This window comes from Tinamus guttatus, unplaced genomic scaffold (genome assembly GCF_059628265.1).
Source record: "Tinamus guttatus ecotype Peru unplaced genomic scaffold, ASM5962826v1 Tinamus_guttatus_pri_ptg000246l, whole genome shotgun sequence".
NCBI classification, from domain to species: domain Eukaryota; kingdom Metazoa; phylum Chordata; class Aves; order Tinamiformes; family Tinamidae; genus Tinamus; species Tinamus guttatus.
The window spans coordinates 8,158,933-8,735,648 of NW_028288780.1; the positions used below are offsets into that span (position 1 = coordinate 8,158,933).

The 576,716-nt window shown below is 39.3% G+C and overlaps 7 protein-coding genes across 12 annotated transcripts in view; 3 read left to right on the forward strand and 4 right to left on the reverse strand.

Annotated features, from left to right (window-relative positions):
• Positions 1-4,063, forward strand: part of LOC104565915 (dual specificity protein phosphatase 13B-like) — a 20,314-nt gene extending 16,251 nt beyond the window's left edge. The window contains exon 4 of the mRNA XM_010212661.2: positions 3,849-4,063. Coding sequence (XP_010210963.2) covers positions 3,849-4,063 — 215 coding nt within the window. The remainder of the gene's footprint in view (positions 1-3,848) is intronic.
• Positions 4,064-26,295: 22,232 nt separating this feature from the next.
• On the forward strand, positions 26,296-39,141 carry DUSP29 (dual specificity phosphatase 29). The gene is made up of 3 exons (XM_010212656.2): positions 26,296-26,471; positions 35,751-35,971; positions 38,894-39,141. Exons 1-3 carry the CDS (start codon positions 26,296-26,298, stop codon positions 39,139-39,141), a joined length of 645 nt encoding a protein of 214 aa, XP_010210958.1.
• Positions 39,142-44,753: 5,612 nt separating this feature from the next.
• On the reverse strand, positions 44,754-131,268 carry KAT6B (lysine acetyltransferase 6B). 4 transcript variants are annotated; one of them, XM_088526394.1, is made up of 17 exons: positions 131,183-131,268; positions 125,612-126,505; positions 89,518-89,626; positions 84,230-84,345; positions 84,020-84,101; positions 83,197-83,329; positions 78,734-79,665; positions 77,677-77,798; positions 76,376-76,491; positions 74,343-74,484; positions 71,060-71,221; positions 68,591-68,684; positions 53,923-54,154; positions 51,629-51,788; positions 50,724-50,990; positions 49,173-49,491; positions 44,754-47,227 (listed from the first exon to the last, which is right to left on the reverse strand). In XM_088526394.1, exons 2-17 carry the CDS (start codon positions 126,230-126,232, stop codon positions 44,754-44,756), a joined length of 6,081 nt encoding a protein of 2,026 aa, XP_088382520.1. In that variant the 5' UTR covers positions 126,233-126,505; positions 131,183-131,268. The 4 variants fall into 4 exon arrangements, with proteins under 4 accessions (XP_088382520.1, XP_010210961.2, XP_010210960.2 ...); XM_010212659.2 differs by lacking the exon at positions 131,183-131,268 and having other exon boundaries at positions 79,610-79,665; positions 125,612-126,533; XM_010212658.2 differs by lacking the exon at positions 131,183-131,268 and having other exon boundaries at positions 79,283-79,665; positions 125,612-126,533.
• Positions 131,269-157,333: 26,065 nt separating this feature from the next.
• On the reverse strand, positions 157,334-415,643 carry ADK (adenosine kinase). Of its 2 annotated transcripts, none has more exons than XM_088526442.1 (11): positions 415,516-415,643; positions 401,503-401,577; positions 386,245-386,298; positions 344,742-344,820; positions 301,668-301,840; positions 299,805-299,913; positions 235,511-235,681; positions 202,283-202,318; positions 196,434-196,548; positions 175,858-175,944; positions 157,334-158,511 (listed from the first exon to the last, which is right to left on the reverse strand). In XM_088526442.1, exons 1-11 carry the CDS (start codon positions 415,569-415,571, stop codon positions 158,387-158,389), a joined length of 1,080 nt encoding a protein of 359 aa, XP_088382568.1. In that variant the 5' UTR covers positions 415,572-415,643; the 3' UTR covers positions 157,334-158,386. The 2 variants fall into 2 exon arrangements, with proteins under 2 accessions (XP_088382568.1, XP_088382569.1); XM_088526443.1 differs by lacking the exon at positions 415,516-415,643 and adding an exon at positions 407,217-407,260.
• Positions 415,644-415,970: 327 nt separating this feature from the next.
• Positions 415,971-432,775, forward strand: AP3M1 (adaptor related protein complex 3 subunit mu 1). Its single transcript, XM_088526393.1, has 9 exons — positions 415,971-415,990; positions 424,156-424,431; positions 425,150-425,321; positions 426,314-426,451; positions 428,449-428,534; positions 428,903-429,036; positions 429,674-429,881; positions 431,369-431,513; positions 432,397-432,775. Exons 2-9 carry the CDS (start codon positions 424,159-424,161, stop codon positions 432,495-432,497), a joined length of 1,257 nt encoding a protein of 418 aa, XP_088382519.1. The 5' UTR covers positions 415,971-415,990; positions 424,156-424,158; the 3' UTR covers positions 432,498-432,775.
• Positions 432,776-437,568: 4,793 nt separating this feature from the next.
• On the reverse strand, positions 437,569-491,731 carry VCL (vinculin). 2 transcript variants are annotated; one of them, XM_088526422.1, is made up of 22 exons: positions 491,461-491,731; positions 475,898-475,968; positions 468,192-468,342; positions 466,170-466,278; positions 463,510-463,632; positions 462,006-462,166; positions 456,051-456,141; positions 454,678-454,825; positions 453,521-453,674; positions 452,382-452,557; positions 450,991-451,181; positions 450,161-450,360; positions 449,728-449,856; positions 448,802-448,951; positions 447,954-448,062; positions 446,669-446,971; positions 446,032-446,156; positions 445,508-445,693; positions 441,789-441,998; positions 439,441-439,644; positions 438,724-438,828; positions 437,569-438,075 (listed from the first exon to the last, which is right to left on the reverse strand). In XM_088526422.1, exons 1-22 carry the CDS (start codon positions 491,626-491,628, stop codon positions 437,929-437,931), a joined length of 3,411 nt encoding a protein of 1,136 aa, XP_088382548.1. In that variant the 5' UTR covers positions 491,629-491,731; the 3' UTR covers positions 437,569-437,928. The 2 variants fall into 2 exon arrangements, with proteins under 2 accessions (XP_088382548.1, XP_088382547.1); XM_088526421.1 differs by lacking the exon at positions 441,789-441,998.
• Positions 491,732-534,263: 42,532 nt separating this feature from the next.
• Positions 534,264-539,796, reverse strand: PLAU (plasminogen activator, urokinase). Its single transcript, XM_010218219.2, has 10 exons — positions 539,695-539,796; positions 538,556-538,610; positions 538,316-538,420; positions 537,662-537,827; positions 537,194-537,291; positions 536,907-537,099; positions 536,181-536,326; positions 535,456-535,596; positions 534,671-534,819; positions 534,264-534,568 (listed from the first exon to the last, which is right to left on the reverse strand). Exons 1-10 carry the CDS (start codon positions 539,752-539,754, stop codon positions 534,374-534,376), a joined length of 1,308 nt encoding a protein of 435 aa, XP_010216521.1. The 5' UTR covers positions 539,755-539,796; the 3' UTR covers positions 534,264-534,373.
• Between the last annotated feature and the right edge of the window lie 36,920 nt (positions 539,797-576,716).

The following is a 576,716-nucleotide window of genomic DNA, read 5'->3' on the forward strand; positions in this document are numbered from 1 at the left end:
AGAGAGACGCTGCTGGATTCAACGGAGTTAGGGCAGTTGGGGAATTCACCCCGGGTGGTGGATCTAGTGCCTGGTCTTAAGCCAAATTGAATTCATCCTGCAAGGAAGCAAGGGCCAGTTCAGGACATTTAGCTCAGTTAATGATGAGTAGCAAACGGACAATAAGATATTCTGTGTTTTAATGGCTAATTTGTTCAACAACATTGAATTCCTCAACTTGATTTTGGCCAACAAAGTTGAATGTACAAACTTCCTCCCTGGCACAAACCCTTTGATGTCAGTAGAGTTGCAGCAGGCATGAGCTGGATACAATATCCATAATCCGTTGCTAAAAACCAAGTGTTATTGTTCTGCACAAATCTCAGCCAGATGACAGTTATTGTCTGCCTCAGCAAAGAGTAGCTTGAGATGCACAGAGCAACATTTCAAGAAAGAACTGTAAGATTTAATAATGCCCGAAGCTAAGTGTCCCCACTCCTCAGCTAATCCTCCTTATTCCTAAGGGATCCTGTTACACGCTCACCGAGAGGAGGTTGCAAAATGGCCCTCAAACGTGGGATGGCTCCAACTTCTTTCCGGACTGCACATTAAGACAAGCAAGGGCGAGCCGGAGGACTGACGCTTGTGTAGCACGGGTACACACCGGGTCCAGACACAACCCGGGCACCCTCCTCCCGGGCACACGCTCCCGGCTCCGCTCAACGCGGTTCATCATCGCGCGTCCAGACCGGCGCTTAACCCGCTTACAGCAACTGCCAGAAGATGAGGGTCTGAACCTCTAAACAGATAAATGGCAATGCAGCTTTTGTTTCCTGACTGAAGTTTAACATTCAATTTGTTTGCTACAAATAATCACACAGTAAATTCAAATCTGCTTTCATTAGAGCAATTTTACGTTAATTAAATCATTTCACATGACTGATTTATCTGCAACAAACAGTCATTTTACTGTCAGCGTACCAGTATTTATCATAACCTCTGTGCCTCGTGAAACAAAGGCTAATATCGTGGAACAGATACTGCAAGGGTAAAAGAGATAATAAACCTGCATCCTCATGGGAACAAGCGCATTAGGGAGCTATGCAGATTAGAGCCGAGGTCAATAATTGGGACTTAGCCAGATTTTTGCTGAAATGCCATCCAAAGGCAGCTGCTGCTCTCGGAGGGCTCTTCTGAAGTGCAGAGAACCAGGGAAGACAAGTCAGTCATCTTATTGCCCTTCACCTCCTCCTCTCAGAGAGGGAGTTAGACAGAAAATGGCACAGACCTGGCATTTGCTCTGCTTTCTGTGTCCCCCACAAAACCACAACAGGCAATGTTTAACAGCAGCATCCTTACCTGCAAAAAAGCTTGGTCCTCACTTCCAGAGCTGAGTGTTTCCCAGGGCAGAAGACTCCACCTGGATGGTACGAAGAAACATTTTATGAAGATGTGGTTCAAAACAGCAACCATCATGTTGAATTTCTGGAATAGTTTAGATTGAGTTTCAAAGTATTCAGTGATTCAAAGTTAAATCCAAGCCAACATCTCTCCTTCTCCCATCCCACCCCAATACTTTTCAAGCTGTATACATCAGTATACATCAAGCAAATACATCAGTATTTCTTTTTCTTATTAAGCACAGGGTACTGTTGGTTTAGAAATTTTCAGACAAAGGAAGTGTTTCTGGTTCCAAGAAAACCTTTCTGAGCACCTTGGTCCCTAGTTTGTGTTATCTAGGATGCACATCAGGGTGAGTGTCTGGATTTTCCCAATCCCTGCCACTGTCTTGCAGTTAGGCCCAAGCATGGACTTTCAAAAAGCCTTTGGGACTTAACCCTGTCTCCAGTATTTCTGACGGAGGAGTTGTGTTCCTGGCTCCTTTGTGTTTCCCTGCCCATGCGAAACCTGGGTTATTTTGTCTACAGTGCCTGTCTGGGCAGGATAACACAGGATACCCCCATCCCACAAGGTCGCTGCAGTAGTGCAGTGGCAGTGCTAGGTGTTGAACTAAGGCCTCGGGAATACAATAGAAATATGATAAAAGTAGAAATCCATTGATCCCTGAATTTTGCAAAACTGATGTTACATTAAAACAAACAAACAAAACCCCCACTCTTCCTTCTCCCAAAGTTTCGATGCCCAAACCCTGTCTGCTGTCACCAGAGCTGGTTTTGCTGCTTCCTCGGGAACTATATTTGTGCCTCTATTTCTACTGAAGACACGCGTGTGTCTGGGGCTGAGCTCAGGTTTCTGGTGCCGGGATAGCGAGGGGCGGCTGGGCCGCATGGACCGCGGGCTTCAGCGCTTCCCGGCCCTGCTGCCCGGAGCAGCGTTTACGGCACGTGTCCGCTCGTGTGGCTGTGTGATCATCATGAGCCAGAACGGGAACGGTTGCTAAATAAATACCCTGCCACAAACAAAACGGGATTTGAGATGAAAAGCTGTGCACAAAGCATCCAGAATTAACACCCGCGGAGACGGGGCAATCAGTCAGAGGGTTTTGGCTGGATTTAGCATCATCATTCAGCAAGGATATTTTTGTCTTGATCCCTGGTAATACAGAAATTAAGATGTTGCGAGCACAAACAAAAGAAGGAGCTCATACTGAAATCTACCAAGATACCTGGCCATTCTTTCTACCCTTTCTTACATTTTGCAGAAAAGCAGCAACTGAGATCTTTTACTCCATCTCACATAGAAAAACAAAAAGAAAGAAAAAAAAAGAAAAACAAAAAGCACAACCTTTTTGCTGCTGCTTTCATCTTTTTCTAGATGTGAATCGTACTGTTAAATTGCTAAAATTTCAAACTTGTGCCTTGCAGTGAAAAAGAAGTTTTGTGAAAAATTCATACTAAAAATACATCATCTTTTCATCTGCCTTAATAGCATACAGAACTGTTCACGAGGTGGTCAAAAGTTCAAATCTGATTCTAATCACTTTAATAATGCCCAATTGCTGAGCCATGGTCTCCCTGAAGAGACCAGATCTGACGGCAGCAAAGGACAAGAGAAGTTAAAAATTTTCAGGCATGGCTGTAATTAAGTACAATGCCAGGACATACTTTTATTAAAAATTTCTCATCAAAACATACCATTTTTTTGTGAAAGCTGAAGCATTTGTTCAGAGGATGTAGGTTTTTGAGTTCCAGAATTCACTCTTTGGTCACGTCCAGTGAGAAACTTACAATTTTTCCATCTGAAAGCAATCCTTTTGACGAGATTTCCTTTAATTTCACCTAAGATCATTCAAAAAAAGATATTTATCTCCTTCTAGTATAAGTCAAACTAGAGAAATCTGGAAAGTTGTCATGATACAGAAATGCTTTTTTCCAGCTGCCTCTGTTGGCGACTTCAGCAGGGAACGGAAGGTAGAGCAGATGGAAGGAGACAGGAGGAGAGCTGCGCTCGTGTGTCGCAAGCTGGTCTCCACGCTGGCTTAGGGCACGCAGAAGAACTCACAATATTGCTCCTAGTGAGCATCACAACTCGCACTGAGACCTCTGGGCAACACAAGAAAATTAATAAATCGTTTTCCAAGTGGTTATCTACTGCAGAAAGGAAGATGACAACTTGCCAAGGCTGCCTTGTGCAGAAGGACCTTTCTGGGTGCAAGCACCAATGCAGCGGCACTAACCTGAGCTTGGGCCCTGCAAGCAGGCTTAAGGCTAGGCCCCCTCCAAATCACAGACCCTGGGACAGAATTGGAGCTTTCTGTCCCCAAGCAGCACTGCACCCGGTGTGCTCCATGGCCAGAGAGCCTTTGCTGGGACACCCCCATGTCAGCACTAGTTACCATGTCAAGTCAGAGCGGGGGCTCCACAAGCGCCATCCGAGCCAAACTGCATCACCCTCTCTCCTTTTTGCAGGCAAAGTCCTAGTTCACTGTGCAATGGGGATCAGTCGATCGGCAACGCTTGTCCTGGCTTTCTTGATGATCTGCGAAGAGATGTCCCTGGCCGATGCCATCCGGACTGTGCGCACACACAGAGGCGTCTGCCCCAACTCCGGCTTCCTCAGGCAGCTCTGGGAGCTGGACCTCCAGCTGGGGAGGGAGAGACGTGGCAGAGTGAGGACCTTCTAGCTGGACCGGGGTCTGTCCCCTGCCACCGGACTGGGGGAGCACAAGCCTGGGTCTGGACTGTTTTGTGGTTGCACTGAAAAACTCCTCTGGAACTGGCTGAGCGCGAGCAAGCTGTGTAGAAGCCTGGTATGTATTTTTTGGACAAGCCCACTAATTGAAGGAAAATGAAATAAAGAAGAATTCAAAGTAGCCATTTTGCCCATCTGGGCCTGGTTCTTTAACTACCTGCTGCTCACGGCATAGGGAACAGTTTGGTTCTTGGGCAGGATTAAAAAGCGTCTTAGTCAACCTGAGGAAAGACTTTTTATTTACTTATAATTGCATTTATATGTCAAGAGGGAAAACAGTTAAACTAGTAAAAAGAAAAACGGGAGGTTTTAAAAGAAACTTTAACATTTCCATGCAGCTGGCACAGGGTGAGACTTCAGGTTTTGTAAGCAGATGTTCTCCTTTGGCCAGAAGCGGTGACACCGGTGCAGGATCCAGCTCGGACCTTGGGCTCTCTCCAGGGCAAGCCTCGGAGCCTGCTGCTATGAGGGACCTACACAGGTCTCTGTGGCTTCACAACCACAGCAAACACTCAGCCTTAAAAACAGCATGAAATGGTAGCCTCACAGTGCTGATCAGAGGACACCAAGCTGTCCCCAGCGCTTGGGCAAGCCAAGGGCGGACCCAGAGCAAAGGGCACCGTGTGGTACTCGCAGTGCCAGACAGGAACGTTCTGCTCCGGGCTTGCACATTCCCGAAATTTCCCCACTATAAAGGAAAGCCAGAATCCAGTGTCATCGTGTCATAGCAAAAAATGAGCCATGCCTTTAACAAATCCAAAGCAGCAGCTCTGCATTTCGATTACTCTTTTACGCCCAATTGGCCACATTTAATCTTGTGAAGAACTCAAAGCAGATATTTGCTTCAGTGCAATTACAGCCACATACAGAACATTGGCAAATGCAAACAATATAGAATTTCCACTTGACGGCAGATTAATTTGGTGTGATGTTTTCCCTTGAGAGGTCTTAAAGGCTTGCAGTTTTGAAAGTACCATACAGTTTGTATTTATAGCACTGTGGATGTTGAACAGAAAGAGAAATATATACTCATTCTCAAGTTTTTTTTGCCTCAATACATTAAAAAAATTAACTGAGCGCAGCGCACTTTCACTGCATTTCTCATAATGCAATATGGAAACATGATTTCCCTGTAGAGCCTACAGAGAAACTCAGGTGGTATTTCCAGTTTCATAAGAATAACAACTGAGAAGCAAGCAAAGCTGCAGAGTAATTTCCTCTGAGGGAACAGGGATGGGTCTTCCTTCCAGAAAGGAACCCGTCCTTTGGGACTGGGTAAGTGGCCAGAAGGGAGGTGACAGTTAATGATGGAGGGAGGAAAAAAAAAAAAAAAAGAAAAAAAGAAAATCAGTGAAGTTATAGCTTTCACAGGCTCACAGGCACCTTACAGGCTGCCACAGCAAGGAGATTAGATTTCCCTGATCATGGCAGCTGAACCACTCCTGGCACTCAGGTGTCCTTTAGATGGGCCTGTGTGGGAACTTTTATTATTGCAGGCCATGCTGAAGCTGTTCTGAGAGCTGCCTTTTCAGCTGCCTTATTAACCGCTCCCTTGAACTCCCTGTAACTCAGTACATGCCAAGCCAAATGGCACTGTATTAAAGCACAAGGGGCATATGAAACACCCTGGTCCAAAATCTCAGCACGTCAGGTCATAATTCCCGGCAAGTTCCACACCTGGGAACATCCACAACTGCAGGGTGGAATTTAAAACGAACAAGTTCTCCAAGTGACTGGAGCTACACTGGCCCCAGCACAGGCCTGTTAACCATTGCAGGGCCAGTTTCCCGTGCATCACCTCTTTACAGCTTCTCCACTCTGACCCCTGTTTTACACATCCTGATGGCTTAGTGCTCCTGTGCTTAGGTAAACAGGAGTCTCTCAAAACTGTGCCTGGAACCAAAGACAAAGAAAATAAAAGCAGCGGTGGGGGTGATTCCAGGTATGGCTTGCTGCAGTTTCCACATGGAGAGCTGCCGGCTCTCTGCAAGCTCCTGCCCAGCCTGCGGAGCAGGGGAGAGCTGCCTGCTGCTGGCAGCCACGGGCAGCCGGAGCCGTGGGGTCTGCTCGGTGCGAGTCGGGGAGCGCAGTCCCACCTGGCAGCACACGCTCCCTCAGCAGCGCCTGCCAGCCGGCTCGGGGCAGCTGCCTCAGCCCATTGCTCTTTGCACAGGTAGCTTTGAGGTTGCTGTAGCAGAGACAAACCTCCCATGGGACCTTCCTGAGCTGTAGTATTTGCATTCTTTCTCTTACAAAAAGCATCTGACTTGGGACCAGAATAGATGACAAAGCTCAAAAGCTAACTATGACGAGACAAAGGTGTCAGCCTCTGGGACGCGAAGGGTCGAGTACGAAGCCATGAGACCATCCAAAACCAACCACATTGCAGAGTCGCTCTTTTGTTCATGGCCCTCTGTTCATGCGTGGAAACACTCTGGATGTGGTGGCCAACGCAGCACACATGCAGTGGCCCATGGGCAAGCAGGAGCCAGGTTTGGTCTCATAAGCAAGTCTCCTGTTTCTGCATCACACTGTATTGCACTAGTTGAACCCGTGGTTCCCACCTCTGCTCAGACTTTGGCACCACCTGCCAGGATGAGGAGACTGCTCTTCCATCCAGCACCAATGTCTAGCTCAGGTCTGCCCAGCTCCTTCCTGTCCTCCAGACTTTCTAAGGACTAGCAGGTCCACTTGCTAGCTGTTATTTCTCCTCTTGTTGATTGTTGTATCTCCAAGAACAAGGCTGGGCCATGCATTTCTGTGGAGAGAATGGCTTTATGCTTTACAAATTTGCTTGATACTTTTTGATTAGAAGAGTATATACAGCTTTACAAGCTAAGTCAAGCAGAAATCTGTAGCCTGCAAGGCTTTCAACATTCAAGTTTTCTTTAGGCTACAACTATCCTGCTTAGAAACCAGACCCCCATCTGTTGCAGAAGGATGCAGTCCTAATGAAGTCAGACAATTTGCTCTTTGCACTGCACTATTTGTGGTACAAGAATCATTGAATAATATTGCTCCCCCTCAGCGCTGTCCCCTGGAACCTTGCCTGTCCGTACACAGGGAACACTTTTAGGAAGTGCTCCTAAAAATACCCAGTGATGTTAGCTGAGGATCTGGCTCCATCTCTCCTCCTCCTGCTTCTGACTCAGTCTCCCAGCATCTTCATATGCTCAAGTCATCTAGCCCTTGCTGTTCAAGCCACCTCATTCATGCTCTAAAAACATTCTTTTCTTTTTCCTTGCTTCTTTATCAGTAGCCATTAGCCACAAAGCAGCTTCCATGGTGCTGCCATGTGATGTCCCATTTAATGCTTTCCTTTTGCTTTCTCATTTGACTACAAAGGTTACAGTGACTGTCTTTTACCAAATCCTTGAGCTCTGCCCCTTTTTTCAGACAAGAGAATACCAAGTCAGCAAGAAAACAGCACCAGAAAAAGAGTAAAATCTGTTTAATATTCTTTAAAGCTAACTTGGCATATGAAGACTGCAAATTAAGATACTCTATCCCCCTCAATCTAAGTTTCAAAACCACTCTCAGGGAAGTTACCCAGAAGAGAAAAATTTCTCAAGGGAAACATCATTACAAGTAAAAATATTTTCATAGTACAATAAAAAAAATCTGCAGAGCAAAAATCAATCCAGTTGACAAAAATATCAGTTATTAAACTCCAGGCAAAATTAAAAATAGGTCTGAGATTCAATTCACATTTCCAAAGAACTGATCGGTCCACTTCCCTTAAGAGGTGACCAGAGGCTCCTCTGATACGAAAGACCAGTTGTCAGTGGATAGAGCCTTCCATGCGCTGCAATGCGATGCTGTTCGTTGCCAGTCACCCTCAGGAGCACAAAGATCACCCAGTGCATCCCAGCAGGCAGCCAGCACTGACAGAGATCAGCTGGCACAGAGGAGCACTGATCCCTTGAGTTGTCCACATGTCTCAGTGGACAGCTACAGTGTCTCTTTTGGAAGTACTTAAAGAGAGCCTGAACATGAAAGCCAATCTTTGCCTTTGCTGCTTAACAGGACACAAGACCTGCCCTCGTGATCTTTCTCCCTATAAAACCCTTCTGAACAGTAGTGGATGGCCCATGTATCCTCTTGTATGTAAACAACTCATCTGACATGTATAGGATTAAATATCGTTAATGAGCTAGTCGCAAAAAACTTACAACCGAAAAGATTGTCCAAATCCTCTGAGATTGCTTTTGGAAGATCAACGATTTTTACAAAACCTCAAAAAATTGAAAGGCATACAATGGCAGAAGTGAGAATTATTGATATTTCAAAAACAACCAAAAAAAACCCCGCCACAACAGATTATGATGGGGAAAAGAAAAGAAAACCAACACAAATCTCCCCATCATTGGAAAAATGTCAACCAGCAACCAGCTAGCTAGGAATTATTTGCTCAGCTCTGGTGACAATTGGCTGTTACTAGAATTATTCTGACACATTGTTTCAGAAAACATCTGTTTCCACTCTGACTCCTTTAACTTTCAGATGTGGAAAACAAAAGCTCATTTTCATGCCATGTCTCCCATCTCCAGTTGGCAACAGTTGCATGATGATGAAGTTATTGTTACGCTAGATGTTGTTTGTCAGTTTATATTTTCCTATCATATCTATTTTTAACCACTCATTAGTATTACTTGGAGCCTCTCCTATAAATCTTATACATTTATAGCACATCTCGACAATTCATCAAACGGAGCCAACCTCCAAGGAAAGGAAACCCAAACCACTTCCCCCTGTTCAACTGAATGAGAATCCGATCCTTGTCTTTTAAACTTCAAACTCAACATTTTCCCATCTGCTCTTTATACACAACAGCCCTTTTGCTCTACCAATATTTTATTCTCCATTCATAACTTTTTATTTCCCTCCAGAGGTTTCCTGATGCATTTAGTCTGCTGGACTTGTAGAAGACTTGGATTTGGGAGGTTTCTGCCCCCTCTCCCTCCATTGAAGAGGGAAAATAATCACTGAGCAATGAATGGCCACTTCTCATTACTCATTCACAAGAGAGGCACAGCAGGATCCCAGGGCTAGACTTAAAAACACTGTTCTTAGCCATTCTCACAAGAGGAAAACAGCATTTTACCAAAGCCTATTGAAACTAAGGATATTTGGATAATTTAATTAGTTTTCCCTCTCTGCTCTATTCATTGCCTTGCGTTTCGAGCTCTGTGCGCGTGGGCACAGCTATCATTCAGCTGCACAAGTTGAGTAGCTCTGACCATGCCTGGAGGTAGCAGCCCTTGCGATTTAGGCAGGTCACCCATCCAGGGAGCATTTCCAAAGGGCTTGCCCTCCAAATGGCCAATGATGTTCAAGTCAATTTCAAGAAAAAATATTCAGAAAACATTGCCTGGCCAATAATTTTGCAGGAGAAAAACCTCTAATGATGAAGCAATGCAGGGGCCAAGCAGGGCTCCGTGGATGGGAGGGCCCGTGCAGCTGCCGTTGGCTTGCAGGAGCCGGCGCACGCGCTGGGGGGTCAGCAGCGCCCGAAGGACGGTCTGATGTCCTCCGTGCTGCTCCATCCATCCACCCATCCATCCTCCCTAGCCCTCTAGGGAAGGTTGAGCTTTGCAAGCACTACAGGTTTGAAGGCTACGCAACGCATTTCTCAATGGAAGTGTTAACTGTCTGCATGTAATTAGCTGATCTGGAAAGTACAGCTGATTTAACAAATAAATAAAGAATAAAGTCAGACTGACCATCTTTTTGATTTCCAGCATACTCTGGTGAACCAAAAGAGACGCCATATAACAAGACATTAAAACTGCACTGAGGAAACCAGTTCTGGTCTGCAGGTTAGTCTAGAAGAGTAGCTTTAATTCCAAAAGCTCATCTCATCAGGTAAGATATCTGTTTCTTTTTAGGGAGTCAGAGTACGTGTGGGGAGAGAAAAGCAAATTTAATTTTTTTTTCATCAGCTCAGTTCTTCAATCTACCTGCTATCTTTTGCTACCTTCATCAGTTGTGGATAAGAAAATAACTAGGTTAGACCTAGCTATGCCCCTGCTTGTTCCAGCCTGATTCCAAGTTCACTGTTATCTCCGGCAGTCCCCCCACTTGCTCACCATCCTGCTTCCTCACAGACACAGCAACCTGTGCAGGTACAGTGCCAATGCAGGTACAACATAGGTGAGACTACAAACCAACGCAAGATAAAGAAAGTACCATCATAGGAAGAAGATATACATTAAGATCTTTCTCCCCAAACAACGTCTCCCATGAGAACAGTCCTTAAGCATGTCAAATTCCTCACAATTCTTTCAAATTAAAACACAGGATTAAATTGAAGATTGACACAAATTACAAGATTGAGATTTCCCTTAGCACAAAACACTTAAGGCTCCGGGATCTTAAAGTCTATTATGGCAGCAGCATGGCAACACTCAACCTTGCATATAAATTACTATTTTTGCAGCCTAAGCAAGAATTGCATTTCTGCCAGCCCCAGATGTTCAGAACTCCTGGGTCAGCTCCCACCCTTTCCCATCCCAAGACTGTCTTTATAACTCACGGGATTTAGTACTATTATTAATCTTAAGGTTCTTGTTTTCATTATTGTCTTGACAGGGGCAATAATCTTATATTTCTCCCCCTGCCCCCCAGGAAAGCTGAGATTCTCTGGTAGATTTAAGACTGTTTACCATATTATGAAACACACACACAAAAATGCAAGTGCTGGAGCTCTTCCACCTGGTGCACCACAGACAAGACCTAAGGCTGAAGCAGCTGGGAGCACATGCTGCGGAAAACAAGCAGAGCTGAGGAAGGATGTATACATGCACACACATATATATATTACAGCATCAGTGACATCCATGACATTGGGAGTTTTAATGAATCACTTAACCAGCAACTCCTAGCCCTGCTCTGTCAGCTTTGGTAAGAGCAGCCCCTTGTGAACTGCCAATCACACTGAGATTTCTGGTCAAGCTAAGACAATTCCCACCAGAAAGTGGAAATTTGACCAGGGCCCTGTGTGGGCCCTGCATGCAAACTGATGGAATAAATGTGTTCCTCGATTTGAAAGGAATCATTTACAAACTGAGCCATAACCAATCAATTTTTTTTTAAACATCAGGAAAGACCATATAATAACACAATTTATGCAAGGCTTCAGTTTTTAAAAGAAGATTTAGCTACATTAGCCAATAAGATGATCTGTAAATTTCCTGATGTTGAAGCTATCTTCTCAACAGGGCTGTACACCACCAGGATGCACTCATGGATGGGAGCTCTGTTTTAAGGTAGGGAGACAGTAACATGCCACTTAGAAGTAAGGGTTATAAGACAAACCATGCAGAGTCCAAGGGATCTCATTTGTAACTATGAAATCATTGTGTTTGTAACTAATAGTACAAATATTCCCCAGCATGAAGAAATATAATCCAGAAAGAGAAAACCCTCGCAATCAATGCGTAATATTAGCAGGATACAAGAGATAGTCCCAAAGGCACAGGGAGGTGAGAGCTTACCGCTGTCTTGGATGGGCAGGAAGCCCTGTACATCCCAGTTTACCATCCCTCCATGCTTTCCTTCAGTGTGAAATCCTTCTTGGACTCCACTGCTCTGCTCTCCACCATGGGTCTGAAGGACACTTTGGCCCTGACCACAGCAGTTGCGTCACCAAAGTGGGAGCTGCTTTTACCTCAGGCTCCCCAAGCTGCTGGGTGGCTGAAGAGAGCAAGGCCCAAGCACAGCAGGAGGAAGGATGTTCCTGAGGCAGCTCTGCGAGGGGAAACTCCCCTTGTGAGGAGGCCCAAGCTCCTGCCTGGCCAACAGCATGGAGTATCAGAAAGTGCTGGTGCTCCATGCAACAATAATAACGTCTGGAGGCTTCCACTGCCCTGTCACAGTGATCTGAAGGGGTTAGAGCTTCAGCAGGATGTGCTGGAGGCACTAACTTCATTTATAAGAGTGTGTGAAAGTGGGACCTCTTCTCAACGACGAAACCACTTTCCCAAACTGGATCTTTGGCAGCTGTTTCACACAAGACTGTCACGAACCACAGGCTCAATTCGCTCTTGGGCCTCACAGGCACTCTGGCTAGCCATGCTGGGACCACAGTGTCTAAAGACAGGTCACCTTCATTTCTAAGTTTCTCCTCTAGATAAAAGTTCTTCTGCATCTATAATATTAGGTTTCTACTTACAGTCTTGAACCCTGTCATGTAATCTTTGTTTTTCTTTCTAAGGAGGAAATATATAATGTATTCTACTTCCAAGTTTGTCATCTTCCAGGATCCAACCCCCTCCCTTTTTTAAAATAGATAAGTCAATAAGTAAAACCTGTACTAAATTACCTCCGGTGTTTTCTCTCATAGTTTTCTCTCTAATACTAACCTTACTCATTGTAAATGAAAAATATAAAATATTTCATAAATATGCTTAATAGTAGTTCTACGCAGTATTTCTACATATTACTTCTTAAAAGTAAATGAACTATAATTGCAGTAGGCAGCAACTCCAGTTGATGTTTCTATTTTCTAAAAAAATTCTCTTGTTTATCTCAGCCTGAAGCCCACTTTTCCTGGAAACGTTTTTGAACTCTCTAACTACCCTTCCAGCTTTCCAAGAACTCTTTACCGAGAATTCTTGAGCTGGTGCTCCTGATTTCCAGTGCTATTTCCCTGCCTTTTCTGGCAGCAGTGAAGTTTCTTAAACCTCTCTGCATGATCTTATCTGGCACCAGCCAGTTTTCTCTGGGCTGCTTTGTCACTCAGAAATTGTAATTTACATGAAAGACTTCTACATGAATGTTCTTTTAAAACAATTTGTTTTCACTTCACTATTAGTAAATAATGAAAGTTCAGGCATTGAAGCCATAATCCCATCTGAAATCAGCATCTATAACAGCTGGAATAAAATGTCTTAAATGGATTTTGGGGATATATAGGTGCTTTGGAGTCTTAGTGGAAGAGCAATGTGTTAAGCTACAGACTTTCCCTAAAACCATTAGTGCTGAAAGGTAAGGGAGAGACTGTCTGATACCCTCTGGTATGCTCCTACCCTAGTACACCACATACTAGATATACAGTCATCAAATTCTCTGCCATCAAAGGAGGGTCTTTCAGAGGTAAACATGGAAATTACCTGCAGTCATCATCCTTCACCCAGAAATTCCTAAGGTAGCTTCAAAAAAGGCCAGACTTTTTAAGGTATCTGATCTCAATTCAGCATGCCCGAGTCTGACTTGGTGATAGCAAGGGTCACGAGGATGGGGAGCCTTACCAGGCCTAGGTATCTGCCAGCACCTCTGGATCCCTTTCAGAAATTTATCATGATTTTTCTCCGAAACTCTAAGCTCTTTGAAGGTTTTTCTCTCACTCTGCACTCTCACTGGAAGCTATTCTAGGAAGCCACTTTTTTTTGTTAGAAGTGTTCTCATTTCCAGCTTAAATACATGCATAGTTGGTTTTGTCCCAAAAGATCACATATGTTGTCAAGGCTTCATATCTCCCAGTCCAACCATGGCCTAATCACTAGACAACACTGCCTTCTCCCTCATGATTTCCTGATCTCCTGAACAACCTCAGTAAAAATCTAGCTTAACTAGAAATGGAACATTAGCAATCTTCCAATATTTGTCACTTTTTTTTTTCCTCCATTTTTTCTGAAGTAAAATATTTCTGCTAGCTAAAATGCACATTTCATGGTCTGGCAATGCATTGCTTTAGAGATTGTGGCTCTGTAAAGAAGAGCTTTATCAAGCATGTTTATATCTCAAAAACACCCATCCTTGGCACTGGACAGGTCCAATTGGGTCTCAGTAAATCAAATGCTTATTTGATGTCAGTGAAACTAAGATGCAACTGCTGTTTTGCTCAAGGTTGTCAGAAGCTTTTCAGTAATCACTTTCGACCAGAATAGACGTTCAATTGTTCTTCTTTCCTGCTGTAAGGGAGGGGAAAAAAAAAACAGCTCGCTCTTCCTCAGTAATTCCCTCATATTTCATTTTTAATCTCTTAAGCAAATTACAAGTGAAGACCTTTGATGTACGTGCCAGCCAAACTCATTCGTTTCTCAGTACTTGCTGTACCAGAGAGGATCTCTCGTTCTTATGCATGTGGATGATAATAACAACTTCAAAGCCCCCAGGCATATGTTAGCTTTTCTTGATTTCCTTTCTAAGTATGTGTTTTGTGGGCCAACACCAGCAAGACCAATAAACAGCTGCACTCGAATGCCATCTATTAAGGCAGCCTTGCTATCTCTTGTAGGCTAACAGCTCTATTTCTACTTCACAGAAATACTCTGTCTGGCTTTTGTATCTTCCCTGTAATGCAGTACCTCATTTCCAGTATTTATGGTGTTCTCAGTTTAAAAGAGCCTGGAACATGATCAAACTCTGAGCTAAAAGCCATTAAAGGCTCTTGCCCTGAGGTGGTATGGAGCATTCCTGGAGGATTATGAGGCATTGTTTTGCTGTTGTGGCGTTTTATGACATGAAGTGTACTTGATTACTTCTACATGGACAGTAGGTTGCAGCCATATGGTACCACAGGACCAGATGTTCTGAGTAGCCACAGAACAGCTGCACCTGAGCAGTCGTCGGGCAAACTTCCTCCGAGTTGGCTCAAGAAAAGTGAAAAAGGGATGTATTCCAGACTAGTTAAAGAGATAAAGATACTTTCATTATTTAGTCTGTTGCATTCATTATCACAAGACTTGTAGGCAAAGAGCATAGAAGAGTTAAAGAAAATTTTGGATAGTTGCATGAATAAAATCCACCACCAGAGACAATTTACATTGTAAGAAAATAAATAGTTTTGAAAAAGCTATAAAACTTCATGCTTCAGGCTTCCAGCCAGGCTTTATCTGAGGAGGTGCAGTGGGGAGATTAAACAGATACATTCCGTGGGGCAGAAAATTTATCCCATAAATGGGCAGCACAGGTTTCATGTACTTTCCTTTAAGGCTTTTGATATTGAGCGCAGTCAGCAGAACAGACAGCAGACGAATGGCACCAGCATGACAATTGTGGTGCTTCTCCATCTGCACTGGCAGCGAGCTGCAAGCCCAGACCAGGACAGCAAGCATCCATCCACCTTCTGGCTCTCGGCTCCATTTAAGACTACATTTGGCACTCAGTATACCATGGGATTACTCTGACCCAAAACCTGCTCTCAGCAGGTCTGGACAAATCTTTCTGATCACAGTCACACACCAACTATCTATTATTTTTATTTTTTTAAACCTGCTATGCTATGCTTGGGGAATAGGTTGGACCGGAATCTCTGCAGCAATGTGAGAGTAATGATACAGAAAAGGAAAAGAAAGTGCTCTTATCCTAGTGAAAAATGAAAGTAGAAACAGATTGTGGCAATTTCCCAATTTGTCACCAGGGGAATTTAAGTTCAGTAATGTGTGTGATACTCTAGTACAGAGTACATTGCCATTTTCCTCATAGAGCAGTTCAAATACTACACAAGCAGCTGGAGAAGCCTGATTTCTAAATCTCAAGAGTGTGTCAGAATGCCCTGCAAAGCACAGAATAACATACTCACTGGTTAATGCTCTTTCCTCTTAGGATTTCTCTGTTAAATGCTTTTCTCCCAGGGCTCTTCAGCACTGACTAGGAAATAGAAGAACGAGCATGTTGGGCCTCAAGCTCCTCCTGTTCCCAGCACCCTTCAGCAAAGAGAGGTCACACACCTCTCCGTGCCTTGGGATCTACATTCCGCTTGAACACAAATCTCCCAAAATGTGTTTTCTGCTGACAAGGAGAGAAAAAGCAGAAACTTGAACAAATCTGCTTTCAGAGCCCTGGCCCCAGGCCCACTAACTTTGCTCGGGACTATGGCCTTTCCTTCCAGGTCCCCCTGAGTTTGCTTTGTCTCTAGCCTCAAATACTGCCTTATAAACAGCTGGGTGCTGGGCCATTAGCTCTGTGCCAGGGATGCAGCAAGGGACACCCATCTTGCCCATAAATCACTCTAACTATGTCATACCCAAGCAAACCTCCTGATAACACTGCCCGAAAGCCTCACAGAGCAATACTTCTGCCTGTCATGTCGCTTGGACAAGAACCCTTATCTACCAGAACCCTTGGTTACTAACCGAAGAAAAGTAACCTTAAAAGTAAGGTACCATGTATCTATCCATCATTTCTGATGGACCTTTCAGAATTTCAAGATTTTCTTGAAGACTGTATATCTCTGATCATGGTCACAGTAGACCTGGTTCTAATGCATTGATTTAAAATGTTCAGACACAGATCCTTGCCCTGTGAAGTCAAGCTTTCCCTTTGATTTAATGTGCAAAATAATCTTGCTATGCAACATAACTTAGGTTTCATGGAAGCTAGCATAATCAATGTCTAACTGAAATAAAGTATTAAATACTACAATACTTAACTCGAGATTCAGATAACTGTTGAATATACCATCAGTTAGAAATAAGCAAACAACTGACTTGTTTGGTAATCCTTAACTAGACGAGGAAAAGACAACAATCTCAAACTCAAACTATAGGTGACACAGGGCATTAACTGTCCTTTTTGCTTTATGTACCCACAGCACTTAGCTGAGCCTCTGTCTCTGATGAGGTCATTAAGCAATACCCAAGTATAAAGAGAAATTAAACAAAAATTCTGATGCACACCAGGTATGGTCAAAAAAGTTTCACCTAGTGCTGCACAAGCACCAGTTTCCTTCAGCAAGAATCAAGGACATTCAGCATCTTGTGAGGAAGGTATCTAACCATTTAAAACATTTCTCTTTTTATCTGCAGTAATCAAAACACGTTATAGCTGAGCTGTAGCTGTATGTCTAGTTTGAAGACTGCTTGTCTATGCAAGAAAGCACCAGCTGGATTTACTTCATGGTTAGTTTTAAAACACATATATAAGTTTCTGTACTTTTGCCAAACAACTGGAAACATAATGATTTGTGCATGCTGTTAGCATCTCAGTACAGCTGCAAATGTCCACTCGGACAATCTTACATAATTATGTATGTATTCTTCCTATGCAATTGTTAAAATCCCTGCTTTTCCAAATAATAGCCTGTTTTGTAGCAGAGCAGAAATCCTCCCATCTACCAAGTTGAAGGGAGAAAGGAAATCTTCTAAAGCAGAACTTTACTCAAAGCTTTTACTTTAAAAATGTAAAAAAATTCAAGACTTAGGAAATAGAAACTCAAAATTTTGCAGCTGTATCTCTAGCGTGGTCTGACCAGCAATGCCATTTTTCTCTCTTCTCCTCCTTTTTACCCAGTATTTATACGAGAAATTCAGGCGAGAAAAAAATTAATATTTAATTGGACACTATCACTCATCCTGCCCACTACCCCTTGCTCTGCGCAGCAGACACTACCGGCAGCCAAGCGGTCCATAGGATTTTTCTGGCACTGCATTGCTCATTCTGCTTGGGGTCCTCCTTTCTCTACCTAGGCCTCTTACCTAGAGCATTAGCTCTTTGGGCTGGGGATTGCTTCTTATCGTGCATCTGAACAGCACCTAGCACGTTCTTGCTTGAGCCTTTGGCACTTTGGGAGGACACATGATAAATAAAGGGATGATTTTGGTTTTGCCAGGGTAACTTTCTGAGGCTGATGAGCTGCTTTGCCATGGGGAGGAAGCAGGGCCAGTGGCGAGCTCTTGCTCACACTTGCCTATTGGTGTCACACAGAGACGAAAGCACCTGAGCTCGTGCAAAGCTTCAGGGAAGGGGAGTGATCTGCATGTTCAAAGTACCATCATCAGCTTGCCTGTGATTTTCAGAAGTGACCAGTAACACAGCAAACATCTGCTTTTGGTAGCCCAAGGCAACTAACCCAGGTTCTCAGAGGGTAGGTTCTCAGCTCTTGCAAAGTCAAATTTCTTGGGCACTCAGGCTCCAAAACATTCTTGGTCAACGGCAGTTCTAGAAACATCTCAGCAGCTAACATTTTTTAACCTAATAAATACAAGTGTAAACACACAAGTGGTCCCAAAATAGAACATTTTTCCAGGAGGTGAATACTCCCTCCCGAAATTTTTTGGGATCCTAACGAGAGGGGAGCAGCAAGGGCTTGTATTGTTTTGACAGCCAGGGAGACAAACAAATACTCCTGTTTCAGCTCAATATTCTCGGCACTCAAAATGTCAATCTGAACAAACAATACCACAGAACACTGCCATGCCAGCGACCTGACATCAGCAGGACATCCCTGCTGAATGACAGCCCAACAGCAGCAACAGCCCATCGCCCGCACGGCTCGGACATGGACACGCAGCTTGGAGCGCGCTGTCAAGCCTCTGCTCATGGCACTGCTGCTGTGGTATATCATTTTACCTACACATCCCCACGCTGCCCTCCCTGCAGGGATGACGCAGCTAGTACTAGTCTTTTTTTGCATAGGTCCCATATTGCCACCTCCTCAGTGTCGCTCTGTTATCAGTACAGAACTAATTTGCACAATAACCTTCTGAGGTAACTTGGAAGGCACAGCAGGTTGCTAACATCTAAGCTCCTTTGCATTTTAAAAGCAACTATCTGAATAATTGGAAGGGAGGAGCTTAGCTTTTCTGTAATATGGTAACTTGGCTAAAATAATGCTGTTAGGAGAGCAGAGCAGCAGGTCCAGTGCCCAGACTTGAAGTTAAGCTATTTGTTATTACTGCTCTTACGTACTGCGGTAGCATCCACCAAAGCCACAGGCCATGACCAAACTCTAATATCCTGAAAGATGTGTTATAAAAATTAAATGTGAGGATCAAGTATTTTGGAATGCACTTTGATCTTCTGGAAAGATGTCCAATGACAAAGGTAGTGGAAAAGTTTTGAAGTAAAATTTAAAATAACTGACAAAGTCAGTAACTCATGTCCCACTGAAAGTTAGTGACCACTGTCTTGGGAATCAGGACAACCAATTAAGAGACTTTTCCCTGAGAAATACCAACACTCGTGGCAGCTGGACTCTCTCATGTGTCTGAGCTTGGCTTGAGCAGGGCCCACATCTCATTACTCCTAATAAAGGTGTCCGAGTTGGCAGTGCTGAGCCACGGTCTGCTACAAAACAAACCTGTGGGAAGAGGATACCGTGTCCTGGTTTCTTGCTTGTGATCACTGTTCCCTCTAGCGGACAGTCCTGCCCACCAGTGAAGGTCAACGCTCTTACAGCTGGAGGGGAAGAGGGGTGGTATTAATACCAAGCAGTCCAGACTTGGCTTGGACGAATCTGCCATGGCTTGTTACAGAAAGTTAGGCTTTCTGCAATAGAAAAAGTTTTTAAGGAAAACTTTACAGAAAATCAGGGAGCCTTTCCAAGGTTACAGTGTGGAATAAAGAAAACGCATTAGGAATAAAAAGGTAAGAAACTTGCCTTGGCCACATAAACATCAACCTGAAAGACAGAAGATGTCTGCCTGAGGTAACTACAGACAGGAATGGAGGACATGCTGGCAGTGATTCCAAAGACTCTAACACACATTAAAAGCCAGGAAAGTGAACATATATTGGTCGCCAGCACATGCCAAAAGGCCAGGTCACCATAGCCATCAGGCTTCAAGGAGCGCGAAGCTGGGCACGAGCACGGCTCGTGGGGATGGGGAGCTGTCCTGCCTGCGTGCAGCAAGGTGCCTGTACGCACGTCCGTACACGTACCCCAGTGCAGCCTGGAGCTGCGCATGAAGCAGACAGCCAGGAAGCCCCCGGTACCGAGGAGAAGGAGAGAACAGCTGCACGGCGCGTGGATGGAGATGCTCACCACCGACACAGCCCCAAGACACTGACCTGCAGCTCCTCCGTGCTGGTAAGAGCCACGACAGTGCAGGGGCTGCAAGTTTGGGCATACCTTGCTCTGGGTAACTGCTCCTATTGCCCCTGCCAGGCATTCGGCTCCCTCATGGCCTCCCTTTGCTCACCTCACCCAGCACGTAAGCACCTCCACCTCCTCCTAGCAAGTCCTGTCCGCGTGAGCAGGGAGGGAAGAATCTCCACTTCCTAGTGCTGAACGGCCTTTCAGAAGTGAGACAAACAACAGGAGTGGCCGCGCTGGGGCAAGCACCTGGTGTGTGTGAGGAGGTGAGGGGCCTGGGCCCGGCCCAGCATGGCCGCCAGGATGTCACCTCTCCTGCCACCCGGCCGCTCCACACGGCACCATGGGCAGGGAAGCACCTCGCTAAAGGCAGCCGCAAACTCAGCATCGGACTTGAAAAGGAAAGAGGATAAAAAACGACTTTTGGTTTATCATAGCTGACACGCAGACGTCACATTGTCTTAGTCATACTGCAATTTGCCATGTGCTAGGTAACTGAATTGCCAGGTTTAATGTTTCAGGTCACATCAGGGAATAATTTTGACTAGCAGATGTAAAGATCTTCCTTTGGAGTGGGTAGCACTCAAGGTCAGAGTCAGCAAATCCTACTCTAAAAATAGGTCCTAGTTTCAAAGCTGCTAAGATTTCTTTTGTCGTTCTGCCACACTTCACAGATCCCGGCCACCCACAGCACCTGCCCGAGCTTACAGGTAAGCCAGATCAATATAATCTGTGTACTTGTATTTCCTACGTTCTCTTGCTTCCTTTTGAAATCTAGTTAAGTAACGCCAGGAGAGGGCTGAGAGCTGGCAAACTTTCTAAGGCAGCTGATGGCTTCATAAATTTATAACAGAGGAAGAAAACATGAAAGATTACTTAGCCAGAAGTTTATGAAAAGTGCAATTTATAACAAAAGAAGAAAAGACACAGAACAAAACAAATACTAAATAGAACCTATTTGAGAAATCACTTTGGCAAACTGGAAATGAAACCAAAACTGTATCTTAGGGTTAAACAATTTTAACAGATAGAAATAAAAATGCAGTTTTTCAAGCTCATTTTTTGTGACTCCCAGAATATTTTGCTTATTCTTTGCTAATCCCTCCAACCCTCCATGTAAATCTAACTTCAATTCTCTCAGATGAGACCGAGTCTTAAGTTTCTTTGGTCATTCTTTGAATATTTTAAGAAATATCAATATAATCTGTTTTAAATTAGCTCATTCAGTCAACAATGAAGAATGAGGGCAAAATATATATTATAAAAGGCACCAGTGGATTAGAAATTCATTGGAAAAAAAAATGGTTAGTTTTGAATAGTCACAGCAGGAGGGCTTAGGAAATAATTACACAGAGGCTATGATTTTCTGAATTTAAACTGTTTCAAGACAACTACATGGGATGAACTATTTCACAGTCCCTGAATTCTTCAGACAGAAGAGTGGGATACAGGGATACAACAAAGGATCTGAAGTAAATAATTTTTGATTAAGGCTGGAGCAGGAACATGGATTGTGTTATTCTCTATTTAAATATGCTATAGATACCCTGGAATTTCCAATTCTGGATGTGCAGCAATTTCTTAATTCTTGGGGGGCTTTTTTAGGTAAAGATTTTTTCAAGGACTTATTCCTCTTCTCTTCCATGAAATATCTGTACAAAATTAGGTACCTGGAGGGAAGCTAGTGTTAAAATAAATCAAAGGAACCTTCAACAGTACCTTACTTTATTCCTCTGGTGTTTAGCAAGTGTGAGTTTCACACTGGATAGCATAAAGCTCTTCACAGCTATCGTTAGCATTTGGTTTATGATCAAAATGTTACTTGTATGGCATAACAGTGGGCACTACTTTTAGATTCATTTAAGTTAAATCAACTAACAAAGCAAACTTTTGCTATTGCAGCTAACCAACTCTCTGCTCAATTGATGTGATTCAAGCTATGAAATATCTAAGAACTTAGAAACCAGAGCACTGTTTATGCTTTTCCCAAGTGTAAAGCATTGCAGGCAGTGTGTGCACTGAATTCTGCAAGTAGCGCTTTCCACCGTATAACACCACATCTGTTCAGTCATACACAAAAAGGGTAAATCCCATTTTTGCCATCTAGGGAAGTGTGTAGCTTGCATATCGGCTAAAAAGGAGGAAAAAAAAATCCTAATAATTCTGATATTTGCTAGATCTCCTATCTCTATGCTGTGCCTAATGCATGCTGCTTATCCAAATTAGCCACACAATTACTTCTGTCAATGCAAAAATAGTTTCATGGTTTTTTTTTCTAGTGCACAGCACTCAAGAACAACTTGAAATGCAGTGTAATTTGCCAGAGTGTATGTCCTGAAGTGGCTCGCTAATGAAAAGAGGATTAACTCTCCATTATTCTGAATTACCATTTTGTGAAATCACTAACAATATTTTCATTTATATACATATAACCCAAGGGGGAGAAATATTCCAGTCATCCAAGTGATTAGCAAATAAAATTCATTAGATAACATGAACTTTGGTCTTGTTCATGAAGAGAACGATTGGAGTATAAAAATGGAGATGCCTGAATTTTTATCCTCCGTGTTCTGATAACGCACTGAACTGGGGAGCAGCAGCAGTTCAGCGCTGTGTTCACACACCGGATTGGCGAGCAGGACCTGCAGGTGCATTGGGCAGGTCCCACCAAACTACGCAGGCTCCAGGGGTGCACCCGTGTCCTGGGCTCTGCTCCCCAGAAATCAGGGGCAGAGTGACCCACGGAGAGGAGCCTTCTGGGGACGTGGGTCGCTGTGCGCTGGGACAGCACCCCAAGGAGCAGCAGGGAGCAGAGGCCTTGCACACGGGGCATTAGGGACTGTCCCCGAAAGTCAACAATGGAAATCTGAGCTTTCACTGTCAGGACTTGTGTTAGACAAACTGTCATCGTTATACGTAAGGCAGTATTAAGTAAAACCACAGAAAAAATCCCACTTTTTTGAGGGAAGGCTTTTAGTCTAAGGGGGCTGGCCTAAGGAATAGTCTTCCTTTGGTTCCGCTTTGTTCACACAGCCTGTCGATAAAAAATGAGGTTTGACTTCTTCGGTTCCTGGAAAGACACAAACCTTTCTATCCTTCTCCCCAGACAAATGCTTCATAGCAATTAATTCCAGAGCTCATGTAGCAAGCCAACTCTCTTGTTCTTCCTCCTGTTTGCTAAACTCTGTTACTTCTTACTCTAGGCTAGAATCAATTCTGAAATATATGTTTTATTACGGGAATTGCAACTGATGCTTCCCTGTACTCTAATTCAATTTAAAAATCCCTGCAGCAGATAACATTGGCAAGAAATAAAAGAACATATTTCACTTTAAAGTTCAGGGAGAATATGGCTTCCCAGGACAGACAAAACAAGCATTTCTCAGCAGACATCTAACTTTCAGATTGGTAACGAAGCTTCAAGCTAAAATGGTATGTTGCAGTACCACAGACTATCATTTGCAGATGTAATTGCCCTGTTTTGAGGTCTGCACTCTAAGCGCAGTACTATTGGTGTAGCAAATCAATGCACTGTGGCCACCAGACATAATTACTAGTCAAATTTCCTTCTCTTACTCTTCTTTCCCTCATTTCCTCCCTACCACTTACGAAGCTCTGAACAAAGCACAGTCAATTCCTCAGCATGAAGGCAACAGGTTCACTGAACAAAGAGGAGCTCTTATCAAGATACAGATAACAGCTCATTCACTCACGAGTTAGACATTATTACATTTGCATCTCTGGCAGTATAACTTGATTTACACTGTCAAGTCTGCGTGTAGAATTAGCACTATAATTCCAGCACTAGAAGGAAAAATGCTCTCCTCGGGAACGGCTGCTGAAGGCCCAGAGCTGAGACTCTGTCATCCAGAGGGGCGCAAGATACAGCAGAAAGCTAATGGCAAACACGATGGAAACTGGAATTCTCAGGATCCAAACAGGAGACCTTTTAGTTAAACATCATTATCGTGTTTAGGAAATTTGTCGGAAAGACAGATCCCCTTGTCAGTGAAAATAAGCCAATTTTAGAGCAAAGATTTTGCCAAATGAAAGCCGACACCATAATCTTGCCTAGGTTTGGAGTAGAAAAATGGGACATGTTTGCCTTTTGCAAGTTTTGTGGAACAACTAAACACGGCAGGCACAAAAGCCCAAACTGGCAAAACAGCTCCCCAGGTACACAGGATGTCAGCGAAAACAGTCATCCTGCTTGCAAGGGAGCCCTGCAATGGCTCTATGAAGCCACTCACCAAGATGTTTAAAAAAAAAAAAAAGGAGTTAATACAGGGTTTTTGCCTGCAAGAAAAGGCAGATTTTGGGCAGGCTGTACTTAAACCCTTCATAAAATCAAGCCCAACTCCCCCTCTGCTTCTTAGGAGCCTCCTGCAGAACTGCAAGGTTCAACTTCTTCCTTCGAGGGATTAGAGAAGGAAGCAACCTTGGCCTGGAAGAGCAGGCAATCTGGCAGGAGCACCAAGACAGAGCCAGCAAGGGAGGGAGCAGTCAAGGAAAGAAGCTGCAACCGAAAGTTGGTAATGTGAAGAAAGGAAAACTTTTTCCACATTTGCCAATCTCATTTCTTATTAAGAACACATAGATCTTCTTTACCATGGCTCCTTCCCTGCAAAAAATGACCAAAAACTTGAAGTAAAAATAACTGGAAAGACCTGTGACCTAAACCCAGCCTAGATCCCAGATCCCAGACAGCAGCCGAGCTGCCCAGGAGGGCAGCGCTGGTGGGGAGAGCAGCCCTGCTCCCCACGGCCCCAGCAGCACTGCTGCTGTGCCAGGATTCCCTATCCCACTGTGTCCCTGGGCGCTTCCTGAGCTCCCTCAGCTGAAGCAGGTTAGGAAAGTTAAAGATGGATCAAAATAACAGACAAAGAGAGGAGAAGATTCTGGTAAACGGATGTTACCGGCCGTGTTCTGAAGTGCAACGGTGGCGATGGACGAGGTGAGGCTCAAGTCAGTCTAGGGTTTCCATACGTACTAGTGTTGGCCTTCACTTACCAGCTCTGAAAACTCCAGACTGCCCTGTGAGTCCTCTGCTCAGCACCCACTTCCCAAGCAAGGCCCCAGAAGGAGGGAGGACGGAGGTAACTAACGGGGCCAAGGGAAAGTCCGAACCAGGCTGGTGGCCAAGAAAGTCACAGCAGGCAAAAGGGAATCTGGAGCTTGAAGAGATGAGTAAAGCTGACACCAAAGGATCCAGTACTAGCAGACAGCTTAAACACACAGTACATTAAGGTTGTCAGTTCTGAGGAAAACCTGCCTGATGTTTCCATGTTATCACATGGAAAGGGCAGCAAAGGGTTTTGTTTCCAGACACAGTAGTGACACTGTGGGTTTAGCTACTGGATAACACTGCTCTATTGCTTCTTTCACGACTTAGTGCAGAGATAGAGGTAAAAAAGGAGGGAACCTGAAAAGAAAGTCCTCGAGGCCTTGTCTCCAAAAACTTTTACTACAGGTTTTAGTACTGAAAGCTGCTAATAGGGTAGGAACACAGGAAGGGGTAACCAACCAAGTCCCCTCTCAAAGCCCAAAACTGCCTTAAAGAGTGCCCATATTCCTGGAAACGAGCACTCGATCAGCAGAATGAAACAAAAATCCCTAAGTGCTCCTTAACTCAGTGTATGCCTGCAACGCGAGAAGGTGCAGCGATGAACCACGCTGAGGCCACAACACAGCACTCGCCGATTGCAGTGGGGAATCCACACTCAGATCTCCTCACCTGGATCGCCACCTTTGCAAACTCTCCATCTTAGACAGTTGCAACCCTGGATAAAAATACTTTGTCAATGAGTCGCACTGGCTTAAGCGAAGTGCTGCAATGAGGCAAATTCTCATTTCTGCAAAGAGCCTATGAGCTTCAATGCACAGGGTTGCATTAAGATTTAGAGTAAGATTTTGAATGGACATACTGAGTCTCATTGGATTGCCCAATAATCACACACAAAAAAAGCCTTTGGGAGATTAACAATTAATGATAAAGCCATATATTACCTTTCCCTTACCTAATGCCATTGACTGCTCTAGACTCCTTAGACCAGGCTGCTAGATCAACCGTATTCTTATCACGGATTCTCTAGGGAACAAACTCCCAGCGGAGACAGAACTTTGTTAATCACAAACCCACGACTTCTGTTCCACTGCTGATGAGCTCAGCCAAGAAACCCAGCTCAAGGGAGGCAGAAGTAGAAACAAACTCGAGGCGTGGGTCCCTGTGCACCACAGAGGACATGCATCCTTCTTGCACCACCCCAGGTCGCAGGTGGACAATGCTGCTCTTGGTGCTTCTTTAGCAGGAGAACTCTCTTGCTTTGGATGCCCTCAGCCTCACCTTCCTTTTTGGTCGCATTTCAGCATCTCACACGTGCTGAGCACACCGTACCTGGGACAAGATGTCATCAGTAGCTTTGAACATTGGGAAGAAAAACGCATACACAGCAGTCAAAGTGGATCCTGATGGGGATTACTGTACGCCGGGTGCATTCGAACTGGAGCGACTCTTCTGGAAAGGCTGTCCGAAGTACACGCACGTCAGTGAAGTCTGGCCCAACCTCTACATAGGAGATGAGTAAGTGCCAAGTAGAGTTTCACCAGTAAAGCACAGTGTTTTTTTCTTCCTGCCACCCATTAGGCAGCAGTCAGCACTAATGATCTGATTTGATAACCCACTGAGTAAAGTCAGAGTTTAACCAAGCAACCAGCATGCCACAGCCCTTGCACAGTAGAGCAGACTGTTTAGGTGGCTGCTGCTCAAAGAAAATGGTAGGTAAATGTGTAGCAGTCTATCCTTAAAGTGCTCTGAGTAATAGAGCAGTAGGGGCACTAGCGTAGGTGGCAGAGGTTGAAGTTAATTGCAGTCTATTTTTAAATGGCTCATTTCTAGGAATAATTTGCCATCTATCATTGAGGGGCATTTCTTCCACAGATGCTGTGACTGAAGTCTGGGCTAGATGCATTGGACTGCAGCTTAGAATGGCTTAATCCTAAAGCGCGACTCTTGAAAGTGACCGAGGAGACAGGGCGACTGTGGAAGGGGGAAGCTGCAGAGATGAGTCTCACCAAGCAGCCCAAATGGCAACTGGAAAAAGGATGGGCTTAGCTCTGCTAGCCACAGGACTGAGACAGACACAGCAGGCATATTCTGGCATTCAGAGCTGGCTGCTGCAGCAGGGAGAGACAGGCCATCAGCAAACCGCCCAGCCCAAGCCCCGAGAACAGCAGGAGAGCTTTTCTTTCCCCTTAGGCACTACTGGTTGGCTTCCCATTTTCCTCTACATCCTTCTCTAACATGACATTTATTTCACATCATCACTGCAAGGCACAAGCTGCAGCCCCACTGACTCCAAAGTTATCAATAATTTTTTAAAAGATCCTAGAATTCATCTGTTGCCAGCTTATAAAAGAGGAAAGATATACAGCTGGGGAAATTACAAGGCTCCTAATATCATTGACCAATTATTTCTGTGGCGCCAGAGGCAATAGAGAGACACACAAGATCTGGGCTTTAAGCAAGCCCAGGGGCCGGCACTCTAGAGACAGACGAGAGGAAAAAAAACCTAAACAAGCAAAAAAGCACCATACACACACACACACCCCTTAAACCAAGGGAAGAGCTTGGCCAAATGGGCCAGGAAAAGCAATGGTGCTTTAAGAGGAAACAAATGCTCCATATTACCAGAGGTGGGAGAACAAGAAAGCCCATGGAGGAGGAAAGAGAATTGGGGAGCAGGGAAAAACAACAACACAAAAGCAGTGAATAGAAACAAAATTTCACCAGAAAGCTGGGCCCCTTGCAAGAGAACGACTTGCTTTCAGTCAGATACAGCCACATTCAGTGCCAGAAAATCTGGGTCGAAAACCGGTCTGCAGGCAAGATGCAGCTTTCGTTACCAGAGCAAACACTCATTTGAAGCAGACGAAGTCCAGGGACCCCTAATGTTCTCTCAGCCAGTTCCACATCTTACTTCTGACCAACAGCTTCCCCCTTCAATGTGGCAGGGGAGTTTATTTTATTTCAAGATTTTACTGTAGCGCTGGTTGCCAAAGAGCTGCCATGGAGATGTGAACAGCTGTTGACTGTATTTGCATCCTTAGCTACGCTAAATTAAGGTTGGTCTTAAAAGTATTTAGTGGAGCTCATCAACAAAATCAAGTGCACACACACACGCAGAGTTTACCTTCAGCGCCTTCACATCTGTGCTTCATTCCTGCCTTCTGCATTTACAAGGTTAACAGGACTTGTGACTGCTTATGGAAATGCTAATTAATTACCCTGACTACGTAATCACATCTTCCATCTAATGCAATACAGGCTATCAAGGAGCCCTGTGAGGCCGCTCAATCCTTTTGTTACAAGGCTTCACTGCAGATGTTGCCCAGAGGCAATGAAATCTCCATGAGCCTGTCAGACCCAGAATAATCAAAGCCTCAAAATATAACATGCTGTGTTCAGCTCCAATTGAAATTTTCCTCCAGCAAGTTCCAAAGACTTTTTAAGTCCAAACACTGGAACTTGTAGGAGACAGCCCAATGATAGGAACAAAGCTTGGTTTGCCAAGCTCTTGATTCATCTGCTACCAGGATGAGTACTTGTATCCTGCTCAAATCCAGAAGCCTTTTACAGGGATGGAAAGGAAAGCAGCTCTGTCTTGCCTCTTTCCTTTACTGCTCACCAGTCTGCTGGTGTGAGCAAGCTGACTGACTAAACCCAAACGTGCTTGGTTCACTCCAGACACATGGAAAATCTCTGCCAGATACCCAGCTCGTAGTTTTTTGTGTGGCTTTTCAGAGATTGCTTTGTTACCAACATGATGGCTGTGGCTCCACATGTCTGAATTCCAAAGGATATTTTAGCTGAAGACAAAAGCCTTGTAAGAGTCTGTCTTCATCTCAGCCATCCTCCAGCTCTGACCAGAATTTCAGGCCTGATCACAATTTCATCCATATCTAAGTAACACGTTCTCAAGCTACTCCTACCGAAAAGGAAGTATTCTGGAGCCTAACTCCATAAATATTAAAGAAAAACTTCTGGATATGATTTGAACAGAGCTTTCACTTTGAGCAAAACGTGGTCTGTGCTTGTTCTAAAGCCCCAGGGCTTATATTTGGGGAACCATAACACAGGCAAGGTGCCACAGCACACAGGTAGCAAGGTTCACCTACAGACTGGAGCCAGTAATGTAGATCCACTAAGAAATATAGCTGAATGTTAAATACATGCTTAATAAACATACTCTCCTCTTTTGCTGTTTCCAGAAAACCAATACAGTTTGGCTTTTTCCAAGCGACTAAGTAAAAAGGCAATTTATACTAACCTAGAAGAAAACAGATGGGACTCATTCAGCATAGCTGATAGTTACCTCCCACTGTTTAGCATTATGAACTCCTACAACTTATGTGAGTATTAAGCATATAAAAATAGGAGCGCTCCAGGTTGTATGGAATTAAAGATGTCTACAAAAAGAGCATATGTAGCTTTAGATTATAATAACAACACTCATGAGGACGTAGTTTCAACTATATTAGCATGAAAATCTGCCAATTGTAACAGCACTTTAGCAATCCAGAAAATCAGATATGTAACACTGGACAATAAACCCCTTAAAGCAGCAACTGTTTCCAATGCAAATAACACTTGTCATTTACCCTTGTAGTTTTCCCCACACAACATCTCTGTTGGTAGGTGATTTTTAACAGTTGGAGAGGCACATATGTGTGACTGAAGTCAAGGCTAGGAATAGACTGACTAATAGACAAATCCATTTGCTGCCTTTGCTATACAGAAAGTGGAAGGGAATTTCCTTTACTTATATCACTTAAAAAAAAAAATCTACTGTTTTGATCTAGAGGAAAATGAATTGTTAAATCTTTTTCTACCACAAGTTATGAAAAGCTTTTTCAGCATTTTCAGTGGGACAAAAGAAATTGCTCTAGCTGAACAGGATGCAGCCATAGAAATGAAGCAACCCCTCAGAGGGAAAAAGGGATACAATACTATCTCTAGATTCTCTGGATGCTATAGTTAAAGGAAATTGGGTCAGTATTATTGGAAATTCTCAAAATCTCATGAGGGAAAGATGCCAGATTTTCTAAAGAAAGTGTCAGTATTGCCTGTATTGAGAAAGCTTCTTTCTGACACTGACCAGATGGTAGATTATCATCCTGCATCAAGCTTTCCTTTGGTGCTTAAGAAAATGGGAAAGTTTGAGAGTGACGATTCCTCTTCTAGCAACTTGTTGACTCAGATTTCCTTGTTTTGTCAGTCCCAGTCAGATCATATGTGGGTTTACACAGTCTATATTGAAATATGTTTGCCTTGCTCTTCTGCATGTCGCTTAGGAGATTTGGCTCTGCTTAAGGCTGATAAACATAACAGCAAAGAAGTGCCAGCTTACCTGTGAAGGGAAGTGTTTTACCCATTTCTGGATGAGATGTTCCTGAAAACTATTTCCCTGCTCCTAGAGGCACTCCAGGTTGTTGTGAGCCACTGGTCTCTCTCCTTTGACAGATGCTACTAAGATGCTCAGTATTTTACGTGGAGGTGCAGGCTACGGTGCTTGCAAGTTGTATTTCCTTCTCTTCCAGTAGCATTGGTTTGGGCATCTTCCATAGCATGAGCTGGGAATAAAGCTTGTTGATGGCAATATTTTGAAAAGAGATAAAAGTGATTTGGTATATTGAAGATGGCAACTGAAAGAAATGCCTTTCACACTGCAAGTACTACATTGTTATTTCCAGAATAAGGAAAGTTTGCTACAGTGCTTACATTTTCTCCTATGAATCTTAACTTTAAAATTGAGAACAGGTGCAGTTAAAATCTTGGACAAGCCATTGCACAGTCTAAAGATATAAATATTCTTCTGGGAAGCCTGTGAAATTGAGTGACATTAGTTTGGGTCAGTTCTCTCACTGATAGGGAGATATTCACAGCTCACATGAAAGTGATTTTATTTCTAGCTTTCACCATTTGAGTGGCATTCCTGTATCAAAGTGCTCTCCCTTGCCTCAAAACTTTAAAATACGTTTCAGTCCAACTGCCTTACAGCATATGCAGGACCTGATTCAGCAAAGCACTGGGCTTAGGCTTAGCGTGCTTTGTTGTATAGGGAGAGGAACTCTCAGATATACACACACATTTTTGTTCTACATAGCACATATTGCAGCATATGCTCACGTGCTCTCTTGAACTGAAGAGCTAAGGTTTTACAAGGGACAAATCTGTCCGGCTCATCTCTCAAACTGAAAGAAAGCGACATTTTTACCATCACCTCCTAGTACAATACGTCACCTTCTAAGCACAGAAACACATTCAAGGCAGGCAGTGAAGATGACGGCTGTGTCATACAGAAGGAAATCAAGTGCTAACAGCACAGATGGTGCAGAAGTACAAAATGAAATCAATTGCAAGAGTAGTCAAATGCTTAGGGTTTCACCTAGACTAAGCATTTACAGCAAAATCTTCTTTAGAGTGGCTAACTTAAATTCAACAGTTACCACAGAAATGGAAATATGCATTGCATTTTAGTAGGAAAGAGCATCAGTTCTGGTATAAAGATGACTTCAAGGAAAAGAAACCTGTGTCATTTCTAAGCTGAAATGAATTAGAAACTGAGTTATAAACTCCTCCAACGAGGTGTATGATTCACACAACAGTCTCAGAGATCCTATGCTATTAGCCACCTTAACAAGTCACAGACTTGCCAACATTTAATTATTTCCTTTCAGTTGAAACATTCATAATTTAGGCATACTAGAAGCTGCAAGGAAGACTAAGAGCATTTCTTCCCCTTCCTTGTGACGCAACCACAAGTCAGATGATAAAATATGAAGAAATCAGCCTGTCGTTGCAGTAAATAGACAAGGGGAGCTGCACTACAGCTGCAGCTGGAAACAAAAAGCTGCTCCTTCACCCAAAGCTGGAGTTTACCGGTGGCTGCGCCAGTTCAGGCAAAACACATCAGAGGCCAGAAAATATTTACATTTCGAGGCATCTGTGTCCCCCTGCAAGAGATTGGTCTCCTCCTTGACTCTGTGTGAACTGGCCATCAGCAAGGCAGACCCAGGGTTTATCACCTGTACCGTGCCCGGGTTGTAGCCTCAGCACCAGCCACGCGCTTAGTTCAGTAGATACCAGAGAGACAACCCAGACCCCACGGCCCTTGTGGTAAAAGTACAGGGCATCTGATGGGATACAGGGGGCGTCTGATGGGATACAGGGGGCGTCTGATGAACGACAGGAATGGAAAGCAGACCAACCCAGGTTAGTATAGTAAGTGGGGCTATTTGTCCAGCTTTTAGATTTACAAGACAGAACTGAAAGAGCTTTCAAATCAATAGTAGAGGCATCTTCTACTAAATACTTAAGTGCAATTACCAAGCATTGGGAGAGAAGGAACAAAATGTGTTTTCAAAAAAATTTCACCAGCATTTGAAACCAAGCACTTGTGAAAAGAAGAAACGGTGTCACTTCAGTTTTCTTCAAAAGATGCAGACTCTTAAAAATGCATCATTTGATGCAGGAAATACGTTCTGAAAAGTATTTGTGCCCTGTACAGCTAACCATCTCTGTGACACCTATGTGCAGCATAGCTTGAGCACTAATTCCAGTGGCACTGCTGGGATCACAGTGTTTGAGTGCTCAACGTTGATCTCTCCTCTTTTTTTGTTTTTGAAAGTTTTCTGCCCTCTAGATTAGCAACTTCCGCAGAAAGAACATTTGGATTCATATTACAAAGAAAAAGGTGGTATTGGGTAAGGAACCTGTGGCAATAAGTGACCTTTTTTACATTCAGTTCAAAAGGATATTGCTGAATGAAGTTATATAACAAATCTAACTAACAAACATTTTAAACTCACCCTACCCAAAGCATGAAGGAAAATAGAATGCAGATTCTTCAGTGGCAAAAACAACAGAGTAGAGAGCTCTCCAAGTATTTCCTTGGTATGGTTATAATTTACTTCAAAGGAGAAGAACTGCTTCACAGAAGATGATATAGTCACATCTGAGCATTCACAGTGGGCTTTTTGCAGTAACATTTAAAGTGGGGACATGGACACTGGTGGTTCTGTTTCCAGCCCAAGCTATGGGAAGCGTGGAGTGAGTTAATAGGACAACAGTGTGCATGCACCCAAACTGCGACAAGCCCAGAGAGAAGCAACAGCTACAGCAAACTGCGATAAGAAACAACACCTGAGTGCCTTTGCTGTTTAGTTAATTGAATAAGGGTGACGGAATTCCGCTCTGGGCCCCAGGTTTACAGTATGCAGCTACAGATAAGAGTTCTCACGGTGCCAGGCACTGGCTTTGGCATTTGGGGCACTGGAACATTAGGCAGCATAGGAATGTAGGCCTGGATGTAGGCCTTAAACGTTCATATTGAAACAAATATTTTAAGAACTGTATGAAACCTGTCCAGGCTGTACTCATCACCCCCAGTTCCCAGGAGCTTGGGGAGACTAACTGAGCTGAATGGTTACACAGCTAATGAAAGACAGGACCCCTTCTTGCTGAATACTTATTAAACACCGAGCCTACTGAACATGTAAGGATGAGATCCTGAGACACAGAACACCACAGTAATTGAGACTGTCAGAAACAAATGCTTTAGATGCAGCCACTGTGTCAATAGGCAATCTCCTGAGAACCTAATCAAGGAAACGGGAAAATTGGATTTCAGATGAATGTAACAAAGTCAAATGTTAATATGATTGTCATATGACCTGTTGTTTGTCATTGTCCTTGCTTAGAACAACTTCATTTAATTCAAATTTTATTCATTAGATTGAACAGTGGCTGCAGAACCCAAGTTTGGTAGTATCTATAGTACTTCAGGGCCCTTTTTCCCAGCTCCACAAACAGTTAATCTTCATTTCTCTCTTGCCTGTCACTACAATGCAGTCCTGCTTGCTATTCAGCATGCAGGACTCAACTTGCAGGGGTCCTAATTGAGCCCAGATCTCTGACCTGAAAGCACCAGTCTTTCATTGTTTGTTGGATATGCTTTGGGCCAACTCTGGTGAATGGAAAACAGATTTTCTCCACCCCAGTATCAGGGAGGCAAAACAAAACACAATTTAACTTGAAAGCAGAATCTGTATTTCACCTCAAACATATTAAAATCAAGAGTATTGGCCATCTTTTACAGTCTTCACTAATGTGCCTTTGCTGGCGACATCTGTAGAGCATACCAACCTTGAGGAGATTCTCCAAAAATGAGTGTCTGAATGGAAGAGAGAGAGATAAAAAAAAAAAAAAAAAGGTCTTTCTAGGTCAGTCACTACAACAAGAATATGCAAGAATATGAAGGGCAGGAGTGAACATTACTGACCTGAAGAGAAGGTGGCAAGTCACAGCAAGATGTTTTTGCCTCTTTGTCTTCCAGAATCTATTGAGCTTTGGCGGGCATCAAATTGACAAGATGTTTATTTTTATTTTTTAAACTTGCATGAAGAACTTGTGACATTAGTCCATGCAAAAAATGCCAGGGGTGGGGGTGGCAAGATATTTTTGTTCCTGTCCAGAAGGGAACCTCTGCAGGGAGTAAGACCAACCCAGAAGAGCCAGTTATCATGAGTTTGATTTAAATCAAAAAAACACAGATAAGACCCTGAAGATCCATATCCGCTACCTATACTAATCATCATAGAATCATAGAATGCTTAGGGTTGGAAGGGACCTCTAGAGATCATCTAGTCCAACCCCCCTGCACACGCAGGATCATCTAAAGCACGTTCTTGACTGCTCAGTGTGGGATTTTTATTGAGAAAAACTGGGAAAGTGCAGTCAACTTTATTTTCAAGTTGTCCTCACCAGAATTATGAAGCTCAGAAAGTGCATTTACACATTGAAATATGCAGGAAACATTCATGGAGTCAGATAGCTTGGGATGGAAAGAGCTTTTTTATATCATGCATTAATGCATTTATGAGTAGTAGTTATGTGAATATTTATTAATTGAACAAAGCCTATTTTTTGGGGGAAAAGCTCACTAGTCCTTTTAGATGCTAAAGAGATTTGACGGCTTTTCCACTAAATGCTTTCTGCAATGGAAATTTTAAAAGTGCTATTTTTCCATGTCTGTCACAAAACTGCACGTTTTGAGGTATTGCAAGCTGCTGAAACAGAAGCATCTAAGATTTCCTCTTCTGAAATCTGTTTATATGAAGAAAGAGAGGACAAAGAATAGGATACTGAGCTAAATAACTTTAAGCTTTTGCTGAAGGCTGATATCTGGTTTCCCTTTCTAGTTCTTTTTGCTGAAGACTCTGGTTTAACCCAACACGGCATGAAGACAAAGCCTGATCGGGATTGTGTCAGAAAAAAAAATACTAGATATAAACAGAAGAAAAAAGTCTCAGTACTGCAGTTTTTAGAGATATGGAGCTTTTGAATCCCAGCTATCTTACTACTCCCATCTCACTGATTCTTTTATTAGTTCTGCAATATCAAATGATGGGAGAGAAGGGAAAGCAGCATTCCTGCATCGTGTCCTATTTCAAGCTTTGCCACTGATTTGCCTTTATGACCCTGAGTAATTCACTCTGCATAGCTTCAGTTTCTCCTTGTATAGGAGGGACAGAAGCCAGCACTGCCTGCACGACTTGGGTGCCAGTGAAATATGCTCGCTTGTAAGGCGCTCTGACACCTTGCAGTGCTTGGGAGAGCATTATGAGTTTCAAGGTATTATTCTCTTTCTAAGTGACATCTTAAAATTTTACATTGGCAACTGATGCATTTTTGAACCATTAGCAATTTCATTAACTTTTAGCACATACCAGATGAGAGTTTTCTGGCTTGCTGGATGAGGAAGACTCTTGTTCATGTACATGACCGCTTTTGTTTCGACAGGAAAACTGCACTAGATCGCTACAGCCTGGAGAAGGCAGGTTTCACTCACATCCTCAACGCAGCCCATGGTCAGCGCAACGTGGACACAGGACCAGAATATTATCGTGACATGACTGTGGAGTACCACGGAGTGGAGGCAGATGATCTCCCCACCTTCAAGCTCAGCCAGTTCTTTTATTCAGCTTCTAAATTCATTCACAATGCACTTGAGGATGAAAGAAGTAAGGATGGTGTTGAAAATGGTTAAAAACAGGACAGTATTTACTTGAGCTGGACAAGCATAATTAAAAGTGTCCAACTATGTGGGAACAAGACAAGGCCAAGACTGTTTAGCAGAGCATATAGAACTAGCAGCAGAGAGGCGGTTGTTACGACAGTGGTGGTTACTGTGTTTAGGACATGTTTCACTGCAGAGCTGGTACCAGCCCAAGGGCCTTCCAAGCTGTTTGATAGGAGTCCACATTACAGAGGAACAGGACTACTTCACAAACACCCCAGAGACAGAAACTGCACTAGCTGCCTTTTCCTCAAAGGGGTCCCTATTAAGACAGGTTTACTGCATTCTGGCTGCACAGGAGTGCATCAAGCACAAGAGGGGTGTTCTGCAGAGATTCCAGACTGTCACTCCACAGCTTCACACTCTGCAGCTTTAGTTTCACTCTTCACAAATATAAAAGACACCTTCCTACCTGGCCACCACATTGCCTCAAAAGCTGTCAACAGACATTTATCCCTGTCCGTAATCTTCCAAGCAGTAGGGAACTGAAACCACTGTGACAGCAGAGATCTGAACACATTTTTAAAGTCTTCATAATTTCTCAGCTTGGTTACTAGAAATCATTATTTATTGACCTCCAGCATGTTCTAACAGAAAGCTCTGCACTGATGGAAGTACTACAGCCTTGGTCTCCACCAGCTTCTGTTAGTGCTCCTCCTACTCCTCCCCTTAAAGTTGTGCCTGAAGACTTTCCCAAACGCCAAATTCGACTTTAGGGTAGTTTAGAGTACAGATGACCAGTTACCTGAAGGCAAGGTATTATTTTAAGATGTTTCTAAATCCCTTCTACGCTAAAGGTTTAGTACTCATTCTCTTGTGTCTTAGCTCCTCAGAACACAAATTGGAGAGCATTCTTGTATGCACGCAGACACATCATGTGAAACAATACATTAAAGAAAGATACTATAGAAATGTGGGAGGAAGCACAGGAGACAGATAAAAAAGATCTCCGACCAAAGGCACCTCGGGATTATTATTTCCTCCAGAGCAATGTGCTGTTGCAATTTTCATCCGATCCTGATCACTTGAGGAAAGACAGTTCAGACTGGTCCTTACACTGGACACAAACTAATACAGAAGAGATTTGGCCTTGGAAAACTGTACCAGTATCTTGTTTCCACAGGCAGTCAGATCTCAACTATTAACACGAGTATGTGAGATCTTTGTTTTCCTTTAACTAGAAAATACTAAGAAATTGTATGGCCATTTCTTGCCTTTGTTAATATACCACGGAACTGTACATTTTCTCCTAGGTCACCTGTTTCTCACCCACTGAAAGCAAAGTCTCCCCATCCTACCTTTTATTTCATCCTCCTCAACCATTTACATTTACAAGCTAGGAAACTCTAGCAAGAGGCTTGAAAGGCCAAACAAATGAGAGTTTTCATCCATTTCAAATATTTAGAGTAATAATAGAAGGGATTATCATTTTTCCGTGACAGGAAGAAACACTTTAAGTTTATCAGTGGGACTGGAATTTTGCCAAGATGCCTCTAAATCTCTCTGCTGGGATTAGGGCACAGACTGTAACCATTAATACCCTCATGCTGGCAGTTTTTGACACAGCCATTACACAGCAGCGCTGCTCATGCCAAGACCTCTCTCGTGCCTGGCAGAGTGAGCTGATCAGCAGGAGTCAGGGCTTTGCACCCCATGCTCCTCACCAGGCATCGCTGATAAACCACTCTTGGTCCCCATCGGTTTTCTTCCCCCCTGCTCCTGTCCCGCTTTGGGAATTCAGCTTAGCGGGATGTTAGAGAGCCTGCTCGCAATCAACCTCCTTGAGCAGATCAACCCTTCATGTGCCCCCTCATGGGCTCTGCTATCCCAGAGCCCTTTTTGGAAATCCTTTGAAGCATTTCGGAAGCTGACAATCAGACCTGAACCCACTTACTATTTTCTTCCTCCGCCTCCCTGGGACATTGCGAATGTGGAAGGTTCCACTTCGGTCTGTGTCCTTGCTAGCGCCTGCAGCCAAAGCAGAAATCCACAGATAGGTCAAGCAACGTAAGAAAGCTAAAACTTGAGGCACGTTTATCCAGAGACAGAAACCGCTGGCAGGAGCTGCACATCTGCAGAACGAGACAGGCTGCTGCTGCAAGGAAATGAAAACCATCTAGGAGGAGGGTGGGGGGAAAAACATTTTTATTCAGTATGAGGGGGGCTGACTCACCAAAGCTACCAAAAAGCTGGGAACCAGCTTTTCTAGATTCAAAGAGTTTGTTTTGTACCCAGATAGTTAGCTTATTTATGAATATCTACATCTCTTCTTTCCCTCAGACCTCCTAATGTCACTGGGTCATAAGAAAACCCTATTAACTGCATTTTATAAATGAGTGATCAAGTGATGTGCTCCAGATCTTAAGGGAAACTGGCAATAGAACAAAAAACTCAGAAATCAGTGGGGCATCTTTTATCTCTAGTATAAGACAAGCACCTCTTTGCACCCTGTGTATCCTCATGGAAGGATAATTTGAGAGTTCACTACATTCTCCCTTCACCCCTGCGCTTTGGTCCTTATGCACAAACAGGGACCAGAGCACACACTGCTTGGCAAGAGCATGAGGCAAGGTGGGCTTTCTTTTGCTGCTTACTCTAAGGCAGCGAGACCCAGGGCTTCTCTGCAAATATTGCTTACAAATAAAATCAAAGATAACCTTCTTAGGATTAAACATGTAATCTCCAAGTTAGATAGTGTCTCCAGGCTTTATGGTAAGAATTTCTCACTTCTTAAAAAGAAAAAAAAAAAAAAAAAGAAAAAAAAAGAAAAAAGGAAAAAAGAAACTTGAAAGAATGTTATTAAGTGTAACCCTTCACTGCTAAGGAAAAAATACATATATAACCCAACATCTCTTTGTTCCCGCAGATAAGGTTCTCGTTCACTGTGCTATGGGTCGCAGCCGGTCAGCCACTCTGGTCCTGGCTTACCTGATGATTTACAAGAACATGACGGTGGTGGATGCCATTGAGCAAGTATCAAGGCACCGATGCATCCTGCCGAACCGGGGCTTCCTGAAGCAGTTGAGAGAACTGGACATAGCGCTGGCACTGCAGCGCAGGAACACCAAGAACAGCCGACCACCCAGCCAGGACGACAACAGCACCACGATCTAGCACTGCTCCTGGCGGGACAGGGCTACTGGAAAAGAAACTCCAGCAAAAGAGGGGAGCGGGTGATTTAGTACATTATACTGCCGCGAAAAAATCATTTGTTACTTGGAAGGAGAAACATGCAAATATTGTCAAGATGGAAAGAAAGGAAGCCAAGTTTAAAACCCACCATCATAAAATTGCCTGGCTTTAAGAGTTTTCTTCATGATAGCGACACACAAAGTTTTCCTCTGTTAAAAAAAAAAAAAAAAAAAAAAAAAAAAGCTTTTCCACCACCACAACAGGTATAGCTTAAACTAAACACTCTTCTGCCAAAGTATCCTCAAAATCTTGATCCCCAAAGTGCATGACCTTTAGAAGAAAGTAGCTAGCCACTGCATAAAGGGGTCTTGGGGAAAGGGCCCAAGCAGCAGCAGCACAGACAGCAGCACAGATGATGGAATTCTTCAGGCCCAGCATGCTGAAGTATTTCGCATTACTTTGTCCCTTTCTGCTGTCTCCGGGCTTCTACATTTCTACTCTGACAAGAACAAGCTTAGAGAGCGGGTTTAGAGATCCTCCAGACGCCAACCATGTGCCCAGGCTTCACTGTGGAATTTGCAGAGGGTAACAAGTGCAGGCAAAGTTACGTTCTTGAGGGGACCAGACAAGTAAGTAGATGCAATGGATTTCTAAGAGATACATATATTATGGCTTGTTTTAGCCATCTTAACTTTAACTTGCTTTTCCTAAGTGCAACTGCTTAAATTCAGAGGTCCTACACATACAATACCCAGGACAATTTTCTAGGCCACAGAAAATGTCCGAGAGGTTTGTAAATGTGATGCTATTTGTTTTCCCCAACAGTATTTGCAAGAACTATAGAATAACACAAAAGAACGTCATATCCTTTGGGTTTTTAAGAGGAGTGGCTTGATTTACCAAGAAAAAAAACACTGCTATGCTTCTTGACACCACTCCTGTTTCCTCCTACCTCAGGGTTAGTCATGCTGGCAGATTACTGTGCTTCGTATATGACTGCTAGTTATTGTATTTACCGACACAAATGGTCCAAATAAACAAATGGGGAACTAGATCCAGCTAAACGTGCTCAACTTTGCTCCATCTGACACCAGTACCAGGAATCCTTTTTAGAAACAGTTAACAGTTTTGTCACCTAAGTAATATTGGACATTCTTAAAAATATATTGTATAGGATGATCACAAGCAAGCCACACTTGCCTTTTGCTAGCTGGAAAAAGAACATGTTGTTACTCTCCCCCTTGGAATTTTGTTAATTCAAAATATCAGTAAGAGCCATTTACTGCCTCAGTACATGAGAAACTCAGGAGACTTCTCCTGATCTTTAGCAAATACTTTGTAAGTTGAGTGTAACAGAACTGCAGACATCTTGGACACTTTAAGTGCGAACACAGGGCAGAAATATGCTGCTAAGAAATGAGACTGTACTCTGCAAACCAAATGGAACCAAGCACAACTTAAAAATAGCTTTTTCAAGATGTTAACAGTTCTTTATCAACTTAGCCTCTCTAGTGTGAAGGCTTTCCTATTGCTCCACTTGCTTTTAGAGCACAACAGCAATAAATCATTTGTCCTCCAACATAACACTGTAATCAAGGTTGCAGCCACCCACAATATACTGTTTTCGACTTCTCATTTACATTTGGAGTAATATTTTATCTCAAAATTCTCCAACATTAATAGAAGACAATAAATACAGGCTCGACTACTTCTAAGAGGTTGGACTTCATGGTGTGAACAACATTCATGACTAGGATGCACAAACACTGGGGCCAGGCTGCATCTTGCCAAAGCTGCATTTCAGACACATAGCTGTGATCTTTCACTTACTCACAGATAAAGTTTACCTTGCTCTCCAAAGCAAAGGAGAGTTTCTTAGCATCAGCCTTACTGACATGAGCTCTTTAACAAATGACTTCCTGAAATATGACAAAAATGTACCTTGGTCAATCTGCAAGTTTTCTTTTCTTTTTTTTTTTTTTTTGTTCCCTGCAACAGAAAAAAAAAATATATATATATGATTTATTTGAACTGTATTTGAACAAGCTTCGAACAACCTTTTCTGGGGCCTGGATATGGGAGTTTCTTTTGCAGTCTGACATGTGCAAATACACAGGAAAAAAGAAATTCCAGAGGCCCAGCTGTTTTTAGCAAAGACTGATGGAGTGTCCAAACAAGAATATCCCCACTACTCATAGGGAGCAAAATACTAGGCCTTTTTAAGACATTCCCACTCACTGGGTTCTGCATAGCAGTTCAGGAAACTGGCATATGGCAACACTCACATAGCAACAGAAAGTTATCTACAGTTTCCAAAGGACAGTTCCAAGCTGCTTGGAAGCCAAGAGAGGCCATTCTAGCATAAATAGCACAAAAGTAACTTCTCAAAAGTAACTGGAGAGAAACCTATACTCGACTTACTATGTGTACAATATGTTGGCCTAAACTTGACTTAATTAAGCTTGTTTACTCTTATTTAGTAGATGGAGAAGAAAGAACTACTTTTAAGTGATTCAACTAATGCTATGGTAGGTAAATCCCACCTTGTATATTCTTACAAATTCCCTCCCCACACGACAACTCCCATAGCAACATTTATAAATGCACACCCTGGTGCTTTGCTACAGAAAACATGACCTACATATGATGATGATGATATATACACATACACATGGATGTATATACATATATATGTGTGTGGCTTAGGCCTTTAAGCAACCTGGAAAAATGCAATTTAAAAACTAATAAACAAAACACACTTAGGAAGAAGAAAAAGCCATAAGACTTGATCACATCATTGTTGTTGATGCTCTGAAGGTACCAGTCTCTACAGAGCAGGCTGTAATAGGTCAACACTAAGCACTCCAGATGACTCACTCACCCCAATTTTGTTATTTGGGTCTCCATTGTGCATTAATGGAGGTTGTTTTTTTCTTTCTATCAACCCATCTGTTTACTTAACAAGTAAAAAGGCTGACGAGTGAATCATGTAGATAGTGGACATGATACTGGTGGATTGACTGCTTCATACAGACCTCTTAGATCAGTCAAACTGGTTTAATTTTGTCCACTGGTATTAGATTAGGTAGCTAGAATATGGAAACATTTACAGCTCCCGCCTTTGCAGACGGGCAGTGACTATAGAGGAGGACAGCGATTCAGCAGCTTCCAGTGGAAGTAAACTGTGCTCTGAAGATGCTGTCTGCCCTTCGATCAGGTCCTGCTTGAAGCATTTTGCTGCTACTGCTATCTACACCACCTAAGCAATTCTGAAGCGAACACACTTACTTCCCAGCTTCTTTCTCTACCATTCTCCCAAAATGTATTAGACTCAACTGGTGCAATAACGCAGTTTGGAGCTTAAGAGTCACTATGGGAAGACATTTAGAAGAGACATTTGTCCTGCTGAAGAAATACCTGTCCTGAGAGAAATTGAGTTAAAAAAATCAAAATAGTTTTTGACTGCATATCACAAACACAGAATTTTTGCATCCTGCTGAAGCTGGGATGTTCTCTTTCAGGTTACCTCACATTGAAATAGTAAGATTTGGCAAGCTGAAGCTGATTAGCAGTGGATAAAGACCCACATACTACACTCTCTGTGTGCGTGCGTGTGTGTGTGTGTGTGTGTGTGTCAAAGACACCAATGAGAATAACAAAAGCTTCTGTTTCGATGTACAATCACTTAATGAGGATACAAGGTCTCAATTACGCACAGTCAAACAACATTCATATATATTTATATACACACTTTGTATATACAGAGAAGTCTGGGAGAGCCTCAATAGAAGATTTTCAGCATCTTGGAACCCAGCAACAGACAAAAGGAAGAAAAGGTTATTGTTTTGTCTTGAAGACCGAGTCCAAACACGTCATGGTCACTACCATCACCTTTTATACCTGATCACTTTCTATGGGAAAGACCTTTTAAACATTAAATATTTACAACTTTGTAATGTATTCAATATGTATTTATTCAGTATTTTTATTAAGGTTATTTAAAAAAATATTCCTAGGTACCCTTCATTTTCACAAGTTGTATGCAATTACAAGCGTCCTACATTTAGGCTCTAATACCCTAATCCAAACCCCATCAACTTCAATGGGCTTTAGATCAAGCACGTGAGAGCTCTAACAAACGCTATTTCAGGAGGTAACTCCCCATGCAACATGAAACTATGACAAGACACAAGAGGCTAAAAATGGCTCATCATAATTTATTTTATGTTAAAATGTACAGCTTAGGGTTTTTTGTTTTTATGGTTTTTATTTTTGTTTCTTCTTTGTTTTTAAGTGACTGACTAAAAAGATAACAGATAAATACAAGAGTGTCACTGGGTTCTATTTTTACATGTATCAAGCCTCTTCTGTTCGGCCCTTACAGTCACTCTGTACAAGTACAAAGGCTACAAAAAAGGAAGCAATATAAACAGACACAAATAACTTTTGCCTTTTTACATGCGATCTGTAAGCTTAGTTTGAGCTATTCACACGCTACTGCTCTATTTTTTCCCTTAAAAAATAACTCCAATATTTTATAAAGATAGAAAATCTACAGATGGAATGAAAATGTAAAGTTAGAGGCATTTCCATAAAATAGCAACTTTACACCAAATTCACTACTTTTTTTTTAAATCCTGCCAAGTATTTGGACATATATGAAAATGTTTCAAAACTTGACAAATAAACACTGAGATATGCTTCAATTAAAAAAAAAATCAGTATTTATAAAACAGAAAGCTGCCTTTTTCCCTACCCCAATCCCAAAGAAACTGGTCACCAAAAAAAAAAAATGTCCCAACTTTACACCAAACATATATCAATAAAACCCTTTGAACTAACCAAAATGTGAATAGCTTTTTCAGCTTTATTATATTTTACAAGTTTTATAATTAACAAAAATATAGTTCTTTTTGTTTTTTTTTTTTTTTACCCTCAAACTAGGGTAACCTAACCAAGGCAAAAAAATTAAGAAATGGCTTACTGTTAAGCACAACACTTGTACAGTACTACAAAATGCACTGTCACTAACAAAGACATTAGCGGCATGCGGAAGTGTCACCTTCAGAAACAAAATAATACAATAAAAGAACAGCTAAAAGGCATTTACATGTGGGGGAAGGAGAGAGAAGCTCAGGATCCAGTACTGTCTGGTAGTTTTGGAGTCTATTTGTCCACATTTTTAATGGGAGCAGGCACATAAAATGGCTCTGAACGATCAGCTGCTGTGTAATTGCAGTTCATAGAAAGAGTTCGTCCTTTCCAGAGAACTTCAAGCTCAAAAAAATAAGGAAAAAAAGAAGAGCGAACAACCTAATTCCCCCCGGCCCCCGCAAAGAAAAACTGAAGGAAAAAAAAAACCCATAAAGTGTTTTTTGTTTGTTTTTTGTTGTTTTGTTTTTCAAGGAAACAAGAGCAAGAAATAAGAAAAAAGAAGAAAAAAACAAACTCGTATAAGGCTTTCTGCTGCATACAGCTTTTAAATGGTGCCAACAAATGTTTTTGCATTCACACCAATTGCTGGTTTTGAAATCATACTCTCCAAAAAGGAATTTGTGCAGGTCAATCCAGCGGGCCGTTGGTAGCCAGAGGGCCTACCTCCTCATGTAGGAGCCGTTGAGAGACTGCTTTGACATGCCCGTGTTCATGTAGCCGTGGTGCCCCGCGGGGCTGTACATCATGTTGCTGTGGGCTGCGCTCTGCATTGGCTGCTGTGCATATGGCTGAGTCCCCATCATCCCCATCTGCATCTGCATGGGGTACTGGGGGGTTTGATTCATATACCCGTGGTTACTGTGGTAGCCGCTGTTCATCATGGGCTGGGACATGCTATATCCGTTCATCGCGTTAAGGGTGTTCATATTCATGTTCACGGAATTGACGTTGTACGCGGGGGCTGGCATCAGGTTGACGCTCATGTTCATGCCACGCTGCATGGTTAAGGTCCGCGCCGGCCCCTGCATGGCCACCGTCTGCGAGGCTCGCCCGTAGATCTGGGGCTGGTGGGCGGCCGCGGGCGGCAGCGCCGCCGATTTGGTTCTCACAGAGACGTGCCCTTTGCTGGCTATCTGCGTCTGCAGTCTTTGGGTGTGCGAGATGCCGATGTTGGAGGACGCCATGTTGCGCTGCAAAAGGGGAGGTGGCAAATTCATGGGAGGAGGGGTAAGGTTGGGAGGAGGGGTCATGGTAGCCTGTGCTTGGGGTCCTCCAGGAACAGCATGTGCAGACTGAGAAAGCTGAACGAGCCCCGTGTTGCTCAAGGGGGTGGACAAAGAGGCACTGTTTGCATAGGAAGTTACAGCAGCTGAATGGCTGTAAGGCAAGGAATGGTCCATAAGCGTGTTGGTTAACTGCTGCAGTTTGGCAAGGCTGAAGGTGGCCGAGGGCTGCGAGTAGTGCCCCGCTCCAAATTCGCTCTGGCCCATTCTCTCGTATAAGCCGAGGTTGGCGTTGCCAGTCTCGGGGATTTCCGTTAACTGCATAGGGGGTGTAAAATTGGCAGCCATGCTGCACTGAGATAACTGCTGGTTGCTGCTTGGAGGCCTCTCAACAACACAACCTTGGGGAGATTTTACACTGCAGGTAGAAGGGGAGTTGATGTTGGTCTGTTGCATCATGCTGCAGCTGCCGTTGATATTGGACATCTGCTGCGTCACTGCGCAGCTACTCTGCGTCAGGTTGCTAGACGTAAGGCTACTGTACGAGCAGCTGTTCTGCGAAGAGTTGTTTCCACAGATACTGCTGCCCATGGTAGAATCATAACTGCTCGGGTTTTCGTAATTTTCTGTTGTGCTCTCGATGCTCCCTAAATCGCTAAACCCACTATCCACTACTTGTTGCGAGTGATCAGAAACAGAGGGAACATCCATCATTGGGCTGGTCTCCATGTTCTGCAAAGATGGCACAGAAATGGCACTTTGATCTGGGCTGATCTGAGCATAGCTGTTCTCTAATGGAGCAACATTTGGACTATTAACAGAACGAACTGACTGGCTGGGATGAGAGTGTACAGATGAAACTGGGCTACTGTGGTCAGACTGTTGGCAATCATCCAGTGAGGTCATCTGGGGACTTTGGTCAGTATGGGTATAATTTTGCAAACTTCTGCATGCCTCCTGAGTCTCCGCACAATCCTGAAATGCATCTTCCTGTTCACTTGTTTCTTGAGTTAGGGACTGCACTGCTTGAACCGTCTCTGAATCAATCTCCATGGCCTCAGTGCTCTCTTCCTTGAAATCGGAATGTAACTCTTCACCAGCTTTTTGGTCCTGGTTGTTATCTGTATGATCATCATCGGATTCTGGCAGTGGGTCTGAATCTGCAGCAGGTTCTTTCTGGCCACCTCCATTCTCACCAGCTGCAAGGTTGACACCACAATCCATTAAATCCTCCTGATTTGAATTACCAGTTTGAACGTTTACGTCTAAAAAAGACTGCTGCGTCTCCAGCATTTCTTTGAAAGCTTCGCCAGGCAGCTCCTCTTTCTCCACTTCTGTTGAATCCATGTGGCTATCGTCTTCATCATCTGCATCATGATCCTCATTGTGAGAAGGTTCTTCCTCCTCTTCTTCCTCCTCCTCATGATCATCCAAATGCCTGGACTCTTCTTTTTGCAAAAAAATATCTTCCACTTTGTCTTTTTCTTGATCCTTCAAACTGATCCCATCATCTTCTATGCTCCTTTCTTCTTCCTCAGCTTCCATCATATCCTTTTCTTTTTTTCCAAGGGGTTCACTAGGTGGATGCAGAGGTTCAGGCTCTAGCTCTTTTGCCTCATCTTCTGGTGGCTGTAATTCTTCTTTATTCTCTTCTTCTGCAAGAGCAGGAACGGGACAGGATTTGTCTTCAGCTGATTCCTTTTGCTCCTCCGCCAGCACTTGATAGTCAGGCTCCATAGGAGTTTCAGGCGGAGTATACAAATTAAGTTTAAAGCCAGGCTTCCTTTCTTTGTTTTGCCTCCATTTAGATGGACCACGCTTAACTCCTTTTGGCCAGCCCTGCTTACATTTTAAAGGTTCAAGATTGTCTTTACTGTTTTCTTCCAATACAGCCACAGCCTCTGTATTATCTTTGGGAGGTAATAGAGAAAAAAAAAGACTTAGCTTGCAGAAAACTAATAAACACATTCAAAGACAAATCCCAAAGTAATTTATAAACTCAAAATTCTGCATTACAGAAGTCTGGATAAACAGATCTCAAACCAAAATAGGAAGACAATGTCTCTTGCTCACACTTGCACAGATATGTAAAGTGCTTCCTGTGCAGCAGCCCTTTTAAAAGAACAATCAAAAACACCATTTATACACTAAAACAATCATGAAGATTTAAATCCTAAGACACATAAACTAAAGCAAACATCGTTCAAAGATTTTATTACTACTCTTTGGATTTAAGCAGAGGTAAACCATTACTTTATATAGACAAGAATCTAATGCATCTTCATCTTCTTTGACAATAAAAACGATGGCCTAGAATCTCATATTTGAGGATTTTGGATTACAAGATGGAGTAATCATGTATATGTTTTAGTACCAGCACTGAAAGAAGATACGTAGGTTATTTTAATCACTTCTTACAGGCAGCATATAGTGCAACAACACACAATACATGACAAAGGCCAAAAGACACAAGAGCACCAAGCTAAAACTAAATTCAGAGTGCATTACAACACTAGATTAATCTATCAACAACAAAAAATGTGCTATATACACTCACTCCTCCTCTCTCCTCCCAGATCACACATATAACACCAGAAAAAAAAGGAGAAAGTTATCCTCAAGACGTGACATGCAGCACTTGAGCAGAGCGGTGTCAGTGATAACTCCTTTATCAAGTTCTCCCTCACTCTGTAGCATTACTACACTTCTGCAGTCAATCAGTGTAATATGACTTGTCTAAGGACAAATACCCCATATCAGTACAGGTAAAGCAGTACAAACCTCACCATGTGGACATAGTTGCAACACAATTTACCAGTTTAGAGTATTATCACTTGTTCCTGCTTCTCAGCAGAGACGAGCTGATGTACCTGTGCACTGGTTGGTGGCAGTATCAACACTAAGCAAGGGTGCTAAGCTAGCACAAAAGTTGTGGATGATCCTTTAACTACGGAGAGTCACAAAAAGTTATTTTCCCACTCATATACAAAAACACTAAAGAAATATCCACTGGTTTCCAACAAGATATTCAGACCTCAGAATCCAGTTATTGATTCTGCAGTTTAAAAAAAAAAAAAAAAAAAGGCAAAAGTGCATTTGAGAGCCAGGAGGTCAAGGGATGAGCATGCTTTCAGAATGGCTCGTTGCTCTATCAATTTATTAGTTTTTCTGTTAGTAAATACCCTTGGAATCAAACTAGATAAGGTTGTAAGTTAGATAAAGAACACAATTTAAAAAAATCTTGTTCTTTCTTTTTTGGGAGAAAGTAGGGTTAGTAGTGCTGAGCACTAAAGACTGTTCCCCCTTTCCTCAACTTATACAAACATTTTACCAAATTACCAGCAATGTGGAACAGAGAGACATTTGTTCAGGCTAGATCTTCTCCTTTTTTTTGGATCACTGGTAACGAATACATCAACAATATTAGGCAATATTCCAGTGATACCCTGGCCTGTCGAGTACAAAGTGCCCTGTTGTAGGCATAGAAAAGTTGCTTTTGTCAACAGGACAAGGAGTACAAAGCTTCAGACTGAAAAAGCAAACAGATTTTTTTTTTTCCTAAATAAGAAAAAGCAGATTATAGTGCTAACGGCTGAGGAGAAAAAGTAGTCAACAATATAAAAGCAGAACAAAAAAAAGAGCCTGCCACATAACTAAAACTACATGGGGGGAATGCCCCCCACAGCATTTGTATGAAGAAGGCAAAAAGCATGTATTATTTTAATCTTAGAATTTTACGGCTAAAAAAAGATGAACAGAAGCAGTTAAAAAAAACTACTTTATGACAGAAGTATTTCATTTGAAGGCTACATGACAAATTATTTTTGCAAAGATATAAGAAGGTTTTCCGCTTACTTGGACCATTATCGTCACTCCTGTAACAACGAATGTCCTTCTCCTCCTCGTTCTGCTCTTCCTCCTCTTCCTTCTCCTTCTCCTCATGTTTCTGCTGCCCAGGTGGATACTCAAAAGCTTTTCTAATCACAGGCTTCAAGTCATCGTCTTCCCCATCCATTTCACAGGTAGGTTCCAACTGTGGCATGGAAGGCTCTTCATCTGAGTTATCAAATGGCTCATTTAAGACCTCTGTTGTTTCGGAAATCGTCTCTGTTGTGACACTGCTATTAATCCTTCTGCGTTTACGGCCTCTTTTCTTTTTCAGTAAGAAAGGTCTCTGAAAAAATAATTCCACAAATATAGCTCTACCTGTATTCTCATTTATTAGCTGACTCAGTGCATAAAACACAAACATGTTTTTGTAAAGAGAGTTCACAATCTATTTACTCATTCAAAAATCACCTTATATTGCATCAAATTCAAGTATCCAAGAGATCCACCAGTAAAATATCTTATATATAAAGAGCTAAAATAGGAGGGTGCACATATAGCTATAAACACAGAAATCCAATTATTTTTTAAGTGGAAAATAAGAACAGAAATTCCTTGATATTGCACTGTTTTAAACCTTCTACTCTTGTCAAATACTCATAGCCAGGATATATAAATTTTGTTTACAAATTCTCTTCCATAGATTCTCAAACAACATTCACAGAAACATAGAATAAATTTTCTGTGGTACTTGATTCCTATTATTTTCAAAATAAGCAGCATGTAAAAAAGTAGGTAACAGCAAAGAAAATGCATCAAGCTTCACATGGGTCTTAGCAACACACTAAAGAATCCTGCAGTTGACTGATATATTGAGAAAAAGCGTTCAAAAGTTTATTTCTACTGTTAAGCATTTCTCTCACAGATTTATACTCACTAAAGTTTTCTCTTCTAAAGTAAACAAATAGGGACTTTTCAATTCCCTAATTCTCTAAGATACTTAAACACATACACTGCAAAAAGCACTCTAAAATTTTGGATTTTTTAACCATTGAAATAGCTACTTTTTAACCAAATGAAGAATTACAACCACCTGAATAACAAAAAGTTAACATTTACTTCTCTAAAATGGACCAGAGTACATGTGAAGAGAACTTAATGGCATTTTGGGGGAGATTGTGCAGGGGCCAGGTATTCCTCTAAGGGACTTAACACAGGAGCTACAAAAAACAAACCCTTCAACAGGTTTGAGTCCATTTTAAAATGATAAAGAACAATGATTAAAATACTGAACCAATACCACTGCTAAACAGCAGAGGGCAGTCACTAGTTAAAAAAATTAACAGAAAAATCTGACTTCTAGTACCACCCATATTTTAGAGTTCTGTAAAAAATTCAAAAGTTAAAAAGAATTGTCAGGAAGAACAATTCCTGAATTGTGTCCAGACACGACTTAGGAAAGGATCAAAATATTTCCAAGCCTGTAAACAAAGCAGATATATTTGATGATAACGAAATTTGATGGCAATGAAATCAGATCTCAACACCTTTAAACCAAACTACTCGAGTAACACACACCTTTCTCTTTATGGCCAGCGACTGCGGCTTTGTCAGCCGGGGAGGCGAACTTGGCTGATTCTCATCCCCTCCATCCTCCTCGCTGCTTTCTTTAGATTGCTCTGTGGATTGCCCTCGCTCCCCCACCACTGCCACACTTTCTGGAGATCGCAAATATTTATTTTTAGATTGTACTTTTGCAGGTGATTGCCTACTATTAGTTCTTGTGGAGAATATTTCTTGCTCTTCCTTTTCCCAGCAGCTAGCTTGCTCCATCAGACGCTCAGCCTGAAGGGTTGAGGTTAAAATAATGGGTCACTGAAACAGCATTTACTTAGCCATATCCTCTACGTTCACCTCAAGAGCTACAGTAAGTCAACCCCGATTAGCACTGCTGACTAATCTAGCAACAACATTTCAGCTGAATCATCTAGTAGCTCCTCTACAACAGTTAGGATAACAAACCAAAGAAGATTGCATTTCATGGGATATTTAGCACTATTAATGATGCAGCGAATTGATTCAAGTCCTTTAGCACTACATTACATGCCCACTGACATGGATCACTTTGAGCAAGTTCATAACACAAAGAATCGATTGACACTGGAGCCCTTGAGCTCTGCACCAAATTTGATCTGATTACATGCTCCTCAGCTTCTTCAAGAGTGATAAACACAGCTTTGTGGCAAGTGATTCATGTTTTAAGTTTTCATATTCACCCCCCCTCCCCAAAGTTATCATGACTTGCTGCACAGACTACAAAAATCTTGCATTACAGTATCGCTGTTTCCTTCACCTCTAAACAGTGGTCAGTGGAACAGTTCAAGTTGCTCTGTTTAAGAGAGCCTATGACTGAATAGTAAAGCACACTAAGGCATAATAAGACCCAAAGAAAAAGAAATTCAGAATAAAGTGTCTGCTATTACCTCCTTTTCAGCTTCTCTCTCTTCTTCAGAAACTGCAGCATTAGAAACTAACAAAGGAGTCCATCTCAAGCTTTCAGGGTCTACTTCATTGATACGTGGATTTGCTTTCAGCTTCTCCATATGACTTGAAATCAACTTTTCCCTTCTAATAATTACAAATCTACAATCCAATAAACAGTATTTTATTTTAGGAAATAATTATACAAAAACAATTTTCCTACAATTTAAATCCTTCTGCACTATAACCCATGAAATCAAGTGGGCAAAAAGGCAGATACATAAAACTAAGTACTAGTTGACACACGCACACACACACACGTATTTGGTAATATTATAGGTTACCTACTAAGAGAGAGAGAAAAGAAACAGCACTTATAAAGCAAAAGATCAACACTAAACATCACTAGGGCAACACAGAGCAAGGAAATGTTTTTCTAGTCAACTACTGTAAGATCATGCAAAAGGTTTACTGCGGGCCCTTAAACCACTCTGCCAGAACAATTTTGAATTTTAGTATGGCATATGAACAGGAATAAACGCATTATCACCAAGTAAAAAGTGGGGAAACTGTCAATAGAACTGAAGATGGCAGCTAAGCAGACAAGAAAATAAGTTATGAACACAGGAATGTAATGAAACATAGAAATGCAGCTCAGTTCCATGTTGATGAAGTAGAAAACTTTCCATTATGAAATGGAGTAAAAAATGTAGATAAAGACTATCCTAATAGCAGAGCATGATAGTACTCTGCTACATCCCCCAAAAGTTCCATTATAAAGCAGAGACCTATCCGATCTCAAATAAAACTAATTTCTTTATTAGTGATTTTAAAGCTTCAGAAATCAGATGGGTAAATAGCACTCTTCCTTTTCAGTGAGAGGATGCTTTAAAAAACAATTTAAAGGGTTTACCTGGATTTGATAACAGAGCAACTCTTTTTAAATTACAGAATTATGATAAGACTCCACCTTAACACATGTGAGAAATTAATAAAATATAGGGCAAGTAGGATTAATTACCATCTTAGTGGCAGAAGAGTTCATAACTTAGGAGTTCACTTTTAGTTCACAGGAAATAAGGAACTATAACTGCCACCAAATATAAGTGCCTGGAAGGGAATTTCAAAGACTTGATTTCTTAGCTCAGTCACTCATCTGCTGAATAATTTTAGCCAGGCCAATTCATTTCTCTGCCTAAGCTTCACTGCCTGCGAGATAAAACTAACTGACCTTGTTTATAGTGTATTTTGAAATCTCCAGGTGAAAGCATTATTTTGTAACTGCGCATCACTACTTGGAGGGTAGTTTATGCCAGGTAATTGCATACAAATAATCAAAGCATATTTGATCATCTTTTAAATTTGTCTATCTCATGAGGTTGTCCACAATTAAATACTCCAGAAAGGCACTAAGTTTTAATGTCTGGACAACACCCACCCTTTCTCCTACCCTCCCCACACCTCTCTTGCTTTGCCAGCCTCCCTTTGGAATACTACTAGCAGTAGTGCCAGTGTACACAAAAGTTTGAGACTGAACTATCTGCCACCTTCCTTTTGGGCGTGCTTGTGTCATCCCACTGTCCCTCTGTAGGGCAGCTTTGTTGCATTTTAAGTTTTTATGACTGTTACATGCAGAGAGAAATAAAAAGTTCTTCAAAATATTTTCAGTGACACTGATGTTTTGGAGTAGCTCTTAAGCATTTTATTAAAAAAAAAACACTTAAAACCTAAATAACCAATTGAAGTAATTAAAAATATCATATTCGAAGCAGGAATTCACCTCAGCAATTCCCAGTGCAATAAACCTTGAACACTGATCACGGCATTATACAGCAATGACAACAGGAAACATAACCTGAATTCCCAATGACTTGGCTGACCTATTGCCATAGTTTGAGTGAATCCAGTAACAACCAAAAAAGGGTGCACCAACTCACCTACAAACCCTATTTTTCTTTCACTGCTACTCATGCAGGACATTTGCAAATCAGTCAAAACTGTAGTTTGAAAGGATGATACTGAATGAAAAAAAAATTAACTGAAAACGTTTCAAGCTGGTCCCCTCCTAACACCCTCCTAAGCAGCTTTAACCAGAAAGACTACGTGAACAGCATTTTCATTTCTTTAGAAAGAAAAAAGTGCAAGGCCCCCTTAATAAGACCTGGTCCTACAGACTTCAATTAAGCCTTTGATTTTCAATACATGATTTTACACAATGTTCCTGTTAAAGAGTTCTGTAGGCAGAGAAAGGGAATATTGTCTCTTGTTTATTTAAATTAGCATAAGATTCACTGACCTATCTTCTCTTTTATCTATCATGCTATGCTGCTGCAAGGTTGTGGCAATATCATGCGGACACATTCCAGTAGCTCGGCTCATTCCTTTGATGCTGATTTGTTTTTCGTGGTGGCAATTAAGGTATTCTAATATGACACTTTTCCAGTAAGCGAAGTATGAGAGACGACCCAGATCAGACAATGGCTTTTCAGGGGATCCTGCTTGTCCCTCTCTTCTAGAAAGTAAATAACCTAGAAGGAAAAAATAATATACACAGACATTTTTTTTTTAAATGAAGAAAACAAAACTAAAGAATTTAAGATACCTTTAAGAAAGCTGATATTAATAGAAAGATGAGCATGACCAGCTACTTGGTAAATATCTCTTGAAATTAGGAAAACAAACCTATACACAAGAGGAGAGATTGTTCTTCATCATTATTGTAAAAATAAAAAAGAGTTCTTGGTAAGATCAGATATTATAAGACAATCAAATATTAACCAACCTTCTCTCCCCTTCTATTCAACAGGGTAGGGAGGAAGAGAAAAGTCAACGTGGTTCAGGACAGGAGCTCTAATGATTTGTGTTCTCATTTCAGTCTATAACCTTCTAGTCTTTCTGACTAACTTTTACACCTAAGTTGCATCACTGAAACCAAGAATTTTCAGTAGAAACTTGAAGGGAACTGTCATGGGTAGCACAAAGATAAGTTGGTTTCCTTCAAGAAGTCCCAGGTGACAAGAGTTTTTGATTAAACAATTATTTCACTAATTACATAAAAATCAAGAGTTTAACTGAATCTCTCAGGAGAAAACTTTAAAAAAACTTTCTTAATTTACATTTAAGAAAATTCATATAATTCTACTGTGAAGTGTCCAGACAGTAATCAATCAGCTATTATATGGTCAAATGTATTTTCTAGTATATAACATACAACACCTTCATTTTACATTTTATCTATACAGTAAGTCCTTTTTTACTCTTTTGAACTTTAAGAAGGTCTACTTAAAGTAGAAAACACATGTTTAAAGATAACAGAAGTCCAGTGTTTGTCTCTATTAAAACTAATGCAGGAAAAAGAAAAACAACACAATTAACAAAACTTATCCTTCCATGATAACATTCTTCAGTGTACTTCTACAAACACTTTTCAAATACACACCTTAAATACCAGGCTTACAAAGTTCTTATTCTACCATAAGCAAGGGCATCACGCTTACATGGAGTTACATTACTCAAAGTCAGTTTGGAGACCGCTAACATTTCCAGCTCTTTGCCGACAAATACTTTTCTAAAATGCTTTAACAATTAAAGAAAAATGTTGGAATCCCTTCTTCCAGCTTTCCAAAGTTGCTTTAAAATGCACCTAACACAGCTGTGGCAGATTTGCTGACTTCCTTCCCTACAAAACATTGCAGAACCAAAGAGGCAGTTAAGATCCTGCTGAGTGAAGCAGCCACCATTTCCTTCTTTTACCGCATACTTTACTGTGTACAGAACATGTGTGTGTGTGTATATGTGTGTAGACAGACATGCATATACATGCACTTATTCACTATCAGAAACACTCTTCCCCTTATGGGGTAATGCAAAAGGTCAAGGCATTTGGAAAATATGTATGAGCTGGTCATATTCTCTCCTCCACTTGGCATGAAGATGTTAAGGAAGTGAATATAATGTATTCCAAATAATTAATACAGGTACAAAAATAGTGTAGGCCTCAGATACCCATAGCATGATTTATCATGAGAAAGCATCAGAGCTTCAGGAGCAGTGACATCCTGCATGTGCTTTCTGCTAGCACTTCGATACATGAAGTCTGCCTACACATTCAAGGTACCACAGGAAACTTGGCAAGCAAACCTTTTACAGAAGAAACCCTACTTCTACCCTTAAAGGGAAGGAGCTTTAACATAAGAAGTTACAACATATTAACAGTTTTATAACCGAATGATGTATCTCGGTACTCTTAAGTAACTACTGTCAACAGAGGAAAGAAATTTCACACTCAAAAACTGATTGCGTCTTCATTAGTTTGAATGCGAAGAATCATTGTTTTGTTTCCGACTGCACTAAGGGAGACCTTGATGCCATGTACATGCCTATTCTACATCACTTTAGACAAAGCTTCGCTTATACTAAGAATATTGGATCAGATGGTTTATGACATATAAAGCCAAGATTTATTCCGAGTATACACTAGGTGTCACTGCCTTTAGAAAACCATACCGACCTGCAGCAGCGCAAGTAGTGATGGAAGCGTCAGCATGGGAGAGGGAAGGAGAACCTAGATTTAATGATAATTCCATGAGGAGAATTTCAGAATGACTTTGAACATCTTTACAGTTTTATCTATCAACCTAACATTCAAGAATACTTGGACACTACTAATAAGTGACTGCATGCAAGACCTGCATTTCATTTTTGCATTTCACTTTTCTTCATTGGGACTTTGGACAAGAATTTTCTCCCTGTGCTTCTCATATATGAAAGGCTTGTAGTTACACTTTCTTGCTAATAGAGCGCACTACCGAGAGTTCAGAATTATTAATAAGGCAACTGCAATCAACTTTATACATTTACTAATATAACCCTGAGCATCAGACCTTTTGGGACCTTGAAACTAGTTCTCAGTGGCCATTTTGACACATTCTTCCTTCATGTTAAAGCACTAAAAACTTAATTTGCATGGCAGTAACACTTACTGGTATTCTTCTCCCTGCATTCTGCAACAGACCTGTGTGTATCCAAGATGCTCACATCCCATAGAATCAAAAAAAAAAAAAAGAAAAAAGAAAAAAGAAAAAAGAACTAACAGTCTCAGTAGTTACATGTAATGAGCATTGAAGGACAACTTTCTCTTTAAGATTCTCAGTTGAATGACATCTATTAAATTAAAACTTACCAAAGAGACGCCAAATAATTGATCTAAGTTGCAGGTAAATAAAAAAGACTGATCTTGGTAGCTCGTGTATTTATCCTGAAGCATCTGAAATGAGTACAATACGCCCCTGTTAAATAGTTACCCCCAGTGTCATTATGTCTACCTAGTCTTAAAAATGGAGAGCCTCAAACTATAACCCATGATTTGAGACTATGAACAATGGCAACATTTGGATGACAAAGTCACCTCCCGCCCCCCCAAAGCGTTCTTTAGACTGTGTATTACAAAGGAACGGAAAATAAGAAAACAAAACAGTAAGACCTAACCTGGAAGAACAAAGCACTATCTATCTTTTCTTCTGGGCACAAGAATGGTACCACCACAAAATTAATCAACCAAAACATCACAAATGTTTTACATTTCTTGCCCCATCTCCAGCCTTCTGAGTGCAGCAACACGTCCACGTAACTTACAGCCTTTCATTTTGTCACGCAAACCTCCCCAGCACCAGTAGGTTTCCTCTTACTCAAGATTTAAAATTGTTGGAAAAAATTCCATCTGAGAAAGGGAAAATTATAATGTCAGATGTATACATTTTATAGCTATATCACGAATTCAAGAAAATATTAGCCATTAAAACATTCAGTTAAATGAATCCAACTGAGCAACAGCTCATCCTTTCAAACTGCAGCAGTGTTTAGCCCTAGGAGTCAACTCCCTGCAGCAGTTACTTACAAAAGATGCTACAGCACGCGTACTTAAATATGTATTATATATATATAAACTGTGCAAGGCCCCAGAAATCTTGAGATAGAAATCTACCAACTTTGTTATGCTCAGTTGTCTTAAAACAGGCTCTGATAGAATATTAGAGATCTAACTAGCTGATATCCCACTCTGATAGTGGTCAACATGGAAAACAAAAAAGGAACAGATTAAAAAAGGACAAGCACCTTGTGAAATTCACACCTGAACAGAATTATCCTCACTGTCCAAGTGAGATCCGTACTATTTCCAAGACTCCAATAGATTAGTTAAATATAGTTGTCTTATGCGAGTGGCATAGAGTTTATCTTCTTCCTCCGCTCACTGCATTTACCTGTACGCTCAGTAGAACTATTCCTTATTGTAGTTTCTAGTAATTTGCCTGTTACTGATATTAAATGAATTGATTTGCATCCTCCCAAACTCTCTCCTGGAAGCCATTTAAACACCAGAGTCGCATTAACAACTTTGACAGTTAAGGCACTAAAGCCGTTTTATGAACACCTTAACTTTCACACGGCCATAAGCTTCTATTATATCATTAAGATCCTTTAAAACTGTTTGGTGAACACCATTTATGTCACTTACTTTATTACTTTCCCACTAATATTTTTATTTGGGGCCCAAGTTTAGGGTTCTGTTGTGCCTCATGTGAGGAATGCAAGACTTCCCACACCAGAACTCAACCTCTCTGCTTTCACTTTCTAGAAAGAGACACATAAAAAGGACCAGCTTTTGTTTCTCTCTCTGATCTCACACACCTCATTTCCTTTACAACTCTTTTCTCAAGCTTTTTTTTTTTTTTAAATCCTGTTATACTCATTGTAAATAACCTAGAAGAGCTTGTGATCCTTCCTATTTTCTACCATTTGAACAGAAATTCAGCCTCTTGAAGTGCTAGTGTTTTTAATAGTCTCCGTTATCTTTGTATATAACCATTCAAGCTCCTTTTTGCTTTATACGGAACACATACAGAAAACACCAGTATAATTTGCTCTCAGCAGGCAAACCCACATCTTCATATATTCTGTGGACTGTTTGGAGAAAAAACACCACCACAAACAGCCCTGCCTCCACTCCCCAACACACACACACTTTTAGCTGCTCCTTTCACCTTCTTTTTAGCGAGTTTCCTATGTTTGGAAAACTCTCAGAGTTGCTTATGACTGCACTCATCAACGTGAATGAAGAGGCCAGAAGGTTTGAATTCATGGATTGAGCACGTGTTCTACAGGTGGCCGGATTCAAAATTTAGGACAAACATCTCTGTATTAGGATGTGTATTGCTAGAAAATTCCAGAGACCTAGTCTTGGACCATCCTAGCTGCTCCATAAAACACAATCCTTCACCCAAATTCTTTAATTCCAAGTTGAACCTTTATGTTCTATTTAAACCCTTGAACATTAAACAGATTTGTATCTTACAGAAAAGTTGCAATCATATGCAAGAAGCATTTATTTAGAAAACAGGGCAGCACTGCTGGGAGTTTAATGCACGAAAAACAGCCGAGCATTGCATTACTGTAAATGCTCATTAGAGAGATATGTTTAGAGTCCATTACATCCCCACACATTCACAGAATTAACATAGCACATGTAGCTCTAGAATATGGGCAACTCACAGAGCACAAGGAGATTGCAATGTAGCAGAGGTTGCTAATCTAGAGCAGCTGCTAAAAATCACTTGCTAAGTTAACCCTGCTGCTAAAACCTATTGGACTTCCTTCTGAACAGCAATGGACCTGGGAGTCTGAAATCTTTCAGAGTTCAGTAGGATTTCATCAAGATTGCCCCCTGTAAAGCATTTTAGGCTGTGACCTTCCATAAAGTTTCCTTGTGTTAACATTCCATCATCACCATCACGTATCCTGCTTCAAAGGGGAAAGTGTCTGTTGTAGAACTCACTTTGTTTACAGGGATGAAAAAGAATCCTTCTGGAGTACAAAGGATTGGAACTTTTAGCAGCAATATCATTGCAAAATATATCTATTTTTTGCATGTAAAGTACCCCAAAAACATTTAAATGCTTACCACATCCAGACAATCTTCTGAATTATTTTTCAACCTGCGAAAGTCATATGATATTACAGAAATATGTACTGACTGAGAATGAGGGTGGGGAGTAAATGGACATTAAACAAGGCCCAAATTCAAATCCATTAACCTTGCTTTTCAAAGCTGTTGAAATTAAGTTGCTCCTGCTGCGAAACATGAAAGCAAGCTGAATTGTTTCCAGACTGTCCTGCCTGTGCATAAACAAACAAGCAACAGGTTTTAGTTCCTTTAGGAAGAGCACAGCTTAGAACTGTCAGGTTGACACATCTCACACATTCCTAAAAGAGCCACTGAGCTGCTGGGGTACACAGCACGGAATTAGGTAAGCTGTCACCCGTTTCTCCAAAAAGATGTGTCATCTGCAAGTACTGCAAGTACTGAAACAGCCGAGTTTCACATGGTTTAACCAATTGCGAATTGAGGCCAATACTGGCAGCAGAAAGGATGGTAGTAAAAAACTGCTGCTGTGCACCAAGAACAGATTAATTTCACCAGCTACATAGAATTGCTGCAAATGCACAACTAAACCCTATTTTATCTCACTGTAACTCTTCAACTGTACTAACAATAGTGATTTAAGTGCAACACAGTACTTAATTGGATGGCAGCATCTTACTTCAACACTCTCAAGCTTCCACAACTTTATTCAAAAGAAAAAAACAAACAAAAACCCCTCACCCCAAATAATCAAAAAGCCCCCCCCCCCCCCCAAAAAAAAAGAAACCCACACACCAATAACAAAGAGACAATATAACTGCTATTAAGGGTCTATGCAGAGAGCACTTCTGTGATCACATATCCTGGAGGAAGGTTCAATTGTTTTTAGAACTTTCAAGTTAATGCTGTAGATGCATTTCTGTCTGTTTTAAACAATGTTTTCCAATCTGCAAGTATTATAACTAACACAAATACAATCTGTCAACTATATATCCTAGCATAGCTGTCCAAATAACACATGACAAGATCTAAAGGTATTACAACCAATTACTTTGTCTACAGCGGTTACACAGTACGAACATTTGAACCTCAAATGCATATTGAGCCTTTGCTTTGAGCCAGTTTTATAAGTTAATTGCATTACAAATTAGAGCAATGATACAAGCAACTAAATATCTGGATCAAACCACTGCTAGTCACCCAAGCAGTTCTGTGGGTAAGCAGTGAGAAAGGAATTCTACCAACCTAGTCTGTCTGCCAACTGAGCCACAGATCAAGAACATGACCACAGACAAGAGCTACTCCATGATGGCAAAAGAGTAGGAACGAATGTCCTGATGTCATGAAAACAAGAATCAGAGCAGCTTGCTTGGAATGCAAAATGAGATTTTAGCTTACTGCAGGAATCCTCTCCCCAGTTTTGGGGTGGATTTAAATTGACTTCTGCCGTGAATGTTACACTTCACTGAGTATTTTAACACACAAATAACCAAAGCATTCAGGCGCATATAGAATGCATTAGCAAAATCAGAAATTAATGTAACACGAGCATCTGAACTTCAATCTGATTTAAAAAGATAACAGGTCTTCTCATGTTTTGTACAACAAAAGCCTCCCAATCTCAGGTTCAAAACTATGCATATCACATTTGCATATAAAAGTTTACATACACTTATATCCATGGTATCAAAGCTGACCCAACATCATTAGAATGATTCTCATAGAAGACAGAATCAAGTACCTTATAAAAGCTTTATAAAACCTCTAAGCAGACAAGGGAGACAACAAAAACAAAACAAACACAACAACCACCACCCACACACAACCAATACAAAACATATTTGAGTTTCTCTTTAAAGGCCAAATGCCACTGGCGCATTACCACACTCAGACAGATGAAATCAAGTACCTTTGCATTAAACTGTTTTGTCTTAAAGTAAAACAAAACCTTAATATGGAAAGGAAGAGCCTGTAAGTTTGCATGCAGTGTTCTGTATCAAGACAGCCAAGAGAACAGTGAGTGCTGGTAACTGCTTTCCTCAGGACCAGTGTCTCAAGAGAAGATTTCCCCCCAAAGCACCATTTTAAGTTAACCTAGGAGAGTATCTTATACAGCATCAAATACTTTATTTTGAAGTGATATTAAGTTGTGTAAGATGTATGTTCAAAAGGAAAATCAAAACAGCTGAGTATTTAGACAGTGAGGCTTAGTGTGGTTAGGTCAGCTGAGCAAGTCCAGAGCAAGACTATGAGTAGAAAGCAGAGACTGAAAATGTGAAATGTGAGAGCTTATCAAGCTTTAGATTCCTAAAACTGAAATTCAGCTTAGCCACTTTTCTGCCATAACTGCGTGCCTTTGCACTGTTCTTGTTCATGTCAACAGGAGGAAGGTCAAAGACAGAGGATCCTAAACACGTGTTAGCATCCTCTTTGAAAGCACTTCTCAGATAGCTTCAAAGGACCCCAATGCCAGGATTCAGACACACATGCACACACACAAAAGACCAGAACTTGAGATGTTCAGAAAAGTGGGCAATCTGCTACATTTTCTTTTCTTCTCTATCTGGTTAAGAGAAAAGCTTTCTTTATGATGTAGAGAGCAAGCAAACACTCATTATTGTTACAAAAAATAATGCCAATTCTCATTTCTCTCCACTTTCTCAAGCAAAATCAACACAAAGGGCTCAAAACCTTGACTTTCTTTATAGAAAGCTTCACAGAAGAGATTAGAGCTAAACAAATCACCTCACAAGGGGAAAGAAAGGTAAAGACAACTGCATTAGAGTCAAAGGGCACTCTCAGCAAATTATTAGTTAACATATATTTTACCCTATGTGCCAGTTGCCAGTAAACCTCTTGACTGGAAGTTCTGTGTACAAAGTAGACTAAGTATAGGAGCAGTGGAAGCACAAGCAAGAAAAGGAACTGAAGTACCTTTAGCAGTGCAACGGCCACGTACGGAGAACGCCCATCACTGACTAAGCATCAGGTGAATAAATTTGTCAGTAGGTTAAGCAGTTTAGAAGACCATTAAAAAGCTTTTAAAATCAGCTTCCAATAAATGACACAAAACCATAAACTGTAACTGACTACTGAATGAGCTTCCTTCAAGAAGTATCATTACCTTCTCATGTTTGATGTTGAGAACTCATGAAGACTATTGTTAAGATATATATAATTTGTTTGTTAGGAAACACAGCATGTTCTTCTTGTTACATTCTCTGTATACCCACAGAACCAAGATTTCAATTGACAAGACATAGCCTAAGAGGCAATGTCTAATACAGCAAGTAAAGCGAACAGGCCTGGAACCATCTTCTAGCACTAAGTCAACCAGCCCAGTAACAAGGCTTCCCTACCATTAACATCCAACTCTCCAGAAGAGTGACCGCATCTAAATCGGCTTTCAAGAGAGCTCTCCTAGACTCCTGGTCAGGAAATGTTATCATACTCAAAGAATGACAAATGTTCCCAACCAAAACTTCAGGATTGATGGTTTTAGCAGTTTTAGAGTTGACAACCAAGGTCCAAAGCTCAAGTGTTTTCCATCATTGTCATTGTTCTGTTAATACTACAAAGATAGTCAAGTAGTTGTGAAGAACATGAACAAAAGTGAGATGGGAAGTCAGTACTGAAAAGTCAAAAGGCACACCTGGATAAACAGAAAAGAAGTGACTGCACATGTCATATAATCCCAATAAGCAGTCTAACACACACTTCACAAAACACAGAACACAATACAATGCAAATCAGAGTCAAGAATCTTTGTTTTACATGACCTCCAAACCTCATGGCTGTGCATTTGCTGCATATCCTAAAGCCTGTCACAGAGCAAGTAAGGGACTAAGAAAGATTTGGAAGAATGAAGAAATTAATAAAGTTTGCAGCTGTTATCTAGTTAGCCAAAAGATATAGAAATTGTACCATTAAACAGTCACCATCCCCATCTACCAAACACCGAACACATAATTTACACTTCTACAGGTATGTCTCGAAACACAGCAAGTCACTAAACAGCTACTGTATTTCCAAACTGTATTAAGCAAGCAAAAACAGTCATTCCTTCACAAGACGCTGGAAAGAAAGCCACTTGTTAACGAGTCACAAGATTATTTCATGGAGGTGGCATGTCCCACTGCTTTACTGCAATCAAACCACAGTGTGTAGTTATAAAAGTAGAAATCCCTGGTCATCAGACATTACTTAAAATTTACTAAGTAGATTGTTTCTATAATGCCAGCTCCGTTCATCGATACCACATTTGGCCTTGCCTTTTAGTTGTTTTCAATTCTATCTGAAATAAAAATGCTCTTCAGTTAGAAGAGTCTTAGCCCTTGTATCTGAAATGATGCGCCTGATTTCTTTTGCAGTTCTGATAAAGACTTCAGTGTCCTGGAGCTATATAAAGATACTGCCAAGAAATCAAGCAGCTGATATTTTCTTGGAACAGTCCTAAATCAATAAAGCTTGATTCAAAATCCATCTCTATTCCTCCCTCATCTAAATCTCAGCTTGACAGAATGTCTCTTATTAGTTATTTAGGAGAGGATAAATTCATGCCTTCAGTTAAGCAACATAATCGATTCTCAAAAGGAGAACATAAAAGGAGACATTTGTGTCACCCAGTTCAACCTCAAAGAGGCAAAGCTCCCATACAGGAACTTTCGGCTTCCTCTTAAAGGAGGAAAGAGCAAGTAATTTAACTTTGGACTTAACAGCTCTGTAAATTTAACAAAAATGTCCCGAAGAGTGACTATGTTCTGCACTGGAATACACAACCAAGTAAAGAATTAAATAAAAAAAAAAATTGATATGGATCACCAAAGGTAATACTGAGTATCATTTGTTTTAGAGAGATCCTTGAATTTGTGCTGACTTTGGGAGTATAGCTTGAGGAAAGATTTTCTTGAAGAAACTTACTAAAGAAATTCCTATTCCCTTCCACCCTCAGGCTCTCCATCTCATCCTATCCTATTTGCCACAACCCCCAGCCGTGCCAAAAGAGTTCTTCTGGACATATAATATGAGAAAGAACACTCAAATTACCTTTGTTAAAATCAACCATATCTCAAAAAAAAATCCCCCAAAATATTCCATCTTTGTTCAAATTATAAACAGCTTTTAAATGTTTATTTGAAGATTCTGTGTACACTGTGGCTCAGTGTCTGTTAGGGCAAATTGCAAATCATTTAACATGAGACTTCAGAGAAAACATCTCCAAAATATTACTTACTGGTCAAAGCATTATTTGCCATGGCCAGAAAAAGCCATTTAACCATCAATATGATATAAACCCTGACCAAAAAAAGTAGATTCAACAGATTACAGCCCACCACAGTTTGACCTTACCACTAAAAATAATGAGATATTAAAGGTGCTTCACAGTGGTTCACTAACCATACCAGATCTTGCATATCTTACATATGAACACCCATCATCTACATAGGTCTACCCAGCTAATTAATACAACAGAAACATAAGCTTAGGCTATACAGCAAACAACAACTTAAAATGACTCAAAAGAAAACCTTGTGTCTTTGCTACTTCTGCCCCCTTTTGCCCTTTTAGTGCTTCTGTTAATATTTTGTTATTTTTACCATGTACACTGTGCAATTTTTCTTAAAAGAAAAAACAAAGTGCACATCTCTGTGTAATGCTTTTCTCATTTGCATCATTCCAGTTCTCCTACAAAGTGTGAGCTATTTAGGACACCCCATGACACCCTATCCGGGCACATCTTGTTCATGTAATACTTCAACACCATTATAAGAAGCATGTAGCATTTTTCATTATTCTCCCACAACTATATTTTCTTCATTAAAACAAATAAGCAACAACAAAAAGGAGGAGTAACTCAAAATGGGAATGACATTTTGTCAAATGCCAGTATCATCCATATGTTGCCATATCAGTCACACGTTGTCCTACATGAGAGGCCACATGTTAGTCCATTACTAATTTCAGTTTTTGTTCAACTTCATTTTCTTGGACAGCTGCATAAAGTTGGTGTTTCACACACAGCCACTGCTTTTTAGGTTCCCACACCAGTGACCTGTTTTGCTGCTATCTCAGAAAGCCTAGACACAATATAGCTGGAACCAGAGATAAGAGGGAGAAAGCTATCAAGTCAGTCTTTGGTACTGCACCATTTCCAAATCTCATTAATATACAAAGCACCACAAAGCCAAATTTTTAATAGGAAGAATCTACCGTCCAAACTGCCATCAACATCATGAAAAGGTCAAACCCGATTCCTTCCAAAAGACGCTGAGAAGACAAAAGGTTATGAAAGCATGACCCAAAGTTATGCTTAGCCAAAAGTTCTTAGCTTTAAACAAAAATAATCTTATCTGTATCAGGAGCCAGAGCTTTAAATTACTGGAGACATGAGGAAGTTAAGTCCTAACTAGTTGATTCTGAAAGAAAAAAAAAAAAAATGCTATCCCTCTGCCACCACTAACACACACAAGACCTCACATTATAGATTCCTGAAGTGACAGAAAGACAGAAAATATTATGCTAATATCTACAGAGTAGCAAATAACAGTATGTTTTAATTAAAAATGAAGTTAGAAAACAAGAAGGAAGTTGATAATCCAGGGACCGAAAATAATTTCCTTTTTGCAAAGTAAAATATTTTCTCTTGCAACTTAACAGATGGCCATCGACTAACTCATCTCTAACTCAATAAAACCAGTTTGACCAAAGAATGCATCACTTTCTAAACAATAAACAGACAGCATTTCAGTTGGCATAGAAGTCAATTTTTAACCACATAATCTACATTTTCAGCAGACTGCTGATAAAGACTTGACTGCTTTCCCGTCTTTCCTAAGCCCTAGAAATGCAAAGCAATGTGTGCCAGTAGCTGCTTGCACATAGCACTGGAGGCCTTCCCTTGTGTGGTTTGTACTTACCATTTTCTGAAAACTAGTTGCTCAACAATAAAATGGATATTATTTTGTGTAAAATCTATTCTGCATCTTTATTCTCAGCCAGGGGGATAAAATCCACTAATTCTCAATTTTCATAGAAGGCTAAATTTGGGGCTCACTAATCTGCATGAGGATATTACTGCCCCATTTAATGTCATTCAACCTCCATCTTGCAAAGGATAAAAATATAAACCAAGAAAAAATAAAGATTTAAACTTCACCTTCCCTGTTACCCCTAGGAAAAAAGCAGCCACGAGCAGTTCTTTCTCATTCCTTTCATTTATTTCATAAACACTCAGCACACAGCCAAACCTCTCGGCCACCTCTCAGCTCTTCATTCTGTTTGTAACTGAGACATTCTGATTCCCAGTTAGATAAGGGAAACTGACTGAAAAACAAAGGGGGCCTGTGGAAAAGCACTGAAGGATGGATAGCACGTTCACAAAGTGGGCAAGCCGTTAGCCTGAGCAGAAGCTAAAGCTGATCATACCCAAGATGTCCACCAGGAACGAATACAGGCAGCACCAAATAAGGTCCAAGTTAAGCACACTGCTGGGATATCTTGCAAATCAGAGAAATCCAGATAATTTCAAGAACCTAATGTACTTCCAGATTTTCACATGAGGAGGAAAGGGACAAAACACCCTACTTCTAAATTAGCTAGCATAGCACTTGGTAAATTAAGAGACTGTGCAGGTCCAGGAGACATACAGAATACCCCAAGTATAATGTAATTGTATACCAGTACAAAGTAGTTTAAACAAGAAAATTTTCCATATCACTATAATGCAAAGTGATCTCCAAGTTCCTTAGCATGTGGAGGACACAGCTTTAGTTATGAGGCCTTTTGCAGAGTGTACAGGTTTCAAAGCTGCACTGCCACTTTGGCAGACATTACTGCGGAGTCAGCAAGCAGAAAAACGCCCCTTGAGGTGCTTTACTTGGAAGACTCAACAGAATAAAAGACAATTAAAACGTCTAGAAGTACTTACCAATTAGGCCCAATACGAGTTCACTACCTCCTTTACAAGAGGAGGTGCTAGTCCTCAGATCATGGCCAAAAATCTACCTAAACAAGCAGTTCCAAAGTCTGAGGTGCCTTCTAGAAGCCTACAGTATTTCTCCCCATCTTCCCTAAAACGCCGCGACTGCTCGCGAGCGAACAGCTGTTGTGTTCCACCTCAGCGACAGCTACGTTTCAGCCGTGGATTAAGTGATCCAAAACCATCTTACCTATCTCACAGGGGTATAGCGAAGATTAATTGTTTGTAAAGTCATGGAATAAAGAGACATACTAAATATCTTTATTAATTCTAGGGTGGTCATGCTGAGTAGAACACTGCAAGACACCCAGAGCTTCAAAACTCTACATTTACAAATTATCAGTCTTGTCCTGCTGTTATACTGCAATGTATTTTTATTTGCATTTTAATCTTCTTGCATATACCTTCAGGGCAGGAATCCTATTATCTTAACTATCTCTATTATCACACAATTCTACAGTGCTTTAAAAATCATAAGCAATAGCAAAAAGTAAATTTACCATTTCTCTAGCCACATCCAACACACACCAATTCTTTCATCATCCTTTCTCTGAATTATGAAGTTGGATTCAGTAATCATAAGGACTTTTATCTGAGATGTTTCCCTACTTCCTTGCCACTAAGAAAATGATGATTAAAAAAAAAGCTCCTCTGTTAACACTTCTTCAGAAAATAAATAGTTCTTCTGCAAAAACAAAATTCAAGTGTAAATATTAGAATGCAGAGAATGTCTTGACCTTATACCTTCTTAGGTTTAATCAAATAATTGCCTCTTTTTATACTAATGAGCAGGGCAAAATGGAAACTAACTTAGACAATTCATTCATGGCAATAGCTTTGTGAGCTAATATTACTGCTGAGAGATCCATTCTCTATTTCCTAGAGTACAATAATAGAGCAGCAGTAAGTTTTTCACTTCAGGGAGCTTTTCTATCCTTGTAAATATAAATAGAAATCCCATTATCTATTGATAAAAACAACTAAGCAAGTTAAATAAACTTTTATATGTTACAGTTTCAAACCCATCAGCTCTCTGAATCACAGATGTAAATAGAATACTTCACTTACTGAAATCAATGAGAAATCTTCCAAATCCTTGCCTTTGGTATTGGGGCATGATCATTATGCAGGAGACATTGTACTTCTGCTGGCAAAGCTTTTCCTAAGGGAAGGAGAAACAGATCAAGTATGTCAAAGCACTGCTGAAGTGGGCAATTACCTGCACCTGCCACTGTCCTTGCAAAATATCCCTGCAAGGTAAATGACTGCATGCGGCCAGTATCAAAGCTGAATAATTCCACGTTAATAAAAATATCAATCAAATGTATCCTTAAAAATACTTGGGCTTTATTAACTGGCTTCTCAGCACCTTAAAGATTAAATAGATTACCTATACTGCATGAGGAGGGTTAAGCATAGGATGGAAGGAGGGGGACAAGAGCAAGAACGAAGTATTTTCACGCCTTGGTGCTCATTGTTAGGGATACACAAGCTGAAAACAACAACCATACATATGGTGCAGGTTTATTTCTGCCATTGCTACTTTAAATACTGTGTTGGTTTTCACCTGTATTTTGTCTTCTACCTCTGAAGAAATATAATGCAGGGATCCATCAATTACAGAACCAAAGTTATATTTAAAGTGTACTAAAATTTTCCAAGTTAATTGCTTCTCACCTAAATCCTAAGGAATGAAAAATGCTTAGAATTCAGATCTCTTTCAGACACAAACAGCCATATGTGTGTGCACACAATGCAGGCAAGCATTAAGGAAAACAAAAATCTAAACCACGAAGCTGTTCCAACAACATAGGTTAGAGGTTTTTTCGTGGCTATTAAAAAATATGTGTGTGTGTATATATGTATATATATATTTATATATATATAAAAGAACTTGAAAGCCTCATCACCTTTAAAAGGTTACACTGAAAACAAGTATCAGTACTATGTAGATTTAGGGAGACCAAAAAAATCAACTAGGAATAAACAGGTTGGCGTAAGTGGCGAGAAGCTGAGGCAAGCATACGGATACATAATTACACCTACTAATTTAGCCTCCACACCTAAGATGACACCAAATCAGTGACAACACTGACAGGACCAAACAGCAATATGCTGGTTTCCAAATATTTCTTTGCTTTTGAGAGCAGGTGTTAATGCCATATTTCAAAAGACTTCTCAGTTGCTATGTGTGTGATGATGCTAAAGCAGTATCTCCTCAGTACAGGCTCCCAAACTCTCAGACTGCTGCTTAGTACTATTCATCCTGAGGATGCATTTGTACTTGGGAAGAAAAAGCCAAAGCATTTCTGCCAGCAAAATGACACTCACTGCAGGTGCAAAAAAAGGGAGGCCTGATTCAGTACATCATTTCAGTACTTCAGTGAATTCAAGGTGATGCTGAAGTACTTGCCTAAGTTTTGCTGGGGAAAACATCTGTGACCACGGAGAGAGAAACTGACCTGCGTGCGGAAGGACAACAAAATGTATCCTTGCTGAAAAAAGGAAGAGCAGGAAACATTCCAACACCAAGACAGATTCACTTCAACACCTATGGTATCATCAACAGAGCTACTAGAAAATAATTGCCAACAGGTGAGTTTGTCTACCATGTGAACTTCACACTGAAACAAGCTATTTGAAGGTTAAAGGCCAGAGACAGTGCATGTTGTGCCTGCAACTCTCATTGTTATTTAAACCTCAGAAAGGCCCAGACCCCAGAAGAAATCAGACAACCCAAGAGTACCACTGCAGAGTGTCCAGTTTTTGCACATCTTAAAAATGTCTTTATATAAAACACTTGGTGATACTACAGGCAAAATATACTCCATTTCTGAAAAGCAGAATGCAGGCCATACAGTAAAGCATTTCTGTGCCAGTTCATGAAGTTTCTTAAAACAAAATTAACAGAAGCTTTTCATGCATATCTAACCATCCTTCATCACTATTTTCACTAGTGTTTGTAAAGACAATTCAGAAAAGTATTTTTGTCTATAACTACTGTTTTAAAATTCGAAGCCAAAAAAGACAAGAGTAGTACACTGTGAAGTTAATGCTCAAGTCCTTAAGTTTAGTGTTTGACGTAACTGCAGTAGACTGCACCCAAGAAGGAACAAAGATGTTCACTGCAGGTCATTTACATCGAAACAGCCAATCTGAACAGCTAACAGTAAAAGCTGAAAGGAAATCAACATCCTTTCAAATGCTTAGCATTTCCACACGTCAGACTAGGCACACTTCTGCAAAACTTGTAATTTAAAGACAGTAGTGGAAAAACTACTTAATTTTCAACTGTACATGTCACAAAACATTCTGAAAACAAAATACATATAGCTGAATAAACCCTCAATTTGCATCAGTTTGAGAAAAGACTAGAGTGTTTGAGAAGAATCACATTCCATGTGAGACTTATGGGGATTTTATTATTTTGAAATAAATTATATTTTGTTGATGAAATTTTATGCACAAACATTTAAGTTTGCATATTAAAATGGAAAGAGTTACAAGTAATATTTTGAAAAAGAAACACTTTTTTACCTTAGAGAAATATCCAACTAAATGGCAGCCTTTCTCATCATTTTTTGTAAGAACATAGAAGAGGAATGGTTCAACATCGTAATACAAGGTTTTGTGGTCCAGAAAGAGCTTAGCTAACAAACAAAGATTCTGACAATAAATTTTGCTCACATTTCCATCAACCTAGAAAGCAAGACAGATGCAGTTATTTCCCATGCCACCAACATATTAGGAAAAATAGCTTCTTGAATCAATCACATCCTAGGGGGAAACATAAAAAAAAAAAAAAAAAAAAAAAAAAGGTGTTACAGAAAAAAAAAAAAAAAAAGAAAAAAAAAGCCACACACTTCAGAAGAGAGATGCCCCAGCTTCTAATTAAATAAGAATTCTCCTGTTAGTACTAATTACTTTGCATTAGTATCTCCAGAGGATCTGGATTCATTAAACAAAGTAACTTCACCTTTTAATTGTTCACATTGGACTTACCTCTTCCACTTAATTCCTGGAATGAAACGAACATCACTAGCAGACAACAGCAACAGCAGAGTATTATCTAAAGCTACATTTAAAGCTACATACTGTGGACTGCTAGTAGGAGGATGTGCCCAACCATAATACAAGAAGAGTGAATGGTAGAGGGAATCTTAAGGTACAAGACCAGTGAACAGGCTGTCAATTTGGTATTAAAAATAGCAGGGTTTTAGTCACAATTAAATACAACAAAAATACTACACTGGAGCTAAAATGATACTGTGTGAGAAGTACATTTTTAGGCTAAGTACTATGATTAGTCTAGGTATGCTCCTAGTACCAGGAGTCCAGCTGTGATACACACAGCTATAAAAAAATACAAAAAATAGGCACAGATACAGATTTCCTAGGCTACAATAATAAGCTACTCCCTCAAATAGAAGGCTCAAAGACAAATGTCTTTTTGAAATAATCTTAATACAAATAGTGACTTCACCACAGAATATCAATAGAAACAGATGTTTATTTCCTTCACACAACAGCCCAATGATCTGCACACAATGATGAGAAAGAAACTATTTTATTCTGTTTCTAATCACAAACCTAGTTACAGTTCTGAGTAAACACCAACCTTTTGGGCATACTTAGGAATTTTAAGGAGACTGACTTATTGCAGTCATGTTATTTGGATTAAAGAAAAAAAATATTTAATGATCATCTGCTGTTACTAAAAGCAGTAGAATGTAATAGAACATATAACATTTGAGAACCTATCAACTACCTTAAGCCCTCGCAAAATTTGTTACATTATTCAGATTTTTATCCTCATTTGCACACTTATTACCAAGGATGCAAACTGGACTGTCAAACAGGTAAAAGTTATCACTGCGTAGGCCAAAATCTCTAAGTTATTTCAGTTAATGTACAGTTACTTGTATACAAATGTAGAGTCCTTGGATTCTAGACAAATGCAGCTCATTCAACTGTTTTAAATGAGCAAAAAAGTGGACTACAATCTCAAAAGAAAACATTCGTCAAAATTTCTTGGCTTCACCACAGTGGTGAGCTCTGTCAAAGTCTTCTCTCAAATCTGTCAAAGTCATACTCTGAGTGGAGGTACATAAATTCTAAATAGCAAACTCCCTTCTGTTTCTCTAAAAATCAGAAAGCATGAAGGAAAACACATCCCTTTCATTCTGCCAGACAGAAAGTGGATGCTCAGAATTCCTTAAAATATCTGCTAGGAAGGACACAAATGTCTCAAAATAACAATTGAAGCTCATCTTGGAAATGAAAAACAGAGTTTCCTTCAGAAGTCTTAAGGTAAGTGCTTATTAACGTGCCTAAAACAGAGAAAGAAGACAGACATTCCTTTCACGTGCATCTTGCTTTTTTCCCCTCCCTCCTCAGAAATACATTTTTAGTCACTTTTTATTCGTGGGGAAAATATAATTAACTAGAAAGCAGTATTTGCTTATTGTAGCATGCTGTACAGCTCTCTTAAGACTCAATACTAGAGGAAAAAAAAATTATCTCATATTTACTAGAACAATCTTGATTTTTTGATAAGTAAAATTTTTAACCCTGTCTATAAATTAAGAATTTTGCTGGCAGGCCTGTAACCCACAGGGAAACAAAATTCCAATGCAGACAGCTACGCTGAACCAAACAGATAAGGCAAAGAATATTTATGTTTTCTTAACTTATTTATTTGCAATTATGTCCTTATGGATTATGAATTAGCTCTCATAAACAAAGGAATAAGAAGCAGAAACAAACACATAATGGGAAAACATAGTGAGGGAGGAAAAAAATGGCTGCAACTTTGGCTGATAGAGATTTTTCTTTAAGATAATACTGCAAAAACAAGCAAGTGAACCGAGTATTAAGGATTTTGTTTGTTTTTAAAGCAATGTCTCCAAAACTGTATCATGATTTGAACTGATAATGGCAATGATCAGGCATGACAGACTTTTGTATGGTATGAAAATGTGCTTTACAAGTAGAATCTACAACAACTCAGAGTTAAACATGTAGATCTGAATGCTGTTGTTTAGAGACCATCTCAAAAGACATCCTAATAACTCTGACAGTCTTTTTTTGTTAATGCAACCGGTAACTCAGAACACAGACATTAATGCACAGCTTGACTAACTGCAGACATGCTACTTGACATGTAGATGTCCACCGACCAGGATATACCTAAGAACTCATCCTACTTCAGAAGGAGTCTCCAAGACAGTAGTTCAGATTACAGAGGGCTATGCCCACAAGCTCAGTTCTGGACTTCCTAAATTCAAGGTAGCTCATCATAGATCAGAGTTAAAATGAACCTCCATCATCCAAACAGGATGCATAAGAAAAGTTTCTCAAATATTCGAAAGGAAGAAAAGGTTCCTATTTGCTACATCTAAATTTCTAGAACAATATGTAAAATGCTTTTTAAAAAGACTATATACTTCTGGGAGGCAATTACATTATGCTCACTACTCCCTATATGCAAAACACTCAAACAGCCAAAAGTGAACAGGTATGAAAGGCACTTTCTGCTGTGAAAGCTCTGACAGGTTGCCCTGCCAAAGGGCTTTGCAGCCTCCTTCTAAGGAGCCTACATCCCAGGAATCTTTAAAGCTTGTGTAAGGCATAATGAGAAAGTAAGAGTCATGAGAGAAGAGGGCAGGGTAGCACAGGACAGGGAAGATGGACTTGTTTCTGCAGTATATGAAGAATCCTCATGCAAGTATTTAAAATTTTCCCCCATCATTTGTCTGCAGTTGGTCTGTAATGTCTACAAACTGATTACTTTGAGAAATCTAGACTTTGACATACGTACCTCAAATACTGAAAGGTCATTTCTTCTGTAGATTTCATTGGCTGGAGGATGATACCAGCCACACTTCTTTGAGTGCCTTAACAAAATGTTTTTACTTTTCATGTATTTAAGACAGAATTCGCACAGGTAAAGCTTTGGTAGTCTGTATAAAATCAGAAAGATATTTTATACAAAAAAAAAATTGTTAAATTCTATAAACAAAGAAGTTATCACAAAGTGACAAGCCCCTCCCCATTTTGAAGTAAACTAAGTAAACTAACTTCAGTTTTAAAAGAGCAAAAAAACTAAACCCAACACATTAGAGAGAACAATTAAACATATACATCAGTTTAGGAGAGAACATAAGGAAAAAAAAAGATCAGATTTAAATCACAGTGAAGCTAATTCAACTGAGTTGGACTTGGAGCAGCTGGTTTGGTGGTCCAGCCTCAACTAGACTCCCAGCTCTCTTTCCCCTGCCTCATCTCACATTTCACCTAAGCTGTTGTTGTGGTCTCCATCAAACTAGGTACACTGTAGTCATACCTCACGTTGGATCCTTTTTCTCAATGGGACAAAGGAGGCACATGACAGGCTACAGGGAATCTACTTCCCTGTGGAAGAGGAAGGAGATGTTTTTTCTTCCTACTCTCTTCCACATATTTGGATGGGAAAGTAGATTGATAGGACAGTTCTCTCCTGCTATGGTCCAACCAGCCACATTATCACTTTGTTCAAGCACTGAAGCCAGTCCAAGAGTTCACATATAGGCAGAAGGCTCCCTTCCACCCAATGGGATCTACCTGCCAGAACGAAAAGTCTGTTCCTTTCAGGATTTTATAGCTATTTATTTACAGTTACTAACATACTACTTCCTGCTGTGGTCTTCTACTAAAAGGTTTAGTAAAACCATTTTTTTAGTCTACAAGCTTACAAGTCTACTAGTAGAAGTTGTACACTAGTACATTTAGATCAGCTTTGAAATCACTGGTATATCCTGGAGTCCCTTGGAGGTAATAGCACTGGTTTACAGCATTCCAAGGTTCTAAGATAATTTGCCAAAGCAGTACAAGCCCCTTACTCCATGATGCAACATCACTATACACAGAGCCAAGGATCACACTGCCTCCGACAGATGCCATCCTGCTGCTGGCTCATACTAACAGCTATCTGTTATCATACCCTGTCTGCATTAATTTACTTGATGGGCCAGATCTCTTTCATGAGTTGACAGAAAATAAGGGCCTACAGAAGTGAAATATTAACACTGTAAAAGCTCTGTTAATAAGATGGAACAGAAATGCTCCATGCAACCTTTTTTTGGCCCTTGATTTTTACATTATAAATTCACAATATACCCCTCATTCCCACTATGCAAAGGTGACAGTATCTACGAATGATGGGGAGGGAGAGAAAAGGCAGTTTACACCAATGTTATCAACATGCTTTCTGGAACAGGCCATTTCACTTCTTTGTCCACTGTAGAGAGTCCTTGATGAACACACAGTTCTGCAAATCTCCACATGCTCTATAAATCCAGTAGCTTCATAAAGTAGGTAATTCCAGCAAAAGCAGAAATCAATAGAGATCTTCTGAACACACACAGACTAGTTCAGGCTTTCTGGCCAACTCTAAGGCATCCTGACAAAAGCAGAGGCCAGAATAGGGATCTCATTGCCCCACTGTGTGCAGTATTTATGTAGTAGGTCCCGACTTTTGCTCCCTCAAAAGACAGGTTACCTTTTGAACAGCAAACAAGATGAATTACTCTGAACAGTTGAAAATTGGTCGACAATATACCTGACGGTAAATTGTTTTAAGGTGAAATAACACAGAAAGAAGCTCCGAGATTATGGCAGTATGGCAGTGTTTTTACAAGCCTTTGAATAGAAACAAACAAACAAACAAACAAAAAACTAGAGAGAGAGAGAAGAGAGAGAGAAGACATACATCTTCCCTCAGAATTATGGAATTCTAAATATAAGCAACTTTTAGAAATAAGTATAAAATTAGTAAAATTCCAACAATATATGATGATCTTGACAACTCACTACCTTGCATATTCCTGTGGGTAAGGCGAAGAGTACCAAGTCTGGATCTCGTATTTTCCAAACTCAATCACTGAAGGATATCGCCCACTTGTTTCACCATTGTTTTTACACCCAATTTTCTGTCAGGTACAATAAAAAGCAACATTAGGAAGCAATAGCAAAGTTAGCTTTTTTAGCATCACTTTCCACCAGTGAATATCTGCCAAACTTGGAGCATTCAAATTCATTTCTTATGTCCTGTCTTCTCTGTCCATGCTGAAAGAATCTGCAAACAGCTAGCTATAAAATATACCACAACTTTAAGGTGCCAAGCAAGTAAGAATAAAGTTAAATGAATACTGTTCATTCTCTGATGATGTATAAATAGCGCTATTCCTCTAAGCTGAAAAAAATTAAGGGACTTTTATTACTGAAAAAGACCTACTGTTTGATGACACAATTCTATGAAAAGGAGCAGTTGCAGCATTATATGTACCTCTCTTGACCCTGCTTCTCAGAAATACTGCTTGTTTGAAGGGCAAAAATCTGCTCATGATTGACTTGTAAAGAGCTGCTTCTAACATAGAAGCCTGCAAAGCTGGCTCATTCCATTGACGCAGAAAAGTAAAAGCCTTTCTTGATGAGGGAAAATTCAGCTGCCGTGTCTAGAGCTTCATTGGCAAAGAAAACTAGTTCAGTCTCAGCAAGCTTTAAATTACTATTACATATCCTAAAGAAGAGCATAAACACCAGCTGGTATAAAGTTTTAGTCAGATTCAGCTCAAAAATTTCAACTACTGGAAAAAAATGTGCAGTTTTTTAAACTCAAAATGTGTTAAATCATGGGGCAAAATAAAATAAGCCCACCATCAAACCCAGTTTGCTTCTCGCAAACTGTATTTGAGGAGATAGACTTAACTTTTCATAGGGGCTGCTTTCCATGCAAACAAAAGTGATCAAGGCACACTTTTAGTGACCAACACTCCCTCAGTGCTGACCAGGATGTCAGCTGTGCCATTCCACATGGAGTCAATGACAGCCCTACGTCCACTCCAAGCACATCCTTCAACATCTACTGCAGGTGTCACTTCTGACCACTCCAGAGGGACACCTTGTCTCCGACCTAGCAGAACGTAACTGTAAAAAATGCCTCTCCGATACAACACACAGAACATAGGAAACATTAGGCCAAACGAAACATACCAAAACTGAAGGTGAGTAGGCATTTGAAAACTCATCAAGTTTTTATTTACAGAAATAACCATATTTTATGCAACACACGACAGCTCTTTTTCCCCCCCCCCCCCCTTTCTCTCTCTGCTTACCTCCAGGGAAAGTTCCCGAGCCTGCTTAAATACTTCCAAATCCTCCTGTGTAACAGTGTCCTTGCTTCCCACCAGAAACACATCTGTATTTTCTTGTTTGATGCTTAGTTTGATTTCAGTATCTGTTATTTAAAACCAGCAAAAAGTTTATTCAGACAGGCATGTTACATGTGCTTTCCCACAGTAATAATCCTAAAGAGGATTGTAGCAACTACAGCTCTTAAAACCTCCTATTCTAACTAAATTTGGAATTCTAAATAATAGGAATGAATCCTTCCACTCTGTGTTTCGTAATTTGCTGTTGCAAAAGCAATTTTCACTACTTGCCTGTCTAAGCTCTTACAGTCTAGTTGGACTAAATTAGCTTTGAGCCTCATGAAACAGACTATATTCTATCACTGGAAATAAATTCTTCCAAATAAATTGCACAACACTCTACAAAATAATAAAAACAACAGAAAGAAGCTGCCCTTTCACTGCCAATTTAAACAAAAACTTTAGAATTTTGGAGTCTTGTGCTAAGCTAAGTGTACATTCAAACATCAGAATTTTTGCTTGTTTCTTTTCTTAAATAAAAGTAATCATAAAAAGGTATTTTACAGCAGTACAGATTGAGTGTTGTGGAGGCAGGATGAAGTTGGTCATGAAAAAGCAATGGAGCAGAGGGAAATGAACTGAAATGCCCATCATTATAAGCACTGACAGCACGCAGCCATAATGACAGCACTACTGCCAGAGAAAGGGCATGGGAAAGAACAAGGCAGTAGCATGACAAGTGGCTACTCATGCGGTACTACACAGCCATAAGCAACATTATGAAGGCACTTGGGGCTCCTAGTGTCACTACAGATGCAAAAATAATAAAAAGGTGGTGTGGTATTAGTCAGAAAAAAAACATTCTGGAGGTTTAGTCAGCATTAGATACAAGGTCAAGTTTTGTTGCTTTTGTATGAAAGTGAAGTAAGAACAAGAGAAGTAGCTAAGACCTATGTGACAAAATAAGAATCTCAGTTTTGGATGGGACGCAGGTTTGGTTGGCGCTTTGACCTTTGCTTACCATCATCCTGATCAGGTTTAATCCTTCCGTCTGTCAAGCTCCCCTTCCCTGGTGAGGGCGTCCCCATCTGAGGGGTCACTTTATACTTTAATCTGCCTAGAATCCTGTGCTTTTTAAGGAAGGTTGTTCGCTTGAAGTGAGCAATTGCTTTAAAAGCACGTCCTCTAGGCACACCCCATCCAGAGGCACAGGAATGAGAAATAAACCTATTTCTAACCTCTTTCTTTCCATAGAAACGGCTACTACATTTTGATGAGGAAGATAATTCTGGCTTACGACGCAAGCACTTGGGTGGTGCATAGCTTGGGTGTCCCTTTTTTCGAGACTGTCCCTGAGTGGCATATATATGAGAAAGTCCATCAAAGAGTCCCTTTAGCTGACTGTTATTAGGAAGGCTACCAAAGGAGGGTGCACTCGACTGACTGGAAGAACTTTGGGGAGAGTTAGAAGAAGTGGAAGTGCTGGATTTTTGTGAAGTGGGGCTCTGACCAGAAATGGGGGTTGGGGGTAGAAGTGAAGAAGGTGGAGGTTTTAGCTTTTGTGTGGTACCTGTAGCCAACACAAGAGAAGTGCATGACTGTTTCTGAGAGACCTTTTTCCTTGGACGATAGTGCTTTGAAAAGTCTATTATTTCACCTCGTGATCTGCGACCATCAGGTGATGGCGTAAAAAACTTAGTAAGGCCATCAATGAGCCCTTTGGTTTTCTTGTTAACTTTAAGTGTAGAGGCAGATATGTAGGTGGAGGTGGTGGTGATTTTGGTGGTGGCACCAGGCCGAGTGGGGTCTGTAACAGGCAATCTGCTGCTTGAATCCTTCACAGATGCAGCATGACCAGATGAAGGTGTGGTACAGACTTTAGTCTTTTGACCCCTACCAGGTGACCCCCTTCCTGTGAATGCATTCATGGATCCTTCATCACTGGTTACAGACCTATACAAAAATTTGGAAAATGAAAATCAGCATTAAAAAGATATAAAAATACTAACAAATTACTACTACAGTTTATATAAGTTACTTGCAGCATTTTCCAAAAAGAAAGTATCTAAAGAAATTTAGAACGACATATTAACTTGGACATACAATTAACATTATGGCATAACATCTGACAACTATTTTCTTAAGGTTGTTTACAGTCCATATAAATAAAAGCAGCTGGGATAGCAAAGTCTCTCAAGGCTACAGGCTCTACCTACTTTTAGGCATGACAGAAATGTGCACATTCTTTGGAGAAAAAACATTAATGGATTATGTTTGAGCATAGTAACTGCTTCACCGCCATATAAGTGACTGCACACAACAAGGAGATGCACACGTTCCATGTTAACAAGTTAATTACAGCAGATCAAAACTCTTGGTAACTTCATCAAAACATTTGTTTAAACTGTACAAAGAGTCTATTAGTTCTTTAAAACAACATTCCGGTTTCAAGAAACTGCTGTTTTTCCAATCTTATTTGATTACATCTAGAAGCACTAGTACTTAAGCAAAAAACACTAAAGATCTAAATGCAAAGTGAAACAGTTTATGAATAGTATAATACTATGCTAAAACAAACAAATGACCAATTTTCTTTAGAAATTATAATAAACACAAAGATAAATACATACATATGTATAGAGGGAAGGAGCAAAGCTGTAAGACCAAGTAAGTGATCAAAGAGGAGCCATAAACAGAGCACAATATGGAACATGATGAGGGTAAGAAGGGGTGAATACTATCTAAAAGCCAGCAAGGTAAAGGACATGCTGCAAACCAAAACTTGTGCAGGCAAATCTGCCAGTTTAGCTATTTGCAGCACCGAAGAACACACTGAAAAAGTTTAAGTGAACAAAAACTGAACATGGAAAAATATGTTAAGAAATAGGTATCAGGAGGTAATAATCAAACTGCACGCCCAAAAAAGGGTATATTGCAGTACCCAACAATGCCATTTTCATCCCCTGCTTTGAAGTTAGCTTAGTTTGTAGAGGAAAGTTCTCTTCCACAGCTTTTTCCTTCTTAATTGCAATGCTGAAGTAATTAATTCCTACAGGTTACTTTTAATTAGAGATGGAACAGCCTGGGGCTACCATCTGGTTTGCTGAACTCGTGGCCCACCAGTCTAAAAACTGGCCCCCTTTCCACTCACACATCCTTAATTTGGTTAACTCCTAAGCATCAACACACACACACACACACACACACACACACAACACAATTAAGTCTTTTGAATTCTTCAGTGCCATAAGCTTATGTCCATAGCAAGACCTATTCTTGCAACCAGATGTGCTAATCACAATCAGTGCCAGAGGCTAACACACACCTGGTTTTAGTTAATGCTACACAGTAATTTGCCCAGGAAGGGCTTCCTACAGATGTAGGACAGGGGAGGGGGAAAATAAATAAATGAATAGTCAAGTACTTATGGATAGATTTTCCCTATACTACATGAAAAGCTCTAAATGACATCAGCCATCTTGCTGTACTTCATGCTCAGTTACTTATGACACTATCTTCTATACCCTATTATCATTTTAAACAGGATTTTACAAGAAAAACGTTATTACTCCATTCCCTCACTCTTACTCTTCAAAAAGAGGTTTACTTTGCTCTATGCATATTAAAAAAAAGCTCAATAATACAAATATGCCTACAGCATTGCAAATATTCATTATGCAAAGATAAGAATCCCTCACTCTTAAAGCACTTCTCTATCTTTCCTTCTCTGGAGCATGTGAGGTTGCAAGTCTTGACACACAATCATCATGCAAAACTGAAAGGACAGTTTCTTTTAACACACTTACTAAAAGCAGGAGCTCAGAACAGCAGCAGCACAACACAACAGCTAAACCCATCCAAGCTTCCCATCTTATTCCTTGCATGTTGGGGGAAGGAGGAAAGACACAATTACAGCATAAGACAGATCTTCCTGCTAAGCCCCCTGGGGAATGCCCAAACCAGGGACATGTTTTAAGAGAAGAAAGAGGGCAGTACTATATTCAAACCACCACTTCCAGCTGAAGGCTTGGAGTTCTCAAAGGGAAAAATGTGCAGGTGTAGCTACAGAGATAGATGGAGTACTTTTATCATACACACACAATAATGAAAGCTGTATGGCTATTCATACAACTGGTACCTTCAAATATATAAGTTATTTTGGGATGTGAAGGGAGAATTCGAAGAATGTTCTACCCTTCTTTAAAACACATTTTTCAACTCCAGGTCTAGATTTTTCACTTTCACCTTTGCCACACACCATCTCTGCTGCCCTGCACTACCTTCCTAAAGCAACATGTCCTGAACTTCAGGACATGGACCAAAAAGGCCAAAACAAGAGCGACAGAAGGCGAACAAGAACATAGCAACTGCACTGGATACATCAGCTAGGCTAGTGGGCTGCACTTTAAAGATCAAAAGAGGAAAAAAAGAAAAAAAGAAAAAGGAAGCACTACATGCTAGTCGCACTGACTCCAGAAATTCTTATTTGGCAAAATCCACGGAACTTTTACAGAAGCTAGCATGCAACTCTGAAGAACATCAGACAGGTTTTCAGGCTGCAGAGGAAAATGGTAGGATAACAATCACATAACAGAATGAGTAGTAGATAGAGCCAGAAAGCTTTTCAGCTGCTCAGCTGACATGGCCAAGAGATACTTGAATAGGAGAGGAGGAAATTTGTGTGTGAATAGGAACATGTAATGGAGGACAACATGCTGCTAGCATTAGCAGAGGATCTGTTTCTGTTTAATACTGAATGTAAAGTCAGCTCAGCTTTTGAAATCTACCTAAACAATCCTCCAGCCAAACCTTAAGATGTCCAATTACAGCACTACCTGAAAAATAGATACCAGGAGAAATACAACTCTCTTATTCTAGAGGGAAAGATAATCTTAAGTAAAAAAAAAATGTAGCCTCTTCCCCTAGTAACCAGTGACTGCTTAACAGGACAATTTTTTTCTTCAAGAATAACACTGAAGCCACAGCTTCAGGTTTACAGATATGTAATACTGACATAGATTACCGTTGGGAATAGGTTTTGTGTGTTGATAGCAAAGGTATTTTTATACTGTTCTTTAAGCAGAACTTTGAGCAGAACAGTGTCCTCAAGTTGGACATAGGTAATGAGCTATTTTTTATCCACTTAACATGGACTCTTGTATATATTTCAGTCAATTTAAGTTACGTTTAAAAGATAGTTGTGCCACATTATTGTATGAACCTTTGTTTATACAATATTTTTATTGTAAATTTACTGTAATAATATTTAGAACCACTAAAATTAAGCGGTTACTGGCCATCAGACCAAAATGTGTGTACTAGAATTACTTCTTATCATTCCCTTCCCCCAACTGAATCATAATTAGAAACAGTAGTTATGTTTGGATCAATTTCCATAAAATTATGTTCAAAAAATGTTTTTTTTTAAAGAAAAGAAAGAGCAGACTACATACACACACCCCACACAATTAAATAGAAACCTACAACATTCGTTGCTTTAGTTTATTTTTCGGTCGTCCAATAGGTTTTGCATATCGTCGCCTTATTTGGGCAGCTTTCTCATGAAGTAGCTTTCTCCCTTTTTTCTTTGGTCTACAGACCTGGCAAATCCACATCCCTATATAAAGACAAAAATAAAACAGACAATCTTTAATTTGTACTGCAAGCATCTACCAAGATAAATGTCAAGAAAACAAGTGCAAAAAATTCTCTTCCAAACAGGGCATAGGGAAGGAAAAGTGGCCAAATGATACCATTCTAGCCATATTTTGGAATTTTTGAAAGCAAATGCTCCTGGAAAGGCAGAAAGTGGCAATAAGGATCATGGGAAAAAAGGTGAGCATTCCAGAAGAGTTTCTGTTTTAACTCGACTCTCCTTACACTAGGTAGATCTTTCTTCAGACATAAATAATTCTGAAAAAAATAATGACATGCAAATTACAAAGCAATCTAAGCTATAGCAAAAAAATCACTTTTTTTTTTTTTTTTTTAGTATAAATATGTAGCAACTTCAGTTTATTAGTCTTTTAATGTTAGATGATCATGCCTGAACATATTTTTACTATAAAAAGGCTAGGGAATTTAAAAGAGTTGGGGAAGAAGAAAAAAAAAATTCTAGCTTAAGTGACACTATGAAACTGACTGCAGAACTGCAGACCGAAGAAGAGGTCTCAGGTAAAGAAAAATAAAGTCTTGCCTTGGACTTGATTAAAATTATATTTATTAAAAAAAAAGCCTGCTCAAGAGGCTTTGGCCTCTTGAGAAGAGGCCATGAGAAAAGACTGAGTGAAAGGATTTTCATTATCACCTTTTGGCATTCGGGAAAGCGGCGGGTCACAGCACTCCATGTGGAACCCTCTGTCACAGGAGTCGCAAAAGAGCATGTTGTCCTAAACGGGGGTGTGAAGAGAAAGAAAAACACAGACTTAAGGCATTGTTGGAGATTTGCATTTCCATGTGTGTCAAACATAAAGCTCGGGTAAACAATAAAGTTAGATTATGCTGAATAGTAACTTACTGCATTTTTGCCTTGGATCCTACACGCACTACATGTCTTGCATTCAATACACTGCCATCTTAAGGCCTTCACATTTGTTGTTAACTCTGGACAGAATTTTAAACATGAGGGATGACCTGAAACACAAAATATAAAACGTTTCTTGATATTCAAGAGATTTGAATCTTATGATCAACACAGGACGCAAACAACTCCACTGGAAGTCTAAGAACTCTGGCCTATTTCAGAACTCTCAGTGCATTCACTTATCTCATGCAAAGAAAATACGGAATAACTGCAATAACACAAGCATCAAGAGAAGCAGAGCACTGACTTTTACTGTAACTGACAAGTGTAAATAGATGTCATAAGCACCTACAGCTAAATTTATGTTTTCACATAAACTAGCATTAGTTCCAAAAAAACATTTCCTGAGCACCTGTCATTTGTCTAAATATTCCAAGGATCTACCACAGAAACTTAATAGCCAAGTTACACCCAGCTTTCATTTCTATGTATTGCTCAATTATACATAATCAGTAAAGTTTCAGAGTAGTAAGCAGGAAGGAAAAAAAAAAAAAAAGAGAAAAAAAAAGAAATCTGCAATTGTCACATGAAAACTTGATTACAGAAGAAGAGTTTAAAACAAGAAAACACTAGCTGAACTATATTCTCACATGAAATTTCATTTTATTCCCTGGTAAGGCCATCTTCTTTTCATGGTAATTTATAAGGCCTACATAGGAACTTTTTCAGCCTGTGCAAGGTATCAGACACCTGAGCACATACATTGCATACAACACTGGCAATGACCTTCCATGTTGTCAACTCAGAATTACTCTTGATACAGATGGATAAAAGTGCTGCCAAAAGTGCTGCTAAGCAGGAAAGTATAAACGCTTTCCAGGGAAGTACTTTTTGCTAGTATTATATTCAGAGATTAGGAAGAACACGGAGCCCCCCATTGCCAGAAGGGCGAGCCCCGATGCTGCGTTGCACTTGGCCTCATCTCATCTTGGCAGAGACGGCCTCATCTCACCAGAGGCAGGGCAGGGAGCCACGTTAACCTGCCTCTGCTCACCGTGATCCAGGCTCACTCCTTCATTGCCCAGTCCAAAACCGAGTTAAACCACTACACAGATGGATACAGCTTAATCCATAAGCATTTGCTGTTTTCATCTTTCGAGAGACTGAGGCATGGACCAAACATGACTGACATGATGGAAGAAATGCTTTAAACTAAGCCCTGCATTGATCACAGCTCCTTTTAGTGTGCACTAACTTTTAACCCACTTGTTTTTTATTTATTTATTTATTAAAAAAAAAAAAGAGAGAGAACCAAAACAATTCACAGAACATATGTCCCCAAAACAAAAAGTAGGAGTATAATCAAATAGTAAAGGACAATCAACAATTCATCAATACAGTAGTGGGTTTTTTTTGGTTGCTGTTTGTTTTTAAATACCCCAAAATGTTACATTTTATTCTTAGCATCAAGTTTAACAGGCATTAACAGATTTTTGTATTTAAAACTGATTAAGCACTTAAAATGCAACTTCTCTCCTTGACAGTGACATACGCACTGGGTAACTGTATAGTGTGGTTCAGTGTTACATTATCCTTTGCACTGAAGCTTAACAAGTGCTTCATTAAAAAAAGAAAAAAAAAATCCACTAAGCAAGAAGAAAAAAGCTCCCTGGAGTGGCTGATATTAATAATCAACAGAAAGTCTTATTTCACCAACCATGACTGAACAGCTATATTAACATGTTCAAGTGTTATCATAAACCAATTTCCTCCATACAAATACACTGAATCTTATACAACTACTCTACACAAAATGATTTATTTCAACATGCAAGGAAGCTGTGGTTTCACTTGCTGATTCTACCTTTCCATTACGCTTACCCTTTTCAGTTCCTTACCCAAGGAAGGCTGATGCTCACCGGTTGGTAACTACGCACATATTATGTATAATGGGATTACTTGATTTCCCTGTTATCAGCCAACAGGCTGTTTCTCATTCAAGCAATTACATAGCTTACCACACATTTCCTCATATCTTAAAGGCTTGTATTATTACACAAATTCTCAGAAAAAGCTGTTGGGGTTAAACCCCACATTTGTGTGGACACAAATTTAGAATTCAGTGCCCAAATGATGTCAACAAAAATTGAGTTATACCTAATGGACATGAAGTAGTAACCAGCACAGGCTTAATTTTTAAAAGGGACTTCTCATTTGACCACTTCTGTGGTCAAAGTTAGGCTGAGTCACTGGGACCTTCAGTAGCTTTACAGGTAGCCTTCCCACATTTCAAGGAATTGGAAAGGGAAATATTCCCAGTATCTCAGAAGAACAAGCATCTGCTGAGAGGCTTTCACTACTTGATCAATCTCCAGTTTCAGGTGTTTAGACAGCAATTAGCCCCCCTTCAATCACTTAACTTTCTTTTTAAACCTCAACAACATCAATATTTTGAAGTGCCATATAAATTTAACAGATTATAGGAAATTTAGACCCTGTGAAGTTGTCATTTTCAAATAGGAATGGACATAGGTTTACTTTTCAGTAGAACTCTATTTTTAAGACTCCACTATTATTCACCCCCATCAGAAAAGTTTAAGGTTTGTGATACACTGGCTGCCTTGTCCTTACTGTGGTAAAAATAGGCAAGATCTGAAAGTTAAAACAGAAATTCACTCCTTTGTGACCTAGAAAAGTCCTGCAACCTGTCCACATTTTTCCTCTCATTGCTGAATTGACCCTTATGTTTATTCTTCAAAGGACTCGTGACAAAACAGGTAATGTTTTAAAGACTAATATGTTAGTGATAATTAATAGTGATAATTACTGCTGTGCTACATTAGATATGCTAATATCTCCAGTTATTTATAACTTGGTTGGGGAAAACGGAAGTAAAGTTTGGTTCCAGTCTGAAGATTTTTCCAACTCAAAAAATGGGGAAAACCAGACTTAAAAAGGAGAGGAGGACTACTACTTTTTCTCTCAACATCTTTTACTCCTTCAGAACATGCCCTGTTCAGAAGGACACAGCAATGCATCTCATTTCCACTGCCCAAATATATAATATTTCCAAATGCTAAACAAACAAATCCCCCATACAGACACTCCTGCCTCTCCCAGATATCTAAAAAGCTTCCCCTGTTTATTAGCTCAGAGAAGCATAACCATAAACAATGGAAAGAAATACGTAAGGGGAAGCAGACATGCCAGTAGTGGGCACTGCAATTTAATCTCTGATCAAGCAAACTACAATTTACTTCTTTCGTGCAACATTCCATTTCTGTTTGTTATTGAGCAAAACTAGGTTTGAGACACACTGCAATGTGCAAAGCTGCAAATCCAATTACAATAAGCCTCCACTTGAGTGGAATTTTGCTATATGTTGCACTGAGATTGGTTTTTATTTTAGTTCGGCATCAGTAGCTGAAGTTTAGCCATCCAGCAAGCTGACTGGCAGTCTCAACATTTCATTCTGTATATCTAATATATCTCAGGAACTAATTAAAGATAATTTAGTCTTAATGAGGCAGAAAGAATGTATCAGTGTTAATTCAAATGGAAGCTGATCCATGAAAGTCAAGGCTTCCAGTTTTAATGTGCCTTAGAACTACTGGAGAATTATTACATAACAAAACAGCTGATACATAAGATCACCTGAATAATAAAAACTGTGTCTGCAGAACCACCAGAGGACTGTAACCAAGCACTGGTTTATCTTTTAGCTGGGAAGGGACCGTCTGCATTTCAAGAAGCTTAGCGAGCACTCCTCCCTTATGCTGCGGTAACCTACAGGGGCAGGAGTTATTTTGCTGGCACATTAAAAGCAGCCCACCTGAGCAGCACACAGCACTAGCCTAATGACTCCTCCTCCAGTATAAAGCATTTATACAAGGATTTCTTTCCAGAATAGCTAAACTGATCAGAGATTTTCATATCTCAATCTCCACAATTACACTAGAAAAAAAAAGTATAGCATAGACTGGCTAAAAAGATTAGCATGTGTTTTTAGCAAAAGCTCTCTGAGGATGGGAAGTAATCTAGGTCAAGAACATGCTGGATATCATCGTGCATAAGCAGTACTCAGAATGATGCATCGTGCTACAGTATTGGGTTTTAAATATTAATCTGCATGATCTCTTTTCACAAGAAGCACCTGCATTCAGCACAGCTGCAAGAAGTCAGCAAGAGCCACTGCTCACGAGGGGCCAGGGACCTGTGATGGTTGTCACCTTGGGCCTGACGAGCAGCCCCTGCTTGGCCACCATCACTGGCCCATAGATTTGGCAGGGGACAAGAAACCATGCTCCCCACTATTGCCCCTATTCCAGCTCTGTCCCCAACTCCCTGCTATGGTAGCTCTATCACCTTCCACACAAAGACATTTTAAGGAGTAGGCAACAAAGGAGAACCCTGCTACATCCAAGAGAGGAATTCTTTGAAGGGGGGAATACTAAGGATTTAATATTAAAAACCTACCTATACCTCATGACAAGAGATCTTGGATCTAAAAACTCATGATATCACACTAAAAAACATATTGGCCATGGCAATGGAAACTAGAAGGAGGAACTCAGTTTCTCCCAGTAGCTAATGAATGGCAAGAAAAAGAGTTGGGTTTTGTTTTTTCATAGTTCATTTGTTTGGCTTTAAGTTTTACTTTGTTTATATAACTTCATAGGAAGGTAAACATCTGGTTCATTAACTGACAAAATTCATGCATTCACTGCTCCTCTCTGAGCTCTGTCTTTGCTTCTCTAAACACACATACACCATGTCAAAACCAAACTAATGCTTCACTAGCACCTTTAATACATTACCTGAAATACCATTCAAATAGCCATTCCACCAATAAAGCAATTTTATAGAAGTTAAAAACGCAGCAAACATTGCAAAGACTGTTGCACAACTATATTCCCCTTACTGCTTTCTTGGGTTCTTAAAAGCAGAAAATCAGTAAAAGCAAAATTCCTGACCACCATTTGGTTACAAATTATGAGTTTTTAGAGCAAAGGTAGATCTCAAACCATCAAAATTCCTACATTTTAGAAATCTACTCCCCTCATTAACTTACCCAGCACACCTACATTTCACATCTAAGGATCAACGCAAACATCTCATTTGCAGTTATCTAGACTATCATCTTTTGATAAAAATCCGAGACTTCTTCCACCTTGTCTGGGTTCTGAATAGGATGATGTACCAGTTTAAAAAGCTATTTACAATCTCTTAAAAACATAGCTACTCAAAACATTTTATAACATTTATAAATTCAACCAACTTACCACTGCTGCCACAGTCAGCACAGGACAACAGTTCTTCTGGCTTTTTTTCACGATTTGATTCTTTCGTCCCCAAACAAAAGCTACATATTGGAATGGGATCAGCTCGTGGCTAGATTTAAAAATAAACAAGTATTAGTTAGCTTTTTTTTTAAAAAAAAAAAAAAAGGCAAAAAAACACAAAACAAACACAAGCAAACAAGCAAAAATGGCCAAACGCTACAGAGATGGGCAAATCATTCTCAGTGGCCTTTTTGATTTCTCAAATGCCTAAGCTCAGAATATCAAATTTAACAGACCTTTTATTGTGCTATATATTATCTAATAAGATAGAGGTCCATTTGGCATCCTTTCAGTATGGCAGAGTTTATCATCTTAAGATATTAACCCACAATTAGCAACCCTGTGTGCTAACTCACATGGGAAAAAAAGAAAAAGAAATAAAACTAACGAAGTTAAACAGGCAAAATTAGAAAGTAGAACTTCAGAAATTATTATTAAACACAAAAATTCAATTCCATAAAACATAGAAAATGGATTATTTTTAGCTCTAAGAGTGTACAAATATGCAAACCGGCCTTTAATACAGTTGGAATCATCTTCCATTCTACGAGACGAGCAGAATCTTTTAAACAAAACTGCAAGTTTGAGGCATTCCACTACACATCCATCCAGCAAGGAATTTCCTTGCGCCTCCTTCTGCAACTAATGGGCAGGGTAAAACCAGTGGATTCAATGGATCAGTTACATCCTCCAGCCCAAAAGGCGCCGTCAGCTGCAGCAGGCGCTCAGGCTATGGCAAACACACCAACTTCAGCAGCACAACTGCTTCTTCCCACAGCAAGGGCAGAACAAGGAGGCATCTGTCTCTAGATTGGTTTCCAAGAGAGTTACCATCGCAATGAACCAAAAATCAAAAGTTTCTTCGTCCAGGTTTTTTTTTTTTTAATTTTACTAATATGAAATGAATTATAGCTTGTTTTCACTTGCATTCCTTAATTTTTTACTCTACGTCCTTACACTTCTCTAAGGCGACAGCATATCTCTAATCATGCTACAACTCGGTGCTCCATGTAGAGTGCAGCAGTTCCAGGCCCTTATATCTCAGCACACCACAGCAGACACCAAAACTAACCTAGACCAGCAAGCCTCACATCCTGGCCCAGGATCCCAAGAACACCAAAACTGTCAGGATCAAATTATCCTACCCAAACTCCTCTCCCACACTAAGCTACAAGACACCTCTATATGGACATAGCCTGCAGTTTAGCGTTAGGAGGAGGGTAATTTCCTGAAAGCTTAGTGCTCAGGAGGTCTACCCTTTTTCCGAAGGAAATTATTAGAATATTACCATACATATGTATCCCAAAGCGCATACACTGAAAATGTATATGTATGTAACTTGACCCTTTCAGCCAGCATCAAGTTATCCATTTTCTTCCATAAACTACAGAAGGCAACTAAAATAGCACGTTCTTGTGCCAAACAGAAATAAACTTCTGCAATCCTTATTCTTACTAATACAAACCTTATGGATAGCGGAAATATCGAATTGCTACTTTGACAAAAATATTGTGAAAAATAATAAACTTGGAAGATTTACAATTCTGTTATGCTTCAAAAACACTAAGTTACTCATACTCTTTGTCAGTTATGGCAGGATGACATTGAATGAGATCATTAATTTTATCAATGGAAAAAGGATGTACATGCTACTTGCAGAAACTTCCACTTGCTAGTTAAAAATGATGCAAATGCAGATGATAAAACCATTAATGTTCTTGCCAGCAAGCCATAACAATTCAGTAGTCCCATCATTATACTTCAGCAACCTGGTATATACAGAGGAAATTTTAAGACTTTTATTTTGGATAGAAACTAATATAAAAAAACACATCAGCCTTTGGTTTGTTTACTCCTTCTCAGACACGCAGTGACACAAATGCCAGAGCAGAGCTATCCATCTACACCTGCTCCCTCCCAGCACCTTGTGAGAGCTCCTTCATCCCAGACCATTTTGCCAATATTGCCTTTCTTCCCGCGGACACCAGCGAAGAACTCACCCGAGCAACCCGACCATCTCGCTTTCCCTGGGATACAACGTGGCTTTAGGCATTTCAGAAATGCTTACCCTGATAAATTATTTACAAAATATGACATATTGTTCATGTAATGAAACAAATCCGGGCCCACAATTTCATTTATCTTGCAGAATTTCTTCTTGCCCTAGGAAAGACATGGCCATTAGCCAAAATTCATGTGCTTCCCGCAAGCTCCCTCCCCTTTGTTTTTAGCTAAAGGTAACATAAAGGACAAAGGTTGCCCCCAGTTCAGAGCTAGGAAGACTGATGTCCCCAATACCAAACCTAATAACAGAGAGGTTACAAATCTCATCACCTTCATGCATCGGTTTTCAGAAATCTTAGAGCTCCAATACGCATTTTGGAGCCATTTATATTAATAACCATCTGAATATTTTGTGGTCTGATCTGACCTGATGATGATTGAAAATCAACAACGTGCACGTGCCTTTCTGGGCAGTAAATAAAACTTAGGGGAACTGCAGCTAAAGCGAGGCTACATTTATACCAATTGCAGAATTATTTTCGACCTACAACTGCTTACTATGATAAACTGCAAGAACAGATATTTTGACTGGGTCAAAGAGATCCAAAGATGACCCCAAAAAATACACCTCCTGTCTATATCTCTTTTTTCGTCTTAACCACTGTTATAACTTCCAAACTGCAGTTATCAAGCACCATTATTCTTCTCTGGAAAACAATGCTTAGTTGAGGTAAAGACTCATTCCATTCTCTTTCCTACAGAAAGAAACCAGTATGGCCAGTTATTTGATCCTGCAACATTTTATTATAAATAGACCAAAAATATTTATCTTGCTACTCAATCTTGGTTTAGAGGAGAAAGAGAGGAAAATGAAATTTCTATCTAGTATTTCAGAATCACATTAGTTATGTTCTTACAAACCTTAAGATATATTTCATGTTCTGCCACTGTATGCAGGGCTGGAAGCGCGTTGTTTCCTCAACATAGCTAACAAGCTGAAAGGAATTCTTCGTCCATTTCATGTAGGAAGCAAGCTAAACTACTACCTCCATCAAGTATTACATTTTCTTTTTCTGAGATAGCTGAGTTACCATCTCCCATTTCTAGTCAAGAGAAATGGTATGTCTAAATTCAAGAGGTTGTCCTATTCAAGTGACAGCCAATGTTTTCCATTGCAGGAGGGGAAAATTAGCAGAGGTCTTAGCACACACTTACATTCATAAACTGGATATTCACAAAATGCAATCAAACTACTAAATCCTAGAACACCTGGGAAACAAAACAAATAAATAAAACCAGACTATCAGATCAGCATCTATAAACCCCTTTTTTAATACTACTTTCCCATTAGAAATTGAACAATACTCATTTAAATATCATGGATTGAAGCACCACATTCGATGGACCCTTGAAGTGACAGAAGAGCCTAGCACCATCTCGAACGGTCACGCTACTGTCACCAGTAACTCTGAGTCACCGCGGGGGTGGGAGCCCTCCCGATGCACACACAGACTGCCGGCCCAAGAGCACCTTCTCAGGCCCCTACAGCAGGTACTAAAGACAGGCTTAGATTGAAAAATGCAGTGTTTTGTATATATTTCTGAAATAGAATGTTAAACAGCATTACTTTACACTGTCAAATCAACAATTACAGACTTTGATAGGAGATACTTATTTAGTCTTGCTGCAGCTACAGTACAAATGTCAAACCGAGCTCTAAGAGGATTTTAAAGTCTCCAATGGATCCCCCTTCCCTCCAAGGGACAAAACACTGAGGCAAAATTACCTCTATAAACAATCACCCATTGCAACTCACCACAGTGCTGTCATAAAGGCGTGTGAGGAACAGAAAAGCCATGCACGCCGGCAGCGTTTTTTCCTCCCTCTCCAAAGGGTGACTTACTAAAAGGTACCACAAAATATTCCTCAGGCCACAGGCAGCATCTCTGCTCCAGGCATCATATAAACCTCGGCTTTGACCTCATCAGTGCATCACCTTCCTGAGAGGGGCACTAAGGGGATGAAGGAGAAAACAAGCGGCACAGCTCAGCTCTGCAAACGAAAATCTGGAGTCCCACGCACATCGACTCCGGAGAGATGCACGCACATGAACACACTGCCTAAGCAAACACTGTGTTTTAGTGTCTGCCAGACAGTAAAACGTAACACGGTACATAACTTTATGTAACTACATACACTGTATGTAACTAAATGGACATACACTGTATGTATATACATGTATATGTATATGTATGTATATATGTATATACAGTGTATGTAACTAAATGTAACTTTAGAGTCTGCCAGACACTAAATGTAACACCGTATTTCAGTGTCTGCCAGGGAGCATCTTGGGTACAGGGGCTAAAGCCCAGCAGCTGGTCCCATCCGGGCACTCCTGCCTTTCAGCGCCAGAGCAATGATGCGACTGCACCTGGAAGCACCTGCACAGCCCCGGGCTGAGTAACAGAGGAGGAGGATTTCCCAGATGCGCCCCCAACCCAAAGGGCAGGGCTGAATGAAAAGCACAACAAGTTTGGGGGATGTGAGAGAAAGCAAGGAGAAGGCCCTCAAGGTGAAGGATAGTTTATCCTCTTCCAGCAATTTAATACAGGTAGGAAAAGAAGCAAAAGCAATTGCTTGCCACAAGGAATGAAACACACACAAACTCGCATTAAAAAACCCACCACTGGAATTCCATGTACTGATATGAACTGAGCAGGAAGAACATGGAATCAAACAGTGTTTACATTAAATTAGCCAGTGTTTCCACATCTGTTTTACTGTTGTGCCTAGAAACAATAATGGACAAAACAAGAAATATTGCAAGGTTTTCAAGATGAAGCTAAAAACAGACCCAGAAGGATGCTAGCCCAATGCCGTAGGCAGGCAAGGACTCATGTCAAGCACAGTACTGAATGCCAGCAGCTTTAGGAAATCCACGTTCTCTCTCTCCCCATCATGGCATTTCGTAAAATTTGCATTTTTTGAACCTGTTTTACCAAATACTTGTTCAAGAATCTTGTACCCTAGAAGACAGTTTGCATTAACAGTCACACGAATGTCTGCACATCTATTTGAGTATAGCTTAGTCACTTCAGAGAAAAACTGGCAACAACGTGCTATAGGCAAAGAGCTAAAAAATATAGATTTTGGCAAGTTCAGTGTTTTTAAATCATTAAGAGGAAGGAAAGAATTGTAATTATCTGGCATTATTTCTTTATAAGCTCTAAAACATTAAGGGATCCACAACCTCTGCTGCTTTCTAGCTAAAAATCTTCAACTATATAGCAAACCCTGACTGGTCCTCACATAACTCATAGTAATTCAGAGGTGATAACACAAAGTCAGCATTTCACTAAACCAGTGCAACTTCCGTATTTAAGCAATGCTTTAGTTGTACTGCTAGAGTCTGCCATTTATGCAACCAGCAAACATCATTTTTGAGAGTGACAGCTACCTATTCTTAGAAGCTGACGGGCTCTGCCACTGCATCCATTTCAGAAAAATTATATTGGCCAAAAAAAGCAGAAATTAGTCTCAAAATTCTGGTCCAAAAGACTAATTTCTTTTTTCAATGTAGTCTCTTTGCACTCATGGACTTCGTATGCTCTTCTGACTCCATTTCTATTTCTTATGAAAGTATCAAGCATCAAGTACCAGCATGTTCCAAGATCTCGCTCTTCCCCTAAAAGCAAGCAAGCAAAAACATCCTGAGCTAAATCTGCAAAGTCCTATTGGGGATGATGTGCAGTTATCCTCGGCTCTCTTTCGCTCTAAAATCAAGGAGATTATCTGCATTGCTAGAGCTCTCTGGAGATTCACACACGTTGTTGGAAAACTGTTAGGCCTTAGCTGCATATACACAATTACGTAGTCTCGTTAGATAAATGAATTCAAGGAACTGAGAAGGGTCATGCACACACCAGCCAAACAGACTTATTTTGAAAAGTTAACAGAAAACTCCAACTGTTTTCACATTTGCAACTCAAGTATCAAAATGCCTTTTCAGAAACACCCTGTTGCTGGAAAATATCCTTAAGCAATGATACACAAACATTAGATATCTATTATCCTACGAACAGGAGCAGTATAGAAACTATTTCAAGGTTAAGAGGACCGACAGAGGCAAAACTAAACTGAAAATAGAAACTGCCATGGCCTTCACTGGGAATCCGCTGTTCTGGCCTTAATCTTCACTCCAACAAGCTTCCAAGATTTTTAGTGCACCACATAATGTCCATCCCTCTTTTGCAAAATACACTCGAAGAGTCGTCTCAACCACCGGCAACGCGACATCCCAAGCGGCACACAAAACCTCCACGGATAAGGGCAGGAGGACTCTCCCACCTTCCCAGGTATCTGTCCCCTGCCCAGCCTATAGGAACTCTGGTTCCTAGAATAGATCTCAAAGCTGCTCAAGAATATGAGTTTCTTTGTGAAGCTCAAATCCAACATGCAGGCGACACAAGGTATTCCTGGCTTTGTTGTTATTCTCCAACTAATAATCCCAAGTACTACCCTTAAAACAGGCACACACACACACAGAGCCAAGGCAAGAATGTGAAAACAAAACACATTTCCTCCCAGCCCCCCCGACACACCTTCCCCACAAAAGACCCACATATATCCAAAACTGAAAGGCAAGCTTTAGAGCTTGCATCTTCAGAAATGTCTCCTTAGGTATTTATTATGCTGGTAGCCAGTTTCCTAAGTGTGACTTGAATTTTTTGGTTACTGAAAACATCATTCTTTACCTCCTCCAAAATACAAAACACAATCTGAAACAGAGAAGCTCATGAAAGTTACTACTTGAGAGAAACCAACCAGGATTAGTGTTCTGCACGTTCTGTATTATTCAACATGCAGAAAAGCACATCCGCAACACACACATGCGCACACACTTACCTTGTCATTTTCTATTAAGGATTTTTATCTATTAATTTGCTTAAAGGGCTCTATTTCTTTTTTCAAGAAAGGCCAAAGCAGTCCTGGTCCTCTTCATGAACTTCATATAAACCACCAAGCTCCATTCATGTTGTTTGCAGCTTATATCCACTGAAAACAAAAAAAAAGCCACTTTCTATTGTAAAAGCACCACCCAATTCACGGGATGCACCTAGAGAAGGGGCAAAGCAGCAGCCCAGAGGCGCAGATAATCTCCCAGCTCCCTGGAGGATGAGCTTTCACTTTAAACAAAATCAATTTAAAGCTTCTATGTTTGTAGAGGAAGAGTTCTCAAAAATGTAATCTCAGTTCGACACACAAGCCACTGGATTTGTGGGCAGCCTAAAAACCAACATTTTTGATAAGTTAATACCCTGCTGTCATTTCAACAGATACTGAACTCAGTTACCAGTAGGACGCTTGAAGTACCAATAACTTATTTTTCTGTTAATCTGAACACAGAATTACTGACTTGGAAAGAAAATTCCCTTTTAAAACTTGAGGGGATAATTGGATTTCCTTTACTTCACAGGAACACGCCTTCCAGTGCATAAAGTCACTGCTCCAAGGTTATTTCAATAAGCTTTACAGCTTTACTGTTATTTATTCACAAGCTTCCTTTTTTCCTTTTTCCTGTAAAAATAAAAAGGTTGAGTACTTTTGAAACAGACTCTTCCTTTCCTTTAGTTTGCCACTATAGGGAGAGGACACAAGAATTAATGCACTTTCAAAACTACCAAGCAAGTTAAAAGGATACCAAGCAAGTCTTGTCCTTCCACACTCTTTCTACAGTTACTGCACCTTTGCTACTGCTTCAAGCCAGAACCAGCAAAGCCTTTGAGAGAAAAAAAGCTTCTTGAGTTCAGAAGATCTTTTTGTCTTCAAATTGGTTCATTCTTGAAGGCTACATGCCAAGTGCTAAACAGCAGCTATTTCCTCTGCTCCCCAAAGCTTCTGTCACTTCTAGCCTTTAACCTTCAGCTTCAATGAAAACCATCAGTTGCACTAACTGCCTTTGTGGCTCGTATGGATGGAGAAGTCCACGTGTGGTCTTAAAGTCCTGAACACAGTATTTCATGCAATATCCACTTCACGTAACCATATGCCGTAACTGCATCTTTTGCTGCTTTCCAGCTTCCCCAGCTAGACACCTCTACACAAGTAAAATGGCTTTAGGTAGGATCAAATCCCTTTCGCTTGTAACGACAATCCAGTATTTCAGGTGAAGAACGATTTTATTAATATATAATCCTTTGTAGGTATGCCTCCAGACTTGTCAAAATTCTCTCTTCGGTGTTCTTAAAGAAAAGCTCAGATAAACCCAGACAAAAAGGATTTCAAGCTACTGTTAGCTTAGTACTTCTCAGTTAGGTTACCACTACTTCTGGCAACACATTTTCTTCAGGAATACATATTTGTAAGCTGTCTCTATCAGGTAGAGAAGATGGGAAAGATCCTGCATCTTCTGTACTGCATGTGGAAAACACTGCCCAGTTGCACATATTTGGCTACTGACAGGGTTGGTCCCCTTTTTTATTTTCTGCAAGATGCCCTTAGGGAAATCGTTCAAAACAGATGCAAAAAATCAGACTCTCTACTACAATATGGATGGCTCCTTTTTCCTGCAAGGATTGATGTCTTCCAACATCCTAGGGAAAACTTCGTTATCGGCTAAAATTAGAATGACTCAAAAACATGTTTTTTTTTTTTTTTTTCCTCCTTTCCTGATTCCAAGCTTCTGCATTTCTCTCTTCAGTCACCCGCTTTCTAGAGCCAGTTGCTGATATCATATCTATGCATCTTGAACTTTGCTTTCTTGCTAGAAGAAAGATTTTCAGTATTTTTTCATTTAATTCCTCACTTTGGCTCACAAAAAGAGCCTCAAGCAGTTTCATGCAGCAGTTCTGCTTTCTGCCATTGCCTCTCTAAAGTAAGTCCATTGACTCCGACAGACCAAAGCCAAACTGCCTTTCCAGAGTCAACCAAGCAGATTATACCTGAAATTTTGCTACTCTTTTGACAGCAAACATTACTCAATACACTAAGGCATCTTCCAGGTTATCACTTGGCCTTTTATGGAGTTCAAATTCTTCTTTGAAAGTAAGAATTTTAATATGCCTTAGTGAGATTCCTCATGTTGTGTTCCGTCGTGTGCTTAAGAGATTTCCAAACTTCTGAATGTGGAACCTGTCCCCCTGTTTCTTTTGATTAAATACACATGCAGGATTTTTGTTTTAAGAAACTGCAACCCCCCGAACTTCAAGTTCTGGGTGTTGCTACACTGTACTAAGGACGGGGCAGGTTACAGGTGTAATCACAAGCAAGAGAGCACTGCTACAGCTCACTGACCAATGGGCACATCAATTTTGCAAGTCTTTGAGAAAACACTGCTATTAATAAGAGTAACTCCAATACAAGAAGCAAACACTTATTTTTTTTTTAAACCATAATACCATGTTTACTCAGATGTCTGTATACATATATTTTTTATTCATAACTACTAACAAAGTCATCCTACACAAATGTGTATAAAATACTTGCAATGTGGCACAGGATAATTATAAGTTGTCTTGATACTAATTGCTCAAGGAAAACATTTAATTGCATATTAAATTGCTCATAAGCATGTTTTATTTAGTGTACTCTTTGCGGGCAAGTTGATTATCAGCACTATCCAGATTTGAATAGCATTGTGCTAAATAAAGTAGGGCCTTTGTGCAATCAAGCTCATGTCTGAAATGCAGTTTTACAGAGGAAAAAAAAAAAAAAAAGAGGAAGTGGCCAAATTTCCACACACAAAGGCAATAAATATCCTGCCCACCTGCCTCACAAACTTGAGGGCAATGCACAAGGACCAAGGAGAAAGGATTTCAAGCAGCACATTCTGAATGTGACACAGCATTAGATGAGAACTATTTCTTTAGGTTTGTTTCCACTGATGTCTGATTCCACAATGCTGACTTTCATTGGAGAGAGCTATAAATTAAGTATTTCATTGTAACATATGCATGTAATTTGACTCTGTTTCTACTCAATTCAAAGAGCATGTCTAATACAAATAATTTCACTTTTATTAAGATAGGCACCTCTTTCTGAGGCCAAGTGAAGAGAAGTGACATTGCTGAACTCCTATTTCCCTACACACAGCAGCAAGCAACGCCAACCAGCCTGGCTGCCGACCTTTCTGCTGTGAGAATCACCCATTTTTTGAGTGTTTTTAGCAGATCGAAGTACTACTTAGCCATGGTAGCTACGGAGCAATACAAGTAATAAAATTACATATCTGTCATAAACACATTCCCAGTCTCCCTTGTGAAAGTGAGAAAAACTGAACAAATAGCCACTAAAGTCAGAATTGCTGAATTTCTGTTCCAACAGAAACTGAACATTATTCTCAACAGGAGAGAGGCCGCGACGGCTGCATGCCCTGACGGGCCAAGACTCTAAAGTCACTCGCAGGCCTCTGAGCTTGACAGAGGGTCACTCAAGACACCAGGCCACCCAAAACCTATCCATTAGCTTACCAGTGTGTTTGAAGCAAGAACGCTAGCGTGTTTGATGCAAGACTTCAGAGAACAGCAGCTTTTCACTCGACCAGGTGTGGAAATCCATGGCAGGGACATAAAAATCAACACGCAAAAGAGTCTAGGACACACGGAGTTTTTCTTGTATTTCTAAACAATTGAAGCAATAGATTGTTCTGTTAGTCCTTGCCCTTTTAGGTGTATAGATAAGGACTGATTAGGACTTATTTATCTTGAAAAGGCTCCCCCCCCCCAAAAAAAAAAAAAATCAAGATGTAAACTTTATAATAAACCTAAACCACTGACTTTCATTTGCCAAATACTGTAAAGTTATCTCCTGGGCACCGATTTCCCCTTCCCTCTTCCTTCATATGCAGGAGAAAGTGAGATATCCCTGTGAAAAAGAGAAGCTGCATGAAGGAAGCCACGTGACATAACTCGCCCACCGAGCAGTCTTTAAAAGGACTAGATTAACTTAAAAGGCCAAAGAACAAATAAACAAGGTCATTCTTTCCCCACGTCAAGTACACTCCGTTTAGCTCTTTTAGGACTAGCGTGATAAAACAACAAAACGTTGACCTTGACGTCTTGCAAGGAAGCCTGCAGTTCTCAGTTTCCATGCATTTCCCTTACAGGCAAACATATTTCTGCTGCGCAGGACAAAGTAGACTGTGGATTTTGAGGCGTGATCAGGGAGATTATTCGCTATCACGCAAATTCTTAGGTGCCTACATCAAAGTATTATTTACATCTTCTGCCCTTTTAAGGCTTGTTCACTACTTTCCTACAACATTTACAGTAGACTTATGAAGTAGATAATGTAAACAAGAAGGCTTTAAATAAACTGAAAACACACCAAAGAAATGGATTATGGTATTCTTCATGGTCTATTTAATCAATCATTCAGGGATGAACACCATCTCCCCTAAAGTTCTACAAGGGCAAACACTTACACGAGCTGTACTCAATCAATTAAATGACAAAAATCAGCATTAAAGATCCTTGTGGGGGTTTGTGTTTAAATTTTGTTTTTTGGAACTACACGTCTAAAGTCGAGATCAGTTCAGTAACACGGTACAAAGAATTCTATATAACCCAACCCACAGAAGAAAACCTAAAGACCTCCAACACCAACAAGCAGTCTTGCTAATGATGTCAGCATCTAAGGGAGCCACATTCACGCCTCATTTTTTTTTCCAAGTTAGTTATACTAGAGAAGTCACAGCAAATTTAAAAAGTCCGGTCTTATTTACACACAACCTCCTCTCCAGGCCCACAATTGTGGGCAAGAAAGTTATTCCACTGGAGTCCAAGAACTTCAGCACTGATGACAAGGCAGTTCAGGAATAACATTTTCATTCCCCCTTTCCTTAAACTACTTGTAAAGTATTTTTTGGTAGCGTCACTTATGGGAAGTTCAGCTTTAAGCAAGCAACTAAAAAAAAATAAAAAATAAAAAATAAAAATCATAGAACCACAAGAATTTAGCCATCTGAAAAGACACACTTGCAACCAAAGCTTCCTTCCTTCAAGGCTTATTTGGATCTGAAGGCAGGTTTTCTGTTAACTGACCAGGACCAAAACCAAGTATGCTTCGTGTTCCAAATATATTCAAGTAATGTATATAGTAGTTGACACGAAAGCACTCTAAAGTTACTAGATCTGACCAGAGTCCCTTATAGCATTACTAAATAAGAAGTATGATCTAGTTATTCCACACACACCCCAAAAAACATTTTGATAGGCTAATTCATCATGAACACAGCACTGCAGACATTACATAATTTCACACAGACTTGCCTTAGCTCCTGCCAAAGAAAACAACAAATTGTATGAGAAATAAATCTACACTCAAAGAGAAATGACAGTGACAAAACATGCTGAGAGGAAGAGGAGGAAGGGGAAAGGAAGGAGAGAAAGCATTAATATTGCACAAAGAAAGGTTTGATTTAGTACTCCAAAATAACAGAGCTTTAAGTTTTGAAGTCAGAACATATGAATCAAGTGAACCCAGCAAACAAAACCAAACTTTTCACCCCAATTTCTCTATTCCCAATAGACTGACTATGTTTTCCTGATATTTGACAGAAGTAGAATCAGAAAAAAGCAGAAGCTGGACCATAAAACTTATTCGATGACACCCTTATTAAAATCAGGATTTTCTTCCTTATATCAGTGCTTGCTGTCCTCCTTTTTATTTATTTATTTTACATTTTTCCTTTAGAATATATTGCTGCCCATCAGGTACAGATCATTATTCTCCATTTCTGCAAAATAGTCTAAATATTTAGCTTCCAACCTACCAATAAGTTAATATATGAGAAGTTTACATTATCTATTCAAAACACACAAAGAAAGCTAAAACCATTTTTTCCCATTAGCATATTTTTTGATCATTTTGTTAGGTCCAACAATGCACACGAACCCAAAATGGCCAAGACGCTACCTGATTAGGTAGTTGCCAGGAAGGTGGAGAGAGTTGGTTTAGGAAATATAACAGATATCCTAGAAGGCTTAGCTTGAATTCTTGTTCTAGGTTCAGGACTTCTATGAGCACCAAGTGCTCTGCATAATCTGAGTACTCAGTTCCTTACAGGGAAACAATTTCAATGCCATTGCTTTAAGAATAGCACGGAAATTATACTCCAAAGGCTTTGTAGCAGCTACCTAATGTCACAACACAGGCATAGGAATGGCAGAGGAGAAACAAGTCTATGAAATAGCCATAGATTGACCTACAGATTTATACAGCGACCAATTTGTTCTCTCATTAAAGTAGTGGGATAGGTGAAGAGTATTTAGGACTAAAAAGGTTTTTTTATTTCTGCTCATTTTTATCCTTGGTTTCTTTGGTTTCTTGTAGGGAACTCCACAATTGCTTGGTGCTAACTGGGAGATTTAAAGTTCACACAGTTTTCCGAGGGCTCTAACACGAAAGGAATTGCAGAATTTTCCAGGTGAGTGGGTGCAAGTATCTTTGCATCATAATATAATTTTATTTATAGATAAAGCATTTCAAAATATTACTGCCAGGCCAGACAGTACAGATTTCAGTCAATTTAGACTGAAAGTGTCTCGCAAACAGCACAAAGTGCACACTAAGGAACAAAGTAACATTCTGAGGAGCATTTTCCTTGAAAGCCCAGTCAAATGTTAAGTGGTTTATAGCATCAGTTTGCATACTTTTTCCTTTTAAATGCTTTTAAAATTGGTTATGCCTTAGAAAACAAATTTGCATTTGTAAGACACCTCTAAGATAAAAGGTGCTGCTGACACTGTTTGACAAAACCTGATGTGGATTTGCTAAGTGACATAGGTATTCCCCAGCAATTTCTCTACTACATAATAGGTCTTAGCACCAATTTCCTCCTTCTCCTGCTGGGGAAATTCATGGGTAGCACATCCAGAGCCTTCACTGCTACTGACTACTAAACACAACCCTCTCCTCTCCCCCTTCCCGTCAATGCACCCAGACACGCGCAGAGCCCACGCAGCCCAACAAAACTCCCTCATTCGCAACGAGTCAGAAACTTCTACAGTTAGAAAAAGGGTTCACAAAAAGTCTCCTGTCAAGCCCGTATCAATGATGGCTCTTGCAACTGCACAGATTTACATTGCCTTTAATTGTATCACTGCAATTTAAGCAGGCTGTATTGATACTAGCCTAAGTGAGTTTTTAAATTATTCACTAGAGAAAATGAAGTTCATTGTGTGCCTGTGCTGGGAAGGATCGATGGGAAGCGATACCTCTGCTACCCCATATGTACCCCTCAGCATACTGAAAATAAGGGGCAGAGCACCTCCGTGTACAGTAACTGTCCAGGTGAAGAGCTTACAGGCCTAAGAGTACAGGGCAGTTCAGCAGTGACTGTCAGTCTGCATTCAGTGCTCTCGCTTGACACCAAGTCAATAGCCTTCAAGAGTCCACAAACACACACTCATTGCAAAATTGCAACAGTTTTGAACTCTTGAATTGACCCTGCCTGTAACTCAGAAAGAATTTAAGGACAGGTCTTCGCTGTATTTCCGTTTTAAAGTGACCACATGAAAACTAAACCCTTTCACGTGTTTGTAAGAGGGACCTACATATTTGTGACAGCGTTTGTCTGCAAAAGTAGCTGTTGCAAACCATAAGGAAAAACAGGATGTATTTGACAGGGTGATTAGGTGTTTGGGGGCAGGTAGGGACAGCTACCACAAATTTTGCTTTTGACCAGGATGGGAAGAGAAGGGAGGTTCCAAGGGTCCTCAAAATAAACATTTTGTTCCTAGGCCCAAAACTCATCTTGGCACACACAGCATGTGGACAGAAGCACTCCTCCAAGTGCAGTTCATGCTACTTCAGCAAGTGAAGTGACTAATGCCAGAAAAAAGTAAATAAAACACACTCCAGTCCATACAATAGACTTCAGCTCACTTTAGACAGGTTTTCAAAAAGCATATTCAATATCCAGACTGCTTTAAAACAGCAAGCAGCTCTAGTGTAGATCTACCCTGAGTATCAAAGGACCTTCTCCAAGATTCGCAGATTATAAAATAGGTTTTTCCCAAATAACATGTACATTCTGAAGTGTTTTTAGTGTATGCTGAGAGTTTAAATATTTTCTTTTTAATACTTTACCTCCTATCCAAGAAGGAAATCCATAAAAATGAGTTAAAATGAAAAAAACTGAACTCTTGCGTATACTGCTCTGGATGCCAAGAGAAATAAAACAAAAACACTGCCCTCGCCCCCCAAAAAACAACGCACAGGGGTGCAGGGGGAGGCTGTGGAGTCCAGATCAGAGCATCGTGCCAAAGCCCCCAACACGGCCCGGCTCAGGGCTCTGTGCTCAGCGCTCCCTCATCACAAGTCGGGACATGGCCACGCTCAGCCACACTCGGCGCTGCTCAGTCCTCCCCTTCGCTGGCCAGCCGCAGGCTGGGAAAGGGGTTCCGCTACCCCCCGTGAGACCACAACGGGGAGGCCGTGCCAGAGGGGGCCAGCACCGAGAAGATCAGAGCGCCAAAGTCAAAACAGCTACAAGTCTCAAACCCATTCTTTCTCGAGCAAGCTTCAGCAAGGCCATTTCAGTCACTGGCTTTTGCCTGATAAAACCCAAAACATTTAGAAAGTCATATGCTAGAAGAATCCATTTTAAATTATTATTCCCTCTATCATTCTCACTCCAGCCCCCATGTCCCCCTAACTCTTTATTTCAGCAAAAAGGTCATAGAAGTTTGTTTTATGAAGGAAAAAGTAACAGTATCCAGATGATTATAGATACTTGGCGGGGAGCTCAGCAAGGAGAAGGAACACATACATGTTTTGCAGCTCTTCTCATCAAATTCATGTTTACGCAGTTTCAGAGCACCTCAGGGGCGATCGCGACACCCAGTCAGACATTAAAACCCTGCAAGAGGATTTCTAGCATTTCTATCACCTTCTGTCACCAGTGAAGGTATCAGCATTGGTTTACTAGATTACAGCAGCACACACACTGTGAGGGGAAATGAGAGAGAGGAGCCACGTTCTTTCACCAGTATTTACATGTGTTCTACCAAAAGATCTGTTTCATGTTACTAGAAAGATCTGAATAGTAAGACACCTATTTTTAAAGTATCATCGCCCAATTATTAGCTACATAGAAAACCAGTATCAGATTCTCCTCATGCCACCTCCTCCCAGCAATACTTCACTTGATACTCATTCATCTGCAGGATTATCATATAACTACCAGGGTAAAGCTGGATCAATGTCTTCTCACTCCACTGAGCCACCCGATCAATAGCAACAAGGACATTCTGCTGTCAGCAGCAAACGCTGCTCACGCTGCTCAGCCCCCCGGCCTTGCTGCTGCAGAGCCACGTTCGGCAGATCCCACCACGCAGCGCTCCGTGCCCCAATTTGTCCCTCCAATTGAAGAAAAAATACATTGGTGTGACTTATGTTAAGACATACTGTTTTAATTAAACACGTATGCATTTATTCTTCAGGAAGACAAAACAAATAGCAAAAACTTACTACATATATATATATATATATATATATATATATATATATATATATATATATATATAGCAAGTACATTTAGCTAATAAGGGCATTAAGCGCTACATAGATGCTACATAAGTGAATTTTTTTACTCCAATGAGCAGAACACTTGCAGCTCTTCTTCCAGCTCCTGGTAACTCCTGGAAAGCTCTGCAAACCAAAAATATAACCATGCAGTTTTCAGACAAGAATCATGTTCTGCAGTTACATTACACAAATATTAAGATGGGAAGGGGGAAAAAAACATATACACAAGAGTTTCCAAGAATTTAAATATTTTAAGAATAGATTTTTTTTTTTTTTTTGGCATATATCCACTCACTAGACTTTAATATTCTATCTACCTGCTCCCAACGGACAGGAGCTTACATCAGACTCCTGAACCACGTTATTAACTAACACTGAGCAATGCCTTCCTTTACTGCACATTCCACTAAGGCAGACATGTAACAGGTGTAAATGGAAACACAGGAAGTTCCACCTCTATATGAGGAAGAACTTTTCTACTGTGAGGGTGACAGAGCCCCGGAACAGGCTGCCCAGCGAGGCTGTGGAGTCTCCCTCTCTGGAGATCTTCCAAACCCGCCTGGATACCACCCTGTGCCCTGAGCTCTAGGCGTCCCTGCTGGAACTGCAGGGTTGGACTAGATGACCTCTACAGATCCCTTCCTACCTTAAGCATTCTGTGATTCTGTGAGTGGGAGAACTCCTATGTTTCATGGAACCAGCTTTGCATAGTGGAACCAGCATGGGAGAGAAGGGGACAGAAAGAGAGAGTAGAGAAACTACACCCAAGAAATAAGTCTCTTCTCTTATTACAGCTGGCAATTCTAGCTGGCCGACTTCACAGGCAGTGCACTTCAAGGATGGAACATGCAGATCCTCTGTTTAAGCAGGAACACAAAACTTATACATTGTTACACAAAAAGAAAAATTTCACCCACCGATTCCCCCCTTATTTAGGCTACGAGGTATCCCTTAGACATATGAGAACTGGAAATATTTAATTTCACAAAAATCAGCTTGATCTGGAGCCTTGCTCCTTTGCTAGAAGTTTGCTTCTCTGACCAGTAAAACTAATGAAAGCTTTTTTTCCTCTCAAGGATTATGCATCTTACTTCCATCACTACCTCTTCATCTCCAAATCCTCATTATGTCACATATACATCCCCAGTACTCCTACTCACCTTGTGTGTTTGCTCTTGGAGAGCTGAGGACCCATCAGATGTAACCCACCATCTTAACCAAACTGTTTAGCTCGCTATCTACCACTACTCAAAGATGTAGACAGAACTGCCCCTCTTTCCCTCAGCTACAGCACTTCAGGACTTTCTCCCTGCTTCGTTTCTAGGAAATGTGTATTTGGCCACAAACGGCAAGGCTAGCAGTTCAAACATCACTGACAGCAGATGGGGAAAGAGCAGCTGACTGATATTGACAGCAGTTGCTCTGTAACTGCACATTGTTTCTTGGTCAAGCTATTTTTACCTCCAAAAATTCTCTTCTGTATATTGGCCCAGCCTCACCTTTAAGTTTATCTGCTGATTCGAAATGAAATCTTTCAAAAGCTAGTTTTGTTCAAGGATGCTTAGAAGTTGCAGACTTGCCACCCAAGCAAAACCCATCAGGCTGCTGTACAGCTGCAACTGTTTTTATTCCTGACTAGTTTCACTGGGCTGCCTTTTAAATTTTTCAAATTCAAAGTCAAAACTTTAAGATCTACCTTCCAGTTAGAGGACCATTCTGCCAAACGGCCCACCCTAACCTGTGTTTTGGCCCCAAGAAGCAGGACACCTGTCCCCGTGAATCAAGCAGTAATTACCAGGCGGCCACCTGCAAACCTCTCCATCGTGCCAAGAGGCTGAGACACCACAAACACCTGCCAGCTTGTGACGCTCTCACAAGCAGCAGCCCTGGGAAAAGCACTGGATGTTCTCACCGTGTACAATAAATATGGTGCACATAGGGCTCAAACATGTTTCTCCTATGGCTTCAGATACATTTTAAGAAACTAGTTAAGGGATAGATGTGTTAACATATTAACATGTAACATGTTCACATATAACCTTAACATAGTTTCTACTTCAACCCAGCTGATAATAATTACTCCAGAATCTGCATTGAAACTTGTGAGAACATGAAATCATCCTGATAAGTTTAAATTGGCCCCCATTCTCAGGAATGAAAGGCTTCACATGGCATTAGCACCTTTCTGGAGGAAAGGAACAACAAGCTGCCAAGACCAACTGTGAGCAATCAGCTCGCATCTCAGCACCCACAGCAAAGTCTGAAGAAAATCCATAAAGCCACAGTTATTACATGAATGACACTAAAGACGAGGTAACACGGAGCTGACAGGCACTCCCTATCACTGGGCTCCTTGCACTCATATTGGAGTTTTAACAGAAATGCAAGCTCAGGTGAGGGAGGCTGCTGTGCAAAGCAACAGGGATGACAGGAGGGGGAGGGGGTTTAAAACAAACAAACAAACCAACCCCCAACACCAAACACACACACCTGAGACTGACTAGTCACTACCAAACTCTCAAAGGGCAGAATCAGCTATAATTCCTAAACACAACGGATCAAAGCAAGCATGACAATAAAAGATGCTTCAATACTTTTTTCCTTTCTTCACCTACCTAAGTCTGTCCAAAATGCAGCAGGCTCATCTACAAGTAATAATATTTCCATAAGGCTTGGCAGAACCCTCAACAGTTACTCCTCATGGCTTATGAGGCTTAAAGAAAAAAAAAAAAAAAAAAAAAAAAACACACACACACACACCCCTAAACGGCACACGAGGAGTTCGAAGGAGGCTGCAACGCAGTGTCCTATCCTACACTAACCTAGAACTATCTTACTAAACTTCAGCTTAAAAGTCATGTTTTGCTAGAGCTTCTGGTGGGAAAGGGTTTTTAAATGAATGGTTTTTTTTTTTTTTTTTTTTTTGGCATTGCCAGGCTTGTTCATTATAGCATGTGGCAGTTTTCTGTGAGCATACAGACCTTGCCAGTATGTACTGTTAACTACATTAATACTATTTAGCAACACCCATGTGATGTTTTGCAATAACACTGTAGCATAATTAAATGTTGTTTTATTTTGTAAAGAAAGAGATTTGTAAGAAATTGTGATTTTGCTATTGTTATTCAAACTGTGTAGCTTATGTGATTACTAAAATGTGCTCTTATTCCAGGGAATTAAGACAGTCAATGACTTCTGATGGCAAATTTTAAAAGAAACAGCTCCATTATGTCAAACTAAACATTGCAACACAGTTTTAAATCTATGGGACATGTATCCAAACACACAGAGAACTGAAATGAGAGAGAACCTGATGGATGTAACTAGACAAGGAAAAATAGAAGCGGTGAGAGGCAAAGGGCAGCTTTTATTTGCTTAGGTCTTTGGATCCGAAAACATTAAGGAGCAAAAGATGACATGCTTTTCATTTACAAAAATTACATTAGGCAGAACCAGATGGACAACTTGATATCTCTCCATTCTTAGCTTAAGTTTTACCTTTTTCATTTTAAAAACCCTTCTTCTCTGCCTCAGGTCATCTCCCTTAATATCCCATCTCTGCTTCACTAGGATCTTGGCTACCACTCCAATACCTACTTGGATGTTTACCAACTATCTGTCCTCCACAAAAGTTGAGTCAACAAAAGGACACTTGCCCTCCAGAGGCATTTAAACACTTGTTTTCCTGGATCCAGGCTTATTTTGGAGAAACCGAAGTTTAGAAACATTTTCCAAAGTATAAGTAGGAAAAAGTGCCTTAAATTAACACAAGCTCTATTGACTTTCCTAAAGCTAAACCTGTCAGTACCACGGAGGAACGTGGCTTCCCATGTCTAACCTAGAGAGAAGTTCTGGCCAGAGATGAACTGCAGCATGGTGATCCTAAGGGACTTGTCAGGAGAGAACGCTAGAAGACAGATGAAAAAAGTAGCTATCTTCTGGAATCCTTTAAGAACAGTCTAGGACTAGCAAATATTATACACAAATTATTTTCCTATTTATTTCATTTTTATTACCTTATCTGATGACAATCTTCTTAAGGGTAGATAGGAAATTCTTCCACTTAAAGAGCAATCATGGCCAAGAAAGGATTGCCCATTAGCCACACGATCTCCACAAAGCCTGCAGCCTTATTAAATTACAACTGTTTGAACAAGGTCAAGCACTTGGGGTTTAATTCAAAGTATTTCCAGGTATAATGCTGTCAGGTCAACTTAAACAAGCCAACAGAGGCTTTGAGCTTGATTAAATATTAAAACAGAATCTTTCACATCTGTTTTTACCCAAGGATGAAATTACTGTACATGCCTTCAACCAGCTCATTAATACACTGTACACATCTTGCCTCAAAAGGTTACAGGAATATCAGTGCTTTCCAAGTGCCTGCAGTGAAACCCACACAACACAGCTAGAAGTGAGGTCACTGCATACTTTACAGGATGTCAATATTTCTTTACAAATGTTAGAGGTAATCAGACATAGATACATTTTAAATTAAAAGATTGAAGCCTCCAGTGAAGCCAAACCAGTTGCCTTTGATCTGAACCTTCTAATCACTCATCTCATTTTCTTTGATAGATAACTTGATAACAGACACTGAAAGTCTCATACAACAGTAATTATTTTTCAAACTGGAGGGCTGTCATGTCCGACTAGAAATCTGCATTTTTAAAACATTTGCAAAGCATATTTTTTAATTGAAACATCAAAAGGTCCTTCAAGATCATCTATTTCAACACCTATCATTCCTAATGATACCTTGATCTTGTGTTATGGTTGGAGAAGAGAAAGCATTTGAAGTTACAGCTTCTTTGACGATGGTACATACACTGTGTCAGCTACTCAGTATGGCATCTGCTGCCCTTAAACTAAACAAACAGCAGGAAGACATACACAACCCAAAAAGGAGATCGTCCTCTAGCACAACCTTTGCTGGAGAAGGCAGATACTAGTCAAACCCAGCTTCCCGACTGCTATCTGCAAAATGTACAGAGACAAATCAAAGTGATCTGTAGAGTAACAGATATGAAATGGGAGTTGGAAGGGAAGCAACTTGTACCTAAACTGTGTTCACCTCAGAAGACTGGGGCGGGGGGGAACAAAACAGAACACTGATCTGTAAGTTAATGTATACTGAAATGGAACCTAAATGTGTCATCACTTTAAAAGTATATTCTCAGTAAGCTTACCATAAAACATTCAACCTTACAACTCAGCCTCAGCAGTGCTCTCCTGGGGCTGGGGGAGAGGCGCAATGCCGAAACCCATCATTTCCAGAGAAGGGTGCTTATATTATGAATATAAGAATGAAACAATGAAAAAAGATACCAAAAAAGTTTTTGAATGCCCTTGCACTTTTAAAAGAGTCAAAACTATACACTTTAAGCACTGGTAGTTAATAGGGCATGAGACAAGTTGCTTAAAATAAAATTCCAATACAACTGTCTTTTACCACCCACTAATTTACACTTGAATAGTATAATCAGTTAGTCCAACCTATGCTTAACGTAAAGTCAATAAATTCCTTTCTGGCTGTTGACATAAAAACCTACAGGGCTTTTAACACTTGAGGAAATTAATCTTTATAACACTCTGGCTCAATGCACATCTATATTGAAATAATTTGGTCTTTAATTCACTTTATGTGTAGTTGGGTTTAAAGCAGTAAATATAACAGAAGCTGGCCTCATTAAACCGGATCCAGTTCTAACTGCCTTTCATTAGCTTGGCATATTGGAACAAAGACCAAAAAAAGTGTTTCCCTTAAAATACAAGTGTGCATTATTAAGCAACCCAAACAAAGCCCAGTAATATGTAATAATAACATATGTAATAATTTGATCTGTTTAAAAGCCAAAATTAGGGATGTATCTGCTTTCAATTACCTTTGAAGTACAGAGATGCTCTTTTTCACTGGCCAAAGTTCACTGACCACAGCAGTAAGACCACCAAAACAAAGCACCTCGAGGCTACTGATCTAACAACGCAGCTTCCTGGCTTTTAAACCTTTTGTGAAATTCTTCTAAGCTGGCACAGTTTAGCCTTGCGGCTCCCAGGCTTAGCTTGCCTGGAAACCCACAGCAAGAGCAGCTCATACAAAACCAGCCTGGGAGCAACCCAAGGACCAAGGAAACTTGTGCAAGTCACTTGAGCCCAGCGAGGAGAGAGAACCAGCTAAGACTGTTTACATCTCCCCCGCTCCGCGGCACCTCATCAAGCTACTTGCCACCCTGCTCCAGCTACTGCAGCAACAGAACTACTCTGGCAAGGCAGAAAGTGCAGGACAAGGAGACAAAGGAGAAAAATAAATAAATAAACACCACATCAAAGTGCTAGTAAGCCTGCCAAAAGGCAGATCCACTCAAAAAAATCCTAATCCTTCCATTCTTACAATACAGCTTTCTTCAAAGCTGTCCACACAACGGCAAACTCATCCTTTACAACTTAAATGTACAGCCACCACCTGAAGGTCTTCCTATTATGTATACACACACATTCTATAAATGTATATATCACACACAGACACATACATACATATATATTTATATATATATATATAAATATATATATATTTATATATATATATATAAATATATATATATATAAATATATATAAAATGTACCCCAAAGCTCATGGAAAGCACTTCTTTCAGAAAATAAATAGCTTCAAGGGAAGAGAAATCTTTAGAAGTTATTTGCATAAATTCCTGAATCTCTACTTCCAAACAGCATTCAAACATAAAAACCACACTCCTACAGTTTCCTCCTCTTGAGATTTACAGTTAAATTAAAACAGAAACACTTCCTGGTTAAATTGGACAGATAATGCAATACAGCTTTTATCAAACCAATAAATATGTTATAATATACAAGCCTCAGGCCCTAAGAGACTTTCTTCAGGTGCTGGCAGTTTATAAATTAGCTCATTTGTAGCAAAGAAAAAGCTTCATAATTAGTAACTAGTTCATCATTAAAACCTTGCAATTCACTGTATGATGTCACAGACTAATGATTTTGGCACTTATTTACACACTCAATTATTTTCTGGCATCTTAGTATATTCAATCCCATTATTTCCTGTATAATTGACCAACTTCAACAGCTCTAATTCTTCTTCCGTAAATACAGAACATATTGCACAAGGCAGAATCATAGCTATCACTCTTAAAATAATTCCACATAATGTACAGTTTAAGTTTGACAAGGCTTAAGATGCTTTGCCCCGCAGCCAATAAAAGTTTGATTTAAAAAGCAGTGTACAGTAATTAGATTTAAGCAACAGAATTACTTAAAGCACCACACTCATTGACTGGTTCAGCTTTTATTGCAGTAGATTAGACTCATTACCTAAAGAGATTGAAAAGCAGCTCAGGATTCATTTACTTCTGGTACTAGAAATTAATACATTCAGTTCTGGTGACTGCAGTGAGTGGAACACACAGATGCAAGTCCTGCAGGTCTGCATTAGTGAATCCCCATATTCAAATATGTAAGAATCCAGTAGAATATTATAAATTTGATAAAACAAACAACACCCCTTCTCACTCCAAATACTCTTTTAGCAGTGAAGTCCAAATTGCATTTAAGCAGGCAGGGATGAGGACCCTGAACTCAGCAAGACCCTTCTTCCTGAACGTTACATCAGATGGTATTTTAACCACAGCCTCCTAAACCCTCCTCTTTGTCGCTTGCCCTGAACAATCACTGCAGCACCCAATGACTTCTGATCTATTTCTGAATGTTGCGAGGGAACCCTAAAGCCCTGAAAAAGCTGCTCTTGGGAAGATTGCTCAGCTACTCAGCCCATTACCGTATTACCAAAGAGTGTTTTGCCCAATGCTATAAAGTTTAGTAATTCAAAAATATCCCCTTATATATTGGTGCTATAACACCACCTAATTCTAATTATATTTTAGCAATTCTATTTATGATTACTAGATTTATTCTCAACAAAAAAGCCTCTGGGCTTTTGTTGAGCATTTCCTTTGGTAAAGCTAAAGTGATCTGAAGAATTTAAACATGTGGGGGAGAGAACAACATTGTAGACACTACCAGCCCAGACGCTGTTTCACTACTGCATACAAATAGTTAAAGCTTTCAGGGGAATACTCTAATTCTCCCTGCCCCAAGTTATATTAGAAACAAGTGCCAATTTAAATGTGGGAAAAAAAAAGTCTTCAATAAAAGCAATCTGTTTGAAAACATAGGTCTACCTAAAATATGTAAAGAAAGGTTGGGAGACAAGTTTACAAGCAAGTTTTGATATACAGTCATCATCTTTAATGTGCATTAACTCCCAGATGTAATCCAAATAGATTACAGCTCTATTTACAAACTTTAATAATCAACAGCTAGCTTAAACTGCTCTCAAGGCAACTCTCAAAAACCTATGGACTAGTTTGAATTGTCGCTTGCCACACGACAGTTAGAGCCTGCAAAAAAATAAGACTTTCTGCACAAAGAGAAAAAAAAGATCTTCATTAAGGAACAGAAGCAAGTTCCTTTTTCACCTTTTCTGCTTCTTCCTCCTTCATACTCATTTTTGAATTAAAATGTCTACTTCCAAATTTTAAAATATCAGTGACCATATGATGACACAGTCAAAAAACAATAGTTCAGTCAAACGCTATGGACACTACCTTAATAAACTGTCCTGGTAAACAACAATATAGAAGGTAGCATCAAGTGAAATAATTCTTACAGTGTCCAATGCTCGGTACCCGGAACTAGATTAAATACTCTTTAGCATAGTCTTTGTACGCAGTAAATCCAGAATTCAACGACAGTGGAGCAGCTGCTCGGTGACTAGGCTGCCGAATTCAATGACTGACAAAAGGTTACCTTAATTCAATGAGATAATCAGCGCACATTTACCCACTACCAAGACTTTTCCAACCATCTGCAAGGCGGCAGAGCTAACTGCCTGTAAAACAACTGGCAGCATGCTGACATGGCCCCACGTCCCTCGTGTCAATGAAAATTTATCTCTTAGCAACAGCTAAAAAGCTGAACTTACAGAAATATTTTAGAGGCATCATAAGCCAACAATTTCTTATCAAGCCATTTTGATTGTTACTGATCTCCAAACAGATGTCGACTCTAATTTTTAAAATCTATTAAATACACATGAAATAAAGTTGGTGGGGGGAGGAAAGTAGTCATGGCAGTAACAATGGGAGTCACTAAAGCAGTGCACGTAAAAGACAACGTTAACCTTATTTCAGACCACTGGCCTCCCAATGATATCACTAGCAATGTAGCAAACAAAAGCAAGTGCCGTGCGGACAGAGAATAAAACGCTACTAAAGCTGCTGTCAGGAATTGTAAGGTCATATGATATTCAGATAAAAACTCCTATTTCTAAGAGGAAAAACAAAATAAGAGAGCCAAGACTAAAATGACTTTAGTTGCTTAAGCTGCTTTAGGACTCCCTCCCCTACTATGCCAAAGTGAATAAGATGCTTGGGTTCTCTTTCTAATTAAGCATCACTAATTACATAGTAAGCATACACCTTGCTATAAAGGTGTAAAGATCTCAAAATTAAAAAAACAAAACGTCAATGGAACCAAACTTTGCAAATAACAGCCATACAACACTTTCAAAAAAGAATTTTTAAAAGCAGCACTCTTACTGAATTGCACTTGTGATATCCAAAACCAGGCAAATACGGTATTGAAAAAGAAACAGGGTAATCCAATGAGTTTCAATTTAACACTAGCAGATTGTAGGCAGTTGTGCTTGGAACTACACAGCGCAAATTAAATAGCGCATGTTCACACAATGAGATCTGAACGGCTTTTTGTTCTAAGCAGAACGGAGTTACCAGCTGTCAAAGTCATTTTCTCAAACAAAATCAACTACAACGTATTTATTAACTTAAGAACAGAGATAAAAGAGCTTTATTTCCAGCTTAGCACTAAGAGTCACCTACATTTCTGTAACAGACTTGTTGCCCATTAAGACACGTTGAGATATTCCTCATATTTAAAATATATTTAAAATATATATTTTAAAATCACATATTTAAAAATGTGAGGTTATCCAAAAGAGAGGTACCAAACAGAGCTCCCCAATGTCACTTTTTCCAAGACTAGCATTAAAGGGGTGTAAGACAAAATCCTTCAAATCTTCAGCTGAAGAACAGCTACAAAGATTTCCTTAAATTTACAGACAGGAATAAATCCAGGAAAAATATTGACTTTAGAGCTATGTAGTAAGTGTGTTACACACAGTTGATTAAAAAAAATCCAATCACCTTTCAGGCAGTGACACGTGATGCCTTTTACCATTGCTATAACCATGTAACCAAAGAACATAAGATGACTTATTTTCAAAAGACTGTTAACAGAGCAACTGTCAGTAGAGCAATATAGTAGAAATATGTTATTTACATTTTTGTTCTCTCAAAAGCTTGAAATTGACAGGTATCAAATCTAGTGACAAATATCAGAAAACAAAACAAAAAAAGACTGCAAATTTAAAGATTACAGAAGAAGCTCTTGTAAGAGACAGTACTTATATTAAAAAAACTTCCTCATCCAAGAAAAGCCTATTTGAAAGAACAGGCCAAGTACCCTTTATTAAAGGGTAGAATGGAAAATCTAGTTATCGCTCCCCATGTACATTTATGCAAGAGAGCCTCCTCATTTCATACAAACTTTTTTCTTGCAAGCCATCGCCTCCTGACAACTTACATGCACTATGCCATATTTCATATGTTCCAAAAATAGGAGCAATTTCTACATTCGTCAAAGTAACAAAAAAAAAAAAAAAAAAAAAAAGGCCATAAAAGAAAACAGTAATCTTCATTTCCAATGTTAGTCTACAATCAAGACATTAAAAAAGGCACCAATTCCAAAACAGACAAAAAATTACTAGAAAAATATCTTCCCTGCATTCCCCCCCACTAGGTTAGCTTAACCTGAAACTAGGAGCTCATTCCTGCTTGTTACTTACCTCCTTGGAATCTACTTTTAAAATGGCCACAGAAGAACAAGTTACTGCTTTCTAAAACAGTGCAAGCTCCAATACTACAGCATGCAGTTAAATACATATATATGCCAGTGCAGGAACAGGTCGGTCCACAAGCACATAGCACGCACTGCTACCTAACAGATGAGACTACCTTGATGAGTAGTTTTCTCCCATCGTTTCTTGACAGATTTATCTTCACTTTTTAAAACTTCGGAAAGTGTTTATTACTTGCACCTAAACGAAAGTTTGGTTCACTAAGTCAGTGGAGCATGTTGCCCATCGCCACTGTTCATCGCCCATGAATGGGATTTCTACTGCAATTTTCTAGTAACAAAACAGCACTTAGTGGGTTTTTTTTTAAATAATCAGAAACATTCACTTTTTATAATTGGTTAAGCAGCAAAAGGAAGAGAACTTGACAGTTCAAGGCAGAAAACCCCGCGTATATGTGCAAGCAGCATTATGCATTCCTGTAGGTCTCAGTGGGTATGTTTATAAACTGACTAATAACCAAATATTTATTCATAAGCCAATACCCTGCCCTCCTCTCCCACTATCACTAGCTTGCTTGTTAACCTGACTCCTACAGCAGGTTTGCTAGTGTTTACAAGATGAAAGAGCAGCAACAAAGTAGGAAATCAAAGCTGAGTGTCTTTTAAATTAGGAACAGAAGGAAGAGAGAGAGGGATGCAGCTGCCATTATAAGCACAGAACTTGTTTAACTAAGTTCAGTGATTGAAGTGGAGATTATTTTTATCTTGACAAGTTGACTTATCAAACATTGCCTTTTTCAATCACCTTTTAACTATTTCTGTATAATCGCTTGGTTAACCGCTGCTCCTTATTCACCTATCCTAAGCATTTAGGGAATTCGATCTCACAGTTCTTGTTTTGGCATTGACCACACTTTTATACATCAATAATAAGACAACAGTTCAAGAAGTTTGATAAAAAACATCCACATAAGATAATGACAGAACTTAAATGAAGCTTAGCAGAGGCCAGCCCTAGTCTCCTGTATATAAAGCTCAAAGTCCAATGACTCTTAGACTTCCTGAAGTCTAAAAGCAAGGACCCAAGAAAGCAGAGCACACCCTTTTCCTAAAGCAACATTCAAAATGCCCTCAGGAAATGGACTTAGAAGAGAGTTTTCCCAGGATGAACAATTTTTCCCAGATCAACCGCATCTCAAACATTTTTTCACTCATAATTCTGGCTATTTGATATAGCTGTCCACAAATCTTGGACATCACATGTTTGCATGAAGAAACTGTACCTTTAATTACATCAAAATACCAAGAACAAACTTCATCAGCATCTTTACCAATGCGCTAATGGAACATGTCACAGTCCAGTGCAGCTCCTCCTTCTCATCAGCTATGCACTGATGCCTGAGCTGTTGACACCCAAGGAATCCCAAAAGCATAAATGCTTTGTCAAGATTCTGGCGGAGGTGAGCAGCTTGATCAGCGGCATTTGCGACCTTAAGTTGATTGGTGAACTCAAAGGAAATTCCTAAGCACAACAGCACTGTTCTACATTTCTGAGCTTCTGACTTTGAAGGTATTGGTCAGGCCATTAAGTCTGGAAACAGAAAAGTAATTTAAAAACTACTTACCCTCATTATACCACAACCACAAATTCGCATTTCTGATAGCAATTTCGCAAACTTAAACAGATGCCAAAAGCTGTGACACTGTACCTTGCACTATATTAGCAACACTTCGTAATGCAGAAAAAGTTATCAGGCAGAGCTTTTAAGTTTTCAAGCTAAGTTATTTAAACACTTTAGGTCATTTCATTTATAGTTACTATCACATCTCATCTACAATGCTCCTTATTTCTCTAATTGCTGGAGTAAGAAAATCATTTAGCATGCCCATGCACTATAAAGAATAACAAGCTACATTACTAGTACCCAGAGGAAATCAGACTAGTTCAATGATTAGTTAGGCTCTTAATAGCAAACCACAGAGGACAGCACAGGATCTGTTGGCTAAGTGCTGCCTTATTTTAAGCACTTCATTCTCAAGATTCACTATCACAATTCAAATCCACAATCATTGCCATAAGAGCTTTGCTCCAGGACACAACAGTAAGCAACTCTCCCAGTTTTGTTGCAGAAAGTTCCAAGACATTAGGTTCAAAATTGACCTTCACAATCATAGGGAAAAAAAATCTCTCCTTTTACTTGCTCAAATATATTCCTGCATACAGACAAGAGTGGCCTTTAGAAAGAAGTAAGAAGTTCATAAATGTATTCGAAGTAGCACAGAAAAGCCATTTAAATCATCTGACTGAGTAATGCTTCTCTTGGTACAGCCTGACAATGCCTTTTTTTTTTTTTCCTCCCCTCCAAAAAATGGTCTTTTGCAACTTGCAACTGTCGGATTGGAAAACTACATTTGATGAGCAATTGATTTATACCTCTGGGATCTTGTACATGGATGGTGGAACTTTAGTTTATATGTCTCTTTTTTTTGGCTAAGGCAGGTAGAAGTACAGTACTAAGAAAATCCCCAAGGCAGTTTGCCTTAATTCTAGGGGCAGACTTTGGGGAGGGGGTTGTTTATGGTTTTTTTTGCTGCTGCTGTTTTGTTTTTGTTTGTTTTTTTACACAAGAAAAAAATGCTGACAAAGCAGGTACTCCAGAGCGAGGAGGAACAAGCAGGTAAAACATCTAGTTACGATTTAAGGATCAAATGGCTCTCCCAGTTCCGACAACAGAGCTCTCAGGAGAGACAGTAGATGAGCAAACGTAAGTGGAACTGCTACAACTATGAAGCGTGATTTTTGTTTTCTAAAACTCACTGCTGTCAGTTTGACTACAGCAGACTCTACAGTACATCACAACAATTACTTTATTTTGAAAAGAAACTATTTAGGTAATTGAATTTAATCCTTAGGATTAAACGGCCTACTTTAAAGGTTTGGAATTGTTCCTTCTTATAAACTAGAATTATGTGCACATCATTTATAAATATGTTCCTAGGCTTAATATCCAGCTCAGATAAAAAGATGAGTTGTCTCTCTTCAGACACTTCTCTAGAAAACTGCAAACAGATGGCATCTTTCCAGAAACTAAACTTGCTACACCAGAAATGAGAACCCAAACTTCCCCTATTTTGAAGAAGCAGACCAATCTTGCTTAGGAGAAAAAAAAATATATATATATATATATATATATATAGAAAAATAAAGTTTTAATTCCCCTCCCATGACACAATTCAAGAAGACTTCCACGGGCATGTTTCTCAGGTCAGTCAGAATGTACCAAATTGTAAGATACCAAGAAAGTCCAAAAGATCCTGGTATCTATTTACTGTAATATGAGCTAGTTCTCCAGAACATAGCATGACAAAGCTTTTCCATTTCAGTTTTACATACTCAGAAGATGGGATAAGGCATTCTCCAACTTCTGATAAGCTGCAGAAACTCAAGTGTGAATAGGAGCCATCTGAAAGCATTCATCTGGCTTATGCATAGATTTGGTCCTTGCAGCATTGCTTAATTTACAGAGGCAGCAGAGAAACTGCAGGGAGCAGCAGCACCTGTTTGATGATCACCTCAGAAGTTCAAGGGCCACAGCTAGAGCACTGAGGTGCAGTATAGGTGTGTTTTGTGAATAGAGACTGGAAGCAGTCACAGGTGTCACAAGGGCAAAAGCACTGTTGGAGCACCACTCTCTCCAGTGGTATTTTATGGAATGAGACAGCTGAAGACACCTTTCATTCTCCTCTCTTTTTTTCCACCCCATCTACAGTTTCCTCAGCATGAGCACTACAGATGATCCCTCATAGAAACCTATCACTCCATTTTCATTCTCAGACTCAACCCTGGGAACACAGACTTCATGCAAAGTCACCTCCAGAGTTAGGCAGTGGGAATTATCCCTGAAGAGTAAATCAGTAGGACTCACTCTGGAGCACTTCCTTTCTGCCTAAGCTTTTCCCTATCTCTGCTCACTTGGAAGTTTAGAGGCCAGAGAGGATAAGGTAGACCAAGCAAAGAAACCTCAGCCAAGAGTCTCCTGGTGACTTCCCACAGGAAGGCAGGAAGCTGAGGAGCAGAGCAGGGAGGAGTCACAGATGCCAAAGACCTTCACTATAGATTGGCCCTTTGCCTAAAAGGCAGAAGGAGGAACACCCAGCATCTGTGCTGCCACAAGCTGCATCCCACAAGACTCAAATCCAACCCATGCCAAGCTGCACTTGGAAAAGCTAAACGGACAGAGGCCAGTGAAAGCAAAATTAAACAGGAGTTCAAGTATGAAAAAATAATACAACTTGTTTTTGCACAAATATCAACTTTGAAATACAAAATAAATGTGAAAAAAGCAGCATTATTTCAAGCCAAGAATAAGATGGAAACAATTAATATGCAGTTGCTGAGTTTTTCCAAAGGGTGCCTATAAGGATCAAGAAGAGACAGGGAAGTGCTTATCAAGTGACATTCTGCATCTTTCACACTTAATACTTCAAGTACAATTTATCATGCAAAAGATGCAACCACTGGACATGGGCCCACTGTCCTCTAATGTGCTAAACAAATTGCCATCATCCCTTCGTTTTCTTTAATGAAGCTTGTATTTTTAAATTATGTTTAAAAATAAGTAGAATCTATCTACAGTGAACAAACAAATGCTTCTTCAGGTTTGCAGCCACGCTGCATTTGTACTCAGATATCAAACTCCTGAGATTTTGTAAATTTTCCAGATGGCAGAATCTTCCTTATCCAAGGAACCAAGAACAAGGAACGCACATGGAAAATGTCACCAAACACAGCTGCTCTACCAATGACCCCATTAAAGATAAATTAAATATCCATTACATCATTTAATGACTTCAAGATTAACTTCTAAATACTGCTTTTTTGCTGCACTTCCAGAAGTATTTTTTATGCATTACACGAAAACTAGATACTGCTCAACACGTTCAGGCTCATTCTCCCCTCTGTTCACACCCTTTCCTACTGCGTTTTCAGTTTTTACGCTGCATTTTCTGATTAACATTCTCCTACAGCCCTTTTCAGGAGACGAAGGGTGAGAGGTGTGAAGAGTGAGAGATGAGACGCGTATGCAAGATACCCTGAACATAAGGAACATGAGAGCAGTAAAAATTGATCTTACATACTTCGCTATATCACAATGCATAGTTTCAGCAAACTACTGAGCAATAAGTGTCCTCCTTTTTCTGGCAATTTTCTTTTTCTGCCAGAAAGATATCATTTACAATTTTATCCTAACAAATGTCTCCATTTTCAGTTTGTTTGTTGTTGTCAAGACAGCTTTGCCTCTGGCTAGAGGCTGGTCAATTCCTTTAACTCACCAATTAATTTCACACACTGGGATAGATGTTTACTAAACATGGCTAGATAATTTGAATCACTGCAACGTTCTAAGTAGCCACCAGACGCTCAAGACAAGTGCAAAGTCCTTTTGAGATTTAGTTTATGCTGACCATCATGTTTCATACCATGTGAAACCATGTACATGATATAACATCATACCATGCACGGAATCCATAGCTGCTAACAGCCATTCGACTTTCTGATGAAATCTGTCCTTCCCATGAGCCTTGTACCTGCATCTCTTCATATAGGAGCGAAAGAGCAAACCTGCACACCAGAGGGTAGAGAAACGGGTGGGCAAGCGTAAGATTCAAACAGCTGCACTACCACCTTCTGCTTCCCGTAACTGGGAGTTGAGATCTCTTTGCACAAATTCAGAAGCACCATAACACAACACAAATGGATTTTTTAAACAAATACTTTTTTCAGGCCTATAGAGAACAGGAAATAACACCTGATAGCTGCATTTATTTACAGCAGCATTAGCCTGTGCTATTTCTACTTCTGCTGAAAGAAGATCACTGCATGTAGCTGTTCTGAATCACCAACCTGGTCAGAAGACAGCAGTTCAGCAGCTCTGCATCATCACCACCACCAAAAGGAAAAGAAGCACGTCCAGCAACCCCACACAAGCATTTTATCTCGTGCAAAACACTGAACAGTCCCATAGTCAGACTCCAGGTCTGCAGAAGCAGCTTCAGCCAGGTCTGCAGAAGTAGCTGCAGTTCAGCTGCACTGGAGCAGTGTCTATCTCTTTGCTGCTCTGGGCATTCCAAAGGCTCTTAAAAAAAAAAAAAAAAAAAAAAAAAAAAAACACCGGCCATAGGCAGCACTGGGTCTCTGCTGACCATTTCTTGCTCCCTCAGGAAAGCAGGCTCAAGGTCTGCCTTTTGCACGGCAAGAGTAAAAGCTCAGCTTGCCAAAGAAGGCAGGGAGGGGAGTTTCTGTATTCGAATGGACCAAGTCTTAAATGTTTCATCCCAATGAGATATTGATTATATATAAAATATCAAAATGACTCAAAAGAGGAAAAAAAAGCACAAATGAAAAAGCACCTTTGCAGACATCTGAACAGATTTCTGTGCACACCCTTGTTTCCCTACTGAAAGTCAACAGGAAAGATATTTTAACTTCACCTCTAGCATTAATGAAATCAACAATTCAAAAAAGCTTGTACTTGAAACTACTTACATTAACAGTTTAAGAAGTTTTAAAATAACACGGATCTGTTCCAAGTCTAGCTATGACTGAGATGCTACTTGGCTACAAGTTATTGCATCAAATCCAATAAATGATTTGGACATGCCCCATACAGCCACTTAAGCTACCATTAAAAGCAGCTTGACTGTTTTCCCATAGTGTTGTTTTTTGTTCACTCATGAATTACCATGAACCAATATTCAATAACATCCCAAAAAACAAGCAATACCCATTTGAAGGGTCAGTTTTAGAACTCTCCTTTCTTGAAGTACATGCAAAGCCATATAGTTTAAAGACCAACATCTACCCGGTATTTAAGCCAAGTCTATCTGTATTCGTCCAATAATCTAAGACGAATAGCACACTTGAGGACATGCACTCTACTGAAATTCAACTGCTCATTTGCCAACCTTACACTCTCTCCTGAGATGGAAAGACTTTTGACGTATGCTATACAGTTTTTAAACACACAAGTCACACTGTTAATTCTGAGGCACTCAAATGAAAGCTTATTTCTTGCCAAAGCACTTGTTAGAGAACAGATTTGTTGGGCTAACTTCTGAAAGACAGATTTATCCTTATACGGGTATTTCAGTACAGCAGTCATGGCTTTTTCAGCACCATGACCCAACAAGCATTTCTAGTGATGGGTGCCAGGTTCTGTGGTTAAACTACCGGGGAGACTTTCCCCACAGACACACACACACACTCTCCAGAGATCTCACATGAAGCACCATTGCATTAAAGTTTGCATTAAAGTTCTGTATTCCAACTACCAAGTTTCATTCTACCGTGGACTACTGGAACTACAGAAGAACCTCCAAAACTACTTCCATAGCTTTATTACCACAAGCAATTAAATCTTCATAGTGCACAGCTACAGCGGCAACCACACAGTCAGCAGCAGTCCTGAATTCACATTCTGGCTACCAAGCATGAAGCTGCACACAGCCTTCACACACCCTGGAAGTCTCTCGAAGTTTCTGATGGAAATACCCATGTAAGAGCAATTATGTTTAGGATATGCTAAAAAGTACAAAGCTATCAACATACATGCACCAATATTTGTATTGCCAGGCCTCAGACAGTTCCACAACGCAGCTGCTCTTGCAGACCCTACTAAATTCACTTTTAACAGGGAGTTTTCCTCTTTCCACCCTCTGTCCACTTAATAACCAGCTAAAGGAAGAACATGATTGAAAAGGACCATGAGTTTGTAGAAAAAGATGCTAATGACAGCACTACAATAACAAAATAATCTGTCTTATTCAATGTCAAAAACAACTGCCAGTCAACTTCACCACCAAGTAGTTCAAAAACTAGAAAAGAGTTAACTCAGAAACAAGGGTCAAATGATGACAGATAACCCCTAGGAAGGATTTTTCAAAAAAAAAAAAAAAAAAAAAATGAAATAAGAAGATTCTGCAGTTGACCACAATATGCCATTCTGACACCTTCATTTACATGCCTAGAATAATTACATCAGCTCCAGTTCCCATTAACAGTTTTTAAGCTATGCTGATCTGCATTAAAACACACGAAAACAAAACACACACAACACTATCAGTCTTAAATATCAAAAGTTCTTCTGATTTCAGTTTGAGCTGGTGTTAGAGCCACAAGAAAACAGGCAGTCCCACACACGAAGCCAAGGCAACATGCCACAGCCAGTTCAGATGGCAGATTCCCAGAATACCAGTCTATCAGACAGACAAGACAAAGAACAGTTTCACACCCAAGGAAGAACATGTATCTATACTTTTCCCTGGGGCTTTTCATCTCTGGAAATCCAAAGAGCAAGCTACCCCATGGCAGCACATAACCAGCTAAGTTAAATTTGCTCTTCAGAATTGATTCTGCAAGGAACTTGGACCTACATCCTCACTTACACACATCTATGCAAGTAAATAAACAAACAACAAGAAGAGTCATTACTCTTGCATTACTACATTTGTTTTTTATCTTCTAGCTTACCTGGTCTTTTTCATGGGGTAGAAGGCTGACAGGTGGAAGCGAAGCTGGGAAAGCACTGGAATATTTGGGAGCTCCCTTGCTTTCCAAACTGCCATAATTCACCCGATACTGTGGTCCATCCTTCAGTAATCTCCCATTGTTCACCGCACGTTTGGCCCCCAGACGCAATCTCTGCTGAAAAGCAGGATTGTTGAAAATATTTGCCAAATCATTTTGACTTCTCAAATACTTTTCGATGTTTTTCAGGGAGGAGCCACTTGGTTCTTGAAGCCCTTCGATTGCTCTTCTTAACAGTTTATTCCAATCCACATTACGAAGCTCATTACAAGCTCCTCTAGATCCCTTAACAGATTTAGGAATAGTGCCAGGTTTAATAGATGAAAACCGTCCAGGATTATCTGGGTCCTTGTAGGATGCAAGGCCTTTATTGGTAACTTTAAGAATAGAACCATCTTGAACGCTAAGTTCCAATTGTTCTGAAACAGTCTTCTTATCTAATCCATGGGAAGCACAAACAGCATGACATATTCTCTCTTCGGATGGCCTTTGCTTTTGCTTTTTAACTTTCTGTATAGCTTCAAGAATCCACTCCGTATAAAGTGGGTTGGCAAGTTTTACCATGGTTGACCAGTAATTGCTTCAAGCCAAGAGTTACCCATAGAGGTTCTTCCTTATCCTTTTAAGGGATCTTTCCAAGGTTGCTCACACCTCAAAAATAAACCAGTGGATTCCACACACTATTTGGATGCGTCTCAAAAACATCCATCCCAAGGAATCAGAAAAGGCAGTGTAACATCTGATGACTGAAACTTGCAATTACTTGCTTCAATGGAGGGTAGACAGGATTCACCTGTGACGCTCCTGGTACATCCTTACAAGTAAGTTCAGTTCATCCTTCAAAACAGAGAGAAGAGGCAGGGAAAAAACAAAATTAATGCTTAGTACTTAACACCATAGATACTGCAGAATGCAAAACCGCTTTTCAAATCTATCTAATTTCCTCCCCGCGCCAAACCCGTAGCAATACAAACCTTATATTTGTATCACATTCAGCAGACTTAGCTTCCAAGAATCCCATTGCCCCGTACTTACCCTACTATTGACTACTTGGACAATTTCTATTCAGCCAAACATTTGAAAATATATTCTACAGCACCATCTGCCCACAAACCATTTTCAGACCCAGTGATATAAGTGATTAAAGGCACACATTATTAGTGCACTGAAAAAAAAGCAAACAAACACACACTACACAACCCACTAACTTGATGAAATTTAAATTATTGGTCACTGCCTTTCTTGCAAAGCCGTGTCTTTAACTACCAGGCCATATTTTGATCGGGCAGCTCGGCAGCACCCAAACCAAAGCAGCAGTACTGTATCACGGGTACCGCGTCCTCCACACACAGCCAGCTCTGCTGCAACACAGAAGCAGAGCCCCAAGGCCTCGGCCTCAGCTGGCCACTAGGCACACACACGGTTTTGATACAAGCACTCTGAAACAGAAGTTAAAAACGGAGTAACAGGTGAAATTTTCACATAAACAGTCAGCATAAATATTTACAAAGAAATCATATTGACAAAATGGGCTCCACCCGCGACTCACAGTTTCAAGAATAATTTTCTTTACTCCTTGTTATGGAATGCAATAAGGAAAAATTCCTTCCCATAAGAAGATTCTGTGGCAGAAGCCTTTTAATAAACCCAAAAGAATATCTTGATCTATTTTTTTTTATTCTACAGATCAACATATAAAAAAGACACATAAATAAAAATAAGACAGCAGTCACCTAATATCAAGGTAAATACACTTGAGGTTAAATCTAAAACAGCTTCTTCTGCCATGAAATCTGAGTGACAACATCTAAAGACATGAGAAGAGAGTTGTAGAACTATTTTAAAAAGAAAGAAAAAAAAAAGGAAACACCAAAAAAGAAGCCTTCAATCTCAGTAAATTGGTTTTCTTGTAAAGAGGATTCTCTAGTTTCTCAGCAAAACGAGAACTAGGGAGGGAGGAAGGAGAGGAGGCAAAGAGGGGAGAAGACACAAACACATCATTTCTTAGGCTGCTTGCCACAGTTTAACAGTGACACCTATGATTCTGTAAGCTTGCCTACCATTTCTATTTTAGTCAAGTCATCTTGGATTTCACTTGGGGTTAGAAACTCAAGCAGATTAATGGCAAGAAATGGAAATTACATTTTCCAAAACCCAAACTGATTCAGCAATTCCAATTATTTTCCAGTTGTTTGGCAGATTCACTGCAATTGCAAAGAGAATAACTAAACCCAAGATTTTAAATCCTATATCCTCCCCACCTATCTCCGTACCCAGCACCCAATAACTCCGGATCCTGTTTCACACATTATTATACCTGCACAGTAGGATTAGTAACAAAAGAGGAGCTGCTTATTGGTGAATATAAAACAGTTTCAAACAGTTTCAAACACACAAAACTGCATTTGCTGAGTCAGGCACATTCACCTCACTTTTAATCCTACTGCAGTTTGCACTGCTATATTGAATTTGGTACAGGCAACCACATCACTTCCATTAAATTCCAGAACACATAGTGCAGGGTCTGTTCAAGGCATCCGGACACTGATGAACATTTTAGTGTAAATGCTCTAACTTGCGGGTTACAGGAATTTTTATTGGCCAGTGACTGTGGCAAAAGGTGAGCATTAGCCTATAGCCTCATTAAAGTCTGCTGCTTGCTGCAGGAATCTCACAGCAATATATATTCAGAACTACATTTTACTTGTTTACTTAAAATTCCCTGTGTGTCATACAACCTCCTGCATGCTGGCACCTACTAAATCCATGCCGGTTGAGCGTATCAGCAGGAGCACAGAATTTCCACTGCACAGGGCAGGGTATTTTTGAAAGCAAAGCAAGAAACCTGGAATTCACTCCTTCCAACAGAAGGAAAGTTCTGCTTAAGAAAGCCATGCCAAGCTTATCCAACATGATTTCTGAACCGTTTCAATGCCACGAAGAGTTTCTGTTGCTCTGACCCTTTAGCTGAGCGTGTCCTGACGTGCAGCACCTTGACCCCTATGACTGACACGAGAAGGGCTGCCACCTGTGAGGGTCACAGCAGCTACTTGACAACGAGCATTTTTGCCAGAAACACAGTCCAGCTTAGTAACTGTGGACTAATACATTAAATAGGCTCTTCATAAATCAAGTTCTGCTAAGACACTTATTGATCCATTATTGGCAACATATGCACACATACACATCCAGTCATTCAGCATGCGTAGAGACAGAACGAGCTGCCTTAGAGAGATTTTCTCCACATTCAACATAAGACAGCACAGGAAGCTTCAAAAAGAAATTCAGGTTTCTAAGTTTAGAACTATATTTCTCAATACTGTAAGAGAAACTCATATCTCATTTAACTTAAAAGCATGATGTTTATGCAGACAAATTTTAAGGAAATGCCAATTTTTATGAGTAATTATAAACTAGTAGCAGGGGGTCGTATATTTTAATGTTCCTTTTCTTATAATTAAAGAAAAAAGAAAAAAAAAAAGGAAAAAACCTTTAATCGAGGCCTCAAGAAATCCCATCCAATCTAAGATTGGATTCTCCAGACTCCCAAGCGCACAGGACCACTTTCAAGTTTTTGGCAATGCTCATTAAACTCTTACTAACTCACATGGATATCAACTGCAGTACCCTATCTCATTTTGAACATAGTGACACAATGTAAAACTGCTAAAACACTATTGCATCTCTGTTCACGTCTTAAATCTGCTACTTCAGAACAACACTTGCAGAGGGGTTACTTTTAAAACAAGGAAAGTCATCTCTAGCCAAGGTCTGTCCTTTTCCCAAGGTTATAAATCAGAGAAATGCAAAGAGGTTGCAAAATCATGAAATTGCTTAAGATTTAAAATGAATGTAAATACCTCCTTTATAAAATGCACACCCATTGCAGAGTGGAATCTAATTAAAAAATGCACTGGCCGAACATGTCATTCTTAAGTGTCATCAGTAATCCTATAATCCTGTAATGGGTTCTTGTTTTAGTGAACTAGTATCTGGAATTACTTTTGAGTGCTCCAGATTTTGAAAAACAAGCTCTGTAGTAGGAAAGGGAAAAAAAAAAAAAAAGGAAAAATAGCTAGTTCTCCCACTTCCCAGCCCCCCAAACAAAATGAAGTCATTTATCCAAAGCATCCAAAAGCACTTCACAACACATGAACTAAGATCTATTTTGAAGAACATAATAGCCTCACTTGTCTTAAACGTAAGCTGAGTTAAACTTCTAAAATCCAATGTCAACAAAACTACCAGGGGAGGAAAAAAAAAAAGACAAGAAAAAGCAAGCAAAGAAGCAAAGGCAGCAAGTTGTGCAGCCTGCTGGTGCCCTGCACAGCGCGTGTCGCGCTGCTCCTGCCCGCCCTGCGCACACCCCGCAGCAGCAGCAGCAGCAGCAGCAGCAGCAGGCCGGCTCTCTGCTGCAGCAGCAGGGACAGGTAAGGATTGCAGCAGGAGCCAAGGCACTGCTCGTGCAGGAAATAAGCGCCGGGCCGGCTCTCCCCTCCAAGCCGCTATTTGAAACTACACAGCTGATCAACTCTGTTCGACCACCCCCACCTCAGCTAACGGTGCAAGAGAGGCAAGATGCTCACTTTGGAAATACGGCCGCACACCAAGGGGCAGAAAAAGGAAATCCAGGCAAAGATTCCCAGCGCATGTGATGCTCTTAAAATTGCACCCACCAGGAAGACAACTATTCCATTCCTGCTCGTGCCACACGCGTTTTTCAGCTGTAACAAGCCAAGGCGCGGACACTCGCACGCTTAAAGCGCGGGCAGACGAGGAGACATCGCAGCAACTTGGCGACCAAGCGCGGGGCCGGGAGGGGAGCGGGGCCCGGCCCGCAGCGCCGGGCTGGCCCGGGGCCGGGGGGGGGAGCGGGGCCCGGGCCGCAGCTCGCTCGCGGTGCCCGGCCGGGAAGCAGCAGCAGCAGCGACGCGGTGCCCTGGGCAGCGCCGCCCCGCCGAGCGCTGCCCGGCCTCCCCCGTGCGAGTCTGGGGCGTTTGGAGCTCGGCGAGCAGCGGGCGGGCGCGCGGGGAGGCAGGCTGCTGCAGGAGGGTTTCGCCTGCGGCGCTCGCGCTTCGGGACAGGGTGCCGGGCAGCACGGGGCTCCGCGCGGTGCTCCGTGACAGGACGCTCAGGGGAGGTCTGCGGCTCGAGCACGCCTCGCACTTGCGAAAGCTGCTCAGGACTCCCCCAACTCGCTGATTCCCGCGGCGCCTCGGAGCCGCTGGCAGCGCCCGGCGCTGCGGCCGAACCCGCTGCCCTCCTGCGGGCTCCCCCTGCGGAGCAGCCCGCGCAGGGCGGCGCGGCGCCCCCCGCGCGCCCGGCGGAGGCGGCCGCCGCAGCCCCGCCGCGCCACCGGCCCGGGGGGAGGAGCCACCCGCGGGCGCAGCAGCGGCTCCCCCTACTGCCGGCTCGGCCCCTGCTCCCGCCGCCGCGCCGCGCCGGGGAGGCTGCCCCCGCCGCCGCCGCCCCGCGCACGCGGCCGCCGCCGCGGCCCACCGGGGCTCGCCTCACCTACGGCGCCGCCGCCATTTTGTCTCGCCCCGTTGTGCCTAACGTGAATCCGACATGACACTGATTACAGCCCAATGGAGGCTCATTAAAACCTCACCTACCCCGCGCCCCGCCCGCCGCCCGCCGCCATTGGCCAGGCCGTCGCACGCCGCTCCGCGCTCATTGGCCGCGCTCCGCTGTCCATCAGCCGCCCACACGGGCACCGCCCCGCCCAGCAACCGGTCTGTCTCCCCCATTGGAGGGCGGGGCGTGCCAATCACGGGGCACGCCCCTTCCCTCCACGCGCGACCCCGCCTACCTGTCAGAGAGGGCAGTGCTGGAGGGCGACCATTGGTCGCAACCGCCGCCACACACGCGCAAGGCCCACCCGCCGCCGCCCGGCCCGCCCTATTGCTGGGCCTCGGGAGCCAGCGATTGGCCAGCGACTGCAGCGGAGGCGGGGGCTCTCCCCAGCGCGCGCTCCCATTGGTCGTCGTGGCTGCCCGTCTGGCCTGCCCCGGCTTTGCTACCTCCCCCCCCGCCGGCGCCGCCCCACCCGCTCCTGCCGCCGAAGTTTGTTCGGGAGGGTGATCGCGAGCAGGGCGCGCGGGCGGGCGCGCGACCCACACTAATAAACAGCGCTCAATACTGAGCGTCACGCGCGCGCTTCAGCTCGCGCCGCCCGGGCGGGCGGGATGGAGCAGCGCGCTCCCAGCACGAGCCTGCCAAGGTGCCTGGCACCGGCAGCCGCTCATCGCGCACACGCGCCCGCGCCGCGCAGGGAGGGAGGGAGGAAGCGGGGACGATGACAATGACTCCCGGCTCCACCGCCACGCGCAGCCCCCCTCAAGTTTCGCCATGCGAAGCGCGGGGACTTGGTGTCCCCCCGCGCAGAGGAACAATCGCGGCCCTGGCGCGGCAGGGGGGGCGCAGGCAGCACAAAAACCTCGGCCAGCCCCTGCCGCCCCCCTCCCCGCCCAGCCAGCATCCCCCGCCGCTGCTCCCCCTGCCCTGCAAGGCGCACGGCATCGCGAATGCATTTACCGGGCACAAGTGCCTGCAAACACGTGCATCAGCCTCCGATGCAAAAGGAAAAAAAAAAGTACCCAGCCTAGTGATAAGCCCCCTGCACTGGGAGAGGGGAGGGAAGGGGGGTTATTACGGCAAATTGCAGCCTGTCACCCAATGCAAAACAAAACCCATGGCATGCTCCTTATGCGCACCTCCCCCCCCCCGCACACACACACCCATAAACTCCTGGGAATCTAACCTCTGGTGCAGGTTTCCCCCCTCTGCTTGCAGTGACCTCCTTTCTCTGCCTGTACGCTCCTGCAGCAGCGGTTCCTGCGGAATGTGCTGCCCCTGAAACGCGATCGCGGCTCCTCTCGCTCGCTCTCTCGCTCTCTCTCCTTCTCTGTCTCTCTCTCTCTCTCGCGCTCGCTCTCCCTCCTGGCTGCAACCAGAGCCAGGAACACAACAACAACACGGCCTCCCCCCACCGCCGTCCCCAAACACATACACACTGAGGAGACCCAGCCAGCAGAGCCAGACGAGCCGGGGAGGGGGTGGAGGGAATCCCCAGCCCGCCGATTCACGGCACCAGGTACCTTCGCTGCGCCCCTTGGCGAAGGGGGGGAAAGGGAAGATGAACGTAGGCAGATACCTCGTCTCCCCTCCTCCTGCTCCGCGGGGCTCCTCTTCTCACTCCAAAACACTACAAGGTGGACGGGCAGATCAGACACAGCCGCCCCGCTCGCGGCGGGGGAGGGGAAACCACGCCAGCGATTATCATTAATTTAGAAATTAAAACAAAAACCCACCCCCTCCAGCCCTCCCCGGCGCTGTGAACGGGCGCAGATTTGCGAGGACTGGTGCTCAGGCACAGGACCTGATAACAGCTAATTGAAAGGTTAATCTACATAGGCTGTGACAGAAGAGGTCCCTCCCCACTTTTTTTTTTTTTTTTTTTTTTTTTTGTATCTTCTGTTGGCAAGTGGGAAATTGAGCTTCCCCCCTCCTTTTCCCTCAAAAAAAAAAAAAAGGGCAATAAAGTTTGGGGGGAGGTGCACGCTCGTGCAGTGGTCGGTGCGCAGGGCCTGAGGGGCAGCAGGAAGGAGGGCGCTGCAGTTTGGGGTGGTTTGGTTGGTTTGGGTATTTTTTCCTTCTTCTTCTGTCTGTGGGAATGAAAAATGTCTCAACAGAAAGAGCACCACACACAGTCACTAGGACATCCATCCTGAAGCGCTTCCTTGGGCAGCTCCCCATTCCGGAGGAGGGGAGTTGTGGGCCAGGCCGCCATCATGAGTCCCTGGCATAAAGAAGGGGCGAGCAGGTGGCAGATGTTGCCCTCCCATTGAATTTGCTGCAATTAGGTGAGATGTTATGAGGAGAACGGGTTAAAGGACGGAGTGGTAGTTCACATAAATGGGCTCAGGACTGGCTTGAGCCGTTTCGCCATGCTGCCAACACCGCTCATCGTGTCCAAGTTTTACCACCTTGGCAGACTTGGCTCCTTCCCTAGGTCTTGCGACATCCCTTGTGGTGGGCTGTGTGTGACCTGTCACATTCAGATGCCTTTCTGCAAAGTTTTGTGAAATTAATGCCTGGCCTGAAGAAAAAAATGATAAAAGAAAGAAAAAATAAAGATAAAAGAAAGGATAAAAACAGAGGGAAAAAAATCCAACAACCTCCTCCTAACATAGGCAGAAAATGACCCGCTCCCATCAGTTAAACAGGTCTTTCTTCAATCATGGCTTGCATGTAGACCAGTAAGGGAACCAAGTGTCCCTTGTAATACATTAAATGTTAAGGATTAGTGCAACTTTTTCAAAGAGTGAGTTGCTGCAGGTACTGCACAAGGAAGCTCCTTGGTGATGTTTTAGAGCATTGTAAAACTGAATGACCTACTTACAGAAATCTAGTAGGTGAAAATATTATTCCAGGCTATCTCTATGATACCGTACCTGTGGACTGAGGATTTTTCCTTGGTGTGTTATCCGCCAGGCAGTCTTTTTAAACACATAGAGGGAAATTTCATTATGTAGTAACCTAGTATTTATTGGAAAATCTTGCAAGGTTCATGTATTATGCAGGATTTGCCATGATTGAAAATGGTTTTTAAATTATTGGAAACAATATAAATCATTACAGCACAATTTGTAGCAGAGCATCACATTTGCAACAGTATTCTGAGTGTTGTGTCAACATTTCCATTGTAAACTTGTTTTTTTACCAGAAATTTACAACTTGGTTAGTGGTAAAAGAGAAAAATAATCTCTTGCAACTGGAACTTGGCATGGTACATACCAGTTAAAGAAATAAAACACTGGAGAAAACTTGACAATTTGTTTGGCCATTTTAAAATTATGAGTGTGCTGAAGACATAAGCAACAGCACAGGGAAGAATCTTAGAAGTTTCTGGTTTAAATACCTTCATTCTTTCTTCTCAGATTAATTTCCTTCTAAAAATAAATTCTGTAGGCCAACAGAACATTAATTGTTGTGTTCCACTTTTTAGCATCTATTCAGGAATCCTTTGCTTGAAGAGAAGTTCTTATGGATCTTGACATTTACAGGTGTATTTAACACTATGTAAATTGGTGAAGTTAAGTGTATGAACCTCTTTATACATGAATCATCCTACAGTGAACTTAGATCTCCTATCACTGTCAATTATACTTTTTCTCAAAATAATGACTTCAAAAGAATTGCATCATGTAAATTTAGGCTAGTTCAATCTGAAACACAAATGGTATCCTGAAATGATGCATGCTATGCTGACAAGATCTTAAGTGTTTGAAACACTTTGGGTCTAATTTAGAATGTGTGATACTTTGTGTGCATCCTGGTTTGTGGTCTGGATAAGGAATGTGCTTGTCTTATACAAACAGAATATTACTTATTTTAAAAAGACATGAAACATCCATACAAAAGTTATAAGCCCATCAGTGAAGTCAGTATAATCAATTAAACTCATGCTTTAGGATATCTTCTACTGACAGAGGCTGGGGGATTTGCTCTCTCTGAGCTACTACAAAACTAATGCAGTAAACAACAGTTAATGACACTGTGCAGTAACAGATGTCTAGACACCTAGTGAATAAGCCCATTCCCTCTGCTGAAAAGATGCCCCTGATTAAAAAAAAAAAAAAAAAAAAAAAAAAACCTCTCAAAAATCAAAAACACTGTCTCTTTCTTCTCAAAATGAGTACTATGGCCCGGTTCACCCCGTCCCATTCATTTCCTTGCTTTAATTATATTTTAAATATTATTATGCTTTTTCCTCTGTGGAAAAATATGTTTGTTTGCACATCTATATTGTAGACCCATTTGATTAGGTATAAGTTTATTTCCTAGATGTCTTTGAGATTATTCCAATAATGTACATACTGTTATTATTTTGAGGTCACAATATAGAGAAATCAAGAAGGTTAAGGGCATGTTTTGAGCTGAATTTAGTTCTCCAAACTCAGAATCTTAAGCCCAACCCTTCTTGTACAGCAGTGACAAGGTGGAGATCAGTGCTATACAAAATGCTGAATTAGAGTTTGCTCACTTGAAATCAGGGAGAACATTCTTGTGCGCAGACCTAAGAGTTTGCTCAAGAGAACTTAAATCTCTGCCATGGCTCAGCTCCACTACAGCCAGTGGGGTTTTCCAGAGACAAATTTACCACTTACGTGTAGAACAGAAACAAGATCAGGATGAAGGTTCAATCTTCAGTGTAAACCTTTATATTTTCATTAGCCCATGTCAAACAGGAAGCAGTTAAGTATTAACAAATTAGCAGCTCCTCTGAAATTTAAGGCGTCTATCATTCAAAGCACATACTGATTATTTTCAAGTTGCCTGTCCTTCACTCAGTGCATTTCCTCTCTTTGAAGTGATTATAGTGTGGCATTTGTTACATATTTGGAAATAAATATATAGTTGTCCATGCTGGTTTAGTGACAGAAGCCTGTTTATCTTCAGAGCTGTTCTAGGGTGAAAACTTGACCTCCCGTCAAAGTCAGTGGGAAGACTTCCTTTGACTTCAATAAAGCCAGGATGCTCCTTCTGTTAGTACCACATGTAGCCAAATATATGAACAGAGTCACCTGGAAATTGTCTGTCTTGGCACAGACCATTGAGAAGAGTGACCTTGAGGTCAGCTCATCCTAAGAGCTCCATGAGTTTCCTCGAAGTCTGTACAGTCATTTTGCACATATCTCTGCAGATTGTGCAAGCACGTATATTCTGTGCCTATACCCTCCTCTGCTTGGCTTATCTGCTGTGAGCACCTTCCTGAAGTCCTAACTGGGGCCTTCAACCCCTCGTATACTTTCTGGACAGAAATAGCCTTTTTCTTTTTGCCCTCTGAGATTTCTTCACAGCCTTTTAGATTCCAATTTAATCTGAAAGACTAATCCATGTAACTAAATCTATACCTCTAAATACAGACCGCACAGTCTTCGGCTTATGCAAAAGGGTTTGCATCGCTACACACAACAGAGCATCACCGCCCAGCTTAAACACTGTCAATAAATACTAGTACAGATACATAGGTACAAGTATGCATATATTTATACATACTCACAGAGTGAATAACCTAGGGGCAACTTTTCCAATCGCTTGCTATTTCATCTACTAAATTTGACGAAATGAAATAATAGTATAAAATAGTCTCTCCTGCTACCATCTTACTGATTTGGGGGCTTTTCTAGTTCCTGAAAATAGCAGCTTATAAAGTAAATGCTCTAACAGTCTCAAGAGTTATAATTTATGTGATCCTGTAATTTGGAAATAACATTGTTTGAGGTAGCTCTCCTGTCATCCCACAGGGACTGAGACTGTGACTAATAATAAATCCCACAAGTTCCAGTCTGACCTGGCAAGTGATCCACCCTGACATATCGAAGTGCTTTACAATCCCTAATTAATTAGATCATTTAAGAGCTCTGTTAGGTGAGTGCATGTTATTTTTCCTGTTCTCCAGTCAGATACAAAATAAAAGCAGCTAGTAGAGGATGCCAGAAACAGGAAAAAAAAAAAAAAAGTCGTCTGAGTTTCAGGGGCCCAGCCCTAACCACAAGGGATGATTTCTCCCTGCTTCCCATTAGGAAGTAAAAGAGAACAAACTAGTGGGCTTGTTAACGCACACTGGTAACTTTACAAGGGCCTATTTTTTTTTTTTGCTGTATTAACTATTACACATCTCAAAGACACAACGCAACAGACAGGACTTGGGAGTGCAAAGGAACAAAGTCAAAAGCAAAGCAGAAAAAAACAGGTGGCTCTTATGTGATAGTGTCTTTTGTATAAAACAGTATCTCACAGTAGTGCATACTAATAGTGTAGCACTTATGCATGTTAATAAAGCATTAGTGAGTGGTAGATATTTTCACAAATGGTTAATCAATCATTACAAGTCCAACAGGTCAATAGTTTTATAGCAATAGCTCATCATCTGAAACACACCTGAAACCCTGTATTCAAACTGCACAGGATTTACATCGAAACACCTGTTAATCTTGTGTTAACCCTCGCAAATGGAGTCTCAATATAAAGGGTAATCCAAGATAAATTTGCTGAAAAGAAAAAAATATATTAACACCTGGGGTCAACAGCAATTTGCCTGTAACAATTGTACTGGATTTCAGTTTCTGCTTTTCCCATGTAAAATGCCCTGCTATGACAGGAAGCATTTTGACTGTTGGGCACAAGCGCGATGTTTTCTAGGCTAATCCCAAGAGGAAGGCCTGGGGTAGTGCAGCTCTCGGTACCAAGCAGCATCAGTGACCTTGGTGCAGCTTCGCGTTTTTCCGCGCGTTCACCGTAATACTTTGTTGGAGCAGCTTGGTGAAGGATGGAATTGAGGAGAGTAAAGGCCGGTTTGCTCAGAGCTGGCGGAAGCTGCCATGGTCGGGGCTGTGCGGGCCCCTCGCGCCGCCGTCCTGGCCCTGCTGTTAGTCCAGGTGAGAGGGAGGACGCGGGTGCGTTTGCCCGAGCCACTCTAACACCTCCGCTTGCCTTTGTTAGCTTTAAGGTAATTAACTCTCCAGTCATTATCGGTTGACTTTGTCCGCAGGTTTAGGTTTCCCTCCCGCTGTTCCCTTTGGGGATATTGGGTTGTCACTTCATGGGGGCGAGGGGGATTCTTTTTAGAGTTCACACAAAATCCCTTTCACAGCTTCCCAGCAGCGTTTTTCCCTCTCTTCTTCCCCGCCCCCACCTTTTTTTTTTTTTTTTTTTTTTCCTGGTGCTCTCAAGACGGCTGAATTTCCCTCTTTCTGTTTTAATGAACATTACTTTATAACTTTCTCCCTATCCGACTGGACAAGAAGAGACAGAAAAAGAAAAGAGCCTCTCCAAAAAGCCTGGCATCACACTTGCTGAGCCCTTCACATGAAAAGAAGGCCATCCTCAGTACTTAGAAGCCAACAAAAGAGACTGGAAAGGCAGTTTTGCTAAATAAGGTTACTTTGAGCCTCTGAAGGATCCTGAGAATCCTTAATGTGAATGAATGAATCCTCTCAACTTCCTACTGTGATGTGGGTGTACTACATTCTAGTTCAGCTTTAGCCAGGGGAAAATTTCCAGACTTCAAGTCTTTGGCATTTTTTTTTATTGGTCAAATGTTGCCAAGAGAAATGGAGAAAAAAGGGAAGGATGGGATGGAGCTTGACCATGTTTTCATTAATCCCATTCTCATCCGGTTCCCACTGTATTTTTTAAAATCCTATTAATAAGATGAAGAAATTGAAATCACCAGAGTGGGTGTTGCCCGCATAATTTGGAGTTGGAATAGGCATCCTTTGATTTACAGCAGGGCTAGATGAGCAGCCAGAGCAATAAGAAAGATGGGGCAAGGCACTCCCACCCCATTGCGGGCTCGACGGACGGTGAAGCCGTCCGTGCTGCAGCGTTTCCCCTTCCCCTTTCTGCTCAGGGTCTCCCCATGTACCCACCTTCCCACCAAGGCGGGGATGAACCAGCCCTCAAGTGCTGAGCCCAGCTTTGGAAAAATCCTACATCTCTGTGTGCTGTTTGAAAACTGAGCAACCTCCTTCATAGTCTTTTCCTTTCGAGGTTTGAACCAAGCAGAGCTTGGCTGGTCTCGAGGAGCAAACCACTATGTCCAGTTAGAGTTTTAACTAGGTCTGTATGTTTTTTTAATTTTTCTTTTAACCAAATATTGGCACCATAACCTGCAAGTTCCCCATGCTGAATAAGTCTCTGACCACACAAGTAATTTATTTCAGTCACTTCCCATCGCTGCTGATACCAGAGCAGCTCTACCTGCATTAGCTTGACTAGGAGGCCTCCCAGATACAGAAGGCTTCCCACCACATCATTTCAAACACCCTTCAGAAACTTTACATTTGCTCAAGGACACTTTAAAAATAGCCAGTCACTTGCTTGTATTAGGGCTCCCAACCTGGCTAACTCTGGTCGTTGAATTAGTGTCATTCACAATAGGATTTCATATTAAATACCCTTTGGGAAGGCTAGTGAAACAGGGCTTGTGGGGCAGGAAGGACTTGTTTTGCTCAGTTGATGTGAGAACACGAGCTCTTCCCAGCTGCAGTAGTAGTTAAGATAACATATCAGTGTTAGAAATATAAAGTATCTTCTTTATATACACTTAACTGCACAGTCTCCTCAGTGGTACATAGGATAAGTCGCTGGTGATATATCAAGATGCAGGGGAGGGAGTTGCATAATTTGACATAATGAAGCCCTTTGTTTATTTCATATTAAAAATAAATAAATAAACAGAGGGAAGTTCTACCTCTCCGCTGATGGCAGGACCTGGCCAAGCTGCGAGGTAGCCAGAATTGCTTCCTTGGCGCTGGCTAGAACCCCCCTGTTATCCTGATATTATTCCCCTTTGTTATTCGGTATCCCACAGTGCCAGCTAAGTCAGCGAGTTGTCACACTCCTCATGGTGCAGCAGGATACAGAATAGCTGGGGGTGGGGAGGAAGACGGGAATGGTTAGGAGGTGGAAGGGAAAAGGCCTTTTTTTTGTTGTGAAAATAGTAGCACCAGCTGCATCCTGCAAGTCGCTAAATTACCCAGTCAGTTGTTTCTCTTTTAATTTTTGTGTGAATTCAAGAATAGGTTGTGGATGTCTTGGCAACTCATGAATGAGGCTCTTTATGAAAGAATTCACCTTGCAGAGGGGCTGCTGTCAGATGCACAAGCCTCTTTCCATTAATTAAGCTACGGAACATCCCCTCCTTGGATTTTTTTTTCTCCATCCCTCTCAGTGTCTGGATAATCGTTCCCTGTGTATCCACTGCTGTCTCTCTTGCTCCTCACCATATTTTACCTACTCTGGCAAATTCGAGCTGCCATATATATATATATGTACATGTATATATATATATGTATATATTTTTTTAGATGTAACCTATTGCTGTGAGGAGAGATATCACGCCAACCAAACTAAGGAACTAAGATGGATATCTTGCTGCACTTCAACCAAAAACATCTCTACATGTCATTTTCAACTGAAAGGGGATTAAGAGCAAAGCTGGATATTTCCAAAAGCTCGCCTGGGAGTTAATCAATTCTTACTTCCTTTCAATGGGAGATGGGTGCTTAGCTTGCCTCGGCAGTGAGGCAGCCCCTGAATAATCCCTTGTCTTGTATACAAGTAGTCACACAGAAGGTGAGGAGAACTTTCAGGCATCCTAGAAATGACCTACCATTACAATGTATAGCTAATTTGGATGATGTTAGGAAGTAACTACAGCTGTAACGATGCCTGAACAGAAGAACAATTCTGGCAGAGAAGGTGGGTTCACGTGGGAGCAGCACCCTCCTCACTCAGCTTTGCCATAGTCTGAGCAAGATGTACGACTGCAACCCAGTAGTGTTACCTAGAGATACTCATATGTGTGCTCATGGTGCTAGGCACCTGCTTACAGAATAATCCAAAATCCTTTAAAACCAGTGGAAAGATTTCCATTGATGAGCTCCGTATCATACCTTCAGTATTTGCATTTTTGGATTTAATTTTGTGAGGCTAACAAAATCCTGCTCGTTAGGAGTAGAGAAGTACAGTATATGGTATTAATGACTAGCTTCTAAAAATGTCTATTCACTTTTCTTCAGTACTACAGAATCGCAGAATGATTGAGGTTGGGAGGGACCTTTGGAGATCGTCTAGACCAACCCGCTTGCACAAACATTTACAGGTAACGCTCATTTTCTGCAAATGAAGCGATCTCATGTAGAGCACACAAAATAATCTTTGGAAACTTTGGACTAAATTAAAATAACTTAAATTTAAATTAAGAAATCATCTGTGGTCTCAGTTAGTTCTCTTGCTGGAAAACAAGGGATGCATACATGAATCAAAAAGAAAGCAAATACCAAATTATCTAACAGGAAAGAAACTTATGAATACATGTAATAAATTCCCACATAACATCATAAAAATAGCTCTCTCTCTCAATTACTGTCATTGCATATGCCAAGACACATAGGAGACCATTTAATTAGTGGTAAAAATTGAAAAAGCAAATGAGAAGTGTTTTACATTGGAAATACTAATTTTGTCAGTCTGGGGATTACTACTAAAAAGTTAGCACTTTCTAGAAATTAACAGAGTATCTAATATTACATTTTTTTAAATACTAAGAATATGGATATGGCAGAATTTGAAATAGTATTTAACTGAACTTGTGGAGTAAGACATTGTCTCTGTGAGTGCGGACAACACCTCAAAAATGAGCATGCCCAATAAACTCAATTTTGGGGTGTCAATTGGTGGCTTTTTAATCAAACACCGTGATTTGGTTAAAATAAAAGCATATGGTTGCCTCATCATCTGAAAATGGAGAACACTCAGGAAGACAGCAAAAGTATTTTCTTCTTCATCTTGTATTGTATTATTTGACCTATGAAAGGCATGCTTTTTTGTATTGCTCTGTTTTTTTTGGTTGTCATCTCTGCTGAAAATCATTCCCTGAATTTTTATGCCTGCATTTACCCATCTCAAAGACAACACTAAATAAGCTCTTTTTTTTTCCCATTCTGCAGGGAGAATTCATAAAATTAAACCATTAATATTTGTAAAATAGCTTTGATGGCCTCACACAGAAATTATACTCAATAACAATGTGTTCCTAAGAACAGAAACTCATGGTATTCTTGTTCAGAGCCCTTTATCCCTTCAGCCTGTACATCCTTCGCTTCTTTCAGGAATCTGCTTGTCTTTCTCGTTTTTTAACTCCCCACATCTTTCCTTGGTTTCAAATCCACAGCCATCAGAGGCAAATAGCCTAGTGGAAAGTAATATGGCCAAAAAGATTAAACACAATACTGGTCAGTTGGCTCTCTTTGAGTTTTAAGCACAAGTTACTGTCTCTGAAACCTCCTTGCTGCAGTTTTCATGTTTGTTAAGTAGGAACAATATTAACCTGTCTCTGGGAGATGCAGAGCTGGAGCTCAGAATTACTACTGTCTGTGTAAATGCTAGGGATTATTACAGAGAACATGTTTAGCTTGGGAGGGGGGTCCTCAATATAGAGATGAACCCACTCAATTTCAATTGCCACATTTTTTTTCTTACTACAGCAATTAACCTCCTATAAAAGAATTAGCACTGAGTTTACATGTTGACTCTGTAGACATTGGATAATTGCTATAAAAAGCCCATCTATAGTCCAGGAAATTACATTTCTCCTTTTGCTTCTAAAATTACAAACTTCTGGCTTCCCAGCTGGTAATGCAAGCAATCAAAATCAGGTCTCTTGAGTGCAGTTGCATGACACACATGAACAACAATCTCATTTCATAAAGAATTAACCCACAGCCAGCCATGTTAACTGGTTCCAATTCCTGCCACAAAGCCCTTCTGAGCAAGGCATTGTAGTTCCTGGTTTGCATAGGAAGCAAAACACCAGTTAAGCAACATCATAACTTCTCACAGCCCTACCATACCTGAGCTCCCTGACAGAGGGAAAGACATTGGATTAAAGCACTGAATTTAAACTCAGCAGCACTGGCTTCATTTTTCTGTCTTTTTTTACAGACTTCCTATCTGTAAGTCACTTAACCTCCCTGAGTTTCATCTTTCCTTCTATGATATAGGGACAATAATACTTCCTTTGACTGTCTTTTTTTTTTTTTTTTTTTTTTAAATCTGGAGTATAAAGAAAGGGATACCCTTCCCCCACCAGTCTTGGATAAGACATCTATGCACTACTGTGATTCTAATCAGTAAAAGCATTAACAACTGTTAAAATAGAAAGACCTACTTTAATTTGGAATTTCCTTGATTTTATCTATTTAAAATTCTCTCTCTGATTTCCCTGCTTTCCAGAGAAGGTGGGAGGAAAGGGGTTATTGTTTTGGGCTGATAATGCGGCTCTTAAAATAATTGAAATATAGAATGATAAAAATGAAGCATAGAACATGGATACATAGGTCCTAATGATCACGAACTGGTATACTTTCACTTCTTTAGCTAGGGTTACTCCCTACAATATAGTGTATATGTTCCATAAAGCTTAGACTGAAAGATGTCCCACAGATGGAAAGCCCAGAATGAATGTTAACTCTGTTGCAAGCTTTCCTACCGAGTCACTTTAAAATGACCTGGGTGGAGGTCCCGCCCCAGCCTTTCAGACTGCAGACCTTACTGCAGTGCCACGGCTTTCCTTGATACTCAGTATAAATCTTTCCCTACTGTGTTTTATATGACTCTAGTTTAGTCCCACATCAATTCGTCTCCTTTCTTAGTGTTTACGGTACAAATGGTTATCTGGGGTAAGCAATTGCCGTATCTCCCACCAGTAATCACTTACTTCTCTCCATTTTTTCCCCTCCCAGGTCCATTTCGAAATACTTCTTAGCTGACAGATTCCAATGAACACCATATTCAGTTATGACAAATACTGCCATTCAGCGGGTTTTGTACTAGAAAATCTGGTCAGGGAAAAGGTTATTCATATATTTAGGAAACTAACTTTTCCAATATATGTACACATTTGTATTTGAAAGTACTAGATTGACAACCCTTCAAAACCAATTGCCTTCACCTGGGAAGGAACGCGAACCTTCATTTCACTTTGGGTTTGAGAACTGACACTGCTCTGATCTCCATGACAAGTCTAGCAATGTTAAGTGTGTTGTTCTTTACAGGACTGACTGCTAGAATTGAGGGACTACATGTTGACCTTGGGAGGGCTATGCGGAGGGAGAGGGGGGTGCTGGATTGGGTTGTTTGTTTTTTAAAATTCCTCCCCTGCACATTCTGTGGGGAAAAAAAAGAGTTTGCAGACATTACATGATTTTATGAACTCAAACAACAGCTGATTTCAGCAGCGTCTTATGCTTTCAAGACAGCTTTATGATCTGTTGAAGCTTAACATAGGATTTTTTTTAGATCAAAAGATGTGACAGACCACAAAATGTGCAGTGAAGAAATAAAGCCATTCCCCCCACACACACCAAGACACTGCTACATACCAGGCTTCCCCCACAAAGGTGTCTTTAGCATGAGTCCAGAAAATTGGCAGGCTGAACTGCACTTATGCTTCAAAGACAGAGAGCCCTCTGCCACGGACAAAAGGCCGTCATCGTCTCTGCCGGTGACTCGCAATGGAGCATAGCAGTCATTGCGAGTTCAGCAAAAAATAAAGGAAGGCTGCATGTGATGTACTGCTGAACCAGGGGACATAAGAGGAATTGATGAAAAAAGCTGGAGCTGGCAAGTTCCTCGGTGCTTGTGCCTCCAGACAGCAGCTCTCCTCCCGCTCTGCCCAGCCACAGGGAGCTTGGGGTACCCTGCCAGTAACTTCTGTAGATTGCAGCCTTCTCTCGCACAGGGGGAATCCCGTAGCTACCTCTAGGAAGGCAGAACTTTTGTATCACTCGCAAACAGAAAGGCTGAGGTCCTCACACCAAGTGTTCACATGCCTAAGGAGGGAGAAAACAAAACTCAGGAGGCCCTAAATCCAATTCAAGGACGAATTCCAGCTCTTGAGATAGAGATGGATGAATTTCATCCATTCATGGAAATAAAAACAATTTTATAATCATGCAACTGAATTGTTTCTAATTAATTCATGATCAATATTTCACACTGTGGAAGCAGGGTCTGAGGCATTCTAGAAGAAATCCTTCATGTGACACCTTCTTCCTGCTGATAGCATAGGTGCTGAGTCATAGTTTGCATTATTAACAACATTCCTTGATAGTTTGTAGCCCATTTCTTAATTTCACCTTTTTGGACACACGCAGCAAAGCATTAGGGAGCAGCAAGGGCCAGCTGCCCACTAAGGGGTGAGGAGCTGGTAGGGCCCTGTCCCACAGTACCAGAGCAAGGTGAGCAGGGCAGATCCAGCGACCACGGCCAGGCTCAACCAGGAGTCCAGGTATCACCAGGCAAAGTCATGACATTTAGACAGGCCCAAAGGCAAGACGGGAAGTCAATCCACAGGTCAGGACGAAGTCCAGTGACTGCCACCCATAGTAACATGGCAGGTCTGAATTACCAACCCAGCAAGGCAGCCCGTGGGTCAGAGTCTGAACCAAGAAGAACCCCCAGGCAGGCCCAGAGATAGCTGTGACACAGGTGGAGAGCAGAACTCTTTGGGCTGACCTGCAGCGGGGCGCACGGGCTCAGAGCAGGGCTGTGAGAGGGAGCCCCACGTGAGGCTGCTCAAGGCTGTTTGTTCAGGGCTGTCAGTGCCCTAGGACCCTGGTGTATAGACACACGGTATTCCCAAGCTGTTTGTAGTCCCAGTGAAGTCAGGACCCTGTGGAAGTGCTGCACTGGAGCCAGCAAGAGCTAGCAAGAGTAAAAGGTCTGTGTTTTACTGTTCTGTATTAGAATTCTTCTATGAATCCAATAATTTTAATCCTAAATTAATCTATTTCAGGGCTGGATCTTGAAAACCTGGCACCACCTTAAAAAATTTTAAGAATGCAATGTCTGTGTTAAAAAACAGACAAAACGTGTATAGAGCTATACACACATGCTTGTTCATGCATATATACACATACTTTTAGTGTAGTGACATGCTATTATGGTTTTACATATAAGATAGAAAGTAATATAAACAAAATAAAACAAAGAATTTACCAGTAAAAATTGCAATAACAAGATGAAGGCCAAAATTATAATCCCCAACCGAATTGATAACAGTCACAACATTAACAATGTCATTCTGCTCCTACAACATTTGCATAAAATCACTGATTTATCTATGAAAGAGTTTTGGTTTTTTATTTTCTGTGGGTAGATGCTAGGACTCCAAGATTGTTTCTCTAACCAGACTCAGGCTGGGTCTTGTTTGCTTGGAGTGGAGATCCTTTTGCAGCCTTTTGCAGATGTGCTCATAACTGCTAAGTCTGAACAAGAGACTTGCTGCCTCCATTCAAACAGCAGCTCTGACAGATCCGAACCCAACTGTGGGAAAGTCCTTGAGGGATATGTTGTGCCCTTGAATTTAAGCAGGACTTCCAACGGAAACTGATAGCCCAACACAACTGTTGAGCTCTCGCTAGACCCTCCTCCAAATGGGGAATAACTGGTGCAGATTGAAAGGTAAACTGCAGGCAAGTCAGTGAGAAGGAATTCATAACCAAAATTACCCATAAAGTGAGAATGCAACACTAACAAAAATGAAGTGTAAACTGTATATGGGCAATTAATGCAGTAAATGCCTGCAGAAGGCAGGCAAAACATTGCTTTGGTGAATGGTGCAGAAAAACTTGTCAGCAATAGGTGTCAAATAGCTCCTTTGTAGCCTCACTGTGGTACATTGCAGTGCAAAAATCAAAACAAATAGAGCGATCCCAGGCGTGGATAAGATCTTCTTGCAGGTTAGGGCTCGGAGTTCCCCAGCAGTTTGTTTTGCAGAACACAGCGTGCTGCTGGGTCCCCGTATCTCCCAGCTCACCATCCCTCGAGGAGTGTCCGGCCCTCGCTGCTCCCTGACAGGCTGTTTCTTCCAGAGTCTCTGTACCTTTTAAAGACACTTATCTTCTGGAAATGTCCATCGTCCTTCACAGAAGAGCTAAAAATAGTAGAATCAGCCAGGAATCCAGCCCACCACTTACACTATTGAACCACGGAGGCAGCAAAATTAATAGTCTAACATCGTTTCCTCTCCCAGCAATGAAAGATAGTGTTAGAAACTTTGAGAACTCTTTTTTTTTTTTTCCCTTACTCCTCGGACCCTTATATACCTGTAAACCCACTCTATTTAGAGTAATTCTGGAACCAAACACGATTAATTCATGAAGCAGAAGCAAACAAGGTGTGTGAGGAGTGGCACTTTTGACTGTTGCAGTCCTATAGACTTGTCTGCTACATGCCCTGCTGCACCCTCAGCAAGCCCAGGCAGCGATAGGGAAATGCCAGCTGAGACCTTTATCACCCTGGCACCACGCAGAACATCACAGCTCCAGCAAGTGTCAGGAGACTAAAATATCTGCTTCAGACAACATGTCAGAGGGATTCCAGGGAAGCTGTGGCCAACATGTCAGGACACTGTCTTTTTTTTTTTTTTTTTCCACCTTCTCCTGCTTTCCTTTCACACTCGCCCTCTCCCATCAGCTGCTTCTGCTGGAGAACTGGGATCTGCTCCTGAATGGGCTCTTTCTGAGCCTGTGGCAAAACTGCTGTAGTGGCTGCTCGGGCCTTTTCCTGTCGTTGTGGTGCAATACAGTCCTGACTCTAGCAGAAAAGTGGTGTTTGCTGTTGTGACCCCCAGAGTTCAGCACTGATTAGGAGGGATGACTGCCGGGCTGGCGAGCAGCGTGACTGACTCAGCCAAGTTTCCTTAGGAACTCAGCCCGAGAGTGAGAAAGTAAGAGCATGTGTGTTCTGGTAGGCGGTGAACAATCCATTAAAACTCTTAATTAAAAATTTAAACATGTGTCTGCTAATTACAACCCCCCTCTCCTGCCCTCAGAAAAGAGCAAATGTGCATGGTTGCACACCTGCCTATGTGTTTATTTCCTCAGAATGCTGCTCACTTCTCCAGCAACCCAAAGAGCAGCTCACGCAGCAGCTGCCATTGTAAAGATGCTCTGTGGAAGAGCAGAGACAAATATTTCCTATTTGGTAACAATGGGCAGAACCATTTACAGGATTCTGCTCACTGTTGCTACATGCCCTAGATTTATTGATGTTTTCCATATTTTTATGTTGATATTGCTAGGTCCCATCTCCCAAATGTCTCCCATGTTTAATGCTAGCAATGCATGCTCTGCTGACCAGCCACATGAAGACCTGTGGTAAGAGACTGGGTAAATGGTTTAAAAAGTAGACTCTCAGTTTTGTAGGGCAAGTGTGACACAAAATTTCAAACATATATGGGTGAGGAGCTTCAGCTGGGTAAGGGGACACCTCAGCATAGCAGTTGTCTGTGTAAATGTGTGCTCATGGCAAATGAAACTTGCTTTTCACTCTGCAAGTCACCCTGCAGTGAATCTCCTCTGCTGTATGTAGATTCTTCAGCCCTTCTGAGTTGGCTGAGCTGCAGTCACTTGACATCAGACCATGAGCCGCTGAGTTGGTAACTGCTTTGTTCACTGCCTAGAGGAGAAAGATCATGTTCAATATTGTTGTTGTTGTTTTTATTTATTACAGTCACTAATTTGGCAGGAATTAACTGAATTCTGGCAGATAGTGCATGTCTCTGTATGTTAGCATAACAGTGTTCAGCTCTAGTGGAAATACTGGATGAAAGTTGACTACCTGATTCTTGATTTCTGTCAAGACAGACAGAGGGGAGGAGGCAGATAGGCATAAGAACATGTGTGTCCACAGATACATATATGATCTTGATGATCCTCAGAGGTTATCTCTGGGCCTTCGCTAGAAATTTTAAAGCTTCACAGGTGACGTCTTAAGAAGACATACTGAAAAAGGCTTTATTATCCTCAGAAGTGCAGACAAGGAGATGTCTACCCTGCCCTGGGCGTGCTCATAGCAGGTTTATGCTCTGCAGTAACAGCCATCTAAGCCAGCTGCAGTCAGGCTACCCTGTTCAGGGGCTGCCAGAACTACTGAATGATTTTTCGTGTGAGTTGAAGCATCTGTTATTACAGCATAAACAAAATAACTGTTCTTTCCTTTAAAAAATGCTCATTTGTTAAAATCTGAGGTGCATCGAGAGTTTACAATGCATATGATAATCTGAAGGCACATGAAAACCCACGCAGACTGGTGAAGTTGGTTGTCCTCAATCAGAAACACTCACGCTTGGCAGGCCTGGCCTCTAGTCACTACAGAGGGATCCCAGATCCAGAAATGAATTTCCCAAATTGGTCCATCTTTATAGGGATTTCAGTCTCAGTCCCAATGCTGAGTCACTGTCTGAAATGCATAGCTCGTTTCTGCTCGTTTCGTCTTTACCAACTCACCCGGTGGTGATTTGTGCAACCGCACGTTCTGCTGGCCGGACCCTGCTGCGCTGGCCTGCCCTGCTCCATGGGCCTCATTACAACGGTATCAGGAGGTAGTGGTTCACCGTGAGATAACTGTTTGACACGGGCTCACGTGCTCCCAGCTGCCCACACGTCGGATAACATCCACTCTGCTGAGCATCTGCCCAGATCTCTCTGCTTTTCGGCCCCGGGACAGCCGCAGCAGCGGAGCAGGCCGAGCGCTCAGCCCGCGTGCCCGCGCAGCGAGGCAGCCGCAGCGCCTGGGCGCTGTGGGGACAGTGGTGTGACTACCCCTTGCGCTGCAGAGACGGAGAGAAGCCCCAAGGCTCCCGCCAAAGCCTGCTCCAGCTGCTGGGGGGCAGATGTGTCCCCAGCTGAGCTCCCTAGACAAAGCCTGATTATTTAGCTTGTGTGTAGAGTAGGGGTGCATTTAATCCTGAAACAGTAGCAACCGGAAAGTCATCTCCCTACATACGAAGATCATCTCCCACTTGGGAGTAGCTAGACCTGTTTACAAAATGTGTTCACACTTCAGCAAGGCACAGGCTGCATATTTCTGATTGCAGAGCAGAAGGCAGCCTTATAATAATGTCTCATCTTCACCCAATCATTCCAAATTATTCACATGAAAGATCCTGTTTTCTCTCTTGGACTTTAATGAAGCTCCTGTTGAACCAATTATTCACTAGCTATTCATGTATTGTCAAAAAGGAAATCACAGAAGCTTTGTCATTAGAAATAAGATTTGATTGGGAAGGCACATGGCTTTGGGGTGGATTTTCTTCTTCCCCTTTTTTTTGCTCTAAAGCCATAGCTTTTAGCTGGCAATTTCCACTGCTATAATCTGATGAAAAGTGATAAAACGCATCAGACTGCAGTACTCAAATGAGAAAACACTCCAGATTAGTAGGAATATAATTATGTTTTTCATGACATTGATTTTTTATTTTCTAACTGATAAAAGTAAACAACTGAGTGAGGGGGGGAGTGCCGAAAAACAACATTTAGACTTTAGTGAGATAATTAACTCAGCAATTAAACATATTTTGTATTCAGCATTTGTCCTCCATAGCACACAGCATATGTGACGTTTGTCCTTTATTCAAATTCTTGCTTCTTACAGTCTTTTTTGTCAGCAGGAGCGGCAGCCGGCGAGAGTCCTGTATGAAGGCCCACTTCTATGGTGCTTTGCTTTTAAAAGATGAATATTCACAGCTACAGTTTAGAAGGGAAGAGGCAGCCAAAAAGAATCATTAAGCTGAGCTAAATGAGCAGAGTTGAGAGGCGAGAGATCTGTGCAACAGGCATTTGTGTTTAGTTCCCTGTTGTCACTGGAGTTGGGGCGGGAGCAACGCAAGGCCCTGGTGATCCTTCCTGCTCCCTGTACCACACAACTTCATCCAGCCGCAAGGCCAAATGCTCCGTGCTCAGTCGCACTGAATATCAGTGTTAACATGGACCGGTACATGGGGTGGTTATGTCTGAGGAAAACTAAAGATCAAGAATTAAAGATAGTTACTGGACAGTGGCTAGTCCTTCAGTAGGCCGCCTGCTTGCCCAGTACAGAGAAGACATCTCCCTGCAGCAGGAAACATGGAAAGAGGTATAGGCATGAGATCCTCAACCGGGGGATCGTTACAAATCCCGCTGGCCTTTTTAGCAAGGAGTAGTTCCCTAACCAGTTCAGCAAGAGTGAATGAATTTTCAGGGTACCTGGTGTCTTAGAGGGTAGGAATGGGGACATGGGGAAGATGTCCACCCCATGGCAGAAAAACGAGGTCACAAAGAAAAAGGTTGCAGGGATGGGTCAAATAGGACATACTACTTGTGACATGACAGGCACGATCAACACTGTGCCAGGCACAGGTGCACAGATGTGGCCTACAGAGGCTGTTCGAGATGGTGCAGTATTAAAGGCAACTTGTGCACATCAAGACAAACCACAAAGCTGTAACTGATATGGTGCAAATTAATACCCAAATGCCCTGCTGTTTACCTTTTCTGTTTTAGACAACAAGATGTGAGGCTTCCTTTCAGGGCTGAGCTCTGAGCCTCAGGGAAACTCAAATATCTTACTATGTCTATATTCCAATTTAAGCAGCTGCTGCTGGGAGGTGGAAGGGCTAGCTTCTCAGCTGGAATAAATTTCTATAATAAGTGTATTATGACAAGTCATACCAAATTTGTGACTCCCACTCCCACGCCTGAATTTACCAGGTTACTTGGTAAAAATCTTGTTTCTTGCAAGTCCAAAAGTCTTTTGCAAATCCACAGTCTTGCTTTGTAACAAAACACTGTGATGCATAATAAACATAAAGCCTCAAGAGGCTATTTTATTACTAATTTTAAGTGATGAAATGCATAATGTGTATATTCATGATACATACAAATCGCTATGTGATTGGAGCACAACCTTCCCCAAATCCAGGGTGTTCATGCTGTGAAATCTCTGGCCATTTACAGAATACAAAAGTTGCACTGTTAAATGCTTTGCACTATCAGACATAAAATGTGGTTGTTTTTGTACTGACCTTGGGAGATGAATAGAAACCTACTTTGTCCTTACCCTGCAAGACAGCCACAGCAGCTGGCTATGCTTTAAGACAGGCAAGACTAAAATAGGTCTATCCACATGATGGGTTTATGCAATGCCCCCAGAAATTCTGCAAGTTACCTGAGTTATTTTGTGAGGTCCATTAATGGTTCTGCTAAGAGCTGATTTCCTGAGACTATCTCAAACGTGGATCCCTTACTTCTTCTATAATTTGATAATCCAGAGAGATAACAACAGTCTAATTTGAGGGAAAACCCATTGTGAATGGTAACTCTCCACAGACTTTAAAGAAAAAAAAACCCCAAACCTATTCTTTTTGTGAATACAGCTGGGGTCAGGAGGTGGGTTTGTGGAGAAGTACTGCGGGAATGAAAGAAATCTAAAGGAAACAAATGGTTCTATAGTTTAAAGCAAGCATTGCCCAAACAGCAGATGAGCAATATGGGGTGGTTTAGTGGAGTATCTGCTGCAGATATTAATATGAAGATGAGAAACTGAAGGAGTTAAGATCAACTTGCAAGCCAAGTCACTTTAAGAAATTGAGTTTGCAGTAATTTGAACGTTACCCATGAGACACTTTGCTGGTTAGTACAGATTTTGCACCTTTGCTTGCCTCCCTGTTATTTCTCTTCCCTCCTCTTGCCTTGCTGTGAAAGCTGGGTGCCAGCCAAGGTGACAGGCCCCGGAGGAGCCCCGGCCAGTCCCTGCCCACTCTGGGTACCCACAGCTGCAGGGTGAGAACAGGCAGCAAATCTATAGGGAAAGAGAGAAACCAACCACCCCAAGGCCCCCGAAAGCAGGAGCCCTCAAAACCCAGCAATTCTTAACTGCAGTGAAGTGATGTGTTATTACTAGCATTACTGAGAACAAAAATAAGTAGAATGAGGGCATTTTTTTAAGCTGAATCTCTTTCTTGAAACACTGTCATATATGCTACTGTTATTCCACAGTCATATCTCTTTGGGGGCAATTTTTTACACTTCTATTAATATCCCCAATGGCACCCTAGCCAGAAAGGCCATCAGTGCATTTATGCTGCACCGCTGCATTGGGATATTTGAGCCAGAAGGATGAAATGTGTTTTTTTTTTTTCTTCATTCCAGCTTTTGCTCAAACTCCTTTGGAAACATCACCCGGGAGCAGCAGGGTGGTGGAAGGCAGAGGCCGGCAGAGCCTGCTGGTGAGTGCCTGGCAAAGCTGGGACGGACACAGACGTCCTCCATCCTCCTCTCGTTTGAGAAGCAGCTCAGCTTGACATTGCTCTGAACTTTGGAGATGATCTGCCTGCTAAGCTGTAGCACATTTATGATTTGCGGGTTTCTAGTCTGACTTGGCTTCATTTTTAAACTTTTCATTTTCTTTTTTAGGGAACTAGACTGTTCAACGGGTTTGGCAGCTGATGGCTATTAACTGTCACACTCCAATAACCAAGGGATAGTTAGAACAGCATTAAATATTTGCACTGTGCAGCAAGGCTATGCTTCATCTCAGTACACATGAATCCCATGCTCTTTTCACACTGGAAGGAGACCCATCTTATTGCTATTCAAATCTATCTGTCTGTCTCTTCCCATTCTGTCATTACGCGTGCAGGGCCTGTCAGTGCCATTGACACAAACAAAAGCTTCCCCTTTACGCCAACACCAGTGACACCTGGAAAAAAAAAGGCACAAAAGACTCACTGCAGTTTTCAATTATGTTTATGCTTATTGCATGTCTTTATAAGAGAATCTCTCCTCACATGCAACAGTGCTCACCCTCTCGCACCGGAGCAGGGCACAGACATTTGTTTGAAAAGTGGGTTTGGTAGCTGAGGGTTGTCCATTTTCTATGTCCCTGCTTGGTAAAATTGTGAAACTTTGTTCTGAGTGCAATGTTCACCTCGACATCTTAACTGCTATTTTAAAACCTAATCTTTTAGGAAATATCCTACATAGGCACTCCTTGTGGTCTGCTTTTAAAAAGCAAAATTTATTTTGGCCTCTGCAGGAAGCATTTAAAGCACATAATGAATAATGTTTGACATTATTCACAGAGTCAGTTAGCAGTCATTTTAGATTAACAACACTGCTCAGAAGAAGAAAAAAAAAAAAAAAAAAAAAACCTTGCAGGGGATTAGAGCAAGGGAAAGATGCTTAGGCACTAACCTCTGAGCCAGTAGGTTGCTGAACTATTCACAATAGACATAACTATCTCAGAAGGACTTAAGCGTGAGAATTATCTCCAGGAAGGGAACAATGAGTTGGTGAGATATAAAACAAAAGGCTCATGCTCTCCTACAAGCAGTTAGCACTGCACATGTTCACTCTCCATTTAATCTGCGAGACTTTCAGACAGGAGCAGTTGGTGCCCAAATTAAGATGTCCTCTTTCCCTTTGATCTTATGTAAAAACTAATGAATTGTATAATCTCCAACACCTCTGAAATCCCGCTGGTTAAAAGCAACTATCCCTACCTTTCCCATGCCTGTCTCAATTCACTAAATGGGAGCTATATTTAACAACAGGCCAATCACATGATCACTGAAAAGGAACAGCACAAGGATCTGTAATCCTAATGCTCTGGAGCTGTGATTGCTATAAATCCTTTGCAGAATGATTTCCTTTAAATCCCAAACATATCACCACACTTTTAATTAACATTTCCTTATGAAAACTGTGGATAAGACCTTTTAAATTAAAGATTGTTCCCATACTTGTCATCTTAAAACAGTCTGCATTTCTATTGTCATTTTCATGTAGCATATTTTACAGTAAAGCTTCTTTTTCTTCCCTTTCCCCTCCTTTTCCTTATTTCTTTTAACCCCCAAACGAGCAGTAACTACTAACATTATTTTTACTAGCACTATTTTTAAAGGGCAAACAAACAGTTTGAAATTATTTCATATTCAAAAGAGGAAATTAAAATAATTAAAAGGTCAGCAGTGAGTACAGGTAGAGATGTGGCTGATACTGCCCTACTTAAATTCTTATGAGTTTAATCTCTTGAATTTACTGTCTTCTTGAGCTTAACATTTTCTTTACAGAGAAAAAAGAGGTTTAGAGAAAAAAGTAATTGGCCTAAAATCGCAAAGTGAATCATTAGCAGGAATGGAAAAAATAACCTTTATTTTCTGATTCCTAGCCCTTATTCTCAGCTCTTTAATATTTCATTTTCTGAATAACTGCCCATTCCTTGCCTAGAGTGGATTGGATGGATTTCTAGTATTTGTTTTCCTGAAAATACCCCAACTGAGAACTTTGTGTTTCAATGATGGCTCAAGCCCAGTGACAGACTCACTTCAGTTACCCAGTCTGGTAACAGGCAATTCTTCCAATAACCTGTTTTTCAGGAAGCCCAGTTTTCTAACATGCTTCTGTGTGGAAGAGGTTGGTAGGGGACAAATACAGATAAAGAATATTTGTGACAGAGAAGATTAAGGATGGCACCATTATCCACTATACAGACAAAACCCCTTCATCAGTGCAAAGCAGGAAAGGTCTAAAGATGCTGAAAAGAATTTGGAATGGAATCATCAGGCAATCTGACAGTACAGTTTGAAGTTACTTAGCATGATTTGGCAATACATTTCTGAGTATCCATATATCATCCAAGAATATCCATTGACAGATATTGGAGAAATAATGAATGGCTAAATAGAGCAGGTCAGACGCTGATGCCCTGCCATGAATTGGGTAGCAGTTTATTCTTCAGCTGCTCCTGCTGGCTTCAAATTATGCTTGGGAGCTGACACGCAGAGCCAAATGTCAGGAGCCCAAGCTAACCAAGCACGTCAGTGGAAAAACTCAGACAGGAACCTCTGACTTGACTCGCTTGCATCCTGAATTGGAAACAAAAAATGGGCTTTTTGATTTTTTAAGTCCTTTTTTCTTTTTTTCTTTTTTTTTTAAATATCTTGTCTTGTGTATCTTATGTACTCTAATGTATCTCCCTTCCTTTATAGTAGTTATATTGTATTTTAGTTCCACTGGCAAAGAACATTTACATATTTAAATTCTACTTTAAATAAGCCACAGTTATCTAGCTAAAACGTGATGAAGTTGTTACAAAAGGAATGTGTCACTGATGCAGAGCTAAGGACACAGCAGATTTACTCATTAGATCACATGTAGTTCCTTGAGTGACAGACAAACATATACAGTTAACTTAGTGGGATATATGTGAACATACATTAATAGCATGACTGCAAGATCTCTTATCTCTGCCCATCAGATTCTCTTGATTAAAATATACCAAGTTAAGGAATTAAAAATTAACTGAGATGTTAAAAATTGCATCCTACTGATCAGCCTATAAAGCCTGAAGATAATGCACACACTAGTCTTCCTGTTTTGCTTGCTCTTTCATTTTACTCCAGTGTATTTATTACCGTCCCAGTCTCCTACACTAGAAAGTATTTCTATCTCAAGAATATGAGAAATGTAGAGCCCAAAGCTCTTCAGAGTAGTACATGGGCAGAAAACAGGCAAGCACAAAAGTTTTACTTGCACACAGCTGTTCATGAGTATGTCCACAGATAGACAAGGCCTGAACACGCAAGCAGCCTTCTGTAGCTCTAAACTGTGAGGTCAGAAAGTCTAACATAATTGTATATGACTTTATTGGCCAAAATATAGAGTGTGTGTGTATTTACTTGGCACCAGTTAAGCCCGAGTCCTTTAAGAACAGATGATACTTAAAATGCAGTGACTTTAGCTCGAGTCAGTGGAGCTCTAGAGCCTCAAGAGGGTTCTCAGAGCAGTTGCTTTGAAGCTCCATAATGTTCATGCAGGATCCCAACATATTACCTTTAAGAAGACAGAGCCTTTCTCCTCCTGTTCTCCTCCTTTTCAAAGCAGATCGTGGCCCAAGTGAAGAAGGGAATCAGGATCCCTATTGCTCCCCATGCTCCTTGCAGTGAGTTACATGCCAATGGCATAGGAGCATGTGACAGTTCCTGCGAGTCCCTCATTCCTCGTTCTGCAGTAAAATGCAAAACCTACCACGACTTGGCACTCTCTGATGAACTCCAGCCATTAATTTTTCATGTCTGCTGTGTACAACACCACATTGATAGGACCTTCCTTACTGATGAGCTCACTCCTAAACATCTACCTGGACACTGAGAGCCACGGATAAAATGCAGAGATCTATGCAGTGGGCTAAACATCCCTTCCTGCTCCTGCTTCAGTAAGATGTCTGGAAGAAAGCTGGATACATATCAATAAAAAGCCAGTAGCAACTGTATGACAATTTTTTATTTATCAGTATCAAATTACATAGCAAAGTAATGAATGCAGTGTCAGATCACCTCTTAGAATACTGAAAATACAAACAAAATCCACCATATTGCTTAATTATCCAAAGTAAATTAAAAGTTTAAAAATGTGCGTTTCAGAGATTCTGTTTGGCATATCCTGTCAATATAGCCTGCATAAATATTTCTGTACCTCATTTTCACTATGTGTACCTTAATTAAATACAGCCTCTAAAAAAGCTTACGAAGAGGAGATAGGATCTATCCAAATGTCTGTTTTCATCATCAATTCAGGTTCTGCCCTGAAATCCCTGAAAGTACCTACCTTCTAGCTCTCCTGACAGATGAACGTGGATGTACAGTGCAGCGGCCAGAACCAGCTCTCACACAGTGCCAGACCAAAGCTGGATTCCACATCAGTGGCTGACACTTAATACATGTCATCAGCTCTGGATCATGTCCTGAAATTACTGACAAAATAGCTATTCACTTCCATGGGAGCCAGGCTGGATCTGATGGCCAGACTGTGTAAACTAAAACATGTAAGGAAATTCTTGGGATATTCACACCACTCTTAACACTAGTGTGACTCCACTGATTTACAAAGAACTATTCCTGGATTACAACATTATAAGACAAAAATTCAGGTCTGTTGATTTCCTGTAAATTGAGTAGGATTTGGCCATTGCCAGACACGAACTACAGATTTCAATAGCAGTATTTTAGTGGGGTTAATCAGCAGTGTAATTTACATGGGACTTCCTTACAATCTGTGTAAACAGAACAATTCCTCCAGGTTGAGAAGAGAATAAGCTTCACTTAGCACTCTTTCCCAAAGTTAAGACTTGTGAGACATTATAGTGGTATGAAAAGGAAAATATCATAGAAATATATATTTTGTTTAGGATAAAATGAACAGAAGTACAGAAGCGTTGATGCAGGTAATTGGAAGGGCGAGGAAGGGGAAGGAGGAAGAATTTAGGCAGCGGTCCCATGGCAACATGGGATTTTCTCTTGATCCCTCGGATTCACCAGCATCAGTGGAAGTCGGGCTTCTCTGGGAAGGTGCAACCTGAGCGCTTGATGATCACGCTGGCTGCGTAATGTCCAGCTCGGATGCACTCGGTCACTGGCCGGTCGTAGACGAGCTGGGAGAGAAAGCCTAGGGAGCAAAGCCGTAGAGAGAGGAGGAAAATGGTTAATTAGGTTCTTAAACGCACCAAGGTTTGTCATATGGCAAGAGAAGGAAATACTGGCCTAACTGCAGCTGCACGAGTAGCCGACTGCAGTTTATATTCAGTGCTGTGCGTACGTGACCTGCTGAGCTAGGGTGCTGCTTCTGTTACCTCTATCTGAAGTCTCCACTTAGTATACTCAAGTAAATTAAAGGTTATCAGGACTATCTTCATTCATGACTTCAGTGTAAATGATTTCACCAGAGTTGCGGTAAAATAACTATAACCTCTCTTCTTTTCCTCAGATACCCTTTTAAAAATAAAAGAAACATCTTCCTGTGTTGGAGAGCTCCTTCTGTTCGTGCTGGCTACCGTGACAGCACCACACAACTGCTGCTGCAAGCCTGCCTCAGAAAAGGGAAGGCCATGTAACCCCAAAATGTTATCCTTATTCACAGTTACAGGTTCACAACAGAAATCAACTGAGAAACTTTTATCTGATCAAGAAAGTTGACTCTGATCACTAGAACTTTAACCTAGGACTTAAGAAATATCAGATGCGTCTTACCATGTCCAGATATGTAAGGAAACAGCAGACTGACTGAATAGCTAAAGCATCTCTCAGAATTAGGGAACTTGGAAAACTGCTTTAGCTACCAAAATCCGTAGAATTCATGGCCTACAAATCCAGAAATTACTGGGAGCTGAGTGCCTTAAAAATTAGACTTTAGGTAAATCTTTAGATAAATACGTGCAGACATGGTTCCAAAAAGGATATTATTCACAGGTATATGGAAAAGTTAAGTATAAGTTAAGAATAACCTAAAATTTTATGGATTGAGTCCCTCATTTCAGAAACATTTTATCTTGGCTGAAACTGCTGAGATCAACACAATGACAGAATTTATGGCAGAGGCGAAATACATCTTTTAAATTTTGAAGAGATTTTCAAGAGGTGAAAAGTAAACTTAGCATCTTTTAATTTAGAAATCCATTGAGAAGTAATATCTTATTCACTTTCATTCTCAGTTTTAATGTGTTTAAGAGGCATCTCACCTCCTCATCCAATCACCAAAGGGAAGCCAGGCTTGCCCAGGTAAGTCAGAAATGTAGCAAGCTGAAACATGCTTTTCTATAGCTTTCCTGCACCACTTCAAGTTCCTGTGCCAGGCTCTGACAGCATTCACAGGACAAATCTAGGCTTGAAACGACGTCTCTCATAGGTACTATGTGGCTGATAGGTATCCATTTCTGACACATTACAAATTTTTATAAATATTACAAACATAATCGTCTTCTTTGCTATAGCTTTCTTTTGATAGAGTCCAACACATTTTCTCTGTTCAGCTTGATTAATATTGGAATAAACATGCCACGCTGCCTTGTGACACTTTTGTTTAACCTGTATTTCTTTTCTAAATATTTGTTTCTGGGTGAAGTATTAGAGCATGCTTATAGAACAGGACTGACAGATTTTTCTTATGCAATAATATTTGTTGCTTGAAAATTAAAAATCATTAAAAAATTTAAAATCATGATGTTACAAATTAACCAACCCTAATACTGGTGAGCAAAAGAATCTGTTTTATATGAACTACTAATCTCTTCCTTGGCTTCTCAGTTATGACCAAGAGTAAAAAGAAGGCAAGTTGATTTGTGTAGTTTTCTCTAAACTGCACTGAACAGGTGAGAAATCTGGGACTAACGTCAAAATTGCTAAATCTATAAATCATATACATTGGAATAGGGAGGCAATAGAAAATAGGTGTTGTGATTGACAACCAGGAAAAATCTTGGAAGTTTCTGACATCAGTACTGTTCTAGAGAAAGCTGAACCATCTATTAGCTGGAATTTCATAGATATTGACTGACATTAACTGGGAAAAAAAAATGAGTACTTAACCAACAAATCTTAAATTCATAAATATAAGTGGAGAAGATGGGAGGTTTCAGTCTACGAAGAGGAGAATGGGAACAGAAAGCTGTGGATGCTGTCAGTGGTGGCAGGCAGGGGATGACAGACAAGCCAAGTGGGGCAGGAAGGTCCAGCTGTAATAGCTGGGTACCAGTTGAGAAATTCAAACAGCATGCCTGGCAGAAACAGGGCCAGTTCTGAATAACGAGATGAAAATGGTCTGCTCTCCATTAAATTAACATGCATTCTTCGAAGAAACTTTCTTGGATGCACAGAGAATGTCAATCACTAAATTTCAACTGCCTGGGAGACAAGAGCGTGCCAGTGTGCCTCTGGGTGGTTAAAACTTGGGAGCAAGTTGTAACCGTATGTAAAATAAGGCTGTTAAGACAGTCCATTTCTGACTCAGTAAGTGGAGAAGATGCACTGGGCAGGCCTCCAAAGGCAAACACGAGGCTAAATGTTGTGCAGAGCATGAATTCAGAGAGAGGTTTATACGGGAAGGAAAAAATGTCCTCTGTGTTTATGACCAAGGCATGAAGAAATACATGAAAATGAGGAAATCAAAAGAGTAAAGGACCATATGACATGAAGCGTTTTTTAATACAAACTAGACTGAGGCTGTCACTGCTTCCCAAGCTCAAAGTATTTTCAAGCTAGAATGTATTTTTTGCCTATAGTGAAGCTACTTCTTATTTATTCTGATCTAAGGGAAAGCAGAATCAGGTAGAAAAACTATCCTGTTCTAATTGGGGATAGAATGAGAGATCTCTGGTATTTCAGAGTGGTGGAGAAATGACATTAAGTGCAGCTGTCATGTATGAGATATGTAAAATCTGCAGTGGGGAGTTTGCCCTCCAACCATTCTCTTGTCTGTTGAGTTTCTTTTAAAAGCTATGTATTTCATAGATGAAATAGAAATAGCAGTATCTGACACAATATCGTATTGAATGACAATACAAACACACATATCACAAACACAGAGCTACATCACATACTAAGACTAGGCAGTTGGCAAAGCAGCCCCCGAGGGAACACCAGAAAGCACCGTTGTTTGAGCATAGAAACAAAGAGCTCTATCAGGCTGGCTGCTTTAGCTGCAGAATGTTCTTTCCGATTAATGCAATAAAAAGCAACATGGTCAGAATATAATTTAGTGTTCTCCTCCTCCAGTGTGCAAGATACGGTAATGCAAACCCCAGGAGTGACACTCTCAAGGCATGAACTCAGATCTTCTACTTCCAAGTGGAAGAAGTTGCTGCCCCATCTGCTTTTCACCATCCTTCTTTTCTGCTTGTGTAAGCTGATGCTCTGTCAAAATGAGCCAGATTAGTTTAAACAGTAAGCTGTTTAATAGTAGATCTTAGCTAACCCAGCTGATTTAAACTGAAGGGGGTTTGTGAGCACTCGAACAAACGGCTCTACCAGCGAGCAGGGCACAGGAGGGAAGGGTGACAAGCAGCTGAAAGCAGGAATCTCTTTAAGGTGCCGTAAATGAAGACGCAAGAGGGCCAGTGAGCAGAGCTCCAGCCTTTCTCCACACTACATGTTCAAACTCAGAACAGCCAGAATAGCACAGCAAGTATCTTAACTTATGCAAGGACCTGCATCAATTCCTGTGCAAAAAAGTAGCACAGTCTGGCTATACAGGAGAACCTTCCTTCAAATATTTTACCAAAACAACTTCAGGCAATTTTTTTTTTTCTAACCATCTTATACGTGCATTTATTCTGTCCCTAGCATTTCTACGCTCTGAAGCTGTGCAGGCTGTGGCACGGATTCCATACCACCCTCCTCACACTAGAAAACAAAGGCAGGAAACAAGCTCAAGACATTCCCTATAGGCTGCCTCCTGCCCTGACACCCAAGCGTTTATGGTGTGTGGGGTAAGAGAAATGGCAGCACCAGGACGGCTGCTCTGCCACCGGGCTGTAATTAGCCACACGGGCAAGCTTCGGAGCAAAACGCGATGCCTCTTCTCCTCCACAGGCACGGACAGCCAAGTAACCAACCTATTCATCATAAGAACTTATTTGGAACAGTGTCCAATTCATCCCACACATTCAGCAGCTTCCTAGAAAGAAAAGACAATTTGGCTTGAAAAGCCGCTTTATACCTTAGAGTGGTACAACACACAAAGAAAATGTATTCACGTTCCCAGATGATAGAAGTGATTATGAGACACCAACAGCTATTTTTGGCCCATAATTATTTCTTGCAGGGAACTGCAGGCTCTCTCAACTGCTCGAGAGAGAAAAGTGCCTCTGAAATCAGTTTGCTCAGAGAGAGTGCCTGAAATAATTGAGAGTTAATCTTTATTATCTCCAGTTTCCACACTATACATGCTCAAAGACTATGTTTATAACCACTAGGCTCTGCAAACAAAACAGAGGACAGAAAAGAGCTTTCTTCCTTTTTGTGCCTACCACCAAATGAAAGGTTCTGCAAGGCAAGTGCTAGAAGTGGTGCTTGAGCCTCAGAATCCAGACCCAAATCAAGGTCCTCACTGAAACCAACTCAAGTCTCCTTGGGGATATCAATAAAACTCTGAAAAGACACAAGACACTGACCAACACAAAAGGTGTTGTCTTCACTTAGCTCCTTTTAAGGGCTGAGTAGCACTTCAAAATCATTAAAGCAGAAGCAAGGTGATTCTCCTAAGGACAACAAAATAGACATTGCAGAGATCATACGCACTGAACTCGGTGATTTCTTTAAAAGTTTGTTTTCCAGATTATTAGTGACAATTCTGAATGAGTGCCTAGCACTAGTGCAATTGGATGGGGATGTAGGAGTCCAAGAGCTGAGATTTTAAAACAGCTCTGGTCTGCTTCAGTAATGGTTTAACAACACTTAAAAACAGCTCATATTGAAGCCAAATGTTTCATTTCCAATTGTGCATTTGACAATTAATTTTAATGACTGTTAATTACTAATGCTGGCTGGAAATCAGTTTATAGCCTCTGACACCCAGCTCCCCACTACTAGTCTTTCTGCTGCCTCTCTCACACTTTCAACCTTTAAAAATGCCTATGGAAAAAACACAATATTTATTTATTTAGACAAAAAAGAGATGAAAGCAGGAAATAAACCCCCAATTACTATATATGTTAACTGTAAACAATCGCAAGCTGGCCCCAAGTCATGCTAGCCCCTCAAAACATTTTTCTGTGTGATATCCCCAGACAACTCTCCTCCAGGCGAACTCAGAAGCACCTAATGTGATCTATGCTTGCCAGGACACTCATACAGCAAAACCATCTCATCCAGAGAAAGGATCCACAAGCAGCTCAGCTGTTTCCTTTATTTTTGCATTTAAAGATTTTACAGCTTAATTTGTGAACTGTCTTTCTAAATTGGTGTTATTCCACCATAGAGGGCAGTTCCAAGCACCTTTTTACAGTCTTGTTTGTATGCAGCATTTATCACAGTTGCTTGTGATCCAGTTGCTATTTTTATTTGGTCCCACTAGCTTCCCAGGCTCGCAATGTGGGAAGATGCAATTTCCAAGAAACATTACTCTAGTAATTTAAAATCTTGCAGTCTATATGACTAAGGCTTTGCTGAAGTCTTTCTGTGCTCTTGGAGCAGGTTAATGCTGCGGTAGCACGAGCCTGGTCAGCTGTAATCAGGTGGTTAGCAAAGCTGGTGCCAGGAGCCAACCAGCCAACCTAGATTTTGTAAAAGCTGTTGGCATCATCATTGCATTCTGCAGTATAGTCGCTGAATGACTGTACGTCAACATGCTGCGGTTTCTTCTTTTTTAATTTTGTGGCAGATGGTGGGTATCACAGCCAAGAACTGTGGCAAGCCAGAGGCCCTGCCCATTGCTATCAGATTGAAGGTTGGCTATTCGAAATGGAAACGTTTGATTAAGGGTGGGATTTGGCTTCTGTTTGCATGTATTTTGGCAATGTGGTCTGACACATTACACTTAAAGTATTTAAGAGAAATTAAATATATACATCTTCAAATACACTATGTGCTTCTTTCAACCCTCACACACCTCATATTGCTCTGTCAAATATAGTTTGAGAATTATTCCACACAAAAAATGCACATTTATGTTATTAGTCATAAATGCATATGTATAAACAAGTGCCTTTCCCTCTTCTTTTAAATAAGATGGCTCTGCACTTCTGCAGAACTGTAGTGCCAGGCTAATTACAAGTGAGAGAAAAAAGGTTACCAACCTTTTCAGAAAAGCAGTCATTTAAGATATATATCTAACAAGTGGCAACCTTGAAATCTCACTCTCGCTGAAAAGAACATTAAAAAAGCCTTCCTGACTATACCACTGGAGGAAAGTTTCAATAAAAACTAATTAAACTACAAAAATCCCAAGTGGTTAGCTGATTTTAGGGGCTAAATTTCTGGCAATTCTAATTATCCTCTTGTGGCTTCACTTAGTGTTTCACAACCATGACAGATGACAATGAAAAACTGCAGCTAAATTCATCCTCCCTGACACCATGCTAAGCACCAGCTTCTCCCTCTCCAAGCAAAATCAATACCATGTTTGAGTAAACACGTTTACAGCTTTATTAGGATGTCTTGCTTGTTCTGTAACAGCTACTTGAAGCTGTGGTAACAAATCGACTCAACTCAGTTAAACCTAGAGAGCTGGGTAAGAGGCTCATCGATAAGGTTGTTACAAAAATAAACTGCAGGAGATCAGAAAGCTGGAACAAACAGCCTGGTAAATGTCAATATTTTTACTTCCAGAGAATGACAAAACCATGAGATCACAAATAAAAGGTTTGGGAAGTCTATTTTTACTCTATTTATAAAACGGTCACGTGCTAAATGGAGGATGCATTTCACTGTCTATATAGGGCCCTCTAATACAAACTTCTCATTTTCTCATCACCAGCATGAATGCTAAAACAAGCATTTTTCAAGAGGAGCAGCTAGTTATTATTATCATTGTCTCTATCCTTCTTGCTTTCCTTATATTTATGGACCCATTTTGAGTGCATTGGATCGGTTTAGGATCATTCAGATGGGTGTAAGCTTTCCTCAGTCTGAGTTGATACAGTCATTTATGGACACACACAAGTAATATAACTTTGCATTTACTAGACGGCTGTGAATAAGTGAAAGGAGCATTTTTAGTTCACTTTAGCAGCTGTTCCCTGAGCTGGAGAGGAGGTGTAGAATATACAAAGCAAAGAAGTATAGCAACCCTAATGCCACAAAGCATTATGTGTGGAAAAAGCTAACAAAAGGCTTCTGAGAAAGTGAAACACATAAAAAAAAAAAAAAGAAAAAAAAGAAAACTCCACTACATCCTTGTCATTCCAGCAGAAATGACTTTCTAGTGGAAATCAGAAATACTCAAGGGTGAATATTCTCACTGCGTTGCCTATAAGCTCACCACTGTGTGCACCGACTTGCCAGTTCCCTGAAGCTCGTAGACTAGGGTGTAACCAGGCTCCCCAGGACCTACCTAGATGCTTGGACCCATTTGAGACTCTCTCTAAAGAAAAACGAGCAGTTTTGTTTCGTTGAGATCTTTGTTCAAGTAGAGATTGTGGTTGTGACTCTGCGCAGTTTGTTACTGAGGGCAGTGCGATGGATGGCGGTCGCAGTTTGAAGTCTATTGAGAACGACGGCAGTTTTCCCGCTGACTTTGACGTGTCAGCCTATGCCCTGACTGAGGCTCTCCACTCTTTAAGGAGGAATGGCTCGAAGCTGGAGGAGAGGCTTACATGTTTTATACAGCGACAGCCTCCACCTTACTCATCCTCAGTGGACTCTATTTATAGCCTGGGTTGCATATCAGCTATGTAAAACCTCCCCAGTGCATATGACTGCTCATGAAAAGAATCGTTTCCATTTATAATATGCTCCAAGAGACATGTAGTGGAGGAAACTGGCTAACAAAGCTGCCCAGACTCTTTTCAACGGTGCCCAGCAATAGGACAAGAGGCAATGAAATACAACACAACGCAACCCGAAATGAAAATGAAAAACTTCACCTGAACATGACAAAAAACTTCTCTACTGTGACAGTAACAAATACGGAAACAGGCTACCCAGAGAGGCTGTGGACTCAAAATACCTTCCTGGGGTGTATTCAAAAGCTGCCAGGGCAAAATGCTTGGAAACAGGGTCTAGGTCACTCTGCTAGAGCAGGGGGGTTGGACTACATGATCTCTAGAGGTCCCTTCCAACCTCCACCCTTCTGTCATTCTGTGGTCATAGCGCTCATTTTTATTTTCACATGATGAACTTGGGGAAATTTCCTTTTGAATCAAAATCAGGCGGTTTTGGGGTTGGCTTGTCTCTATGCGAAAAAGCAATGGAAAAAAAATCATATAAAAAGTTTTTACACTCTCCAAGGCTTACAAGAAATAATTGACACTGCATAAGCCAAACTAGAAGACAAGTATTTTCACTGGAAACATCTTTAAATATCTAAAAAAAGTACCTTGCAGGCTAATACTTATTTCTTTTTTTTTTTTTTTTTCTCTTAGAAACTTTTCCTAGAAGCGTTTCTGGAAAGTTAAAATTCCCCTTAGCCATTCTTGATGAGGCAGAAGGAATAAAAACTTCCCTTTCTTTTAGTACCTCAGGAAATTTTCTAAGCCTCAGAACAGATCCCTAGTATTTACATTAAAAGGTGCAGATAAATCTTCTTACTACACCCACTGGTTGGGTTAAGAGGAAGAGAATTTCACATTGAAACAACAAAGCTCAAAGCATAAAAAATGGAATACTATGTGCTACTCTTTATTTGGTTCTTAAAATTGCTTGAAAGCAAGATGCTTCTATCATATATTTAAGGACACAATGCAAAAAAAAGCTACCTGAATGTAACTTTCTGGCTGAGATTCACATGCACAAAAGCTAGGAAACTGGAAGCTGTGTTTGTCAGAGTAACCATAACTCAGCAAGGTGTCCTTTAAAAAAAAAAAAAAAAAGAAATCCATATTCCCATTTCAGAAATTTCCATGCTTCTATATAGTAGCGGAGGTTGCAGGCAAGTTATTGTAGTGCTAGACACCATCACAGTCTTGAGAAATATCTTTATGATTGTTGCGAAAATCTCCATAGCACCACACCAAGTCACATCAGACATGAAATAGATAACATATTTCTGTGTGTTTTTGCATTTCAGTGTGTGTTGTTGTATTTGCTGCAAATATAGCATCAGTTTAATCTGACACATCGTTTCTTAGGGGACTATATCCTGCCCTGACTCCCAGAGGAATTTTCTTGATGATCCAATCTGACTAGTGCCTCTGTCTCTACTCAGAATACATTAAAATAACACAAAAATATTACCAACAGTCTGAGAACAAGGTAATAATAACTCATTAAAGTCATTTCTAACCTTCCACATGAACGTTTTCTTTATCATTACATGATTTTCCAACACTTGCCACATTAACATAAAATGAAATGTTATGAGGATATGGATGGTAGGCATGACAAAATATTTTAAACAGTGATGATTTGCTTTGAGGCATTAAGTCAATTTGTAATTGTCCCATAGTTATAATAGCAAAAATTGGAACTTTATAATTGGTTTTGAAAATCTATTTTTAACACGGTAGGCTTGTTTTTAAAATGTACACAACCTATTCAACGTTTGTTTCTCATACGGCCCGACAGAATGTCATTGAATTTATGGTGAGATAAGTTACACCTTTAAAGACCTCATTTTGCAAAACATTAATCTTCTTGCTGTGTACTGAGCCTCCCTTAATACTCCCACTGTCACTGACAGGAAAAGAGACACTGGAGCAACTGGAAGGATCAGGTCCTGCTTCAGTCTAATTGGGAAATGCTTAGGAGTTTTAATTCCATGCACTGATCCTTTTATATGGATGTATATTTTTACATTTTATTTTTAAAATGACAGCAAATAAACCGAAATTTTGCCTTGCACTTAATCCAATTATGCATTTTATCTGTTTGCATATATACTGCACAGGTGAAAATAGGAATTAGCATATTTAAGTGGTATTTTGATTAAAAGAAACACAATAAAATCATTAAGATTAAGAATACTTAGAGCTCAGAAAAAAAGGGAAAAATATGAAAAAATTAAAATAAGATTGAATCACAATTAAATTACACTAGAACACCTGCTTCTGGATTTGTGAATCATATCAACCATATTATTTCTGCAGATGTAATTTTTAATGGAAATTGGTATAACATGAAATAGTTAAATAGAAAACAGAAATATAGAGTATTTTTTCCTGTGTGATATCTCTATCTATATTTTTGCTTAAAGAGTTACAGTTCAAACGGTGGCAAATTCCTAAATTGTGCCAATGCTAATGTTGCAAATCCCACTGACTGGCTACAGTATTGATCAGAATAATGATGTGCCTCTAGCTAAGACTGAGAAAAATCAACTAGGAGCATACAACCTGGTGATATTCTGGTTTCCAGAAGGTCAGCTGCAGAGATAACATTGCCAGCTAATAGCCTGGGTTTTCGTGTGATCCTTATCTGGGAGAGTTACGAACGGCATGAGAACGCAGGGGCGGTAAGTCATGAACATGCCGACAAGTTATCCCCCAGCACGTGAAGATTGATGTCCTATCTGCAACTCAGCTGTTTTACTTGTGGATGCTGCTTATAAAACAGAGCTATTAAGGATGGGCAAAATGGGTTGTCAGTCAAAGCGCTGATGACATTAAGAAGGTATTTTTATTTCAAAACTTCAGCTCTCATCAGCGATGATTTCAGGAACAACAGGATTGCTCAGAGGCAATTAGCCGCCCATGTTGTATAAATGAAGACTATGAGAGTGCTGATCTCTGTTATAACATTTATCTTCGCTTCAAAGAAAAGACAGAACAATTCAAAGTAGTACCCCCTTGTCTCTTCCTGCACGAAGATGAATTTTAGAGCAGAAAAAAAGCCATAATAAGTTACATATCCATATGTATTTAATTGGTATCACCAAACAAAAAATTCTCACTCGCTGCCAGCTGGCAAATCAAGTTGCATCTCGGAGCTCTGGTATTATCAGAGGGCTGTGTTTCACAGCAGTGACATTTAACCAGTGTATTTCTCTCTATCTAATGTGATTAAGACATGGTGACAATTTCCCATGGTATCATAAACAAGCATAAAAAGCTCACACAAATTGAAGATCACTAAGTGGGATTAGGCAGCTTCTGATATCACACTCCTACTGTTTAATACAGACCTACTGCTAGTCCCTCGAACTCTGAGCTGAAGAAATCTAGAATATTTTTGGGGTTGCAAGTACAGGAGGAAGGGCTCTTACAAAAGATATGCGAACAGAGACGAAAATAAAACAGAGAGATACATTCTGATTCCCTGCAGCGTTTTTTTTTTTTTTTTTTTTTTTTTGTGAAAACAGTTTCTTTCACAATCTTAGAGAGTCCTCTAAATCCATTAAGGAATTTTCTCTCCAGTATAGTCAGAAGATCACTCATAATTTAGTATTCTCACAAACCATTCAACCATCTCCCTCTGCCAACTGAACTATCAGAAGTTTTGTCTTGCTTAGCAGGCCTAGTGTAGCCATACAGCACCTATCCAAATGTACATATTTCATTTCTCAGATGCATGCACCCAATTCCTTCCCTTGAAATACATAAGGTACTTATTTGTCTAAGTCATAAATACAGCACATCTTAGCCCTGTATCAGATTTACTGTAAGAAGATAGAATTCCCAATGTAACAGTTTCATTTCTTAGTTCAGGCAACTTCTACTCTCTAATCACCACCATTGCCCTCAGATGACGACTCAGAGTGGGTTTCAGGGGAGGTGAAAACAACATCTGGGCACCTGGTTCCTATAGGTTTACAAGTCACAGAATAACACCATAATTTAGATTGGAAAGCACTTCTGAAGATCACCTGCCCTGCTCCCTAGGTGCCTTTTTTTTTTTTCTTTTTTTGAACAGGTCTTTCTGCCCTTGAAATCCCTTCATAAATGATGGATTTTGCAGAGCAGTACAAGAAGCATTAATATATTGGATTTAATTCTGTTTTCATTTTCATCGATATTATACTTCTATAAATCAACTGGTGTTGGCAAAGGTATTCCAGATTTATACTATAACACTCAGAACCAGACCTTTCTTAAAAATGGTTTCTTGAATCAAACTTAATAGTAGAGGAGTAATTGATATGCTACAAAACAACTTCTTTTGGCAGTCATTCTCTTCACTGGGAGTCTTTGGCAAGCCTATACTTATATTTCTTGTGTTTTTATAAACATATATACACATGTATAATATATTTGAAGAAGTTTTCAAATTCAGGAGAATATTTTAACACCGCAATCGTGTAGAAATATACCAAGAAATATACTGAACTCTGAAGGCAAGATGGGATATCAATGTGGAGAAAGTCATTTGCATTTATGTCACACAAGCAGGCTAAAAATTGAACAATGTGATGACCTGCAAGCAAAATCTCAATTCAGTATCTTGCTCTAATCTGTAGATGCATTTAGACTAAGATGAAAAGAAAAAAGCTTGGGCTTAACCTCTATATTAAAGATGAATGGATAGCTTAAGTTAGCCAGTTTGCCCACAGGAACGTAACCAAAAGGAGGAAAGTATCTCCTCTAAGCAATGTGGTCTCCAAAGAGAAGATGAGGATGCCACCAAGCACACTCACTCGAGGACACCTCACAGCTCTGCTTGTGGACCTGACCCTGACTTCTAGCAGGGTGGTTCTCTGACTGCTGGCACAGTAACATCTTATAAGGTGTGCACCATCTTTCAGAAGAGGAGGAGAGAGAATTGCTTATTTGATAAGCACATGCAGCAAAAAAAAAAAAAAAAAAAAACCTCTCTGTAGCTTTCAAATTGCAAGTAACAACTTTCCAAGGCCTCTCTACATGTGCAAGCTGTCAATGGGATTTTGAAGGTGACAGGTGGTGTTGACCTCAGCTTTGCTATGGACAGAGATAAATTGCTATGAGCTGGTTTGGGCACCTTACAGTGCCCAATGAAGAGCTCCTTATAACTCAGGAATTCTTGTCCCTGTGAATGGTATAATAACTTTATAGTATGGCAATACTAATATATACTTACTCTGCACTTTCTGTTGATGCTTCATGATACTGCTTTAAAATTACTTGCAGTTACATCTCCTCTTCTAGAACTTTTCTTACAGTATGCGACTAAATCAGATTAGATTAGCAAAGAAATATATTGACAGAATGGTGAGGCGCATATTTATTTTACACTTCTTTCCATTCACCATTACAAACTCTCTACCCAATTCCACTTAGTAGACACAGCCTATTAGTAGGGGAGGACTTTTCAGGAGCCCTCAAAGATTCTTATTGTCTTATGAGTCCACACAGAAGGCAGACCGACGATGGCTAAGGAAGGCATGATGGCATAGAGGAAAGCATAAGATGGTAAAATTGTCTGTATTTCAATATATGCATTGCCATTAAATGGGCTTTGAATATCATGATTGCAGAGGTCCAGAAAGGGACCAAATAGTAATAAATAAATGCTAATTAATAAAGAGGAAGAGAATGCTCCCCAAACTCTAAAAAAATAAGGCTGTAATTCCATAAAGAGGACTCTTATGACATAAGACATGTTAGCAAAGCTCAAGTGATTTGTCAATGTCATCAGAACCCTGGGGTAGAATTACAGCTCTAATTTATGGGTATTTCAAGGATTTGTAGCTGGAAATCTGTGGTACCCTTGGAATCCACAAGAGGTGCTGAGATGCTACAGAGTGAATTGTTATTGTTGAACTTCTAATTGGAAGCAGTATTGCTGAAAAGCAATAAAGGCAGGAGTCTGTTAGTATCGTTTAGAAAAATATTTTTAGGATAATGATACCTTCAGCAAATTTAAAATCTAATTTCTCATTCATGCATTCTACCAGCCAGAGTGGCAAGCGACTTGATGCTGCAATACAAGGTAAGAAATTGAGACATATTCCTGATCCCAACTTAATAAAAATGCACTTCATCTGCAGAATCCAGCTGATTTGCTGTTGCTAGCTGTGGGAGTGAGCTAGCTCTGCTTTGAGACTAGGGGCTTCAGGTACAGAACTGCTGAACTCACAAACCAACTCCGTTATAAGTGCCCAGAAACTTAGTTTCTTTATTTTTTTTCATTTTTAATTTTAATGACCTTTGGTAGCTAGATAAGTTCTAGGAAAAAAAAAATCCCACAGATTTCTTATTTTCCACTTTCACATGGAGAAATACATGAGCAGTAATTTGCCAAGTTGGCATAATCATCGAGATGGAATTTCCTTACAATCTGGTGAGTTATACCTCTGGAAGAAAGTGCCTCAGTGAAAGACCTCTCAAAATATGATAAAGTCTAACAAACCTGACCTCCTAATGTAAAATAAATCCTGCTTGATGGGGTTAGCTCTCATTATATTCCACATTGCCTTCTCAGCCAAGACATTTGCTCCAACAAGACCACTATTCAGTCATGTTAATTTATCAGTCCTGGAGAAGTAAGGGACTCTCGTTCTCTACTGTTCAAATAAAGGAGCTATGTGTCCAGAAAAGTATATTATACTACTGAGTGCATTTTTGAGTTAAGGGATGAATTCTGAAACTTTTTACTACAAGGAACCTAAAGGTTGAATCAGAATTTTACATGTACTGTTGCCTGGGTAAGAACCACCTGATAAAAATCTCAATCAAAGAGGAAAAAGATCCCTAGAAAAGAACCTTAGAAAAGAATCTAACTTTCCCATTATAAAAAAAAAAAAAATGACAGGTCAACAACACTGCATCTGGTTTGATGTTAGAATCAGCAGAAGATATATATTTTGAGTAGTATTACCAACATTACTATGTAGAATTTTCTGGTAAGGAGACAATAAAAAACTTTTCCTATTGCAAATATATACTTTGAAAATGCATTAAAAGTGCGATATTGATAAATACTGGCATTCCCCTCAAATGAAATCCAGACAAAATCAAAGCCAATCCCATCCAGTATTCTATTTCCCGCATATGGGAAGGAAAATGAAATGACTCCATGAAGAAGGAGACTACAGCATACAGAATCAGCTGTGTACCTAGACTGTTATGACTCCCAAACCTCCCATCTGGACTAAAGTCAGGAAAATCTCTACTCTGAGGAGAATAAATGAACAATTTATTATTTATGGAGTGACAGAGGAGAACTAGGATATCTCAGAAACTAATGGGAGAACTATAGATATTCAAAAGCTCATGGTTTCTGAGTCACAGCAGAGTGAAATATGATGCAATGAGAACCTTAGCACATGCTTGCTACTCAGGTAGGGCTCCAATTCAGATTTCAGATAGCTTTGTCACTGCTGAGCCAACTGATATTATAAAGAAGAAAATAGCTGGGATCCTTTCCTTTCAGGGGAGAAACACATGTACCAAACTGTCACTGGACAGCACTGCCTTTGTACAAAAAAAAAAATCTGATGCCTCAGTGCAACTTGTAGGATAACTGAGTCAAATCATATATCCATAAACCACAGCACAGGATCTTTGCTCAGATTCCCCAAAAGACTCTGCAGCTTGCTGCATCCAGGCAGGCTACCTCAACAGACCTGGAATTAAAAAGAGGAGTTGATCTTTTAGAAGTAGTTTTTGTCTATTTTTTCCCACTTCCTTCCCAGGGAGTTTAACATTTCTTCCACCATTTTCCTCCAGACTCTTGCAATCCGCTCTTTGACACCTGCAAAAAGGAATCTCACAATGGACCTAACTAGGGCCCGCCTGATGAGATGTACCTGAACTCCTGCTGGCAGTGTTGAAGGCAGCAATTTGGAATAGGGTGTGATTTGGCTCATGTCAATGAATCCATTCAGTATGTTCCAAGTAATTACTAACATCAAAGTTTAGCCCTTTCACACAAAAAGAGCAGTTACTGCAGCACCAGGGAAAAGGATATTGTTTAAAGAGGGTTATGAGAGACCTGATAGTTCTTAAAACCTAACGATTTAGTTATAATAATCTTCCTACAGCTAAACTAGGAAAGAACAGAATTAGGATTATTAAAAGAAAAGCTCCTGATTTCCAAAAGTTGAAATAATGTCTAAAAACAAAATAACTGTAATAAATACCGCCTGAGATAAATATGGCAGGCAGGTCAAAAGAAACAAAGATTGGTTGGTCTCTACTGTATTGCCCACCTGGGCATTACCCATCACTATTTTCAGGACCTGAAAATAAAATTGGCCAGATCTTTTCTCTGTTTCCATGACGAGAGCTGCAGCTTACTGGCACAGCTGAGACAGAGCACATGTGTGCAGGGACCAGCACTTGAGGATGATTTTCTTTATTTTACAGTCATTTTTTATGTACTAGTTCAAATATAGCCCTGTATGTTACTTAGGAATAACAGAGAGTGACAAGTGTGCACTAAAAGGTGCATGGATAACACAACCTAATGCGCTTCCCTCTATTTCTGCCCTTTTTGATTCAGAAAAGCACTGAAGCAAATGAGTAATCACGTTCCAATTTTCATCCACATTTAACCAAATACTGAACATTTATCATGGGTTTAAGTGATGTATTGAGCAAGGCTGGAATTATCCATATGCTTAAGGCTGAGTTTATTTTGAATCCCTTCTTGAAGTGGGGCCCAATTCTGATGCTTTAATTTGGGTAACACACTCCCTGCTATCCCCTTCCCAGTTTCATGACTGAGCCCTGGAATTCTATTTATAAAGTCTCTTTAGTAACGTTTCCAGTAAATTAGTGACTAATGGAGCTCCTTAAAGCTACTACTTACTGGATATTAGAGCCTTCAGGATGCCACAGTGTATCACACAACTACATGTATGAAGGTTACAATGAATGACAGAACTTTTGGAGTAGATTGGTTTTTGGTTTATGTTGAATAATTTTTTAAAACAGGCATAGACATAACATCCTCTTTTTCCCTTAGAGCTTGTGCCAAAAGAAATAGTAAGTTTGCAAATGGATATTAAGCAATGCCAGATATTTTCTGCGTTTGTTTTAACAAATTAACCCTTTGTGTTCTTTTCTGATGTCCAAATAATTGTATTGGAAGCAGATGTTGTATGAAAATTGACAAGATCAGAAGACATTATGCTCACTTATTAACATACTGTTTAATATTCACTACAACCTGTTTAAAGAACAACAATGTGTTAACATTTAAGCCAGGAGGGATTTCTGTACACTATATAGTACTTGATGCAGCTTGTTTATGCAACAGTCTGACAGACACAATTAATTTCACGAAAACGACCAGGGTATAGCATAACAGCATATTATCTTTAAAGTAACAGAACACGCTTTTCCTTGGAAAATCAGAACTTAATTAAATCACGTAACTTCAGGATGCAGAGGAAAGCCTAAAAGGATGAAGTTCATTCAAAAGGAGAGTCAAGTGAAACAAAATGGCAGTGTTTATAGACAGATTAATACGAATATCTCCAAAAACAAGAGACTGAAGTAACGAGTACCTCCAACAAATGCATCTCCAGCTCCATTGGTATCCACAATTTCACTCTGATCACTCACCAACACAGGGAAAGTAGCTACTTCATTTTCTATAACAGAAGAGAAGAGAACATCAGTTACTTGCAGATCCGACTTAGAGCAAAGCAATTCAAAACTGGAACACTGATCTTTAACATAATAATTCGGATAAAAATAAATTTGGCTTGTAATTCAGTCTGTATTTACTGCAGAGGAATATGTGACTACAGCTGATCAAGCTATTTGTTGTGGATGCTTTCATAATTATGTTCAGCCTCATCTCCTTTCTTGATCTCATAGTGTTAAGGACAAGGGAAAAAAAAAAAGTAAATTGATAAGAATACCATTAAACACATGGACAGATGGAGAACGCTAAGAGAAATGCCAAAACTCATGCTTCCTATCAGTCACAGAGAGGTGGTGTAGCCTACAGAATAGCCAGTGCAAGCCTCCAAACGCTCAACAGAAATTGTTATATTAGAAAAAAAAGCAGAATGCATGTGGCCTAACTAAAACAAAACTGTGAAATAAGGAGTGCTTATATCAAATATATCAAAGTAGCACTGAAGTGCTCTCAAATTATGTCTTTGTTTTAAAAAAAAAAAAAAGTATACGTGCAAGGAGCCTCCAATCAGACTAGATTTGGTTTCAAGAGTCTAATGACTTCATCATCATCTTTCTTTCTTTCTTTTTTTTTAAAGTATTTCCTCCTGTGCAGCTCCCTGCCCTCTACTGGCACTTGCTAAACCTGTTTCAATAGGTGGGTACTCAGCATCCTCACCTCCAATTCACTGCCACACCACAGCTCAACATAATTACACCACTTAGGTATGATAACTTTAGAGTTCTAGGGTTATAAATTTAATATATGCCACTAATTAATCAGCTAGGGCTTTCCAGGTGGTAATGTCATAATGACGTGATAAAAATATAATTACCACCTTGTCACAATACCTTGTTAAAGTGTAAATTACCCCTGTAAGAGAGCCAATGGAAGTTCTGCCTCTGGTAGTCGGGATGCATTAAACTGTCTCTGAGCAAACAGATTGTCCTTTGGCAGACAGCAGGAATTACAAAAAGGGGAGGGGGGGAAGAGCCTGTCAACCAGTGAAAACGAAAACCATCAGAGCTGCCTTCTTTTAATTTTTGGTAAAAATAGACAAAATGGGAAATAGATCCCCCAAAAGCTAAAGGCTGGAGGTAGGTATGTAGTTTCTTCACTGCCCAGCAACAGAGTATACCGTAAAAATCAGTCTTAACTGCCTTACACAGTTGCAAACAAGGAAACCCAGTTTGGGAAGCACATAAAGAATTCACAGTCTCAAATCAGGCGAGGCTGCGCATGCTGCAGAGGTACCAGAAGGATCCTGGTTTCTGTGAAATGCAGTGTATCAGCTCTACTGCTCCTCACCATCTGCTACTAAGTGAACCAGGCAGATATAATGATGCTGCCTCCAGAGGGAACTGTTGGCTGGCCCACCAGGAGGGGAGGGGGGCATTAGCAACAGCCATCCATGAGAGGCAAAGGAAAAAGGGTAATGAAAAACAGAAGATGAATATTCCAATTAAAGAACAGGTTTCAGTCAGTTCTCAGTGCATCCTGCTCTCTACCCTGTTACGAAAGCCATTCCGAAACCCATTTCAATGCTGTGTTGTACTCTTAAGAAAGTGTTCAAGAGCAATGTTTTTCAGTAATTTTAACAGAATTCATTTGAATTGGAAATCAAGAGAGAGGTCTTATATTCAACTCTGCCAGGAGAGCAGAGTGTATTCATCCATTGCATAAGAAACTATATATGATTTGCTCCAGATAATGCAAAAACAATCAGTAAAGTGATAAATCTATTGAAGACACATAGTAATAAACTAACCTGTTCCCTCCCGAGTGTGCACAGCCACACACAGATGTTCTACATTATGGACATGCACTCACTTGCATATGTGCTGGGCACAGGGAGTGAATAACGCCCACGGACTGCACACGGCATCCCGTGTACACGGCCGTAAATGGGGGGTTGGCATCAAGGAAGCAAACTTACACAAATGAAATGTCTCACCGTCACCTTTCTCCTTGCTTTTCCTCCTGAGTCTTGCTTGCTGCCTTCCCTAAGCTCCCTCTAGTACTTTCAAGCAAGCATTGTACCAAGAGCTCTTATTCTGTGGTAGATGTAAATCTAAAAAACTGAATTATTCTAAAAAACCAAACATATCAATGAATGCAGTTGGTATGAGGCCAAGCATTTTTTTATTGATCACAGTTTTCCACCTCTCCCTGGGTCATGCATTCTGTCTCCCCTTCTCTGTAACTTCACATATTTTCCAGTAGGGCAATAATCTCATGTTTTGGAGCATTAACGATTTAGGAGCATGGCTGTGAAGTACATACTGCATTGTAAAGATATTAGCATCTGCACATACTGCACATATACAACACAGTAAATTATGTTTCTTTAACTTATAAGAACTTCTACTGACATAATATAGTACACTGACCTGTTTAAATCTATACTTAACAGCAACACACATTAAAAGATACAGCAATATAAAACTGATTTTTTTTCTATCCTTCACAATAAATGAGGTCACACAGAATTAAGGCTCCCATTAAGTTACCTTTCCAGTTCTATGTAACAGCATATAAAATAGCTAACATCTCTCACTGATCTCAGTCTTGTAAAAAACAGGCACAACAGAATTAAGATGCAGCACAAATCAGGATTCAGAACATACTTGCTTTAGAGAGTTTAATGTTACTTTAATTCCATTTTCTTGTTTGATCTATTATATTCTAAAACTCCCAAATCCATCACAGTGAACACAGAGACACCTAAGAGCACTGGTCATCAGTGGCCTTGCTTTTCAAAGTCAGTTCATATTTCATTTATCATTCTGAGAGCTTATGAAATAAAGAATAATTACATAAGTGTTTTGAAATCCAAGTGCTGCTCCCCTGGGCATAATATCCAGTGTTCTATTTTTAAGCAACAAATATCTTCTTTGGTAAACAAACTCGGATACAGAACATGCCATCGTGCTATCATGTCTTGGAAGCCAGAACAGGGAGGATAAACTGCAGCAAGGTGTCTATAATTAGGGAAATTTAGTAACAAGCATTCATGAAATCTGAAATCTTGGGACTCTGATTCAGCTACGTCAATGATTTTACATTGCTGAGTAACTTCAGTGACTACCACTGCTTTAGAATGATGATTTAGAAATAATTAATGTAGAGATTTCCTAGGCTGAAGACAATATTCACGGACGAAACAAAACCAGCTCATTGGTAAATGTGGTTACTGTTTGTCACGTTAGATACATAAAGATGCCAAGACTCTTTTCCTCAGACAAAAATATGCACTAGGATGTCTAGCACAAGAAATTTATTCAGGTAAAACAGTCTAAAGAGAAAATAACTGGAGAACAATATTAATTGAAAAAGCAGTCCTCCTTCCACCCTAAAGCAGAGCAAAATTCAGGCTCCCAGATGAACGGAGCTCTGTTTCATCATGTTAGCTGAAACAATCAAACTCTGATGATAGCTGCAAAAACTACAGGTCTGTCTTTAAACCAAATTAGAATTACAGACTACAAGTCTACTCTTAGTACAGTAATAAACACCAGCAAGCAATAATTACATCCAATTAGGCTGAGTACTTTCCTTAACTGGGTCATTTACCAGTCTCTCTTGCTCTTAAAAGTAGATTAAATGTGTAAACTTACATTTAATTACCTGTAACAGAACTCTTATGGGCAACGTGTTGGAGTGTCCTTAATTTTGTATTAAAATAAAATAAAATAAAATGAGGGAGTCCTAAAATACATACAAAAAACGTCTAGCTATTTCCTCAAATAAGCTTTTGATCCTTGGGCTGATAGTGGCAGTACAGATGCTTACAAGATGGAGCCAGGCTCATGCTTCTTCTGGGAGCTTTAACTTGTAAAAAAAGAACAACTGCAAAGCAGAATTCTGCCCCATCTCCTTCCCACCCCCACCCTCTTTCATTTTCTTTAGATCAGGGGCCAAAAATAGATAAAAAGAAAGAGAAAGAAAGGACAGGAAAAACATAACAGAGGAGAGAAACCTAAGCTCAAAACCTATAAATGTCTCTGGACAGCTATGAGGTAAGGAGTAATGAGAAAAGTATTTGGAACAAATTCATGTCAGCTTGGATGATTTTGAGCTGTAACCTCTCTCCAAAAGGTAAAAAATGAAGCCTACAGGCTGTAAGCTTCTTCACTTTCCTTAGCACCTTAATGCCTCTCTCAAAATTAGCAAGATAATGATATTTTCTCCCATTTCTTCTACAGGGTAAACTACTCTTGTTGCTGTATTTGACACACAGATTTCAGAGTTGATACATAAACCAAACAAATGGTGTAATTCTCAGAGCAGGATCAGCACTGAACTGACCAAAGTCATAGGGGAGCGTGGGGACAGCACTGTGTGCCGAACTCCCACTTAGAAACACTTGGACTTTCTATAATCACGTATTTCAAGCCTGGCAGTGTCGATTCGACCTGTCATTTCAAGGCAAACGGAATGAGATCCTGCATTTTCAGGCTGAGACTTTCAGATAGCTGCTCTGCATGAACATTACAGACCCCCTGGCACTTTCTGTGTGCATATTAACTTTGCCTTGTTTTCATGCCAACATTTCCCCTCTCCTACATCTATTTCTGTGCACTGTGTGGCCTAGTATTGCAGCTATCTTGAGCTTGACAGAGAAATAAGGAATTTATTTGTGCAAGTCAATGAGTTAAATAGCATAATGTGTGAGATGCAAGTCAGCCATATGCTTTGGGATCTCTGTAATCAAATATCCTAATAATACACAACAAAGGATGCTGTATTCTAACATGTTCAATATGTAGCCAAGAAAACTTTATATCTAGGAATACTGAACTCTTTACTGATAATAATAAACAATGTTATTCAAAGTGAGTCGTACAATAGCTGCCATTTACTATGCATTTGTATGCCTATGGTATGATACAACTTATTAATATATTTACATAATAAAAGATCCAGATAGTGCTACTAGGCTAAAATTCTCCTTGCAGCTCACTAAGCAAAAGAAAGTGCATGTAGCTATGCTGGCCAGGATGCAAAGAGCTGTCCCTTAGAGGCAACTAGTTCATTTACAGTAGAAATAGAGAAGGAATATGATGGTTTTGAATCTTCTATGGCTCTACTCGTGGACCCACAGAAAGGTATCTGTAGAGGGAAATGACAGTGCAGACCCTGTTTTCCCTCTCTTCTAGGGTAAAGTTAATGCAAAGATGTCCTTGAGACCTGGCACCCCTTTACAGTTCTGCCCAGGCACACACATTGTCTCATTATCTAGCCGAGAATATTTTTGTTCACAGTTCATATTTGTAGCATCTGATTAAAGCTGATTAAATCACAGGATTAGAGCTAACAGAAGAAGGTTGCTCTAAAGGAACAAATTCGTAGGAAATCTTTCTCTCCACTAGCCATTAACAGAGATGCAAACTCAAACAATGTCCTTGCACCCAGTGTATATCCACTGAACCTCTATGCCTGATTCTCTATGGATTCCAGGCAGTACCACACCACTGCTTTGAACTAATTCTTGATTTATACCATTACGAGATCTGACTCTGTATCTCTGTATCTAGTTACAACAACTGTAAAAAATGTAACGGCATCACCTCATGACTCAGCCCAAATATGTTTTGTTTACTTTACAGAAGGTGAGAGCCACTCAACCTTTGAAATTCTCCATACTATCACTGCCAATGCCATAATCTGAAGCTCTACTTTATTTCTGCTATTATTTTGTTTGTACTATTAAACAAAACATTGTAGTTGTATGTAAAAGATGGGGGAGCATGAGGAGGTCAACAGAAGACACTATGGCTTTGCTTCACTTCGGCGCTAATGTAATTTTTATATATATATATATATACATATATGGAAAAACTGCCCAAAGAACAAGCTGCTGAATTTTTCTGGCATGTGTCACAATGTTTAAAGTTTAGAATGGCAATGAACTCTGTTGAAAAAGCCTTTCCGAGCACACGAGACTACTGCCATTTGCCCGCTAGGCACAGCTTTCAGAGGGAGCTGAAACTGCGCCCACTGAACTGCCAGAAAATGCTCTCTCCTCTCTCAGCACGGCTGCTGAAGACATAAGGTAGCGCTCAGAATTAAATCATTTTCCTCTGATCTCTCTCTGCACCAGGAAAAGGGTTGAAGGTCAAAGAAAGGCAAAGGAAGTGAAGTCGTAAGCACCAGAATTAGGAAAAGCTCAAAACTTCTGCAAATGTCACACTGATTCAACGCAGCAACTGGAAATACTATAAAAAGCTCAGGTTAAAATCAGTCTTGAAATCAGAGGAGATGGGTTAAAATAAACTTAACTCCTGCATTGCATGGTCAGGCCTCAGATATTAACAAATGTAGATCTCTGCTCTGGCACTGTAAATTCCACATGATTTGGTTTGGCAAGGATACATGCCAGTGTATCATAAAAAGATTTTTTTTAAAAATCAAAACACGCCCCCCCACCCCAAATAGTAATTTCTGAGCTGTATACAGGAGTGGGTACTACGAACAAATCTCTGTTTCTATACCTAAATCAACACTGCTCAAACACATCAAAACAAATGAGCATGACGACAACTCAAATGCCAATTTTCAGTGTCTAATTCAAAGAATACATCTCATCTGCGTGTCCAGGCTACACTGACACATACACCCACCTGCTCCCACCTGCCCTTTAAGCTCTTAAAATTTGGCTATGTAGATCAGGCAAAAATAAAATATATTTCAGCTAAGAAAGCAGAGCATGCACTTCACTTACTGCTTGCCTTAACGCACATCCTAGCAGGAATCCATGTATGTTTGTTTTCCATTTCATGCTATTGTACCGACATATTTTAAACCGCTACTGAAGCCAGACCATCAGAATACCATCCTAAAAAAGATTTTTCTGACAAACCCTGGTCCTTAATCAAGTCAAAGCAATTCCTACGCAAAAGCTTATCAAGACACTGGCTAAAAAGGGGAGAAAACCAGCATTATAATCTGATTTTGAGAAGAAGAAAGACTGCATTATACATTTTTATGCATTAAGCTTATGGTCCTAATGCGGCACACACACACCTGTCATAATTTGCAAGCTTTCTTAGCTACACCTCAGTTTCAGAGCAGTGAGCACAGAAATCACATCATTTAAATAAATGCCATGTTATATGACAGCTTTGTTTATGCTACATGATAATCTGAGAAGCATAGGTCATCAGTGGAGGCAGAAATGGGCCCAAGGCATTTCTGTTTTACTTGAGCATCAGTGAGACTGAAAAGAGAAGGAGTGAACATTAGGTCACTACAGAGCAGTTTTGAAGGAGTTTTTTCTTCTGGGAGAATTTATATTTAGTTTCATACATACAGTCGGTCCCTCGGCACGAAAGAGACAGCCTTTCCTTAATATATTAAAAATAAATTAATACATACATATGTGTGTATATGTGTGTGTGTGTGTGCGTGTGTACATCTCTACACATATAGATGTACACACACACACTTCTACCTTTTTTTATTAATCATATACTATATTTTTGGACACTGCTCAGGAATATGCTGTAGAAATCCTACAGCATTGCGTTTAAATACTCAAATTACATGTAGAAATATTGTTTTTTCATCCTTTTAAATCAGAGGTCAGAACTTTTTTACATTTATTTTTTCTTCTCATACTGTATTTGTAAATTCTTTGTAGCCTTTAATTAAGATCGGTCTAGACTACTTATTTATTTTTGAAGAATGAAACTTCCTTACTAAATGAATTTTCTCCATTTTTTGCAGGTTTTAGATCACTGAGAAGATGCCAATACATTTTTCAATGAAATCTGTATTAATCTCAAAGGGAAAATATCCTGCTCTTAAAACAGCAGTTAAAAACAGATTAACTCGATTCTTTTAGACTTTTGCAAGTCAAGCAAGAGGATTTGGTCCAAAGTGAAGGAGTTTATTTTTCCCCTAAATTAGTTGCAAATAAGTTCTTAGATAATTAAATACCCCAACCTACAATCTCTGAAGGAACACTTAATCAGTTTGTAAGTATTACCTAATTACTGCTGTAAGTAGCATGTTCAATTTACCACTTTTTAAAATAATTATGCATGCATTTTAATGTAAATTATGCAATAATGAATTTCTACATTATTTACTATGTAGCTAACTAAATTCAATTCATTTGGATACAGTTAACAAGATGCCAGTTTTGAAAGGCAGAGCTCTTTAATCCTGTGTTTGCCTAACAAGCCCTTTAATGCAAGGCTATAGGATACAGGCACTCAGAAAGGTAACGCAACAGGCTTTACAATACACACGTACCTGTCATTTACAAGAAAGCCCCAAACTATAAAAACAGGCTGCCCAACAAAAACAAGTACCCTAGGAGACAAATTAAAAATTTCCATTCTTCATTTCTGCAGAACTGCGTCAAGTTCAGAACAGTCGGTCACTTCAGCTACTTCTCTCTTAGAAGTTTTATTTCCAAAACTATTAAATTGCTGAGTCATTCAGTTTTATTCAATTTTTAGTTAGAACAAAACAACACAAGATGTTGATCTTTTGGGAGCAACTATAAGAATTCAAAAAATTAAATTTTAATTGGCATGTGCAGCTAAATTCAATCTGTGATCTTTTAAGTCTTTTAAACTTTACTTGTATTTGCATATTGCCAGGCTGGCCTCCAACATATATATTAGAAGAACCACAACTAGTCCCTGCTCTAAAGAGTATCCAGTCTGCAAAACAAGATTAGTCAGCAACTAAAGGAAGATATATAGATAAAATGTGGATACACTGCTGCTACACATAAATATAAAGAACTTCATGAAAAAAGGCAAGAAGCAGATATTGCTGCTTTAAAAGCCAGAATTGTATTTAATGTGGACATACAGGCTAAAACTCTGTTTATCCTACAGAGCGAGATCATTTCAACCGCAACTTTGAAATGTGACAAGAACGCCAAAAAATGCCAGTTACTTGTTCCTATTAGACCTAATTCAGTATAAAACATATTCTGATTCCATTCTTAGCTGCCTCTTCATTTTGCAGTAACAGACAAACTGGGGGAGCGGCGCTGCCCCCAGGCAGCTCGAGCCTTTGCTGACCTGTCGCGCTAACCGCAAGCAGCTCTCGGAGGAGACGCTGGGAACTGAGCAGCGCTCCTGGTCTCCAAGGAGAAGAGGTTGGCACTGCCCACCAGGTCCCCTGATTCCAGCCACCCTCGCCTCTTCCTAGCTGCTTGCTCTGGCCTTGGAGAAACAAACTCCATTTCCCCTTTTCTTCCAATTTCAAACATACTTTAATTTCTACAGTCATTTCCCAAAGCAATTTGGTATCACAGCTTCATGTGCTTTTGTCTTCTAGATCAGTTTGGCATCTCACCCAGAAGGTGACATCCAGTAACTACATTTCCAATACAAACATCTAACATGTTCTGCTTTGTTTCTCTAAACATCTGTTTTGGTTGCACGCAAAAAGACCAGTTAATGGCTTCTATATTCTGCCTTACACAATAATTGTCACTTGATTTTTGAAATGTTTTAGATGCCTAAATAGACAGGAAATCCAGAAACCATCTTCAGGTGCCAGTTGTAAAAACGTCAGGACAAGAGGCAGATCCTTACTCATACCCCATAATGCACTGGAGATTAAAAGAAAATTGCATTATTAGCACTCTACTAACTACTGCTTTTAACTGCTCACAGATGGAAGTTCATATTTGTGCAGCAATTTACAATGTGCAGTAGGTATTGTAATCTAATTCACCACAATGCATAATTTTTGACCAACTTGCTCTTGATAAATAATGCAAGTATTAGGTTATTACATTTTTTACAATTAAGTGACTAAGAAAGCTGTTTATTGCCTTCCGTTATCCCCTCTGTTAATAAGATCGTTGTTGCAGATGTTCATGTACGCTGCATTGATGTTTAATGGTGCATGATGCTCTAGGTGGTTCCCATAACCTTGCTTTGTCTACTATGAGCTGACTCAATTGATATGATAATAGAGAAAAGGGGTCTGAAACAAGCTGGGCTGTACTGGCATAATTTGCATAACCTTTAAATTTGCCATCATTTGATAGCCAACTGCTCCTAAAAATTCTTATTCAGTTGTCAGTGACAACAATATACTGTACAAACAGAGCTCTGTCGTTGGACAGGTGGGGAGGAAAGAGAGGGCATGCACAGTTTATATTGCACTTTTATGTTCTCCAAGGAAATGTGCCCATTATCAAATTTATAAAGACAACAATTTGAAATAGAGCTCTGGAGTTTCAATTGTGATCAATTGCTATTAGCCACAATGCCTGGCCAGGCTTCTTTCCAGGTTCCCGGTACAATATCACAGTGTTGCATTACAAGAGGTATAAATATTTGCTTCCCTAGACTTCTCTCTGATGTATTTTTTCCTGCTAATCACTGGGGCTGGGGGAAGAACTGGGAGTGCAGGGGTGGTGAGGGGTACAGGGAGTAAAGCACAGCCAACAAAATCAGCATAAGTAGCCCTCCAAAATTCAAATCTTGTTTCCGATGAGTGCACGTATGCTTTTTAAACAAATATCATTGTTATGTCATTCTGTAAATAAAGCCAAAAACTAACAATATAAAAATAGCCTGTGCTTACTATACTCACTACATCTGCTGTCTGTATATACTTTAAGTCATATCTGTTTATTTTACTGACTTTATTATTCATTACAAAGAAAACAGCTATGGCAAAGCCAAATTGGAGCCTACTTTAGTTCAAACAGGATCAACTACATAAACTTTGATTCTGTGGTATCCAGAGGTTAATATCCAAACTGCATCATCTATATTATGTTCAGGTATCTCGAGGTCAGGCCTTTGTATACAAATAACACATGCAGAGCTTTTCATACGCAGCATTTTATACTGTCCAACCTTGCTTTACATATAAAAGCTACTGTGGAAACCACTGAACCAACCTCTTCATAAAGCCTCAAAATTCCACTATGGGGTACATCACAGTTTTTGAGAGGCCTCAAAGACCATTTGGCCTTTTTCGTTCTAGTGTTAGACCTAGATATTTAGCTGTCATACTGAAAATGTTTCCTAAATTGCAGAATTTATGTGAAGGAGGACCCATTCAACCCACCCATTTTGCCCATTTTTATTCCACTAGCCAAAATCCCCAACCTGTCCCTTCTAGAGCTAATATGTCCCTTCAGACACCTTTTCAACCAGACTTCTACTGTCTGACACTGGATGTTACAGCAGCGAAGCTTCTAATCAAGGGGTCTGTTCCTGCAGTTGATTTTCTACCAGGGCCACCAAACACATGCACATTCTACCTTCTTTCCATTCTGTGAGATTATTTTACAGTGACTGCTTGGGCTGGTGAAGATTAGAGGCCTGAAAACACAAATTCCATCATTTACAGCAAAAGCATGACACAGATAACTACAATTTAAACTTTTCTACAATCTTCATTCAACTGTAATGACAAAATGGCAAATAAAATCTTTAAATTAAAGATGATAGGCTAGTGGAGCCTGTAGAGCGCCTTCTGAGTACAATTCTGCTGTTCAGATGACTTGTTATCAAGTGAACTGCTGTCTAATATAACAAGGCTAAAGCTGCCAAAATAAGGGAAGAAATGATCTTCCACACAAGACACTCTGCCCAGGTGGAGTGGTCAAAAGGTCCAGTTCTTTATGCACCTCATTTGTAAGAGAAGATACCTTAAAGTAAAATTTGTTATAAAATTTTTCAGTATACATAAAGTTTCCTTTTTGTATAACCTCTAGGTAGGCTATGAAAAGTGAATCAGAGATTACAGATAAGGGGCAACACACGCAAAGACAAATGAATCAGCAGAAACCATTAATATTCATGATTGGTTTAAGTTCTCCATGCCCATAATCAACACCCAATGAAGGTAATGAGTTGTTTCCATTGATTTCAAAAAAACATTTGGTTGAGCCCCTGAGACAACATTTTCATATTTTCTGCAAGCGTTCCAGATGATAGTGCATACTTTGTTAAATCGCTAGCCTCCCATGAAGAATTTCAGCAATGAGCAAAAGATGTTATCTTATTTCAAATTGGTCTTGCAAAATGGGCAATATAATGTCATAAAACTCTATCATGGAGCATTTAATATCTTAAATCGAAGAGCTGTCAAGGCCACAGTAGTTACTTGGCATGTTAACACATGAGATCCATAAATAAGACAATTGTTATTTGTTTAATAAGAAAAAAAAAGAGAGGGGAAAAAAAAAGCTTTAATGTTTTATCCTCCCAGAAGGTTGAGTTTTTGTTTTGTTTTAACTTTCGGCCTCTAAAAAGTAGTGTTTCATCCTGTGTTCAAACTCTTATGTTTTCTAACACATCTAAGCTCATCCAATAGATTTAATTACTGATAACTAGAGTTATAAGTTCAAACTGGCTTTGACCTTGGGCAGTATGACATTATCCAAAAACCATTAATGGTCTGAAACTAAAGGAAAAGCTCATTAATAAAAGCAAAACTGTACAAAGGTAAAAAGAAAAAAAAAAAGGAAAAAAAGAGGAAGTTTTATTAAAGGTATTGATCATGACCTAGGGCACTACAGACATTGATCTTCCCACATCTCTACAGGAAGAAAAAAAAAAAAAAAGTTAAGCCAACATACTATTGATCTGTTATGAAACCTGCTGAACAAGTCATACATTTAATTCCTTACAATGAAAGAAATAATCACATCAAATTAGAGTAAGCAAACAGAAAATACATTTGTTAAAAATTATTGGTAGATGAATGATATGATAAAAAACTTTCCACTTGACTACTGTCATAAATATCTACCTTATTAGTATGATTTGAACTCAAGTGTTCGGGGGTGAGAAGCCTATGAATAATAACTCTTTAAATCTTATTTTTCAGATTTTAGTTTAAAAAAATGTATGTTTTTGAGCTTTCATCCAATACTTAATATTGCAGCAACAGAGAATATGTGTATGAAAAAAGGATAAGACTGAATCTGAAACTTAAAGCATTAATGAAAAGTTTAGAGGACAATTATTTTTTCATGAAATTTGATACTGCAGTTTAGATTTTTTACAGTTTAAAAAGTCAGTAAAATACATTTAGATTAAAAGAACACTGTAGATTCAAAAACAGTCACTAAAAAACTAAGATTCACCAGAATTTTATCTTTGATGTATACGGAGATAGGTAGGTGATAGTTTCAGAAAATACGGGATAACCTTGACAAATTTACAGCAGTCACATATGCTTGCAAAAAGCACAAATTAAAATTTACAGGCTGTCATTAGTTCCGGCACTTTCTAAGTACTGAGTGACCGATTTTGCAATCCTACCATTCTCTTACTACAGTTCCATGATAAAACTGTTTGTTTTTAGAATATGAAATGTCAAAGAGATCATTTCCCTTCTGATGATACATTCCTGGCTCTATCCTCTTACTCATTGCTTTGTGGACATAATTTGACAGTATTACTATCTCATCCTGGAGCCACCTTCTTTCCGATTTTAGAAATACAACTTTGTTGCTAGATTGATGTTCAAAATAAAGCACGTCCCAGTCTAAGGCTCCATAACAATTTAAACTGCTATTTGCAAATGCTGTCATCATCCTTGCCCCCATTCCATGCTCCCCTGCTGGCACTAGTGCTCACTTGGCCCCTGCAATAAGCAGGTTCATAAAGCTCAATACCCTACCAAAATAGATTTCTGCTGTTCAGTGCAGACTACTGAACTGGTTCACCATGGAGGATGAGAAGTATCGTCAGTGCCGTGGAAAAGTAGGGGATGGAAATGTGTATCCTGGGATGAGTCAGTGACTTTTATCAGTTTAAAACCATCATGGAATCAACTCATAGCCCCTCATGGGATGAGGTAGGGTCATCCTAGTTCCACTCTGCAGACTATCTGTCTTCAGCATGAACCTATGAAGAAGAATTTGGTTCTTTCCAGGGAAGGTAAAAGTGAGGGTCTCTATTCGTGAGGGTCCCTATTTATTGCCTTTCACCAAATGCTTATGCATTTTTCACACCTTAACGGTATATTTTTTTTCCTGAATGCTAAAATGCAAATACAGGCACTCATTTATTTATATATATCTATATACATATCTGCATATATCTGTATGTAGAAACATTCTTTGAGATACAGTTTTTCATACCCTTTTAAGTTTAGCTAAGATACTGGTATCCAGGAACTCAAGTTTTAATAATGTGTTTCAGCTGTCTAGTAAAATGTTCAAACTACCTCTCCCACACAGCATGAAACTGTGAACAGTCTCAGTTACAAAAATTGTGATTCATTAATCCCTATCAACAAACTTTCATTATTCGCTTTTGGTTTCCTAAATGACAAATATTTTATAATAGCTAAAATAAAAATAATTCTATTGGGCTTTCTGGCCTATTTATGTATTTTATTGCTTAATAATTGGCCATTATCTGACTGAAATTTCCTTTTTCATAGATCAAAAGAATATTTTCGTTGACAAAGAAAAAAATTATTCTGTTATATTAGACACTTTTAAAATTTGTCTTTATATTTATGAATATGATAAAATAAGGAAGAGTGCAAGTGTGTAATCCAGTGAAAAAACTAACATATCGCAATGTAACCTTTATTCTTTATTATTTCCATAGGTCTAAAACATACGCTTTGTTTGTGTAACCACCTAGGAAGGCTGTCCCATAAAAGAATTAGTCAAGATTTTCCTGACTGAAAGTTTGAGCACGTAAGCGACTAGAACTAAGGAAAACTATAACACTTCTCGCCTTTCTTAGAGGAGAACAAAATAAAGTAACTTGTAGAAAGAGGAGCTAAAACAGGCCCACCATAAAATGTCAGCAATGTCAATAGCAATAAATACTTCTTTGTTTTATAGGTAGGCTTAGAGGGCAACGTGCTGGTCTATGATTGCAGCGAAACCTGCAAAGAAAACCTACTGACCTCTATTTAGAGCATGCTCAAGCATCAGTCATTCTGATTCCCAACAAAAGGATACAGCACCATACCATTCTGATTTAACAACAACTCTCAAGATCTCTAGCTTCCAAAATTTTGAGCAGCCTTCTAAAAAACACGTCTACAGAAGTTCCATCAAACAACCAACCAACCCAACACATCATCCATATCTTTGTTGTTACTTTCACTTAGATCACAGTTTGGTCCTACTCATACACACGTAAAGTTATAATTTATGAACACATGTGCACGTATTGCCTTAAGAATGATGGTGATTAGTCACACCAACATCCGCTTCGCTCACTATCCTGTTTCAGATAACGGGTAGAGGCCAATGCCTGCTACTACTTCAACAATAAAATCTGTCTGGTAGGCCCTAAAATTTGGAAATGTTGCAAGTTTTATTGCCACCTATTAACGTGGTTACATGGTACCTCCTGCTTAACTTATTAAACAGATTAAATAACAAAGGATAATAACAAGAAGAAAGTCACAAAACTATTTCAGTATTTACCATGCAGTTGGTGCACTAAGAGATTTTTAAGTGAGATCTTTCTCATTCTACCTCATTCATTGCCACTGCTGATATATTTCTCGAAATATTCTCAAGGTATCCCACAAACTGAAGAAGATATAAGTGGTATCAATAACTCAATAAGTCCTAATTAAGAAGGTCTCAATACTTGAATGTATAATAAGTTCATTCTTTATTGCCCTATTCTAACAAATGAGCTTATTACAAATGTGCCCTTAACAGAGGTGGTCTTGCAAACGTTGGGGAATAAAGAATGGAAAATTCTATGTTCATGCCTGAACATGCCAGATTTCATCATTCATAACTTGAAAAATACTGAAGTGATTTTCTTTAAATTTGGATTGTTTTTCTTTCCTCTATTAAAGCCATAAAACAAGCCAAGTTTAAAGTTTGTAGCTTCAGCTGTTTTTGAATTATGCAAATATTTCAATATAAAAGTATGTTTTTCCATTGCTGAACTGATTTTGCTCAGACTTTCCAAAGATATCCCTTTGGGCCAAGACCAGCCATAAAATCTATCTTACTAAAAGTAATTTGTTTAAAAATGTTATGAGCAACTCTGTAAAAGGGATAGATTTCACAGCATTTGATTCTGACAAATGTTATAGTACACATATAGATATGACATATATGGTGTTGCCAGAGCTTGTGATTTTTGGTACATTTCTTAAGAGACCCTGCTGCTGAAATAAAGACTGCATGAGCTCATTAAAAAAAAAAAGAAGAAGAAGAAAAAAAAAGAATAAAACCCCACCAAACCCACAACCCACAATAAGTATTTTTGTGTTCACAGGAGAAAAAAAAAAAAGTGCTGAAACATGAAACAAATGTCTCCTACCAGCTCAGGAACCCACAGTCAAGCACAGAATCTCATACCTGGGAAAAGGAATATGATTGTGAAACATGGTTGTGGTAGTGGAACCAGAGCACTGATAGCTTTGGCCTAGCATGGCCAAACAGCATGGCCATTTGTGCAGGGTGTTAATTTGACACTGTTCCTCAAATAAACTCTTCCACATAAGCAAGTTTATAGACCTTGTTTTCAGGTATTAGCAGCTTTTCCAAGCCATAATCATCTGTACTGAAAGTTTTGATCACAAATGTGTCTATCAGATTACTTTCTTTCTTTTTTTTTCTTTTTTTTTTTTTTTAAGAGAGTTTTATCAAAAGCAATGCAATCATTTGGGGAACTGATGTTGCAAAATAATAGGATGTTTTTGTCTGTAATAATTCTTATGGTCACCAAGAAGCTCCACAGTCATCTTAGGTAAAAAAACAATGATCATTTGCACATGCTCCATAGAGTCTTATTAGAATCTGACAGCTAATTTAGTCAGCATTTCATCTGCCACAGCTCCTGTGTGCCAATCCTAAAGAGTCCCTTCCTCTCTATAAAACATGCTGAACACATTCAGCTTGAATTTGAGCTTGCCTTTCCTGGCAATTATTCCTACTGACAGGGAACAGGAAGGAAAGGGAGAGGAAAGGGGTCTTGAGGCTGGAGCGTTGTGACGGAGAAGATACAAACAGACAGTAGAAAGACCCAATGTGCTTCATGATAAGCTGACAGATTTTTTTCCATTGAAAACACAAATAATTCAAAACGACTAAGGACTTGGCCTGACAAACAAGAATGCGCTGGCCGATACAATTATTGCTCCCCACTGTTTTCATGATCTGATTCAGTGGCATGGACCTCTAAGGTGCTCGTTGATCAGCATCTGCGTGGCTGCCACCCATGCTTCTGGCGGGCACGAACACAGGTAAACGGCAGCACCTCAGGAGCTGATTCAATATCTCAGCAGCAGGCCTGGGACAGATGGCTGGAGGCCATCCTTCTCACATGTCTCAATCTGAGGTCGCTCTCTCGTCTATCGGAGCTAGAGTCTACATTTTTGGTCAATTTCTCTCTTTTTGGAAGTTATCTGGGCCTTTCTGCCATACCCTCTGCTCCTCCAATACCCTCTACTCCCAAACAAGGAAGAATCAACAGCTGTCTCCACAGTTATCTCTACTGAAATGATTTGGCCTTCTCTCCACGCTTCCCACAAGAGAAAAGTAGTTCCACATACAATTTTCAGCAGATACGACTCTGTACCCTTTCATGGACAACCTGTAACAACTCCTTTTACCCCACATATCTTCCTGCCACAGCAGTATCGAAGTGCATCCCCTCCTTGCTTCCACTGACTCAAACTACACACACCTCATGGAAGAGGCGCACTCCTCTCAAAATCCAGTCCTTTCTGCATAGCCCCTGGCCACCTTGTCTCAGATAGCAAAGCGAAACTTCAGCAGGGACGGGGAGCTGCGTTGGCGATGCTGTTACAGCCACAGTAGTGTCTGTCCCGCTTTGCTGTGAATGGGCAGGGACTAAGGAAATCAAGGGGCAGCTGCCCCTCTGGCCGTGTCTTCCCAGCGAACAGGCCACTCCACGCTTCTCACTTCCACTCCCGTGGTCCACAGTAAATGCTGGATTTCACAACATTGAAGGACAGCAGAGAGCTTTCCATCAGGAAAATGGGCAGGGAAGGAGAACAGAAAGAAGAGAAAACAAAGAGGAGAAATTCATTTTCTTGCAGTTCTTGCTTAAGCTGTAGCTCCATCTACACTCTTAGAGAGGACATAAATTGAGACCATCGTAATATCTACAGCTGATGTAGGACAGTTCACAGAAATAGGAGAAAAAAAGAAAGAAAGAGTAGAGTCACTTGCATGGATACAACACCTTCTGAGGCTTAGTCACTACTGACAGAAAGGGCACGGCTGACCTTTCAACTAAAAAACATCCTGGAACCATGGCCTTATTCTTATTGTTATTATTACTGTTAACTTGGACAAAATGTAAAGCAGAGTTTCCTAAAAGTATGTCCAAATCCATATTTGACTTATTATTTTGCAAAAACTGATTTAATCTAGGAAGAAACTTTTTGAGAGAAAAAAAAAAGCTTTCCTCAGAAATGTAGTATACTAAATTCTACACAGCCTGCTTTTTCAAAAAGTTACCTGTTTTCTGTTCATTATCAAAAGGAAACAGATTTTATACAGGTAACTACTCTTAAACGGAGATAATCTTCCAAAGACCATTTAGAAACATTTTAAACTTTCCTGCAGGTTTTAAAGCACAACCAGCCCTAATGAGTGTTGAAATAAGTGTTAGCAGTGCTCCATGCCATTCGCTGATATCATCATCGGCTAAATTAACAGACCCATTTTCCTCCTTTCATTATTATTTTAATATGAGAAGGTGGGAAAAAGATGATCCACACTGAAGGAAAGAAAAGGGGGGGAAAACAATAACAAATTGGTATCTCTTTTGAGTATTGCCCCACAGGCCAAGCATTTTTATGTTCTTAATCATTATTAAATGACTTAACATGACACACAGAGCCCAGCGAATGATTGCATCCTGACATGAGAACGAATTACAAATGAAATGAAAGATCAAGCTGTATTAGAGGACTGCCTCTGGGAAATGAAAATCTTTAATTCTCTTTTATTATTGACATTTATTTGGCTGCCATGAATAACAACACAGCAAAGAGATTCAGCTATGCTTGTGCACTGAATAGCTTATCCCACGGCTCAAAACTGCCTTAACATTTATCATGTTTGCTTTTGTAGCTGACACCATTGCATACACTCTCTATCCATCTTGCATTTATCATGCATATAAAGTGCATTCTCTAATTTAAGTTCATTTCATAGCGAACAAACTGCTAAGATTAGCAAGTGTCAGTCCTCAAATAAGCTCCCAGTTGTAAAAATATCAAAGAAGGGATTAATGGATTTGTTAACAACTTCATTTTGAAGAATAAAGTAAGTACACAGTGAAAATTAAATAAGAGCATAGGAGGGTTACATATAAGATTTAGGTTTACTACCATTATTACTCGCTCATGTATAAAAACATTTTTATACTGCTATTTTTCAGCCAACTGTACAATACTCCAGTGGAGTGCCTCCATATGGGCCATTCACATAATGCAGTAACTTTCTGGAAGCAATGCTGTCATCGTTACTCAGTGAGATACGCACACACAACTCTCAGCGATTGCTTTCCTTTCCTCTAAACTCGTTTGCAGCTACCAAAACACAGGAAGAAGCCAACTACTGGAGAAATCATTCAAACTGCTGCTAAGAATGATCTATAAAGCAGTGACATGCCTACTTAGTGCCTAGCCCCGCAGCCATAGTCTGAAGTAAATTCTGATTTTGAGGCGAATATCATATGAGTAGGCACTGGTCCCTCAGGTGCAAAGCTTCCTCAGCTTTACTTGATTTCCAGAGGAGGAATTCAACCTTGGGTAATAACTTACCTTGTGTAGGAATGAATGACTAAAATGGCTTGCCACAGCACATGTTTTTAATAGCTTTATTTAGTCTAGGAGCATAGGTGGACAAAATTAAAGAGACTGTCAAAAGGTAGGCAGTCATGTTTATAATGCTTAAATCTGTGTGTCATACATCATCAATTTAGACAGCACAAACTACTTGTATCCCTGCTAGAACACCTTTTTTCCCACGTATTCCTTTGAGAATAGAGGGGCAGACGACTGAGAAAAGATAGAAGCGAGATTTTCTGCTTCAAGCAAAAAAAAAGCCTGGAAATTCACTTAGGACTGGATTACACTTCCTCCTTCTCACAAATGTTTAAATGTACTATGCCGTTGCACAGCTGTTCTCAGCAGGCATAGTGTGTTCTTGTTTGCAGCAAAGATGGCTACACAGATAAAATCTCAAGTCATAAAAATCTGAGTAAAACCAACTGGATCAATATTTTTGATCTATGTTATAAAAAAAGAACTTAAGATGTCTAGAACTAAATTCTCAGGCATTCCTGTGAAACATTAACTTCTCAAATTCAGAATCTTAAAAGAGTTAAAAGCAGAACAGAGATGAGAAGCACTGACTAACATCAGAAGCCAAATGCTCTGACTACCATTTAAAAACTATAATTTGTAAAACCACAACTCGCAATTGATTAACAAGAATATTTCCTGTGAGTGAGAACAGAGATTTGAAAAATATACCTGTAGCCATTATAGTGTCATCTTTCCCCTGGGTAAAGACTACAATTCGTTGCCTTTTAGGGTTCACCTTTGGCAGGGCTTGTGTCTTCCGGGCTATCTCTTTAATGTCGTCAGTCTATTAATAGAGAGAAAGAAAATCCTTGTAACTGGCATACTGCAGCAGTGAAAGATTAAGAGTTTATTAGCAGATCAAAGATTTATCGTCTTATGGTGAGGTGTAGAATAGAATTTATTGTCAGTAGAATAAGATCCCCTATATGTTTATGTAGCACTAGGAGGCCATTGTTTTTAAATCTTGGAAATGATAGTTCAGCTATTCCAACTGCTGCAAAACTGCAAGCCTTAACAAAGGAATTGCTGAGCATTTCCTAATTAGCAATTAGTGGGTTTCTTTGCTGCTGACTGGATTCTAACCTTACCTATCACAAAATTAAAAATAAAATCAGTAAGAGAATACTTTAGATAAACTGTAAGCACGATTTTCATCCCAGTTTAGCAGGTTTTATAGCACTATAATCCCTCTAATTTCAGTGGGGTTAGAAACACTGTTTCTCTAATTTCCTTATAGCAGTGGATCTCAACGAGGAAGCTCAGCGTGTGCTGCAGAGTGGCAGCACCTGCCAAGGAGGTGTGGAGCTCACATGGAGACTCTCTGCCTGCCAGCTCTCGCTTTGCACAGCTGACATGAAGGGAAGGAAAGGGGGAAAGCCATATCCAGTGGGCCCATCTTTCTGAAATAAGGCTAAGCTGCAAAAATTTCAGGAATCTCTGGTTGAAGGGAACTTCTGTACGATACGGAGCATGTAGATAGGATCCGACCAATTGGCATACCTCTTATACACCCAGTGTCAGGCAGCAGCCAGTGTGAGTTGTTTTATTTAGGTACAAGAGACCAAATAACAGCAAGATCTGCCATTAGAATATTATCCTTCCATTATTTATTTTTTAATCTGGTGTAATTACGATTATTCTTGTTATCCCTATAAGCATCCAATCCCTTTACAATGCTATGTGGTAAGCTTTTGTCCTCAATTTATCTCATCAGTGAGTTCCACCAATTAACTGTTTTACATGTAATCATATTTCTTTATATCTTTTATACTTTTTTTTTATTTTCTTAACAGTTGGAAAAGCAAGAAAGACTCATATTTTTCTATCTGCTACTTATTATGCCCATTTTATTCATATCCTTGCTAAACTATATTGTAAAATTCTTTCCAGTTTGCTCCTACCTATGAACCACTGTAATGAGGGACAGCAGATTGGGTGTGGGTCTATTGCTGAATGTATGCAAGCATAATAACACTTTTTGCATTATTTAGTGGCCTGTTCATTACATATCCCAATTCATTTTTAACACAATTACATAAAGAATACAGTTCATTTATAAAGCTGTTCAGAGTGGTTTCAAGTCACTTACCAGAGTTGTTACAATTAATTTATATTATTCATAAATTGATTTCTGTCTTCCAAAACCTATATGCAGTGTTATTTTTATACTTAGGTATAGCATATGCAATTCTGATGGTAGCTGCTGGTTTTAACATGAGATTGCTTATTTTTCATCAGCAGCTCGGCTAAACACTTCAAGAACTCAAATCTGCATACCATTCAGTCCTGGTTACTTGCTGCCTTTCATTAATCCTGTTCATCAAGTCACTGACAGCACTTCAAGCTTTATTATTGATAGAGAATAGGCCTGCACTGTATATGTATCAATATCTATTTAAGAGAGAATTATCTAGCTTTTCTGCAACATCCTCAGCTTCCCTTTGATATCCCTCCCAAGTCTCCAGTAGCCTGATGAGCCCATTGATTAATACGCTTTTGTTCACATGCTAAAATAATTTATCCTCATTTATTGATCCATTTAACTGCCTCTTCTTCACATCCTCTCATATTTATTAATTTCCATATATAGTCACCATCCTCTCATTTGCATTATTTCTATCTTTCTGATGTTCAAACTGTTAACAAAGGATTTTATAGAAGACAACTTCTTCCAGGAGAGAAGAAAGGGGAGAACCTTGAACCTCTCAGAGGACTGTGAAGAGTGAAAAAGGCCATCTTAGCCTATCCCGAAAAGGTGAGGAGTGCCTTAAAGATGCCAGAAGGGGAAAAAAAAAGAAAAAAGGGAAAGAAATTGTTCAATTGTTCTCCTATTTTGAAACATATTTTTATGAGGAGATATGTGAATAGAGGGGATCAGCTGGTATCCAGCAAGCTACAGAATAGGGAATAGATGGAAAATTACATCCCTCCAACTGGTAACATGTAGGTTTCTGAAGGTCACCTAAATTCTGAAGTATTTAAAACCTTGATAATAAGAGAACCATGAAACAAAAAGGCAACAAAGCATCATGAATATCAAGGAAAACAAGAGAAAAACTTTTAGTTTTTGCTAAGTATGAAGTGGTTATTAGTAACTTGATTAAACATATTTTCAGGTGAGCAGAACAGGGAAGGACACTGAAGAGCTTAAAGACATTTATGCAGTGTATTTACATTAGTTTTAAAAAAAGGAAAATGAGGAAGTTATACTGCAAGAAAATAATGTGATCAAGATGATTTCTTCAGCATAAGTGAGAACCAGGATGTACTTAAAGGAGAGGAAGAGGACCCTGAGGAAAAGGTTATGAAGAATGATGGTAAAAGATGAAATAAAGTATACAGTAAAATGCAGTGCACATGTGTTTTCAGGAAGATTTAAATATACAGTAAATGTGTAACAGTAGTCTTAAGGCATTTAGAGGAAAGAAAGACTTTTTTAATGAAAGTGGAAATTTCAAAACAGAAATTTGAAGGCTGTGACTGATTGTGCAAGGCCTTAAAATAAAGATAAAGCAATTGAAATTACTATTTTTTAATTATGAGAAATAAATTGACCATTTTTAGTCAAAATCATTTTCTATACTAAATTTAGTGGAAATAACAGAGTAAAATAGAGTTTATATAGTGAAAGACATGCAATCTTAATGTTGAGGAGGCTTTAACTTTTCCATAATATGTCTTTTCCTTACTTTTATGCTGCATTTTGAAGGTGCAGCTGTGGAATTACTAAACTCTATCATTTGGTTTACTGAAAACCATTCTATACTTCACAGGGGAACAAAATCCGTGATTTACCTTGGGATAAAACCAGTGACAATTATGTATTACTGGGGTGACTGCAGCATACAATTAGGATGAGGCAGGGAGGTCATATTATTTATTTAATACTTTTAAAATGTTGTAGAACACAATATTCCCAAGCAAGTAAGAGAAAGCACTGATTGATGAACTCCAGGAAGAGACTGCATTAAAAATAATGTTCTGCTTCTGATTATTACAGATAAGCATCGGTCAGGAGATAAATGAAGGACATAATGGTCATCAAATACCATGACTGATTTATACAAAAATCTCTCAGGTTTCAACAAAGTACAATGGAAAACTAACGCTTGTTAAGGTGAAGCACAAAACAGAATATAAAAATTCCTTTGAATAAAGTTTCCCTTATCAGAAAAAAAAATAGGTTTGAGTCTTGGAAGTATTTTTCCCTTGTCTGTGACAAGAAGAATTTCTCTCTTCAGAAAGGGCATATTCTTCTGGAATTCAGCATGATCAAAGGTCTTTTTTTTTGAAAATTGTTTCAGATATACTTAACCCAAATTATATTTAAAAATTTAGTCCATATAAACTGCTCAAATAATTGGGAGGTAGAAATGGAAAAGATATAAAAAATGCTAGTCATAACAGATACTCCATGTTAAAAGACATTTCTGACTTTCTAAAATTTTTATGTAAAAAAGACAAAATTCTTTCTAGACTGAAATTCAAATGCAGGTTCCAGCACTTATTATACAAAATTTCTAAATCATCTATAGAAAAAATACCCTCTTGCTTTTTGCTCTGGTCACTCACTGGTCCCTGACTTTACTCTCCTATGCTTTGCTTTACAAATACCTATTCACAATGGAAACTGCAGAATCATTTTTACAAGACCCTGTAACTTGCTGATTTTTTTTCTTTTTTTTTTTTTTAATTGAAAGTCTAATTGAAGTTATGCAAATTTTTCTTAAGACACTGCATTAATAGCAAGATTTTTCTTTTTGCCTTCACACAATGGGAAAACGGGGCTGTGGACACTTACCAATTTTTACACATTTCTGTCAGTAAACTTGACATGCGAGCTGTTGTCAAGCAAGGGGGTAATAAGAGATAAGATCATAATCATTGTGCACTTTACTGATATGCTGTAATCAAATGTGGCAGATTTAGGATGTTCAGAAAGAACTGTGCTACAATCTCTAAGCAAGCACTAATGGAAAGGTTAATATGATGGTAGTTAGCAGACACCAGGAAAAGCAGTTTGTCACAAGGACTGAATTTAAACCAGGCACACGCAAAGTCTTTAGCTCAAGGGGGCAATAAAAATATAGAATGGGTAGACTTAATACACTACTTCCTTTCTTTTTTATTGTCTAGCTACCAGAGGGTACCAATAATTTGTTATGCTTCATATTATATTTGGAGGCATCTGTGAAATTCATTCATTTGATAGAATAAACTGAAAGTGTATTTTTATGCTAACAATGCAGATAATACAAATGAAAATTGACAGTGATAAAAAGTCTTGATTTCTACAAAGCAGCCACATGAATTTATGAAACATAAAATGAAATGGGACAGCCCACAGTTTTAATATCTCAAACACTGATGGCATTGATGTGCCTGCTAGTGTATGGTTTTGAGGAAATCTAAAATGCAGAACAAAAGCTGTCAGTCTTGCCTTCTTTATGTGTATGCAACCATCCACCGAGCGAAGTGGCATGTTCTGAGCGCGATGCCGTTTGATTTGCGCGGCTCCTATTCTGGATGCTACGGGGGCTGGGCACGCTAACTCCCAGCTATTCTTTTGCACTGCAAACAAATCAATTAAGGTGGGTCTAATTCCAGCGAGAATGTATGTAAACGGGTTCATACGCGTGCAGGTCTGCCATTCAGTAAGTAGTAAGATCACTTACTATCTCTAAAATCGGCATAATTGTTGTCACGCTAATTATAGTGTTTAAAACCTGTCCATTTGAATTCAGTGCTAGAGACCAATAGCTGACAGCACTCCAGATTAAGTTATCTCAATTTAGCCAATGAGAGAAACCAGGAAAAGGCTTAGGCATTCAAATAAATACATCAAGATGATGAAATCAAATGCTCCGAATATCACCGCAAAATCAACAGTGTTTACTTCAAGAAAGTGGAGGATTATACATTTTTGAGAGCACAGATGGAAAACACCAACTTGAATATGTTTTAAAACAGAAATTCTGCCCTAGCCCTTCTAGAAGGAGTTGTTTGTAGAAGCGTGCTTTACACTAATCAGTATCTAGCCATTTTTTACACAACCTTTCTACGATCCATTTGCATAATGATAATCCGCATATGGCAAGGTTTAAGTTATTTAAGCGGTGTTATATTTCGCTATTTAGCCTTGCTTCACCACTGCTTTAGCAGCGGATCCTTATGGAGTGTAATGCAGCTAATGAGGTAGCTTTTTAACTGAACAAACTGACAGGTCCCATATCTGCAGAGGCAGCTTGAAACCGTGCCCAACCTCTCGGCTTCCCAAGAGGCTTTTCAAAATTCAATAAATAACATCTGTAGGCGATGTTGGGTGCAGACCTAGCAGAGTGCGTCATAACACTGAGCTGGCAGAACAAAGAAACCATGACGACTGCCAAGTTTCTATGGCAACCGCTGCGAGGCTTGGAGAGTATAATAGCACATCAATCATTGTCCAAAAGAACTTCATTATCAGCAAGAAAAAAACCTTTCGGATCTGTTTAGTGTGCAATTGCGGGTTAACTCACCTCAAAGCCTTGCTCTCTAGCAAAAGTGGCAGCTTCCTGAAATAATAAAAAAAAGAACAGTTAATTATAAAGTGCTAGATAATGAAGAAATAACACATTTGGAAACTCATTGGGCCAGTTTTCCTTTTACGTGATTATCTCAATATGCCCATATACAGTTGTTCGGTTTTGATAGTTGCACCAAAGGCTTCCCCCTCCTTCCTTCGAGCCCAACAACAAAACAATGTCCACACACTTCACAAGTCCCAGCTAGGAACATGCAATATATCTTTTTTTCATGGAGAGGAAAGTTACTTCTGGATTTAGGACTTCAATCAGGAAACCACTACTTCAAATCCATGAGAATTTCCCTCAGACATGTTCCTAATTAAAAATGGATCACATCTCCATTTATGTGTTAGACTTCTTGGGCTATAGGTTATTAAGCCATTTAAAAAATCATGTCGTTACTGTGCTTTAAAAAAATAAGACCACAAAATGTGTTCAAACCTTTGTGGTGGAATCAGATGAGCATTTAAAAATACTCTGGTGTCTTAATCACTGCTTTAGGCAATTCAGCTATGTTCTTTTCCTCAAAGAACAGAGGAAACATCAGAGTATCAGAATGTCCTCGTTTCTTATTTATATTAATTGGAGCAATTAAAATCTCTGTTTTGAAATAAAAGCAAGGAGACAGAAGACAATAGCGATGTTTTTTTCCTTTGCTCACTTTCTACCTTAACACTGCAACAGACAACATCAAAGTCTTTACATTGTAACTCGCGTTCTTCCAAACCTCTTTGCCAAGTGATATTAATAGATGGATAAGACTTGAGTCAGACTAGCGAGTTGATCCAACTAAATAAAATCCACTACTGCACCAAGCCATTTAAGGGAGTGTGCCTAGAGACACTGCCAGCTTCCCCGTGACAGCTTTTAGGCAGTACTCGAGAAAATACATACTTGTGGACCTATATGATCTGCCAGTTGGGGGGCAATATAAGAATCTGAAGTGGGTGCAATTGATTATAACAACATTGAGTTGAGGTTAATAAAATGTGATAAGCTGAAAAGCACAACTCCTCAGGCTGCTTCGCTGCAGAAACATAAGGCTGACCGGGTTAGCCTGAGCTGATGTTGACAGAAAAACTGAATCATGGTCCTGACAATTGGGTGCGGGCAAGGTTAGCCACTTTGACAATTTACTTACAATTGAATTCCTTCTTCTACATCACACAGTCAATGACATTTGCTAGCCTGGCTGTCAGGATGGAGTGTAGGGTTCAAAGATATCATGCAGTGTTTTCCTAAGCCAGCATGTGATTAACAAAGCCTATGCTCATATGAAAAAAAGGAATCTGCGGGCTTCCCCGCGAAGTGCTGCACTTCCACTGAACTGCAGCACAATCAAGCCTCGGATGGGGCTAGGACACAGAAAAAACAAAAGCAACAGAATTAAGGGAGCGATAAGCTGTGCAGAGAAGACGGAAATGAACTAAACACTGTGAACTAGAGCCAAATTACTTCTCTAACCATGGGTTTTTGGTCATGCAATTGAAATTGGAAGTTACGCTGCACTGTCCTAAGGGAGTTTCTTTAGTGCCCCAGTGCAACAGGACATTAACATCTGTGTTAAACTATTGTTTGGCTGGGAAACTGGACACCAGTACGTTCTTACATCTGTGAAATAAAAAAGTATTCAAGCTAAGTAGTATTTCCTTGTGTGGGAGACTTTGAGAAAATTTATCTTAATTTTTTGTATTGGGGTACCCATGCATAGCACATGTGGTTGGAAAGACCTGGCCCTTCTGCAGCAAGGTATAAATGATTGCACATTTGTTAAAAAGTATCTCTTTTTGGAATACTCCCTCTTAGTCTGGTCCAGCCACATGAATAACATCACCTAGTGTACAATCCCAGATTTTCCTGCACATGCCAAAAACCAAAAGTCATCTGAAAAGTCTTGTTTCCTACGAGCCAAGCCTCCCAACACCTCCTGAGCCATCTCCACCACAGCTCCCTCGCAATGGGCACGTCTCAGAAAAACACCCTTTTAAGAATTAAGGCCATTCTTGTAAAAAGGATAGTAAAGTTCAGAGCATATGTTGGGAGACTACAGTTTGGTGTTTGCAAAATGGTGAGAAATGCCAGGCAGGTCTTGAATACCAGGGACAGTTCAAAGTAAATTAACCAGATAAAAGCGATGAGAACCTTTTAGTATCTCTTCACAGTAACAGTGAGAACAGGAAACAAGCAGACCCCATCTGTGCAGCCCTAGGGCACCTCACACTGAGCTTCACATATCTAATAAAGTAGTCAGGTTAAAATCTAAGTGGCTGTAACATGTGGAGACTGCTAAGGTTACGGCGGGCAGCGGGGGCGTTCCCTAATGCAGGTGATAATCAGTATGATAATCACTGTATTTACAGGCTTTCCATTTTATATCTGACATCGAAAATCATGAAGAAGGAGGGATTAAGGAAATAAACAACCTACACAGAGGCTCTACCGCTCCCTGGAGAATGCAGCATTTTCATTCATGCACGACATGCGACAACAGCAGAGCAAAACAGCCGCCGAACAGAATTTTCTTGGGAGGCTTCATTTCGCATCAGGAGTTCTTCCAGTTTTGATAAACTTTAGACATTACTCTCTCATTACTCCAACTCAGGATTTTCAGAGCTATTTTCCATTATTTTCTACAATAAAATACCTAATTTCATAAAACCCTCTCCCTACCTTTTTTTTTTTTTTTTTTTTTTAATACAAAGCACATTTATAAAACTCATGCTCCTTTTTATGTCATCTTTTTACTACCCATGACAGAAGATTTACTGCTGTACCACTTAAACTAGAAAAGGGATTTGTTAATAATTATGAACCATTATTTGGCTCATGTGGTTTGGGAAAAAAATATTCTTTAGAAGTACAGCCACAGTGAAGGAAACTCGTTGTACAGAGTTATTTAATGGCAGTAACACAATGTCACCAAAGTCAACACACACCCTCTCTTTGCACAATGCCCAGCAGTTTACACAGGAAAGAGAGATAAACTAAAGAGATAACAATAAAAAAGACAACTTCCCTTAGTACTAGCTTTGCTGTTATGCTCGAACTCTTTTGCAAGCTGAAAACTCTTTACATTCTTGCCTGTGTTTCTGTGTTTTATTGCTGTTGGAGTCTTGGCATTTATTAATTGGAGCTGCCTATAACCTAGACTGAGCCTAATTGTAACAGAACTTGTTAAAATTCTGAGCCCTTTCATCACCAGCAATACAAACTATTTGTTTATAAGTAAACAGAAATGTACCCTCCAAACACAGAATTCATTAGCATCTACACTACTATGAGTATTCGTTAATCCCCTGTGTTAGAAGAATTTTATGATTACGGACTTAAAATGGCTCAACTTCAGTAATTGTATGTTCAGCTTGCCATAACACTCAGTAGGAAAACTGTGTGTTAAATATACTCGGCACATCCATTTTTTTTTTATTGGTACGAAGGTTATGTGATGGCTTGGCCAAATTATATCCCAAATGATAACAACATGCATGTCAGGTTAAATTTAATTCATGTAGGCCAACATCAAACTCATGCAGCTCCATTCAACAGCGTTTAGAACCACATACAGCTGACAAAGACCGTTTCAAAAGCACCACCGACAGTATTATCTACAATATGCATTTTAACCTTTATACAGAGGAAAAGAGCACTGTAAACTAAATTTGCATTTCATTGCTGAAATCAACATTATCTCATAAAGAAATGATAAAACAGCAGGACAACAATGATACCCTTGCACATGAATGCATTTCCCATAATTACACACAGAAGCAAATGCAGGGACGCCAAAGCTATTTTTTTTCCCCAAATCCTTCTGGAGAGGCAGCATCTGTTAGATCTGTTAGAATTACCTATCGCTTGCTCACATTTGATAATACTTTTCTGTGCAGGCCTCTTCAAATCTCTCTTCAATTTACCTTGACAAAAAGAAAGAAAACAAAAAAGGCAGGGAGTAGAGGATTACTGACCATTTTTAAGGGAGTTCCCATTGCTGGAAGCTTCTGTGCTCAGTAGGTAAGTTCAGATCAGACAATCCAAAATAAGCTCTACTAACATTTTCAGAAATATCACCCCTTCCTTTACTTACCAAATCTATGAGTCAGTGGATTCACTCTGTCCTACGCATCTTTGTAACTTAAAGGCTGCACACACATACAGTGTGTATACTGCAGAGGATATTTTTGCACTAAATCAGAGTGCATAACACACACACACAAAAAAATCATAGAAAGACACTGAGAGACTATTAGGATCATCCACGTAGTGTTTGCACTTGATGGACTTACTCATCGCATATTTGAAAAGAACTCAACTACTACCTCCATCCCTGTGCCTCACAGCACTTTTCTAACTGCTACAATCTTCCAAAATTCTATCTTAAGCTTTTCCTTCCTCGGCTTCAGGCTCTTATCCTTGCACCACTAGCTTCACAGAAGTATGAATTATTAGTTCTCTTCCATTTACCTTGCTTCCTTGAACACACTACAGGCTATGATTATCTCCCTTGGAAAATTCTGTTTCTTCAACGTGATTGTTTAGTATCATCAATCCTGCTGATTAGTTCATCCCTAATTCTGGTATAACTTTGTGTTCTTTGTATTCTTTTTGCTTTTCTACAGCTTGCCTTGTTTTCTGCAACAAACCGTTAGTTGCAAAAATCTTCTCTAACATTAAAACCCCTTTATCTAAATGAAACGGATGGCAAAAAAGTAAAATAAGTCAATGTGGGTACAAGGAAGATTTCTTCACCAAGTAATGAACTGTTATCTACAACTTCATTGCACAGAAGACTGGCTCAAATAATCTATTTTGTATTATATTGACAATCTCCTTACTTTGAGAGAGGTCCTAAGAATTGTATTTCTGAAATAGATGCTTTTTATTCATGATTTCTTAGAGGACAGTGTATTTGTAAAACTCTTTAAAATAAAAAAGAAATGAAAATAAAAATAAGTTTAAAAATCATGTATTATTTCTCATGCTGCACTAGACAGAGATGAAATCCTTCTGTTTCATTAAAATTTACTTCTAAACTTTACTTCTACTTCAGCTTTCCTTAGACAAGCACATTTGTCCTTCCTATCCCATTTGATCTGCCATCCCGCCTTGTCCCTAACAGAGTCTTCTCATAAAATTCTTTGCATTCAGAGCTATACTCTAAGAAACTCTGACATCAGCAGTATCTCTTAATGCCCAGTACTTTTAAACACAGACCTATTAAAATCTTGCTCTTTTTTGTTTAGAAGACAATTTATTTAGTGGTCATATATTTGTGACAGATACTACTATCAAAATCACCAAGTACACCCTTTTTGGTACTTCCTAAAAGAGTTGGTTCTTCATAAAACACTCATCACAGTGTAGGAATTAAATTTGTTTTTAAGGAGGGAAGTAGTGAGTTGTGCCACCTTTTCTACTATTTCAACTCCAGGCCAATTTATAATAAATATGAGCTAGGAAATAGCATCTGTCTCAAGGCATAGACAGGACAATAGATTTTTGGTTTCCATCTTTGGGCATCACACGTACATCTATTAACTCCATCATACACTTCTTTGTGGGTATTCTTATATCAAATCCATGTATTTTATACAGTCCATAAAAGGGCAGTAATATGATCTGTCTTTAAACCGCTCCTCCCTGTGGATACTACAAGGCCAAACTAAATTATACCTCATTTATTGCCCAGCACCATGATTGCTTTTACACTACACAAACAGCAGTGATGTCAAAGGCCTAATGATAACTATGATTTACCTAAGGAATCAGAGGTAGATATTGTGAAGACTGTCTGATGATCAATTCAAAACATGATTGCACCCAATGGACACCTACATCCTGCTATTTAAAAATGAATGGATTGAGAGGACAATTGAGGACATAGTTCCCGGTGAACCACTAATCTGTATTACCAGCGGCGTGTTTGCTGCGGTTAGAGCTAAGATACACATATTGCCCCTCAATTCACTGCTAAATAGTTATTATTAGTCACACACAGTAGATTGGCCTGGTCAGCCTTCTATTTCATTGTTGTCTAATTTAGACACACATTAGCTTCAGCTGGCACTACACTTCATCGTGTACAAGCAGTATGAGCTCATATATCTTTAACAAAAATAGCCATTTTAACAGGTATTCAGGGCTCAGAAGAAGAATGGGACTTTATGCCCTTCTCCTACCCCCCAATCCCCTTTTTTATTTTTCCAGAGACAGTTGCTTTAAAATGTGCCATATGAGAGTTTGAGAAACAGAAGTCAAAAGAACCACCCAGAATATTTTCTGAAGCAAATGTGTATCTGATGAAATTCTGCTGCAGCTGATAGTTTGAGATATACTTGGGATACAGGAATATAATGCTTTAAAATCATTTTTCTCTGACAAACACTGAAGACTAACCCATGACTGTGGCGAGGAGCGGACACCCATCCACCTTTGAGACAAGATCAATCCAAGCTGGTCCCAGAAGGGGCAGCTCCTTGCAGACAGCCTGAGAATCGGCAGTGTCTGACCAAGTTACTGCTGGAGAAAGCACAGCTGGCAACAGCTGGATGGGCAGACTCTCTTACAGGAAGGTTGAGATGGTTTTTCCCCCTTTTCTTCTCCAATGAGCAGTACCAGACCCCAACGTTGCTATTGTACCCAAGCGATAGCATGAATTGGTTTCACATCCTGAACTATTATTTCAGCTCCCCCCAGTAGCTCTAAAAATACTGGTAAATGTATCTATGCTACCTTCACCCAGTAGGTAAAAATATGAAATAATAATAGTTCAAGTGAATAATCAGAACAAGTGGAAATGCCATATGGGATTAGAGTAGTAACATTCACAGAGCGTTCTGGCACTCTACCAAGGGGGTTTGTCTGAAAAAGCCTAGTATGACAGCAATAAAATAAATAAATAAATAAAAGTATTCCCTATCCTGTCTGAGTCCATGCTGGAACATCCATATTATCTACAATTCATTAATGTTTGAGTTATTTATTTTCCTATTCAGGCTGTTACTAGAACTGTAGTTGCTGCTAGAATCTTCTACAGAAGAAAAGAAATCACCCTGAGCCAGAGCTTAATGCCATTACAAGGTCTGCCACAGCTGCAGCAGCGATATGCCTCTGAGCCATTTGGAAATTTTACCATGGATAAAGACCTATTACTTATATCTCTGCCTCACATCCCAACCTAAAGGACTGAACTACCTATGACTCTGTAGGTGTCTCTTTCCTCACATATTAATGATACCAAAGGAGCAAAATACACTATTTGTCTACACGAATGTGTTTATCTGTGTCTTAAAAATAGAAGCAGCATGTTCAGAAAGGAGAGAGAAGAAAAAAAAAAGCTTCATTAAACATCACTGAATCTGGAGAACATAGTAAAAATGAAAGCAAATACATTAAAATTATTTTGATAACTAGAAGGGTTTTATATGCATATAAAAATGAGAGATGCACAGGGTCTTTTGAAGTCTTTAATACTACCTTCAGATGCTCTTTAGTCTGTAACCCAAAGCCTCTTGCACTAACTTTCTAGCTGAAGAATGCCAAACAGAAATAAAAGATTGCCTCATTTTCAGCAAGGCCTTCTATGATTGCAGCCACTCAGACCGGCCTCAAATCACTGACAAGATATTCTCATTCAGCAATTTCAGGTGAAGAGAATAATCAGGTGCTGTGCTAAAAGTGCTGGAATACAGCAGGACTCATCTATTGCACCTAAAAGGTTAACACATTTTTAGCAGTGAAATGGAGTTCCTTCATATACTTTGTTTGGCATGATGTTATGCACAGCCATTTAGAGTCTAATTAATGGCTAAGGAATTAGGAATTGCATAAAGAGCAATGATCATCTAACTCTCTTCACATGCTAGGTTTGCACTGCTTCTTAATTTCTTGTAACAAAATGAAAGAAATCAACCTTCAGCAATAACACTAATTTTTTAAAACGATACTACCATTACACATTTTATCCTTCCAACTTAGTTTGAATTCAATTGACTCAAAGCTAATATTTGTGGGGGCTAGTTCATACTAATTTCACAATGCATTTATATGTATTCAAGACAAATTTTCTCTCATATTTTCAGTTTTGGCTACTATAGCTACTGTGCAGAAAGGAAAGCTAAGTAACTAGAACATGAATTCATCAAATAAAGTTTTGTTCGAAAGATTCTAAGGGTGCTATTTTCACTCTTTGAGCCACTGATGAGTGCCACAATATAAAACAATAATTATAACTTAGCTATTAAAATAAAGTTAGATTATATTATTGAAAGCCATTATTGAGAAGATTTCCATATAAGGATGAAAAATGGTAACTGGCACAACCAGATACACTAAGAAAGATAAAATGAACTAAGTATGGCTGTGGGTTCTAGATTGGATGATAAATTCCTTTCTTATCTGAAAAATATGTAGTTTGTTCATTTTATTGGTATGATCAATGATGTCCTAGTAATTCTGTCTTTTTGAAGAACATCATAAACCAAATGTGGTCTTAATTTGCTATTATTCCTTTAGTTTAGTTATTCCTATGACTTTAAGTTAATAGTTACAGACTCCAAGCACAGGACAAAATCCCATTCCAGGGCTAGCAAGACAGCGAAAGACTATGTCAAAGAATTTACTGATTAAGCAGGAAAGTCAGATGACTGTTAGGATGGAAAATATGCCCTAAAGATACCAAGCATTTACTGCAGTCACACAGCAAGGGAAGATACTCAGACTAAGCACAACAAGCACAACAAGCTGGTCCAGCAAATAAGCAGCATCACTGGCCAGTTCTGGAAAACTCTCCAACCAGGTCTGGCAGACCAAAATGCTGATGGCACCAACACAGAAAAACAAAGATGAAGAAAACATGGAAGTCCTTTAAGGTCTTGGCAGCTGAGCTTCAACGGGGTTATAAAAAGCCTGCCCCAATTTGGGTAGCAGACATTCAAACCATCCACAACCAGTTTCTTCATGCATTCATATCACTCTCTTACATGATTATAATAGTTTTTTGTTTTCTTTTACAATTAGACTGGTTAAAATGCTACGCTGTTTTGTACTGTGGAGCCCAGAACTGGACACAACACTCCAGATGTGGCCTCACCAGGGCTGAGCAGAGGGGCAGGATCACCTCCCTCGACCTGCTGGAGACGCTCTTCTTAACGCACCCCAGGATCCCATTGGCCTTCTTGGCCACGAGGACACACTGCTGCCTCAGGGTCAGCTTGTCAGGTAGGATGCAAAAAATAATATAAAATATATATTGATTCTTGTAGAAAAAAATCTAAAGTTTCAAAATAAAATGTTTGATATAGATAAAATAGTATTCCTCAAAAGAAAATCACCTAATACATAATAGCATGATTATGACAATAACTATATTTGTTAAAAGCGCATAGTTCACCAAAGTGTTATTATTACTACATGGATGAATGTATGAGAAGCTCTTTCTTCCAGTATGATCATTTGCTCTTAAGGATTCACTGGATAGGTAGCAGTAATGTCAGTAAGAAATTGAATTCCCAGTGTTTTTGTTTGCCAGGCTTCTTCTTTTCCTGTTAAACTAACTTTAGAAACATACATACACTCATAAATATATACAGCATGCACATAGAAACTTTCCCAAATATATATATTACTCATGATAGTGCAAAATGATATGAAAACTTCTGAATTTCAGTCATCATCTCCTGCACACAAACTTTCTCCAAATGGTTCCTGATGACATCGGTGGTTCACAAGCATTTTATTTTAAACCTCTAACCAGGAAAAAAAAATTCACCATGGAATCACAGTCACTGAAAACAAACATTAGCAACATTTTTAATGTTTCCGAGCACTTGAAGGGATCTGAAGATCTACAACTACTGTTTAACATAAACTACTAAAATCACCATTCATGTCAAGCAGTTCTGGTCTGCGCATTTGTTACTATAAAGTAGCTTTACTGTGTTAATACAGTTACAATTAATTAGTATCTATATTCTCTTATAGATACCACTTAATGTACTAACCAGGCACAAAGTGTTAACGTGCAAATACTTTTCTCTTAAAGCATGATGACGCAGGATACTGTACTAAACATTCTCCAGTTTATGAACTCACAGTTAACCTTAAAAGCCAATTTGGAAAGCCAAATTTGGGCTCAGTTTACACAGAAATGAGTTCAGCTAAATTTGAATTAAAAAAAAAAAAAGCCTTTCAGTTTCAACTGTGCTCTTTGTACACTTTGTACATGAGCAGTTCTCTACATTACAGCTCTGCTAAGCAAGGACATTCTCCTAGTGGCATCTGCTGTATAGTCTAAGGAATTATAAAAGATAGTGTATTTTTCAAGCAATAATGTTTTATAAGTTTTAGTACCTAAGCACACACAAGCCTACCATCTTTGATTTTGCCATATGCACATTCTGAATATACTCCAAGACTCAACGCACACTTAGATTTCATCCTCAACTACATTCCAGAACAGCTACCATTCTAACCTACTACTGTACCTTTAAAATGTTACATTTATTTTAGGATTTGACTCAGAAATATTCCTTAAGCACTAAGATAACAAGTTGATATTTTATTTTAGCACACATTTGTAGATATATTTACCATAACTACATGCTTAATATGTATGCAACACATTATAAACACACCTAAAATTACACATGATATATTTCATTTCCTTGCATGAAAAACGTAAGAGTGCAAATTATTCTGAAACTGAAATGGGTAGGAGCAGTAATAGCAGTGGTACTTCAGTTTTGGACTGGTTATTTTTAGATAAGCACTTGCTCAAGCCCTTCACTATAGAATTCTAACACCTCCTGAGTGCTCAGAAGCGTAAATAATCCTTCTTTCTCTGCCTATAGCATTATATTTGTGTTTATATATAAGGGAGTTATTGCAATCTATCTAGTTTGCCTCACACTTTCCAGCATAAAGAATTCCTGTGATTTTTTCCAAGATGCTGTCTCTCTCCCATTTTATGCAAAATTTGGAAAGAGCTTTACAGTCAGAATAGTACTGTTTTTTTGTTCAGATTACATTCTGATTTAGGCTCTTGAAAATTATCTTTTTCTCTTATATTAGCAATATTTTTTTTTGCCTAAATACCAAACAACCAATGAATGGCAACATTCTAGAACAGTAGCATTATGCTTTCAGAGCAAACGCGGTGGCACCAACAGCACACCAGACGCTGCACTGGAAGCTTTTGTACAAGACAGCTGTTTAGGGACTGGGAAATGAAGGGAAAAACATACTAGGATCTCTGGAAAATGGCACAAACTTGTAGAAAGTCTTTGATTTGGGGCTAGCTCTCTCTGAAAGATCTATTAGTAACATGGTGCTCATACAATACCAGAAAATATAATTGTGTCATATAAATAACAAATTAGAATATTTACCCCTAGCAGAGAGATATGCATCTCCCTTAAAGGAAATAAACAGGTTTCTGAATTCCTTGTCCTTTGTCAGATTTTTATATCACACCCTCCCTTTTCCCTCTCTCTTTTTTTTTTTTTTCTTACCAACTCTTCTCAGTTATTCTTCAAAAAGTCACATCTGACACCCACCATGCGATGTTTGAAAATTGCCATGCTCTAAAAGGCATTTTGATCTTAAGTTTAGATCATGAAAACAAACAGTTTATTTGGAGACTGGCTGGCTCACATGGTGAGCCGCAAACAGTATGCAGAGGATACTGTGCTAAAAGTGTCACTTTTAAAAAATAATATTGAAGCAGTTCTTTACAAACATGGCACTTGTCCAAAGCACATATGGAACATTAAATATAACCATAAAAATTTTATGCACCAGATTTGACCAAGGTCCTGAGCTCTAATTTATATTTTCTCCATTTTGCTGAAAGACTAGCTACGTTTGATAAAGCTACTTCATAAGGACTCTCTTCTCCTAACATTTACACACCACACATCTGGACTTGGAAAGGGATTCTAAGTAAGAGAGCCAACTAATGCAGATCTTGTTTACATTATGTGCAATTACTCTTGTGTCATGAATCTCCCTGGGATATCAGAATGTGCTGAAGACACTCGAAGAATATGCAACTTCAAATAAGAGGGCAAAAGCTTGGATGTTTCCATTCTTATCAATGATTTGGGTATACATGATCACATAGAAAAATAACAACATTAGCACTTTCCAATAACATTTCATCTTATTTTTTAATAATCATTTGTATGCAATTAATTCTGCCCTCGGTGCCTGAAGATCTCTGTTTGGATTGTTTTTCTCTCACAACTCACTCACTGCAGCCAAGGGAACTAAGTGATGGCAGTTGCAACACTCAATTCAGTTACATAAACACATCTTCCTTGCCAGATTCCCCTGCGGTGTTCCCATTTCATGAAATAAGTCTCTAGCATTTGGTAATGTATTGTACCAGCAAGTTTCTTCTCATGTGACAAAAAAGTTAGGTCCTCTGCTCCTGGCAACAAAGAAGCATATGTGTGAACATGTCCTTGGAAACCACCCCAGACCATGTGGCTGCACCAGCAAGAGGACAGAAAGGAAACAGTACTCAAGTAGCTGCTGAGCAAGACTTGGAAACCAGATTTTAGCAGGAGAAAATAGAGTCTTTGTTCAGAAACTGAGGAAGGTTTATTCCTACATCTGTCACAGGGACAATAAATGTGAGTGTACATGATATCTTCACCCCACACAAGTCAGGAATGCTGCCATACTGAGTGTATTGGCCAATACCCAGGCCAGACCACCCCTGTAGGTGCCAACATGACATTTAAACATCACGGCTCGAACAAACGTACGTTTGACTACAGAAGGAGTGGGTGGTGAAAGGCAGAAGTCACGGAGACAGTGACCAAACAAATCAATAACGAAACAGATCGCTGCAAAGACAGGGAGCTTCTGGATAACGTTTCCCACCATATCTGCCCAGTGCAATACAGGGTGGCCACCCTTCACTGCTTTCCTTGAGCCTGCCCTTACCACACACGGGTGAATGTTCAAGGTTATCTGGTAAATTATCCAGGTACTAGCACTAGCCATTAGCATGGTCTGTATAAAGGTTAGAGACAATGTAAGTTTTAGGGCATGTTGAGATCGGGCATCAGAGCATCACAGTGACCTCAGAGCTATCAACTATTGGCTGGATCTGGTAATTCACATGGAGGGACACTCTACAACGCAAGCCTGAAGCACAGCACTCACCATCAAACTGAAATTTTCAGTTTCACAGGTAATGTGTTCAAACTCAGTTCAAATATCTTGGGATGTAAAGTGAGCCTATGCTCTTAAAAGATTATTTTCAAACACCACTTGCTCCTTGGGTAAATTGAAAATTACCCTTTTTTGCTTTTTTTTTTCTGAGAAAGAAATGTAGCAGAGAACCCCAATAAAATCTTGAAGTAGTTAAAATTACTTAATAATGATTATTAATTATAACACATTTCAAAGGGTTTCTTTCTCCTTTTACATAATTTGCAGTCATTGATGAACATAGGAAAGAAAAAGTTTCCTCCGTGGGATGTTGGAGCAAACTTTCCAGCTACGTGAATTTCCTTAGTTGGCCCTAACTAAAACAAAATGACTGAAATGGTGGAATGTGAACAAGGACTATGATTGTTACGAGTTTTCAGGGCATCTTGCACATGAGAAAACATTACTCTATATAAACCTCTGCTAAAAAAGCTTTCCTCTTTTACTCTCAACTATGCCAAGATGTATTGGATTAGGCCACCACTGCATCAGAGAATAAGTTAGTTCATCTTCTCTCTTCTATTGGTATAGTAAGCTGCACCCTAAGATATTCAAGGTCACTAACTAAGTTCTTAACAAACTTGCCATTAAATACAACAGACTATTTCTAAAGTAGAACAAGAAGCACAAGTTTTTCTGATGGCATTTTATATAACATTAAGAAATGTATATAGCCAAGAACAGCTTTGCGCATCAGTTTACACTTAAAATCTGACAAAATGTCTTTCTGAATGCCCCACACTATTTTCATGGAATACTGCATGTAAATACCGCTGTTCCGCACAAGATATAAGGTGAAGAGGTGGCCCTGCTGATAGGGAAGCGAAACTTTTCTTTTAGCATAATAGCAAGAGATTTATAATAGCAGGGATGCTAGAGACCTGAGATCTTGTATCAATTGCTTTTCACTATATAATGTTCTCTAAATCAACGTGCTACTGTTTGTTTAGATAAGTGTGTGACAACCTGAAGTTCTACTTTCCATACCTGTGCAGAAAATAATCACAGTTCAGGTGGTGCCTGGGTATTTTGTATTTCAGAACAAGCAAGGAAATCAGGTGATGTGGTCATTGCTATGGTAACTATACTTTTGTAGTGAACATTGAAGTAAATAGATACATAAAACATGCATAAGTTGTCACTGCATAAGTTACTGCTGCCCCAGAGCTGCAATAATTTTCTTCCTATAAAATAGTTAAATCTAGTCATAAATACTTGATATCTCCCCATGTCCTATTATTTTGGCGAGATGACAAGTCTCCTCTTACATAATATAGTACAAACACATGAGCAGATTTTTTTTTCTTTAAATCAAAAAAGGAACTTTTTGGAGAAGTAATTTACTGACCTGTAAGTAGCAAAGTGTGAACAGGTTTCTGGTCTGCACAAAGAAAACCACTCCTAGGGTCTTATTTCCTGAGGGAAGGTTGATCCACTATGCCAAATTTGAGAGAACAAGGAAACTTCTCCAGTTCTGACAAATACCAAGCTCCTTCCAAGCAGGAAACTAAACCTTTTTTACTCAAGTCTCCCCCTCTGTGACTTCTGTCTCCTTCTGTTCCCTAGAAATACTACATAGGTAGTAAAATGTGAAATTAGAGGAGACTGGGCCTTGTCCTTCCATGGCAAACAGCAGTAAGGTGCAGTAAGGCAACTGTGGTCTCCTTTCCTTGTACTCCTCAACACAAGCACCGTTTGGTGTAAGGAGGTCCTCCTTTTGTGGGCAATACAACCCAATTGTTTGCTCCTTCAGACACAAACTAATTTTGGAACAGAAATATTTTACAGGGAAGTTTAAGCTGCCTTCACACATGTCACAGTGACGAACTGCTCATGCTCTAGAAAAGTAAAGCACCGTTAATGTCCAGCCTTGCCTGGCACTGCAGTGTTGCTCACTAGCTAACCACAGACCTGAGCGTCTATGCATGGCCCAAAATGAAGGGAGGCCCTGTTCAGGCTAAGTGGATCTCTCAGGATCATTTTCTTGTGCTGAATCACCTACACAGCTCAGAAGTCTTACCCTTTGGAAAGAAAAGGAATGGTGTTTCGCAACAGGCATATATCTTCATATCAAATGGCTGAGGGTGGAGACCAGAGTGCCTGAGCCATTACCGCTGGTGAGGGAGGCCCAGCCGAACGGGGCCTTCACAAAACACACACCAGAGCGCTTTCAGCGCCCTGCCATCTCACTGCGTGAACATTCATAGGTAGCTTTTTAGCTTACAGAACTCAGTTGCTGCAAGGAAGAAACCTGTTTAAAAAATGGTGGAAATTATCTTTTATGTATGAGGAGAAAGCATTCACCTTAATGTATCATTGATGTTCTAAGCCCTACCTCTATAGGTAATACTAAATTCTGCTTTTTCAATTAAAACAGAGATTTTACCTCTGTTTACTAGGAAAAATCATATATTAACATGTATGTTGTTTTGCAAGTGCTTTCTGAGAAGGTACAAGAACTTAATTTACGAGTCCATTGGCAACTGGGTCTTTTATTACAGATGTTCGCATTGCTTGTGTTTTAACAGGCATGTCATAAGTAACCTTTGAAATCGGAAATTCAAGATATACTTAAAGACGAAAATGTAAACAAATTAATAGTAATTGTTTTATCCAATTATATTTAGAGGTACTGCAGCAGCTCAGGCAACTCTAATGTGTTACCACTATAACGTGAGATGCAATAGCAGTCACCTGGCAGTCTCTGTCAGACAATTCTATTGATTTTAACAATTTAGTGGTAGAAAAGAAACTCAAACTTACTTTAGCTTTTTACGTTTAGATTGATAGGCTCAAATAACATCCCTGTTTAAAAATCATGTGGCTACAACTCCTTGGACACTGTTATTTAAAATGTTTCCTGTGGCTCTGCTGCCTTAGCTCCACTGAGAAGAGGAAACCTGAGACAGAAGCTACAAGCTTGACAGAAAAAAAAATCTCTGTTTTCCTGTGGCAGTAAATTCCTAGATCAGCTCAGACTGTAATATATAACTTCACCTTATTATAACTCTGCAAACCACCACTAGGAATCTTAAGGGTCTGATCCATCAATGATACTCTCATTTCTTTATACCCCACTGCTGATAGGTACACTATTATAGCCTAACAGGTTGGTGAGCTCTGGATGTTCTTTTGCTTTGCTATATTAATCAGTTCTTAAGAGTCGACACTAATGCAAAATGATTTAACACTGATATTACTTGAAAGAGACAGAGTTTTTGTATGCCTGTGAATTCCTTGGGTTGCTTGTTTACAGTCCGTATATATCACCTAAAAGAAACACTGAGAAAAGCAATAAAAATCCAAAATAAAATTTACATCAGGTCACTACAGAGTTAAATTCAGGCTATGAACCCACAATTCCACCATTAAAAATTCTGCAAGTATGTTTTAAGCATGAGTATAAACTCAGGAAACTCAGGGTTAAGTTTATATTGAAAAATATCCAATCACATCATAATGAAAAAGAGACAGCAAGTTATTCAGACACTAAGTCCTATCGATCGTGATATCATGAAAGAAAATCTACCAGAAAAACATTCAACATCAGGAAAACACAATTCTCAGCTAAACCAGTACCACAAGCCTTAAAATATTTAAGTAATAACAATGTTTGTTACATAGTTTTATTATGTCTATTAATACTATTCTTAACAGTAGGACTGTAAAAACACCTTCCTGAGACACAGCACTTTGATGGCTCTTTTATGCCAGTAGAGGACCAAATTAACACATCTCCTGCAACCCGCAATCCCTGCTGCCACATTAAAGACGGTGCTAATGTGACAGCACAGGCAAGCTGAACCTGTTCTCCCTTTGTTGTCTTGTAGAAGACTCAGGCATAACACAGTTAATAATGAGTGTGCATTCTGTGCATTCAGTCCTCCTCTTTCTATTACAGGATCCAGCAATCGTTTTAAATGTGACGACTACAATTAAAAGTTGTTGGAAGTATTCACACAGAAAGCTAAAAAGATTGACAGTGAATTTTTACTTATATAGCAAAGACTAATTTGTATTTTACGCTGTTTCAGCAGTCTTTGACTGTTTTCTTCAAAATCACTGGCTCAGTGGCACCATATGGAGCATGTTGAACTTAAGATACCAAGAATGTGTCCAAGATATATCTCACTCCAGTGTGTTAAAACATTCCACCCTGCAGCTGTCATTATAGGAATATAATTCATACTCTAAAGTTTAAAGAAAAACAGTGTAGCTTACTATGCTTGCAAAAATACAAGACTTTTTTGGTTCCAAGTAACGGTCAGTAAATGAAAAACTATTAATCTTCAATACTATTCCTTAAAGTATTCACAATTTTAACTGATCATGAACTGCTTCAGTTCTGCATGATATTTAAGACTGAAAAACCACAAATATGCAAAGGAATTACTTAAAAAAAAAAAACTATAATTTAAAGACTTGTGTTTCTAGATTTGGCCCGGTTCATTATTACTTTTTATTCTTTTCCATTGATTGCATTTCTCCTAAAAGTTGATGCATAAGATTACTAGTCAGAAATGTTAGCTTCTTTTTTGGTAATGGCCCTGATCAAGCATATGGTCGCTGTTACATCATTTCACCTCTCTCTGCTCATGTCTTCCCCAGTCTTTTGTTTGTTATCCCTATTTGAAAACTAAATTTCTGTCTTTTGAACAGTGTAGAGTACCCCAAACACCATAAAAAAAATTAGCTGACGTAATAATAAGGATCAGAGACAGGCAAGAAAATAAGAAGAATACATGATACTTTGTATAAATTTTCTTTGAGATGGACACATTACTCATGGATAATTCATAAATAAGTAATGCAAATCTCCACAGAAAAGGGCCTATAAAACCATTTTGCCATGCCAAACCATAGTGTATTATGTAGATGGCATATTTCACATTAAAATCACTTTGAAAATATTTTTGAGAATTTTAAAATTTTATTGACACACTTCTATGTATGTTTCTGTCTCTAAAGTCAGGAAATCATGAGACTCAAGAAGAAAATATTTTAGAAACCTTCTAAGCTGGCAAATGCGTCTGTAAGGCTTAATATTCTGGAGGCCTTCAAGGGTAGGCAGTAAGTTCTGTGAGCAAGTTTTGCTGGCAAGCTGGAGATCTCCCTTTCCAATACGGGAGATCTCCCATTTACAGCCATCAAAGGTACAGAGGTTGCTTGACCATTGCATGCCCTAACTCTCAAACCAGCGTAATATTAGGGAGGCATTACATATCTGCAGGGAAATGACTGGGAGCAGAAAAATGCAGTTTGTTAGAGATGGTTTATTGCAAAAAGATAGCTGGATGGGACATCTCGGAGCACAGGGCTCTCTGTGTGGAGAGATTATAGTAACTGTGCTCTGTGGTTAGCACTACTGAAGACCTTGTTATACTTTCTACATAGCTGAGACATATAACATAAGACCTAAGGAGGTGCTTGTAAAATGTAGAATTATAGTAGGGAAATAGTACAAAATTTTACCAAATCTGTATTTCAGAGTTGTTGCTGATGTGTTTGACTACATAAAAATGGAAAGCAATAAATATATACAAGAAAAAAAAATGTAGCTGAAGAAGTGTTATGAAAAGGTAAGCAGCAGAACATGTTATGATCAATTTAAATTAGTAGCATGATTTGGGCAGATTGGTATAGACAAAATTAGTTCCATTTCAAACAGTTTTCAGGATGAGCTGGATATGGTTCACATCTACTCTTTAGAATTTTATCTTCATGAAGCACAGGTTTTCTCATTCGTTATCTTGAACAAGGATATATTGCAAGAGGTCTTATTAACAGATGAACAAAATGGTAGCACCAAAAACAATTGTTCGATTCTAATTAAAAATATTCATTAGAAAAGTTTCCACATATTACATAAATTATAAAATGAGAGAGTTCCAATTATCTGAGTAATCTTTCCTTGAAAGAAATGCCTTTGCTCAAGGACCACAGTGCTGACCATAATGGATCAGACCAGCAACCTGTCTAGTCCAGGAGCCTGAATTCAAAAAAATGCAAACATGTTAGAAAAAAAATGGAAAGAAACACTGCAGTGGAAGTTTACAGAATAGTCTAGTTTCCTTTAAACTTCATTAAAGAGTTGGCTTTTACCCTGAAAAATGAGAGCTAAAAGGTATTAACTGTGGATAGCCATGCTGTCTAATTATCTCATTCTCCCCATTCACATAACACTCAAAATCATTACTATATCATTAAATGCATACATTGTAAAATGGAAATTTAGGAAGTTTGCTTTGTGTTTGAATCTACAAGAGACTATTCTAAAATCATTAGCTTGAATAACAGCCAAAAGAAGGAACGTCTGCATAATTTACTTCTGAATTAAGCATCTTCATGGTGTGATAACATTCCTTGTTAACCTAGTACATATTCTTCTCTCACTCCAGATCTGTCCAAATGCCTTCTGAAGTAACCAGCTTCTGTTAATGTCTGTGCAGAATTGTATACAGTGCACTTTACACGTCCAAAACTTATTTAAGAATAGTAGAGATGAAGGATGATTAAAAAGAGGTAATGGACATTTATCTTCTTATAAAAACAACTTTAGTGGAGGAGGTGGAAAGTGAATAGGTATGCTTCAAATCAAGACTGTTATAAGACTATGATAAGATAACATAAGATTGCAAAATTAGATTGTTCTTTACCATATATGAAAAGATCTCTTCCATGACTTATCCACACCAGTTAAAAAGTTATCCCAGGGACACAGCTGAAGGAGATGCTAACACACTAAATACTTTGGTCTTAATTCTAGCTTGCCTTAATGACATACATACATGCACCACTCATTTTGGGACACAGTGTTCTTGCTTTAAATATGAAGAAACTCACCTACCAAGAGAGTTAAGGTGGATAGACACTGACTTCCTTGGTGCACTCTCAATAGTGAGCAGACCTCCCACCAATGCTACCTTTTAGGGTCTCATACATCTCTCCATCTCTCTCAGATACCTGCACATTCAGAAATGGGCTGTAGCTGGGCTGCATGAGCCTATGCCTTTCTCCCTCACTGCTTCACATCACAGTAGGAATCTGAAGAAGATGTCAGAAATAGTTAGATTCCAGGTGAAATATGTTTGTTTTCAGATGACTTTTTTTTTTTTCAAGCAGCTAGATACAGTACTTTGACTTAGTATCATAATTCACTTTAAGTAGCATCTCTACCATATCTGGCATTTGTTTTGATGTTCAAATGAAATCCATAGTGTTTGGCAACTACATGTACAGAATTTAAATGGTCTGATTTATTTATCTGAAACTGGTACATGTCCAAGACTACTTACAGATGTATCTATTGGTAGAAATTCCAATGAGAGGAAAAAAAGAGATGTTAATCACAGCTATCCCAAAATAGCATATATTTTAATTAAATGTTACGTGTGTTAAAGACATCAACTGCTCACCCACATAAGTCATAATGTTACAAAAAAATGTGGAAAGACTTTTTTTTCATGTGCACTGACGGTAAAGAGAGACCTGCAATTTCCTGAGTTTTCAGGTATTGTTCCAATACCACAAAGGTCCTCCTTTCAAAGTAATCAGAACTACCCCAATGTCATGACACATGGCTATGACTTCATTTCCCTTGAAACTTCCAGGATTTCAAAAAAGGAAGAACATCACACAACTCAGAGCAAGTCAGTAACCTGGAGAGGCAGGGCAAAAATGCCCTGTCCTGTTGGAGAAATTCCAGTGCAGAGACACACTTTCTAAAGACAGATCTCAAAGAGGGTTTAGTCCTGTGAGGGTCTCAAACCTACCAGGAACAAGAGATAATGTCTCATCCTTGCAGAATTAGGAAAACAAGTGTCCTTCACACAGGAACAGAAATACACATACTGTTGATTGGCAGCTGCGGACCAACTACAGACTGGCTTACACTCACAGGGCAATAACAGCAAGACAAGGAAGCAAAATTTCTCAATGAAGACAGTTTCCTTTAAACTGAGATTCAACTTTCAGCATCAGAAAAATTTAAAAGCAAAGTCCTACCTCCATAATCTGTTGGAACATCCGCAAATTGCCTACAATAATGACAGGGTCATATCTTGCTAAGAGCAGAACAGTTTAAGAAGCATCACCAGGGAGAGATTACTGGATAAAATAAGGGTCTTGCATTCAAACATGTCATTTTTCCATTGCTTTCCAAATCAGTTCCCAAATGCTTTTTGCTCATTCACAAGGACAGTCGGTCCATGGCCTTAAAGAGCTGCGAGGACCAGCTTGCTAAATGCTAAACTCTCTCCAAAGACTTGAAACAGAAATCAATGATGATGGCTACTTCCTTTGCAAGGAAAGCAAGGAAATCTTTTCCTTTCCAATCTGTAGTTGGGAAGAAGAAAATTTCTGCTTGTAAAACTGTTGACCCTCAGTGAAATAATTTGAGGATGACGAATACAATTCTTCATTCAATTTCAAATTTGAAGTAGGGAAACCCCTCTGCACAACTAGAAACATACCCAAGAAACACAGAGGTTTATATACTCCAGAGTTTCTACTATTTCAACCATACTATTGCTATAAATCTTTCCTTTACAGGAAAGGTCGTTCACCTGGGAACTGTTTTAGCATGCAAAACAGACTGACTCAAATATGCCTACTTCTCTAATGTCAATGCGTTTGTTGCTGTTTCTCATGGGGAATAACAGGTGCCAAATGATGTCTCAGGGCAAAACGAGCAACATTTTGATTTTCTTACCTATCACAAATTTGTTGGCATTACTGTTCTGGCAGAACAGTAGAAGAAGGAAGTGTAACCACCAGGCTAGATAAGTTCTGTCAACTTAAAATTGAAGCCTGTAACAAAACTATTTCTCCACATTGCTTCCCCAAGAGGTCAATATTTAAACAAATGATGTTGTAAGCCAAAATATGACCACTAAACCTCAAAATATACTTTAAGGAGACACTTTCATGTGGCTGCAAAGCGATCACACACAGGCTGTTGTAAATGGGGTGGCTTACAGATGTGAATGAGGTAAGGTTTTAGAATAAGGAGTCTTAATCCCATCTTTATAACAACAAATTATCCTTAAATTGTATAATTATTAAATTTAGTTAATGAAAATGTTCAATCTTAGCAATTCTAATGTCCTACTTCTAAATTCCAATTCTAAATTAAAATATAGATTTTAATCAATAAACAACAGTTCAGCAGAAGTCAGTTCTAAACACCTTTAACATACATGCCAATGCAGGAAGGAAAAATCTGTTGCATTGTTTACTTATCCAGGTGTTACTCACAACACTTTTTCAAGTCTCAATTAAACATGGGTGTACATGTCTTCCTATCAAATCTACAGACAATAATGACAGAAGATTACATAACTGGATAGAAAGAAGGAAGAGAAGATTCAAATACCTAGTTTTGCTCTTCCTTACTGAAAAAATTCAGAAAATTGTAGGGAACCCTCTTGAGGGAATAAAATATTTACACTCATATATGCTAAAAAACAGACCCACTTGTATTCTCTACATTTACTAGATATTCATACATTTTCTAAAAAAGAAAAAAGAAAGGATAGAGTTTGGATTTTATCTGATGTGCAGTTATATCTCTCCCTGTGGAAATGCCACACTAGTTATATATCTGGGTTCCAAATTACTGGATAGGCAACAGATGCTAAATAATGACTGATAACAGGAGTGTACAAACAGTGGTTTCCAAAGCAGTGTTTAGCAAGCAAAAAAGTGCCATATTGATGACTCTGTCTATGACACTGGAAGGAAGGCAAATGCACAAAAAATCTGGGAGAGATGTATACAAAATCCATGGCAGAAGAACATTGAAGGCTGCAATATGAAGCTTACAAAATAAGGAAACACCAGAACTGAAGCTTGTGCCCTCTTGATGTGATTCCACAGCGAGGCTTTTAAGATACAGATCAAGTTATATGCGTTCATACTATTTTTATAGACGTCTAACTCAAGTGAGTTAACATTATATACTGCATACCAGCCACTCAATACACTACTTTTCATTGTAGACAATATTTTTAAATGAACTTATGGGTGTTTGTGTAATACTCACTGATCTCTTAAAATTAATTTCATTACTCAGTAAGTAAAAACTCGTGCTTTCCTTACTGTATATTGTATATTTGGGGTAACTGGGGCAAAAAGATAAGGAAAAGCTCTTGAAAGCATCAAAAGATCATATGTTATATTTGGAAAACATAAGGACCATCTTTTCAGAATACTTGCACTACTTTATACAAAACTGGTCAAGAAATAGTTGCAAGAAATGAAGTATTATAGCTGTATACATGCTAAAAAATTAATCACAAGGGTTTTTGTCTTGGGTATCCAGAAAATAATTACTGACCTATCTTGATTTAAGACACTCACCTTGAGGTTACACTAAAAGTTTGTGACAAAGCCAGGGAAAGAATTTCATCCTTCAGAGAAGATTTCTTGGACTAATTCTTTAACCAGATCCTAAACCCCGGGTGCTTTTCACTCTTCCTGGAGTCCCCCTCTTCAAACTTGAACCTCTAACTAATGAAGCAGAGTTCCCACAGCAAAATCTTGACTGGTATCCTTGAGAAGAGAATGGGACATGTTTATTAAAACCACATTGTTCAGTACTCATGTGTCTGTGGTTTCCATGCAACTATTTTCATTGCAGACCAAGTTAACTCAAAACCTTTGGCATTTTGTTCACTAAACACACTGCACCATAGGCCAGCTGACAGAGTAAACTGCTACTTCCAGCCACTTCCTTCTCTGAACTTTGTGCAAAGGATCTTGTAGTCAAAAAAAAGAAAAAGGAAAGGGAAAATGAGATGGAATATTATAATTACCTTTAAATACTTCAGAAGATATTAAAATGAGATGATTAATTAGCTTTCTTGACTACTGAGAAAAATCAGCATAGGTTGCGACCAAGGCCACACAAGTCAGGCAGAAATGGGATAAAACCTCTCCAACCACAGACATCACCAACTGCTGGAACAAGGAAGGCACGTCATTGCCATCGGCAGTGATTCCTAACAACAGTCTAGACAAACATTCATTGGAGTAATTAAAGTGTTTCCCATTCTGTATCACTGGAAGGTGTTGAAATAAGTACTGCCTTATGCTCAATACTTGCTAAATGCTTTTCTTCTTGAACTTTCTGTAATGGGAAAGATGGTGGTAACATGCTTATGGGGCCAGCCTTTTCCTCCGCATCCCATAAAAAGTAACTTCATAGGAAAGCTACTTCCTTTCAGCAAATCTACCCAGGCTACAAGCACTTCTGTATTGTACTGTACTGTATTTTGTAACCTAAATTCTAGATATAATTTGGCTGTTTGCTGTGATGTAGCACACTCCGGACAGTAGAGGATTAAACTGGCAGTGGGTCTGAGCACATAAATTGAAACACTAAATTATAATTACAACCTGCATTATCATTAATATTAAAATCACCTATTTAAAAAGCACATGAGTTTCACGTCTTCAGAAGGAATACTGAATACAATAAGAAACACTTGTGGAAGACTTTGGGCCAAAAATGTTTCTGCTTTGATGTTTTTGTGACTTAGAGATTTGATAACCTGAGAAATTTCTTAGTGTGAAGCTCTGCTTGAAGTCGAAGTACCTGGTTCTTGGCTTATCATACCTGGTGCATAGTCATTTTGTGACTTTGAGTACTTTTACTTGAAGAATTTTTAAGAACAGGACAGAGTTTAGTGCAGCTTCCAGGCCTTCGTACAATATCTGATCACAGGCTTTCATATATTGTCAGATACTTACTACCAGCTCCTTAACTAGACTTTCCTTTTTTTCTTGGTCAAATGCTCTTTGTTCAGAAGCAAGCTTACAACCACTGTATCAATAAGTACTCATTAGAAAAATGTAAACTGTTCTGCATAATAACCTCTGCCCAAGAACTTGACCTCAACTTATCAATATGTAATAACATTCAATCAAATACTAGTAGATAACACCATACTGAGTAGCTGCATATATAAGTCAAGATTTAAAAGGACATTGTTGAAGATACTATATCACAGAAATAAAACCAAGTCAGCCAATGCCTCCAGCTGTGCTCCTTTGCCTCCTTGGGATCTTCCTGTAGAGACTGCAGCATTACAGATTCATGTTGCGTTTCATCTGATCTCTTCAAAGAGATTATCAGGCCATCCCTCCCAAGCCCTCTCCACCATCATGCCTCACCACCTCAGCTACTTAGATCTAGTGATTGTGCTGCCACAGGAAAGCTGAATCAGCTCACTGATCTGACACAAGTCTAACCTGCAAAGATTACTCTTGCTGTGGACATAAAATTGCTAAATCAGACCTAGGGAAGAGTAGTGGGAATGGGCCTATGTGGTACTGGGAGAGAGCCCTGTCCTTTCTGCACTGGCTTGCTTTTTGATGAAATCGAGCAGAACATGGGACTGCCCTCTAAATGGGATCTTACAGGTGGCCGAAAGGACTGTAATAGGTTTGAATCTCCAGTATATCTCAATGATTCCTTTTAGTATGATCTAATAATTCTCTGAATTAGAAACCAGCCACATCTGCCCCCAAACAGGCCTTTAAGTGTGGAGTCACAGAAATCTACCTCAATTGGACTGGAAAAGAAAACACCACTTCATTGCATGTTCCCTTGCCTTGTTATCTGAAATTATTCCTGTGAAACAGAACTATTCTGGATATACATTGGTTTTAAAAAAATGACATTTCTGCCCTCATTCTTCTACTTCTTACAAGTTGCACTTCTAGATTTTGTTAAAATTCTGATTTTCACAGCTCTTATGCATATATTTGTTTTTGTCCTACTATTACGCTTATTGAATTTGCATGCATTTTACCTTTAAAAAGTCCTCAGAGATATATGTTAATGTAACACTAAAAAGATAAAGTCAAATTCTGCAGACCTTTCATTCCACACAGGGGAGTTTTATCCTAATATATCTGGTGGCTGACAGAATTTCAGGATGCTAACAGAAGAAAAGAAAAAAAAAAAAAAGGGCAGAACTTAATTTTCCTTGTTCCTGACCCTGCTGTTTGACCTTGGGCAAATAACCTCTTGGTTGTCCACCTGTAAAACACAGACAAAACTACACATCCACCTTATTGGCTTATTCTGGGCTTTAATGTTTAGGAAGTGTTATGAGATGCTCTGGGAAATGCTACAAAGTGAAAAGGGTTATCAATCATTGTCAGTAAAACACAAGCTGCAGAGATACGGTGAAATCTCCCTTCCCCTCTCACAGGACGTGTTCAGTCCTGTGCTGCATTCTGTGCAGCATTCCTGACCTTAGAAGCATCGCAAAGCTGCATGGCATAACGGAGGATAAATATTCCTGATCTTCCTGAGAGACCACCAGAAAACACTTTCAATTTTACACAGTGAAGCCTGTTGTCAAGTGTTTGATTCTCTTCTAAATACCTGCTTGTTTTTCAAAAGAGCAAAAAGAAAGCCATTTTTTGAGATAGGATTCTAAAATTAAATAGCTAGACACGAGCTGAAAGCAGTACTAAATATCAACTTAAATTACATGGCTCTCAATTTTCCTTTCATTCATAATATACTAGGTAAATTATGCTAAAATAATTACTTGCTTATTACTCATGAATTTCATTGTAGCAGCTGAGACAATGTAGATAAATAAGAAGATTAATTGAAACAGAATGAATCACAACAAAATACGTTGTTGTATAAGGTATGATTAACTCCACAGTGATTCATATCATTTCAAATTGCAGGGCTTTTATCAATGATGGCTGCAAGGTTGGGAAATGATTTAAAAGCATTTCATCTTAGAGAGCCACTGCAGTTCACAAAGGGAAAAAAAAAGACAGGAGAGAGAAGAAAAAGCAGATTCAGTGTCTGCAGCTAAAATAGCCTTGGGCTATTTCAGAATCCTTCCCACAGCACATCTTTACAACATGCCATTGACATTATCAACCTCCCTTCTGCTAGAGCCACCCTCATTTTTCAGTTGGCCACGATTTATTAGATACTCAGACACTGAGAAAGTAGTTAATTCTGTGGATCAGGTAGCGATTCTATGATGCCATAGCTATTCTATAATTGAAAATTCAGTACCTGCACCGAAAAATCAGTGACAGAATTCTATGAAGAAATCAAAGAACTCTAAGAAAAATAATATTTCCTTTTCCTCAATTAAAAATCACATTTTTTAATTTCCAGGCTCCATTTCCTAAAGATTTTGCAGGAATCTGAAAAGTAAGTTTTATGAAAAGAAATAGTTTTCTATTTACATTATATTAGAAAAACAAACACCAGCATCAATTGGCCCTAAAAACCCTACCTGCTAAAATGGTCGAAAAGATGAGGTATCTCCTTACAAACATTTTTCCCGTGTGTATTTAATAAACTAGGTCAGAATATCCAGCTACAGTTTTTAACTTAACCACAGGCTCACTGTATGAGATTTTGCAATTCTCAGCCTGCAAAATGAAGATAATTACCCTCACCATTGGGGCAAGTTTCTGAGCGCTTTTGAAAACCCTAAGAAATGGAAAATATTGGCAAATAAATTGAAGTGAGAAATACTGACACCCATCTCAATTTAAACTAAGATGATTAATATTTCTGAACATTGATTCAAAATGAATAAGGATTTAGAAGGTAAATGTATAAACGTAAAAGTATAAGGTAAGAGTTTACAAAAAAACAAAAAACAAACAAAAAAAAACCCACCAACACAACACTGACTGAAAATAACCCCTAAATATGAACTCTGGAAAGTCAAAAAGAATCAATCGAGGGCTCTTAAGGACTTTTCACAAACATACAACTAACATTATGCAAAAATAAGCCTCCTAGAGAAATTTCACTTCAATCACAATTTAGTAATTGCCTTCTACTAAATAATTTCAAATAATTACTTGAATGGAATTGCTTGAAAAAGAAATAACTCTTTTACATTTATGGAATGACCAGTCATCCTTTACTATTTTTTCTCATTTTTTAGACCCACTTGATAGAGGAGAACAGACTGAGAAGTTTTCTCTCTTTTCACCAATTCTGATGGATCAAGCTGTATTTCCCTTCCTACACACACTAAATTATGTCTGTTAACTCCTTTTCTCCTTTCTCTTACCTCTTAATCACTTGCTCAGAATCAGATCATGCCTCGGTGTGAAAAGGCATGCAGGAAGCCTGGAAAACTGCATGTTTTAGGTATATAAACTAGATTGAGACAGCATTAATTATAATGGTGTAAATTCAGATCAATTATATGATTTTGAACATACACTAGTCTAAAAGAAAATCACCATGTGGCTGATTTACTTTGGGAAAGCTGTTATGTTTCATCTGAGATTTCTGTGAGCCTCTTTTTGAGGGCAGATTCCTAAGTTTTCAGGTGTCAATATAGGCCCATGTGACAAAGTCAGAGAGGCAACTTATTCACAAGGCTGAATTTTGCCCACAATACAATATCGTAATGCTACATAACCAGGCTGGTTGCAAACATATGCTATAGGTTACAGAACTGGAATGGCCAAACTTGCTTGCAAACTGTCATTTAGGTGTAAATCCTAGTGCATTAAACAGTTTTTTGGATATAAAACTTAGCGGCTTTTCCATTCACTCCTCCAGTTAAAGTAAAAGTATGGACTGTTTTTGAATGCAAGTTCAAAGCTAGGGCAATGTTAACCATTGCCACCAATTTTAGATTTATCATTTTTCCTGGTCATTAAAGCAAAAATACAATATATATATTCCTTAAAAAGGATGTACAGAAATAAAATAAGTAGCTGGATAACCTAAGACGACATTTGCTTTATATAAAGGCTCATAAGGGCCTCCTAGAGGTTCATAAAGCCTATGTCAAAACAGTATATATTTGTGGAGATGTTTATGTTAATATTTGCTACCTTATTTGCAAGCATTGTAATTAATGGAGACGCAATGTGCCCTTTTGCTGTAATTATGAGATAGAATGATGACCTGTTTATGGGATAGCTTATTGCATACATAGGCATACATCTTTTTAAAGCTCAGGATTCATAACTCTAGAACCATTATTTAAGGTGTTATTATTGCTTTTTAAAACATACAAGTCTTTCATGCAACTGCCTGTCTTTTCAGCACATTGTTGCACCAGCATCCATTTCCCAGTGAGGCTGCAGAAGTCATCTGCCTTTGCAAAGCTGCTGTTTACAATCCTGCAATTAATTTGTTCAAAAACTGTGTTTAGAAGGAAAACCTCTACATACATGCAAGAAAGAGGCTCCAGCTGCTGGAAAGAAATATTATGTTAGTTTTATTATATTACTGCTTAAGAAAACTACAATTTCTCTTTTACACACCCTACTTATCTTTTAGTGATGGCTATACACTGTATACTGCAAACTATATTGTTTGGATATGGTTTTTATTATAAACTGACAGGTTAGAAACTCAGCATTTCTGTAATTTTGAAGCTTCCGCATTTTAAATGTCCTACCTAGACATAGGAAGAGACTATAGGAAGATCTTTACTGCATCAGTTTCTTAATAAATATTCCTCTGCACATCAGGAATGCCTGGCGTAGGTGAGGATGAGGTGCAGAACCATATGAAAGCCTTGTAGAGTCCCTTTAATTCTGAAGACCTCCGTAGAAAATAAATTGCTATCCAGCTGCATGTTCCAAATACGTAGACTTTTTCCCAGTAGTTTCTTCCCTGGGGAGATGCTCTTTTATCTCGTAACTTTAGGGAGACTGGAAATTGAGTTCATGTTGCTGCGACCAGCATTTCCTTCCATGGGTTCTCAAAATGCAAATAACGTAGAACAGGACAAGTGTTCCCTGGGCTAACTCTATCACCAGCACATCAAAGACATCACCCTTAGCTGTAACGGGGGGAACGCAGAGAAAAGTCTGGGAAGAAACGCGCACAAATGGAGGCTACTCTACCGGCCCAGGAACTGCTGGGCTGGAAACATCCCGAACTGTGTAGAGCTGAAATTCTAAATGCTGCCACTCCTCTGACCATTCTGTTACTGAAAGTTACTTGGAGTTGTAAAACAGGCATTCTGAGGTGAGCTTTTACAGATGAATTAAGCAGCAACTTGTGACAAAGCAGTTATCATCAGGAGATAATTGACCTTATTGGAGAGTTAAGCATCCTGAGGCAAAGTAGAGTGTGCTTAATCCTGGCAGGTTAATTATCCAGTGATTATGGAAGCTTGGAAGGTATTATTGCTAAGAACCATTTGCAAAATGACACTATAAAAAAAACCTTAATTTAATAAAAATTAAAAGCAATGACAATAATCAAGTTCTCCAGTCAGGTATTGCTAGAAAATGACTGCAGGATGGCTGTAATTGGCTAGCAGCAATGAACATATAATTATTCCTATACTGAATGTTCTGTACTAAATTTATTAGATGAACTATGGCTAATAAGTATCAAAAATTCAAGGCAAGATATTTGTCTGGTTTTAAGAGAGGTTTAAAGTGATCAAAACACTTGTGGTCATAGAGCTAATGCTAAAACTGGTAAGTTTAGCACCGAGTTATCAGAGCATTCAGTGTCTCTATGGCAGTTTAGAGTATGTTGGCATTTGCATTCTGAAGAAGAACATTTATTCCAAGAGGTTTATATATTGCCCATTTTAATTACCATCTGGCTGAAACTTTAAATAACTAATCTCCATTCAGATGTAAATTTTTAAGTAGAAGATGTAACCCAAAATCACTTAACCAATTTTTGTTTTTTTAGTTTAGGAATAGCAGCAATTTGGAATTTTGCTGCTCTCAGAATCTTTTGTTTTACTCTAAAAATATAAACAGCTCAGTGCTCAACAATAAAATTATATTTGTCCATAATGTGAAGTTAAATATACAGAAGAATAAAAATCATGCCTGAGACTATTCTCATTCTAAAATAACAATAACCACATTACTCAGGTGACTTGCATGTACTTTCACTATTTAACTAAACTAGCAAAACTGATGGAAAATGTAGCAAAAAGGCAATCAGAGGACATGAAGGAAAATTTGGCTTTGGCTAGCTGAAGTGGTGCATTGCCCATCAAGGCATACCTAAACACAGAGAAAACAAAAGGTACTTGCAGATGAAATGAATACAGGCGAATAAAATAAAAAGGAAGCTACTAGGAGCAGAAAAACTAAACCTGCTCTCTAACCATAAACCATGGTGCAGTGAGCAGAACAACTACGAGTCACAAGATCCAGCAGGCACTAGACCTGGACGCAGCCCGTGCCAAGGGGCCGTTTCAAGTCGCCCAGGAAGACAAGAGAATAAATCGCGGTGAAAAGCTCTTCAGCAGCTCTAAAGCAGCCAGGACAGCTTATGTCGTAAGAAGCAGAGACTAAAAGCAGACTGATTTCAGCTGATTGGAAATTTAGTACATGTGGACAAAAAGGAGCACAAGTAACAGAGTGTAAGATGTTGATACTCTGAAGTGTACACACATTGTGCAGACGAGTTTAGGGACAATCACTTACATGTAAATAGCATCTTTTACCCTGAAAGACACCAAATTGCTTCAGAAATGCAGGGGACATTTCACATTTCAGTAAATACAGCAATCCTGCACAATATTTTGTGACAATATGTGAATAATACCATAGTAAACTGAAATGAAAGGGGTGATTAACTTCTCAGAATATAATTTCCAGAACGGTAATCTTGCCCATATATTGGACTATTACTTATAAAGTGAGGAAATTCATAGAAGACAATTGGTCACAACCTGTGTATTATACCCTGATAAATAGCACCTTATGATTTGCTGTGACCTGCAACGTCCTAGGAGGTTAAAGGGGCAATATTTATATAAAAGACCACCAATGGTTAATCCTAGAAGTTCTTTTGAAGTCCCTCTACCCCAACATTAACAAAAGTTGCTCCTGCTTAATTTGAGTCTCACAAGATCTTTTTCATGAAATCATATCACTAATTTCACTAATAAATCAAAATACTCAGTAGTATCTTAGTGAAGATTGTATTGCAAAAGAGAAAGCAAAGGCAAGAGATGGCAGTGGTAGCAAAATGTCTAGATAAATCCCTTCTGCATGCCCACTTATGATCAGTACTACCTCTAGAACAACACTAACCTGGCCATACAGCAATGGTGTAAAACGGGACTTTTTGTTGGAACAATTCCCTGAGTAGTAAACAGGAATAAACACTGTTTAAGTCTATGCTGTTTAAATCAGTTTTCTGTGATTTTCCCAGACTAATGCAGTTACCTCAAGGACAGGCAAATCTTTGCTTCATTTAGGTACATCATACTTTCCAAGATTCTTTTTTCTTTAACCTTTTTGTGATGAGCAAACTAATAAATATTTAATAGAACTTTCTGAACCAAAAAAAAATGGAGAAGTGATAGCAACACAATAAGTGAAATCTGAATTCAGTAAGTCTATTACATGGACTTCCAGGCAGAACTTCATGCATTCTGTTTGCCAACTGTTGCATAGCAAAGATAAGCTTCCTTAGATGGTCAGCCAGTCCATTTTCTATTAAAATCAATAAGAACCTTCTAAACCAATTCATAGTTTTTCAGGTTTCTCCTCCCATTTCTCCCAAAAGAGCGAGCATTTTCATCAGAGGAAATGCTGTCAAGAATAAGAATATGGGTATGGAATTAAGTTCCAGCATCTCAGCAGCTCTGCAGTAGCCCTTCACACATTTTCTCCCAGCAGAGATTTACTGCTAGGCAAGGACACACATATGGTAGTGATTCTGAAGCAGCCAGAGCACTGGACATTCCCTCTTTTAACCTCAAGTAACTTGTTCATCCGTCTCTACACTAACATGAATGAGCAGTAAAGCTCTAACAGGACAAATGTCGTATCTGCCATCGACTGAAACATCATACCCCTTCGGGTCTTTTTTCTCTGCTGCTATTCTGGATTTCATCTTCCAGACACTTTAGAAAGAGTCTCTTTTTGCAAATAATGACAACTAGAAAACAGGCAACACAAACAGGTAGGTGCAAAAGACATATGTACTTTTGTAGGACTCACCGTCTCATTCCCGAAAAGGACGTCAACGTAAGGCATGACTTTCATCATAGGCTCTTTGTAGAACTGGCTAATAAATGGTGCAGAAAGATTCAAGCTGAAGATCTTGTTGTTTGCAGAAGCCTGAGCAGCCACTTTTAATATCGCTTCTGGTGACACCGTCAGGAAGAATCCCTGCAAGCACACAAACGACCCAGTGCATTTTACTCCTTTCAACTAGAAACACTGCAAATAAATAGTATATTTGCATTAAAGTAATATAGAGGTAACAAAGAATCTGCATATGCTGAGAAAGATAACCCTCCAAAATTAAACATAACCCACTACCTCTGCATTCTATGGTGTGTGCTTTCCGTGGCAGCTAAGGCTAATGTTTGTATAAAAAAGGTGCTATATTATAATTCTAAATGCCCCTTTTTGGGAACAGAGTCGATCTGACTCCACCGCTTAAATCCGATGCCCAAAAAGATGGCTCTGCATGGAGCTAAGGGATTAATTAAATCTCTTGCTTGAAGAATTATTACCTTGTTTATAGTAAGTACGTACAGCATGATATACTTGTTGCTATTCTGCATGAAAAAGCCCAGTGTTTCTCATGTTTCCACACAGTATTTTTGATTTTCCTGAAGCCACAGATTCCGTATTTTCTTCTCCATATAGGCATTTCCTGAACCATGAGAACATGATCCTATTCAATTACTGTTAAAGGGATACAGCTGCTGATAGGAATGGAGACTGTGATGCTCTCAGCTGTCAAACTAAAGTAGAGCTGCAGCTCTTGTCCTTTGGCTTGTCATGAGGCCAACTCCACAGTCTTAATGGGACATTCATGCACAATTTCCAGGCAAAAGCACACAATTCCATTCAATTATACCTCTTCTAGTGATAGCAGAACAAAACGTATTAAAAATAAAGATATTGTCCAAAAACACTTAATATACAAGTTCTTGGCAGCTAACAGACAAAGCACAAAGATTTTTTTCAAGATGTCTTTACCACCAAATGGAACCCCATCTGTTCCAGTTGTTATTTGAAGTTCACCTAGTTTCATTTATCTACATTTTAGACAAACGCATACAAAGGCATAGTCTTTAGAATAAATAAACAAACAAATTTGAGGTGTTCCATTTCTGCAGTTCTAAAAGCACTTTTACTAACTGCTCTGAAAACTCAGTGTATAATAGTCATTTTCAAGCAAGAGCTGCAGGTGTTAAATTTAAGGCCAGAGATAATTTCTAAGGCAGAGTAACAAACAACTTGGAGTTGGGCCTTAAAAATAAATTGCCATCTCAGTTTTACGTATAACATCACTACTGTGACACTCTAAAAGGTTTAATAGTGAATCAGTCTTATTTTCTACTTTTTATCCATATTATTCTGTCTTCAGATCACAAAATATCTATATTTTTACTTCGACTACTTCAGCTAACAGCTCATCTTAGGCTTTCTATTCACTAGAAAAATAATATAATGAAGAGTCCGTAGATTAAAGATTACTTAGAAAATCTTGCCGTTTACTTGTGCCTACTCCAAGCTTCCCTGTCTAGCAAATATATGACCACTTTTAAAATCTGGGCATGATTTGTTAAATGACAATAAAAGTCCAGAGGGCATAAGAATGTTTTGCATCTTGTAGAGTTACTCAGTACCTTGAAAGACCAAAATCCTGTAAGCATCCAAGCTTCTCTGCTATTTTTACATTCTGAAGAATTAAAATGAACAGTTTATATAACATCTTGTCTCCATAGCAATCTCTACCAACTTTTAGTGTTTCATTTAATGAACAGAACTGAATTTTTTAAAAACTGTTCCAAACACAAAATAAAACCTTTCGAGGCTAACATGTTGCCAGCTGTGGATAAATCACAGATTGCTATACAGTGGTCTGCGTAAATAGTAACCTGGTCAAATAATTAGGCTTCTTACCAATTTTAAGCTGAAAACTTGATCTGAACTAAAATACATCTGATTGTAATTTAAGGTACGGAACACTATCCCCGTGAGATAAAAGTCAGGCCTGCATCCAACTCCCTTTGCCTTTGGAAAGGCAACATAAAAGTACTGAGATGCAGACACTTTGCTTCTCAGTTCCTGCATAGGAAAGCGTACAACTCTGTTTTCTGTGTTTCCTTAAACTCAGTCCTGCATGCAATCTCACTCCTCAAATAGCTTTTTTAAAAATATTTTTAAATTAGTATATTTAAATGATAATGAAACATTCAGAAATTAAGAGTTGGGATGTAGAAAAGCTTTGTTAAAACCTTGCCAAATACAACATTTCCTTGCAAAAATAAGTTGCGGTTGTCCAAATCACACAATGGAATTAAGGTAAAAACAAAACGTATAAAATCTGAATCAAACAGGCCTGGGTTTAAAGCAAGCTGATTATATTATTTTCCTCCTTTAAGGATTTCCATAGAGTTTGACTTTATGTGTAGTGGAATTCCAGTTCCAGCTTCGTTCTGTAACGCAAATGAGCACAGCTTCTTAGTTTGAATTGCAACTACAGGCCACAGACCACACCATTGCAACAAGCTATAATTTTGTACAGGAATGAACTCCACCAAAGCAAATGGGTTTTCTTGTATTACATGGGGATTTATAATGATTATAACAATAACATTCACATGAATCTAAGTCAACCATTCTGACCAGCTCTCACAATTAACTCTGAGCTAACATCATCTCTGAAGGCCAGAACTAGCAATTCTAAGCATCATTTCTGTAGTGGTACAGGGTGGTGTAAGATACCAAGTAAGGACACCTTAAAAGTTGAAGACTATAGGTAAAGAATCAATAGTGGTTTGCCTATTTAATTTAAGTTCCCCTCCCTCCCCCCCCCCCTTTTTGTTTTGTTTTGTTTTGCCAATATCAGTGTCAATTCAGAGATCTCCCTTGGGTAGACTGTTGGGTAGAATGTGTGGTTTTAGAACATGGGATCTTACATCTCTTTGTAACATCCGTGGATTCTTTGGAGACAGCAAATTAAGGCTGTCAAAAGTGTTAGGAGCCCAGGACCAGAGTGCTGAAGCATCTCACAGAGCCAGAACTGCTCTTTGGAAAATGTATTTCTGTATAAGGTGCTCTTAGCAAACCGAGAGGTTAATCTGGAAGTCATTTGCTCACATGAAAAAACATACTTGTGCTGGCTTTATATGCATTACATACATATATAAAGATTTCATAATGTTATATTGAGGGTCGAGATATATGTTTTTAACTTTCTTTCTTTTCCTTAAAACCAAACCTGAAATCTGTGACCTAACACACAGATAAATCCAGACTGTGATAATAACAAACAGCTTTGCATTTTTGGATTTATTATCGTTGGATACCACAAAAGCAATATTTACATAAGGACATGCAGAGATAATACAAATTAGCATTGCTCTCAGACCTAACACCCACCAATAATGCTTCCCTTTGCTCCCTTTTCTTTCTAACTCCTCCTCTGTCCTCTTTCCCTTCCTTTCCCCTCTATCCCCCTCCTCCATTTTCAGAGGGGCTTATACAAAATTAACTTCATTGTATGTGTGTGGTTTTCAAGGCATGACACCCTGTATTGATTTTAAAATAGCATTCGATAACAATATAAATTGAATATCAAATGAGAATCAAAATAATTAACTTCCGGAAACATATATACAACTGTCTGCTGCCCTTTGAGATAAGTTCTATTTTGCCAACATGAAAGAGTCACATCCTTTAATCCAAAATTATTTTATGTCAAGCATTTACATAAAAATGCAATTACAATGACATCACATCCATCTAAAGGGTGGGATTTTTCAGGCACATACGAGTTGAACAATTATGTAAAGACATTCATGATAAATGCTGTGATTCAGCAAAAAGCCCTTTGAAATCACCCAGCTTCAAGCATGTGAGCAGTTCCAGTAAAGTCAAATACTTCTCACGTGCAAAAGAATTTTTCTCCGCTAAATTGCAAACATAACCAAGTCAGACCTTTGGACCTGCTGAAGTCTCCCCATGCACAAGGAGAACTTCAAGCCATGCTCAGGCAGAAGGGACCTTCTGTGGCTCTGCTCTACCACCAGTTTCATCTATGGCATCCAAGAGGTTTGGAAGGAGCCAAAATGCAGCACGAGGGCAGTTCTTGGTAGGGGGAATGAACCACAGGGTAACTGCTCCAGCCAGAATAGCTTGTACACACCTGCTTACACACTCTTAGGACCAGGGGAGACTGAAACTTATTTTCTATCCTCTGAACGGTATGGAACATCAATTTGATTCAGTTCATGTCCCACCCACAGAGTTAAGACAATGAAACCAGCTTCCTTCAAAAAAGGAACCAGAAAGAATCTTCCAGGCAAGTTAGATCGAAACCTCTTCCTCTGTCTTACTACGTAATGCAAGTTTGAAGGAGCAGAGAACAATTAAGGGAAAAAAGGTCATCTTCAACATGGCAATATCTGGGCACAATAGTCTAAATGTACTGCACTACCAATGAGCACACTTGGTGGAACACTTACTTCTTCCTTTGAATTTTGAGCATTTATACATGCAACCTGTTCCTGCATGAAGTTATTTGATAAAATACTTTTTATTATCGAGATATAACAGAAGAATATCAAAAACCATAAATATTAAAATATTCCTGATTAAAAAAAAAAGAAACCCAAAACTCCAGAAATAAAAAGAAACAAAAGAAAACAAACAACATGTCCTTGACTAATCAAGGTGCTTGTGATGGGGTTTTTGTTTTGTTTTACTTTCTCTGAGAAGGAAAAGAGCTCTCCAGAACTTCCTATTTGTCAAATGGTCAGTCTATAAATATGTGAAGTATATGAAGTTGTTTTTATCTGTGTACCTAATTCTTCATTGGGTAGGTTATGTAGGAAAATATATTCTGGATTATTTATATGCTTAGGTAACACAGTATCAATTGCATTTTTGAACTATACTTTATCTTGTAGTGATCAGCAAGTGGTTACTTAATGAAACAAAACCCACTGCTTTTCATCCAATTCCTACTGGAGACAGTTGTTTTAAATCAAAAAGCAAGGATGGCAAAAATGCAACAATTTTTGTGAGTAATTGTTTTGGCTTGTTACTCTATGCATTGTTTATTTTTATGAAAGTATTGCTTTATAACTGGAAAATGACTAAGCTGTAAACTATTGTTCTATCATTCAGAGTGGCCAGTGTTTCTGGTTTTGATAAAAGCCAAGTTTCAAACAGTTTTCAGTAACATAGGAAAAAACCTAACTGTCAGTAAATGTGCTTATATTGACCCTGACATTTTCCTCTATGATGGTGCCAACATGTCAGGAGGAGAGGATTGCTTTCAGACTTGAACAGCTTCTTTGTTGCTGAAGTGAACTCTGATTGCTGCCATATTAGTATCTATCAGATTACAACAGTAGCAGAAAAACTCCATTTTTAACAGTATATGCTAAAGAAAACAATTATTTTATGTATATATTAGCAGTTGCTTTTTATTTTTTAAATTATTTGGAAACTTGTTTGAAACTTGATTAGTATAGATTAAAGTAAGGGTCCTCCAGGAAGTTCTCCCAAATCATTTTTAGGGCATAAAACCAAAACGGTGTGACAGCCCATGACATGTATACCTACAGAGCATATAGATGTGAACTTAAACAATGAGGTATCGATGCAAACACATGTGCAAGGGAGCAGGATACCTGGTTTTGCTGTAGGGAAATCTCATATGTTCCCCCCTCCTAATTATTCCCTTTCCTTAGGAACAACAAAGACGTAGTTTAGCTCATTTTGGCAAGATGCATTAAGATGTTAAAAGCGCAGTTATATGTAGTTCCCTACTGTCATACTGTTCCATACTGTCATGACTGCAAGAGACCTCCATATTCTCTGTCAAGTTCAGCACAGAGTTTTATGCAAGTTTACAAAGCTCAGAGAACAAGATGTCTATTATTATTCTGAATTTATAAGAGAATTTGGGAGGAAAATATTCATGAAACAATCTGGGAGGCAGGAGTTTTTATTCCTTTGATTAAGTAATTCAACCTTTTTTTGCCTCTGTTTACCCACTTGTAAAATAGTTATAATGATAAATACACCTCCATTGGCAGAACCAGTGGGAGGTTTAATTACTTAACATTACTGAAATGACTGAAATTCTATGTTGAAAGGTATTATAAAGTACAGGGTATTATCATCAATAAAATACAAGCTGCAAATCAAACAAGCTACAATAAAGAGCATGCCACTTTTCTTCTTCTCTCCAAAACACTTTGCCATGCCCTTTTTTGAAAACAATTTTAAAAACTTACTGAAAATGCCATGCATCACATTTTCCAAATTGAATAAAGAGATGAATTATTTAATTCACCTTTTATCTTTCTGAAATAGTTCTTTATTAATAGGAATGCCTAACCCAATGATGAAAAGAGAAGACTGTTGTCTTTGGATCAAAAGTAGATTCAGACACACCAATTATTGTTTCACAAAACAATAACCAGAAGTCTTAAAATTGGGCCTTGTATTATTTATGATGGTAGAAGCACCGAGATAATTGATTTACAGTCTTAATTTCCACAATTTTGTATATGAGCCCAGAGTCCCATCCTGGCAAGTAAGTATTTCAAGAAGTAAGGAATAATTTATTGGGTATGGTTAATTCAGACCCGTTGCACCATTTGCTTTTATGTGTATGGCTAGTTACATTAATATAATTTGGCATCTCATTAATTATGTAAACATCAACCATATGTTGAATTCATTCAAGTTTGTTGTGCACATAATATTTACAGTATATTAGTAAATTGAGAAAATCTATGCAACTATGAATGCATAGAGGATGTCTAATTCTCTAGATACTCAGTTTGAAATCTCTGCAAGCAAATATTCAAAACTAGTCTGTTCCTTGCTTACTCAAATAGCCTTAAACAGGAAAAGAACAAATACAAATTGTTTTGCTTTGTTTTAATACATGGACTTATATCAGCACCATGGTTTAGTCTATAAATATAGGTAAAACACACAAAGACTGAAAAAAATGACTGATGTATACACTCGCATTACTAGATGATCACAACTGACTGCGTGGGTATCAAAGACATTTTTAATTGCAGAACATTTTATATGATTGTAAAAATTAATTCAGGGAATCATTCATAGCTGGCACATTAGTATTGCCTGCTTATTATTTTTGTCCTTAACATCTCACGGCCTCAAATGAAGATTCATCTGCTTTGTCCATACAATAGACTTCTGGCTTATAGGATTACTCACACAAGTATTGTGGCTTCTATAGGAGTAAGGGGGGACTAATTGGGGCAATAGTTTGTTTTGCTCACAAAAATATGCTGCCTGCTGCCCTGTGCTGGATGAGAGGGCCGTACCTGTGGCCTCGCAGCATTAGCAGTGCCCGGGGATTCACAGGAATGCCGGCAGTTCCGCAATATAAACAAATAGGGGAATGAGTCAAATGCCATGAAAAATAAGTCAGTTCCAGCATGACTTATGAATTTCCCTCTCAACAACATGGGCCTGGTATGAAAGGCTTTACTTAAATTCAGTTTAGAAAACAGATACAAGATGTAATTAAAAAGAAAGAAAAAAAAAGAGTAAGCTTTTCCCTAAGGACTTCTTATTGAAACAGTTTAGCAGAAACCTTCCCTCTCTCCAGCACCTTGCCACCTTTGAGATAAGAATGTAGTGGCATGGGGATTAAATATTAATCAAAGTCATTACTGTCATCATCAGAACATTCTTCAAGAGCCCCAAAGAAGGAGCATATTATTTCACTAATAAAGATAATATCATCTGAAAGATTTCCCTGATACTGTAACATGGTAGGTAGAGAGAGAAAAGAAATGAGAAAGGCGAAACAAAAAAGGTTTCTGGAGCTTTTTGTACTGCTCAAGCACTAAGACATCCGAAGTGAGTCTGTAAGTCATCTCTCAAGTAGTTTAAGCATCGCAAAGTCAGGAAGGGCAAAACACAGTACGGATGAATAAAATGTAATTTTGCTGAATCACCCCTTTTTCCCAACAAACAAACAAACACAAAAACAACCCAGCAAACCCAGGACCAAAACTTCATAAACTGCATCAGTGCAAATCCAGAACAGCTCTATAGTTTCAGTGGAGATTTAAATTGCTCTGGTGCATAAAACGGCTATTGAAAAAGCCAGCACTACACCTAAAACTAGCGCTGCTTCCAGAAAGACTGACTTTTTGCATGAAAATGACAAGTTTTATGGCATAAAAGGGCTTTTGCTATCTGCAAATTAAGGTGTAAATGATTAAATAAAACAAATACTCTCTTGGGCTCTCAAGGGTATTTGCTAGCTGATATTAAATAGTCTGTGTACCCTTATGACATTTAATTTAATTTATAAGCACAGTTATTGCACAAAATTAAGTGCACAGTAAAAGAGAAAGGCTCAAAAGAACTGAAAGAGAAACCAGCAGAATAAAAGACATATTTCTTTTAATTTCTGACCTCACTTTTATCAAATTATATATAAGAGCACTAACCATTCCTTTTAACTATTAGTTTTCTGACAATTCTAGTCCCAGAACAGCAAGTTAGAAATTCCTTCTTTCACAGCAAATATAACAGTTACTACAAACATGCAATTAGGTCCTAATCACTTGGATTAATTACCACATCAGGGGTTACAATAAAACATTTATTACTCACACTTCCACACATTAAAATTCATTATTTAAAAGAACATTAATGTTATTGTTTGGGCTTTTTATTATCATTATATAAAGACTACTGTGTAACTTTATTTCTGAACACACAAATAAATGGGAGTCAGAAGCCATGCAGGTTTTAAAAATTATTAGGAAATATAGCTGAAGTGTGGACAGTGGCTCTCTAAACAAGGATATTTTCACTTAAATTAATTCAGGTAAGTAATTACAGTTATCGCCTGTATAACACTCTGTACACATAAAGAGCTATGGGAGTATTTACCATTAATTATTACAGTCTGTGTGTGGATATTCACATTGAAGTGGAGGGGGGTGGGCTCTGCTAACTACTAGGGTTTTAGGGCCAAATACTACTTATATTAAGTTCCTGTTTCTAATGAGCTCAGGAGTTCACACTTCCAAAACCAACTCTCAATATCAGAGCCACTACCAGGGAGGGTAGGGTGAGTGAGTCCTTGCTCCCACGTCCTACAACCCAAAGGGAAAGTCTTTACAGACTTGACAAATCTCAACTTTTTCTAAAACAAAAGGAATTTGGTATCTCTCAAAATCACCTCCTAATTTCTGTGGATTTAAATTCATTTCTTATGCTAAACAAACATAATTTCTCCTTTTTAAACACTCAAACTAAAATATTTTGGAACTATATAATAAAGAACCCAATTTTAGGGAATGAATATCATTGTTCCATTGGAAGTAAAATGCAGCATGCTCTCTTTAAAGCAAACGTGGAAAGGCTCTGACTCAATTTTTGAGTATTTTTATCTATCTGTATCAATTACATTCCTTCAATTATAGGAAATGTCCATGATTAAGTATTTGTTGAAGTTTGTTTTCCATTTAAAAAAGATAGCTGAGAAAGTGAACAGTTCTCTCAATTTTCTCATTCTTCTCTCTCATGGAAGGTCTCCTCATCAACATTCACGGTCCAGCCAAGCCAGCAGACTCTCGTAAGAAGGCAAACTCTAGCACAGTGGTATTTTACAACAGAGACACAAGTGAGTTCTTGTCACAAGGCTCCCCGGAGAGCACTATCCATACAAAGGCACTAAAAACATCTGCAGAACAAAACCAAGCTCAACAAACTCACTTCTGACAAACATGTTCAAATACTGCTGTAAATCACAGAACCTATTTCCATCTCCAGTAGCCTCGTCTATCCATAGTATCAATTGTGGTTAACCAAAGGGTTAAGCAGTTAGTACCAACAGGCACAAAAACAAAAAAATTACTTGACAAGATTCCACCCTCATTCTAATCTCTACCAAAGCGTCAATTGTAATTATAAATTTTCACCAAAGATGTCAAATTTTTATGTTAATCTTTGCACAACCTGACATTGCTATTCTTCAACTTTTACAGATGCGAACGGTTATCACTTTGTTTGTATGTCACCACAGACAACATAATCAATAGTTTTCATATCTTTCTGTTCATACATTTTGTTGAAATGAATTTTGTGAGTGCTGCCTACTTTTGTTCCACTGTGAAACTTGTTACTGCTTGAATAGAGAGCACTTAATCTCAACAATAAACATTATAATGTATGATAAAGGAGTCAAGGAAAAAAAAAGGTTCATTTTTTTTAGTTCCCATTTTTACATACTTTTTCCTTATCAAATTAATATCTAACATGAAAGCAACACAATGGATGGCTTTGTTCACTTAGATGCGCTAATCTGAAGTGCAAATTCCCTTTTCCTCCTTTTCCCCCTATATTTCTGTAGCAGGGAAATCTTATTCCATGAAACTCGATGAAAAAAAATTGGATGGAAATAACTGACTTATAAAATGTTACCATGCTTCAGCAGTAATTAAACAGGATCTACAAACAAATAGATCTGTTTTTGTTTTTGTAGTCAAGCAGCTGCCAGGCAGCCTAGCGAGATGTGCTTCTGATCTGTCATTCAGATGAAGGCGGCACATGGGGACATTCAACTATTCCTGCCATTCTGCAGCTCTGAGCACTACCAGCATCACTCTGTGCTGGAAACAGATGTGATAACTTGCTATAAATGTCACAAATGATAATTCCTGTGGCTCCTGTACACTTAATACTTTAGGTGCCTACCTGTATACCTCTTTTCCATGAATGCTCTTGAAGTAGAAATGTTTTAAAAAATATCTATGTGTGTACATACGTATATGTATATGCATATATGCAGATATATATATCTATATATATTTGTTTGCTAATCAATAACCAAAACAAAAATCTGAAACATGAAAAGGAAAATAAATATCTTGCTGGCATAGGCTTTATATTAGCTTTATAAATCAGCATAATTGTGCCAACAGTTAATTTGGTCCTGATTTAAAAATGTTTCCTGAACATGTGTTTAGAACTTGAATTTTTGACCCATAGACTCATGGAAAACTTCCCTCGGGACACTAAAAGAGACCAAACTGCTCCAATAGAGAAAAATATATATATATATATCAAAAATCGATAGGGTCATGCAGGCATTCAGGTTCATTTTTATGTTCTATCTTAACTAACTAAGCAAGCTCTTAAAACACTTAATGCCCAACAAAGCAAGTCAAGATTTTCTATTGCCAGCACCCAAATGATTTCTTGCAGTGTGAACTATAACCAGGAAAGTGTCCAAAAGCAATAGTTTCTTGAATAATTCATGTGGGAAAGCTTAGGAATATGTTTTCAATACCACACCTTCCTAGCTGGAAATGGATATAAATAATCACAAGGGAATATGTTTTATGTCATCTAACTCTAGGTTAAACAGAGGTAATTACTGCTAGTTGATACTGAGTTCTGGCCTTGTCTGAAAATAGAAAAAATGACTCCACTGCAAATCAGGGCCTCAGACTTATGAAGCGATGCAGTTAACTTGCAAATCTGACAGCACCAATGTGTAAAAGTTAATTTACCTCCATAACTTCTCACTAGTACCGTGGTATGGTTCAGGCTGCTGAAAGGGAGATTTTGGAGAATGCTCTGCAACACTGCAGTATTTTGGCTAACAGATACAAAGCAGAGTTTGAGGTGTCTTCCGACCCTGCTTACTCCTCACAGCTCGCATTAGGACATGGAGGAGTTGACGAAGTCTTCCTGTAAAGTCGCTTCCTTGGCACCTACTCTCCCCAGAGATGATTGCTTATAACTCATGCACTCTGCTAAATCCCTGCCCTTTCTAACCTCATAGCAAAGGAACTTTAGAATATTCACTATGAGTAATAGTCTTTGGAAATTATTCAACAATTTCAAGACTCTATGATACATTTTAGAATTTAGATATTTAATAGCACTGATGACTAGCAATTTTCCACAATTACCCTTATAATCATTCTATGTTCTGCAAAGAGGATAGAGATGACAAGGAGCTGTTTGAAAAATTAGCTTTTATAAAACATCTTCTGAATGCCTGGCATTTTGATACACTAATACTTCGTCTGCTTTTTTGACTGCCTGTTACAAATTTGTTTTTGCCTTTGGATATTATTCTTTTGGCCAAAACGTTCATTCTGGGGAGTTTTCTACCTTAGTTTTCCTACAGTGAATTATGTATCCATTCAGAGATCATGATCTTCTAAATGAACATCCAAGCCTGTTAAAATAGCCTGCCAACATACTGTGACGATCTGGGAAATGGCACACTCTCACAAATGCCAGATGTAGTCCTGCCCACAAGAAAAGTCGGATGGATTCCTCCAATAAATTCCTATTTCTTTTGTCTGCCTGTCGGGTGATATATGATACTACCGCAGATGTATCCAATTTTATTAAAATTTGTCCCATCAGCTACACTCTGGAAGGAGAATTTTGAAAATTACCCTGCGCTTGCACACATTTTGTGAAGTGTTGTTACTCAGCCCAAACCAAGGCCTTAGATTTTGTTTAGCTCAGAAGATCTCCGTATCTAGTCAAAAACATGTCTGTGTTTGTGACTGTAAAAGATAACTAGATTTCAATGAAAGTGCTTAGATATTTGAGCTTCCATTTCAGGCAACTGGAATCATTACGTCCACTTGAGCTGAGTTTGAAAGTCATTGTAACTAGCAGTGGAGTTCAAATGTGAAGCCTTCCCATGGGCCTACATGCAGGTAGCTCTACAAATCCTGGCAGCAGCTTTGCTGCAGAATTGAATCTTAAGAATAAGATTATTTTTTTACAACTCTGTCTTGAAAGAAAAGCTTTCCCTAAATGAGTGGCTATTAATGTACTTAGAAACACTGAGAGATACTGGTAAATCTTTGCTGAAAGATATCACTTAATTCCACTCCAACGACATGACTAATTCAGGTAAGTGTAGAGGAAACTCGCATAGATGAAAGCCAATACAGTTGCCTAAGGCTTTTGCTAAATGTAATATTAATGAAATTCTCAATCATTTTACTGAAAACCTCATGTCCTAAAAATCATCACATAGCAGTAAACTATCTATTCAAAAGTTTAAAGAACTGGAGCAATTCAAAGTAATTTCTCAAAAGTCCTTTTCAGTAAAATATCTACTGTAAATGTAAACATGATAATTCCCTGAGAGAATAACTGCAATTGTAATATACTCAAAATTTTTCTAATGGAACATACTAAGCAAGTTAGATTAAAATTGTTTTTGATTTGGGAAGTGCTAACACTTGACATGAGGTAATACTGAATTATCTTGCACTTTCTAAATACTGAATTACTTCTAAACTTAGAAGCTGATGAAATAAATCCACATGCATAAAATTATAAAAGAAAATAAAGGTATACAAGCATGCTATTTGTTTGGTACTGCTTCAAAGTTTCTTATTTAATTTGTTTTTGTATGATATTAATATCCTGTGGAAAGGTGTGCTTTGTTTGTTTGTTTGTTTTTAAATAACAATTTTGTCTTTATTTCCAACTTATTTGGGATTCAGAAGACATTACCCAATAGCCATCCTCTCACCCCCAGTCATCCACTTGGCTTCCAGCATTTGAGTTTCCTTTTCTAGAAACTGATGACCTTAGCATACATTTTTGTGTTCCACTTTCTTCCTCTTCAACTAAGGGTATTGCAGTTTGATTCTATTCACATTTGAAAGAGCACCAGACTGTTAACGTTAGGGATGCTCACTAGGAGATACTTCACTGCTTGGAAATAAAGAAGGAAAAATTTCTGTGAGAAAGAGGGAGACAAATTTTAACACACATGTGAACACTAAGTGGGGTGACTTTTTGCCACAGTGGTATCACAGCTGGCACTGTAACAGATGAGTATGAGGGTGTATGAAGCCAAAATACACTAAAAATATTATTAATAGCAGATACCAATTATATCAAAATGATTACATACCATCTAAGTCAGATGCAATTCAGGAGTTTGGGGGGAGATAAATAAGTAGTGTTGTATGACTATTTCTCACATGAGAAAAATTAGCAAGGATTCTGCGCATTTCAGTTCTTGTACAAAACTACCCAAAAGCATTTGAGGGTTTTCCGTAGAAACAGAAAACCTTTAAAAGAGGCCTTTCGAGTTGGCACAATCAGCAAATATAATCTATCCACTTTCTTTTGACCTTTAAACCTGACCTGAAAAAAAGTGTTCAGCAACATAAATTTGATTTCTAAAGGCCTGCTGCAGATCTCATTTTCCGCTGTTTTTCCATTAGGCATTTATGGGACTTGCTGGTGTTACAGGGGACTAGTAAAATGTCGAAGTAATCCTGCAGTTCCTGTGTATGAATTCAGCTTTTCCCTATGAGATGATAACATTTTTTTTTTCTGCCAAGGCTTTCTCAGATACTGGACTATAAGACTAATACCATAGGTGTGATGTTGTTTTTTTTTCATTTGGTAACATTAACCAGATCTAGCAGTTCAAGTGTTGAAACAAAAGAATTCCTTTGTGAGCCAATAAGGTGGCTTGCTGCACATCTGCACTAATTGAAATCACAGCATGGCTTTTCAGGATAGGAACTGTATCCAAAGCATACAGAGGATTTGAAGATCTTGGTTGTATGTTTGTGCTTTCTCTTAGTGCAGAGGAAACCAGCTGCTTCCATTTATGAACTGTGCTGATGCATGTGCCTCAGCGTACCAATGACATAACGTACAACTTAGCAAGCTAAGGATTTGCCAACTGTTTTAACAAAAACGGGAAACTGGACATAGAATGCAAGACAATAGGAAAGAGTTTATGATAAAAGCGTTTAACTTTTAAGTAGCATATTCTATAATTTGTATTACAATTCACCAGGATGATAAATGTAACAGGTTATTACATCATCCTGCCCTTTCATTCACCAATAGGGGCCCTTGATTCTTTCCAAGTTCCCCTCTCCTATAGTTTGCAATTCCCCCATTTTTCCACTATACGGCCATCAGCCTCTAACCCACCCCTGTCATGCGATAGCAACTCTCTCATACAATTTGCACCACTGGGCATATTTCACCAACATCTCCAAAAATCTTCTCAAACTTTAAGAGAAAAAGTTCCCTCTTTTCCTTATTTAAACAGAACTGACCAGCTTTAAGCAGAATTGACCATGCTATTCTTCTGAAATCTTCTCCTTCAGTTAACTTGCATGACTTTGGACTTTGCCCTACCATTTCCAGCCTTAGTCTCTTCCTAGACAACCCTATCACCAAATGCTGATATACTGACATACTGATGGCTCAAACCCTACCCTCTCTCTCTCTCTCTGTTCTGGTCCTGACTTACGCCATCCCAGCTAAGATCTTCTCCACGCTATCTTCCTTCTCCATCAATCACATACAAAGGTGCGTATATCACATCACATATCACCTTTTCTGTCATTTTCAAATAAGACTTTTTGTCAGACTTTAGTTCAATAACCCCCTTCAATTTAATTTAGTTTCTGCACTTAGCTTACTTTTTATTCATACAACTTACACTGGTCAGGCATCACCTTATTCCAACTGACCTTGACAAAGGGAAACTATTTCCAGTCTATATCTAATCAGGTCACTTTCCATTCATCCTTTTCTTGCCCGCATCAGGTGCTTGTCTGGTCTTCCAAGGCTTTCATCCCCTTTTGCAGATTCCAGCTCTCATCTCCCAGTCCTGCCTGGAAAGGTCAACACCATCTCAATGGGACCATCAAGGAGCATTCACCAGTTCCTACTCCATTTTCGGAGCAAGTAGCTATGTACTTTTATTCTCTGCTACCCCATATGCATGGGCAGGGTTTCCCATAAGCGTGCACGCAATACTGACCAATTTCACAGTCCTGTCCATGCTCTGCAATTGCAGTAAAAGAGGGAGCATAATTCTAACTATTCTTTTAACCATTCAAAAATAAAATCATTATTGGTTGATCCTAGGAAATCAAAAATACATTTCTATTCAAGTGTTGCACATAAAAGATTCAAATAATCTGGGAATATGAGGATCTTGCTATTCTCATAAGACAAGTAAAATTTGGTTCAGTCAGTAAGTGAATTTCAGTGCCTCCCAAGAAAATTCAGATTGGGGTGCAATATGATCATAAGCTTTCCTTTGAAAAAAATTTCATATAATTAAAGGTGCTAGTCTCAACATCAAATTCCACTTTGGATGTGGTTAAATTCCAGCTTGGTTAAGTATTTCCTGTCCATTTAATTTCATCCTGCAGATCCAGCTGCACATAGTTATTCCACACTTCCTGTCCTAAACTACAACATAGTGCTGTTGTGAGTCATTGAACAGCTTCAATCTTCATGAATCTTTATAAGATGCATCAACTGCATCATCCAAAAGTGCCTTTGGATTCTCTGAGAATGCACCAGAGATTCGATGTTATATCCCTAACAAATTACCCACAGTGAAAACTTGATAAATAAGACAACTTTTTACAGGTAACATGAATCAACTAAAACCAGGCAAATTTTGCCAAATTATGCATACTCCACTCAAATATAAAAACCAAATAAAAATTAATTTTAGAACACAGCTTTCAGAAAGGTTGCTTTGGTTTCCTCTTAAGAAGCTGTAGTTTCTATGCTGGCATTAAAAAAAAATACATCAATATTAAAATAATTATACAAAACCAGCAAAACTTTGCACACTCTTCTGTATTCCTTCTCTTTTTCCTCCTTGCATTAAATAAAAATGTAAATGACAAAAACACAAGTCTGCCCTGTCAATCACTCCGTAAAACTCTAGCACTCCAACAGCTCACAAAGGAACAGGGAAACTAGCTCCTCAAATAACACCTGGCCTAAAAGCCTTAAAAGCATTTAAAAATCCCTGATTCAATACATAAACCCCCAAAGAAACCCAGCCACTCTCTATGTACAGTAAGAAGTACAAATAGAAGCCTTTGATTGTCGAAGGACTTCTTGCCAGCTCCCACAGACGTGGTAAACCTGAGCTGTTGCTGCTCACATATTTAGTTTTGGGCCCCAGTCCAGTAACCCAATAATAACCATTCATGCTATTCTCCTGTTCCAACAGAAAGTCACAACAATTGAGGTCTCACTTAACCCAACTTAAAAAGACAGGTCGCTTTGACAATCAGAATGACACAATCCATCCTTCAAAATCTTTTATTGCTACATCAGGGGGCCAAGATACAAAAATATCTTCTAGCCTTAAACAGGTAGCACCGGAGAACCCAAGCAGAGTTACTGGTGTTACTAAGCATCTTCCCTACACCCCACCAAAATGCAGTCTTGCCCTGACCACAAGCACCGAGCCTGTATATGAAACAAGGAAAATACATTTGGAAGGAAAGAAAATATTGCCAATGTGGGGAAGCTGAGCAAAGAACTATGTGAATGAATGATGAGTGAAGTGTTCATCCATCAGCCCCTGGGAGCTGTCCAGTAATGCCTTGGTCTGCCTCCAGTCTACACGATGAACAAGAAAAATTACCTGCGGATGATACCAGTTCCCATCGCTTAACCCCTCTTCAGATTTTATGTTCAGGCATTAGGCCCAAAATTCCAAAGTGTGTTTGGTCAGGCTAGCAAGGAAATCCAGGACAGGCACAGAGGGAAGCCAAAGCTCCCGTGGCCCAACTGCCAGGTTACAACACATGGAGTCACAAGAGCTCATGCTCCAAAGCCTCAGCTTCAGTAAAGCGACCTTCTCAGCTGTGCCACGCAGAAGAGTAACTGCCACCACAGCTGCACCAAGCGGCTGCCTTACTCCAACCTCTCCAGACCCTGTGGAGACTTCACGTGACCTCCAGCCTCACAGCCCCCCACTGAGCGCTTGTGTTTGTGGGCAAGGAAATGGCGGCACAGGGGCAACTTCAGAGGACGCTTCTCCAGTCATCAATTACTCATCACAGCACAAAGAGAAGCTAAGAGAAGCTTCTCACAGTATAAACAACCAATTATGAACGTGACTCTAGTTTATAGGCAGGAGCCCAGGGATCACCACAAGAATTCTGATGGAAAGTGTCATATAAATAAAGACCAGTTTGTGTCCACTCTTTTCTCTTATTAACCAACAGATAGGAGCAGTGAACTTACTCCAGAATTTTAGTTTACAACACTGGTGAGCTAACACAAGGTCTGGCAACCAGCACTGCCATTTCCTCAAGAAGTCTGGCTATGAGATTGTTTTTCTTTGACACTGTTCAGCAAACCTAGATTCCATCAATCATACAAGTTTGAACAAAATTTGATTTCAAAAACATGTCAAATGCTCACTAGATCAGAAAAATAAGATAAAAACACAACTACATTCTGTCTGTGATCTCATGCCACGCAAGGCATCAAAGGACTGACCCATTCTATACTAATAGCAGGGACAAACTGCATCTATGCCATAGGACACTTAAAGCCTGCAAAGACGGGTTAAAATCCCTACAGCATGGTCCAGACCAGGAACCACAGTGGTGCAAGAGCTATAGCTTTTACAATGCAAATCAATGCTTATATGGACTTAACAGCTTCTCTCAACTTGCTATATATATGTATATACACACACACACACATATATAGACCCAGATGACAAATTACTCTGGAAAATGGAAGCAAACTGAGTAATTTCTCTTTCATTTACTCCTTTATAGATCCCAGTACTTGGTTACCAATAAAGTTTCTCTGCTGTTGAGCAAGGAGAAAAAAAGAAAGCTCAATAACATCAAAAGTTGCAAATGTGTAAATACATGCAAATGAATGCACACATGTAAAAAGCTAGACTCACATGGACACACCAGGAAACTATTTTCTCAGTCTCAAAACACTTTTACTATATCATGCATATAATCTTTTAGACATTCATGATTTAAGGAAGATCAGTGTAATATGAAATAAAGTTCATTTATTCTTTCCGAATGTATTTGCTGATTCAGGGAAACATGACCAAACAATGAGTCTCCATTTAGCGGGGGAAACAGACAAGCCATATTTGCTTTTCTATTAAAATAACATATGAAAGATGTATTACAGATTGAACTTCCTTTTGGAAACTTTAGCTGCCCTGGGAGACAACACAGCCTATAATATGTCTTATAGAGAATAACCATATAGTTTTGGGAAGGCTTTAAAAAAAAATCTAAAATATACATTAAAACATATTTTAAATAGTTTTTTTTTTTGCTTGAGCTCTTTAAAATGCTGATTTTAATACTTCAATATTTAATTCATTCAGTTAGTCTTTTCACTCTTTGTCTTCTAGAACATACCAGAGAAAGGTTGAAAAGTTAAAGAAAGAGGGCATTTATCTAATTAAAATGAAATCTTTTAATGATGTTATGAAAGCACTCAAAGCAATGTTTTAGATTTGCTCCTGCTGTTGTTTGAAGCTGTGGTGTTAAAAAAATGCCCTGGTTAAAGTTACAGACTGTTCTAAAAAACTGTGAGGAATTTATGTAGGATTTAAAACAGACACATGCTTTTAAAGTCGAGAACCTTCAAATACTACAGCTAATCCACACAATAATTCAACAACCAACCCATGCTCAAATTCCTAACAGATACCATATGCAACCTGTAATAAAAACTGCATCAAGGTATTGGAAGCAATAGGATAATTTCATTTTCCACTTAAAAGCCCTATTTACTTTTAATTAACAAACTATTATAAGGTACATGAAAAATATTCTACCATTTTTCATACAATCCCTAGAGTGAAATGGGTTTTCACTATATGGGAAAATATTTTACCATCTCAAGACATTGGCTTATAGATTGGATGCATTATAATAAAATCAGCTAGCATTCATCTCAATATACTTGACAAGAATATACCACAAAGATAATTTCTGTATCTAGCCTTTACCTTTTCTGTAACTACAGCACAAAGAAAGATAGCATAAGATGACACATCAAGTTCAGACACAGCATAGGTATAGCTTAAAAAGTAAGAAGAAAAGCAATCTCCAACAGAGTTCAATGCTATCTATCTTGTTATGGAAAATTGTTCCTTGACAATGTAGGAACAAAATGTAATGATACACTGAATTTAATGGTTGAGCCTTTAAATTTTTCTATTCATTTTTTCATTCTAATATCCCCTCTCTTTTCCTCCCTCTCTGCCCCTGAGGATTTCTGTCTTCTGGATTTGGACCGTCTCACAGAAATAATTGTGGTAATAATATTGGACCCAAAATCCTGTAGTACTTAAAAAAAAAAAAAAAACGCACTTCATACAAATAACAGGATGTAGCTTCTCTTTTGAATGTTGCTTTGCTTAAGTAAGATATTTAGTTGGCTAGATAATTAGGCCATTGCTAAATGTGAACATTTTTCAAATGGGAATCTAATTAGCCCAAGTAAAGAAGGTATTCCATGGGAAATGATTTTTTGCCTTCAAGGAGAAAGCTCTATACCCAGTTAAACAGTATCATCTTATTAACACTCTGCCTCTGTCTGGAACAGCTCCTGCATGATTTACATGACACAGCTCCTGCGTCAAATTACATGTTCAGTAGCTCTTGAATATTACCTGTGTTTACCAAGATTCTCAGATTGTGTATTAAAATGCCTTATACTGAAAAAAAAAATCACAGTATGATCACACACAAAGTTCAAAAAATCATATTCTATCAAATAATTTTATTGAATGAATTGTCAAATACCATAATGTCCTATATTCAACTTCTGGTCAATGAAGTTCATGCACTGCCGACAGCCACACATTATCAGATAGCCCAGAAGAAAGACTCTTCCTTCCTTCATTTCCGTACGTACTTAATACTGACTGTTGTCAGATACAAGGTACTTGGCTAGAGAGGATTTTTGTCCTGACCTACTATGACACCTTTGGTGTTTTGCAGATGTATGTAGTTGCAAAACTGCAAAGTATCCTTGGGGGTAGTAGCCTTTCAGGCTCACTGTCAACTGATTATAATTCAACATAGTGTATTTGTTTACTAAACTCAGCATGCACTACACTAAAGATTTGAACTCTTCTGCAAAATACTTAACAGTAATTTCTAAGGAGAAATCATCAAGATGACAATAGATGACCAGATAGCATAAAAATTCTTGCATTGCCACACAAGGTAATCCTAGTGTTTCTATAGCAGTTCAACAAAACAGATTCCCGCATAGCACACAAAAAAAGACAAGGGAACAAAATGAGTACTTAAACCACATGATAGCAGGAAAGCATTCCAGCCAAATCCCTCTGCCCCATGCTTGGATTGCAGGTGCTCCACTGGTCCCACTTCTGACCTGTCACGCTCTACAACTCAGAAGGCTTTTTTAAACTCCATAGCATCTCGTCTGTACTACAGCTTTCACAAACCTCACCAATTTTCTCCTGAATGGAAGCATAAGGGGTTGATCTTTGGGAAGTCTGGTGTTCAGACATTCTTCCTCAGCTAAATTACTGAGCACATAATGCTGTACTCTGGTTCTGACATCTCATTGCAATGAGCTTGCTGCTTTCAGGTTTGTGCAAATCCGTTCTGATTTCCCCCACTCCTCCCCTTCTGAGTTCTGCCACCCTATCCATGGCATTTTTCTGACTCCATACCCGGACTCACTTCCTCCATAGTGTTTGCTCTTCATTGTTCTGGGACCAACTTGACAGGTTGCTGTGAAGCAGCGAGAACTGCTTGTTCTCAATTCCAAGAACTATTTGGCAGCTTTAGCTCTCCCTTCTTCCAGCTTCAAAACAGTCAGGTGTGAACTGTGACGTTGGCTGAGTGCATATCAAGGCTCATTAGTCCAAGACCCTCATTTGCTCTCAAAGATGTGTGTAAAACACATCAGGGACTTAGTACACCAAGCAAAGAATGAAAGGAACATCCAGACTTTTCCTAAGACCTCACAGCTACTATCCCAGTCTTCCAAAAACCCATTCCCTTGACATTTGATAACTTCTCAGAGTGAAGTTATATGACCCCTTCTTCTTGCCCAAGCCTCCAATAAAATGTCTCATACAGCTAAGTAACAGAAAGAGTTCTCTCCAAATGGCAGCAGGAGAGAAAGCTCTACTAATCTTTACACTGACCTCCGGAGCAAATGTCCCATTGCTCATTGCAATAGCCTAGAGTCTCATAGGTAAAAGTTAAAACTTTTCTGTGATGAACTAAAAAAAACTTGCATTGTCTACCCCTTCTACACAAGTCCCATCCAGGTAGAGCCTTTGCTAACCTTTTTGCATCCTTGAAACACCTCCCTCATAGCATAAAAACACCTTGCTGAATTGACTTCTATCTTATACCTGGGGGAGAAAAAATTCTTTCCTTACACAGGTTTCTAAAACAGCAAACCTTTAATTTCTAGTGTTTGCTAACAGTACTAATTCCGTGTGGCTGCTCTCTCGCATGCTATTTGGTGGGGTCAGAAAGGCTGCTCCAAATAAGTGCAGCTCTACAAAAGTAATAGACGTAGATTCTTCATCAATACTGGCTATTATGGTACCTACAGAGCTGGGAAATGGTGGAGTCAAGTCAACCTGCCAACACGTCTCACAAAGCATGCACACCTTCCCCCTTCAAGCTTGGAAGAACCAAAGTCAAGGCACGTGTCATTAGGTCTTCTATGTTCCTTGTCAATAATTTGAAAACTGGTGGGTGCTGTAGAAAGACTATTGTAATCTGCGAGTGGCATTTCCAACACTAAAATTCCTGAAAATTACTTCTGATTTTTCACAATGTATTGGGGGGGGGGAATAAATAAATAAATAAATAAATAAATAAACGAAAACCTAAGGTCATAAATCTCAATATCAGAGCTCAGGAAGACAGGACATCTGCTCAGAAGGTGACTAGTCTGAAAAGTGCAGCTCTGTGCGGATGCAGGGATAACAAGAAACCGAGGTAAGTTGTCATAAATGCGTATGAACATACTTCTGTTTGATAAACTCATTCATTTAGGTTTACAGTACTTTGAACAGTGTTTTATAGGCAGATTCATGCTTTTATGATTTGGGCTGGCTAGACACAAGCACATTCAAGTATCAAGGGTTTGGTAGTTATGTTAATGCAGTGTTAAGCCCAAGTTAGTTATAAGTGCATCTGAGTAAAAAGGTACATTAACTCAAGCTTAGTGTTACACAGACTATGTCTATACAGCCTTTGGACATATCAGAACATGGCATAATAAACTTGCGCCTGCTTGGTGCTCTTTGCTCAGGCAGAGATTCCTTTCTTTCACTGGAGACTATGAACAAGAAATGATAAGCTCTACTTCTATAATGTCCACTCTGCATTTTTTCCCTGTTACACACTCAACTTCCCCAGCTCCTAAACATCCTCTACAATCAAAGCAACTTCGTCAAGATGAAGAATACAGTGCTTCAAAGATGAGGAATGCCACCATTAAGGCCATCCCATGTAATCTTATTTCTGGTCTCTCTCAACATCACATTTCAAAGCTTTGTTAGGTTTTTGAAACAATCACTTATTTCACAGAATCACTTCCTCATTTAGTACAGGAAATCAAGGAGGGTGGGAAATTTTGTCTGTAGCTTCTGTGATGTTTTTTACAGTACGAAACTCATGACTGTATGTAATTGCACACAGAGTCAGCTATAGTTATTTTACTTTAAAGAATATAATTGCTTATCAAATTTAAGACCTCTCAGTAGCTCATTATACTCAATTTAAACTGTCTGGAAATCTTAGTATGTGATCTTTCAGGAAAAAATTCACTGTTTTCTGTCATCCAGGCATTAGTAAAATCTTTAAAGATCCAATTAAGGTATTTTCACCATAGCACTCAAACTTTATTCTACCTATCATAAACAACATGTTTACCTGTATAACACATACAAGAAGATCAAAGTATTCATATTCATGGGCCTTATACTCCAAAATGACAAAACATATCCTTCGCAGTTTTCCACAAAAATCCCCTCCACATGTGACCACTTACTCTGTATTCCCATGAGTACCATTTTCCCTCCAAGGAAACTAGACTCCTTACCAAGGTGTCAGAAGTTCAGTAGCTCTTTGCATGAGATTTCACAGCGAGATATGCAGTATTTTGAACTCAGATGACAGTAATTGAAAATCTGTAGCAAGTCATGAAAGACACCATAAGACTACATAGCCTTTCTGATATATCTGTTATTTAAAGGCACTCTGTTATATGATGTTCATTCTATAAATTCTAAAAATTTTGAGTCACAATAAAACTCTTCATGGATTCAATCATCACTAAACTGTCACTAGATTGTAAATTTGAAAGCTGTTTTATATATAAAATATATATATACATATATAAACTATTCAATTAAATGGCTGCTTTGTCTTTGTTCTGATGTTATTTTATGAACAAAGTACAAAATGATCATAAAATGATAAAGCAATTTTTAAAAGCAAAATTATTGAATAACTGATAACAACTTCAACTGAAATGCTTTATAAAGGCTTTTAATTGCCCTAAATTTGTGAAGAACTACCCAGGAGATCAACAAATTCATATCAATGAACTGCATTATACTATTGAGAGAACCCTTGGCCTGAAGCCAGGAAGAACAAATAGAAAGGACCTTTTTCACTCGGCTGCAAATTATCAAAAAGCTATGAGGAAGCTATGGAGTTAAAGCGACATGTTTGTATGGTGGGAAAAAGATCAAATATTGATCGTCCAAGCTGAGGTAATTAGAGCGGTTGTCAAGGAGATGGGATGCATGTCGTTAGCCCTACAGAAATGCATCTTTGTTTTATATCGAGTGAATTAGCTGTTCACCAGTTGGCAGTGATTTTTTTCCCCTGTTCTTCTCCTTTTTCAAAAGATTACACGCTATTCAATATTAATAAATTTCTGAACTTCATTAAAAAAAAACCTAGAGATATAAATATAGTTTAAAAGATACTTCTAAGTATAGAAAGTGTTCTAAAAGGACTTTTAGGGATGGTTTGTAAGATGCACTTGAAGAACATGCATCTTGCCATGCTTTACGGTACATGCTGGTGTAAAACACAAGACTGTAAATGGAGAGAGGCATGGTGTGGATGTACACCCATCATAAAAACTGCATCTGTGTCAACAAGCGAAATAACTACTGACAGAACATGTCACCTTTCTGGCAATTAGGAACACAGGGATTGTGTGTGTTAATTCTGGTTTCACCACAAATACTGCTTTATATAATAATAGATATCCATTAAAAATCTTAGTATCTACTAGATGAGCCGCTCCCAAAAAAAAAGAGAAGAAAACCATTCCCAAAATAGCATTATAAAAATGAGATGGAGAAGACCCCAAGCAGTGACATGCCCCCAGGAAAGAAGATCAGAGGTATAACCAGTTTTTGTACATAGACACTTGCAACATGACAAGGAATGAAATTTAAGCTGCTTTTGGAAGCACACATATAAACAAGATATACATGATATCATGTGGAAAATACATGATGATAAACAAGAATTAAAAAGTGTCCCTGTAAGCTTTGTGACTTCAAATCTGACAAACAGTTTAGCAGCGAGTGGATAAGCAAGATGCACCAATTGGGCAAGTATTGTGCAAACAGGAATTCTCATAGACTCTGCTTTTCACCACATATGCCACTGTGACTGATCTCCGGGGCTTCAAAGACAAGTGGAAATAAACTCAGCAACTCCGAAGCCAAGCAGCAGGAAAAGCAGCTCTGCTTTGCCCTGAAAGCAGCTAGCACACACAGTCAAACAGGGGTTATGTTGCATAAATACGATATGAAGAAACAACAATCTGGCATCTGTCTGGCATCTCCCTCGGTAATAACTCATCAATATCCCATCAACCCATCAAATAATAACCCTTCAATGATGTAAGAACTATCAGGAATTACATTCCCTATCCTTAGAAATGCCCCCCTCACATCATAGAATTATTTAAGGGGTATGATAGTTCCAGTTATAAGAATGCTTCCCATTGAGCACAATTTTGTCAAACTTTCCCTTTGGATCAGAATTTGCCAGTGCTTGAACTCTGCTTTAACCAGTGATTTTTCAGGAAATTTCAAGCAGAGAAAACCAAAAGCAGCAGCTCTGATTTGAATTCTGTTCTCTATGACATGACAAACATAGGAAGACTATGCTTTATCTTTTCCAGTTACTAATGTGTTGCTAATTTACATGTGCGCTTGGTCAAGTTATTATAGCACATTATTAACTTACTGCATATGGAAAGAAAAAACATTTTCTTGTTTATTAACAGAGTAAATTTTCCCTATTTTCTATTCACTGATCCCCAAATTTGATAATGACTAAAACGCACAAACCAACCAACCCACCTTCCGAAACAAGGAAACTACCAAACTCAAGTGCAGCTCTGATATTTCACTTTATTATACCATGTACTTGTCGTATATTTCAGCACAATGGCTCAGGGTAGTCTTATCCTGCTATGACATTATTATTATTTATAAAGGGCACTATTAGACAGCACTTACCATTAGAAAATATCAGTATTTTCTAACAGGTGTCATGGAGCAGCCAAAAGAGAAAGCATCTCAAAGAATATTGAGTGACTACCATTAGCTAAATTCTGAAAGCTTTTCTTTTACTGCTAGCAATTGTGTAGTTACTATCTTATCATCATGATCAATAATTACAATATATTTTGCCAAATTAACAAACATCATACATGCTTTGAAATATCTCAATTTATTATGCTTATTTGCTTAATCCAAAACCTCGTCATATTTACTTATTAGAGCAGCTAATAGTTTCAATTGCACAGTAAATACCACATATTGTCTTTGGCATAGTCAGGCTTTGGGTCTACACAATATTTCTTTTCCAGTATCAACGCTGAAATTAAATTATCATTCCTCTTAGAGCACAAAACCATTTTTGGCCAACTAAAATATTGCTTCAACAACAAGCTGCCTTTTTACTGACTACATGCACATGGTAGCTGGCCTCCGATTAGGAACAAGGAAAGGAGAGCATCCCAACTCTCCTGTTGATGACTTGCTCACAGGCATAGACTGTTAACGCTTACGTGCTGGAAAACCTGCCAAGCTCACAAAGCTCTTAAATAAAAAAAAATAAAAATAAATAAATAAAAAAAGAGAAGGCACCGCAAGAGACTCTATCTCAAACCTCTTAACTGCAAGGACAGATCAACGGCTGCGGAAAAGAAACTGTAAGATGGCACTGCCCTTTAGTGGTACAGCAATCCTTATCTGCCAAGTACACAACTGCCCGTTTATCACAGAGAGGAACATACCTTATTTTGCTCTTTTGGAGGATTCCCAATGCCTTTTCCCCAAAGCTAAAAGTAGTGGTAGTCTGCATATCTCAGTAGTATGACAAGTCATTTCAGCATAACAAAAGCTTCAAAAGAAAAGGTGTTTTTTTAATGTGATTTGTTTGTTTACATGTACCGCAGTTTCTGAGCAGCCATATTGCAGCGCAGGATAAGAAAAGTGTAGACTTGAGAAGAAAGAAGAAGAAAAAATAAGTAAGACAAGAAGAGACTCTTCTGCTAATTCCTATAAACACTGAACAAGGATTTTCTAAAAGAGTACCCCATGCACAGCTGGCATCTAATAGGCGATCAGCTTTTGGAACTACTCGTGGTGGCCATCGGTATTCTCAGGCAGAGAAATAGCTTAAACTTACTTTCAACCTACTGAAAGTTTAATTTAGGCATCTTCAAACTTGTTATCCCTCTTATGTCTTCAGTGTAATCTCAGTGTAGCAGAACATGTTCTGCCTAAATGTTCCTGTGCAGCTACTTGTACCCTTCCTAACACGGGGATTTTAACCATTGCAGACCACAGCAGCCTGGCCTCTCTACGAAATTCTCCTGATCTGTGTCTCTCTTAATACTGTCTACTGACAAAAGGCTGTCATTAAATTAATTAGATTATTATGAAAAACTGAAAATTGGAATAAAATTTGTAAGGTCATTTTTGTAAACACTGATTTCTGCTTTCTAAACTTGCAGCAATATGAAACTGGAAAGGGGAAAAAAAAACAGGTTTAATTTAAAGCTCTACTACGAATTGGCTGGCCAGATGTCACTATCATGTAAGTTTTGCCTCATATTTTAACCATATTTCAAAACTATATTGAAATGTTCTAACAAAAGGGCTATATCCATTAGCATTCTTATACTGAAGATCAAGTATCCTATGTGGTTGATTTTCAGTCCCAAAAATGAGCTATTACTTTTATATTAATTACCCACCTTCCAATCCAATCTCTAACAGACGGCACAATTGAAATCCCCAGTTAACTCTACACATGATAAATGACCCTCTGTGATGTATGAACATCTCTATTTTTGTCAAAGCTGCAACAATTATCATTTTTACTGTGAAAATCCTAGGTGCATATTTAGAATGATAAAAGAGGGCTTGAGGCTGCACTGGAAATGCCAGAATTTACACCAGTTTTGAACTTACAGAATATTGCAGAAATGCAACATGAGTCTACTGAATCCTCTTGAATATTTTTGTATTTCCATGATCACCACTGTTTCAGGGCACTTTTTCTGCCTTTATATTACCAGTAAGAACTGTTGGCACCTCAGAGAAGAGCACAAAGTAAGGTGCTGAAAACACAAAACCATATCACATAGAATTTTTCACTGAAAAAAAAAAAAAAAAGGAATGAAGGAGGAACCGGATGTGCCAGATTCTAGTTACTGCCAGATTCTAGTTAATATTTTTATTATTTTAAGTTATTAAAATGACATGTAGTTAAATACAGACACAAGTATTTATTATTTCCTACTCACAACGTATAAACAGGGACAGATGAGTATTCAAAGATCTTCGTATGAATATTTCTCTTATACACTGTGAACATGTGGACTATGACCTAGATTCACAGTCCCTGTTAGGGACTTGTCATCTGATTCCTTTCGGCATCTCAACACATTTACCCGTATTCTTAATAAATATTGATTTGATTTTTTGAGTACAAAATGACCTTTTCTTCTACAGTATTTCTCAGGAATTTGGTAAAAAATGTTATGAACTGAAAGCCCAGTGGGAACCAAAGAAGGTAGCTTTATGAGTTCACATTTCTATGCCCTGACCAAAAAAGACTTGCAGCAATTAATAGGAGAGCCAAATTAATCTTGCATCTTTTCCCAGATGAAACACTAGAAGCTTTTTAAGATCATAATAATAATAAAAAAGTTCTAAACTTACATTGCCACAATAGCTGTCTTAGATAATACATGCTACAAAAGTGCAAAGTTGTTTTAGAATATTTTTTCCAAAGATAGAAAATGCTTAAAAAATATTGATTTTTACAAAATTTCATTTTTTTCTAGTCCTACAAAAAGCTCTTATATGTTGCAGAGGAGGGATGGCATAACTCTCCTGGTTAATGGCATAGCCTTTATCAAAGATGGAAATTAATCTTACTATTCCATCTTATAACATCAAAAAGACAATTAGAAGAAGTAGCACATTATGAAGTAGAGCAATCATCATGCAAGTCATTGACCTGCAGATATGGTAAGGAGAAAAGACAGCATGGATAATTAGTCTCTACAGTATTTATCTTTGAAATCATTACTACCAAAATATATATTTGTACTTAAAAATAGAAATGTTGTTCACTAAGTTATTTTGAGTGGTTTCTCACAGGTGGCATTATAAGGCTGGATTCCTTCAGTTTAGACTACACCAAATCCCTGTGTAAGGCACCGTGAGAGAGGGGCAGTCAGCAGGGAATACACAAGATATAAGGTCTTTGGCAGAATTTAGCTAGTGAATCTGGGCCATGACTTCAGAGTACTCGGAAGACCTAAAGAATACCTAGGAGTTAAAATTATATAAGCTTTAAGTTATTAAGGGCAGGTTTCCAAAAAGCATAACTTCCAATACTTGAATATGCAAACCAGATTTCATTTCTGGCTCTATCTCATAACATTGTAATAGCTTAATTCACATGAACTAGAGATCTCATCTGCTATGAAGAACAAGAACTAGAACAATACAAGTTTTATAAACTGCTCCAAAATTAATTTGCAATTGATGAGAGATAGTAAAATCAATAGCATCCTGCAGTCATTCTGCATCAGCATTGACTTTTTGCACGTTCTGGTGGCTGCTCAAATCCCCTCAGCATTGATAAAATACATCTTTTTTGTTAGTAATATATTGTACATTACTACTGATTTTTCTTTAAAGTGCATGTTAAGGTTAGGTGCCTGATTGGGAAATAAAGTTCACATTAACTTTTTCTGTGAGTACTTCAAAGTCTGAAAATACCTTTTCTATCTTTCTCTATAGCAAATATATCCTGAGATAAATAAATGAATGTCATTTCTTGTCTGAAAAACAATTTCAAAAATTGCAATCACATTTGTGCTAAAACAATGAAAACTTGGAAATTACCAGAAAAACTAATTGTAAACTATATGGTGTACACATGAGCATCACTTATTCAGAAAATAAGAGAGTTCAAGACCTAAGTGATTCCACAGGGAAGACATAGACACATACCTCTGTGTATACACAGATACACACCCCAGCACAGGCACCTATCTATACTCTGTCTTATACAGAGCATTCTAGAACACTACATCTATCACCATTCATCCCTTTTGACACTTTGTTCAGTGAACAAGTCTTGGTATTAGAATAACAAAATGGAATCTCAATTCCTAACTTCTTTATATATAATTTTATTCAAAAAGAGAATTTTCTTGGAAGATGCCTCTAAATTCCTCAGAAATATAATTCACAGTTTGCTTTCTGAGCACATCACAGTCATAATAGGGACAGATGGGACTCATGGGCATATCATATATATAACTACTAGTGAATACAAAAGGAAATACTTGGCTGAAGCCGTTATCCCTGGGGCAAATTGTCAACAACAAGGCAAATAATTCTGATACTTGGTGCTTATAACAGAAGCTCAAAAGATTTCACAAGCATTATTGAAATAAACCAAACGGGCAAGCTTCTAAGCCAAGGTTCTGCGAAAAGCTCTAAGGCGCACCCAGGAATTTGGCCTTTTTCATAGCTCCAGACCCACTATCATAACCTCAAAGATAGTCTTTCACTCTTCCTACCAGTATTTCTGAATAGCACACTTAAATTTCTCGATTAAAAGAAAAAATCTGAACATTTACTTGCTTCCAACTTTGCCACCTTTCTCATCTTATCCAGAGTCTCTCACTGAATTTTCACTCTGCCTGAAAGCCTCAGTATGACAACACTGGTGTTTTGAGAGGAAGTTGAATATGCATGGAGAAATGCAGAGGAGTAATTCTCTCATTGGTACAAGTGGATCTAAAAGTTACTTTTACACAACATGGCCATTTTGAAGAGGAAACTCATTCACTCTCTCTCAAATGCCATAATGGAAAATATGCATTATTTTATCAATGTATATTTTATTAATGTGTCTGATAGACCACCGGCTATGCTCAGAAAACATCCATCTTCATAGAAATAACTTAAAAGTCAAAAAGCACAACTGAAATGCTGTTACTGCAAGTAACATCAATCTTGATCCTTTTAAATGAAAAAAAAAACAAGAAACTTTGAGAATGTGATTGAAATTAAAGAATGCACGTGAAATCAATCTGTGAATTTAAACAACACAGGTGAACAGGACACTATTCTGGTGCACTTGGATTTTTTTTCAGAAAAGAAATACCTTATGCACAATTTACTTGGTAAGTTACATAAATGTAGCACTTTTCTTTGAGAAGACAAGTGTTCATATAAGCTGACAATCAAGTTTCCTGATTTTGTGGAAATTTAAATCCATCAACTTTGTAATGTAATGATAATTTGTGGAGGAAGAAGACAAGCCAGCTACAATCTTTGCATGTATACCGAGATCACAACATGCCTTAATTTTCCTGAAAGGTCCAGCCATACGTGCCTGAACAGCCCTTTCTCTCCTGCTATGATGATACAAAGGAAGAACTGAAACTAGTCAGATGGACAAGGTATCAGCATAAAAGGCCACCTGTTTTAAGAGAGGCAATAACAGCAAAGCTCTCCATGAATGTTGGGAGTCTGTCAGGATTCAGAAAAAGAAAGCTGATTACTAGAAACACTTAAGGCAGTATTATTTTTTCATAATAAATACTTGAAATTTGCTAATAAACTAAGCTTTTAATGATAAGAGAACAGGTATAGGAGAAACAAATGTGAAACATTTTGGTGTCGCTTTCCTTATTATATAGCATTTTCCTGATAACTATAATACAAAATAAGCCCAAAGATAAGAAGTGACAATGACTGAAGAACATGTATTGATATAACTGTGGAAAAAGAATGAAACTGTTTCACCATTATGTTTTTCTAAACTAGTGGGCACTCATTTCATCTGCTTTCTAAAGGATGAATAATTTAATTTGCAGTTCTAAGAAACTGCATTTTTTTTACTGCATTTTTAGTAGCTTAAGCCACCAAACCAGTTCCTTATGTGCAGAACAACAACGGCGTGGCCTGGCTGCAGTCAAGAGCTCAGAGCTCAGCCAACTTTCGCGGGACAAAAACAGACTTTAAGGCTGTAGTACATCTGTTATAATCACTTTTAATACCAAAATAAAATGCATTATGCTTTCATTTATTCTAGCTAAGGAACGATAGATACATAAATCAGGTAAACTGCATTTTGTCAAATACACACCAGGATTAATTTTCTTACTCATTTAGAAATGTACAAAACTCCCAAAACAAGAACATACCAACTTACTTGCAAGAAAACAGTAGTATCTACCACTGTAACAAATGAGCTGCTATTCCTGAATGTTGTTCATTTTGTTTCTTAACCGGAAAATAAGCAGGAGCATTTAGCTCTCATGCAAATACACAAATATCAACTGTAGGAAAAAAAAATCTTGAAGTTTCATTCATTCTTAACAAAGCGAAAAGAGCAAGTTAGTGACACAGTTAACAATTCATTTTAGTTCATTTCATGATAATTACTCGGCAATCAGCACTTATTTGCAAACATGTAAATGCTTGCTTTCGGTTAGAAAATTAATCATAAAACACATAAGGTATTTAATATTGTAATTAAGTATAGATTTATTAATGGCACATAACACTTGTAACTAATTAATGCACACAGTTAATCATTAAGTATCTCACTAAGTGCTTATTAGGGTGTCTCTATCCAAGGACAGCTGATTTTTCCCTTTGTCATCTGCCTGCTATCTTTACACTTCACTCCAAGACAGCCAGGAATAGAAAGGAAGGTAAGGCCTTTGAGTGCATCATTTCATATAATGAGTATTTCTTCAGATTTCAGGTGCTATTGCTTGAAAATTAGAAAACAACTCAATAGCTCCTGTCCTGGAACACTCACAATGTAGTAACGGAAAATCTCAAAAGCAGGAAGTTCTGCTAGACACAGATAACATTTACTTTGTTTTAGAATATATCTTTTTTTTTTTTTCCTTTTAAGAGGAATTTGCATACAAAAATAGGTCTTGCTTAATGACCAAGCCTTTTACTGATTTTCCTCTACTGAGGAAATGTACGCTACCCCAAGAAACCCAAACTGTGCAACTCATCTACACTTGACATATACAGAATTTAGGGTCGTGGTGCGTCCTGTGCAGATGGACTGCTGTTTCTTATTAATATAGTTTTATTATTTATTCACGTTCCAGTAATGTTCAAGTCTCTGATCTAGGCTGCAACTTCGTTACAGTAGATGATCTATGCATGAAGACTGACTCAATTCCTACCACAAACTACTAACTTAAAAGACATAAACTTCCCATTAGTTAGGTGTTGTTTTTATATCCTCCTAAAATTATTACATTAATTATTAAATGAGTATTGTAAGTAGCTCTTAAGTCTCTTTCTCCATTCCCATATCATGTTTTCGCTACATCTTTTTCTTTTCTTAAAGAAACTCTGCACCAGTAAAAAATCCACGTTGCTTCACCAGCTCTTGCATCCTCACTTCCCCAAACACGTTCTTCCTTTTCTGATATGGATGAAGGACCCCGCCGCCTCGCTGCGCAGCCAGTCACAAGAGCCCTCGAGCAGCGGCTCCTGCCCCGCGTAACTGTGCCAGGCGCCCGCAGATCTGCGGGGCTCCAGCCGCCTCCTCCCGTTCCGGCAGCGGGAGCGATGGCCAGCGCCACGCGGGTGCTGTGACGAGGTTCAAAACGAGGGCGCTGGGCTAACCCAAACGCCCCTGGCGTCTCCTGCACCCAGCCCTAGCCAGGGAACCCTCTCCCTGCTGCCTGCACCCATGTAGGTGACGGCAGTCGTGCCACTGTGCATCCTCCTCCTCAATACGTTATTTGTGGACTCTATTTCTCTCTTACGTAGAGAACGCTTTTTTTCTTTTTTAATGGTTTATAAGTGTGAGCTTTATCGCCATAAATGTTTTGAGTGTGTTTCATATTTAAGGTTCAAAATGCTCTCTCCATACTGTTCATTTTTTCTTCCCCAACCTCCCTGCTGCTGATCCTTCTCTGCAAGGCTCCTCTTCCTATCTTGATTATGAATTAGCCAACATTTATCAGACAGTACAACTGTCCAGAAACAGAAAATGAAGTGGATGGGGAGCACAAAAATAGTTCAGTCTACTGCATATACACATTCATTTTCCATGGCGCCTGCATGTAAGACAGGCATTTGTTTAAACAGATTCTTCTCTGATATTTATATGTAATTAGTAAGTGTCCTCATGAGCTAATTTCACTAGATACTGAAGTCTTCACTAATATTTTAAAATATCAGATAGAAATTTAGGACTGATGGATCACATATACTTTTTCAATAGTGGAAGTCAGGATTATAATCTATTTATGATTTTATGTATGAAATGAATTATTCTGTAAGTATTCCAAATGTTATTTCAATTAAATTAGTTATTTCAATTAAATTAGTGATGATTTCAATTAAATTAGAAATGTGTACAAGATGTAGCTGCTTAGTACATTTAAGTAGAGATTCTTCAAAAAAAAAATCCATAATATGATGAGTATACAACACTACTGCTAATTCTGTGTCATGAGGGGAACTTCTACAAACACTAGAGTAAAACTGAGTGATATTAATGTGTAATTTATGTGACAGTAGCTACATGATAGATGTCCAGAGCATCTGAGATCAAAACACTGAATCAGTCATGAGCACATGCATGTCATTATCTCAAGAGAAACAGCATGCCCCTTTCCTACTTCTGAAGAAATGATTCATATTTCAATACAACAATGTAAAATTTTGCTTGAAAATAATCAGGCTGCTTTCTCATAAGAGAAACCATGTAATATGAGTATTTACTAAACATTAATTTCCTATTTGTTTGTTTTTAACTCAAGATGAACAAAGGCGAGCAGATGGCTAAAATGATTATGTTCGAATTGTCCAGAGAAGTTTGCTCTTGACCTAAGACTCTGCAGAAATGATACTTATCTCCTCCCCTTGAGAAAACTGAACATAAATGGATTTTGAACCCTACTGTGAACTCAGCAGTATAACACACAAGCACAGACACAATAATGCTGGCAGTGTAGACAGAAACAGTGTTAGAATTTTTCTAAAGGAATCTAGCGGATGGGCTAGGCTGAAAAGATGCTCTTATTTTGGGAAGAAAAAGGCATGCTTGTGCATTGATGCCTCTCATGGCTTGCACTACGGTCCCTCCTGCGCACAGAACAGCATCAGATGACTACCAAGCTTTCATTCACACTCCTGGCCACGGCCACGGCCACATGATTTGGCATCCCTGAATCGACACAAGACAATAAACAAAATAGAACTAGAATTACATAGTTGGCCATAAAAGACACTAGGACAAACAGAAATGACTTGTCCAGCAAGTAATAGCAACTTCACAGTATCAAATATCCAGAGAAACACACACTTGCCCTCAAATTCAAGTGGGACAAGACAAGCCACTAGCAGATACTAATTTGCTGGCTTTACTAGTATTCTTGTCAACTTATTGAGACCAGGGTTACCCAAATAATGTTTAATATAACAACAACTATGGTGCAATGAAAGAAATAATACAGAAAAAGAAATCTTTCTCTGCATGGTCCCTCAAAGCTGTGTGATGTGTTGTTGTTAGAGTGAGACATCTGAAGCTCATTTTAGATTTCTGTGCTAAAGACTTTTCCAATCATCTTTTCTGGCAAGAGCTGATGAGAAATACATACTGCTTGAAATAGTGCTACTAATTGTACTTACTCTGCAAAAATAGATATTCCACTTCCACTGAAGCTCTGCTGGATGTAATAACAGGTCACCCATGAGGGGCAGTTTGCAGCTTTCCATCTGCTCTCATGTCAGCTATTGGTTTATATTCTCCCATGTCAGCTGAGCATCAGGCTCACCTCCTCACTGTTTGCCAGAACTCGTCATTTCCACAACTTCATCCTAGCACAGTTACTCCTTCCACCAACACCAAAGGCAGAAATAGCAAACGGAAACAAGCAGCAGCACAGTTGCTCCTCTCAACTTTATACCAAAGAGGCTCTCTGTAGAATGGGAATTTTTTTGCAAATCTTTTAACTTCTCAAGCCATTCTTGAAAACAGTCCACAACTGCCAATATTGAACACAAGACAAGCTATACTCATTCAATCAAAGGTGCATCCACTCCTGTGTCCACTAATGGGCATGAGCCTTACACACAGGGAAGCCCAAGAGCAAGGCATGCGTTCACCATACTTGCCCTGACTATTCCTCAGACACCCAACCACTTCCAGCTCAAGTCTAAGCATGCTGTGGTTTGTCTTTTTAGGCAATAAGCGGTAGATCTGTCTTCCAATAACTTCCCTTGGAAAAGGACATTTTGCATGCAGAGCATCCTTTGGCAAACTGTGACCCAGGTCTACTACCCGTGCTTGTTTTGAATCTCGCTACTACCAGCTTCACGAGGTAATGCTTAATTATCACACTGGAAGAAATTGTGTACAGTTGATCCTAACGTATCCCCTCCACGCTGCTCACGAGTGTGCCAGCTTCCATGGTTTCATGCTTTACACCGGCTCTTTTCTAGTGTCTCATGTTCCTCACTCAAACTGGGTTGCACTGAGGAGTAGTCCTGGCACAGGCCAAGCAATCCTTTCAGAGCAAACTAACACTATGGTAGCTCTGTCCAGCCAACCTAATGCAGCCCATTCCTTCCCCCACACAGCGGGGGGTGTCAGGTCTCAGCACGATTTCAAGATTGCTCCTGTGGTATGGCAAACCTTGCCAATGTGGGCATAGCTGTAGGAAACCCTTTATTCACATTGTTGAGTCCTCCAAACAACTCCACAAATCTTGTAAGGATTTCCCTTTACAGAAACCATACTGACTCCTCCCAGGTGAATTATATTTACTCTGGCATCCATTAACTCTTTTATTATAGTCTCTACTAATTTGCCTCATAAAACCCTCAAGCTTACATGCCTGTAATGGCCTAGAAACCTCAAGGACTGCTTGAGCAATAAGACCATCTCTAATCATCTAAAAAAAAAATACAGAAATACTCGCTAAACATTACATTAATTTAGAAATTTCTTTGTTTAGAATCGTCAGTGATTTTAAAAAAGACAAATACACCTCTTTTTTCAAAGACAGGGAATAATAAAAATGTTTGATAAGGTGGCAATAGATACAATTACAATTACAATCAACCTAATATTCTTCTATTTCATGCATTTCTTTTTTTTTTTTTTCAAGTAGGCTTATGACTGAATGAATACAAACATTCACTATGGATGTGAACAGTCATAAACATTCAGGAAGGGAACAATTTACATCCATTTTTCAGCTACCACACTACATATTAAGCTCATATTTTCTGGCAGACATGCAAAATACAATTGCATCATCTTTGATTGTCATGAAGAAGCAGCCTGAAGGCACTGTGGTATTTATTACACAGAGTTAAAACAATGAAAGTCAGAAGCAAACAGATCTGACAGTGGAAAGGTTTATTAATAATTAGTACTTAAAGGCAGAGACCTAATGGATTATTTAGCAACAGTCCTGAAAAATCACTTCATTGCTCAATAAAAGGCCTTTTAGTAAATACTTCTTTACTCAAAGACAAGGTATTTACTGCTTCTAGAATAACGTTTCTGGCAGTCTCACCCCGCTCCTGATCACCCATGGTCAGGTTACCGGGTTTGCAGATGATATGTGGGTTGGATGCAGGGGTGTCACAGCCGCGAGGGTTCTCTGCTACCTGCTGTGATGCATCTAACTGTGCACAACAACTTTTATCATTGACCTTTCTTTTCTTCCTATTAAGCTCTCAGTGTAGGCTCATGTAGTCTAATTTTACATATGTTTTGTGTTAGCCACATTTGCAATTATCCAGGTTATCCCCACCTCCTCACGACTCCTCATTACGTTATTATAATTGAGAGCTCACTAATTGAAACCATAGGTGCAGTTTTAGAGCGAGACATACTTCTCCTGTAATAACACACAACTCCCCCTCCCTTCCTCCAAGGCAACCATAGCAAATTTACAGTCAAAGCTCTTCAGCAGACGGTTTTAAAATATTGATTATATGCAACATATAGCCTTAATGACCTGATAAGTAGAGGAATCATCATTTTCTTCCCCTTCACCCTCCTCCCCCAGCTCCACCAGGCACAAATCAATAAAGAGAAAAAACCACCAAAGCTCGAGTCCTAATCCCGTCTCGGGAGACATATTACCAAGGACGCCGGGGCGGAGGGACTGCCTCTGCACCTCACATATTTCTCCTTTTCCTGGGGGACGTGAGACCATTTCACCATATGGCCGAGCAGGGCTGGGGGCTGCTCTGTCACCCAGGGTCACCCTCTTTCAGCAGCTGTTCCCCAGCCCGGGGGGCTGCGAGTTGAAAGTCTCCCCGCTTTGCGGCCCAGACGCTCCCCGCGGCCGCCGGTTCGGGCAGGGACGAGGGCAGCTCGCTCGAGGGGCCGCTCACGCTGCCTTGGAAGCCAAAACGCTCCTGCCAAGCACCCTGCCGCGTGGGACAGACCTGCCCTAACAAACACCGACTTTGGGCTTCAGTAAAAACAGTTACTCAAGCGTAATTTTTATCTCATCGTCCAAATAGCAAGAAGAAAAAAAATGTAACAATTGCCACATTGCTTTAAAATCATTCAAGTATAATATTCTTTTTATGTGCCAGTTTTTACTTAGCTACTACAATACCATCCACCCACACTCAAACAAGAAAATGTATTTTAAAAGCCAGTACTACAGAAATGCCTTGGCCATCCAAAACAGCAATGTAAAATCATAGTAGGACTATGATGGGTGTCAATAAATATGCGTCACATACATTCCTTCCTGTTCATTAAAATGTAAAGCTGACGTAGACAGAGCTACGCCATGATAACTTGGTAAGCTGTACAATTTTGTCAGCAGCTATGCTTGGTCAAGTAGTTCCAAACCTCCCCCAACTGTTCATTAATTACTCTATACCACTGCAAATTTTATGGGAGACCTGTTTGCAGGCTTGCTAACAAGAGCCGGTAAATAAAATAAAATAAATTTTAAAAATGTTCCTTTCTTTCACTCCATCCAGTGCCTGCACAGCAGATTATATTACTGTAACAGTGAACATAGGTGGTTAGGACAAGAGAAGTTGCTTGAGGGCTTGGGCACACTACTCTCAAGAAATTGCAGACATCCTTGCCTGAAGTTTCTTTGTATACAGATTTGAGAATGTTGTTGTCTTATCTTTATCTTGTCTGTCACGAAATACAGTAAGCATGCCTAAATAAGGAATGAATTTGCATATAGTTATGCAGCCACTGAGTATTGTTCTCCAGACAAAACAAAATAGGGCAAAATTATTAGCCCAAGGCTTGAAGCTGTAAGGGCACCAGGCCAGGTGGTCCCACAGGTTCTTCTGGAACAAATCATCTACTGCATTTCATGTCAGACCCAGAAGTAAAAGCTACTATCACATTAACACACACAATTGAATACTGTTTATCCCTAACTCCAAAAGCGGCAGCAATCCAATCTGGAGGTGAGTTTGTATTCAGGGAGATGATGCCTAAATATACACACTGGAAATAGAGTGAGGAGGGAGTGCACCATGACACTTTCTTGTTGCTGCTACAGTCTGAAAGAGACTTGAATATAAAGTTTGTACTTGTGCACACTTGCCAAATAGTGAAAGCTTTAAACCTGCACCAATTTTTATGGGCAAGTTTAAGTGTTATCTTCAAAATACCTGTTTGCAATGCAAGTACTAACTCAATTCTACCTAACACACACTGTAAAAGGTAGTGTTATAAATAAAAAATAGGGTGCGACGGTACACACTTTAGGAAAACGCAGAGTGTTTTAGGCACTGTTAGAAACATAAAAGTGTAACCAAAATAGTCATAAAAAGAAGTGCAAAACTTGGTCTCACCTGGAGTATCCAAGTGCTACTATACAATATATTTTGTAGCATCCTCAAAAGGAGGGAGATTAGATTAACCCCCCCAACACCACCACCGAAACCATACAGAAAGTAGCAACTTTAACAGAATTCTCGATCTGTTTTATAATTCAGAAATTAACACCATCACAAACTGAGGAAATACTAGCCCACCATATTATCACTTTACAACTAGTTTTTCCTGTTCCCTCAGGTTTCCAGATAAATTAACTTATAATTTGTTATGGGAACGTTGTCAGTTCAGGTCAACGTTTTCAATATGAACTCATTGTCTCCATGAAGCAAAAAAATATTATAATCCATTAATATCTCTTTCAACAAAAAGGATGAAATCTTCCCCTGGTTAGGCTGATAAACACTTTGGTGTCAAAACTAAGCCTCTTTATCATGATAACCCAGAGTAATGGTCTGCTGCTCCAGGCACTTTATCTACTTTACAGATGAAAAATCAGTTCCACTTTCATGGAATTAGATTAATGCCATAACAGGAAATACTTCTGGGGCTGAACTTGCTTCATGCCTTCAAAGCTGGCTGTAAATTTAAAGTACTTCCTGAACTCAAAAGATAAGACAGGAGAGAAGGAAAAAGAAAAACAGTGGAGTGACCCTCTTTCTGAAGAAAAATATTGCTTCCTGAAAAAGCTGTCGAAAGCTACTTGCTAAGGGCATTGTGCTCCAGAAGGCCCAGGGCAAGTCTGGTTTAGTTAAACATGAGGATTCTGGGTATATATCAGACACTTGCCATAAATCTGTTCCTTCCATAATCCTTTCTGATAAACTTTTTCTTTTTTTAGTCATCTTGCTTGGCAAAAGCCAAAGTAATAACTTTCTCAGCTTTTAGCAAATACAAAACAGCTTGCTATTTTCTGTACAGTATTTTTCAAGGATTACAGTTTTGCAAACTTTGAAAAATGCTGACCCCAGCCTTAAAATTAAATTTCAACTCTGAAAACGAACAAGCAGCAAATCCAATAACACCTTTATGTATAAATAGCTTTACAATAAAAGACGTAAGGCATTCTTAAGCGTAACTTCACATTTATAGCAACAGAACCTCCTTGAAGTATGTACTAGTATTACTATCTAGGCAGACTTCAGGGAATTCCGCATTAAATCTGGCAGGATAGGGAAGCTCTCTTAGCAGACTTTACCATCAAATAGTATGAAAGAGTCACTTTCAAAAAATGTGGTATCGCTTTTAAAAAATGTGCTATACATTTAAATGCATGGAATGCCGCATCACAAAAGAAATAGGATCAAATATCTTGATAAATTTTACATTTAAGTCATAAATAACAATAACACATAATTAGAATTAACTTGGGGATTTCCACTCACGCATCTTTTAAGTGTAGTTCTGAACGGATCAACACTTGTGCCTGCTTGGGCCAATGCTTTTATGGGTCGTTTAACCCTTTTTTGCTCCCCTCCCCACCCCCCCTCTTTTTTTTTTTTTTTTTTTTTTTTACATTCTAAATACATTCCTGCTGTTAAGAGAAAAAAAAGTACTTACTATCTTACCTCTCTGTTAAAGCTTGTACAAAGCTCTGTAACATTACTAGTCCCAAAGATGCCTGGGTTAAAGTGTTCGTTTCTGTGCTGAGACATTCTTTATTTAAACATGAAGCAAATTGTTCCTGTGAAACACTAAACAGGAGAGGAAGCTTATTAACTAACCCAGATGGGCACAGAAGGGACCGAGAGTTGTTTGTGTATAAGCATTTTTGCTCTGGCATCCATGCTGTCTGTCAGACCCATACACCGCTTCCCAATGTGAACTTTACTACCAGGCTTAAGCAGGTAAATAACAAGCACATCCACAAATTGCTATCAGTCTTCAAAGATCACGTCAGCCCCACAAGATGAATAGCCTGGAGCTCTCCGCTCACCTCTAAGCCCCAATTTAATCAGTGGGAATAACTACAGAGGTTTGCTAAAGACGAGTGGGAGGTGAGAGAATGCTGTGAAAAGGGCATGTAAGTAATGTCACCAACTGCCTTTTGTGACAGAATTGTGTAAAGTGTGCTTTTCCATATTTTCTGAGAGATCAGCTTGAAGGTGAAACATGTACACAGTTGTTTAACTGTTCATGATCACTGCAACCAGACACTTTTCTTAGTTTTGTATTGAAGATTTTAACTGAGATCCTCATAAATCATAGTTGAATCTTCTACACCACTCTATCTTTCTGCAACACAAGCCTACATGCTGAACCAGACCAGTATCACAGCAGCATCTGCCACCTGGACAACAATCCTGCCTTCGACCTCAGGATATGCACCCAAGCCAGAAAATAAGAACCACCAGAAAAAAGGTCACAATTTTTAAACACAAACTTACTCAAATGAAGTAGTACTCTAACAACTACATTTAAACATATATATTAAATTGTCCTGTGCAGCAATTGCCTTTTAAGTAATAAGTAGGTGTAAGGGACACCAGTTAATCCAACAATAGGACTGCATAAAATAAAATAAATATTATCTTTTGCTAAAGATATCAGCAGCATTTGAACTCTCCTAACAAATGCGTTGACTGATGTAGATGGTTCGGCAAACCAAACTAGATCTCTAGTCCCTTCCCATTAACATTTTGCCCATTAGACACATGCAAACCACAAGATTTGAAGGGAAGATGGGGCATCCCATCTGCATATTTATGAATCAGGAATATAAACCTCACTGCTTTCTACAAAAATATTTCCCTGTTGACAATATATTTATTATTTAATAGTTAGAATAGCATCTAGCTCACTCTAAAGCTAATTTAAAAGAAGTCAGTGTTTTTTTTTTTTTTTTTCCCCCTAAAGCAGCCAAAGTATGAAAAAAAAAATCCTGGAATGCTATATAAAAAATAACAAAGGAAAGCACAATAATAAGAAATATAAACTTGTAAATCAAATAAAAAGCTATTTGAATAGTGCTTAAAAAGACACAGATGAGGATCGTTTCTTCAAAACCCACTCTGTCTCACCAAGTCTGTTTTTCTGTTTCTTCCTCCCACCTCTTCGTAACCTCCCGATTTCTTTTTTGGCAAATGTCATCACACATGGAAAGATTTATTATTTCCAATAAGTTCTTCACCAAAGTGTTGACCTGTAAGTACACTTTGATTCTGATCTAGTGTCTTCAAACACCACAAAGCAAAAACATTCAAAAGTTACAGAAGAAGCATCTTGGCAAACTTTTCCAGCAAACACCTTAGTTATTCCACAGGTTTCCATTTTTACTACAGAGTTAAGATAGGAAAAATAATATTATTGCTATCTAATAAAGATATTTGAGACAGGATGTATTACAATTAAATCTATAAAAAAGTAATGGTTAATGTAACAAAAAGAAACCCTGCCAGACAGCTTAAACAGTAAGATACAAATAAATTGAAGGTATTAATTCATGTGATTTAAGAATAAAAATAATCATATCATGTTTCAAAATATTTATGAACTCAGTCTAACTCACAATATAGAAAACAGCAAACAGCATTTACCAGCAAGTCATGTAGATCTGCCTACCTGAAGGAAGGTTATGTGGAATGAAAGTTACCTTTTCCTTTCAATATGGCATACAAACCAGCTTTATATATTTTTAGGACTAGGATTAACTGTCACAATAAATGCCTCTTTTTTTTCATTTTTAGGTCTAGAACAATAATCTTTCTGCTCAGACTCTAAAACAACAAACAAACAAGCAAGCAAAAAAAATAGTTTCTCTTTACTTGGAGTTAGTGTTTTGTTTCTTTCTTATATCAGTTTAGGAATACAGTACTGAATTTAGAGCGCTTAAAAAAAAAAAAAATCCAAGTATTTGTCCTTGACATTTTACTGTTAAAAATGCCTCCAGTTTATTTTTTTCTAAGTCAATTCTTAATTATGCATTGAAGATCACCTTGAATTATAATTAAAGGTGAGATCTAATCTGTGATGAATTCAGCAAGTTTTAGTCTATCAGCTTGAGAACATACACATGAATCATATGCATGTTCCTGTACGTACACACCTTCACTAACATCAGACATTCCTTGCACACAACTTCCTTTGCTGTAGTGCTTTATGAGACTTCTTAAGTTGCTTACTTTGTAATTTCCCACATAATTATTGAGAGAAGGAACTTTAAATAGATGCAGTTAATGTTAAGCGAATTAAGCAAGCAATATGTATGAAGTATGCCATGAGCTATATCTTTACAAGAATGTGGGATTTCTGGTTATAATGAAGATAAGCTAACCAGAATGCTACCTCTTTCAACCAGTCGTGATTTTTCAATCTTCTAGCTGCCCTCTCACCAAACAGTTGTTAACCTTACACGAGATTTTCTCTTCCTTCCACCTCTTTTTTCCTTTTTCCTGAGGGTAGAAAGAAGAATTTGTTTTGTGTTTTGTTATGTTTTATGGAAGAGACACTGGCCCTGAGATCTTGCATTTGCTTCTGCAAATAAATATGTTAACTTTGATGCTGAGATTGCTGACAAGCAGGATTCCTGCAAGAGATGGTCCCAGCGCTCTGGTCTGGGAAGCCATCACTCCAGAAGTGTCAGGTTTCCACAGACTGCTCTGCAAGCTTACAAATAGCACTGAGTCCCTATTTCAACTTGCACAACATTTCCTTGCATTCCTAGATTCGTGTTATTTTCCCTTTTGCTCCCCAGCACAGACAAGGATCTTCTTGCTGCAGGCTGACGACCACACATGGCACAGTCTTGGCACACTGTGGGCCACACAGAGGCACTTGAAGGAAGCACTGCGTAGATTTTCTACATTAAAAACATGAATGAAAGATGCTGTAATGCTAAAAGGTTCATTTCAAGAATTCACTCATGTGTTTTATCAGAGTTAAAAGCATCATTAAGAAAGAATTAAACTGCTTTGTGAAATGTATCCATCTTGTTGAAAATTCAGTGGGAGACTTCAGCTTTATCAATTATTCACATGTGAAAGATTTTTTTTAATAAATAATCATTGCTCCTGTCAGAATGTTGTTATATTTGCCTGTACTTAACAAAATGTTGCTTTCTTCCACCTACGCTCACTAGGAAAATAGCAAACACTTCTGTATTTTCATTAGAAATAAATAAATCAAAAACATAGGCACGCTGCTGCTCTCTCTACACTACAGACCCCCATTTTAATAAAGGGAGGCATTCTAAGTCCAAGTAGAAGCTGTATCTTTTACTTCTTGAATCTTTCCCTAGGATCTTTATTACTTCAACTATTGCAAAACATCACGACTAGTAAGACGAGATCCATACGCAGAACATGTGACGGCGACAGGCACCAGCTGTAACGCTCATTCAGCCGCTGGTGCCCGTCCTTGTTACAAAGGAGGTGGAGAACTTCACTTGAGTGAGCTCAAACAATCCTTTTCTGTCCCACACGGATACCACATCAATATCCACTTTTGTGAGAGACTAGTCTTCCAGAAAATATTTGTTTTAAAAGAAGAGAACTGCAATACTCAATTTGTTTGGTATATTTAAGAAAAAAATAGTTCAGATTTTCCCCCTAAGAACATATACTTGGCATTTATGAGAGTTGTTGTGTTATATACAGTGATGCAAAGGAGAAAGAAGAAAAGAAAAATTCCTGCGTAGTGACAATATCACTGGCAGCCACTATTACTTTCAAAGAATGAATTGCTTCACCCTGCATAGTTCACTCCAAAACAGGCACCTTATCATTTAGGGTGTTTTCCTGTGGATGGCAGCCTACAAGGGGAGGAGGCAGCTGGATGCATTTTGCCACAGGAGAGACCATCATGCTGCACCATTCCCTAACGTGCAAGCTGTCACTTGTTAGCTGTTCCTGCTAACTTAGCCTCTCTGACTGGGGATGCTGACAAGCTCTATGGCAAGACTGCTAATGTTTTGCTGCATACAACTATGTGCCCCAGAAGATTTGATTCGCTGTAACACACCTATTCAGGAAAATAACTGGGAGACAAAATACAGGGGGATGTGGCCTGAAACCTCTGTGTCACACACGAGAATAGTGCCCATACATACGTAGTAAGTCCAGTGCTGTTTTGTACATAGTGAGTCCACTCTCACTTAACATAAGCAAACTTGAAAGTATCAACATGAACTTGGGAAACTTGACCTAGATTTGCAGTGCAGATATACATGATTTCTTTGCATAGTAACATAGGGCCCTTTTAGGAGGCACTCTCAATTCAAGTATAAAAAGGCTACATCTTAATTTACTACTACCAGATTATGTGGGTAGAATTACGACCAGGTTCTGCTGAAAATGTATTTGCATGATTCTGGCACAGACAGAACGGTGGTGGGAACATCTGGGGCAAAACAGATTAGGAGATTTGTACAGAGCAAGCTGCAAAATGGCTTTCAGAAGAGCCAGCCTGGATGAGATACCTGGATTGTTTATATGGGTGTTTCCACTAAGATCATTCCAAAGAAAAAGAAATTAAACTTGCTGCTTTATAAAGGCTCATAAATTCTTCTGAGGACAGGGCAGAAACACAGCTCATGCACAGCTCACAGAAGCAATGCTCAGACTATTGGACAAACCAGCAATAGAGCAGAAAAGCATGTGCCCGTGATCTCCTCCTCCACCTTACCCTATTTTCTTCCCAAAGTTCTTGTTGATTGCTTTGTTATGCCTAGCTATAAAATTAACCCTACAAATCATAAGTGGTCTTTACAACAGACTGTATGAATAAGAATATTTGCTGCTGTGCAAACATGGAATGATTTGTAAGGTTAATTTTATATCCTCATTTTGAGCAAAGCTGCATGCAATTGCAGGGTTAGGTGTAGGAGGACATCTCTGGCATACAGCAGTATATGGCAATATAATTCTTTTCAAGATATTGCTGAACCTTGCAAATCACTGACTGTTCTGGCATTAAGCCATGTGTAGCAACCCACATTTTATAATTAACTTTTTTCTTTTTTTTTAATCTGTTGCCACTGGATATACAATCACCTCAGGTTGTTAAAGGCATTACAAGTCCACACTCCTGAGAGAAAGTAGACATACCCACACAGGCAAACCCTTTGTTAGCTGCTAAACAACGTAAAATAAGAATACTATAGCAACTATTTTAAATAATATTTTTAATGTCTATTTGAAATGAGTAAAAGAGCATAAGCAACATTGTTCTTTCTTTTGCTGGCAGGGAGCTGTAAACTTCATAACACCTCACCTATCTAGAAACCACCTACAAAACAGCCAACTGATTCCTGCCAAGCGGATACTCTCCTCAGTTTGTTGTCTTCTCCCATGGCAGAATCATGTCAGCAACTGAGATCTTGAGCCTGCCACCACAAGAGAATAGTACCTATCATTTGGATTCCTTTCTCTCTCACCCTGCCAAGATCTAGATGATTTTGGAATAGGGTGGGAAGAATCTTGTAATTCTAATTCTTCAGTATTAGAATATTTACACAAGCTCTATCTTAGGTCTTCCTTAGCTATTCAAATATGTTAAGAACATTGTCTGTGGTGGATTATTTTTTTAAACTCTTAGGGGCTCAAACTAGGGAAAAAAAGGACACTCCCTCAAGCTCTACCTACTTGAGGCAAACTCATTTCTCAGTAACTATAAAATAATCAAGAGTATGCATAAAGCTTATGAAATAATTCTGAATAAACTTCAATCATACATCCTCATCAGAGACACAGTGGTCAGCTGTTGGGAGTTAGCATCAGGCCACCATGATTATAGGCATATGCCGCATAGAAAGAGAAAGACAACTGGGACATTTCAATTTAGAGCCAGAATGCCATGCATAGGTTAAGAATATTACTTACAAAACAAAGACATATAACATTCAGCATATAAATAAAAGCAAAGAGGCATAAAGTTACAAAGAGAGCAGAAATTACATCCACATGCTGTATTTGTGCTTGTCCACATAGGAAGGAAAATGTACATGAAAACAGACTGTAACACAGTAAGTACTCCACAGTAACTCCTGGAAAGGTCATACCTGAGTTTATCCATATTTTTAGTATGAAAATAAGTCTTAAATCACTTTCAGAGTGGTGTGCATTAAGAGTATTCACGCAACAGGAGGGCTACCATACGATAAATTCACACTCTTACACACTATGCCCTTGCTCCCTTCTTCAGGCAAGCCTTAAGACACTAATGCCTTTGTGCACATTAGCCCATGCCACTTCAAAAGCAAAATTTGTCAGCTCACAGTCTACACACATTAACGAGATCCATATGGGGAATAACCTGGCATTCTAAATTCCCATCGTCGCTAACTGTGTGACGAGTACCGACAAACCCATCCATTTTAGAAAAGAAAAACCCAAACACTCAACTTCTAAGATCAGAAAGCGCGCAAAGAATGTGAATAGGGAACAACTCCTTGGTGTTCTCTGGTGTCTCTCCTAGCATGGGGACCAAGGGACATCACATGAAATTACCAAGTGGCAGCACATCCCTCTTCCCCCCGCTGCTCACCGCACACACACACTCTTCGGGTCTGTGACTTGTTATCTCAGGATGCCACATATACACTAAGCATTTTTTTAGAAGTTCAAAAAACTGTTACATTCATTTTGAAAAAAACCCAACCCTCAAAAATTCTTGAATACCATGCTACCACCTCTACCTGAGGAGGACCTTCAGCTGTAAATAACTGAAGGCTGGGAGCGTACTTCATGCAAGTATCACTATATGATGGTTGAATTCCTCTAGCACTTTTCTTCCTCCAGCAACTCTTTCTCACGAGAGTTGGAAATGCTGTTCTTATTTCCTGTTTTATCATTTAGCTCTCTTTTCTCCTGGTGAAGAAAATATTTTCTGAGAAAATAAACAGCAACTAAATGCCAGTTTTAAATAATTATTCTAATGAGCAATGTAACAAGTATGTGTGGCAGGGGAAAGCAGCTTATTAACTCAACTTCATTGATTCAAAGCAAATAGAGGGGAGGAGGTTAATTCTCTTTTTCGGACTTAACAGGGAAATCAATGACAATATAACTCTGCCCAACTCATGCTTGAACAGGTTCTGTATTAAACAATGTCAGTAAAACTTTAGCGAACACCTTAAACTACCCAGATCAATTAGAGACTAAGTAGTCCTAAACAAAGCACTGCTAAAAGTAGTTCAGCGCCCATTCAGCTAAAACAACTGTCAATACTGCTGCTAGGCCCCAGCTGGAGCGCAGGGCCACCTCTGAAAGAAGGCTTACCCAGAGGCTTTCAAGCCAACTGTAGAGTAAACAGCTACACACACTTCCAATATCGGCTTTGGAGATGATAAATGCTGTGCATTTCATAGCAAGGTAAGTCATTCTCATGTTTCACATGCACACAATCACTTGGGAGAATTTCCTTAAGTCTGCAAGAATTTCCCTAAATCTAAATCCATTTTGACCTGAAGCAAGATGAACATGTGCTTAATTTTGCATTTGTATTGCTAGCAACTGAAACTTCATTTCTGAAATGAATTACCTTTTCTGCTGCTTTTCTTTTAGGATTAGCTTGCTGAAGCCAAATAAGATATTTTCACCCTAAATGAGGAATCTACTGTAGCATTCACAGTAAAAAATCAAATACTTTTTATAACTATAAGCACACAGTGTTTAACAAAATTTTCATCAGTAAATATATAGTATAGCCACCATACTGCATACTTACAATTAAATATTTAGATATAAGTGTATAGAGTGGTCTCACTACGATATAACAATCCCTTGTAACAACCTGAGAGCTATGCAGCAAAAATATGGGCAAAAATAGGATAAAAAGTACATCTGGATTTACTACTACCCTTCAAGTACCAATCACACACACACATTAGTGCAAGGCAAATCAGCCAGTACTAATTGAGAACTCTTAACAGCAGTTACTAAACTTCAACCACATCTGTCTGGGAAAATAACTTGTTTGTTTTACTGTGCTTAACCAGTGCCATCCTTCCAAGGAAACCACACTGCAAACCAAACGGCGTATCCCACACCCTAACAAAGTTTCTTCAGTAAGCTGAATAAAAGCACAAACAACCTACTGTGTACTGAACCCCTTTTTAATGTCCTATTTGCCTCCTCCCATTCAGTTTTGCTGCATATTGCCAAAAACATCACATCTCCTATGACCACGACTGCAGCTGGTGACACTATTGACTCCTTTAAATGATTTGTGAAGTTCATGACTCAGATGTTAGAGGTCTAATCTTTTGACAGTGGGTACATCCCGGAATATCCCTGGGAGGATAGATTCTGAGAAGAGAGATTAAGTTTTATAATTTACATCAAATAAGCAACAGAAAACTTGCGTGGCACAAACAAATTTAACTATAAATGATACAGCATAAATAATTCTAACATCGCAATAATCTTTTTAATATAGCAAGTTAGAACGAACAAAGTTGACAGAAGAATGAAACCTGATTTTTCTGGTTTATTATTACCAAAGCAGCAGTGTGTGTTTAGGGACTGAAGGATCTGTGCAGTGTTTATTTGAAACACTATGCCAAACAAGGCTATACAAAAAACAAAACAAATCAACTGTATGTGTGTCTTTTTATAATGCTTTTCAGACAAAAAATACTTGATACCACTTCTGGAAGCAAAGAGCTTCCAAAAAATTGACAAAGAAATAGTAAAGTTGAGAATAAAAAATAGTGTCTTGGATTTTGAGAAAGCAGTCATCAGAGGCTCTGGTAATGAAAAACTTTGTGGCAATTACAAAACAAATTAAGTTATTAGTAATAATCCCTAACATCTGGGTAGAACCAATTAGTTTATTTTTATGTATTCTCAACCATTTGTGGCTCTTCTGGCAACACAGAATACTGACAGGGAAGCTGAACCCACAACGTTTCAGATGATTTCTAAAAGCTTCTTGTTCTTTTTACTCAAGAGAGGATAATTGGAGAACTGCTTTTTTGCCTGCTCTAAAACTTATTACTCATTTGTCCGATCAGGCAAATATTAACTTCTTCTAATTTGCACAAGGCTTATTTTTGAACCATCATCTGTTTCAGGGCAATCATCATTTCTGAATAATGCTAGGCAAACTTATCAGTGAAGGCAAACAGAACTCCAAAGCAAACATTTCTCTTGTAGAACTTAGAGCTAACACATTTAATGCATTTCATCAAAACTTCCCTATTTAGCCAGAGCTCTTCAACTTGAAGGGACTATAAATATATTTTAGATTTAGCCCCAAAATCTGTACAAGTTGTCCTTAAGATCTTACCCTAATCTATAACCCAAATTTATAGGTTTATGATTGTTATAAACAATATTCAATTCTATTTCAATTAAACTAAGGCACGTACACAAAACAAAAAACTACACACAATGTAACTGATTTTTCTTTTTATTCAGCTGTGGGCTACTCTCGCCATTCTAGTATAGATGAGTCAGCCCACAACACTGATTTTCTGCCAGTGGCTATATCAACAAACCAAGGTTCTTATTATTTCAATCCCTCTTTTCTTGTTGTACTAAAAACATAAATTGATTTTCATTGGACATTTTAAATTAGCAAAAACAAGAACACACATTTACTACCTAAGGGGCACACTCTGTACTAATAAGACTTCTTTGGTTTTGTTTTTCTTGTTTAGGAGTCCTTCAGCTGTCAGTGGAAGCACTGCCTGAAAAAAGGGCTCCAACTACGGCCATATATTTTCGATTAACTTAAAACTAAAAGCTACGTACTATTAAAATTATAAAAACTGAAAACTTAGCTGACTCATAACAATAGGACTATGTAGCCTTGTAGAAGCGATGCAATGTAAGTAGTATATATTTGCAATAAAACATAAATGATGATGTAAACATTGCTATATATTATATAATATATAGTAATAAGAATGATATAGTATTAAGAATGAAAAGACAAGACTATAAGTAAACTTAGAATTTTGGAATAAAATGTTTTTGGCTCTAACACACCGCTCAAGTAGTGTTAGGAGGAGTTAAAAATGCCTTTTCAAAGCCCAATTGCTGTATTGAGTACATACGTACAGATACATTTATGTCTGCGCAGGGAGAAGGATACAAACAGACTTTAAGGCTTGCTGGTCTCATCTGAACTACCTGAAAAGAAGAGGATGGGAAGAAATGTGGCACTGCTCTTCCTTCCTGACAATATGTCAGTCAGGATCAAAATACCACATACTCTGTCAAATGCTAGAGGAATTATTCTCTCAATCTGGAAAACAAGAGGAAGCAAGGAATAAACTGATTCCAGGTTCAATGTATGTTGACTGTGACCCATTATGGCCTTTTGCATCAGCTTAGAAAATTGAAAATTGACTCAATTGCCCTGCTTGGCATGCTAGCTGTTGCCTCCTACATGTAAAAGCTTAAATCTACTCTTAAAATGAATGTATACTTATTTACATATGAATATATATTCACATGTTAAAGTTTTGCCCTCGAGGCTGATATGAACCATCTTTTTCCAGTTGCTAATAAATGCTGCTGATAATTATGTCCTCATCAACTCTATTTTCAAACATAACCCCAATAGCTTTATCAACACATGAGGTGCACTTCACTGTATTCCCCAATAGTGCCCTATATCTGAAAATAAAATACTGAAGTATTTTTAATGTAAAATATTAACAGAATCAATGTAATAAAATGCCAAGAGCATTTTTCTTAAAATTTCTCTGAAGATTTGTACTTCTCTTTTTCACCTCTAACATCTTTGTCTTACTTATTATCATTGTTCTCATTTTTCTTCTCTCACCAGGAGAGGTGCAAGTGATGAATCTTGAGAACTTAAGAGCAGCCATACTAAATTATTGAACTAAGGGTCCTTCCAACCCTGTATCTCATCCCAACAGCAGCCACAAGTGGATGGCCAGGCAAGAGAAAAAAACTGAGAGAAGTACGTACAATACTTGTCCAGCTGCCAACTATTTTCAGAACAGACAATTACCTGTAGAGACATTCAGTTTGTTAGAATCAAGTATCCTTCTGATACTCCTGCCTGACAGCTCAGTAGTGAAATGACTACTGGCAACGTGAACACTGGCAGACACCCTCACACCCATCCATCGACCAGCCAGCCTCTAGTTAGACCTCCCTCATGTTCCTCAGCTGTGTAATTTCTACAAACCATTCTGAGCTGTCTTTGCTGCTGAGCCACTGTCTTCCCATCCATGATGTCACTCATCAACAGAGCAATCAGTAATGCCTTATTAAAAAAAAAAATTCAAATTAACCTTTCATAAAGATGAGATCAATTCATCCCAGTGCTGAACAAAAGACTGTTCGGGTGAACAGATGTCTTGAAAAGACAGTGGCATGCTTGTAATTCTATGTTCTATAAAACAGGAAATTTGGTAAGGGAGCACAGTTGAAGTTAAATATTAAATTGATGTGCTAGATGAACTGAATAAAGTAGAAACCGTGCTTCTAATTATATGGTACTTTTCATAAACCATTTCTAGTACTCATCTACCAAATGATAATACTGATTTTTTTCTGTTTTTCCTTCTGCACTATATAACATCTGAAATCAGCTCCGTAATTGGACAGATTACTATGCAGACATATTAAAGAAAAATGACATATTTGATGTAATTTTGTCATAGACTGCTGAAATTATCACATTCATGTCCTGAAGATTTTGGGACTTTGTAGTAGAAAAAAGTTCAATGTTTTCAAAATAATTAAAATTCAGTTATTTCATTTAATGGATTTCCCAGGTAACCATTCAAATATTGGTATTCTTTTTTAATGCATACCTCGCAGTATCCTCATAGAAGACCATTCTAAAAACGTTACCATTTCTGCTCCCTTTCTACCAACTCCAGTTTCTCCTCCTGCTGGTGCCTGAACTGCATTAAAGGCCAGTCACATGATTTCACTCATGTCAACAAATGATGGCTCAATTAGGCAGATAAGAATCTAAAGCCCTCAGCAAAATGTGCCACCAGCCCGTGCAAAGCAGCACTTAGGGACAGCACTGGTTCTGAAGAACAAGCACGCGCTATCTTTTATAAATGCTCATTGAAAATTTCTCTTTTTCTCTTCAGAGAAACATAGGTCCTTCATATAGCCAAAATTTTCAATCCCTTGCAGTTTGTAAATTTAGCCACTGTTTCAATATTCAGTTCATGGTTCTCCCACCCTCCTTTGTTTTTTACTCCAGCCCTTAAAGAAGATAGAAATTCATACTTGAGGATGAAATTCATTCTTACCTTGCTTCTCTGCGATTAAGTGTTAAGAATGGCCTATACAAAGAATGCCCAGGTGTAAATGCCAATATTCTCGTGGGTGCTCTCAAAGGATGATTCTTCTCCATTCCAGGTTTTCACGCCATCTTCCATGCTCACCATCTCTACTCAATTCCTTAATTTTAATCCTATCATGCACAGAAATCTATTAAAACACTGTGCCCTATCCCATCAGGACAGAGACAGAAAGCAAAAGGCAAAATTCATCCCATCCCTTCTCTTCCATTCATGTCATTCTTTATGATTCTACGACTTTTTTAGATTGCTTAGCCTTTACTTTTCACAAAACACCTCAATGTTGCTCAGCACCCATTATACTCCATATGGTCTCAAAAAGACATGTTCCGAGGCATATGCTGAGGCATATTTCATGCTAAATACTGTTGACTGCTGCTCCCCACCATTTTCAAATTTGCAGGAAAGTATTGTTGTATTGCATCTGGCTATACCACAGTTGGCCAAAGCACTGTTTAGCGCAGTCGCCTTCTGCAGCAGAACTTCAGTGACTTTAGAATAAAAAAATTTGTAACAAGGTACTTCTTTTCATTTTCAAGGCCTAGGCTTTATTGGTCTTACGTTACAGATGGGAAACTCTGTGATTATAAAGGGAATTGCAATATTTACGGATGAAGAGGTGAGAGTATCCAGATATTTATGATGAATATTATGGTCTAGCATTTACCTAATAATTTTGCCCAAACAACTAAACTATTTAGAAACGCGGAAAAAAAAATGTTGTCCTTAACCAACACAGCAATCCTGTCAACAAAAGCTTTGGTGCAACCACAATTAGCCTGGGAAAGAGAGAGGATTTCTGCTAGAACAGCAGCTGGTATAAACTGTACCCACACAAAGGTGCTTTTGCCATTGAAAAGTGTAAATCCCCAAGAGGGTTTTCCACAACAGCTGCATCAGCAGACTCCTTTTGCAGACAAGACCATAGTGCCCTTAGCTTTTGTTTACATCAAACCTTTGCAACGATTAGTACTGGTGCTTTTATCTTGTTGTTCCTATTGGTAAATTGTTGTTTCATTAGTCAAGCCCTACCATGCTGGTCTGGATATTCCTTAGAAATGGTTATAACGTACCTAGCTATGTTCCCCTGCTGTAGAAATTTCTTCCAAAACAGCACTCATTGTTTATTAACAGAATTTAGTCATTTAAGTATATATTCTTTTAAAATATAGAGAAAAAAAAAAATCTGTCTTTTGATCCAAACCAGAGTCTGAAACACATTTACCAAGAGGGTGATCCAGCAGACTGCTCATTGAATATCTGCCCCCAAGATGAAAAGTATTAAAAGCACAGCACACAACCTGCTCAGACCTTTCTTTAGGGTATAGTTCTATTCTTTAAAACAAACTCAGAAAACACCATGAAGCTCTTGACAAAAGCAGATCTTGGGCATCAAAAGGCCTTTTGCTCTGTTGCACCAAGGCCAGGCCAGGATCCACCTTATGTCTTGGAGCTTCTTTCAAATAAACTTTCAGGCCCTGTTTTAGGCTAATTCCTCTTCTAAATGGGTCTGATAACAAACAGGGCTGGCTGGACTCAGCCTTCCTGCCTCTTAAAGGCAAAATAACATATTGCAAGGTTGTAAAAGCTGAACCTGCAGGTCTATTAAAACCTATGTTTAATAGGACTAAAGACCTGCGCATAAAAATTTTTGCAAAGTATGTTTTACTCTATTACACATTTGTTCGGCACAGCATAGCACACTACCATCGACTTGACATGGATCTTTAGAATATTGATAAGCTGTATCATAAAAAACATTTTTATCTTTTAAAATGAGAATTGTTACTTATACAGTCTAAAAGTAGCGTTCAGATTCCCATCTTGCTTGCAACTCCTGATATTTCAAAAACACCTCTAATCTACTGAAAAGGTCAATGTCATTCTAAAATTTGGTACAGTTCACGTTTTGAGCTATGAAGATGCATGTGTGAACCACTTAAAGCTATGTATACACATTTTGAAACATTCTACAATTTAGTGCAAAAGTTATTGCCTCTGAAATAACAAGCACAAATCTGACCATTCTAAAATGCTTTTTTCACAGCAAAAGAAAAATATCATCCCTTTAACCCACAGTGTACATGATATTTTACTGCTTAAGTTGAACATTACAGAAGAAAAAAAGCACTGGGGATGCACCATTTGCACTTCCATCCATGCCCAGTATGTATTTTTGGGTTTGCACCCTTTTACCAAAAATCATTAATCGCAACTTTTGTTCAGGAAAAAATACACTTGTATTTAAACTACTGCACTGTCCCTGTTACAGATGTTAACGGTAAATGAAACTATCATTTGACCTTCAGACCAAGTAAGGGGCTGCCTTCAGCTTAACTCACAAGCTGCGCACATGCACACGCAGAGGGCTTTTGCCGTTACAGAAATTAACCTTTTTCATGTAAATCAGAGCACAATGGATGCAATATTTATATCCTGCTTTTACGGTGGCAGCTGATGACACAGACACAAAGAGCGCACGTCTCAGGGCTGTGCACACTGCAAGGGCTCCACATGCTAACAAGCCCAACTCTCCTGGAAGGAAGGTGGAACCCTGAATTTCCATCAAACACGCACTGTGGCAACTACCTGTTAATACATAAAATAATAAGAAACTACTGAATAATTCTGGAAGTCAACATCCAAAATAATCAAGAGCCATCTCAATAAATCTGAATTCTCAAAATGTCTGATTTTAGTCTTCCGCAGAGTCCCAAATCAATAGCAGAAATTCTGAAAACAAAAAATGATTCAAGGGAGAAGCAAAGCTATTTCAGTCAGAGCCTCACACCACTAGATTTGCTGGTGCTTTAATTTGGAGATTTTGCTCTGACAAAGTTGACATGGTAACAGACAAAATTCTTCTCGTCTTGCAAGGATCGTGTCTCACGGAGCCTGCTGAGCTCAGGGGCCTGCAGAAAACAAAAATCTCCCTGCCGATGGGCTCATCTCACCCCTCTGCACAGGAAGGCTTCTCCTTTTAATTTCCATTTAAACTGCGCGTTAAGCCTGCTGGGCCTTCACCCATGGTTTGAGGCAGCGTCCCCACGGCGGGGCCGGCGGGTGCCTGCTGCCCCATGCAGCCTTGTAGGGACCCACCTCCCCTCCAGGCACCACGGAGGTACTTCAGCAGACCAACGGAACAGCCCATGAAATAAAACGGCTGCCCTTTCCCCTCTTTTTAGTGTGTTTTTTCTCCCTCCCTCTCCTCAAAAGCAATGCGTGTTTAAAAGGGAAATGCAGTCGCAACCATTATGTCATTGAAAATTACATGCTGGGTTTAGCTCTGTAGGTATCTGTCAAAGGCAAAGCGTGTGCAACATCTTCAGTGTAATAATGATGTTTTATCATTTTAATTACAAACACTTTGAAAATAATCCCTAAAGTGTACCAATTGGGGTGGTCTGAATTAGCAGTAGCGCGGTAGCCCAAGGGTAGCAGAAATAGATTGAGCTACCAAATTTGAGAGTAGTGGGAGCAGCTGTCTCCTCGCCTCGGGGAACACGGGTATTTAACAAAGCCGAGCGCCTGGCACTGGCGCCTGATTAGCGCCGCGGGTACCGCCGGGCAGGCCGCGCGGACGGCCATTTTTGCCCCGTTTCTCTGGGAAGCTGTGGCATCGCAGCTCGGCTCCTGTAGGATCACTTACAGCCCCTGAAAAGGGGGATTTTCTCTCTTAGCGCTTGCTATATGGAGCAAACGCTGTCTTCAAGGTGATTGATGCAACATGACAGGATTTAAATGCCAGGGTCAGCTTCCTCCCCCATTTCTGTGCCAAAATTTTTGCTGAAATGCCTGGATGGGCTTTTTAATTGGAATGCCCATTTTTCCCTTAGCATATGATATATAATATTTGGAATATCAACGTATTAAAAATAGCTAGTTTGAATTTAGGAAGGAAAAATTTCTTTTCAGGAAAGAAGGCTCAAATGAAAAATCCAACTGTTGTTTTTATGGGGAAGGAGGGTTTATTTAAATCCTTTAAAGCTCACAACAGCCTGACAGTTTGGGCAGCCAGTGGGGGTAAGAGAATCTCAGGTTCAGAATATCTGGTTAAGGGTAAAAATCTTGGTTAACATGCTTTATCTAAAAAAGGCTTGATCTCAGGAATAACCTTAGTGCAAACAACAATATTACTCTGAGGTCTGTGTTTGAACTTCATGCAGCCCTGAAGACCCCCCACGTGGCTCTTCTCTCTTTCCTTCTTTAAGTATACATCACAAATTATTGGTGCTTGTTGGCAGAGTTCAAATCACTGAACTCATTGCAAATAGTCTACTTCAGCTAGAAGTACATTCTTTTACTCTATCAAATCCATCTGAGGTAATAAGACTTGATGTTTTATTCAACAGAGCTGAGGAAAATTGTTGCACAATAGGTTAATTCAAAATGGCAGCATAGAAAATGCATCTGTCAGTGGGGATCAAATTACAGGGCAAGCTCCTCTCAATGCTTAGAAAAACAAGTCTGCAGTTCTACAGATTATGTGCATGTGTGTGTTTAAAGGGGTGGGAAAGGAGCTAAATATCTGAGCTAACCTCCAATTAAAGTCAATCATAAAAACAGCCAATTTAATGAGTACGGATTTCTTTGGGTAATTATAACACCAACCACTTTTTTTTTTCCCCTTCCCTTTTAAATCTGTAATTCTGCCTTCTTGTTATTGCTTGCTTTGTCATTAATCGCCTCAGGAACTTGATTTCCTAGCAACAGACTCTGCCACCAAACATTTGGCTCCTGTTCAACATTTTCTTTGTGAAAAATGGCACCGCTATTGCCGCCTGGCTGTTGCAGCTAGACTGGCTGTGTAAGTGCTCTAATAATGTGCTCTTCAAAAAAAAAATAAAGAAAAAAAAAAGAAAAGAAAGAAAAATGCTAAAAGGAGCAATGACTGAGCTTCACTAATTACTGAGCTTCACAAGTTTATATGCAATTTAAAGGCTACTGGCCTGGGAAGAGGATGACAGAGGAGGAAATGTGCATACATCTCACAAATATAATTAATAACTTAGAGGTGAACACTTACAAATAAATACTTTTACCACACTGGACAGATGCCTATTAATTTTCTGCTATGGAGAAAGGCAGTACAATCATTCTTAGAAGTTGATGATACATTTTCCTCCACAAAGTACAAAGCATTCATCTTTACACAATGACATTTTGAGTACCAAACTTTACAAAAAAAAAAAAATTGATTCACTTTATCTAACTTACTTGAGGGGAAGAAGAAAAAAAAGAAAAAGACAAGACAAAACTATCCCTGCATGAGAAGTCATATCTGCAAGGGTAGCATAAAAGCACCACACCCTGTGTCATCACCAAGTGACATAGAACATGCTGGTGGCAGGGTTCAGAGAGCTCTTGCTCACAATTTGATCAAAGAAAAAAAATCCCGGCATTTTCTCTATTTATGAGAGAGAGAGTATTTTTCTCCACATTTTTGTATGAGCCACTAAGAGACAAAGTTGTTGCCTGCCTCAATATTGAACCTATCCATTTATCTCTCCAAAATAAATGCATTGCATTTGCTCTGTCACTCTGAGGACACACAGTTCCACAAGATGGTGGTTTGCAGGAAGACGTTATCCCACAGCCAGCAAAGAAAATGTCACAACTAAGTGTTGCAGGATCAAGTTTTTTTTTTTCTTTTAATGACCAATATAGACATTCAAAATCATGTCTGCAGTTGGCATGCACACTGGTGCCAGAGCACTGTGGCAAAAGTTATCAATGGATGAAAAAAATGCTACTGTGAAATTACTGATCTAAGTAACTTTTTTAGGGAGTATTTTGATTCCTGCCAGTATCTGTGCATGTCACTCATTCCCTGTGATGCACACATACACCCAGCACATCTGAAAGAGAAAAAAAACACTATGATAATACATTTTAAATTATCATAATCATCATAGCAGTGAATTATAATAAAGATGCCTTCATTGAATATGCTTCTGAAAGGAGGAGACAGCACAAAAGAAATTTCATTTATACTTACACTGTTAGAATAATCAACATTTTTCCTCCAATAGAATAGCCAAAACCCATGTAGAATACTGTAGAATATTATTTAAGCTTTGATACACATTGCGGACATCAAGCTTATGTTTTGACAGACTCACGTTGAAACCAGATAATTCCACCATCAAGCCCGCTGCACCACCACAGTAACTCGCTGCTTAGACAAGCAGTTAAAAGAAATAAACACAAAAATACCACAGCACTTGTTGAAACATACCAGGGTATTTGGAGCTTTAAAAACTTTTCTTCTAGCAAATAGGTACCTTACATGTGGTTCATTAACACATGCTGCAATATAGGGCATTTCAAAGACTTTTCCTTTGTACAGAAAGGACACAAAGATACTATTCTAGCAGAAGATCTCATTGGTTTGGGGGAGTTATGCACACTCCCACCCCTTCCTCCCTCAAAATAAATAAATAAAAACAAAGCAGCAGCTTCCAAGAGTATCTTTAATCACCAAAATAATATTATTAGGAAGTGACTGTGCCTCTCTCCACTCACCACCTCTAACTGCAAACTTTAAATGCCTGCAGGCACAGGACTGAGGAACAGTAAGTGAAGCTAGCTAGCTAATTTGGGAGAAATAAGAAGGTTTAACTGGACCACAAGAAAAAAATAAATTCAGGGAGGCTGCACTTTTTGCAACAGTACTCAAATTAAGCTGGCCATATGAGAAGGCAATATAAGTTGTGACAGCGTTAAAACTCTGCGAAGTTAAATGCAACTTTTAATAAAGGAAAGTATTCTTTCTTTTTGCATTTTCTCCTCAATATCAAGGACAAGTGCAAACTTCCCTATTAATATAAACCCGGGTGGAGGTGCTAAATGAAGTCAAATGTCAAAAAAATTCCTCCTCACTTTCTTCTATTCTCCTAACTAAATGTTACCAGCATGTTTTTAAATCAAAAAGCTTGACAATTAGTATATCTTTAAATTCCAGACCTTCACAATATATGAAAATTAATAGACTAAACAGAGTGTCCAAAATTTTGAAATATTTTTCAGAGCAACTGACAATATTGTGTCAGAAAACAAAGCACCAGCAATTCCCAGAGATTTCAGCAGGAAGCGAGACTGATGATCTCGACAATAACAACAACAAAAAATTAATATATTAGAACATATTTAGAACCCTTATCTAGAGGCCTACATAAAAGCAGTAGTGTTACCATTAGTTTTTTCAATATGTCTGAGAATAAGACAAGTAAGGTGCTAAATAAGGATTTAGATCACCCAAGTTGCTAAGATGTGGCTACAATTCATAACAATTTTAAAATGCAAATTCTGGTAGTCAGCATAGATCCACAGGAAAAAAAAAAAAAAAAAAAAAAAAAAGAAATCAGACACACAAAGGCCTCTAATTTAAGACTGTCAGTCTATGTATCATTTAGAATTTCAGAATGTCTTTTCAGCATAACAGTGTTTAGTTTTATCAGAACTTGTATTGAAATATGGAGAAAGTCTGAGGGAAAGATCCTTTAGCTCCGGTAGGAACCAATGTAAAATCCCGAGCAGTGAATCCTAACCGGACCCAGCAGTGCAGCTAGTGGATCCACAGTGAAATTACTGTGACACGCTGGAAGATATGATGCCAACGGTAGAAATTACTACAAGGAGATGAGTTCAAACCGACGAAAGGAAAGAAAATGCATAGAGTATGATAGTACATGCAATCTATCTCAAAAGACAGAGCTAGAATAATTTTTAAGGAACTGAAATGCATCTTTTATGTTTTCTGCCTTTGAGAAAGCTGGGGCAGCCTCTCTGCATTTTGCTTCTATCTATGATTTACAAGGTTCTATTCTTTGCTAGCCTTTCTCCAATTTGTCTGGCTGATCTAATTACCAGATGGCTTAAATAAATGTATTGTGTTCATTGAGGGGAACAGAAGTTCTCTTTCAGGGTTCTGTCATGGGTTCACTATCTTTTCCTTTGTACCTATTCCCCCCTCTGTGAATGGATTAGATTTCAGAGTTAAGTTTCATCTGAGGGCCATTCTGCTGAATGCTGCACTGGAAAGCATATTATCTATTCCAAGAAGCATGCACAGATAACCACAGGATATCGTAGACCTGTCCTAAAGCAATAACTGCCCTACTCTGCCAAGCAAATGGATTGTTTGATAATCTCCCGACACAGATTTCCAGAATAAGTATCTTTCACTAATAGACATCCTAGTGCATTCTAAGAAACAGGTGACAGTTGGCTAGAAAGAAGCAAATAAAAAGCAACATATGCACAGGGAAAAGCCAAGGAAAGTAACAAGAAGTGAAGTGCAGACAGACACAACAGAGAACTAATGACCAAAAAAAGCTACCCCATATCTCCAGAGTGGTAATTGCTCACAAATTGGTTTTGTTTAACCTGATAAACTGTGACAAAACTGAGCATAAAAAACCAGCCAAGTCTCTCACCTTATCTGCTTCCCCTGAAGCATCTCCACTAAGCCTAACTTTATGAAATTCTATATTATCTTCAGTGGTAATTATATAAAAGCATGGTAAACCACAAAAAGCTTAGTGTGGCATCGCTTTTGCTAACATTTGTCATTCTTGTACTTTGCTTAACAACACTCTCAGCCTTCTTGAATATTTAGCCCCTAGTATTAATTCATACCCATGGCATTCAGGACAGACTGAGATATAATTATTGAGAAAAAATGAAAAGAGAATATGCTTGAAAAACAAATTAAAAATCAGTACAAAAAAAAACTAACATAGGTATTTTTGAATAGAGCACAATCATATTTCAAGAGCTGCAGGATGCATTTTCTTTGTTTACTGAAAAGATTGTAACTATTTTTTGACAGTTACAAAGGGCATTTTTGGCCATACACAAGAATCAATAACAACAATGTAAAGCCTACAGCACTGCACACTAACAGGCTAGAGGAGACATTAACACTAGCTAAAAGAAATAACTCTATTTTGAATGAACTTGTTCTTCCTGGATAATCAATTTTTTACACTTCTTACCAGCTGTTCCCACATAGCTCAGGTAGCAGAATGGAAGCAGCTGTCATACAGAACATATACATTATATGCATATTATGAGGTTTTAATCCATCGTAGATGTTTTATATTTGCTAATTTTGATCAGTTATATGAACTTGAGAGCCATATCAAAACAAATTCACCACTTCGATCTAGGAAAGATGCAATCTGAACGAATACACTAATCTGGCTTGAATGGTTTAATCCTTGAATGGTTTAAAAAAGTCATACTAATTATGAATCTACTAATGCCCGATCCCCAAACCGCTTTATTCCATATAAAATTTCATCATTAAAATCAGTTTACCCCACCGCCCACATTCAAGAGATTTGTCACAATCATTGTTTCTGAAATATTGAGTTATAAGGTGCCATAGTAATTACTACGGAATAAATAGCAATTAAGATTGTTCACACAAATAAGCTCAAACTGTTTGCAGTGAATAATTATGCTAATAGTGTTTTTCTACATAATTTGTGCATCCTTCACAACAATCTACTAGCAAATGTGAAATGTAAATTTGAGGCACTACTACAAAAGCTCTCAAAATGTTTAGTTCTTATGATTTCTCCCACTAGTTTAAGAAAGCACACAGCTAACACATAGTTGTAAATTTGCACATTTAATGTTAAAGAAAACAAACTATGCTGAAATTGAAGCAGTGATTTTCCTTCAACATATTCATGAGAAATCACCCATATCCATACGCAATGTGCAACTTAAGCTCATTGCTCAAGTCTCACAGACAATGCCACAGCACAAACTTTTACAATATGAAAAAAGGTGAACTTACTGCTATATAGTAAACTTTGGCCTTTTCCACCAACTTCCAGTTCTTCTCCAAATCAAGATGCTTTTCCTTCTTATAGCAATTAGCAGCTGCAAGGTTAGCTACAAGAGACCTAGAATGATGAACACACGTGCATTAGGTACTCCTTTATTAGATACTACAAATTTCTCCAGGTACAGAAGTTCTCAAGAGCATGGAAGTCAGAGACATACTGCTGAAAGAAGGAAAGCAAAGAAATTACACACATTTTTTTAATTCTTGCTATGATGATTAAATCCTTCTGTGCAGTTTCACTATGAGAACATTCAATAATACTATTTTAAAACAAGCAAGAACATCAGAAGAATCTCCAACCAAATTTTCTATAAGATTTCTGAAACATTTGTCACCAGCCACTCAATTAAATTAAATAGATTATCAGTAGCAAAACAAATAAGTTGGAGGTTAACTTTTTTGAAACAGACTTAAACAGATAACAGACTTCTGTGTCATTTCATGTCCGAAGGAATACTCTTGGGGTCTATCTCTAATTCTTCAGCAGGTCCTATACCCAGAAGCCAAAGAAAAGTAATATGAATTTGCAATAAATAAATAAATAAATAATAAAGACAAAAACCAAACCAAATCAAAACACACTTCCCAGAAGCACAAGAAGTTCTAATTCCTTGTGAATAAGAAAAACTTTCAATATATTGGTGAGAAAATCACAGAAGAACCATGTAAAAACAAGGTGCATAACCAGTAGTTTTTGTAAACCAAGCTTAGAAAACAAATTGAAACTTTCAGTTTTGGAGATTTTTAAATATCCATGGAAACTCTGTGTGTATATTAGTATGCACACATATATGTGTGCAAAATGTACAAATCAATACTGTTAAATTAGAGAATTAAGAGCAGTAATCTCCAATTGGCTTGGAACCCTCTTAAAGTTAGGCCAACTTTGGAAAAACAAGAAACACTCATTTTAGGGCACCTGAAACATGAATTTGCACAGCCACTTACTAGGAAAAACAGGAGTGCTGCTTCCTATTCTCCAAAAGATACAAGAATTCTGATCTACCTGAGGGAGGAAGTTAGCACATGCCTCACATACTACAAAGCATTGAACAGTTATCAACAGACAGATTCTTACAAAACAAGAAAATGTCCAAAAGCAAAAAAACAAATCAGAGAGAAATTAAAGGTTGAGTATATGCTGTGGTCTCACCGAAAGAGAGGGGGTTGAATAGTAAAGCCTCTCTTTTCCCCCACTCCCAAGAAGGGAAATTCATTTTTGGTACTCCATGGAGCTGAAAGCACATTCTAAAACAATAACTGAAATGAAGCCACTGTCACTAGTATTTGAGTAAACATTTGATATTAAGAGAGAGAAAAGTAATTTATGTTAGCAAATCAAAACTTCCGCTCAATAAAGAGTTACCATTTTAAAGAAGTACTTGCTGACATTTTTATGAATGAATTTATCTAAACTATTATAATCCATTAAGATACACGGCAAGAAATCATATACTTGTTGCAAGTTCATTATGTTTGTCTATTCACAGTCTTGACTTCATTTTCTCATAATGCCATCCAGAAAGTGGTGACTCCTCAGAATGCACTGTGTGACTGCAGAATCATAGAGCACAAACACCTTTATTTCAAGTAGTCTTTTTGCTAAACTGAATACAGATCATAGAGATGAAGGCAGAAACATAATTAATGTGAGAACTTCAGCTGAAGATAGTGAACAACTTTTCCCTTTGAGTATATACATTCATTCCTGAAAGTAAGAATTTCTCAAAGGTCAAATATTCCAAGCAGGGGAAGTTCTACTCCTAGGCCCACTGCACTTGTACCTTAAGAAAAAAAATGCAATGCACTGACCTGTTATCACTAGTGATGCATGCGGCACAGGTTCCTGTCGGCTCTTCACTCTGCTCATAGTAATGGGCATCCACATGCGCTTCCTCGGCCTTCTTCTTCAAGATCTCGCCAAATTTATCTTTGCCAATGCATCCGAAGAACGTTGCAGCTTTGTAGGGGCTCTGAATCATCCACTGCAGATCCACAGAAAAAAACCCAAAACATTCATAGTTAGCATGCCTTACACATGCCATTACTTGCCATTTTTTCTTTCCATTTGCCATATTTAATTCCGAGTCTGCAAGACTGTGGCATCCTACAAGGATCCTATAGAACGCTTCTATGCCCAGCAGAGAACATTAGCCACCTCAGCTGAGGCACGATCAACAAAGAATAAAAGCATTTACCTTAGGGGCTCTGCTGAATATTTAATAGCTGGCCTAAAACTCACATAAATACCTGTAACTGATAGTATATCAAATAAAGTAGGTATGAAATACCTTTAAAAGCATACTAAAGAGGTTCTCTTGCTCAAAGGAGATGCCTGTGCATTCAGTCAAACTGAGAATGGGATTTTTAAAGGAATTTTTAGAAAAAGAAAAAATTAAACAGAAGAAGATAGCAAGTATAAGGAAAACAATGTGTTTGAGAAATCCAGAAAGAAACATTGTGCAACACTCAAAATATATATATAAGAACTAAATGTTACTGAAAATAACCTTTTGTGTTTACCATTTAATTATATGCAAATACAGGAAATACTCCCCATTCACATTGTTAAACCACACATGAAAATATCTATCTTCAACTTTATTGAGAGCAGTTCTGTCACTTGATTTGTAAAGAAAGAACATAACTGCATCTTGTTGCTAAGGTACAGGATTATTTTATAAAGCTTCTCTTTTATTAATACTAAGCATATATCATACAAGTGTAAATGTAGCTTCACATTAAGTTAAAAAATCAGTATTTAGCAGCAAAGTAAAATCAAGACTGAACTTAAAATAAATAAATAAATAAATAAAGTGAAGAAACAATCCCAGGCCCTGCTCTGCTAGCAATGAGTCAACCAACTCAAGTCATTATAATTCCCTCTAATTACAGGCAGAAAGCTTATCCACTCAATCTATAGTAGGAATTAAAGGCTACATCAATTTACTGCAATGCTAAAACCCTACTTATAATTGTTTCCTAATCAAGATTTAAATAAACGATAATGTCTCCATTACAAATCAGCACTAGTGGTATCCGCGGGTTGTAGAAAGGTCAAGTAAGTGAGTTGCAAATACATGCTTAGTCACATCTTCATTACATCCAGCTCCAGAGGGAAAAAAAATTGCTTTAGTCATCTAGGGTCTTCATTAATAAGGCAAAGGTGGATAAAAGTAACAAGGCCCCTTTCTTGAAGCAATTTAATATGCATCTAGTTTAAGGGCAAAAATATTGTGTTGTCAGACGACAGCAGCGTTTAGACTGTCGTTCTTGAAAAGCATACTAGACATGCTCTGCTGTCCCTGTACTATTTTAAATTAATAGAAATTAAATTTCTAACAAGTAAGAGATCTAGCTACAACACCTTTTATTTTACATGCCTTATTCTCACAAATAACAAAAATTAAGAAAGACCACTTTGAACACAATGCACAAAATACACCTTAGACTTGCAACGTTTTCTCAAAATAGCTAACTTGTCATCCTTTATATATAAAAGTCTGACAACATTTGAGGAAGTAGTAATTGGTATTTCACATACATTTCTGTGAAAAAAATAATTTCTGTTAAAATATCAAGTCTGGTTATTGGCAGCAGCTCAGTTTGATTTCAGGTGTTACATCTGCCATAAATAACTGCAGCAGTCCTTATTTTAAATCCATGTTAATCTTCTGAATCAGAAGCCAAGATCACTGGGAATAATCCCACTGTATTGATATGCTTTCCATTTGAACAGCTGAGCTAAGTTAAACACGGGGGAAGATGGAAAGCAGTGTTTCTGTTAAGATCCTCTCCTCATAGACCTCCACTTACAAACACTCCCAGCTCCTTCTCAGAAGGATCCCTATCTGCTCCCATAATGACAGCCACGAGGTCTTGCTAGTCAAATAAGAATTCCCAACTGTGCTTCCTTTACCCCAGTTAAAAGACTGTTGTCTTTTATTAATAAAGGAATCAAGTGGACATTATGTTGCCAACATGACGTATGTGAACTACAAAAACGAATGCTGGCACACTGTACCTAGCAGAATGAGCCAGAGAAAACACTACCTGCATTTTGTGATAAACAAATGACACAAAATAATGTGTTTAGAGTAGACCCTGGAGGACTTTCTTCCACGTTCGATCCTGGATTGAGATTAACTTTGAATATCCTGACATTCATAAACATAGACTTTTTTGGAGTCCATGGAGGACATGGAATTTTTAATGGACAATTTCCACACACCATTATTATTGTTTTTAAAATTTTGTCTGAAAGACTCAAAAGGAGAGTGAGGGCTTACTTACCACAAGACATTATCAACATCAGATGATCATGCAGTATTATATCCAATCCCAAATGAAGGCAAATAACAAACTGTGCATCATAATATCAGGTTCAGGACTGTATCAACTGCAAATTCAATTTACAGATTTATATGAAATAAAAGATTTAATTGAATGAAAAGACTCTAGACAGAAAAATGACCCAGCTCAGCAGGCACTTGCCTAATGAGTTAATTATGAGGGTTTGACTAGGCAGCGAGGCAGTTATTAACAAACTGTATTGACAGGCCGGTCAGCAAAGGTTGGCACCTGGTCACACCAAGGATCCTCACCATTCCCCTAGGGAATTTGAGGCTGTTAACAGCCCAAAGACAGAAGTGACCAAAGTAGGAACTTATCATGAAGGAACAAGACAGCCTCAGGAGGAGGAAGATTTGAATTTCAATGATGCTGCAGAGGAAACCCAACATCCAGAGTGGTTTATGAAATCTAGTGTGTTTCTCCATCCTGCAGTTTTTCTCTGTCAATGCAACTTAAGGACATCAGGTACACACAAGGACAGGCCCTGACCCTGTCAGTTAGAATAAGCATCTGTGACAGAGGAAGAAGCAGGGGAAACAAAACACCTTTCTCTGGAGTTAAACAGATGACATTTTCCTTATATTTTTATTGTATTCACTCTGGAAAATCAAATGCAAATATTAATGTTTTAACTATTTTTTCCTTGCTCTTAACACAACCCCAACTTAAAATTAGGCTGATTTCAAAATAAGCATCTAATTTTAAATTACCCTATCCCACCAACAAACTATTTCTTATAATCAAGTAGTGAAGTCAGTACCTGAGAAATGCCCAGCACTCTGATGGCTCTAAGATATACTAGAGAACGACAAAATACTTTTCTCCTTAGCTTCATGAGACCACTCTGAGGTCACACAAGCTGCAGGCTCTTTTTAAATGTCTTGAAGTGATCCCAGTTAACAGGGTGAACTCTTAGGCATGCTTGGCTAATGTTGAAGTGCAAGAACCTTTGTGTTTCAGGGTAGCAATTGAGGGGAACATGGCCTTTCCTTGAAAGATGCCAATAAAATTTAATGAATAAAACTCTTAAAACCTTTGTTGTCCCATTCATTCACACCCTCAGATCTGAAAAATATGGTACCTCTACCTCCCACTTTGTTTGATTAGAGGATACCTTTGCAACCAACCTTTCTCAGAGCTGCAGAGGCACTACTTCTAACACTAGAAAGGACTTGACTCTGACTACTGAATGCTGTCTTTTGACAACCATTTTCAGACCAGAATGAGGTCAGAGTTATTTGTATGGTCTCTTACACCCAAAGAATCATAAAATCCTCCCTTACACTATGTAATTACTGGTCTTAAAGAATTAGAAAAAGAAGAGCACAGAGATATTTGATTTGTATTTCCCAGGTATGCTATTTAATTTCTGAATGTCATGTTTAGGACACAGTGTAGAGTTTAGTATCCCTCTTCAAAACAGATGAGCCCTGTTCAAAGCTTTGCTGTTGCTGCAAAGTTCACAGTAGAGGACGACCTCTACTTGAAAGGCAAAAAGCAGCACAACTGCACAACTGAATACTTGAGCTAAGTTTCCTCACTGTTTTCAGTTGCAAATAGACTCCCTCTGCAATAAGACAATTCACTGCTGCTGAGTCTCAATATACAGTCACTTACAACCTAAAACAGAACACCAGACTGATGAAGCTTAAAACAGACAGACAGCTTTACAGCCCTCAGACTGAATCAATGACCCTTCAGAAAGGGTGGCATTTCAGTATGACTTTATGCTCTGCTACAAGGGTCACATATACGTGGGCAACACTAATGACTATCCCACAGAAGGCTGATGAATATGTTTGCCTTCGGTCCCACATTTTTCTCCCTCTGATTTCCTTAGCTCCTGAATTCTTTTTTAAAGCTGTAGCTAGCAGTGCATTCCCACATCTGCCGGTCTCCTTAAACTAACGATGCTGAAGCACATGAAGCTTTGCTTAGGCTGCAGTACCCTCCGTACCCAGGAGCTTCAGCTGCATCCTTGAATCCTCAGTGCCAGGGAACTGACAAACAGGAAGCATTCCGCCCCTTCACAGTGAAGAGTCTTCAGAACCTGTTAATGCTACTGAATACAGACGTTTGAAGTACATCTGAAGTGCATTATTTGAAGCTGGACTCTTCTCTGTAAGATCTGTCATATCTGATCTTATTTTAAATTGCAGCTCACAGAAGAGTGGACTCTAAAGACCTAAAATTAGCTAAGACTTAACACATTTGCTCAATCTGAAGTACACAATGCCAGTAACTACTCATGAAGCAGTCCTTCTAGTAAATCGGAACAGCAATGTCTTGTTTTCATATAGTTCTGTTTGGAGTATTGCTTTTCTTTTTCTATTCTATCCTGAAGTTTAGAACAAATCCGGATACCACATCAGTAGGTTTCACCAGATTGTTTTACCCCCAGAACATTTCTCATAACCAACTTTATAAACTGTCTACTAAAAAGCTTTTAGCAATGTTTCAGGATTTTGCTGTTAAAATATATCACATCTCATCTTAGAATAGCAGCTAACCCAAGAAAAGATAAAAAAGGTAACCATTCTATGCATATAAAAAGCATGTGAATGCTGTCAATATGCAAAAACTAGGCTAAAAAGGCCCCATCCCTTTCCCTGTTCCGAGTGACTGTGCTTGCTTATTTCTTGCCAGTGGTGTGAAACATCTGAAGCACAACTGGAACTCAATATTCAGTCATTATTACGCATGCTATATCATCTCATATCCCCATCCAGGAAACATTGCTATACGAACTGTCAAATACAGCATCAAGACCTTGGAAAACAGATGAGATCCTGTGGCTTTGTTCCAGAACCTTTAGAACCTTTATCTTTTTTTTTTTTTTTTCCACCAATCTATATTTATGGATTGCAGTGGCTATTACCACTTAATGGTTATTTAAGAAAAAAATTGAAGAGGAAAAAATAAGCTTATCTTTATAAAGACAGGCCTGTAAAAAGGAGCTCAATGTACTGTGCAGTAATTCCTCCACCATTAGCTGAAGCTGCCAAATCTTGCATGAGGAAGTGATATTGTTAAAATGCATGACAACACCCTCAAGCAACTTCCAGTCAAGTGAGATAAAAGTGATAATATTTTTGAAAGGAAAAGACTAGCTAAATCCTTGCACTGAGACTAATATCTACATCTTATCAGAAGTTGGTCCAACATGTACTATCCAAATCCCTGTTCAGGGATATCTATTAGCTGCAGTATGGTGCTGCAAGTTGCATTTTCCCAAAGCTTTTCAAAATAAGATGTCTGTCAAAATGTTAATCATCCAGGAGCAATACTTCATTCATTTCTACATTTAAAAACACAAAGCTAACAAACTGCTGCTGAACAAAATCCCTAGTACAAATAGTTTCAGCACTGTACTTCCTATTCTTTTTCCTATACTCCTCAGATCCTTACCCAGTGTTTTATTTTTTTAGATAGATTTTAGTTAATCAGCTGCTTTCTGTACAAGGAAATACAAGCAAACACTCTGTAATTAAACTTGTAGTGGTCATCTCCCCAAGTTCTAAAACGTCCCAAAGATAGGCTCTATTTGACCCCTTATAAGTTGTGTCAACGAGACCTTATAGGTTGGGGAACGAGATTCCTAACTTCAGTATTCCTTATTCCACCCACTTACCCTCTATTATAATGTATTTACAGTTCTGCCTCTAATGCCTGAAGTGCTGCAGACTCTCTTCTGAAGTTAAACACAAGTCGGGCATATAATTGTTGGAGATCCAAACCAGGATGGTTCCTGCAAGACCTTGCAAGGCACATGACAAACTGCAGCTTGGCCCAGCACCCTTCCCATGTGGAAGGACAGAGACTGAAGCATCAACCCCATCTCCATCATCTCATCTCAAGCATCACTCCCTTTCGTCTTCCACATCAAGAGCGCAGTTTCTACTCCAAATTATGTATATGATGACACTTATTAATAAGCTATTAACAAGATAGGTATGACACAAGATAGGTATGATAGGAACACCCAGATATTAAGGTCCTTGTTGAAAACTGTGTGTAATAGGACAAAGCAGCAAATAAATTCTAACAACAACAACAAAAAGGTCCTGTTATTCTGTGTGGCTGGAAGCAAAGTGTGTTAATATTAATATAAACATGAAAACGCGAGGTGCTACCTCGGCACAGTACAACATACTCAGTGTACAACTGTACACTGTTGCTAATCATGTTTCAACCTATCCTGTCTCTAAAGAATTAATGTTTACTTCATGGAGATAATAGGAAGACTGATAAATATTTGAAAAATGCCTTAAAGTTTTCCAGCGTAAAACACTGTACATATTTTTAGATACTAACCTAACAGTGAAGATGACAGTGCTGCAAAGTAACATTACAGTTTTCACAAGTTGTTTTGATTATCCATAACCTAAAAACAATTTTTTTTTTAAATACATGCATATGTCACTCACTCTCGCTAGATGGTGTGCAGTCTCAGCGAACACACCCACACTCAGAATCACAGCAAGAATTCGGAAGTGGAGACATCTCTTTCATGGTCTGGCAGCACAGAATTCAAACAGTGCAAAGAGTAAACATCTGCCTATCAACTTCTATCAGCAATGGTATCAAAAACAGACGGCAAAGGTCAAGTCAAAGTTTATTGACAATGATGAACTTTGACAGCCTCTATTAAATTACTTCTTCCTTTAAGGTGTATGTGATCAAAGCAGCAGAGAGATTTTCACTCAGTTCCATAACAAGCTATTTGTTGAGATTGAAACATCTGGTCAATATCTCCTAACACTGCAATTTCATGCACAGTTAGCAATAGGGTACATCTCTTCTTCTTACAGGGTCCATAAGGGTGGCACATATGGCTGATCATTTCATTCAAAAAGGATTCAATTTGAGGCATTACATACAATTGTCTCTCTGCTTTAGAGTATTTTAACTCTACCTACCATCGTTTTCCATCACCACTGCTGTCTACCCTCCGCTTCTGCTATAAAAGCTCACAAATATGACAGAGCACTTAAAGCTTAACAGCTTTTGACTACTGGAGTTAGAAAGCAGTTAAGGCAAGGGAGTCTTTAAAGTGGCAGGTCTTCATCTGTTGTCAAAAACTCCCAATACATTAAACTATTTACCATTTAGCAAAGCTTTAGTAATATGGATTGGAAGAGTAATTTTTGTTGTCAAATCAAACCCTTCATTTATGATGCATGCCTGAGCGATTAGAGATCATTCTTTTGCCTAATTTTTGTTATACATTTTATAAACATAACACATAATGCGTTACATTTCAAGTGGATGTGTGACAATTATAAGAACTTGACAAATGATAATCCTATTTCTGAATCTGAAATAGCAAAAAGACATAAAATGCCGTCTATCCCAAATGCTGAAAATGCTTCCCTTTAAAATTATGCATCTATGTTGCCACAGCAACAAGTAGTGGATAATCCAAATGTGTTTCACCCTTCCTGTTCTGAATCCCACTGAATCCCAACCTCCATCAAAGGAGAAAGGAGGGTTGGCTGCAAACATGCACACAGCAAATAACTTTCATTTTTTATTTAGTAGATATTTGATTGCTATATTCAGTCCCATACTAGCTCACTTCAGGCAATATTTGAACCTTAAAAAGCAGGAAGACACCAGGAAATCTTAGGAAGTCAGTGACCCTAATACCGTCCTGCCTACCCTGATGCCCATACACTACCATAACAGCATGAGAGAGAGGGAGGAAGCAGGGAAGGGAGGAAAGGATGGCTGAATTTCAGACAGAAAAAGCAGAAAACCCTCAGAGACCCCTTCACTAATGACACCAAAGATATTTGGGGTTTTTTTGGAGACTACACTGAGTTTTAGCACTGACATCTATGGTAGTGGTTTGGTAATGGTTCATTGTTTTGAACAAACAAGATATGCATTAAGACTACAAAAAAAAAAAAAAAAGGAAAGAAAGAAAGAAAAAAAGACTAGAATTATCCACTAGGTGCAGGCATTATTTTATGCAAGTGCCAGGATATGGTTAAACCTGTTTATAAGTAACAGGAACTTGTTTACAGGTTGTAACAAGAGCCTGTTGTATCATGCCACAAAGGCAGACATCCAGCCAGGAAGACAATCAATTTTCTGTTACTTGGCACTGATGGTATCAGTGTTCAAATTATGAATTTCTTAACGAACAGATTCTACCTACTTTTTGATAAGAATGTGAACAATGAAAGGTTCCAAGGTCCAAACAAGTTCTGCAGCAATGAGGCTGCAGTCATTATTTATTTTCTCCAGAACGAATAAAACAGTTTCTCCAAAAGACATAATGAGAAGTAAAATACAAAGCAAAACAAAATCCTGAGGTCTCCTTTCTAACTTCAAGACTTTCTCTGCAGGCTAGGAGCCCTCTGACTGACCAAGAGGAAACTTTAGAAAGGTGGCACCAGGTTTAGTCTACTCATTAGAAATAAACATCCCAAGATTGGCCTCTTCTCCTAGCAATTATCACATATATTCCAACCACCCATGTGGAAATGCCTCAAATCTAAGGTTCCTGGTTCTCAAGGAATAATTCCTCTTCAAGGAAAGGGAATTATGCCACACCTAAAAAATTACTCCCTTAGGACAGGCAAGGCTCCAGATACCCAATGGATTCTGTCTAACACGGAAACACACTGTGTCCCTCACTGACCGTGACAGGTACACCCACTGGGAACAGATTCCAGAAAAATAAATTTAAGGAGAACTGATAAAGCACTTCTCAGAAGTAACATTTAACCAAAATAAAGTTCACATACACATACAAAAATGGCTTCCATTCTTAAAAGTTCAGAAAGGAACAAGAAACTTCAGATGAAACATGTATTTCCACATTCCTTAATCACCTTTGAGCTTCTTATTCTATTACCACCTAACTCAAAAATCATCAATACGGGAGTTGGCTGCCTTAAGAGTACCACGTTTTTGTTGTTTCATGCTGTCCGGACAGACAGCCATCGCGGGCAACGCGGCCCATTTGCACAGCTCAGCTGGGCGGAAGGGCCAACGCGTCTCGGCCACGCTGGTCCCTGCGCGATCGCTGCCCTCGCGCGCCGCGCTCCGAGCGCCTGCAGCCGCCGCGCGAGCACCGCCATCTGCCCCGCGCAGATGCGCTAAGTAGGTCACATGCGCTGGGGAAAGGAGGTTTCCTCTGCGCGCCCGGCCCCGCGCAGGTTCCTTTCTCCGCCCCAGGACTGCTGGGAGGGAAATGCTGGAGCCTACTGCTTATTCAAAGCACTGTGTCTAATGCTTTTGCTAGCCACTTTTGGGAGAGGCGGTACGAGGTTCTTCCAAGATGTTAATATTATCCATTCACATAAATAAATGGTTTTTATTCCATTTGCCAACAGCTGATGCTGACAACAATTTGTCTGTCTTCATTACTTACATATATGCGTACTGTACTGTAGTTGCTTCAGTTTCTAAGAAACTTTTACTTCTCCTCCCGCCAAATTCATTCACAGTACTTTTAGATTTGCTGTAGTTGGACACAAGCAATATCTCTACCAAAATAATTTAGGAAAGCTTTTGTTTGCCGTATAATCTAAGGATATTTAATTTTGATTGCCAAGACATTAAAAAAGAACAAAATACAATTCTTTATTATAACTTATGCTTAAACAGATGCATTCCTTCACGATAATACTGATGTTTATAAATGAATAAAAGGAAATTTGAACAAAATATCCATGAGAGATTGCACGAGATTACATGCAGTTGAAAGCATAGTTTGGCATTAACTGAATTCCTTAGTGTGCAGCTGAAACTCAGAGGTAAGTTTAAATAATTTTCACAAAAAGATAACTTAGTCCTGCGCGCTCTCTAAAAATGGCTGCTTGAATTGATCTTCTCTGAATTCAGTGGTAGTTCGATACCTCTCATGGGCCTCCCATCGGTCTCAGCACCCACACCCAGGCCCTGTCTGGCAGGAGGGGAAGGTAAGGGAAATTTCACATTTACTAGAATGCTGGTAAAGCTCCGAAGCTACAGTAAACTTCAAAGTAGCAAAATAAGAACCAATGAGCTTTATATTCTGTCATCTATGCAACATTAATTTTTTTTTTTCAAAAACTTGAAAAAACTGACAGAAAAAAATCAATACAGGGAACACAAAGAAAAAGATACTTTGCTCATAACTGTACTGTCCTCATACAGTTAATTTTCTTTGAAAGTTTATTAAAATTGGGCAATGCGAGGTGTATTTTGAAGTTAAAGATTTCCTTTTTCAGATTCCTCTGAGAAGCTAGAAAGCCCAACAGACCTGATTGTGATCTCAATTAATCCAATTTTACATTCATGTAAATTTATTCATTTCAATACAGCTGTGAATGATTTATGCAGATGCAAATGAGATCAAATCCAGGCCTAGTATGACCCTCTATGTATTATCTTTTCATTTGGTACAGTAATTTATTTTTGATTTTACCTAAAGGAATACCTGCAAATATATGTGTGTAGCTTCATTATTTCAACATTTGAAATAACTACCGTATATCACCTTCTACAACGTGTGTATAGAGCCCCTACCTTACATAGCCTTGACCACTATAAGAAGGAAGGGGTCTGTATCAAATATTAGCTCTCAATTATTGGAAACTCCTAAAGGAATATCTCTTGATGGGTTTAAATTACAATTTACAAAGTGAAATATGGAGTACTTGGTACTTCTTTTCCATTACTAAGGAAAAACAAGACAAAATTGCAACCAGACTCTCCAAAAAGAAAACAACCTATATTTGTAATTAATTTGTAATTAATAGAACATAATTTCAACACCTTATTACCTTAGAGACACCAGACCAAATAGTTTCAAGCAACAAGAACTCCTAAACATCCTCTTTACTTGTCTCTTCAGATATGCTCAAGACCTGCCTGTCACAAGTGACAGAGAACCTTAAATTAGCAATGGACATTTCAGTTTATCCTCATGATCCTATTGCTAATAGAAATCTTTCAAATATGGCCAGAGAGAATACCTCCATGGCCAAAGTGCTATCTTGTATTTTCCAAATTCACAAATTCAGGATTTTCAAATTTATCCATTCCTGCTGTAGTTTGGGAGGCCTACTGTTAATCAAGATGGCACTTTAAGAGTGAAATGTCAGGGCATAACTTATTTTTGAGCAGCAAAAGTTGGAATGGCTGCCCCAAAATAGGAGCAAGAAGACAAAAAAACAAACAAACAAAACAAAACAACAACAACAAAAAAAAAACACACACAAAAGCCCGATCCAGAGCAAGGTCTGCAGAAGAACTGCTTTCCAAAATATACCACAAGACCTGCATGTTCCTACTAACATCATTGTCAATAACAATCAAAAAACAATGTACAAATGCCCATTATTCTGTGTGAGACTCTGTTCACCCGTGCATGTCATAGGGGATATCTAAAGTTATTAAGTAACAAGACAGAAATCTTCAGTTGTTGCACTGGGAATATGGTCACCTTATTAACCGTTACAAGATTTTTTTCCCCTTATGGTTGACTTCAAATATCCAGAATTATCTATTTCTCTTTTTAATAAACCTGTCATAGAATATCTCCATCCTAGCATATTTTACTTTCTAAAGAAGTATTTTTAGATATGTGTTATAGAAGCAAGAGATTTAAAATAGTCTGAGCAACAACATAATTCAATGATCTCTGTTGTCTTCTGTGCTGCTTTCAGTAGCACTGGGCAGGTCAATAACCCCGTAACCTGCTTGCACTGATGATAGACCATGCTGTTGTGAATCCTGAAAACCTAATGCATGAGACCTCAGATACTTAATCCAAAACCCTAACTGCATACATGGTAAATAATTTGGATTTAAAATTATCATAAAATGGCTTTGGCATTTTGAGTAATGGTTTTCTGTACAGCACAAAATCCACCATATTAAAATAAAAAGAATAGAAATGTACTTAATTTCATAACAAAGAAATAAATCTAAAAGTGAGTGAAAAATAAATAAATGAAATAATGAAATTTTGGGATAGTTTTACCTTCTCAAAAAAACATAACTGCAAATAATCTTAAGGATGTTTTCTAGAGTTTTTGGATGTTGTCATTATTGTTAGCTGTTCTACTAACGTTAATTACATCATTACATGATTTCCCATGGATAACAACTTGTAATTCCATCTACTTATTCTCTTTAGAGATAGAGCAACAGAGTAGATGAGGAGGCTGTCAAAATGATGAAATGACATCCAATGCAAATTTCTATTTGCAATACAGCATGCAAGATTTGGAAATGGTACTTAAAACAGAAGCAGCAGACTCGCTCCAGGCACTGCATGTATGCTTCAGGCAGTGAGCGCACGAAAGGATACCAGGACATTACAACATCTGAAGACACAACGAAAAAAATAAAGATTCTATCTAATCTGCATGGAGTAGAATCTGTCAGTAAGTGAACCAAAAGACAAACGTCAGTATTAATATCAAAACTCAGTTATAATGGGTATGAACTACCCTTCTTCACCTTTAAAAAAACACTACACCATTTTTCTTTATGTAAGAACTATTAATAAGATAAAAGGTTAATTCATTAGTCCTCATTTTTAATTTCCCAGAACAATTTTTTAAGTGTTTCATATTGTTTAAATCCAAAATCCAATTTTCTGCTCATACTTATGCTGGTGGAACCTGACTGATATCAGCAGGATTATACCAATAAGGATTAAAAGAGAATTTGGTCTTATTATCTTAATTCTGGTAGGTTACTACTCTTAGTACATGAGAATTCAAGACTAAGTCCTCAGGATACAAATACTTCACACTATCAGTGTGCTGTGGGGATATTCATTAATAGCTGTAAAGCAATTTGAAACTGAGCAGACCAGATCAGTGCTATGTGCTAAAATAAAATTACTGACTATATCTGTGATTTCAATGTCAATCTCATCATTTTTTATTTCTAAGAAAACATGAATACATTTATTTTTCAGTGTAGGTACAAAAAATCACATGCATTAAATCAATGAAATTTAATCTTAAAAAGAGCAAGCTGAAATTAAGCCAGATCATCCTGTTGTTATTGAAAACTATTTCTACAGATCCATTATTTTACCAATGCTGAACACATTTATTTCTTTTTTAACATGACTTAACCCACACTGGAAAATGGTGTAAGAATTTGATATGTTACCCCCAAGGTTTTATGATACATAAACTAGGTTTTTTAAAAAATGCTCTTACTAATACAGCAACATGTCTGCTGTTATTTTATGACAGCCTAAAACAAGATTAGAAAAATTGTTGGTGAAGACTAATCACAGGCCAGTAGCAGTAATGGCATTGGCCTCAGACAAGTTCTACAGATATTCAGGCTTATAATGCATATATTCTCATATTCACACTTTATGGTATCACATATCAATTTACAGGGGTTGCTTTATGAATTTGCTGAGGAACCAGCATAGATTGTACTAGAGTTTTGCTTTGTTTTAACCTTGAAAGAGTTTCACAGGAGCAAGATGACAGTCTTTCAGAGGGTCTGACAGGTATTTAAACAGTTACTCCAGATATTACAGATTATTTAGACTACGTTGCATTACATTACACAGATAATCAATTCTTCACTTTCAGATCTCACTAGTCTTCTCACGCAAGTGCATGCACATCCATTTAAATTCTTGCTATACAGATTCCACATAGAATCCGTAAAGATTCCAAAATGAAAATCTGTCGATTTTCTTTTCTCGTACTATACCTAGGGACCACATGAAACTTTCATGACTTAAAATGATTACTGTTCTATAACTTGATTACCAGGAGAGAAACACATGGTAAATGGTTAGCACTTGCCTACTTCAGAGGGCAGGTTAGAGATTAACCCCAATTCAGTTATTTCAAGTCAATCTCTTCAGTAGCTGCTCCTATTCCGCCCTGCTAAGACAGTAAAAAAAAAAAAAAAAATGCAAAGGAACTTTGTTTTAACTAGGCCATTGCTAGGAGCTTGCTGTTGTGAAGAAACTAATGCGTAGGCCTAGGGTGCCTAGGTTCAGACTGGTCTTTTTTTCAGGTTGTTCCTATGAAGAGGAGAAATTGTTCCTCACAGAGAGGATTCCTTCTAGATTTGGCAATACTAAAAACTCGCCCTTTGGCAACAATGATTTTGATGAGTTGCCTCCCTACAGCTGAGCACTAGCACTAGCATAGCATCGTTGGGGTTTGTTTGTTTGTTTGTTTTGTGTACATAAGCCAAAATACACACTTTGCTTTCCAGATCAAATTTTAAAATACCAGTCTATCCCAGTACTTGAACAGTTTGGAAGGCTCATGGCGACAAGCTCATGCAAACAATGTGGTTACAGTCATTCCTGCAATTAAATACGACTTGTACTTGTGTAGACACAAACTTTTTTTCTTCCCTCCTCTTTTTTTTAAACTTTTCCTTCACTGAGAGCCAAAAGTAGCATTCTTTAGTCCAGGAAGTGTATCTAATTTCCTTGCTAACCCATTATCCATTTTAACAATTGCTGAAGCCTGAACAAAAGATAACAATGTTTAAGAAACGAAATATATCAAAAGAGATATCTTGAGCCCTTACAGAAAAATGTTGTTAAAAAACAACAACCTTATAGCTATGCAGACAACACAATCAGAAGACATCCACGTAGAAAAGTTGCAAAAAACCCTTTAAGCCTCTCTAACCAGAGACTATACACATAGCAAATTCCAGATGTTTTAAAAAAAACTATTCAATTTAAAATAATAAATATGTTAATACGCAAGTTAGAGCTCAGACTTTTAACTCTTTCAAGAGAAAATCAAAAGCCCTCTTAAGCTGTTAGTCCACATCACTGCCTGTTTCTACCTTCCAAGCTTAGGGATCAGCAGACTGAACTTCTGCACAGAGGAAGAACTAAAATAGAGAAACTTCAAAGACAATTTTATAGTCCAGGAATGAATTTTGACGACTTACAGGATAACTTCTATTAGGTATGCAGAAATCATCTCATTTAGGGAAATAAGAGTTTAACTGCACATATGAAACTTCTCTTAACAGAAAAAGTGAGTGCCTTGGCAAGATGTAAACTACTTCAAAGTACAGAAGAAATTATAACTACTTACATCTACGACTGAGCATTAAAGACATATTAAGATCTATCTGCCTTATTGCAATAAACAGCTACTGTATGAGGAACTCTTTAGCAGAGGAGAACTAGTTGTTTGCTTACAAGGTTGTGAGTAATAGAGAAAGTTCATATAGTTGTTCTCCTCAGAAATAATATTGTTTTTCTGGCTGGCACAGTACATGACTCCAAACATTACTGTAGCTACTCGGAAAGCAATCTTGAATTGTTCTGCCCTGAACAATGCTTTGCTGTAAGACTCCTTAAACTTCTGTCTCCTTAAACTTCTGTAAGTAAATATATTTACCTGGAAGAAAACTGAATTATTGCTACCAGTAAACAAGGAAAATTTATTCAGTCAATTGCAATAATTTTTTCCCAGGCATGCATATAAAACTCTGCTGCATCCATCAAAATACAAATAAACATTGTCTTCAGTATAACCTTAAAACTAGAAAAAAAGGTCAGCACTGATAAGACATATGAAGCAATCTTCCATTTGCAAAATTTGGTAGTGAAAAGGAAAGCCGAAATGTAGTTCAAATCACTTCAATAAAAAAAGATGGCAGATAATAAACTGAATTTTACCATTTACTGCACTGTACTGTAACATACCCAAAAAAAAAAAAAAAAAAAAAAAAAAGAACCTGCTTGGTCAAATACAGCCAAAATACTGTTCTCCTACAACAAGTAAACACTTTATATGCTAACAGTATTATCTGTACTATTTATTGTTCTGATCACAATGGCTATCACAAGGATCTGTAAACATCACTTATGCCATGTATTCGAATGATGAAACGACTTTTTCCAAACACGCAGAGTCTGAACTATGCATCATTCGGAGGAACCAGCTCCTTACTTTGGCATCAACAGAAGCAACAGTTTTCTACAGCCAAATTGAATGGACCCAGTCAGGGTCCTGAAATAGAGCTGAAGAAAATTTAAGAATTCCAGTTACCTGTGACCATCTGACTCATATACAGCAAGCAGGAAAAAAAATGAACACAATCCTATCAATATCAAGCAAACATGTATAAAGGTTATATCAAATAACTCATGTAACTCATCTACTGCTTCAGACTATTACACCATCCTAGCTGCGGAAACAAACCAGATTTTTCTTTATAAAGAAGCTTCAATAAAACTCTCGTTTCACCATCTTTAATTGAACAGATACAGTTTTTCTCCTTTTAGTCTCACAGAATCGGTAATCATTGTTTTTTTCTGAAGACATCCAACCAATAAACTTTATAGTGGCTATCTAAAAATTAACAAATCTTCTAATAGCTCTGTCTTAGCAAATCAATAGGTTTATGAACAGTGCCGTGTCCATTGTACGTGACTGAAATGTTCTTTATACTCCTGGAGCCTAATGATCACATTTCAGAAATCAATGAACCAAACACAGTTCAGTTAATCTCTTTAAGTGCACTAAAGAGCTGTTCTGCTCCTGACATGCGGCCTACCTCCCATTAACATTGATGAGTAATGCATGTTTGTCTCAGTGGCAATAAGCTATTTTAGATACACAGTATAGGGACAAGGCAGGTGTGTGTGAAGTCCCTGTGATGACACGCTGCATTTCTTGCCACAGGGCACAGAAGGGCCCTATGGGGCCTAGGTTTCAGAAGCTGAACAGGAGCCACACTGGAGGTAACTATAAGCAGGCATTGCCACTCTAAGCAGCTTTTGTCAGCGATTGTCACTGTAACTGCCAGGAACTACCCTGGTTGCTTCTTTTGAACAAAATATCTCTTTAATCTGAGGGCCAATGAGAAAAAAAAAATGAAGAGGAAAATTTTTGTCCTAATAATGAATGTGTTTAGAAAACAGTACATAACCAGAACTTATAACTTTCAAGGAAAGGAAGAATCATAAGACAGGACAAGATTTCCCGGTGGGTGGAAATGCAATTCTAAGGAATAAATTAATAGCAAAATATACAGATACACGAATAAAAATATCCTCCAAACAAACAAAACAATCAGAGTAAAAAAATCCCTTAATCTACTAGATGGTGGAAAGAGGAGAGCTGCAATAATATAAAAGAAAGATGCTTTAAGAAACAAATTGACTAAACTGTCAAAAGATTCTACAAATGAAAGCCATTACATTTATGAGTTTGACCCTGAGTTTAACTTGGTTAATACAAGTTCATCTGCCACTTTCCTGATATTTTCTTTTCATGATTTCTTTCTCTCTCTCTCTCTCTCTTTTTTTTTTTTTTTTTTTTTTTTTAAATGTCCTCTGTCTAGAGCATGGGGAACAGTAAAGTAAAAGTTATAAAGTAGTCTGGGAATCTGTGGCTTTAGATTTCTTGGAGTTACCTTTTCTTTCTTTCTTTTTTTTTTTTTTAAACCCTAAAACATTTTTAAATACTTCATAAATACTGTGATACCTATGTTCAGTTTTACAGCTACACTTTGCATAATCTAAAGCTGATTTTTTTTTAAACACTGAATATAAAACTAGATTCCTTCAACCACAAAAGAAAAGTTTCTTTGAAAGACTGCCAAAAATACTTTTATAGCTGATATGTAGCTGACACATTAACCTGCTAAATGTTTGTGGAAGTACTAATGACTAAGCAAGGGATATCAAAGACAGTGAATAAAAGAACAAACAGCTGCCAGCACTTGGCATTCCATTCTGCTATCATAGTTAATATGATTGGCAAAGGAAGTCACACCTACTTTATAATAATAATACTACATTTGGCAAAGAGTTCTAGATGGAAGATTTCCAGCACTGGATTTTCCAAAAGGTGTCATGTGATTCATTAGGAAGATGAAAATAACATATACTACTACTACTGTAACTGCAATACGATTGAGAATTATTAAAATAAAGTGTGCACATAAAAGGCATTCACATCAGCAGTTGGCCAAGATCTATAATCAATGTTATTTTTACACTGGTATCCTTTTTACTGTCATTGGACTGTGAAGTGCTTGAAAGTATTCAGTTAAGGACATGTTACTATATTTGGTTACTTGGGAGGGACTCCTCAGATTCTAGGGTAGCATGAGAGTCCAATTTAAGTAATCCAGCCTACATTAGCAATGGTAGGGAACAGTGAAAATTTCACTTGGCAATCCACCTAAAAAGCATAGAAATTAACATGTTAGAGCTGCTTGCAACTTTGAAAACTCCTTAAAAAACCCTAAGGTTCATCACAGGCCAATAAAATTCAGAGTTTCTAAGTCACTTTTATTACTCGCTTAATCATTCTGCTACTACATTCAATCTAAAAACACAACATTATATTTAAGAAGTCCACTATGTCTCAGGTTAATTTTATTCAATATGCTGAACTTAATTGTATACTAGCTGAAACCTTCAACAATCAATAGAATTCAAGTACTGATTTTGAAGTGTTACTTTGAAGTGATTATTTTTAAATATGGCTGCAGAATAGGTAGGATGTTGTTGCCAAACAGTTAACAGCAATTGTCATCTTAAGACAACAGAAGAAAACCTGCCTTAAATCCATTGGAGTTACCAGAGGCTAAATTAGTCCAATATAACTGGATTAATTTCCAGCGTTTCTGATTGATACACAAAGCAAATAAACTCACAAAAGTAAATTCAATACACCAAAAGCAGTGAAGTAAATGAATAAACCAACTGAAATCCATGGTGCAAAAATTGTCTTGTTTCATATACTTAATTCTCAGCACTTTCCTGATAAAAAAAAAAAGTGCAGAATACATTATCTGCCCCCCCCCCCCAAAAAAAAATCATTCCATCATACTTAATTATCTCTTGACTTGATGGTGACCAGACAGAAAAGTAATAACGAGCTACATATATACCCATATATATTCCACCTCAGTGCTTATGTTATGTGTTTATCAGTGTACAAATTGACAGGGAAAATAAGATCCTCTTCAAAAGACACTTCATAATCCAACGTGTGTTACCAAAGGAAAAGGGAGACAGCTTTACTCTTTGAGCTTTACTCCAAGTTGTAGTGGCCAGTCAAGCGCAGGAAATGATACCTTGTCTAACGAAGATGTATTTGCATACCTAAGGAAATGAGTCAGTACCTCCTCTCATTAAGAAAAATGGCCAGACCATCACTTGGATAAGGAAAAAGCACAGAAAGTTTCTGGCGAATGATTAAATTTAGTCTCTCTGGAAGACTTCAAAGGATAAACTGGTTCTAACAATCACTCATCTTTGTGGAAAAAGCTGGCTAAGGGATGAGCAGAGCAATCTGATGTGCAGGTCTAGGTGATGCTGGCAGGAGTTAGCAGCTCCTCATCACTTATCCTGTCTTGTGTGACCTTGGCTGCACACTCCCACTCACCCCGCTCACACCAGCTCCAGTGCTGGTGTCTTCATCCACATGGATCCCCATCACTGGGGCTCTTCGTATCCAGCGACGGCTTCAGGTTTGCACTCTCACTTCACGTGCCTTTGCTTTCCTCCTTTACTCCACCACTCCGGCACAGCAATGAGGTTTTTGCTGAACATCGTGATCATTTAGGGTAGAAAGGCACACGATGATTTCAGTGGCTGCCACATTATCAGCATTTAAAAATAAAAGGCACATTCACCTGTTCTGCCAGCTTCACGAACATCATCCCAAATTGTGACAAATAGGAATATTTCCAGAGGTCATTACCTTTACTCTTAGATTTTTCTTTAAGTTTGTCCTAGGTAAACCAGTGAGATTTTACATCACATACTACTAAGCCTTTATCTTCACTTTCAACTATCTCTTTGGCAGTGCTTCCTTCCAAAATAGATAAACTGCAGTTCCCTATAGAATAAAAGCTATGTTCCAGATGAAAAACTTGATAAGCAGCAGAATACTATTAAGAAAAAAAAAAAAATCAATCTTTCGCTAAATCAAACTACCACAAACCCTTGTTTCCTGTGTCAATAAGAACACAGAAAACATTCACAAAGAGTTATCAATATGGCCACTGGAAACTTGTTCACGTGCCTGCTAGAAGAAGAAGGAAAATAATAGCCTTTTTTTTTTTTTAAAGCAGAAACTAACTACTTCAAAGACCCATGCCTTTTTCTCCTCAAAATTTATTGGCATCTATAAAAAATAATAAGATACAATAGATTACTGACTACCTACACAACAAACTTTTTGTCAGTGAGGTAGTAGCTTCATTAAAGAGAGCCTCAGAAGTAAATTTAGTAGATTAGAACTCAGGATACGTTCTGACTTCAAGGCCAGGATCCCATATCCATGGCTAGCTGGAAGCCACAGAACCTTGTCTCCCAGAAGAGGTTATTGGTTAGAAAACGTATCTTACAGCTTTGGCTAACTGAAAGTGGAACACAGTGGCCTATTCGTTTACTCCCCGGTCTGCCAAGTATAACTGGGTAGTTATTAGCAGTAAGTTCATGGCTAGATCATTTTGACTTCTGACTGTGAATAAGAAACAAAACCTGAATAAAATGTCTCCAGCAGTTAGAGTAAAACATACTGATTACTGAAAACTCATTTCGTTTCTTGCAACTTAGTGTTTTGAATTCACTTTTACTGTGAAGTCTTGCATATCCGAAACAAGAGTATATACCCCTAGTGCTATAACAATGGGTGTAGTACCCCAGTCCCAGAATACAAAAAAGTCATGAGTCAGACTCTAAACTTAATAGCAAATATTTTTAACTTGTCTTTTACAATCAGGGATGGTACTACATACATGAACAAACACATTTAAGCAAAAAGAGGACATGTTGCAGATCAAGACATGTGATATGACCTCAACATCATACAAGATTATGGACACTCTTCTGGAATTGTTGTATTAACATCTGGAGGTAAATGGAATGTGGGCAAAATGCCATGTGGGCTTCCTATGTCCACATTCAATAGATAATGCCAGACAAATCTGACTTTTTTTTTTTTTTGGTGTATGATAGATCAGGTCTTGACTGAATATCTGACAATACTTTACATGAAACTATTAATGAAGCTGAAGAAATGAAAACTAGCAGTATGGGAATTGAATGAAAGTAATAGGCAATGGTGCCTGGCAATGAGTCATGCAGAAACAGGAACAATCAGAACTCAAGCCAGTTAACACCGGAGCAGAATGCAGGATCAGTCCTAGGTCAGATCTTAAAAATAATTTACATTAATGGCAGGCCCTAAAGAATGTTTCCAATGAGATGCACCTACAAAGAAGCCCAGTAAAGAGGAATATCAGAAAACCCTCACAGAAGAGCCAAATGACTTCAAGAAGTATTCAAATGAAGAAACAGAAATCATAAGAAACATCATAGCATGAAGTAGAAGGCCATCCAGACAAGCCCAGTAACTACTTTCTCTTAATATAAGACAGGGTGTTATTTACTGGAGAAAGACCTTGACACATTCATGGACCATAATGTGAGATGCCTTAAATATATATATATATATGTGTGTGTGTGTGTGTATATATAGATATATATATATTTTGAACACTTTTAAAATATTGTTTTTCCAAATAAAAAAAAATCTGGTATAGACTGTGAAGCATTGAGTCTATTGTAAAAATACATATATATATTCACACACATACATGTGTGTGTGTGTGTATATATATATATATATGTATAAATACATCATTGTTCGGACAACTGGAATTTCTTTTATAGTCTGATCACTGTTTTCAGAGAAAACTAGTAAAAATTGAACAGAACAAGATCATCTGGAAAAAGGAAAGAGGAAGAGAATAGTTTATAATGGGATTTTGAAACACTGCAGCTTTATATAATGTAGTAAATTTATTTACCTTGCAACAGCTTTCCTGAAAAATCATAGGAAACCAATCTGGATTTGAGATGAAGTAGATAAATTTGTGAATGGAATTACAAAATATAATTGCCTGTAGCACCTGGAGAGCTTCAGGTCTGCAAAGCTTATTCAGTACTACTACTTTTTTTTTTATAAGATATGGATAACTTCATCACACCTCAGATTTAGTGCAATATATGCAGACAGCATGAAAGAATAGAGTATTAAATGTATATCACTCAGCATTTGTTATTACAAATTATTGTTATTACCCCACAAATGTGCAGCAATCTAAGCAGCCACAGCTCCAGACTGAATCCTGTCCTGCCTGTATGAAATGAAATACCACCTTCAGGCAATTAAAGTCCTACTTGAAAAGAGAATGCTGATTTCTGTTTTAAGTGAAGTTATCCAGAAAATTTTAGCCATAAGCACTTCCAAAGCAAAAAGCAAACAAACCACAGTCCACATCTCCTGTGCTCACAGAGCAGAGGGGACAGGATCTCAGCCTGATCACTTATAAACCTACCCAACTGCCAAATTATTTGCAAGTGCTCATAATATTCAGTAAACTACGCAAGGATCCTTGACCTTATTGTTTTAGCTTCAAAACAATTTAATATTTTGTATTCATTTTTAAGTGTTTTTAAATGTTTGCATGCAGTGCGATTTCTACAATTAAAGATAAAATCCTGAACAAATAAGCACAAGTTAGATTAGGATAAGTTTAAATTTCAAATGTAAACCCACAAATGTTAAAAAATTCACAGCAGGCAACATCTACCTCTCTTGACCTCTGATTCTTAAGATCCCTAAACATGAGAGGTCTGGTCTCTGTTTCTTTCATCATTTCTTACTTCATTCATCATTCTTGCATCATGTTACCAATTCAGCTTCAGTGCCCTACCAAGCCAGAATATCATATAACTTCTCAGCAACTGATTTTATGGCAACAAGCCATAATATATACTACTAAATAAATATTCAAGAACTATATTAATCAAGACCATTTTTATTTGCAGCAGATTACTAGGCCATCAATCCAGTGTATGGCTGTAATAAAGGATATATCACACAATCTATTGCATGGAAAAATAATAACTAGTCATTATCAACCACATTTCATATGCAAGAAACAAATTTTTATATATTACAATTTAAAACTATATGTTTTCTACTCAAATGCATTCAAACACAGTGCTCTATGGAGTCATCCTGTCTTCTCATTTGGCAATTTTACACTGCACTAAACTTCCTCTCTTGCGAATTTTAGCTGTCTACACAATATAGAAAATTGTACTGCTATTATCTTGAAATGGCAGGATTTACTTACACTTAAATATCTGACCTTTGCTGGCGATCAATATATACTATTTAATGGCTTATATCAGTGACATTACTTCAGGCAATGCAAATGGACAACAATGAAACAGATATTCAGAAAGATACTATGAAAATTCCAAAAAAGACTTGAAATAACTACTGCTTTACAGCCCTTTCCTGGAAAACACCTATTGTTTCCTCAACTTTAAAAAATTAAAATTAATCTCCCCTCCTAATCTCCACAAAACTTAGGAATTTAGTTTCATCTGACCCTTAAAAGACAAATAATCAGTTTCTGAAATACTTACCATGACATCTCCTTGTTATTGCACCTGAATTTAAAATCATAACTATTGCAAATAATGCTGGAGTATTCTCCTGCAATGTATGCTTCAAAGAAGAGTAATGAATGTTCTAGTTGCAGGGTTTTTTTTTATTTTATTTAAACACAGCAGTACGCGTAACAAATGTTTCATTTGATAAGATGCTGCGTGGAAATCTGTCCAAAAGCAAATATTTAATAAATATAGCTGAAAATGTACTGCAAGGCACAAGCAAAAAAGCACACACACATCTTGGGGGGGGAAAAAAAAGAACTATATTTAGCTTTTGGCAGAGAGCTATATCTCAGTAGTCATGGGACAGAGATATTTCATTTGAACTGATAACACCAGAAACATCTTTTCTTGACAACTGACATTTAGAAACTTATTTTGTGTGTGTAGTGATCTTTCGTCTCTATAACAATTCTCAAAGCCACGTTTTTAATCCATAAGAGAAAGCAACCTGACGTTTAAAAACACTTTTCTTCATCTGAAATTGCTTTTGTTACTGTGTTTTTCAGTGCAAAAACAGACCTATCAAAGTTTTTAAGTCTGTGTGACCGAATTGCTGAAGTTATGTATTAAACAAATTGGCTTAAACGTTCAAAAGTATCAGGCCAACTCCAGCTCTACAAAAATTGATTTGAGACAGAAGCGCTGAATGTCTGTTGTGCAAGCAAGGTGCTCAAAGGCTCTGTGCGTTCCTCTCTGAGTATTTAAACGGTAGAGAACATGAAATCTTTCATGAAAGGTTGCTGTTCTGCCATGCGATACAGTACGGCTGAAATGGACTACACCACTCTTCTATTTGCCACCAGGATACATGATTTAAAGAACAGTGAGCATTATTTCTCATTTAAATACATTCTGGTTCTTTCACGTTTAGTCAAAAAATCAGGTAAAAGCAGCCGCTTTTGCATCCAATATATCAACCCAACCTCAGGTGTTTTCCAAGATCTACAGAAACCTAGATAGTTCTGAAGATATTTGGCAAAGAGTGAGAGAGGAAGAGGAGTCAAGCAGCAGGGCTCCTCATATGCTGGTGTGGATGATAAAAAGGGAAACAAAGGTGTCTAATATCAACCAGAACCTGGGCTGAGCAAGAGAAGAGAAACAGGGCCCAGTGAGGGATGTGCTAGCCAGGAGGCTACTGCTAGGCTACATCTAGTCATCCTGATCTGGAATATTTGACTCTATAGATTTCCAGGAAGGTAGAAAAATGACATAGTTGTCTGTATGCACTGATAGACCAATATTGTTTTAGTTGGGACATAAAAAGCATTGATTTTGAGAACAGAAAAAAAAAGTAAATAATATTGTTTTCACTAATAATACCAAATTTAATTGCTTTTGAAAATATTAGATAAGAAACAAAATTGTCAAAACTGCATGCCACTGCCACAGGTTTTTACTGAATTACCAATAACAGACATACTGAGAAGGACAGCTTTGAAAAATTATTGCCTTCTTAAAAGCATAAAAAAAAATTGATCACTACTTACAGAGTGCTGAAAACCAACACAGTGCTTCACAGATAAACATTAACAGGATTCCTTTCCTTAAGAGCCTTTCCTTGAGCCTGAAGATTCCTTTCCTTGAACTCAAATGGGACGCACCAGACAACAATTAAGGCTCGTGGCAAGGAGCAGCAGGACCCTTGTTGCCCAGGCGGATGTGCAAAGCAGTGAGGGAGGCTGCCCCGCTCCCGGCGCCGCTTCCCGAACGCGGGAATCTGCCCTCTGCTATTGCTCCCCTGGCGCCACGGACACGCTCCAAGGCGAGGTGACACACCTGCACTTCCAGGGTGGCAATTGAGTAGTAGAGCCATCTGACTCAATCCTTTTAATAATGCAGAACACTGGAGGAAAAGACAAGAATTCTATAATTGCATAGAGTGCGTGTGTGTGTGTGTGTGTATATACATATATAGTATCATCTCAGGACAAGTAAATTTAGTTACCAAAGAATTGTTTTCAACTTTTGGCTGTAGTAGAACAGACTAAAAACTATTTAATGTACCCAAGGAGATCAATGAGAGGACAAATGACCACCATCTACATCAAGTATAGCAGAAGTACAACTACAACAAGAGAAACGGTCAGAAACAAATGACAAGCAAGAAACTGAAAAAGTCCTTGTCAGAAGACAAACATAGTATGGTTCTGTCAAGGGCCCTGAGATAGAGTAATTCATACAATGGGCACTTAGGGATAGCCTTCTGTCACTGGCTGCATTACAAAATTGAAAAGCAGGAAAAAATAAAATAAAATAAAATAAAAAAATCAAAAGCCAGGTATGAGGTAATAGGTGCTCCAGAAGTGAAGTCAGGAATTCTTCGGTGAAAATGCTGCAATAGAGAAAAATCACAAAAGAGATGCAACTTTAGGAAGAATAATTTAAGGGAGCAAGCATTCCGCTTGTCAAAATGCATGATTACCCCTCAAAAAAAGCAATAATAAGAACAAAAACAAATAAAAACCAGCTATAAATATGAGAAGAAATATAAAGCATAAAGGTAAAACCATCAAAATGGAGCAAAACCAAATCCTAGGCTTGAGCCATGAAACATTCATGTTGTTTGAGAAATTCCTGAATAAAAGCTGTATAATGAGATTTAGAATTGGTCCCGGCATATTTACATAACACCTGGGTATGTCTGTTGCCGTAATTTGGAAGCACAGTTTTATGGACTATTTTCAAACATTTTTGATGTCTTTCAGTAGTCTGTAAGGACTACTAACCAGAAAATCACTTCAAGTAATTAACCAGGAAAAAGAATATTTAGAAAGACAAGGAAAATATTACTTCTCTCTCCAGTCGCATTATTATAACATAGTTTTTTGTTTTGTTTTAGGATACAACGGAGGTGTTAAGAGTATCTGAAAGCTTTCAGACAATGAACAACTGGGAGTATTCTTAGCCACACATTAAGAAGTGCTGTTATTCTTTGGCATAAGGGAGAAAAAGCTCTTTTTAGGTGTCCTCATTTCTGGTCTATGAGATCTGAGAAAAGGTGTCCACCCACATATAATAATATCACAGTGTATAAGAACAACTAGACCACCGAAATGGAGCATTTCCGTGCAATCACCCAAAGATCCTCAATGCTGTCACTTACAACAGTGGGTGCAAAGATTAGGGTCAAGGTTAATGCACATAGTTATAAACTTGATACACTCCTTATTTATTTATACAACCTCCCCAGACAGATCAACTTTTTCCCTAAGATCCAAGAGAAAAGCATTACAAGTTTTTTTAGTTGAAAAAGGAAAACAGATCACATATGTATGAAGAGAAACAATTAAATTACAAAAAGCCTTCAATATTTCACTTGTCAGAGGAAAGCAACACCTATAGCGAGGGAAAAAGAACAAACGCAAGCTTGTAAAATTAGACAACTAATCACTTTATAGTGTGCCCTCATAAGCGTTTGCTCTCTTAATTATAGATCATCTGTTCCTCTAACAGCTTCTATTTCTGCAACTAGGAATTCAACAACATGAGGCGCATTGTTAACTATATGGATGGGCAAAATAAAATTGTAAAACAGGAACAAATCTGCATTACTGAAGCATGAGACTGCAATAATTAAGAGTAATGCTATCAAGTTATTTCAACATATTAGCTATCTAACTACAGCATTTAAACATCTAATCTCAGTGCTGTTGCTTTAAGCCATTCCATTTAAAGTACATCTTGCAACTTTTCCTTAAGTTTTATATTTCAGCATGGTACTATTTTAATAGTCTTTTAAATATGTCAGATAACAAATAATAGAAAAATCAATGCTAGAGGAAGAAGAATGTGCAGATGTCACTATATCTGCACTATTGTTCATCTACCTGACACAGGAGAACAAGCTTTTTGGTCTATGGCTCCAGTTCGTTTCATCTCAAAGAATTTCAATCCTGTAACTGCAATGTACCTTGCAAGAGGTAAAAGAGAGGTAACCAATTGATTTGGATTACTGAAGATTAATTTCATAGTAATCAATTCAATCAGATACTGAATATTTCATTGTTCTAAAATTGTAAGGGCAGGTTGGTAAAAAATAACTATTTTGGGATTCAAAATTAGTTAATACACAGCAGCGATCAAAGTCATGCTGATATCTGCAATGTTCTTTTAGTCTATTGCTATTTCTTTCTGAAAAGAAACATTCAGTATCAGTGAGCAAGTTTTCAATGACTTTTACATAGATTAATTGAAGAGAAGGTAGTATTTTTGCTAAAAGCAAATCAGTGAGACAAAGAAGTACATTTAAATGAATCACAGTGGATAACGTATATATGTATATATATTTGGAGGCACATTCATTGAAAATGTCATTTCTTTACATTGTTTAAACATGCAATAAAGGTGGGTGAAACAATTCAGCTTTGTTCCAAGAGTCTGCTTTACAAGTTACATAAAGTGAGTCTAAATCTGTCTCCTAATTGTAGCAGATGCAAAATTAGTGAAAGCTCATCCTTTACTTAGCACAGGACTGCCCCCATGTTCATAAATACTGGCTTCAAGTGACAGTTATATTATATAAAATTCTCTGTTGTAAGAATCCTGATAGAAGCCTCACTGTTTTTATTGGGTAATAAAATACAAGTCACTCTAGTGGAACCTTCGGAGGAAATTCTCTAATATATCATTAGTACAACCTCATAAACTAAATTGTTGATTTGAAAGGGGTACAAGGCAAATTCCATTCGTTTCCTGTTGGATAATTTACACCTAAAACAAAAGAAAGAAAGAAGGGGAAAAAAAAAAAAGCCTGACAGTACTAAATCAATTGTGTTTTTTTAGTTTTAGATATTTCAGACTGAAACATTCTAAATGCAACAACAAAACAACAGAAGCAAGAATCATTTTGTCATGAAAACTCAAATACAATGATTCTAGACAACACTGACCTGCAAACACACAATAAATGTGGTAGCAGTTCAATAATATTGCACTATGAGTTTATATACATGAACACATGCACATTTTAACAGGATTCCAAGATCCTGAAGGAGAGCTGGGAAACAGTCTCCGACTGCATCATGGCCACAAGAGCTTCCCAGGCGAAGCAGCAGATGGGGAAGTCGTGAGCGATCCCGACAGCTCCCTGTGCAGACATTATCTGAACCCTGGGGGAGGCCCACTGAAGTTTGGATAAATCCACTTGAATCACGATGGTTTGCACCCAAGTCTCCCTTAAATATAATCCAGAAGGCAATTTGAGCCCCCTACAGTTAAAACTGTGATGATACTTTACACAGGGATGTCACTCTGACATTTTGAATATGGAAAGTAGTACAGCCTTTTCAATTTGAGAGCAATTTTCTCAACATAAAACTAATCTTTTAAAGTACCTACAAAATTGTCTACATCCATGTTTTATATGATGTAATATAAGAATACAAAAATTAATGTAAAGCATTTTATTACCTTTAATAACTGCATTTATGCTTTCTGAGATACTGAACTACTGAAAATACGAAATATGAAAATATGAATCTCAAAAAAAATAAAACCTCCTAACTTTAATTTTACTCCAGTACCAAAACCACTCTATTAGAGGAACTTCTTAGCAAATTTGAGGGACAAGGACCAGATGATCTCCAGAGCTCCTCCCAATCCCAACTATTCTGCAACTCAATAAAATTTAGTTATATTTCTAAAAGCAATGTCACATTTGGTTTTGATTAGTAGAGAAAAGCAAAAAACCCGCTGTCCTAGCTGGGTTATAGACACTAATACTATCCCTAGGGGTATATCTTTCTTATCTTATATACAGTTATCATGTTTCTGGATTTGAAAACGCATTTGCTTCTCCTATTCGCTATAAAATTTCTCCCCTTTTTCTGCCTTTCCACAGCAATTTTCAACTTGATCTTTCATATTGTCAATTAAATGGGAAATACTATTGTGAAACTTTCAATGTTTTAAATAAAAACAATGCAAAATATTTACAGGCTAATTCTTAGACTAATTTATAAATACTTTTTTAAAAAAGTAACGTCCCCTCTGGAGCTCACACACACACCCACACATTCTTTTCCAAAAGCAGATAACAAAGAAAACCCCAGAAGCTACACAGGGATTTGTAATTCCCATTTTTTTAAACATCTCCAATACTTCTTAAATGATATACTGAATATCAGGGTTCTCTCAGTATCTTAAGATTGATGCATCATTTATTATATGTTTTTACTTGCATCTTGGCTATGCTCGGTGTCGATTAAGGCAGAGTTTTTATTTCTGCTAATAGATTTAGTTCATACTGTGACTCTTCTAGTATATATTTTGGCCATAATTTCTAAATGTCTTTACAATATTTTTCCCAGTTGGATACCACTCACTTTCTGCCTTCTCAGTAACAAGGAAGTATTTTGCATATACACGTGCATGAAATTTCGGAGTCTTCCCTTATTTGTCAATACTTCTATTCAGTGTAATGTATAGGAAAAATCTCATGAATAAGCATACTATTCCCCTCAACAAACAATCATAAATGCTTTATGGAGACTGTGGTATGCTCAGTATATATCCCTACATGCTTCTGGTCCTGATCCTGCTATTATGCAACATCCGCCATTAATGCAATTGCTTATGGCATCATATATTTTTTCATCTCACAATTAAGAAACTACTAAATACCCAGACACATTAATAACTTTCCCTCATTACCACACTGGAAATCATTCTTGTCAACAGAGAGTATAATCTAACATTGGATTAATATAGTGGAAAATTGCTAATCATACAATAGCATTTCAATGTTTTTACTACATTAGCAAAAATGATTAAGAATAAAATGCAAATAATAAATAAAACATGATTTTACAAGCAAGGAGAAAATAACAAGCAAAATGATGCACACAGAATGCTACCGTACCCAATAATATAAATATCAATTACGTTATGCTTCTGGCTAGAATAATAAATACTTCAGAATTGCTGGTAAACAGCACTTCTGCAAAATCAGATCTCCTATTCTGTGTCTTAAATAAAACTTTAGAAGTTGTTATGGCCTTTTCTATTGCAACTGAAATTTGAACAAAATGGGAAGTACTTTAAAGGTAAGAAACCCTCTCCAATTTTCTAAACCTTCTTAAGTACTGCACATAATAAGCAAGCTAGCAGTTCATTTCAAGTTTCAACCAGGACATCACTGCGTAATTTTAATCATCCTCTATAGCATATTTAGGCATTACATTTTCAATTTAGTGTGCACAAAATGTAAAAGACTAATGGGATCAAATTTCTGTTAACATCTACGTAGTTTTCCTGAGTACTCTCTAGTGTCCTGAAACACTAATTTCTATTTCATTGCAGGCATTTCTACTGTAGCATGCAAAATCCAAAAATCATGATAAAATGTGAGATTACAATACAAAAGCTTTTTCTCTTGTATCAGACTTCACTGTGTATACCTATTACAACCTATAAATCATTATAAATGGTTTTGTTACCTAAATAATCTAAGCATTTCCTAAAATTTAAAAGACTAAACTATATATACTGCGTACTGCATATATTTATATCTTTCTGTGATTTCTTTTGACATAAATAATGTAAAACCTTAAAACAATTTTAAGTAACACAACTTTTATTCTTTTTAACAGCAAGCAAGTGTTCTGCATTTATGTTCATAGACTAATGCAAGATGAGTTTAAAATAGTCTGAATTAATGGCAGACTTCAGACTTCACTATAAACATAACTTTAATAAACTATTGCAGATAATGCTGCTTTAGACCTTTACTCTTTTTATTAAGGATGTTTTTCAAGTATAGAAGGGAAATAAACACTGCAAAATGTTTTGTTTTCTAAATTCACAGAGAATAATAAATAAATTAGATTGAATATATATATATATATTCTCTTACTGACAGACTCTTTGATTATGTTAAATTGCAGTACTAATTAGGTGTGTTTCCACTTACACTACTTTACTATACTTCACTATAGTCCTCTGGCTTGGAGTCCGAATCATATTTTTGGTACTCAATTACTGCTACAAATTAACTCAAATTCCACAAACTGCCAAAATTGATTTTAAATTGATTCCCATTCTTAAGGAAACATCTCCTCTTCATAGCTAATTTTACATTAGAGAAGACGATGAACCAAAAATGCAATTAAATTTTAGTTAGTCTCTAACTAAATGATTTATTCTTAAAAAATAGGGTGTCCCTGAAACCAAGGCATATTACAGAAAGATGTCTTATTTTTGAACAGCCTTAAAGATACATTATGAAGATACACTGCTGATGAGGGAGACTTGAACATGCCCAACAGTTCTTAGTGAGATCCTAGGTGTGTTAGAAAATAGTACCTGGGTGTTGTTAAGAAACAGCATTCTGAATCTACGTTTCCTGTTTCCATTTGAACATTACTTACCCTGGTATTGACTATCCTTCATTCTGCTATCCATTTCCTTTTTATACCTTTCTTAAGGAAAGGTTAAAGAAGAAGTAAAAGCCTACCTTTGACCAAAGGCACTTTCCCTCCCTCCCTTTCAGGGGGAACAACTGTTTTTACCAGGTCCAACTGTAGAGCTAAGCATTTTAGAGGTACCAAAAACTCTTTAATTTCACCTCTGTTGCCTTCTGCACAGTCTTTTCTGAACACTTTTCTATTTTCATCTTGCTCTACACTTAAATCTACAGTAATCCAAGTTATCTATATTATTTTACTCCATAGAAGGTGGGAAATGAAAAACAGCATTATCATAAATAGCTACTGGAAAGGCATCAACATTCATGAGGATGGAAAAGCAGAAAAGATCTCAATAACTCAAACTTCAAAATAGCATGATAAAAAGTCTTGAAGCAAATAAACAAACACAAAGGTAAAATAATTAGTTGTGATTTTTGTATACTATTTTCTCCTATTCTTCCACAGTTTGTTGAAGTGAAAGGGTTCGCCTGTTTTTAAAGCTAATACATTTTAGTGCTTTCTTCCTGCCCAACAAAACATGGAGTACATCCACCAGGAGTAGCTACGTAGCTGTTACATGTACATATGTGTGCTTCAGCATAATTCTAAGCTGCCTAAAGTCACTGTTGATAAAGTTTTCTAACATATCATCCATTATTTTCTTCCTTTACATATCACCAGAACTTTACAGAAATCTGTCTCATTAAAAGAAAAAAAAAAACAGTTTAAATAGTTGAAGAATAGCAAACTAGCCATTAAAACCTTTACATTTAACATGCCTCCATGTATAAATTAACACTCAAAGATCCTGCTGACAGGTTCAGAAGATAAATACTACATATCATGCTTTTTATCAATGAAGACTGCTTTCTGACAGTCAGTGCTCTTGGGAGCAGTAATTTCCACCAGATTCTGATGCACTGCAGGTATTTGTCTCATTCTTATTTCTGATACAATTTGAACAAAGGCCTTAAGCAAAAGCAGGGCAAGCAACTGCTGTAAAACCCGGACACTTGTACCAACTTGGCAACTCCGCGTTTCCCTCTGGCAGAGAACTATAAGAAAATAATCTGTCTTTCCAATTCAAGTATTTATGGCCACATATAACTATGGTATCTATACAAATAAAGCTGTCAATGCAAATCACACTTTCTCCCTCCACCCACCCTCCTCTACATTCTGGATTTATTGTCACTGTTGTAAGTTTGCAAATGATTCAGAAGGCAATAAGATCTGAGGTCACTAATTTCTTTTGGAAGAAAATTGTGAGCTGATCAGGAGGAAAAATCTAGGCCACAACCAGAAATAATATAAAATGCTCATAAAACACTTTGCTTTACACTGACTTGACTCATTTGTCCTCTGTTAGGATGTGTAAGTTGAAGCACACACTGATAAATTCCTTTCTTCTCTCTCTGAATTAGACTTTCTTCCAGATTTTGCAGCTGTTATTTTTAATAGCTGCCCCATTTCTAAAGACGACAGCTGTTGTGAAGGATCCTCACTGCTCAACAAGGAGCAGCCCCACCAGGTAGGCCAGTCAGCACATGAAAGACTTTGGAATTCAGTACAGTTTCATTATGCAATGGGGAGCAAATGTAGTGTCCAGCATTAGAAATGAGGCTCTCAGCTTTCATTTGCCATATTCTGGACCTGACAGCCCTGTTTTAAGCCTTAGGTATTTTCCAAGTACATGGCTGTTGGAGTAAACAGGCCTGCAAGTCCCAAAAGGCAAGATGTGTTACCGTCAAAATAACAGCCCAGGCTGCTGTCAATAGAAGGCAGTTTAAAAGCTCTCTCCTAGGCTGAGGGACATCACAAACTCCATTCCATTTTTAACAAACTGAGGTATTTTGTTTTCAGTTACTTACTCTTAGCAAAGATTTCATCCTTCTGTTGGCATTATTCCTACACTGACAGAGTTCAGCCTCTGTATATTGCTTTTCATTCACCCTCAGATTTCTCACAGGCTTTTAGACAGTGCTCTCAGCATGTACTTGAAGGAGACATACAACTATTTCACGTCTGCACGCTGACAAAATTTGATAAACCCCTATCATTTCACATGAATTCTAACTACCGTGAAGAAGAAAACAGCGGTCTGCAAGACTGTCCTGAAAAAACAGCTCATGGAACAAAGATGCAGCTCTCCGTAAAAACAGCTACCAGGCTTAGATTGGTGATCACTGCCAGTGACAGCAGCAGTATGTGGATCTCTGAGCGGTAGGCCAGATAATCACCATGATTCTGGAAAGGCTGCCTCTCTCTCTCTCTCTCTCTCCCCCTTCATTGCTCTTTTGATTGCACCCATAATTATAAGGTCTGTTAAAAAGAGTGCTCACCAGCCATCAAGCATCTACCAAAGTCAACCTGACCAAAGAGCCAAGTGAAACTGGTCCGTAATACTGGCAGAAGATTTGGGAATTCCTCTTCAACCCATTTACACATGTTCCTCAAAAGTCAAAAGCTATTGTAGAAAGAGATAGCTGGAGAAGCAACAAGTGATTTTCATTGGCCTATATTTTTAGGTATTGATCAGAATTATAAGTTGGAATTGCATGTTACAAAATGGCAAATGACAGTGATGTGGACACAAACTTATTCCAAAGACAAAGCAGTAAAACAAATTTGAACATAATTACAAGGTTCTGCATTATATTTCTATCATGAAACCAATATTATCTTAATTTTTTAAATAAGAGAAAGATACGTTAATTTAGCAATGCCAAATTCAAAACTTAGTAGTATGAACTCTGACAAGCATCCACATGGATTGAGTCTAAGTAATAGAAATAGAGAAAAGTGGTTTTAGACAACAAGCCTGTAAAAATAATAAATGTGCGAGAAAAAAAATATATATTTAAACTTTCTGATGAAAGCATATATGTCCAGAAATAGTATATGAACTGCAACACCTTCACAGAGCCATAAGCTAACAGTAAGATTTTCAGTAGCCTTATAAAAAAAAAAAAGGTACATTTATAACAGAAAATATTAGAGATGTGCAAGAAATTCCTTATAACTAGATGTTTACTCCACACTGTATCAGATCATGTAAGATTAATTAATTGCTAAAGATACAGTTATGTATAGTTATGTAACTTCTTGAGCTACTAAGGATAAAAGGGTTCCTTGGCTTCCAAGGCCTGAGTAGCATGCCAAATTAATATCAGTGGAGCACAGGGATATATCCTGCCTTCTGAGACTGCCAAAACAAGCAGTCATTCTCCTTCCAGTATCAACTGACAGGAACAAGTTTACTAAATGTCACTGAATTAGTGGAGGGTTATTAGCCACTTGTTGCATGGACTTTGCTGTGACAAAGTCCTATTGCCATTCAGAGCATTAGAAGCCTGGAGGGTTCACAGCACTGGCACCACAGGGATGCTCTTCTATATCTAGCCCAGTGACACTTCCAGTTCTTTATTCCTCCAGAATATACCCCAGCCTGCACCACTGTGTAACTTAAAAACAAAAACAAACAAACAAACAAACGCACATTCTCAGCATTCTCAGGGTGACCATGAACTAGGGAACACAGCAATGCATCTCATGTACAGCACGGTCCACAAATTAGAGGTACAAACAGTGCAAGGGAAAACCAAATCCCAATGAGGTTTAGGTCAGCTCTTTCAGCTGAACATTAGCTTAGGTGCTAACTGTGTTTCAACTCCTTGGTTGCTTTTGAAAAAAGTGGCAAATGTTACAGCTCCAAAATATGGTGCTAACACAGCCAAGCAGGCGCAGAAGCTGAATCAAGCAGCAAGCATCTGAATTTCACAGCCTAAGGGTAGTTCCCAGGAGGAGCCAACTGCTGCCATTTGTAGTGTCTTCTGATTTCATATGGGTGATTGATGTTTGACGACTCTGGAACATGGAAGCAGTTTTTTTAATCATTTAAACAAATTAGAATTTTGGATGAATGAACAAAGGCTGCATACAGACTCCAAAGTGCATGAAAACGCATCAAAAAGAAGAGTTTGAAGGCTCTGTTTGAAAGGATTTAAGGGAATTGTGAGTGTACATTCTTTTCAGCCAGAAAAGATCATTCAGCTGCCTGTTTCTCCTAAGTGATTTTGGATGTTCTACATTTCAGTCCTAGTTAGGAGGCTGGCCAGGGACAAGACCCTAAAAAACAAGTGGATGTGGTTCTGGTCCATCAAATTACAAGTCCACTTGAGCAGCAGCCAACTATTCACAACATGGTTGGGATAAGCAATAGGGATAATATCTCACAATGCTTAAACAGTCAGCACGTGGCAGTGTCTAATTGACATTGCCTAATTAACAAGGCAACAGATTATGAAAACTGGCATTGGAGGATATTTGGCCATTTGAAAAAAAAAATCCTAAAAGCTCTTCAGAACTTAACTTTCTGACCATTCTGATATTCAGTAAAAACATGTTCATAGGTTCATGTATGTACACAGGGAGATGTAAACTGCAATACCGGAAGGTTGCCAGGGTCACTGTGCAGGAAAAGCCTCAGAAACCTGAAAAAGGGAGTTCCTCCAGCACGCTGCTGCGTAACTTACTCCCATCATGTACTTCAAAGCTGTACGAACAAAGTGTCAAATACCAGCAACAGGCCATAAGAAGTATGGGCTTCCTTCTCAACACTACAAGTCAGAGAACTAACCTTTGGGAGCCAAGGGAAGCTTGCTTAGAATTATTCAGAGTTTACCATGGTGGAAATGTGGTTCTGATGCGTTTTGGAACTGTTTCTGGTGACCATAAGACTTTCTAACTGACAGCAGTGCTAAAGGTCTAGTGATCTTCTCTAGGCTTTGGAAAAATCTAGAAAGGTCTCAAAAACACTACAGAATATTTCTAATATTTGAATCCAATCAGCTAAGGCATCATATCTAAATTTCCCAACTTGCATGTAATCTTCCTAGGATAAGGTCTGTCCTGTCCAAAGCGATGCCCTGTTTACAAGATTACAGGTTATATTTTTTAAAAATAAAGTTACAAGTATTTATTATAAATAAATTTGGGGCTTGAAAATTATTTTCAGATTAAACATGACCAGTGGACGAATATTTTTAATTTCATATCAAGTTGAGGTAATCACATAAAGGAATATATAACTAACAGGAAAAATATAAAAACCATGTCTCTTTTTAGAAACAAGCATGAATCAGTTTAAATAAAGGTTCTTTACTGAAGCATCAAACTGCAAGATTTTTTTTTGAAAAAATATCATGTAACCACAAATAACAAAACCACACAATAAGATAACAATAAGTATTGCAGAATAAAGACTATGAAGTCAATACTGTTTTCTGAGATGGATATTATAAAAACATTCTTGTGAAGTCCTAAGAGTATCTAAATGAAGTCTTCAAGAATTGTATCTTAAGATGTTTCCCCTTATCTCCCACTTCTACAAATTCAATGCAAAATGTGTCAAGGTACGTTCTTCCAAGTTTACACTACATTGCTAGTAGTGACAAATACGAAATAGGAGTTTAATAATTTTTTCAAGGATGAATGAGAGAGAATAGAGCTCTCTAATGACTAAATTAGATTCACAGTATAGCAGGGCTGTTAAATGAAAACAAGCTAGAAACAGCAGAAACTAAGAAGAACTATGCTGAGCATGAAGCATGTGACATTCTCTACCCACACTTTCAGAAAAACCAAAAGGAACATGTGCCACATTCGTGGACAAGGTTGTGCTGTTATTCAAAATTCAAGTTGTAAAATGCCATTAAGTTAGACTTGCAATATAAGACCAGCCCTCGAGTTGGATAAAGCTTCAGAGACCATACTTCTGATAGCTCTAAACCCAGCAAACTCAAAATTAACAATAGAAAAAAGCATGCAAATATGGCCTGGTCAGAAATACATACCCTGTCTGCACATGCAAACTATCTGTTTCAGATGCTTTGAATTCACTAGCATTACCACTAAAAGAAATCAAAAATAAAATACTAAAGAAAAAACACCAACACTTTTTTTCTCCCCCTTCTTCCAGATCAGTCCTTGTGGCTAGACAGGCACACAGACTTAATTAAAATTGCACAAAGAGGCTGAGGAGCAGTAAAATACTGTATTCACAAATCTGAATTTAGTTTGTTGGCAGAACTCTAAAACATTACATTATTTATGAACTGTATGCAGTTACATGTATGCATATTTTATAGATTTAATATAATGGATCCAATCGTTTGGAGGGATTGCAAGAGCTCAGATTAAAGCAAGATGTCACATATCATATTAGATATCAAGCCAAAATTTAATGAGACAAGTAAAGGTCAGAGTAGCAGCATGTTGCAATTTCAGCTAGATACCCCCACTTCTCCCTGTTCATGAGCATGTACCGGTAACTTCAACTTTAAAAACAAGTAAAACAATACATCTCTATGAAAAGATAATTCAAACGCCAAAATCACCAAGCTGGAAAGTTAATTTCTAAAATAGAAACTAATGTTTAAATTATAGCAGTTCAGTTTCTCATCCTCTCTACTCATTTATCAATGCATCATTAAGCAATTCTCAGCAATTAATGTCTGATAAATTAAAGTCTGATCCAGCAAAGTTGAAAATTATTGCAACTCCTTAACCTGTGGATTAAGCTCTTCAGTAGCCAAGTTCCTTAAATAAGACGGACATAAAGGGCACAGATAAAGAGAAAATTTTAAAATTAAAATATTTAGAAATAAAATGGAAAATGAGTCCTTCATGCACCCAAAAAAAAAATCACATATTTATAAATCAGGACATCTTTAGAAGAAAACCCTCTAGTGTTAACCTTCGTACCCTCTGCCCATTCTTTTTGGCCTGCCTCTCTCTTGAACAATTTTTTTTCACTTAATATTAAAGTCTAAGAGGAAAAGACATTTACCTCAACTAGGCTTTTCCTTAAGGCCTTAAGGCCCAGTGTGTTCTGGTTACTCATCTTTTCTTTTCCAGCATAAATTGTTTTCACCCAAGAAAAATGAAAAGCAGATTAGTAAACACGTAACAAGGACGGACCGTGAGACACACAGCATCAGAGCAAAATTGTGATTTTCAAACTGCTTTTCTTCTTCAGGTAATACCCTTTTTGTCCTTCCAGAAGAGTAATTTCCCGTTTTTTGGTACAAATTATTTCATCCCCCTAAACCCCCTTCCACACAGACTCTTTTCTGTCTCTGTCTTCCTCACTTCTTTCTGTCAGTATTTCTCTCATCATATGAATTAATATTTCCAAGACATAGTTCCCTGTTAGCTTAAGCTCATTAAAGACAGACTAAACTGCAATCTCACTTCTTTTATCTTCTCCTTCTAACGCGTGTTCCTGTCATTTCTAGAATACATCAGTCACTTTTGTCCCCTCCTCCTTCCCAACATGAAGTAGGTCGAGCCAAAATCATTTCAACTTTCTTACTCTTTTCAAGATCAGCATATGCTCAGGAGACTTGAGCATAAACATCCTAGTCTCACTGGCTTTAGTCAGTACTCTTCATTGCTTCTATACTGCTCTTGGTAGTTCCCTTCACCTTCTTCAGACTTTAAAAAATATATTACAGTTCTTTAAATACAGTTATGAAAACAATAAAGCATGTTATTTTAGAGTTACTGATGCTTTATCACTTAGAACCTTCTATCCTCTTAATTTCCAACTCAACGGTGTTCTGGAATTCTCATAGGTCCCACATAATAGGGGCTTTGGACTCAGCTTGGTGATTGCCACCCTGCCTGCAGGCACAGCTCCGCTCTGCAGCGTGCCGTGCTCTCACTTCTATTCGACTGCAAGACAAAAACGTCAAGATTCTCTCTAGTACCTTGCCTGTCAAAGTTTTACTTCAAAGGCTGTATTTCAGATCTTTCTTTTCCATTAACACTGCTAAAAAAAATCTAAATAATTCTGGTTTTTCACAACCTGACAGTGCTTCTAGTTAATACTTTGTACCCTAAACTCTTCATTTCCGCTACAGTTGATGCTGTTTTAAACTTTTACATCCAAAATACATGACTTAAGTTTCATTTTCTCCTCTTTTCTTTCAACTCACAGCTTTTTCCTATTGCTTTCTCAATTTTCTCCTGCATGATAAATAAAATATTTCTAAGCCTTTTCATTCATCTTAAATTTTTTTTTTTACAAGTTGACTTATCTGTTTATAAGAGTGGAGATATAGTCTTTGCTGAGTACATCTCACCACCTTTACAAACAGAACAGAAAAACATTGAAAGAAATACCTGAAATACACAAGAACATTTGACAGGGCTAAGAATCACCATATACCATCCAAGCATGCTTATGAGTTTCATTTTTCCATTTTTAAGGGAGAAAATACTCTAAATTCCACCGCCCCTTCTGCCTTTGCATATTTGTGTTTCAGCATAGTGTTACTCTTCTGACCCACAAGGATACAGATGATTTGAAACATAATTCAATGATCCTATTTATCAACTGCCTTTTTTTTTTTATTCTAATCATCTTATTAATTGGTCTCTAATTTTCCTACAACACATCTTAATAAAATGCTCTTTCCACTCAAAAAATGACTTTTGAGGAAGCAGTTGCCAGCCTTCGGAGGCTTCAATTCATTGTTCATCTGCAACCATTCTACTTGAACAGTTGAATTTCATTACACTCAATATCCAAAGGATGCCTCTACTCTCAAGAATTTTCAAACTCTCAAAAATACCTGGAACGATCTGAGTGGATACCTCTCACAGCTGTTGGCATATTATTCTAAGCCCTTTTGAACAATCTTAGAACAATATTGTTGAAATTATTCTTTCAGAATTTCTAGTTTTTAATGTGTAAATTTCAACTTCCCCCCCCATCCTCCGTTTTTTCTTCTTTGCTAAAACTTACAGACTAAAGAATTTACTTATTTGAAGATTTACAGAATTTCCTTTTCTTTTTCTCTCACGTCTCTCTTCTAAAGTGTCTTATTGATATTATGTTATTCATAGAAAACTGTTTGGAGTTTCAGTCCTAATTGAAACAAAACCTCAGCAATTGCAACCTTTCTGGAGACAAATTCAATTCCAGCTGTCAACTAGAGCTGAATAAGGCTCCCAGCTCAGAGCCAAAGCAAATGAAAAAGTTTAAAATCATATCGGCATAAGAAAGAAGCATTGATATAGAAGATCCTGTGTTTCATTGCTTCAAACTTCCTCCCTGCCATTTACTCATAGGTATGCCCCATGCACTTGATGGACTTATTATTTACCAACACCTTGACCACTAAATTAAAAGACTTACAACTATTCGAAATAAATTGGCTAATAAACTGCTTGAGACTATAGGGGTAATTTCAAGAAGAGATGGAGATAAAATCCTAGGCTCTTTGAAGAGTCCCAAGTTTAGCAGCTCATGTAGATTACCAAATGCCCTTGCTTCTGTACCTCTGAAATCTAGAGGCAGAAATTGAAGAGCATCATGACTGTGAACTAAAACAGTTGCAGAACTCTAAATATTTGACCTCTAAGCAACCATCAGGAAGCAAACAACAGGATTCCACCATGCCCACAAGTCAAGCACAAGTGATTCTAACACAGAATAAATACAACAAAATACAGAGTAAATATGATAAATATGATATGCTTTCCAGCTTGTCTGAAGAGTAGAAGTTCTTATTATTATTATTGGAACCAAAAACTGTACATATACATATATGCACATCCATATATATTGACTGTAGTTAAACAACACTTCAATTTAGAGTTAAAATGTCATATAAAACAAAATATGCACTTTCAATTTCTCTCCATTTTGAAACATCAAAAATATTCTCTTTGATTTAGAATTTAAGGAACATGCATAACTTGGTACAAAAAGCAGTCACCTTTTCTTATGGATGCTTGCAGCTGCTGGGAAGACATTTACATGGCTCTGCTGTTTACCTCACGGCCTCCCTGTCCTGTACTCTGTTCTCTACCCCAGCCATAAATGATATGACTCATCTTTACTAGTTTGAATTCAACTCTGAGACACTAGATGTGGTAACTCTTTAGGTAACCAGTGATTATTGCTATCATGGGCGGAAACATTGTTAAATTATAACTTAATTTCTTCCAAATGTTCATTTAGTGAAATCTGGCTATGAGTTATAATTATTTAGGCTATCTAGAAGTTAATAAGCCAATATCATTAAGAAAAAGTTATAGGTACAGCTGCAGTTTTAATTTTTTAAATGTAGGATTTATATAACTATCATACCATCTAAAAATATACATCCAAGAATATACTTTAGTAGTGTGATAAAACACCTACTTTAGTTATACATATACATAAAAAAATTAAATGAATGCAGTTCATTACTGTTCTCAATCATATTCACAGAAAAAAAAAAAAAAACCACACACACCACTATCCTTCTATTAAGAAGAGTTTTACAGTTTCATGAACAAACTTTCAAGCTGCTACAGGGTAAACGCAGTTAGAATCACAGAGCAATACGATCCCTTACTGTAGGCCTCTGAGCATACCTAGCTCCATCTGCCTTAAAACTAACTAAAATAGAAATTATGTTAAAAGAATAAAAATCGAAACCTCAAAACAAATCACGTCCAAAAAAAAAACAAACATCCTGTGGACAGCAAAATAGCAAGTACCCATAAAGAAACATATCAAGCCATACACAGCATCAAGCTGATTCAGAGTCAACACTTAGAGTATCTTGTACCAATAGCTATTTTTAAGGAAGAACAAACCTGGGCCACTTTAACGGAATTTTGGGTAGAGCCACCAGCATGATATTCTACTTTGAACTTTTTCACAAGTTCTTCAAATCTGTTAAAAGAAAAGAAGTGGGAAGTGAAGAAAAAAAGTTAAATTCTGCATTTTTTTTTTTGCTAAAGAAGATACCAAAATTAGATGACAACATTATTTGTAAACAGGAAATTTAGATATGTTACTTTGTGCAAGCTGAAATCCATTTAGACTGTGTCCAAATTACAATGCAAAGTGTACGACATCAGTTTGAGTCCTTCACCTTACAGAATAGCATTTAAATAGCAAATACATACTATCTGAAGCTTGATTGCAATTAACTATTGGGTAAATAAAATATATTATTGTAAGTAAAAACACATAAACAAAGATATTGAGACTCATCCCACCCAAGTAAGTCTAGAAACAGTAAGTCAAGTTCAGTGGAGACAAAGGTGAACCAGAACACATTTCCAAATCAACTAAACCCAAGCAATTGTGCTGTTTTAATTTGACATAAAAAAATACTGCATTGTGACAAATGACCAACTTTTATGACCAAATCGACTCGTAATGTGAGAAGAGACAGAAAAGACAGTATCTGTGGATGAGCTTTCAAATCTCTCATGTTGCTCTGTAAACATATTCCTTACATTGTTTCCGAAACACTTATTTCACTTGGCAAAACCTATTTCAAAGGTTTCAAAAGGAAACCTTTTTCTATGACAAAAATAGTAAATATGTATTTTCAGAGACAACATGAACTTTTATTTTAGAAGACACAGTGATGAGATTAATAACAGGTAGTTAAGCGGTTTGCTTGTTTATTTAGCTATCAGTAAAATACAAAAATGGACTTGTCAAAGACAGATAGACAGAAAAAGCAGTACAGGTTGACTTTTTCATTGCAGAAAGGTCAAAATAGGGTAGGTTAAAAAGTCAAAGCATTACTTTAATTAGGTACAGACTTAAAAAAAAGAAAAACAAAAACAAAAAGAAAAATATTAAAAGCCTAGTACAAAGAAGTAACAGCGATCCTATTTTAAGGGACCAGTGATACAGTAGTTTTACAAGTGATTTACAGAAATACAGCTGAACTCTATTTGCATTGGGGGATTTTTGCTTGAGGCTTCTTAAGGGACTGGTTTGCTCTACAGGAATGTCTTTTGGAAGCTTAATTGAAGACCTTTCGCCATGGGATACTATTGCTCTGGCAGCAAAGGGGGGTCTTGACCAGCCGTCTTGTCCTCCATCATTAGTAACTACGGGCCAGACTTGTGACATCCTCAATAAGCTGTTCCCATTAGCAGGTGGGCTCCACAAGGGCCATTATTAAAACCTTTTATTAATTCCTCTCCCTTCCCCCAACATGGGCACCTTATAGATTCAACAGCAATTACCCTATTGCTTCCGCTAACTGTTGTGAAGATATCAAGTAATATTATCAAAAAAGTTTTAGGGACTTGCTATGGTGCACTAAAATTTATACTCTTCTTTTAAACAAAGCAAATTGGCCTCAGAATTTGACACAGCGTCTCACAAGACAATTTGAATTTTTAAACATTACTTCTTGTGTCTCATATGGTACAGAGCAAAATTTTCAGATATGCGAACCTAAAATCTTTGAAATGTTTATTTTCTATATATCTTATCCTCTGTGAAGTCCAGCATGTGCCTCTTTTTCAAATGACTCATATATAGAAAACATATTGGAAAGAAGTCAAGGAAAATTTATGCATGTTATCTGCTACCATATATTAGGGTTTGTCAACTTATTCCTGGAAGATAGCATAGAGTCGGGGAACAAAAAAACATAAGAAAAAAAATGTTTTAAATCCCACAACATAATTTCACTATTTTAATAATAATAATAATAATAAACAATAATAATAATAAAAGAGCCAAGCAATTTAGCACCATCTCACCCTCAAGACTGCTAGCATAGCTTGTATCTAACCCCTGTGTTTCATACTAAAATGGTGGCTTTCATAGCGCATTACTAGATCTCCACGTTAACACAAATATTTAAAGGAAATACCTATTTTCATATTCGGGATTAAACTTTACGGTTAAGACCACCCAGATTGAGTTGCATGAGAGACTTTTCCTTGTCTGTGATGCATTTCAGACTTCTGTCCACAGCATCTCAACAACTTTTTACCTAGTCACAGGCTAAGGAAAAGAAAAAAACAAAAAAACAAAAAACAAGTGAAGCTTCAGCTCCACCGAGGCAGTCGTGGAAACCGCCGGGAGACAGTGCTCCAACACTGCATCACGCCATCAAGTTTTAAACTCACTGCAGAAATGAGTGAATTAAAAAGCAGGGCTAACAACAGAGCTTGTAGTCTTGGAAGGAAGTACTTGTGCGGGCAAGCTCAAAGGTTTGCTGTAGAAATTCACTGGCACATTTGGGGTTTAAAATGACCTCAAGGTCAACTCTAATTAATGGTATAGATTTGTCTTTGAAGTCATTTAAAGTAATTTCAGATTTTCACTGTTAGCAATGAAGCTTGCTCATTTAGACAGACTTATTTTGTTTCCAACATACTTTAATGTCTTCAACCTAGAAATTTTCTAAAACAGACTGACACATCAATTTCAGATGGAGGGGGAAAAAAATGAACTCTATCTGCTCATTCTCCCACGTAAACAAGGGCTTTTGGGACAGATTTGTCAAAGAGTGACTTGCTTATTTAAAAGGTTTTGCTTTTCAATACTGCTTTAATAGTAAGAGCATTTTCATTTCTACAGTACTTTCCTTTTAAAACGTTTGAATAATGACTACTCACCCTAGCAAACTACCGACGGGCAGGCTATTAGAAAGAACCAAGCACTAAATTACTGCATATGCTTTTCACAGCTATCCACACTACTAATTATCCACCAATTCCATGTCAAGCAATTGAAACCCCAAACGATAGCAAGTAGATGAGAAGGGGAAGAAAAAAAACTGCAACAAGTCTCATCACAATTGCTTCTCAAGCAATGACATACAAAACCATCATGAAGGAATTTAGTATTTTGGCAATATTTTTTATTTAATTGACTTTTTTTAAAAAAAAATACTGAGTATATCATCCATACAGTTATTCTGTTTTGTTTGTTTGTTTTTGTATATCAAGCATGTTTGTTGCTATTTTACTACATTTACCTTAAAGCATCTAGTGTTTTAATTGCCCGTATTATTTAGTGGCATGCTATACTTTGTATTAGCATATAGTACTAGATGACATACTTTCTCATCTGGATTTAGAGTTCTAACATATACTTCATCCTGTAGTTGAAATTCAGGAGACTGAACACATGAAAAGGCTGTTAGCTGAACTTAGGAAAAAAATACCAAACTAAAACTAGAAGCAATGCCTTGAAAGCACTGTCCTTTAAATCAAGATTTCAAGGTGACAGCTGAAATAGTGTAAAAAATAGCCTCAACAAATTATTCTACAATCATTTAGTGGAATAAGGCAAACAAACTATAGCCTGCCTTTCATTATTTCAAACTGAACATTAAAAGCCCTAACTAATTTCTTTGAATCAAGACTGTCACTCAACACCTCTAAGGGGCTGTTACATAAAATATTATGAGAGTTCATACAAATGCAAGGTAATATTGCTGACCATTTGCCACATTGTATCCAAAGGAGGATATAAATTGTGCTGTTTAATCCACAAGGGCCTAATAACTATGTTGCTTTGTAATGTAACCACAAAATTAAAATACCATTTTTTTTTTGTCTTAAGAAATGGAATGTTGATGGACGTTTTTCAAAACACCAGTAGAAGGCATGAGAAAACGGCCTGTCATTGCCTGACCCACACAGAGAAGATTCTCCTATTTCAGCATCTCCTCATAAATACGTGATAGGCTTTTATAAAACTCCCCATTTTAAAGGGGGAAGTTCAACTGTCAAAACTGCTCTGAGGCCTGTGTATGCCAAGCAGAGCTTCTGTGTGTGCTCCAGGAGCGAGCGAGCTGTTATCACACTTGGGAGAATTCAAGAAAATTAGAACCTTATGAGCTAGGCTGAATAATATGGGTACAGGTCCTGCAGTTGATGGCCTTACCAAGTATTTCTTAAGGCCCTGCTATACCCAGGAACTGTGACTGTTCTGTTGACCTAACAGCATACCATTACCTTAAATAACAGAATAATAAATCCAACCATCAGCACTATACAGAAGGGCCACTATTTTTGGTACCATGAATTTGTTGCCTGTATCATGGCATATTTCAACAGAAGCAAGGCTGCATTTACAGCAGCATACATTTTCAGGTGGGACACTGCTCATCAGCCTCAGCGTTGACCCAAGCTATGCTCGTGTTCTGCTCAGTTGCACTGGAGGCAATTGCACTCTTCATTGCCATTTTTTCCCTCCTCTTTCTATTTAGTTGCAGGATTGACTGCTAATGAAACTTGTTAGGGAAAGACACATTTTCTCAATATCCTCACATCTGAGAGAATTAATGCTTCATAAAAAAAGGTATGGAAATATGTTTTCTTAGAAGGTAACAAAATAACCTATTTTATAAAATAATTCAAATAAGAGTAAATTTTCACCAATTCCTAACAGTATGAGGAGCAGAGACCTATCTTAAAAGGCACTTTGAAGGGGATGCCTGCATCTTCCACGCTCCTCTCGGAGACGTCGCGCTGTTGCCTCAGCCCCAAGGCAGCCGCTCGAGTCTCCCAGGACCTCCTCTCTTCACGGTCCTTTCTGCGCTGGTGGCGGCTTCACAGCCCCGCTCGCCACTCCAACCGCGCACAGCCGGAGCTGACGGGGAATATCCCGAGGCTCCTCTGCAGCCTGGGCACTGCCACTCCTCTCCTGCAGCAGGGCCTTTCTCCGGGAACCTGCTTTACACCCAAAATCTGAGGCTGACAATTAAAAACCAACCAAACTGACAATTAAAATAAGCACATAAACTGTTCCTTACTACTACACCCAGACAACATAAGGAAAATGGGGAACAGTCAGATAAATTAATTCTGTTAAGATTTTGGATGCAAATTATATTTGACTACACACACACACACACACTAGCCAACTAAACTGCCCTATTGCCCTCTGCACACACAGAACAAAACTCCCAAAACTCAAAAAAGCTCTTTTTCAAGAGTAAAATGGCCTTAGAATATCAAAATGTAACACACTCATATATAGACTGCACCAGGAGAAACCACTTCTGATGCAGATGTCAGAAGCTACTTATCTGCAAGAAGTAAAGAAACAATCTCTTGTTTTTCAGCAAGGTGTGTTGCCCTGGATATCTTCTGATATATCTGCTTATTACCTAAGATCTGCTCAGCAGCATACATCAGCAGGGAGCTACACTTTAAAAATCAGCTGCCAAAAACAGCTAGAGAGCCAAAGGGAAAAAAAAACAACTTGTGCCCTTTCTGCTCTGTATGCTGGATAATGACAGCCTAAGCTTAAGACAAAAATCTGGTTATTTTGTATAATAATAATACAGTATTTCCAGTGGATTATGCACTTGGGTTTGCTAATACAAAAACCTTCAATAAATACTTAGATGGGTATAGCTTAAATACTCAAAAAAATGTTTCAAACATTTGCCTGTTGCAAACATAAGCCTGCAATTGCTTTGGAGGTGAGCTGGGAATAGGAAGGCAGGTTTTGTGGAAACTTCCAGAGGGGAAAGTTGACAAGGACTTTCAAGATATTAGATTAATTTTAATTAATTTTTAATTAAAGAATTGTAATTAAAGGCGATTCTGACACCCTTCCCAGATACTCATTTCTAGTTGCAAGAAGAGGTCATATTAAGACAGGGCTTTAAGTCACGTGTTCGGCTATGAGGAGTACTGGGCTAATATACTGACGAATTAACGTTTGATCCTTTTAATTGCATTTCTTTAAAAAATCCACTTAAATCTTCAAGTTAAGTAACCTATGACATGCCTATGAAGTCACTCTAATTTAAAGGCAAATCATGTAAGAATGCAAATATTTTGTACAACCTACTTCAAAAACACACACAAAAAAATCTCAGCAAAGCTACATAAAAAGTATCCAATTTAACCTCCAATTTTTAAAGAAAACGCTCCAGGAATAAATCAACAAAACAAGGAAGCAATGCCAGCCCTGCGACCCGCGTGCCCTGCAGAAGAAGCTGGGCTGCTGCCCATCACCTTGGCGGGTGCCTTCCAGCCGGGGCAGCCGCCCAGAGCAGCTCCAGGAAGGAAGCTGGAGCCCTCGAAAGTTCCGTCCTAAGGGAAATATTAACTCAGCTTTAAGAAAATATCTAGTCTCAGGAGATTCAAGCATTCTATTATCTAAGATACAACGGATATTTAAAGAGAAATTAAGGGGAGACACTATTTCAAGATGTGGTGAAAAAGTAATTCATACTTTTAACTCTAAGGAGCTTAGCTAATTTCTCATTCTCCGTTGTACAACTCAATGCTCAAAGCTCAAATCCTAAGTAGGAGAGTTTTATATATATGAATTATTTCATCCGTAGTCTTTTGACATATAAGCAGTCAAGACTGAGATGCAGATGTAATTGGTTGCTCGTGCTTAAAATTCTGCCTAAAAGAGGAAAAGCATTGCCTTTGAGAAATGAGGTACAGTCACCAAGGTACATGAGAAAACTTTTTAACAGCTGCTTGGCAATGACTGACTCTACCCAGAGCAAGTTCTCCTCCTTATTAGCTTGGCACAGAATTAAAGCGTTTGGAAACGGATAGGGGAGTAGAGGGGAAGAATAAAAAATGCCAAAAAAAAAAAAAGAAAAAGAAAAAAAAAAAAAGAAGTTTGGAGACAGGTTAGCACTGTGTATAACTAACAACAGAAATCTAAATGTGTTAGAAATTTGATTGCTACAATTGAAAATAGGAATTACCATATTTTTCTCCTCTTTTTTGATGAAGTTGAGAAAAGAGTGACTCTCCATGGGAGCACTTACTACTGCAAACTAGAATTTCACATAAAGTATTTTCCTAATCACCTCATCCAAACAAACAGCAAATGAAAAAAGCCAATAATTCCAACCAGGTTAGTATTATGAGTACCAAATGTTAATATATGAAAGAAGAAAAAAAATGCATAGGCAAATTGCAAGATTCATAGCTTTGAAATATTTTACCACAAATGTTAGCGAGGTTGAAAAAAATGCACTTAAATGTCAGTTTGATAAAAGCCAAAAGAACATTTTCCACATATGTTTGCATTTAGGCATATTGGAACAAGATGGAAAAAGTAACAGTCATTCAAAAGTAAGGTTAAAACATCAGCTTTTAAGGACTATGATTTAAAGACATTTCTCAAACTATTTTTTTTTTCTTCGTTTCTCAGCAAAGTCAGGCAAATTTATGCAAGTGTTCTCTGAAAAAAACCTCTTATTACAAATTATCTGGATATTTTCCCTTTCTACATTATATCAAAAAATATACATGATTATACCCAAAAGTGTTAGCCACCATGAAGCAAATGTTATTGTTGAAATTGTGAAACACTGAAGGAAAATGGAGAGTTAAGAAGAAAAATTATACTTCTAAATTATTAAAAGAATACGTTTCTATTTCTGTTAAGTACACCACAAACAAACACATTGCATATACACAGTATATTTGCGCACAAACCCTAAAATACACCCAACATACATGATTACTGTGTTATAGATCAAAACCTCTTTGTTACACTTCCCTTTCCTCTCTTAAACTTCTAATCATTTTTTTTTTTAATCTGAGAAAGGAACATCAGAAATATTATTAGGGAATTTCTGTCAATTCAGTAACTCATTAGAAGTTTACACTATTTTCCCCACATCATCTTTCTTTTTGGAAGATCTTCCAAAACATCAGCCAAGTCTCAAAAGATCTTCCCAACACATCTACAGACTTGCACAGTATCATTACAGAACATTGCAGGCTGAAATACATCTCGTCCTTGCATGTAAGCAGGAAGGATCAAAAGTCACTGGAAACGCAGAGAAGTATCCAGCAGTTGCCTTCAGCATCCTTGGATGCACCAGATGGTTCTGGAGCACCGAGGAACTCGATCTCTTCCTTGGTTATTTCTCAGTAGCATTACAAAAACATTTATGCTTGTGCCCTACCTCATTTGTGTATGTCTGGCATATGTATATGTCTGGCAACACATATACATGAACATTACTTAAAAAAAAACAAAAACCGAACAAAACAACAGCTAGAAAAGAGCATACCATTACTTCATTACTTATCATAAGAAATATGAAAAGAACACAAGCTTTCTAACCAGGATCTATCTGTAAATTTTCCATGTCCAAATTTCCTTGCTAGGTACCCAATGAAAGGACAAGCTGCTTTTCCAGTTAGATAGTGGTATGCTTTTTAATCTTCTTAACATCAATAACTTTGTCCTACAAGATGCAGGATGACATGTAATACTGAATGCTTTTGGAAATAAGACTAGATTTACAAAATTAAAAGCAAATTAGAGATCATAATCCTAATTATGCAACAATCATTTGAGACTGCATTAGAGGCTTCCCACTTGGCACAGCAGACCAGGTGTTAACTGTCAATACTTCTTTAGCAAATGCTAATTGAAGCTGCTGGTTCACAAGCAGAAACTTACACCAGCTCACATCAAAGTGAAAATTTGTTTAACTTAATAGAATATTTGCAAGGTGTATTTTAATACTGAAAATATCCCATCCTCTTTCAAGAGATCTTAGATCTTATCTTTGCCACAATTCAGGCTAGGTAAAGTTGCAGCTCAAATAATACTAAGCTACCTTTAAAGAACTGACACAAAGACACTCACACATTTGGCAGAGAAAAATATTTCACCTGTGAACTGTGCTGTAATTTTGTAATTTGTGCTTTTATCTCTAAAGACATCGGAAGAAAAAAAAAAATGTTACCGGTGTTAGTTGCAAAGTTTGGAATCTAATTCAGAGCTGGAAAATAACATGTAGTTCTGCAGAGACAGAGCTGTTCCTAAAACAAACTATAAGCTAATTACTTCCATATATCACCCAGATGAAGAAATAGTTAATCTCAGTACTCTTCCTGCCTATTAACAAAAAATCCAAAACAACAGTAGTTACTGCAAGGACAATCTATTTAAGTCATTTTTTTCTCTTCAGTAATTAAAGTCCATATCAATTTAACTATACTTCTAAAGCACGTATTTTTCTTTACCACTTTTGTTATTTTAAGTTATTAAACAGGTATTAAGTCAATACACTGGCTTTAAACCAAGAAAACATTAAAACTACCATAGGATACTTCAGCACTCCACTGAGCGAGCACAGGTCTACTCTAAGCTCATGCTAACTGGCAGTGAAACCAAAGCTGAGGTTTGAGTATGGAGCACAACTCCATACCAGCTTGATATTTACCAACAGTAAATATCAGTAAAAGAAGAGAAAGTATAAGTATAGAATGGAAGTAGTATCGGATGTATCAAGGTGACACACAGACTTGACACTGATAGTAGTCCTTAAATCATTTCCTGTATACAAAACCTTCAAAATTTCACAGGGGGACACTCAAGAGAGACACTAAGACCAGCACACAGACATAAAACAAACATGTTCTTCAGTAGTAACCTAAACAAGGAGATGGTTTATCTATGACTTGTTTTAATAAGTCACGTTTCCAGAATGCACTTATCATACCTCAGCAAATCAACTATGTTCAGAATTAGAAAGCAAGTACCTATTTTTCCCTATCTCTAAAAGGTGAGCTGTCTCCAATTAAGCTTTTCTAGAAAATGTTTTACTCTAATACCATCACTAGACTCACTAGACTAGTATTTGAGATTCTCATAAATACCTCAATATAATAAGAGTATGTGCCTATTCTTGCAGGGAGGTGATATGTCTCTATTTCAACAGATTTTCTATTGAAGTTTTACTTACTTGACAGAGTATCTCCTGCAGAGATTAGCCTATTATTATTTGCTATAGACCCTCTCGGAAACAAGAGCTGCCCATTTTCTCCAGATGACTCATTAGCAGGCACGACAGAATGAAGTGTTCCAGCCTGAAATGCCAACAGCTAAAAATAACTCATCCCACAGCCTATGACAATTCAGACCATCTCTTCACTCTGTAGGCACAATCTCAGAGGGTCACCTTTTGGCAAAGAAATTAGCATATGCAACGAGCAGCAAAAGAAAAAAAAAATTACGAGCAACAAAAAAAACTGCAGGGGAATCATACTGCATAAATCATTTTAAAAAGTAATATTTCAAGAAGCACAAAGTCTAATCTCACAGCAGAACAATAACCCAGGGACTGAAAGACCTCAACATTTGACTCGAACATGGCAACACCAAGAGGCTCCCTCTGACAAACCAGCCATTTTGAGTTCCCCTGTCTGCAGACAGCCTGATATTCAGTGCTGGTCTTCACGCTATTACTGAGCTGGTCAGCTGGTATGTTATACAGGATCACCTCAGCTTGCGTTGAACAACATTCCTAAAAAGCAGCACTTAGTCACAGAGGCTGTGCGTGAAATAAATTATCTCCTCTCCCAAGGAGACTGGAATAAAGGAACAGCAACAACAACCACCACCACTTATCCTCAGGCCTTCAAAAATTGGAAAAAAAAAAAAAAACAATCTTTATGAATATCCCAAAGCACAAGGAAAAAACAGTGGAAGCATATTCTTTTTGAGAAATGGGAACCCAGAAGTTACAGACCACTGAAATTTAATTTCTGCTACTGGAAGACCATTTTGCTGTAAATATTTATTTTATAACACAGTGGATAATCAGGTCAAAACAATCAAAATTAACAGAACCTAAGCAGCTGCAGTGTCTCACTTCACTCAGTTTTCCCAACACAATTAAGCAGCAATCCAGAATATTTAAGATGAAAGGCCAGTGAGGACTAGCATTCAGCACTAACCTGACACCCTGGAAAGTTAAGGAGCAAAGACCAAATCAGAAGTAACTGTGACTAAGCAGTTGTATCACAGGGTGTGGAAAAACAAGGTGTGTAGGTAATAGAAGATTAAAACTATAAAAAGGGTTTAACCATCTGCATCTTCCTGCAAAGGCTGGACTGGGAGAGCTGGGGAAGGGTAAGGGGATATTGTCCTGGAATGCAGCAATAAGGTAGTTGAGATGAAAGGTAAGAGAACATAGCTGTAACAAGGACCCCGACCATCAAGCCCCATTTCGGTAGCTTATCTTGAGAGGAAAAGCAGTTTAGAGTGATGATCAGAATGCAAGCAAGATAAGAGGTATTGAAACATGATGCATAAGAAAAGACTGAGGAAATTGAATTTTGTCTAGAAAAAAGGTGTCAAGAGACAAGATGAACAACCACATAGTGGCTCTTATAGAGAAAGAAAGCAATACTTCTTCAAATCCCTTGCAGCTCAGCCAAAATCAGCTTTACTTTGGATGAGATTATACATCACAAAACTAACCACATGTGGTCAAACATGCTACTTAGCAGAGGCAGAATTTCCTTCACTCCATGGTTCATCACTCCTTGCACCTTCTACTATTAATAGCACAAAAATTCCCACAAGAAAGAAACTGTTTTAACTATTGATTCTGAAGATCAGTTCAGTACTGGAGTTCATAAAGCTAATTCTGAAAGCTAATTTCTAAGCTAAATCAGACTGAATCGCCAAAGTATCGATACACAATTTGCATTGCTTATTGCACAAGAGAATGACAATATCGATTTTCTGAAATTCTTCATAAAGGCTTTTTCTCCAAGAAGTTTTAGACATCTAAATAGCTGCAATAATATAAAAAGTTGAAACTTTCTTATTTGAATAAAAATGCATGGAGATGGCAAAGGAGATTACAGTGCTTGCATTTTTTTAAATCATATTTTACCATTCCACCAAGCACTGTATTTATTTTTGGATCAGGTAGAAGAAAAAGCAACCTGATTAAAGGTGAAATGCAAACTTAGGTGGAGAGTGTTCTGATCTACATGCAATAGATGAAGTTGAGTTTACATAAAAGATAGTCCACACTTAAAACTAAAAGTGAAATAAAAGATGGAAGGACGCATTAACCAAGCAAATGTTATCCAAGTGCAAGTCTAAACTACAGAAGTGATCTCTCTTCTGAGGAGTTCCACAAAAGCCAGTTTTCCCTCTGGTTCCTTTACATGTGTTTTTGTAGACGCTGAAGTGTCAATGATACACAGATGGTTAAAGGTTCCTCCTCCACAAAGGGCTCTGGGCTGTCCAGTTAACTTGAACAAGACAAAAGGCACATCAGCACTGGGAGAACGAAAGCAAAATTTACTGTTTCCAAACCAGCAGATTTTCAGCAACTTTGGTTATCACAAACATGTTAGCTCCATCCTGTGGTTCCTTAAAACAGTTTCTATTAGGAAACGCAGAGTTGAAACAAACATTTTTGAAGTCATGGAATTTGACTCTCCAGCTGAAGTTTTGAAGAAAATTAATATCAACAACTCTGCTTCAAAACAGAATATTTCCAAGTAAGTCACAGAAGATTTAAAAAAAAAAAAAAAAAAAAAAAACACACAGCTGTTCAAGCAACCAAACTGCTACAATGAGGCCCCAAGGAAGCCCAAAGCAAGCCAACCACTTCTCCAAATGATAGATTCATTTCTTTAACCTTCTCCTTAATGAATAAAAGAAAAATGCTGCCAAATAAACAAACAAAAACCAAACTGTACCTAAAACTGTTGGAGAAAGGCTGAGGGAAAAAAATACATGCAAGAACACAGGAAAATACACCCTTTCATAGTAACTGTAGACATTCCAATATCAAGCATGATGAGAACAATGCAAGAATTCAAGCAGAGCAGAAAAACAGCTTGAAAAGCTAATCTGAGTAACTAGGCAAGGGCAGAAAAAAGAGAAATTCCACATGTAAATCTAAATATCCTGCAGGTAGATGAGAAAGTGATTTTAGAACATTGGGAGGATGTCAAGACTGCACACCGATTAATGTATGGATATGCATGAAATAAAATGACCCCTAATTTTATTGGAGGGAGGAGTAGAAGGAAGGAATGTACATATATCCAAAATGAATAAGTAAATAAAATATTGAATTCATGGACAAACACCTAGGTAAGTTGTAAAATAAATAAATAAATGGTTCCAAGCGGTGCTTATGGTTCCAAATAGTATTTGTTGGAAGCTGTGAGAATATGCAACAAATACAGTGATGCTTGCTGTAATCCTACCAATGGATTACAAAGATACGCACCTTGCTGCTAGTCTGCCAATAAAAACAGAAGCTACTTCTGAAACAGTGAAACCCTGAATACATTTCTCTTCATTCCATAGCCTCCTTCCACTGCAGAGCATTTATTTTTCATGGTCCTGGATCTGAGAGCATAGCAGTATACACGCACACACACACGCACACTTATACATATGCGCACACACAATTTTATATATATATAAATACATATATACACACACACATATAAAAATATATGTATTAACATACGATACATAAAATAAGCTTGAAGTCATAATAAATCTTCAGGACGTTAAATTCATGCTAAACTTTCTGATGAGATTTGTAGATTTTGAATCTCCACTAATAGAAAGTAGAAATCACTTTGTGTAGCATCTTGAAACCATAATTAGTTATTTCTAAATTAACAAGCATACATATTCACTTCCCTTCACAAATACAGAAAGTGACTTTTGATGGCTTCATAACCTGGGAACATTTAGCTTCTCCAAAGTAGAGTGAACCACACACCATAAATGTTCATTTTTGCTGAAGTGCAAGTTGCTTGCGAGGGTTGTTTTGCTTGTTTGTTTTTATTATAGTTTCCTCAGGTCTTAATGTAATCACAAATATCTGCAGTATAACAAGCTGCTCTAGAAGTCATGGCATTTCAAATTTTATGAAGCTATGTTTATTTGCCTTTTTTTGTTGCACTCCTCACTAATTATATGGTACTAGGAGGAAAAGTATAAAAAGATCATCCCAAAATCCTTCCTGAGATTAGAGGAGCCAAAAAAAGAGATTGGAACAAAATATATTCACTCTAGCTAGGAAAAACCCATCAGCATTACAGAGAAAATTACATTTTACACATGAAACATATCTGCGGGTTTTATAGAATAAAACAGTAGAAATAGAAATTTATCTGATCAAAGAGCAAACTGAACTAAGCAAGTTGCAGTACTTTTTCTTTTTGTATGCAGCATAATTATTTGAGCAAGAACACACAAAAAATCTACTAGGTAGATTAAGGCCAAGAATTAAAAGCAAGTTTAGATCTATTTCAAGTACTAAATATCTAAACCTAAATTCTAAACTGATTTTTATAAAAGTCACAATGGAACAAAAGTAGACTTTTCATTTTTAATAAATAGTTTGATATTATGATGAACTCTTTAATATGTTTGCCTGAAAGGGCCTTTTCCTAGTTTGCAGGAACAAAGCAGCTTTGAATTACAAACAATGCCCTGCAGTCAGTACAACTCATAAGGTATTAATTTACAGTTTCATCTGTGATCAGTTAAACTGTATGCGAAATCTTAAACATCTTTAAAAAAACACCGCAAATAGTTCAATAAGTTTTTTTTCAACAGCGCTTTAACAAAAACCATATAAGATTAACCTTTATTGTCAAAATAGAACCAAATGCAAGTTGTATTTAGAGACTGTATTTTAGTAACCAAACAAAATAGAGATGTTATCTTTCAATAATATCTAAGGATCGTATTCAGAAGTAACATGCTATAGTCCCCCAAAGTCCTTTATTCTGATTTTTAAGTCATACAAGAATTCAAAAAGAAAAACCAAACTAAACATAAGGGAAAAAATATATACTAGGATAAACAAGAATCGAAGGGTACGGGTGTGCATGTGAACCTAAGTAAAACAGCACATGGCAGTTAAAATCTAGTGGAAATTCATTAGCCTAGAAGCAGCATATTGTCAACTTAGGCTCTTACGTTCCACATCTTTTCCTGTGGTTTAAAAGCGACTGTGTTGTGGCTTCATGCCATGTTCCAAGGCACAGCTATAGCTGCAAAACTTTCTTTTGGAAGGAACAACTTAGTGCCGATATGTCATTGTGGTCAACTGCGAATACGGCTACCGGGAACATCTGGAAAAGTTATAATCTCCTTAAAACTTATATTGCTAATATGCTTTTATTTCTAAAGAGTAACCCTGCATAACTATAAAATTAAGCTTGCATAACTGTTGAGGACTGTGTGCATTTTACAAAGCTTATTCTTTCATAAAGAATGCATAAAATAGCTTTTCATTCATTCTAAAGGGAGATCATAACGTTAAGCTTTAAACAGAGGTCCATTATGAAGAATCTATATGAATATAAAATACCTGAAAATATAAGCAAAGTTATCCAATAGTCATCATAATTTACAGGCAACTAACATTCTTCCCACAATTAGAAGTACTTGTTCTGAAAACACAAAACTGAGCCATCAGTCCTAAAGGCAAAGTAGAACAATAAAGTTTTCACAAGTTTTTTCCTTCTATATAGAACTAGGGACATATACAAATAAGCATTTTTAAGGCTATTAAGCACAGATTGGGAATTACCTGCTGTATTAGCAGCACATAAATACGAACTCCTGCTGTTAAAATGCTGTATCATGTGCTAATTGCCAATGACTTGCAATGATGGCTACTGGGATGCGAGGCAAAATATTCTCCTGCACAGCTGTATGTGTGCCCACATACACGTGGGTGTTTTTAAATTACATGTATGTCTACATGTCTTTTTTAAAAAAATGAACTGAAATAGCTACCTCTATACAATTATAAAATATCCCCTTAGTAACAAGATATAACAATTTCATTTTGATTCATAAGGTTTCTTTCTCTCCACTTATAACTCTGTTCTCCTTTATTAGTAGCACAGTCAAAATCATTCATTAAAGCACAATATGCAATACATAGTATGAGACAGTTTACAAAATTTTGAGGCAGTTTACCCTTCCAAATTTATGACTCAGGTTTTATTTCTCAGGTGAGTAATCTATGCTAGTGTGGAAATAGTGGAACTTTGAGCAGGATCACTAAGGTCTCAAATTTCAAACCAACTGATATTGATTTGTGTTGTAAAGAAAAAACAATATTTCAAGTGTACAAAACATGTCACACACACACACACACAAAATACCAAAAAACCCACGATTCAAAAAACTCAGCCACTCGAAATTTAAGATACTTTCATCTCCATGTGGCTCCATACCTCGTGCACATAAACATGTATACAAACACATTATATATTTCATCTATGAACACAGAATTATTGACTTAACAGTATTTTGACAAATTTCTATACTGAAACACTTGAAAAAAGTATTTAAAAAAAGTATTTTCATAGAATCCCACTAAAAGGAGACCAGCTCTTTCAGTGGGAGCAAAAATTTTATTTAATAAACTTTATTTTCTTTAATCAGCAGCATTTTTGGTGAAACTGGTGACTGACATATCTACAAGGTTTATTCTGTCACACTACTGCACATAATGCAGGTTATAAATACCAATGAGAACAATTCACCTGCCTCTACAGTTATACCCCTGTGTTTTATCAATACTTTTATTCTACATTGAGCTCAATCCCTTCAATGGCACTGTTAGTGAAAATTCTATCAATCTGCAGCTAACGCTCCTTTTCCAAAGTGAGATTCCTACACAGGAAACAAATGTAAGTGTCTGTCATAATGCTAATATACTGCCAATAAATTCTCCTATGCAGCTAAACCCAAGGAAACGTTTCAAGGGTTTTTCAAAAACATCATTAACTGGATTTAAACATACTTTGACCTATCAATGCATTTAGGTATATTCAAGTAAGTTTTGCAGGTCCCTTTAAAGAGTAAAATGCATACTTGCTATTCTACTGACCTCAGTTTGAGCTATGACCTTATGGGAGAAAAGAGGGGGTGATTCCGTATTCTAGAATCTAGTCTTGTACAGGTTTTTAAATTTAACCTTATATTTTCAATGTGCTAGTGATTTTCAGATCACTAGCATTTCAATTCAGTTATCTCAGTCAGTATTTCTATCTGAATCATGAAGTAATACAGCTTTTAAAACCTAGCACAGCATTACTCTTTGAATTAAAAAAAAAAATATTACCTCCAAAGCATTTCTAAATTATCCATACCAGAATTTTTACATCAGGAAAATAATTTCTATGAACAACATAGATATGAGACAACTGTCTGAACAGTGACATCAGGGCAAATTAAAGCAGGTTAACCTTGCCCAGCTTTATAAAGTAGGAAAGCTGGATATGGACTTTCCTTCACTACTGTGAAGGTGCAGATTTTATATGTGGCTTGTTCTTCCTCAGCTGTCTGGAGAAACCCAAATAACCTCAATTTCTCTTTCTGAAAGCAAGTCTACTTTCCTCCAGCAGGAAAACCTCTTTCCAAGATCATTGTTTTCTGCACCTAAACAGGGAGAGACCCAGAAAGTTCATCTTTCATTTCCCATTCAGTGTAATGATAGATGCCAACAACGACAAAAAGAAATGGCATCAGTATAGTTACCATTTTCCATGTATTCTCTTATTCCTGTTTTCTAGTAATGTTTCCCAACAACTTAATTGCATTCAAATTGTCCTTTTGCATTTTCTGGAGCACCAAAGATCCCTGAAAATCATCATCCTGCCCTTTGACAGGCTATGCAGAGCAGGGTGCTAATCCTGACGTAAGACACACTCCACTTGAGTAACAAGAGCACCTTCGTAGGGATCACCGCAGTGGAGAAGGAGGCCTTTCTGGTTCCTAGCGCTCCAGCACCGCTGAAGCAGTTCAAGAGAAAATTTAGGATATGAAAGATTTCCGTAGAAAAAGGTCAATGCGGTCATTTGCAAAACAGGTTATTTCCAACACGTGCTGCTCATCCCTACCCCTCACACCAAGGCACAGCCCCCATAACTCCAGGTACGGACCACCCTTCAGGAGTGCAGCTTATTTAACACAGGTAGCCTGATGTGCGCCTTACACTACAACATGCAGGTAAAGAGACCAATGAATTTACGTCAATTAAGATAACAGTTTTTAGGCACAATTGTATCCTAAAGGTTGGCTTACTGGTAAGTTTTCAGATCTAGGTCAGAGGGCTGATAAAACCAATCTCACAATAGAGGTGATTTTATCTTTCAGAAGCAGCATTTACTCTGACCATGAAACTGCATCTTCATTAGTAAGAAAACTTTTTTATATATATAATCTGTTTTTCTTCTGTATTTTCACTGTTTATTACTGCTTTAAAGTAAGGATGATATTGATGAGTAAACAATAAAAATGTGCTAACTTTCAATAGGCCATAGTCTTTATTTTTCGTATTTTGTAAGAGCACTTGAAAACAAATTGTACAACTTGTTATCTGGTGCTCTTAACGATGTCTAATGTTTTGCATCAAGGAAGTTTGCAGAAGTCTAAATAGAATGACATAGTCAGCCCCTAGGTTTTACTCTTCTACAAGTGATGGCAACGTAACTCTTTCTAAGTTTAGCTGATGCCTAATCATTTGTATCATATTAGCAACGAGACAATTCTCTATTTAAAATAATCAAGACCAGCATACAGAACAACAACTATAATCTGCTTAAATATATTATCAGCTCACAAAATTAATCTTCTCTCAAAAAAAAAAATAGTTTCAGTTATACTTCCCAGTTGAAAAATAAAACCATTTGTAACACATTATTGATAAGAAAGCATTCATGTGAACACCGTTTGGCTTCATAATTTCTCTGTTTTCCCCCATTTGGGCACTTTTTTTTTTTTTGGTTAATATAGTAAATCCGTTGTATTAAATCCGAACTCAACTAATGATGCACTGTACCCAGCTAAGTAGAATTAAATTAGTGTATAATTGATTAGTGTGTAATCGGAGCAGAGCTGTAGATTTACCAACTTTAATTAGGATGGCTTATTACAGATAATTTACATTATCATTATATAAAATAGAAAATAGAATCACTTGGTTCATCAAAAGGCTTAACTTAAGATCAGGCGGATAACCTTATAGATTAGAAAGGCATATAAACTAAAGCCTTGCCAAGTTCTTTAAGACAAGTAAATCATAACAAGCTAAGTCCTCTAAGGAAGGGCAAATTGCTGATTAACCTTTTACCCTGAATTTTCTAAGTAATTAGACTGTTTATACTAATTTACTATAATAGAGCTTTCTAATAGAAGAGGGTAAATCTACAATGTTGCTACAATTAAACATCAAATCCACTTAAGTCAGCATACAGTAGTATCCCCAAACTGAAAACAGGAAGATGAGCATTATTCTGAAGAATTAAAGATGACCTTTAAAAGTGTGCTAAATATTCGTCTACTAAAGAGCCAGAAGGAAATAAAAAGCAGCATCTCAGCTACCAGATCCTGTCCATATTTTCTTAGGACTCCTTTAGGTGGTAGCGACAGGCTAGACTGTTGGCGGAACTGCACGTTCCCCCGAGTACCGTGCCATAGTAATTAGGTTCATTATCTCGCATGCTAACAACAAAGATATAAGAATCTAGTTTTGAATAATTCATACATTGTCAGGTCCCTCTATAATGTTCATTACTAATGATGGTACTTACAGGACAAGTTAGAACGCATTTTTTTAAAGATGCCCTCACTATGTAAACAAAGTACTTAGTCATCATTTTTAACATTCTTAACCATGAATGAATTTAGTAACGGTTCGAAAACACACACAAAAAAAGACACTTAAATATTTAGATCAATACTAAGAGAATGAATGAAACAACCAGCGGACAACTTCATAGATAAACATAAACCATGATTTTTAAGATATTATTTTTTAAAAAAAATTGACAGTAAATTTACAACAAAAACTCAAAAAATATTAATAAATGATCCCTTTTTCTTATGACCCTGCTTTTATGTGCTATCTAAGACTAAGGACATCTTTCTGATCATTTTTATTTAAATACTTGACATCTTTATCTTCCAGAATTGAAAGAAGCATCACATTTAAACCAAGTTATACGAATATAACTGACTGACTTACCTACTATAATCAATAATTACAATATTTTCCTCTTATCAAAGCTCGGTATATCTATGTTTAAGATTTTGCTTTCCATTTTAATCCACTTTTATAATTTTCTTTCATTATATTTGCTGTATTTAGCTTCAAAAAATGAAAGAAAAGCCTTTTAATGTGTTTCAAACATTAGTTTCAGATTAGAATCACCATAACTTGTCTAACAACCCACACATACTACTCCATTCTCTGAAATGAATGTTCTTAGCTTTGGTATCTTTAAAACAATAAGGTACAAACCTCCCACCTTCTCTCCCCCACAATCACTCTGTACTAATCACTCCTAATCATCCTCATTAGCTAACAATATTTCCCCTTTAGACATATTTTACACTTACATAGGTTAGGATCTTGTGTTGCCCTCTAAATCATCAGGTATCAAGACTATAAAGAAATTCAGTAGCAACGAAAACTTCCATGCTCAGCTGATATTATTTATCTTTGGTATTGCTCATTACAAGCACCACCTTCAGCACACCCATTCACAATAAGTAAACACAGAGTCAATCATCTATTTAAGGAATCATGGTGTTTCCTTAGCCTGTGTAACAAACGTGATCTTGGCAAAATGAAAAACCAAAAAAGGACAACACAGAAACAACAGTTAATTCAAGGGTATAGACCACCAGTAATACCCTTCAACATCAAGGAAATGTTTAGTAGAATCACTCAGTCTGAGGCTTCCTGAACCCCAGTATTTCCATGGACATCAATGAGGGATTCTACTCTGTGCACCTTCCCAGGGCTCCCTCCTACACCCCTCAATGACATTTAGTGTTAGCATCAGCTTCAGGAGATGTCACGATAAAATTGGCCATTCACAAAACCCAGGTCCATTTTTCACAGTGTTAAACTAAGATGAGGAACAAAAAGCTTGGTGCCAAGACATTCAAAATTAATTTGTACAAAAAATAATTAGAATTTAAGAGAACTCGACAGGATATGCACCACAATTTATGGAAGCCGGATGACAATACATTGGTTGAAAAGTTCAGTAACTTCTTATATTCTATTAATTGATTATTTGAGGAAACAAATATCTGAAGTGGTTAAAAATATTCAATAAAAGTATCATTTGATAATTGGTTGTAGACTTCATTTTCTACAATTTACACTTTTTCAACACTACTATACTTCAAGTTTGTGCCATTTCACTTAGAATTAAAACATGAACATTGCTGCAGAGCACATTTCAACATGACCTAACTCTGGAATTAAAAAGTTGCTCCCTTCTGGCTCCACAAAACTTGGCATAGGATTAGTGGTTTACATAGAATAGTAGCATCAGTTGTAAATGTTTAAGCAACAAGAATAGAGTTGAAATTTCACCTTCCACCCACTTTCCCCAGCTGTTGCATCTCAGGGTAACTTCAGCATCTTACACCTTTCAAACCTTCTAGCATATTAAATTTCAAATTTCCTTGCCTGCATCATGATCTTTTCTGAACACATTATAGCAGCACACCAGCTCATCCATTACAACTGAAAAAGCTTTTTATATAAAAGGGTTTATTAAATAGACATGATGCTTGCAAGCTGAAGCTTCAAAGCATACTAAAAAGGGAATGGAAAGAAATGCAATTATTAAAAATGTGTGAGAATGCGAACACACAAGCTTTAACAAGAAATCCAGAGATATGCGGGTATGTTTGATTTTCAGTGGGTTACAGTGAAACCATTCCCTGAACAAATTGTGATAGTCCTTTTACTTTTCTCCCAGCGCTTTGCATCTCCATTATCTACTTTATTATACAAGTACTCATGCTCCAGTTGGTCTCTAAATAAATCATCCTCCTCTAAGTAAGAGAAACTAGTTCCATTCTTAAGTTATGAAATTTAGATCAATTTTCTGGCACTTTAAATCAATGTAACTAATGGACCAATTTCAAATCAATTTGATGCATGTAATTTGCAATAAGCATGCACATCTTTCCTCTGAAAGGCTAACAAATGAATTTTACAATGACCTCACCATGATTACCATAGGAATTTAAGCAACTTCAGAACACTTAGCTATAAAATAAGAACAACTTAAACTTAGGATAATCTTAGCCACAAGCAGAGACAAAGAAAGCCCAAATGCTGCTCATCGACACAGTGATCCAAAAGAACTGTCAACCTTTCTCCTACATGGAAGTAGGTCAGGCTTTTTTCCAAGCCTGGTCTATGTACATTTCAATTTATGTCAGTATTTTTCCCAAGTTTAAGAATGCATCAATTTCTCTCATTCAACAATTATACAACAGCAATGCTCACCAGAAATTCAAGATTTAAAATTACTTGAAAATATGGCGAATGTACAAAACAAACAATAGCACTTCAGACAGAGAAACAAGAGTCCCCAAAATTAAAAATTCTATAGGCCTCAGTTCCAGACTCTTGAGTCTAACTTCCAAAGAGAAGACACAAAACCAAGCCCAAAGGAATAGGCTGGCATTCCATCAGTAAAGGAAAATTTGAACTTGAATTAGCAGGTCCATATCACATAAATAAAAAATAAACGCAAAACCTCAAAGAAGGCAACACATGCATCATCTAACAACTCCCTCCTCCACCCTGTTGAAATTCACTCATCACTTTTTATCTTGTATGTGAAAAGTTCTGAGGGCTGCAATTCCCAAAGCTACTTATTTTATTCAGGTTTTTGGTGGTACAAACACCAAACTATTGCGTTTCTTTCTTTTGCTGCTTCCTATCCAGAGGGAGTTTTTTCCCCATGTTCCACTGCTATTTAATATCTGTGAACTTCTTTTTACTTAATTGATTTTGCAAGCAGCAATTACTCTGACATCTAAGTAGTGTAACTGAAATTAAAAATACGAATGATACAAGACAACTGCAGCAATAGTAAAATCGCTGTAAAAACACTTGTGCTATTGGTGCCATGGCATATGAACCTGAAATCTCCATTAAAATGTGATGTTTTTAAAGCAGACTATGCAAAGACTATTCTTTTTCCGTAGCTTTAGTGATGAATAGCCTCACTCTCCAATTATTAAAGGCAGCAAATTATCTCTAAATGGCCAAAATGAATATATAAGACATTAGGTAACGTACATGGACTATTTGAATTAATGCACAATCCTCTCTATAACCAAAGGCAACCACAGATAATCCATACAGGTCACAGAACATGCAGTGTACACACCAAAATCTGCAGTTACCTCCCCGCTTGGTGGAATCCGAAGTGTGTCCTTTACAGAATCAAAATCCAAAAAATGTCAAGGCTGCCACAGAAAGCAGAAGAGGGGGGAAAATAAAATAAAACAAAAATCATTGAATGACATAAAAATGGAGGAGAATAAGGACATGAAAAATGCCTTTCATCCTGCAATAATCAGAAATCCATTAGATCTGGGGAACTCCACCGTACTTCAGGAAACACAAGAAAGCCAAAAGCAAAGCTAAGACCCAGGCTCCATGAGTTCTTGTCTGTGTCATTTCACATTCTGTGCTCCACTTCTCCTTCGGTTCATGAATAAGATATGCCCGTCAGGCACAGAACATATTGGACTACCAGGAGCAGCACAGCGCATCTTGCCTTAAGTACTGCAGCACTAGGGGCAATACTAATTACAATTAGTATTATATCTAGTAAGTTGAAGAGATGTATACAAAACCAGTTATGCACGTGAAGGGAAGGTCCTTCCTAGCTACTGTAAGCAGGCAGTGGAAGAGTTAAAGGGTCATAGGGGTACAATAAAAACATAATTCAAACTAAATTGAACATAAGCTAATATAGATCAGCATATCCCACATTTTTTCCCTATCAGCTTTTAAACTGGTATTTTTTATTTCCAAGAAAAAAACATAGTACTCTCTTAACTATACCTTTAAGGCTCAAGGTAAAACTTAGATTGAATTGCACAAAAGCTTAAAGTTAATAGGAAAGTTAATGGGAACTAACAGATGCTGCACCGACAACATATTTCCTCAAAATAAAATATTAATCATAATACACTATACTGTTGCTGAGAGTAGTCAACTGTTACTAGTCCTACAAAGTTAAACAAAGAAAACTTAAATTATCTGTATATAGAAACATCCCCAAATAAGCAAACACACATTGCTATCAGTCAGCACAAGCATTTCAATCCAGCCCTGACCTTTTCTTATCTTTAAATCCCACATCGGTTTGATTCTTTTCAAAGCATGCAGCGCTGAACTCTTTACCATGTCTTCCCTTGTTTAATCTTCAGAGAAGATAAAAGCTTCTTACAGGCATTAACCACTATGAGCTTGCAGGCAGCAGTCCCATATTTAAAAGGTTGAACAATGCCATCATGGCTATCCAGACACCTCGATGGACAGTGTGTTGCCCCAAGAGGTCCTGGGGGCTGCAAATAATTATATACAGAGACAGCAATATGGGCGATACCTGCTGACAGTGGTGAAAGTGGAAGTAAAACCAGTTGAACAAGTGGGAGATGAACTACATCCCTGGGCCTTCACTATGCAGAGAGGCTTTCCTCTTGGTTAGACTTGGGGAAACTTGCCTGGGACAAGAAGAGGCAATCATCCCCTTTCTAGATAAAACCAAGCGAGGAAAACATCAGTGAACTAGCAGTCAGCACTGCGTGTGCTGGCGTAAATAATGCAGCCCAGCAAGCAGAGATGAGTTCCTAGGATCCCACACGCATGACAAGTGCTAAAAGAAGCCCCTCGGAGCAGCTCAGGCCTGACTCCCTACCAGGGTGACCCAGACCCGCAGGAACCCAGGTAGGCACCATGCCTGCGGAAGCACAAAACTCCTCCTTGCAGGAGCATGGACACACTGCTGCCGTTTCACTGCAAAGCCCAGGGAGGAGGAGATAGGGCTGCAGCAGAAGCTGCCCCCAGGGCATGCTACTAAGAGCAAATGACTTCCCACCCAACCAGGACCAGAAAGGGCCAGGCTGGGATGCATCTCGCATCCTCCAAGGGCAGGTCTACACGCCCGCCTGCCAAAGCTACATTTGCATAACAAAACAACAGGGAGAACAAGGAAGTCCATAAAATGAATGCTTAGTTCTTCTACAAGAAAAGAAAACATGGAGGACAACTTGGAAAGCTGTAAATACAGCCCTCAGGCTAACAGAAATTTGCATATTAGCATATATTACACAAAAAAACCAGTATTTTTAGATTATTTAGATATACATACAATACTTACTTGCAGATATTTCTTTCTATGATAAACACCAGTTTCACACTTGCACTTAATATGATCAAGTGTTCTTCATTAGGATCAAAGTTCCCTCAATTCAGACAAAGTTGTTTTAAATAACGCCAAGTATTCAGAGACAAGTCATGATGTAATAGGAGAAATTTACATACTGTGTTCCCTCTTACTGTGGTTTGGGAGTTTTAATGCAAAATTTAACATCTGCATATGCTTTCCCCGCCCCAGCTTATTAACTTAACAGGAATTTAACAGGGAAAAATAATTTGTTTTATAATTGTCAAGATACTAGCTTGCAGGATTTTTCATCCCTCCATCTGAGCAGCTTGCCAATTTTAGCCTGCCTCATTTAGATCTGAGTTTGCCTGTCTCAAGCTCCCATCCTGCTTTAATCTTGGTATGCTTCTATTTAATCTAAATATATATATATATATACACACACACATATGTATATATATATGTAAATAAATAAATCACTATTCTGCATTTTCTTCCCATTGACACACAAAGTTTGTTGTCAAGTCTGGGCAACACCTCTAACACTGAAGTTTCTACACCAGAGGAGGAGGATGGCATATGAAGCAAGCTGGTTTTGGCAGAGCTCCAAGGTTTTCACACTCCTCTTCTACTTGTACATTCCTCTCCCCCACAGAGAAAGGTAGAGCTCCCACAGACAGAAACCAGTCATAAAATGACTGAAAGGTGACAAATCGTGGCTCTTCTTGCAGAAGAAGTGAAAAAAAAAAAAAAAAAAAAGGTCAAAAATGAAAATTAACTTACTTCCCCCTTAGCTTTAATAAGGGGAACAGCTGTAGTAGTAAGAATCCAGGATGAAAAGAAAAAGAAACAGAATATCAGAAGTGCAGTATTACAGGCCTCAGCTTTCCTCTTTTAAAATGCACCTCTTACGTATTCCCTCTCTTGAAACATAGCAAGTTTGATCAGGATCCCAAGAGGCAAGGCAGAGCAAAGAGGTAACGTGCAGCACTAAGGCTAAAGCCTGCGAGTTCTAAGTGTTTTTACATATGGGGATGAATCAAGAAAAGAAAGTATTTTACTAACAAACACAACATCCAGACCCTTAGTGCAAGGCTAGCTAGACAGGAAATATAAAATTAAATGAACACTGGAAAAAGAATTGAGAGAAGGAACATTAAAAATCAGAGAAGATTCATAAATCTAAGGAGTCACTGGACCCAAGCGCATGAGTCCTTAACAGATGGTATCTTTAAAGAATTCTCTTTATTTATCATAAATGAAACTGGAATGCTCTGAAACAATATCTGTTTATGAAACCTATCACAACTACTGTACATTACACATTTAAAGAAGACATACGCTACGCAGTACCTGCCGTAATCTGAAAATACTACTATGTCTTGGTTGTTGAACACCCTATCTATATTCACAGTCACACTGACTAAAACATGAGTTTGTGATGTGTTACTTCATTACAGTCAGCAAATGAGTCTCTAGTAGAATGAATTTAAGTGACACAGCCCCATGATAGGCCAAGCACGTGAGACTACCACCGGGGAGGGTACCTGTGGTTTCGTGCTCTTCCAGAGAAGCGGTAATTCTGCTTGGCTCTTCCATACAGAGGCTGGCGGGCGCAGCCGGCGGGTGCGTGGCAGAACGTGATCCTTCTTTCCCATGCACACCTGGTAACGGGACAACGCCAGCCCTCTCTACGCTCCCCGGATTGAGATGGGACCGAAATCACATTCACAGCTATCATGGTTCACGGATTTCATTCCCATCACTGAAACCTGGTTTTTATTTACAATTCATTTGCAGTTCTATCATATACCACAAAACTTGAAAAAAAAATCTACAGATTCATACGTTTAGCTTCCTCCACTGATAAATTACAAATTATTTCATAATGACCCAACAAAAAGATGGAAAACAAATTATGATCAATGAAATTATGAAACATATTAATCAAACTTAATATTATATATAATATTATAACATATTATATAATATTATAGCATATATTATATGTTACGATATATGTTATATAACATTATATATATGGCACTTTCCACCTTCAACTACAAAAGCACGTGTTCTTGTAGATATTTTATGACCGCAGTTTGTTCTCCTGAACGGTTCAGTTCCCCTTTGTCATATCTTTTCAGATATTCCTCTCAGAAATAGCTTCTCTACCACCCAAGCCAGCTTCTCACAGGCTACCTTTGCTCTCCCTTTCCCCCCAGGAACTCTGTTCCTGAGTAAAGCTCTAGGAATAGAATTGCCTTCTTTCTGTAAGAATTTTTTGACCACATTCTTTATTTTATAAATTCATATTCTATAGTTCCTTTACCAACAGCCTTAGTTTTCCATCCTGCTCCTGAAATCCTACCATTAGCTTCACCCTACAATCATCCTACCTGCTTGCCTAGGGATGAAGGATGGAGGGTTTGTTGATCTGGGGTTTCCTGGATCCTGGTTGACACTAGGTAGTACCACCCAAGGCTGTCCAAGGCAGCTAGGCACCAAGCTTCCAAGAGCAAATAATGGCTGAGTCCTACTCACCTTCCTCACCTTCATGTTTTCCATTACCAAACACCTCTAGTTGATGATCACCCATCTGTGCATAAAAGGAATTTATTGCCCTACTCTTTTTTGCTGCCCTATCAAATACAGTCATGAACTTGTCAAATGAGCTTAAGAATTACTAGATGATAGAAATAGCATCGCTCAATCAATAACAAAGCTAGCTACAAACACACAGGACGGTATCTCACTCTTTTCTAAGGTCCAGGCTGACAAGAGCAATATTCTTCTTAGGTTCTGGAGATTTTTCTTCTTGCTCCTCTCTCCCAGGCTTTAAAAATATATAAATATATATATTACTCCAATTGTTCTAGACTGATCAAAATATCTGAAAGAAAATGGAAGGGGCAGAAAGAGCGAGCATAACAAAAAATAAAACATTTTTAAGCCAGCTAGCGTGAGGATTGGAATACATTTCCCATTGTTCACAGTATATCTGAAGATGAATTTCAAAAATTTCTAAAGCCATTTTACCTCTCACACCTCTAGCCTACCAAACTGCAGTCTTTAAAAGAAGATATACCTTTTCAAGTAGTTATTTCTTGAAATGCAAATTTATATGGAGAATTAATTCCCCCCCCTTCAAAATATGAAGGGCTTTCGAAAGCTGATTTACCTTCTCATTTATATGAGGTAATGCAGCATATTTGCATAAAACAGTCAAAACTTTTTTTTTTGTAATGGAATAGGTAGCTAACTATGTAACCCCTGCTGCTTTAAAAGACAGTCCCCTTGTTAGGAAAGCATTCCAAGTGACAGTTTCAGTAACTCAGCATCTCTCTCTGGATAATTAGACATTTTATGAATATGCAGATTTCACAGAGGCTGGTTGGCTCACATATCCCTTTCCTTAAGGGGATCACCTTCCATAAAAACAACTGCAGTACAAATCAGCAGGCTGTCCCCCAGCTTGTATTAAACGTTCATCTGCAAAGCTCAAACACAGACCATACCAGAGAGATTTATCCCTGCCCAACCTTTGCAAAGGTTCAGGTTAAGGACAACTCCTCCTCCATCAGTACCAGGACCTGTATCCACAGGATTTGCTCGCAGCAGATCTTTACAAAATCTTTGGGGAAGACTGAGGTAAAGACTTCATGTCATGCACATGATCTGAGCAGCTAGGTTAAGTAACATAACAACAGCACCATCCAGTGGCAATAACTTGCCTTTAAAGAAGCTCATTGCTTTCTTCTGCGATCTTGCTGGAGGGAATCATGCAAACCAGGTTCCGCCTGTGACCAGAGGAGAGCAACCGCATTCTGAGAAAAGGTGATCTGGGAGGGAAAGGTGGGACTAGCAAGGAGACTGAGCAAGCAACAGCATTAACAAGTAATTGTGCAAATACCAAACTCTGCGTATCAGTCATGGATTTCCATACTTCTAACCTTTATGAGATCTGTACTGCAAATTTGTTTCTGGGCCAAAACATTAGAGTCACAGCATGTTGAAAATGTTTTTTTTTTTTTTTTTTCTAGGAGTCTCAACTTTGTTCTGCTTATTGGTAGGACTGATTTAAAATCTTTTCAATATAAACATTACTTTTATTTTAGTCTGTCATCTGTATATATTTTTGGCTTATTCTCTGCTCTCCTCTCTTTCTTTTTTAATTCATATCTTACAGTTATGTTCCACTCAGTTAACTTATTTCCTTGGAAAACGGAGCATTTGGGGTTACCAGAGGGATGATCTCTACTTGTGGTAAGCAGCTGTACCTGTTAAAAAGCTGAACATCAGATCATGGGCTGGGGGGGAGAAAGCAGAGATGGTGAGAGGGCAGGCAGGAGGAAGACTGTACCCCAATACCTCCGCCTTCCACCAACCGCAATGAGCAATCTGTCAGAAACTACAAAATGTGTTTCTTAAGCATGATTTCTAATAAAGCAATAAACCAGGAAAGACAGACCTAGTTTTAAGGATATTTTCAGGGCACTTTTCTCAGGGTACAGAAGACAATAAATGAACTGAGAGTTATGCTGTTTAGTAGTCCAATGTCTAACCTTTAGCACTGGCACATCCTTCCAACATAGGAAAGACTGCTATAAATGGTACCAACCATTCACACATGCATTTGGACAACTATGATTGCATGATTTTCTTTTCACTGTCAAGTGGGATATTCACACACTAGAAAGTTTTAAGAAAGCCTGCTGCTTCAAGAAATTCCCATAGCTGCTGTTGAGATTACAGTCCAAGCCGATTCTTTTTTAGAATTCAGAAATCCACACAGGAGTCTGCCAACAGAGGAGAATGTTATGTTTATTCAATCTTGAAAACAGACTTGTTTTACTGTTACTGAATGCTAGAAATGTTAGCTGAGTATATATTATCACCTACTTTTTAAAAGTTACTCAAGTGATTTCAGAAGCAAATGATAGTACCCCATCCCATCTTTCCCCAAAACTATAGGATAACTTGTCACTACAGTTTAAAAGGGCATTATCTATTTTAGTTCAATATCCTATTTAAACTTTGAACTTGGAGCACCCAATACCTTGTTGTACTAATACCGTATTTCCCAAGATACTTTTTCCAATGTAGTGGAAGATGCTCTGCCTGCCTGTCTTTGACAGGCAAATACACGGTCTGCCCCTTTACTGACATAAATCAAAGACAAGCAGAATAGGAGGAGAATGTGGGTTAACCATCATGTTTGGGCCTATATGAGAAATTAATATGTGAACAGAATTAATACCCTCATATCCTCAAGGTCTGTACCATCCTTTAAGGGCTCCGTCATTTCTTCCCTCACAACCAGAACCTGCTGAGTGGCTCGGGAGACAAGGCCAGGCCCGGATGCATGCACTGGGGCAGGATGCTGAAGGTGCCCGACTGGCCCAGGGAGCTGATCTCCATCACACCCACACGCTCCCGCACCAGCTTGAATAATGTATGTTGGCTTCAGCTGCTCAGCAGAGACACTGGCATCTGCAGCTGCAACTGCACCAGCTGACTCGGGCGACCAGAAGGTACCACGGAATGAATCCCTTGGAGCAGCTGCGCTCCATCTGTGATCGCTGCTGCGGGGACAGGAGCAGCAGTGTGTGTCGGTTGCTGTTCCTGCTTCTTGTAAAGCAAGGGCATCCGATCATACAGCCAGTGTGGTGTTAGGGCAGGAACCCCTTTTTGGAATAAACAGATGGCTTCATGTTTAAGGCATGCAATTCCTGACTTTGCAGCAAGTCCGCCTTTCATTTCTTACCCAACTACATTCCCTGCATTCCTTTGGCCTAAAATTCATAACATTGGGATCTTATCTAACACAAACTGCTAGGACAAATCAGTGGAAATGTCTGAGGCACTCAGACACAGTGATGACTGAGCTATATAAGGATGTAGATCAGAAAAAAAAACACTTACTTCCTGGTAAAACTGCAAGACTATTCATGATCAGTAAGAAAGCAAATCAGCTTTACATGAATACACAAGTTGACCTTCCAGCAAGTATAAAACCATATAACCATAATGGATATACACACACACACACATTTACACCAGTTAGTAGAAACTGCCATGTATACACCAAATAAATCAGTGAATTTGCAGTGATCTCTTCCATCACACTAATACAATAGTTAAGTCTCAACGTTTTCCTCACACAAGAGGCTACTCAAGCTATTTACAATTTTTGCATCTGGAAACACGTAAATGCACAGAACCTTGCCCTATCTCTGTTCCTATTCATTCTATATTCACCCTCTTAATCCAACTCCTCTTTCACTCTTCCTTCTCCACTGTCCAATTTACTTAAGGTCACACACTCCATGTTTCCTCCCACAGCCTCTCTGCCACTCCATGTTCTTACAGCAGATTTGGTAGAACAGGAATCACCTGAAAAGAACCAGAGTTGCCCAGTTTTGTACCACTGTCTCTCATAATAGGAAGGCTCATGCACATGAACAGTTCTCAAGCTCAACAACAGTTCTTTACTTCTAAAGTAGTAGATGATTCACGTCTTCAAAATTGAAAATTCTGAAAAACTACCTTCATCTCATGGTTCTCATTAAACACAAGGCAAATAAGAACAACTCAGTCCCCCAAGAACAACAGAAAACAGCAGTCATTCCAAAAGAGCAATTTTGAACTCTCTGCAGCCACATTAAAAGTTTGAGTCATCAGTAAAGATGACATTTTGGGGAATTAAACACACAAAATTATTTTACCGTGGTTTTTATGTAGCATAATTGGTTTATTGAAGTTCTTGAGTTATCTGCGTGGTTTCAAGCATCTGCTTTCTTCGCTTGAATTCATTCAGGAGCAAAACCAAGTCAATGTAGGGCGCTAAATAATATTTTTTGAATTAGAGTTAATTTTTAAAGTAGAATATTTACTCTTGAATTACCAAAAAAAATCCTAAATATAGGAATAATAGCCTTAAAGTTTATTAGTCCTTTTTTTCTTAATAAATGTGAATGTTAACACCAAACTAATTTTTAAATCCAAGCCATAGCAAGCAGCATCTCCAAAGTCACAGAAAAACCAAAGTTTAAAGATGAATATTTATGTTTCCAATACCACTTCTCAGAACGCTGCACTGCCAGCTTTGAGATTAATGAGCTGGAATTTGATGCCTTAGGATTTCCACACTGCATATGGTGAGGCCACATCTGGAACACTACGTATCATTTTGGGCACCATATTTAATGGAATTGCTGAAACAACTGGAGGGAGTCCAGGAGAAGGCAGTAAAGCTGAGAAGTCGAGAAGATGACAGCCACTCAAAGAGACATTTTTCTAGTCTACAGAGAGAGAAAAGGAAAGAGTAGATAAAAAAAAAAAAAAAAGGCAGCAGTTAGAAAGGGAACAATGTGTTCTCTGTGTCAGTGGAGGACGAAACGGCTAATGGCACTGAACTTCACTGAGCAGATTAAAACCTTGATTTAGAGGTTTGTGTGGGAAACGTAGTAGGGAAGAAGCTGCACACCAGTCCAGCCTATGCAGTAGGACTGCAGTGTCTCCACACGGCATCTTACTATTTCCCTCAAAGCCCTTTAAAAAGGCTAAACAAATACCCGCCAGGAAACACTAAGATGCATTTCCAGCTGGACTGGAGGAATGAAACTAAATGATCTCTTCAGGTTCTGTGTGAAAGGGAAGGCAATTAATGGAGAGCTACGACATTATTTTCACACTGGCCATTTAATTTTCTGCTAGATGATCATCTCCTTTAAAATATGAGGCTCCACTGTACTGAGCGATAATTGGTACTCTTGGGGTTAAACTTAACCCAGAAACAACTGAACAGGAGATAAAGACTTATCTATTCTTTCAATAGTTGATAAACTTTACAGCTTATTATATTTTTCTACTTGAGGAGCTTAAATCTGCAAATGAGGCTATTTTTGAAGCTAAATTAGTGATGAGAGGGATATTGCATTAGCAGCTTTGGAAACAGAAGATGCTTTTCTTACAGTGGTAAAATAAGCATGTCATCATTTGAATTTCTCATGTGGCAGTTCACAACAGTCTCACTGCAAAAAAAGTTATAGGAGAAAATTGAAGTCCTAGCAGGAGAGAAATATACATCACAGTTTTCACTGAACAGCATACCAATTTTGGGAACAACAGTACTATACCATAATGCATCTCCTTATCTAATAAAGAACATATTTAGGAAAAACACAGCCATTATAGCATGATGATGTATCTTATAGAATTATGAAGAAAACACAAATTACATTTTTTATTCATTATAAACAGAACACACACAAACCCGCACAGGTGCCATCAGGAAGTTTTATTTTTTTCTAAATAGCCAGAGTTCACTAAAACTCAGAGCTAGTTTAAAAACAGATACTAAACAAAAGATGTTTGCTTTACAAGGTTCAGTTATAGCCTATCTCCTATTACAGTAAAACTTCTTTTTTTTTTTTTCCTCCATTAAAATGCTAAAATGCTGAAAATTTAAATTCACCATCAGGCCTATCAAGAAGATGAATATAAGCCAAATCATGAATTTCATGACTAACTTGCTCTAAACCAAGCACGTATCTATACTATTCCCTATTTTGCATTCTCCAGCTCTTAAATAATTATATCGGCCACTTGTGTAAGCGATTTTAAAGCACGCCACCTCAACCAGATTATGCCATGAACAATATTTACCTGTGTTTAGAGAAGATTAAACTATTTTTCTACGTTTTACAATTTTAGTTCACTAACACATTACTTATCCTTGGAGAATCTGAACACCAAAAAATTATGAAAGACAATATTTGCCGTACTCAGGTGTATCTGTAATGTTCAGCCTTAAGCAACATACTCACTTTTGTACTTAATATGCAAGAGAATATATATTTATTTCCATCGTAGTTAATTTATCTGGATAAAAGCATTAAGGCTTCTGCTCTCAAGCACAGAGGTCTTTAAAGAAAAATGCAATCGCATACTGTGAAATACCTCACAGCTTTCAACCAGTTTAAAATTCTTAAATAAAAAAAAAAAAAGGAAAAAAAAAAAGCCCACGACAGTCTCCAGTTAAGAACCACAAAACTAGCTCCTACAGAAAGCTCCACTTCGTGACAAAACCAGCACTAATTGTGTGCCCTTTGCTGTGCTGTCACCCTTCATGGACTGTCCCATCTGCATTTATGGAAGCAGAAACCCCAGGGGACAAAGAACCTTTCCAGACATTTGTGAAGCCCTGGCTATGAGCCATGTATATACATAAATACTTAATATATACACATATATACCCTATACATATTAAGTAACAGTAGTTGTGATCAGCAGACTCACTATATAAAGAACAGCTAGGCAGCACAACGTCCATCCAGCCATTTACTCCCACACACACTTACAGACAGAGATGTTCAGGGTGTAAAAATGGCTGTGCAAAGGGCAATTCAACGCCATAAGCACTACTGCTAGAGCTTCTAAAAGTTCTCCAATTTGAAACCAAATTGCAATTTGGAATATTCCAAAATATCATTCCATTGAAGGATCATGTGATACCTCTGCTGCACCATTTATAATACTGTAGCAGTGAAGAAAATAGACCATACAGGTCCTTGGAATTTTTTTTTTAAAGGTACAAGAGTAAAAATTAATCTATGATAAAGTCACAGAAGAAAGGTAACAGTAGGAAACTTCTGAAACTGGATTTGAGCAAATTAAGTTTCTAACCTCTAACAGCTGTTTTCAGATCTTTTACATTAGCTCCCGCCACGCATATAAATTTTATAATACATAGAGATATAGTTTGGATTCTCCCTCAGTTTTCACATCCATCCTTCTTTTTCCCTTCCAGACTTTCCCTTACTGCTACCATGAAGGCACCGCACTGGGCAGCAGGCTCAGATAAGCAGCTCATACTACACAGCCAAGTTCCCAAAGGACTTGAGCCCCATTCTCTTCTGCCAGCCACAGCTATAAACAGAAATTTTATTTTCTGTCATATCAAATCACCAGCGTCACATAAGAATGAAACATCACTGGCTTACAGGAGCTACTTAACAAGTGATGCACCTCAGCTTTCTACAAAGCTAAGAGAAAAGTCTTGATTTAAATATACTACATACATTAATACCTACACCAGGTAGCATTATAATGGTGTATTACAATACTATGTAATTAGTATTGGTATACTCTATATATACTATAGGTATATGTATAATTAGTATTGGTACATATAGTAATGGTGTATTATATCTACACCATTATATCTACACCATATCCACAATGATGTCAGAGGCAGGTGGCTTAATTAGAACATCACATTGAAATAGGAACCAAACTTAAAATATTGATCCAATATATTTACCACCCGGGGCAAGTAGCCCAGGTACTTCATATAATCAATAGCAAAATGCAAAGTGGAATAATGTATTATAGTCAACACTAGCAATTTTTCATTTTAAATTTAAGTAAATCAGAGGACTTTCATGACAGGAAAAATAAATAAATAAATACAATTTAAAAATTAACACAAACATAAAAAGGAGAGTTTATGCCATAATTTAGATCCTTAATTTTTGCAAAGTTTAGGCAGAATTGTCTGCTGGAAAAAAAAAAAGTGTAAGATGATTTGTATAGCACTAACTTGCCTTGGTGTTGCATTCAGAAGGTTTATAAGGAATTCATAGGAAGTGTGAGAGAAAAAGAACAGAGAGGGGAAAAAATGGATGGATCTGTAAAAATTGTGTAGATAACCATAGATTAGCTTTATTTGTACATGTAAGTCAAGCTATAATACACATTACAGAAAAGAAAATAATTCCAGAGAAATCAAACTGCAATTTTAAATGGTTTCTATAGAGGGAGCCAACAACTCAAGGAATAAGATTAATGACAAACATTCCAGATTAGCACCAAATTCTTTCCAATGATCAATCTCTTATCACATTTACATGTATTTCAAATATCTGCAGAACACGCTGCAGATTCTTAAACCACAGAGGTCACAAACATTTAAATAATGTTTACTGTCCTTTTAAGTCCTCAACACCATGTCAGAGAATAATCAATGTAAAACAGAATTTATATTTGCTATGAGGGAAACTAGCAATTTAAGAGGCTGATAATTCAAAATTATTTTTAGCTTACTGAGAAATTGATATTTCACTTTTTTTTTAACCTCTAAAAATATTTTTAATGACTTTTTTCCACAACATGCATTTTATGACATTTTTATTAAATCAGAAAACAGGTCAGTATATCAGCTGATCTAAAAATTAGGAGAAAACCTAAAATAAATCTGTGTAAAGATCAGAAGTGGTGAGCTTTTGCATAAAGCTGCACACTCAGTTAATGCCTTAACATGAACAGTTTTCCGCATTAGATCTTTACCAAAACCTTTTTCATATCACTTACTGGCCCACTCAAAAGTAATTACGAGGGAGTTACTTATATAAAGTAACTCAACAGCTTTGACAAACAAAATGTCTGTGACAGATCCATGCACCAGCCCAACAGGACAAAAGTTGTATTGTCAGCATAGGCTGGGCAAGTTAATGAAAAACAGATCTAAAGCTGATGATTTTTTATGTTTTAATATCTTTTCCTCAAAATCTGTCTTCCACCTTTTTTGTTTTTGGGGGACAGGAGAAAAAAATGCTTTTGTTGTTATCCATTTTAGGGAGACTATATAGCAACAGAACACCAATTCCCCTAAATAACCTATATAGAAGGATTTTCAAAGTATTACTGAAGATTATCTACACCCTCTAGTGGTACAAAACACTGTAGTTTGGCTGATTCCAGCAACAGGACATTTCCTGTCTCCTCCTTCAGCTAATTTCTAAAAAATGAAGTGTTCAGTCATGAACAAACAAAACAATTTATAAAACTAGCAACCCAACTGGAGTAGGTCTAGCCATATCAGGGACTGGATAAACAACGTGATCGTATTTTACCTCAAGATGAGCTCACCGGGGTCATTTCTCATCACTTGCTGCAGTCAACCTTAATTCATTCTCCGCAAAAAAATTCCATCTGGAACTGTAGTTGGAAGATCACACTGGGCAACACCACACGCACACACACACTTAAAAGACTAAGTCAATATGACCTCAAAGTCACTCTGACCAACTCTGAGAACTATAAATAGGAGCAACTTCTGTAAGACAAACCACATGCAAAGAATCAAGAAAAATATTTTCATTGCTCTTAGACTCTTTCTTTATTTACTGTTCTTGGACGGAAAGGACATGTCAACTTAAGGCCCCCATCGACTTTACTGGCTCCATTTTCCTACAGCAACCTTTGAGGATGGAGGTTTGTTGGTCATTTTTTTTTTCTTCCCCCTTCAAAGTCTCCAGCCACAGATGCACATTTACCTTGCAAAAAAAATCTGTGCAAACTGAAGACATCACTGTTCACCCCATCTTTGTTATTTCGTTGTATTCTGATATTCTCTGCTAGAGATTAGCAACACCACAGTAAAAACAAATATGACTTCATCTCAATCCCTGCAAAGTTGTCATGCTTAGCTTAATCAACAGTGAAGATATTTGTTAATTTTATAGTGAAGTAGACTAAGAAACCTTCACACTTCGTGTTGCTGGGCTGAGCTGCAGGACAGTGATCTCCACCTCACGTGCACTCAGGACAGGTATTTCCAGACAACAACGTACAGTCACCAACTTGTAACTTTGCTGCTACTGATTTCCTTTCTGATACAAAAACAAACAAAAAAAGTACATACTACTAAAGAGAGAAAATATCAGAAGTCTGCTGCAATCCAAATGAGTAGGAAGCAAAAGGAAAATAGTGATCGTTCATGCTTCAGCTCTCAAAATAGCTTTCTAGTATGATGCCATGCGTGTAAGCCAACCCCTGCCTCTCAGAAGCTCTTGCCTCACTACATAGTTAAGATTCTAGGTCAACAGCATGAAGCCAAGTCAGGGAGCAGCTTGCCTAATTTTTTTTTTTTTTTGAAGATAATACATCCATTACTGAAGAAAATATCTATAGCTGTTCTTCATAAAAATGTACAAAAAAGTGAAAACTGCTAAGAAAGCAAAAGCCCTCTGATAGTCTGGCAATCACCTTAGAATTATTAGATGAAAAATGACAAACTGGTCAGCTTTGTTAGGTATGTCAATTTAAAGCTGCAAACATTTCAGAAATTGGAAGATAAAGTATTTTACACAGAGGGATTTTGACACTAAAATAAATACATGCAGATACACACCTGATAAGCAACTTCTCTGTAAAAATTTGTTTTTAACTGCAGAAAATATTACAACATATTCAGAAGAGCAGCTTATAAGGACACTGAACTGGAACACAGATCTACAGACAATTAGTCTGATGGGAAGTTTAGTCTTCCACCATTCATAAGAACTGGCATTTCTTTTAAACACAAAAGTTGACCTAAGCATTACAAAAGCATAGTCACGTATCTAACAATACACGTAAATTAAATGAAATAATTTAGCTGGAGGGACAGAAAGTCCCCTGAGGTTCACCACTCTGTTTAACCTGCTCTGCACTGTATCTTTAGGACAGTTCACTCAGGGCACAACACATCAGAAAAGCTCCAAAGGCCCCTCTGGAGACAGCATGACACTGGCCTGGGAGAGTTTTATCCCTGCCAAGTATTCAGTGACATTCAAGATGCCAAGGTCAAGAGCAAAAGCACCTTCCAATCCTCTCATTTTAACTGACAGAGCATAGATCATTTTCAGAGGTACTGTACTGGTAACAATGAAAAGCCAGAGAAAGGTTTTGTTGCAACCAAGTCCTGTAAGGCAGTTTAGTTTTACTAAATTTTCTTAATTTCAACATTTCATTTGAGCAATAGTTGTCATAAACATGTCAGTAACTAATAGGCAATTAAATAATCAACATGCAACACACTTAAAATAGAAAAGATCAGCAAGTATTTTAATGTTTGAACTACTTCGTTTGAAGTACTTCACATTAAAACATTAAGTTTCATCAATGTGTACTACATAAACAAAATTTGTGTACACAGCACAACGTGTAATGTCATAACGTGTATGTCTTCTAATATACATCTTTTAACTTGGGCCTGATTTCCTCCCCCACAATACTTCCAGCCTAAGTCTTTTTTAATAGTCTCATACATGTAATGACTTAATGACAATTACGCTGTCCGCAAATGTTCTATTATTACAGAGAGCTCTCTAAGTAAAACCAAACTAATATATTTATCAAGGGCAACTGCTGGTGCTTACCTTTGCCTGCAGCAGTAGCACTTTTCATGTTACAGGTACATTACCATGATGTAGAAACATAAATGAATTGACCTTTCCATTCTCACAAAGAACACTGAAATTTTATTTTGCCATCAGTTTGATCACTAAGACTTTTAGCACACACTTCCATTCTCAAATAAATGACTTAATTTATGACTTAGAGAATTAATTCTCTATCAGGATTCTTTTTTACAGTTTGAAATCTACAACCTTATTGAGAAATATCCAAACCTTCAACAAAGAAAAACCTGGCAGCTATAGATATTAATTTGTCTCAAACAGTGGTTTCATTTCACATGTGGATAAATTACTTAACGCTTTTTTTTTGGATGCTACAAAATGATTCAAAATAAGAGAGACATCTAGTATCACAATAACAGAAACAGACAACTAAAAAGCTTTAAAAGAGCTAAAAGGTTAAAAGAGAGAAATGTGTGTGTTGCTATATTTAAGCATGTAAATGGGGACCACATCCCCCAATAACTTTATCTTAAAACTGTTATATAAATATTCCACTAGTTACTATGGAAAAGACAGTGAATCAACACAATTATGTAAGGGCTGACAAGTGAAACACTTTCTACATTATCTTTAAAAAAAGGGAATTACATAACACAGATTTGAGGGATGGCAGAGGACCCTGAAATAGAATATTTTTCAGGTAGTATATGGAAAAGGGTGAGTGAATGAGGTTTCATGCACTGGGTGTAGCTCTTCAGCCAGTACCAATAATGTGCAAGAATTAAAATGAACAGTAATGACAGAGACAATTACTTCACATTATGAAAAGCTTGAATAGCAAGAGAATTTTTTAAACTATATCCTAAAACGAAAAGTATTGTAATAGTGACTTTACATAACCTCTGCCCTTACACATTCAAATGAACAGGAATGGTCCAATTCTAGTCTTTGTATGCTGTTTATATATAAAGCTATAAACAACGCTTATATAAAAAGAAAAACTGTTTAGTGAATGCTTTCCTTCTCTTTAATAGCAGTGATTCTGAGTAAACAAATGAGTTATTACAGAAAACAGACCAAGCTCAAGGAAGTCTCCCCCGCTTTCAAAACATGTATACAATTCACAAAGTCAGCAACTAAAAGTTTCAGTTACTGTTTTAAAAGTGACTATAACTGAAAAAAGAACATGAGTTAAATAATAAAGTAGGTATAGTTATTAAACTCAAAGTTTTCTCCCTCATGTCTTGATAATATTGACTAGTATTAATACTTTCCCTTTTTCAAATATATATCAACATACTTAGGCATACTATATTTTGTTTTCAATTTTAATGCTGTAATTTAGTAACTAATGAGTCAAAATAAAAAGTAAAGATTATCTTGTCCGAACACGGAGGTGGCTCCAAAATAAATGTCATATTGATTCACTGAAGGTTTCTTCGGCAGCTTTCAGTGGTTTGCCAAGGACCTAAAAGTATTTCTAATACTTGGCTTCCAGAATTAGAATATATTTGAAATTCAAGCTTACTTGATATGGGCATCTCTTTAATGAAGGAACACAAATATTTAAGGTTTTAATGTTTAAGGTAATAAAACATTGTAGGATTGTAGGTAATCCAAACATTGTAGTTGGATTACCTGTGGCTATTTCTATTTCAAGACAGAAGAAAGAGCCATTCAAAAATTAAATACATCCACAATAGATTTTTTCCCCTCCATGAAGAGAACTTTCAGGCTACACAGACTTGGCAAAAGAGAAAATATTTTATTATAATCACTTAGATTTACTGCAGGCAAGCAGTAAGGACCAGGGTAACAGTTTTAACACACAAAGCATCAATTAAAATAAATACTCAGACATTTAAAGTGCAAATGAATAAACTGCAATTAATAGCACACCTCAAAAAATGAAAAAAATCAGGCTTTTATTCTTTGAAATTCATTTGCTTTTTTTTCTTTTAAAAGGAACTCAACTGGTTCTCAGCCAAGTTATGCTATTTGTATTAATTTACAGCACATAATATTAAAGAGCTGAAATATGTTTCTAAATGCACAAACCTTCTGCTCCAGACCTTAAATAAGAAGTACATACCTTAAGTATACACATAGAAAAGTGAATACATCTTAACATGCATATATATCAGTAGAAATATAGAAGAGCTTACAATTCTTTGTGTTTCTCCTCTGCCAAGATTTGGTCATTTGGCTTCAGCCCATACCTTGGAAAAAAAAAAAAAAAAAAAAAACAAATCACAAAACATGGTTATGCCCTTGGAAACATATCCATAAAAAAGTAGTCTTACACTATTAAAATCGCAATTTTATGCTCAATTCTCAATTTACACTTCAAAATAAGAACACTGCATTCATCACTTTGCCCTCTATTTTTATTCCTTTCTGTAGGCAATTGAAGAACAGGAAATTAACCCTCTGAGAAAAGATAACGGCCACTAATTAAGTACAATCAAGTTATGAGACTGATAGGTTTTCCACCATAATATCATGCTGGGTTACACCTATTTATCCACTTGGCTGCTAAATGCACCAGAGTTACTTTTTACCAGGATACAGCAGGATCCATTCACATTCTCCTTCACCCCATGCATCTTAGAGGCTTCATTTGCAATTGACTCAGTGTACATCCCTACATCCCTTAGTTCACCACAGTGGTCAGTAACAAAGATCACCTGGTTTAACTGCCCAGATGCCCAGATGATTTAACTTCCCTGTTTACCATTTTATCACACTTCAAGTGACAATTTTTACCTGCTGCACTTATCTTGCAGTTACTTCCAGACCAATGTTTTCTTCAGTGAACAATGTCAGGCCTGGCACTAGTCTCTCCAGAATGCTGCTACCTCACTAATTACCTCCACTAGGCATGTCTTAATAACTACTTTATTGATAGCAACTGGTTAAGTGTCAGGAGAAGAAAAAAAAAAAAAGCAAAGCAAGCAGGAAATCAAAGGACACTAATTCTTTTTATGCAACTTGTAATCTCTCATATAACAAAAATCACGGACAGACATGCCCTGCTAATGTACCATCCATTACGTGGAAGAGCTAATTTTGCCCATTAAAAAATATCTGTGCAACGTTAAGCAGAACAACCTTTCTTCACCAAGAACACTAGTGCATGCACTGCATGCCTTTCCAAAGGCTACTTGAAAGCAAGAAATTGGGGTGGGGATGGAGGAGCCAGTTGCTACTTTTGAGGTTTGCAGAAGGATTCTTTCTGTGAGACAAACTTTACCTAATCTTTTCTATTTTCTTCCCTGTTGCAGCCTGAAAAAGGCACCTTTAATTTATCAGATACTCTTCCTTATCCCCGTAATGACGAGATGGGTCATCAACTTGCCAAGAAAATTGCCTCAAAGGAAGATACTTGTAGAGCTGAAATTTTTATTAGTACTTTCTACATTAAGATAGGATGCATATTGCATTTCATAGACAGTTGCTGAAGTATTTCACACATTTAAATGCGTAGCTAACATACTGAACAGCTCTCACATAGTATTGCCCAACATGTGTTTCGTGGGCAAGACTGACGCGTACCAGTTGGCTTTTCCTAACTGATGAGGGTTAGGATTGGAACAAAGAATTTATTTAGCCAGACTTAAAAGCAAAAGCAGAAATATATATATATGTATAAATATACACACACACAATCTAAATTTTTAAAATAACTTTGGACATTTGAAACTATCTTAGCAACATATTGCACATTTGGTATACTGTATTATTCAGTTACCCATGTATCACTAAACTACTGATATGAAATTCAATCATGCTATAGAAAAGTGGGCAAGGCAGCTGGAGAGACTACGACTTAATTTTTTGCCCCGCCCTGTGAAATTTCAATACATCTTAGCATGAAATTATTTTCCATTTTAACTATCCAGTGCATGCCAATTTGGGATAGGTACAGTTTGGAATTTTGCTCTAATCTCCTCATCACTGCTCAAGATTCTATTTCACAAGCAGGACACAAGAAACGCAGATGTGCAATGTTCTCCAGCAATATGGTAGAGAAGCGTCCAAACAAACTGTAGTATGTTTCAGAAACGACGCATTTAAGCCCTTTGATGCGGCCTGTGCAGGCATTTAACCTACTGCGATGGTGGGCAGCGTTCCAGGCAGCAGCTGTGCCCCCGGCTGGGGCAGCTGCAGCGCCCGAACGCGGCACCCGTCCCCGGCCCACTGCTGCTGCACGGCTGCGCGTGGCCCTGCCGGCCCGGCCCTGCACGGCTGCGCACAGCCCTGCCGGCCCAGCCTGCTGCTGCTGCACGTGGCCCTGCTGGCCTGGCCCTGCACGGCTGCGCGTGGCTCTGCCGACTCGGCCTGCTGCTGCTGCACGGCTGCGCGTGGCCCTGCTGGCCTGGCCCTGCATGGCTGCACATGGCCTTGCCAGCCCGGCCTGCTGCTGCTGCTGCATGGCTGCGCGTGGCCCTGCCTGCTGCTGCTGCATGGCTGCACGTGGCCCTGCCTGCTGCTGCTGCACGGCTGCACGTGGCCCTGCCGGCCTGGCCACCCCAGCGCCTTCCCACAGCCTCGGAGACCATCTCGGTCGCCTTAAAGCTTCTACCCTCAGAAGACACCACGGTTCTCGCCAACCTTCTTAGGGCACACACTGGTGGTCGTATCACTTTCCAAGCACTCACACACGAGGTTATCATCTCGAAAGTAAGCTTTACAGAAATATATAAACTAGCTTTAATGTTTGCTTTTCATTTTGTATGCATACTAGAGTCTAATCTCAGCCCTGACTTGTGCAATGCACTTGAAAGATCCTCCTAAAAATGGTGCTGCTACAGCCCTTTGCTTTTTCGTTTTCCAGCTCTCAATAGCAGAGACTAGGAGACTAATGTGCTTACTTTGCACTCACTGTTTTTGCAATTAGGCTCTTGACGGAAGAAATAGCTCTAAGATACGGTCTCCTTCAGATAATAGTCAATTTTAGACAGCCTTAACCAAATTAAAAACAAAATACACAGCCTACACTAAATATGTTCTGTATGTGTAAAAACCCCACATGAATATCAAGTCCTGATCTGCTCCAAGAACCTGAGTTTCCTGAAAAGCTGGTGAAACTCAGCTGATCTGAGGCCGAAAATAAACAAGTCTGGTGATGAGCAAACAGGTTTTAAAACAGACAATAGAACTGACCTCTTCAAAGTTCACTTAGCTTTCAAAATGCCCACCAATCTAAACAAAAACTTAGATATTCAGATAATTGCATAGAAATCAAACTAAAAACTGGTACATGTGTATACACTGCTGCTTGGGCTGCAAAAGCCATGTTGAGGTTTCCACAGGGCAGACTACAAAGAAACAAGGTGCACAAAAGCATACACAGACACACACTTGTATAATATTTTCATGAATAGTTTCAAGAGTACTTGTGAGGGAACAAGGAGCTAAAGATAAAAGAATATTGCTGAATTAATTGTTAATTTAAGCAGTCAGGGAAAAAAAAAACACACTATTTCAGCAATAAATGGAGACAGTAAAGCACCCTAGGCAGCTAAGAACATATGCACATATGTGTGTGGTCCTTGTTTGATGTTCAAATACGAACTTTGCCACAGTACAAAGCTTAGCCCTCTGTATTTGGCTAACCCCGCTCCCCTTGAGATGAACTTGGGCTTTGCTGATTCCCATGTTTACTGTACTTGACAAACTCTGCTGCAGATACTCTTTTAAGTATTTCCCAGCTTGATTAAAAATGGCATGTATGGGAGAATAGATTTTCAACATTTTCTCCCAATGCTGCAGAAAAATCATCAAACAACAGAGTCTGAGGTTCCTGGGAAAGATTTAAAGCACACAGGCTTCACTAACTGGATGAAAGGGAGGTAAAACTTAGATTGTAGTGGTCTACACTTCATCAGTAGGAAGGCGTTTTAAGGCAGAGCTCTGCAGAAACCCTTCTTGGGTTTTCACAAAGCCATCAAGAAATCTTAAGGACATCCGTGTATAGTTTTCCTGTACTTCAAATGAATCAGAAAGCATTTCCAGAAGAATGATTCAGCAATTATGTTGCTTGAACTTTAAAGTGATTTTAAAGCTACTTTCACTGTTCTATAAAAAGAAATGCAACCCTTTCTCTTTCTTTTTCTTTTTTTTTTTTTTTTTTTAAATAATTAATCTTATAAAACTAGGACAGGAAGCCTGAGGGACATTGGTGCATTCTTGTCCATTTTTTGGAGTGTAGCAGCCACTTTTTAAACAAATATGTTAATACAGCCAACAAGATCTTTCAGGTTGGAAACACATGTGAACTGCAAGAGCAGTGCATTCTCACGAGCACTTGCAGACCAGCACACATGGACAAGCTCAAGAGAAGCTCCAAAAATATGTTCAGCATAACAGATTTAAGAGGGGGATGGGATGCAGACAGAAGGTCACCCTGTTTTTTACATTTCCATGTGTGACTTATAGCATCATTACTCATTCCCTGTGCGAACTGTTTATTCCATTTTTGGGGGTTTGATCTGCCCAGAGAGAAAAAGGCAGCAAGTGAACTGGTTTTCCAACCAATACTACTTGAAACACAGAAAGTTTCTGACAAGGCTAGTATTACTTGGAAATTTTAGGAAAGTCTAATATAGCGTCATATTGCTGTCTACTTTTATTTATATATATATATATATATATATATATATATATATGAGCCCTCAAACATGGTATTTAAGTACAAGATTTTGCATGCTATTCTTTATCACTATATGAGGTGCTAACGTCTGCATATTTCCTAAATCAAGATGTAAGCAAAAAAAACACAACCCAGGCCATACTTTATGCATCCATTTGACAGCTAAACCCATCCTGAATCAGACGCAAACAGCTAAACCAAAAGGAAAGCCTCACACAGTTGGCACCAACATTCATCCTAACCCAAATATTATCAAATTTTCAATAGCCAGCCCTCCAAAGGGCTTGGTTTCACAACTAGAAAGTCAAAATCTCTTCCCTGACTTGCACCATGTTTCATCACATTTGCTGTTTTATTTCTTCTGAGTTCCTCTCTGCTGCTTTGTTCCTCTACTGTCACCAAGCTCGCCTCCTGAAAGGCATCGCTCTTCCTTTTCCCCCAGTATTTCATCTCCCAGGCAGACTCTTCCCTGTTCTATCAACAGGGCAGCTTTTCTCCTCTTACCCTTTTGCATTCCTTTCTTGGCCTCAAATAGACTGCAAAGTCCCCTGACTCTTCAGCAAGGACTTGTCTCCAACAACAGCTGATCATCATCCGCTGTTACTCCAGGGTGACTCTGTATAGGCTAAACAGGCTTAGAAAAATGCCTTACTGAATAGATGACAAATACAAAATCAACTCTGAATCATGAAGATTAAAGAGGAATTGCCCATGAAAGTACTGAAATCTCAAAGAGAATTTGCTTCCTGAGCATCTTAATCACAAAAAGAGGAAACTGCTCAGAAGTCTTCGCAGACGCTCCTCTGAAAGCATCTCAGGGGTGTGGGAGCACGTGCACCCAAGACTGGCTTCTCAATACCACAAAGTTAAGATGCTTCTGTTTGAAGATTGTTGGAAATAAATGACTTATCACAGTTATCAAAAAACACTCAAGTCTAACCAGGGGCAGGGGGGAAGTTTGCCCTTGCAGAGAATTACTCTGCTTAACAAAAAAGAGCACCTTCTTAAGTAAGGATTTAAACCCAACAACCAATCATGGTTATTTCATTTATAAAAATTTCCAGACTTAAAACACTACTTCAAAAATAGAAATAATGTCACTGAAGCCACATCCTGAAGCATTCAAGGAGGAGTTTCTGGTGTGGTCATTTTTCCAAAGTGAGGTTTTCCCCTGTTCCTCTGTGCTGGTATGACTGGAGTCCTATTCGGACTGCACGACATCTTACATAAAAATAGCTGGTTTTCAGAAAAAGAAAAAAAAAAAAAAAAAAAAAAAAAAAAAAAGCTTGAGATTTATGGCTGAAAGCAATGCCCAAAATACTACCAGAAAGATTTTTCACTATAAATTTAAAATGGAAGACTGGCACAGGGGAAAACAAACAAACAAAACATATTTTGATACATTTTTCAATGTCATATATAAATTAGAAGAATTTTGCTTCCTCAATTTCTTGCATGGATATGATAACATTAAACATTATTAGGCATAGTTTTTCTGGTGTATGTCCATGTCTTCCCTCTTGATTGCACACTTTCCTAAATAGCTGTTTCTAAATTATTTGATGCAATAAGGTAGACTCCCCACTAATATTATGCTAGGAAATCAGGACTTTAAGCAGCTATTAATATTGTAAGACAGATTTAAAGAGCTTTTGAAATTGAAGTCAAAACAATAATAGGTTTAAATGATTAAAACAGATTAAGAAAGCCAGTAAAGTTCAAAGCTTGTTAAATACCAGTCTGAGGAAAACTATGATCATTTAATAAGGTCAGGCCTATCATTCTAGATTGACATATAAAGTAGTGGCCTTGTCATAACGAGTTAATGATAAGCTAGTGAGACAAAAATATAGAGTGTCTAAATACTTACAGTAAATATATAAAGGGAAAAAAGTTTTTGCAATAGTAATTTTTGAAATATTTGACTGCAAGCACCTCAGTCTTATTTTCATTTTAAACTAACTTCCTTTTAAAAGTCATCTCACAGTCTACATTTTGTAGAATTTCTGTACAATTTGAGCGATTTCTGAAACTGTTAGTGTGGATTCAGTACTCACTACCATGACGGCATTTATATTTACTTTTTATAATTTCATATAGAATAAAACATTATTAGCTTTGTACAGAACCACAGGCTGTTTGGCCTATATAAGAATTTGCTTTACACAAAAACTTGAAAAAAATCACAATGAAAAAAGACAAATGTGTACATAATCTCAGTAATGAACTGAAAGGTTCTTGGGCATTTTTTTTTTCAAGTTAGCTGTGATCACAAGCTGTTTTCACCTCAAAACTTATTCCTTGGACCAGCTTTTATCAGTTGTACAACAGATCCCATCAACATGAGGACTGAAACTCCCCAGACAAATACTTGAACACTGTGCAAGAAAGAGCTCTTCTTGACAAGGAAACTGTAATAAAATATCTTTTAGGAAAAGTAGAGTAGTGCCGTCGTGGATATGACCTATAGACTCTGCTACCTACATCTGTAGGTTATTTTAATGATATATTCTAAATAAAGAGTTTGCATGCCACATATGAATAGCACTGGAAGCTACTCAAGGGAGCTTCTTGAGGCTTTAGGCTGAAAATGGATCTACAATATTACTTTTGAAGAGAAAGCACACTTGAAAAGCCATGTGAATTAGGTATCTAGATAAAGCTTAATAGACTCTATTGCTCCAATAAACTACAGGTTAATTATCTCAAATAAATAATAAGGCAGTAGCATTACATTACTACAAAAGCTTACCAACAGTTTAGGCTTCAGCAATAAGAAAAAAAATAAAGAAAATAGAGCTTCTAAAACACAGTTATTTCAATATTTTCTAATAAAAATACTTCAATAAAATCAATTAATGCAATATCAGTAATATCAGTTACTCTGCACTTAAGAAATCATAAGCTATGAATCAGTCCAGAAAATTACCCCCAAGTACTAAACTCCCCTAAAGGAGAACTGAAGCTGTACCTAATGTTGACTGCTGTGCTCTAAAATGTCATTTAAGACATTCTTTATCTTAAAAGTGCTTTTCATAGAGAAAAATTCATACAGTATTTAATCTTTTCCTTATTCACATTATACCATATTTAAATCCTACAATAGACTGCTTGATTTAGAAACTATCCTGAAACTAACAGCTGAACTTATATCTGTCAGAAGATTAAAAAAAGCTTACAATGAAGTCTGTTTTGCTGTTATACAACGTAATGGATATCTTTCTGGTTGCATTGCTAGGTTAGGTGTAAGTGGTGTCAACTCCAGCTTTCTGCTGCAATCTAAATGAATCCCTAGGCTGCCTCAGGAGAGCTTTCTCCCTCACCTCCCTCCACACAGGAGCACTCACTGCAGGACAGCTCAGCTTACAGCTGCTCAGACAAAGAATCACCAAGGCCTTCACACACCTGTAAATGTTTTCCATCCTTACGACGGTCAAAGTGACCTGTACAGAGACAGGTGTTGCTGTTGTGAAATTCCAGCTTGCTGAAAGTATTTATGTAAGCCACTAAAAGCATTATCATTATCGGAGGGGAGGGAAAAAAAAAAAAAAAAAAAAGGCAGCAGCTCATGGAAAATGGCAGACAAGGTTGCTTTGCTGCACTGAAATTTTTAAACTTCATTCTAAAAATGAAGCAGCATCAGGGCAGAGTTTCCAGGAAGACTCCCTGCAAGCTGAGCTCCTTGTTCTGCCACCACCCGAGGGTCAGACACATGAGAACAGCAATTACGGCTTCTGGGAAGAAGCGATTCCTCCCTTTTCCCTCTGGCCACAGCTGCACCCTTTCTGTACCTTAACTCTTCACCTGTGGTGGCAGCTGTGACCTCCAGCACAGGCAGCTAGGGCTCTGGCAGGAGGAAGGACAGTTCTGCCATTTACCGGCCCAGGTTTTCACTGGGGTTGGCAAACAGCTTGGTGCCAGAGCCCACAGCCCCAGGTGGTGTCTAGAGTGTTTCTAATCTTGTGGATCAGCAGAATAATCAAGGATCTTTCTCCCCAGCTTGGCATTTAATATGAATTTACTAGGGCACCCCAAACTAGCAAGGTGTTACCTCTACCTCTAAAAGTGAAAAATTAAAAACCCACCCAAAACAAAAAAAGCAACCTGAATAGCAGGTTTACACTTCTGCAGCCCCCGAGTGTGGAAAAGCAGGAACACCAGTAATTATGAGGAGCACAGGCCACCTCCACCCTCTCCCATGACCGCTGCTGAGACTGTAGCTCTAATCCTGCAGGAAGGAGGAGGACGAGGAAAGGAGAGCACGGAGCAGGCCAGGACACGTTCGCGGGAAGGAGGCCGCAAGAGCAGCGCACCAAGGAGCAACAGTACTATCCATACCCCAAAACCTAGGTTATGTCAACACTCACATGGCATTTGCAGAGTGTTTAGGACTAACATAATCAAATAACCTTGATAAAAAGGGCTAAAAAATGAATATTGAATTTTAAGAAAGGGAGGATGGAATCTGTCTTGTCTGGTGAAGAAAAGAAAAAGTGACAGCAAATTACCTGACCTGAACAAAGCAGAACCAACCAAACACTAACGAATACTAAAATGCATCTAAAAATCTAATTTTAAAAATTGAAGTTTTTAAAAAACTAAAGGAATTGCAAAGAGTTTTCAAATGTTACCATTAAAAAGTCTTCTCTTCAAGGACATTTAAATGACAAACCAAATCATCTGTATTTAAAGAAAAGCCTGACAAATTATTGTTAACTTTTAATTAGACTTTTCTAATCTGCAGTTCTAGAGTGATACAATACTACATACTGCAGCAACCAGAAGCAAGTCTTTAGCCTTTCCTGCACAGGGGGTAGCTTTGGTTTGGAAAAGCAGGCTAGGAATGGAAAAATTAAAATCACACCTTATTATCTGTAATTAGAAAGAATACCTGCCCCTATTTCCAGAATTTAAATCATGATTTTACCTCAAGTATTCTAAATAAAAGAAAAATACATTCTTGTAATTGTATGAACAGGAAACTTTAAGATGGAAAAGCTTTCGGGGACAAAAAACAAGTACCACTTTCAAAGAAAGCTTTACCATTTTGTTTTGGACCAATTGAAGAAGTGGAGAAACACAGACTTTTTCAAAGACATTTTCAGAAAGTCTTTTTATCTAATATTTTCATTACCTGCTTAAAAACAGAGAAACTTATTTCATCCATAGTTCAAACTTATTTAATTCAAAGACAGTTTAATGGCTTTGGGCTTTTTTGTTTCTTGCTTAGTTGGTTGGTTATATTTAAACTAGGCAAAAGGAATTCATTTTAAAATTCCAGCATTTCCTTATGTGCCTTGTAATAAACTCCAAAGTTTTCTTAAGTGAGTTTTTATTTGAGAGTGAAGGGAGAGTACAGATTGTGAAGATACAGTCTGAGTGTTGTCAGCAGACACGTGTCTCATGGGCATTCTCTAGAGAAAAATTCATCCAAGAGCCCATAGTCTGCTAGCTTGTAATTAAACTAGCAAGCTTTGTAAAGAAGTTGAAAAATAAAATACTTTCTATGTTATGATTTGCAGTTTTACTCATTAAGCAAACATTTAAAGAAGTGAAAACACCTAATATATAAACAATAGAAGAGATGGCAAGAACTGGACTTTCATATTCATGAATGTTTTACATCTTATTTTACAGGTATATACATAGCTATAAGTTCAGTGTACTCTGAAAATGTCACAATACTTTCAGCAAAACTTGGTCTTTGCACAGGTGGGTTTTCAAAATGGAGCTGAACCAAAATCTTTCATTCATTTAAACTGAACCTAGTTACATAAACACAGCAGAAGACACGATCAGGCTTGTAGGAAAGAGCACAACAGCTCTAATTACATTGTTAGGCATCCTCCCAGATTTATAGGCACGTTAGTATTGAAAGGTGCCATGATTCTCCTGTTCTTGTAAGCAAAAGCTGAAATTTTGTAATTTAAGAGCAGTCAGATGATGCAATTTGGCTGAACACTATCATTAACAACATTTTATGCTCAGACTCTAACTGAGAGAAGTTGAATAGAATTCCATAAATACAACTCAAAACAGAGGGATAATAAAATCTTGAGTTATTCAGCTTTTCTAATAAATGAGTCTATGTTACAGAAACTATATAGTAGCAACCTTTCATAAGGATTAGAGAAACAATGGAACATTATAGCAAACTATCTTCCAAAAAAAGGGCAACTTTTCAGGGACAACAGATTTTTAAGTTATTGCTCTGTACTTTCAGTACTTTCTGCATTGTACAGACAGATAACTCCCAACTCAAAACAATACTAAAAATGTGTTAATCTGTCCCAGAGGGCTGACAAAGCACCCAAAGTCAAACTAAACACATGGAAGATGCCGAAAAGGCTTAAATTTGTACATCTTGCACATAACCTGGCAGCAAAATCCACACCTTGGACTTGCAAACTCTCTACACAGATGCTTCCTAGCACAGAGTCACCACCACCTTCCAGAGTCCTCCCGCAAGGTCCTGCCCACATCTGTTTGAGGGAAGGGCTTGCTTTGTATTGAAGCATTAGGATTATTTTGAGACCTTGGTTTGGGGGAAATAATTAACAGTGTGAACAACGTACTTTGTTTTTTGCTATAGAACATTACAGTTCTATACTGAGTTAGATACCAGCTGAAGGTGACAAGCGAAAAATATGGAGAACCATACATGGCATAACGGCTAAAGCCACAGATGCACAGACCAGCTTAAATTTAGCAGAAGGAAGCAGATGTTTTGCGTTTTGGCTGGTTATCCATTTTTATCCTTATTTATAATTCAAATTCTCACAAGGGTAGGAAAAAAAAAAAGACCAAATGTGCATATCTCCTTCACTTCCATCACAGCAAGTGAACTAAACATCATCAAACAAGGAAGTTGAATTTACCAGATATCAACATCACTCTATAGGTGAAGTTTATGCTTTACTAACCTGTCTCCCATCAACAGCATTTTGCAGTGAGGACAGGCAAGGAGTGACCCTGCCACAGGGTGGTGTACAATGAAGGAGGCCCTCAGCATACTTGTGAAGTTACAGGTCAAAATGCTAACATTTCTTTACTATAGCAACCCTCTTTTCATATATTAATCACCACTACCACCCAAAACACATGCACACTTAAAAGACCCCATTCAACTTCACACTTCTTAAAATCTACTTTTCAGCTAGGAGTGAAAAGAACAAAAACCCACTACTTGCTTCACAGAGTGTGACTTGTGTATTTACAGAGCTTCAATAGCATTAAGTGACAGGGGAGAGAATTAAGGAGCAGATAATACTGTGGTGAATGCCATGAAAAACTGCAGATCTTTCTGAGTATATTCAGTGAAGTCGTGCAAAGATTTTGGAAGCCCTCTAATTTTAAGAAAAAAAAAATCCTCCATATAAGCAGAAAAATGACTCAGCTGCTTTACAGCTGATAAGCAAATCAAATAGCATTCCTGAGCTTAGAACTCTGGACAAGGACACTGATCAGCAAGTAATCAGCCTGGGCATGTCCAATACAATGGATATTGGCATGCAGATGCCTAAGGTTCATAAACATGGCCTGCTTCTGAGATCATGGCTCTGTTCAAGATTCAGAACATAAAGTGAAATACAGCAGGTAAATTCACACGCTGGTCTGAAAAATATGGCACACAATTTCCCCTCTATCTCCACTCCTTTTAAAGAGCATGGGCTGATAGATATTACACATGGTTATATAGAAACTGGGGATTACAAATAACATATCCTTTTTACTGGTCAATTAAGGAAGCTACGGTTTAGGTAAAGTTATAATTCGCCCTGAAAATGTCTGCTACTTTTTCTCTTTTTTCCCCTTTCAGCAAGCATATACATACTAGAGGATTAAAAGGTACTTTTACCGTGTGAAAAAAGACAGAAAAGCTTGCACTCCTGGTATTTCCTCTAGAAAGAGGTTCAGGAAATCAAGGACAAGCAATGGACTCTATCTGCTTCAGGATGGCTCTCCAGCTCCGTGAGCAAGAACTGAAGAGGTTTTGGATATCAGCAGCTTTCATCATCACCACCAATATTGCTCACACTGTTTTGTTGTCTCCCTGAAGAGAGATAGGAAGCGATGACTGACATTACCTGACAGAGACCTGAGCTCTTCTGCCAAGCTGCTGATGTGGCCTGGAAACATAAGATGCGCAAGTCCTGCTGTGATGTAAATTAAGATCACCTCTCCAGCAAATGATCTAGGAAAGGAGTAATGCCGCCAAAACTCATGCAGAGAACAAATTAAACCAAAACACACATTAAAAGAAAGAAGAAGGGACTATTTTAACAGCTCAGTGCCACAACAACCTCAGCACTGCTTGTTTCCTTGAGCCAACACTGCATGGCAGCAAGCTGTTTCAGGTCTGCCAGGGGTAGGATTGCTGGTGTACTGGCTTTCAGATTTACTTCCAACATGTAGCAGAACCACTTCAATATTGTTAAGAGGACTGAGACCTCCAGCATGGTTTCATGCCGTTTCCATCTGCATTTTGTTTGTTAATTGAAGCTACAAAAAAAAAAAGGCGGGGGTGATAGCAGGACTAATTCCCTTATTTCACTGAAAATCTGAAAATTATGAAATTATGATTAAATTTATAACATCAAGTCAAATCCTGTATTCACCATAAAGATAATTCTTAAAGCAGTGGTTATGCAAGAGAGGAGGTCGAACAAATAAAAGCAGCGGAATAGTTCAACATACAAAATTCTTACAGGTGCTCAGTTCACCTAAACACTCTTTCCTCTGGGTTACTTTAAGCCGGAGCCCATCTGGTCTGATGGCCCCATTAGAGGCGACCATGCAGCTGAAGATGTGAGACCCTGGCACCACAAGGCTAACTGACCATTAACAAGGTGCCAAGCACTGCATGGCTAGAGATGGATTTCCTTGACAAGGAAGCCCCCGGAAACCAGGCAAAGCAGCAGCTCCACATTCTCTGTTGATCTCTGGCAGCTTCAGCTATGATTAATTTCTGTCAAATGCTTCAGAGACCTGGAGCATCCATGCTCTTGCATCTCTGCAGCATTTGAATCTTTATTTTAGCAGTTATCTAAGCTAGCTTTGCTTTTTTATCCACGGTCTCAAGAAACATGGGATTTGGTTCCCATTTCTGAAGTAGCGCAGGATTTATTTTGCCTTATTCACTTGTAAAGTTGGACTATTATAAACTAAAGACTAAAAGAAAAAAAATCAAGAATGTGTGAAGAAGGTCATCAGGCTTCCCAGTTTCCAGGTTCTTATCAGTCATCACACTATCAGCTGGTCCCTTACACAGCTGCTGTTGGAGGACAGCTTGCATTTTAAATAATGCAATACTTTACAGCAGAAAATGCCCACCGAGTATATGCTGTTCACAAAGATGGTTTAATTTGTCTGACGGGACTCCAATTTAAATATATATGACTACAGATTTTTAGGTCGGTGAAATTCTGCAATGCATTTTAGGTTCAGTGAAAAGCATCATGGTAACAAATTATTAGGATTAGCTGGGGAGGCTGGATTTTGTTTCTTTACTTGCCTTAAGAAATATATTACATAAATATGTGTCTGTTCAGAGCCTTGTTTTCAGTTTCTTTCAGTGAAAACATATGACCAAATTAAATCAGAATAATTTAACTTTTCAGAAATCAGGGCTTATTCTCAGGAGTTGTAAGTTCCATATATTTTTTAAAAGTTAAACACACCATTACAACTTTGTCTTTTGCCTCCAATTTATGACATTCAGACTCTCACTTAAATCCACCTTTAAATAAAACTCGAGTGTAAAAATACCTGCTGTGAAACAAATTATGCCTCTTATTAACACACTAAAGCCAAATATTTGTGGCTGACAATGCACATATTGACAAAAGCTCTGCAGCTGTTCTTTATTCAGTGATAAGATATCTATTTTTGAACCAGCATTCCTATTAGTAACTAACTGAATAAATGGAGGAAAAAAAAAAAAAAAAAGATTAACACTCTGAACATAAAACAAGATTTGTGAACACTTTGAAAGATGAAATCAAATTATTGATCGCTTAGTTAATATTAAGTAGCAGCTGGAGACAACTTAGCTCATGCAAAAGGATTTAAAAGCACAAATTATGTTTTACAGCTCTTGAAAAGCCACATCTCTATAAACTGACCAGAAAATGAGTAAACTTAACATCACCAGCCACATAGCGATTCAGTCATACGGTTGGTAGCAGAACAACCAGGCTCAAGCAAGATAAGAGACCACATGATAAGAAGTGGTCCTGCTCTTGACTGATAAATTGAAATAAAAACGAAGATACACTTGCATAACTTCTCTTAGCATGTTACAGAAATGGCTTATTTGCCCTAAAGTCATCACTGGAGAAAGAGGGGGGAAGTGCTGTCATAGTATAGTAAGAGTAATGTACAAATATTCTTATGAGCATTACCTACAGCATGCCAAAATCTTTGCTAAGTCATTAACTTAACATTTCTGTTGTTTATTTCATTGGGCCTTTTAATGGTTCCTTCCAATTAAGAGCTAGGAAAAACAGCATGCAGACACTAGAATAATAATTGCTAGATAATAGATAGCAAAAACACAGCACAAAACCACGGGAGTTGCTACCTGACAACAGCAACAGTTTCAGATAGCAGGAGCAATCAAGTTACTGATATAACATCGGCTTCTTTCAGTAGAAGGCCCCAGAGAGGATGGCAAACTTTGCATGATCCAAGCACCCAGCCCTGTATTGATTAGTTGGCTTCGTTCTGGAAATGAAGCTGATGAGAAGAGCAAAACCGCAGGACTTACTTGTCGAGGAAGTCCTTGTCCACCACGGCACAGATGTCAAGCAGAGGATTTCCCATTCCAAACAGGACATTTTCACTGCAAGACAATCAATTATTTTCAAGTTAGTTTACTACTGCCTTATTGTCCCGCTATAACACTGTGAAAACATTTGTTATTAGGCAGAAGAGTTTTTCTCGAATCCAGCTAAGGCACACACACACATTTTGCCTCGGGCAGTAGTGACAACCTTCCTGGCATATCAATAGACAGTCGGATTCAAAGGAAGGGCCCCTCTGCGATCAGCGTCTGTGACTATAGGGATGAACAGAAGCAGTCGAGAGTGTATCAGGGTATGGATTCTGTTGAACTACCCGTCACTCAGAAAGGGAAGTAGAGCCACGTGCCACAGTGTGCAGCTTTAAAGAACTGCTCTTGGGTTGTGATACCAGATTTTAGACAGGGGGAGCATCAGACCAGGCTATAGAGCTTCCCTGAACAGACTCAGTTGCTAGGTTTACTGTGCAACTGGCCAACAATTAGTGATTTAATTCTGTTTTAACAAGCTGAAATTGAGAGACTATGGAGTCTGCATTGTCAAGTAGGCATCTTAAACAGCATAGCTCTTCACTGGTAAGAATGTCCATACTTGCTTTTTAATCAAATTGAAATTCACTACATGACTTCTGCCACTTCAAAGCAAGATTTCAGAAAAAGACTGGCAGCAATGCAAGAGATCACTTCAAAATTTTGTAGATTCATTCAAAAAAATCATGTACTTGGGTGATTATGTAACAATACCCAAGAACTAAGTATATGGCCCAGTGACAAGCAGCAACAAATGCATCTGTCCTCCAAGGCTGCATAAAACTGCGCTCAAACCCATCCCACTCCTTGTTTAAACTAACATCTGCTGGCTCCAGCAGGCAAGGTGAGCACTGCTCTAGCCACCAAGGTAACGCTGATATTAAAACCACCAAATGTGCCATCCTCTCTACTTTAGTTACCAAGTGTTTGCAAAGAAAACATTTTAACAGTTTCTCCCTTTCCCATCCTCCACAAAAATACTACTGCAGCACTACAGTCTTCATAACCCCAGGCTCAAAGCTAGAAAACAGTGTCAGCTGAAATTCAAAGAAAGTGAATGAGCTTCCAATTGTTTTGGCCTATTTAGAGTAAGAGAAATGTTCTACAGACTTGATATCTGCCTGCTAAATTATGTATTTCATTAACTCCTACCCAGCAGGATAAGGAGAAAGGAACTCAACACCAGCAGAAAGGGGATGCAGAAAGGGAACGCAAGCTGAAAGCTCAGTCACGTACTTCCTCTCACAATTCCTACACAACTCTTTAGTTGGCAGCAATTTGTCATGTCTAAAGCTTTGCCAAAGGTATACAGTCACCTCTTCCTCTTTAGGTTGTCACATTAGCCTGCAGTGAATGCTAAATACTCAAGGCCAGAAATGAAGAAGTGGCCAAAATGATTCACATCCCTGATACTAAAACACAACAAAGCATTTTTAAGACTTTCTTATTGCTGTAGCTTTAAAGACAGGCCTTGACAGCATACTTCATTAAACAGACAAGTTAATGGGGAAGACGATGCTCTCTGAAAAAACAGAAGCTCACCCATATCCAAAAGAGAGAACGTCTGCTTAATAAAAACCTTCGGGACTCTCTAAATATTTTCATCAGTGTGAGAGGAAGCACTGAACCTTTTAAAAAGTTATATGCAATTCAGTTCAAAATAACCACATAAGTTAAATATAGCTAGAGGAAAGGAGCAGGGAGAAAAAGATAACAGTTAAAAGATAACATAAGGTAAAGGGGATCGCACTCAGAGCCCCTAGAGAAGGCATTCCCTCCGCTTTAAAAATGACTCCATGAGAAGTAGAGCAGGAAGAACAAATGAGTCAGAATTTTTCAAGTGTTGAACTTAAATTTGTCCTAGAATGTATGCTGTTGTATTCATGCTTATCTGATTCTTATATTCTGCCAAGATTTACATATCAATAATATTGTACTGCATGATAGCACAGCTAACTTCTTTTATACTAGACAAGAACCAATGTTTAGGTGTACGGTGTACTGACAGCCAGCAGCTGCACTGCAAAAAAACCTCGGAAATAGAGCTGGCACGCTGAGATCCCTACCTATAGGGAAATTACCTTGTTCAATTTAAAGAAATAAAAAATAGAGACGCTACTGAGTATTTAACAAGCTGTGAACCACAGAAGGTACCGGTCCATAAGGCTGAAGCAGCACAAGAATTTTGTACCGAAGCTCTGCCAAGCTGCTAAAACGCATAGGAGCTGCCCTTGCATTACTAGCAGCATGGAGGAGCTCTTCCAGGGCAGGTCTTTATGTCACATGTAACATGTGCAGGTGCTCTAACCCTAAGTTCTTCCTTCTCCCACACCTCCTTTCACATGTGCTAGCTGCTGCAGAGCCATGTGTCACCTGGGACAGGCAGCTTTAGAAGTCAACATGGCTCTTAGAGGAGCTATTAGCCATGGGAGTTGGGAGCCTTCTGAATACGGTTCACATTGTGATCCGAAGAATACAGTGTTTGCACTGTTGAAGAGAAAGGCTTTGATCTGTGAACCCTTAATGCGTTCAATCTGGTTAAGCTAACCAGATTGGCTACATCTCATTACAGAGCACATCGCCCTCGGTTCCCGAGGGGCTCCCTCACGCTATCGCTCGCTGCACGGTACAGGCGAGGCACGGCAGGACTCTGCTAGAGGGGCGCTCGCCCCTCGCACAAACAAGGAAAAAAGAAACACACACACATATGCTCCATAAAACCACGTACTGTAAAAGCACAAATTACAAATAAAATGTAGGGTCTCGGCAGACACTAAAATTACAAAGCTCAAAAGAACCAGCAAAATTAAACTGCTACCTTTTTTAAAAAAAGAAGAAGAAAAAAAGTTTAGCCCTTTCAGCAGTATACATGAACCAACACCTTGCAACTGGCTTTACTATTCAGTCAAACCAGACTAGACAAACAAGTCTCACATATTATTTCCAGCTAACTATATACGAAACACTGCAAAGAGAGCAGCAATAGTTTCCTGAAATGCAACATTTCACAACACACCGGTTAGTCAGGAAACACATCCCTGCAACAGATGCAACGTGAGCAGATACACACCGCAGCTCCCCTCGCTGCGCCGAGCCCCTTCTCCCACACCAGGTGCGGGCAGGGGCACCACAGGACTCGGGAGCCGCGTCACGGCCCCGTCTGCTCAGCCCGCTGCGGAACACGTGTCGCCCCAAAGGGCCAGCAACAGGTTCTGCGCCTCCACCAATGAAGGCCACGGCTGGCTGTAGGGGTCCTGGTGCATGTGCATATAGATATTCGTATACTCATTTGAACATGTTTACATTTAAAACTGACGTAATTCTTCACCTGCTAACTGGCATTTTGGGACGAGATCGCAAAGACCATTATTTTTTCACAAATAGACAAAAGTGTTTCACATATTACTATAAAGTAATGAAGTCCAACCAAACTGAAAGAAGGAAAAAAAAACAAAACAAAAACAATACAAGCAAACAAAACGCACCTCTACCTCCAAGTATTTTAAAAAAGGAAACAAAAAATAACCCCCATCAGTACTGAGCTACTCTCCAAGCATTTTTAAAAAGGTCAACAAAATTAACGGAGTGTTCTTGAAAGCTGTATCCAAAATCATGGTTATACATTAATAATTAATAGTGTTAGACACATTTTTTAAAAATCCAGCGTGGTTTCAAGCTGGCTGCTGCTTGCAATACAGAATCCAAGTATCAGACAACCGCGTTATCATCTCACACTGGTGTGTGCTTCAGTGGAACAGCAACATCAAAATAGCTGTCAAAGCATATTATTAGTTACTGGTGTGCAGACAGAAGAATTGATATAGTGCTTGGATAGCCGAAAAAAAAAAACAAGTCAATCCCTCAACAAGCAAATCACATTTTTTCCTGTTAATTGCTGCAAAAATAATCTTGTCTACCCAGTGATAATAAACAGCAAAGTAAGCTAGGTTGGTAAATTCACTTTTTTACTGGACTCTAATAGCTTCATACTGCTGTGTAGCTGCAACATACATTTCACAAGAAATTGCTGTACTCAGAGTAATTTTACTGTCAGAAAGCGTTAATAAAACATGACTCAGGCGGGTTAAACCGCAATGCATGACAGTCTGCTGTTTGCTTGGTCTTCCCTCTGTGAAAGAAAGGCATTGCCTCATGAGGTCTGAAGTTTTAATATTTCTGTAGAATTTGATCATGCTGCATAATTAAAAGCAAGGCCAAACAAGACACGTTCTAAGCCTCTTCCCAGCATAGCCATTCCAGTCAGGAAAGAACCTAGTCTACCTTAATTGCACAAGATTCGAATTTAATTAAAAAACATCTGCACATGCACTTAAAATGAAACATTAGTACTCTGCTAACGGCGCTTGAATAGCTGATAGGCCCTTGACAAGGACCATTCTCCTGCCATACCTATCTATGCAGCATCAATGTAAGCAAGTAAGATGCCATTTACTCTTTACCACAGCTTACCCACCACTAAAAGCACTCGAGGACTATTACTGCATGATTCTTCAGTTCAGACGGTTTCCTCTGCATCACTAGTCAGCAAACCACTTTAGTACCATGGACCTTAAACATACAAGCAGCTAGCAGACCCGCTCACATGCCTGCTTTATTTAGGCCTTAAGTAAAGGTAATATTTGGCTAAGGAGTTACATGTTGACACACTGTTTCGGAGGAGTATCTTCAGGGAAGATTTCAGTCTCCTGCAGCGATCCGTTCACACGCAGAAGCCAAGCTTAAAGCCCCAGCCCTGTGGAAATTGGGTTACCATGCAGAAAACCCGCTCCGCAGCGACTGCGCTCCTTGGGCAAGCGGATTAAGGTGGCAGTGGCTAAGACATCGTTCCCGCGATTTCCCGGAGCGAGCAGGCTGCCCGCCGTGGCCAGGGGTGGCCGGCAGCCTGGCGCACCACACTGGGATGCTGGAGAGAGGGTGGGAGAGGATTCGCCAGTGATAGCCAAACTCGGATCTATAGATCCAAGAACTTCAGATTTTTTAAAAAAACAGACTGAAGGAGGTCTCTAAGCCAGGCAGGTCAGTGACCCGTCAATACCAACCCGCTCTTAAACGAGGTGTTTTAAGAGGCTGATGGGGTCGCAGCAGCTCCCCTCGCGCCAGGCAACGCTGCCGCTGGTCGCTCTTCACCCCGCGCTTCCCATTAGGCTCTCGCAGCCGGAGCTCCCGCAGCCGCCCCGAGCGCCGCGTCCCGCCCGCCGCTGCCCCGCGGCTCCCCGCGCCCGGCGGGGCGACACCGCGACGAGGAGGGGCCGCCGCGCCGGGTCCGGCCGCGGGGCCGCCGCTCGCGTGGCCCAAGCGGGACGGCGGACGCGCGGCAAGGACGGCGGCCACCGCTGGCCACGCCGGGGCGACCGCTGGGGACGCCGGGGCTCGCCCACCTGCCCGCGCCGCCGCCGGGACCGCGCTCCGCTCCGCCGGGGATGCGGCGCTCCGCGGGCGGGCGAGGCTGCGCCGCTGCCGGGCGCGGGAGTCCCGCCGCACAGCGAGCTCGCTCTCCGCGCGGGGGAAGGAAGCCGCGCGCGGGGCAGCCGCGGCGGAGCGGAGCGCACCGGGCTCCCGCCGCCCCCGCGAGACGGCGCCGCCGAGGGCAGAGGCACATCGCGCCCCCGCGCCGCGCGGCTCGGCGTTACCTGAGGGCGGGCATGGCTCCCGCGGCGGCGCCTCCCCGCGCGGTGCCCGGCGGCGGCAGCACCCGGCTCCCCCGCGACTGAGCCGCCGGCCACGGCTCGGCCGCCCACCGCCCGCCGCGGCCCCGCCCACCGCCCGCCGCGGCCCCGCCCCGCCCCGCGCGCGCGCCGCCATTGGCCGGGCCGGCGGCGGGGGCGGTGCCTCCGCCGCGCACGGGAGCGAGGGGCTCGCGCCCGGCCTCGCGCCCCGCTTCGGGCGCGCCCGCCCCGCGCCCCCGCCGCCATCTTTGTTGCGGGCATGGAGAGCCTGCCGCCCACCGCCGCCCCCCTCCCGCGAGGCCCAACCCCGCACTTGTGCTCAGAATAGTAATTAAAAATATCTTTTTCTCGTTAAACCGAGGCCGCGCACGGTGCACATGCCCACATTAAAGATGGCCAGGATGGCAGTGTCCCTCAGCCCTCGCAGGACCATGAGCGCTGCTGCAGCTCCTAGGGGTACCCCAGCCATCAGCCCTGTGGGCCTGGCGCCACCAGCTCCCTGCCTGCCACAAACACACTCAACAATAGAGAATACATTTTAATTTTTTTTATTTACGTGTGGGATGAGACCCCAGCACTACCTGGGGGGACTCCCTGCAAGGCTCTTCTTGCAGCTGTGGCACCAACATGAGCAGCCATCGAAGGCCAATGCGCCCCTCCGCCGAGCCGCACGCCACAGCACCGCTTGCAGCCAGCCCTGCCGAGCCTCCACGTCCCTCCAAAGACAGGGTTCCTTCTTCGGGGGTGCTGAAGCACATGTGTGGCATTAGCCTAACTTAGGAGCCGAGGCCGAGCTGTGGGCTGGCTTGCCTTCCCCAATGCCAGGGTTAGCCTCCGCTTGCAGAAGGCAAGCCTGTCCCTCGTCATCTACCTTGCTTCTTCTCCTAAACCACCCCGTTAGAAAGGAGAAGGACCAGTAACAGACGTTTCTTCACTCTTGCTGTCTTCCAACCTACTTGCTCTTCATTTGGCTGTCAAAGTTACCCAAGCAGATTTTGGCACTTATATAGTTAACTTACCAGCACCAGAAACACTGATTCATGAAAATGATGTCAGAAAGGGTTGTTTTTGCCAAAAGTGAATCTGTTAAGTATTACTGTAGCACCTCTAATCCACAAACAACAAAATAACTTTCTTCTAGTCCTTTCACACATGAAACATTAAAACTTTGTAATTTTCTAAGCATGTGTTTATCAGCCTCAAATCTTCTTCTATGAAATGGGAATATTGTAGTCTGAGAAATTCAGGCCAAACTTTTCAAATATTGGGTGATTTTAGATATGCCTGAAGACGCCAAAAGTTGCAATGTTCAAGGTTGTCAAGAAACTACAGTGACGCTTAAAGATAACTCAAAGCTGAAGGTGAGAAATAAATCTCACCCCACACTTTTGAACACACACTACAACAGGTCCCCAAATCCTGATGGAGGATTTTCAACAAAATGTAAATACTGCATTTGGACATACAGTAACTATAGCCTCTGATTAGTGCTGAATAACAGAGTACTCCTAGTTTAGTAATTTAATGACTTAATTGACATCGTTAAACTGCCAAACCCCTATTTTATGACTGAAGAAAGGAAAAATTCTTAACACATAGGCAAATATAATTATACTAGTAACACAACTTGATCTTATTAGCCTCATTACTACATTTAAATGATAAATGAATTTTAAATGAATTTAAATTGAGAAGTAGATTCCCTCAAAACAGGTGGTTTTAACAAACAGACAGGAATATATGAAGGAAAATGGATGTAATACATCAACATGACTTAAAATGACAGCGATTTGTAACATATAGTAATTTATACTATCAATATTAAGGGAATGCAAATGAACTATCACCATGTTCCTTTTATTTATTTATTTTAATAAAATTAAATGTCTTTTAACAAAATAGCCTGTGTGATATCTCAACAGCACTTGTCAATAGCACTTTATAAACTTACAACTATTCCCAGGCGTATGTCAAGCAACTATCTTCTTATAAAAAACTTCAGACTCTACTGCTATTCATCTCCTCATCACCTACTGCTACTGGCTTTTTTGGTCATTTGCTAGGAAACTTCCAGATTTGTTATACATAGCTGGAACAACAGCAATCAGGAAAACCTAGGGCAAATGGTCTTTCATATATTAGGATCATTCATAATAATGATAATGACCTCCGTCTATGGCCATCAAATCATGACGACTATGCCACAGATTCAACTTGCTGTCACATCAGATATGTTGTAGGTTACTGGGGTTTGCAAAGCCTCCCTAGGACAGTCTGTACTTGCTGGGCAGAGCAGCTGAGCTGTGCGTTTTCAGAGGTTTTTGTTTTGGCAACAACATCAAGAATTACGGAATTCACAGCTTTTTTTACAAGTTTTACATCTCAAAAATAAGATATGATGGAATTTAGACATATTTTCTCTTGGCTGCTTCTGTTATTATACTGTATGGAAAAGATCCTCATAACCTTATCAGTTCCTTTAAATGGGAAGAACAATTACTCCTCACTGGATTTCACTAAAATGCTTGCTTTCACCAACAGTGTGAATTAAAAGCAAACTCTGCCACATGAGAATGCAAAAACTTTTAAAATATTATTTTATTGATGTAATCCATGACACTATACATCTTATACATCTGTAACGTTTGCATCCAAAACACGGTTAGTCTAGGACTTAGCCTGGGACTAATATAGTGTATTCCATACACAGCATTCACTATTAGTCTTCTAGATTACAAAACAGAATCAGAAAGTTCTTCATTGACCCTCATTTTTCACACAATGTCTTCAATGTACTAAATGTCTAAGGTTAATCTTAGATGAGCTGCCCACTTCTCTCCTTTTGCAAGGCAGGAATGATCTTATCCATCACAGCCTCCGAAGACATAAAATGGGAGCAGTAAGCATGGAGTCCACAAGTCCTCTTTCAATAAGAGTATTTGTATGTATTTGCTACTAAAAACATCAGTTTGTTTTGAAATTATTTCTATAAAAAGAATTTTGTATTTTTAAGTAATACTTTTCTAATGGGTCCATACAAGACAAAATTACATTTTAAAATTCCATACCATATTCCTATTTCTTTTAGAGCAGTTTCACCAACCATACATCTGTAATAGTTAAATAGAATCTATAAATTGAGTGATATCACTATGTCTTCATCATATCACAGATATGCATTTTTCTCCCCATTGTATTCTTCCTCTATTGTATTCTTATTGAAGTCGAACAGTCTAGTCCTTGAGACAGTAACAACTGCTGTGTGCTAGTGACTGCGAAAAAAAAGACAGAAAGGAAGATAGAGAGCTCAAGCAGGAATCCTCCACTGGAAGTGGAATCCCAGGCAATCCAAAGCCAGCAAGTAGCTTTGTGTCCCCATATCCTTCAGGCATGCAACAGCTCTAACCATGGTCAGTCATTACAAAAATGATTACAGTTCTAGAGCAAAAGGGGAAAAAATCCCTTCCCCTTCACTGAATTGTAATACTCAAAGACATCTCTCCTTCACATAAAATGCTTAGATATTTATTACATAAATAGAATTAGTATATAAATTAAAATTAAGAGGCAATTTATAGAAAGATGAACGGCCTTGAGAGAATGTAGTGTTCAGATTGTACTGCAAGTTCAATTTACTTTTTTCAAGAGGATAAGGTTTTCCAACGTTTTGCCAACATATACTGGTTAATGACCTTTTGAAAGCAATGTATTCCCAACTTCTGAAACTGTTTTTGTGAAATATCTGTGTATAATGTCTATGTAACTGATCAAATTCAATATCACAACCTCGAATTGCAAGCCAGAGTTTTGCTTCCAACAATTCTACATCAAATATAACTCAGCAGCAATATAATACCCCAAGATGGTACCCTACATAAAGTACATTTAAACTATTTGCCATTACAATTGACTGTGTTTGACACACTTAAGCCTCCTTTCCAAGTATCTTTTGTTTATAAGTAAAATCAGTAGATCTGAGCAGATGATCAGTTATATGCAAGTTGTTTCATTAGATGAAAAAGGACTTACACATTCAAAAATTCAGAGCAACTTTAGGACCCGTCACCAAGGAGGCACATTTGCAGGGGGCACAGGCTCCCCTCCCAGAGAGGACGGAGCATGTGGACAACTTCATGGACAAGGTTAGTGAGTCCCGCTGACTCCAGTGAGACCACACACATGCACTTTTGCAAGACCCCTCTGCCTGTTACATGTCTAGCCTGTCATCTTTTGTCCATGGCACTTCTAGCAGGTACACTGAGGGTAACATGAGCAAATAAAGGGACGCCACCTGCACCAGTCCAGAGCAGAAATAACCTTCCCACGAGATGGGAATTCCATGAATAACATTTCCTGTTTCTTCAGACTGCACATTTCTCATAAATAAAGAGTGGAACTATTTTAATCAAAAGGGTACCGTTGAAAACATTGTAATAAACTTAACCAATCCAATAATGCAAAAGTGCAAAAGCTGCATTCTGTGACAAATACTCTGAGAAATTCAGCATGACCACATCAGATGAAGACACATGAATCCATATAATAATTTCAGAGTTACATAATTCAACAAAGGAAACAGAGGAAGCTCATCTGAGCGACCTCAACAGTCATTTAACACTTGGACATAATTTATATCAACACAGTCTTAAATGGAAACTTTTTGCTATCATGTCCTAAATAAAGCCAATTTGTAAGAGTACATTACTAGCGTCTCCAAAGGTTTTGTTTTCTGTTTTCTAAAGGTGTCTAAATATCCATCTAAAAAGCATTCAGGGTTTTTATTCTTCTGGGAGCAAACACAAGGTGCAAAATGGTGTCAGATCTTTGTACCAGAAGGCTATGCAGAATAATGACTCGGGAAAAGCTACCCGTACTTAGCAAGTTTCCTGTATCTGCAAATACAAGCCAGGAGGACAGAAATTGAGGGAATACAAATGGGGAGTGAGATTAAACAAAATAATAATTAGAAGGACAGAAATAATGAGAGAAAGACAATGAGCTACTAAATTCTAACTAAAAGCTTTGTCACAGCTAGTTCAAAATACTCAAAATTTCTTTCATTTGAGGAAAGCTTACAGAGGGTAAGTTAAATTAAAACCCAGCTTGCTAAAGAAAATGAAAAATGCATGAAATCAGCATTTTTTGCAGTTATCACTAACTAGCAGTTTAAAATGTAGATGCACATTTTAGGAAGACCACATTATGGAAAAGTAATGATAAAGTACTGCTTTGCAAAACTGTTACCTGCAGTGCCTGATAATTTATTCGGAAAAGGAGTAGCTCTCCAGTAGTAACAGGAAAAAAAGAAAAGGAATATTGCACTTTGTACTTTTAGTAAAAAATCTTCACCAAATTCAATGCTCACATTATCTTCATGTAGATAAACTGATTTGTTCAAACAGCCAACTACGTCATGGCCGTTCAATCCATACGGCAGCTGCAGAGCTGCCAGAAGGCCGTAGTCTAACAGAGAGGGCTTTTTACCAGACTGGATTTCAAAACTTTGCTCATTTCTTCTCCTCATGTGTGCATGCACAGTCCTCTATGGAAATGCAGGCACCCTCTAATACACTTTTCTAAGGAGAAAGTTCTTTCATAGCTTTAAATGTCTGTTAACAGAATCTGGCTGTAATTTTGCACAAGCTTGTAGAATTAAAGCAAACTAGGCCTAAAAGGACACAATTCATTAGTAATTCTCCTTTGAAAGGGATGTTTCATAATGTTTCTAGTAAACTGAGTCTACTGCTCAGCAAAAAAAAATCCATTTGTCATTTTGCAAGCCTATTTTCCCTTCAAATAAAACAGTTTACACATGCAGTGATATTTTATTTCCCACAGCAGACATGTGGTCAGAAACCTGAAACACATAGCACGCATTAGTGGCCTTGTCCAAAGCCCACTGGCTTTAGCGGTGATTTGCACCCGTCAGTAAAGATGATGCAAAACCTGCCTGGCAGATTAATGTCAGCGAGAGCAACAAAGCAGCGCTGTGCTGGGAGCACAGGACTGGGTCTCAAGCTTTGTGCCCTGCTTGCTGGGTGGCAAAAAATATCTCATATGGCTTTCCAACAGCTCCAGCTGAGCCAGGCCGGCTTTGCCTGCATTGGGAGGGAGCCACCTCTGAATGGGGAAAGATCCTCCCTGATGCCACTTGCAGAGAAACTGATGGAAAATAAATACACACATACATGAGGGAAACAAAAGATGGTACTGACACATTGTTGACAAGGTACATTTTTTGTTACAGAGAAAAATTACCTCTTTTTACTATAATTTTTCTAATTACGTTATTTTTGCAGTAGCCATGGGGAAGATACGAGTTCATTAATATGTGGAGAGAAGAGGTCAATTTGCGTTGTACCACATGGGAGGGTAAGTAGGGTACAAGACCATCCTTGTTCAGTCCACTAGATATGGTCCTCTGAAGAGACTGGAGAGTCTGAAATCTAGAAGATCTAAAAGATGTTGAGTACAAGGAATTCTCATCTAACTCTTTGTACAACAAATAATAATAAGAAAAAAAAACCCTCAGATTTCAGCAATTTTTCACTTCTTTACTAATCCATAAATTAACTGTTTCTGATACAGTACAAGGATATTTAAAGGGGCTTTACATTAACACCTGCCCCTTGCTGCAAGGCCAGAAGCCCTCACTGCCATCGCGCACCTTCCGCACGGGCTCTTGGCGCGGGACGAGGCCCCACGGCAGCGCTGGGCCGACCTCGCTCCCGCGCTGCGCTCAAAGGGGCAGCAGCAGCTGCCTCATCCAGCCCAGCACCACTCGCCCCCCGGGGGCCGAGCCCTGCCCTAGGACACTGTAACCTGGTTTGACTCCTGGTAGCTACGGCATTTCTCTCCTGATGAAACAGGACTAAAGTCCAGTTTACCCTTCATACTGAAATAACCTGCAGTGGGATTAGAGTACACCAGGTGTAACCAGCGTCCCTAGTACGTTTTGTCCACTGTGGACCTTGGAGGTTACTATTTTTGATTTAATGGGTTGTTACGAGAGCACGTTGCTTTCTGCCCCAGTGTAAATATCCTTTACAGTTTTAATGCAGTACCTCAGTAATGTTCTCCCAATTTTTCAACGATTATGCCTAGGCTTCAGGTAGATAAAATACAGTTTTCTCTGCTAAGCTGTACAAACAGAAACATTGCAAATCCCCAGTTTCTCATCCTGTGTTGGCAATAGCTGTTGCATTTTAATTACAAGCTTACGTTGCTGCATGCCATTTATTTACTTTCAGGGCTCAGTTACATTTTTCCTCCTCTGCCATTATCTGCAGCTGAGCTTGTCAACTATTATTAGACTTGAAAAGTCACTCCATTGCCAGAAGAACAAGTACCCTGACTTTGACAAATTTAATAGGATTAGTTCCTCCAGCAAAGACCCTCCGTACAGAAAGGGAAACTATTCTCAACTCTGTGCATCTCTTTCACTCTGTATTTGAATAAGATATTAGTTACTGCCAGAGACATTTTTGGCATCTCAAGCCTTATGTCATTAATCCTCTTCATATATTGAGTACTTGGAAGCAGATCAGACACCGTACAATCATATCCACATCTAAATGATCCCGAGGAAACAAACCCAAAACTGCATCAACAAAAGCTGCTCTGACAATCTCGCAGTATTGACTTTGGCGTCGCTGCCTGCATTGAGAAACCTTGTAGCTTCCCTACTACGGCATTAAAGAAAAAAAAAAAAAGAAAGAAAAGAAAAAAAAAAGAAAGACGAAAAGAGGTTTTGCGCCTCTGTGCAACCCATCGCGCAGAGGCAGGGTCCGACCGACGCGAGCGCCCAGAGCACGTGCGAATAACGCGGCAGAGCGGCGGGCACCGCGCTTCGCTCCCGAGCGCTGCAACCCCGGCGCGGGCGGGACTGTCGCACGCCTCCCGAGGAGGACACGCACACGTGCTGGGCTGGCAGGAACTCGGCGGGGCGAACAAACCAGAGGGAAAAACGAGCGGCCGCCGCGAGGCAGCGCGGCACGCGGTGCGGGCAGCGGCCGCGCTTCCCGGCGGCCTCGCTCCGTCCCGGCGCCCGCGGGCAGGCGGGACCCGACGGCGCCGGCCGAGCTGACCCAGGCGCGCCCGGCGCCACCGCTGCGGCCACCGGCCCGGCCCGGCCGCGCTCCCCTCCCGCGGGGCCGAGGCGGCAGCGCGCGGCTCGCACGTGCTTCGGCCGCCGCGCGGGCAGCCCCGCTGCCGCCGCCCGCTGCCGTCGCAGCCGCGCTCGCTCGCTGGGCTCGCCCGTTACCTAAGTTGGTTGGGCTCCAGCTTGGGCTTCTTGGCTTGCGGCTCCCCCGCTGCCATCTTCGCGCTGGGCGGCGTGCGGCGCGTCCCGCTCCGCTCCGCTGCGCTGCGCCCGCCTCGGCTCTGCCCGGCCCGGCCCGCCCCGGCCCCGCCGCGGAGGCGGGCGCCGCGCCGGGGCTGCCTCGGCGGGCGCCTGACAGGGCGGCCCGCGCTGCGCCGCTCTCCCGCCGCGGCGCCGACCCGCGCGCTCTAGGCGCTGCGGCGCGCGTGGGCCCTGCCGGCCGCGCGGAGCGGAGGCGGCGGCGGCCGCGGGCGCTGCGGCGGCGGGCGGCAGGGAGGGAAGGAGCCCAGAGCAGCCGCGCGGCGCAGGCAGCGCCCCGGCCGCCCGCGCCTCCGCCGGGGGGCGGCCCCGCGCCGCGCCGGGCCTCGCCGCCATCTTGGCCGCTGCGGCCGGGAGCGGGCGCGGGCGCGCCGGGGAGGTACGTGCGGCCGCGGCGGCGCGGGCATGGCGGGGGCGGCGGCGACGGGAGCCCGCGGCCGCGGCGCTCGGCGGGTCTGCGAGGGCAGCCGGGAAGCGGCGGCGCGGGCGGCTCCTCCCCGTCCGCCGCCCCGGCGCCCCCGCCGCTCCCCCGCGCCGTCGGGACGAGCGCTCGGCCGTGGGGAGCTGCGCGGCGGGCGCTTTGGCCTGTGGGCTCGGTCTCCATTTACCCGGGCAGTCACACGGCTGTGCGGGTCGCTCCTTGAAACCACCCGCGGGGAGGGGAGCGAGCGCTCGCGCGTGGGGAGCTCAGGCAGCTCCGCTTGTGCGGGAGAAGGGGGCGCATCCCAGGCACCGGGAAGGCAGGAGCCTTGCCCTCAGCTACCCTTTTGCAGATCACTTGTGACTTGCCTTAAGAACAAGCAGTGTACGCGTTCCCACCCCCGGATCTGCAACCTTGGCGGCTTTCTTGTGTCCACACAACTCATTGGCTTTCTCTGAATCCATTCGATAATGAGTCACAACAGTAAATTGCTGCTGATACGATATCCTTGAGCGTTTGTTTGCCCTCGGAACCATAAATGAGTTGGTGCCCATGCAGCTGTGACTGTGCAGAGAGTTGCTGTACACAGAGATCTCGGCCAAGCTGGACTGCTCCGTGTGGGAATTCCGGGCTGGTCCGGGGCAGGGAATGCAGAGGAAGCCCTTGGGACTGCCTGCTTTAAATAGGGCAATGACTCCTCTCTACTCCCTCCTTTCTTCCCCCACATGCCCAAATTTTGTAGGATCTGGTTCATTCTAGAACAGAATGCTGAAGCAGAAGTCGCAGGAGAAGGATGCAGGATCTGCTTTGGAGTCGCCAGGCACTTGCCGTCCTTCCAGTCTGCTGGCTGGTTTGTACCCAGTAAGCTTGGCTCTAGTTTAGAGAGCAGGTTCACCATAAAATGTAGCTATAGACAACCAAACCCAATAATTCATAACAAATAATGGAAATTCATGCGCATAGAAGGCAGATTGCAGTATGGGAGAGGAAAGGCTGTTTTGCAAGAAAAGCACAAGCAGGTCAAATTACTCATGCAAGAGGTAAAATGATGGAAGCAACATTTTACAAAGGGACTGACTACATCAGCCATGAGAATGATTCAGCCAGCTGTTGCCAGCGGGTTTGAATTGTACACAGCTTCTTGTTTATTAAAAAAAAAAGGTATTTCACTCTAAATGTCAAGAAGTTAATCTGTGATATGCTGGGTGCTAACTCAAAGCACAAACAAATAAGGTTTTGATAAAGTGGGGTAGATAGATTCTCCCCAGTCCTTGTGCACTTACCTGAAAATTCCTCAGAGATGGCAAATTAAATATTACGACCCCGCCATGTGCTCCAGTGCTTAATTTTGGTGCCCTTGCACAAAGTTTTCTGTCCTGCATAGTCATAGCTAAGTCCCAGTTACTCCTTCAGACAAAAATCCCCTTCAAGTAGTTGTGATTTAGGCAATCTTGAAATCTCATAAAATTTATTTCTGAAGAACTTGAAATCCTTGAGGTAGAGAGGTATGAACAGCTGGTGACAAGTGGCAGCTGTACTTCATAGCTGTACTGGCAGGAAGAAACCTGATTAAACCTTTTTAAAATGCAGAGAGTCTTCCTCTTATTCTCCCATTATTTTCAGCCACCTTCTTTCCTATGCTTCATTCAAAACTTAATAATAGGAAACAAATCTTTTACGTGCTTTTTAAACAGCCATTTAACAGTTGGTATTATGAAGCCTGATTTTTTTTCTTTTGGACACCAAAATTAAGGAGTGCAGCTTGTGCTTTTCTCATGGAAGAGAGAGAGGAAAAACAACCCCATGAATTTGCTTTCTACCACCTGGATTTTGAACTAGTTATGGCACAACATGCACACCTGAGTAAGAGCTGTCCTTTACAGCAAGATTCCAGTGATAGCTGCTGGCTCTGGTCTAGTATTTCAGTACTGCGTGGCTCTTTGGGCGCTGTGCATGTCCTTTCTTGAACCTAGAATCGCTCTTAAAATAGAGCGTATGAAAAAAAAACAGCTCAATGCTGGCACCATCTCTGCAGCCTGTCACACTTGCTGGAGCAGTGTATTGGGACTGCATGATGGAAAATGTCTTCCCAAAGAACTGCTAGGGCAGGACTTTCATTTCCTGTGGTTGAATCCCCTGCTGCCTTGGCCCCTCACAGTTCTCTGGTTTGCCTGGAGCATGAGCCTAATTATCCATCTGTTCCTGCAGATCCCTTTGACAGGAAATGTGACGAGACATTGACCCTATCTGAGTCAATTTAGTTCTCTCTGTTTCTTCAGTACCATTTCCAGAGAGTGAATTTCTTAAACGGTCCCTTAGTAGTCATAAATCAACCGACTTTGATGTGGTTTGTGTTAAAGGTGTAGTCCATCTTCATGTAAGAAACATGGTTTTAGCAGTTAATTTCTGTTTTTTTTTTTTTCCTAAGCAACTCTATTAGATTTTCATTTTTTACAGAGAAGCTTTTAGTTCTTGCAGAAACCAAAGGAAATGCAATTATTCAGTATCTAATTCCATTCGATTATTCTGGAGCTAATATTGTTGTGTTGGCAATATATATGCAGTCGACAGGCCATTAGAGGATTTATGCTGAAACTAAAATGAACAAAGACAGCGTGCAAACATATTTTTGGAAAGCCTATCTGTCAGTAGATGGAGTACTGCACAAATTCTCATGCAGGCTGTGGTTGCTCTTGATAAAAAAAAAAAGACGGAGGTGGTGGGAAAGGTAGTTATGGATACTAAACACTAATTTAAGACAAGTTCATCTTATACCGAAAGGACTACTTCCCTTCAAAAATAATTCCAGAAAGTTATAGTGAAAAAATGCTGTTTAGTCTTTAATAGAAGTGACTTTGTTGATAAAATATGTGCCTAAGTAGTTCCTGCTCAGGTGCAGCACCTAGTGTTATGTTAGCATTGATTTGATTCTTAGACTTTCCCTTAAATAATGGGGAAAGACACCAGGCAGTTCCTAAGAATGATTACAAATATATATTTCCCTACTAGTATGGATACCTATAAGTGAAAAGATCAGTGATAGTTAAGCAGCAGCAGTAACACATGCCAACAGTGGTGGGAGCCTCATAAAAATGGTAGTCACAGATCACTCAGATATTAGTGAGATATGAGACTTCCAGGTGCATCGGTATGAACCAGAAATACTGAATTGCAACTATTGCTGTTGTATCAAGGTTACTCCAACTAGTTACATATATGTTCAGAGCTGTTGTGCTTGCTGTCTGGTAAATGTTATTAAAGTAATCAATAGGGTGTTTCTTCATTAGGTTTGCTGTTCCAAGAGTTGATGAATGGGCTTGGGGCAGTGGGAAATGTATGTTATCTGGTTTTGTCATGTGGGACATGCTGAATTTATAGGAAAAAGCTGAACTGCTGACCATCTGGCTGTGGCAAAAATACTAGCTTCAAAATAGAAACAAATCTACTCCTTAGTTTATTCATTTCTCCTGATTACTTTAAATGTTAGATTGCTTTTCACTAAGAGTTTATCTCCACAAATATGTATACCAGAGGCTCAGGCTCTGATCCACTTCCACTAATCCTTCTACCATTCAGGGCAGCGCTGCTAAATACCAGGAACACAGGAGCTCTGGAATACTTTGCTGGTGATAGTATGTTCAGGCTTTTCTGGGATTACTTGTTACAGCACATCCCATATTGAGACATTCTCAGCGATTATTACTAGCTCTAAAGGGTAGTTGCAGAGGCCAGTGATTAATTCCTTACTAGCTGGTTTTCAAAGCTTTGACTGTAACTCAGCTCAGTGTTACAGAAAAGCAGTTGGCAAGAGCATCTTTGCAGTGATTGGATTTTAGAATACCTAGTTGTGGCTGAAGACAAGCATATGCTATAAGTGTCGTTCCCAGGAACACAGCATTTCCCTCTTACCAATGAGCTACACTTTGTGAACTTGCTGTGACTTCTGTACAGATGTTTCTCTACTGAGAGAGAGAGGAAATTGCAATATCCAAATTTCAAAAAAAAATCCAAAATCAAAAGAAAAGATTTGAAATCAGCATATTGAATACATCTGAAAAACTGGTAGTTCTATGAGGATTCAAACTGTGATGGAATAGAAGTGACTGCAGAGAATTATGTGGAATTTCATTCATGCATCAGAGGTCTTGACTAGGAGGGGAAGTCTGTGAGAGGGAGCTGTGAAGCCGCTGCTGGGTTACGTGTGCTGCAGCGCCGCGTGAGATCACTCGCAGACAGGCTGTTATTCTGTTAAAAGTGAGCGTGAATGGCTTGCTCTGGACTAAAGATGCAAGTAATAATCCCTGTAGATGTTTAATCTGCTTCACAGATATGCCTAAAAGCAGAGATAGAGATGTTCTTTTGAATATTCCTTTAGTTGTAAGATATCCAGCATTGCTACCCATTTCAATTCGCTGGTGCCACTTGTGTGACAGGACGTGTTTCTCAGCAGGTCCAGGGAGGTGATGCTCAGCCCTGCTCAGCCCTGGCGAGGTCACATCTGCAGGACTGTGTCCAGCTCTGGGATTCCCAGTGTAAGAGAGACATGGAGCTGCTGGAGCGAGTCCAGTGGAGAGCTGCTAAGATGATTAAGGGACCCAAGCATCTTCCTTATGAAAAAGGGCTGAGAGAGCTAGGCCTGTTCAGCCTGGAGAAGAGGAGACTGAGCGGGCATCTTATCAGTGTATACAAATATCTCAAAGGAGATTGTCAAGAGCGTGGGGCCAAACTATTTTCAGTAGTGGCCAGCAATAGGACAAGAGGCAGTGGGCAGAAACTGAAACACAGGTAGTTCATCTGAATATGAGGAGAAACTTCTTTCTTTGAGGGTAACAGAGCGCTCGAACAGGCTGCCCAGAGAGGCTGTGGAGTCTCCTTTTCTGGAGATCTTCAAAACCCGCCTGGATGTGATCTTGTGCCACCATACTCTAGGTATCCCTGCTTGATCAGAGGGTTGGACTAGATGATCTCCAGAGGTCCCTTCCAACCTCAACCCTTCTGTGATTCTCTGTGGGATAAATCAAATGAACTGGTCTTGCACCTGACAGCGGGACTCCCACTTCTGCTGTCAGCAAGGGCAGAGGAACACGAGCAAGCTGAGCTGCCTTGTTGCTGCTAGGGCAGGCATTATTGAAATAAAGTCTGTTGGAAGATGTGGTGGCAGCTGGGTGGGTTTGTAAAGCTGTAATCTGCCAGGCCTGGTCCCCTGGAGCAGGTGGTTATTCCAGTTTGCCATGTGGCAGCACAAATTCTCACGGCTGGTTTCTGGGCTGCTTGGGGCAGGAACACAAGTGAGTAGAGAGAGGCCGTGGCCAAGTGGCCCTTTCTGGCTACCCGAGCTCTCCTCTTGTCTGTCAAGTCATGGTCTAATATTGTTAGTGGGATTTTTGGCAAAAGAGGTGGCTGTGCTAGCAGAATCATTTCACCTACCAGGAGAGCTCGGTGTGATCGTGGTGCAAGTAAGTGACTGTATTCAGTTAGGGACGATGTTGGCCTGCCGGACTGCCTTTATTTAAGTGCATACTAAGAAATGCAGCCGTTGCTGATGAAGAGACTCCATGAGCTTCAGGAGCAGGACAAGTGCTGGGGCTTCACGGCGCTCGGCTGTGCTCGCCGCATGCCCTGGCTGCCGCATCCGCCCGCAGCCTTCGGGGAGCTGCCCGGCAGGCTGGGAGTCAAATCTGCGGTTAACGGGAGTCTTATCAGCGCCGCCAACACCGCCGCTACCGCAGCTCCTCCCTGCAGCGCCGGGGCCTGCGCTGGGAACTGGGCTGCATCTCTGCTAACAGACATGCTATTGTATCCATATTGAAATGTACAGAGAACTATTCTGAGCTTTATAGCTGATCACCTTCATATGTTTGGGCTGCCTTGGTGTAGAACAATACTGACATTCAGTTGTTGATTATACTTGCCACTGTTGTTTGACTATTGGGGAGATTTTGAAGGGGTTTAATGGTCAGTGCTGGCTAAACTCAGAACACATTTGGTTAAATGGGATTAGGACAATTGTGCCAAGGCTCCTTTGTACGAATGCTGTGTTTGTAGTATTAAAGTTATCAGTTTTTTTAACAAAGTAAGACAAGAGATGAATGTGATCCATGAAACTTGCAGTAGTGCTGCTTTGTAGATTTGGTTTCTCTCCCATTCCTAAGCAAACTGACAGTTACAGTTTCCAAATTAAAATCCTTTTATCTACTATATTGGCTTAATAGAATCTTCCCATCCATATCTTGACTATTGCTTTTTGTGTATCTACCAGCAAAGACTGGGCTCCTTGCAGGAGCCTAGACATGGCTGCAGTGGAAGTCAGCACGTCTGAATCTGGCGTGTGACAGGGCAGTAGAGAGTGCATCCTGCAAGTGGTGCCTTGGCTCCCTTCCACCTCTGCAGTGTTAGATGGAAGGAACTAGCTTGCTTACTGCCCATTTTTCACTTTCCTAGGTGAGCTTTGGGAGACATAATTTTGTATAGTCAGTATTTCTGAGCCCAGACTCTTTCTCAGTGTTACAAGTGAGTTGAAGGTTGAGCCTGTACCCCGACCCGTTGAGCTCTAGACACAGTAACAACAGCCCTCTTCGAAGCTGTGTTTTTTTCCCCAGTGCTAGGGCATGCAGTGTTTAGACTTCTTAAAATCCGCATGGAATTGGGCCATTTCCAGTGAGAGGCTTCCGTGTTGTTTCCACATTTCTCTGCCAGAGTTATGTTAGTTAAGGGGCAGAGCTTATCTCCGTTTTGAAGGAGTGAAGCCTGGTAGGTTTTGGTGTTTGGCTTTTCCTAGACAGGCATAATTGGTGGTGGTCTTAGTATCCCAGTGCTGAGGGTGCTGCCACCCGGTAACTGTTCCCTCTCTTTCCAGTCACAACTGCATTTCTCCAAAGGTTGGATGAACCTCAGTTACTGGTGTATGCTCTTTTCACTCTCTGCCAATGCAACGACCTGAATCAGGAAGCTGATCTGACCAAAACCTCTTTATTTTCTGGGTCTTTTTTTTTTTTTCCAGCTGGATCAATTTCTTAATATAGATAACCACATAACCACAGAACTCCTTATATCAATACCTGGAAGGAGCAAGAATGAAAACCCAGGGCATATGGGCAGCTTCTTTAACTATAGAAAAGTCTGTGTGGGGTATAAGGAATGGGTTAATTGCAGCTCAAGGAGTCTGTGCTTGGTTATATTTTGTTTTGTTTTCTAAGCCTGAATTTAAATGCAGACTTTCTCTTTTGTCAGAGGACAGTTACACTGAAGGTCTTGCAAGCCATTATACTTGTCTCATGTAGAAACTGAAAAGTTAAACAGGTCTAATACCATTTATCTGTTCTTCCAAAGTGGAGAAAATAATTTATGCACTTCTGATTTCAGCTACTGTTTCGTTGAAAGATGAGAAATAGACTAGGAATTAGTTTTAAGAACAGATAAGCTTCTTCTCTGGTGAATGAAATGAAGTGTCAGAGCCTGAGACGTGTTTTTGTAAATCCTAAAGGATGCAAGAACAAAAGGATTACATTCTTTGCTTGGAGCTTCATATTTCATGAAAGATGTTTTAGACATGCTTTACAGGCTTTTTTTTTTTTTTTCCTCCCCATGTGCATCAGATACATTTGAGGTAATTTTATTAAATTAAAACAGATGTTGATTTCTCAGTTTGTGTAATTCTGGTGAATTACACCAGAAGCTGCCAAACCAAATATATTTATCTTTAATGGACATCAACGTTCAGTTGTGTGTGTAAGTGTGATGCAGACTCCTCTGTTGCATGAAAAGTAGGAAATGATGTATAAGGTCTCCATCGGCTCATGTTATCAAACAACATGCCTAAACTGGTGCCGACCAGTGAGAATCTTTCTCAACTGCTAAATAAGGATGAAAGTAGAAATTGAGAGTGCCAGCTTCTTGCTTAAGTTGTGACATATATTAGTGACTTAATCCACTTTGAGTGTAACGTTTCCCCAAATAAAGAAAACACTATTTAAAACCAGCAGTAAAGCAGTATCTTTTTCTTAGCTTCATTCACACTGTATGCTAAAGAATAACCATTATAATAAAGGGGACCTGGGAGAAGAAAAATGACGGTTATCAAATTCTTTTGTTTATTTTAACTTGTTCAAATATGTTTCCAACAGAAAATGATCCACAGTCTGTTTCTTATAAACTGTTCTGGTGATATATTCTTGGAGAAGCACTGGAAGAGCGTTGTGAGCCAATCTGTGTGTGATTATTTCTTTGAAGCCCAGGAAAAGGCAGTCGATGTTGAAAATGTGCCTCCTGTCATCCCAACGCCACATCACTACCTCATCAGCATCTATCGGGATAAAATCTTCTTTGTGTCTGTCATACAGACAGAAGTGCCACCACTCTTTGTAATCGAATTTCTGCACCGAGTAGCAGATACTTTCCAGGTGTGTTACTATTAAGTAATTTTAAGACTGAAAAAAATTGAGGGGAATTTTTATGCAAACTTCTTTGAAAGAAAGGCAATAAACCCTCCTGTCACGACTTTCCCCTCGGCAATTTTCAAATCAAGTGTTGGTTTATAAAGTACAAAGGAAAGGAAGGTTTATCTTGTGTATTCACTTGATTTACAGATACCAGTGCACATGCACTAAATCCAACTGCCAATTTATGAAAGCTGCCTTGTTTCTGTAAGCTTTTGTACTCTTCATGTTATCTTGATGACCTGAACTAGCTCTCAGTCATGGAGCAGTCTGTAGGGAGGGCAGCAGTGCTGAGCGAGAGTCAAATCTTCAGCCTATTTGTCATATACTGCAAATAAAAGAATCTCAGTGGAGATTGGGCCTGTCAAAAGATATTTTTCATATTTCACAGCAGTCTTCTGACAGAAGATGTGTTAATGTTCACAAGTGGGAAAACCCTGGGACACAAATCCAGAGTAAACCATATTGAATTCATTTTGTTATTCACACTGTCCATGTTTCTAATTACACAGTAAATACAACATTAACATGTAGTACCATCAGGCTATAGAAGCAGCTAGTCATTTTCGTCACTAAAATCCTATGATATACCAGAGTTTTTCTGTAAACATTAAAAAATAATATTGTAAGGCATTTAAACAGGAATAAAAATCCTCCCCTTTGTAATCTGTGATTTGTTTAGGATTACTTTGGCGAGTGTTCTGAGACTGCAATTAAGGACAATGTAGTTATTGTGTACGAGCTGCTAGAAGAGATGTTGGACAATGGCTTTCCACTGGCAACAGAATCCAACATACTGAAGGAACTGATTAAGCCTCCCACAATTTTGCGCTCTGTTGTCAACTCCATCACAGGTATGAATATAAATAATATTCAGAGGTGTCTCATTGCTTAAAAACCCAGCACCATGATGCTTTTTAACTAAAAAATAACACCATATTGGTCTGAACTTGCAAATTCAGGCCCCTGTCCTTCCCATAATTAATTGCTGGGTGGAGGCAGCTTACTCTGTATTTGCAGTTTAGGCCAGGCCCCTTTGATATCCTCAGGATAATGTCTGTTCCGGCCACAGCTGCTGAAGTCCCTCAGGAGCAGCAGGACACAGCCCAGACAGCACGGACTGGGGACAGGTGCTCTGGGTGGCCACGTCTTGAATGACACCGGGGCGCTGGGGAAGGCTGTGCATGCTGTACAACATTATCGTGCAAGGATAAGCAACACATACCTAAGAATAGTCCAATAAATCTTTGGTGTCTGGGAACAAATAGTGTGATGAGAAGCAAGTAGCCTATCCTGAGCCTGCCCCCATGTACGCCACCCTCAGCACCCATCACGTCCAGGGCTGGTTTCACACTGTTGTAAATGGGCACATCTCACGGTGACAGAGCCACACGAGTGTGAGCTGAGCCGGTGGCATCTGCACGGCTGGCGAGCGGACCCACTGCAACCCCACTGAGTAAGGGTATTGTCAGGGAGCTTTAGTTTACCTCACAGGTAAGGGCAGCCAGCTAACCTGGAAGAGGGAGAAACAGGGCTCAGGGCCCTCACAAGGAGCTCCAAAGAACTGTAGCGTTTGAATTCTCTTGGGAATCTAAGCCCTCCATCTACTCTCAGTCAAAAATCTTTTGCTGACTTGGGCCTTGTGCTGTGCAAAGTATAGTCTCAAAGCTCTGAGTCTGGACACATATTTGAAATTAACTCAAATCACTTAATGAAATTTCAGCGTTTCAGATTTTAGTTTTAAGTTCTTAAGGTCAAAATCTTTTGATTCCTAACTGCGATATCTGGAATACTCCTCTTGTAATTACTTACTGACTCTATGAGGCTTTTTTTTCACTTTCTTAAGGCAGTAGTAACGTGGGTGACACACTTCCCACGGGGCAGCTGTCCAACATTCCTTGGCGCAGAGCAGGGGTAAAATATACAAACAACGAAGCCTATTTTGATGTCATTGAAGAAATTGATGCCATTATAGACAAATCAGGTAATATATGAACTCATATTTGTTTCTTGCATGTTTTTATATTTACCACTGATCTTTAGGGAGAATACAGTCCTTTCTGTGTTTATATGCATGTTCTATATAGGTATCTCCATATCTTAAATACAAATACAGAGCCCATTCAAAATAACCTGCCCAAATGTATAGTTTTACTTCATTTTATAATAGCAACATGTACTAGGCTGCTTAAAGAACATGCTGTACACTTAGAAGAAATATTCTGTACTTAGATACTTAGTTTGTATATTGGTTATCTCTTAAGAGAGACAAATGTAAGGAAAAAAACATAAAGCTTTAAATGCGTTGATAAAATGACCTCCCTTGTTCCTCTAAGAGTTCTGGTGGGCCCCACAAAAGCAGTCATTAGCTGTCTTCTGATAGCAAGGCAGAGCTTGCTGCAAATAGCCAGATGGAATTGTTTTTCTTGTTATGCTTTGTAACATCTGGGTCCAGTTTATATACAATACTCCTTTCCTGGGAATAACTTAATAAAATGATGTTATCTTCAAATATATTTTTTAATATGAAATTTAGCTGTGAAGAGGAATCTGCTAACTTTGATGTAAATGTCGCCCATTCCAGGAGTTGGAAAAAAGCTGATCCAAAGAGAAAGAAGTGTTGGGCTGTAGACAAGTTCCTGCTGCGCTGTTCAGTAGCAAGGCTCACTGGCTGATGACAGTTGATAAGAGAGGGGATTAAATCTCTAATTTCTTAATTTAATGCTGCTGATAGTAACAGTAGCCATTTTTTTTTGTCTCCATACGCTAGTTCAACACACACTTGAGCTCTGATCATACTGGAGTCATGGGCGGCCGTTGTCCAACTCTTACTCTCACTCTATTAAGACTAAGAGCAGTGGGGATCCCTGCCAGGACATCCTCAAGGCTGCATTTTGCCCCTAGCTCAATAGCACTAAGAGCAGTATGTGTGGCCAAGTCTGAGCAATTGTAATCAAGACCCTGTGCTTATTTCTTGATTTATTTCAATCCTAATTAGAGTATGAGACTACTGAGATTATTTTAATCCACTGAGGACCCACTGCAGTAATCGTAACTGCTCTTTTCTCCTGTTATTCCTCAGGGACTTGCAGGGCAAGAATCTTCTTTCCTGACCTTTGTTAGGACAGAGCAGTAGATAAAATTGCTTCCCTAGAATAGATGTTATCTTGTTTCATGGACATATGGCTGTATGCTTTCATGTGAAACAGGATCATTTCTTTTCAGGGGAACTATTAACCCACAGTTTCTCTCTCCTTTAACTGGGTCAGCAGTAGTTTCTACTTATTTTCTAACAGCCTTTGCATGTAGGGCTAATTAGTCCAGAGTCCTGCTCATGCCTTTCTGCCCTTCTCTGGGATTTAAGAAAGGTCCTTTCCTGGATAAGGCCCATGGTAATCCTGCCTTCTTTTTTTTTTTTTTTTTTTTTTTTTTTTTTAACCCCTCCCCCCCCACTTTTTAACTATAGATTTATTTAACATCAGATGCGTATTTAATCCCACTCTAAAATAAGACACACTGCAGCTGTGGAAACACCAAGGATGACAAGATCCTGAGCTGAAGCTCAAACTGACTGTGTGTTGATGTTGCCCATTTCCATGTGCTTCAGCTCCCTGACAGCACTGCACAACTGGCTGCTTTCTGGAGACAGAGGACAGGGGTGAGAGAAAGGAAAATTCAGAGCTTGCATGTTCTGAAATTCTTATCTGCTCACTGCTGGGAACCAGCTCAAGCACATACAGTACAAATCTTGGGTAACAGCTTGCACAAGTAGTATTTGCTGATATGGGACAAGCTGTTTGCTCTAACAGCAAACATAATGTGTAAGCAGCCTAGGCCACAGGTAGCTGGAGTGGCCTTCTCTATCTGTGCTTGACGTGTTGTTGAGTGCTGTGCAAATGGCCCATGTGCCCTCTAGCTGCACCTCACCACATTTGTTACACCCTTAATAATCTTTTTTTTTTTTTTTCCCCTCCCTCCCAGGTTCCACAGTCTTTGCGGAAATCCAAGGTGTTATTGATTCATGCATTAAGCTCTCAGGAATGCCAGATCTTTCACTTTCTTTCATGGTAAGTTTAGCAGTGCATTTGCCAGTTTTAATTTTTTGTTCTCTGGGTTCGTTCTGCTTAATGATCAGATTTAAACAACTGTAAAGTAATGCAACAACAGTTTCATATATTACACATGTAAAAAATAACATATCAAGCTTTGCCTTCAACTGTAAAAGTTAGTACTTTATCAGACTTTTGTCTGTTCACAATAATATAAGAACTTTGGTACCAGGTGAGACTAGAAGTCCACCTGAGTAATGTGTCTTGGTAATAATCAGGAAAAATATTTAAGCATATAAGAAACAGGAAATGAGTAACCTTTGGTAGCCTCGTTCAGATTGCTGCCAGGCTGCGAGTTGGCACTTACGCTTTGCCCCCTCTTCCAGAACCCCAGGCTGCTGGATGATGTCAGCTTCCATCCGTGTATTCGGTTCAAACGCTGGGAGTCTGAACGAGTCCTTTCGTTCATCCCGCCAGATGGGAATTTCAGACTGATCTCCTACCGGGTCAGCTCACAGAAGTACGTTTGGGTTAGACATAACTGGTTCTTCAACAGCACCATTTAATACTTCCCGCGTGGGTAACTGCAGATTTCCCCTTGTTATAAGGCAAATTTGCATCACTGCCAAAACCATATTCTCTCTTTTTGTCTAATCTGATGCTGCATCTTACTCTATATAAGACAACAGCTTTTTAGCAGAGCTGCTGATACTAAATAATCACTGTTCAGTGGCATAAATCACATGTGATAGTAATATAGGCCTATTCCCGCCTGATAATTGATACTGCTGATAGATCTTTGTGATTAAGTATCTATAGAGGCTCCTAACTTCATAAAACAATGAAGAAAAAAAAACCTAAACCACAAATATTTGCCTCGTCTCAGTTGACTGATGGCTGTTTTGAGACGATCTCTTTAAAAAAATACAAAGTGTAAAGAAAGTGATTAAGGTGTTTTTCTTTTCATAAATGATTCCCCGCTAACAAAAATCACTTAAACAAAGATGTTGAAGAGCTGAGTATCATTTCCTGAATGAAAGAAGTTGGCTCTAACTTATGCCTACCAGAGAAGCATAAGTTTATATCAATTAAGACCTTTTTTCCCCCCCAGTAGAGGAATAGCCATGATGCACCTACCTACTGTCTTCTTTCTTTAGCTTGGTGGCGATTCCTGTGTACGTGAAACACATGATCAGCTTTAAGGAGAACAGTTCTTCGGGCAGATTCGATGTTACCATTGGACCAAAACAGAACATGGGCAAAACAGTAGAAGGAGTAGTCATGACAGTTCACATGCCAAAGGCAGTGCTCAACATGAACCTCACTTCTACGCAAGGCACCTATACGTTTGACCCAGTTACTAAAGTAAGTATGGTGTTTTTATTGGTTTAAATATCTAAGACTGCAGTAGAGCAAGTTGTACATATTGCAGAGCACTGGAACAGTGCACTGTGCGTAGCACAAAACATTCCTTCTGCATGGTTTTGAATAGAAACATTCCTTTTAAAGTTCACCTTTCCAATCTTAAAATGTGATTTCTCATTATATCAGTCTGCAACCCATTCCTGTCTCCATCTCTTTTCTCCTGCACCTTCACTCCTATTTTTTTTCTCTAGTGGATGCAGCAGTATGTTGCTGGTGCTTTCTTCTGTGGTGTGTACTGCAGTCAATGTACTTCAAAAAAAAAAAAACATACTAATCTGCAGGAAAAGCAGCAGACCTTGAAATAGGTAGTCAGAAAAACAGGAGAAAGGAGATGCAGGTCTTATCCAAAAGATCTGCCTAAAGCCATATAGGAAGAAAAATGGAAAAGCAGTAGTATGAAATTCTCTATCTTGGAGACTTGCTTTCTTGCCTCTCTGTTGTAGCTTGACCTTAATTTCCCAGAGCTCCTGAAGCTTTTTAGGCCCCTGGAAACATTTTGCTGGAATGCAGTCTGAGCTGAGCTGCTCTGCTGGCTCTTAACACCCTGCTCCAGGCTTTCTGCTGCGCTTGGAATTTCTCAGTCAGCGCTTGATTTGAAGTGGAGGTGAAGCTTTCTGACTTGCATTTGGTTTTAAAAGCAACAGAATCCCATCTTTCTTAAAGAACTACCTTGAAGGTTGTCTTAACTGACAGAAAGAAGTGTTATATTCCCCTTGCCCCGCCAGGTGCTGGGATAACTGTAGGTGGGTTTTTGTGTTCCTGGAACAACTTCTCTCCCTACTTGCACTTCTGTCCCCTTTGTCAGAACTTAGTCTTCTGTTTTTCCTCTTAACCTGATCTGTGATAAGCTGTGACAAGGCTCAGCTCTAACATAGCTCTGCATACTGTGTACTGACGTGATGCCTGACTTGTTTAGCCTAAACCCCAACCTTGATGTACTTGAGCAGCACCGTGGGGCTGGGTACGTTCCTCAGGCTCGCGCTGCTTGTGCGGCCTCTTGCCGGGCTCTGTACAAATTCCCAACCCCTTGCTCTGGTGCTTTGTACTTTCCACACAGTTGGAGGGTAGCTGCAACCCCTTGCTTCTTCAAGGAGGGAAAAGGGGTATTTTCTCTGCATTTAGCAAGAGGGTTTATGGTTTATGCCAAGAGTGACAACAGCAAAAAAAGCTCTTGCGGGTGAGTAAAGGGCTGCTATTTCTAAGAGAAGGAGCTACGCAGCCAGCTAGGGAGCCCTGCTGAGGCAAAAGGAGGGCTGGAAGGAGAAGTTGCCATCGTGCAGGAGCGCGGGCACGCCGGCTTCCCCCCACCGCAGCGACTCCTCGGGCTGCCGGGCTGCTTACTGCCCCCGGCCTGCGAACCCGGGCTTCATCACAACCTGCCTTCCCAGAGGGCTTCCTCAGACACTGCTCTGCTCTTTCCTGACAAGGTGTTGACATGGGACGTGGGCAAAATTACTCCTCAGAAACTACCAAGTCTGAAGGGCATAGTGAACCTACAGTCCGGAGCCCCCAAGCCAGAGGAGAATCCAAGCCTAAACATCCAGTTTAAGATACAACAGCTTGCAATTTCAGGTGAGTGGGGGTTAGGTGAGATTGAGGCTGGTGGAATCAATAGAATAACAATAGCAAATGGAGCCTGTCGCTGCTCTTTCAGCTGGAGGTGCTGAGCTGCAGTCAGCTTCAGCTTCAGCTTGGTCCAAACAGGTGAAGCTTGGTTAACCTAAACCCGACTGTTAACTCTGCTGGCAGAAAATAAAAAGATTTCCTTTGCCCAAGAAAGGGTGTGAAAAAGTGTACAAAAATTGAATTGTTTTGGATTGTGCATTAAAAATGCAGAGTTTTGTTTTAATGAAAAAGGTGAATGGCCATTTAGAATGCTGCTTGATTTTCCTTAGCATTTTACCACTAGAGCCCTTTCTACTGCTCAAGAAGCTCTATAAATTTTAAAGATAAACCCTTTTGTTTATTTTTCATTTAACTATCTAGTTTTTCATCTTCAAAATAACCTGCACATGAAATCAGCATTAAGCCTATAAAATAAGCACAAAAGTAAATTTAAAGCAAACTCAAGGCCTTAATGAGCAATCACTTAAATCGCACGAGCGATAAGACTGCCTGTCCTTGAAATGATAATTTAAAGTGTGAAGGAAATTAAGATTTCTGCTTTGCCTCCTTCCTCTTAGTAGGAGCAAGGGTGCACAGGGCACAAGCTGAGGAAGAGGAGGTCATTTGCTCAGTATTTCTTCCCTGGGAAGGAGGATGTTGACTTATTGAGTAGAAGAAATAGGAATTGTCCCCCCACTTCCTAGCCTGCCAACTGGTGACAGGGTGACAAGAACTGTCCCTTTGGCTTCCTGACTGCTTTTAACATTCTGGAAGAAAATGGAGAAGACTTTTCAACAGCTTGAGGGGATTTTTAGTATTCTGCCTTTATCTTTGTACTCTTGTTTTCCAGGATTGAAAGTAAATCGTCTGGACATGTATGGAGAAAAGTACAAGCCTTTTAAAGGTGTCAAATATATTACAAAAGCAGGAAAATTCCAAGTCAGAACATAAGAAGATTCTCTACATCAAGTGGAAATTCCCCTTAAAAAAAACAACATAAATGACTGCTTAGTGACTTATGTTGCTATTAAGTAGGTGCCAATTGATAAACCTTGATTAGTTTGAGATCAAAGCATTTGTGCACAGCAGGTCCTAAAATGGAAAATGTAGCTTATTTTCTCTTAATATGGCTTTAAAATAAGGTACCTTTTTTTCTAATACACCTTCACCCCTTTTTTTACTGAATTGTTGTGCTGGTGACTAGTTAGATATAGGTAATCCACTGAATGTCACAAACACTACACTGCCAAATCAGATACCAAAGCCCAGAGGCCAAGCACACGAGAGAGGCCAGCCAGGCTATTGGGAGAGTCCGGGGGAGCCGAGGGAGCTCCGCTGTTCTCTTGGCCAGCTGCAAGCTGGTATTCCACAAAACATCATGTATCCCTTCAGAAATGGAGAATGGCAGAGTGATGGTTAGGGCTCCCAAAGGAGCCCTGGACATAGCAAATGTCACTCCTGAGAGAGAGCTTCTGATGAAGGAGGGGAAAAAATGTTTTCCTTGTTGTTTACAAGAAACCGCCTTTCTTAAGAAGCATTTGCCTTAATCTGCTTTCATTTGTACCATCTGCAGATTACCTTCTGCATCAAATCAGGGGTGGTTGTTGCTTCAGAAGTCCACTTTCTTTCCATTCAATCCCATCATCATATTCATCATTTTTTAAGAACACAGTTGCAGAGAGTAAGATCTATTTTTTATGTGAAGCCTGAGCTTTGATTCAGATGTTCCACTGGTTTGAAGTGGATGCCACCAGATTTGTGCCATGTGTACATTGGAGCATAGCTTTTAGATAGCACAGTAGAAGTGTCAAATGTATTTAATGGTTGTGTGCTTTAATGTAATGAAATAAAGGGAACTCTACTGCACATGCATCTCCTTGTGAAGTTGTCAGTACTGTAAACTATTTGTAAGGCTCTTGTGTACTAAAGATGTCTGCTCCACAACGGAACGAAGACTATTTGCTACTCTGTCACTGAACGTGATGCTAGGCAAGTGTTTAAAGAGTCAGTTGAGGAGCATGGTAGGGAAGCTCCCTTCTGGTTATTATCTAGATGGTAACAATCCAGCAGTCCCCATCTGCACACTGGCATCCTAACAGTGATCACAAAAGCTCACAAAGGTTTACTTCAATATCAACATAAGCTGCCTGTCCCTGTAAATTAATACATGCCCCACAGTACCTGCCATGTTCGGTCAGTACATGGCAGGCTGAGATCAACATGTTTCAGACCTAAGAGAGAGTGGGAAAGTAGAGAATCTTTCCCTAATTTCCCTAGAATTTCCCTAACCTAGCTCAGTTACAAATTGATAAAGCAGTGCTTGCTTAGATGAGTGCATGAACTCACCTCATTCAATAGCCCAAACTTCAAACTTGGGAACAAAACTGATTACAAGTCTAAGAACAAAGAGGAGGGAACGGAACCTACCTGAAGGTTGCAGCCAGCCAGCAAGACCTTGAGCACCTTGTGAGACCTTGAGCACCGTGAGCACCTTGTCCAGCATCAGCTTCAGCAGCACCACTCTGGTGAGCAGCCCGCAGACCTTCCAGTTTCTGAACCAACAGTAGGTTTTTGTAGATAAAACAGTGCTTTTAGAGAGCAATGTTTGTAAGAAAGCCTTGTATTATTCAGATAAACGCTTCTTGTGAGTTAACAGGTACAAAGGTTCCAGTCTACCGTTTTCCATTTGCCAAATCATCTATCAGTTCATTGCTCATTTACTGTTTTACTGAGTGTTACAGTAATTAACATCCTTCAGTTAAACCAATTTTACTAAGAGTCTTGACTTAAGATGTAATTGATACGTCCTAAGCTGAAATCCTGAGCAGCTAGAGCAGCTGTTTACATGAGCAGTCTGGAAATGCTCTAATATGCCCATTGAGAAGTGACACTGAAATGGATCATAAGGTAGTATCAAAAATGGCTGGTTTTACAAGCTTTCCTTCAAGATTGCATTTTCCTGTATCACAGTCTTAGCACAATCCCTCTCCCACAGCTCAGCCATCAGAGAAAGGATGCAAAGCTCCTGGCTGTACAGCTTAGCCCCAAAATTAAAAAAGAACCACCCACCCCCTGCCCTGCCCCCCACACACACACATTTACAGGCAAGGGAGAAGGATGAGGAAAGGAGGCACACATTTGGTCATATATGCTGTTAAGAGTATTATGGCATCTACATAAACTCATGACAGCCTCTTCCCCAAACAGGCAGGGAAAACGGCAACCAAAAAACATGTGCATTTCATGCAGTGTAACGCAATACCAGGTGCCTTCCTGGACTGTCAGACTATATTCTCAGTCCCCCATCACCAAGAAGATCGGGGAAGTCAAAGCGTCGTGTGCTTTGCTCTACATGCTATGAAATCGGTAGGCACTTTATACATAGCACAGGAGTTCCATGAACGGTGGTAAGATGTTCTTGCTCTGAAGAACCGGAAGAAACAGGGCAGCGATAACTGCCCTTACATGCAGCCTTGACAAGTGAAATGCAGGTTAATGAATTAAATACATTGCATTCGCCAGAGCAGTGGTTCCTTCCTCTTCATCAACCAGATCAGATAAATCCCATCTCAAGTTTCCACAACTTGGCTTGGCAGTATTAGAACAGGTGGCCATGAGGCCATCTGCAAGGAATCTTATTTCTTCCCACTAAGCCATAGCTTCCAATAAATTATTTTCATTGCTCATTTTACTGATGCAAAAGCAAAAACCCACCTTGTTTAGCTCTCTTTTCCTGTTTCAGGAGTTTTGCACCTTTCTGTTCAAAATATTTTAAATACACTATTACTTTGGATATTTCTGGTGCTTCATTTTTTTGCCCTCTCTTAAAAAGTTGTCATCAATCATCAGTTGTTAATGCTCACAAGCTAACATTTGTACAAATGCATTTTTATTGTTTAACAGACCAAAGAAAAAGGTTGAAAACATTAGACTATATAACACATTTTGGTTTATAAATGAAGTTTTATAGTGGTAAAACATTCTTAACTGACATTCATGGTCTTTTTCAAATTTTGCTGCATTTCAGGTCTGAAGACCAATAGTGTTCAAAAAAAAAAAGCAGTAATTGCATAAGGTGGACAAGCATCTCGGCTTCTACAAAACGGTCCAAGAACTCATAGCAAACATTCTGGAAGAGTATCAAAGGCAACCATGATTCGTAACATTCCCACAAACATTCCTCAATAAACAAAACGTGATCTTTGGCATATACAATTATGTATTAAAGGCATTAGTAATATTGCATTAATATCAGTCAAGCAACTAAACAGTGATGCTAAAAAAATTCATGGAGAAGCCCAAATTGGGGTAGGAAGGGACAGGAAGGGACAAAAGAATAGGGGAAAAAGGAACATTGCAAAAAAATACAGGAAGGCTATTCAGAAGGCTGCTTAAAAATAACCTCTAGCTATTCAGTGTTATTTACTATTAAATAGAAATTACTACATTACAGTTATGTTTAAGAACTGGTATAAACCAACGAAATGCAAGACATTCAGGTTAAGGCTCTGGCATCTCTTCCTCACTCTTCCTGTTACAGGTAATGGCCAGAAGAGAATCCTAAGGAAAGATCCCAAGTACCACGTGTTTCCTCATGCCCAGACACAGGCACGAGCTGAGGACCGACACACACTTCCCCTGCCACAGTCAGCCTGAGGCAGCTGCTTTTATAGATCAGGTTAACTTCCCTTTTTAGGTTACAGTGCAGTGGAAAGGAGAAAAAAAATCCAAGTGTAGAGTAAGGGCTCCAGCCGGAGGAGCTGCCGCGTGTGCCCGTGCCACCTCCTCGGGGCTGTGGGCTGGCCGAGCGGCTCTGCCACAAGGGCACTGGAGTCGGGGCAGTTTGAGCACGCGACACTTCTCAGCAAGGGGAAGCTCAGGGGGCCCCGGGGGCCCGGGGTGCTGTGGGAGGAGATCCTTGCAGCAGAGACACCCACTGGAAAACAGCAGTTCCCCTTCGCTGTCAAATGCCAGGGGAGACTACTGAGCAATTAACATGGACACATACAAAAGCATGGTCAATGATGGAAGCATAAAAATATCCCAAGTCTATTGTTAACAGATTTTTTTTTTTTTAAAAAAAGAAGACATACTAACACTTAGTTCAATTTACTATTACTAGAACCTGAAAAGTTTTTTGAACTTCAGGACTCAAGTTTAAAAATAGTAAAAATATCTGAAAAGGGTTAATATTGGGAACCACTGACTGGCAGTCAGTAGTCATCCGACTACCTGAACATAGGATTTTGTGTCCCTGCAGTACTTGGATTCAGAAAAGCTTATGCAACTGCTGTTCCATTGCTGGAAAGAAGGGCAGAGAGGCAAAAAGTCCTCCTGAATTGAACACTGTTATTCATCTTTTAATTTCTACCATGAGTGAATAGAATAATGGTGGATAGAAGAAAAAGAGGAGAAAAAGAAGTAGACCGATGCCCTGTCTATGTGCTCATTTGGTTTCCAAAATAAAGGAGCCAGGGCATGACATTTTCGGTCCTGGACATGATTATGTTCGTTTGAATCTGTACAGCTACCTTAAGAGAACCAAGATTGTTCAGCTCCCGTCACTGAAGTGAGCAAGAAGGAAAGCTCTGCGACTTAAGGCCTTCAACCATAAGGCTCAAGGTGCCCACAGTGTGGCATGAAATCCACTGCGAAGCCTTCCAGGACAGAACAAGAGCTCTGGAATGCCCACCTAGAGCATGACAACAGGTGACAAGGACAGCTCCAGTTTTTGTTGACTTATCGTATTGTTGCCAGGCAAAATTAACAGCAAGAAAAAAAACATCATTTCAGCAAAATAGATTTTTTCATCTTCACAAATGTTCTGTTCTGCCTTCCTCTTTTTTTTTTTTTTTTTTTTTTTTTTTTTTTCTTTTAAACACCGTCCAACATTCTCAGCAAACCGCAGCATGGTGGTTTAAGAACAGCTAATACAATTCTATTGAGAAGTTGAATGGTTATATATCCACAATTGCCCCTGTTTCACTGCCAAGTAACACTGTTAGCGTCCTTTAGTGTCCTACACTTTCAGTATAAGCTCAAAGTGAAATCCATATATTATATCATCACATGGAAACTACTGGAATATACAGTGCATAAATGAAATGTGCTTCTGGGATTACAAAATTCATTAAGAGAACCTTCAAAAGCAAACAAACCATGAAAAACTGTCTGTTGTTGAAAGCAATTTTGATTTGTGTGATATCAAATGCTTTCTAAAGATTTGAAATACATATTCATATAATCCATACCCTCAGAATGGGGCATTAGGAAAAGCTAATTTTAAAGTCATCTACAGCACCTTTTGCTGTGAATGTTTTTTTCCTGTTTTGAAAAAAAAGGCATTTTATGTCACAGAATACGACACTTATGTGGCAAGTGCCTACTGATACCACGGAGTCTTTCTGACCCAGCGAAGGGTGAATCCGGCATCTGTTCTGATCTTAATGGATGCTGCCTCTGCTTCTCTCACCGTTTCCTTTACAGACTGCATGAGGTTCTGGGCATTGTGAACCAACATCTCAGTTGCCTGTTAAGAAAGGAAAAGAAAAATTGTTGTCAATGCATTAATAGGACATCAACACGCCACTACTATCATTCTTAACTCAGCCTAAATTCTGAAAATGAAACCAACAGTCTCTGGAAACCAAGTACTAGGTTGACTTACAACAAGATCCTGTTTTTCTCACTGTCCATCTACTGAAAATCTCAATAAAGCTCCGTGTCTCAGAGTTGACTACTCTCTCCAAGAAACAACAACAAAAAAGTAGTCAGATCTGCAGGATTAGGAAACCTTGTCAGTTAAATTGGAAAATAAAGTATTTTTCACTACAATCCCCTAGAGGGTGCCAGTGCCCCTCAGATGTCTCATCTGCCCTACAGTTTTGGAAACCAACTCTTTTTGCCAGCTCTTTTTGCTATCAAGTGAAGCGATTAACAAATTGTTCATATAAAAGTTTCAAACGAAAATAACCTCGTGGCTTAGGAAGAATCAATGTCCCACTATTCAACAATAGCCTTTGAACCAGAAACCACAGCACTACACCAAAATTAGCTTTACCACACAGCTGAGCTAAGGTTTCTAACATTGAATTCCTGGAACACATCTGAGATTACATCTTCTTCCCATAAAACTGAGAAAAACAGCTCATAGTACCATCAATCTTATGCCTCTTACCTGTTCTGATTCTTCATCACTGATATTAGTTCTGCCCAGCATGGTGGCTTTGACAGTGGAGAGGATTTTGAGTTGTGTACTGATGGTTGGGATTCTCTCGCAGACCTAAGGAATAAGCATTAAACATTTCACACTGTAAACTGAACCAGTAAGTTATCTACTGGGTTTTCAGCTAAATCTTCTCATTTTGCTTTAATATTAGATAAGAAATAAGCATAGAGTATTGGTAGGATACCCGAGCTTATTTCACTCCTGACTTGCTGTATGAATTCTTTGGAAGAATGGAGGCAACACTTCTACTCTCCTCTAGATATTCTTAAAGGGTCTACTTAGCCAAATATGTATTCTGATATTGCTGGCCACCTGAGATCGTATAAAAGTCCACGAATGTTATATTACTGCTATTATACTTTGATACAAGAGGAATGACCAGGTGAAACATAAAGCAATGTAGACATTGTAAAGACCAGGGTACACAGCATGATATTTTTCACATTCTTTTGGGCACTGGCATCTTCCATCCATCTGTAACCTGATCCTGACGTTAACAAAACGCGTACTGCGGTGAGATCTAAAAACGGGCCTGAAACTTGACAAAGCCTAACCAGGCAAGGAAAGATAGACATGATTTACTGGTACAGCGCTCCTGTGCTCCCATCCTTCACACATACTGAGACTAAAAGGGCATTTTTGAGACATTCCAAGGTAGCTCCTTACCTGCAAGAGGTTTGTTCTAATGCGCTTGTCAGTGCATTGCTTGGCCACCTCCTTGGCCAAGCGGGTGACTTCGTCGGAGGCCTTGGCGATGTCCTTGGCGCACTGAATGAGGGCGCGCTTGTTCCCGCTGCCCCCTCGCACCAGGCGGGACATCTCCGCCATGAGCAGCGCCATCCGCTTGGCGGCCGCGATGATGTCGTTGCCCTGAAGAGAAGGGCAGCAGTTAGTGCTGGCGCGAGCGGCGCTCTACGCTTTGGGTAGCCAACCCTTGCGAGAAGTCAAGGATGGAAGAATGATTTGTGTACACAGAAGAGGTTTCTTCAAGGAACAGGGAAGATCTGTACTAATTAGGTATTTGTGACATAATTTTCTTCCTAACACTCAGGAAAAAACTGGAAAAAAGAAGTGGTAAAGGAAAGTGTTAGTTTGTCCATGGAATGGGTTACTGGTCTGCTGGCCAGGCCTTAAGACAAAGCATGTTATTAGCATTAGAAATTCCAGATTTCCCCATAAAGCAATGTTATTTTAAGAAGTGTGCTAAGTAGCTTGTTAAACCAAATAGCACTAATTAAATAGTATAGTTTGAAGAGTTGAGCATGAAGTCTTAAGTGGCATCTGCAACTGAAGTTACTGAAGTATCAGCTATACTGCTACCTCACTGCGTTGGTAAAGGAAAAAAGGAAGAGAATCAGTAACAGAGAAGTTTTGTCACAGCCTGGGATGCAGTAATGAGCTTCAATGATCTCCTTCACTCTTTGAAAAGAGATCTTCCTTTTTAACAAACTCTTCCCCTTTATTACAAGGCTTCCAGGGAAGAAATACTTTCGATATTTTAAGAGATAATCTATTGATATTCCTCAGATTATATTCAGATTTCTTATATTAAATATATTAGAAATACAGTGACAGAAATACTTCTGAGAAATATTTGCAACATGTGAGCTAAGTACAACCAAGGTGTTTCTCATAGTCTGTTCCAGAGAGAAACCTAGTGCAAGAAAAAGCAGACCTAGATGACCAGTTAATGCAGTGTGTTAGTATATGCAGGTTCACCTTTGTAGAAAGTTGTTAGACAAATGTGAAATATTTGGTGCCATGAAACATTCCTGTTGTGTGGATGAAATATTAGCACAGTGAGTTAAGTATTAGCACACTGTCTTCAGTATAATTCCATGATTAACATCCATGAAGCTCAGAGCAAGTAGTGCACAGGGAGAACTCAGCAAATGTGTTCTCCATCCCTGTGCACATACTTACGTGACTTGCTACTACTAAATTTACGAAAAATCCCAAACATAATATTAAACACTGTGCAGATACAGGTGATAAGAAGCTGAACTATTTGTTACTGTGCCCTGATAGCTAAACAGTTTGCTAGTATAACCACTTAGGATGCACATGACAACAAAACTTTTCCATGTTTTCACGTAGAAGGATCAAGTAACTAGGACCAATGTCCTTTACGAAGCCCTCTAACAAGTTATCCAAGCATCAGAATCTGAAAAGGACAAGAACATTTTGAAAGTCCTTTTTATTAAGAATAGTTTACTGTACATATATACACATACACACCTAAACTCAGTTATAGAACATGAGCAGCCATACTTTTTGCAGCATGCCATTGCCAAAACAAAACAATAAAGTGACCAATCTTGCAAACATTTGTGTTTAGGCTGAAGAGACAGGGTACTTGTGAATATCTGAATCTCATCTCGCATCTCCATTGGTTTCACCTAAACGCAATCTTAATTCAGCTGCCAACACATTCAGTGCAGCTCCTTCAAGAACAACAAAAAAGGACTCTCTCAAGAGCAGCGTTTGCAGATCAGCCAGGTGCAAGCCAGCAGCCAGTCCTCCAGTCAACACTGCCATACAAAGCCATTCCTTGTTCATATGTATTTTAGCTGATGGCACCAAAGGAGGCAAAGCACAAGGGTCGTGTTAAGTGACTTATTCAATGTTGTATGCTCTGTTGCATCATTACAACAGTCATTAAGAAACCATTACCCATGGCTTCACAGGTAGCCAGAATTAATGAAAAAGGAAAACAGGGGAGGGAAGACAACCCCTATTACAATTCGAAAACTGCCATAACAAAGAACAACAGGCAGATGCAAAGGGAGATGAAGCCTCTCGATATTAGTAAGTGAACCAAATCAAGCTTCAGTCTAGCACTGACAGACAGACCTAACAAACTTGTGAAGCCACTCTCAATCCTTAAGATGAAGTGCAGACACACTTATTCAGAGTCACGGGATCTAGCAGGGATCAAGAGTGATGCAAATGTGCCAGCGTTCCCCAATGGCCGATGCACGCAGACCGGTCGCCCGGGGGAGACTCAGGAGTACCTTACTAGACCACTTGGTTGCTTCCCGATGCAGAGACTGAGCAGCGGCCAGAATGGGCTGGTTAACAGGCTGATTGGTTGGCATTAACAGCAGCTCAGGCTCGTAATCATCTTCAATGTCAGAGGGGAGAGTGAATTCAACATCTGCATCATCCTCCTCATCTATATCTACACCAGCCTCTGCGGCTTCATTAATCACAGTCACATCAGGCTTTGCAGGTGGCAGCAAGGGTGGAGAAACAGGGGACAGTTAGTACGAGAAGCAGAATTTGGTAGAAGAGCATGAACTAAGCTGTTTTAGTGACCAAATATCCTCTTGGCCTCTAAGGATATGACAGGACAACTCTAGAGTCAGAGGGAGAAGAGGAAGGTCTACAAGATTAGCAAAAGCAAAACAAACATTTCACCTGTGAACCAGAGTTACCAAGAACATTAAGCAGTTACAGTTCAAAGACGGAGCAACATTTTCAACTAAAACAGTTCTGAAATGCAGAAACTGATTTTCAGAACAACATCTTTCTGGCAAGACAATGATGAAATGAATGGTTTTTAAGAAAGCCATCGTGACTGGATAGAAGCAGGCACAGCAGCTGATGATCATGGCATCTGTGCAGACAAAAAGCCTTGTATGAAAGTCACTTCACACACAGCTAACACAGAAAGACAGCAGCAGCATCACAGACAAGTCACTGACACGCTGCTTTCTGTCATGTAATAAAGGAGAGGGATGGGTGGCTGTAAAAATAAAGACTGAGGTGCTGCACATAACATTGAAAAGAACAAAAACAGGTTATGAAAAGAGGTGATGCTAAATGTCATGAACGCTGGCAATATTACAATTCTTTTAAAAAAAGACTGAAATGAAGTTAGTAAAGAGGATTATGAAGCATATTACACTGTTTTGCCACAACATGTTGTATCCATTACCTTAAGGAAAGAAAAAAAGATTCAAACAAATCTAGTGAGTTGTGGGTAGATCCTATAAAGGAGAGGTAACAGTGGCTCAACAGTACATGTGCTTAGAATACAGCAGCATTTCATTAAAACATATGCTACAGTTAAGTGCACTTCTCAGAGTATAAACAAAGTGTGAAACAAGCTAAACAACCCTTATAAAAAGAGTATGCATTTTCAAGGAGTTTTGCTTAAGATACAGCCTTTTATAGAAGAACAACTAAAACAAAGAAAAAAGTCAAAACACTTGGAAGAAACAAGATACACTATTTATATACTGCCAGACGGACTCATCTTTAGAAAAGATGCATCGTTTAAATCCCAAATTCAAAGCTAACAAATATCCCCTCCTTTCTAAAGGCAGTTTTGATGCAGGAACCTAACTGAAAAAGGAAAATTTTATTCTCTGCTTCCCCTTCCATGAGCATAACTCAGGGAAATATCAGTAGGGTAACGTAATCAGGCAGATAGAGCAGAAGCCATTTGACACAGTCTGCTCCCATCTGACACGAGCAAGACCTTGTGTTTCCATCCTTCATCTCATCCACTTTCTTCAGTGGCACTGGGCATCAATCCCTCTTCCTCCTCCACCTAATAAACAAGTGACTTAAGAAGTTATAGAAATAGTTTTGAAAACTCTGTACTTTTGGAGTATGACTACCTAAGAAAATATTTCAAAATTAAAACATGGTCTGTTGGTGGTAGAAAAGCCATCGCTGACAAACTGTTTTATTGATCACTGCCTCATTCCCTAAAGATACATTGACAGAGTAACTGTGCTCTGTTCTAACTGAAATGAAACTGTTTAGAAAAATTAAAAAGGTTAAATGTCAAGCTAACTCCCTTGTTTGTTGTCTCAAGTTATGGAAAGGGCAATGAAAATAGTGTTTCAGAACCCAAATACACTAGCCTTACAGCTTCTTCCGCAATTAGCAGGAATTTCTGTGGTTTACTTAATCTACTTATTTTAATAGCTACATTATCTAATATAGAATATATATAGTAAAAACATTTTATTACCTACTGTGTATTGTTAAATTATCTGTTCTGGAATTCAAATATCAAAGCACTTTTAGGATGCAGAAGTTAAGAATCTCAACTTCATAACTACCTTTAGAGATGACTAATAAATTCGAGTAGTATCCCTTCAATAATATCAAAATTTATGTGGCAAATACAAAAGAATGGGAAAAATAATTAAAAAAGACAAACTGACATGCAAGATTCCTTTTGCATTTTATCTATACTTCCACGGTCTTTTGTACTGGGCACACATTATTTAAATATACAAAAATTTAAAGTTGATTCTGTCATCTGTTTAAATTTATCTTTTAACTCACCATCTAACTAGGAGGGAAAAAAATATAGTTTTTGAAAGTAAAATCCTAACCTTTAAGTTATACCTGCAGAAGGTCAAAGTTCAGAGAAATCCTTAGTTGCTACCAGAGGCAAAACGTACCTCTCTTAAGAGAAGCAAATGAATGACATTTGCATTTACAAGCCAGAATAAAAACTTCAGACTACTTTGTCATATCGCTGAAATTGGAAGAAAATGAAGGCTTTTGGCCCTGATACTAGGTGGGACACATTACAAAAAGGAACGAGACCAGGTCATCTATATACGGTCACATTCTAACCCTAACCGCACCACATGAACTGCAAAGTAACTTCCAGCTCTTCGCAGAATTAAGACAAACCACCTCAGGAGCCCTGAAGCCGGCACCATCGATACTGACTTGGCAAAGTCGGTGAATTCAGCAGTCAGTGTGTCAGTGTACAGAGCCTTGAGCACCGGTTGCTCTCCAGGCAATGCCAGCTCTGAGGATCACCAACATTGTAGCACGGAAGGCATGGACATTTGTGCAGAACTATGTTCAAAAAGCGTGCTAGCAACTCCAAGTCTTACCATGGTTATACATAGTTCACTGAGGAAGATTTTAAGAGCTGAATTCTTCCTGCTACCACAATTTTAATAGCTGGCCTAATCTCTGCCATTACTAGCTCATGAAAACCATGGAGAGGGGAGCCTCATGGACATTACAGCACCCTCAATCTGACTTCTGCAGGCAATCCCTTTCTGGCTGCTACACAAAAGTGGCCAAAGGGTAGAGATTATTAAAGCAACTGTCAAGTAGATTTGCATATTCACTCTTACTGCTCCGCCACTATACTATATACCCTGTCCACAACACTGCTTAATTCCGTATTGAAGTCCATCATTATAAGTTGTCTAGGATTTCACAGGACCACTGTAAGAGTGTTTCCAGGCACATGCCTCGCTTTTCTCCTCCTCCAGTTTAAGTTGGGCAAAAATAGACATTCTGGGGAACTGGACTGTTTGTGTCTTTGGAATAAGCACATTATTTCAAGCATATGTTATTCAAAACTTGAGCACAAAACATCACTGTCATGGTTTGTACTAGTAAATTTATAAAGTTGAAGGAAATCAATGCCCTTCTCTCCAAAGATACAGAGCACTCCATGTCTTTCAGACAAACTGTCTGAAGATTTGCACACATCACTGTCTTTGATTCCTATGCAAAGCACCAAATTCTTCACAGACAAAAATATTAGAAAAATCAAGTTTACAGTTTACTACACAGCTTGGTAGCAGACAGCCAACTAAAGAACTGTGACATATACAAAATCAGAACCATTAGCCAAAGCCCAAAATAGAAAATTAGACAATTGACTGGAGCAAATTAAAACACCGATCCTGACAAAAAAAAATCCTTTTGGCCCAAGATACATATGTAAATCTCTCACCTTGCTAGACCATTTGCGAGCTTCATCATGCAACTGCCTAGCAGCCATCATCATGGGCTGGTTAATGGCCTCTCCTGCCTTCTGCTCAGGGAACTCTTCATCCTTTTCTTCAGGTGGTGGGGGTCTGGGCGGGGGAACTTCCCCTTCTGGCAGTGGTGGTTTTGGAGGGGCAAGCTCATCAGTCAGCTAAGGATGAGGAGGAAAAAAGCTATTAAGTGGAAATAAGCAGTACATGGATCGAGCCAGGGATGGTATCACGGCTCAGGCCTTCTGGATTTTCCAAGGGCTCTCTGTTACAAGAAAACCAGTCTTATCTTGAAAGCTGGGCTTTCCCCCCTCCCTCCCCTCTATTTTTTTCCCACCTTCCCTTTGTCTCTCTCCTCCTTTGAGACTGCTTATATGTGTGACTGCCACATAACACATTTTGTTTTTAAGAAATAAAAACATATTCCAGTAATTTTAGTGCTCAATCTACACTTTACCAGTGTAACCGACTATTCTGTTGCAAACTATGCTGTACTTACATGAAGCTGCTCGAGGTCTGGAGGAGGAGGTGGAAAATCTGGTTCCTGAGGCTGGAAGGCTTCTCTGACTTTGGCTACAGCTCCCAGGATTCTGTATCCAGAATCCAAGAAACTCTTCTGCAAACCTGGAAACAAAAAAATCTCACCTTACTTTCAACGAAGCCTAGCATTTCTTATCATCTAGAACACCAACAGGAAATTATTGCACAGATTGCACATGTACTTATGTGAAATTATGCTTAGAAACTACTTTTACACTGAATTTCCATGTTCAAAATGCTAGTTGTCAGACTGAGAAACAGCCACTATGAATAACATAGTTCTCATAACAGTATTTATTCTAAATAAGTTCTACAATACTTTATTGTACAATACACCTGATTTTCTAAAATACGTATTTGTCACCAGTTAAGATCACGAAATCACGTGAGACTAAAATATAGAATCCTTTTCAGCTCTTTGATTGTGTTCAACAAGACCAAGATCCAGCAGTTAATAGCATGACCTCAATTTCCTCACTACAGCATTTAAGCTTAAACCAAGTTTGCAGACATGTTAACAGGACAAAATGAGGACTACTTCCCGGCATTTTCAGCCACAAAGAAATGCATTCAAAACCAGCTCATTAAATCCTTACCAGGATCAGAAATGTTTCCTGCCACAGCTTTTGCATCCATTACCATTGGGGATATAGTTTTGCTTAGCTCATCAGAGGCTGCTTTAACAGCCTCCCGGAATTTAGGGTCCTCAGAATTTTCAACTTCCCGTTTTGCAACCAGGAGGATGCGGTTTGCTCTCCTAGCAATGCTAGTGGCACCAGCAACCAGCATCTGAGGCTGAATATTGGCCATTGCAACTTTACATTTATCAAGATCTTTCTTAATAGCCTCTTCTGATGCATCCAACAAAGACTTGGTATCAATGGCTTCATCCACCAATCCTAGGACAAAAATTAAACACATTAATATTCCAGGAACTAGTTACCATAAGAAAAATAAATATTTCCAAACGACAGTCATGGGGACTGGACTAACTGTATTACTGCAGTTTTGTTTCTGATTATGTGGCCCATCTAGCCCATTGACTGTGGTCAGAATAGCTGATGGAGGCTTCCTCCCATGAATGACACTGTGGGCTCTTACTCTTCTGCCCTGGAATGTAGCAGGATCCCAGACTTGGCATGCAAAGTACATGCAGCAGAGCTGCCTCCTCCCATCAAGTTTCCTTATGCATATTCAGGACTTTTTTGTATACTTCTCCCTTTCATACAAAAGGAAAGGCCCCTCCAGCTGTGCTTTTTTCTCCATCTGGGTGATATATAGTGACAAAGCATGTTTAAAATACCCACAAAACAGTTAAGGGATTGAAGAAAGTGGTAATAAAGTATTTAGGGAATAGCCTAGTGCAGGGGGATCTGCGCTTCAGAAGAGTTGAAGCATTTAATTGTCTGAGAACAATTCAGTAGGAGATCAGTAGCTCTGTTTCATTCATTGCTTTCACCAAACTGTTCTATTATTTTGAACATATTTTCTTGCCTCCATTAAATTATCTGACCTCATTCAGCACACCAAGGTCATGCTGAAAGCAAAAGAACAAAAAAAAAAATACTCTGGCTGCTGGAGGGATAGACTGTTACAAATCAGCAAGCACAATAAACAAGAAAAGATTCTGTTTTTCTCAAGGAGGAGCTAAAGCCCAATTTAGTTCTTCCAAATGCTAAAAATTAACACCTGCGAAACAATGTGAATAGGCTGTACAACATATACCTTTCCGGGGCCATAGTGCACATGCTCTTATTTCTCCGAAATTATTTATATTCAATTAATTATTACTTTTATGCATGATCCATCAATCCAAATAGAATGGAAGAACACCAGCTAAACAGGCACAAATACGGTCTTCAACAGAAATTACCATTTTACCTGTCATTTTTTCTACATTATCAATCCATTGGTTCTTCATGGTCTCAAAATGCTCATAAGCAGCTTGATTTCCAGGATTTCTCAGGAGAATACGGGCAGCTGATACCACCTGCCAAAGGAAGACATTTTCAGTTATGAAAATACCAGTACTTAAGAATATCATGCGTGTTCTTGAAAAGGCATTGGTCTTTCAGGACTGGATGTGTAGCTCCACACTTGTAATACTTAAATTTATCAACATTTAACTGCATTAAGATTTACAGTACTTGCAGAATTCATTGCCAAAAGCAGTGTTTTCTGGAGTTTCCATTACATGTTTATCATACACCAAAAATAGTTTAAGCAAAATATTTGAAATCACTAAAAAGAAACAACACCAAGGATAGTCTCATTACTGAAAAAATGCCAGAAAGCTTAATTGGGAAAAACATTAAAATGTATTTTCCACTTAAATAGTTTTTTAACCTTCAAAGTAATTTTGCTGTTAGGATAGAATCATAGAACGCTTAAGGTTGGAAGGGACCTCTAGAGGTCATCTAGTCCAACCCCCCTGCATACGCAGGGACACCTAGAGCACATGGCACAGGACTGCATCCAAGCGGGTTTGGAAGATCTCCAGAGAAGGAGACTCCACAACCTCTCTGGGCAGACTGTTCCAGTGCTCAAAGGATAAATTCACTGTGGATTCTGTCCAGAAGTGTAAGAATAGGACATGCCATTTCATCAGCTTATTCTACTTTATAGCATAAAACGAAACAGTTGCCATTGTCCTATCAAGGAATAGCAGAAGCACACAGAAGAAAATACAGAGGTCCTTTTCTGGCCATTTTGAGACTAAGAAAGCAAACCTGTGGGGTAAGTTCTCTTGCTGATTTCACAGTTGCCTGAATGCCTTCCACAGTACTTTTATTAGCTGTTCCAACCGCAGCTGCTTTTTCTGCTGTAGCTCCCAGTCTGGCAGCATGGTTTTCAAAGTTTGCTGCTCTTTCATCAAACACCTGGTTGTAAGCAGAGAAAACAGGTTAGACCCAAGCACAACTTCTCTAACAGAACCGACAATTTCTTTTTAAGTGTTAGGGACACGTTCATAACGTCCCAACTTAACACATTTCTGACAGCATGCAAGAGGACACAAGTTTTGAAGAACTTTTTTTAGTCTTTATGTCATCAGACTTTCAATTGCTAACCTACCCCATCAAGGGATATTACCACTCTTTTACATCACTGAGATATTAAATACATTAATTCCTGACCACAGCTGTAAAAAATAGAGCTAATACAAATAAAATTCCTGGTTCAGCATGTGGAGATTAACCTGCAAACCTATAAACCATAATATTTACATTCAGAAGATAAATACTGAGTTTTATCCTAGAAATTGAAGCTCCATATTGGAAAAAAAAAATTGCTCCCTTGACAGTCAAGGCACAGAATACTTTGGCAGAAGCAATCCTACTGTTAAAGCTTAATTTCCTAAAGCCTTGGGAATCATTCTGATTATGTTCAAGCCAATTAGCCAGAGCTTCCCACCAGAGTTTGAGATACTTCTCGTGAAGCCACTAGCCTTGAAACACAGGAAAAAAATTACACAGCAAAAGAACAGATCAACTAGATTGATGAACCTTGGCATGAGTCTATTTTAATCAGTTCATGTGTTGAGATACACAATCTACCATGTTAATTAGTGATTCCTGCACAGCACTTTTTAGCATGTTATAGGCAACATGACACAAACATCATGGGAAAAATTTCACATGGAGAAAGAAGTGCTTACCTCATCCCTATTGGGAGCATCAGAAGGGGCAGTGGCTGCTACTGCTAACAATTTAATAGGAGTTGTAGTGTCACTGAAAACATCAGATACCTCCTGGGTCATTGCTTCTTGCATCCGTGCTTTAAGATCCTTTTAAAAAATAATTTAAAAAAGGTATTACTACAAAACACAGTAACACTAAGAGTTTGTATTCAAATATCAATATATTTTCTTGCAAAAAGAAAGTCTGCTTTAAGCGTCTCTAGAAAATACAGTCTCTCCGCAACAACCAAAAAGCCTCTTGCACATTCTTTACCTATACAGCTTTTTTTGCTACAGCTTCTTCTTCTTACTGATGCCTCACACATACAGGCATTTAATTGGAGTGGTACAACAGTTCAGTGCTTCTCGTGTTTCCCTGCAAAAGAACAGATGCACCTGCAAGGCTTGTTACCTTCAGGGAGTCCTGAAGCTGAGCAGCGACTGCCCTGGCCTGAGGGGACTCTCCCTCCCCTCTGGCTGCCAGGTCGGCCAGCTGAGCGGCCAGTTGGTCCACACGGTCACACTTGGCAAGCAGGTCTTGACGATAGGGTCCCATCATGACATTGGCTAAACGACGCCCTTCTGCCACCAGGCCCCGAATTGCTGCCTGGCCTGCAGTGGAAGAAGACATACTGCAGTTATATATAGGAGATCCAAAAGCCCTGAGCATAACTGTGTAAAGGACATTTCGGAGTTCTTCCATTTTTAAGTGCATCTTTTCTAGTTGGAAATTTTTGGCATAATTACATGACCACTGAGAGCATGCTTGAATTTCCAGATTACTTTAATCAAGTAGCATTTTCCCCCCAAAAGTAAAAACCTCATGAGGTGAAGCCATTTTTAAACCATGGTTATAACGCTTTTGTCCTCTCTGAAAAACTAAATTTGTCTATTTGCTGGATTAAATATAAATTCAAGTCTGAGACACTGTATTTGTAAGATGAAACAAGTAAAGAGTTGACAGTTCACCTTTTCTGCATTACTTATTTTCCCATTCTCTGGGAAAATTCTTCTTTCCAGAAGACCAAATGAATCACAGGCCAGCTTGATTCAATAGCACTGCAGCCAGAACATGGCTATAGAGCACCAGCTATGAACACAGTATTAGCAAAGAGATACTGTGTATGGCAAGCCTCTGAGGAACAGTAGTTTAAGTCAAAAACTACCAACAGGTTTAACTGTAAAATTGGGATAGGTAAGGAAGTAGGGAAAAGCTCCAGAAGAGTATGGAGAAACACTTACCTACTCCCCGATCATCAACTGTAGGATTGTCTATCCACCTTTGAGCTTGCTCAATCTTTCCTTCCAAATGGACAGCTGCCTTAACTGGCCTAGTATTTGCTACTGCCTTGTTTGTTTTGGACTGCAAATTCTGAAGCGATGTCGCTATTTGCTTAGCTAATGCACGGGCCTCTGGAGAGTCACCTTTTCCACTGAGGATAAAGGAAGGAAAAGAAAGGTCAAAGTCATAAAAATTCCTATAGCCCAAAATTCATTTATAGGGCAGGTAAGAACACAAGCAAAGGAATTTTTAGTCCTTTTAAAGAAGGTCAAATTGAGACCTCACAGATCTGCATTATTTGTTATAAGATCCATCCATAAATCCCTACCTCATATTTTTCTACTGGGGCTCCTATGGCACTTATGTTCAACACAACACTAATGTGATAGGTTAATGTCACTGACAGTACTAACATATGACTTATTTCCCACATCCATGGTCATCTTATGAATTACTGCAGAAAAGCCACACAGATTAAAAAACAAAAAGCAGCAGCAACCAAGGCTATTCAAAAGCTAGAAAAGATGTAACATATTTAGAACTCCAGCAGCTAAATATTAACAAAAACTTTAGTTTGCTACTAATAAAAAGTATTTCTTATTGTAACTGATTAGAGACGAAAAATGACTTCATACAATACTGTTTCAGTCTGTTCTTAAGCAGCCTTCTTGCAAAACTGGCAAAGAAACAGCATTTGCAACTGAGCACAGAACCCAACTTACAGGTTTTTCTGCAAGTCTTAAAACATATGGTTTTATATAGCTTATGGTTACATCTTAGAACACTAATAAAAGACTGAAGTGCTAGATATTCCACCCTCTCTCGTAGTAACTGCTTAGCAAAGAATCAGTAGTGACATTTGTTTGTATATAAAAAAAACAAAATAAACAAACAAACAAAAAAAAACAAATTTCACATCATCTGGTTCCTCTGAAGTGCTTTGTTAGTGAAAGGAGGGGGCTTGGGCTTCAGTTTGCCATTCAAACATTCCATAAGCAGTAGGAAAAAAATTTAGATGTGCACCTCTAGCTACTCACATTTTCTATAAGGGGAACCTATCATAACGACAGTTTGCCGATAGAAATAATTAAATAGATTAAAATACTAAAGCGGACAATAAGTTTTTAAAATGTTAAATTTTAAAAAGCTTGTTAAAATGTTTTATTTTCTGTTCTGGGAAGTGAATGATTCTTAGCATTTTAGCTGGACAAAAACAAAGTTTCAGATATTCATTTTCAGTTTCTTGAAAAAACATATTGAAAATACTGATGATTAATTGGGGAATAATAAATTCTGCGCTTTGAACAACCAAGAAAATGGAATTGAAATAAATTAAGTGACAAACACATACTGTCTTCGTAGATCTGACAGCTTAGCTGTCAAAGCAGAGATTTCTCCCAAGGATCGAAGGATATCATCTCTTTCCTTAGGCTCTTCACACAATTCTGCCACTTTCCTTGCTTCAGCCATAATTCCCCGAATATGTTCTTCTCCTTCACTGCCGCCATTAGGATCTGCTAGCCAATTCTTAATAGAAAAGTTGCATAGGTGTGAAAATGAACAGCAACACTATTTCTACAGACTTAAAACAGCTTTCAAAAATTTAACAGAAAATACTTTTTGAAAAAAAAAAAATCTCTGTTCAGTATATACCCTGGAGCTCTATCTGCCAGATGTTTTACTTCAGAAAAATATGAGTAAATTAAATGAGCCTACTCTCCCCTGCATTTGCCAATGATCTTTTCAAAAGCAACATTTAACCAGATGTCTCAGAGACCCACAGTTCAGCTTTTAGAAGAAAAATGAAGACAGATGCTCTTGTGGACTATGTAACTTTTGCTATGGAGCTCTTTCTAAAAGTTTTCATTACCCAATTCATAACCTGAATATATAGATATGTATCTCTCTGTATATAGATATCTGGACAAGATATCTATATTATATACACACACAAAATTCCTTAGCTGATGATTATGAACTTTATGACTGGGTAATAGACTGAAAACTGAAGGAGATTAAAAGTTACAAAAACACCTTCTTGCTCTTTGTCATCAAAAGCATGAGGATCTAAATCTGTTCTAGTACTCCCAAAACAGAGGCTAAGGAAGCTTCCCGGTGCAGTCTGCAACTCCTCTACTTCACTTAAATCAGATCAATTTAAGTCTGAATTTACAGAATGCTTCCTCATTTTATATGCTTATCCTTGAAACTCTTTGTAAATGGTTTATCATTGCTAAAAACACAGCGACAACAAAAAAGCCATAGGCTGTAAAAAAAAAAAAAAAAAAAAAAAAAAAAAAATTCACAGACACTGGAATTATAGTGTTACAAAATTAAGATTTGCTTTTGTTAAATCAAGTATACAGTCTTCCTGATGAGTAGGTGCATTGTGTTTGGAAACACCTACACAAGTTTAGCCTAACAGAGCTAACAGCAGTAGTTTAACCTTTTTTTTTTTCCCCCCATCATTTATTAACTCAGAACTGGTACCTGAGCAGCATCGATCTTCTTAGCAATTGCCTGCTTAGAGTTTGTCATGGCTTCCAGCTTGCGGGCTGCATTCTCCACCTTGGCAGTGAGCAAGTCGAGACCTTGCGAGACCTGCTGCGCTTTCTGCATAGCCATTGGGGTGGCACCCTGTCCTCTGCTCAAGACAGAGAAAAAGCAGCACAGACTCAGCTCAGGACTCAACAATAAATTTGTTCAGCGCTTCAGATATTTTGCATTTGCTCATTTCCTACATTTCTTATATTTACATAAAGTCAGAAGAGATGCTTGTATTTAAATAAAGGACATTTATTTTTCTAGAAGAAAGAAGTCTTCTAACTCCTACTACTTTTTCTGACAATTTGCAAGATACATGTTAATATAAGAAGAAAATATTATGCCATCATTGCTTGTCTCTCTGTTATGTACAGCTTCTGAGGGCTTCTGATTTTCTTGTTTTTAAGGGTGGAATGGGGGAGAAGACCATCAGAAAAACATAGATCAACATTAGAGTATTACAGCTTATAGATTAATTACACTGAGACAAAGCTGTGAAAAATCCTCACACTCAAAAGAAACAATTACAGGAATAACCATTTTTTAAGTGACAAGTCAGAAAAGTGATAAAGGACTCCAGTTACATCAGGCTTGAACACCAAGAGAAGACAGACAGATCAGGTTCTGAAGAATTTATCAGTAACTGATTAACTTCAACAACTACTGCTGTAGTTCAACACACCTAATAATCACAATACTCATGCATGTGATGGTCATTAGGATATCTTCTATGGGGAAGAGGCATAGCAGAGTTTAGGATTTAATTTCTGCATAATTTGAAGGACAATTGCATTGGACATTAAACAAACTCGGAGTTACTTGGAGTTATCTACCTGAGCAATTCTGCTCATCATTGTCCCAATATATCCTGTAACTAAGGATTTATATATTAAAGCAAGTTACTCTTATCAGAAGATAATGAAATACTCGCATGCCACACCACAGCAATGTAACCACAATAACAGTAAAATAATAATAATGAATTAATAAATAATGCAGTTAGTGCCCTGCTCTCCTATGGGATAAGAAACAACATAACTGCAAGTTCAGAAAAGCTGTTCTAATATCATTGGAAATCAATCCACTAGAGGTAACCAATTTACCTAGCGCGGAGATCAGCCAGTTGATCGGTCATTTGGCCCAGTGTTTTGCACGTGCCCAGAATCTCTCTGCGTTCTTTGCCCGCACACAGTTCTCCGGCTTTCCCAGCTTCATCAAGGATCTGCCTTATTGCTTGCTCACCAGCATCTCCTAAGACGGGGTGTCAGTCAGCAAAATGTCAAATAAGATATTCTTTGATAACCAGGAATCTCATCCTAGCCTGCCACACTGATTATATTATAGGGTCAAATTTGGGAGTGCGTTTATTCAAAAGGACAAGACATGGGTGAAGTGGAATAAATCTTACAATGGGACAATACTTCTGAACCAGTACAGCACAGACACAGTACTGTGCATCATGTGCTATGTGCTTCAAATCATTTACTCATTCTGCAATAGATTAAATCTTGGATAAGATTCAATTACAGAATTTCTAATGCACTCCAGGTGAGAAGAGAAGGAGCAATGTGGAAAGGTTCAGCTAGCCTTAACTTCAGCCACTTGCAAGTGACTTACATTTGGCAAGAGCAGATCAAGATTATTTCTCCTTGTAACCATCCCCCACCACATCCCCAGCAATACAGGTACTGGCATCTTCCTCATCCATAAAGCACCAGTTCCCCATGAAATGAGAATAATGAAAGTAGCTCAAAGAGTAAGTGCTGCAGTAAAAACCTCTGAATGACAAAAATATAAGATTTTTTTTTCCAAGTAATATCCAGAAAGATCTGATTTGAACCAATTGCTACATGTTTTCAAAGTCCTTAACTACTGATTTTTTTTGTTTTGTTTCCTTAATTGTCCATGTCAATGACAGAAGACTTTGCAAGGACCTGAACTTTCTGGAACTGAGTGCAGCAAGGGGGACGAGGTCAAAACAAATTTAAGCAGCAGCTTAATAACAACAGATATTTCACTCCCAACATTTACAACTGTATATTTAGCTTCCATTTCAGAGGAAACCTTTAATATAAGGGCTTTCAACATATAAACACGAAAGGCCTGCAGCTGGTTTTAGGAGCTATAAAGATGCATAGAAAGGCAAAACCTTTATATCAAGATGACACATCTGCAGTTACAGTATTTACAGCATCTTTTCCATGTTAGTTTTTATATTTTACTAGTAGAATGCAAAGGAAGACAATGATGTGTACCATATAGAACAGTTACTTGGATACCTTAGAACAACCAAAGCTTCCTGTGTCATTAGGCATGTAATTTATTTGCTTGATCTTCACTATTTAAAAAAGGAATTTCTAAATGCTCATTCAGAATGATCTACCTTGCACAGTCAATTATGTAAGGCAATTCTGTTTTACAGAACATAATTATTTAGGCTTTTAAAATCAAAATGTTTTTCTTTATTAAGTATTACCTGGAGGTGCATTTGGATCTCTCAGCCACCCTTTTGCCTGGTTCATCTTAGAATCTATTAAGGCCAAAGCTCTTTTCATGGCTTCAGTGTCCTTTGCAAAAGAAAACACCGTAACAATTCTCAAAAAAAACACACCACAGATAGTTAACACACCAAAGCAGACAGAACGGTTCTAAAGCAGCACCTCCTTACAGAAGCGCACCCATATAAGCAGCTCCAAACCAGTTTTCAAACCAGCAGGTCAGAGTCACTCCTTTCCGAGGACAGATGCTTTCATCACTCAAAATGCAGAAAATGTGCATGCAAGTTTATAGTGATTTTTCCAGTCCTTTATATACCAGTGTTTTAATTTCTGAAATCAAAGCTCTAGTAAGCACACATCTTGCAGTTAGTGTTTTTTCCCCTTAATATACAACAGGGCATGTATAAAATAGACCAATGAGACTATCATTCACAAGACTTGAGAGAGTCAACTTTTTAACAGTGGAAATTGACCTGTGAATTTTACTGCTTTGTGTAAGAGGATGTGCATTTGTGTATTTGCTTTTTTCTATTAAAAAAAAACTTCTGCTATTTAAAGTCAAACAGGTGCCGTTTGTCATTTATAAAGAAAGAAGCTGAAGAAAAGCAGAGTGTCATTTAATTCCTGCAATTTCCATATGGAGTCTCTAGAAATTTTAAACCACATGAACATATGTTTTAAACTCAGACCCTTGCTGCCATGAGTGTCAGAAAAGCTGATTTTCTATCCTGCTTTATCTAGCATATCTTTGCCAGGAGACCAGACTGTCCAGTTCTCATCTCCCTGCACACTCTCTTAACTGTCCACGTCATCTCTCCACTAGAGACCAGAAGTTTTCTATCTTAAACAAATGTAAAGATGGTCAGAGCAGTAAGTGCCTTAAGTAAAGAGTTGGGACGAGGCCAAAGTAGCTCTTTCATACACAGCTGCAGGGAAGCCCAAACCTCGCACCAGTAACCGAGTCTGACTGTCCATGTGCAGTTGTTACAGCGAGGAGCCTGTTCTGAGCACCAAGACCCGATAACAGGCAGCAGGGGGAGATACCCTGCTGAGAGTAGAGACACCTGCCCCATAAATAATTTCAAACAAAACTAACTGAATTTTAAAAAGGTGACAGAAGTTGCTGAGTATATTGATGAGATGCCTGGTATGGGAAAGAAAGGATGGAAAAGGAGAGGGGAGGAGAAATGGCAAAGTCCTTTCCCTTCTTGCCCAAGGAAGATTTTGTGCAGGCCCCAGCTGCATGCAGAGCTGCAGCTTCAGCAAAATGGGACAGAAGCTTCTCAGTCTAAGGCTCATCTGAGGGGCAAAATCAAAGCTACCTTTAACACACAGGATTTCATGACTGCCAACACTACCCAAGCCACAAAGGTTCCATCTCTTCCATCCTGTGAGGGTTGTGCAGCTGCACTGGGCTGTGCAGTGCAAGTCTTGCTGTCCCGCGTGGCTCCTGACGGACGCTGGGGTTGTTGGCCAAGCACCATCCCCCTCGCTTACTTCAAAAAATCTGGTAAAATCCTAGTGCAGCAAAGTGTTTCTGAACAACTCTTAAAACACAGATTTCCCATCTTAACAGCCCCAACTGCCAAGGCCAGGAGTCACTTCCAACTTTAGCCTGGTAAGGAGCTGTTACTTCAGTGCAACAGAAGGGATTTTTAAATAGACCAAGCAAAGTCATCCTTAACCAGGCTTCCTGGAACTGCACTTACTATTTCACTTCTGCTTCCACCTCAGTTTTGTATCAGGTGGTGTTTTTTGGCAAGAAACAAACATGTAGCCATCCTGAAATGTCTGGATTTCTCCACTGATCCAGGCTACTAAGCAGAAGTTGGAATTAGAAGCTTTCAATTAAAAACTAAAAAAAGAAAAAGAAAAAGAAAAAGAAAAAGAAAAAGAAAAAGAAAAAGAAAAAGAAAAAGAAAAAGAAAAAGAAAAAGAAAAAGAAAAAGAAAAAGAAAAAGAAAAAGAAAAAGAAAAAGAAAAAGAAAAAGAAAAAGAAAAAGAAAAAGAAAAAGAAAAAGAAAAAGAAAAAGAAAAAGAAAAAGAAAAAGAAAAAGAAAAAGAAAAAGAAAAAGAAAAAGAAAAAGAAAAAGAAAAAGAAAAAGAAAAAGAAAAAGAAAAAGAAAAAGAAAAAGAAAAAGAAAAAGAAAAAGAAAAAGAAAAAGAAAAAGAAAAAGAAAAAGAAAAAGAAAAAGAAAAAGAAAAAGAAAAAGAAAAAGAAAAAGAAAAAGAAAAAGAAAAAGAAAAAGAAAAAGAAAAAGAAAAAAGAAAAAGAAAAAGAAAAAGAAAAAAGAAAAAGAAAAAGAAAAAGAAAAAAGAAAAAGAAAAAGAAAAAGAAAAAGAAAAAAGAAAAAGAAAAAGAAAAAGAAAAAGAACACACTTGTTCATGATCTTGAAACCAAGTCTTGACATTAGTGATTTCTATAGCTCTTCAAGTGTGCTGTCTTTTTCTAAACAGCTATATATTAAAGACTTGACCATCTGGGATTTGCCAGAACCACCATTATGAGCAAGGAAAGAAATCCACAGCTATCCCACAAGTGTAGTTTTCTCTGCAAAATCTATTTTCTCCCCTCTTTTTCCCCACATCTAGTTGGCAAAAGGAGCAAAATCAGCACTACTGCCTTTTGAAAAGAAAAACTAAAACAGTTAAATGCCTAGGGCAACACTCCCTGAAAGGGGAAGAGTAAACGGCCTTTTTGCAAGTCAGTTCCTAAGGGAAATGAGCACTTTATCCAAGATATTTTATACACCACTTTTACCACTCTGAAGAACTTGGAGATTATTCATACAGCAGGTGGCATTGGCAGTGCCTTGAAAAGGAAATGGAGAAATCCAGCACAATCCCTTGTTAAATATAAAATACAATTGCTGACTCAATTAAGTGGTCTCGTCTAACGATGTCTGCATTTCATTACCAAAGAAGGGAATGCTGAAGGAAATAGGCAACGGCAGCCTTCTGGCAGAATATATAGCTTAGTCACCAGCCAGGCCCAAGCCTGCAAGATACTAGATACTTCTCAGCCTCCTACAACTTTTAACCCCCTCCATTACCATGCAAATAGAAGACGTATGAATTCAATATTACTTTAAATTTTTAAAAAGTGGAACACAGTTAACAATACAAAGGAGAAAGTTAAACTTCTCAGTAAAATAAAATCTGAGATAAAACTACAAAGACAGGAAACAACTATAGATTTTTTTTCTGTTTATAAGATGTTGGCAGAGATCAGTATTTGTCCAGTATCTCAGCTATAAATCAGCATACATTTTTTTTTAAAAAAAAAAAGTCCATTTTGTTAGTGCAAATAGACATTATTGCAATCCGTAACAGTATTGCACACTTCAGGTTCTAAGGATAGTCTGATAGAATAGCTGTGTCAGGAAAAAGCCTACAGCTATTCCTCCTCTGCTACATCTAAATAGATTTTATGATATTTGTATGTGTACACAATAAAAGAAAGAATAGCACATTTAAAATAAGTCCCAACATCAAAAGTAGCATGTATTACACTGGCAAAATTCAAGTCAGTCTGTCCCCAAAAAGACCTTTCTTTGCTCAGGAAAGCATGGGAAAAAAAAAAAAAAATCTTTCCTTTGACGGCCAGGCAGAAGTTGCATGCAAGAGGAATGTCATATTATAATCAACAACTCCTCCTCTCTCAGAGAGATAAACAAATGAACATATATAGACATATAAGGAAAAAAGGTCCAAAATACTTGGCCATCAGAAAATTGGCTCCAACTTCTCGCTACTATTGAATTTTGCACTCAAAAAAATTTTACACCACAAACATTTTAATTTGTGGTTCATATACAACACTACAGCTCCAGGTCAGAGTACCCTAATTCTGCAAAGTGAAGCTGCAATTGAGAATTAATGATTGTCTTAATTCTGAAAACAAAGCAATACTTTGATATACTTGTCCACACAATATACTTATGCATTAAGCATAATGGCCAAGATTTTCCATTTGCAGATACTATGAATATGCCAATAACTCTATTAAAGAAATCCGTGGTAGTCGCCTTTGTTAGAAATAAAAGAATTTTCTAAGCCTAGCTTAATAACTTTTTGTAACACAATCATTTCTTACCATGAAGGTTTCCAGATTTATTGTGGATCAATTGCATTGGAATTTAGCAAAATGCAGGAATGATTAAATCCAATAATAACAATGAATTTAAAAACATCCCCATGAAAATCAGGCTTTAGGCCTAAGCCTGAAGAACATGAACTATTTGGCCTGATACTCTGCAGAAAGGGTGCTGATGGAATGCTACAGAACAGACAAAACTCCTGATTTAATAAACCTTTCTGGGCCTGCAGAAAGCCTGTTCCTGCACAACCAGCTCCTTTTATTTGTAGCTACAGACCAGTAACATAACCCAACAGCATTCAGGAGGAAGGTGCTCTAAAACCTCGGGCTGGCTCTAATCAGTGTCTGAAAGAGTCTTGTTGTGGTTCACTTCGCCATCGCCACTCAGTGACAGCCAATTCCACATGGCTCGACAGGACTATTACGATCCTTTCAAAACTTCTATGTGCATATACATAAGTATGGTGTTACAGCGGGCACACAGAAGAGTCACACAGCACACGGCCTGCACACAGCACAAATCCCACAGGCATGCTTGGTTTGTTTTAGTACAAAGTAGAGGTGTAGGGTGTGGAAGAAAGCTTACCTTCTAAAGGTGAGAAAAGAGTAAGAAACAGGAGAACAAAAACAAAGATGCATAAAGTAGTCATAATAAGGAAGTGATAGTGTCAAAATAACTCAAAAGGCAAACTAAAGGTCAAGTGCCAAACAATATAGGCCAAAGTGATTTTAATTGATTGCATCAGTGTTAGGTTATCTGTAAGAGATTTGGGTTGTTAATAAGTCCAACATCAGGTCTCAATACTTTCTTTGAATATATTTGATTATTTATTTGCAGTACTAACCCTTAAAAAAAGAAAATTCCTTTAGCAATGTACATCAAGGTATTGAATAAATTGGCAGGAATGTCACCTATAAAACATATACTCATAAGCCCAAAACAGCACTTCACTCATTTGGCCCATCATAGGGAGCTTTGTGGTGTAACACACAGATCTGAAACATTTCCCCTATATTCAGCAAGCATCCTTTAAGAGCATCACGTGAGCCTTCCAGGTAAGTAGCAGCAGCCACAGCTTAGCACAGGGTCACAAGGAACCTACACTGTCCACATTTCAGCACCCAGGCTTTATTCAGTTCACTCTCATCCTAAAAGGCTGCTCAGTCCTGGGCACTTGATTTATTTATTTGTATGAGGGACACGCAAACACTTGAAATTTTCTTCCATATCCAAATCAAAAACAGGGGAGAAGTAAGCATCCCTCACATTACTGAAACTTGCTGACTTCTGCATGAGGAAATCACAAAAGCCTTCTGCATGAGGAATGACTGCAGCCTAACTTTTCTAACTTCTAGGGGGGAAATCTAAGGTAGACTACCCTTAGGGGTGTCTATTTACAGGATTAGTTTAGGGGACATAACATACTTATTGTACCTCCATGAGTTATCAGATCACAAGGTGACAAGAAACGCTTTGAGACATACATTGTCTTCCACAATTTCCTAATCAAGCCAAAACCAAAAGGTGAAGAATTCTAAGTCTTCTGGGTGACCATTCAGTTCCAAAAATCCATTAAGATACTTTCAAAGCCAAATTCCTTTAACTTAGCCATTCAAGAGAGAAAAGTAAATGTTGAAAAATAAGCCAATTGTCTCAGAACATGTTCTTTGTTCAAAGAATAAAAATTTCCCTGAAAAAATCAGATTATGTTCTCTAACCTTAAAGAGAGTATGACTGCATAGTGCTGTGAACATGCACATATGTCAACCTTCTCAAAAACACCAGTTTATAAGGATTTCACAGAGTATACAAAAGGCAGATGTGAAACATACCTTGCTGGCCCAGGCATCTTCATCCCAGGAAGTGAGTTGTAAGACACGGATTATTTCATTTATCTCGGCACTCATTTTCTCTACTGTGAAATTGCGATTTTTCAAGGCCTCTTCTATTCCATGGCTTTTAGAATTTTTTGTAGTTACAAATATCTTCATAGCTGTGAACACGGTACCATTGATTAGAACAAACTGCCTGCAAGGTGCAATCAATATTCAAAGGCACCCCCTACTACATAAATACACAGACAGACAGTTTCATTTTGCATTGGCAATTTTATCATAAAGTGATTGTAGTTACAGCCATCTGTATCTCCTCCCCCCTTTTTTCCCCCCCATCACTACGACTACTGTATCTATACCAGTATTTTTACCAGTATCAGAGATATGGAAATCAAGTCTGCTACTAGTAGTTGATTTCTTGTCCCAAGCATGTTCATACTTTGCAGTTAACACTGTTAAACACTGCAGCACAGGTTTATGCACATGCTAAGGCATGTTCATGCCTCATTACTAGTACATTCTGCACATAATGTCATTAACTCCTCACTACTGCTGCTAGCAGTGGTTGTTCAGTGCAGTGAAATCCACAAACTACTATCAGAACTTCACCTTTTATTTCACATAATTTATTTTAATTCATTAATTACATTTAATGTATTTTATTTATTTGCTTTCAAACTAGGTTTACAACACTGGTGACCAATCACTTATGTCATCTGCCATCTGTGTTACTATTATTCCTATTCCTCCATTATTTCACTGAGAACCTGATTACAACTATATCTCCCTTTAGCTGATGTACAGTTCACAGCTACCAAATGTCCCCCATTCACAGCATTAACCATCAGCCTTTAGAGTGGCAAATAAGCAGCAGCTGAAGACAGCTAACAGATGCCCAGAACACCCCCGAATGCAGACAGAAGTCAAGATAATACACACCAGCAACACACCCATTCCCCTGAGTGTCCTTACACGAGGGACAGAGGACAACATGAAGCTTTTAAAAGATGTATTTTGCAACAGCAGCAGAGTCAGGAATCTAAAGGACACTTCATGTTCCTTAAAATCTTGACAAAAAAGATTCATTTAAAAATTGGGTGAATTCTGACCTTAAGTTTTTTTTATTTTTCTAAACTGGAATGATTTGCTCCTCCTCAAAATGAGACGTATCATAATATGCCAAGAAAAGAGCCAGGGAAATGTAGGCAGATATCCTATTTGCAGTTATTAAACAAGTAAAAATCAGGGCAGGGCAGCGGGGAGATGACTGTCCTCATGTGATTGGGAAACCACTTTGGTTCAAGGAGCTCCCTCCACCTGCACCTCCAGTTGTGTTGCCGTGCTCGTCCCGGCCAAGCTAACGCCTCCAGCACCTGCCTACGCGTGGCCATCTTTGCAGAAGCAATGTCAAAGCTGTTATCTCCAATAAACACAAGATGAGAATTTTAGTTCAGAATAGACATAAATCCAGAGCACTATGAAAAATTAAAGCAGAAAATACCTGAAATAAGTACTGGCAATAGTTCCTTCACAGTATTCATGGAGTTTACCAGCATAACCCTATGTTCCTGGTGCGTTAATTCCTGCTGTCTCTCATCAATCATTTTGGCCATCTTTGTCATTCCTAAGGATTGAAGTAATTAAGCAATCACACATTAAGAAATAAAATATTAAGTTGAACTTTCTAAACAAGAACAACGTTCAAGGACTTATGACAAATACATTTAAGTTTAGAACTTTTATGTTAGCATCTATAATTTAAACTGCATTCCAGATACAAGGCAAGGTAGAATAAAAGCCTCAAATTATAGAAAAGAGATTTAAAATTGATTTAAAATCCCAGAGAAAAAATAGGAATAGAGAAAAGTGTTCTTATAAACCCCTCAGGACATTAAGTCACCTCACAAACACTGGAAGCTAATTTACAAGGTTTTTGCTTTTTTTCTTTTAAGATTTGATCAAAGCCCTAAGTGTGAGTGACAGGAAAAGGAAACTATTTTTTTCCCTCCTTTGAAGTTTTTTTCTTGATTCTACAAATCAAAAACTGAATCTATTTTGCTTCTTTAAATAAGTTCTACTGACAGTATTTCTATGGTCTAAAATAGTGAGTGAAGAATTAGATGTATTCTAGAATATATGTGTCTTCAAGAACTAAGATTGCCGAGGTTTACCACATAACAGATGGAAATTTTGGACACACTTCAATCAAAATTTAAGCTGATTTAAGTTGGTGCTCCATAGTTTTCCCCCCCCCTTCATCCCTTCTAGAGGGCTCAAAACTGCCAGAAAACAGTATACTATTGACAAGTTAACTTTCCGCTAGTTTAGAAGCTTAAGACAACCTAGGAAAAGGTTAACTAAGCCTTCATGTCAATAATGAAAAATAGGAGGACTACCACACTGCTAGCATAGATTGGCATGTTGTGCAAAAGCATGCTCACTTCAGAGCAGTCAAATCCCCAAAAGGTATTCATATTCCTCTCTTATTCCAACTTAAAACACGCAACAGTTAATTTTTAAGTACACACACTCATATTCCTGTATCTTCATCCAGCACTTAAGCTGACAGTAGGATCAAATGTCCACTGATATAGCTGAAGGGAAGAAGGATTAATGGCATAAAATGGTAAAGTTCTGCAGACCAGGGCTCCAAGTGTTAAGCGGCATTTAATTCAGGCAAAGACAATGCTTTTAGAGCATGCCAAAAGCACCAGCACTAGCTATGTATCCAGAACAGTATGAGTTTAGAAAAGCTCACCTGGGACACAGGCACAAATCTAAACCTCATTTCTGACTGAGATGTTAGATACTTGTCAAACACTTATTGCCTCCATCACAAACGTGGAACAACAAATTATGTCAGAGAGGTGCAATGACAAGCCCCAACTGCTTTGTCTGAATCAAATAGAGTAATTAGAAGCTCGGGAAAACTTCTATTTTAAAGACAGAGGATTATGACTAAAGAGAAACTAAAATTGCATATACAAAGTAAAACAACAAATTTCATGGAAAGAGATGATTGCCTTTTTTGCTTCATTGTTTCCTTTCCAAAATGAAGCAAGATGCTGAAAGTAGTTTCTCATGGGATAAAAAAGAAATTAAAACACTCTACCTTCATATGGAACTTAAACTGCATGCATAGGTTAAACCATATAATCTGAATATGTTAAATGATGTAATTTAAAAGTACATCAAGAAGGATAAACATGCTCAGTGACAAAAGACAGCTTCTAGTCTCTAAGTCTCCAAATTCCTTTATAAGCTAGTTATTCTTATATACGTATTCTTATAAAGATACATACTTATACATACTTATATATACACACATGTATGTATATATAAGAAGCTGCTGTCAAATAGTAAAACATTAATTGAATTCCTGCTCCAGTTTTAACATACTTAAGCTCAACTGTAGTTCAACTCCAATATCCTCCTACAGTTCCACCACAAAACCTAAATTGTACAAATGCTTTTGCTAAATAATACTTAATCTATTTTAATGCTTGCTGAAGCTAAAACACTGGACACAGAAGATGACTGGGAGATTAATAGTAGGTTTCCTCTATACCAGTCGACTGCTTTACTTATCGTTTATTTCCACCAGTGAAAGACAGTGTGATGTAGCATGGTGAAGTAACATGTAATGAAGGATCACCAAATAATGAAGAAAAACAACTAGGATAACAGATGAGCTTTTGCATTATACTGCATGAGCACTAGTTCTGCAACTTCAGCAAGATGTCAGTGTAGAGCGTTTAGCTTGCACTACTCCAAGAAACTGCTGGTAGGCCTAACCATCTCAGTACAGAGATGCTATAGTCTTAACCGACTCTAGCCATGAGTGCTTAATTATATCTCTTTCAAATTATATTTTCTTCATGCAAGTGCATGCTTATTTCCCACACAATGTAGCGCAGAGAGTACAGTACATATCGTCCACACAGCATATATCTTGACTCCTCTGCATTCTTAGGAGAATGTGTATCAGAAAATAGTAGCTTAAAACACTTCCAAAAATTTTAAAAGAAACTGCTTTAGCATTGTCTAAACACTTTAAACTTGGCTGGAATAGGATAGAATAAAAAAAAAAAAAAGGGCAAAAAGAATGAGGGGAAAGAGACTACACTTAATATGTTTATGATATACTGCAGCAAGTCAAACCTGGCCCTAGATTCTTTGTGTATGTCACCAAATCCTCCATAGTTTCTACTACTTCCGCCACAGTCAGATATTCCAAAATTCCTTTGCAGACACGGATGATTTTACGGACCTAAAAAAGGAATATTCCATCATTTATTAGATGAAGCTAAATGATACTTGAATTAGAAATGCAAGTCTATCATTAGAACACCTTATGTACAGCATTTGCTCACATGATGTTTGGGCAATCATAACAGGTTGGCAGTGTTGATTAGGCGACCCAAAACTCAATTACTTAAGAATGCTGTATTAATAAAGACTAAATTTAATCTGCACTCCACTACTCATCACAAATGCAAAAGCTTCCTTTCACTGTTTTCACCTTGCATGGTAACTGAAGGATAGCAGGTGAAAAAGAAATAAAGAAGTGCATTTAAGTATGCTGGCATGCCTGATTCCAAATTTTTCATTGCATTTCATTAATAAAAACATGCAAGTTAAGTCACAAAGCAAAATACAGGGAAATCAAAGTCAAAACTTTCAAAGAAAATTTTCACCACCATTCAGCTTTATGTATGGAAAAAATATATATATATAAATTATCCAACATTCCAGTGGGAAAGGTTTAGGCTTTTCAGGAAAATCTATCTATGAAGTTATGTACTTTATTCACCTCTGAATTTCTGCCTTAGCTGTTAATTACTTACTTTTTAGTTCATGCTGAAAGCCACAAGAGAGTTCTGTTGGTTAACTGGTTAACCTGATCTTCTTGCTTCCTGAACTAAGTTTCTAACAGCACAACTACAATTCTCATTGAAGAATAATTTTTTAACATTTAATTTGCATTAGTCATATGCAGTGCTCAGTCTTCCTAACTCAGTTTCCTAACTCGTAATTTCCTGTAGTAATCACTCAGTTTGGTCCCAATGTTAGCTTATCTTGAAGCACAGTAAGAGCACATAGAGCCATGTCAGGTTGCTATTTGTGAAAATCCAATCATTCCTGAGCAAAATTTTTCTTTTAACATGCAGTTGTCAAGAAAGCAGTTCAAGGAAGCATTAGTTCCATAAAAGTCAATGCCTTTTCTAAACACTGAAAGCAAGGAGATTAAATGCCATCAAGCTCACTTCCTAGCACATCTTTTAACACTTGGCAGTTATTGCTTAAAAACATTTAAAATAATATATAACTCAGTAGTGCTAGAGAAAAGCCTCATAGAATTATCCTCGTTTCAGAGGAACAAATTAACAGCACCATAACACATGTGTTAGACTACGCAGAACAGCAGGAAGAGTTATATAATAATTTCAGAGATTAAAAGGCTGTTGCACAGGTAAAAGTCAGAATTATCAGCAGCTCTGATACCTTCTGCTAGCTTCATTCTCTCTTATAGGTATATTTGCTATTAAGAAAAGCAGAAGACCTGAAAGATCTCATACTCCCAATAAGAGGATCACAAGATTTTGTTTGCTTGTGTGTTTTGCTTGTTTCATTTGAGGTGCTGCTTGCAGCACCTCTGAGCCACTTCTCTGGCTTCTGCAGCAGCCCAAATGCAACAACTGTTACCTTTATCAAAACGCATCCTCTAGCTGATGAGCGGTATAAATAATAGTTCATCATATAAATCTGCATTACCCGTTTACCAGGCCAATCACATTGCCACAGCTCATGAGGCCAAGCCAGCATATAGCCAAAAAGGCTAGGAAGTAGCCTTGGGCTTCTCAGCAAAGGGATATGGAAAACGTAAGGCTCAGTCATGGGTACAGTGAAGGGAAGGCAGAAAAATGGCAGGAGAATGTAAGACACTATTAATGGAATCCGGCCCTTTCAAAGAGTGACCAGAAACACAAAACCAACCATTGTATCCTACAAAGGTACTCTTAAAATACAAGAAGTTTCTTCTAACAGATTAAAAAAAAAAAAACAAGAAAGCTAACAGACAAAAACCACATGCAGCTCCACCACATAGTTCGCATTAGCTAGTCCGGTCAGGCGGCACAGCAGTTAGTGCGGGACTGCCGTGACCCGTGGTGCGACACCTACCTCAGCCTCGTCGAACGTCAGGAGCAAGTCTGACGTTCCCGAGAGGATGCCTCTCGATCCGTCAATGAGATAGTCACGAGCTGGGACGGAATAAGGATCCGCTTGCAGCATCTGGGCTGCCCGAACAAGCTTGGTGCAGGCGTTCTCCACTCTGCAAAGGCACACACACAAGGGGCTCGCTACTGCGCTCCAAAAGGCAACGCACTTGAGCAAACAGTGAAGGAATTGTTTTCAACCCCAGTACCTGAAGCAAGCAAGCTAATCATTCTCTGCCTTTGCTATCTAATGAACAAAGATATTTACATTAACAAGAACGCAGACAGCAAATGTATGTTTTTTTTTTCCTGAATTCAAAAATCTTCCAACTTAGGGTAAGTTTTCAATATCCTATATACAGCAGTCAATAGAGAATACTGTTAAGAAAAGGTCCCAAACACTGACTTGGCAAAGCACCTTTTATTTTAATAATCAGCATAGAAGAAGGTACCATTATTGTTTAGAGTTTCCCAATCCAATTATTAACCTTTATCATACTCAGATTTGCCTTAGTATTCAAGGAGCAATTGCCATTAATATTGAATTATAAATGTTAAATTATTACTACCCATAAGACATTAAAACATGCTATTAAGAAAACCAAGTTCCTCAAAGCTCACGCTCCAGCTTTTAAGTTTATTTGCACTCACTAGAGAAACTTCATTTTAAATGGCCACAAGATTTAGTGATAACATATGAATTTCAAATGAAGGTTGAAATTCTGTTTTTAGGAACAGGAAGGAGGATTTACAAGATCTAATAATGTGCAATTATAACAACAATTATAATAACATAGAAGATACTACAAAAAACAAACAAGCTCTAAAATTAAGTCATTTTTATCAAGACATTTCATATAACAATTAAGAAAAAACATAATAACGGGAACATTAAAAAGCTTTCCATTTTGTTTGCTTGCTGTAATCGCGTCACAAACAACGTTCAAACTTTGCTTCTAAGTTTCTAAGCAGTAGAAGCAGCTGAGCCTTCTAAGGCTAAGCTAATCATGACTGTAGTTACAGACTATGCTGACCATGACTCTCCTCCACTCTCTCACCTTGTTTAAGAGAAACATAAGTAAATCCAATATGCTGATTCTGCGCATGTATAAATGCCATATGCCTATTCTAGTTCCAGTCATGTTCCAGCAAACATTAAATGCTTTTATTTCCAGCCATACTATTTCTTATCGTAACTTTTTTCATGCTTGCCATGCCTTTTTTTCTAGTGGTCATTTAGGAATACTCTTTTATCATAGGCTTCTTAGTTAAATTATATGGAAAAGTTAGACTTTTTTTTCCCCTCCTCATTTTTCCCCCTCTTATGTTCTTTTCCACAGAACATAATGTTTACCCCTACCACTGACTACAACAAGAAATCAGACAACTATTGCAGGAAAAACAGCCTTTTTCAGCAAGTAAGGTTTTCAGCTAATGGCTCCCCAGATAAGCAGCTCCATTGTCATAGCCTCCTGCTCAGTGAGACATCTGGCCAGCATATAAGGTGATAACTCATAACAGAATAGAAGAAAAAAAAAAAAAAACACAGCTTTAAGATAGAGTGGGAATGGTCTGCTCATGAGCATCCAGTGCACTTAGCTCTAAAACCCAGGCCATCTAATCTCACTAATGTAGATTCCCCCACTTCAAGTTTATTTTTCCCAACCCTGCTAAGAAAGCAGATATCACCTCCTCATCCCACTAGAGGCACAGACTCAGAAATACCTCATTTCATACAGCTCGGTTTCATGGCCAACTGTTTAATAACAACAATTTCCTCCAGGCTGTCTTTTCTATTTGCGAACAAATGAATTAATGTAAATGTGCATTAACCCCATAAATACCCACAATTTGGCACAAGAACAAAGTTTCAGGAATTTCAAAGACTTCTTTTTCCAGGTTTTCAAGTTGAATCTTTAGAATTTATTTTGTGTTTTACTTGTTTATCCAAGAAAAAGGCATTATACATGTATAAACTTCTTTTGTATAATCTTTGAAAGAGTTCAAGAATGTGCACTTCTATGTGCAAGAAAGGAGGTTGAAGAAGCAGCGAGAAAATACACCAGGAAAAGGATTACATGGCACGGGCAGGAGGATTTCAAGTTAAAGGATAAACTATGCATATTCACTGCCATGTATTGCTTGTTGTCTCACAAAAAAACATACCAAAAAGGCCCCAACAGTACTAAAAATTTTAATTGAATCACTTATGAGAACGCGTCTTTGCTGCTTCATGTTTTTATGTTGCATAATCTGCACTCTGTATGCATAGAAACCACACCTAGAGAAACAAACAAGAACCAACACAGAGAACTTTGAACAGGTAGGTACTTCAAGCACATTTGATATAAAATTTAAAAATTCTTAAGTTTAAACATGTGGGAAAAATTAACCACAGAGCGACAATAATTACTGCTAATGACAATTTTTGTGGAATACCCTCGCACATACTTCTTTTACATTCAGATCCTAACAGTACAAATCTCATCTAGTTTGAGAATGGGAGGGTTAGTTAAGAAAGATAAAATTTTCCCAATTAAAAAAAAGGCAAATAAAACAAGGAAACACACACAGAGAATCCAAATCACAACAAAAGTCTGCACATGACGTAATATCATACAAGTTATATACTACTACATCTGTATTAGTATAGAGGACTAATTTCCTCTAAAGTTCAGGATGTTAGCTTACATTTAAAAAAAAACACACAGACCAAGGGTCAAGCAGAAAACAGCTAAATTTACAATAAGTTATCCACTCATGCCATACAGTTAATTTGAAGTGGTATTCAATTCAGACAAGCTGAAAAAGTCTCAAAACTGAACAACCAAATAATCAGAATCTACTAGTGTATTCTCAGAAATGATTTTTCTTGCTGAAAGATTTTTTTTGTTCTAAAATATTTACCAAAATAAAACAAGGTGTTTTTTTGGTTGTGTTTTCTAGGCATTTTCACTATTTCTAATAACAAGAGGGAAAATGCCATTGTCCAATGAATTCCTATCACTTGCCTATCATTCTTAAAAATTCAATTGATATCTGGCTGGTAAACTGAAGTCTCATCATGAAGCAATTAGAAAACAAAACCTCCTCTGGGAATCAAACTAATCTTCAAATATCTAAATCCCTATCTTATCAAAGACACTATAAAAAAAATGCCTATTTTTATATTAGAGGGGCAATATCAATAAATCTATTTTAATGCCACCCAAATTTTACGTGGAAATGACACATAGGTCACAATCCTTCCAACTGTAACAACTTTCAACAGTCAGCCAACTTTATTTCTGTTGGTATCTTCTTTACGTAGTGTGAGGAAACGTTGCAGCTTATACTAAACTCATTTTATTTACCAGGATTTAGGATTGACTTCTGTTTTCCTCCAACACAGGTGGCTGTTCTAAAATATAAGACTATGCCTTTGATACTTGAAGTTGGACTTCTTTCAATTTTGAACTGCTCAAGCTGTAGAGAGTTTGCTCACTACAGTTTAGGTTACCTACAGCTGCAGAAAAATGATTTTCAAAGTAAATACTTTATAGCAACATAATGTAGTTAACACTGGTGACTAGTAATGCTGTGCCAACTTGACTACAAAAATAGTATTGACGTGAATAGGACTACGGTTTAATTTAAAGAGTTTGTGTGCAAGTGTAGACAATTTTTTATTCTGCATGCAAACAATTCATGTGTTGCTCTGTGTTCTTTGTGTCATGGTGGACAACAAGTTGACCATGAGGCAGCAGTGTGCCCTCGTGGCCAAGAAGGCCAATGGGATCCTGGGGTGCATTAAGAAGAGCGTCTCCAGCAGGTCAAGGGAGGTGATCCTGCCCCTCTACTCAGCCCTGGTGAGGCCGCATTTGGAGTATTGTGTCCAGTTCTGGGCCCACAGTACAAGAGGGATGTGGAGCTGCTGGAGAGAGTCCAGCACAGGGCCACAAGGATGATCAGGGGCCTGGAACATCTGCCCTATGAGGAGAGGCTGAGGGAGCTGGGCCTGTTCAGCCTGGAGAAGAGAAGGCTGAGAGGGGATCTGATCAGTGTCTATAAGTACCTCAAGGGAGGCAGTGAGGAGGATGGTGCTGGTCTCTTTTCAGTGGTGGCCACCAACAGAACTAGAGGAAATGGCCACAAACTGAAGCATCAAAAGTTCCACAGGGACTTAAGGAAACATTTCTTAACAGTGAGGGTGACAGAGCACTGGAACAGGCTGCCCAGAGAGGTTGTGGAGTCTCCTTCTCTGGAGATCTTCAAAACCCGCTTGGACGCAGTCCTGTGCCATGTGCTCTAGGTGACCCTGTGTGTGTGCAGGGGGGTTGGACTAGATGACCTCTAGAGGTCCCTTCCAACCTTAAGCATTCTATGATTCTATGATTACAGATTTTTTCCTTCATTACAGCAGAATTATATTAAGTAATATGAACAGCAAAACCATCTGATTTAAATCCCATGCATTACTCATACGCTCTAGGGACCAAGACAACTGCAATGCAGAACACGGCATTTTTTAACACTAGGTCAGTGCTTCCAAGGTGGTTCATGCCCCTAGCAAGTTAAGGGATGCATGTTAGTCTCCCTGTGGCTAACAACGCTGCTGGCTGCAATCACACTCTCGCTGGAAAAATTCACACAGTATCAAATATTCATTAGACATCCTCAGTCAATGAAAGTAGAATAAATTAATAATAAGAATACACAATACTAATACAATACAAAGTCCTTAGGAAGAATAAGGTTTCCATGATCCTTCAGGCATGTTTCCTTCCAGGTCTTGTGGTCCCTTTGAGTGGGAAAACCATGGGCAGGGAATGGGGTGCTAGTGCAAGTGCCCTGTTCCTTACAAGTCCAGTCTGGGCAAGCCCTGCAGAAGGACTTCCCAAAGATGACTGCTAATTCTTGAATCAGGAGTTCAGAAACGAACATCCCTCCCCTCTAAAACAAACAGAGCAAGAAGAGAAAAACAAAAACAACAACAACAAAAAAGCCACCTCCATCCAAGTCTTGCTTTTTAAAGCAAAGAAGGCAGAGCTCCTTGGCAGTTTCCTCACAGCTACCACTTGTCCCTACACCACAGATTAAGTAAAAACAACGAATATAATAGGCTATCACTCAGAGATGATCCATCATTCATGTTAACCCATCCAGGATATTAGGCAAGTACTGTGTGAAAAAGTTGCATTATTGTGACAGCTCCGCTTCTCCTTTCTCACTGTAGTACAATCTAAAAGCAGTCACAGATTGTTGCAGAACAAGTTCTTTACTCAGCAAGAAATGTTACTATTTAGCAGCGTCCCACTAAAGAATCTTCTAAGCTTTCTGCACATTTCTATAGTAATATGACTATGTAAGTCTTCATAATCTAGTAAATATTATCAGAGACCATTTATTGTGCAGCAATTCAAAAGGCAGCCTCTTTTCCTTAGTCCCTTAACTTTCCCCTCGGTGAACAAGAAGCTGGAAATGAACCAAAAACTCTACACATCCTAGAAAATGAGCACAAACAAAATGACATGTTTATATACAGCTCCCCAAGGATCAAGAAAAATGTTTTAGTCTCATTTCAATTCACACACGCACACACACATCCTCCAAAACCAGCAAACACTCTCCCTCAAAACACAAAACAACCCTGAAAAAAAGCAAACAAGATCATACACCAGGAACACAGTGTGAGAAATACTGTCTGGATTGCATCAAAGGCCCTTTTAGCTCAGTATCCTGTCTCCAAAAGCAGCTGCAAGTGGATGCCTAAGACAGGCTAAGAACAGGCTAAGCATTTATCACACTTCCTCTGGGCACTCTCCTATCCTGCAGTTATTTTCAGCTCACGGGATGTGCGTTTGCCTATTTGATAACCCTCAGTGGATTCCTCTAATTATTTGCCTGTTATCCTCTAAATCAAAACAAGAATTCAGGGCACCATTTATTGTATAAAGCAGTATAAAAAACAACAAAAGGCAGAGCTATCAGCCTGATTGTAAAGTCACCTTCAAGTTCTTGCACTGCAAGAGTGGTGGACAGTATCCATACCTCCATGCAACTCAGTTCCTCGTCCTTTGCTGATAATCATTTCTGACCAGCACTGGGCATGTAGCGGATGCTCACAGATCTATCAGAGCTCCATGACCTTCCTTTCTTGCTAGCAGTGATAGTCAGTTTGCAGTCAGGCATCCTATCTGAAGCTAAGCTGCTACTTGCTCACACCTGTCAGTTCAGATCTATTAAAATGATTTCAGGTACATGTAATATCAAGTGACTTTGTTTAACCATCATCTGCTGTAATTTCTCACTGTTCATCCTGTTTCTAAGGGCATTTCAGAATGTGGCTAAAATGACCAATTCTAGCACAGATCTGTAAATCCCTGCTTATGACTTCCCATCATTGTCAGAGCTAACCATTTCTTGTTTCCTTTCACTGCAAATCTTTTGTTTTCCATGTAAGAATTTTCCTTCTTATCCAGTGCCTACTTTTCTTACAAGCTTTCAGATTTTGCTAAAAAGCCTTTAGAAATCCAAGCACTTGGATTAGAAATGTCACCAAGATGGATAAGGCTAAGAACTGGGCAGTTTGGTGAGGCAAGATCTGCCTCCACGAAGACACTGTCAATTCATCTAAAACAAACTGTATTTATTAGGGTGCCTCTAAATTCTCTTCAGTACTATCTCTATTATTCCCTCTTCTCTCCAGTCATTTGTCCTAAGGGTATGCCAGACCTCATGCATCCTGCTCCCCAGATACTCCTTTAAGTTTTTCAAACTGGAGCATCACCTACACTTCTGACACACTACGTAATTCCAGGTGAAATCTTACCTATCAGTCATAATTCAACTATTCCATTCACAAACCTTGACACTTTGGCTAATATCACCTTCCTAGCAGGACTTTTGTTTGTTTTGTGAAATTAGAGTGCAACAAAATAAATCTACATTCACTGTTTCTTGGGAATTTCAACATCACTGATGTTCTCCATTCTATTATTTTCCTATTTTCCTCAGTGCTTTACAACTTGGAACATTTGCGTCTTCTGTCTTTATGAATACAGCAAAATATTCTTTCATTTTGTACCCATCATCAGATAATACTAATATTGCTTTCAGTGGCTTGTAAAGCAAAATCATTTCAGTTAAAAGTTTTCATTGGACAGTAAGAAATTTTGCCATTTTGCAATAAGAAAAAAGCGATGCATTTCTTTTAAGACAGACCAGCAGGAGAAAAAAAATATTATTGCCTTCAATATGAACTAGAAAGTGGCAGTCACTGCCCTTCAAATGTCTTAGATTTCCAAGCTGTGATATCAGACATCAACTGCCTACACTGCCAAAATCACATTTTACCTATCACATTAAAGAGAAGATTTTGAGAGAATTCTACCCATTTTATTTGGCATTGTTAAGCATAAAACTAGCACACAGGTAAGTGACATGGTTGCTGTGGAACATTTTTATTTTTGGAAAAGACATAAGGAAGACATGTATAGACAAGACAGGTACCCATACAAATAAAATATAAAGAGAAATTTCATCACTATTGCCTGAAAGGTCATTTCTGAAGATGGTGAACAAGCAAAGAGAACTACATATTTTCTCATCTGCTTTGCGTAGCAATAACCTATCACTGGGACATATCTCTTGGACCTACAATAGAAGATTTGACAATATAAATGAGTTTACTTGATAAACGCAGGCGGCATATCCCTTTTCAAGATCTGGTCTTCTGTTGTCTGCACAGTCTCTTTTCCAACCTGCAGGAGAAAGAAGTCATACTTAAGATTAAGAATTCCAGCATAAAGTCTAGATGAAATCAAATAGTAACAAAAAAATATTTGTAGCAATGACAATTCCTTCCATATGTTTCTTGTTGTCATGTCTGGTTTTGACACCATTATTTGCATTAGTCAAGTTTTAATACCTTACAAATCACATTTTGTCTAATGCCAACATTGCCGCTAAGTGAGTTGGGGAAGGGAGGAATGCTTCCCCTCCTCCTACTCCGCATTGGAAGAAACTGTACAACTAAATACAATAAAAAACTTAATCCCAATGAACTCTGTAGACTACTCTTTCAATTACCTCCAAAAGTCAAAAAGCAAATTCAAAGTTAAAGAATACTCCTCATTTTCCTATTCAGTCTGTCTAGTCTATTAGAAAAATGTACGTAATTACTGACAATGCTCCCCACACCCACATTCACACCCTCCTTAGGCAAAAATAATTATGCAAAAGTTGATAAAGAAAGCAATAGAATAAGATCTGTGTTTTTCTATGCACTGGCTGTTGCGTTATACAATACAAGTCTTTCTAATCAGTAGTTGGCTCTCTGGACTGTGAGATCACCAACTTGACAAAATATTTCCAGCTTCTTTGTTCCCTGTACTTTCCTGCTGAATAAGCTATTCAGAAATGCATCCCAAAGCAGAAGGTCTTTAACCCAGACACTAGCTTGTGTTAAGGGCTGCCAGAGCTGCTCAAGCTACACAAGACAGTACTAAAAACCGCTGATCAGCTGCTCTTTAAAGACTTGCTGTTTTTTGACAGAAGCTGCAGTGTGCCAATATGTACAGTACTTGAATTCTAGTGCTGTGCAGCACTCCAGAAGCAGCATTTCCTTGCAGCTTTACTCTGCTTGCCAAAACTGGTCTTGCTACTTTGATCCTTTTAAGAAGGACTTTAAGGAATTAAAAGGGCCCCAATATTTCCTCTGGTTCATACACATGGACAGTCTAGCCTTTTTATTTTTTTTAAGCTTAACTAATTCTACACTTGCACGCTTGCAAATATTCATGCATATATTTCCTAGAAACAGAGCGAGGAGCAAAGGTATTGGAAGCCCTTAGTTTTTACCATGATTTCCCAACTGCTATGCTTACCAGGATGCATGGGCAGCTAGCGCAGAGCCCTTGGGCACTGCCAGGACTCCCTTGGCCCCAGCATCTCGGCAGGGAAAAGAGAGCACGCGGGAGCAGGGAATGCCCCAGCCGCACCGTTACAAGGGTCTCCTGCTCCAGTGTCTTCCTGACCTGCACTGAGGGCTGGCCTGCTTGTTCCAGCCATGCCCACTCCACATCATGAAACTTAAATATATTTCTCATATGCGTGTGCATGCAAATGTGCAAAAACATAACAGAAAGGGAATAATCCTCATAAATGTATATAATTTGGATTATAGAGAATACATTATTTGGCTGTAGATAGAAAGTTGTGACAAGGTTAAAACCAAGAGTCATGTTTTATTTCAAACAGCTACTGGGGAAAATCTCATTGTCTTCAAGATGTGTTTCCTTCTCAGCTGCACCAATCTGAATATAGATCAATTTGGGGATTTTTTTGTTTAGTTGGTTTTAGTGATATACAACTTTCAAAGAATGTGTGAAAAACAAACTCTACAACAAGACTTTAATTTAAAGCTCACCCTCACCCTAGCCATCAGCCTGTCTTTTTCATACTGAATATGAACCAGGAACAAGTGTGAAATAGTATATTATAGCTAATGAAAAAGCTATCAAAATTACTGTGAATTTTACCATCTGAAACAAAAGCATTTCTTCAGTCTGGAAAGCAAAGTCTCCTCCTCTTAAACTTTTCTAAAAATAAAATATATCTAAGCTCAACTCAGAATGCAACATTCAGCCCACAAACCTGATACAGCTGTCTTCACCCACACTGAAACTAGGCAGAATAATTTTAGTTTTTTTTTTTTTTTCTCTCCTCAGTAGACCATAATTCTTCTGCAAAGACTTTTCCAAGTAATTTTTTAAGCCTTTCAGTGGCAGATGAGTTAGCTTCTACACATTACCTTCATAAACAAACATGTAAATCTGATTTTTTGAGCTTAACTGAGGTACCTCATTCATATGAGCAAGCACTCTATTTTCATGTGTAGCTGGTATCAGACAGGTGGGGCATACAAAAATGGAACAGACCATTCCAACACAGAGAGCTCCAACACAGCCACTCAGGAGGCCTCTTTGGAGCAAACACTCAGTCCTTCAGGCTCAAGAATTCCTTGCTATGCCTGGCAAGGCTCTTTAGTCTTCAAATGGAAGTAACGTATAGGATACAAATACATTTCCATTTCCAGTGTTTGTAGGGAGTGTCAGTCTCAGCACATCTCTGAAATATAGGCCCAGTTTTTGTCCTAAACTCCAAGACAGCCCATTTTTCTCCCATGCTCGCACATTTGAAATACTCTTTCATCGTATATCCTCAACATCATATGGCACACAGAAAAGATACTTACACAGAGGATTTAACACTTACACAGAGGATGAAATGCCTGCATAAGGCAGGCATTTCATATTTGCATAGCTATTAGCCTTTAGAAGTGAACCAAGGCAAAGGTATGGCGTGTAAAAAACAAGCCTACTCTGCATACTATTTAACAGAAAGTCTCAAAGCAAAGCCACACTGATGCTTTCTAAAGACACAGCCCCAGTAAGAGGTTTTGTGGGTTTTCCTTTTTAACTTTGTGGTTAGGAGATTTGTTTCTTCTTTTAATAAGACCCAGTTTCTTTGTACCGACTTTTATGTTGACTAAGTAGTTTCCGCAGTGCTACACAATGTAAGGATTCACTCAGCTACACTTCGGTTCTCCTGAATGCTATAGGAATCAAGAAATGTTTTATTTGCTTTAAAGATCCCACTCTGCTTCAGGCAGGAGCAGCTTGATGTTAATACAAACGGAGAACCTGAGTTTTATTCCCATTCAGGTATTCTTATCTTCTAACATAAACTTCTCTTGGCTAAGTGAGAAGCAGCAGCTTGCAGAGAATCCCGGCCTTCGCTTTTAAATAGGGAAGATCACTTCCCACAGTTCCAGAGAAACTTTTCCTTGCAAATGATGGAGTAAAGCAGAGTAAGGCTTCCCGAGCCTCGCAGAGCAGTGACAGATGCTATCACCAACGCCTGCCAAGGGCCTTTGGGTGCTGTGATCTCCACCCATTAATATTCATTTTGATACTACTTGGGCAAAGTGGTGACTCACACCGGAAACTAAACAGCTGAATTCACGTGAAGGGAGACCAAGCAGTACTGAACATCGAGGAACAAATCGGCCTAGAAGCATGAAGGAAACGGGCACCCACAAGCTCGAGGGCCACTATGAGCAGTGAACAGGCTTCTAGAACGCTGCAAGAAGGACCAGGCAGACTGGGACCTCCTGCTGCTCCTGCTCACAGGACCCTTGTTCACAAGTCACTCTTGCCTCATCTGCCCCTACTACCAGAAGATCAGTATGTCTGGAACCCCACTAAGACATGCTATAACATCTTAAAAATAAATAAATAAAAACCAAAACACACCATAGAAAGTTGCTGGCCTTTTTCTGCATCCTAAGAAAAGGTGGCCTAGATTGCAAGACGATGAACAATCCATCAGGAAGCACTAGAAGCAAGCAGAAGTTATGCTAAATATATGCCTACTCACTGCTGGCACATACATCTTGCACTAGAGTCCAGATTAAAAAAAAATGCAACTTTGGGCAAAAAGAATTAAAACTTCAAGTGAAAATATTTTCAATTCAAGCTAGAATCGGGGCTCTCACACATGATGGAAGAAAAATTAAGGCATAAGTTAATGCAGGCCACAGCTGTGTCCTTAAACCTTTCACAGAGCCCTTGCCTCTACCTCAAGGCTTCTCCACTGAAGGGCAACAAGCAGGTCCTTCATCTCTTGAGGTCAGTGCCATTTTGTCTCAGGGGACTCAAATGGGGCATGGGCTCAAGTGCAACTTCTGAGTCAGTCTTCCTTTAGCAAAACTAGTCATTTCAGCCAAATTAACATGGAAAGATGTTGGGAAAGAGGAAGAAGCCAGGGCAGCATAAAAGAAGCCAAACAGTACATCTGTGATTTCTTTTACTGGCATCAGCCCTACCATCCTGATTGCAATCTATGTTCTATTTTTGTTTACAGTATCAAGTATAACAGCAAATAGAGACTTTGGTGATATTTCCAACTTTCTCACTCAGCTTGTCTTGAAATACAGCCCTTGGAGCGACTGTCATTTTACCATACCCTGGTCCCTAACCACCATTATTCATACAATAAATGTTAACAAAACAGAATTGCACATATCCTAGCATAATAGAACACAAAACTTTGCCAAATTAATATCTAAGAGACTCTGGTTGCTTCATAAAATTTCATGGTCTGATCTAAATTTCACAAGTCACTCAAAAATTAAGATGGGACAACATCCTCACCCTCTGGTACACGTACGACATTCTGCAGTATATAAAATAGACAAGCAATCCTGAAATGCCTTTAGAAAGATACAGGAATCAAAGTTTATTGGTTACTCATCACAGTCTACTCCTCTGCAACCAAAACAACCAAAGAAGTTGTAGTTATAATCAGCTAGAATAAAGCCTATTTATTTTCACTTCATTCCCTGCTGCTCTTGGAAGCCTTTAACAACAAATTTATGGCTTGTTCAGTACTCCGGCTTTTCACTTCAGTTAAATCTAAAAAAACAAGATTGATTTTTCACAATATTAGTGTTAAACAATAGTGTTAACACTATTTTAAGAACCTTTGTTTAAACTTTCCTGCTCACTACCTGCCATTGATTAGGATGATGCAATTAAAGGCTGAAAAAATAAGCCTAAAGAAATAAGCAGGCGAATTCTCCTCTTTTAGTTTATGCCAGCCACAAGCAATGCCTATGTACTGCCACTGACATTAGTGAAGGCGACCACTCTTTTGTGAGCTAAGCATGAATTTATGGAGCCTGCTGAACGAGAGCCTGGCCACCATGCCTTTCAGTTCACATGGAAGCTGTGACTGGCTCCTAGTTTTCTCATGATGACCTCAGGACCAGAATTCCAGGCATAGCAGGGCACCTTTCCAAACTCCTCTGGCAATAAGCCAAGTAAGTGAGAAGGCTCCAGCCATCTGGTCCCCAACAGCAGCTAGCTGACCTACCTGTCTACACGGGAGATTAAGACAAATTTCAAATGCCCTGAGGCCAAGGAACCCTTGTAGTCCAAGTTAAACACCACAGAACCATTTAGAAATCAGAAATGACAATTTCTACGATGACACCATGGGTACCAAATGATATTTTTACTCATGCTGCTAGTGCTGACAGATAAAGCTGATGCTTGGTTGCTCTGGATGATTAAGAGGGGCACATATGCTATAGAGGAAGGAAAAGCAAATATTGATTATATCACAGCGCATTTTTTTATAGAACTTTTACAAACAGTTCCTCTACAAAGGGAAACCAGTACTTCTTAGTAAGACTTTAAGATATGCTATATCTGACTTTAATCAAATTACATAGAAGTCAACTCTGATCTTTCAGCATATGCAAAATCCACTGGGAAACATCAGGAGGCTGCTACAATTGTCCTTTACAAATGAAATGAATGAAATGCTCAGCTGCAATTAGCCACAGAAAACACTGTTGGAAGCTTGTACCTCAAAAGTTTTCCCAGTGTATTCCCATGCATCCAGAACTGTAGATCATTACTAAGGTTTTCAATACACTTTACCAATAATGTATAAATAAATCAGTATCATACTGAGATAGCGAATGTGACTGCAGAGCTAAATTCTCTCCTTATCAGAATGCCTTTCTAAAGGGCAAGCAACAGAACATTTTACAGCAAGATGCTGCTGGTATATTTATCTCTTCACTGACAAGTGGCTAATATTGGCTAAAATCTTTTCCACTCTGCACACAAGGTTTTCTTTCTTTCACCAGTAATGAAGATACTTGGGAAGGACTGAGGGGATAGGCCATGTTAAGCAGGATAATAATCAGAAGAAAATATTCCAGATATTTCCATGTTACCAGCAGAGCTAGTAACACTTATAAAGCCTCATCACAAGAAGTTCGTAAGTCAAGTTGAAGGAGAAGAGCTTTCTTTCCAAAAGACAGCAAGTTGTCCCGTGAGAACTCATACTTCTCACAAATGCCAAACACAGCACAGGAGAGAGATTCTCTGAATCAGCTGAAGCCATAGTTTCACATAGGCACGTATAGACCTGCTCCCCAGGCCACCTTTGCTTTAACAGGATCACAAATTAATACACAAGGAGCTGAAAAAATAAAGAACAAATAAACTTGCATTCTCTGTTACTTTGTAATTTCACACTCATAACAGTAACACGTCCTTCTCATGTTTCTACAATGTCCGACTAAATCAGATGAAAGGCAAATAGAGACCAAAGTCTCATATCTGAATTTCAAGGAGTAAGTCCTGAACTTCAAAAGAGTGTAACAGGAAACCTTGAAATGGTAAAACATGTTGAATAAATAAAAACAAATGTTGTCAAATAAAAATGTAAACTACAACAGTAGATATAGAGTGGCAAAACCCACCATTTTTAAAGGCTATTCCTTGCAAGATTTAAGAAAGTCTTAATATGGAAACAAGAAGGTAAAATTATTTCAGGAACGTATAATACAAAAGCAAAAACAGGAATAGTAACTTGTTTTATAGAGCAAGAACATTGAACCAAATATAAAATTAAAAATATTTTGACACTGTCTTGCTGCACAGAGAAAGCTGACACTTAGACAAAAACAGGAACAAGAACATCTCCTTCCATGAACTTCCAGGTACTCACAGTGCAGAGCTGTCATTCATCATCTCAGTTGCCTTCATAGATAAGATTTGCTGCTAAAAGTACCCAAAGATTCACTTTGGTATTTAGTTAACTACAACATCTCTTTGCTACTTTCTACACCCCACTTCCATTTTTAGAAACCCACATCTAACTTCATGGGTATTGTTAACCACATTAATGTATCACAACTGAAAATGTAGGTCAGCTGCCACTGCTTGAATTTCAGGATCGTCTGTTTATAATATCCAGACTTGGACTGACTTCCACATACCGGACTGTTTAACACAGACTTGCCTTTTCCATAGAAAGGTCAGCGCTGCTTCCTGCTTTGCCCCTGACACATCACTCGTTCCAGAGTAACACAATTTTTTCCTCTGTAATCTCAAGATAAGAGCAGTTCCCTGCAGGAGGAGAAGGTTTATAAGCACTGGGCAAGAGGAAGGAAAAGCAGTTGCTTTGAATACCACTTTTGATAGCAGAGGAGGAAGAATATGAATCAGCGTAGACTTTAAGCCATGACAAATCTGAACACTTCCAGCACCAGAGAGGGGTGAGGCTTCTGTCGGTGGGAAGATAGCCCGGTGTAGGACTGTACTTGTAGCCTGTCATTTACATGACACTGCATTAAGATTCTAAATGTAGCTGTTTTGCCAAAACCACCACCTGAAGATGACCATTCACTTTAAGCCATTCCCCACTTCTTACAATAAAGTTTCCCAAACGCTATTCCAAATTACTGGACTTCATCTTTGTATCTGACATATAAATGCTGACTTAGTTAACTTCATCCTTGTCAAGCGACATCTATTTCCATGCCCATAATCTTGTTGGGTTACATAAACTAAGTGAGGTTAACAACGTACCAAAACAGAGAAACACATCTCCTGTGTTTATATACACAGGAGATGCTCCTTTATCTGCTTACTTGAGAACTCAACCTGCTAATGCAGGAAATCAGTGTTCTGTCCATGATTGTCTTTAATCCTGCAGTACTATAGTACACCAGAGCACAACAGCCAAAGTTATGAAGTAACTTGCAATGACATAACCAAAAAAACTCCTATCACATAGTTATGCAATTTGGCTAATTTCCAACAAATACAAGTTTGGGAGTCAGTTAGCAAGCCAGCTATAGAAGAAGAAAAAAAAAAAAAGTCTCCACAAGGTAACTGTGCTCTGTCATAGAAGTGGAAACTAGAATCATCAGGTTTACAAAATCCCTCACATCTTATTTTCTCCAAAATTGTATCATGACCTGGTTAATTGGCAGCATCAAAACTTTCAAAACACGCAAGCCACATACAGGAAAGCTCCAGCTCTCAAAGAAAAAGAAGTTGCAAAACACAACTGTGCAATAATCTGTCACAAGGAAGGCCAGCAACAGCTCCAACAGCAGTTAATAACTGCCTCAGGTGCAAGGCCCCTTAGCATTTCACCACCCTGAGCAACTGGAGAGCAGGAAAAAGATCCCCCAGCCACTCCAGCTCAGAAAAATTTCCAGACCAAAGGGGTACACTGAAAGTGAGCTTGCAACTGAGAGAAAACACTTTATATGTTTGAGTTCTGATAATCACTGAAATTAAGCTGAGAAGAAAAAAATGTTTAATTAACAGAAAAATACAGCTCCTTCTATTGCAAGGGAGAGGGGCTGGGCTGACCCTCATGTACCAGCTGAGTCTGGAGAGCTCAAGTTTGCTGTTGTTCTCCACTATTAATTTAAGAGAAACAATAACAGTGCTTTGCTTACTAAAAATACTATTTTGTTCAAAGAAAGTCTTGAGTCAAGGAGAAAACCAACTAAGAAGTTTACAGAGGTTTCCACCCTCTCCTGATTTTCTGAGGAGAGAAAAAACAAATAAACTTTCCACAACTGTGGCAAGGAATGCAAAGTAAGTTAGTGATTTAGTTATAAATGAGAAGTTCATTCATTCAAAGCCCAAGCAGACCTGTGGTCAGCAGGAATCTACCCCATTCCAAAATTTAACTCCCAAGTTATCTTTCACAGATGTTCACTAGTAGTCCGGTTGAAGTTGCAGTTTCTGCTCCTTGCAATACACAGCCTCCTCCAAACACAGCAAAGAGTTTGGAGATAGCACAGGAAGCAGCTCGGCTTGTTGAGGACTCAGCTTGGAGTAACTACATCCCAGATGACAGCTCTGCTGCTCCACAGAAGGAACCTTCAGACTCTTCTGCAACTTAAGAGGAAAGAGCTGGTAGGACTACAATAGGGCAAGAAACCAGATTGGCCTTTAATTAATAAATCAGCTTCCCACTTTAACACACCTACTCCTTACATCAAATGGCGACTGTTTGGTGACAATTAACTGTTTGATAACACCCATGACTTACCCAGTACAGCCCAAAGGGCTCCTCATCAATAAGGGGACTACAGAAATAATCACCATTCTAGTATTATTTTGGCCCTTCTGTGACTATGCCTACTTAAGAAATTATTTTTCATAGTTTTTTATTTTTTATGCACTCTTCAGCTTTTAAGGAGGGACAGGCCTATATCTGTAACCCATTCAGCTAAGATTTGAGTTTATACCATATTACTATTCTTACAAACAGAAGATAAACAGGTAAGAGAACACACACAGTGACACTTCTATAAGTGTGTCCGTTAGAAGAAACAAAAGGCAAGTCTTCATCATCTTATTGAAAATTATTGCTGAATAAACAATATTCAAGAATACGAAGCACTACAAAAATCCTGACGAAGCGCCAATTGCTCACAAGCCTCACAGAAGAACACTTTTCAGTCTGTGCCTACTGCCAACCTGAACTGGAGACTGCCATGAAGCAATCCATAGTCTGAGTCCATTAAATATTTAGACAACTTAATTACTATCTACAAAATGTACTGTCTCCTACTCAAGTGATTCAAAATTGACCCAATTTTACAGTGCGTGGAGCAATGAGAGCCCAATAGTTGCAGTGTACCTACATATTTGAAATTGGCATTCATAAAAACATTGAAGCATAAAGCTTGTAAACCAGCCAAAGCAATATTTCCTTTTCCAAATTCTATTAGTCAGGATTGCACTTGTGCACAATATTTAACTGAGGACCAAAGACTAACAAGCTCAATCAAACCTTCTCAAACAACCATATAACCAAAAGAGATACTGGACTTCTCCCATCAAGCAGGGTAAGCTCTAAATAATATTTCTAGCAGACAGATCAAGGTGCCAAGAAGAGGAGACATTCTGTTGGACTTCATACTTAGTAACCAGGAAGAACTGGTTGGAAATGCGAGGACAGGAGCAGCTTTGGCTGCAGGTACCATGAGAGATGGAGTTACCCTGAACCTACTTTCATACAGTACACCTGTAAAGACTTCTTCCCTGGTGAATTTCATGTGACTAGAATCCTAGGCTCATGTTTTCAGGAGACCTCTTGCTGGTTAAGTATTTGAAAGAGTAAAGAAAATTCAGCCTTTGTTTTATTATTTCAAATCTCCATGCAGCAAATCACCTTGTATGCACCAAGTGTCTCCTGAAGCACAGAAACTTTAAGGCACCTGTGGGGCATTTCCATTAATCAACATAAATTGGTACAATAGAATCCAACTACAGAATGCTCTAGATGATAATTCCCTACTACCTGGTGTCATATAAAATTAAGGAAGAAATTATACAATGAAACACAATGATTTATTCAGTGCATATATGCATTGCAGTTATGAAAATGCATTACTGTCTAAAATAGTATTTACATTACTCCCTAGTAAGAATTCCTGCTCCTGTGTTTAAACTGTAAATGATGGACAGGTTATCATTTTTCTAAAGCTAAGGACTGTGGCAGCAGAGGCAACTCTGTATGGGAATCAATTGTTTCTCAAGATTTGATTGAGCAAATGATGGGATAGGATTTCTGTGTCACTAGAGGAAAAAAAAAATGACATTATGCAGCAGTGTTCCGAGTCTTTTAAGGTCTAGCTTGACAGTCTTTCTTTTCAGAGGGATAAACAGCCCCAGGAGAAAATGGATACTGCTAAACAGTAGATACTTTGTCTACATACTGGAGGTGAAAAATATAGTCACCACAACCCATTATGTACTAGTCAGTCAAAGAGCTATGTTTAGGAACAGTGTGTACAAGTAGCAATAAAAAAAAGTCTTAACTCTGTGAAGCCACTAGCAGAATTAAGCAATAGCCTAGACAGTGTCAAATCAAAGCCATGACTGACCTATTCTTTCCTTTGAAAAAAATAATAATAATAATGGGCACTTTGGCTTGTGTTTAACAATCCTGGCAGATCTGGAACTCAAGAAACACCCCAACGTTTGCAAGCTGTTAACGATTTCCGGCTTCATTTCCAGCGATGAGTGTTAACACCACATGTTTGCGAACACATCTTTAAAACCACCACTTGGCTTCCCCCCTTCCCTGCCGCAGTCCTTTCAGGCTCACTTCATTAATCCAAATTTCAGTCTTACTGGAAAGAGGAAGACACCTGTGGATGCCTTGGAAACTACACACTTCCAAGCATAAAATCAACTACACCACATCAGATTTGGTCCCTTGTTTCATTAAGCTCTATTAAGGAATTATGTACTTACAGCTTCATACCACTATCAAGACATCAGAGTATCCTCTTGTTTCAAAGCACAGTGAAAGCTACATGGCACTTATTAAATTACAAGAAATCATGGAGTCAGAGAGGAGAAACAGACGCACAACATCAACTTAACTTCTCTCTTTCTGGCGTGATTCACTTACGCAGTAGAAAGCAAACATTAGGTTTCCAGCAGGAGTAGTTTAAACCATCTTGTTGGCACATGGAACTTAAGCCCAACTGACCACTTTAAGGTTATCCACTCCAGAAAAATATTCCCAGTTTCTATGCCCCAGAGTGAGCTGCATAGAGTTGCTAACAGAAGCACTAACCATCTTCACAGATGCTTAAAGGAACTGAGAACAAAAGATTCCTTTTATAGCCAACAGGAGAGAGTGGTATAAATTATGTCTTCAAACATAATAAGAGAACAAAGCGATTAACCCATTCAAATCACAAACTGATTTATCACTTATTTAAAGCTCATTCCTATCAGATAAAAGCAAGAAGCCAGTCTCTGATGTGCTTTTGTTATTACAAAGTTGCTTTTTTCTGGTTTAATTAATCATTAAACATACACAACACACACACTAACTGGGTTTATCTGCTTCCTCAGAGCAGATGGCCACTGTTCCCACCATATACAGAAGTATCATTAAGAAATTGCAGGCATATCAAAGTAGAGTGCTCTGTTTCAAAGACAGTCTTTAAAAAACATATCAACTGAACCAAACAAAAAACCCAAGACACAACCACCCCTCTCAAAGCAGAAAAACACTTCTTTTCCATCAGTAATCACATAGTTCTACTATGGAAATGTCTCTTCAGCTACTTGGGGCTCTTTTGAACCACAGCTCCAACCTGCTGCTCTGGCAGCCCATTTCCTTTGGCTTGAAGATATTCCAGTACAACAAACTATGAGGATGGGGTACAGATGTAGGCATCTCCAATGACAAGTTACAAATACCAAGGCGAAAAAATCTAGAAAATTTCTGCAGTCTCTTGAGAGCACACTCTTTCATGCTGCATAGGAGATTCTCTACAAACAAAGGCTTAATTAATTTTTTCTCCTCTCCTGTCCTCCCCTAAGACACTCTTTACAAGCTAATTTCTCTGAAACAATAATTTCATTAAGCTGTCCCCAACTGCTGTTCAACTACTTGTATACGGTTTCATCTCTTTATTAGAGAAGTAGTCCCTTGCTCTGTAGGATTTAGAGAACACATCTGAAAAACCATGGCTGCCAGACAGGATATTCATAACCATTACTGATGATCAGCCTGACGGGCTACCTGTGGTTTGTGACCAAGATGCAGAGAGTTATCACAAGAGTTTCATAAACCTCTACATCTCAATAGAGAAATAAAGGCATATCCTAACATCCGTCAAGGATATGTTTCAGAAAAGGTGATGGTTAATTTATTCAAGAGCAAGGCAATACTTCTCTATAGAAATTCATGTAAGAGCAGTGGGATGGATGCAGAGACTTATGAAATGCACAGATTTAAATGCAAAGCGAAAGCATAGACAATGGAGAGGTAGAAGAAGCAGCAGCAGCTAGAATAGATGCTGCGTTTTCAGAGCAGATAACTGTTCTAAAAAAATTAACACTTAATCATAGTGAACACCTGACCAATTTTTCAGTATGAACACTTGAAATCAGCATCACTTTCCTCAGATGAATCAAGCTCCATCCAGGATGAAGGACAGAAACACCAGGCAACGGTCAGGCATTTAGTCTCATAAAAGCAGCAGCTGATGCCTTTCAGAATGACCATCTGGTCCAACACACCAGCCTCCAAGAAGCTGGCATCAGAGAAGCAACAGAGAGAAGCGTCAGAGAGCTAGTCATGCCTACACCGACAGAAAGCCAAAAGCCATGTAAAACTAAGTGAAAAGTATTTTTAAAAGGTAGAATAAAACAATGTATTGGTCAAGCTCCAAACTGTTTCCCCTTCCTTGACTGCGATGCAGAAGCACAGGACATTTTTACATTTGCTAGACCGTTTCTCAACTTGGCATACTTCCTAGGCCTTCTACAGAACGCATCACAGCTCTTCAGCTACTGCAGTTTGCAGCTGCAGAACAAATTATATGAATTACATGCTGCACCTTCCAAACTTTGCAGTCTCTATTCCAGATGGCAGAGGTGAACATTCGTGCTACACGTGGCCCCTTGCTGATAAGCTGAACTCCCACTGCACGTCAGTGCTGCTCAGTGCCACCATCACGTACACTTGGCCATATCCACACCACACCAGCAAGCACAGCACGAAGAGCCCCGTCAGCCTCCCCGCTCCACTGGCCACTGCAGCTTTGCTACACCACCTGTGGAGCAACCAGGGGGGTAGGAATCAGCTATCATGGCTACGCAAATACTCCCACTTCTGCAGAACTGCACTTCCACACATCATCTTTACGCATGGAAATGATGCACTGAAAACACAACTACCAGACAGAACTTTATTTCTCTATTTTCCCTGGTGTAGTCAAAGCTGCATTCTACCAAGAAAGGGACCCCAGGCACCCCTTCAGACTGTACCCTTCTCTTTATTCTTTGTGAATTTACACAGAAAAATAATTCAATAGTCTTTCTTTTTATCCAGCTAATGGGCTTTAAAAGAAAACCAGAGGTTTCCAAAATCCACAGACCAAAATAGAAAAAGAACTGGCAACAGCAACTGTAGGAAGAAACTAAATCTGTTTCTGCATTTCTCTAATAAACGCAATGTTATCAGCTGAGGTTTATTTTGAGAGATTGGGAGGAAAACCATCACATAATCCAGGGATACAAACTAAGTCTGGAGAGGCAAAGCTTTACGGCAACATCTTCCTTTCAAGGAAAAGTATTTCATACACCCAAGCTTTGTACCCTTACGACCAATATTCTTATTGCATCAGTTCATGGCTGGAGACAGAATGTTCTCCATGAAGCTCAAAAGTTTCAGATAAAGCCAACTAGAAGCACAGGTTTTTCAGATAACATGTTCTGTAAAATTCATGAAATCAAAGGGACTCAAAGTTACAGTTACACTGCAACAGACTACAGGGCTCAGAGTGAGGAGATTTTACTGCAACAAGAAGTACTGCAAGACAATCAAATGAACATATATTACTTAAAAGAGTCATCTTGACATCGCTTTATACTTAGAAACCTCACAAATCCTCTTCTGAGATTTATTATATGTTCAGCATGACTTGCATTTCAAAGTGATGCCGTAATTCCTGCATCATTAATACATGTGTCAGCTAATGATGACACAATATTTTTATCTGTATGCAACAGCAGAGCTAATGGAAAAGAGCAACACTGTCCTGCTCCATTCCAAGTTAAAATATGTTGGCAAGCAATACTGCTTTCCGTAAACAACTTAAGAATTTTATAGGGTTCATGGTGAGCAAGTAACATCTGATGTTAGAAAATGAATTCAGGGAGTCTGCAAATGAGCCCAACAGATGTGCACAGCAAGTTCTCTATTTCCATAGCTGTTACCTGGAGCAGCATGCAGTATTTCAATGCTTGCAGCACCAAAATGGGCACATAACTGTCTCAAATTTTAAATAGGAACATCTACAAGAGCATTAATACAATCAAAGCACTTCAAACATGAATTGCTTGAGCTCTTCAGGTTGAAATTCCGCATCAACTATGAAAATCCTCAAGACTTCCTCTATATATAGCCGCCTCCAAGAAGCCAGGAGCTTCCCGTTGGCTTTCGGGCTTCCCTAGCTTCCCGCAAGTTGAACTACTCGCGCACAGCCCTACAGCTCCAAACTGCGCGCAGAAGGCAGAGGGCAGCCCCGCACCAAGCGCCTTCCCCCTTCCCGCTTTCCCCTCGCCCGCTGCCCTGAGCACAGGCAGGACAGGAGCTTCCCAGGCGGCAGGAGCCACACGGAGACACCCCGGGAGCCTCCGCACCGGCACGAGGCCCCCACCCCGCTCCGCGCCCGGCCCGGCCGGCGACGCCCGCACAGCGGCCCGCCGAGCTCCGCCAAGGCCGCGAAGGGCCCCGCAGCGGCCGTTACGGGGCGGCCAACTTTGTCGCGACGCGAAAAGTTGCCGCCGCGAGGGGCGGGCGGGCGCGCGGCGCAGGACACTCACCCGCACCAGGTTGCTGACAGCGGCCTGCACGGCCGACACGGGGGCGGTGAGGTCCGGGATGGCCTTGCCGTCCACCTCGCCCTCTTCGTGCATGATGACCAGGTGGGAAATCTGCTGGGCCACGGGCTCCAGGATGCTCTCGATGGTGCGTGTGTGGAAGACGGGCATGGCGGCGGCGGGGCGGGCGCCGCGGCGCCAAGTCCGCACAAACTCCTGGGGAACTCTGTTCCGGCAGGGGGGAGCCCCGCCGAGAGAGCCGCGGCCGGAACGGCGGGAAGGAGAACGGCGAACAAGCTCGACGCCGCCCCACCGCCGTCCCCCAGCAGTCGCGCCCGGTGAGGCTGGCGGAGGCGGGACTCGAACCGGGGCCACCGCTCGCAGCGCCCGCAGCGCGCACCGCACTGGCAGTGCACGGCCCCCAAGCGGTGGCTTTTCAGCGGGGCAGCCTAGTCCGCCCTCTGCGCCCGCCCCCTCGGCCGCCCGCGCCCAATGACCGCGCCGCGCCCGCCGCTCCCACTGGCTCGGCGCCACGTCCGTCAACATTCCAGCGCCTCCACCCGCCCCCTCCCTTCCCGCCCCACCCGCCTTCCCAGCCAAGCTCGGTTGCGCGGGCGCTGGTTTCCCAGCGCTGCGATGACGTCAGACATTCTGGAGTCCATATAAGGCGATGATTAAAGCCGGGATAGCGCTTGGGAAGGCGGGTGGGGGCAGCGGGATTCCTGTGCGTGGCTGGTATTCCCGCCCCGGCTCCCTTATGGCTGTTGGGAGCGTCCCCAGTTCTCTGCCGGGAAGCCCGCGCGGGTGCGCGCGCCCTCAGGCCCGACGGCGGTTGGTTGAGGGCGGGGGGTTCAACGGCCGTTGCCAACGGTCGCTTCGAGAAGGTTCCCTCGGGGAGCGCCCCTCCTTGGGAGAGGAAATGTCCCGTGTGGAGCGGCCGCTCCCTGGGGCTGCGGCGCCGCTGGCGGCGGTGCCTCCGTCTCCGAGCCAGAAACCAGCCCGGCCACCGCGGCCCCCTCGGCGCCCCTGGCGGCGCCGCGAGAGCCGAGCAAGGGGTAAGGGCTTGGGGGCTGCTTGCTCCCGGTACATGCGCAAAGTCCCCCGAGCTCTTGGGTTTGTTTCTCCTGGCCACAATGGGGCCATCCCGAGCTATAAGGCGCTGTTCTTGTTAGTGCAGGAGGGATTTCCACGTGCGCCAGGGCAGCCCGTGCTCCTCTCGGGAAGCTACAGCGGAGGCGGCAAGGGAGGAGAGCGGCGAGTCCCGCCGGGAGCCGGGCTCGTAACTGGCCCCGGCTGAGCTGCGCCCGCTGCTGCTGCCGCGGTTACAGGTGGCTCTGTGCCCTTGTGCACGTTTAGAAACCCTGGCGATGCTCCAAGTTCCCCCCCACCCCGCCCTTCTCCATATATACATATATATATATAACCTTTTTGTATGGCTGAAGCTTTGTTTACACCCTTACTGGCTCTTCAGTGGGACAGGTTAGGCGTAATTTCTATGCGGCACTGCCTGGTTTTGTCCGGGAGACAGGTTTAACTGTAGGTTTGATAACTAAATTCTGTACTCGCATTTGAGGCATACTTAAAATAATCAGGTTTTTAGCAGTGATGAGTGTATGAAGTCACGTTATGTATTATAAATGCACTGCTTATTATTAGCTATATCCTATTTTACTCCTCCTAATGCAGATGTTCCTAGTAATGCCTCTTTAGCGTATTATGTATTAGTGACTACACACAAATTCTTCTGGATAGTAATGTGCAGTTGCTGGAAATTGCGAAAAACATTTGGTCCATGCTATGGGCTAATGATCTCAATTCATATTTGTGGAAGTATGCAAACCTAATAAACTGTTTATTTAGTCTTGTATGGAATTTACATGTGACCTAAGTTTTCTGATGAAAATAATTACTTAGGTCTGAAATCTTATTTACTGAATTGTAGCTGAAATATGTACATATATATTTTAAAGAACAAAAAATATATTTTTTGATCATTGTGAAAGGTCATAGTGGTTCTAATACGTACCACTGCTAATAGGCAAAATTAAATATAAAAGAGCACATGTGTGTTTTTGGCAACATTCTGAAAGTATTTACCTCCAAAGCTGAAAACTGTGTATTTGTGCATATGGAGGTCAGGTGGTATTAAGAGCTTAGCTACAGAATGTGGGTTATATTGGCACAATTTTTGCAAATGCAAAAATTTTCTTTTCTGTACTGCATGACTGTAACGTACAGATGGTAGTGGGCCAGTCACTGAAATTCTTTGCTTGTTATTGTCCAACTGTTATTTTTAAAGCTGGTAAAAGTAAGAAAGGAACAGCTATCATTATCTTTAGCATTGCTTTTTGCCTTTTTTTCTTTAAGTGCTATATTTAGTAATTATATTGTTTTTTTTCTTCATTTTTTTGCAGTATTCAAATCTGCCAAAATGACATCGTGAATAATTGCAGCAGGTATTTATTTTCTTAACCAGATTCTTTTGCCCTTTGCACTATTTTGTATCTGTAATTGTGCATTAATTATGCTCATACTGTGTGAGTGCTTCTCCTGTTTATAGCTTTATTAATTCCCCAGATTTTAGCAGATGGTTATAAGGTAATGATAGATATTAATCACAATATTTTCTCCTTATTGAGCCCACAGTGGAAACATATGAGTTTTTACTTGAATTGCTTCCAGTATAGCTTTGTACAATGCAGTGGTGAATTCCCACTGAGAAAAAAGAGCAGGCTGAAACCTCTTTTCCTTCCATGCACTTAAAATCATGATGATGATGATTATTATTAAGTAGTAGTATCTATTATTAGCATTATAGCGATGCCAAGCATACTGACCAAGGTTAAGTGGTTAGATTGAAAGGATTATTTTATAACATGCTCTTTCCATATCTGTTGCTGTTTCATGAGCAGAACTCAGGTGAGTTCTTTAATGAATTTATGGCAGCAAACTGTTGTGCTTACAGGAATCTCCACTGAATTCAAGGGCAAACTTTCTCTCTGTAGTAGGTCATTACTTAATGAATTATCTGGATGAAAAAAAAATGCTATGGGCACTATCTTACTTATGTTCTCTCTTTTAAAAAATTATGAGGCTACACAAGAAGATCAAAGACTGCACTGTGCCTCAATCCAAATTAGATTGGAAGTATTAAATCTCTTCTCTCAGATTTTAATGAAAGTTAACCCATAGTAAAGTAAGAAAATATGATACCTTGCTACATCTACTGAGCATAAAAGTCCCTAAATATCCATGGCATAAATCAAGTCAATGTTGAGCAGGTATGCATTTTTAACTTCGTTACTTTAGCGCGGTAGTTGCTTACTCTGACGAAGTGGTTTTTGCTTGCTGTACTCTCAGGACACTGGTGTTACTTCTGGTGCCTTTCTTTAATGAATTAAAGAAATATTTACTTCCACTTAAAGTGAGATGTATGATACAGAAGTAATAGGCTTGAGTAGAAAAGAGAGTACACTGCATACTAACAAGCAGCGTAGCTGCAATGCAGTCTGTTCTGCAGGGTCTTTTGGAGGGCTCTGCATGCCTGTGTGTGCTGTGGTGGGCACACAGTGCAGCGGTGGAGCAGAACCTGGAACAGAAACATTTGCCAAAAAGTTTGAACTTGCAATTGTTTATAATCAGGAGGTGTTTTGCTAACATGAAAGCTTTAATTAAGCCCATGACTCTGCTTAGTACTGTGTTTCACAGTATGTTTCACAGTAAATATTCTGGATATTAGGTACCACAGCATAGGTGAATTAAGTTTTCTAGGTGTTAGCTTGTATGTGTTGAGGTCTCTCTGGTGGGGCCTGATGGTGCTTCCTGACTGCACCTGTTTCTAACTTGTCTGAATCATGTGTCAATTAGCTGCCTAAAGTTTACTTAAAAGTCATGAATGGGTTGGCATTTTGCATGTGCTGGATTTCATTGCTGTCTTAATCCTCTGAAGATTTAAACAAAGAGAATCTAAGCGTTTAAGGGTGTTGATGGTCAGTGCACATAGGGCTATAAGGTCACCACACTCTGCACTTCCCTCTTATTAAGCTATTAATTTTGGATAGTCTAAGAATTAAGCAGTGGATGATTTATGGAGTCTAAAAACAAAAACTTTCCCTCCTTCTGTAGTAATGTCTGCATTAAACACAAATTAAACACAAGTTAAATAAGGTTTTGTTGTTGAATGGCATTACTTTAGTATATACTAGTAGTTATTATAAATACTAATATTATATACTTTATATTCTATTAATAGTAAATACCATAAAAAGGGTAGATTTCAAACGTAAGAACAGAACAACACCCTAGGGAAAAGAAAGAATGGATTACTAAGGAGCTATAGCAGTGTAACTTCATTATATTATTCTGTCAGTGTGCCTTGCTAATAGAAAGATGTCCTCTACTATGAGGCCAGCTTAGCTTCTCTTTGCTTCTGTGTCTTGGCTAATAGAACATTATTTTAGAAACTTACGTGCTAGGGAATGTAAGGTGACCAACCTATTGTGTTTTTTTTCTACACTGACTAATCATTAGTCACTCTCTGAGCTACAGAAGAGCAGCCTGTCTGCGACTCAAGACTTTCCATCACAGATTACTAACTTGGTTTCATCATGCAACACTGCTCGGTCCCTAACTGCCCTTTTGTATGTCTGCTGAGGCATTAAGCATAACTGCAGAGATACTGCTACCAGTGCAGTATCTTCTCCAAAAGGGTTCTTGCTAGGAGGTGCACCTAGCTATGTAATATCCACTGGGAAGGCAAAAATACAAATTATTTTTTTCCGTCTTTGAGTTTGTGCCGACTGTTCTGAGTCCAAAACATTTTAGTAACCACACTGCATTCTTAAGTGGTTTATATAGGACCAGCACAACAATTTTAACTGTATACTCGATTGTAGTTGTAAGTCAACCAGGGTTTTTAAGAACAAAACAGATGTGGATAAGATGAACACTCTTCATATTTATATAAACACTTGTTCTAGAGACTGATGACTAGGAGGGAAGGTCAAAAATGGATTTTCATACTTGTGAAAAATTCCAAATGAGTATATATGAAGTACCTATGCATGTGAAAGGCATGTATGGTAGTTTAGATTGCAGTGTTGTTTACATATATTCACAGTAAATTCAAGCAAAATACATTTTGGCTATCACGGCAACATTACTCTGAACCTATAATAAATGTTGGTTTTCAATGGCATAGGTAATTTTCAGGAGCTTTATTGCTTGACCAGAATAGACCAGTGTCACTAAAAGGAAAGGAATTAAAGCTAACATACTAGTTCCTGTATATCTCACTAAGGATCAGCACTGACTGTGCTTTTAAATAAAGTTTTTAGGCAATGGCAGATGCATTTTCTTTTATGTTCAGAGTATGTGCATTCTGGCTTATTGTTTACAAGCAGTTCGTTTAAATTGACACAATCAAAAGGCTTTATTCACACTGAATGTTGAGGGTCAGTGCACATAGGGCTATAAGGTCCATTTCCATTTTGACAGTCTTAAAGTATTCATGTTATCACTAATAATTTACTCAACGTGTATGGTCATATCTATATATAAACACAGGAAAACTGAATCTGAAGTGCTAACTAAAAATACAAGGTGTCTTTTAAGTTAGGAGTATTAAACATCATGGAGATCTGTCCTTCATAATAAAATGGCCTTTGCTGCACGCTGGCTCTTCTCTGAGAACATGCCTTTTGGAGTAGTCAGACTCTTGCTGTTAAGTTCAGTTTACAAAGCTTTGCATGTATCAGCTGAGATGTAGGAACTGGTGGTACTTATGAATTTTCCTTATGAAGTGGAAGAATTCTCAAGTTGCTCTCAGTAGCTTTATTTAAGCTCCTCTGTTCCACTTTGCACTTAGTGGACAGATACAAGTCACCTTGGTTGAGATGTATATAGTAATGTCTGCAATGTTTGGATGGCCGTTGTAAGAACACAGCTGACTCTGCCCTGGGTTAAGCATTTTCACATGTCATTATATTTACACCAATTTCAAGGACACCTGTGTCCATTGGTATATGCCAAAGTTATATGGCTGATCTATACAATGCTGAGCTTTTAATTTTTTTTTGGCTGTCTGTCAATCTCTGTTTCAACTCAACAGACTTTCTGCCCACAGTCCAGATTATGTAGTTGTATACATCAACTCATTTCCTGGAAGTTCCTTGTGTTCCATCAACGTGTTAAAAGTATTTGTGTGTTGATAAGTGTAACAGTAGACTGGAATTTTTAAGTGTTCTGCTGGTTTGGGGTCTCCTCACATATGTATATATATCTATTCTGCAGAATTAACAGGCTCAGGATTTTTTGCAGTCTTGTGTACATTCCAGTTCACTACAAAGCTAAAGTCTTTGGACTGGCCAAGATACCTGGAAAAGTCACTGGCAAAAATACTGTTTAGTAGTAATGAATTCTTTGAATATATGTCTGTAATTTTTACTGGATTATCTTGCAAAGTTTAACTCTTTCATAGTCTTTATGACTTAGATAACTATCTTATTCAGCTTGCGTACTAAGGATTTATTACTTTTTATCAGTAGATAGAGAAGCTTACTGCCATCAGCAAGTATTGAATGGCCAACTTATGCAATACTTTAAAAAAAAAAAAAAAAAAAAAAGGCTAGATAGCACCAAGTTTCTGCATAGATTTATATACTCTTTTTACATGCAATGGAAATATCAATCTGTAGAATAAATCATGTTGAGGTACCTGAGAGTACCCTGTCTGCAATCTACCTATTAATTTGGCTGACTAAAACTTTTCCAGTTTCCCGGGCCTTGGAGGTGCTTCAAATAAAGAAGGAAAACCTCTTACGCAAGCACTTCCGCCTTCCTGCCAAAAGATGCCAAGCTTACGACTAGTTTCATGTAATTGGACCTTGTATACTTGCAAGTCAAATTCAGTAGGACTCAAGGTTCTTCTATATGTGTGTACATGTTCTCTGTTCCTTATAAAAATGCAGAGGTGCCATAGACAGGATGTATTGAGTGCTGTTCCACTCAGAGGCTTAAAGGTTCTTAATGCTGCAAGAGGAGTTTTATGCTCTTGTAAATGGGAGATTCCAAGAGGAGTTTTATTCTCTTGTAAATGGAAGACTTAACATTGATCCATGCAACTTTACTGAGCTGGAAAAAAATGTCCTCGTAACATTTTATGTCCTTTAAAGCCATAAGTTTCAGAAGCCTTTAAAGTATACAAAAAATATGCTGTTTGTTCTTAGTCTCCTCTGCAGCTGGATGAATGGCTAGTAAGAATTAAACTGACTCGTGCATATTGAAGAGCCCTGTGCTTTGCCCCACTTTCTGGTAGAATTGAATATCGGCGGTCTAGATTTTGCCCTGTTATATCAGTGAGGCTGCCTATGAGAATGCTCAGAGATAGGAATGAGAGGTTTATCAATCTTCCCCTAGAGGAGCTTGGCTACAAACTATTAGTTCTGTTAAATGTTTTAGAATCATTCCTAAGAAAGGTATTATGGTGCATTTATTATCGTGTTTTCAGTTCACTAACCAGAAAGAAAGCTTGATCAATCAAAACTTTTTTTTTTTTTTTGGAAACAAGTGGATGTTTAAGTTCTGCTATGTTTAGGTTGCTGGGAGATGAGCAGCAAAAAGTAAGGACTACTAAAGCTTCTTGAAGTTGCCCTAGGATTTCTGGGATGAAATGAAATCTGTAATTCTTGAGCTTTTTGTATCAAAAATGCAGATAAATAGATTCCGTTTGAGTGTGTGAGTCTTCTGTTGCATTCTCTGTCAGTGCTGCAAATTAACTATGGTATAGAGTGGTAAATTGTCTTCAAAATGCTACCAAATGAGGGTCAATAACCTCAGCAGTGCTACACTGTGCAAGGCATGCTGTGCTTGTGAAATACTTCTCTCCTTTGAGATGAACTTTCTGCATTCACTTAGTTTTTCTCCCAAAGCATTTGGGCAAGGCTAGACTCACATTTTTTTGTTCATAATGTATTTGATTTACATCAGCCAAAGGAAATGATAATGTGCAACAGTGGTGGTGGAATTTAAACAGAAATCCACAAGGGATCTCCATCCTGCCGGCCAACTTCCAAATATGGGAGAAGAGAGGCAGCCCTAACAGCCTGGGAAGGCATCCTCAGTCTCAGCTGGGCTTCATGAGCTTCTTGGAACTTGTTCAGAAAGGTGGCTGCTGTAATGCTTTAGTCAGAATAAGGGAATGAAATACAAAGAGCGTGGTAGCAGGAAGAAGTGTCACAGAACTTTAACTGTATAGAGGCTGAACACCAAAGTGCAGTTCTTCTCCATTGCTGCTTTCAGTATGCATAGTGCACTTATGTCCAAACTGACATGTTTATCCATACTCTGGCAGTCCTCACTCCATTGGGATTGCAAATTCATCAGGAGGACTCATAAGGGGAATGCTTGTGAGATGAGTGAGACTTACTACCAGGTCAGGGTTGGAAAACTGCCAGAACAGACTCCTGAGTTAAATCCAGCAAAATTTAGGCTCTCCATTTTGCACATCCTAGCTCAAAAGATTAAAAAGGGTTATAATATATATTAAATGTAGGGAGGAGCTTTCAAAAATGTTTCCAGGAAAGTAGAGATTCAGTTAGCTTCTAACTAGTAGCTGGCAGTCACCTGTGTTTGACTGTTGCAGGTATTCTAGGCTTCTGACTTGCCCAAGTGGTGGTAGCAGCAGCGCGGCAGCCAGGCACGCAGCACGGCTCGCGGGTCAGAGGAGCACAGAGCCAAACCAGCCAGGGCAAATCTGATGCAGTAAGGGCCTGCAGAGTGGTTTGCTCTTCTAGTGAGTCACTGTTTACAGAATGCTTTGCAAGTGGTACACTTACTGGCTGCATCATAGGCCAGGTTTAAGCCCTTTTGAAAGAATGAGGTGTAAACTTGGCTTTTGGAAACAATCCAGGAAAATGAAGCCAATGTCTTATAATTTGAACTACCATTTAAAATAAACTCTTACGGAGGTGAGGAGGCTTCTTATGGAGGAAAATAAACCGTAGGCCACTTTCTTTTATTCCAAAAATAGGTCATGTAAGGAAAGAGTTTTTCTGCTTATTCTTATGGGAGAATATATTAAGACAAATGTACAAGTAAAAAATTCTATTCTTCTTTTCAAGCTTGCTAAAGAAGCATCCAGTGTTCTCTTAACACAAGAGGTGTTTGATTGCATGGTATTTATGACTTCTGAAACTATCTTTGCAGGGTGAACATTAACTGAATTTGATTTTCTTTTGGCTGTAACTGCAAAATAGGTATGTATTATTTATATGCCACTAGGCAAAGGCATCAGCATTTCTCTCTGCAAATCCTAAGCACTTTTTGTGTGCCTCTACATCTTCCTTCTGCTATGACCAGGAATAGAAAGATACCATGTGCACGGGAAAGGCTCTTAAATTTCAAATCATAACTTTCTCAGGTTGTGGTTGTAATGTTAAAGTCGAATCAGAGTGATTCAGCTAACACGCTGTCAGTGAAAGATTTAATAGGAGTGATACTAAATTATAGCATTAGTTTTCAGAGCTGTCTGAAAGGGGAAATATTGTGACCTTAATAAAGCTGTCTTAACTGCAGAAATTCTGTACTTTGTCCTGTAAAGAAGCATTGCTCTGGCTGCTGTTTGGAAGATGCTTTTTCTTTTCCCAAAGGCTTAAGTTCTAATTCTCAGTTTGGTTTGCTTTTCACTTTCCTTTTATGTACATGATCATAGAGTTTGAAGCTCACTTTGCCAAGACATAAAAGATTATCTCTTGCAAGACGTGCACATGCTTTGACTGGTCAGTCTTTACTGAAGATCAAAAAATAGATATACGCTATCAGCATGGCGTTTGGCATGAAGGATTTCAGTGTCAATAATTATTCAGTCGTAACTACTTCTGAACTTGTGAGGAAGTAACTACTTTTGAACTCAGGATGAATTTAAATAATCAGCAAAAGGCTGTAAGTTTTAATGTCAATCTTGTTTTGCACTCTAGTTTAGAAGAGGAAAGCAAAACTTTTCATTCTTGTCCATTTTGTCTGTTTGGATCAAACAAAGGATCAAACTCAGATCAATTCAAATGAACTAAGAAGAGTAAAGAAAAGCAAATTTCTGCTGTAGCAGAAGAGAGCCCAGCTGTCACTGACTATTTGCAGGTGTTAAGCGACTTTCTCTAGGTCAGTAGTTAGACTTGAAAGTTTTAGTAATTTCTTTAACTTAGAGGACTTTTAACTTGAGTTTAATGTTCATACAGGTTTGCAATAATTTGGTGTTAGATAAGTTTATTTTTCAAAGAAAGATATTCCTTTTAATAGATATTAATTCTGCTTTTGTTCTTAAATAAGAATGTTCAGTCTCTAGCAATATGAAGTAGAAGAGCTCAGCTGGCTCCCAGCTATGTGAAATGAATTCGTGAGCTTTATCTAGATTGTAGTTTCATGACACCTTGTCCATGTTAATTGAGAAAGTTGCAGACAAGAGAGAGGGTTCACAGAGGAGCACAACTTATTCAGCACTTCCAGTGGCAGAAGTGATGACATAGGACTTAATACTTTTCGATAAAATGCTACAATACTTTTTCTGAATTTAGGCTGGCTTGCTGTCTCTTGCTTGTAGAAATATTTTGCCTGCTTATATTTCCTGTTGCAACATTAGTGTGAATGAAGGCAGTGCACCCTTCAGTGAAGATTTGCACCAGTGTGACTTTGGGCATCACACTGTGTAGAAAGATTATGCTCTAACACCTCAAACCAAGAAAGAAGCACCAAAATTTGTGGCAGGTTAACAAGAAGTCTTGGGGGGTTGATTTATGATACAGAAATATCTCATCTGCTGTTAATTCTATTTCTTCTTTTTTTTTTGTTTGTGCTTCTGTTCACTCTTTAAAGAGAGGCTAGAATTCATTTGGCTCTGTTAAAGAAGAGATACACTTTGTATAAAGTTTCTATAAACTTCATAGAAGTTTCTATAAACACAGTAGTGATTCTATTTCAAAATGAGTGATACCATGATGGAAAAAAAAAAAGGACACATGATGTGTCATCGTGTCTGACCCTATGGACAAGCATGGACATGATAACCTAAGAGGCACAGTTGCAGGTCTGGCTGCGTGGTGGCCTTTACCCTGGTCACAAGGCAGAGACTGGCTGCTGCTGAGCAGAGTTGTAGCTGCCATGTGTGCTTTTAGCACTCTAAAAGGACTGTATCCATAGGGAATTTTTATTACATTGCCTGTATACTGAAGATACCCTTTGCGTACTCTCGTGCACCCTGCTCTGTATCACACAGTGCAGCCAGTACATATCTCATACATCCTCTGCATGGAAATTAGGAGTAATCCTGTGGCCTTTTTCTTCTGAAAAGATGACTGGAAACAACCTGCCATTGCTCCATGCAAACCTATTTTCTTTCTTATTTCTAACTATAACATAGCCTAAAAAAATAATGTATGTTTAATTAGGTTTGCATTTTTCCTGGAACTGGGAGAAAGGGCAGAGAAAAATAATACAGTAGAAACCCAGAGAAGAATAGATCTGATAGTGAGGTAAAGGAAACACGCTGTGAACAAAGAACTGCGATGGGGTGGGAATTTCTATAGGCAAAAGCATATAAGCATTCTATAGACAAGGCTGCTTTGACTATATGAGAGCTTCCCTCAGAAGAGGGTTTTAAGTATGTCCATGAAGTGGCAGAGAGCATAGGCTTCATTTTAGCGAGGGAAGCATGGCATCTGTATTTTAGCTTCAAAGTGCATGGTAGTGGACAAGAAAAGCATGTTTTGCTTGTGTTCAGCTTCAGTAAAACTTCCTATGAAACCCCACCCCACACAACATAGGATTTGATATAGTTCATGCAACCCCAACAGAAAGCCTGTGGGAGGTCAGCTTCCCCCCACCTCCCATAGGAAGCCAGTGGTTCTGTGGATTTCAGGAAGAGTTAAAAATAATATCACTAAGTATATTTCCGAATGTGATCATCAGCAGCTCTGTGCTAGGCTTGTTCATGTTGGCAGAGCCCTGTCGAGGCAGAGTGTTTGAGAGCTGCCTGTATTCCCTCATGGCTACAAAGTTTAATACCAGGACGGAGTTCTCCAAGTGCAGCAGCTGAGAGGGTGCTGAGGGTAACTTTCACTACAGGGGGCTTGAACCTTGTTCTTAGTTGTCCGGTTGCAAAATACCACAGTAATGCCAGCTTAAGGCTTGAACAAAGGGAATTGTGATCATAGATTTGTGTGGCTCAAGCCCCAAAGGAAAATAGTTTAAGTGGTTATGTAATGCGCTTGGAGGCAGGGCGTCCAAATCCCTGCATGGGGTAGCCCTTAAAATACCAACTGCAACAGTCTGGGAGCACCTTTCAATGCTGCCAGATGTCTCAAAGCTGTGGTGAGGTGTCAATGTTAGCTGTCATGTGCTGTGGTGGGCGGTAAACCCGTCAGTGCAAGAGTGCATGGTGTTTTATGTGGGTTTTCTTACCCAAATGCAGAAAAAATATGTATGTCCTGGTCAGCCCAGTAGCACAGCAGATAACACGTTCTGTGGATTTTGTGGCCAGGCCTTATTTAAGAGGATTTGTTCTGTTCAGCACCAGCAAACAAACGTTTTGGTTTTTTTTATTATTTTTTAAAGTCAATGCAGGAGAAGGTTGAGTTATGACTGCTTGGGTCAGGTTTCTGCATGCAAAAGCGATGATGTTGATTATAATAGTGAGAGGCCTGTGTTTACGCAGTCTTCAGTGTGGTGCAGGGATGTAAGCTCGGAGATGCTGTACCAAGTAGGAGGCTGTGGCCTTTGTACTGAAGTCCTGCAGATGATAATGGATCCTGCAGCAGCCAGCCCTGCTGTAGAAGGAAGGAGGAAGTGACCCTGCTGCCATCCTTTTTTTTTTCTCCAGTGCTAACACTGGGAGAGGGAGCAGAGTGGCAACCCAGGCCAGATGTTGGCTTGTGTCCCCTGAAGTGCCCTGTCTCAGCCTGTGTTGCAGGGTTTACTTGAGCAGGAGGAGAGGGAGGGCATTAGGAAAAGAGCAAATAAACCAAAAAGAGGGCTAGTACTGTATGCTGAAGCTGCAGAACCAGGTTATGCCTGCTCAGGGTCCATCCAGTCTAGAAGGAGCTGTTAAGGGCTCCAGTAAGGCCCAGGAACATGAAAACAGGGAATGCAGACATGCAGTGAGTAGAGGTGAGGTAGAGCTCCTTGCTGAATCCAGGGCAGAAGGAGGGGGTCTGGATGAAGGCCAGGGGTGAAGGTACTCTGTCAGAGAGGAGCTATGTAAAGAATGTTGCCCAGCACCTGTGCATGATGTCCCAGGCTTCTTTCTTCTGCAATAACATCTAAATTAGTGTATGTGTGTGCATACACACACATGTACATATATATGCATTAATTTAGGAAAGTTAATTTAGAAAAAAGTAATTTAGGAAGGATTCAACTTCCAAAGTAGATGGGACAAGGGAAGAAGAAGCCATAAGAAAGAAGTAACCATTATGATAAATTGCTTTTTACTGTGTACAAAGTAACTTGAAAGTATATCCAAATATAAATTGAATTACACTTAAAATGATGGTAATGGGTCACAATTACTTTTGAGCCAGTATGAAACATTCTAAATGCTCTAAGTTACTTCTCCTCCTCACTACCAATGTGTTTGAATGTATGGACAGTTCAGGAGCACTCCTGGGAACCGGACACGCAGCGGATAGTTCTGCACACAGGAGAACTGTGCTCCTTCCCTTGGATTCTGTATATGGATTTTCCACCCTGTCCAGAATCAAAGGAGGTTTGTGTCTGTATTGAGCTGTTTCCTCTGCTGTTCTATTCTAGAATAATACATTGGAGACAGGCACTGCCTCCCTCACCTGCAATTTGAAGAGAAGGCAGCTGGAATCTTAGGAATTTATTTTCTTGCGGTTGCCAGGGTCAAAGGGTGGCGTTTGTGCATAGAATGATCCAAAGCTTCATGTGAATTGTGTCCATGAAAGCTGTTAAAAAATTCCTTTCAAAACAAATCATTTGTAACCTGTTCAAAATACTAAAATATAACTGTAGCTGCAAATTCAGTGACAGGTCATGAAATAGGCCCCCACATACCAGGTATATCACCATGGGTGTAACCTTTTGGCTAGTGTGGTTGCCATAAACCCACAGTCTGAAACAAATTCTTCACCCACACCTGTAATCCTGTAACCTTAGGCTACAGCCTACTTGTGAACCTAGCATGGCAGGGGCAAAGACATTTTAGGGCAAAAGGCAACTGCAGATGACCTGTCTTACCATGGTCATAAGCCCAAGCGTCAGCCAGCTAGGCCTTAAAAGAGTTTTCCTGTGACAGTGGTGTTCCAAGAGGCTCATCATATGTTCATGTTTCTAAGCTGGAGTATTGTCGGTGCTGTTTTTTAGGTTTTGTTTTGGTTTGGTTTTGGTTTTTTTTAGAAGCATAATTTTTGTATATTGTCAGATGAAAAAGATTCTTGAATTATTTTAGGTAGTTTTTTATTCTCTTCTAGCTCACTGTTCAAAGCTGTTTAAAATTTTATCAAATTTTATTCTTAGTCTTACTATTGCAATCAACAGTCTTGAATTCTCTGATTATTTAACATCATAAAGATTCTTGAATAAACACTTATTTCTTTTTTTTCTGTCCTGGGGGGTGGGAGGGGAAAAAACTCAGAAATGGGGATCCCTGATTCTGAAAGCCTGGAAAGTAGACTTAGTCACAACACTTCATTCTTTAGTTATGTGATTTTTTTTCTGTGATCTGACTTATTTTCTATTGCTCCCATTGATGGCCACAATGTATGCACGATTTTTTTTCATTGACTGATCTTTATTTGTGGTCAATGTACAGGTCTAGGAGGAAAATTTAGAATTTCTTTTTAGTATCATATGCCATTGTCCTCTGGATAAGATCTGTGAATTTGTTGCAAAGGAAGTCATGGATACTCTGATTGCTTCTGGATTTAATATTCCCAGAGATAATGGCTCTTGAAGATTGTCCTGTATAATTTGGGAAATGAGCTTTTCAAAACAGGATGTGGCAGAGTACAGTATTTCATTTTATATATATAATATATATATACACACATATATATGTATGAAGTACAATATAGTACTGCTGTTGTTGAGAACTACCAGAAGAGATGTGTTGGGCTTTTTTTGTGTATTTATATATGTATGTATATAATAATAAGATATATTTAAAATATAGAAAGATATTATATAATCTATATAAAAACTTCATACATATAAAAATATACATAAAGCTGTGCGATGGTGAAAAGTCAGTGGCCCAACTTCTATAGCAACAGACAACTTTGTGATAGTTCAGGGAAACGTTGCTTCAAACTGTCACATCATCTGTGCATTTAAAATAACTCATACTTTTTTTAAAGTAGTTTTTTGAAGTGCAGTTTGAATTTTGGAAGGTAACTGTGAAGTGGCTTTAGAATTGGTTGCCTCTTGGTATCTATCTCAAATCTTATCTGTTTATAGGTAAAAATTTTTTTGATCACTACTGTTGCGAGATCTAATTAGAAAATGAAACCAGAGTTCATTGACTACTTGAAGAACTCAGGTGCCTTAGGAAAGATGCAATGCGCGAATCTTTGTTAAAAGTATTTGATGCGAAAGCAAAGGCAAGTTCCGCTCCCTGAATGGCACAATAGGAATAAAAAGCAGAAGATGTTGGCTTTTCTTAATTAATATGGTTTGGATTATGTGTAGAAGGAGGGGGGGAAAAAAAAAACACAGGTGGACTTGAGTCTTAAGTGACACTTTCAGAGATAGTGTGACTGCTAATATCGAAAGAACCAGCTGTCTTTTACTTGGGAAGCTAGCTGTAATGTATTGAAATAGGAACTTAGACCAGTAACATTTTTTCTTGAATCTGTCAAAATTGAAGTATCAGCAATGAGGAGATGGTCCTATGACACTTAAATTTCATAGTACAACTGACCAAATGTTGTAACAACCTGATGTGCTGTAGGTGACAATGCTGTTCTGTACTGCTGAACTTCAGGTCTAGCTTACTAGCACCCCTGAAATAGGTGGAGGACTCAAAATTAGTAAGGTCATTGCTAGAAAACAAAATATAAACCAATTTAGCAGTAGTAAAAGTATGAGATGTTTACCATTGAAATGTGCTTGGTGTTAGTGGAACAAAAGATTCAGTCTTTTGCAGGGCCAAGTACTAAATTCGTACCCTGCAAAGATCTATGAAAGCATTTTCCTTGATCTAAAATAAGCGATGCAGACCGGAAGGATAAGGCTGCTGGTTTTCTGTGGGAAACTAAAACTAGATTTAGAGTTCCCTCGAGTGAGGCTGTTCCACAGTGTTTATTTGGAAAAAGCTGTGTTTGTGTTTTGTGCATGTCAGCCACACAAGAAGAAAATTCATCAAATTCTGAGCTACATGTGGAAGAATCCATTCCCCTATTCCTTTTTACTTGGCCATAATTGGCACATACACAGGTGAGTTCTGCCCCTCAGCAAAGCCCTGGGGAAACACAATCTCACTTTCTTCCTGTCTTCCCTTTCTTTCCTTAGCCGTTGACAGAAATATGATGCTTGCATGTGTCGCAGGCTACTCTATTAAAGAAGCTTTAATAGGGTTTGCTGTTATGCTGAAATGCTCAGCCACAGCATTGTCCTGTGGAAGAGTATATATTCCTACTGACTTCTGAAGAATTAACTTGCTAGTGTTTTGCTGTTTTTTCATTTCTTTTTTTTCCTCTTTTTTCCTTCCATATTAAAGACCACTTCAGGTTTGGAAATGATCATCAAATAGGAGGCAAAATAGTCTACAGTCCATTTGGAGAGCTATGCTGTTTTGATACCAGTACCTTCTGCCACAATGTTATAGCTAGAGCTGTAATGCCCCTTGTATGGAAAAGTGAGTTATTCACCTGTCATAGCTGCGTGTGTCGTAATGGTTACAAGTTGTTTTGTTGTATTTTGGGGGAGGAGAAGGGAGGTGGGGAAATGCAACTTCTGTTCACAACTGCTAGGCAAGTATGCCCTGCTCAGTAGAGGCTAGAAGCCTTGAAGGTAACTCGGAGGCTGACTGTAATTCCCATAACTTGGCACCGTGCAACCTATCAGTGTCATATGGTGCTAAGGCCTCGTGGTGGCTGTGTGTGAGTAATGGATGTCACCAGTGCTGTGTATCAAGCTGCACCAATGAGGTGGTAACTGTAGAAAACTGTGTGTGAGGGTTAAGAACATGTAATGGTGTAGTCCGCACTTTGTTGTGCTGTAGCTTCTGAATTTTTAATAGTCAAAGTTGTTGGCCATCTAGTTCCCCCCCGCCCTTCACCGAATTATATACAGCTAAATTATGCTCTGTTTAGTGACTTTCCTGACTGTTGCAGTTCTGCACTATGGGGAAATTTTTCTGAGCTATCACACTTCTAAAACATGTAGAAGCTTCTTCCCTTTTTCCAGTCCCACCACATCCTCTTTGATATGGAGTCTAATCTATCCAAACTGAAACATTTCAATTGCTTGAGAAGGTTTCACTGACTAAGTGGTTATATATTACTGTGTCTGTTCTTCTGTATGCATGTGTTTAACTTGTAATGCATGAACATGTGAAATCCCTTGTGACTGGCCTGAGGGAGGAGTGGTTTGAGGACTGCTAAGATGCCTCAATTACTGGTGCAAATATTTTTGCATCTTCTAGAGAGCAGAGCTGCTGCTTTTTAGTGATGTCTCCAGGTTGTATTCCCTGAATACTATCAGGGTGCCGACATTTCTTTCAGGTAAAATAAGAATTTTGACCAGATTTTTGTTTTCTCTCAAGTTCTACCGCTGCTTGTCTGTATTAGATGAGCCTAAACCTCCATGGCTGAAACAGGTTTAATATTTACATGTCAGACGCATGAGTCACAACTTGGTCAATAAAGCAGAGTTCACCATGAGCACAGTGTCATTTCCAGACAGAGAGCTGCTCTGAAAAATGTTAACAGGTGGAAACATAAGCAGATAAATGGATGCCTCTGCTCTCCAAGAGGGTTATTTTTACTGCCTGTCTGAGCTGGGTGACTGTAAATTTACCATGCAATGGACCTGGCCCTCCCCCATCTTTGAAGCAGCCAAGGCAGTTTGGGTGTATGTATGTGTGCTCGTACAGAGAGCATAAGGAGGTCATTGATTTTCAGGCACAGCATTAATGGGATCAGGTAGCGTGAGAGAACTGGATCATGTGTAAAGGGCACTCAGCACCAAGTCCAGTCACTGATCACAGTAAACCTGTGGCTCAGATGTTTTTGGAGGCTCATATAATAGAAGATGTCTGAGGAAGGGTCATCGTCCCCCTTTGTGCTTCCTTTTTTTCCTCCTTGGGAAATATTATTTCTTTGTAGCTTTCACAAAATCTTAACCCAGTGTCCAGCTTCATCCTTTACACTTGTAGCAACATACATGTGAAACTGAAAAATTTTCATCCAAGTAACTGGATGAAATATTTCTGTCTGCAGGCTGGTCCTCAGAGGAAAAATGAGACCTGGTAATTCATGAAACTCCAGGTAGTTCAGCCTGGGTGCATGATCAGTGGCTTGCACATTCCTGCAGCCCTGGCCATGGTCTGGGGTCATCTTAGAGACTTCAACACCTCTCACTCTATTGTCACAAAACACTCAAGGCTAGCCAGCTTCCCGGGAGTTTGTGTCAGTAGCTCTGTCTTATAAAAGCATGATGTGTTCATGCAGGGTTCCGGTTAGGAAGGCATCTTGCTTATCCTAGGTATAGTTTGGGGGAAGGACTGTATAAAGGAAAGCACGCAATGTAACGGTAAGTTGCTATATGCTTGAATATGCTATAAATAGACTTTCAGCTCAGGAGTGAGAAGTTCAGTGGTGAATCATCAGAACTCTCCCTCCCACCTACTGAATATATTTAATGTTTTGAGAAAAATAATCATGAAAAATAATATAAAATCTGCTTTTGTTGGTGGATTGTAGTGCATATCCCCACCTGAACAAAAGGGAGTTATGTTCCCGATGTGCTATTGTAGGCAGTGTGCTTCAGTCAGATTCCAGAAAGGCCTCTAATACTTCCAGAGCAGTTTAAGGGAACTGCTCTGTATAGTTTCACTCGTTAGTCTCTTCTGAACCCCCACAGTATGAATGCCAGAGGCATGATTTCGATGAGTAACTTTTCTCTAGAAACTGGCTGAGAGCCTTGGACTTGCTTCCAGAGAAACAGCAAGGCTTCTTTTAATCTGGTGACCTAAATTGCTGTTGAATTTAGAGGAACTTGGAGCTGCTCTCTGAAAGCGTCTGTCACTGCTGATTTGTTTTAGGCTTGAAAAGGTCTATCCTAGATGCTTTTGTTCTGCTTTTAGGACTTAAAAATGCCTTTCCTGTATTTTAAGATCTTACAGATAACTGCTAAGAAATGTTTTAGCAAAGATGTCTGCAATATCAATCAGTATATAATATTTTTGGTATTTAGTTGTGCTAAATTAACTAAAGTCCTTTGCTTGAATGTTTTATAGTCTCTTTTAGGTAGAGACAGAGATTTGAGGTCTTGTTTAAAAAAAACCAACACCATAAAACATGAAAAATATCCTTTCAGCAAATCATACTATCGTTTTGCAGGGCATGTAACTACAGAATGAATTGCAAGACAGCAGCATGGAAAATGATATAGCCCTTCCTGAATTCAGAGTATTCAATGCTTCATATGCATAGGCTCTGAGACAGGGGTACAAGAAAGTTTTTTGTCATGGGCTCACCTATGTTGAGAACACTTTGTTGCTGCAGCCTTCTTCCAAATGTGGGCCTTTGGCAGGGTCACAACTGCTGGGATATTTATGGAGACATGTGCAGCTCCCCCAGCGAAACCACCAAGAGCTTTCTAAAAGCTGAGTATGAGCGATCGTCCCCTGGCATGGCCACTAACGTGGTGGTCGAGCATTGGTCAGGTTTCTGTTATGTAGGAACAAATCAGCGTCTTGACTCTGTCTCCGATATCCTATGTGAACGTAACCACTAGGTTACTGACTCTTATTATATCTGGCAAGTTTGATGAAGTTTCAATGTTAATATCTTCTGACAGAACAGCCTAACTTTTTTTTTAATGATAGATTCCTAGTCTTTAAGCTTGTGACTTGAATGGAGATGTTGATCATTAACATGGCTAAATTTTAAGACAGATGGTGATATAAGTTTTTTCTGCCTTTTTTTGTGAAGGTCAAAGATGACAGAACACAGTGAGGTAAATGTGCTTGTTAAATTCTTAGCAGCAGGTTGCCACCATTTACTGAACAAATTGCAACTTCTAAATACTCAGGGAAATTGGTCTTGGAGTACTCTTCAGGTGGTAGAAAATCAAATGTAATTAATCATCCTTGAAATTGGAGCTGTGCAGACCCACAGAATCTGAATTTGTCTGAACTTGTCTGCATAGGGAACTAAGCTCAGAGTGGAAAAAAGTGTCTGCAGCTACTGTAAACAGAGGTGGAACAAGCTTATGTTCTTCCATTTTTTTTTTTTTTTTTTTTTTTCTGAAAAGGCTTTTTAATACAGTTTTGCAAATGCTGTGTTTATCTGGTAAGGTGGCCGGGCAAAGGGGCTGCTGTCTTATTCCAGTATTAAGTTACTAGGCAGTATGTTGCTACCTCTTATGTGCATGAGAATAGTTTCAGGAAACACAGTACCAAAAACTTTGGAGTTAAGCTGGGTGCGCTCGCATTTTTCTCTGAAAGAAGTCAAACAGAGAATTAGTTTTACCCTTCAGAAGACCCTAGAAAGAATCGCACTGAATCTGCACATGAGTTGGTTTTAAGCCTTCTCATTTACAAGTGCCCTTCCTGTTACAGTAGTCAAAATCTGCTTATGTACAGGTCCAAAGGCTACAGTTTGCCTCTCAGCCTGGAACAATCTTCTGTTCTAGCTGCTGACTCTATGCTGGAGGTTGGTGCTAAAAATCTTGATACATTCGTAACTGTGAAACTAGTTCAAATAAAGGTGAAAAGCTCAGCCTAACGCATGCTAACAAATGAGAACAAGTGTTTGATAAAGGAGAGCCAGAACTCCAGAACACTCCCCAGGTGTTTTTCTTCTCTGCCCTAGGCCAGAAGCTTTAGCAAAATGCCTCCATTTAGCACAAAGCCTCCCTGCTGACGAGGAGGAAGGAATGCCTCTGGTACCAAGTACCCGGGAGCTCTCCAGAACAGCCTTGTGCTGCCTCGTGGGCACCTTGGGACGCAGCCCGGCCAAGCAGGACCTGGGGCTTGTTCCAGGCCCTCGCTGGCTGCAGTGCTTGTAGGACCAGCTTGTGAGGGAGGTTCCTCTTGGCTCTCAGCCCCTCCTGGCACAGGTGCCAAGCAAGAGCAACTGCAATTGTTACTCTTGCTTACTCTGGTGGATTTTTCTTGTCTGTTTGTATGAATTGGTACTAAGGCATTGGTTTATCCCAAATCTTTGAACAACTCTTTCAGTGGGAAGACAATAGATAGAGGATGAGAGGATAGAGATTAGAGGTGTCTAATTCCATCTAGGTTTTTTTTTTGAGAGAGAGAGAGAAACAAGAACATATTCTGCTTGAGTTTGGAGCTCTGAATCCAATAATTGCTGAGCTACAGAATATTAGCATTGATACTGATCTGCTGTGTGTCCTGGAAGAAGTTTTGTTAATAGCTCTGTCTTGTTTTTTTTTGTCTTTTTTTATTTTTTTCTCCTTTATTTTCTGCTAATTTACTTTTTGTTGTTTGGAAACTCGTATGAACAAGCACACCCACACATGTAAGTAATAAGTAGTGCAGCATTCAGAATATTACGGCCTGTATGTAGTCAGTCTGGCAAGTAAGACCTCTTTGTGGATAAAAAATAAGAGTGAAAATGGTAATCCTGGTTTTGGCCTAAACCGATGAACAGTTAAAACTCAGTTATGATCCGGCCTTTCCATTTATGTTTTATACTTTGAATAAATGCAACTATATAAAGCAATATATGAATTTCTTGTATTAGACACTGATATAAGGGCCCAGCAGCTCTGATGCGGTTCTGCATTTCTGGACACCCTGGCCATTCTCACTATCCCAGTCATTCTGAAATGTACTGGATAAAATAGCAATTCTAGCACAGTACTCCTGGCAAATCCCAGGAGCAGGTGCGTTCCTGTGCAAGTACAGTGTGGTAAGAATGCAGAAGTATGTTATCTTTTTTTGTGTGTGTGTGTTGCTACTAAATACAGACAAAAAAATCCATTTTTTTAAAAGATAAAACAATATTGTATGTGGGGTTTTCCTAATGCAGAGCTTTTGGAAGCCTACCATACCAGTATAAGCAAATATATTCTTTAGTCCTAGAGAATAACCCTTTGCAGCACACTGTCTACAAGAGATTTCTGCAGTAGGACTTGAAGGATTCTTTAAATTCTGAGCAAGAAGAATTGTATTTTTCCTGCTGTGACTGAGTGAGGTGAAATGCACACTATATACACAGTGTGCTCAGGGTCTCCATAATGGTGTTATGTGAGGTACCCAAATACACACAAAAAAAAAATTGATGACAGACTTTGGGTTGTGCCTTGATTTAACTATTGTTACACATTTAATTCTGAATGCATTACTTCCTACGGCATATGAGAAGCACTTGTGAACCGTCATCTTTTACAATGAAAAACTTAAGTGTCCTATTCAAGTGAAATATTATATTCCTTTAAAGTTCACTCCCTGGATAGCCAGGGAGGTCAGGCTCAAGCATAGATATATAGTGCAACTGCACCTATTCCAGAATCTGTAAATTTTCACTGGGGCACCCTGAGCTACATGCAGAGCTGGGCTCTTGATCAGTGTAAAAGGCAGAGCCACAGATGTTCAGCACCTAGAGACCCAAGAGATCCAGGCCTGGGGGCAAGGCTGCGCTGCAGGAGTCCCTGTAGCTTGGGTAGAGAAAGCGATGTTAGTGACTGGGGCAGAAGGCAGCCGGCTGGAGCTGAGGTGCATTAGGAGCATTCTGCCAAGGCCACTGCTACTGTGTCAGGGTGGGCCCCATGCCCTTCCTCTGCAGAAAGAGAGGATATTGCTTAGGCATGGAGGGAAGTGAAAGAGTTTTGAGATAAGCTGTGTACATGGCTCACCCAAAAGAAGGGATGTGGTAAAATAGTTCTTCTGTGACAGGTTGAACTCTAGGGCAGTCTCTGAGACTGGCCACATGCGTACGGGGAGGTGGCAAGCAAGGTGCTTCTGGGCACTGCAGTCCTGACCGGTCCTGGAGCCAAGCTGCAGTCCAGAACTAAACGACTTGAATGCAGTCTTGCCTAGATGCTGTGGTGCAGCTGGGAGTCCTCCCTTGCCAGGGCATGTGAAAGCAGGAATTGGCATGGCTTGCAAGCACAGAGGACCGAAACAAGAACCTGTACGTTAGCTCTGAGGCCACTCTGAGCAAATGTGTCTAGCCTTACTGGTAATTTAAATAGTAACTGGCCACAAACTTGCTTGTAGGTTTTCAGTTTCCTCTTTTTTTGTTTTTTTTTTTTTTCCTTAACAGTTCTTAGAAAACAGAATGTCTCCAGAGGAAGGGTGTCAAGGAAGCTGTTGTTCCTTCTTCAGTAAATACTCAATTGAGATGTTATCTCTTTTCTAGTGAAGAAAACATTTTGCCAGGCTACAGTTTTGTTCTTCAAATGTGCAGTGGTGTTTCAATTAAATTATTCTATTTCTTTTATTTCCGGAGTTTTCTGGCCTGCCTATAAGAGTGAGTCTTTTGTTTTCCCACTGTTAACAGTTCATAACTAAGCCTCACTTGTATTTTTAATTATTGCAAGTCTAATGAGGTGGCAACCTGATATTTCTTGCTTGTTACTATAAAGATTTTCTTAATTAACTTTTCTAAACTTGTGGAAGGTAAATATTCATATTGTACTATAAAAATTGCTCGTGTCAGAAGTGCAATTTCTTGAATTAGCTACTGTTGCAGACCACAGTATTGCTGCTTGTTTTGTCTCTGAACCAGTGAAATAAACAGAAGAGAAAAGGGTTAGAATACAGATTAGCCTACATTTCTTAAGTCTTTGCTCAAAGTCATATTCAGAGCCTTTATTGTGATAAGCAGTGCTGAAACTGGGAAGCGATTCTGCAGGTTTCCTGTAGTTCTTTAGACCTGGCTTCCTTCTGTTGCACTTGCTTGACAGAGGCTGCAGCGTGTTCCTGTTCTAATCTGGTTGTGCTGATAATGGTGTTGAGCTGTCAGGGCATTCGGATACAGTGTCTGCTGCAGGAGTCCCCACATAGGGGAGCAGCACACACAGCTTTTTGTCATTGCTTTAACCAACCCATCTAACTCCATTTTGCTCTCAATAAGTGTATTTCAAAATAGCATTCATTATTTTTTTTTTCTTGCTTACCCTTGACGCTTTGGGAGGTTTCTACACTTTAAAGTCTCAAATTGCAGTCTAGCAGGTAGAAGCAGCACTAAAATAGAGCATTTCTGCAGTATGGATTACAAGGCACAGAATTCCAGCATGGAACAGCTGGCTGTTAAATTACAGTGCATGGTAATCAGCATGTCATGGTGGAGGATTTACATGGTTAATAGTAAATGCCAGCCAATTTTGAAGTGAATGCATCACTATTTCTGTCTCCTCAACCAGGGCAGTATCTATATAATAATTTGCTTCTGTACTCACTAAGCTGCTATTTCCAAGTCATCTGGAAAATGATGCAATTACTAATAGGGAAACGTAATGTGTTTGGGAGAGATGTGAGTGTGTTTGGACATTATATGCTGAAATAATTTACTACAGTGTTCACAGTTAAGCTTTGGGAACTATACTGTTTCCTTAATTTGGAGATTTTTTTCCCCATTTATGAGTTAGTACAGTCGATCTAGGAAGTGGCAATTGTCTGTTAAGACGTAAGAACCAAGTTATGATGTGTTTATTTCCAAGCAGGTATTTGGTGCTTGTAAGGAGAATCATTGCTTCTATCTCACACAAGTCAATCTTCAGACAGTATATAAGTATGCATGTACATGGATCAAATTAAAGTACGTGGCTTCAGACAGGAAAGATGACTAATAAAAATAACTAGCAGTGAAAGAAGTTTGTGGGTTTTCACTGTGGGTTTTTGTTGTTTTCCAGTGACTAAAGGTTTCCTGATGTTAGGTAGTCATGGCAAAAGCGAGTACAGGCACGGAGGGTCAGCTCTCTAGTTGCTGGGTGTTCTCGGAGTACTGCTGCATCTTATCTTATCTGGAATATAATGCTATCAGGCTGCTGAGCTGTCAACAGTGCAGTACTCATTCTGCAGGATGGATGAGCACTGCTAGCTTCCTCAGCTCATTTTACAGTGTCTTTGCAGTGAGCCTTCCCATGCTGGGGCTTCCCGTGCATTGCTGAAACTCTCCATGGCTGCCTTGCATACGTATTGCTGAACAGCAGCAGGTATGGGTCCTAGAACCAATGTCCACATTTAACCCTTCACTGAATATTGGGCCAAAAATCAGGGTGAGCAGTTGAAAGTGTGAAAACAGGAACGTGCGGTGAAAAATGTCCTCTGGCTCCCTACATAATCATGGCTTCGTTTGGGCATTTCCCCATAGGCTTTCGCTACATGGCTACAGGCTGGTGTGAGGGATGCGTTTGAAAGGAAATGACTAAGCCCTTCTGCGACCAGTGTCTGCTGTGGTTAAAGGTGGTACTGGGTAGATGAGGATTTAAGGGAATATAACATATTGCTGAGCCCACTGTGGCTGGGGCATGTGAGTTATGGAGAGCAATACATGTTAATCCGCTGGCAGGCGAAATGAAGGGATACTCATGAGATTATATTTCTGAAAAGGAACCAGAACTGGCATTCCATTTGTCTGCTCCTGCCTTGCCTTTTCCCTTTGCTCCATGTTGAAATCTCTCACAGAATCACAGAAGGGTTGAGGTCAGAAGGGCTTATGGAGATCACCTGGTCCAACATGCCTGCCCAGGTAAGCTCACCTAAAGCAAGTTGCCCAGAACTGGGTTCAAATGGCTCTTGAAGATCTCCAAGGAAGGAGATGTTCAGAGAGGTTGTGCACTTCATTCCAGGCACACTCATAATTAAAAAAACAAAACAGCTGCTCTTCAGGCAGCACTTCCTATGTTTCAGTTTGGTCTATTACCTCCTGTCCTTTCACCACTGAAAAAATCTGTCCCGCTTTCTTTATACACCCCCTTTAGGTATTTATACACATTAATAAAAATCCACTGAGCCTTCTCTTCTTGAGGCTAAACAGTCCCAGTTCTCTTGACCTTTCTTCATATGAGAGATGCTTCAGTTCCCTTAATCATCTTAATGGCCCCTTCTGTCACAACAAATGGGTGCTCTCATATATTTCCCAGGAAAACACACTCTGTAAATATTAATACACATTTTATTTTCTTTAGACTTGCTAATTTTTTGCTTATGCTGTATTAAGATCACATCTATAGTCAGTGGCTATTCAATGACACTCAGGGAGGGAGAATAAAATGTATTTTGGTAGACAAAAGTACTAACTTTTTACTAGCCAAAATTGAGATTTTTTTTCTTATTTAAGGAATGAATCACTTAACTTGTGTGATGCTAAGGGATTCTGCAATGCTATCTGCTTAGCTCAGTGTTTCAGCTGCTGTTATATCTGATTCTAGGTATGGATGTATCACAGTGTCTAATTTAGGGGGGAAGAAGGTGAACGCTGATTGTAAGAAGTGATTCATGAGTCAATGGTAATAGGGGCTCTGATTTGACCTTCCAGAAATACTTTCTGGCTTCAAGAGCCATGTTTGCAAACATAAGTTATAATACAGCTTAAATTGAAAACTTGCAAAATTGCAAACTCTAAGCATAAATGGAGATTAGACAAAGGAGCCCTATAAAACATACCCAAGTTGACTTTCCACCTCCAAGTTTGCAATTAGCCTCTCTTAAAGCTGAAACAATGGAGTCAGTCATGTGTTTTGTGTGGGATCACTGGCAATCTCAGGGGATTTTATCAGGGTTAGCTAAAGAATTTTCTTGCATTATTTACCATTGACTCATTTGTTACCATCTGCCACTCCTCTTCCTCAAGTAAATATTGGCAAATGTTGTTGCTGCAAAAACACGAGTCAGTGCTACCTCACAGCTTTCTTAGATGCTGGCACAATTGTGCCAGGATAAGGCCGAGTGCTTATCTGGAAGCTGTAACAACCATCTGGGACTCTCTCAACTAGTGCCAGTCAGAGCAATCCTAGAGCTTTTCCAGCTGATGATGGGACAGTCAGGATTCAGGTGAGGAAACAGCAAAGCTTTCTCTGTCAGTCATTTAAGTTGTGCCAGAGAGTCTGAGCTGTTTTATGAGCTGCCTTCTGGTTTGTAGAAAAGAGCAAGGGCAGAAGGTGGCTTGATGAAATCCATGCTTTCTTCCCTCACCTTCACTGTAGAATTGTAATTGTAGAATTGTCCTCTGTGACCTGATGCTATATATAGTTTATTCAGAAAGTGGTATGTTGGTATAAAACAGCAAACAATACAAACTTCCCACTTCTATGACTCAGTTTGTTTTTCAAAAAATGACCATGAGACCTTTTCTGGATTCTTTTTTTAGAAACCAATAATCCAAAATTATCTCTTCATCGATCAGGTACTTAACCAGCCTTCCTAAATGAGATATTTCATGATCCATAATGAGTGTCCTCTTGAGGCTTAGTAGTGAACTGGCTCATTCTGTTTGCTTTCAAGGTAACCTTTCATGCATGTTTTCAGAACACTTTGAATATATGCCACAAACCCACCAAAGACATTAATCTGATCAAATCTAACTTCAAATTCTATTTCAGTCATGTTCTTCTGAGTGAGATTGTTGTAAGATGATGATTTATCTGTGTGTTGTTCTTTCATCTACTCTGGTAGGTAATCAAGGGTAACCCAGGACAGTGCAATGCCAAACGGAGATGCCCTGCCAAGTTTGGACAAAGTTGCTTAGTACTGGAAGCAGTACAATTTCATGATCATGTGGCTTCACCTAGGCCAACTTTCTCAGCTTCATGTTAGGCTTTGATGGAAAGTGTCACATCAATGTGTTTGAAATTCTCATGAGTTACCTTCCTTGGACCTTTCCACAGTGCTCCTCGCTATGTCATGTTGATCTTACCCTGTGTGCTAAAGATGGTAGCTAGACTTTGAAATGCCACCTGGCCAATAAGAGGCAGAATTAGCTGTTACATCTTCATATTTTAATGTGTTATTTCTGGCAGCACCCGGTGCTGGTGAATCAGGTTCTTGCAAGCTGACTTTTTAGTGAAGAAGAAACTAGTGGTGGGGAACTCTCCTGCCTCCTCCTTGTGGCATTCCTTGTGGCCTACAGAGCAACCTTTTCTTCTGAGGCTTAAAGGTTACTTGCATGTAAAGAACAAGAGTTCTCAAGAATGGTGATACTGCTGAGTAAAACCTAAATTTCTATAGAGCTGGCTTGTGAAAATTAGGTCTTTGGTAAAATTAGTGGGTATTATGAACATTGAGATGTAGGCAGAAGGAGATATTTAAAAACTGAGTTATAAACAGCTGCCTGACAAGAAGAGGCTCAAGTTGTGAGGTTTAAATATATTGGTATTTTGCAGACTTGTTCATTCTTCTCTCTTCTCTCTCATCATCCTCCAATACAATGAGCTCTTTGTTTGCTTTGAATTTAAAAGATTTCTTCCTAAATACTTGTCATGATTCTAGTCTTTTTTTCTGCAACCATGAGGGATATGATTTTTCTTGTAAATGGGGGATTAAGTCTTAAACTTAAGTCTTAATCTGCTGAATATTTGCTGCCTTCTGACATCAACAGTCTGTTTTGGTGAGTGTGGAGGTTTGCATTATCTCCATGCCCATTTCCTTTGTGTCTGCTCTAATTGGTCTAGATGCCTAAATACTTCTGCGTCTCCATATGGCACTAAGCTGATGTTCGTTCTGAACATCCAAGCAGCCACCTAGGTTCACAATACCAGACATGTCAGTGTCTGTCATTTGGCAGCAACTTCAATTAAGGCATAAATTTTAGGCTATGCTATTAATAGCAAATTCCCCACTTAAGAGAGTTATGCTTTGGTGGGTTTTCATGCCATAATTCATCAGCATAAGTGCTAAAGAAACAATGAAGTGGTTTGAGCTTCAGATAACATAATACTATCTTTCTGCAAAATACTTTGCAAGAAACAACAGCACCACTTATCAGACGGATGCATAAATTAATGTGGCTTACCTCCATTTAAAGCTTTTTTTTATTTTTTATTTTTACTCTTTCCAGGAATGAGTCACAAAGTAAAAAATATTGAGAGTATGGAAATCTAATGCAAAAAATTAACACTTCAGTTGTCTAATGATAGTCACCAGAGTATGATTAATGACTATGAATGACTATGGCCTTGAAAAGGGTCACTACTAAAATTGGAATCCTCTACGCAAAATTGTCTGCTGCTTCCATCATGGCTTTGCACAACCCACGAGACCAGTGTCCTGGCTTTCATGTAAGGTGCAGGGCTTCCATGCCCAGCGCTTGCTGCAGAGGCCCAGCTGGTGTTGCTGCCATGGCCTGCGCTTCTGCTCTCACGTTCCCCTCTTGTAGTGGGGTGGGTTGCAGCTCACTTGGTGACAGCTGCTAGTTAACGGGAAGTTGGAGTTGCTCTTGGCTTCTTGTAGGCTTCCCTTGATTGCAAACGTTATTATTAGTCATACAGAGAGCTTTGATTCATACTCCCTTTGCTCCCCCAAACTATGCATACAGCATGTGTCTTTTAACAGATATTAGTGCTGACCCATGGGACTGCAGTTGATTGATCATACCAAACAACCTGCTCCAGGTTGTGCCATGGATTGGAATGTCTGTGAAAGTGCAGAGATGCTAGGCCAGCTACACATAAAAATGTGCACTGCCGCTCCTGAAACAGCATGAAGCAAGGTACAGCTGAGAACTAGGGGAAAATCACTCTACTGCGAATCCCCAAAATGCAGAGCCTGTCGCAGAAGAGTGAAAGTGCATGAGCTGAGGTCTAATGGAGCGAGTTGTGGTCAGAGCAATGAGACCTGACATGTCTAAGTGAGAGAGCCCCGCAGAGCACTACTGCTGCACTAGGTCAGTTCATTTGGTAAATTGCTAAAGCTGCAGCCTGGACTTGGAACTATGACTTGCAAATCATAAACTACATAGTAAATACCTACCTGTGCGTTTTGTAGCATCTCTACTGTGCCAGGTTTTAAAGGTATCCAGGAAGGGGAATGCAGTTACCTGTGCAGATGTTTGTTCTCATTGAATGGTATTTCTATTTCATGACAGTCTGGATTTCAGAGTAAGAGCAAGTTGCCAGATTCTGACCAGTGAAATATGTACTTGGTGCCTATGAAACTGCTGTTGGCATTAATGAGAAGGCTGAACACTCGGGATTGATCCTGACGGGGGGTGGGGGGGGAAGACTTGCTGTTTTGTTTTCTAGGAGAATATAATGTGGACCAGCAGGATTGATGGAGGCTATGTTTTAATGTATGACTGCTTGGCATATGTTTTATTTTTTTGTAAAATGGCTATTTGAAAAAGCAAGTGCAGCATAAATACCGCTTCTGAATTGCTTTCAGGCTGAGGTAAGACACATGCATAGAAGCAGGGAAAACAGCAAGGAACTTGGCATTAACCTACCCCCTTATGGGGTAAAGGCTTTTTTATGCAAGGCATGTCCATACATAGTAGATTCTTTAAACATTTAACTTAACATTTAACTTAAACCATTAAATATCATTAATGCACTTGAACAAATACATTTAGCTGTTCCTTTTTGATTGCTGCTTGTCATGGTACCCCAGCACCATTCTGCTAAGGCAACTGCGGGCTGATTTCTGCTCCGCCTGACCTACCTGGTTAGCTCTGAGTAGCAGAACAAGTCCTACAGTCTAGTTGTATTCCTCTTATGTCACAAAAACAGTCAAATAGCCCTGCTGCTGGTCTTGTTCAGAGGTGAAATTGTTCTTCAGTCTCGCTAATATAATGAATCAATCTGTTCTCCTGAAATGGGATCTTTTGCATCTCTTATCCCTGTATGTTCATAATTGCTTCTACAAAGGAATTGTCACTATCTAGGGATCAGGTATATCCAGCAAAGAAAATGAAGTATTTTTTCCTCCCTCTTTATATGTTTTTCTAGCTAAGAAGAACTCTAAGCAGCATTCTGAATTATTCAAGATTCTTTAGCCCATGGAATTTTCAATCTGTTTGAAACAGCTAAAAAATAAAAACCACATGCTTCGCTGGCTCTGCATGCAAAGGCCCACATTTTAAACCAGAGCTGCTGCATACTCCTTAGCTTGGGCCTTTAGAGCTTGGTGCTGACATCTGCATTATGATGAGGGGAATTATTCAAAGCCAAATTACTATTCAGAGTGGCAGTGTGAAACAATGAAAATGAGATTGCTAGAGGGGAAAATATATGCAACAGTTTGTATAGTTATCAAAGAAAATCAGGTTTATTTGTAGAGGCACTGTTTTTCTCTTTACCAGCCCTTAACCCCTTTAAAACTGCTATGATGACTGTGACATGTTTCATGACAAAACCCAAACATGTTCTACATGTTATTTCACATGATATATTGTTTATGGACCTAATCTGAAAATGTCTTCTGGGGCAGTGAATACTTGTTCTGGGCATAGTGGGAATAATTTCCATTTCTAGCTAAAAAAGGCAGTATGATGAAAATCCATGTTTTTCTGTTAGCAAGCTTGAACATTTTTTTTTTTTTAACTTATTTTAAAACTTCCTCAATGGATAAATTCTGATCTGTACTGAGCTGAGTGTAAATATTCTGCCGCCATATTCTACTGGCTGGCTTCACAGCTTGGGCTATTAGCTGTCCTTGGGCTATTAGCTGTTCTGTTTCTAAACATGGCTTGGCTTCAAATGGCTTCAAATCTATCTAGGAGTAGAGTCCCAACCTTCTTCAACTAACCAGCCCATTTAGGGTTCCTTGCAAAACTTTTGGAAAGTCATCCTCTCCCTGTGCTGTACCTCCCCTGAGCTTCAGGAACAGAAAAGAAACATTCAGAAGTTAAAGATCCCTTGCTACACTCAGCTACATTTAATTCCTCCTAGCGAGGAATTGAAGAACATCTCTGTAACTCTTGGTCAGCAGTCTAGCTTTGCAGAACACATCCTGCCCGAGAAGGAGGCAGCTTGGAGCCCATCAGTGCTTTCACAGGGAGCTGACAGAGCAAAATCTGCTTTAGTTTTAGACAAGTTTGTGACAAGTTTTAGTTCTGGCCTAATTTGCTACCTCTGCGGCCCCCTTTTCTTCAGTTGTCTCTAGTTATTCTATAAAATGTCTTCACTACCAGACATCTTCCGTTCCTAACCAGCTAATTGAGGAGCTGACTGTTCCCATTTCATTACAGTTTTTGCTGCTTGAAGTGTCAGACAAAACACTGGTGTGTTGACCAATGTGAATTATGCGCTAAGTGTGCAAAATAAATTTGCCTTTCTCCTGTAAGGCTGTTTGCTTGCCTGCAATTTAGTTTTGCTTACCCTGTCGTTTAACTGGTGGCAATAACAGCTTTTATACATGATTACAGATGCTCACAAAATTTGTTGTTGATCAAAGAAAAGATTTGAAGAAAACAAAGAACTGGAAAGGCTAAATTTAAGAACTGAGACAAATTGACAAATGCTTTTAAGGCTGGCTTTACTTTAATGTCATTGTTTTCTGATGCTTTATTGATTCATTATTTAAATAGACAAAAAAAAAAGCTCTTTTCTTTCAAGATGACACTTTTATCAATGGAAGTTTAGAACTGGGAAGAAATAAATTATATAAGTTCTCCCATTAGTTGAGAAAGGATTATATTAGGCAGACCCTGGAGTTTTGTTGATGAAAGAAAAGCTGATGAAGAACCATTTTTAAAAAAGCTCTTCTCTGCGTGGCGTCATACTGCCTCTTCTAATAGAATCCTGCATATTCCTCTGGTAAGGAAGTCTGTTCTATACCTATTTGTAGGATATGCCTTTTATATGTAAAGATGGAATTTTTTTTCTAATGAATAGCAAAACGTTGCAACTGCTAATCCTGTTTTTAGAGTGGACAGAGATAGAGAGGAGACCCAGGAGTCAGAGTAGGTTCCATCCTGAAGACTCTGGGAATACAGGAAATAACCCCCTGACTCTGCTCCTATAAGTAGTCTGTGACGCACTGGCCAATACTAGTGATGTGTCTGCATGGCCTAGCAGAAGGGCTGAAGGAGGTTTTTGGTTGATGTCGGTGCTGTAAAAAGTACAATAAACTTAAATCGCAGAGAGCATGAAAATCGCTATTTAGTTTTTGCAGAGTTACCAAGACGATATTACTAGAGCGATGTTTTGTAGCTGTTTTCCACTCTCAGTAGGTCTACCTTTTTGGACTGCTAAAGCACGTAATTGTGGTAGAAATTACTGTAAAATTGATATGTTGTTTTTAACCTGTAAAGGATCTGTAATGAAAATCAGTAATAGCTTAGAAAATGGTTAGGTTTAGTGTGCAGTGCTTGTGTAGTAGTCTAATGGGGCAGAAAGCAAAGCTGTTCAAACTCTGTAAAACTAGCAGATGGCCAATCTGGGAGATGTGCAGGCTATCTGGGGCCTTCGGGCCGATTTTGTATTTTAACATCTGCAGAATGGGGTGAAATAAGTGAGTGTTTGTATGAAAATTGATGTTAGCGTCTTTAAGCAATATTGAACTCTGAAGACACAGGGAAAGCAATAAGTACAACCTTTAGGAGATTGCTGGAATGTGTTTGCCTTACCAACACAGCCCAGAGAAGAACTGCGGTTCCCACACACCTGTAGAAGGGAAGGTTATAAATAGCACCTGATAAAAGTCTTCAGCAAGAGCAGTTTGACTACTTCGTTTCATGCAGCTGTACTACAAATATATTTAAACTTCGTGAGTGTAGTTTTAAGTTATAAACTTCAAGCATGCACTATTCAAGAGGCTAAACCAATTCAAACCCCACTGCTGTGTTCTGCTGCAACTCTGTGACAAAGTAGGTGACTTTTTGTGCATGTCACGTGTGGCGGAAGGGGCCTGAGCAAGGCGCCCGCGGGGCCGTGCGCTGGGGATGCCCCTTGCGGCTCTTGTGCCGGGGCGCCCGTGGCCGCCGGGCCTGGGGCGCGCGGGCGGCTCCCGCCGGCGGAGGGCGGCGCAGCGCGGGCTCCCCCTGGCGGAGCGCGGCGGGCGCCGTTGCGGAGCGACGCGCGGGGGCGCCCCGGCCCCGCCGGCGCGCGTCGTGGCGGTGCCCGAGGACGGGTCGCGGCTACCGCAGCCGCCTGGCCTCATCAGAGCTGCCACCTGGGGTGTCTCCTCGTGCCTTATGTGCCACTCTAGCTTTTCCAGTCATGTTATCCCGGTGAAATTCGCGTGTGGTAGCACAGAAACAAGTAGTGCACTATTTCGCCCTTTTACCATTTCTTCTTAGGTACTTTTTTCCCCCTTTCCACGCCCACCTTCAGCATCACTGGAGTTACTGGCCCTTTGGTTCCCACTGCAGCGCTTTTGGCTTCTCCGCTCCTGCACAGTGTGCGAGTGCTTGCTGAAAGCCAGCAGGGCAGGCAGGAGGGTTAGAATGAGCAGTGAGGATTCAGAGGTATTCCTTGGCAAGGCTGTACCAACAAGTACTGCATTATATAAATAAATAGCTGAATGCCCAGTGGTTATCCCTTGCTTGGCTTTTTCCAAGAGCTGCACCTTTGCACATACGAGAGTGTTCCCTGAAAAACAAGATTAAAGCTAGAAATGAGAATCCCCACTGCTCTTGTAGATCATTCTGAAGTAAGGCTATGTTTTTCCTTTGGTTTCCCTCCTATGTTTTACTTAAACTTTTCTTTTAGAAGTTATTTCTCTGATAGTTATCTCCATATGAATCTGAGCCCCCTTTATCTCTTGGATCTGATGCCCAGGAGGGATGTTAGTGCACTGAGTTAGTGGGCCTGTGCTTATGGACATGAGCTGATCAAATGAGGCAAGAGACATGCTTCTGGCTTTCCATTCTTTTGATGAAGCGCCAGCTCTCCTGGGGAGCCTAGTGTCAAATTAAGTTATTCATACAAGCCCTAAACACCTACTAGGTAGGAATGAATTTGCTACATGGATCTGAGGTTTTAATTTCATTTTCGTTGCTAAAACTGAACAAAGAGCCTCCTGCTGAAGTCTTTATTTCTGAAATTTACCTAATTTACCTGATGTCATGAAATGCCATTTCAATACTTGGGAAACTTCCAGAAGAAGAAAAGCAGTTTAGGACTTTTGCTGCACTACCTTCAGGACTGTCTGCTAACCCGTCAGCAGTGCCCTTCACTGCAACCTGCAGTATATGAGCTGGGAAACTCATTAAAAGCAAATATTGATTCTAACTTTCCACACATCTGTAGTTGCTCTATCCCCAGATTGACAACAGCAGTATCAACTCTAAATGGTGGGGGTTAATGGATGAGTGTACTCCATGTCCAGACTATTTCCACGCATTTTTTAATGCTTGCACATACTCTTAGTGCTTGTTCATTGCAATTTGTAGCTCATTATGCATGAAAAGGTTTATTTGCACTATAATGTGGTGTAATAGAGCTATTAGCAGAACCTGTTTTACTGTTTCCATTATTTGAGGGATTTATGGTCAGAAAAAATGCCATTTGCAACTAGTCTTCAGTGGTTTGTCAGGTGAAGAAGCAAATTCTCTACTTTTGCTCTATTTATGTAGGATAAAGCTTTGCAAATATTATTTCGCTATTGGTGAATCTTAAAATCTGGCACTATTTGGTGATAATCAAGGGGTCTTTCAAAACGAATGAGATAACACTATGGTATATGTTTCCTCAACAGCCATTCTGCTTTCTGAATTTTCTATTGATAACAAAGAAGAAATTCAGAGTTTTCTTCTTAGAGACTGTGCTAAAATTGCATTTATGATTCACAGCATTTATATACTGACTTGCGTCAGAAACTCGGCCAAGAACAAGTGAGAAACACTGCAGAAAATGGAAAAGAATATTATGACAGTTATTACTATCTTTATGAATCCACACAGTTATTTCTTTACGTGAGCAAAAAATAGAAATATCCTTTGGTTAGCAGGTCCCACTGAGTTGCTGATAAGATCTCTCATGATTGTCATGTAATGTTATGACTTGCCCACCTAAAAATAATTTCCATAGTCTAGATTCTGCTACAGAATGTGGTCAGGTTTCTCTGCTTTTCTTCCTTCCTCAATATGCCAAAAAGCCCTTGATGCTGTGTTGTAAGTGAGAGATAAAGTAAATAGGAGATAAACTGTCTGAATGACATGCCTGGATACCTGAAATGCATTCTGTAAATAATTAAAATTGTCACATGATATCTCAGAAACAGAAGCCATCTTAACCACATGAAGAACTAGAAATCTTTTCTTTCAAATTGATTAATGGAACTTGAATTCTGTCACTGACTGAAATCTGAAAGCTTTTTGCATTTTCTGAGAGTATATTAGTCAGCATCATCTCTGAGACAAATGAATTCATTTTGAATGGCAGATGCTGAAGCTTGCTCACTGTCTTGGAGTGCTGACTCTGTTCCTGGCAGAGCAGTTCTGCAGCAAAATGCTACTGAGGTGATCAAGGGTACCTGTTCAAGGCAGCTTTTCATGTGACTGGACCTCCTATTGACATAGCATGGAGTGTACTGAAAAATCAAAAAGGCAGCCAAGCATGTCAGTTTGCAGTGTGTCAGACTGCACAGGGCTTTTGAAGATGGAGTTGGAGCAGTAAGAGCTAATAGTTAAGATTTTTCTATCAAATATCCTGGGGTGCTGTAGTAATCCCTAATGCATGCTGTGCTCATGGAACAGCTGGAGTGAAGCTCTGATTTATGGGCATTTGGGGAAGACTTGTTTTCTCTTAGAGATGGGCAGCCTCTCTGAAAAGTTCTGTGGATTACCAGTAAGTTGGGCTGAGCCCTAGGTCAGGAAGCCTGTGGAAATGTAGCTACCTGCTGAATTTCCCAGTAGTGGCTCAACTATGTTCCCCAGTTTTTGGTTTGTTTGCTTCTGAATTACTGCTGCTGAAGTCACAATTTTACTGAACTTAGAAAATCTGAGATGTGACTAGCATACATGCTTTTGCTTTATTTTTAAGGACTGATGAAACAACTTGTGGATGTATTTACTTGTAAATATGTCCATCTGTTTTTCTGGAATAATTTTATGTCATCAAACAGGTGTCAGATCCTAAAATGGATAAGTCTGCCTCACAACATCTGGTGGCTGCCTGAGCTATTCGTCATCCTCACTGCCTCCTCGTGATGATCCTGCACTCTGCAAGATTTACAGCAAGCCCAGGGGCCTGCAGCCCGAACTATACTGAGGTAATTCATGCTTATGATGCCAAGTCACAGTGTTATGTGCAAAACTCTTTCCAGTTATTCGCTAGAGCAATAATACGCCCACTTTCCAGTGGGGGCTATTTATTCTGTTCTCGTGTCAGTTACGCTTGTAATATGTTGAAAATATTTTGCACAGGGGAGGTGGAAGCAATTAATTTCATTCTCATTCGGTTCAGAATATTATCCTGTTAGGAGTCACAGAAAACTTTGCTCATCACTCTTTACTGTTATAAATCTATCATTAAAAGGTTAACCTGTAATGGTTAATTCATAAGTTCAAGTGTTTTATTGTCACCAGAGCATTTTTCTTTTTTAATCACTGTCTTTAAAACTTTAAAGACAGTTAAATCCACAGTTGTCTAATACTGTTTCTAAATTTCTTTGATGTCTGCATTTTCATTTTACTATGTCAGTCACTGACTGTGCTTATTAATTTTTGGGTAGAATACAGAAGCTGAGATTAGATGATTTCTCTAAATGCTGTTTTAGGTTGTTGATCAGTTTTAGTGTATTCTCATGATGAAGAATGATGACCCAAACAAAACACAGCTGAGTGTCTGCCTAGACCCTAGGTTAATAGACTGCTCTGTTGTTATGTGTCAGTAGTGATGTCTGTGTTTCTCGGCTCTGCAATACTGTTGACTTATGTCTGGTTTGTTGTTTGCTGTACCTCCTAGATCTTCTTTTGTGCCAGCCATTGCTCATCTTGTAGCTGTGCATATACTTCTCCTATTTTTATTATGTTCTTGTCTCTATTAATTTGCATCTTGTGCATTTCAAGCAACTCTAGTTTGTTATGCGCACACTGGAATTCTTGCAGGCCTTCCAGTTTTAAATAGAATTAGTGTATCCTACTAGATGCATGTAGCCCAAGTCTGAATCACTCAGCTGGTGGCTGCAGCCAGCTGGAGCATCCTGCTCTCATAGTTCTGCCTACACATTTATGTTGACTTCTGAGTGTACACCTTATTTCACTGTTCATAAGAACAAGCAAGCTCATGGTATTTGTTCCATAGATACTTCTAGTTCTTAAAGTTGCACTTTTCACTTGTCAGAAGATTAAACAACATAGCCCAGTGCTCATTAGTAAATATGCATTGTTCCAAATAGGTTGCTTGTTATCTAAAACTTCAAATTACAAATTTGATCGATGCACAAAGATTTGCTTCTCATTTTGCAGCAGCCAAACCTATAGCAGACACTCTGGTTAATGTTAGAAGTAGGGCCGAAGCTTGGGATTTCGGTGGTTATAAAGCTCCCGAATAGCTCGAGTTTCAGCATACACAAAATCCTTTGACCATAGCAATTCTACATGGAAGTGGTATGGTGTGTGCAACAAAAAGTTGACTGTGTATCATGTTTGACCAGCATTTGATTTATTTAAAACCTATTATTTTTAAGTCCTTTGAGTCACATTTTAGTTCCATCTCCATTAAAAAAGCCTGGGCTATATAAGGCAAAGTGTTTTGTCCATTCAGGATTCATCACTTCCTTTTAAGAGTTGACAGGTTAAACTCGCTTCCTTTGTCTTGGGCTCATGAGATACTGCTTTATGCTCATCGCTTAGTATGTTTCTTTTGTGGAAGTGTTAAAGAGAAGTAGAGGCTTGAATTTTGCTTTGTCTTGCTGCTGAGGTTCCTGAGAATCTGCTCTCTCCTGTTGTTTGCTCGTGCCCATATCTACTTCTTTCCATTTCTGCCACATATCTGAAGTCACGGAAAGATGTTGAAGAGTAAAATTACAATGTCATGACCTGTCAAGCATCAGAAGCTAAGTCTTTTAGATATCTTTTTGGGTCTCTGAGGTGTTGCAATTAGGTTGAAAACTTACACGCTTGTTATACTGTAACTACAAAGGGCACAGGGTGGTAGTTCTCTGGGAGGAGGCTGCTGCTTCCTATGGCTCTTGGAAAAATCCCCAAGCAGTGGATTGGAGGGCAGCTTGCACAGCAGCCCTGCTTCTGATAGGGGCTCTGTGAAAGTTAGCCTTTACCAAGATCTGGAGATAGTCTTGTGTTCATATTAAAAAAGAAAAAAAGATGAGGGACAGCATTAGGTGTGTTTCACTGGTTTTGCAAATTGTACTGTGTAGAGATATTGCTGCAGTTTTGTACCTTATGTAATAACGAGTTAGTCTTTATTAGTCTGAATACTGAAAATACAAAAAGGACATGTTTATGCTCAAGACTGAAGGTATAACAAAAGGATCATGGCAGCACAGGACCTGACTTTATTCACAGAAGTCGATTTATGGTTACGGTGACAGTGATACGCCACGGCCCTGGGTCTGCATCTTAGTCATAGTATGTTCACAGAGTTGTCAGCTGTCCCTCCCCCGGAGAAACGAAGCCAAGAGATCTGTGGGAGAGAGGAAACAGTCCCACGCATTTCGCAAATGGGAAATTAAAGAATAAAACCACTGAGATTTAATGATAGCAGAGTTGGAAGTAATCTACGTGTTACAGGCTTCAGACTTGAATCTTAAGGGTAAGGCTTCACCTCATTAAGATTCTTATTCCTATCATTCCATCACAAATATGCAAGCTGCATGTACCCAGGCTAAATAAGCTACAAGATGGAACATGCTTCTCAAATGGTGGTGTTTTTTTTTTTTTCCCCGAGAGAGGGAATTTACTTGGTACATTTTCGCTTAGTTTTCAAAAGGATTGTTGTGGTGGAGTTTGTACCTGGGCCCTTCTGAATTCACAGGTGCTTTGTTTTGAAAGGAAGACATCAATCAGTGTATTGATGGGTTTATCTGTTCATCTCTATTTGATCAACAAGAATCATTCAGGAAAAAATTGTTGTTAAAAAGATCCAATTCATTCCTGAATACTGCTCATTTATAGTCAGAACTACAGTCACCACTTTCATGTCAACTCATTTCTTGCTCAAGACTTCAAAAATGTTTATGGAATCTGTAATCAGTTGTCATTATGCAGCTAGTGACCGAGACCAAAAACCTTATATGAGAGTTCCCTAAAGATCGTTGGACTTGTATAGTAAAGACTTTTCTGATTTCTTTAAGTGAAATGTAATTTACACAGGCAAATGTTAATATGATCTAATCTACAAAAATCATTTCACTTGTGCTCTAGGTCATTGTCCTGTAATTTGACCCTATTGGTGCCCAAATTTTTTCATGAAAGGAGATGAATAAATAGCTAAAGTTTGTACCCATGTATTTTGTAAAAATAGAATTAAAACTGGCAAAGCCAAAAGGCTGAGCTGTCATCTTTGGACATGGAGTTTTGCTGGCTCGCATGTCATTTCAGTAGATTGAATAGGACTTCTTATTTCAGAAATTAGCCTGCTAATTAGGGCACTAATTTTTTCCATACTGGCCATAATGCTATGGGCAGTGAGAGAAACTTTTCATAGTGTTAAGTGTTCAACAGGATGTGGTTATATGTGCAAAACTTTTGTTTTCACGTTTATGAATGTCACCTGAGTGTATCACATCTTATGCTGCAATATAGACTTTCTGTAGAGTTGATATAAACACACTCTATAGATTATTTATTATTTTAGTGTGAAAACATCTCAGTTGTCTTCAGCTGGAGTCATTCTGTGTATTACAGCCTTTCTCTGAGGCAAGCACACAGCATGAGCTTAGGGTGTTGAAGTGATGCCAAGAACTCTGTTCCCTTAACCACCCAGAAGAGATGGTCTTGAGGGTGTATCTTCACACATGCATGTTCAGTGAACATTTAGTTTGTGTTTAGAACAGTATTTTGTACAGAACTGGAAATGCAATTGGCCTCAGTACATCTTTCTTCCAAGCACTCTCAACTATAGCTTCTGTTCTAGTTACAATTTCTTGAGAAACTGATAGCAAAATGAAGTGTAAATAAGTCTCAGATTTGTTGTTGAGGCATAAGTGTTGCTACTGGTGGCTATGCTTAAAGTACTTAAGTTCAGTTTTGAATATATCTTCTGAATATATCTTCACTGTTCCTGAAGAAATTCTGAGGAACATTGAAATGGGGACTTGTTTTACTAGCACCTTCCTCTTATGTTGCTCTGTCTCTCTGGCAAAGGGAAGATACTGCTTTCTTATGCCTGCAGTAGCATTTTGGTTATGGATGAACTTTTGAAATGAATATTCTGATTATGCTGCAATGATACCCAAATCATTCTCTATTTATGGGGGCATTAGCCATGGGGCATCCTAACTATGTTCCTTTAGGATGAAGCTAAAGCAGAATTTGTGTTCCAGGCTTCATGCAGCATCTGCAGCACAGCCAGCATATGTCTAGCCCAAGGCTGGGCAAGAGCTGTGATGCGCAGCCAGGGATTTGCTCGTTGGTTACCAGTACTTCCCTCCACACTCCTTGTCTTCATAGTATGCAGAGTCATCTTATATGCCAGCCCACTACTGAAGGCATTTGTTTGTCATGTTAAACACTTTATATGGGCAATTTGAGAGCTTAATTAGCTGCTTATCTGCCCTCCACCCCTTTTTCCTCTTGAAGTGGAGGGGAGTTCAAGCTGCTGTTTGCTCTAAGCTTGAGATGCTGAAGGGGTAGTTCCCTTGAAGACATGGCCTTTTCCTTTCCATAGAGAACAAACAGCCACAGAGAAATAATAATTATTTTTAATAATAGTTTAATATACATAATATAAACAATAAGTTAAACATAGTAAAAATAATTAAATAAAGTTGAGGTTCCAGCCCTCATTCAAATAATACAAATCTATTAAACAAAGACAGTTTAAAAAAATAAAACCAGCCTATCACTCTTAGGGAAAGAAGTATCTTCCATATTACCTAATGGATGGACAGTGGTTACAAAAAAACTTTGAGTGCTTAGACCCTTTTCTAGGTACATACATGCATATAGAGACTTCCTAAGATCAGACTGCAATGGGACCAAGGCAGTGTCAGCTCTGACCTGGAGGTTCAGCCATGAAATTCACCATTGGCAACCTTGTACCACAGTCCTTAAGTGGAACACATTGTACTGACACAGACAATGTTGCTAGCCCTAAGATTTTAAAAATGTTGGGACTATAGGAGTGGGCTCCATATTCCAAGTATTGCTTCAGGCTAGCCTTCAGTCCACTTTTGTGCAATAGCGCTAAGGCTGATGCAATTTCTTTCATGTTCTAGTGCAACAAAGCTTACTTTCTCCATCCTGGTTTTAACAGAGTAGGTTTCTAGGACTTCAGTCTTATCCTTATCATCATTTTGAAGAAGGCTAAGTTTTTACACTAAGTGTATGTGTATTAAAAAAAAGCACACTAGAGTTGAGTTAAAACTGTGCCAAATGCTTCTGGACCAAACACTGGTTCATAAATGAAGCAGCTAATACATTTCAGGTTATATCATGCATGGGAATACTCATTTAAATGTTAAATATTTTAGTTTCCCACAGCATCATTTTCAGGTAAGTCAGAGTAGCAAAATAACATGTTACTGTCTCTGCATTAGAAACACCAATAGAAGTGGCAGATAATATAAGCATTTGTAATCAAAACCTCTAGTGAGCAATATGTGTGACCCAACTTCAGTGACATCCAGGACCTCAGTGCCCTGGCATCAGCATAGGCTTAAACTTGTTTGAGTACAAGTGGTTGAACCCCTTGTGTGAAGAGGAGGTCATTTTGGTTCAGGGAGAGGCCGACTTTTGGTATGTACCGCATTCATTTTGGAGTCGATCCAGTCGAGGTAGCGAGTGACTCTGGTGTAGACACCGGGCTTGTTCTCCTTGGCGCAGCCATCGCCCCAGCTGACGATGCCGTAAAGCGTCATCCTGCCATTGTGCTCACAGACCATGGGGCCTCCGGAGTCTCCCTGAGCATGGGAAGAGAATATTATTTTCTACATTGTCAGTACAATGTAGATTAGAGTGGAAAACAATCTACAATAGTTTTAGAAAATAAGATGATTTTTTACCTTGCATGAATCAATTTGCCATGCAGAATCTCCAGCACAGACCATGTTGTCAGTAACTCTGATATTGTCATAGTATTCATGTGTGCATTTTCTCTGTGGTATTAAGTTCACATTGGCTGACATCAGTCTTTGAGCGTAGTAAATGTCAACTGCAAACAAAGGAGATCGAGACTGTTTTCACACTCCAAAAGGAAAAGGTACTGCTGGTCTTCCTAACAGCAGGAATGAAGTTCTGTGGCTCATCTTGACAGTTTAGACTTAGTCATTAATGTTAAAAATGAAAACAAGTGTTCCAAAGCGAAATAACTTTACAGCTTTGGGTCTTGGTTGTTACTGGCATCGTCACAGATGCCACTATAGTTTAAGAGCAGCTATAAGCCATAGCGAATGCTGTAAGGTAATCTTGATGCATTTGAGGAGAGATCAGAATAGGTATTGCAGTAATATACTGCTATGAAACCTATTTCTGACTTTTAGAGGTAAAACCGAATACTCTTAGAGCAGTGTGTTATTATCTGCAGATATTATGCACAACGTAGCTTCAGTGTACTGTTCCTGAGGCACACTGTGCTGTGATTTTTCTTTTGGAAAAAGTAGACAATTTACTGAACTGCACAAAAGCAAAGTCTGGAACCACATAGCTTTGGTCAAGTTTTTCACCTATAAGAGGCTTTATATACTAGGCAGAGTAAAGCTTAGTAGCACTTTTTTTTTTTTTTTGGTCAAATATAAGAGGTTTTCACATTGTTTAAGTATAGTTTGGATAAGAGAAGTCATTCACTTACAAAAGTCCTGTTTTCCATAGCCAGAAATTTCACACTGGGTGTTGTCTGGTAGGTAGAGGTTCCTCTCTGGCAAGCAGACTGTTCTGACATATTGGGTTTCTACTGCACATTGTCCAGAAGTTGTCCTTATTCTTAGCAAAGCTTAAAAAAAAAACAGATACAGTTAGAGTTATAAAAACAAGTTTCCCTTTACAAAATCTTTGAGATCTGAAGCGTGTGGTACATCTAGTTCAGTTGCATCTGGATGCCCTTATCACTTAAGGAATTACATTAGCCTTTATTATTGTGAAAGCCACATTGTTTTCCAACATCGAAATGGGCAAACATTCGAACTCAACTTCCTTCCTGGAAGGATAGCAGGGGGGAATAAATAGGGAATAATTTCTCTCAAAAGGTATTTTCAACCATTTTTTTACTATTCCAGGACCTTAGTTTCCTGACTGGCTGTAATGGGTGTCCTCTGGTACTCTGCTAAGAGGCACTAGAAGGGCTGAAGGATCTAATCTTTCAATCTTTTTCTAATGGCAGGAGTTTGAAAGGGGTGATAGAATATCTGTCAGGTGCAAAAGGGACAAGTTAATATCAATAAATTACAAAAGCCTATCACTGCCATTATGGTGGCTTATGGAGGGGCTCATGGAAAAATCCATTTACAGAGTTAATTCAAGGTAATGTTTAGCTCAGCTGGGACCTGGCATGGCATTCCCCTAACACATGACACTTACCAATATCATTCTCATTGCCACCTGTGTCGTCTGTAAAGTCAGGGTGAGAGATGATGTTATCCACCATGAACACTTGCTCCTTATTATCAGTAACATTCAGTCTGGACTTTCCAAGGAAGACTTTGAAGTCCGATTTGTCTTTTGACCTGAGTGAAGAGCGACATTAATGAAAACTACTTGATTTCTTAAAGGTCAAGCAGCATTGATTTCTATTCCATATTTAACACTAACAAGAAAAATAGCAAAATTTAGCTATATAGCTTTGAAAGGTGATCCACTATGTTTGACTTAAAATGGGAAATCAGGATTCTGTATGAACTAGATATTCAGACATTGAGTTGCACATCTGCATGGTTGCTGCTAGCACCAAGCATTGAGATTTTTCTCAAAGTGGTAGGGAAATATATATCAGTTTTCTGCAAGCTAGATGCACTAAAAGCTGATGAGCTGTTAAGAACAATACAAATTTTAAAATCTGGGGAACAGCTAACCAACAGCTTAGAATGAAACTTGGAAATATCCATATCTATCAAAATATTTGCATTTTGCTAGCTTATTCTGCCAGGCTCTCAAAGGCCTTTTGTCCATGGCTACTCTTTGGTTTGATCCATCAAGAGAGCCCTGCAGGCTGGTGCTGAGCTTTGTGCAGGGAGCCTTGCCCAAAGAAATCACTTGGCAGAAGTTCCAAGTAGGAGCACTGCAGAGCTATGAAGTGCTGGAACTCACCCATCACGGAAACAGTGCGCAGCCGTGAGCACCCAGCAAGGGTCGATGAGGCTGCCGCCACACAGAAACTGGTAGGTGCCCTGTCTGTTTCGGAAGAAGATGCCAGCTATCCATGGCTGAGACTCAACCTCTGCCTGGTTTCCCCCAACAATCTTGTAGTACTTGCTGAAGCTCCGCTGGCCGCAAGTGGGCTCTGTGAAAGGAAGAATTTTGTTGAGATGATCTTACAACAGGCAAGTACCAACTTGTTTTCAAGACTACTCATTTCAGAACCAAGCGTAGCTTACCACTTTCTGTGTGACACTGCTCTATGTTGCAAGGTGTTTCTTGAATGCTGAATCCTCTCTTTGTGTAACACCAGGGACTGCTCCTTCCATTGGGGTTTCTGGAAGGCAGAGAGCATGTTATTTTTATCAAAGCAGTTTGTGTTATAGTATCTTAAAATTCTAACTAGTCTTAAAAGGATAAAGACTGCAAGCTATGCCAAAGAAATTACATCAGGACACATGTTTGTTTGATCACAAAATTGGCAGTTCATTTTGTCATAGCTAGTACTTTTCATAGGGCCATTACTATAGCATACTGGGAATATTATGAGCTTCCCTGAAAAGTGAAAATTCTGGAGACTTGAGATCCAAATTTCAAAATTAATCACTGGAAAAAACTGTAGTCCACCTTTAATCACGTACTATCACTAGAGGTACTTCTGGGAATATGCCCTAGAATTTCACAGCAAGAGTGACACATTATCTTACCTGCAGTAGTTGTGCTTGCCTAGTCCAAGCTGCAAGGCATTCTTCAGGTCAGTGTGGTAGCTACCCCTCCTGATAACTGAGGGAAGGTCCCAGAACAGACAGTTCTTTTCTGTTGCAATTCCTCTGAAGTTCTCACCATTGTCAGTGTAGCACGTGTTGTCAGTGTCTGCAAAGTAAGTTTAAGTTAGCATCTGGTTCTTGCTTATAGTTGTTCTGAGATAGTAATAACATGTGCATCCACATAATGAAACAAATTCTTGTATTACTCTTGAAAACAGATGATGTAAAATCTGGACTAGTTATTCTGTATATTAAGTTTGTTTTGTGAGTAGCCTGCACCAAATATGTTTTAAAGCATTTATAGGGCTTGTTTAATAATTTTGGTATACATCACAATTTAATCACTTCTTCCTGCAACATGGACACTCCCAAACAAATTTGCTCTATATTGAAACAAATTAGTGAAGAGGCAGGGACAAAAAGACTTCAGTTACCATGACTTTGCTGCAATAATCTGTGTCTCTTTTGCCTAATCTGTCATTACCATACTTTTTTAAAATGATGTTTCTAATTAGCATTTCATATTCATGATTTGCTTATCTTTTCAATAGAGTGAATTAGTATTAAGTAGAGAGAGAGAGAGAGATACTCTACCAATTTCACAGTGAATTCCAGTATATCCATCTGGGCATAAGCAACGACTGATTCGATGAAAGAGGTGATAAGTAATGCAGGTTCCTCCATTTAAACAGTTGCAATCTGCAAGTGAAAGACACCAGGAATCAGAGTTAAAGCAGCTGAGGAGTATTGTAAAGTGAAATACATGAATTGTATGAATGTGTTAATTGCATGTTAAACTCATTTTAGATTGAAGTAGAACTGGCAGATACTTACCATTGTATTCTGATCTGTGTTTATGTGGTAGCTTGTAGTGCTTCTTGATGTAAGTCTAAAGAGAGGAGGGAAAGACATGCAAATTATTTGTAAGGAAGCAGTTTATGTTTTATCATCTGCCAATTTTGGTGCAACTCCGTGATGCCTGACATTTTGAGCCCAAGCTCCATTCCCTTTGCACTCCTTGTTCAGCGGTTTATGGTTATGTGCACGTGGTTACCAGCTGAACCTGCTCTGTGGAGTCTCCCCATGACTACGAGGTAGAACTCGACTTGAACAGACCAGAGCAGGGGAAAAAACCCAATACCACATGCATGAGAAATGTTCCAAAAACCCCACACCAGACTGGGCCAGTGCCTCAGGTCATTACTGTGGTTATACTTCTGCTCTAAGAACTTAAGCAATTTTCAAGGGTCAGCATCTCTAAAACAGAGGAGGAAGTCTCCTTTCCCACCCCTCAGCCATCAAGCAGGGCAGTGCAGATCCAGCTCCCTTTCTGGTTCTGCTGAACTTGGTGCTCCATGGTTTTGCCCTGTCTTTCAGATCAGGTCTCTGGAGGATCTGAGGGACAAGCTGGGGTAGTTCTCCTGTGGAGAAAGGTGATGAGGCTTTCCCAGGGGCCACATGGGCTGGCCTGAGCTAAAACAAGTCATGCTTCCAAGAGATTTCTAGAGTTTTGAAATTGCTCTGTTGATATATATATATAAGCTGTCGTACAAGTCAATAGCCAAAATATGCAGTCACATAGTTGCTCTGTTCTTAATATCCTATGCTTTCTAGTAGGGAGAAAATGGGAATTTAGTTAAAACTCTGTATCTGCCTGTATGAAAATCCAGCAAGTTCTTGGTACTTGATGTCCAGCTTTGAATTGCCTTAAGAGAAGGGTAAAAGCTACTGCCTTGTCCTCCATATTGAACTCTCTAGGGGAGGAGACCTTGATGTGGAACAAATGCAGAGGAAAAACTAGCATAGGGTTCAAAGTGTTTCATGAAGGTATATATGCAACAAATGCATGGGTATTTGTAAATGCAGCAGAAGGCAGAATGCTAATAGAAAGTCTAGTCTGCTGTCCAAAGCAGAAGTATAGTCAAGAACAGAAGTAGTTGCAAATAGACAGCCCTGTTTATTTCAAAACTTACAGAATCAAGTCGTGTGACAAGTGTGGCCAAAGTAACTGTGCAGATGATGAGTAACTTCATGATGTTAGGTAATTCTTCACTTCGTTCCTCTTCTGTATTATTTTGATTCTAAAAATAAGAGAGATTGATCATGTCATAGCTTGGGGTGCCAGCTTGCTCTTATTTCTGTTGTGCTCATTCTTTTTCAGGGCATGTCACACAAGTCACTTGACAGAAAATTTAAGCCTTGACTGTGTGTGGATGATCTCATTCCCATGGTTTTCTACATTAATACAATCAGGTTTGTTATTGTTCAGCTGAGGCAAAGACAGGGAAATTGAGAAATTCTAAACAGTACTTATTGCAGTAGAGCCTGCTGCAGTTAGTCTAGAAAGTGGCAGATTTATTTAGTTGCTGTGCAGCAGTATGTATTTACCTTGATGTAACTACTTTGTGGAGAGATTGAGTAGCACTTAACCTCTACTTCTAGGGCCACAGGGTCTGAAAGAAAAAGCTCCTTTTCTTCCAGTACCTCCACAGTCACTGACTGGGGATGGTTGGCGCTGCCATTTGTGCAAGTCCAGCCACCTCACTGAGTGCCTCTCACCACTGCAAACTCCTGAAAATCTGGTCTCCAAGCTACCTCTCTTGTTTAATGCTAGAAGGCTATCAATAGCGACCTTCTCAAAAGTGACAGGTCACCTAACCTGTCAAAGTGATGGAGGGGGGAAAAAAGTACTTAATCTGTCCTTAGAAAAAAATGCAGTATAAGGCTTTTATTCTTCCAAGCATGCAAAAGAAATAAACAAACCACCCTCAGTTTAGAGAAGAGAAACTGCAGACGCTTGTAACTGCAGTTCAGCTTCCTCTAGCCAGCAGTGCAATAGTAACTAGGAGGGGACCTGCTGAACCACTGGCCCTGGCACCTGCTCTGCCCTGCCTGCTCCTGAGTTTTGCCCCAGGGACTGAGGGCTGCCCAATATCTGAAATGCATCTTTCATTTGTAGTTTGTTCAAAAGAAATACAGTTAAGAATCCTGAAACCAGTCATGGGAAATCAGTGAAGTCATTTAGGAAAAAAGCCAACCTGATTCAAATCAAAATGCTTATCTAGATGCACTCTTTGCTTATAGGCAATGCAGATTTCATAATACCAAAAAAAAAAAAAAGCAAATCACACTTCAGGTACTCAGACATGCACAATTTTAGGTTAAGTTTCTATTGCAGTAAATGTATTTTTTTCCTAACCTTAATCATGTTAATTATTACAATGTATTTAGCAAGCATACAAATCATTTGCCGCTCATTGCTATAATTATTTCTCAGGCCTAACCCCTAGTATCATGAAGAGCAGTACAGCTGGTTTCTTATCAGCATTACAGTATTCATAGCGCTAAAATCTGGCAACCGCGGGGCAGCTCCGTGCCTCGCTCGGCCCACAGGCTGCGTGCGGGGAGCCCTGCTGCTCCCCGCGGGGGCCGGGCCGGTGCTGCCGCGCGGCGCTCTGCACTTACCGGCGCTGCGAGCCAGGCTGCGGCGGCGACACCGGCCGCGGCCGCTATAAAGGGCCGCGCCGGGGCGGAGCGGGGCCGGGCCGGGGCGGAGCGGAGCGGAGCTGAGCGGGGCGAAGCGGCTCCCCGGCCGCTCGGCGGCGCCGCCGCCTCCCCGCGCCGCGAACGCGGCCCGGAGCTCCAGGCGTGACTCAGCCGCAAGGGGGAAATTTTAAATGATGCTTTTGAGTTTCGAGCGTGTTTCGGGGGAGAGCTGGATCTCTTCGCCGAGTTCCACTGCCACATGTAGCGTGAGGGGCAGCAATTTTCTAAAAGTACTTAAAATTAACTGGAGAAACATACGTGACAGCTGAGAAAAATGACTGGTGTTGAAACATGCCTAGAGACACAGGCAAGTGATGTTGTATTTAGTTTTATCTTTGTATGGCATAGTGAAAGAAACACGGGGGTTTTATTGTTCCCAAGGGTCTAAGGGATTTGGAGATGTGGGTTAGAGCAGAATATTGCCTGTGTGTTAGCAAGATCATTTCTTAGGCAAAGCAGGGCTAAACTTATCCTCATTCTCCAAAGCCACTTAGTTCTCCCTCCCTCTGAAGCACTGTTCTACTCCTGAGGAATTAGCTAAGGTTTCTCCACAGTAATATTTTCTGTTTTCTAAAGGAATATGCTAAGTAGAGACATTACCCAAGATGTGGACACAGACATGGATATCACTAGCTAAGGATACAGGCCCAACAAAACAAATACTCTTTCCTAAACCCAGTCAAATGTAATTTTACACACTGTGCTTTGGCATTGTAGCAGAGGACCAGCACCTGGCATCTGTGGGATATTCTTAGTGTTTAGCTTCATGTACTGCAGCTTAAGGCTAAAGGCTCAGCTGAGACTCTGCTCCTGGTTGGAAGAACAACTTTTTCGTAGGCCATTTGAGAGCAGAAACGTACCTGAATTGCTTCTGGAGGAATTCTTTCCATAACTGTGCAATTTTGAGCTTATGGAGACCTCCCTTCTGTGTTGACATCTCCCTTGGGTGATAGGAATATGGCTTAGGTTTGTTTCTTAGGTCCTTTCCGTTGTGTCAAGTCTGTGGTACAGCCATACCTTATTTGGGCAGTAGTTGCTTATAATCTGCATTTGTCTTGCCAGGCTCATGTCAGAACAGACCTCATCTTCCCTGAAATTGCACTGAATTCATGTTCACTGAATGGCAAATGAGTCAAAGAAATAGGTTAAACTGGAAGCTCAAAAGTGAGGATGGGTAAGGAACAGATCTCTTTAAAAAAGAAGTCATTTGTAGTGACTGAGTGTATAAACATCACAAGCAACAGATTCTCTGAGGAATATGGCAGATAACATCAAGGTAAAATTGCCATTACACCTATCTTTACTTGAGAGAAGCGGCTTTCAAGTAAATTTATTCTAAGATATAAATTTCAGGGGAGAAAAAAGAATCTAGATTTTAAAAGCAAACTGATTAGTGCCTTGATTAATTTTAATATGCCAGAATAGTATAACAAGGAGCCAGTCTTCCATGCCTGCTGGGATTTGCTTTGACTATCATTTTCTCTGGAATCTCATCATCCCTTGCAGGTGATTTGAGCTCTTTGCTGAAGGTTGTGAACTACATTTCTGCCTATAGAATTCCTGTAGCCAGTGAAATTATGTAAGACAGGGAATTTGACTCTTAGAACATACTCCCAGCAATTTCAGCATACCCATAATCAGACATTAATCATTTTTAGCCATAAAATTGCAAGGTTTGTGAAACTTTATGAATAAAAATCTTAAATATAATTCTATCTGTCTTTCAGTTTTTACAGGTGCTAGATGGCAATGTTAAAAGAGAAAAATAAGGAGACTAATTTATCTAAGTACTTAAATATAATTTAGAATCAAGTTATATTTTGTATACTGCTTTTGTTTCCAGTTTACAGTTTGCTATATGTCATTCGTTTGATGGGAAGTACATTAACTTATGTTTTGTTGGCTCACTGCAAGTGAGGTCTGCAGTGGTATTGGTGAGTCCCAGGCAGCTATGAGCGCCCTGTCTCTCTTCCTAGAAACACAAGGAATTATGTTCACATTATATTCAGATATTTCCCAAAAGGAGGCATGACATCTGTCAGCAACTTAAATCAGAGGAAATGAAGCTTCTGTGGAGTAGTCCTTAACCTCCGAGCGAGGACTAGAAAAGTAAGTGGAATAGCAGCGGTCAAATTTCTGAAAGTTTCCATAGCACAGTGCAGGCTGTGCATGTCCTGCCTTTGTATTGGCTACCCTCACTCTTCTCAGGAGGGAAAAGACTTTCTGAGGAACGGGGGAGGCTTCTCTGGAAGATGACACAGGAGTGAGAAGCTTGTGGAGATGAGGTGATGGGTTGGGAGGAAGAATGTCCTGGGTCATTTGCTTCACTGCGGAGAGCAGGGAGGGAAATAGTTACCAGAGAGAGATGGGAGCTGGGCAGGCTCAAAACTCCCTTTTTCGACCACTTGTTAAATATTTAAGTTTTGTCAAAATACTGTATAATATTATCCTTAATAATAAGATAAATCTGAAAAGCCACCAAAGGAAGTGCTCTGGGCAGAGGTTTTGCTCTGTGTCGCTCAGGCAGGTAACGGTTAGTGCTCAGAAATAACCCGCCACGTTTGCTGTACTACTTTACTGCTGCCTCCTTCCTTTCAGCTGAAGGCTTGTTCCTAGAGAGGTGAATGACTGAACTGAAACTATAGGTTAGCTCTGACATGCCCCAGTGAGCTGTGAGGAAGTTTGCTTTGGTACTGCAGGCAGCGTCAAAGCAAGCAAGGCAGCATGCCCAGCGTCAGCACGAGTGAGGCTGGCGAAGCAGAATGGGGAGGTAAATTCCTGTACCTGAGTTCACTGAGCGACTGATTGCCTGGCCGATGGCTGGCACAGCAAGGTCTGAAGCGGGCTTGCAACTCAAGTAAACCCTTGAACCTCTTATGTGCCCTACCCTAAGGCAGAGCATTGGAGAATCTGGTCAGATCCCCAGGAAAACTCATAGCCAGACCTGCTTTATGAGAAGCCGTGTGCTTTAAGAAACAGCAATTTAGGTTCCTGACCCACAAACAAGTTTTATATTTTATTAGCTGCATTCTGCTTTCCACTGTCTAGTTCATTTTCATTATACAAGTTTTTGGTTTCATCCTTTTGGATTCATATCTGAATTTGGAAAAGGTGTGATAAGGATGGAAGAAACTATTTCCTAAGAAAATATAGGTGCTACAAGAAGTGGCATGGGCAATCTTGTAGGAGACATTCTAGTGTCTTAATAGTCTAACATCTACACAAGAAAATGCGGTTCACAAACTTTAAAGTTGTTCTCTCGTTTATATAGTCAGAGCCGTTAAAAATAAGCCTTCACGTATTTCTTTTGTCTATGCCAGGACTATAGCATAGAGTGAAGGGAATATATATGCCTGTTCATATGGTCCAAGCTCATGAAGCTCTTTTGTTTCCTGTAAAGTTTTACTGAACTTTTCAGTAGAGGCCAGCTGCAATGGATCCAGTCCCAAAGGACTGGTAGGATCAGACTTGCAGTTAGGCAGTTTTTAGGTTATTGTGGTTTAGTTTTCAGTTGCTGATAAAAATCTTGCTGATCATTTTAATTTATAGTTGAAATAACTTGAATGTTTCTAACTGGTCTGCCAGCCTGACTTAGCAAATTTACAAAAGATAACATTCCAGTTAGATGAGGACACTGACCCTTTTAAAGAAATACAGGCTTGTTATCTCTTGGTGGTGGGCTGAAAGAGATTGGGAGGTTTGCATTGTTTCAGGGGGACCACAGGGCGAGAAGTGTTATTGGTTCTGGTGCTCTTTTTCACAGCCGATAGTATTTCTGCCTAGTTTTTATATTTTATTATCAATCACACATTGGTTTGTCTTGTTCATCAGTAAAGCCCAAAAGGACAGAATTCATGGCAAGTTAAAATAATTAGTGAAAGGAGCTACCATTGAAGTGCAGTTCTATCCTGAAAAAAATCCCTTGTTGTGGTACTCTGATTTTATACACAGTTTTTCTCAGTCAGGGACACTCACCAGCTTAACAGGAATCTCCACACACTTGAAATTACCATCGTGCTTAGATACCTGCCCTAGTTTTGAAGTCTTAGCTCCGTGAGCAGATACTTGGGCAAGACTGCACTGGAGGTGATTGGGCTTTGAGCAGGAGCAGCTGTCCCATCTTTCCAAGGCAGTTTCAGGGTCGGATAAACCTCAAGCTTTGTATCAACTCAAGCTTTTTATCAGGTGGTTATGTGGGGCATGCCAAACTTAGTCCTGTTTCTAGTAAAATGTGTTTGTCCACATAGTTTGTCCTGAAATAGAAAAATCCTGCAGGAATCCTCTCAGTTCATGGTGCATCAGGAGTGGAGAGGTCTAAATCTGCATTTGAACAGAAATGTTTACCAGAACCTCTGTCATCTCATTTGAAATAGCCAGGTTAAGCCTCATGTCCAATATTTAGTTAGTGATTAAGGATATGAAAGCCAAGAAAGTACCTAGATTGTCTTGACATCATTTGTCATATCTGTAATACTAATAGTTTTTGTTTCTTTTTTGAAAAGAAAATAACTTGTCAGTGAATTACATAGTTCCAGTTAGAGTATGGGAATATAAAAAAAATTGTCAACTAGCTATTTTTACTGCTTTATGCAACTACTTTGCATATTGGAGTAGTGATTCAAAATCAAGTGCAATAAATTTTAGATTACGGCAGAAAGGATTTCAAGGCAGTCATAAAATCTGACACAGGTTTAAAGGAATCATTCCAGTATAAAGTTGTTGTAGAGTATTCTGGCTCCAAGTTCATAAGCTCAGGCACTTTTCCAGTAAAACATTTTCTATTCTCTCTTTTACTAGCCAAGTTTATTTTTCAAATCAGTCTACATCTAATTCTTGAGATAATGACAAGTGTGATGGAAGAACAGTAGACATTAAGTGTTTATGTATCACCATTCATTATGTTAAAAAAATTTACAACTTGCCAAAATCTTATGCTCTCAAACTACAGCTTTTATGAGTTCCAGGGATTTCCAAAGTAGCTGATTTTAAATCGAATATGATTCATAAAAATTCTTGCACTTTAATGACTCTTGATTACTTGTCAGTTGTTTGTGGTTGAAATCTGAAGCATACGGTGAGCTCATTTCCTTTAGGTATATTTCAGCTACTCAAGTATCTTTGTTTATTTAAAAATTTTGTTCCTGTTTTTTTTTTCCCTTGGTGCTTACAGTTTTTCTTTATTATCTCTGCGGCTAGAAGTAGCAGAGTGTATCAGTTGTGGGTCACTGAACTCTCTAGGGATGCCTATTGAAACTGCTTTTTGCTGTGCGAGTAGAAGAGTCACTGGCCTTTTATCTCTCAACTAAGCCAACGCAATCAAAAACTTTAAAAATTGCTTCAGTCATAACAAGAAGCCAACTGCTGTTTGCTGAGCGATTTTTATTGCCCTGAGAGATAATGTGGTTAAAGCATTAAAAATATAATCACTCAAGTACAATTTTTTTGGATACTCGAAGAGAGCTTTTCAAAGGGACTGAATATGCTAGAAGTTGACTTCTAATACAAGTAGAGCACCCAGGGCACCTGTAAAATCCCCTGTCATTATATGTATTTTATTCATGCAGAAAATAGGAAGCACGTACCTGATGAGTAGCATTTTGTTGTATACCAGGTACTGTTTCAGGGAGCTGAGATACTGGCTGATAATATCTGAGGATTTCTCTCTCAGGTTAAGTGGGGTTGCTTTTAAAATGTTTTGGTTTTAAACTGCTTTCAGTTAGCAATTTGTGAAAATCCATAGATAATGAAAATCACCAATTTCTTTGAGGTTTGTTGAAATTGTGCAGAGTTGAGATAGCTAACATCCAAAGGAACGAATAGCCCAAGCTGCAGATGTTGACTCCAGATCGTGCTTGTGTTTAGGTCCAGTCCTATGTGTTAGTTTTCAACTAGCTAGGTAGCACTGGGGAAAGAAAAAATACCTGTCTCCCGAGTCCTTTCTGCCTGAGAAGGTAGAAAGCAAATGCAGGGTTTTTAATGCTGAAGCTGTGCTCCGTGCTGGTTTTAAGTTTTGAAGTGGAATATATTTCCAGGGAATGGTCTACTGGCCTGCTATGTGCTGGACTGAAATAACACATGGAAACTCACCATTGGAAGGGCACAGAAGTGGCTGTCTGGGACTGTTATTTATACAGTTTATATATATACAAATATATAAAGGGATTAGGTCTACATCCCACAGGAAAAGCCACAAAATGAGAGAACGATCCAGCTGGCAGATTTAAGGGAAGAAAAGATTTGTTAAGAACTGTGAAGGAAAAAAAAAAAGCAAATGTTGAGGGTGAGTTCTGTGAGCTATATTTCAGGGATGGCATATCCAGAGAAGCAGCCGACCCACTGCTCCTACCCACAGAGCTGCAGCCCGGGTGGGAAAACAGCCAGTGTCCCTGGCAGGGAGTGTCCTCCCTGGGGGCTCATCCAGGATTCTTCTTTCTCCTCTGCCTCTGGTGTTCCTGGCAGCAAAGCAAAATAAGTGCTGAGATTAAAACAGACGGCCCCTATCTACAGGGAGGAAGCTGGGATTTTAGAAGCTGTCCTGTCAAGGGACACTAGCGCCCTACCAGGTCCAGTTCATTTTTCCAGCTCTCGCTAGGGTATCACACTGCTGTTCTTACCTGTTTTGGACTGAAGAGAGAAAAAACGCATGGTTTAGGTCTTACACCTCCCAGCTGCAATCCAAGGGTGTAAGACCTGCAGCAGAGCTCCCTGTATGTCTGCGTTGGGTTTTTGTGTTCCTGCTCACTTGAGAAGCAGCTCTGATCCTTGCAACCCTGGTGGAGAACTGGACCTCAACCCGTGAATGGACGCGGTTTGTTTTGACTGTAAATACCCAGGTCCCATAATGATGGGCAGCAGTATAAACTTCTAAAGTTTTATACATCCAAGTGACCGTAAGCTAAAGAAAAATAGCTCTGTAATTATGACACTAATGAGCATTAGTTATAGACTGTTCTATGAAATACTAAAAAAGCTTTGAAGAAAAAAGACAGTCCTAGGAGTTTATAGCTGAAGGAAAAAGATACCAAATGGAGAAAGATAGGAATGCAGAGAGCCCCTGGGGCAGTACTGCCCAATGGGACAGGCAGACCTGCAACACACTTGCAAGTGAATTGTCCTTGCATAATTCAGAGGAAAAAGAATTCTAAGCAGAAAATGAAGCTGTCTGAGTGTTCCTAATCAAGATCATACTTCCTCTATAAGCTCAAAAAGAAACTGGAGTCAGGAAAAAAGAGAAGCAAAATTAACTTGGGTCCTCTAATAATAGTGTATATCTTGGGTACTCTAATAATAGTGTGTATCTCCTCCTCCCACTCCTTCGGATGTTTTGACTTCGGTTCTTCATTTTTCATAATAAACTTCCTGTAATGTATTTCTAATATAGGTAGTGTTTTCCTTTCTGTAATCTCTGTTTGCTGATTGTTATTTAAAGCTCAAAATTTAAGTAAATACATCTCTAAAAGTTCTCCTCGTCCTCCTTCAGGAACTTTAACAGCTACCCTGCCTATGGCAGTCACGGCTTTTAGTGTTGGGGAGAGGTAGGGAAACTCAGCATGAAACTTCAGCTCTGCAACAACAGGGCACAGCCCCCCAGAAGGGGAGTGGATTATAGAGACTTCTTGTATATCACAGGCCCTACAGCAAAGTCCCTTCAAAACTACTCCTGATTTGCAAAGTAGGGCTTTCCTTCATCTTTGTGCTAGATCTTGTAGAGGGAATTCTCATACACGGAGTCCTGTGCTTTGTACTAGCAGGGGCTTTCCTAGCAGAAGGCAGAAATGCTCGCCTTCCACCTCCCTACTCTTCCGTGGCTTTTTTGTGGCCAGGCTGACTACTCATGCCATTCTGTGATTTTGGTTAGATGACAGTATTTTATTTTTTCTGAAACGTATGTGATTTTTTTTTTTTCAGCAAAATGTCTCAAATTGCCTTAAAGCAAAAGGACCCACATTGGAAATTTCTGAAACAGCTTTGGAGTGGGTCTTTCCTTCGTTCCTCAAGAGGAGTTTGCTCCCTCAGTGCTGCAGCTGAGTGCCGAGTGGACAGCCATTTGCAGGGGAGTTGGGCAGGGCAAGGTGTAGAACAGAGGCTGTGCTAATAACACTGGTGCTCTCGTGGTCGTGAAGGGTGGATGTGGCAAGGAGGCATCTACGTGGTTGACTCAAGAGCAGGGGCATGATAAAGAAGGGGATGACTTAATCAAAGAGAATTCTCTAGAAAATGCCTTTGCAAAAGCTTTTCTAGGTAGAGGTGGAAACAGTAGAATTGTGTTTGTCAAGGCTACTGCCAGGCTTCAGTGACGGGAAAATAGCACTGTTTTTAGTGTGGTAGAGAATGAAGGCAGAGTGTTGTGGGGCCCAAAAGAATCAGGAAAGATGCAGTTGAATAAATTTGATCTTGTGAATGGTCTTATAGATGGTGGTATCAGAGAGGCATGCAAGGGTAGTCTGTGACAAAGTGAAGGACCTTGATGGAAGAGGTCCTCTGGTCACCCATAAGGAGATGGCAATTCAGTTTGTGAGGTATCCAAGTGAAATATAAAATGAAGAAAAAACATAAAACCAAGCAGTGAGCCGTTTCAAGGCAAGACAGTGTGCTGAAAGAGAAGCACTGAAGGAGGCAGCTGTAGAGTATGGTCAGTGCTGTGCAGGAGAATGAGGACAAAGCTCTGCTTCTGCTCTGTTCTGATGAGGGTAGTTTCCTCTGCATGCAAAGGACAGAGGAAGATTGGAGCAAGTCTAAACTGGTGTTAAAGTAAAAACTCCACTTTTAAGTTCGTGTGTGGTGAGCTCAGAGATCAGCAGTCTATGAAGTAGTGTAGAGCATGGGATATTGTTCAGATAGAGCAGACTACAGGAAAGAATCATGATTTACCTCTCCGCACCTGGTGGTGAGCATTCCTGTGGAAGTCCTTTAGGAAAACCTGTGCCAGCCTATGTGAATTCCCCTGAGATAAATGGAAATTTCTAATATAGATCGTGTAACATAGTTCCTTAATTGGAACTACTTGCATGAATAAGCATTACTCAGTCGCCGTAAGGGACAGCAACACAAATCATAAGTTAGTATACTATGCTTACTAAAATGCACTGAATGTTACTTGCCCGAAAGCTAGGTTAGGAAGATCCTTATCTTCATTTCAATAGAATACGCCTGTGTACCAAAATACCAGCTAAATCGGAGATGCAAACCCTCCTCCCAAATGCTCAGTTATTCCACAATATGTTTATACTGGTGTAACAGAGACCAGCATCCGGCTTGAAATTACTGCTCACTTAGAACTCTTGTTTTCTTGTATCCAGAAGAATATTGAAAAGGCTACTCTAGAAAATATGTTTTTATGGAGTGACTTTTCCTGGAAAGTTACCTAGTTACTCATTGTCTCTTGGGACTCAAATGTATATTTTCCATTTCTCTCTCTGTAGGGCTCAATTTCATCAGGAAAGTCTCCTGCTTAGGCTACCTGATGTTTCCTCAGACTGAAAAAGAGCATTTCAGGTTAACTGCAAAAAGTAGGCACTGCTGCTTATCAGCCTCAACCTTCTGCTCTTAGAATAGAACTGGATATCATGAATCTCAAGGGGGAAAAGGGATTTATAGTGCAGGTGCTCAGCTGTGCAACTGCTCTACAAAAGCATGACTTTGTATTGCATAGGCCTTTTCAAATGTTTTTTCAGAGATGTTCCCATGGTATGTAAGCAGTTTTAATACCTACATGGGCATTTTGAACCAGGCCAAGCACTTATTTTTTTGAGATTTCCATGACTAAATTTGATACATGTGGAAATTAAACTGGCAAATGATGATTTTTGAGATAAATTGCAATAAATAGGATGCAGGCTCCTAGGTCATTTGCTTACTTCAGATATCTCTAGGTGATTGATGGTATTTCTCTCGCTTTTCATCTTTCCACCGTGAGATTCATATTACAAGTATTTCATATTAAAATTCACACTGAAAGACAAGATTCATATCTTTTTGTAAACAGTCTGGTAATATATAGTAGGTGATTCCACAGTGCTGTTCAGTGCCAGGCAGGTGTTTGCTCTGATCATAAAAGCGTGTCTCTACATTAACATGAGATCATTCCTGAAAGTGAGATTCATGAAGCCGGCACTGTGCAGCATGTCACAGCTACCAGTTCTGGTGCAAAAACATAGAAAAAGAGGAAAGACAAAAATCATCCTGTGGAACAGAGGGAGGGAAACCCCAGTTCAGACATGTGATATTCAATTCTGTGCGAGTGCTGAAGTATTATTGGAACAGTTGGAAAACCTAGAACAGTTTGTTTAGCAATTCAAGCTATATCCACAGGCAAACTTGACCTCAAGTGTCCTCAAAAAAAATGTAAGTTTTGGACAGTTATGTTCTTTTGGACAATCTTCTTCAGAAACCTTGTTATTTGAGTTTCCAGACTAATTAAATTTCTGGTTTCTCTCACAATGGCAAGTGGTTTACTAGTTGCCAGTTAAAGTTATTTGCTTTCAGTGGAGTGCTGGCTTCTTTAGCAGGTCTGCAAGTTGGTGAATGTATTTTAAATAAGGTCTCAAATGAGAATAGTTGCAGCTTCTGACTACATTTTTTTTTTCATGCATATTCCCAGTACTCAACAAACATTTTATAAGCGCAGCTTGCCAAACCTATGCTAATGGAAATCATAGCGGGAGAGTCAGGAAACTTTGGGAGAGTGCATAGGCTTGGCTGGGTTGCAGAAACGGCTCCGATGTCCAATGTACAGCTGGAAAAGTTAGTGCTGGCGTGCTAGCATGACCTCGTGATAAACTCTCTGATCTTCACTAGAAATTAACTGTTTAAGTACTTGCAACCAACAGTCTGTCATGCGGAGGGAAAGAGACTGCTACGTCTCTCTTACATATGGAAAGGCAAGTACATTTGCTCACATTACTGACCAGAGACCTAGCGATACATGTATGAGCTGGGACTGTCATGTGCATGGGTGCACATGGAATTACATGTGTAATCTCTGAGAATAGGAGCAGGTAAAATTCCTCTGTTAGTACTTTGTTTGTTGTAAAAGTGTGTAGTATTACAGTGATCTAAGAGTTGTTTTGGCTTTTTGTTTCTGCTTCTTAGTGTCATACAAGTGTATAGAAAGAAATCCAGTCTTTTCAGATAATTTTAGCTGTTTTTATTTTCGAAGATGGATAAATCATCCTATCCAGTAGGTTGTCAACTACTGGATAAAGGGGTGTTTTGTGATGGAAAGAGAAGCGTGAAGATGGGCATGCTTCCTGGTTTCCATTTGAAAAAGCTTAGTTTGTCTTTCTAAGAAAAGAGTATTATATAAATGAATAAATATCAAACACTACTACTTGAATAACCTCATTTAAGGTCTGTGTGACAGTATAATCAAAGATTTTTCATGTATCTATGCAAACTGCGTGTCTCTTGCTGCTTTATTGTCGCTAGCCGTGAGGTTAGCTCTCAGCTAACCACCCAAGCGCTGCTTCCAAACACGGCGGGCAGCAAGCGTCCTGCAGGAAGTGGTATTTGTGATTCAGTAAACGGCACCTTGCCCACTGAGTCAGCGCTGACCCAGTGTCCCAATGTGTTACTGGAGTGAGGAGTATGAGACTGAAGTCCTGGCCACTCGTGACCATTGGGAAATTCATTGAACTATTGACGAGAAGAGGGTTATTAACCACCACATCCCAGATTCCAGACAGGGATAATTACAATTCCCCCAGTTTCCTCATTGGGATAATTATTCCTCTCCTTTCCTTCCAACCTGGTACCATTTTCCTGCACTTAGCTGCTCACCATCCTCTAGTCGTATTGGAAGGGTGAGTGTCCCAACTCAGCCATGCAGCCTGCTGTTCTGTGAGCGCTGCTGGAAGGGCCAGATTTGTGCCTGCACTTCTTGTAATCCGTTCAATTATCCTGCTCGAAGACCCTCTTCCGGAGAGGCACCATCACTGCCGCCTGTCTGAGCTTTTCCAGCTTGTTCAGCTTTGCAGTTGGAAGGATGCGCGAGGGCATTTGCGGCAGGTTTCACTTCAGGACTTGCAGTCTAGTATCTTTCATCTAAATACCAATTTGTGTGAACAAGTATGTGAATATCTGTGGCAGCAAATTTTGATACCCAGATTTACCAAGTGATGCCAGAAGCTACTGTGAAAGATCCCAGCTTCAAATCCAAAATTATCCAACAGGCAGTGAGGGTCCTGTGATCCTGCCTGTAGTCAAGGACACAGAGATTAGGATTGTGAATCTTCTTATGTTTAAGTTTTCATAGAAATATTTGTAGTGTTTTCCAGATTTGGGTTTTTTTTTATAATTAAGAAATAACATTGTACTTCTATTTGACACAGCTTAATACATAATTTTTGGTAGGATTCTTGATAAATGCTTGTTTTATGCCTGTTGTTGTTGTTCTTAAAAAGATGACTGGCTACGTAAAAGTGGTTCGAATTTTGTATCAGGAAGATGTGTTTTTGGACTGTTTGGTTAACCACTGTAATCTGTATATAATGCTTACCTGATTTCTGGAGTTATGGAAGGTAGTAAACTTTAGGTACCTCATTTAGCAGGTGAATGTAGGTGGGGTTTGTAAAGTTGTCAGTACTGCTCTTAGTATTAAGAATACATTTAAAGATAAGATGCGTTATCATAGCAAAAAGATGCAGTTCATCAAGGGAAGTATCGTAACTTCTATAACCGGGACAAGGACATAAGCAGGCAAAATGCAGTTCCCTGAGGCACAACAGCAGCAGCTATGGAAAGCTGCTGGAACCGGGCTTGCAGGTCCTGTGTTCTTAGAGCAGTAAATAATTCCATCGCAGTGAGGAATAGGATATTACTCAATATGAGGAACAATGGTAACGTTTCACCCTGAAATGTGATCCTTGTGATCAAAAAATTCTCCTGGTGTCGTATACAGAGGGTACGGGTTATGCACAGTGCACGGGTTATTCCTGGACTCTCCTCTTCCCTTTCCTTTATCTCACCTCCACCCTCCAATAGAAGAATTGCCCTTGATCACAGAGGAAGTGAGGGAGCCTGGATGTTACCTCAGGAGAGAAAGCTAGAGGAAGGGTGGGTCACTAAAGCAGGAGGGAGGAGAAGGAAATGGCCAGTGAAAACTGAGGTTTTCAGTACAGGGCTTCAGACTAGAACTCTTTTGAAGGACTTCTGAGGAAATGAGGAAAGGGGATAATCTAGACAAAGGAATAATCTAGGCAGAGCAATTTAATCTGAGGCAATTTCTGGTAGGAGCTTTCAGCTTGTGGCTGTGTGTGCAATCCGTTAGAGCAGTCTGGCAATTAGGTGCCAGTTATCTTTGCGTATTGAGTCAGCAATGCCATCCACGCTGAAACTCCTTGTATCCCTCGTACCTCTGTGCACTCCACAGCCTCCCTGGCCTGAAGCTTCCTACTTGATCATAATTCTGTTTTGAGCCACGTCTTTATTGATGCCTTTGTCTGTCATATCCTGACTGCTTTATGGCTTCTCTCTCTTGCAAATATATGATGATTTATGCTGTCCATACTCTGATACTGGTAAAACCATATTGCCGTACATTGCATGCATATTTGTTTTATCAAAAAAGCCAACAATTATTTGTGTAGACCAGCATGTGATAACTTATTATAGGTTAATCAGATTTGCATTCATTTTTTGGGGGAATTTTTGCTTGTTATGTATATTGTTTTTAGGGTATTTTCCTTACCTCATGTTAGCTTCCTATAGGAACAACTGTAGGAGCCAAGCAACTTGCCAGGAAGTGTTTCAGGCTTACTTTGGCACGTTGTTCTCCCTTTGTATTGCTGGAAAGAGTCACACAATTCAAAAAATATGAAACTTTAAAAACCTATTCAGCCAGAAATGCTGGTGTTTCATACCTGTATTGCAGAAATGTGGGACGTGACCCAGAGTGCAGGGGAGGTGTTGGGCTACATGGGAGTGGTGCACAGGCAGTGGATTCTTTCAGTGAGCACTCTGCCTTCCTGACAAATTCTTTTCTTGGAGAAAAAGAGAACTGAAAAAAATAGTAACGTTATTACTCTGAGATTTTATGACTTGACTCCATCTTTCCCAGCGTTTGGAGAACTGAGGGGCAGATACCATGTTGAAGCAGTTACTCATTTTGAGTTGTGGGGAAAGGTTAGTAATTGAAGGCTTCATGGAAAGCTCTTACATTTTCAAATGACTAGGCAGCTCCAATCCCTTCTGTCTTTAGGCTTAGAAGGATTCTTCACAAAGCGTCAGTGAAAAATCATTGAGCAAACAAAAGGCATTGTTCATTCCTGTACCAAACCTGGCTCATGAATAAGACTTGCTACCGCTTCCTCCCCCTACCATTCTTGACCTTCATGGGATCATGAACAAGGAAAACTGATACGTATTTCTCAGTAGGACTTCAAAGGCTTTTCTTCATTATTTCCTTGGAACTAGGGGTTGAAGACAAAATGCTACAGGCTTTTCACTGCCTAAGAATTCAAGCATAGAGTAGTGCTTATAGCTTGTGATTATTCATTGAGTTTTGCAAGAAAAAGAGAAGATGGGGTCACGTACTGATAGTTGTTTGCACTGCTTTTATTCAGCTAATTTGCTTGCAATGAACCTTTTTGCTTTATGTGGCAAGAAAGAGGTGCTGTCTCACCTGGGTGTAAGACTTTTAGCTGCTGTACACACAGTTCTGGGATGAGCAACAAAAGAGACTGAAGGTCAAATACTGAGGAGCAGCATTTACTAAAAGGTCATTTTAGATATTCTGGGCTCAGTTCTTTTCCTTCTGATACCTAGGTGAGAACATCACATTTAGTGGCAGCAGAAGTTTGTGTTTCTTCTTTTGGGGAAGTATTTTTGTTCATTTTTTTCCTTGCTGCAAACAAAGTTCTGCTAGCAGATTCCTGCCTATTGGTATGTCCTGGTGAGAAATGATTGCCAGCTTTTTCTCCGCAAGCAGCTAACTGAAATTCTTCAGAAGTGCAGATTCTCATTATAACCTTTTCAGCTTCCTTCATAACCACGAGATTTCTCTGACACGCACGGCAGTAGGGATAACCACCAGATGTAGATCTCTACCAAACGCAGGAGTTGGTAAGGTGCTCATATAGGAGTGTCTTACTTATCTCTACCTGACACCTCTCTTTACTTCTGCCATGCATTTGCAGATAGAAAGTTAATGTAGATTTTGCAAGGTCGCAAAGCAGTCAGAGTGGAGAGTAGAACAGACCTGCCTCTTCTTTCACTGCTTGAATTTTAAGCCAGAGGCTTCCCAAACTGCTGTCCGAAGGCGGCTGGTTTATTCCTCAGTCTAAGTCCTCCTTCTGTTATTTCCTATTCCCTCATCAAAACAAAAACTTTCAACAGCTAAAAATGATACAAAGCATAAAAAAGGAGGAAAAAAAAAAAAGAGGAAGGCAAGCTCAGCCATCTCCTCTTTTTTCTCTCAGTCTTTCAGGTTTCTTGACAGGAAAAAGTCATTTCAGGGAGCAGAGCCTTAGTGGCTGTATATTCCTGTCAGTATTCAATCAACAGGAGAGCCATAGATAGCAAAGAGAGGGAATACTAATTTTCTTGGAGCGTCTGGAAACAGTCACATTTGTAGCATTGCAGATATTTATTCTTGAGGATATTAAAAGTTCACTGTCTCCAATGGAAACTACATATATGAAATTTCATTGTCTTTGTTTCACAATAAGTTGTTAGAAATAAAAAGTACAATTTTAACTTCTTCAGCTTGAGAGACTTGAACTCTTTTTCTATCCATCAGTTCCCAATTTTATGTGCTTCTGAATATCCCGATTCAAAACATGAAAACAAAGAGTTGAATTTTTGACCTTTTGGGAATTAGAAAGTGCCAGAAGTCCTGTAACCTTGAAAGGGGACAGGCAGGAATGAGTTGCACATTGTGGAATAGCAGTCTACTCAACATTCTTTCAACTAGGAAGCTCACCCAGACCTTTACTCCACAGTCAAGTTGCAACCATTTCCATGCATTTCTGCAAGCTGCACTGTTGGCTCAAATCTGTAGGACATTCTTTGTTGCTTCTCCAGTTCTCCAGGCAAGGCTTGTGGCCTGGCCTCTTATGCCAAGGCCTGCAAGCAGATCCTCTGAGCAGTGCTGTACTACCCTCTGTTGAAGCGATGGACCGATCCAGCTTCCAGGCATAGTGAATACATGGGATTGCTTTCAAGAAAACAAATTCAAGTAAATAATTTCAAAAAGATCTTCTAAGAAAAATAGTAATTTCTTTGCAGCGGCTTGCCTCAAAAAGAAGTAGCAGAATATTCCCCAAAATATTATTCCACCAGGCTTCAGCCACAGCTAGGGAAAGTTTATGTAATTAGAAACAGTGAAAGGAGACGAGGACTCCTCTCTTCCCAACTGTCTAACTGGTAGGCTAGGAACTAAACCTGATACCAGGGGGCTCTGTTAGGAAGGAAGTGGCTTTTCTTTGAAGTCCAGAGAATCCAGAACAGAATTCATCTGTCACCTTCAAGTAAGGTGTGGCTAGATATTGCCATGCAAGTAATGAACGAAGTGCAAAAAATGAATGAAAAACTTTCCCATATTTGTTCTCTAAGATATCTGATGTGCAAGAGTTGTGGGTTGAAATACCATCAAGTCATGACAGGAAAGGAATATATGGCCTTCTTAAGAGACATGCAAAGAGAGGGGTTTTTGTAATTTGTTTGAAAGTAGTCTGTGATAAAAGCATTTTTTTTTTCCAAACTGTAAAGCAAGGGATTTAAATAGCTGGTTTTGCATGAAGAAGCAAGGTTCAGAACGTAAAGATATAGTGAGTGTTTATGTGCTGTTAAGGAAATCATAGTTAATCTTTCCAAATGAACTACAGCTTGTGAAAGGATCTGCTTTGGAGAATGGTAGCAGGATGGACCAATCAATAAAATATCCTTTGCCTTCTCCCAGTTAGTGTGTAACAGCTCAGAACTGACCAATGCATCCAGCTGCCTTGCATTTCACAGGCATTTGGTCAGATCACACTTGAACCGGTTCTGTAAACAATTTGGGGATTGTTTTGGTTTGTTTAGCTTTTAAAGATTTTTTTGAAGTGTGTTAAGAGCCCTTCAGTGAGCCGGAACACGCTCCCCGTGCCCTTCCACACCGCTGGGATGTATCCTGCAGCTGAGACTTAACCAGGAGTACCCAGCATGGGCCTGTCCTGGGCCAGTCCTTCCCACCCAGGGATGCATAGATCCAACTTCCAGGCTTAAAGGAAGTAGGGTGAGGTGCATTCTCACCTAAGGCACGTATGTTGAATGCTGTTGCTTTGTCTTAATTCATGCATCAGAGTCGTGCAATGAATCAAGCTGTACCTGCTTCTGCTGTCCTGTTTGCTGAGGTGCATATAAGATACTGCCTTGGGGAGCAAGTCATACCATGCATGGTGACCTTATGCTGCAGGAAGCTGTTCACTGAATCAGCCGCCTGGAGTGGCAAAGTAGGATATGAGCGAAGTAACTGACTGACGGCTGCAGCTTGGGGTTGTGGAGGACTGTGAATTACTCGTATTTACTATAGGATGTGTTCCTAAGATACTGTCTGTGGGTGCTGCTCTCTATGATCTTTACATGCAAACTGCTAATGACTTGTTCATTTCCTCTTACCTCCTATGCTATGGACAGTTGTGCTAATATGATCACTTTTCTTCAGCTCTACGTTGTGGACAATCTTCCTGAACATCCCACAACACTCTCCCACAAAGACGTTCTCATACAGGCAGGCAGCAAAGGCAGTTAGCCTAACTCTCCTTTCATGTCTTTTTCCATCTCTAGTAGTTGTTCCTTGCCAGTTTACATCCTCTCCCCAGGTTATTTGCTGATTTTGGCAATTTTGTAGTTTTTATATGGACTCTTTCTCTGGCCAGACTGCTTTGTGCAGCTGTAGAAGTCGCATTGTGTGACCCCCTGCCAAGAAAGGGGGTGGGGGGAGGGAGGGTAAAAGGAAGGGTATCCTTTACTTTTTTCTAGTTTACTAGTTACAATATGCTAAGTGCCGCTGATTTGAGTGTGTGAACCACCGGTTTCTTCATTATACAGGTTGACTATAGGAATGAGAGGAGCACAGTTTGCAAGCCTAGCAGGCATCTTTCAGCCTGTCTTTCTACAGTCAAGTTATTCTTCTCTATCACATTAGAGACTAATGGCAGTTTAAAAAAAAAAAAAAAAGTGCCTGAAAGTTTGGAATGGTTAGTGTCCTCTGAATCTTGTTTTCCATCCGTATCTGAGCATTTCTATCTGATTAAAAACTGCAGACAATAACCACTTCAGCTCTGTAAAATAGATATAGCGAGAACCCTTATCACTGCTTTATAACCACTGAAATAGAGGCCAAGCTCAGATATGACAGAAATGGCTACGTTACCAGCTGGGATGCAGGCTCAGGAGTACTCAAGTCTTTGCCCTTGTATCCAATATCCAGATAGGATACCTGCTATCGGTTAGAAGCCGCTATTCATAATTCACCTGAAGAAATTGGTGTCCTCAGCCTTTATTAAATAGCCTTAGCTAAAATTTATGATTTAAACTATATAAACAGATAACGTCCTTAACTTTCAAAAATGACCCAGTCAGTTACAGCTGCAAGTAATTGCTTTGTTTTGTCTTTTTTCCAGTGGGCAAAAGACATGACCTGGGACTGCAATCCTTGACAGATGACGGTAAAAGATATTGTGCTTGTCCCATGGTCTTCTAAGTAAACAATACAGTGCTTTTTAGGAAGGCAACAGCTTTTTATTTTTGTTACTAATGTACAAAAAATCATTTAATTTTTTAAAAAAATCTATAAAACCAATAAATCTTTTATATTGTTATAAAATAGCTCAGTATCTGACTGGTCATTACATTTGATCTGATCACTTACAAAGAGTGAGTCAAAATTTGTCCCTAGCTACACCCTTACAAGCCCACTGACGTCACACTTTGGAACCTTCACACAGTTTTATTCATTTGCCTTTCTCATTAAACAAAAATTAAAGTATTTAAATATTTAAAGTATTTAAATATTGCCCAGTATTGATAGCAAGCAGGTCAGCTCTTGTTTTGATCTTTTTAAGAACACGATACCCAGTGAAACCCGTAGAAGTCCATACAACTGGCATACATCAGCCTGAGGAGAACCGGCTTGCTGCTTTGATACTCGCAAGTGTTTCTGAAGGAGACGATGGCAGGGATGGGTGTCACTAAGGGGGCTGTGATGGCCTCGCTGCCAGCTGTGGCTGCCACCTGATGCAGCCTGTCCAGGAGCCTCCTGCTTTGCTTGTGGTACCTGTTACCAGCTGTGCCCTGCCAGGCAGCTGCTCTACGTTAGGGTCTGGGCTTTGCCTGTTCCATAGCTGACTTTGCTAAGAAATGTAAGAAAAAGTTCCCATACAATATCTTAAAAGTTCTCCTAGCTCATGTTGAAATAATGTTCTGCATCTCATGGTATAGACTAATAATACTGTGCAGTATAAACAGATTATTACTATTTCTGGGGGATGCTTGATCTAGTTTATTTGTCACTTGAGCATTCCTATATCATCTAGCTGTCCTAAATGTGAACTGATTTAAAACCTATATAAGACCAGTGTCATATAACAAGTGTAGATATGTGTGTCAGACAGTGCCCGACTCAGGGAGCTCCAGCCTAGCACTGGGTTGCTCCTTCACTGTTCTCGCTACCTTTAAAAGCAGCAGTGCCTGGTGTTCTCAAGAGATAATAATATTGATAATTGGCTTAACTGTAGTAGGATGTACAAAACTTTAAATGACATTTATTGCTTATAGGTCAGTAGGAAAAGAGGGTGTAAAATATAAGCCTTGTGAATTCCATTCCACTGCTCTACCAAGAGGCATATCTACTCTTGAGGCACAACTCATGTGAATGTTGAAATGCCCTGAGGACAATATACATGACTACGCATTATGTGTTTGGCTTAATTCTTTCTGTTTTTAATGGCTCGGTAGTGGTAAATTCCCTCAACTAAGTTCATTTCAGAGAATATTAAGAAAAAAGGCCGTTACTAGAGACTGTCAAGAAGTTTTGAAGGAAGTGGAGGGAAAAAAATAATAATTTGAAATTAAGATCTTTTCAGATGGTTATATTTCTCTGACTTCCTTATCAGCCTTTTCTTCTGGATTGTAATTCAAAGTAAATGATAAATATTTGTATTTTTATGCTGCCGCATAGTCCACATTTTTCACTGCATTTTGTGTGTTCTGGTTTGTAAATACAAGCTCTTAGAGGTGCCCTTACTACTTATGAATTGGAACAGATTGTTTTTCCAGGAAGTTCAAAATAAATGAGCCTGTCAGCCCAAAGTATACAGTTTTCCTACAGCACTGAGGACATTGTATCCTCTCTCGTGCCTGCTGTCCCTAATGGAGTTGAAGGAGCTCTGGGTCATTCATGGCAGGTTAGTTTAGCCTGGGTGTGGCACGTAACTTTTAAGATTACATAAGGGACCTAGTGTGTGGTTTATATTTAGAATTAGAAAAAACAGTGAAACTCATGCAGTGGGCCTTGCCACCAGGTGACACATGTCCATAGTGTGTATAGAATTACCTTAATACATTACAAGTCTTTATGTAAATAAGGGTGCCTTATTTCACTGATTCTGGAGTTGGCACTTAACATCTACTGAAGGAAAATGGACTTTCTGAAGTATCTTAAGATGCTGCAATCTATGCATTATTTTCCTTTTTCATGGTCTTAGGAAAGGCCAAAGTGTTAGGCATTTTATAAAAGCACAGAAAATCACCCTTCCAAAAAATCACAGTTGAAGTAATAGGCAGTTATTTGGTAGAAGAGCAATTGAGAAAATGACGTACAGAGAGCTCAAATGGTCAAGGTCATAAAAATGAAATCTGGGAAGAGAAATCTGTGGAAGTACTAGGAAAATATCCCAGATCTCTTTCTTGCCACATGGGCAGCTCAGCTACAAAGTCAATTCCTATATATCTCTGTCTTAAAATAACACTGGTCACAGACGTCTTTCCAGCTAATAGATTTGAGGACATGTGTATTAGATGAATGACAAATTATGATTTCTTATCTTACCTATTTCATCTGTCAAACAAATTTTGCTATAATATGATGTGATATTTATTTCTTTGGAGTTTAGGTGTCTACATTTTACTGCTGTATGTATTAATTCAGTTTTTCAGTTCAAGACATTAGAGTAAATCAGAGGATCCACTGATACATGGCATTGATTTTATACGTGGAATTTGTACTGTCTCCCAAACACATACATATGTGTTTAGCTGTGCTCTATATGGTAGTATGTGCTAATACATGCTAGTTGTCAGAGAAGAGAATACTTTAAATTAGGATCAGTCAATGCTGATCATTCAATATTTTTCCACCAGATCTATGACAGGCTCCACATCTTTCAAGCAGAAGACTGATCTACTTAAGTAGAAGCCTCTTAAAGAGGCCTGTTAGGGAAAGCAGTGTGGAAGACAAGGTTCATCGGGCGGTCATGAAGGCAGCACATCATGTATCTGATCACCAGGAAAGCATGAATACAACCAATATTTGTAAGCGTGCGTAAGGACCTTCATGGAATGCAGATACTAGAGTAACATCCGAGCATGTTTTCAGAAAATTACAAGTGTCCTCATCTATTGGTTTACAATAGTAGATGTTGTGAGTCACCAGCAGGGGAAAAAAAAAAAAAGCTCTTAAATTTCCTGTCACTGACATGGATACTTGAATCTGGTGAATGGGTGCACAAAAAAACGCATCATTTAAACCTCTACCAAGTTCACATTACAAAGAAATCTTACATGCCAAGTATCCACAGAGATTCGAGAATTTCAGCAATTTCACTGAAATCACTCTTCCCCGTTTTAGTATGCCTTAAAAGGGAAGGAAAAGATGCTAAGGACCTACTAGTCTCTCCTGCTCTTGATGCACAGATGAGTAAAAAATGCAATTTTTTACGTGCTGGGGAAATAACTAGTCGAGTGGTAACAGGAAAATGTTAAAGTATCTCCACAATGCTTTTGGAATGAGAATAAAATGAAAAATAAATCACCAGGTGCTTAACAAGTGTAACAAAGAGAGCTGAAGTAAATAATTTTCCTTTGCTCTTGCATGCACAAAGATCTCTAAGAGGAGTGTATCAGTAGAAAGCACATTCGGTATCAGTCTGGGACAAGAGAAGGAATAAGGGAGAGCCTGGTGCTTGTTGGAAGTGTAAAGAAGTGTGTTTGGGGCTTTTTCATAAAAACATCATCATTCTGAAATCTGGATAAGCTTTAAGACATCTTGGATGATGGAAGTTGAGTGTTAACTTTAATAATGTATTATGATTTTGTCAGAGTGAAGGCTACAAGCAGGTTAGCCCAATATAATTTAAAAGCTATTTTATTTCTTTGCTGATTGAAATAACACTTATTCCCCTTCCACAATATCTGGAGGATTGCTTGGTTCTGGTGTCACTCATTAAAGCCTGTTTCCTTCTTCCTTCAGTGTTCTGCTGTCCCTTATTCTCTCTATGATTTATGGTCTTCAATGTAAAAGAGTAGTTTAGAGAAATAAAGTAAATAAGATAGAAGTGGTTTTAAATTCCTGTATGATCAAGTATTTTGTGGCAATTATGTGGAGGGCAGTTGCCATGAATATTTATGGTGCTCTGACACAACATGCATTGTCCCTCCACAAAGCAGTGACTCTAGTCAAGTTGTGAACTGTATCCATTCTTAGGAAGATGAAAAGGAGATATTTTTGTATCACTCTTCACACTTCCTCAGTTGCTTAATTGTAAAAGAACCTGTAGGAATTTGAATCAGACTTCCACTTCTCTGGAGTTGTTAATTTTAATGAGGAAGAGAAAAGAATGGGATATTCCTTTTGCTTTTTCCTGATAGAGACACTCCTTCCAATGCTGGTAAGGATTTCCTTCCTATGATTAATATATCTACCAGCTAAAAGGCTGGACTAGGATAAGTCAGTACTGATAACTTTATGTTTTTCCTTGTCAGATATTTTACAGATCCTCTATCTTTAAAGCAAAATGCTCTTCAACATTTAAGCATATCATACAGTCAAAGGTAGAAATTCAGAAGAAAACAGAAGTGTTGCACTTCTTGCGTTAATTCGTTAAGCTTATTTCAAGAGAGCTTCCAAAGGACCTGGAATTTAATGAGATTTATCATGCGGCTTTCCCAGATTCTTTAGCAAATTTCTACCTTTGGCCTAGCTTATTTAGAAATTTATTGTTAGAATGCTTTGCTGGTTAAACACATATTGGTTCTGCAAGCCAAGTAAAATATATTGGTATCCTTGCCCCTTTCTCTTCTTGCATGGTACCTACACAAAGGCTTCTGCTGACATAGAAATGTCATTAAAATTTTCTACCTGCTATTCAGGTGTGCTGACAACCCTAGTGCCACCTGAAAATGTCTTTTCACCTGAAATTTGGCAAAATTAAGATCCTCTATAAATCTTACCAGCATGTTCCTAGAGTGCTCACAATACTGATTTCCTCATAGCAGTCAGCAAGGAGTGGGGATCAGCAGCTCTTAAACCAGTATATTTTATTAGCTTTTCATAGCAGAGAACAATGCAGGATTCCTGGATGTTCAAATTCTTGTCTTCTGAAAATTGCACATGCTAACTAAACTTAGAGTGCTCATTTGAGGGGAGCCCAGGAAGGGTATTGCTGGCAGAGTTAAGGATCAGGTGTTGCTTGTCCGGAGCTCCATGCTGTGTCCACGCGGCAGGCCTGTCCCTTCTGCGCTGGCAGCACTGCGTGCCTCGCTGCCCTGATCAGGAACTAATGTGGAAGATCATGGGGTTGTTGCTGACATGCACAGGTAGCTTCAGGCATTTACAGTCACTCAGCAGTATGAGATTTAGCTACCAAAAAACCTTTCCAGAAGCAATTTTTTGTTCTGAAATACATATGGTAAAATCTTCATCTGTATTTATTGTATACAAAAGATGTAGAATTAAACTGCATAACATAAAGGGGGAGGACAAAGAAGGAAAGTATGTAGATAATGGCCTTGCCTGAGTTTCTTCTGATGTTTCATAGATATGTAAATGTGTAATGAGAATCTGTTCTACAGTATCTCACAGTACCAGTGTTTCTATTGATGTCAAGAGAACTGTAAATCAGATCTTAAAATGCAGGTATTTTATCAAAAGACTACATAATATGCAAAATCTGTGCAAGAAAATTGGATAAGGTGTTATGCAAGTCAGCTAAGTAAGCAAACTTACTTCATGTTTGTAGGCCAAGTGATACTAAAAGCCTCAAGGCAGTTAAAAAAGATATGGCTTGTTGATGCCAGAGCAGAGACTGAGTGAGAGTTTTCAGCTGTAGAATTTATCTTTCTCTTCAATTCTCAAAGAATTTAACACAAAATCTTACACAAGTGAAATATGATTTGATTCAGTTGTACCATTCTTTATTGTGCTTTCTGTCATTTCAAGTGTGTACTGAATACTGTGACTCTTCTGAAACCCATTAATGTATCACAGGGAAGGACATACGCAGTTGCCTCTTTTCCTGTTGATTTATCTGAACTTGAATCTACAAAAGAAGATAACTCAGATGCTTGCAACCTGATTAGCTCTCTCATTAATGTAACTCATTCCTCAGATCTAATGCAGGTCTGAGCTTTGTTTGCATTTTCATTATTTTTGGTGGCAAGAAAATTTTCTAAATGTATCTGCCCCTGTGTGAGTTCACTGATTGCCACAGCGGGGAAATGACTGCGATTGTGTGAGTGAGAGACTGCCTTACATCAGTCAGGTTTGTAGTGTATTTTTTTTACGCTGCTTCCTTTATTTACGCTATTGTAAATAAGTTTATGCAATCATGACTTGACGCTCAGTCTGCCTTGCTTTACATAACTGCGGCTGCATTTCCAAACAAATTAGGATGTGACTTAAATAGCTTTTAAGGCTGAGTATGACTGTCAGCCTTATAGGGTCATCTTTATTCATTTCCTTTGCATTGATGCTGTGTACCTTGCACTGTAAGGCTCTCGTATGCTGTTATCTGCAATCTTGTAATCATTGGAAATCACTGCCAGCCAGTTGCATTTTGTCTTTCCTTTGAGTTTACACCTAAGATTTTGTCACATATATCTACTTCCCCGTATGAATGTTGTGATTTTGTAGCATTGCAGTTGGGTTTATTTAGCACCTGTGCTGTTGGCATTGCATTGATAAGACAAATCGTTTGAGCACGGCATTGGTGGACAGGGGGGATCCGATCCTGCATCTGTGCTGGGTCAATTTCCGTGAATTGAAGCTCTTTAAAAATGTTGCTACAAAAAGTTTCAAACTTTCTTTAGAAGTTTCAAAAACATTTGTCCCATTTCATTCTAGAGAATTATTTTGGTTATGTGGTAAGGGTTGAAAATCTACTAAAGCCACACAAAGTTCTTTGAGAAATGAAGTCAGTAAAATGGACTGTAAATTATGACAGGCAGTAAGAGGGAACACATCAGTACAAAAAATTCAGAATGAGAATGAGAAAAATTCAGAGAGAGAAACATTTGCATCTTTATGTTTATTGGAAACAGCGAGTCTGTGTCAGATACTGTAAGGTTAACTCGGGATGTTGTATACCAATAAACCTTACAACTGTTCCCAAGAAAGATTTGAAAATGTAGTTAAAACTAGAAATAGAGATCACAAGAAGATGATACTCTAAGAGAATCAGAACACAGTTTTTGCAAGGTAGTATATTCCTTCATTTGACAATTCTTCCAATATGTCACTAGAATAAGGAATCAATAGGAAATGGATGATGTAATTTAATACCGATAACATAAAGAAGTTAAGTAATTGAGAGGAAAGAGGCAAAAAAATATTTAGGATCACAGAAATTCACGATTTTGGAGGCCTTATGACTTTATTCCTCTGTACTAGCATGTTACCTGGTATCGATGTGAGCATAACTATAATCATAAAGTTTTTTTTTTTTTAAATCATTGAAACAATCTTCATCTCAGATCCAGGCTGAGCTTTTGGGTTTTCTTTTAATTTACTTCAAAAATTACTTTTTTCCTTTATTTTGATTATCCATGGAACTCATGAAAGCTGCATATTTTGATAGCCATTTTCAGAGATTTAGCCTAACCTAGGAGAGAATATAATTCCCCTATAGATCATGAGTATAATGTGAAGGTTGTCAAGTTATCTTCACTGGTTTCAAAAGGAGTATTGATTATACAAGCCTCTCTCCTTTCTGTGTTAAATATAGTATGATAAGTTTAAAGTATCTTGAGTGCTATTCTGGATTTGCTTAATGTGAACTTATGATGATAACTCAAATGAAGAGAAAAATGTGCTGAAGAAGACACCTGGAGTTTGTTAAGTAGTGATTCAATAGTGCCAATATTTTTTTGCATACAGACATGTACAATGTTTGGTTTACTATGGTTTGGGAGGTAACATTCAGATAATTTTCAGGTATTTGTGAAAATGTTGTGATATGTTCATATGACCAATGACTGCACTTGAGGAAAAGACAACTGACCTGCAAAAATTTGTAAACAAAACCCGATTTCAGTGTAAATGTTATAACCAGACCTATCTTCAGTCTCTTGTTGAGATATAATGGGCTTCTTGCTATAAAAGTGGAATTTTCCTTGTACCCATTGCTACAATAATGAAGCTGCTTGTTCTGTTCCTTGTTCTCAGATGTGTGTAAGGCATTGAGTACACTAAAAATTAGATATTTCAGCCTAGCATTCTATTTAGAAAGACTGTGTTTCAAAACAATTGTAGTCTTCAAAGTTGGAGTATGCTCTTAAAAGATTGAAACAAATCTGAATCTTCCATACTTGAACTTCTGTAGCAATTTTTCTGATTTAGCTGATGGAGCCCTGTATTTCCTATATTTTCTTCTGTTTTTGTCCAAGATTGCCCTGAGAGTAGTTTTAAGGAGTTTTGTGAAAAAAGAGAAAGCCTCAAAGTCTGGCTTTCCTCCAGGATACAGTGCAGATGTGCAGTAGTTTACTCTGGTATATAAACAGCTCTTCATGAGTCAGTGTCCCCAGTATTGTTCTTGGCACTGTTGTCAGAACTGAGGTTGCTGGATCTGTCCCGTGCAACCATCCATGTTTTTCTGTTTTATTACTTTGGAGGCCTTCTTTAGAAAGCCATTCCTCATTAGCAATTTGTCTGTTAATGCCCTTACATTTAGGTATATATTGTATGTTTTAGATCGATGATATATTCGGCTACGTACATTGAACTGAAGAGACATAAAGGAAAGTTCATTCAAAGTGGTTATTTCCAATGCAGAATAGCATGCAAAAGGCTTCAAATCACTATAGCAGTATTTTGTGTTTTACAGCTGTTTTCCATCAAATGGAATGAAGGATAATTGCCTTTTCACGTGCAGATTTTTCCAGCAAGTACAAAGCATTTGCACTGGTGGCCTCTCTTGTCAGTCTGGGCATCCCAGACCTCAGCGGCTGCAGGAGGCCAGTTCATTTTCCGTGTCGGAATCCAGGGGCTCCTGCTCCTTACAACGGCCATGCACGGCTGGGTGCAAGGCCTGCTGTGAGTGTCTGCTTCCTCCTTCTGTGCAGCCTGCTCCTCACATGGTTGTACCCTGTAAATGAAGCTTGAAACCCCTTGATTTCAGGATCTTGAATCCTGAGTCTACAAGAGATTTACTTGTATATTTTGTTTCTTATTTTGAATGTAGTGGTAGGAAGAAATAGCTGAAATTGTTATGAGGAAAGGAACAGTTAGCTAATTTGTCATGGTGTCGGAAATAAGCATGCCAGACCTGCAGTGGGATTCCTCAGACTGTGGACGCCTCTAGATGCCCCCATAAGCAATAAGCATCCTCAGTCTAGTACTGCTTTCAGCTGTGAAAATGGATCTTCAGTTTCAGATGTGCTAGTGTGGAAAATGGTAGCAGACATTAAATGAAGGAACATGGGATTTTCCTGGTTTTGAGATCTTTTTGAGATTACATGCAACAGGAGGAATTCTCCACTTTAAAAAGGAAAAAAGTAAACTGATGCTATAATACTGCTAGCTTGAAGAGCTGTGTGTGCCAATGTACTGGCTAGCCCTTCCCTATTTTCTGATATATTGGTAAGGAAAACACTGAAGTTTATTCTATTGTATGTTTAGTGATTTTTCTGTGACAGTCATGGCTTTAACCTTGCAGTATTCGTAGGAAATTGAGACTGAGGCATAGGGAAATTATAAAGTTGCAAATCAAGAATAGGTCCCTATTTTCTGGATATCTCTGTGTGTACTGTATCATAGAACTGCATCATGGATTATGATGCTAGGCAAGAATTAATTTCTGAAAGGAGTAAGATTTGCTAGAAAGATTTACAGTTAGTGTGTGGGGCCTTCCTGTGCTTCCATAATAGACATAAAACTGAGAAATTATTTTTGTTGTTGGACAGAAGGAACCTCTGTCAAAGATGAAAGAGAAAGATGATGATTTGCTTGAGGTTCTTTTTTCCAATGTTAGTATTTTTTTGCTTCTGCGTATCATAACAGGAATTGGCAACATTCACATCCGCTTGGTCTTGTGAGAAGGAAGTCATCTGAGAGGCAGAGAGTTTTATACCACTTCTTTAAATTCAGTTTAATCGTCCCTTTTAGTTCAGGACTGAGTCATCTGCAATGCAACATTTTGCATTACTCCTCCTTTAACTGAATTCTGAAACAGATCAGACTAGAAGAGACTTTACATTCATGACCTGGACTTGCTGTAACAGAAATTCCATTACTTTTTGTCCTGCCTGCAATAGTCATTTAAAGTTTTTATTCCTACTTTTATGTACTTCAAGACTTCTATTATGTTCCCCCCATTGCCTTTTCTTTTTGTGATTGAAGCAGTTTATTTGATGTGTCCTGAGAAGCAGAAGATTTTGGTTGGTCTCCTGTGCCTTCATGGCCCTTCATGAAGCGTGACGCCAGCGCCGACCCTGCATTTCAGTGCACGTCTTGCTGGTGCTCAGGTAGCTGCCGAAGGATTATTGCAGTGCGGCACAGGCCATGCTCCACCGTAGACACCTCAGTGCAATGCTTACATTTTTTTTTTTTTCACAGCAGTGTGATGTTGTTGACTCATCTTCAGCCTGTGAATGATTATAACCCAGAGATCCTTTTCCTGCAGAGAACTGCTGCCTGGCCAGTAGTATCCAATCCAGCATCAACTTCCCATTTAAGGTATTTTTCTTGAATTTATCAGAACCAAATTGCATTCCCTCCTTTTTTTTCTCTCCTTTTTATGTTTTTTTCTGATTATCCAAGATTGGTTTGAGTTCTAGACTGATTTCCCTAAGTTTTGCAGTTCTCTGCATGTCTGCTTCACCATTCAGGTTGTTTTGAAAATATTGAACACCCTTGGTTCTGCAACAGACTGGTTTTAGTACCCCACTCAATATAACCCCAACCCATCTCAACAGAAAATCACTGGTAACAACTCTTTGAGAACAGTTTTGTCATCAGTTTTATTTTAATTCCATAGCAATTAAGAACAAGTGAGCAAACCAACAAACACACGTATTTCTCTGGTTTGCTTAGGAGAATACTTAGCCTGCCACGATAAGAAGGCAGAGGTAGTGGTACAGATGACTGAGAATAGGGGTTGAAAGCGCTAACTCCATGACCAAAGTGCTTCAGAGAGAGCAGGTCGAGCTGTAAATGTTTACTTCAGCAGAACACAGAGCTCCCAAGTACGGTCTTTGGGGGGTTTGCACCTGCCGCAAAGCAGCAGGGGTCTTTTGTAGGCAAAGGCAGACTCACATTGCCACAAACCCCAGTCCCTGTAAAAAGGTGAAACCATTTAGAATCACTGCCATAGCTTTCCCACAGCCCAGCTGATGTTCAGTATCATGGAGTTATCACTGTTAACACTTTCTGTTTGGGATTAAAAAAAGGAGGAGGAAGATGAGAGTTTCTCTGAGAGGTAGGGGTATGTATATTGCTCCATGCTTAGAGCTATGTGCATGACTGGAAGAAGAGGTTTTGCTTAAAGTGGACATGATCTGTCAAATCCAGAAGCAGTAAGACACAGTGAGTAATGTATGTAGTGAAGAAGCTTTGTATTTAGGAAAGATTCTATTGCTTTCTTCCATACCCACTTTTGTAGCTGTGACAGCTAAGCAGAAACAGAAGAGAAGGCAGAAACACCTTAATGAAGGATCTTTAAGATTTTCTTTAGTCTGATATTCATGTCCATATTCAAGTCTTGTATTCATAACTCTTGTTCAGAAACCTGCTTGTTGCTTTCCAAACGTCCTTCCCCTTGGGAAGCGGCTGACTTGTCAGTCATCACTGGCTTGTTTCCAAGCATTGCCCCAACATCTTTTCACAGTGGAGATTCTCTATTTCTTCTTACTGCCTTCTGAGATTGATCCCCTTAGTCACAGACTGTCAATTCTTTCCACAAAAGTGATGAGGAAGAAGTCAAGTCACTACGCATTTGAACCCCCTCCCCGTCCCCTGAGAACACTTATTTTACCGACAGAGTTGGCAGCATTATGGAGATTTAGAACTTGTTCTTTCTGAATGACTTGAATCAGACTTTGGCCAAGATAACTGCGCCACAAAGAACAGGCTATTGTAATAGAAATGCAGCTGTCAAATGTAATACTAGACCATAAGTGGTATTGTAAGTGGTGGTTTGATTTCTGTGTAATCGCTATCTTACTTCACTGTTAAGAAAGGGCTTTGGGCTAGAGTTTAGGGAATACGCCCTTTAAGGGATCTTGCCTTGTCCCATATACAAGTCTGTTACATTTGACGAAAATATATACCAAATTTGCTCGACCTAAGTTTTGTCACATAAGTCATTACCACTAATAGTCACCAGTAGTTCTGACATAATTGTGCTACCGAGAAAAATCTATGTGCTGATAGAAATTGAAACTAATCTGTCTCATGAGTTGTCTTAATGATTCATGAGCCCCTTGCTGACAGGGTAGTAGAGGGTATGTGAACAGACAACCTGTTACTATCCAATGCAGGGAGTTCAGTGCAGCTCTAAAAAAAGTTGTGATCTGGAGGCAGCATTTTAATGGTTTGGACTTTTTCATTCTGTGAATGAAAGTTCAAGAAGAACCTGTTAAGAATCCTTCACTGAAAGTGAAGGTTGCAGAGACAAAACTATCTCAGTGATGGTTATTTCCAGTGGGAGGGAAAAACATGGTCATACCAGAGACAAACCAGCATGGCGGAGCACAGTGTGGAGAAGCTCTGAAATCAGAGAGAAAGTGTTCTTTCGTACCATCTGACAAAGCTTGTGTTCTAAGGTTTCAGAGACAATTTTAATTTCCTTTCATTAATAACTGGAAGTGGTTTGCAAAGGAAGTGATGTGTCCATCACAAGTTTGAAAGGATTTGACTAGCAAGAGTTTGGGGAAAGCAGCCAGGGCTGCAGCTGACAGATCAGAACTGTTTAGTTCCTGGCAGAAACTGTTTTCCTTTTGCCTTCCATTGCCTTTCCCGTGCTCTACCTTCCGAACATGTTGCAGTTCTTACTTGCATAGGCAAGTAAGAGGTTAAGTGGCTCCCATGTATGCCGTCTGATATATGCCCGCTTTTCCTGAAATTAAAAGGCAGATTCCTTTCCGTCTGGTCCTAGCTGAAGCCAGGAAAAAAAAAAAATCCCCCTTTACGTTCAGCTCCCAAATCCAGTTACAAGGCGCTGTCCTCCTGGGAGAGGAGCTGATGAGCCCACCCAGTGAAGTCTGTCACAGTGAAGCCACGCGGGCCCCCCTTCCACCTTCCCCGGAGCTCCCGCGCCTCAGCAAGAGAACTGAGGAGCAGTAGAAAGAAAGAAAAAATAAATTTTCATTTTCAAGATTATTAAAGTCAGGAAAGGTGGAAACCAAGAATTTTGAGATCATGCTGGTTCAAGGGTTCACAGTCTGGTTATGTCTAATAGGACCATGGAAACATTTCGGTTGTTATGTAGATACCACATCACAAACTCAGGCCCAAGGAGTCTGCGTAGTAGCTGTGTCTCACCTCTCCAGGGTGGATGTTACTATGAGCTAACTGTGAGGGAGCAGCCAGACAAACTCTAGTTTGTTAGTATTGCCAAATTTCACAATTTGATGGCAAGACTTTCTACAGTTGATACATCATATTAAAGCTCCTTCATGTATCAGAGCGGTGGAGAATCTGTTATAGTTTCTAACCTCCTCAATTACTGGAAACAGCTTGATGCATGAATTCAGTTAGCAAATCAGAGGAGCATAAAATACTGTTTTAAGAATTGCATGAATTTATGTAAAATGTTTTTTAAACCATTTGGGATGGGGAATTCTGCTCCCTGGGGCCATTAGTGAGCTCCTGGCTGGTGCAGTGTGTCACATATTACATTGCAGTACTGTAATGCCATGTCATGATAAAGTAACAGTGCAAACTCTTGCCAATGAAGTTTGCCGACTTGAACTGGCGACCTGTCTTCCTCCCTTGGACATGATCAGTTGAGCAAACAGAATGAGTTGACAGAGATTAATCTACTTTTTTATGGATGTTGTAAACTCACATTCAAATTCTAAGTCCCTGACATTCCTGTAAACCCAAATTCAAGTTCAACCCCCCGGCATTCCCATAAACATGCTGCCTGGGGTCTTGGCCTCTGCAGCAAGGTTTCTGAAGGAAAGGCAGCCACCAAAGTGCTAATATTCACCAGAGTGAGTCACCAGTATGATTCACTGACCTAGTTGTAGGGCACGGGATTGTAACACCAGGGGCAGATCTTCCTCTGCTGGCACACAGGGTGAGGGTATGCTCCGGCTCTCAGTTTTGCTGCACCAAAATGAGGGATATGGCCCTGTACATGGGCACTAGTAGGAACACACAAGCTGCCCTCGAAGGTGCTCCCCGGGCTGCAGTTTGGTTCTGCCAGAAAAGCTGGGGGAAGCTAAAGGAGAGCTTGCTGCCAGCAAAGGCAGAATCTCAGAGCCCTGACGCCACTGACGAGAGCTCTATCACCTACAGCGGCCAGTGTTATCTCTGTGTTTCCTAAGGTGTGGAAAGTTACAGACACAACCAGCTATTTTTCTACAGAGCTTTACTTAGCATCAGAGTGCAGTGAGAGAGGGAGCTTCCTAGGCCAGCTGTTTAAGTGGCCAACTTAGGCAAGAAGATTCTTCTTTCACTTTTCTGTCCTCCTCTTGAGCCTTTTTGAAACTCTGTATTTATTTAATACTATTTTTCACTTACAGCAGTATAAGTTCAGACTCATTAGAAATTTGATGTAAATGAAGAGGTCAACAGGATATTTTGTTTGCACTGTGTTAACTCATATCCAAGTTTGTGTCCCACTATAAACAGGATGAGTCATTTCTCACAGATGCTATGGAAAGACCACAGTATTCAAAAAACATAGGACATGAAAATGTGCAATGCAAAAAAAAAGCAGTATATGGTGAAAAATGTACACATTGATCAGGTGATGTAGCAGAAGCTGTCCAGTATTTTTGTAGGAGAAAGGCAGTGAAAAGAGATGAGGCTGGTCAGTAGAAGAAAGAGGTTTATGGAAAAAGAATAGAGAATGGAAAAGAAGCTTAGCTGCAAAAACAGTGAAAGGGAGCGCTGCAAAGTGTCCATTCACACAGTAGCCACTCAGAGCTTGACCACCAAATTGCTAGACAGTGAACTCAGTGAATCACAAATTGGAGCAACCAAATGTCATAATAATTGACTGCATCTGCATAGTAATTAAAAGCAGAATACAGTCAGCAATTTCTCACTGGCAAAATTAATGCAACATCATCTTTAGATGAAAAATCCTCAGGTTATTTATCTGGGTAATTCAAAATGATTAAATTATCAAAACAAAATAATAAAATTGTAAATTCTGAGGCAGACTTGCTTTGAGATTTGACTGTAATCTTTCTGTATCTCAAAAGAGACTAGCTCAGCATCCCTAATTCTAGCATATACTTTCAAAAGTGTAAGCCTGTGTATAAGGCAAGACTTCTTCACATTACTGGTTAATGTAATACCACTCTTGTGGTAAATGATTCTCGGGCTACTTTTTCTCTTATTTGAAGGCAAGATTTTGAAATGCATCTTGAGGATTTAAATGTCCAAAACGCCCTAAAATTGCAATTTAGGGCAGAGAATGTGATTCCTGCACATGTTGATGCCTCTCCTAATATCTGCTAACTTAATAAGATCCAAAATGTAGCTTTTCATCACTGTATGATCCTACTCTATTTCTCATTTTATTTGTAGAATATTAAATATGAGGAAGCAAAATTTATGCTTGCTAATATGTATCAGTGCATGAAGGGTGCTGGATCTTCTCTTTTTTAGGATAAGAGCCTTTTCATAAGCTAGTCAGTTGCATCTGGTCTATTACGTTCAACTCTTTTAACTGAGAAGCAAATAATGGTTCCTGATGAACCATGGAAATTTCATTAAACAGAGCTACTTTATGTACACAGTAAAAATAAGAGAAGAATTTACCTGCATTTGAGAGACAATTGAGAGATCTTTTCCTCATTTGAACAAAATACTATCGTTTCTAAGATTTTTATGTAGTTAATTGCAGGCAGGTTAAGGAATTACTCCATAAAGAATTAAAATGTATAATTGCTATTCGCAATCCCACTCTTCCATACTGTCTAGCAATTTAAATGGAAATTTCACAACTTTGTTTTACAATTCTTGTATTTGCCATGAGAAAGTGTGAAATGAAACAATTAACTAAGGCATCAGTTTGGTTTTGGGATTGGTTAATTTTTTGTTGTTGTTAATCAGTAAAACTGATAATTTTTTGCAATTAAATAAAAAAGGTACTTTTTATGCAAAAAAAAAATCATTTCATGCAAAAATAAACAGACCTTCTCTAATTCAGCATTTTTAATCAACCCTAGAATAACAGACCTGTGCAAACAACTCAGATTATCTGAGAAACTTTAAAGTAAGAAGTTACTGCCTAAGCTCAGCACTTTGAGATCATTCAGACAACGACAAACCAGCTCAGCATTTACATGCAATAATAAAGCAGAGTGATTGTGTGAGGGAAGAAAAACACTTTGAAAAGAGATGTCATATCCAAGATTGAAAGAAGTGAGTAAAAGAATTTTATTACTTACAACTATTATATATAAAAATATTAATAATATAATTTATATTATGTTATATAAAGTAATGTGAATTTATATATATAAAATACATGACATGTAATATATTTTGTGCTTATAAATGTATAGTGAGAGAGAGTGCCAAAAATGAGACCTCAGTTTTTGGTATGCTGCAATACTTTTGCTGTGCTGCAATACAACACTAGATGGGCTTTCCCTTCTGTGAATTTCTTTGCCAGAATCCTCAAGGCACGTTAATAGGGAAGGGCAAGGCTGGCAGGAATAACTGACAGTGAGTGAATATGAAGTTGCTTCTTTTGCAGCAGCTTTTGAGATGTGATGCTACTGTTTATTAAAATGCTTTCAGGGTGCCTTTTCTGGCTTTCAGCTGGCTGGTGTGGCTGCATGCTGGAGGAAGTCA

What these genes read in the sequence shown, in the direction of transcription:
- ADK (XM_088526442.1), bottom strand. Translation starts at nt 415,571, where the DNA reads ATGGCAGCGGGGGAGCCGCAAGCCAAGAAGCCCAAGCTGGAGCCCAAC. An exon ending in CTGGAGCCCAACCAACTTAG is followed by an intron (nt 401,578 to 415,515) that starts GTAACGGGCGAG and finishes ATTGTCTTGCAG; the next exon opens with TGAAAATGTCCTGTTTGGAA. An exon ending in TGACACTATAATGGCTACAG is followed by an intron (nt 175,945 to 196,433) that starts GTATATTTTTCA and finishes CTTCTGTTATAG; the next exon opens with AAAATGAAGTAGCTACTTTC.
- KAT6B (XM_088526394.1), bottom strand. Translation starts at nt 126,232, where the DNA reads ATGGTAAAACTTGCCAACCCACTTTATACGGAGTGGATTCTTGAAGCT. An exon ending in GGATCCAAGGCAAAAATGCA is followed by an intron (nt 84,102 to 84,229) that starts GTAAGTTACTAT and finishes ACCCCCGTTTAG; the next exon opens with GACAACATGCTCTTTTGCGA. An exon ending in TAGTTGGATATTTCTCTAAG is followed by an intron (nt 68,685 to 71,059) that starts GTAAAAAAGTGT and finishes TCCTTCCCTTAG; the next exon opens with GAAAAGCTTTGCCAGCAGAA.
- VCL (XM_088526422.1), bottom strand. Translation starts at nt 491,628, where the DNA reads ATGCCCGTCTTCCACACACGCACCATCGAGAGCATCCTGGAGCCCGTG. An exon ending in CTGTCAGATCTACGAAGACA is followed by an intron (nt 451,182 to 452,381) that starts GTATGTGTTTGT and finishes CTTTATCCTCAG; the next exon opens with TGGAAAAGGTGACTCTCCAG. An exon ending in ATGCTCCCAATAGGGATGAG is followed by an intron (nt 448,952 to 449,727) that starts GTAAGCACTTCT and finishes GCTTACAACCAG; the next exon opens with GTGTTTGATGAAAGAGCAGC.
- PLAU (XM_010218219.2), bottom strand. Translation starts at nt 539,754, where the DNA reads ATGAAGTTACTCATCATCTGCACAGTTACTTTGGCCACACTTGTCACA. An exon ending in TTGTCACACGACTTGATTCT is followed by an intron (nt 538,611 to 539,694) that starts GTAAGTTTTGAA and finishes TCCTCTCTTTAG; the next exon opens with ACTTACATCAAGAAGCACTA. An exon ending in TGGCAATGAGAATGATATTG is followed by an intron (nt 535,597 to 536,180) that starts GTAAGTGTCATG and finishes TTTTTTTTTAAG; the next exon opens with CTTTGCTAAGAATAAGGACA.
- DUSP29 (XM_010212656.2), top strand. Translation starts at nt 26,296, where the DNA reads ATGTCATCAGTAGCTTTGAACATTGGGAAGAAAAACGCATACACAGCA. An exon ending in AACCTCTACATAGGAGATGA is followed by an intron (nt 26,472 to 35,750) that starts GTAAGTGCCAAG and finishes TTGTTTCGACAG; the next exon opens with GAAAACTGCACTAGATCGCT. An exon ending in TGCACTTGAGGATGAAAGAA is followed by an intron (nt 35,972 to 38,893) that starts GTAAGGATGGTG and finishes TTGTTCCCGCAG; the next exon opens with ATAAGGTTCTCGTTCACTGT.
- AP3M1 (XM_088526393.1), top strand. Translation starts at nt 424,159, where the DNA reads ATGATCCACAGTCTGTTTCTTATAAACTGTTCTGGTGATATATTCTTG. An exon ending in TGTTGTCAACTCCATCACAG is followed by an intron (nt 425,322 to 426,313) that starts GTATGAATATAA and finishes CACTTTCTTAAG; the next exon opens with GCAGTAGTAACGTGGGTGAC. An exon ending in TGCCATTATAGACAAATCAG is followed by an intron (nt 426,452 to 428,448) that starts GTAATATATGAA and finishes CCTCCCTCCCAG; the next exon opens with GTTCCACAGTCTTTGCGGAA.